Source organism: Equus przewalskii, chromosome 7 (genome assembly GCF_037783145.1).
Source record: "Equus przewalskii isolate Varuska chromosome 7, EquPr2, whole genome shotgun sequence".
Classification (NCBI taxonomy): domain Eukaryota; kingdom Metazoa; phylum Chordata; class Mammalia; order Perissodactyla; family Equidae; genus Equus; species Equus przewalskii.
In genome coordinates this window covers 2,963,292-3,521,717 of record NC_091837.1, presented here as the reverse complement: position 1 = coordinate 3,521,717, position 558,426 = coordinate 2,963,292, and the positions used below count along the sequence as shown (strand labels likewise).

Here is a 558,426-nt window from a genome sequence, read left to right as displayed (position 1 = left end):
AACTGGAAAAACGTAGCTGAAAGGATGGGCCAATCTCTGTTATCATTCAGACTGTAATTAGTTCTTTGGGGAACTGGAAACAACCATGTTTGTCTTGCAAATCCCTGCAGTGCCAGAGGTGTGGCTCTAGAAAGCGGTTCAAAGTTTGCTTGTCCTTTGCCAATCCCAAAGCCTCCCCTGTTCCTCTCTAGATGCTCGTAGATATTGGCACATTGGAGACAGACAAACAAAATATGCCCCAGAAACTCCATCTTGGAGAAAACTTGAATGGTTTTTCTGTGCCTTTGTGATATAGCTGGACAGGCTGATCAACCTATAATATCATTATAGTTACAACCCAATTTCTGAGGACTTAAGAGCAACTGTACTTAAAAAAAATCCTTGCAAGACTGGAAATTCAGGTCTAGAGGCAGTTCAGAGTCCACTCATTTCTCTTATCTCAAAGACCTTGCAACCTTTCCAAGAAATATCTAGCACATCACCAACTCATAATGATGAGGATTTTTAGACTCATTACTTTTAAAACTACAGATGAGAAGTAGGCTCCGAGGAGCAGAGTTTGCTTGCCCTTTTTTGAGAACATTTACATTTGTAAGGGAAACCTCCATCTGTGAAGATGCCTCCCTCTCTGTGCCAGGAAGAAGGCAGGATGACCTTATCTCTGGGAACTCTTAATGGGGAAGGCAAGGACTTAAGTTGGTTACTGTCTGGCAACCTCATGTAACTGATTTAGGGTGGTGACTTCTGGCCTTTACTTAATCCGATTTGATTCTTATCTAAAAGTTGTGGGACCACCCAATGGCCAGACCCCACCTGCACTGATACCATTTTAACTTTTTTACATATTCTTTCCTTTGTCTTGTAAAGAGATGGCTCACATACCTATGCCTTAAATTTAGCCTTACTCTCCACCCATGTTGGCAGCAGTGGGGGGGGAGCAGCAGCAGTGGCTCCTCCTGCCAGTGGGCCCTGGCCCCACACAGCAGCGTGACTGCCCATGAGTCCTGTCCCCATGCCAGCAGCAGCAGCTCTGCCTGCCCATGGGCCCTGTCCCCATGCTATTCCACACTATTCTGTAAATAAAAGAGCACTACCACCAGATCTTGAGAGTCCAAGAAATCTTTCTTTTGACTCCTCGGCTCACCAACCCTGCATCAATAAGACTGAAGGAAAAAAGGAAAAAGGAAATAAAAATGGCCATAAGAGCACCCTCACCAAAAATCTAGCATCTTGAGTGTCTTCTCCACAAATATTAGTAAAAAACTTAGAATGTGGAATCATATCTAGGGAGCCTTTCATTACTGTACCTGATTCATGGCAGTAATTTTAAAACAGTAACCATGGAGTCTCTGTGTTGCACGTCTATATATGTGTTTGTGTGACATCTTACCTCCGGGTGGTCTAGTTTCTAAAGAGCTCTATTCAATTGGCTTAAAGTAAGCATTTATATAAGTTATTTCTAAATGTAATAGCAACTAACCCAAGTATCTTTCAAGTTAACATGATAAAAATTAATCTTTGGTAAATGAAAGCTTATTTAAGATTGTTGGTTTGGTTAAAATGGACGTGTCTTCAAAGTTGTCAGCACTGGATAATATGGAGACATGCAGGCTTTATTTTATGGTTATTGGTCAAATAAGCTGATGTTATGGCTATTACAAAACTGGTTAGCAAAAATAATAACTTAAAATGATGACTAATTTTGCCTACTGTATCATAAAGTTTTGTAGGTAATCTAAGGAATTACTGGGATTGAGTAAACTAAACAGATGTGAAAAAGATAAAAGTGCTGAGTGAACTTTTTAACAATAATTATGTGCTATGGCATGTATATTTAAGACAACTTCCAAAATTTCTCTGGTAACTTGAAACTTTGAAGTTTTTCCAGGTGAAATTAAATGATAAAAATCTCATTGGAGAGGCCGGCCTGGTGGCACAGCAGTTAAGTTAGCACGTTCCACTTCTCAGCGGCCCGGGGTTTGCTGGTTCAGATCACAGGTGTGGACATGGCACCGCTTGGCAAGCCATGCTATGGTAGGCATCCCACATATAAAGTAGAGGAGGATGGGTACGGATGTTAGCTCAGGGCTAATCTTCCTCAAAAAAAAAATCTCATTGAATATTTGGGTCATTTTGAAATAAGATAAAATACTGAAACATTATTGCTGGACATGTCTAAGTTTATCTACCTTTGGCTTCTTATTACAGAGAAACTAAAAGATGTTTTGGCCTATTAGTAAACATGTCATATTTTATAAAAATTATATTATTAAGTAGCATGTATCTAGAAATTGTAAAAACTGTTTCTTAACTTGCCAAGCCACAGAATGATAATGTAAAAAAGCAGTTCATGATTATTTACTTTTTAGTTTTCATGAAAAATGAACATCCATAAGGGTAAAAATTTCAGTTAATATATGTAATTAAAGCTACTAAAAATGAATAAGGAAAACACCTTTGTCTCAAGGAAAGTAGGATATATGTTTTCATTAAAGAAGCTACAAGGAATGGAAATGTTTTTGTTGTTTTGTTAAGAAAAATTTGTCCTGAAATAGTAGAAGGAAAGAAAGAAGGCGTGGGACAAATTCTGAATGTGAAAAAGGAGGTTATAGAAGGTTTGTGGATGAGGAACGCTGAGGAAAGAACTTTGTGCAGCAACACTTAGGGAAGAAAGCCTGCTATAAAAATTCTCTCAGGCTCTGAGTATCAGCTTTTCATTTGGCCAATTGTTGACCACAGAGCTACTGAAGAAATTAAAAAACCTTTAAAATATCTGCTTAGTTTTCAGCCAGAACAAACAGTAAATATTTTAACCTCAATTTTTCTAATTTTAGCTTCCCCTGGGCTGTTTAAGGGAATGACATAGCAGTTTACCAGGAAAACCCTCAGAGTCTCGAAAACTCTGGAGTTGCCCCTCAGGGCCCTCCTACAACAGTGGATGTGAGGGCGTCAGTAAGGCCACTAACCTGGTGGACTCCTGTTTACGGCTGTGAGGTCTTTCCTTTTAGGTCCCTCTTACAGCTTTAATTTTCCATTAGCTTTTTGCAACAAAACTTCCAATGAAGCCATTTTAGCATTTTGAAGCTTTGGTTTGGAGTGCACCTGTTAAATGATCTTATCTAGTTAGAATGTTCCCTCTACTGGCCATTGTGATTTTAAATCATCTTTAGTAATTTTGGTCCATTGAGATAGAAATCTACAAGAGAAGGGACCATAGTTCTTAAACAAAATCAGCTGGAGTTCCTGAGGGAGAAACTTCTTGGGAAACTTTGGAAAATGAAAGTCCCATGTGAAAGAAAAGCTCACAGACAGGAATGACAGTAGAGACATCCCTCAATTCAGTGAGAGTGCTCATAGAACAAGGCAACACCCTGTGGAGGGAATCCCATCCTTGGCAATGGCAGCCACACTGGACTGAGACAATCATCTCCTTGGCTGTCATCCTGATCCCCAAAAAAAGGCACTGACCTTGACCCACTGGAGGGAGGTCACAACCTGAGAGGACCCACAATCACCAGAGTCAGTGATCCATGGAAACAGTGAGCCCCAGGTGGCTCCTACAGGTACCATACCTGGTTCCAGGGAAGGGTGGTCCACAAAGATGAGATCATTTCAGGTCCCACTTTCTGACACCATGTATGTTAACCTATAAATAAAGAGCTAAAATGAGGGGCAGAGAGGCATTTATTTGGGGATCAGAGAACTGTAATTCAGGGAGAACAGACTCAGGTAGAAACCAAAACAGTGTCCACCTAGGGAGTAAAAGCCAGGGGTTTTTAAAGGCACAGAAAGAAGATTTGCATTACAAAGAATGTTAATTGGGGTTGGTAGCAAAATTTATTCTTGGCTAAAAATAATCAATTACTAATGCTGGCTAGAAGGGGACAAAAGTCCATCACTGTGAGGGGCTGCAGGTTTCTTGCAGCGTTACTCAGTTCAGAAGTTCATGTTCTGCTGGATGAGGACGTGCATGAGACCCATTTCCTTCATGGCCTCCCAGCTCCATTTTAAAGCCCTTACACATGAGTGACTGTTTCACATTCCACATCCTCAATCAGGTAACACACAAGGAGCCAGCTTGGGGGAAGCACTGGTCTCCCCACTTCTTACTCTGTTCCACTGTTTACCAGGCTCCATCTCTCTCTGGCACCCAGCCCTTCCTGCCCCTGGAGCTCTTTCTTAGAAACAGTTTGGTGCTTCATCTTTTGTTTTGATAACAACTTTATTCACATACCATAATGCTCAACAACTGAAAATGTATGCTTCAGTGTGTTCTGGTATAGCCACAGAATTGTGCAGCCATCACCACTATCTAATTCAGAACATTTCCAGCCCCCAAAAGGAAACTCTGCATCCAACAGCAGTCACTTCCCATTCCCCTCTCCCCCCTCCCCTGGCCACCACTGATCTACTCTCTGTCTCTATGATTTGCCTATTCTGGACATTTCATATCAATGACGTCAGACAACATGTGGTCTTTGTAACTGTCTTCTTTCCCTTAGTGTGATGTTCTCAAGATTCATCCATGTTTTATCACTACTTAGTTCATTCTTATGGACAAATAATATTCCATTGTATGGAGATTTCACATTTTATTTCTCCATCAGGAGTTGGTGGACATTTGAATTGCTCCTACTTTGGGGCTACTAGGAGTAATACTGCTATGAAAATTCATGTGCAAGTTTTTGTGTGGACACATGTTGTCATGTCTTGGGTACATACCTGTGGCAGAATGGCTGGATCATACAGTAACTTCATGTTTCACATTTTAAGTAACTGCCCAGTGGTTTCCCAAATCAGCTGCTCCATCTTACATTCCCACCAGCAGTGTGTGAGGGTTCCAGTCACTCTACATCATCTTCAGCACTTATTCTTGTCTGATTGTTTGACTGTAGCCATCCTAGGGGGTGCCTCACATTGTAGTTTTGATTTGCTTTTCTCTAACGACTAATGATGCCAAGAATCTTTCCATGTGCTTATTGGGCATTTGTATATCTTCCTCAGAGAAAAGTCTATTCAGATCCATTGCTTATTTCTCAATTGGGCTATTTATCTTTTTATTGTTAAGTTGTGAGTTCTTCATAGGGAATGATGTCAGCATCATGGCAGAGTGAGCTGTTCCCTTTGTTTCTTCCCTCAAAGTTACAACTAAATGGACATTCATTAACCAACAGAGGATCCCCACACAGCACAACAGGAATCCTGAGAGATCCACACAGATATACTTCTGAAGGTGTGTGGACTGGATCCCTGAGAAGCAGTGGAACTAGATAAGCACACCCCACCCACTCCCCAGTAGCAGCAAGCCAGGTTGCAGAGCCTCACACAGTGGCCATGCAACTGTAAGAGGAGGCAGGAGCAGCTCGGCCCAGACATGTGAATCTTTTTGGAGTGGTAGCCTGGCCTGCAGGAGTCCCCACTGTGCCATGGCAGCCCCACCTGAGAGATCACTCCCCACCAAGTGGCAAGTGGTGTCATCTCAGCCCCCATGAAGGTACCCCACACACCAAATGGAGCAGCTCAGCCAAACCACCCATGAACACAGAGTTGGCATGCATGTACACAACCCACCTGCTGAGCAAAGAGTCCCCACCCCCACAAGAGTGACCCACCAAGTGGCTGCAGCCAGCCTGCAGAAATGCAGCTGTACCCACACAACTTCCATCAGAAAAGGCAGGATCAGAAACACAGCTCCTGCCCCTCCCCAATGTTGGCAGGTGGAATCTGCCACTTGATACCACCACAGATGCATCAGTGAAGGATCTGTTCATCAAACACCATGAGACAGTAACACTTCAGGGCAGAAGGAAAGTGACAAGTCTCCCTAAACCAATACTGAAGTCACAGAAATTACAAACCTAATGACAGAGAATTTAAAATAATTGACATACAGAAACTCAATGAGTTACAAGAAAACTCAGAAAGATAGTTCAATGAGCTCAGGAATAAAATTAATGAACAGAAGGAATACTTCACCAGAGAGATTGAAGCCCTTACAAAAAACTATACAGAAATTCTGGATATGAAGGACACAATTAATGAGATAAAAATTAATCTAGAAATCATAAAAAATAGAGCTGACATTACAGAGGATGTTATTAGTGAATTAGGGGACAGGAATCTAGAAATGCTTCAGGTGGAGGAGGAGAGAGAACTAAGATTTTTTAAAAATGAAGAAATTTTTTGAGAAATATCCAACTCAATTAGGAAAAGCAACACAAGGATTATAAGTATTCCAGAAGGAGAAGTAGGGGAGAAAGGAGAAGAGCTTGTTCAAAGAAATAATACCTGAGAACTTCCCAAACCTGGGGAAAAACTAGACTTACAAGTACATGAAACCAATAGAACTCACAATTACATCAATGCAAAAAGACCTTCTCCAAGGCATATAATAGTAAAACTGGCAAATTGAATGACAAAGAAAAAACATTAAGGGCAGCAAGGCAGAATAAAATAAACTATAAAGGAACCCATATCAGGCTTTCCTCATATTTCTCAGCAGAAACCTTACAGGCTAGGAGAGATGGAATGATATATTGAAAATACTGAAAGACAAAAACTTCCAGCAAAGAATATTCTATCCAGTGAAACTATACTTCAGATATGATGGAGAAATAAAAGCTTTCCCAGATAAAATAAAAAAAAAAACCTGAAGGACCTCTCTTACAAAAAATGAAGAAGGAAGCCCTCCTACCTGTAACAAAAAGGCAAGGTTTACAAAGCTTTGAGCAGGGAGATAGACAAAATCAGAAAGTTGCAGCTCCTTATCAGAACAGATTATCAAACACACAATTATAACATTAAAGATAATGGGAAAGAAAGTATCAAAAATATTTATAAGCACTTCAATTTAGTCACAAACTCAGAACACAAAACAGAATAATTTGTGACAACAATACCTCAGAAGTGGAAGAAGAAAGGAATGAAAGCTGCTTAGGCTAATGGAGATGAGAGGCTATCAGAAAATAGACTATCTCATCTATGAGATCTTTTACACAAACCTCATGGTAGCCACTAAACAAAAATCAGAGCAGAGATACAAGTCATAAATAAAGAGAAAACTCAGAAAACCACCAAATTGAAAGGACTGTCAGAAATACAAGGGAAAAGAAATATACAACAACCAGAAAACAAGAGATAAAATGGCAGTATTAAGGCCTCACATATCAATGATCACTCTAAATATCAATGGATTGAATTCTCTGGTTAAAAGATACAGAGTGGCCAGATGGATTAAAAAACAAGACCCAACAATATGCTGCCTCCAGGAAACACACCTCAGACAAACACAGGCTCAGTTCAGAGTGAAAGGATGGAAGATGATACACTAAGCTAATGGCAAACAAAGAAAGCAAGTGTTGCCATACTTATATCAGACAAAGTAGACTTCAAGATAAAAAAGGCAATGAGAGACAAAGAGGGGCAGTACATAATGATAAAAGGGACATTCCACCAAGAGGACATAACATATAAATATGTATGCACCTAATACAGAAGCAACAAAGTACATAAAGCAACTATTGACAGACATAAAATGAGAAATTACAGCAACACAATAATAGCAGAGGACCTAAACACCCCACTTACATCAATGGATAGATCATCCAGAGAGAAAATCAACAAGGAAACAGTGGCCTTATATGAAACACTAGACCAGAAGGACTTGATAGATATATAGAGATCATTCCATCCAAAACAGCAGAATATACATTCTTCTCAAGTGCATATGGAACATTCTCAAAGATAGACCATATGTTGGGAAACAAGACAAGCCTCAATAAATTTAAGGAGATTGAAATCATATCAAGCATCTGTTCCAACCACAATGCTATGAAAATAGAAACCAACTGCAAGAAAAAATCTGAGAAAGCCACAATATGTGGAGATGAAACAACATGCTACTGAACAACCAGGGAATCAATTAATAAATCAAAAGAGAATTTTTAAAAATACCTAGAAACAAGTGAAAATGAAAACACAAAATACCATCTCTTGTGGGATGCAGCAAAAGCAGTGTCAAGAGGGAAATTCACAGCAATACAGACCCACCTTAACAAACAAGAAAAATCTCAAATAAGTAATGTCAAACTACACCTAACAGAACTACAAAAAGAATAACAAAGCCTAAAGTCAGCAGAAGGAGAGAAATAAAAATTAGAGCAGAAATAAATGAAGTAGAAACCAAAAAAAATAGTAGAAAGGATCAATGAAACTAAAAGCTGGCTCTTTGAGAAGCTAAAGAAAGTTGACAATCCCTTAGCCAGACTCATTAAGAAGAAAAGAGAGAAGGCTCAAATAAATAAAATTAGAAACAAAAGAAGAGAAATTACAATGGATACTGCAGAAATACAAAGGATTATAAGAGAATACCATGAAAAACTATATGCCCACAAATTGGAAAATCTAGAAGAAATGGATAAATTCTTAGACTCATACAACCTCCCTAAACTTAATCAAGAAGAAATAAAGAATCTGAATAGACCAATCACAAGTAAAGAGATTGAAACAGTAATTGAAAACCTCCCCAAAAATGAAAGTCCAGCGCCAGAGGGCTTCACTGGAGAATTCTACCGAACGTTCAAAGAAGATTTAATACCTGTCCTTCTCAAACTATTCCCAAAAATTGAAGATGATGGAACACTTCCTAACTCATTCTACGAAGCCAATGTCACCCTTGTCCCAAAGCTGGACAAGGACAACACAAATAAGGAAAATTACAGGCTAATATTGCTGATGAACATACATGCAGAAGTCCTCAACAAAATATTGGCAAGCTGAAAACAGCAATATGTTAAAAGGATCATACACCACGATCAAGTAGGATTTATACTGGGGACACAGGGATGGTTCAACATCTGCAAATCAATTAATGTCATACACCACATTAACAAAATGAGGAATAAAAAAACACATGATAATCTCAATAGATGCAGAGAAAGCATTTGACAAGATCCAACACCCATTTATGATTAAAATCTCGATTAAAAAATCTCAATAAAATGGGTATAGAAGGAAAGTACCTCAACATAAGAAAGGCCATATATGACAAACCCACAGCCAACATCATACTCACTGGGGAAAAACTGAAAGCCATCCCTCTGAGAACAGGAACAAGACAAGCGTGCCCACTTCTGCCACTCTTATTCAACATAATACTGGATGTTTTGGACAGAGCTATTAGGCAAGAAAAAGAAATACAAGTTATCCAGATTGGCAAGGAAGAAGTGAAACTCGCTGTTTGCATGTGACATGATTCTGTATACAGAAAATCCTAAAGAATCCATCAGAAAACTATTGGAAATAACCAAAAACTACAGCAAAGTTGCAGGGTACAAAATCATCTTACAAAAATCAGTTGCATTTCTATACCCTGATAACAAACTAGCAGAAAGAGAAATCAAGACTACAATCCCATTTACAATTGCAACAAAAAGAATAAAAATGGCTAGGAATAAATTTAACCAAGGAGGTGAAAGACCTATACAATGAAAACTATAAGACGTTATTGAGAGAAATTGATGATGACACAAAGAAATGGAAAGATTTTCCATGCACATGGATTGGAAGAATAAACATAGTTAAAATGTCCAAATTACCTAAAGTAATCTACAGATTCAATGCAATCCAAAGCAGAATACCTATGTCATTCTTCACAGAAATAGAACAAAGAATCCTAAAATTCATATGGGGCAACAAAAGACCCTGAACAGCCAAAGCAACCCTGGAAAAATGAACAAATCTGGAGGCATCACAATCCCTGACTTCAAAATGTACTACAAAACTATAGTAATCAAAACAGCATGGTACTGGCACAAAAACACACACCGATCAATAGAACATAAGTGAGACCCCAGAAATAAACCATACATCTACAGAAAGCTAATCTTCGACAAAGGAGCCAAGAACATACAATGGAGAAAGGAAAGTCTCTTCAATGTACGGTGTTGGGAATACTGGAGAGCCACATGCTGAAGAATGAAAGTAGAACATTATCCTACACCAAACGTGAAAATTAACTCAAAATTGATTAAAGACTTGAAAGTAAGGCGTGAAATCATAAAACTCCCAGAAGAAAATATAGACAGTACACTCTTTGACGTCAGTTTTAGAAGCATCTTTTTGAATACCGTGTCTACTCAGGCAAGTGAAACAAAAGAAAAAGTAAACAAATGGGACTACATCAGACTAAAGGGCTTCTGAAAAGCAAAAGAAATCAGGAACAAAACGAAAAGACAACCCACCAACTAGGAGAAATATTTGCAAATTGTATATCCAACAAGGGGTTAAGTTCCAAAGAACACAAACAAAAAAACAACAAAAAGACAAACAACCCAATCAAAAATAGGCAGAGGACATGAACAGACATTTTTCCAAAGAAGATATACAGATGGCCAACAGGCACATGAAAAGATGTTCAGCATCACTAATTATTAGAGAAATGCAAATCAAAACTACAATGAGATATCACCTTACAACTGTCAAAATGGCTATAATTAGCAAGACAAAAAATAATAAATGTTGGAGAAGATGTGGAGAAAAGGGAACACTCATACAATGCTGGTGGGAATGCAAACTGGTGCAGCCACTATGGAAAACAGTATGGAATCTTCTCGAAAAATTAAAAATAGAAATACGATATGATCTGGCTATCCCACTACTGGGTATTTATCCAAAGAACATGAAATCAACAATACAACAATACAAATACCATACACACCCCCATGTTCATTGCAGTATTACTCACAATAGTCAAGATGTAGAAGCAACTGAAGTGCCCATCAGTGAATGAATAGATAAAGAAGATACAATGGAATACTACTCAGCCATAAAAAAGACAAAATTGTTCCATTTCCAACAACATGCATGGATCTTGAGGGTATCATGTTAAGCAAAATAAGCCACACAGAGAAAGACAAATACCTTATGGTTTCACTTATATGTGGAAGATAAACAAACACATAGATAAAGAGAACAGATTAGTGGTTATACCAGCGGGGAAAGGGGTGGAAGGCTGGGCAAAAGGGGTAAAAGGTGCATATGTATGGTGGTAGCTAAAAACTAGACTATTGGTAGGGAGCACAATGCAGTGTATACAAAAACTGATAGATAATAACGTAGACCTGAAATTATACAGTGTTATAAAGCAATATGACCTCAAAATAATTGAAAAAAAGAGTTCTTTATATATTCTGGATACAATCCCCTTATCAGATATATGATTGCATATATTTTCTCCCATTCTGTGGATTTTCTTTTCACTTTCTTGATGGTATACTTTGTGCATGCAAGTTATTAATTTTGATGAAGTCCAACTTATCTACATTTTCTTAGATTGATTGAACTTTTGCTGTCATATTTAAAGAAAGGATTGGGGGAGGGCAAAATGGGTAAAAGGGGTAAATTATAGGATGATGGATGGAAACTACACTTTTGGTGTGAGCACGCTGTTGTGTATACAGATGTTGAACTATAATGTTGTACACCTGAAGCCTATACAATGTTATAAACCAATGTTACCTCAATAAAAGTAAAAACTAAAAGAAAGAAAGGAGCCATTGCCTAATCTGCAGTCATGAAGATTTACTCCTATGTTTTCTTCTAAGAGTTTCCTGGGAGTTTAGCTAAACTTCTCCATAGTGTTGCTGCCTCAGCATCCATTTCATGTGGACAAGCAGCCTGCAGGGCCTTTGAAGTGACTCTAGCACTTCTCTCCTGAGAGTGCACACCCTAGATAACCACCGGCAGAGTCACAAGTCAATGGAAGTTTCTGGTATGGCTTCCACCACTGCCCTTGTGAGAAGCATTCTCTCTGTCTCTCAGGGCCTTCCCCCTGCGCACCCCTTAGATAACAGCCCTGTGAGACTTACCAAAACCTCTTCTCGGTTTGAATTGACCAATCCAGACTTAGCCTGACAATCCCAAAGCACTCCACCTGTGGACCCCAATAGAGGCATATGCCCCAGGTCCTGCCCTGCTCTCCGCCTGCCCTCTGCCTTAACCTCCTGGTGCGGCCCCTCAAGGTATCCCATGGACCTTCTCCAGGACCTGTAACAAACTTCTCTATTTTGATAACTTTGTGGTCTTTGATGAACCAAGGCTTACCATCCAATACCCCCAGGGCTCTAATTAACAAACGTTAATTTGACGTTAATGTTATGTTAATCATAACAGCTATTACAGGCATATCTCATTCTATTGTGCTTTGCAGATATTGCATTTTTTACAAGTTTAAGGTGCAGGGGAGGAGGAGGAATTTCTCCCCTTTTCCCCTTCTGGTTCTCATGGCTGGTCAAAGAATTAAAAATGATATAAGGTAGGCTAGCTGGAAAAAATCAAACAAAGTTTAATACATGTACTTGAGGAACTCACATAAGCAGGAAGAATTCCAAAGACAGTCAGGCAAAATGAGGTGCATGTGTCCTTCTGAGTTAAGGAGAGGGAGATAAAGGTCTGAGACTTTAAAGGGGGAGATGACAATTTACAAGAAGATGAGCAGAGTTCATATGTGGTAAACAAATGTTTGTGTTGTGCCATCTATAGACAATGGGACCCGAAAGAGATCTTTGGATACAATGGCCCTTGCTAGATGCCTCCCTGCCCCCCACACCTAGAATTATCCATGGTAAGAGCCCCTCCTGGGACAGGCTCTTCTCTCTTAAATTCTTTTAGGCAATTTGGGGGAAGGTCAAATGATCTTCCAGAGTCTTCTGAGCTTTGATTGTCTTCAGCTCAAAATAATCTGCATAAAAGAGTGGCACATCTTCGGGTGGCCTGCCCTGAACCCCATCAAAGGTTTGTGGCAACCCTGCATCAAGCAAGACTATCGGTGCCATTTTTCCTACTGCATTTGCTCACTTTGGGTCTTTGTGTCACATTTCAGTAATACAATGTTTGAAGGTTTTCATCATCATTAACTTGTTATACTGATCTGTGATCAGTGACCTTTGATGTTACTATGGTAATCGTTTTGGTGTGCCACGAACTGTGCCCATGTGAGACAGCAAACTAAATTGATATATGTTGTGGGTGTACTGACTGCTGTACCCACCAGCCATTCCCCCATCTCTCTCCCTCTCCTCAGGCCTCCCTATTGCCTGAGACACAACAATGTGGAAATTAGGCCGATTAATAACCCTACAGTGGCCTCTATGTGTTCAAGTGAAAGGAAGAGTTGCATGTCTCTCACTTTAAATCGAAAGCTAGAAAGGATTAAGCTTAGTGAGGAAGGCGTGTCAAAACCCTAGATAGGCCAAAAGTTAGGTCTCTTGTGCCAAACAGTTAGCTAAGCTATGAATGCAAAGGAAAAGTTCTTGAAGGAAATTAAATGTGCTGCTCCAGTAAATACACGAATGATAAGAAAGCACAACAGCCTCATTGCTGATATGGAGAAACTTTAGTGTTCTGGATAGAAGATCAAACCAGCCATGACATTCCCTTAAACCAAAGCCTAATCCAGAGCAAGCCCCTAACTTTCTTCAATGCTATGAAGGCTGAGCCAGTGAAGAATCTGCAGAAGAAGAGGTTGACTCTAGAAGAGGTTAGTTCATGAAATTTAAGGAAAGAAGCCATCTCTATAACATAAAAGTGCAAAGTGAAGCAGCAAGTGCTGATGGAGAAGCTGCAACAAGTTCTCCAGAAGATCTAGCTGAGATCATTAATGAAGGTGGCCACTCTAAACAACAGATTTTCAGTGCACATAAAAGAGCCTTCTGTTGGAAGAAGATGCCATCTAGGAATTTCATCACTAGAGAGGAGAAGTCAATGCCTGGCCTCAAAGCTTCAAAGGACAGGCTGACTCTCTTGTTAGGGGCTAATGCAGCTGGTGATTGAAGTTGAAGCCGATGCTTATTTACCATTCTGAAAATGCTAGGGTCCCTAAGAATTGTGCTAAATCTACTCAGCCCATGCTCTATAAATAGAACAACAAAGCCTGGATGACAGCACATCTGTTTACAACACGGTTTGTGGAATATTTTAAGCCCAATGTTGAGACCTACTGCTCAGAAAAAAAAAGACTCCCCCTCAATATATTACTGCTCATTGACAATGAACCTGATCACCCAAGATGTCTGACGGAGATGCATAATTAGAATAATGCTGTTTTCGTCCCTGCTAACACAACATCCATCCTGCAGGATCTGGGCAGTAATGTTGATCATGAATCAAAGAGTAATTTTCACTTTCAAGTCTTTTTATTTCAGAAACACATTTCATAAGGTTATAGCTGTCATAGATAGTGATTCTTCTGATGGATCTGGGGAAAGGAAGTTGAAAACCTTCTGGAAAGGATTCACCATTCTACATGCCATTAAGAACATTTATGATTTGTAGGAAGAGGTCAAAATACCAACCTTAACAAGAGTTTGGAAGAAGTTGATTCCAACCCTCACGGATGACTTTGAGGGGTTCAAGACTCCAGTGGAGGAAGTAACTGCAGATGTGGGGGGAATAGCAGGAGAACTGGAATTAGAAGTAGAGGCTGAAGATGTGACTGAAATGCTGCAATCTCAAGACAAAACTTAATGGATGAGGAGTTGCTTCTTATGGTTGAGCAAAGAAAGTGGTTTCTTGAAATGGAATCTAGCCTGGGGAAGATACTGTGAAGATTGTTGAAATGACAATAAAGGATTTAGAATATTACGTAAACTTAGTTGATGAAGAAGTGACAAAGTTTGAGAGGAGCGGCTCCAACTTTGAAAGAAGTTCTGTGGGTAAAATGCTACCAAACAGCATCACAGGCTGTAGACAAATTGTTTGTGAAAGGAAGAGCCTATCGATGTTCCAGACTTCACTGTTGTCTTATTTGAAAAAATCTCCACAGCCATCCTAACCTTCAGCAACAACCACCCTGATCAGTCAGCAGCCATCAACACCGAGGCAAGACTCTTCCCCAACAAAAAGATTACAACTCTCTGAAGGTTCAGATGATGGTTAGTTTTTAGCAATAAAGTATTTTTTAATTAATGTTTGTAATTCTTTTTTTAGTCATAATTCTATTGCACGCCTAATACACTACCGTACAGTGTAAATAAAACTTTTATATGCACTGGGAAACAAAAAATTCATGTGACTCACTTTGCTGTGACATTCATTTTATTCTAGAGCTCTGATACTGAAACCACAATATCTCCAAGGTCTGCTTGTACAATTTCAGCTCATCAATTTAGGTCTTTGATCCATTTTGAGTTAATACTTGCATGTGGTGTGAGGTAGGAGTCTGACTTCATTCATTTGCATGTGGAGATCCAGTTGTTGCAGTGTGTTGAGAAGACTATTGTTTCCCCCATTGAGTTGTTTTGGCACTCTTGTCAAAAAGGAATTGGACATCAAGAGAACGAGAAGATGAGGCATAGACTAGGGGGAAAATATTTCTAAAAGACATATTTGATGAAAGATTGTTATAAAAATAAACAAAGAACTCTTAAAAATCAACAATAAGAAAACCAAAAGCCCAATTAAAAATGGGCAAAATATCCAGACACCTCACCAAAAAAGACGTACAGTTGGAAAATAAGCCTATGAAAAGATGCTCCACATCCTATGTCATTAGGGAATTGCAAACTAAAACAACAATGAGATGCCAGTACACACCTGTTAGAATGGCAGAAATCCAATACACTGACAACACCAAATGTTGCTGAGGATGCAGAGTAACAGGAGCGCTCATTCATTGCTGGTGACAATGCAATATGGCACAGCAAGTTTGGAAGACAGTTTGGAAATTTCTTACAAAACTGAACATAGTTTTATCCTATGAATCAACAACCACACTCCTTGCATTTACCCAAATGAGTTGAAAACTTCTGTCCACACAAAAACCTGCACACGGATGTTTACAGCAGCTTCATTCATAATAGCCAAAACTTGGGAGCAACCAGGATATCCTTCAGTAGGTGAATGCATAAATAACTGTGGTTCATCCAGACAATGGAATATTATTTAGCGCTAAAAATGAATGAGCTATCAAGCCATGAAAAGACAAGGAGAAACTTAAGTGCATATTACTAAGTGAAAGGAGCCAATCTGAAAAAGCTACATACTGTATGATTCGATTACAACTCTATGACCTTCTGGAAAGGCCAAACTGTGGAGACAGTGAAAAGATCAGCGGTTGCCAGGGGTTAGTGGGGAGGAGGGATGAAGAGGTGAAGCACAGAGGATTTTTAGGGCTTACTGTAATAGTGTGCACACGTCATTCTACATTTGTCAAACCCATGGAATGTACAACACCGAGTGAACCCTAATGTAAACCATGGACTAGGTGATAACGATGTGTCACTGTAGGTTCATCAGTTATAATAAATGTACCAATCTGGTGGGGGATGTTCATAGTCAGGGAGGCTGTGCATGTGTGGGGGCTGAGGGAATATGAGAACTCCACCTTCTGCTCAATTTTGTTGTGAACCTAAAACTGCTGTAAAAAAAAATAAAGTCTATTTTTTAAAAATCTATTGGCCATAATTTTAAATTGGTCATAAATTTTTAAAAATTATTTTCCCATGTTTTTGAATTCTCAATTCTATTCCATTGATCTATGTCTATCTTTATGTCAGTAACACACTGTCTTGATTCCTGTAGCTTTATAGTCAGTTAAGAAATCAGAACATGTAAGTCCTCCAACTTTGCTCTTTGTCAAAATTGTTTTGGCTCTTCTGGGTCCCTTGCACCTCCACATGAATTTTAGGATCAACTTGATGATTTCTGCAAAATAGGCATTTTGGATTTTAATAGAGATTTAACTGAATCCGCAGACCAATTTGGGGGGTATTGCCTTCTTGACAATATTAGGTATTCCAGTCCATGAACATGGGATGTCTTTCCACTTATTTAGGTCTTATTTAACTTTTTTCAATGATATTTAGTAGTTGTCAGTGTACAAGTCTTGCATTTCTTATGTTAAATTTACTCTAAATATGTTTATACATAAATTTTTTTGATGCTTTGTAGGCAGAATTGTTTTCTTAATTTCATTTCTGGATAGTTCATTGTAGACGTATAGAAATACAATTGGTTTTTGTATATTGATCTTGTGTCCTGCACCTTTCCTGAATTGGTTTATTAGTTCTAATATTTCTGTGTGGATTCCTTAGTATGTTGTCTAGGAAAGATCATGTCATCCGAGGCTAGAGATAGTCTTAGTTCTGCCTTTCCAACCTGGAGTCCTTTTGGTTTTGTTTTGTTGGTTTTTTGTTTTGTTTTGTTTTACGGGTTTTTTTTTTTTTTTTTGAGGAAGATTAGCCCTGAGCTAACTACTGCCAATTCTCTTCTTTTTGCTGAGGAAGACTGGCCCTGGGCTAACATCCATACCCATCTTCCTCTACTTTATATGTGGGACACCTACCACAGCATGTCTTTTGCCTAGCAGTGCCATGTCCGCACCAAGGATCCAAACTGGCGCACCCCGGGCTGCCAAGAAGCAGAATGTGCAAACTTAACCACTGCACCACCAGGCCGGCCCCTGGATTCCTTTTATTTCATGTTCTCACATAATTGCCATGGCCAGAGCCTCCAGTAAAATGTTGGATACAAGTGGTGAGAGGACCTCCCGATGTTGTTCCTGAGCAAAGGGAAAGCTTTCGGTCTCTCACCACTGAGCACAACAGCCGAGGGATTTTCGTGGATGGTCTTCGTCAGTTTGGGGGGGAGCGGAGGTCCCTTCTATTCCAGGTTTGTTGACTTTTTTCTGTGTCTGTTGAGACAATGGTGTGGTTTTTGTCCTTTATTCGATTAGTCTGGCATACTACATTGATTTTCATATGTTAATTCAATCTTGCGTTTCTAGGATAAATCCTACTTGCTAATTTTTATATGTTGCTGGATTCAATTTGCTGGTACTCAGTTGAGCAATTCTGCATTTATATTCATAAAAGATGTTGGTCTGTAGTTTTCTTTCCTTGTGATGTCTTTGCTGGGTTTGGTGTCAGGGTGCTCCTGGCTGTGTAGGATGAGGTGGGAAGTGTTCTCTCTTCTTCTTGTATTTTTGGTGCTTTCTCTTCACTGCATCTCTAGGTGTTTCTCAGTGTAACTGCCTTGCTCACTGGGGTCCAGCACTTGGCCCAGCCATGTCCCTAGAAGTTTACAGTTTACTGCGTCGACCACACTTGACCACGAATACCCATCGGATATTGGAGCCTGTGAAGAGGGTGTGGTGAGAGCCCTTCTCTGGGTAGATGAAAAGTCAGTGCTCTGAAACCCTGCACAACAGCTCTCATGTGGCCATCAGTCAGGCCTTGGGGGAGCTCCTGCATTTTTCTGGGTTTCTGTGAAGGCGTTTCAGAGCAAGGAGCATCTGCTCAGTTATGCTGAGGCCACACAGGAGCGAGGTGCGGGAGGTGTCACCCCTGCAGGAAGTGGGAGCCCATCTGAGAAGCCCCTCAAGACAGTGTCAGCCACATACCAGAAGGGAGCAAGGGGCTGGCTAAGGCAGAGTGTTCCAAGTGGCACCATCTTGCCTGGGAGTCCACCACTCTGTCACCAGCCTGCTGAGCCAGACAGCCTGTAGAGGCCCCTAACGTCCTATCCCACAAACCACATAGAAACCTGACAACATGGAGAGAGTTCTGGGGGAAGAGGATGACTGTTTTGGTTTTGCTTTTCTCGGATGGATTGTCCTCATTTTGCTGTAAACAAGTTCACACCCTGTCACACCAGCCTTTCCACTTTCAAAGGAGTGGAAAGAGCAGAAGGACAAAGACCCCTCAGCCCCAGGAATAAATAAGCCTCGGGGCTTTGTGATGGTCACGTGACCAGACATGTGATGTGTCCCCATGATGCAGGGACTGGCATGAAGCAGATGCTCAGTCCATGACACCTCTCACAGATATCCACAAGTAGGGAGCCATTGTTTGGGTCCCCTAGGCTTGACAGTTGCTCCTGGGCTGGGAGGGGCTGCCATTGATGTCTGAGGGCCCCTAGGTGTGCCCTAAGCTGGAGGGCTGGAGGTCGTCCCCAGGGCTCTGCTTGCCTCCTTTCAGGACACTGTCTGTAGCTGGAAGCTCAGAACAGCCAGCATGAGTTCTGCCAATTTACAGAACACTCCCCACAGCCGGGCGCTCCCTTGTCAGTGGGTGAGGGTGGCTTACTGCCATCCCATTGTGCCAGAGGTCAGGGACTGCCCAGGGCCTCTCAGCCACATTCAGACCCTCATCTTACCAGCGTCTTGCCTGACTCCCGCAGCCCCAACACCTCCCAGGGTCGAGGGGCCTGGATGGTGCCCAGCTGGTGGGGTCTGTGTGTTAGGATGAGGAATCATGTAGGGTATCAGCAGCAGTGTTAACTGGGTGGGCTCCAGATCCCTCCCAGACCTGGACCTTAGCCTCCACCCACCTCCTGAGGCCACCCTGGTGACCTGGGCTAGTCAGTTACCCTGTGGCCTGGGCTTCCTCATCTGTGAGCCAGGCACAGTCATAGGGCTTCCCCAGAACCTGGTGAGCTCTTGTCTTGACCGTGTGAGGTGTGGGCAGGGTGGGCTGAGTGCGTGTGGGACTGTGAGGCAGGGTCCAGTGCTGGATCTGGCACCCAGGGGTGGAGCAGGCCCAGCGTGCTGAGGGGCAGCAATGGGGACAGCAGGGGATTCAGAGCAAGTCCTGTGTGGTTGAACTCAGCCAGAGAGGTCATGAAGCCTAGGGTACCTAGGGACAGCGGTGTGGCAAAAGTTTCTCTGGCACTGGTGAAGCAACAGTGTGTCAAGGTGCAGGGTGGGGACGCAGGGCCTTGGCATTGGGCGCAGGGCTCAGGGTGCCCCCCACTCCCAGTGGGGTGAAATGATAGACCAAACTGGAAGGCAGGGGATGGGGCATGAACATCACTGTCTGAGGTCAGGTGGCCACCTGGGTGAAGCCCAGGGCCACAGCATCACTCCAATCCTGGGTCCTGGAGGCCTGGCCCCATTCTTGGGAAGCCTCAGGTTTCCAATGTGCTCTGGGATCCCAGAGCACAGGAGGGGTTCCTAGCCTGGCTCCCTGGGGCTGTCCCCTCCCCACTCTCAGGACCCCTCCCAAACACCCAGTCCCTTGCTCGAGAGGCAAGCCGAAGGGATCCCCACACTTCCCTGTGGCCTCCTGCCTACCCGGCTGCCAGGCCCTGAGCCTGCCTCATCCAGGCCTCCAGCTGCCAGTGGTTCCAGGCTTGGGTCCCCAGGGCAGGGTCAGAGCAAGGACTGAAGGCTGGTCAGGACCCAGGGAAACCTGTCACTCCCCTCTCATCCTTGTAGGTGCCAGCAGCTGACTTGGTGCTCCTCTCAACTGCCCACCATGGCCCGGGGGCTGCCCAGCACCTCCAGCCTGGCACGCTTCTGCCAGAAGCTGAACCGGCGGAAAACACCGGAGGAGCCCACCACAGAGACATCACTGCGGCGTTGCCTGAGCACACTGGACCTGACACTGCTGGGTGTGGGTGGCATGGTGGGCTTTGGCCTCTATGTGCTCACAGGCACCGTGGCCAAGAGGATGGTTGGCCCTGCGATGCTTGTGTCCTTCAGCGTGGCCGCTGTGGCCTCCCTGCTCACAGCCCTATGCTACGCGGAGCTTGCAGTGCGTGTGCCCTGCAGGGGCTCTGCCTACCTGTTCACCTATGTATTCACGGGTGAGCTGTGGGCCTTCCTCGTTGGCTGGATCATGCTCATCCAGTGCCTCCTTGGTGGATCCGCCGTGGCCCGCATCTGGAGCAGCTACCTGGATGTCATCTTTAGCCACCGCATCCAGAGTTTCACTGAGGCCCATGTGGCCATCTGGCAGTTGCCCATCCTGGCCCGGTACCCAGACTTCTTGGCTGCTGCCATCATACTTTTGGTCTTGGCTCTCATCTGCTGTGGAGCCCGTGTCTCTTCCTGGCTCAACCACACCTTTTCTGCCATCAGCCTGGCCATCATCCTCTTCATCATCATCCTGGGGTTTGTCCTGGCCCGCCCGCACAACTGGAGTGCTGAGGAGGGCGGCTTTGCACCCTTTGGTTTCTCTGGCGTCATGGCTGGTGCTGCCACCTGCTTCTACACCTTTGTGGGCTTTGGCGCCATTGCTTCCTCCAGCGAGGAGGCCCGGAACCCAAAGCGAGCCATTCCTATGGCCATCGCTATCTCAGTTGGTCTGATGGCTGGTGCCAACATCCTTGTCTCCACTGTGCTCACCCTCATGGTGCCCTGGCACAGCCTAGACCCTAACTCAGCCCTTGCTGATTCCTTCCTCCAGCGGGGCTATAGCTGGGCGGCCTTCATCGTGGCAGCTGGTGCAATCTGTGGTAAGGGGCTCTTCTGAACAAGGTGGGAGGGAACAGAGGGGTGGGACCCCTGGAGGCTTAGGGCACACATCTCCATCGGGGCCTGTGCTCCCAGTTGCATCCTGGGCCCATGATTAAACTCTCTACCTGGACACCTTGGGAGGGAGCACTCACCGCCCCTCCCAGTCATACACGGAATGTCAGTTCTGGGCATGTGCTTCCAGATCCTTCCAGGCAGAGGGATTCAGTCCTCGTCAGATTCTCCAGTGGGTCTGTCACCTAAACTAGGGATGTCCCATTCCTGGGTGGTGAGGGGGAGCAATCCAGCACCCACTCTCAGAGCCCAGACAAACTCATGCCCGTGTTCCCAAGGGGCCACCCATGCCCTAGTCCCCAGCAGCAGCCCCCGATGGGCCTGTGCACCATGGTGACCAGTCTCCCACCCTCCTCCACAGCCATGACCACTCTCCTGCTCACCATCTTCTTGTTCGTGCCACGCATGCTCTGTGCCATGGCTGCCGACGGGCTCTTCTTCCAGGTGTTTGCCCGCGTGCACCCCCGGACATGAGTGCCTGTGGTGAGCCTCCTGGTGTTCGGGATTCTCATGGCTTTCCTGGCGCTGCTGCTGGACCTCCAGGCACTGGTCCATTTCCTGTCTATTGGAACACTTCTGGTCCTCACTGTCCTGACCATTAGCATTATCATGCTACGCTTCCGAAAGTCCCCTCCATCCAGTTCTCAGGGCCCAGGCAGCCCTGTGGGCAGAGAGCAGACCTCAGCCCCTGAGCCCGGGCAGCTGCGACCAGCCCTGAGGCCCTACCTCCGCTTCCTGGGTGGGTGCAGGCCTGGAGTCGCTGTGGCCTGGGCCCTCGGTGTCCTGGTGGCCTCAGCCATCACTCTGGACTGCGTGCTGGTCTTCGGGGACTCGGCCCTGCACCTCCCGCCCTGGGGCTACACCCTGCTGCTCCTGCTTAGCTCCGCCACGTTTCTGCTCAGTCTTCTCGTCCTGGGGGCCCACCAGCAACAGCACCGGCAGGACACCTTTCAGGTACTTCCTCCAGCCAGCACCCACCGTGCTCAGCCCAGCTGGCTCCCTTCGCCCCTTCCTCCTCTGCCGTGGCAGGATGCACCAGGGCCGCAGGGTGGGGGAGGCCAGTACCCCACAACCCTCTCTCTGCATGGCGGGTGGGCCCTTGTCTCCAGAATCTCCAGAGGCAGAGAAAGGCTCTGTGGACTCCTGAGAAATCAGGCCCTGGGCCAGCAGCCCTTCCCTGCAGCCCAGCCCTGCCCTTGTCCCCTCAGGTCCCCATGGTGCCCCTGACTCCCGCCCTGAGCATCCTCCTCAACATCTTCCTCATGCTGCAGCTGAGCTACGTGGCCTGGCTGTGCTTGTCCATCTGGCTGCTGATTGGTGAGTGGGGGCCAGGCTGGGACCCCAGGGGGCTGCAGGAGGAGGGCACACAGGGAAGCAGGGCTGGGACCTGCCCCTCAGGCTTATGCCACCCTTGCAGGACTTGTGGTGTATTTTGGCTATGGCATCTGGCACAGCAAGGAGAACCAGCGGGAGCAGCCGGGGTTGACTGCCACACACGGCAGCCTGGAGGAGATGGTGCCAGCCCTGCAGTCCCCCAGCCAGGCACCGGCCCAGGAGCCCAGACTCACGGAGCAGCCCTCTAGTCCATGAGGACTACTGGGACTTGACTGCCCTCCCCCACCTCCTTGGGAGGCCGGAGAAGCTGGCAGCCCCTCTATCTGGGGTAGCTTGGGTTTGCAGGCCTGCCCATGCTGGGGGGTCCTCAGGACCTCAGGACCTTAGCCCAGGTGCCAAGCTTTGAGTCTTGGGGAGTGGGCCATGGGCAGCGCTGGTGTGGGGGTCTCTTTGCCCAGCGTCTTCCAGTTTACGACCAACTCCAGCTACCTGAGCAGGTGGAGTAGGGCGGGCAGGGAAGAGGCCCGAGTCCCAAGGATCCACAATAATAACAGATCGGCCAGCAATGTGGCCTGCTGCTGTGTCCACTGTGGGGTCTTTGTGATCCTTAGTCCTTACCTGTCCCCAGGAACCAGATGATTATCTCCAACCTACAGCACATTTGACAAGGTTCTATAAGGTGAGGGTGCCAGTTCTGGGACAGCCCTGAGCCAGGGACATGGCCAGACCTCGGTCCTGGGATTCTGCCCTCAAGCCAGTGCCCTCTGCCCAGCTCACAGGGGAGCTACACATACCAGGCATAGAGGGGTCCCTGACAGGGCGGGGCCAGGCTCCCTGCCAGGCTCCCCACATGTCCCCTTCGGGGTAGATCCAGAGAGCAGAGCCTGGACCCCAAGGAGGCCACCTAGAAAGGGCAGTGCAGTTCCAGGGTTCCCTCGGTTTCCCAGAGCCCCCAGAGAGCAGGGCAATCCTGAGGCCTGCCCTGGATGGAGAGGGCTCCCTGCCCGGGCACATACATCTCTCAGGCACAGGCCCACATGGCCCACATGGTCCCCTGGGCATGCATCCACGTGCAGACTGAGGCAGCAGCTGTTTCCCAGCCCAGGGCGGCCAGCAGCTTCCAGCGGCGTCTCTCCCTGCCACTCCCTCAGGGCTTTGTGACAAAAGCTCAGGGTGGGACACACGTGTGCCTGTGGGGACACAAGTGCCTGGGCCTGCTCCAGGTACCTTCAGCCTACCTGGTGACAATGGGACCCCATCTTTGGGGGTTCCCAGGCCCCAGAGGGGTCTTGGCTTGGCTCCTGCAGCCCCATCCCTCCCCTCCTGACCGTGGGCCCAGGACATGGGGAAATTCTCCAGCAGGCAGGACTTAGGCCCCCAGGAGGATTCCAGAGCCTGAACCAGGTCAGCCTGCTGGGGGCCCCGTGTCCTCTGTTAGGGACATTCTCTCCAGCCCCTGGGCTCCCACTGGGGTCTTGGTCAGAGCGTGGTCCTCGTGCAGTTGCTCTGGCTGGAGTAGGCAGCTGCCCAGACATATTCTTGGGTGTGACCTTGGGCAGCAGTGACATATGTGTCCAGATATACAGCCTCCCCACCCCATGGCTCCCAGGAGCCCAGTGAGCAGGTTCCAGGGCATTGGGCTGGGGGTTACAAAGGAGACAGACAGAAGGACCCAAAGGACCCCATGCCCACCAACTCAGCCCCTCTGCTGCTCCCATCCCAGCCCTCCACAGCCCGAAAGCTAGCACCAGGAAGGGGCTGGTACTCATCAGCTGAGCAGGTATGGGCCCAAGAGGGTCCTGTGCCCTTAAATGGGGTCCTAGGAGGTCGGATCATCTGCCCACCACACTCCTCGCTCCGTGGATGAGGCCCAGAGCTGGGAGGGGCCCTGACCTGGGAACCCAGCACAGAGCAGCTGCCACAGCTCCTCTTGTCAGGCTGCCTTCTCCCTGGCCTTGGACTCTGGCTGCACAGACCCCAGTGCGGGGCAGCTGAGAGGGCAGGGGCTCTCCCTGTCAGAGGGTGCCAGCAGGGGGAGGAGGGCTGGGAGCCAGGCAGGCCCAGAGGCGACCACCGCCAGTGTGGTGGACAGCTGGAGAGCGGGGAGCTGCTGGGAACACTGGAGACGGGGCCTGGGAGAGCGTCTCCAGCCCCAGGCGGAGCCCCACTGGACCAGGGCCCTGCATCTGTTCCCTGCAGTCTCTACACAAAACTGGCTTCTGTGGTCCCCAGGCAGCACCTGCCGAGGCTGGAGCTCAGGGAGGGACAGTCTATCTGGGAGCTGAAGGGTAGAATTCTCCCCCCACCTCTGCCCTGGTCCTGCCAGGGCTTCAGCCATGAGTAGCCAAAGTTGGACCCCCAACCTTTCCAGTCCTCAACCCCCAACCAGCAGAGAAAGGCTACAGGCCTCAGGAATGGGCCAGCGAGTGGGTGCCAGTCCCACCCTGGTGACGGTGTCCAGCTCCCAGCAGAAGCAGTGGGGACAGGTGCTGGGCCCCGTCTAAGGCACCTGGGCAGCCAGATGTGGGGGTGGGGAAGCCGCCTGTCTGCTCAGGGTTGGCAGTTCCCTTTGGGGCCTTTGCCTGCAGATGAGGACAGCAGGGCGGGGCTCCAGCCACCATCCTCCAAAGTGTAGCCCAGGGTCAGGCAGGCCCGCAGCCCCCTCCTCATGCTTGGTCCTCCAGTAGAAATGGGCTTCTCCATCCACGTACAACAGCAGTAGGTCACAGAAGGGGGTGATCTGGGAGAGGCAGAGCAGACACACGGCCTGGCCCCCAAACTGCCATCCCACCGCCTCCCCAGCCCTCACCCCAAGACTCAGTGTCAGCCCTGAGAGCCCGGGGGTACACTCAAGGGGCACATGGTTGCCAGCAGCTAGAGGGAGCCAGGATGGTCAGACTCACCACACCCAGCCGGGCCGCTCCAGTGCCCAGAGCGAGGGTTGTGAGGATGAGCCCGAACTTCCCTGCCTGAGAGAGACCTGGGCTGAGCCTCTCTGCCTGTGGCTGTCATTCCTCCCACCCCTCACCCCTGCCCACCCCACCTGCCCCAGCCTGGCCCCTACCTGCCCAGGGACGAGGATGTCAAAGCGGATCCCGTAGAGCTGAGCAGGCTCCGGGCCTCCACGCCTGAGGCCTCCCCCCACTGAGCGGCTGTTCTGGGGCAGGAGAGAGTCCAGTGGCTGCTCTGCCCACTCCTGGGTGGCCTGGCCCTCACAGGCCTCATCTTACTCATCCACTGACTCCATCCACCCCAGCCTGAGTCCTGGGTCTCAGCCCTGTGTCACTGCTGACGACACAGGGGACAAGCAAGCTGGGACCTGCCTCTCAGAAGCTCCCTGCCTGCTGAGGGGACGGGGATAGAGGGGTCCCTAAACAGACACTGGTAGTGGGGATTGAGGAGGTGGGGCATCCCGGGGCTGTGGGGTCCAGAGAGGGGCACTCACTCTCCCCCGGGAACCAGGGAAGACTTCCTGCCAGGAGACCCTCAGGCTGGACTCCCAGGGCTCAGGGAGGAGCTCTAGGCAGAGACAGAGGGCGGGGAGAGTGCAGAGGGGAGGGGAGCAGGGTGTGGGCGGGTCCAGCCCCACATGGTTGCACAGGGCTGGGGGGCCAGCGAAGCCAGGCCAGGAGGACCCAGCAGGCAGTGTCATGGGCGTCACCTCCAGGGCTGGTGGCTGTGTGCACATATGTGTGAGGGTGACGAGGTGACATGAGGGGGCAGAAGGATGGGACAGTCTCCTTAGGAGCCTCAAAGACATGAGAATATATGCAACGCAAGAGCCTTGAGTGCATCTTGGATTAAAAAATAAAAGATTTAGGACCATTTCTGGCACAGCTGGGGAAATTTAATATTAGATTTATCTGCCAATGTTAAATTTCCTGAGTGTGAGAAGAGAACAGCGGTCACCTGGGGAAGGTCCTCATTCTCAGGACAGCAGTGAGAGGGGTGAGTGTCTGGATACCTGCCACTTACTTTCCAACAGTTTCCTGTGAAATCCATCTAAATATACCCGGTTCTCGAGAGAGGAAGAGAGAGAGGAAATGGGGCAGAATGGTGGAAAAAAAAAAAAAACAACACAAAAACAAGTGTGGTGAACCCAGATGAAGGCTACATGAGTTTTTGTGGGACTAATCTTTGAGGTTTTCTTTATATTTTTGTAATTTTTAGATAAAACCTTAAGGGAAAAGTAACAAGAAAGCCCCTGTGCCGTGGAGGGAGGTGCTGGAGGCAGGGCGGAGTGGAGGAGGGGCTGGGGTGAGGGGTCCCAGCTGCAGCAGGGTGTGGGGACAGACGGGGTGTAGGCCAAAGGGCTCAGGAGGGAGGCTGGACGGAGCCTGTGCTGGGGGACCTGGAGCTGAGAGACCCCCTCCTGCGCTAGGACCCCCTCACACGTCCAGAGTGTCCAGAGGGATGGGCCAGGCTGTGGTCTGTCCCGGCCACCACAGGAGGACAGGTCGGGGAGGACCTGGCTGAGGAGCAGCGGGCGGGCAGTGGGGCCGCACCTGAAGTTGTAGCTCCACTCCTGCAGCTGGAAGGAGTCGTGGGGCTGGCAGTCCGAGCCCCTGGCGTCCAGGTCACAGTCCCAGCGGACGTGGATGCCACAGCACCGCCCTGCACACAGTGCATCACTGCTCCACCAGCACGCGGGCCCCAGGCCCTCTTCCCGAGGCCTCCCGGAACCCTGACCCCCACGGGCCCACCATCAATGCCAGGTCCTCAAAGACACCTCCAGCCATGGCCATGAGGTCCCGATGCAGAACACAGGACAGCAGGGGCTGAAGCGTGGGTCACAGCAACAGAGCTTGAAATAGGTGGTGTCCCAAGTCTCTAAGCCAGTGGACCTGAGAGGGGGTGGGGCCAATGGTCGGGCCAGGAGGGGACAAGGATGATCAGGGCCAGCCAGGACCCACCATGCTTACTTGGAGAAGCTGAACTTGCTGAAGGTGACAGTGATTTTGATGAACAGCGTGAAGTTCTCAGCCTGGACCAGCAGGGGCTTCCTGCAGGTGGGGGAGGTAAGGGCAGGCTCTGCGGGTCCTGGGACCCTGCCCTGGATGTCGGAGACACTTACACAGGCACAGTGTCACTCTCCATGGGGCACCAGCCCCAGATCTCACAAGTCCTTTGGGTCCCCTTAGAGATCACACACTGGCCCATTTTTGTGCCTTGAAAACACAAGACAAACTCCAGGCCTCCAATCCCCATAGGGCCTGGGACGGGCGTGGGCAGGGGGCTGCTGGCAGAAAGAAGAGACACAGAGACACCACCAGGCCTGCACGTGGGAGCAACACAGGGTCCCAGCCCAGCCCCCTGAACCCCTATCCCCGTGGAGGTGCTAGAAGACAGGGCCCACAGTCACCGTGGCTGTGCATCCCCGTCTCCCCTTCAGGACAGTCCTCGTCACCCAGCAGGTCCCCAGTGGGATGAGGGGGCTGAGGTGGTGAGAGAGCAGAGCTGTCCAGGCCCAGGAGGTGTCTCCCCTGAGTGACCCAGCCCTGCAGTCCCCAGGGACACACCCCTCCCCTGCTTAGCCCCCAGGTTCCCTGAGTTTGGGGCACATGGGAAACCTGGAGGGTGCAAATAAAAGGAGGTGGTCAGAGGGGGAGGGTGAACAGCTCCCCAGCCAGATAGGGGTGCAGCGCTGTCTCCCAAGGCAGAGCGAGACTCCTTCCCTCCCGACAGTTCTGTCTCCGGGGGAGGGGCAGAAGTGACTCCTCGAGGCCCAGCTCCTCTGGTCCAATTCAGATGACAGAATAGGGACCGTGGAGGGACTCTGGGAGGGTGAGTCATGCCAGGGTGGACATGCTGGGCGTGGCACACAAGGGGCGGGACCCTCCTCAGAGTGGTCTCTAGGGACATGGACCCCACACACTGGCCAAGGAACCACAGGCCAGTCCCTTCCTGACTTGTTCTGCTGTAAACAGGGACATTAGTGCCTGCACAAGGTCACAGAGTTCTGGGCATCAGCCAGGAGGGGATGGGGACAAGCTCTCTGGGAGTCCCAGACCTGGGAGAGGAAGCACCCTCAAGTGTCAGGCACTGGCACAGACATGGCTCTGCTGTCCCTGTGGTCTTCTTGTGGACCCCCGGTGCACTTCACGTAGCAGCCAGGCTGAGCTTTCACAGGTAACACCATCAGAGCCTGCCAGCCTTTGCTTGCCACCCTTGGAGGCTCCTTTTCCATGATGGCGGCCACCTAGTCCCTGCAGATCCTGACCGCTGCCCAGCCCTCCCCTCCCTTCCTGGGTGTGCATCCCCGACACATGCAGAACTGTCATGGGTAGCACATGGTGCCAGCCACCCTTCCCCACAGCCCATGCTTTTTCCTAGGCAGAGCTCACCACCTGCTCCGCTGGCCCCCAGCCATGCATGCAATGAGGGGTCCACCTCCCCACTAGCCTGGGCGGGCGCCCGGCCCAATTTAGCTCTGGATCCTCAGTGCCTGGAAGCATGAGGCTCATGGAGAATTCGGGTTGAGCTAATGAGAGTGAATAGAGAAAAATAGAGAAAAAAACTTGCCTCAAAGAGGCAGACAGGGGCTCAGAAATGGCTGGAAACCCAGCCTGAATCCTGTCTCCGACACGACTCACCTACCTGGAGGCACAGGGTTGTCCTGGGGCACAAGGTCGATGACTCGATGAGGCAGGACCCCTTCCCTCCCAAACCCAGCTGCCAGCCTGGAAACCTCTGACACATCCCCGAGAGCCTGTCCAGGGCCACTCCTCGGTCAGGCCCTTCCTGAGCCCAGCCCTGTGACAGCGCCAGCACCCCCTCTGGCATCACATCCCCTCTTTCATACACTCACGACAGGGGTGGGGTCAGAGGTGTCAGCACCTGGCAGCAGCACCCAGACACCCACCTGTGGCAGCTTCACAAAGTCACCATGTCCCACCACCGGTTCCCCAGCTCCTTTTCTGGGTCATGGAAACCCCTTTGAGTTTGGTGATGACGGAAACCTGGGGGTCCATGGTCGGCTCCTGGTAGCCTTCTCTGGTGGGAAGGGCCCACCTGGGGAGGAGGCGATGGGCAGTGTGGCGTGTCCCCAGCACATGGTGAGCAGCAGCAGAGCTGGTCCCGCCCACTCAGCCCCTACACACCCTATAGGCTCCCAGCACAGCATTCAGATCCCGCCTCTTCTCCAGCCTCATTTCCACCCAAACACCCTGCACAGGCCAGACGTTTCGGCCAGGCATCAGAGAGCCATGCGCTCAGTCTGAGCTGCCCACCTCCTCCCTCACCACTCCTCCTCCTCCCCTGCCCCGGCCACACCAGCTCCTCCTCAAAGGCTCCCCTGACCCAGCACAGCTGGTGGCCTTTCTCAGGGGCCTCAGGGCTGCAGCTCTCACAGGGGTCAGGGACTACATCCTGCCCTCCCGGAGCCTCCTGGGCAGGGCAAGACCCATCCTGCTCTGTGCCCAGAGCGCAACACGGGGCTGGGGACAAGGCCCAGCAAAGGAGGCAGTTGGGCACACAGGAGGACACAAGCACATGGCTCGCTCTTGTCCCTGCTGGCCTCTAGACAGACAGAGATCCTTCCTTCTGCCCCTCCCCTGTCCAACATGCTCCCTCCACCACCACCATCCCAGCCCCTGGAGAGTCAGACCCCCAACCCTCAGCCCAGCAGGACCAGTCAGGGTCCCTCCAGCCAACCCACCCAGGAGCCATTCTCTCACCCACCACATAGACCAGGACCCCAAGCTGCAGCAGCCTCTGCAGGGTGCCCACCCGCCACTTCCTGCTCATCACTTACTTCTCAGTTTTGTAATCCAGAAGCCCCAGCCTGTCCAGGCCCCTGGGGAGCCCCTGCTCTCAGCTCCTGCTGGCTGCTGGGAGCAGGAGTCAGCACAGCAGCTGCAGCCCCAGCTGAACAGGAGGCAAAGCAGGGGCCGAGGCCAGGCCAGGCCAGGCCAGCTGTTAAAGGGACACTCGGGGCAGGATCCAGCCCCACCCCAGCCCTGGGCTCAGTCCCAAACCCCAGCTGCCCTGGGCCTCCCTTCCTCCCCACACTCCATCTGCGGGGCCCTGGGGCACCGACAGGAGCAGCCCCTCTCCCCTGTCCTTTGACCTCACTTCCTTGGGGGTGAGGGGATGACAGGGTTATAGGTAATTTGAGAGGGTGCCATGGTGGTGGCAGAGCCCAGGAGGGGCCAAGGAAAGCTTCAGGAAGAAGGGCCCTCTGAGCTGACACTGCAGAATCTGAAGTTCAACAAGCGAAGCTGGGGAGGGATGTTCCTGGTGGAGGAAGCCGCACACGAGAAGCTGGAGCAGGAGAGAGAACGGGGACCCACAGAGAGAGAGTGAGACTCTGGCTCCAGAGAGGTGGCTGGCTGGCTCTGCAAGGTCCCCCAGGCCCTCCTGTGGGATGCTCCTGCAGAGCTGCCCCACCCCTTAGCGCAGGGACTAAGCACAGCTCTGGAGTCAGGCAGGGTCCCCAGTTCGCGGAAGGCGGGCGCTGCTGGACCCACGTGGGCGGCAGGGGGAACAAGCGCCTGCAAGGCGCCCAGCCCTGCGTCTGGCCCGTGGCGCGCGCCTTTCTGCGCCCTGGCCAGGAGCAGGCTCAAGGTCAGTGCAGTCCAGCTGCGGAGTCCGCAGCCACCAACAGCCCGGGGTTGCCCGGGCGACCGCCACGGGGAGCGCGTCTCTACTGGCTGCGGGGGGCGCCTGTCCGCGGCCCGCCACATAGGATTGGTCCATGCGGCCGGCAGGTCCGCCCACATCCCCGGCCGCCCTCTAGGTGCCGCCTGACTCAGTCCCAGCCGAGAACCCGCGACTGTGAAATGGACGGAACCATGAGGGTACCTGCGAGAGGTCGGAGGAGAGTGAAGAGCAGGAGGAGGAGGCGGCGGCCCCTGGGCTTCCTGCAGGGGTCCCGGGGGCCGAGGAGGGTTCGGACTCGGAGTTGGACTCCGATCTTCAGACAGCAGGTGCCCGGTTAGAGGGTTCAGGTCTGTCTCCTCACCTTGGGGCTTCTAGGCAGCGGTGGAGGGGGCAGGCTGGGGCGGAGGGGGCAGGGGACCCGTGTCCAGCAGAGACCCATCCCTCCCTGGGACACCTTCTGGGCAGCGCTCCCGGAGATGCTCTTGGCAGCAGCAGTTGTTCCGCCATTAGAACACGCTTCCAGAATGATGTTAAAAAGCAAAAGCTCAGCCAAACTGTCTAAGAAGGGGTTTCCCATCTCTTCCTGAAATGGGATCAGGGCTGGGTTTTCCCCACCCACAGGAAAACTCAGCTAATGGATGTAGGGAACTTAGAGAAGGAATAATCAAAGGAAAAATAAAACAGTGTTCAGTTTTTCTTATTCTAAACTGATCTAACAGGTTCATCTTGTTCAAAATAATCATTGTAAAATACACTTGGTGATAATAGTTTATGAACAAGTGGCGCCATTTTACACGGGATGGGAGGGAGGAATCGGGAGGACTCTGTCATAGGGACCCGCATTAACCATGAAGAAACAGTGTCCTTTCAAAGTGAAGTGAGGTTAGTTGTAAATTTAAATTGTAAGCTCTATGGAAACCATTTAAAAACTGTAAAGAAATCTAATTGACACACTAAAAGAAAAAGTGGAATCATATGAAATGCTCAGTTAAAACTATAGAAGGCAAAAAATAATTTTAAAAGTGCAAGACAAAAAAGGGAAGATCAAAAGAAATGGATAGAACCAGTTAGAAATATGGTAGATAGTAATCCAATTATTTCAATAATCACTTTAAATAGGAATGATCTCAATGCGGCCAGTAAGAGAGATTTCAGACTAATATGAAAAAATAAGAGTGAACTACATGCTGTCCAGAAGAAACCCACTTTCGTTGTAAAGACACAGCTGGATTAGGAGTAAAGGGACAGGACAAGATTAAGTCAGGCTAACACACATCCAAGGAAAGCTAGAGAAGCTGTGTTAATTTCAGACAAAGCAGATTTCAGAACAAGGGAAATTCTCAGGGACAAAGAGGCATTCCATGATGTGAAAGGGGTCACTTCTCCAAGAAGACATGACAGTCCTTAACATACACGCCTCTAACAACAGAACATCAAAATATGTGAGGACAAACCGATAAAACTGCAACCAGAAATAGACAAATCCACTATCACAGTGGATGGACACAGAACCAGACAACTCCCCACGAGAGCACTAAACACCGCTATTTCAGTGACTGACAGACGCAGCAGGCAGAACCTCAGGAAGGACGGACTGGACGGTGCCACCCATCTACTGGAGCTCAGTGACACTCATAAAACACCGCATCCAACACAGCAGAACACCCAGGCTCCAAAGCTCACAGAAGGGGCCCGCCTCGTGGTGTAGTGGTCAACTTCCCACACATCAATCCAGTGGCCCGGTGTTCATGGGTTCTGATCCTGGGCACAGACCTACACATGACTCATCAAGCCATGCTGTGGCAGCATCCCACATACAAATTTGGAAGATTGTCACAGACGTTAGCTCAGGGCCCATCTTCCTCACCAAACACAAACAAACAAACAAAAACTCACATGAAATATTCACCGGATAGCACACATTCCAGGTAAAAAAGAAAAATCACACCTCAACAGATTTAAAACAACAGAAAGCAAATAAAGTATGTTCTCAGACCAAAAATGACATTAAAGTAGGAAACAAAAACAGAAAGATAGCTGGAAAACCCCAAAATATTTGCAGATTAAACAATAGATGGGTGAAAAAAAAGATGTCTCAAGAGAAACTGCAAATATTTTCCACAAAATGAAAATGAATATACAACTAATAAAAATGTGTGGAATGCAGTGAAAGCAGAACCTGGAGGGAAATTTATGGCAGTAAATGCACATATTAGAAAAAAAGGGGCTGGCTCCATGGCTGAGTGGGTAAGTTCGCCCACTCCACTTCGGTGGCCCAGAGTTTTGCTGGTTCAGATCCTGGGCGCGGACATGGCACTGCTGATCAGGCCATGCTGAGGCAGCGTCCCACATGCCACAACCAGAAGGACCTACAACTACAATATACAACTATGTACTGGGGGGCTTTGGAGAGAAGAAGAAGGAAAAATCAAAAAAGAAGACGATGGGCAACAGATGTTAGCTCAGGTGCCAATCTGTAAAAAAAAAAAAAAGATCTGACACAATAAGCTAGAGAAAGAAGAACAAAGGAAGCCTAAAGCAAACAGAAGAAAGGAAATAATAAAAATTACCACAGAAATTAATGACACTTAGGGGCCAGCCCAGTGACCTAGTGGTTAAGTTCGCACGTTCCGCTTCGGCGGGAGGTCACTGGCTTGGATCCCTGACGGGTATTTATGCACCGCTCATCAAGCCATGCTGTGGTAGGCGTCCCACATATAAAGTAGAGGAAGATGGGCATGGATGTTAGCTCAGGGCCAGTCTTCCTCAGCAAAGAGGAGGATTGGCAGCAGATGTTAGCTCAGGGTAATCTTCCTCAAAAAGAAAAAAGAAATTAATGACACTGGAACAGGAAAATCAATAGAGAAATCAATAAAACCAAAACTAGCTCTTAAAAAATATTTTAAAAAACGGATAAACCTCAAGCCAGGCTAGCTCAGAAAAAAAAAAAGAAACACAAATTACTAATATCAGAAATGAGAAAGGGGCTATGATTACTGATCCCATGAGCATTAAAAGGATAATAAAGAAATATTTGATAGTTAATATCTTCCCTGACGAGTTCTTTTGGATCTATAGCAAATCTTGAAATGAACTAATTCAAATCTTGCCCTGACCCTTTGACAGCTGGCTTCTAACTCAGATAACCAAAATATTGATGAGGATGTGAGAATCATTTCCATCTAGTAAGACTCTATCGTGCATAAATTAGACATCAGCAAAATGAGAAACTTTTGGGATTCAAAGGACACCATTAAGAATGTGAAAAGATGATCCACAACAGAGAGACAAATTTGTAAATCGTATATTTGATAAGAAACATACCTAGAATATATAAAGGACAGTAGCAACTCAGTTATAAAAAGACAACCCAATTTAAAAGTGGGCCAATGAGCTGAACAGACATTTCTCCAAGACGACACACAAATGGCCATTGAGCACTTGAAAAGATGTCCAACATCATCAGCCGTCAGAGAAATACTGATCAAGGCCGCAGTGAGAAGCCATTTCACACCCACAGCGTGGTTAGAATCAAAGACAGACGGTGAGTGTGGGTGAGGACGTGGAGGAACTGGGACCCTCACACGCTGCTGCAGGAACGGGAAACGGTGCAGGCGCTTTGGAGAAGGTCCTCCTGGCATCCAAACAGGGACACAGAGAGTACCCATCTGACCCAGCAGTTCCGCTCCCAGGTGTGCGCCCAAAAGAAATGAAAGCAGATGTCCACGCATAAACTTGTGCAGGAATGTTCACAGCAGCCACAGTCATAAAAGCCACAAAGTGGGCACAACCCAAATGTCCCTCACCTGAGGAAAGGAGAAATACATCGTGCTACAGCCACACCATGGATATTATTCAGCAATCAAAGCAATGAGGGGCTGACACACGCCACAACACGGATGGACCCTGAAACCATTACGCTGAGGGAAAGGAGCCAGACACAGAAGGTCACACACTGTGTGATTCCATTCACAAGAAATGTTCAAAACAGGCCAATCCATAGAAACAGAAAGTGGATTTGTGTTTGCCTAGGCCCTAGGGGCTGGGGGAAATGGGACTGTCTCCTAACGAGGAGGGTATTTCTTTAGAGGGATGGTGGAAAGCTTCCAGAATCGACTGTGCTGATGTTGCACAATTCTGTGAATATATTAAAAAACCACGAATTGCATGCCTTCAAGTGTGACTTGTATGTGAACCATTTCTCACTAAAGCTGTTCCCATGATTAAAAGACAGCATTGTGTGTCGTCAGCACAGAACGTAACCCCCAGAAAGGAGCACGGAATCTCGTTCACTCACTTTAAAGGATCTGAACTAGGGCAATGAAACCCAGAGGAATTCTATTAGCTAACGATCTGGGTGGCAGGAAATCCTGAAATACTCACGAGGATGTCCATGTTTTAATTTTTAGAAAAAGGCAAAAGGTTTAAAAACACATATTGACAAGTGTCAGGAAAGAATCATCATCGTTCAGGGGGAGGGGACACAGGGAAGTCATCAAACGGAAAGATTGTCAGTTTGTGTCACACGGATCCATACCCTGAATGTGAAGGTGGACCCACATCCATCACTGCTCCAGCCCTAAAGATCACCTCAAAGTCATCTTTGATTTTAACAATTAATAGTACCTCTTTCTTAAGCATTAGTTTGTGAAAAACCAAAATATTAAAAGATAAACATTTTGGAATCATGAAGAATTTGATTTTGCAGATTCCCAGTTTTAAAACTATAAACTTGTGAGGAGTCCATTTCATAGGTACTGAAGGGACTCTCCTCCTCGCCTTTGGAGTGGATTCCAGACATGACAGACACCTTAGGAGACAAGTGAAAAGAATCCACAGTGTTTGTAAAGGGCTCTTTGTTGACCCTGAATCCAACCCTAAACGCTCTATCAGACAACAGACACAAATGCGGGTCAGCATGGCCAGCAGGCAGAGAAACGAGGATCATGGGAAATTCAGTACTTTGCAGTGATGGTGAGGGCGCGTGTCTATTAAAATCCATCAGGCTGGGGCTGGTGCCGTGGCCGAGTGGTTAAGTTCTCGCGCTCCGCTGCAGGTGGCCCAGGGTTTCATTGGTTCAAATCCTGGACGCAGACATGGCACTGCTCATCAAACCACGCTGAGGCAGCGTCCCACATGCCACAACTAGAAGGACCCACAACAAAGAATATACAACTATGTACTGGGGGGGCTTTGGAGAGAAAAAAGAAAAAAATAAAATCTTTAAAAAAAATAAAATTAATAGAATTTAAAAAAAAATTTAAAAAATCCATCAGGCTTTAATGTGCCTTCCACGAGTAAGCAAATACAAATACAAAGACATCCGGATTTGTCACAAAGCTGTGCACCTGTTCTTGATGCCAATCGTTGTCCCCCTTCAGTTCACATGACCATCACTGACCACAATACGCTCCCCTGGGAGCACACCACTCACCAGGGCCAAGGTGCCTGTGGTGCTGGTGCCACCGAAGTCCCGGCTACTTAGCCAGGTGACACCTGCAACCCCCACCTCCCCACTTCTGTCCTGGGAAGGTCAGGAGGGCCCCCATCCTACCCCAGCCAAGGGGCTCTCCAGTGGCTGTCATGATACAGTCAGGGTTCAATGACTTTGGAGGCCTAGGGTCACCAAGTACGAATGCATAAAGAAGCTGCCCTCTACCCTCACTATGATCGTATCAAGGAGCATTCTTGACACTGAAAAGGAAGGATGTCGTTTCCAGAATAAAGGACAGGCCTTCCCAGGAAACAGCAGTTGCCAAGCTCCCCATGACATGTGCGTGCACATAATATACAAATCGCACTCACCCCACCTTTCTAAGGGGTTCCCTCCTCCCTAAATGGAGATGGTGAGAAACCTGCCCCCAGGGGTGTGGTGAGAAATGAGCACCGGGAAAGTGTGAATCCAGCCCCAGCACAGAGCGAGAGGGAAGACATGTCAGCTGCTTGATTCTCACACACTTGTCTCCTCCAGGCCTTGATCTGCTCACTGCCCGCCGTCAGGGAAGACTGTCATAGGCCAGCATGGGGCAGAGCCTGGCCATGGTGACCAGGCCTTGGAGAGGCCCGGGTGGGGACACCAAGTCACGACGCAGGGGCCCTATGGCGTCATTAGTACAATGCAGCTCGGGTCCACTCTGCACTAACCTGCTTTGTACCAAGCACAGCACTGGGCGGCCACAGTCAGGAGCAAGACAGCTCCTGCCCCCCAGGAATGTCAGACCCAGGGAAAGGAGAACCAATGACGGCCTCAGACATCCGATGATCACTGACCTAGTGCTTCTTGTAGAGGTTTAAACAGAAACGTAAAGAAGCAGGGCATTTGAAACACAGTCAACAGAAATTAGAGGAAAACATAAAAATGAAATCATCTGGTTAAATGAGCATTGCAGATGCTCATTCCACTTGCAGACATTGTAGCTGTGACCGTTGCTAGAATTACCTAAAACCCTGTGAAGACGCTAGAACAGCGGAACATCCTTATTTACCTCCTGAAGTGGGGGAGTCGTTTGCTCGTGGAAGTTTGGCAGGATGCTCGGGGCCTGTGACGGCTGCTGGCTGAGTGTGCAGCAGAGGGAGCAGAACAGAACCACTCAGCGAGGGAGCCAAGCACACTGAGGGGGAGACTCCACCCAGAGCGGGGCTGTCATCACCAGTTCCCAAATGACCTCTTATGCAATCTGACCCTCCCCCAAAATCTGCGCCGAGGGGTCATTTTATTCATGGAGACCCACGTGAGCACCCCATGTTCAAGCTCTGGAACAGCAGGACATCGACTGGCTGACAGATACCAGGACCCGGCCTTGGTCCTCTATCCAGCGGGTGCCCTGGTGCCAACAGCGAGCCCACCCTGATCTGCCCGAAGCCAATGGTGATGGTAGCAGCGGAGGTGAAACCTTTAATGACTGACGGGGCAGGACATGATATCCAGCAGGGACCCCCGTCAGCCAGGAGGAAATACTGAGTGGTCATGGCTCTGCTCTGTCTCAGAGGACATGGGTGGATGTGGGCTGGGAGATGGGGTGTGGGTGGGACTGGGTCTAAGGGCCAGTGGTGACGCGCCCTGTTTGGGCTGGTCTGGAGAGCAGGAATAGGAGGCTGGGGTCTGAGGATCTGGGCGCTTCTCCAAGTGTCCTGGCCTCTCAGCAGAATGTGGGGGGGGGGGGGGGCTGAGGGGTGAGGGCACCTCCACCCCACCACACACACACACACACAGGGACAGTGCTTGGAATGCAAAGAAGGAAATGCTGAGGGCAGGGTCAGCCCCAGGAGGCAGGTGCCTCAGGGCCCCAAGAAGAGCAGAACTACAGTCCCCGCCACAGCAGGAAGGCCTGAGGGTCTCACCCGAGAGCAGGAGCCCCAGGGCTCACTGCACCAGCCCCACAGGAAGGCCAGCAGCACAGCACAGGCGGGCTCACGGGAGGCGTAGGAGGAGACCAGGAGGGACATGATGGCCGTGGGGCCCAGAGTCACATCCCGGGAGGTGCCAGGAAGACCTACACGAAGCACCCATGAAGGCAGAGTAGAGGCCAGACTGTTGGGGAGAGAGAGCAATGAGCCCCCAGGAGGCACACGGCACGCCCATGGCATCCCTGGTGTAGACATCTGAGCACAGGGGTCTGTGTGTCCATTGGGTACGTTGGGCACAGTAGCGCACACAGGCAGGGTAAACGCTCACCCTCTATCACCCACGAGTGTGACCTGCAGTGACCAGGGGACCTCTTTTCTTCCCGTACCCATCTGGTACCACCTGGGTGACACCTCCGGGAGCACAAAGGCCTGTGTGCCTCTGTGTGAGTGTGTGAGTCTGAGGAAGTGTTCTTAAGGCCACGGTGGGTCATCCCGCTGGCCCCCTCACACAATCCAGAAGTAGCTCAATGCCTGTGTGTGACAAAAGCAGGTATAGGGGCATGTGTCACATGCTCAAAATTGTAAACTGAGGCTTCTTGGCCAGATGGGGCTGGAGCCCTGGGTGCCCCACTGCCTGGAGGGGATACTGTGCATTTCTCCTCGGCTTCTGGGTGGACACTGAGGCCCATAGTGGGGTCAGGCCATGGGCAGAGCATGTGGCCAGCAGCAGGGCAGACATCTCACCTGGGGCAGAAGTCAGGCCCCTCAGCACAGGCCAGCGCCTGGGGTATGACCTTGAGCCCCACCTAGAACCTGGCCATTAAGTCCACCTTCAGCCACAGCACACAGCAGTTGCACAGCCAGGCCAGGATGGGCAGCCTCCTCTGCAGGGCCGCAGCGGGGCAGCAGAGGGCCTGTGGGGCCATGAAGGGTACTGTGGGCCTGGCCTGAGCCAGCACCTTCACTGAAGAGGGCACGCACCGGGTGGGCCTGCAGGTGACACAGAGCAGCAGCCAGGGTCCCAGCTTCAGAGAACCCAGCAATAGGGTGGGGGTCCAGGGCATCAGCAGAGGCACAATCTGTCTCCCCTCCAGGGGGTCTGACCCAGATGGGTTAAATGGCCCCTTGCTGGTCTGAGAGGAAGCCAACAGGCTGTGCAGAGGGGCCTCCACCAAGGTGGGCCGTCCCCTCCCCTGCTCACTGCTCTCCCCAAATCCCCCTGCCCAAACCCTGGGCGCCTTCTCTCCCTCCATCAGCGCTGGCCCAGAAGAACTCGGTGAAGAATTTCTCAGTGAGAAGCCGAAATGCTCATTAGACTCAGGGCTTCTCCTCCGGGAGAATTTGTTTGCTTTTTTTTCCTCCCCAGGGAATTTAACCGGGAGCAGCACAGAGAGAAGCCGGGTCCGGGGGGCACCCTATCTGGGTGGCGGGGAGTGGGTTGGGGGACCGGAGGTCCTGAGGGACTGGGGTTTCCAAGTGTGCACCATGGGGGGCTGCACCCACTGAGGGGGACTATAGTGCTGTGCGGGGTTTCTCACATCTGAGGACAGGCCTTACCCCACCCCCCACCTGTGGCGTTCGCATCCCTAGAGGGACCCCAGGGGTTCTAGTTGGTTCTCAGAGAAAGTCTCGGTTAATTCTGGGTGCGCAGCATCCTCTCGCATCCTGGCGCCCCCTGCCGCAGAGCGGCCCCAGACCACCCCTCACCCAGGGGCCTCGCGAACCTGCTCCGGGCAGAACCCGGCCCCCACCCCCGGAAGCCGCTTGCCCCGAATCCTGGGGTCTAAGAGTAGGGACATCACCCAGACTGCGGTCCACCGGCCGCAGGCCTTGAGGACGGCGGGGACCTGGATGGGGACATGGTTTGTGAGGAATCGAGATCCCTGTGGGAGGCGCCCTGCGCCACTGGATTCCTGAGCAGCCCCTCGCGTTGTCGTCCCCCGTCGCCCCCCGCCCATCCCCAGCAGCTCGCCCACCTCGCTCTGGGCCCGCTGCCCGCAGCAGACCCACCTCGCACCGCAGCTCTGGGGGCTCCCGACGCCGCCGCATCCAGGTCTGCAGGAATCCGAGAACTTCGGGTGCAACGGGCGGGGCCGGGGCTTAGAGGGGCGGGACAGGCTACAAGGGCGGGGCCCGGCGGGAACTTGAACGCAGGGCAGGGTCGAGGTCAGAAGCCACCATCCCGTGCCCTCCTAGGGCCAGCTTGCTGGGTGCTGCTGCTACTGGCACTGGGCGTGGCCCCAGAACGTGCTGCAGATCCTTCGTGAGTGCTGTAGGGGACAAAGGCTCAGGGAGGTGAAGTGACTTGCCCAGGGTCACAGAGCTAGTGAGTCGGCCAGATCCTAAACCTGGGTCTGTCTGAGTTCAGCTCTTCACAAATCATCATTCTGCCTCCCTCTCGTAAAATAAACAAAGCAAATAAATAAAACGAGTCGCTACTGGCCTGGCTGTGGGGACCATTTGCAGGAGAAAAGCAGGTCAGAGGATTGGGGGAATCACATCCCCGGGACCTGCTGTAAAAGGTCCTGAGCCGCTGGAACAGCTTCTTCTGGGTCCTGAGAGTACCATTTGCCTGGGGCTCCCCTGCGGGCCCCCTGGTGTGGGCTGGGCCCTTGGCTGATGTAGAAGTTGGTCCCAGGCCAGGGTCCCCTGAGGTCTGTGCCACCCCTGGGTGCAGGGGGCAACAGGTGCCACCCACTCCCCCAGGCAGAAGCAGAGACCCACCCAGACGAATATGCAGACAAAAGGCCCGAGCGACATTCCGGGTGTGACCTGGCGACTGAGAACGGGAGGAGCAGCTGGCCCAGGAGCCACTGAGGTAGGATCTGCGGGAGGTAAGGACCCAGGGCAGCCTCTCTCCTCCTCCCCTCCTCGTGTGTGTGTGTGTGTGTGTGTGTGTGTGTGTGTGTGTGTGTGTGTGTAGATGTCATCTCCTCTCCCCTGCTGTTTTTCTCTCTTCCTCGCCCTCTCCTCGCCCCCTCCTCCCTGGCAGCTCTGGCCCATTTCTGCTTCTCTCTCTACTTGCTGCCCCCTCTTTCCCAGCCACCCGCCCCTGTGTCCAGGGCAAAAGGGGTCACCTCTTGGCTCCTGAGTGTACACACCCTTGTCCACCTTTCCTGTGCACACAGGCCAGTATCCATCAACCTCAAGTCTCTCCCCTGGGAGAGGGGTCAGGGTGGGCCCAGTGGGGGTCAGGGGTCCACCTTGGCCCCCTCAGCCATGTGCAAACATGGCTGCCTGGGCTTGAGGGCCACTGCCCAGAGGACAGGCACCACTCTTGCACCCAGGCCTGCGTGGGGCTGCCCAGCACCTTGTCCCCCTCCCCACTACCCCCTGACAACCTCCACAACCTACACGGAGGAAGGCAGGGCAGGAGCCAAGTTCTGCCCAGGCCTCGAAGCCTAGTTTGGACCCAGCTCAGGATATGAACTCATGCCAGACCACCTGGGTCCACATCTTCGCTCCAACAACTCACCAGCTGGGTGACCTGGGACAAGGGATTAATCCTCTGCTCGCCTCGGTTCCCCCATCTGCAAAACAGGGGACACAACAGTACCTGCTTCTCAGAGTCCTTGTGAGGACTGAACATAGATTAACGTATGTGAAGAATTTAGCACGGCTCCTGGTACAATGGAGCTCTGTGCGCGTGTTTGTGATCATCATCATCATCACTATGTGATAAGAGGTCAGTCACGCCCTTCAGCCAAGGAACACCTGCACCACACCTGCACTTGACCACACTGAGTTTATCACTCGTTGCCATGTGGGAGAACACAAACCATGCGGAAGCGCAGGGTATCTCCATAAGAGGGTGGTACAAGGAAACTATGATCAGATCGGGTTCTAATGGGTGCTTTTGACAAGGGTCCAAGGCAGTTCCAGATTGGGTGCTGTCAGAAAGGGGAGAAAGTTCTATGAGTAGGTATCTTATACACCTTACCTATGGGGAGGGTAGAGAAGAGACTCTCCTCCCAGAATGACTCCTGAGTGGCGTCTGGACACAAACAGCACAAATGCATGGAAACTCCACCAAGACTAGAACTGTCGACAAAAGGCAAGACAGAATGTGCAGTCTGATCTTCACTGTCTTGAAGGCTTGATTAAGCAACAGAAAAAGAAAAATGGGGGCTGGCCCCGTGGTCGAGCGGCTAAGTTCGCGCGCTCCGCTGCAGGCGGCCCAGTGTTTCGTTGCTTCGAATCCTGGGCGTGGACATGGCACTGCTCATCAAACCACGCTGAGGCGGCATCCTACATGCCACAACTAGAGGGATCCACAACGAAGAATACAAAACTATGTACCTGGGGGCTTTGGGGAGAAAAAGAAAAAAAATAAAATCTTTAAGAAAAATGAACATTCTGCAGAAGATTTCAATAGAAACCAGAGTCTCACAACATGATGAGTAAACTGTCCAGGACTCCATCCAAAATTACACAACACGGGGGCTGGCCCCGTGGGTGAACAGTTAAGTTCACACACTCCGCTTCAGTAGCCTGGGGTTCCCCCGTTTGGATCCTGAGCACAGACCTACTCACCGCTCATCAAGCCATGCTGTGGTGGCATCCCACATGGAAGAGCTAGAAGGACCTATAACTAGGATATACAACTATGTACTGGGGCTTTGGGGAGAGAAAAAAAAAAAAGAGGGAGACTGCCAACAGATGTTAGCTCCAGGCCAATCTTCCTCAGCAAAAAAAGTGCACCTTAAATAAATAAATAACCCACAAAGATTAAGAAAATCTACCACCTCTCTAGAGAAAAGGCAGTCCACAGATCCAGCCCTGAAATAACCTATACAAAGGACCTCTCAGACAAAGCAGCTCTTCCAACCAGGCTCAATGTACCAAATACAAATATTCTCAAATTCGTGGAAAGAAACACGTTCTCAGCAGAGAAATAAAAAGTATGCAACAGGGGCCTGAGGGCCCAGCGCCTGGGCAGTGGGCAGGTCAGTTGTTATGATGTCCCCATTTTACAGGTGAGCAGTCAAGGCTTGGAGACAAAGTAACTGCTAGAATGACAGGAGCCCATTGGGGTCCACCACAGCCAGACCTGTGGCTCACCACTCACCCTCGCAGCCTGGTGCCCAAGGTCAGCAGGCCTTATGACCTCTATTCTGATGCCCCCATGGGAGGCTCCTGGTGTGGGGCAAAGATGCTGGTCCAAGTGGGAGGAACAGGAAAGGCTGCAAGGAGGAAGGGCCTTGGGGTAGCCTTGAACCACAGGGAGCAACAAGCTGCTCTCACCCTGCAGCACTTCCTCGAAACCACAGCTGACAGATAAGGAGACTGAGGCTCAGAGAGGCAGGGGGCAGACTGAGCAGCTTAGCCCACGAGTGGTCACATGCTAGGTACCCCAATGTGCAGTAGCGGCCCACCTGCCACTCAGCCCAGTGATGGACAGGCCTGCTGCTGGGCTGAGCCCTGGAGGAGAGGCCAGGGGCCTGGGGTCCAGCCTGAGCCCCAGCTCCAAGGGGAAGGCACCTGCCCAGACCTGGGTCCTACCCCTCAAGGAGCAGAGAGGGGAGGTACACAGCAGGCAGAAGGAGGGTGAGGCTGGATGCCCTGGCCCCCCTGCCCTGGCACCAGCTAGGTTTGCAGGGCAGAGGAGGTGAAGTCACTCCCAGGCGGGTGGAGCAGAGGACGCCTGGGCCCGGGGCTCCGGCCAGGACTCGGGTCCCAGGGGCTGTGGAGGCAGCTCCTCCCGTGAAGCGTCACACCTGGGGAAGCAGTGGCCCAGGCCTCTTTGTGTCCTTGTCACAATGGAGCCCTCCGGAGGAGGCGGTGTGCGGCGTGCCGAATCCTGCAGGGCCCGGCTTTGTCGCCCCCTTGCAGCCGGAGCCGGTCTTGGCGATGGGGCTGGGCAAGTCCCAGGAATCCACCGGGGCGGGGCCCGGGCGGCCTGATGGGACCCGCGGGTCCGGAGGCCAAATCCTTGGGACGCCCTCGTGTCGACCCCGGATCCGCAGGCCCGGGTAACGGGCGGATGCATTTTTCTGGGACCCGCCGGGTCGGGGAGGCGGCCCCGCCGTTTCCGCGGGGGTGGGCGCAGCAGAGCCAGCCGGCTCCCGGGTGGGGTGCGGACCCGGTGGGGTCTTGGCCACCCGGATACACTGTGTTATTTTTAGCGTGAGCTGCCCTCCTCCGTGCTTCCTGCTGAGTGCCAGGAGCAGATCCCCGCCCGCTCTGGCATCAGTTTCCCCATCTGCAGAGTGAGATGCCCTAGCCCACGTGGGGACGTGAGCTCCCACGGCGAGAGGGGAGGATCACTACCCACGACTGGCCTCGGGCCACGCAGTCCCTGAGCAGCTGGCAGCTGTGGGCAGGTTACCCCTCTTCCCCTGCCCGCCACTTCTGCCTTCTCACCCGCGAAACCGAGACTCCAACGCGAGAAGCCCAGGGCTGGAGGGTCTTTTGACACTCCCCCCAACTCATGTGTGGTTTGGGGGCGCTGTTGGGGCTAAGCCACCAGGGGCCCCAACCCGCAGGGTCTGCCCTTGAACTGGGAGTTCTGGGAAAGACCAGCTCCGACTTCCAGGAGGGTTGGAGGGTTTTTGCAGTGGGTTGACACGGCACATGCTTGACCTTGTGGAGTCTCAGGGACTCCTCCGTAAAGGAGGCTGAACCTACCCACGTGAGGGTCGTGAGGGGAGCAGAAATCAGCACCAGCTGCCACAAATACAACCACGGCTTTCAGACTCAAGGTTAAACTCCCAGTTAATGTCTGCCGAACAGACACCTCAAGCTTCCTGGCTTAAGGATAATAATTAATGGCGGGCGGGGGATGGGGGGGGGGGAACCGGGGTGGTGGGGGCACCCCAGCCTGGCCAGGTCCTGGACTCAGAACATTAAACGCAATTCTGAATTTGGTACTTATCACCCCAGGTACTCCCTCAAGCTTTTACCACATACCTATTTATTCCTACTCGACATAAGACATAGGTGTGGTTTTGTGTATTTCCAAACTATAAAGGCTTTACCATCTATGCACGTTTCTGCAACTTTATTCACACAGCTTTGCTTCCCTTACACCGATACCGTTCCTCAAGTACATTGCTTTTCACTGATGAGGGGCATTCTAGCGTTTACTAGTTTGTTTCTCCATTTTCCTCATGATTGACATTTGAGTTGTTGACAGTTTTCCGGTATTACAGGCAATGCTGCATTTATGAAGAGAGGTTCTTGGGCATGAGATGAAGAGTTTCTCTAAGGCAAAGCCCAGGAGTGGAACTTCAGGAATTGCTGGGTCACCAGGCATTTGCAACTTCAATTTCCTAGATACCCCAAATTGCTCTCCCCATGGCTGCACAAATTTACATTTTCATCAACAGTAGATGAGCATCCCAACTGATTCTTCCCACCTTGGTACTGCCAGAATCAAAGTGCCAACCCGCTGAGTGGGAAACAGCCCCCCCTTGTGGATTTCATTTGCATTTCCCCATCACTAATACACCGGAGCACCTTTTCCTTCGTTTTTTTGGCCACTTCAGTTCTCTTCTGTAAGCTCCCCATTCATAGCCTTTGCTCCTTTCCTTTTCTTTATGAATATGTAGGAATTCTTTATATATTCTAAATACTCACACTTTGTTGGTCATATGCTTGTGGACACCTGCTCCTGGTCGGTAGCTTTTGGTTTCATCTTCTTGTGTCTTTTAACACAGATTTTTAATTTTAATGACTTTAAATCTTCACAAGAAACCTGTACGGTTTATCCTGAGGTTATAAAAACATTCATTATTTTCTTCTAAAATGTTTAAAGTGTGCTTTTCAAATTAGTTTGTATGCACCTGGAATGATTTTTATGTACCAGGTGAGGTAGAAATCCAATTTCATTTTTCCCCAGAGAGAGAATCCACTGCCCCAGCACCATTTATTAGTCCATTATTTCTCCAAAGATTTTTTAAAGAGACGAAAAAAACAATAGTTGTTTTGAAAAAAATAAATCTATCTAAACAAAATATTAGCAACAGAAACCAACAGTGTGTTGATAGCAACAATTACAACATTATGACAAGTCGTGTTTACCCCAAGAATTCAAGGAACCTTCGAAATCACTAGAAACTATGGATGTAACTGAGCTGTTAAACGGAGTAAAGTACAAGCCCATCCGATCGTCTCAGTAAACGCAGAAAAGCATGCAATTAGCAACTGCTAACATTTTACTTATTGTATTTTTCCTTAAGAATGCACGGGGTCTCTACAGATTTTTAAACGTTCAGAGCAGCAAACATCAGACAAAAACCAAGCTCGAGCAACAGCGATACTGCAGCATCCATCCTGGGGCATGTCCTGTCAGTCTCCGCTCAGGTGACTTCCTAAGGTCACTCTCAGGTCCATTTCCATGACCATAAATAGCATCTTTGGCAAGTCTGGTTCCGGTTTGGCCCTTATCCAACTCCTGTTCCACGAGAAGCCCTGAGAAATAAAAGATTAATCCAGCCAAGTGGACCCTACGGTTTCTCACCTCCGAACGCGCCCCGACTATAGGCGGGGCGAGCCTCTCACGCAATGGATCCCCTGGCAGCAAGCCGAGACGGGTTATCTTCTCGGCATTCCAAGTCACTAGCTCGGCCAAGTCGGACAGATGCGAGCGCTCCAGAGACTGGTAGGTCGGCCTTTCGGTCTCTCCCAATTCTGCCCCACCTCCGGGGAATGGGTGGGGACACCTTGACTGAAGGAGGGTGGGGATGTCCGTGCAGAATCTGAGGGCTACGCCTTCAACCAGTGCCCAGGGACAGGAGCTTCCCAGGGACTGGGCCGCCCGGGCCCCGGTGGCGGCAGGGGCGCCAGATGGAGGAAAGGGGAGGCCGGGCAGAGGGGCCAGAAAGGGCGACGGCGGCGGTCGGAGCGGGAGACAGGCAGGAACCCGCAGATTCACTCCGGAGGCGGCAGCGAGGGAGGGGACGGGGGGCGCAGGGCCGGAACTTCCGGGGAGTCTGGAACAAGGTGATGAGACCCGCCGGCTGGGACCTGCAGATGCGGAGGCAGGGCGTGGGCCGGGGTGACCTCGGCCCAAGCTCCCTTCTGGTCTGCAGAGATGGGCTCCAGGCTCGGCGGAGTAAGGAGTAAGCGGCTTTTCGGCCACAGAACTGCAGAAAGGGAGGGATGGAGGATGAACAGCAGCTGTTCTTACGGCCTCGGACTTAGGCGACCCGCTCACGGCCCCGACACCTCTTAACGCCCCCTGCGCCTGCGCCTGCGCCTCGGCCGCCCTCCGCGTGGGAGTCTCGCCGCTCCGTGCGCCACTGCGCCTGCGTCTCGGCTGTATGTTTTGCGCAAGCCGTCAGCTCATCGACTTCCCTCAACACGTACTGCGCTTGCGCATGCGCTTCTGCCTCAACCTGAGTTTGCGCCCCTCTAACGTTCTCTGCGCATGCGTTTCTCCCTCTCGGCTCATTTGCTTCTGGCGAATGTCCTAGTGAAATGAGTGCACCACCCTCCCCCCAGCGCGCATGTGCCGGCACCTGCCCGGCGATGGTGGCCGCGGTTCCCCTGGGGCAGGGCAGAAGCTCACAGGCCGCACTTCTCCCGAATACTGGAGAAATGTGTACGTGCTCGATGCCCTCCTGCGATCTGGAAAGGTCTGAAGTCCAAAACCTGCCCGGCCTAGGCGTTTCAGATAAGGGATTGAGGACCAGCGTGAACTGCACGGGCGCGGCCACTCTGGAAGGCTTCACGACGGCGTCAAATGTACAGAAACCCCTCGTGCTTGTTTGTGGAGTTTGGTGCTGGGCTCAGACGAGCATGCGTAGGTGTGCACGCGCAGGGATGGTTTGGTGGCCAGTGCAGGGTGGCGAGGGGTCACATGTCTGCAGATACGCGGGCCGGCGGCATCCCGGGCTGGCACGCATCGCGATGCCCTCGCGGTCCTCGTCCTCGTCAGGGCCAGACGCGCCCCGAGAGGCACCCGGCCCTGGGCGCTGCAACCGTGGCTACCAACCCCCTCCTGTGACTGTTTCCCACTCTCGCCTCTTCCTCAACCGCCATCTCCTCCTCCATGCTTCCTCTAAGCTCTGTCCTGACGTCCTGCTTCACCGAGGGCATGGGGGTACCAGAAGAGGACGCCCACACCGCCCACCACCCCGTCCCTTGGTTTCTCTCCAACCCGCGCTGATTTCCTTCAGATGTGAGCACAGCGCACGTACACCCCTCCTTCAGGTCTTTGTGCAAATGTCACGTGACCACCTTCTCCAAAAGCTCCCCCCTCACCCTGCCCTGCTTTACGTCTCCGTCGCACTAGCTAACAGATTGTATGTTTTCCTTGTTGGTTTTGTTATTTCCTGTCTGCTCCACTGGAAGGAAGGCCCCCTGAGGCCGCTGCTTGAGTCTCTTGTTCACTGCTGTATCCCCAGCTCCTAGAACAGTAGGTTTATTGTCCATAGTAGGGAGGCAAGAAAGATTTGTTCACTGAGTTAAGAATCACCGTCGTAGCTACCGTCTGAATGCTTCTCATGACAGGCACCGGACTAGGCAATCTCCAATGCAGGATCTCATGGAATTAAATGATTCCTGCTGTCTTGGAGACGTGCCAGCACCCCCTGCCGCATGGGCTCTGTTGTCGGCAGGCACTTGTCTCTTGCTGCTTTCTGCAGATCTGCTCTCTTAGAGGAATTCTCACCTGCATGCAGCCTGCATGGAGCTTTGCCCTGACTCCAGTGAGACTGACTACCGCCTTCTCAACTGGCTTTCTCCTGAGGCTTCCGGATTGGGAGGAAGTTCCTTAGGCCTTATAGGAACTGTGGGCAGCCAGGGTGCCTGTCACGGACCAGTCTCCAGACCTGTGGCAAGATCTTTGGCAGGACCCTGCCCACCAGAACCTCTTCCTCTGCCTCCCCATCCCCAGCACAGTATCTCACCAAATGGTGCATGCATGTCCCTCTTCTGCCAGCTGTATGTGCCCCAGCACAGTTCTTGGCTGGGACAGGCACTTGGTATTTGACTGACAGACGAGTAAACAGTCCTCAGGTTCTGGAAGTTCTTCAGAAAACTGTTAGCCAAACATCCTTCTGCCATGAAACTTGTATTTAAGTATTAAAAAAAATCTTCATGGGGCCAGTTTGGTGGTGTAGTGGTTAAGTTTGCATGCACTGCTTCATCAGCCCAGGGTTCAAAGATCCAGATCCTGGGCACAGACCTACACACCACTCATCAAGCCACACTGTGGTGGCATCCCACATACAAAACAGAGGAAGATTGGCCCAGATGTGAGCTCAGGGCCAATCTTCCTCACCAAAAAAATAAAAATAGAAAAATGATCAATTTGACTTGTAGGACCTTAAATTTGCACAATGATTTGCCAAAACGAGAAAAGCAGTAGGATTTGCTGGGAAAAGATCAACGGTTTGATTTTTGTATAGTTAACTACTTTGTGAATGCCGAGGAGAACATCTGAGGGGAGCAGTTCATTGCCGTGCCTTTGAGGGAGTGGAGAATTTTCAGCATATACTGAATTTTCAAAATTTTAACGAGAATGGTATTTTGTAATTAAAAATTATAAAAGGAAAAATACAAATAAGATTCTGAATTCCAAAAAAATTCCAACTAAACGGGATGGAGCCTCAGGGCCCCAAGTGCTCATGGCTGGTGCCCTCCATCTCTAAGGGCGTTGCACTAGGATGAGGAGCTGTCCTTTATGGGACCCAGTGTGTGTGGCCTATGTGTACCGTGGCTGTCTCCCACCCTGGAGGTGGGCATTATTATCTCCAGGTCCAGCGAGAAAGTGACTCAGAAAGGGTGAGGGAGCAAGGGCAGGGCTGGCATTGGGACCCAGGCACTGCCACCAGCTGCGGCTGCTCTGTGCTGCTCCATATGCCCCCCATGTCCCCACGTGTAGTCCATGTGGCCCCTTCTCTTATCCTCATTGCACACCAGGCTGGGAGGTAAGAGGATCCCCAGCCACTCTGTTGGAGAATGTTCAGGTGGAGCGAGTCACTGGGGCTCACGGGCTGCTGTCCTGCCAGGGGCAGAGCATCATCCACTGGGGCCCCAGCTCAGAGCGTGGTCCTGCCGAACCACAGCAGGCAAGCCCAGGGACAGTCCGGCATGGAGGGCCGAAACTGCTGTCCCTTTCAGGAAAATGCTGGCAGGGGTGGGGTTGGGGGGTGAAGGGACAGCAGGGTCCTAGGCTCAGAGCAGAAGGCTTGGGTTCCTCTGCTACCTGCTAGCCCTGTGACCTGGGTGACTCCTCTCCTCTCATTGCCTGGCTCAGACCGATTGCAGTGCTGTGATTGGCAGGCTGCAGCCCCAGGACGGAGGTGGAGGCTGTTAGTGGTCACTCTGTGTTCTCTCTTCCCTCAGATTCAGGGCAAGGTCCTGCTCCTGACCATCTGTGCAGCTGGCATTGGTGGGACTTTTCAGTTTGGCTACAACCTCTCCATCATCAATGCCCCAACCTTGGTATGTACCCTCCTTGCCCCCCGTCATCATTCCAGTGGGTGCTGGGCGATGGCTGACAGCTGACCCCTTTGGAGCTTCAGGCCAGCGTCCAGTTGGTGGCGCTTTCTCCCACGGGTTCATCTTCCCTGGGATGTCCCACAGGTCCTGTGGGTTCAAACCCAGCTCTGCATCCTCCCCCGAGCCCACATGTCCCCCTGAGTCCCTAATGTCAGTGGATGACACCACTGTCACCCACTCGGGGTCAGCCTTGACTCTGCCCTCCTCTCTCGGACGCCAAGTGCTTCCTAACTACCTCTCGCATCCAGCTGTTTCTCCCTGTGTCTTGACCACAACCCCACTTCAGGCCCTACCTCTCCGGCCTGGATTGCTGGCCGGGCCTCCTCACTGGACTCCCTGCCTTCAGTCTCTCAAGTTTGATCAGGCCACTCCCCTCCCAGAAACATTCTGTAACCCACCCCCCCACCCCCCAGTGCCTATGGGAATAAGGACAGACTCATCCTCCTGAAGTTCCAGGCCTCCTGGGATCAGAACCTGTCCTCTGTCTGCCACCTTCATTCCCCTAACCCTGCTACCGAAGCAGGTTAAATGCAGTCCCCCAAAAGCACACCACCCTTCTCTAAGCCTCCTCCCCCTGGAAACCCTCTCTGCCCCACATGCAGACGCCCTTCAGAACCCTCCCAAATACCATCACCTTCCAGATCCTTCCATCAACACCCCCCAGCTGGAAGTCACCCCCCGACGCATATCCATGGTGCAGGTGCCTTTCTCATCCTCCTGCTGGTTTGCTCTCAGTGTCTGAGTCATCTTTGAATCCTCAGCACGTGACGCTGGCCTGGCCCATGTCAATTTTCAGGGAGTGCCTGTGGAAAGGAGGGATCTTTCAGCCCCAGTGCTAGAAGCCACCTCTTACTTCCTTCAGAAGGGAGAGTGTCCTGTCATGTAGCTGGGAAGGAGGTGGGGCTGCACACCCTGGGGGTGGGGGGAAGAGCTGCAGGAGCCAGGCCCCAGGACGGAACTGGGGCTCTCCTGTCCCTGCATGGCCTCACCCTCCACCCAGTGACAACAGCTGTCACCAGGCTCATTTCTTGCCAGCTGGGAACCCCAAATAAAGTCTTCCCTGGTAGCTCCAGCGGAAAGGCCTGGGAAGAATCTGATTGGCTGGTTTAGATACATACCTGTTGACCAATCGTGTGGTCAGGAGGATGGAGCACTCTGATTGGCCAGGTCTGGGTCAGGTGACCACCTTTAAGGGGATGGGGAGGCTGTGATTCACAATGGGAGAGAACTTCCTGAAAGGAAGGTATGTTAGCAGTTGGCAGAGCTGGGGATGGGAGCACATTCTGGGCAGGAACAGTTACAGCAGCCCAGCCTCTTAAAGGAAGGATGGAATGAAGGGTTTAGAAAGGGAGGTTTGAGCTGCAGCATTTGTTTGTCTGTTCGTCCACAAGCACATGAGTGCCCACTTCAGTGCACACATTCAGGCTGCAGAGGGATCCGCTGGCAGCAGGGTGCTCGCAGGCCAGCTTCTCACAGGCCTCATTGCCCCTGCAAATGGGACTTTCGGGGGCTCAGAGGCTCCGCCTACCCCCCGAATGGTCACTCTTGAGGAGTTCCAGCCCAGATCTTGGGAGGCTGGCCCTGGTCCCAGCTCCCTTGGATGGGTCCTTCCCCAAGAGGGACCTGGCGGGCACCAGGCCAACAGCCATTACCCTGAGCTGGCTGGGCAGGAGAGAGCTCTCCCCACACCTAAACCCACTGCCTTTCTCACGTCCTGTCCCGAGGCCCAAGACCAGCCAGACACTGACATTCATCTCTGACCAAGGGAAGGGTGTCTGGCCTTCCCCATGCTCAGTCATTCCTGACCTCCTGGCCTCCGTTCGCTTCCTAAAGTGGCAGCTGTGTGGGGCAGGGTGGGGCTCCGGGGTTCCAAACTCCCCGGTGCAGCCCTGACCGTGGGCAGGTCATTTCCCCTCTCTGGGCCCAATTCCCAGGGTTAACAAGGAGCAGAGTAATATGTGTCTAACAGAATACTCCCGAGGGCTTGTCACAGTCGGGGTCCCTGGAAACACGTGGCTCACTCCAGATGAGTCAAGCAGCTTTAGAGACCACAAAGGCAGGTTTACAGAGGACTGAGGGGCATCAGGAACACATGAGGCGGTGCGGGTGCAGGAATGCAGTAGGAACACCGAGTCCTTACCACCTGATCCGCAGAGGCACAGTGGGAGGAGCAGTTCCCAGAACCAAAGGACAGAGCCATGTGGCATAGGCCCCCTCGAGAGGAGCAGTGACCTCTGGTCGAGCTCACAGCCAGCCTGAGGTGACCTCCCAGGACGGGAGCCCCAGGCACTCGGGGCACAGATATCCCCAGACCATGGCCTCTCTCTCTTGCCTCCTCTGATGCCCTGCGGGGGCTCACCACAGGCTAGTCCAACGGGGAGCCAGTCAGCAAGGGGGCCCGCTGATGTGGCCCTTGTAAGTGGCTTCCTGGGCCTAAAGCAGGGAGACAGGTGACAGTGGACTCGGAGGGGCACGGGGAGACTGTCCAGCACTAGCTCCCGGAGACACTGCCTGTGAGAGAGACCAGCACAGGGCACTCATAGGGTGGGGCTCAGGCAGGCTTGTTCCCGCCCCTCAGGGAGGAGCATCACTCAGGGGAGCTGGTGGCCACTCCACAGAGGCAGAGCCCTGGGGAGAAGGCATAAGGTGGGAAGCCCCTCCCTGGGAGGCTGACGGGCATCTCTGTCCACAGCACATTCAGGACTTCACTAATGAGACATGGTGGGCCCGGACTGGCCAGCCGCTGCCCGACCACCTGGTTCTGCTTGTGTGGTCCCTCATCGTGTCCCTGTACCCCCTGGGGGGCCTCTTTGGAGCGCTGCTTGCAGGGCCCCTGGCCATCAAGCTGGGAAGGTAAGTGCTTCCTGTGTACCCCTAGTGCCCTTTACACGAGGGCACTCCAGTCTGCAGGCTGGAGAATGTGGAGATGGAACATCACCAGCAGGCCCAGACCCAGGCCAGCTGCTCACCCAGCCTCTTATTCTGCCCATAGTTCCACCAGGAGGGTCACCCTTCCGAGCAGATTGGGCCGAGGGAGGAATCCTGTGCTGTGAGGGAGGGAGGACTCCAGGTTTCCAGTTCCCCATCCACCAACAAATGCCCTTTGGCGGTAAACAAGTGTATTCTCCCTGGGCCTCATCTCCCCCGAGTATCCAACTGATGCAGTTCTTGGGTCACAAACGAGAGAGACCGACTCTGACTGAGTTAATGGAAAATTGTAATCACCGGAAGGACACTGGAGCGGCTCACAGAATGGAAGGAAGGGTCAAAAGGCAGGTCTTGAGGAGGCAGGAGCCAAGGCGGGGCCGAGGATCTCGACAGCCAGAGCATTGGACTTTCCTCCTGGAGGATGCCTCCAGCCCGTCAGCTCCAACTACATTCCATCTCCACCATCTTCAGGCAAGATTCAGAATCCAGGAAGACGGGTTCTTACTGGCCCACCTTGGGTCACATGCCTATACCTGTGAAGGAGCAGGAGAGACGCAATGCTGGGCAGAAAGACAAATGGCAACCACAGTCCACCCCTTTGCTAGCTACCTGGTGGGAGTAGACACATTTCTCCCATATATTCAGTTCCATACATGCCCCTCCTAACATTACTCGACTGTGCCATCATATACACCAGCATTGTGTCTTCACCCCTTCCCAAGTGACACCACTCACAGCATTGTCTTGTCACAGCCACCAAGCCAATGTAATGGAGATATTCTTTCTGAGCACAGGCTTTCCACTTGATGACCATTCTGCCAGCCCTGCAGTTAACCTCTTGATATTCTGCTATCTATACACTTCATGATAAATTTACCTGCCACCAAGACACCCCATGGGAGGAGGAAAGAAGAAGAAAGAGTAGGAAAAAAATGAAGCAAAAGAAAAGTAGTGGGTGAATTTATTTTAAAGCATGTGACACAGAAAGTCTGGAAACACAGGTAGGAGTTCTTCTGGTTTCAGAACTGGTCACAGGCTGTCGCACATCGGCGCCTTCCATCCTCTGCTTCTCCACTCTTGTCTGGGGCCAGCACTTCCGCCGGCTGAGGCTCTGCCCATTGCGGATGACTCAAATCTTCCTTCTGGAGTGGGCCTGGTGGGCCTGCTGTTGGAGGATCTTCAGCAGGTTGTTCTGCTCTGAGCTCATCTGCTTCTGCATCATGGGATTCCTAACGCAATGGAGGCCCCGGGCACCAGCCTCTCTTCTTTCACTGATGTGACTTCCTTCACTGGCTACAAAATTACATGGATGCCATGCTTGTATATCTAATGCGTGTATCTGTAAGGATGTCTTCAACTGCAAGTAACAGAAAACCAGGACTCAGTTGGCGAAAACAACAGGAGACCCTTGATCTCACACAACAAGAAGTCTGGAGGTGGCTGCCTTCATGAAGGGCCACCGCAGCCCCAGCTCTGCTCCTCCGAGATTCCCTTGGCTGCCAGCTCCACTGTGTGTCAGATTTGTCTTCAGGCTCGCAGCTGGGAAGCTACAGCGGCCTCACCCAGATGCAGCACCACCCGGCAGAGGGGGAGTTCTTCCAGGCCAGTGCTCTATATCAGAAAGAAAAACACCTGTCAAAAACGCCCCGGGTCTCCTTGCCCAGCCCTGAGTCACTGGCACGGAGAACGGGGTCACCAAGACTGGGCTGGATGATCGGGGTCACACCTGAGCCGTATGGGGAAGGGGCACATTCCCAAACGAACTGAGGCTCTTCCTGCAAAGAAAAAGGTGATGAGAGCTGTTGCCTGCATATCTAGTGATACCTGGAACAGTGTCCCTAGATGGTGGCACTGGCAGAAGCATGAAGGGAAGGAATTGAAAATTCAGACTCAGCCCATGTGTCTGTTCCAATTCTAACAAATTAGTGGCCCATCCCCAAGGCAGGGACCAGTGGAAGGAGGTCACCTTCCACCCAGGAGCTGACTGGAGCCCTGACACTTGTTGCCGTTTCTGGGAGTCAGGGTTGGCTGTGTAGGGTGGCAAGGTAGCTCGTCAGCTTGGTGACAGGAAGCCCCTGTCGTTGAGTCCATGTGCATTTTCTGTCCTCGAGACCCTCCCTGCTGTGTTTACGAGCCAATGGAGCGAGCGCTGGGCTGGCTGAGGACGAGAGCGGGATGCCCTCACAGAGGGGCCATCCAGGCCGCCTGGTCACGCAGAGTCTTTGCAGTGGCAGGGACTTGTGCTGAACGGAAACATGGACAGGTGTATGTTCAGGCTCTGGGCCAGTTCTGACAGCTGCCTCTGCTCCCTTCCCTGCACCTCCTTGAAGCCAGGCTGCAAATCCTGCTTCATGTAAGACTTTGACGATCTAACCAAAGCCTTTGGAACAGGGACAAAATTCCATTCTCAACATTCTATCTAGAGGAAGGGTTTAACTCCTCCAATATCTGTTAGGGCCACCTTTGAGCGACCATAGCTCTGCATTTCTGGCTAGAACAAACATATGCACACAACCATCTGCAAAGCAAGGTCAAGTTTTGGGTTTTGTTTTGTTTTAAACTAAAGACTGAGGCCCCGGGTGTGCCTGGGAGAAGGGCAGCAGCAGGGGCAGAGCAGGCGTGCTGATGTGAGTAACCTGCTTGTGGGAATCTTTGGGGCCCCCACGGGCGTCACTAAATAGTGACTGAGTGCTACTGGGCTCACTCATGCTTAGCACAGGAGTGTCACATGCACCCCATTCCTGATGGGCACACAGCAACCAGGCACATGGTCCTGGGTACATGGGTACATGGTCCCACACTCTGGTGTTTACTCCCCACTAGGGCCTAGTGACAAGACCAGGAGTTATTTCTCATTGAGAGGATGGTAATTCACTGAGGTAGAGGGGCTTTCCTCCAAGACCCGAGGTCTTGCACTGTGTTCTCCTTTTAGCCAACTGCCACAGGCACTCGGAGCAGCGGACGGTCTGCTAGTCTACAGGGCCGATGGCAGAGCTCTGTGCACTAGGTTTGGACACAAGAGAACACTCCTCTTGCTTAGCTCCACTCAAAGCTGCCAGGTCCCAAATCACCTGGTATGTGTGTCAGATCCCGACACCCAATGTGCACATGCTCCCTCCAAAACGGCAGGAAGCCCTCTGAGATTTGCCTGTCCTTCTTGGAGGAAGGGCAGCAATTTGTCACACACTTGGAGGAAATGTGCTGACACGTGTTGGTTCATTGGACCCAGGAACCTTACTGACAGGTGGCCCCTCACTCACGCTTCCATGCTGTCATGCTTGCACCTCACCAAGACATCTGGTGTCCTTGCTGCTTCCTCTTCTCCAGGTCCTTTCAGGACAGGGTCATTCCAGTAGTGGGTCAGCAGGATGCTCTGTGGGTTGCGCAGCTCCCTGTGGAGGAGGTTGTGGCCCAGAGCTAGAGAGCTGCTGTGTCCTTAAGGCAGGTCCGTAAAGGTGTAATACTGTCCCTGCCCGGTGACAGCTAAATGTTTCTGTGTCTGTGTATTGAAATGCAGCAAAGTGCATTCACCAGATGAATAGCCACAATTGAAGTACTTTATTAATGTATAGCAGTGAGGAAACCATATATGGTATATTAGTTACAACTGGAGTTACCACTGGATTGAGTGTGTCATAATCTCCTGACCTCGTCCATTCTCTGGACCCAGGACGTCTAAGCTGCAGCTGGGATTCCATCACCGATGTGCTGCTGACTTTGGGCAGCACTGGCCTCCTCTGGGCTCCAGTTTCGCTGTCGGTTCAGCGAGCATATGACCCACGCTCAGCTCTCCTGAGGGGTCTGTAGACAGCACTGCTGAGCTCAGCATCAGGAGCCCAGAGCCGGTGCTTCATCTTGGGGGAGCCGCTGACACTTCCAGCGCCCCTTCCTTGTTTGCAGTCTGTCCTGCTGAACTGGGCATGGGCCGTCCAGCCATCCTGAAGCTTCTGAGAAGTGACTCTATAACACAGGGGGGAAATGTGAGGGGACTTCCCCGGACTCCCATCACCCCTCCCTCAGTCTGAAAGTCCCTGTTCTTCCTCCCATGTTTCATTGAGTCTGAGAAATTAGATATCAGTCCCTTCATTTTCCAGCGGACCTTGAGAGAACAATATTTCATCTGTAGGGATAAAGCCATAAAATATAAGCTCTGTCATTTCAAGGTATGGCACAGGCAGAAAAAGCAGTCTGGGGGTATGCTGGGTTGGGGGGGAGTGGTAGTATGCCCCTGCAGCCACACCGTGGTCACCCAGGTACAATGGCCAGTGGTCATTTCCGTTCATGCAGTTCAGACTCCTTGACACAGTTCACACTTGCGCACACGCACAGGTCTGACCAGGGCCGGCTGGAGAGGCACAGAGGGGTCCCCAGAGATGGTCCCTCTGGACTGAACCCGAGCTCTCTCACCTGTGTCCCCCGCCCCCCAAGGAAGAAGTCCCTGCTGGTGAATAACGTCTTTGTGGTGGCCGCAGCAATCCTGTTTGGCTTCAGCCGCAGAGCAGGCTCCTTCGAGATGATCATGCTGGGACGGCTGCTCGTAGGAGTCAGTGCAGGTATGGGCAGAGGGCGTCTCATCCTGCCTCTCTAGCCCTGCTCATTCATTCCTTCCCTTCCGTCATTCATTTATTCGCTTTATTCATTGATTTCCTTCTCATTCATTCCCACCTTTTCCTGCAAAATGATTAAATATGGTTTATCTTAAAAGGCTCATATAACTAGACACTTAAAATGTATAAAGAAAAATACAAAAGTTGAACAGGGGTGTGAGGACAGACATCCCCAACCTACGCTAACAGAGGTCCTGGGTTGGAGCATCAGTCTCAGCCACGAGCTTCCTGGCAGCCAAGGTGTAAAGGCATCTAGGATGAGTTCTCTGATCTTCCCTACAGAGGCAGAATAGCCTGTTAGGGACTCCTCAGTTTCCGGGGCTTGTCATGTGAGGAAGCAGAAATTCGAGCACATCCACCTGGGCTTATAGGGGCTCCCATCAACAACTCCCTCTTGAGTCCCTACTGTTTATACAGCCAGGTGTCAATGTCTATATTAGTTTCTATTGCTGTGAAACCAAGTTCTCTAAAACTTAGTGATGTGCACACATCCAGGTGTGAGCATGAACGTCCAGCCCATGTACCTAGGGGAGAGCGCCCCCAAGGAGCTCCGAGGAGCCGTGGCCATGACCTCAGCCATCTTCACCGCCCTGGGGGTCGTGATGGGCCAGGTGGTCGGACTCAGGTCGGTGCCCTGCCGCGTGCACTGAGTGGTTAGAGGGGTGTCAGAAAAGCCCTTCTTCACCTGAGTTTCTCCCCTGCTCACCAAGGAGATTCAGGCTTTGCTTCTGTGTATTCAGGCACTGAAACCCTGTCCGCTTCCATCTGGCCGGTACACAAAATTGATGTCAGTCAGCCACACTTCAGTGTGAATCACCCATTTCCATCCTCTCCAGACCAGGGAGCAGAAACAGGTCTTAACAAAGGAGAGGGTGAAGGTTTGGGCTCTTAAAGAGGAGCATGTCCTGGTCATCTCAGAAAAGAGAGGAGAGGGCAGAGCCTGGAGCCCTGGGAAGAGGAGTTGCTAGGGACGACGTGGGGCTGCAGCCCTGCCTTATCCTAGGTCCCTGCCTGGGTGGAGGGCTCTTGGCGTCCAGACCCAGAGCCAGTCAGGAAGAGGCACAGGGCAGTGCAGGCCCTCTGCCCTCAGGAGGGCAGGCAGGCAGGGGGTGGGGCTCTGGCAAGGAGGCGTCTGGCCCAGCCTCTCCTCTGCCTCCCCAGGGAGCTCCTGGGCGGCCCGCAGGCCTGGCCCCTGCTGCTGGCCAGCTGCCTGGTGCCCGGGCTGCTCCAGCTGGCCTCCTTGCCCCTGCTTCCCGAGAGCCCGCGCTACCTCCTCATTGACTGTGGAGACACCGAGGCCTGCCTGGCAGGTGAGTCCCTGATCTCGGTCCCCCACATCACCCTTGACCATGGGGCACATCTGACCAGAGCATATGGGGCCCATTTCTGGGTTTCATTCATCAGGGAAAAGCTGTCCCTCTGTTTGTGCCTCAGTTTCACGATCCATCCATCTATCCATTCAAAACTGTATCAAGGCGCCGTCCTAAGTGCCAGGGCAGGGGGATGGAGCAGACCCAGGCCCTGCCATGCAGGAACTCCAGGGTGGTGCAGAGAAAGAGCCCTCCACACACGTGTGGGATGAAACACCGTGTAAGACCTCATGGGCCCAATGCCAACTGGGTGCCCATGGTCTTATCTGTTAGCTGTGGCCACAGTAATGATGCCCAAGGAACAACCCCAAAACCTCTGGCTTAAACATCAATCACTTACTGTATCTTCTGCTCTTTTACTCGCTGGGCTGGCTGCACGACTCTGCTGGTTTCACCTGGTACAGCTCTGCTGTACATGCCTCTCCTCTCACTCTCGGTACCAACAGGCTGGCCCAGGAGTGTTCTTATTACGCTGACGGCAGAGGCACAAGAAAGCATATCCAAAGGCACAAGCATTTTCTGAATCTTTGATCCCACTGGCCCAAAGTCAAGGGATGGGAAAATCAATGACATACCCTCTCGGATGGCAAAGGGTGTAGATTGAGGGAGGGTAAAGACCAGGGCCCGCCAATGGACTCTTCTCAGCTTGCCATCATGGCCACAATTATTATTCATGTCCTTCCCCTGTGCAAAACGTGCTCAATGCTGTCCTGGGGACACCCCCACCAAGTCTCATCCAATCATGGCATCAGGCTTGAAGTCCAGGATCTCAAGATCATGTCAGGTCTATATGTGCCTTCTCTTGATCCAGAGACCTAGGAGCTAAAAACACAAAGTGCCCCTCCTGCACTCAACAGGCAGTGGTGAAAGTGGGACAGTGCAACCACACCCAAGCCCGTTTCAAAAAAGAGGAGGCAGAGAAACAGAAAGCAGTCAGCAATCCTTAGAAATGCTGAAGGGCCCCCGGGAAAACACTGCTGGGTCCCCTGCCTTGGGGGTGGGGAATGTTCCTCCATGGAGCCCATGGCTCGGCTCCCCAGCCATGGCTTCCCCAGGTTCTTGCTTCTGCCATCTGAGGTGTCCTTCCTTTTCCATCACCTTCCTTGACACCTTCTGAGAAAACGTGCCTGTGGAAAATGGGGGCACAGAAGTCTTTACACTTCAGACTGTCTCAGTCTCTTCACCCAGGCTGGCGGAGCTTTTGTCAATATACCTTTCTCAAAAACGACCTGAATTTTCTATGTATTTGATTTGTGTGCCAAAAACTACAATTCTTTTTAAGATGTGCTTCTCTCTTGCAACTTAATTACTGGAATTTTGGGTCTCTTGGTTTGCTATGGACCTACACCTGTAAGCCCCGAAATGCCCCTTTTCCAGGCATGAGGGTCTCTGAGGCAGTGCTTTAAGCCACACCCTTGATTCGACCTTTCCCTGAGTCCACGGCTCACTGGCAGAGCGCTGGATTTCATCTTGCTTCCAGGCTCTAACTTAACTTGGGACTGTCTTTGCTATCTGGAGAGGCTAGAGATGAGAAACAGGTTTAGTTTTTGTTCGTGTTTTTTATTTAACTAACCTAGCAAGTGCTGGAATCAGTTCAATTTAATTAAATTGTGTTCCCTCTGAAGGTCTCTTTGAGCTTGAGTTTTTCTCCTAGTACGCTTAGAGCACTCAGCCAAAAGCAGCCGGTTCCTGCTCTCCACACTTGAAATCTCTTCGCCCAAGTCCAGAAGTTCATTGGGTCTGTTTTCTTTCCTCCCTGTTACTGCCCTTCATTCACGGCCTTTCGTGTTTCCAGCCTCCTCATGTCCTCTGCCTGGTCTTGGAACGGATACTGTGTCTCAGGTCCTAGTGCAGGTAGCAGTTACTCCTGGTTAATTGATCAGTTTGTAATTGCTTCCTAGCAACCACATCTCAGTGGCAGACAAAAGAAGCAATAATTAGCTCAAACCTCTGTGAGTTCTAGAGTTGGCCCATGAAGGCGGGGTCTGGTGGTGCCTCTGCTCATCTTGGTCACTCATGCAGGTCAGCTGGGCATTGGTTGATCTAGGACGGTCCCAGCTGGATCAGGTCTGCTCCTCCTGGGACCAGAGGGCTAGCCCCGCCGCACGTAGAAACGAGCAAGGTCTCAAGGCTTGGGCTGGACCCTGCACACCCTCCCTCCAGCCTCGTTCTATTGGCCAGAGCGAGTCACGTGGCCGAGCCCAAGGCCCAGGGCTGGGCTGCGGACTTGCCCCTTTAGTGGGAGCAACTGCAAGATCACAAAGCAAAGGACAGGGATCCAGGGCGGGGTGAAGAACTGGGGACGATAATGGCAACCTACTGCAACTGTCTGTCCCTTTTGATGGGTCCGCAGAACCCTGAGGTTCGAAAGCCCTTTTTGGTCCGAGGTGCCGGTGAAATGACAGGGCCAGGAAGGTCATCGCCCTCTGACTGGGGGTCCCGGAGAGGGAGGAAGGAGTGGGGCTGGGGAGCTCACGGTGGGGAGCTCAGCGCCCTCTCCCCCCGCCAGCGCTGCAGCGGCTGCGGGGCCCCGCGGACGTGGCGGGCGAGCTGGCGGAGCTGGAGCAGGAGCGCGCCGCCTGCCGGGACAGGCGCGCGCGGCGCCCGTGGGAGCTGTTCCGGGAGCGCGCCCTGCGGAGGCAGGTGGCGAGCCTGGTGGTGCTGGGCAGCGCCATGGAGCTCTGCGGGAACGACACGGTGAGGCGCGACCCCCGCCCCAGGGGGGCCCGGGCGGTGGGAGGGAGCCCGCGCCCCAGCCGCCCTCGGCCCGCCCTCTGCAGGTGTACGCCTACGCCTCCGGCGTGTTCCGGGAGGCGGGGATCCCCGAGGAGAAGGTCCAGTACGCCATCATCGGGACCGGGAGCTGCGAGCTGCTCACCGCCTTTGTCAGCGTGAGTGTGGCCCTGGGCTGACCCGCCACTAGCCCTGCGGGGCCCTCGGGATGCTGACACTCAGGACTCAGTCCTCGGCGCTCAGCCATTCTTCACTCCAGGTCACTGTTCAAATGTCACGAGTTAGCAAGCATTTATTGAGCACCTACTGTTTGAGGGGCACCCACACCACCATTTTGCCATGAGGACACTGAATGAAGTTGAGTGGCAAAGGTCCTCTGGGAAATTCATACTGTCTTCATCTCCTGTAGGAATAAACTTCCCCTATCCCCCCACCAGCTTCCTCATGAGGCCCCTCCCCACTGCCTGTCCTAAACCAAGGTGACCATGGCCCCTGCACGGGGTGAGTTACTGAGGACTAGTTTCCTTTGCAGTGTGTGGTCATTGAGAGGCTGGGCCGGCGTGTGCTGCTGATGGGGGGGTACTGCCTGATGACCTGCTGGGGGAGCGTGTTCACAGTGGCCCTGTACCTGCAGGTAAGTGGGCAGGGGGTGAGGGAGGAGTGGGAGGCTGCAGCCCACCCAACGACCACCTCACCCCATCCCCTCTACTGCAGAGCTCCATCCCCTGGATGCCCTACCTGGCCATGTCCTGCATCTTTGCCTTCATCCTCAGCTTTGGCATCGGCCCAGGTGAGCAGCCCCAGGGGCTCCAGGCATTGGGTCTTGTTAAAGGACCAATGGATGTCTGGGTGAACCATGGGTCGACATGAACGCATGTTGCCAACCTGCCCCTCTGCCTCCAACCCACCTGTACCCAGGCTTCTGGGAGGGAATGGCTGGAGGAGAGCACCAAGGGGCCCCTTCATGTCTGGGGCAAGGTTGGGGAAAGGCAGGGCAGAGAGCCCTGGCTGGCACCTCCCTGTCCCCACTCCTCCTTCCAGCCGGAGTAACAGGGATCCTGGCCACGGAGCTGTTTGACCAGACGGCCCGGCCTGCTGCCTACATGGTCTCCGGGGCGCTCATGTGGACCATGCTCTTCCTGGTGGGGCTGGGGTTCCCCTTCATCATGGTAGGCCTGCCCCTCCCCCCAGGGGGCCCTGTCTTAGGTTTTGTCACTGTCCACATGAGAACCCCCACGGGAGGCTTCCCTCCAGGGAGACTGAGGCTGAAGGGGATGGGGCTTATCTGAGCAAAGAGGGTCCAGTCCCTCATCATGACCTGTCATGGAGCCTTCCATCCAGGGGCTGGATGGGGCCACACCAGGTCTCGGGCTCTCTTTTAACCCACAGGAGGGCTTGTCCCACTTCATCTATGTGCCTTTCCTCGGTGTGTGTGTCTGTGGGGCCATCTACACTGGCTTCTTCCTCCCTGAGACCAAAGGCAAGACCTTCCTGGAGATCTCCGAGGAATTACACCGACTCAACTTCCCCAGGAAGAGCCCAGGCCCCACGTGGAGGGACCCGGAGGTCATCCTGTCCACAGAGCTGTAGTCTACGGGTGTGGCTGGGGCCCAGATCCACCTGCTTCTCTTCCCTTTGCTCCTCTCGAGGGTCTGGCCCTCTCCAGTCACAGCTCCTGCATTCGTGTGTTTAACGGGTGCTTATTGAGCACCCGTATGCAGGCATGGTGCCAGGTGCTTAGCAGTCAGCATTGAGCCAGAGAGATGGGATCCAGGACATCTTGGTGCGCCCCATCTAGAGGCTGTTAACCCGGAGAAAACCAATAAGAACGGAACTACGAATCTGGGAATCCAGTGGAAGGAAAAGCCAGGTGATGAAGGACGTGCATAGGAGGGGGGGTCTGACCTAGTGGGAGAGGGAGATGGTCAGAAAAATGTTCTCCAAGGAACCGATTTTTAAAAATCAACATTATTGAGGTATAATTTGACATACAATAAAATGCCTTAATAGTAAGGATACAAGTGATGAGTTTTGACAGATGTGGATACCCATGAGACCACCACCACAGTCCAGGCAGAGCTTTCACATCACCCCAAAAGCTCCCTCCTGCCCTTTTGCAATCAATAACCCACCCCACCCCCAGCCCCAAGCAACCACTGACCTGCTGTCTGTCAGTGTGTGTCCGATGGGCCTTTTGGGGACTGTGATATGACTCCTTACTGAATGTTTGCATTAGTGTCTGGCTCTGCTCCAGATGAGTATTTTGAGATTCCTGCACGTCGCCGCGTGTATCAGCACGTATTCCCTTGTGTTGTTGAGTCGCATTCCACTGTGTGGATAGGCCATCATTTGTTCCTCCATTTCCCTGTTGGTGGACGTTTGAGCTGTTTCTAATTCTTGGCCATCATGAATAAAACTGCTGTGAACATTCCTGCACAAGTTTTGTAGACATGTTTGGATAAATGTTGTGGGTAAATGAATTCCTGAGTTGAATAATGAATGTATATTTAACTCTAGAAGAAATTGTTTCCCAAAGTGACTTCTGTTTCACGTTCCCACTGGCAACGTCCGAGAGTTCCGGCTGCTCCACCTCCTCAGCAGCACTTCTTGTCGTCAGTCTTTTTAATTTAGCCATCCTACTAGCGTGTAATGGTGTCTTGACTAATAATGTTGAGGATCTTTTCATGTGCTCAGTGTGTCCATTCTTGTATCTTCTTTTGTGAAGAATCTGTTGAAATCCTTTGTCTGCTATTTTTTTTAAAGATTTAATTTTTTAGAGTGCTTTTAATTTCACAGCAAAATTGAGAGGAAAGTACAGAGATTTCCCATCTGCCCCCTCTCCCCACACACGCATAGCCTCCCGCGTTATCAACATCTCCCAGCACAACAGTGCATTTGTTACAATCCATGAACCTACACTGACACATCATTATCACCCGAAGACCATGATTTACATTAGGTTCACGCTTGGTGTTGTACCCTCTATGGGTTTGCACAAATGTCTAATGACATGTGCCCACCATTATAGTTCATACACAGTATTTTCATTGCCCTAAAACCCCCTCTGCTCAGCCTGTTCATCCCTCCCTCCCCGCTAACCCTTGACGACCACTGATCTTTCTACTGTCTCCATAGTTTTGCCTCTTCCAGAATGTCATCGAGCTGGAATCATACAGTCTGTAGCCTTTTTGGATTGGCTTCTTTCACTTAGTAATATGCATTTAAGATTCCTCCATGTCTTTTCATGACTTCATAGCTCATTTCTTTTTAGTGCTAAATAGTATTCCATTGGCTGGATGGATCACAGTTTATCCTTTTACCTACTGAAGGACATCCTGGTTGCTTCCAAGTCTTGGCTATTATGAATAAAGCTGCTGTAACATCCATGTGCAGGTTTTCGTGTGGACAGAAGTTTTCAACTCCTTTGGGTAAATACCAAGGAGCAGGATTGCTGGATCACATGGTAAGTGTATGTTTTGTGTGTAAGAAACTGCCAAACTGTCTTCCAAAGTAGCTGTGCCATTTTGCATTCCCAACAGCAACAAATGAGAGTTCCTGTTGCTCCACATCCTCAGCAACATTTGGTGATGTCAGTGTTCCAGATTTTGGCCATTCTAATCAGTGTGTAGTGGCATCTCGTTGTTATTTTCATTTGCATTTCCCTGAGGAGACATAATGTGGAGCATCTTTTCACATGCCTGTTTGCCAACTGTATGTCTTCTTTGGTGAGGTGTCTCTATTCAGGTCTTTGGCCCGTTTTAAAAAATTGAGTTGTTTGTTTTCTTATTGTTGAGTTTTAAGAGTTCCTTGTATATTTTGGATAAGAATCCTTTATCACATAGGTCTTTTGGAAATATTTTCTCCCAGTCTGTGGCTTGTCTTTTCATTCTCTTGACCACGTCTTTCACAGAGCAGAAATATTTAATTTAAATGAAGTCCAGCATATCAATTTTTTCTTTCATGGATTGTGCCTTTGGTGTCATATCTAAAAAGTCATTACCAAACCCGTGGTCTTCTAGCTTTTCTTCTAGTGTCTGTCATTTTTTGTTGGGTTGTTTGTCTTATTTTTGACTTATAGAAATTCTTCGTACATTCTAGGTGCCAGTACTTTGTCAGATCTGTGTATTGCACATTTTGCTTGCAGTCTGTAGCTTTTTTGTGTTCTTAAGAGTGTCTAAGAGCAGACATTTTTATTTTGATAAAGTCCAAGTTACCAATAGTATCTTTTATGATTCATGCTCTGTGTCCCAAGACGTCTTTGCCTATCCCAACATTGCACAGATTTTCTTCTAGACGTTTGATAGTTTTAGCTTTTACACTGATGTGGATGATTGATTTTTTTTTATTTTTTTTATTTAAGATTTTATTTTTTCCTTTTTCTCCCCAAAGCCCCTCAGTACATAGTTGTATATTCTTCGTTGTGGGTCCTTCTAGTTGTAGCATGTGGGACGCTGCCTCAGCGTGGTTTGATGAGCAGTGCCATGTCCGTGCCCAGGATTCGAAGCAACGAAACACTGGGCCGCCTGCAGTGGAGCGCACAGACTTAACCACTCGGCCACGGGGCCAGCCCCGTGGATGATTGATTTTGAGTTGATTTTTATGCAAGGTATGAGATAGGGTTGAGTTTTATTTGTTTATTTTTGATGGATATCCAGTCATACTAGCACCGTTTGTTCAAAAGGCCATCTTCCCGCCCTTGAATTACCTGGGCACCTAGGTCAGAACATCAACTGACCTTTGTTGTGTAATAAAGAATTTGACTGACCTTTAGTAGGAGGCAGTAAGTGCCAAATGAGTGGGCATGGTGGGCGGTGGGCTTTCTGGGGAGAAAGGAGTCTCTGAGTGGGGGTCAGGAGAGGTCTCAAGGAGAAGTGACCTGAGCTGGCTTCCCAAGGGCAGGCTTAGCTGGAGTTCTTTTTAAAGCTGGAGCCATTGGAGGCAGGAGCATTGAAGGATGAGGACAAAGCCCCTGTGTGTCCAGTAACTGTAGAGCATTCTGGAAAGCAGGCGTCAGCACTCTTGGAGCCTGGCTTCTCTGTGCCCTCTGCGCCATCACTGCCTCTGCTGACCAGCCTCCCCAGCTTAACCTTGGGTTCCAATCACCACCCTGGCCGCTGCTGGCCTCCAGTGAAGATTCATGAGAAAGGATCCATTGGCAGGCGTCCCTCGAATTCCCATGGTGTACAGACTGTGAGCAGGGCGGGTGTCAGACGGTGTCCCAGGTCTGGGACTGCATTAGACACACTATGTTCCCTGGTCCCATGGATGTCTCTGCAGCATGGGCTGCAGAGACGGCCCCAGCCCAGGCCCAACCCTTGGGCTGTGTCACACTCACCATTCTCCCAGCCAGAATTGGCCCTGGTGAGGCCTCCCACACTCTGGGCGTGTGGGGTGGGCGTTGCAAGTCCTTGTTGCCCAAGGAACCCCTCAGCTGGGCAAGGAGATGGAGACTCAGGATAGGACCCTGCAGACAGAGAGACCGTGCCAAGAGAGGTGGGGGAGATGGCCTGGGCATCACAGGGGATCCGGCCTGGTGGCCGACCTGTCTCTGTTGTCCAAGTGTGAGCATGAACCTGCAGCCCCAGTACCTGTAGAGAGCGCCTCGAGGGGTTCCCAGGAGCTGTGGCCATGACCTCAGCCATCTTCCCGGCACTGGGGATCCTGATGGGACAGGTCAGGCTCAGGCAACCAACACCACCTGCATGGAGGGTTTGGGGCCACCAGTAAGTCTTTCTGTCCTCAGATGGTTTTTCAAGCCCCACAGCCTGAAATCTCCCAGTTTGGGTTTAGGCTGTTATTAGCTCTTCCCGCTTGAGTGTGGATTGCCTTTTGAGACGCCACCAGGACAAGGAGCAGAGCTAGGATAGGGACAGAGCGAAGGCTGCATTGAGTGAGGGTGGCCTGATGGAGGGGTTGGAGGGAGAGCACCAGCCTCAGAACATGGTTATCTCAAGACAGGGAGAGGCTGGGCCTAGGCCCCTGGGCAAATGGTGCTGATCGAGGAGAAGCTCCCTGCTCCCCTGGCCCTCTCTTGGGTCCTTGCTGGGCGGACATCCTGACCCAGAACGCGTTAAGAACAACCACTGGATAACGCCTGTCCTCTGTAGGCAGGTGGGCAGGGGAATGGGGGGCAGGGGCAGAGCAGGAGCCAGGGTGGGGGCAGAGGCGGAGGGCTAGGAGGGATGGCTCTGGCAAGGAGGCATCTGGCCCGGCCTCTCCTCTGCCTCCCCAGGGAGCTCCTGGGCGGCCGCGGGCCTGGCCCCTGCTGCTGGCCAGCTGCCTGGTTCCCGGGCTGCTCCACGGGCCTCCCTGCCCCTGCTCCCCGAGAGCCCGCCCTGCCTCCTCATTGACTGTGGAGACACCAAGGCCTGCCCGGCGAGTGAGTGCCTGACCTCCGGTCCCCAGACCACTCTTAATGGAGGGGTCCCAGCAGCCTGGGCCCCCAGCCAGCCCCTTCGTGTCCTGTCTGCTGGTCTCTATCAGACCCCAAATCCCCCTGAAATGCTCTCCCCCCATAGCCAAAAGCTCCCCAGTCCTGGCCCACCTGCCCAGGATCCAGACCCAGTGTGGCCTCTCCCCACCTCCCAGAGCGCTTGGCTGCCTCCCTCTCCTGGCCAGCACCCCTCCCTCGCTTGCTTGCTGGTTACCTGGGCTGTGTGTCTCAGCTTCCCAGGGCCCAGAGCCAGGGGCCCAGCCTCTCTCACCGGCCAGCAAACAGTGGTCAGGCAGCTGCATGGTGGCCAGGGTGCATGTACTGTGCACGAGGGTCACAGGTGTGGCTTCCAAAGGGCTACAGTCCGTTCCCCCACATTTTCTCTCATCCGCTCCCCCCTCGAACGCTTTGAGATTCTGCTTCCCTCTTGCTGGGACACAGGTCGCCCTCTCTGTGCCTCAGCTGAGTCATTCACTGATTCCCTCCATTTACACATATTCTTTTAGGACCCCACTCCCTGTCCTCAGGCGGCACCCAGGACCCTCACCTCGCAGAGAGTGAAACAGTCTCGCAGCAGCACCGTCAGCACCACCATCCAGAGCTGACATCTGTGGAAGGGTCTCTGCATATCAGGACTGTTCTGAGTGCTTCACAAGCGTTGGCCCCTTTAATCCTAACAAGGGCCCCATGAAATAAGTACTTTCAATATCCCCGTCTTACACAGAAGCAGAGGAACATGAGGGCAATGGCTTGTCCCAAGTCTCACCACTAGGTGGCAGGGCCAGGCTTGAAGCTGGTGTCGTGACCACCGCACCACACTGCCTCCCCTGCCCTGGCTCTTTTGCTACCTGACCTCATTTTTGCTACCCCTGCCCTGGGTCGGGGAGGCCCAGGGGCCGAGGGTCCAGGGTGACACTGTGGACTCGTAGTGGAGCAGGGCTTGAGCTGGTGCTCTCTGAGGGTGGGGCCAGGACGGGCGGCGGGCCATAGAGGACAGAGGCCATGACTCAGGCTCTGCAGAGGCAGGTGGGGAGCCCGTACCCTGGCCCTCGACACAGAGCCTGCGCGAGATGAGGTCGTGTCCTGCCCGTTCCCTGGCTTCATTCTGCAGGCAGCAGGGAATCGCCAGAGCTTAGGGAGAACCAGACACCCAGAGAGAGACAAGGATGCTGCAGGGGAGCCCAGGTCCCTCCCCATTGCCCCAGCGGTGGAGCGACATTCCAGGGGCAGAGGCCAATTTTTTGCCTACTCAGCCCTGTCTGGCTCCAGGCGGCCAGGGAGGGAGGCCGAGAGCCAGGAGCAGTGTGGACACAGAGAGGAAAGAAACGGGCCTCCAGGCCCTGATGTGCACACACATGCACACATACACACACTCACACACACCCCTTTCTTTGGAGGCAGACCATGGAAACATGTCCACGTAGGCCCAGGTTGAGGAAGCCTAGAGATGGGTGGGTTTCCAGCTGGAAGTGCCAGGAAGGCTTCGTGGGAGCCGTGGGTGCTGCTCAGTGGACATGGGAAAGCCCTGGGCAGAGGGGAGGTGTCAGAGGGGAAGCCCAGAGTCCACCTGGACTGCAGTGGTGGAGAGGGGCTCTGAGCCGAGGTGGGAGCCCTGAAGGCCAGGCTGGGGAATTTATCCTGTAATCATGGGAGCCAGACCCTCCAATGGTCTCATCCCGCTCACTCCAATGACATGTGTCCCCACACTCTCTGAGGTGCCCCCCTAAGGTGCATGCTTATGCCTCCTCAGTGCTCCAGGAGGTGAGGGTTTCTCAGAAGCCCAGTACACCACCTTTGGGACAAGTTACTGTGAGCTGCTCGTGGGTGTGAGTCTGAGCTAGGCTGCACCATTGTCACCTCCTGTGCAGCAGCTGGAGCAGGCACGTGCCCTGGGGGCTCCTGAGCAGCTGGCCCTCAGCCTTGATGGGATCTGGCAAGGGGAGAGCTGGGTGGGGACAGGACCTGGCCAGCAGAGAAGGAAAGCACAGTCGACCACTCTGCCCAATGTCCACTGTTGGAGTTCAAGCCTGTTAGTCCATTTCCTGCTCCAGGGTGCTTGGTTACAATGCAGTAAGATCAGGGAGCATTTACTGAGCACCTGCTGTATGCCAGGAACTTTGCACTTGTCCTTAAATCTCATTTAATCTTCACACGAGTCCACGGGAAAGGAATTACCACCTTCCTTTTGAAATTATGAAAGTGAGGCTCACAGAGTTTGAGCAACTCAACCCAGATCACCCTGCTCTGAACCATGTCTTAGGTCCTGTGGAGAGAGCTGGCCGTGACCACTGGCTCCCGCCGAGCCCAGGCCCTTCCTTTGCAGTGGGCAGACTCCTGGCAGACACCCCTCTTTGCATTCCTGTATCTTTGGGTACAGCTGGGTGGGGGGTCACCAGCAGGGATGATGACCCGCCAGGTCGTCTTCTACTATGAGTGGAGGAGGATGGGGGTGTCTTTGCTGGACTTTGACCACATTCAGTGAACAAGGGCTTGGGGAGTGGTGCATGCCCAGACAGTCGGGGGCTCAGGGCTGGCTGGGTTGTTGCTGTGGGAGTGATGCACCAAGCATGACTAGGGGAGGGATGCCGAGGACAGTGAGGCTGGTGCAGGGCAGGTAGCCCCTTTGAGGGAGCTGGCGGGCCTCCCTCCTCCCCCACACCCTCCCTGCAGTGTGGGGGACTTGGATCCCATCCACGGAGACGTTCAACCGGCAAGGGCAGGGAGGCTGGCTGCTCAAGGCTGCCTACTGGGTGCTCATGTGGGCCGTACCCCTCCTCCTCCAGCTGGTGTTTCCCGACATTGTGAGGTTTCCTTCCATCCCCCTTCTCTGCCCGACAGCCCTCACCCACGGCCCTCAAGAAGTCCTCTGCACCAGCCAGGGGTTGCACTGGGGCTGCGAATGTCGGAAACCCTGACAAATGGTGCTTTCAGCAGAGGCTTCTTTTTCTCCTGTAACAGGAAGGCAGCGGAAGACACTGGGCAGAGCAGGCAGAGCCCCAGGCTCCTCGGGGCTGCCACTCTCCGCTTCTCTGCCTGTGTTTTTCCAGCTCCCAGCTGCCTAACAGCTGCTGCACACCCGGGGGTCGTGTCCAAGTTCCAGGCGGGGCAGGAGGAGTGGGGTAGGGTGCGCCTCCATCAGGAAAGCAGCTGCTGCCCGATAAACCCTGGACACTGCAGGAGCCTCACGGGGCCACTCCTGGTTGCCAGGGGCTCTGGGACTGTGAACATTCTAACCGAACAGAGCTGGGAGTCTGTCCGAGAGGAGGACGGGAGAGGCGCCCAGGCAGGCCGGCAGCCATGTCTGCCGACGCCTCCCGGTGCCTGTGTCCTGTTGCTCGGTGGATAATTACTGAGCGCCTATTGATGCCAGGGGCGTTACTTTTCTATTGCTCTTAGAACAAATTACCACAAATTTAGCAGCTTAACACAACACACATTTATTATCTCACAGTTTCTGTGGGTCAGAAGTCCAGCAGGAAGTGACTGGGTCTTCTGCTTCAGGTCTCACACGGCCAAAGTCAGGGTGTCTCGAGGTCAACTGGGGAAGAACCCACTTCCAAGTTCATTCAGCTTGTCGGCAGAATTCAGTTCCTTGCGGTTGTATGACTGAGTGCCCTGCCCTCTTCATCATCAAAGCCAGTGATGGCGCACCGAGGCCTTCTCCTGCTTCAAGTCTCTCTGACTTCCCCTTCTGCCGCATCTCTCTGACTCTAGCTGGGGAAAATTCTCTGCTTTTAAGGGCTCATGTGATTACATTGGACCCATCCGGATAATCCATGATAATCTCCCTATTTTAAGGTGCGTAACCCTAATTACATCCATGAAGTGCCTTTTGCCTTGTAATTCGAAGGTTCCAAGGATTAGGGCGTGGACATCTTTGGAGGTCCTCTGCCTCTCCCCAAGGTAATGGGTCAGGAGGTACACGTACAGCAATGACCAAAAAGAGGCAGTCCCCAACCTCGTGGAGTTACCACCGGAAAGGAAGCATCACCTCACAGATACAAATATGGTGACAGCCTCGAAGGACAGGACAGGTGCTGGGCACATTACAAGACCTGACCAGGCCAGGAGCTCTGGGGCTTTCCCAAGCAACTGAGCCCAAGTCAGATGAGGGAAAGCACAGGCAAACTGCATTTCAGGACCAACGTCCGGCCCAGGAGCCAGGAGCAGGGCCCTGAAGGGCAGTACACAAGATCCAGGAAGCCAGGGAGGGTGGTGCCAGACGTAGGGCGGAGACCATGTCACCCAGGGCACTGTCATAGCACTACCGCTAGCATCAGGGGGCCTAGCAGCAGTCTTTAGACCATTTGGTCCTCCCAACACCCCTCTGTAAAGTGGCCACTACTATCATCCCAAATTACAGGTGGGGAAACTGAGGCTCAGAGAGGTTAGCCAAGTGTCCATGAGGCGGGACTGGGAATCAGATCACATCCTCGGATGCCTCTCTAAGACGGCACTGACTGCCCTAGGAAGGGTAAGAGGACACGGTACATGGCTCCGAGGCTGTGCCGATCAGGGAAGGCTCCCCTCTGCTACAGCAACAACCTGAAAATCCCAGTAGCTCAGCGACATGCGCATCGCAGGTGTTCGCTGGCAAGGCTCCATCTCATCACCCACTTGCGCCTTCTCAGAGACTGCGAACCAGGCCCTGGCTGTTGAATCTTCTGCCTAGAGTCACTCATGTCACTTCCGTTCACATTTCACGGGGCAAGTCACACAGCCAGACCCGCTGCCAGGCGGCAGGGAGGTAGAGTCCTCCGGGGAGGAGCAGGCCACCACAGCAGCTGTCACAGCAGCCAGCCAGGCCAAAGGTGATGCCAGCTAACTTACACCAAGGGGGGCGGAGAGAAGTGAGGACAAGGAGGACAATGGAGGAAGATATGTTTCACTGGCAGGCGACTAGATGTGGGAGGAAAACCATGCCCTTGGATGTGGACGTAGAGAGCAGGAAGTGCAGAGTCGGCTGCTGGGGCTCAGAGGAGAACCCTGAGCAGGAGCCGTGGCCCGGAGTGCATCAGTGCATCAGCGGTAAGGGAGCCCTGGCAGAGGTAAGAGCGTGCGGTTTAAGAGCGAGGAGGGGAGCAGCCTGAGGCCCAGCCGGAGGAACCCACACTTACAGGCTATTTGCACTACTGGGCCGTGGGACCTCCTGACCGGAGGCTGGCTGGTCCCACAGGCATGAGAGTCCTCGCTTTATCACATGGCCATTGCCAAGGCCAGTGTGTGCTGTGCCACCCTAACTGGATCAGACCTGCCAGAGACCAAGGACAGGACCTTCCTGGAGAGCTCTGAGGACTCAGCCAAATGCACCATGACCCCTCCAGCGCCTAGGAGAATGTTCTCTAGCACAGCACTCTGACCAGGGAGTGGGGGCGGCCATTCAGCCACAGGCCCTTACACCCAGCGATGTCAGGGCCTGCAGGCTCAGGCCTGGCCCTCGGCACAGCCAGGGCCCCAATCCAGCTCCCAGTCCATCTGCTGCCATGTCCCCTCCCTGCGTGTCATGCCTCTCTTCATTCACTCATTCATTCATTCTGTTCATGTCTCTCATATGCCTGGCACTCACTAGATGCCACCAAGCTTATCATCTGTGGAAGAGACAAAGAACTCACCCAGGGCTCGGTGAGAGGGCAACCCTAGAAGACCTGACTCCGGTGGGGCCTCCCTGAGGAGCTCAAGTTTCCCAGACCTGCAAAGAAGTTGCCCAAGGCATGGAGGTTCTACGGGTGGGCTCTGAGACACAGTTGCTGACCGCCTTTGGCCCACAGAGCTCTGTCTGGGCCTCCTCTCCTACTCCCTGCCCCTCCCCTGGGTGCCTGGCAGCATCCTCACCCACCCCGAAGAGCGGGTGCGGAAAAGGAACCTGGACAGTGACTCTGCTGTGGCAACTCCCCTCTCACCCGTAGCAATGACTACCTCTCCCCATCTCACACTCACACACACAAACAAGGCCACGACTGTAGCCGTTAGGGACATGTGGCCCCAGAGACTAAGGACACAGAAGGGCCCAGTGCGTGTGGTGGAATGAGCTGGGACTTCATCTATTTGGCTGGCCGTGAGCTCCCGGAAGGCAAGGTGTCACCTGTCCCTTTAACCGCAGCAACCCCAGCTCCCGGCACACAGACGTCGCTTAGTAACTACTGGTGACTAAATGAAAGGACTGACAAAGAAAAGAAGGACAGGCAGGTTTCTGGCCGCCATGTGGAGAATAGCTTTGAGACAGTGCGCGGGGCCGGGAAGCCATCGCCCAGCCCCCCGGAGTCCCGCCACGCTGGGTGACCTCCGCCGGCGGTGACGTCACCACGCGAGACCGAGCCGCAGCCTCACGGGGCTGGGCCTCCGCCGGCGGTGACGTCACGGGAGGCGGGGCCTCTGCCGCCGGCGGGCGGTGCCCGGCCGCGGTCACGTAGCTCAGGTTCCTGGTCTGCTGCGGCGCGCGTTTCAGTCGGTTCCTGTGCACAGTGCCCGGCGTCCCTCCGCCATCATGCCGATGTTCGTGGTCAACACCAACGTGCCCCGCGCCTCCGTGCCGGACGGGCTCCTCTCCGAGCTCACCCAGCAGCTGGTGCAGGCCACGGGCAAGCCAGCCCAGGTTGGCCGGGAGGGAATAGGAAGGGGGGTGCTGGCCGAAGAGGTGGGCCGGGGCCGTGGACGCGGGGAGGCGACTCCGGGACGCGGGGAAGGGACGGGGGACGCCCGGGGCCCGGCGAGGTCGCTGGGACCGGCTGACCGCGCCCTTCCCCCGCAGTACATCGCGGTGCACGTGGTCCCGGACCAGCTCATGACTTTCGGCGGCTCGAGCGAGCCGTGCGCCCTGTGCAGCCTGCACAGCATCGGGAAGATTGGCGGTGCACAGAACCGCTCCTACAGCAAGCTGCTGTGCGGCCTGCTGGCCGAACGCCTGCGCGTCAGCCCGGACAGGTGCGTGGGGGCGCGGCGGGGCGGGGGGCGCGCGCAGTCCGCGGCCAGCGACCGTGCAGCCCGCTGAGCCCGCTTGGCTTCCATCCCTCGCAGGATCTACATCAACTACTACGACATGAACGCGGCCAACGTGGGCTGGAACGGCTCCACCTTCGCCTGAGGGCCGTGCGGGCCCGACCCGCCTGCACCAGGCCCCGCCGCCCGCCGTATTCTGCCCGCCCGACCTCCAGCGACCCCCACCTCCCGGTCGGGAGAAATAAACGGTGTGGACATCATGGCTGACTCGGGCTTCCTTGGCTTGCGGAGGAATAGGTGCAGGGTCGGGACAGTGACTGGAAGGGGGGCCCCGTCAGAATCTGCCGTTCGGGTGCCTTTTGCCTAGCCTTTCCTCTGCGTCCCCAGAAGCACCCCAGGAATCAACTCAAATCAGCCTCCCAGGCCACGCTAAGGACTGCACTGGGCGGAGCCTGGAGCCGAATCTGTCCCTACCGCAGGGGCAGGGCCACCACGTGGTTGAGGGCTGGCAGGGAAGAGGGTAGGGGTTGGGATCCCTGTCTGATTGGCATGCGGGGTCAGAGGGTCAGCTGGGCCTGGACCTTTCAGCTCCATCTTCCTTCATCTTCCAGAGGGGCAGAGGTTGCCCTGGGGAGACCAAGCCTTCCGCCCTTCTCCTCAGGGTCACTCTCTGGTAGGCTGGTGCCCCAGTGTCTTGGCCTGGAAAATCTCATTTTGGGGGGCAGTTTTCAGGTGTAGAGGTGGAGGGAGGTGCACAGAAGGCAGAGTTCCTGGTTATACTGCCTTGTCTGCCCCTTATGCTGTGCCTTTGCTCTCCTCCCCTTGGGCCCCCCCAGCCCTGCTCCCCACCCCCCAGTAGTTTCCTGAGAAAACAGCCAGCCTGTAGTTTCAGTGCCGTTAGTGTTTTATGCTCCAACAGCTCTGGAAAGCCTTCAGGTGCCAGTCCACCCCGATAGGACAGTGAAGGACCTGGCCCTGAGGGCACGGTCCAGAACAAATCGGTATCAAGGCCTGATGTGACTGGGGTCTCTCCCCAAGATCCTCCGGCCTAGTGCAGGGGCTCCCTGGTAGGGGTGGTGGTAGGGCAGTCGGCAATTTCAGTGGCCACACCTGGACCCTAGGGGCCTCAGCTGCCCTGTTGCCCATCCTCCTGGCCGAGAAGTGCTGCTCGCCCAGGCCACTTGGCCTTTGGGCCCAAATGCCTCACCACCTCACAGTCTGAGAGCCTCCATGTGCCCTGGCACAGCGCCCTCCAAGCACGGCCCCGCCGCTGGCACCAGGAATTCATGTGCCTGGTGCTGGCCGGTGGGCGCCTCCTGCACTGCCTGCCCTGTGGGAGAAGTCAAGTTTATTTCAGCTGCTTGCACAAAGGGGGCTCCTCTGGCTTGAGCTCATGAGGCTTCTTGCTCTTCCTTAGCCTCGATCTAGGCAAGAACATGCTAGATGCAAGGTGATTTTTTAAATTCCACAGGATTTGATTTGCTTTTGGAAACTGGAGTGGCTCTGGGGAAAGGGGGTGCTGCCTAGGCCGAGCCTTGAGAGCCTGTTACTTCCCTTCTGACTGAGAGCAAAGAGCAGGCCCACCTCTGAGCCGCAGGCAGTGATGCCGGCTGCCTTTGTGTGGTGAGGCCCGGGGCCTGGGATGGCCACAAGTTCCTCCTTCCTTGGGTCACCTGTGTGGCATCAGTGTGAACACCCGGCAGGCAGGGGCAGGAAGCTCCGGGTGCCCAGTCCAGCCTTGAAGCAGAGGATAAGTCAGACGTGTCCTCTCATTATGGCAACTTCAGAACAACGCAGGCCCCAGTGCTGCCGAGCCCAGTCAGTTGGCACGTCCCCTGTGGCTCCACAACCTCCCTCTCCCTCCTCTCGCGGTGCAATGTTCCTGGCATTCTGTCCTCAGGGGCAGCCCCCTCTTGCCAGCCTGCTAATCAAGATGCCTGGGACTGGTCTGCTGCTCAGTCCAGGTCCTGGGGTGCTCTTCCCCCACAGCCCCCTGTCATCTTCAGCCCTGGGCAGCAAGAGTTTGCTTCCAGAAGAGCAGCAGGGAAGACGGGTGATGTTTAGAGAGAGGAAGGAGAATCAAAGCTCAAAGGAGTCTGGGAAGGTGCGGCCCATCTTTGGTGGGGGTGCGGGACGCGCTTCTCCTCCAGAGAGGTCTGTGAGAGCCTTCCTCCAGCTCGCCTCAGTCTCCTCAGTGGAAGAGCCGGGCTGCTGCACGTCTGTCTCAGTGCTGGGGGGGTGTTGGTGCCATGGCCCACGCATCTCAGCCTAGCTTGTGGGCTGGGGCCTCCCTCCTGGATCTGAGCGCCTGTCATGGAACAGGCTCCAACCTCAGCCCTGGCCTTTGTCACGTCCCCTCAGCTCCCGTGCCCCCCTGACCTCCCAGTTTCCAACGCAGAACCTCTTTCCTCTGCTTCAGGCTGCATTCCACCTGGCCTTCATCATCCTGCTCTTAACCTTGACCTCCCAGCCTACATTATACATGGTCACGGGAGAGCAGGGGTGTGAGTCTTGGTGAGCAGCTAGTCCATCTCCCTCTTCCCCAGAAGACACTGACCCTGGCTCCCCTGGGTGTGCTTCTGCCTAGCCAGCTGCCTCCCAGGGCTTAGCCCCACATTCACCCCCTGCCACCCCCAGCGAGGGCTCTCATCTTGTCACCTCACATGAACAGTAGCGGTCTCTCCAGCTAAAGTTGGGGTCTCTGAGGGCTGAGGAGGCAGGCAGGGCAGGCTGGGCACCTGACGTATGAGGGGAGACTGGAGCGGCTCACAGGAGCCAGGTGAGCAGAGCACGGCCCACCACCCCCTACAAACAGGAGTGTCAGCGGCTTTGGCCAGCTGGAGCATCCACAAGGCAGTGGCTCCTTGCATTCCAAGGAAAAAGAGGGTATTGGTCAGGAGCCCACATTCTTGACCCTGCCCACCATGCTCCCAAGTCCCCAGGTGCTAATCATCAGCCCTGCCTGCCAAGAAGGCCAGCTGCTGCACCCCACCCTCAAGCCATATCCTGTCCCCCAGCCCAGTCACCCCCCGAGCCAGCCCAATTTCCTCTAGATCATAGGCTCCACTGCCCACCGAGCAGCCTGTCCCTTTCTCATGCCCCAGTGGCTGCCCCAAGATCCACCGGGGTGCAGTCAGCCTTTGCAACAGAAAACCTCGAAGCAGAAACTCTTTTCCAAAGAACCCCTCAAACAGGTGCGGAACCAATGGGAGTCGGGGCGCAGACTGCTCCCCGTCATCGTTCAGTGGTACCATGTCATCTACCGGTGGAGACCCCTGGCCTACAGGATGCACGGCTGTCCTCGCAGCCACTGTTTGTGGGAGATGGGGCGGCCCTGGCAGCCTCGTGCCTCGCCTTGCTGGTGCTGTTTCTTCTGCATGGAATGCCTGTCCCCATCCACCACTGTGAGCCCCACGCCGCCCCCTTCTAGGAAACCTTCCCTGAGGCCACCTGGTATGGGACAACATCAAGGCCCCTCTGCTTCAGCTGAGGCCCGTTAGCTGGGGTTTCTCTTCCTGTGACCCCAGCAGCCTGTGGGCATCAAGAGGCGGCTGCACCCAGCTCTCTGATCTTTGGGCTGTGGCTCCAGGGACCTCTCAGGGCTTGTCCGTCTAGAGAGCCCAGAAGCAATGTAGGCTCTCCCCCAGGCCTCCCACCTCATAGCCGCTCTCCTCTCAGGCATGCCTTCCCAGCAGAGACCCCACTGACCCCTCTCCCAGCCTCGGCGGAGACCCCTGCCTCAGGCCTGCCTCCACGGGACTCCCCAGTCCTCTGCTTCCCCTGGGAGCCTCATCCCAGGGAAATCAGAGTCAAGTGCCTGCTTTGCTCTCTCTCTCTGACCTCAGTTTCCCCCATCTGTGAAATGAAGGGATTCACCAGATGTCCTTCCTACATATTCCGTCAACCGTGGGGCATGACGGGAACATCTTGCAGCCTCGAGGGCAAGATTAGTGTGGACGCAGAGGGAGGGGGAGGAGCAAGCAAGGGGCCGGGTCTGCACTCAAGTCTTGATAAATTGCGAAACCCCTTCTTCAGGTGGGTGGGCAGAGAAGCAGCAAGGCGGTGAGGGCAGGTGTCTTCGAGGCAGCTCCACCTGGAGGCCGAAGGTGCTGGAGGCCAGGTGAGGGAGGAGGGCTTGGAGGGAGCACAGGGACCCTGTGGGAATAAGCTGAAACATTCGCTGTGGACCCCGGTCCACACCCGTGCCTCCCCGCTGCCCCTAATGCAGTAGACTGGAATCGTCAGGGCCGCCCCTCAGTTATCATGGGGAGGTCGGCTGGGCCCGGAGCTTAGGAAGCTTCCAGTGTTTCTGGGCAGCTGATGTCTTCCTTGACTCCTTGCTCTACTGGGCAACTAAATGTTAGCCCCAAGCTGTGCTCATAAAGCCTCTCCTGCCAGTCAGCCATCCTCCCAGCTGAGCAGTGGCAAAGCCCAGGTCCCGGCCTCCCAGCGAGAATTCCAGAGCCAGCTGTGTGTGTGACAGGGGCGCAGTGCAAATCCACCAGCCTCTTGCCCAGATTTCCCCTCCTGGTTAAGTAAACACATCTCACTTGTGTGTTTGAATGCCAGATAACGGAGATAAAAATTGTCACTTTTCAGAAATCGGCTCTGCCCCCTCACTCCCGTGCTTCAGCCCCCATCTGGGGACAGTGGGGTCTGGACTCTGTGTCTCGCGCATCAGGCCCCCAAAACATCCAGACAGGGCTCCAAATCCAAAAGCTACAAACAAGAAGTCTCATCCCCATGTCTCCCTGCGACCTGGTTTTTTTCTTACCTAATTTTATTCTCATTTTAATAGGTAATATATTTACATGGCTTAAACTCAAAGCATTCCAAGGGTTCCCTCCTGCCACCTCCCTCCATGGGGTAACCATCCCTCAGATCTCCCCAGCAGCATTTTATGCATATACCAACAAATATGTGTAACACCCCCGTGCCCCCCGGTGTTTGGGTGGTTTTTTTTTTCCACAAATGGTAGCATATTCTGCACAAGTTTTGCACTTTGCTTTTTGTTTTGCTTAAAAGTCTGTCTCAATAGCTGAGGAGTCTCCAATATTCCCTTGTTGGGACAGGCCCCGGTTCCATTGAACCAGCCCCTATCATGAATGTTCAGGCCGTTTCCAGCCGTCAGCTCTTAGCTCCACTACACTGAACTGCACACAGGCATAAGTGGACCTGTAGGATAGCTTCCCAGAAGCAGAATTGCTTGGTCAAAGGCCCTGATGCTGTTTTAATATGGCCAGGAGGCCCTCTTAGAGGTAGTGTCTGCGGCAGGGCCCAGGTGGGCCCAGAGGCCCTCGCAACCCAAGTTTTGACTTTTGGCCGTCTGATGGGGAAAACGCTTTTCTCTCAGGCCAAAAGGTTTTAATTTGCATTTCTCTTATTATGAGGTTGAGCATCTTTTCCTACGGTGAACAGCCATTCCCTTTTCCTTTTCTGGGTGCTAAGCCAAATCCTTAAGCCCACTTTCCCACTGGATTATTTTTTTGTTTGAAAGTTCTTTATAGATTAAAGAAACTCACCCTTTGCTGTGAGTTGCAAGTATTTGCCCCAGTTTGTCATCTGGCTTTGTGGGGGCAGGCTCTGGAGACACACTTACCAACAGTTCTCAGGACCCGTGTCACTCCTGGGCTCCCCCCTCCACGGTTGTCACACTATCCCCATGAGCTCTTCCAGGACTCTTTGTGACTTTGTTTAGGCATTTACATCTTTGCTCTGTCTGGAATTACCCATGTCAAATCTGAGGTATGGCTCCATCTTTTATTGTAGATGCGACCCACCTGTCCCCTCACCCTCTGTTATATCATCCATCTCACCCCACTGAGGAAATGCCATTTTTATTCCAAATTAAATCCCCTCCTATACTTGGGTTTCCTGCTGAGCTCTTGATTCTGTTTCCCTGACTTGTCCACCAGATTTCGTTGTAACAGAAGGAGCTTGTTTGCAGACTACCCCGGACTTGGGAAAGCGGGGAACCTCTCCCACACCTCTGTGGGGCCTTTCCCTCCGGGCCTCATCCTGACTCTGCCCGTTGGCCCTCCTCAGCTGTGCCCTATTGCCCTCAGTTTCCCCCACTGCCTGCCTCCCCATGTGACAAATGTCTTCCCTCTGGTCTTGCTTTCCCAAAGGGACTTTGCCTATTGAGTTTCCCAGGCATCCCACAAGAGCACGGGGACTCCAGACGTCTTGAGGACCACGTGGATGACAAACTCGCATGCCACATCGATGCTGCCAGCAGCAAAAATAAGCAAGAACACATTCCAGAGTTTTCTACCCGGCTTATGAATCAGGACCTCCTGTTGGTACCAGACTCCCCCTCCCCGAGAAGTTTGTTCCCTCGTGCCAGGAGCTTTGCTGCGGAAGCAATGCCCAACTGCAGCTATTCCTTTAACACACGATCCTCAAAGATGGTATGAATTTCAAGGTCTCTCGAACCTTCCTGACTAGCCAACAAAACAGTGTGACGTCAGGACCCCACACAGAAGACAATGGGGTGGAGCTCCATCAGAGCCTTCCACTATTTTCCAGGAGAAAACTTGACTCTTCAAGGAGTGCGTCTCCTCTTTTGCTCTCTGACAATTCAGAGGATAATACTCTTGATTATAAAAGAAGCCCATTTCCTTCTAGTTCAGAGAGAAGTGAAAGGACCCTTTGGATTGAATTCCTTTTGACCGGCCTTTAAATTCTGGTGAGTACGCAGACTTCAGCTCCAACACTGGGTCCGGAGGGAAAGGGGCAGAAACCAGACCGCTTCCAATGAGCACACGGCTTTGGAGAAGAATATGAATGAATCTGCTAACCAGAGCGAGGGGCTGATGACACCTGAGTGGCATTGCTCCTAACGTCCTGCTTTGGAAGTCGGACTAAAGAGGAAAAACAAGACAAAGCAGCCAGATAAGAGGTGGAAGAAGCTTCGCTTCACCCCTCTCCATGCAGACTGTGTAGCTGATAACCCCCAGCTCTCCCCGACAGCGGACAGACCAGGCAATAGCGCCTGAGAACAAGGGTCAAGTGACTAAGTCTTTGAAGCTCATCCATTCATAGGACTCCTCCTCTAACAGCAAAGCATGAATGAGAGCTGTGTGCTAATAAGGAAGGTTCTGGAAAGAATCCCTGTTTCCAGGAATGAATCCTTCCGTGACGGGGTGATTCCTTAGTGAGTTGCAGCCAATCAAAACAAAACACAGCTACAAAGCAGAGAAGAGAGTCCAGCCTCTCCAGTCCCTCTATTGCCATTTCTAAGTGCAGAGAAGGATTATCTTTGTCTTGACATTAAGGATGCTGGTGGTCATGAGTGAATAGAAAGAGCCAAAGAAAGACGTGAAGGGTGTGGATTTATACAAGTTTAACATTTAAGCCCATGTAAAGTCACTACAATAACGTATTTACCAGACAACAAGACAAAGAATATTTAAAATACATGCATTGGGTATCAATGCAGAAACAGACATTTTTCAGAATGAGATATGACTTTACAGATACCACAAGAATATGACTTCGCATGTGGAAAGAAGAGAAGATGGGGGTACGGAGAGTAAGGGAAACAAGCAAACAATTAGAGAACGTTGCCCTGTACCTGGGAATAAATCCAAGATGTGCAAAACTACAGAGGAACCACCCTCCTGAGGTCACGAAAGAACTAACAAGTGGAGAGACCAAGCACTTCTGCGGCTTGGAGGCAGTATTGCAATGATGTCATTCCTCCCCAGTCTGTTTTGATTCAACACAGTCCCAATAGAAATTCCAACAGACTTTTTAATGGAATTTGACAACCAAATTCTAACATTTACATGAGAATCCAAAAGGCCAAGAGGAGCGTCGATGGTATAGTGGTTAGCATAGCTGCCTTCCGAAAGGCTAAGAGGAGCCAAGACATTTTCTTGAAGAAGACAAGGTGGGAGGACTTGCTTTCCCAATATCAAGATTTGTTATCAAGCTACATGATTAAGGCAAAGTGAAATCAGCACAGGGGCAGACAACGGACCAATGTAAAGAAGAGAAATCCCAGAAACAGACTCCTCCACAGACATACGAACATGACACATGATTGGGGCAGCATTGAAATCTGTGTGAAAGGAAGTGCTGTTCAGTTAGAGATGCTGTGCAGCTGGCTACCACATGGGGAGAAAAATCTAACTGGATTCCTATTTCACACCTACACAAAAATGAGTTCTCCATGAGTTAAAGCCATAAAGAAAACATCATAAAGATCTTAAAAGATCGTATAAGAGAATATCATCTTAATGAGCTCTTAAATGAGATAAAAAAGCACATAGATCTAAGGAAAAGATGGACACATTTGACCTTATATTAGCAAGATGTCATAAAAAGAGTGAAAAGACATGCCACGGTTTTTGCAACTCGTGTTACTGAACAAGGGCTCATATCCAGAATACATAAAAAACTCTTACAAATTGGTAATAGACAATCCAATAAAAAGTTAGCAAAGGACTTTACAAGTCACTTCATAAAACACAATATGCAAGTGGAAAAGGTGTTCAGCCTCAGTGGAAATCAGGGAAATGCAACTGAAACCACAAGATCCCACTACCAGCCGTCACATTGGCTGTAATGACCACGCAGTCCCACCCCTCGGGATATCCTCTAAAGAAACTCGTATCTGGAGACAGCCCAAATGCCCATCAAGAATAGAACGGATAAATAAATCATGGTATATTCAAGTCACAGAGTACTACACGGCAGTCAAATGATCAAGCCACAGACACACATACCACTGTGGGTGAATCTCACAGGCATAAAATGTTGAGTACAAGATGCAAGATACAGATAATACAATTTCATTTATTTAAAGTTCAAATAGGGAACCCCTAACTACATTGGTCAGAGGTCCACACCTAGGTGGTAAAACTGTGATGAAAGTCAGGAAATGATTCCCCTTAGTCATGACAGCGGTCGCACTGGCGAGGAGGGCGGGCTGGACTGGGGTGGGGCATGCGGGAGTTGGTGAGGTGCTGCCATGGTATTTTTCCTCACTGTTCTCACAAGTGTCTGTGTTATATTTGTTAAACTGTTACGTGTTTTTCTGTGTGTATGTTACGCTTCATGATACACACGATTACACACGCACACAGGAGGAAGGGAAGCCCACCACCAGCATATCTACCATACAGAGGTGCTGCCCAACTCGCTCATCCCTCTGAGACCTTGCCCCCACTCTGGCCCGTGCCAAGCGCTGCCTCCACTTTGCTACCCTCTCCCCAGCTCGCCCCCAACCTCCCTGAGCTTCCTGCCACTGGTGTTCCTGCTGGGGTTGGGGGGCCCTTCCCCCTGATCTCCTCGAATGAAGTGCTTCCATCCCTAAAGAGACCTCCTGGTCCCCCTCTGCACCCCTGAACTGCCTGGCTTGGCCCTCCGGGGCCTGCTCTGTGAGGTGCTGCTGCCTGCCCTCCGGCACATGCTATGACCCCCATGAAGACGGCAGAGGCCTTGAGATTGGAATTGGAAGAAAACAGTGTTCTATTTAGGCCCCCTTGAACCCAACATCTTGCACCCTGGCTTCAGGCTTTGAGTCCACACCAGTAGCCCACGGGAAGGCCTTGGGGATGCCTGGTGTGGGGGACGCTTCATGGAGACCACACTGATGTCTGGCCTTGGTGGTTCCCCACAGTGCTTTGGTGCCATGAGCTGATGCTTATGGTTGTGTGGTTGGCTTTGATGGGGTCCAGGGCAGGCCGCCCCAGGATGTGCCACTGTGGTATGTCGATTATTTTGAGCTGAAGACAAGAAAGGCTCAGACTCAGCAAGAACATTCAACGTTTCTCCCCAACTGCTTAAAAGAAATTTAAAATACAGGCCTGTCCCCAGGACAGGCCATCACCATAGATAACTCTGGGTTCCGGTAGGCTGGGAGGATCCTTGCTAAGCCCGCTCTTATCAAAGTTCTATTTACCAAACATTTGCTTTTCCATTTCCAGGTAGGTTGCCTTCCTCCCCTTTGAAGACCCAAACCACTACCCCAAACATCCTCCTTGTCTGTAGCTGAAGACACTCAAACAGGTAGCCTCAGCCACTTGGCTAAGTTACTCAGTGTCCCCTGAGTTTCTCCCATGTATACATGCTATTAAACTTCGTTTGATTTTCTCCTGCTAACCTGCCTTTTTTTTTTTCAGGAAGATTAGCCCTGAGCTAACATCTGCTGCCAATCCTCATCTTTTTGCTGAGGAAGACTGGCCCTGAGCTAACATCCGTGCCCATCCTCCTCTACTTTATATGTGGGACACCTACCACAGCAAGGCTTGACAAGCGGTTCCATGTCTGCACCCGTATCCGAACTGGCAAACCCCAGGCTATCAAAGCGGAACGTGTGCACTTAACCACTGCGCCACCGGGCTGGCCCCCTATCCTGCCTTTTTAATTATTTGACCAGCCGTAAGAACCTTAAGGAAGAGGTTGTGGGGAATTCTCCCACTTCCCTGACAGCTTTTAACTAGAGGCCAGGAGAGAGGCTCTCCGCTGCTGCAAGCAGGGTCCACGTGGGGGTTGGACCTCAGCAGCTCAGGAGAGTGATTTGGGGGTGGTCACAAGCTCACAGCTGTGCTCTTTACTAGGTGAGGTCTTAGCAAGCCCCAGCTGCTGGGATTTGGTGAGCAGTGGAAGGCCTTGCATGGGCCTCAACCTGTGATAGATGGCAAGACAGAGGCAGCTCTGAGGGCTTGTGCCTTCTGAGGCAGGGCGGGGGTGAGGCATTCGAGGCCAGGTCGGATGTAGGCACTTTCAACCGCAAAGGCAGCGAATGGCCGGAGCGCACCTGGGTGGCACTCTTGGGCAACATAGGGTGGGAGTCATCAATGAGTTCCTGCCAGAGCAGGGGCTGTGGAGGGTCCCTCATGCACCCTTCAAGTGCATCCTAGGCTCTCGAGAATTAGGCTTTCCCTGGAATTGGGAGACTGAAGCCTGGCTTGCCCACAGAAAGGTGATAGTTTGTTACTGGACAACGGCATTCAAAGGAACCGGGGCCCTCCAGAGAATACGCCACTTTCTTGGGTTGAGATAGAAAAATAACTCAATGAAATCACTGCACACCCAAAAGCTAGTGAGGCCCTGCAAGAAGCTTGGGCTAGGAGCCTTCTGCCTGGGGAGTCAAGTTTTCCGGGGAAATCCGAAAAGAACTGGAATGGTTTGAAAAACACACCAGTCTTACCCTCAGAACAGGAGCAGTGGAAAATGAGAGATTAGCTGTGGAAGGGGCACGTCCTTCAGAGAACATAAACTGTCAGAAGACAGGCTGGCAGAAATGAAGGGGTTACTGAGGTCCTGGAGGGGACCAGGCAGGCAGACCAGCTCAGAGGACAGGAAAGCTTCCTGCTGGGAGAGGAGCGCAGGGGCTGGGGAAGAGGCAAGGCCACCCTGCAGGGAGCGAGGTGACCCAGAACACTCTTGAGGGGTTGGCCGTTCAACGCCGCAGACAGGGACTCCGTAATAACCAGAATCCAGTCCTAGGGCCTGGCAGCTCTCAGAGGCTGCAGAGGATCTGGGCAAATTCAAGGATACGAGATCAGCATCAAATACTGAGAAGATTTTAGGATGTGTGTTAGGACAGCACAGTTGCCGGAGAGGGGAGGGGGTGCCCTGGGATCACTCGAGCCCTGAGAGAATAGGCTTTAGAATGCACGGGTGGGGCTGGCCCTGTGGCCCAGTGGTTAAGTTCGCACACTCTGCTTGGGCGGCCCAGGGTTTCACTGGTTTGGATTCTGGGCACGGACCTAGCACCACTCACCAAGCCATGCTGAAGTGGTGTCCCACATAGCAGAACCAGAAAGACCTACAACTAGAATATACAACCATGTACTGGGGGGCTTGGGGTAGAAGAAGGAAAGATAAAAAACAAAAATTAACTAATTAATTAATTAAAAATAAAATCTCTAAAAAAATGTATAGACGTAGGTCTCAAGAAGGCTCAGCTGAGCCTCATTAGAGGGGATCAGAGCAAAGTGCAAGAGGGGAGCTGGCAGCTGGTACAGTGGCCAGTGGCCAGCGTCTCTTGGATGGAGCCACCGGACTGTTTGAACAGTAGATGCTTGTGGTGAAATCAGAATTGACTTATTTTTCTTTCTCTTGCCATGAGAGACCCCCAAGAGACAAAATCTAGAGGAATATGTCAGGAAAAGCAAACGTGTGGTCAGAAAGCCAAGAGAAAGTAAGAGGACGGAAGGCACTGGAATCCAACAAGAACTGTTAGCCCTCTGTGTGATGAAGTGATGAGCCCGCCCTCAGGAGCCAGCACAGCGCGACCGCTAGGGGCGCAGCTGAGCCATCCTGGGGCTGCGAGCCTACAATCGCGTGAGGAGGCGCGCAGTGGAGACGGAGCCGCCCCACTGGAAACTAGGTTGCAGAAACAAATGCCGCTCAGGCCAGGAGCATCCCCAAAGGAGGAGAGCTAGTGTCCTGAGAACCAGCGGGGCAGAGCTGCTGTTCCTTGGCCCTCAGCTCGGGAACCTGCTCCAGGCAGGTCGCGCGACACGGCGGGGAGTCGCGCACTAGGCAGAGCCCGCGCTTGGACTCCTTGTCACCAGGCAGAGCTCAGCAATGGGCGCACGAAATTTCAAACGTCCGGGAAGAAAGAAGGTATCCTAAATGAGACCCAGTGACTGGGCTGCCCGCGGGGTAGGTGATGACTGTGTGAGAAGTCAGGAGTGGCAGAGCTGTGCTCAGGGAGGAGAAGGAATGCGAAGCTGCTCCCCGCCCCGCCCAACACCGTCGAACAGCGAACCCTCCATTGAGGCCGACTCCCGAGGGGTCTGGACTTCGTCTCTCCCCTTCCCTGGTCACTCTCCTTCCGCCAGCGGCCGCGACATTTCTGCTGTCGTCTTGAGGCAGAGGGAAGAGGGGTCGACACTGGGCCGAGCATTGGATTCTGGGGACCCCCAGCAGCCCGCAGGCTGCCGTGTGGTGGGTGGGGCTATGAAGCTGTCACCATCTGGTTTATCCTAGTAACTCTGGATCTTTCAAAAGCGGAGCACATAACAGGCTAGTTAAAATGCTGAAATATGCAGAAGCACCCCATTCCAGAAGCGCACCGGTCCACCCATGCCGCCCCCCCCCCCCAGAGGAAGTTAAGGCCCCCAGGCTTTGTGTGACAGTTGGGCTCTCTGTAAATGCTTTGGGCTTTAATCCTTTGACCTTAGACTTTCAGTTTTTATTTCTTTGAACTTTAACCTAAAAGGGCAAGGGAATTTAATTTTTTATTTGAATTTCACCCTAGGAAATTCATAATGAGAGAGGGCATTTCTATATTGACTTTTTATTGGGGTGTCTTTGTCACTTTATCTCTTTACAGAACCTCTGTGCCAAATTTGGACTTTGGGTTTGGATCTAATTTAGGATGGGAAAAGTAGAGAGATAATTCTTAGTTTGGGGTCCAACGTGCCCTTGGAGTTCGTTAACACTGGGTTCTGACCCATCCTAAGGCCTAGGTGGGGGGATCTAAACTGCCCACAAGGCCCTAAAAGGGGGGGATGGAATGGGGCACAGCCTCCCCCTCCCCCTGGGGAACAGCTGAGGATGCACGGGGGGCCCTTTTACTCCCCACCCCGTCCCACCCCACCACTCTGCTCAGCAAGCAGCAGCAATATTGCTGACCCCTGAGTTTGGGAAAAGCAAATGGACAGGTTCAATTCAGCTCCTTTGGGTCCTCTCTTGGGATCTGGCCCGCCCTGCCATGTGGGTGCCCTGAGTACCCTCTCTCTAATTGGGGGTGAAGCAGAGCAAGCTGCCCAGCCTGTGAAGGTCTCTCTCCATCACCCGAGACCCCACAGGCTGCTGAGGAGCACCTCTCCTCCTCCTCTGGCTTCCTCCTCCTTTTCATCTTCAATGCCGCAGTCATCCATTTCTCTGCTGGAAATGAGCTCCATTTCAGGAAAGCTTTTTTGTTTTTTAAAGGGCTCCCTCTGTATACACTGGAAGAGGCAGAATATGTTCAGATAGTGGAGGCGATGGGGAGCAGGACCAGGATGAGAAGAGCTAGCACCGGGTATCCTCTGGGGGAGCAGCAATCAGGGAAGGAAGCAAGGAGGCCCCCCAGCTGGGAGGCACCCTGCTGCTGCGGCCTCGGGCGGTGGTGGTAGCCCAGGTCCCGGGCCTAGAGACTGAAGTGAACCTTCGGCTTTGCAGTCTCCTTGCTCCTTGATGCCCTCAGGGCTACCCTGGCTACCCGGGCCCCAGGGCTACCCTGTCACTGCCTCTGCTGACTGTCCTCCCACAGGCACTTTCCTCCCCTGGAGGGCCTTTATCCTGGTTCCCTGCCTGTGCTGGTCCTCTTCCCTGCGGCCCCATTGAGGGGCAGGCTGGGCTGCTCCAGGCAGCTGGGGCCTGGCTGGACCAGAACAGCAACTCCTCAGTTTTCCAGGCTTCTCCAATGGGCCTCGGCCAGTCAGGGCTCAGGCCCTGGGGCACCCACCAACTGTGCTCAGAGTTTCCGACTCCCAAGCCGGCGCTCCCTCTGATGGCGCCAGGCTGCACGGGGCGCAGGAGGTTGTCTTGAGCAGGGCTGCTCTGCCTAAGGCAGGGTCAGCTCTGAGTAAAGGCCGGGGTGATTTCCCCAAGCAGGGGAGGCCCAGCCCTGTCCAGGGCCCCTGAGTTGACTTCCCCCTTGGGCCAAAAGGATTATGAGGGGTCCTATTCACAGTGACCTTTCCCAAGTTCCCAAGCAATGTCCCCAGTCGATACCTCTGTTCTACTAACAACAACCCTGTGCGGTAGGTATTAGCAGCCCTACTTTAAAGGGGAAGCTGAGGCCCGGAGAGGTAAAGTAGGACTCCGCCACAGGCACCGGGCCAGTTACGGCAGCCGGCAGAGTGCGCCCTCACCCCACTGCCCTTCCTTCCAAGCTGCTGCCTCTTCTCTTTTCTCTCCCGTCTCCCCTGCTGACACGTATTTTGTACACTTGGGGCGTCCTACATACGCATCTTCAACCGCTCCACTCAGTCCTCTTACAGGACAGGCAGGGCACAGGGGTGCTGGCAGGGGTTCTGGGGCCCGTCTGGGACCTGAATTGGGACTGGCCTGTCTGCCTCCCACGCCTCACCCCTTCAGGAAGTGTGCCTGTGCTTCAAAGGTCAGTTTGACCAGCTCTGTTTGTGCGAGAGAGTAGTTTTTACAAGTTGGTTGAGGCCCACTGACTTTCCATTGCAAATTCCTATTGTCACATAGTCTCCTGTGGGAGTACACACAGGAGTAGCTGTGGGCATTTTGGATGTGCCTAAGGGGGAAGGTAAAATCTGGAGATTATTAATGTATGAGTTGAGTGGGATATATTTATGTGCTTTGAAGTCTCTTCTGGGAGTACCGAAATTACTATAGCTATCTTGGTGCATAAATGGTTGTCAGTGTCTGCTTACTGCTGAAGGAATGACGGAATCATCTATTCTCTCTGTAGGAAATATTACAAAATCATTGTCATATAAAAAGGTAATCAAAGAGTCTGCAGTCAGAAAATATGGGGGGAGGGGCTGTTTTAAAGGTGAAGGTGTGTTCAGCAGTTAATGAAAATGTCAGGATGTTTGTGGTATTTGTTTTTAAAATTAATAATTTCATTCCTCAGTCTAAATAATCACCTCATTAAAAAAAATGATTATCCTTTTCACTGTGTTGACAGTGACCTGGTTTTCTGTTGAGCCTCTTTTCCAACCAGCTCTTCACTCAAGACTCAATGCCCGCCGATGCTTATGGGTGAGACTCTCGTCAGCTGTTAACGAGATCCCTAACGTTCTCTGAGGCTCGTTCGCACACCACGCCGACTGCTGCTCTCTACAACTGAACACCCCACTTCAGGCATTTCAACTGTAACGTGACCTATTAGCTTCCTTGTCCCAAGCTCACTGATTCCTACAGGAATCATCTCCCCCAAGTCACACATGAGGAAACTGAGGCCAAGGCCAATGTGAAGGCTGAAGGAGGTGACAGGATGATAGAAGGGACGAGGTAAAGGCAAGATAGCAGCAGAGCTTTGTCCCAAGGCCATTCCAGTTGGTGACAAAATAACTGTCTCTAACAGATTTCCCAACCAGGGCTCCTTCCCCACAGCAGCGGCCTCCCCTTGGAGCCAGAAATGCCTGGGTTTCTATGGTCTCGTTCACAGGCCATCTTAGCTCTACTTAAGCAGGAAAGCTGAAATGACCTGTCCAAGATCCCTCAGCTAGTAAATGACAGATCCAGGCTTCAAATCCAGCCCTGTCCTTCCCCAGGGGCTCCCTGAGCCATGTGACGTGGGCTTTCTGGTAATACGTCCTTGACTTTGAGGACCCCACACCCTTTAAATGCACTTTCAATGTCTCACTAGGTCTCTGACAACCTCTGGAAGGGGCAGAGCTGGCTTATTTTACAGATGACAAAACAGCCCCAGGAAACTTTGGGAGCTCCATAACCTCCCTGTTGGCATGTTCTCTGGTGTGATCAGCAGTAACATTCCCCAAAGGCACAGGTTCTATGGAGAGAAGACCACCAAGCTACTCCCTGGGAGATGGGGGCTGAGACTCCAAGGCGCCCTGGCAAAGGATGAACAAAGCATGAACAAGGTGGGGGGAGGGGTCAAGCCTGAGAAGTGGGTCCCACATGAAGTCTCCTTATTGACAAGGGTCTTCTCCAGACACCCATCTTACACTTGGTTCACCACACCCAAAGCCCTGAAATGGGATTGGGGTGTTCATGACACAGACTTCTCTTAAAACCGGTTTCTAGTTCTCACCAGCCTGCATGCCCACGGTGTCCTCTCCCGCACCTCCCATTGGCATCCCTTCCTTGCATTGCCACTGTCCATCTGTCCCTTCCTCTTTTCCCCTCTTAACCGGAGAGTAAGTCTCCCAAAAGGAAACGTCTGAGGGTGGTTAAGAGGGAGCTTTAGGCACCAGAAAGAGCTGTGAACAGACTTCCAACTACATGTGAAAGCAACTTCTAGGGTCCCTTCCTGCTCCAGGGCTGCGATCTTGATTCAGGTCAAACGAGCTTTTCTTTCTTTTCCTCCTTTCTGCCCCGCCCCCTTTTCCTGACCGGGCCTTTCCCTACTGGATCCCGTCCATGAGAAACATGGACCTTCCAAAACTCAGGAGGGGTCTATTATGGCGTGCCCGGTGATTTGGTCTATAAGGCTGGGGAGAGATGCCATAGGCTCAGCTTCGTCGGAAGGCCTCCTCCCTCTCGGTTTCTTCCATCTCCACTTCTCCCCTCCACTTTTTGAGTCCACCCCTCTTCTCTTCACACCTTCCTGTGCTCCCTTCTCCTCCTTCCCCCTGGGACCCTGCACAGTTCCTTCCACTCGACTCGGTCTGCGACTCTGGACCCGGAGGTGCCACCTTCCCTCGCCCGGCGGGGACAGCGGAGTGTCAGACCCCTGCCCTCTGCCCAGGACCTGCGGCCCCCAGGCCCGTCCCCTCCCGCCTCAAGGCTCCGGCGCTCTCCACGCTCCCCACTCCCGGGTAGCCTTCCTGCCCCTCCTTCCAGCCTCGGCGGCTGCCGAGCAACACCCGAGCCACCCGGCGCCCTCAGAGGCCCTGAGCCCAGTGGCGGTTTGGCTACAAGAGTAACGGACCAGCGCGCGCTGGACGCCCGCAGCCCGCGCCGCCTGTTGCCAAGGCAACCCGCTCAACAACTCCCTCCCACCGCCCCCCACTCCCAGCAAGCCCCGCGCCGCTGCAGCCGGGGCGGAGACGCCGGCGGGGCCGGCGAGGGTGGTGAGTCCGCCCGCCCCCAGCATGCTGCGCGCGCGGGGCGGTGCTCTGAGGACGGGGCGGGGCCAGCGCTGTCAGCCTGCCTGCAGACCCGGACGCGCGCGCTTGTCGTGCCTGCCCAGTGGAGGAAGTGTGGGCTGTTACTGTGCTAAGGGCCTGGCAGGAGGCAGCGCTGTCTGGCTTAATTTTTATTTTTGCAATGAAGTTTTGTTAGTATGGTGATTTTATGTATTATTATAAAGTGTCATGTGCGCATACTCTTGTATCCCCCGCTTGGATCAGGCTGAAGTGAAGTCCCCAGGTGCTGCTGCTGTGAAATCACGCTTTGGAATGTGGTGTTTACAGTTGTGTCTGTGTTTACAATTGAAAGAGTTGACGCACCATCCGCAAATATGCTGCTCCGGCATGTTAACTATTTCGAGTTAAAGATACTTGAAAAACAGCAAATGCAAGAAAAAAACCCTGACTTTATCTTGAAAACAAGATGAAATTCTCGTGTGAAAGATATCCTCCCCATACCAGAAGGAAAGTAACATTCTTATCATCAAGGAGAAAAAGTCCAGGGCCAGCCCGGTGGCCGAGTGGTTCGCACCCTCTGCTTTGGCGGCCCAGGCCTTCCCGGTTTGAATCCTGGGCGCGGACCTGGCACAGCTTGTCAGGCCACGCTGCGGTGGCGTCCCACATGCCACAACTGGAAGAACCCACAACTAAAACATACAACTGTGTACTGGGGGGATTTGGGGAGAAAAAGAAAAAAAGAAAAAAAAGAAAAGGTTGAGACCAAGAGAATTCTGTGCAAACAGACCTTGTTAAAATAATTATCTTCCTTTACCCTGTCCACATACTTTAGTTATTTTCCCACAAACTAATATAAAAGCATGTAGATTTTGCCATTTCTTTGGGTCTTCGTTCCTTATGAAGGCTCCCATGTCACGTAAAACTTGTATTATATACATTTGCATGCTTTTCTCCTGTTGATCTTGCTTATGTCATTTCATTCTCAGGCCCAGCCAAAAAAAACCTAAGAGGGTGTAGGAGAAACACTGAAGGTTGTTTTTTTCCTTTTTTGTAATGCACGTGCCTGACTTAAGCTTTGATTGCCAAGGCATCTACTTCAGAGATGGCTATCTCCAATAAACAGGACTAGATAAAGAACCAGGCCTCCTCCCCTCCCGGAGGCTCCCTTGTGTTAGGGATCTGGGTTGGTTTCAATAACTAACAATCAGGCCACTTGTTTTTTTCTCTCCCTGCACTTTAAATTCCCACTCTTATGTTTTAAATTCAGCAATAAAGAGTGAGCCCATGAAACCCTAGGCCCCCACGCCGACCCCAATAAAAGCAAAAACCCAGGCCCACGCACTCTCCCTGTCTCTCTTTCTCCACCTGCATCCTTGCTGTGCGGCCCCCGGTGTGCTGTGTAATTTTCAGGTCCTGTAAATAATAAACCTTTATTTTTTGAAAGTTTCCTCATGGTTATTGCTGAAGGGCATCTTGCAGTTGATGTGGATTAAGGCTGCCCCAGCTAGAGAAGCCCAAGGTGACCTGGCCTACATGCCAAACTATACGACCCAGTGGACTTTTTTTATGGTATGAATTAGGGCTGCCCCAGGGAGAGAAGCCCAGGGCATCCTCACCTACATGCCGATCTATATGGCCAGATTCGTATCTAAAGTTATATGACCGCACAATAACCAGACCCCATCTGCACTGAAATCATTTAATGACTTTTTACATCATCTTTTCTTTTTTTCCAGTAAAAATAAGTCACGTACCCATGCCTTATAAAATTAGCCCTAACCCTCAACTCAGGGCAGCAGCAGGAGCTCTGACTGCCCATGGGTCCTGTCCCCATGCAGAAGCAGCAGCAGGAGCTCTGACCGCCCGTGGGTCCTGTCCCCACGCACCAGCTCTGCCTGCCCATGGGTCCCGTCCCCATGCCAGCGGGAGCAGCAGCAGCTGCTCTGCCTGCCCATGGGCCCTGTCCCCATGCCAGCGGGGGCAGCAGAAGCGGCGGCAGCAGAAGCTCTGACTGCCCATGGGTCCTGTCCCCATGCTATTCCACACTATTCTCTAAATAAAAGAGCACTACTGCCAGATCTTGAGAGTCTAAGAAATCTTTCTTTTGACTCCTCGACTCACCGACCCCGCATCATTTCTGGTGGCCCGTACGGGGAATTGCTTCATCGGCTTGTGAGCTCGAGTTCTGGTAAGTGCCCTTTTCTTCCTTGTGCCTTTCTCTTTTTCAAGGATGGATCTAAATTCACTTCTCCATCGGGAACTTTCTTGGATGGCTGTATGAATCCACGTTTGCTGCCCATGGCTACTCTATGGGGCAAATTGTGGCATTCAGCCTGAAGAGAATCAGTACCTTAAGCCTGAGGGTGATGGAAAATGAATTAATCCATTCCTTCCTGCTCTTTTTCAAGGATGGATCTAGATTCACTGCTCCATCGGGAACTTTCTCGGACAGCTGTATGAATCCACGTTTGCTGCCCATGGCTACTCTATGGGGCAAATTGTGGCATTCAGCTTGAAGAGAATCAGTACCTTAAGCCTCAGGGTGATGGAGAATGAATTAATCCATTCCTTCCTGACTCTATCTCTAATAGACAAATTTTACGTGGGCGCGGGTCGGCCACTTAAGTCATTAGGACGGCTGCCAATCTCCAAGACTCCCGTGGAAGGTTTCTTTTCCTAAGGCTGGATTGGGATCCCTCCCTCTGGCACCTGACCACGCTCTGAACTGCGAGGAAAGTCCCACTCAGGACTCCAGTTCAAGGAAAGTACCAAACTCTAACCTTTGGTGGAGTATGGGAACCCCTTCTTGGGAGAATGGCTCCAGGATGCAATTGGGTAGAATGTCCCCCAGACTGGCGGAAAATTCCTCACTGTCTTTCTCTTTCTCACTGTCTTTGTCCTTTTATCCTGGGGACCATTCACCAGGCACCTATTACTGCCAGACAGAATAGGGAAGATGTTCAAGGGATGCCCCCATCATCCCTTGCTACAGGAACCCCAATGGGGGGATTTTCAAGGTAATGGCTCCTTTTCTCTCTCCTTTTCTCTCGGGAACCAGTCACCAGGCCTATGCTGCCAGGCAGAATAGGAAAGATGTCCACCAGGCACCTGTTACTGCCAGGCATAACAGGGAAGGTATTCAAGGGATGCAATGCCGGGGGACGCCCCCATCACCCCTTGCTATAGGAACCTCACAGTAGGAACAACGGGTAGGATGCTGCCCTAGGTTCAGGGGGGATTTTTCACGGTAATGGACCCGTTTCTTTTGTCTCTCTTGGAGTTACAATGGCCATTTTCGTCTCCGTTTGAGCTTTGCAACCGGGAAACAAAGAATTCTTTAAAGAGTAAAAGGCTCCACCCCTGGGAGCCCCAACTTTGGGTTTCTGGGCCTGATCACCCCAGCAACCCTAAGTGGGGGTGCCCTTTCTTCCTTCGGGAAGAAAGGCCCTGGGCCATAGTTCCTCATAAAGCTTTGTTTAATTTTCTCTTGCTATTCTGTCTCATGTGAATTTAATTCGTTCTCCAGCCAGACTAACCCCCATTTGGGGAGAGGAAATGTCCTCCTCCCCTACAGTTTTGGCGTAGTCAGCAGGATGAAATTTCACTGGCTGGACACTGCTTGCTCCTGGACTGCTGCGGCCGAGAGATCCCGGAGCCCTGAGGAGAGCCGGCAAGAGGTAAGAGTTCTTACCACGTCAGTCTCCCGCATCTCTGCCGGCGGAGTCCAATGGAAGCAAGAGTGGTGAGTTTTTTGCTCTTCTAAATTTAGATTAGCAGGAGAAAATGTTGGTGAGGCTAGCTTCTTGGATTCAGTGACTCTAGGATTTGAGTACTCACTGGTTGTAGATCCTTTTCCTCCCAGAGATAGACTTTTCCTTGTCTCTGTCTTTTTGTTTGTCATAAGACACAGGCATCTCTATAAGCCTGTTGTCTGGGCCTTTTGTCTTGTTCTATGTCTTGAGAGCTTGGTTTTGTGACCTTTCTGGTCTCCGCCATCAGAGGATGCATGTACCGGCATGCATCTTGGCGGCCAGTCACATAGACTGGGGCTCCGGGAAACTTGACACTCTTTGTCCGGCTGTGTAAGCTCTCGGGGAAGTTTGTCATAAGAGGTCCCAATTGCTTTCATAGGGGGCCTTTGTCGTCTCTTGCCTTTACTTTCTTAGGCTATTTTTGGGAGTGAATTTTCTGGATCTCTTTTGGGGACGCCTCTTTGTCCTTGGTTAAGCTTTGGTTGAGTCGCTGTTAAGATCCTACTCGTCAATTCGGCCTGATCACCCCAGCAACCCTAAGTGGGGGTGCCCTCTCTTGACAGTTGACTCATTGAGTATTTTAGTCACCTACTGAGTCAGTTATGAGGGTAGGAGACCTGTGATTTATTCTGTGAACTGTCGTGCTAGCGTAGTGTGCCCCAGCATGGGAACTGTTGTGTGACTCTTATCTTGATAACCCTCTGGAAGAGGCCATGAGGGTGAGGTCTGATCTCTTCTTTTCCTTTCTTTGTCTGTTTTGCTCATCATCTCTTCTGTTGTCACCAAGTCGAGGTTAAGTTCAGGCTAGACCTGAGCAGAACCTTGACCTTCTGTAAAATTGGAAAAATAAGCCTTTTGCCAGGGATTTAACTCTCAAACCTGGCTCTGGGAGCCCCAGCCTCCAGCCAGTTCCAGGCCTTTGCCTCCTGCTTCCCTACCTCAACTTTGCTGGCTCAGAGACAAAGTGCCCAGGCTGAGCGGGACTTGACTAAATCTTATAACTATGTCAACACCTGCAATCGGCCTCTGCACCCTTTCTCCAGCTGCTGTCAGTCAGACACTGGCTTTACTGCCACAGGGAAGGCCCCTAAGCATCCCCAGAGACCCACCCTGTGGATGAGTTCTAACTCCATCTGGGAGAAAATTTGAGCGGTTTCTCTGTGCCTTTGTGATGCAGTTGGACAGGTAGATCAACCTGGAATGTAATTTGAGTTACAATCCAGTTTCTGGGAAATCAAGAGCAACTGTCCTTAGAAAATCCTTGCAAGACTGGAAATACTGCTCTAGAGGCAGTTCAGATTTCACCTAGTTCCTTTATCAGGAAAAGGATTATCATCTCCCCTCTCCAGGAACTACTATCTAGCCCATCACTAATTCCTAAGACTGAAGGAAAAAAAAGAGGAGGGGAGAGGAAAAACAGCCATAAGCGTGCCCTTGCCCAAAAAATCTAGCATCTTGAGTATCTTCTTCACCAATATTGGTAAAAAACAATAACTGTGCAGTCTCTGTGTACGTGTGTCTATGTGTACGTTATATGTGTGATATTTTACCTCCGGATGGTATGGCCAAAATTAAGAGCTCTGTTTAATTGGCTTAAAGTAAGCCCTTACATAAATTCTAAATGTAGTAGAAATTAATCCAATGTCTTTCAAGTTAACTTGATGTGAATTAACCTTTGGTAAATGAAAGCTTGTTTAAGTTTGTTGGTTTGATTGAAAATAGTCTTGTCAGAGTTGTCAGTATTTGCATATGATGCAGACATGCAGCCTGGGTTTACTAGTCAAATAAGTTCACATTGTCTGTTAAATTCGTCAGCAAAATAATAGCTTTAAATGATGACCAGTTTTGTCTAATGTCTCATGAAGTTTTTGTGGGTACAATAACTGTTTTATGGTCTGTATACTTGAAAAAAAAAAAAACCTTCCAAATTGTTTTGATAACAATCTTGAGTTTTGCCAAGTTAAGTTAAATGATAAAAATCTGAGCATCTGGGTCATTTTTGGATTGGATAGCACACAAGCATTACAGCTAAACTTATCTAAGTTATCTACTTTTGGCTTCTTATTGCAGAGAGGCTAAAAGTCTTTGGGTCTGTTATTGTAAAGCAGCGTGCTTCTAGAAATTGTGAAGTGTTTAGAATGCTGGTATAAAAGACAATTCGTAATTGCTTACCTTTTCAGTGTTTACTATAGTCTGCTAAGGGTTAAAAGTTCATATTAACCTATATAATTAAAGCTACTGGAAATTAATAAGGAAAACAGCTCTGTATTCAAGGAAAGTTAAAATGTATGTTTTCAGTAAAGAGGGTATAAAGAATGGAAGTATTTTTGTTTGATGGGTTAAGAAAGAGAAATTTGTCCTAAAGTACTAGAAAGGAAAAAAGAAAGACTTTGGGACAAATTCTGAAGGCAAAAAGAAAGTTGTAGAAGGTTTGTGAAGGAGAAATTCTGAAAGGAGTTTTATGACTGGTGAAGCAGACTAAGATTAAAGTAAATCCAATTAAGTGAATGAGTTTTAATGTTAAAAATAAGCTGGTACAGAAATTAAAGTTTGGTTTTCTCTCAAAGGATAATTTTCTTGAACTTTTGGCCTGCTCTAACTCTACCTAAAAGACAAATCTGTTTTGTTAAAATAATGGCTGAGGTCACTCTTAAGATTTTTGACTCTTTCTGTTATCACTTTGAATAGATACCTGAGCATTATTTCACAGCGAGCGTTGTTTGAACAAGTGTTTTAAAGTCTTTTGATATTTTTGACAAGCTTCTCGTCAAAAATATTCAAGTCCTGAGAAAAAGGGTTTCTTTTGAAAACACTAAATTACATGGGAAGCATTGTCAAATAAGCGATGATAAACTTTCTCAGGTGGTATTATGTGGGTGAATGTTATTAATATAGGTGTCTTAAAACTATATAACATTCCTAAAATTCTGATCTGTCCTGGTTATCAGACATAATTCCAACTGTTCTCTTGAAGTGTTGTATGTCACAGAAGTAACCAAGTTTCTTTGTTAATTGCCCTTTTGAGTCCTTTGTCCATTTGCAGATAGTTGTTGTTTTACTGTGATGCTTTTTGCTTTTGCAAATGTTTCGTCTTCAGAGAAATTCCTGGAAAGGATTATGACAAAGGTTCTAAACTATAGGTTTCTGATAAACTTTCAGATTGTAAGACTGAACTGGGTAAGAAATTACAGAATTCTAACAGAAACTAAGCTCATAGATCTGCTAACAGAAGATTAAGCTCAAGAACTGATTATACAGGACTGTGTGAACTGATGAGGATGATTATAATTCTTTATGACTTCTGTTTGAAATATTGCTGAGTTTTGTTTTGTTTTCTCATGTTTAAGGAAATCTTTCTTTCTTTTCTCTTATGCTAACTATGACTTACAGCAATTTAGTGAAATACATCTTTATGAGCAAAACTGAAACATTTGTCTTTTTCTCCCGACCTGATCCCTCCAGAATTTGGAAACTTTTTGTGAGTACGGTTATTTCATGGTAATATAGTTATTTGCATAAGTTCAATCAGAATTTGGTCTCCTTATAACAGGACACATTGGTTATCTTACCAAGGCTTTGACTGGAATGTCATATTTGAGAGAAATATACAGGCTCAGATATGACAACACAGCTTTTCAGGAACAAAGATTGGACTTTCTGGAACTAAAGCCACTTGGAAATATGGGCCTGGTACCTTGTTTACAGAGATTCTGGCAATCTTACCCGGTAAGTAAGGAAGCTTGCTTGTCTGGCAGGTGCAAGGAACCTCAAAATGTTTTGGGGGACCTCGAGAAGAGAGGAGTCCACCCAAATCTGGAGGTACTGCAGGCAAAATCTGATGGCAAGTCTTTGGCTTGGCTTTTCTGGCCTCAAGAGGACTTTACAGTTCAATCTGAGATTCCTCATAAAAAAAAATTCCAGCAAAGCAGATTTAAAAAAGCCTGTATAATCAATTGGTATTCTTGCTGCACTTATGTAAATAATTGGCAGACCAGTTAATCTTAATTTGGCTATCTTTTATAAAAATGAGGGTGATTTTAGAGAGAAAAAATTATGTCTCAGTACAAGGTATAGCACACATTCATGGATATTAGATTCTAGCTCTTCTCTTCTGCAAGATTCATCTGTTACTAATCATAATGTTTCCTTGTGGCCATCCATCTCTGATACCTGGGAGTTCCCTGGCCACAAGCAAACCTTTTCCTTCAACACTACTGCCCAAATACTAACGAGATTTGCCTTGTCACAGGTGGATCATAAACGGCAAGTTCCAAAGGTAAAGTCCCCAACTTATTGATACACACAGGATGGACTATATCAAATTTGGGACGAATATATTTGGCTCACTCCTGCTAGTGATCAACTCAGTAAAAGTCCACTCTATGTTGGGAACAAACCAATCACACCTGTGATACGTGGCCTAATAGCACCCGACCTATGGGACAAATTCCCCGTCATATGTGTTCTCATATCATAAGCTTAAAATATACTGATTGGTTTGGGACTGACTGGGATAGACGGCCCAGCATGCGTTGGTTAGCCCCTAATGGCACTCAGTGGCTATGTGGCTCCAACTTATGGCCTTGGCTGCCACCTGGATGGATTGGACTATGCACTCTAGGCTTTGTCTGGATGCAAGGTAGAACTACATTTACTATATCTCCTCCTGCTAACCTACCCAACCTGCAACAGTGCTGGACCTGCTCTGTCTTCCACTGGTATGACCATGTTTCCTCAATTTTCCTTCCCCAGTTAGGAATCGAAAGTGTCATCTGGCCCATGGAAGCTCTAAACAAATTTACTATGAAAGCATTAAAATGATACACAACATAGCCTTTTGCTGCTTGATTTAGAAGTGTCCCAAATGCGTAAGGCAGTCCTCCAAAACCGAATGGCACTGGATGTCTTGACAGCAGCACAGGGGTCACTCGTGCCATTATAAAAACTGAATGTTGTGTTTATATTCCTGACTACCATCAAAATATCTCTGGCTTCCTATGTGATATGAACCACCAAATTAAGTTCATGTCTGACCCTACCCTATCTCTAAACGGTTGGTTTAACTCCTGGTCAGGACCAGGTTTCTAGACTACTATCAAAACCTTATTCATTGGGTTAATCATATTGCTAGTATTTCCTATTATAATTTGTTGTCTGTTTCATTGTTTGTCTTCCGCATGTCAACAAAGTTTCACCTCCTGGACCACCTCTCGTCAAATGATTCTCTCGTCTCCAGAGGCTCTGGATGCCTTGTCAGCCTTGGACTCCACGGGTGCAGTCTTCCGGTCCGCTGAACCTCCTACCTATACCTATGGCCCCATTTAGGGACAGCTCTACGACCTTGTACAGCCGGAAGTAGTTACAGAAGACTGACAGTCGTCCATATCCCCAAAAGATTTCGGGGCAAAATGGGTTCGGGGGGGTTTATGATGTGGATTAAGGCTGCCCCAGCTAGAGAGGCCAAGGTGACCTGGCCTACATGCCAAACTATACGACCCAGTGGACTTTTTTTATGGTATGAATTAGGACCGCCCCAGGGAGAGAAGCCCAGGGCATCCTCACCTACATGCCGATCTATATGGCCAGATTCGTATCTAAAGTTATATGACCGCACAATAACCAGACCCCATCTGCACTGAAATCATTTAATGACTTTTTACATCATCTTTTCTTTTTTTCCAGTAAAAATAAGTCACGTACCCATGCCTTATAAAATTAGCCCTAACCCTCAACTCAGGGCAGCAGCAGGAGCTCTGACTGCCCGTGGGTCCTGTCCCCACGCACCAGCTCTGCCTGGCCATGGGTCCTGTCCCCATGCCAGCGGGGGCAGCAGCAGCTGCTCTGCCTGCCCATGGGTCCTGTCCCCATGCCAGCGGGGGCAGCAGAAGCGGCGGCAGCAGAAGCTCTGCCTGCCCATGGGTCCTGTCCCCATGCTATTCCACACTATTCTCTAAATAAAAGAGCACTACTGCCAGATCTTGAGAGTCTAAGAAATCTTTCTTTCAACTCCTCGGCTCACCGACCCCGCATCACATCCTTTAGAAGTTCTCCAGGCAGGGTCGATTAGTTGTCTGTCTGAAAATGTCTGTCTTTATTTTGCCCACACCCTCATATAACATAGGTTGTAAGGTTCTAGGTCATAGGAAGGACACCTACTGCCAGGGCCGTGGCAGCCTCTTCCTCTCCCGTCTACCCGCACTGATTTTCAGCCTCCTCTTAATGTTCATCCCTGGAGCGTTCCCTTATTTTTTGTGAGCTCACTTATACCTTTAAAGGGATGTTTCTTCTCTCACGGCCAGCATTTCGGGGTAATTTACAGCAGCAGGACATTTCTGGCTCCCCACACCCCTCAGCACTGCTGTATATTTTTTAAAGACTGTCTTGTGGGGTCACACTAGACTCTCTCTGGCAATCTCAACCGGCTCTAAGATTCTAGGTCAAAATGACCTTCTAATGCCCCCGCCCTCAGATCCCTTGCTCCAGTCAGCACTCTGAGCTTCTTCTGACAAGTCTCAGACTGGTGGGAGAGGAGCAGCCCCTCCTGAGCAGAGGTTAGAATGTTCAAAGAGGGTCCTAGAAAGGGCAATGCATAAATTACCAGGCTCAGTGACCAGGGAACCGCCTTCTTCATTGAAACTGACCCCAGCTCAGAGGACTGTTGAGCATCCGGGAGACATCGGGGAATTTAGCCCAGCCCTAAAGAGTGACTGTCTCCATGAGGAATTTCAGACACTTGTGGTCAGGCAAGTTAGAGGGAAAATAGCCACAGTCGACTGCCCATGCACCTGACAAACACACACATATACACTCTTACACACCCTTCACACACATACACGTGTTCACACACACACACACACACACACATATATATATATATACACATATGTTGTTTTAAAATGTACCCAAGATTTGTTTTAATCAGGTATGGTAAGACACACAGACACAGAAGTGACTGTCATGATACAAGTTTTTTACTTGTTAACCTTAAAATAAAGAGCCAAATTGAGAGGCAGTGAGGCATTTATCTTGGGAGCAAAGAATTACAATTCAGGAGCACGGTTTCAGGTAGAAACCCAAATATTGTCCTGCTTACAGGAAAGGGGCTTAGAGTTTTTACGGGACAAAGGGAGAATGAGGTGAGTTGTAGTAAGGAAGAGTTCATTGGTGCTAGATGAGGTAAGAGTAGGTTTGTACTAAATAGATTGACTTGAGGTTCGATCATCTGGCAAAAGGTCAGACTTGTACTTCATTGATTGGTTAGCGATCAGTCATCAGCAAAGTCCAGTTTCATCAGTCCTTACAAACAGGATATTCTTGTCCTTACTGACTTCTTGGAATGTTGGCAGTTTGGTCCAGTTTGGAAAATAAAGAAAATAAGACATGCAAGGCAATTCCTCTGAAATGCTCTCCAGCTCTATTTTAATATGGCTCCACTCATGTCAGCTTTCACATTTTTCCCTTTTGATCAAGATCTTTCTCTAAAGCATCACTGACCAAACACTGGAAAGCATTGCTGATCGACAATTGAAAAGTCATCAAAGCATTCTTGGTATCCTGTGACCTGGAAGGTTTATTACCAGTGTGTCACATCCCATGTAGGAGGAAAAGTGATTTCCCTAGGAGCCTTAGGCAATATTTGAGCAACAAGAATGACAGAGCAGAGGAAGACTCTACTGTCAAGTTCTTTTAAGGGTAAACATCTTTTGCAGTTCTTTGAAGTTTCTTGAAGTTGCATAAACCTTAATATTCAGTTCTGTATGTTGAGTGACCATAATCTTGGTGTTTGTAGAAATTCTGGAGCAGCTCTGAGTGAGTAGTAGCATAAGAAGTTTAAATGAAAGTACACATAGCACAATCCTAATAATCATCATAAACAATAGTTGAAGTCCTGGTCTCATCCAAGCACCTCTGCCTGAAGGAAGCAGCTGAAAACATCGATAGGGAAGCAGAAGGTGTCGTTGAAAGACACAGGACCACAGAGGTCTTGTGCTATCTTTCTAATTTTTCTAAGTTCTAACTCAACTTCACCAGAAGAGTTGATGCAGGTACAGCGGGAGGTCTTGTTGTCTTTGTCTCCCGGCAGTGTGCTGTGGAAAGATTGATCTGCCAGGGCAGGGTTTTTATCTAAGGTTCTGATTATTCCTTTGCAATACTGAAGTATATCTCCTTTAATTAATTGACCATCAAGAGCAGAAAGTGCCATAGGTCGGCTGGTAAGTATTTCAAATGGTGACAACTGGTGTTTCCCAAAGCGGGCAGCTCTCAGATTCAAAAGGACTAGAGGAAGTGCTGTAGGCCAAGCCAATCTCAAGGTTTCCAGAAATTTTGCCAAATCAGTCTTAATGATATCATTTGTTCTTTCCACTAGTCCAGAGGACTGAGGGTGATAAGCACAATGGACACACTGTAGAATGGGCCAAACTCACAGACCTGTTCCACAACACAGCCAGGAAAGCGTCTTCCTGGGTCACTAGACAGTGCTGAGAGCATGCCCCAGGGGGTATTATCTTTTCTAATAAGATTTTGGCAACTGCTGAAGCAAGGGAATGCTTCAACCTGATAAGAAAACATGCAAACCATAACAAGAACAACCTACAGCCTTGGGAAGGCGGCCGCTGAGTGAAATCCATTTGCTATTCCTAAAAAGGCCCTTTAGGCCAGTCAGAATGTCCAGGGGCTGTGTGGATAGTCTCCCCGGATCGTATTTAGCACATACAGCACAGATCAAGTGTGTCTCCTGGGCAACTTTAGAAATATTGTCCCACCAGTATTGTTTCATGAATCTTATAAGTTTATTTTTGTTTTTGTTTTGCTGAGGAAGATTCTCCCTGAGCTAACGTCTGTTGCCAATCTTCATCTATTTTGTATGTGAGCAGCTGTCACTGCATGGCCACTGATAAATGAGTAGTATAGATCCATGCCAAGAACTGAACCCAGGCCACTGAAGCAGAGTGCGGCAAACTTAACCACTAGGCCACCAGGGCTGACCAGAAACTTTTTTTTTTAATTGAGTTATTGATAGGTTACAATCTTATGAAATTTCAATTGTACATTAATGTTTGTCAGTCATGTTGTAGGTGCACCACTTCACCCTTTGTGCCCACCCCCCACCCCACCTTTCCCCTGGTATCCACTAAACTGTTCTTGGTCCATAGTTTTAAATTCCTCATATGAGTGGAGTCATACACAGATTATCTTTCTCTCGCTGGCTTATTTCACTTAACATAATTCTCTCAAGGTCCATCCATGTTATTGCAAATGGAATGATTTTGTTCTGTTTTGCAGCTGAGTAGTATTCCATTGTATATATGTGCCACATCTTCTTTATCCATTCGTCTGTTGATGGGCACTTAGGTTTCTTCCACGTCTTGGCTATTGTAAACAGTGCTGCAATAAACATTGGGGTGCACAGGACTTTTGGGATTGCTGACTTCAGGCTCTTTGGATAAATACCCAGTAGTGGGATGGCTGCATCGTATGGTAGTTCTATTTTTAGTTTTTTGAGGAATCTCCATACTGTTTTCCATAGTGGCTGCACCAGTTTGCATTCCCACCAGCAGTGTATGAGGGTTCCTTTTTCTCCGCAACCTCTCCAACATTTGTTGCTATTAGTTTTAGATATTTTTGTCATTCTAACGGGTGTAAGGTGATATCTTAGTGTAGTTTTGATTTGCATTTCCCTGATGATCAGCAATGATGAGCATCTTTTCATGTGCCTATTGGCCATCAGTATATCTTCTTTGGAGAAATGTCTGTTCATGTCTCCAGCCCATTTTTTGATTGGGTTGTTTGATGTTTTGTGGTTGAGTTGTGAGAGTTCTTTATATATTAAGGATATTAAGCCTTTGTCAGATATATGACTTGCAAATATTTTTTCCCAGTTAGTGGGTTGTTTTTTTGTTTCAATCCTGTTTTCATTTGCCTTGAAGAAGCTCTTTAATCTGATGAAGTCCCATTTGTTTATTCTTTCTATTGTTTCCCTTCTCTGAGAAGGCATGGTGTCCGAAAAGATCCTTTTAATATTGATGTCAAAGAGTGTACTGCCTACGTTTTCTTCCAGAAGCCTTATGGTTTCAGGTCTCAGCTTTAGGTCTTTAATCCATTTTGAGTTTATTTTGGTGAATGGTGAAAAAGAATGGTCAATTTTCATTCTTTTACATGTGGCTTTCCAGTTTTCCCAGCACCATTTGTTGAAAAGACTTTCTTTTCTCCATTGTATGCCCTCAGCTCCTTTGTCAAAGCTAAACTGTCCATAGATGTGTGGTTTTATTTCTGGGCTTTCAAGTTTGTTCCATTGATCTGTGCACCTGTTTTTGTACCAGTACCATGCTGTTTTGATTACTGTAGCTTTGTAGTATGTTTTGAAGTCAGGGATTGTGATGCCTCCCTCCAGGGATTTGTTCTTTTTTCTCAGGATTGCTTTAGCAATTCGGGGTCTTTTGTTGCCCCATATGAATTTTAGGATTCTTTGTTCTAATTCTGTAAAGAATGTCATTGGGATCCTGATTGGGATGGCGTTGAATCTGTAGATTGCTTTAGGTAGAATAGACATTTTAACTATGTTTATTCTTCCAATCCATGTACATGGAATGTCTTTCCATCTCCTTATGCCGTCATCCAATTCTCTCAGAAAGGCCTTGTAATTTTCATTATATAAGTCCTTCACTTCCTTAGTTAAATTTACCCCAAGGTATTTTATTCTTTTTGTTGCGATTGTGAATGGTATTGTATTCTTGAGTTCTTTTTCTGTTGGTTCATTACTGGAGAATAGAAATGCTACTGACTTATGCAAATTGATTTTATACCCTGCAACTTTGCTGTAGTTGTTGATTACTTCTAACAGTTTTCCAATGGATTCTTTGGGGTTTTCTATATATAAGATCATGTCGTCTGCAAACAGTGAGAGTTTCACTTCTTCCTTCCCTATTTGGATTCCTTTTATTCCTTTTTCTTGCCTGATTGCTCTGGCCAGGACCTCCAGTACTATGTTAAATAAGAGTGGTGATAGAGGGCATCCTTGTCTTGTTCCTGTTTTCAGGGGGATGGGGTTCAGTTTTTGCCCATTGAGTATGATGTTTGCTATGGGTTTGTCATATATGGCCTTTATTATGTTGAAGTAGTTTCCTTCTATGCCCATTTTGTTCAGAGTTTTTATCATAAATGGCTGTTGGATCTTGTCAAATGCCTTCTCTGCATCTATTGAGATGATCATGTGGTTTTTATTCCTCAGTTTGTTGATGTGGTGTATCACGTTGATTGATTTGCGGATGTTGAACCATCCCTGTGTCCCTGGTATGAATCCCACCTGATCCTGATGTATGATTCTTTTGATGAATTGCTGAATTCTGGTTGCCAAAATTTTGTTTAGAATTTTTGCATCTATGTTCATCAGTGATATTGGCCTGTAGTTCTCTTTTTTCGTGGTGTCCTTGTCAGGTTTTGGTATCAGCGTGATGTTGGCCTCATAGAATGTGTTAGGAAGTGTTCCATCTTCCCTAATTTTTTGGAATAGCTTGAAAAGGATAGGTATTAAATCCTCTCTGAAAGTTTGGTAGAATTCCCCAGGAAAGCCATCTGGTCCTGGGGTTTTATTCTTTGGGATGCTTTTGATTGCTGTTTCAATCTCTTTCCTTGTGATTGGTCTGTTCAAATTGTCTGCCTCTTCTTGAGTGAGCTTTGGGAGATTGTAGGAGTCCAGGAATTTATCCATTTCCTCTAGGTTATCCATTCTGTTGGCATACAGTTTTTTGTAGTATTCTCTTATAATCTGTTGTATTTCTGCAGAGTCTGTTGTTATTTCTCCTCGCTCATTTCTGATTTTGTTTATTTGAGCTTTCTCCCTTTTTTTCTTTGTAAGTCTGGCTAGTGGTTTGTCAATTTTATTTATCTTCTCAAAAAACCAGCTCTTTGTCTCATTGATCCTTTCTACTGCCTTTTTCGTTTCAATAGTATTTATTTCTGCTCTGATTTTTATTATTTCTCTCCTTCTGCTGACTTTGGGCTTCATTTGTTCTTTTTTCTCTAGTTCAGTTAGGTGTGCTTTAAGGTTGCTTATTTGGGATTTTTCTTGTTTGTTAAGATGTGCCTGTATTGCGATGAATTTTCCTCTTAATACAGCTTTTGCTGTATCCCATATGAGTTGGTATGGCATGCTATCATTTTCATTTGTTTACAGGTATTTTTTTATTTCTTCTTTAATTTCTTCAATGATCCATTGCTTGTTCAGTAGTGTGTTGTTTAGTCTCCACATCTTTGTGCCTTTCTCAGCTTTTTTCTTGTAATTAATCTCTAGCCTTATAGTACTATGATCTGAGAAGATGCTTGTTATTATTTCAACTTTTTTAAATTTGTAGAGGCTTGCCTTGTTTCCCAACATATGGTCTATCCTAGAGAATGTTCCATGTGCACTTGAGAAGAATGTGTATTCAGCTCCTTCAGGGTGGAGTGATCTATATATGTCTATTAAGTCCAATTGTTTTAGTTTTTCATTCAGCTCCACTATTTCCTTGTTGATTTTCTGTCTGGATGATCTGTCCATTGATGTGAGTGGGGTGTTGAGGTCCCCTACTATTATTGTGTTGTTATTAACATCTTCCTTCAGGTCTTTTAATAGTTGCTTTATGAATCTTGGTGCTCCTGTGTTGGGTGCATAGATATTTATAAGCGTTATTTCTTCTTGATGAAGTGTCCCTTTGATCATTATATATTGTCCCTCTGTGTCTCTCTTTACCTGTCTTATTTTGAAATCCACTTGGTCTGATATGAGAATTGCAACACCTGCCTTTTTTTCCTTGCTATTTGCTTGAAGTATTGTCCTCCACCCCTTCACCCTGAGTCTGTGTTTGTCCTTGGGGCTGAGGTGTGTTTCCTGGAGGCAACAAATTGTTGGATCTTGTTCTTTAATCCATTTTGCCACTCTGTGTCTTTTTATTGGAGAGTTCAATCCGTTCACATTGAGAGTGATTATTGATGCATGTGGACTTAATGCTGTCAATCTGTCGCTCATTATCTTGTTTTCCTGTGTTTCTTTTCCTGTGTGCTTTAGACTACCCATTTAATACTGCAATTTCTTATGCTGGGTTTCTTAGATTTTTCCTTATCTATGATTTGTGACTCTGTTCTGTACTTTATTTTAGTGTCTACCTTGAAGTTTGTATTTAGAATCTTGTGTATAATATAGTCTATTCTCTGGTGGTCTCTTACTTACTCGACCAATACTGATTTAGACCCTTTGCTCTTCCCCTCCTAAATAATTATTTTCATTTTTTATTCCAACTCGTCTTATTAATTGGTAGTTAGAGTGCTAAGATCGTCCTTGTTTTGGTAGTTTCCTTATTTTTACCCTAATGCTATAGTTGAATATTTGCTATCCTGTTCTGGTTCTATCCATCGGTCTCCCTAGTCTGTGGCTTGTGTCCCCTTTCTCCCTTTTTTCTTTTTTCAGGTATGAGAGCCTTCTTGAGGATTTCTTGTAATGGAGGGCTTTTAGTTACAAATTCCCTTAACTTTTGTTTGTCTGGAAAAGATTTAATTTCTCCCTCATATCTGAAGGAAATTCTTGCTGGATAGAGTATTCTTGGCTGAAGGTTTTTATCCTTTAAAGCTTTGAATATATCACTCCATTCTCTCCTAGCTTGTAGGGTTTCTGTAGAGAAATCCGCTGACAGTCTGATAGGGGCTCCTTTATAGGTTATTCTCTTTTTTTTTCTTACTTCCCTGAGTATTCTTTCCTTATCATTCCTATTTGCCAACTTTACTATTATGTGCCGTGCGGTGGGTCTTTTTACATTGACAAATCTAGGAGATCTAAAACCCTCCTCTACACACATTTCTCCGTTTATCCCTAGATTTGGGAAATTCTCTTCAATAATTTCATTAAGCACACTTTCTGCTCCATTTTCCTTTTCCATATTCTCAGGAATTCCTATGATCCTTATGTTCTTACTCCTCATTGAATCCATTATCTCTTGGAGATTTTCCTCATTTTTTTTAATTCTTAGTTCTCTTTCTTCCTCTGTCTGGCGCCATTCAGCCTGTCTATCTTCGATTATGCTGATTTGCTCCTCTAGATTGTCTACACGGGCATTCAGGGAATCCGTATTCTGTTTTATCTGGTCCATTGTGTTTTTCATCTCAAGTAATTCTGTTTGATTCTTCTTTATGATTTCAATCTCTTTTGTGAAGTAACTCCAGAACTCGGCTTGTTTCTCTATCTTTCTCTCTACCTCATTGAGTTTTTTGATTATAGCTGCTCTGAATTCATTATCACTTAGTTTACCTAATTCCAAGTCCTCAGGACTTAATTCTGTGTTTTTATTGTTTTCCTTCTGGTCTGGGGCTTTTATAAATTGCTGGACGGTAGAGGAGCGGTTTTTTCTCATGGTGGTAGAATTCAGTTGCAGTTACAGCCTGTCGCCACTAGATGGGGGTCGAGAGCGGCGTGTTAGCTCTCCGCCTTCGGGGCAAGATGGCTGCGCCCACTGGCTTTGTTGGGGGGAGGGGCTGTAACTCACACGCGCCGGTCTGGGTTCAGATCAGTTCTGTTCTCTGGTCTCCCAAGGCCCTTGATTTATGGGGTCCCCGCGGACAGAAGCTTTCCCCCCCGTCAGCGGGTCTCCACTGAACCAGCGGCAGGAGTCCTGGATGATCCCCTGGTCGCGCGGCCCCTCCCCCACTCCTTCCCGACCTGCGCCGCAGTGATCGCAGACTCTAGGGGAAGGAGCGATGTTCTCTCCTACCGTTCCAGCGCCTCCGAGGGTGTAAGCAAGGTTATGATCTCCGCCTTCTTGGTATTGTAGGTCTCTAACGAGCTGGCATTATGTTTATTCTCTGAAATTCAGTTCTTCCAATCTTTTGTTGTATTTTGGAGGGGAGAGAATCCCGGGTCAGCTCACCCCGCCATTTCGCTCCCCACAGCAGTCAGGGCTGACCAGAAACTTTTAAGTTTATCTGCTGCCCAGTGGGTCTGGGTCATCTGATGGGTCATTTCATGGTCTTTGGCAAGACAGGCTTTTTGTTTGGCTCATACCATGCATTGGTTAATAGGCTGAAATACAACCATTACCTGTCCAATAAAAACCTTTCTTTAAGCAGTGCCTTAGATGGGGCATCTTTGATCATTTTCATTAGCTCCCCTTTCGAAATATAGTCAAAATATGCCGTAATTGCTTCAAGATTCGTGGCTCATAAGGCAGCTGTCCTTGTGACCTGATCAGCCATATTATTTCCTTTAGCTTCCTCTGAAATTGACTGAACGCCTGGGGCAATGGCTAGGCTGGTGGAAGTTGTACCAATTCGAGCAATTCATTAACAAGGGATCCGTTTTTAATTTGGGGTCCTCCAGAGATTAGAAATCCTGTTTCCAGAGCGGGCCAAAATCATGAACGACCCTGAAGCCATAATGACTGTCTATATAAATGTTTGCAGTTTTTTTTGCCGACGTGCAAGCTCTAGCCAAGGCATGTGGTTCCGCTTGCTGAGCTGAAGTTGACTGTCAGCAGTGGAGCTGCTTCGATCACCTGGAAAGGAGTTGCAAAAGCATATCCATCGCATTATCTTCCCTTATCATTTCTTAAATAGGAACCGTCAGTAAACCTTGAGAGCTCGGCATGTGTAATAGGAATTTCCCATCAATCAACCCTAGGTGTCAGTAGTTGGTCAGTCAAAGTTAAACAGTCAGGATGTGTATTGTTGGAAAGCAGAGGAAGGAGAGTTGCAGGGTCAAGATTGTTACCGCGAGAGCGTACTATGGGGAGAAGTGGACAAGGGGATCTTGTAAGAGGTAAGTCAAGTTGCAGAATGATGTTGAGAGTGATAAGAACTGAGTACGCCTTCCACAGCATGAGGAACACAGACAGTGAGGGGCGAGCCCGTAATAATTTCCTCTGTTGATTTGATATGAGCTGCTGTAGCTGATATTGCTCTCACGCAAAGGGAGACCTTTGGCTCCTATCGTTGACCACAGTAACCAAGCAGTCTCTGTTGTCCTCCATGTATCTGAGTAAGGACACCAAGGCATTTCCTTCCTTCCTGCGTGTGAAAAGGAAAAAAAGTTGATCCTTTGGATGTCCCAGCACAGGTGGGCTGAGAAGCCTTCCCTTTAGTTGGCCACAGGAGCCGTTTCGTTCCCTTCTATGGGGTCAGGCTCAATAGACTTTAAAAAGGTGAAAAAAGCTTGGGCTATTAGGGAAGAGCTTGGTATCCAATTTCTACAATATCCTGCAAGGCCTAGAAATCTTCTCAGTTGTCTCTTAGTCTTTGGGTGGGGCAAACTTGACATGCTCTGAAGCCTGTTAGGGTCTAGAAGCAATCCCTCATCTGAGATTAAATGTCCCAAATATTTAACTGGAGTTTCCTGTAGGGATCTTGGGCCCTTTGGTTGGTGGCAGTTTAAGGACGTTGAGGCTGTGGTGCTTACATGCTTCCTTACCAGGGGAGCAAAGGAGGAGACAGTCCATGTACTGCAGGAGAGTCGACCCCTCAGGACAGGTGACATCTGCCAAATCTCCCTTTAAAATCTGTGAAGAGTAGGCAGGACTTTCTCTGTAACCGTGCAGACGGCGGTGTGGCTCTGTGACCGGGTAATGAACCCAGGCTGCTGAAGCAGTGACAGCAATGAACTGTAACTATTAAGTGATCAGGACTAGCTCAGATATATGCCAATTTGATGAAACATTCTGCAGCCATTCAAATTACAAATAGATGGACTTTGTAATATGAAAAGTGTGCATACAAAACAGGGATAAAAATACAAGCACACTAGAAAGAAGTGAACCTCTATTGAGGCACAGGGCTCAGAGATTTTTACAGATATTTTGAAAATTATGCCTTACAACAGGCCTGTGAGTGGAGGAATTATCATCCTCATTTGAAGAGCAACATTCATCAGGACTCAGAGAAGTTAATGACATGCTGGAGGTCAAGTAACTAACGAGTGACAGCCAGGATTGAAACTCAGTTCTATCTACCGTACCCTCCATGCTCCCAACATGCACCCCCATACATCCCCCCCCTCACCACAAGCGCCCTCACACACCACACACATACACCCCCACACCTCTCATACATACACACCACCTACACACACACAACCACACCCCACACCACACATACACATCCCCTTCGAGCCCATAGAGGCCTAGGTGTGCGTGGCTAAGAGTCCTCAGTGACCCTCAGGACAGAGAGAAAGTTGTGCTTTCCTGACTTAGCATTTTTTGCAATCTGGATAAACTGAAAATTTCCCAAATCACCAAGTCCTGACTCTTTTTTTGCTTGACAGTTCTCCTCAGTTCATCTCTCTCCTCACATGACCGACTACAAGCAGTAAGAATTAACCAGGCCACACCTTCACCTCTTTGCTCAGAAATCTCAGCTGCATATCAAAGTTCAGGCCCTCCATGTTCTGCCTATCACACACCTGTAGGACACAGTTCAGCGAAGTTTCTGCCACTGTGTAACAAGGACCCCCTAGAAGCTCTTTGCTATTTCTCAGAAGTCTTTTCCTTAGAAGGGACAGAAACTCAATATCAACCGGTTTAGGTGAAAAGAGGGATTTCCCTGAAAGCCTGCCAGTGAGGGGTGGGGGCGTGCTGTAAGTGGCTGGCAGGGAGAACTGGGATAGGAAGCTGCTTCTCTGCCCACCTGTCCTTTTCTTTGAGTAAGCTCCTTTCTGTCAGGCCAGCCTGCTTAGGGAACTCTGGAAATGTGAGCATCGGTGGTCCCAGCTCCTGACGCCCATATGTACCTCCCCCGTAGGACCTCCTCTGTCCTGAATCCTAGTTTCAAAAATCCCAGGGAAGCATTCTGATCGGCCAGCTTGGGTCACTGGCCAGAGGGATGGGCTATTCTGAAAGATTTGCTAGAGCCCGGCTGCCTAGCCCCAACCATCACTGCGGCCACTGGGAGGATGGCTGGTGGTGGGCGGGGGGGTGGGGGGGGTGGCTGGAGGGAGATGGGGGACAGTGAGAAGAGTGCAATTTGAATGAGCTGGTTAAGCACGGTGTGTGTGCATTACTCAAGGTACTTCCTGCAGAAGAGGGCCTAATGACAAAGAATATTTCCAGTGGAATTGCTGGCAAAGACTGGAGTTTATGATTTATGATGGTGATATGTCTCCATTCCTGGAAGCTCTTGAAGAAAGATAAGAGAGAAAGGCATAGCCTGCTCAACCTGCTGATGGACCTGCAGGAAAGGCTGACGAACCAACGGAACATTAAGTGATAAACCAGTCTACGTGTGTAGTATCAAGTATGCAATAATGGCTATTTGAGGTGGGTATAAAATCTTATGTGGGAAACCCATTTTCCTCAAAATTGTTTTGCTCTTCTAGCATTCCAGTTCAGGCTCATCTGAATGACCAAATATATATTTCTTATGAATCACAATATTGCACCTATACTTTCTAGAAAATGTAAAGTTTTTTAGAATTCTAAAAATCTAGAAAATTATATTTTTAGACTCTTTCAAAGAAAAATGCACCCCATTATATGGTTTTAGTGTGGTTGCTTAGAAAAAAATCACATCTGGACTGATTCTTAAAACTTACCATCCCACCACTCTGCATCTTTTGATTCAAAGTATAAATTGTTGTCATCAGTATGTGTTCCACATTCTTGCATATCTGATACTACACACATAGACTGGTTTATCACTTTATGTTCCATTGGTTCATCAGCCTTTCCTGCAGGTTCATCAGCAGGTTGAGCAGGCTATGCCTTTCTCTGTGATCTTTCTTCAAGAACTTCCGGGAATGGAGACACATCACCATCATAAATCATAAACTCCAGTCTTTACCAACAATTCCAATGGAAATATTGTCTTTAGGCACTGTTCTGCAGGAAGTGTCTTGAGTAATGCACACACACCACGCTTAACCAGTTCATCCAAATTGCACTCCATAAATTCAGACATATGTCTCTCCAAGTCAGTACGAGCTGATTGAGTGTGGGTTCCAATGGTCATTGCTCTGCAGTCAAAATAGTTAGCATGTGGATAGGTTTGGAAAACATAGGGGCCCCTATCATCATAACCAGCAATAAGCAGCCTGACACCATATGGTCTCCAGCCACATTGTTGCCTTGGTATCTGGATCTTGCTTCCTGTTAGAGATACAAGAAGAGACACAGGGAGAGGTCTGTCAAATACAAATCTAGAATCCAAACACTCCAGGTGCAGGGAATTACACAACAGTCTGGCATCAGCAGCAAGTCCTCCAACCGAGATACCACTGTGGTTGTCAGCATGGGGAATTTTTTTTTTTTTTAAAGATTGGCACCTGGGCTAACAACTGTTGCCAATCTTCCTTATTTTTTTTAAGGATTGGCACCTGGGCTAACAACTGTTGCCAATCTTTTTTTTTTTTTTTCCTGCTTTATCTCCCCAAACCCCCCCTGTACACAGCTGTATATCTTAGTTTCATGTCCTTCTAGCTGTGGGATGTGGGACGCCATCTCAACGTGGCCTGACAAGCGGTACCATGTCCGCGCCCAGGATCCGAACCCTGGGCCCCCGCACGAACACACGAACTTAACCACTCAGCCACGGAGCCGGCCCAGCATGGGGAATTTTTTTTTCTGATCAGTTGCAAGCTCTGCTGGGCTCTCCTGAATGCAGCCGACCCTGTATGGGTTTTCAGTTTCAGACCAGCTGTGGCTGAACCTTGTTTGACAGCTTCCATAGCATATTCAATTTGATGAATCTTGCCCAGAGGGCTCCAAACAGTGAGGTCATTGTCATACTTGTTTCAAAACATGTTTCTTGTGGCCTCTTGCAAAACTTGGGATCAAAGTATCACTCCCATTATCTTGTGAAATTCTCTATCTTTTGAAAGATTTGCAACTGTATTTGAATTAGAAAATATCAGTGAAATATTTTGACCTGTCAAGATGTTGACACGATGAGTCAGGAGACGCCGGTGTCAGGAAGGCACTAGTTATTGGGAAATATTTTGATACATGGCCATTTCCTTAGTGAACACTTTATTTCGAAGAACTGGGGCAGCTAAGGTGTAGAGCATGCTTCTGACATGCCAGGTCCAGCTCTGAGCACACTGCACGTACGAACTCACTGAGTCTCCCCAACAGCCTGGCACACCAAGTGTGCCCACCCTTTGCCACAGTGCACAGCAGCCACTGTACCTACGGACCATGGTTCCCTCTGCTGGAGCGGCAATCTGTGACTTTCTGTGAGAGCCCTAGTGGGTCACTGCTGAGAGCGGTCAGGGGACACTCCCACAAATGGCATTGCTGAGCAAGGGCATCATATGCTTTTTTTGACAGATATTGTCACATTGCTGTCTGTGGAGGTTGTCCTAATCAATACCGTGCTTGGTATACGTTAGCGTGCTTGGGCTGCCGTAATAAAATATCACAGATGAGAGGCTTAAACAGCAGAAATTTAATTCTTACATTTCTGCGGGCTGGAAGTCCAAGATCAAGGCGTCAGCAGTGTTGGTTTCTTCTGAGGCCTCTCTCCTTGGCTCACAGATGGCCGCCTTCTCCCTGTGTCCTCACATGGCCTTCCCTCTGTACATGTGCGTTCCTGGCGTCTCTGTGCGTCCTGATCTCTCCTTCTTATAGGGACATCAGGCATAGGGCCCACCCCAAGGCCTCATTTTGACCTAATCACCTCTTTAACTCTATCTCCAAATCAGTCATGTTCTGAGGTGCTGGGGTGAGGGTGTCAACACAGGACTTTAGGAGGGACTCAAGGCGCTTCTGTCCGCAGCGACCCTCCGCCAGCGGTGTCTGACAGTGACCTGCCCCCACTCGCGCATGCCCTCTCACTGTGGCAAGGTGACGGCGGCAGAGCAGATTCTCAGGCTAGATTTATTCGGGATTTTCATTTTTAGGAATCAACCTGGGTACTTTTCAAGAGTTTAGGAGCCATTTGCACTTCCTCTCCTGTGACCTTTCCTATCATTTGTGAAGGGCCCTCATGTGTTGCCTAAGGAAGGTGTTTGGGACATGGATGGAAAAGCATCTTGAAACTCCAAGGTCCTAACTTGGGAGGTCCATGTCCCTGTAGCAGCGAATGCCCTGAGCTCCCCCGGCCCCAGCTGCTGCTGGCTTCCCTGAGGCCTGAGCCCTGGGGGCTGTGCCAGGCTACAGTCCTGTCACCTCACCGTTTGCACCCCTTCTTTCATACCCCACCCCTGCCCTGTGGGACTGGAGCCTAGGGCTCCTCCCACCCCCTGCCCCAGCTCCTCATCTCCGATGAAACTTGCCCACTGAAGCCCCCTCCCACTCTCTTTTCCTCCTGCGTGACACCTTGTTATTCCATGGCGGGCAGCTCAGCAGGGTCTCTGGAGGAAACAATCTCAAATCATCACAAGTCTATACCCTGAGCTATAATCATGGGCTCCTCACAACCAGCCGTGTGCCTGAACACACAGGACACCACACTTCCAAGTTTCTCACAGTTCCACTTGTCTCCCGGGCTGCCCACAGGAGGCTGGCATGGCCAGACTTCTTGGATATGACGGTAGATGTCACCACCGACCAGTAAATGGGCTCCTTAACAGCATGCTCTGAGCCCACCTCGCCTGGGGCCTTGGTGCCCCACTGTGCTCATCCTGGGCTGTTCCCGGGAGCACCCTGCATGGCTCCCCGTTGCAGCTATCCTGTCCTGGGGTGTCTGGTGGGACCTCCCTCTTAGGTCCTGTCCTGGCTGCCTCCCTTTCAGAGAGTCCTGTACTTACTTGCTGTCCTGGGCCTTTTCCATCACCTCCTAGGGGGGTTGGGGACAGGCAACAGCAGCCTGTGCCTTCTTGATCCACACCGGCTGCTTGTTTATCGTTCACAACTGGACAGTTTTGCCTTCAGCAGATGCTCCAGTAAAGTATGAGAAGTAAACAAACAATCTAGTTAAACAGTCACTCTGAGAGCAGTGTGGGTGACAGGTAAGTCCTGGAGGGTGACCACAGCTGAACTAGCCATGCTGTGCACCAACACAGTGGGGCAAGGGAAACCACAGGTCACCTGGCAGGAGAAGTGGCAGAAAAGAACCTCTGGAAGTGACCTTGAATCCTGAACTGGTGCTCTTGGCAGAGGAAGGGACAAGCTAACGCTGGAAGCATGAAGACCTAGTGTGTTTGGGACACTTGAGCAGCCAGGCACGGCGAAGAGGATGCTGGAAGGCGAAAGCAGAGGTGAGGCACAGGGACAGCAATCACGACAAGATGAACATAGGCTTTGGAGCCATGCTGAGGAGGGGGTGTGAGTTCCTGGGAACTACTGCCTGGGTATGTGACCGGCTGTGGGGAGATGGTCTGACCACTGGACGGTGGAGTGGGATGCGAGAGCTGGGTGGAGGAGAGGGGTCTGTCAATGGTAGAGACCTCTTCTGCCACAGGCCTGCCAGCTTCTGAGAGAGGAGGGAGTGACTGGGTAACAGGGTCCTCAAGGCCACTGCTCCCACCCTGTCCACCCTGAGCTGCAAATACCAGACAGTGGCCCACAGGCATCATCCCACCTGCAGGCCTCTACCCGTGACAATGAGTGCCCAAGCTTTCATGACAACTGTGTCCAGGGCATCTTGGGCATGCCTGTGTGGACCGGGGTGAGAAGGGTGACAAGGGAAGAGGACATGACAGGGTGTGGGCAGGGCTTAGGTGCTGGGGAGGGGGCGCCACATGATGGGCTCTGGCTGGCTCTGCCCATCTGCATGCAGGTCCCCAAGGGGAAGCTGGGCAGGACCAGGGACAAACAAGTCCCTGGGGGTCAGGGATCTCCCCTCCGGCCCCAGGCGACACTGGCTGACCACACGGTGCTGCTGCAGGTGTGGGCTTGGACCAACCAGGCAGCCTCCCTCCGCTGACCCTACCCGGGGGTCCTGCAGGGCCACCTCTGTTTGACAGATGGCAACTGCCCCACCCCCCCCCCCCACCTCTTGCCTGCCCCTGGAAGGGGGCAGTAGGATCCCTCCCTCGCTTCTCTCAGGTCCTGTGGCTGTCACCCTGCCCCAGGCATCAGGTGGGGGTCAGTGATATGGCTGTCCCTGCCTCCTGTGCTGGTGTCCCCAGAACTAAGGCCTCAGCGCTGGCCATTCCATGACCCAGCAGCCCGCGGCTCTGGGCTGTGATGTGTCAGGAGGGGTGGCCGTGGCTGGCGGCACGGCATGAGTGAGTGAAGTCTTTCCTGGTTTTGGAACAGCCAGGAACAGCCCTTTCCTGGGTTTCTGGTGCCAGGAGGACCCTGCCCCATCCTGAGCATCCTGGGGCAGATAGTCATCAAAATCCCTCCAGAGTCCCCGCCAGAGCTCCATCCACAGGCCCTGCTTGGAGAGCTAGGAGACATAATAAAGACTACTCTCTGGTCACCTGTCCTTGTCCTTCTCCTGCCATTGTTCTGTCTGTCTCTGAGTCGCACTCTCTGTTGAATGAATGATGGAATGAGTGAGTGAATGAATGAAGGAATAAGTGAGTGAATGAATGAGTACCTCGCTGCTCTCCTCCCTGTCTCCTGTCTCTCTCTCTCCGTCTGTTCCTCCCCTCCCTCACTCCTCCTCTTTACCGCAGAGCTGTGGCCCAGGATCCAAGATGTCAAACCCAGATGGGGACTTTCTGCCCAGGATGGGGTTGCGGGGCCAGGGCAGTGGGCCAAGGGCTCCCTGAGGGCTCTGGGCGTGCCAGGCCTGGGCCCAGCTTCCACTACAGGCTTGCTGGGCAGCAGCTGGCTCTGCCAGGCCTGCCTGGCTCCACTCCCTGGCTGCCTGGGCTCCAGGATGGCTGGTTCTGCAAAGCCTGGCTCCTAGGGGCTGCCCTGCACTGGCCCTCCCTCTCCACTGGGGAAAGGTCTAGCCAGGTGTGCACCCCTGCAGCCTGGTGGCCTCACCAGGGAGCCTACTACCATCCCAGGACTCACTCGCAGTGGCCCTGCCTGATCCAATCAGAGTGGCCAAGGGGTGCAGGGTCTTTACTGGCTGGGTTGGGCCGTGTGCTGTCCCTGGAACCAAGGGTAGGATCAGCCTTGCTCAAGTCACACAGCCTGCGAGTACATGGGCGGGGGGAGGTATGTCCCCAACAGTCCTAGCCACTAGCAAACTTCAGTTCTCCAGGCCAGATTGTGGCTCTGAGCTCCTTGGGCCCCAGAATGGGGCTGGGTGCCCAGGAAGGCCAGGTCTCCTTTGGCTTGCTGTCTGCTCCATGACCTGCCCAACCAGCACAGCCAGTGTGGAGGCCAGGTCCTGGCTGTCCTCCCCACCCACGGAGGCCCTGCCCTCAATCCAGCACCCGGTGTTCCCAAAACCTGGGCCCCAAGAGAAGAGAGGTGCACAGGGCCGCTCGGGAGGAAGGCCCGTGCAGGCAGAGAGGTAAACGGACAGGGCTGGCGAGTGCGGCCCCAGCGGCTGAGGCGGTACAAGGGTGCAGGGGTTGGGGGCTTGCCATGGAATGGTGTTGGGCAGGGAGCATGGGGTGAGATTTGGACTTTCACAATCCCTTGTAGCTTTTGGAGCCTCCCCAAGAGCTGTCGTATCCCTCCTTTCTTCCAGTTACTGTTGCAACCAACAGAGGCTGTTTGTACCACTAAAACAAAAGAAATCCCCTCTGGTCCTGTGCTGTGTGGACCAGGCCAAGGGCGGGGAATGGAGGCGGGGCAGCTGGTCTGGGAGCTGGAAAGGTCGGCCAGGACACCCAGAGGCTGGGGGGGGGGGGGGGGGGCGGGGGGCGGTGAGTGGTACAGGAGGGGGACTGACAGCACGTGGTCATGGAGGGTTGGGTTGGAAGAGGGCCGGCTCCCGGGGGTCTGGCCTGAGCCTTAGGGGTTGCAGATGCCACAGCTGAGGTGGGGGACACTGGACAAGGGCAGTTGAGAGGGCTTTATGGTTACTCAGAGTGGAGAGAGGAGAGGCCTGGGTTGGGAGGCATGTAGTGTGTGACTATGTGTGAGTGTGTGTGTTTGTATGTGTAAGTGAGTGAGTGTGTGTGTGTGGCACAGGCACAGTGGGAGGGGAGACACGGAAAGCCCGAAAGACCTGAAGCCTGTGCCTGCCAGCAGGTCTCCTAGCCCGCTGGTCACCCCCACGGGAGGACTGTGGAAGCTCCCTGGCCTCCGGAAGCTGGGGTGGGGGTGGGGGACAGCCAGAGAGAGGGAGAGAGTGGGATGGACAAGTATCCGTGGGTTTGCAACACCCTGTGAAGAAGGAGGAGGGCCAGTCTGGCGACCCTGCTTTGGGGAAACCAGTGACCAACCCCCAAGAGAGGCACGGCCCAGCCCACCTCCACTCCCCAGAGCCAGGAGGGGTGGCGGCTTGGCAGGGCACCCAGCAGGTCGTGGAGGAAGCAGCCTTCCAGGCTGGAGGTTAGCCCCTCTCCAGAGGTCCCGAACATGTCCTTTCAGAGTCACAGGAGCCGGGCAGCCCAGGGTGGCACTGGGCTCTGAATCTCAGCTCCCTCCGCCCTCACTCTCTGCCCAGGGCAGGTCGCAGAACTTCACACCCAGGATTCTCCTCCGTAAAATGGGGTAATTACACAACCAACCCCCAGGGCTTGCCCCACAATGGAAACTGGGCACCAAGTGCTGGGAACCCAAGGGGGATCGAGAGAGGGGGACCCTCTGAGCCTCCCCCAGACCCTGGGCACTAGGGAGAACCGGCGCAAGAGGGAAACTTGGAGGCCCCCTGGGCAGAGAGGGCGTCCACGGCAGGTCTGCCCCCTCCCTCTGCGTAGGGACCCTGAAGCCAGAGACCTGGGCCTGGAGGCAGAGGGCAGGCCGGAGAGCTGCAACGGGGAGAGGAGGTTGAAACGTGGGCCCAGGGAAAAGCAGAGTTTGGAAATGGAGGAATGGAACCGTTCAGCGGGGGAAGATGCCGCCTGGAGGGGGATGTGGGAGTGGGGAGGTCCTCCCCTGGGGGTGGAGCCGGAGAGAAACCCAGTCAAATCACCCTGTTGTGGGAGATGGAGCTGCCCAGTCCTGGAGGGGTGGGGAGATCTCTGACCCCCCCACCCACAGTGTGGCTGTCCTTTTATATCTCAACGGAAGTACCAGATGGAGGCACAGTGGTACCCACCTGAGCTGTAGGCCCGTGCCCGCATGGATGAGTACCTGGCATGGCAGCATGTCGCCATCCAGCTGCAAGCTATAATGCAGGCTTGGGCCAGGACCCCTAGGGCTGGAAGGGACCAGTTGGCCCATATCCCACCTACCATCCACTGCCCCTGGCAGACATGGCTAATCTATCACAGCACTCTTTCCCCTGAGCCTGAACGAAACTTCAGAATCCTGAACACAGAGCCCACAGGGCACCACTAATGGGTGGTGGCTGGAGAGGGCGGAGAGGAGGCTGAGGAGGTTTGGAGGGGCCCAAGATAAGCTGCCCCTCTCTTCCCCACCCAGTCTCTCCTGCTCCACTTCTTGGGGCAGCCTGTGGACACCACAAAGCTGGAGCAGCTGTTGGGGAAGCTGACAGCTGCTCTGTAACACCTGGATCGGCAAGTCCTGGTGGCCAAGGCTTTCTTGGTGACCGAGCAAGTCTCCCCTGATGAGGATTTTAGGCTGGTTAATTTTAAAACTGCAGATGAGAAGCAGGCTCCGAGGAGTGGAATTTGCTCGCCCTTTGATGAGAGACAGTTGCATTTGTGAAGGAAATCTCCATGCCTCCCTCTCTGCACCAGGAGGAAGTAGGGATGGCCTTATCTATGAAAACGCTTAATGGGGAAGGCAAGAACTTAAGTTGTTTACTGTCTGGCAACCTCATGTAACTGACACCGCCCCCCCCGCCCCCCCCCCCCCCCCCCCCCCCCGCCAAAATCCTCTTTTGTGTTTAGCTGAGGATAATATTTGAGCGGTGACTTCTGCCATTTACTCAATCCGGTTTGATTCTTACCTAAAAGTTGTGGGACCGCCCAATGGCCGGACCCTACCGGCACTGGTACCATTTTAACTTTTTTTCTGTCTTGTAAAGAGATAACTCACATACCCATGCCTTAAATTTAGCCTTACTCTCCACCCAACTTTGCAGCAGAGGCTGCAGCAGCAGCAGCTCCTCCTGCCCGTGGGCCCTGTCCCCACGCGGCAGAAGCTCTGACTGCCCATGGGTCCTGTCCCCACGCGGCAGAAGCTCTGACTGCCCATGGGCCCTGTCCCCACGCGGCAGAAGCTCTGACTGCCCATGGGTCCTGTCCCCGTGCTATTCTATACTATTCTCTAAATAAAAGAGCACTACTGCCAGATCTTGAGTCCAAGAAATCTTTCTTTCGACTCCTCAGCTCACCGACCCCACATCATCCCTGGCGGGTCTGATGGCATTCACAGAGCTAATGCAGGTGAGGTTCTTCTGCCTGTGCACCCTCTGGGGAGCACACTGGGCACCAGGCTGAGCCAACGACCCAGCTCTCCTCTCTCCCCAGCCCACTGCCATTGGCTCCGACCTCTTCCAAGACCGGCCCCGGCTGGCAGCTTGGCGGGCCCACCTAGAGGCCACCCTGGGACCCGAGCTCGCCCAGGAAGCCCATACGCTTGTGCTCCAGCCTCGGGACCCCGAAGAGGCCCAGTGGGACCCCCAGCTAGCCCAGAAGCTGGCGCAGCGGCTGCAGGAGTGGCTCCGCTGAGAGGGGTGTGCCCACTCCCCGGCACTCTGCCATCCACAGGAAACATGCCATGTGCCCTGACTCGTCTGCAGCCTCTCTCTACCCCAGGAAGTGGTGCCCCCCCATTTCTGAGCAGACAGGGAATCTCCCAAGATCACCCAGCATGAAGTGAGTGGCACTCAGCCCTCGCCGCGGTGTCTAGTTACCTCCCTCACCATTGGGTGCTGAGTTCCAGGTGTCCAGCCAGGCCACTGCCCGTCCCCTCTCAGTTTCTGGGGTCCTCTGCATGGCACAACCCAGCTGGCCACTCTTGACTGACTCCCTGTGGTGTTGTCCCCTACGCCCTGACATCTCCCCAGGCCCCTGTTTCTCTTTCTCCCAATCCTTTCCTAGCCAATGTTCAGGCTAGGTTGACCTGTGAATACTCTCAGTCTCTGTTCTGGAACCCTCCAGGGGTTCTCATCGCCCCACCCTCCTTCTGGACCGGCCAAGCCCATTTGGTCACATTCCACAGTGAAGGCCTGGCCCCGGGAATTCCCATGCATAAGCAGACAGGGCCATGTGCCCCAAGGGTGGGAAGGGCAGGGTCGCAGTTGCCCCAACACCATGACCCCAGGCCAGGGGCCTCTCCCCAGTCTACTCTTGGGTCTCCTCAGAATCCTTGCTGCTCTGAGAATTCCAGGCTTCCTAGCCTCATGACAACACAAAGTGAAACAAGAAGTTCCAGAACATGGGGGCCTGGGTCTGGGTTGGAGAGAGCAAGCCAAGGGCTGGCTGGCGGGCACAGGGCCAGGGGCTCAGGTAGCATACAGGCTCCAGTTCAGGGCCTGCAGCCTGGGCTGGAGGGGCTCAGCACAGTCTCAGCATGGGCCTGGAGCTCTACCTGGACCTGCTGTCGGCCTCCTGCCGTGCCGTCTACATCTTTGCCAAGAAGAACAACATCCCCTTCGACTTCCAGTTTGTGGATCTGCTGAAAGGTCGGCACTGCGGCTGCCCAGGCGGCCTGGTCCTGGGAGTAGGCAGAGCACAAGGCCGGGCATTTCCGAGAAGTGGAGGCACACACTGAGGAGACCCCACCCCAAAGTCCACGGGGGGAGAAAATGTTCCCAAGGGGATTGCAGGCTGTGCACCTGTCCAGCTTACCTTCACCAATCCCAATTATTCTGCCCGACTGTGAAGAACGGGCTTTATAGGGTAAAGTGGAAGGAAGAGCTTCAGAGGGGCTCCCAGACCCCCACCCAGCACCCTCGCCTTCTCCTTGTGGGAGTCCAGCATCTTGTAAGCTGCGGCACCTGCCGATTAGGTTGGCAAAGGTTGCCCAGTCGTGCAGTCACTCTGCATCTGAGGGTTGAGATGCAGCTTTGATCCACACCTGTCCTCCCCAGGTGCTCAGGGTGACACAGACCCCTGGGTGCAGTTTAGGGCACTGGGCTCCAGCACCAACCTGAGCGTGGAGGGGGCTGTAAAGTTCAACTTGCAGAGGCAGCAGCCTCTGGAACACAGAGGAGGAGACAGAAGCTCCAGAATCTGATGGGGTGTGAGTGGAGCCCCCGGAAATATTTCCAACTGGAGGCAGGTGGTCAAGAAAGAGTTAAAACTCCCACGTTGGGTTGATTGCATGTGCTGGCGATTCCGGGTGGGACCCAGGCTCAAAGGGCTTCTGCTGATTCCCAGGCTGTGGTTTCAGGCCAGGAGTTGGGGGTGGGGCTGGAGGCCTCCAGCTTCTGTGAGCCAAAGGGTTGTCTTGGTCACTGAGCCTGGGGTGGGGGCAGGAGTCCCGATCCTGGTCCCTGTTCTGCCACTGACTTGCTCTGTGACCCGCGGTAAGACACAGTGTCCTCCGGGCCTCTGTTTCCCCTTTTTTGGAAAATGGAGAGAAAGGCACTGCTGCCTCTGGGATACCTGAATGACTCTTCCTTGACGTGCCAGCAGCCTCAGACCTTCCCTGCCCCTCTCAGGCCACCATCACAGCAAGGAATACATCGAGATCAACCCCCTGAGGAAGCTGCCCTGCCTCAAAGATGGAAAATTTATCTTATCTGAAAGGTAACAGTCTTTCCCGGGGCCCTCCCACCATCCATCCCTGGTCCTCCTGGGAGATTCAGCTGGAGCCAACCTCCTAGCACTTATTTATTTTTCCTACTATGGGAAATTTCACACTCACACTAACGCAGAACCAATATCAACTGATGAGGAGTATAACCATCGCCGGGCTAGCCACCACCGAGCTCCCACGGTGTCCACTCAGGGGCTCAATTTGCCTCATCTGTACCCCACTCTGTTCCTCTGCTTCCCAGCCGCCCCATCGTTTCATCCATAAATGTTTAGGAATGTACTTCTAAGAGATAAGGGCTCTCTAAAAAAAAAAAGGCACCATCACGATACCATGACGACGACTAATAAAATTAACAATAATTCCTGGATTTCATCCAATATCCAGTTTGTATTCAAAAGTCCCTGGGTATCGCATAAATATTTTCTTTGCACTTTGTGCATTTGAATCAGGGTCCAAATAAGCTGCAAGTGTTGCAACTAGTCGATCTGTCTCTTAGATCTCTTTTAATCTACAGCCCCCTCCACACCCCACCTTTTGCTTTTGAATTTTTGTTGTGGTTGAAGAAACGGGGCCCTTTATCCAGTGGAGTTTCCCACAGTCTGAATTCTGTGGATTGCATTTTCATGTAACTCGTGGCGTCATGAGTTTCTGTCCCTTTATTTCCTGTAAATTGCTAGTTGGATCTAGAGGTTTGGTAAGATGCAAGGTTGATGGTTTTTCAGACTGCTTCACACGCGGTCTCATAATTTTAGCGTATGTCCCCCAAGTGGACCTTGGAGGTATGGGTGGCCCAGGGCCGGGTACTGTCCAAGGGCTGCCATAGCAAAGTGCCACCAACTGGGCAGCCTAGAACCACAGAAGTCAAGGTGTCAGTGGGGCCAAGCTCCCCCTGAAGGGGCCAGGAAGGATCTGTTCTCGGTATCTCTCCTAGATCCTGGGAGCCTCAGGCATTCCTCGGGTGGTGGATGGCCATCTTCTCCCTGCATCTCTGCACATTGCTTTCCCTCTGTGCCCGTTTCTGTGTCCAAATTTCACCTTTCTTTAAGGACACCCGTCACATTGGGTTGGAGTCTATCCTAATGACCTCATTTTAACCTGATCACCCCTGTAAAGATCCTATTTCCAAATAAGGTCACATTCTGAGTTACTGGGGGTTAGGACTTCAAGATATCTTTTTTGGGGGACACAATTCAATGCATAACAGTCTGCCCTCTGGTCCCCCCAAATTCACCTCCTTCTCATGCACAAAATAAGTCCACCTCATCCCAACATCTCCAAAAGTCTTGATCACCCCAGCATCAACACTAAGGTCACCGTGCCAGCATCTAAATTGTCCAAATCAGGTTTGCGTGAAATCCAAGGCATGATTCATCCTGTGTCAAAATTTCCCTTCATCTGTGAACCTATGAAACCAGACGACAAGTCATCCTGCTGCCAAAGCACAACGGGGGACAGGCACAGGATGGCCATTCCCACTCCGAAACAGAAAATTAGGAAGGAAAAAGGCGTTCACACACCTCAAGGGAGTCTGAAATCTAGTAGGGCAAATTCCAGTAGATTTGAAGGCTTGAGAATCATCCTGTGTGACTCCACGCTCTGTCCTCCAGGCCTATCAGGGTGCCAGGCCCACCCTTGGGAACTAGGGAAGCCAAGGCCCGGCCCCCACCCCCACTGTCCTCCCTGGGGCCTGTGGCAGCAGGACAGCCCTGCTGGCCTCTGAACCCCCCTCCAGGTCATCCTTCCCTTTTCTGGAAGGCTAACACATGTCTGCAGTTGACTCGCTCCGTCAGTCTGGTTCACAGAAGTCCCACAGCCTTCCTGCACTTTACCATGTCTCTGTCCCCTTACAAGTCCACAAATCACCTGCCCAATCTCTTTAGCAAATGGTTGTCCAGCTATACCCTCAATGTTCTCTCCGGAACAGGGTCCCAACCTCGAGCCCCAACCTCCTCCCCTCTGGCTTTGGCCTTCTTATTACGCCATGTTCTCACCCTGGTGGTCCCTGGCCTCCCAGCTCCCAGTCCTGGGCCCTAGAACGAGGGCCTGGTGAATCCACTCCCATTTCCTCAATGACCCCCCCACCCCCAGCCTCCCAGGCACCTCTCCCAAGGTGTGTCAATGAGAGCACTGAGTCAGGGGCTGAGGACAATGGCTGCAAATCGCAGAAACCCAAGCCAACTAATTTGAGTTTCTTGGCAGGCTTAATAAGCCAGGGGAATCTGGGCCCCCAGCCCTGGCTACTGCCGTTTTCATGCTCTTCCCCACCCATCTCACCTGTCAGCTTCTCTGTGGGTGTGTCGGCCTCCATCCCTCAGCCTTCTGTGTATACTCACGGCCAATGGCAGCCCTGTAGCCACATCTTTGGAGCTCCTGGTCCTCGGGCAAGGAGTAACCGCTCCTTCTCAGGTGATCCGAAGTTCCCAGCGAAGGACACAGATGGGCCCAGGCTGAGTCACCCCCTTACCTGTGAACCACTCACTGGCTGGGGCACAGGGCCCTGTGACTGCCAGCACCCCACCAGAATCGCTGGATTAAAGATGGTTGAGGAGGTCCCTGCCGGAAAAGTGAGGGAAAGGTGCTGGGCAGACAGAAGGCCAGATGCCCTTTCTAGATCATCTCAGGGACTGTGATGCCAGTAGGGTGCCTTTCCCCTGAGATAGGTTTCCCCTAGTCACAGCAAGCTCTGGTCTGCTCTGGGGGCAGGAGGTGTTCGAGAATAGGCTGGTGTGCACGGGCCCCCTTTGGCCCTGGCACTCCCAGTGTGGGAGCCAGGAGGGCTGATGTCACAGAATAAGCGTTGGAGGCCCCTACCTCAAAGTGCAGGACAAAGAGAGTGTGCAGTGGTGAGCTCGTGCAGACAAACCAGGAGGAACCAGTGCGGGATGGGAGTGGCTGGCAGGTCTGCCCAGAGCAGTCATGACCCAGGGACTGGCCACCAAAGGTGGTGCTCCCAGAGGTCACAGAATGTGTTGGGGACTCTTCCTGCCTTTCAACCCTCCCTCAGTGGCTGGAGACCATCTCATCCCCTTGCTGCCAATTCAAACTCTTACCTCCCTCCCCCGAGTTCTCGAGTCTCCTGCCCCACCTGGCCAAGGTCACCAGCTATGCCAAGAGGTTGAGAACAGCAGGGCTTGGCCCAGGACCAGGCTGCTGGGGTCAAACTCCAATCCTACTGCTAACGGGTTGTGTCTTTGCCACGTTAGTTGTATCTCTGAGCCTCAGTTTCCTCAGATGCAGATAGGGAATACACTGGGACCCATCTTGCAGGCTTACTGTGGGGTCAGCCGAGCTGATTCAGGATTTAGGATTTCCCTCCTTGATCTCTCAGCCATATTTCCCCCTTTCCTGTATAGCTGGGCCTCGGGGCCTCCCTCCCCGCTCCTCCCTCCTTCTTCTCTTCCTCTGCCTTCACCCATCTCTGCTCCCTTCTCACCTGCTGACTGTGCCCCGAGATCCGCCTGCTCCTCAGACTTCGATGTCATGTCAGACTCTGGCTCAGGACTCTCTGGGACCCAGATGTCCCAGACACCTCAAACACCAGCGTCAACCCTGAGTTCCTCCTTTCCCTCCCCCCACCAGCTGGCAGCAAGTCCTGGGACATCCTCTCCAAAGGCTGCCTCTAATCTATACCCTCCCCAGCCCCCGCAGCCTCTGCCCTCCCCAGACCCCAGCACCGCTTGCTTGGGCATTGGGGCGGCCACCGTCTCTGTTGTTGCTTCTGCCCTCTCTGGCTCACTCTCCATCCAGCACCAGAGCGACCCTTCTAAACTTCAAGGTGGATCTCCTTGTCCCCCTGCTTACATAACCCATAACCTTGAGGATTAAGTCCATGGCCTCCTGCATCTCTGGGGGCCTCCCCGTGTGGCCTGCACAGCATCTCTGGCTGTCTCCCGCCACTCCTTGCCCGCCTACATGCATCTTCCAGTCACACTCACCACCTCCTTTCTCCAGATTTACCACGCTCCTTCTCAGCCCTGTATTTCCACACCTGTTGTTCCCGGTCTAGACTGCACTTCCTGATGCCATCTGCCAACTCCCACACACTGCGGGTCTCCCTTCCCACCCTTGCTGACTGGTGGGCTGACTGCCTTTCTCCAGGCCCTTTGGGCTCCTCCTCCTCACGAAGAAGGTCAGAGCCTGAAGCCTGCCTATGGCCCAGGCCACGCTGGGGTGGTGGGTGTAGCAGCATTGGGGAAGGCAGGAGCCGTGCTCTGACCTGCCCTTTCTGCAGCGCGGCCATCCTCTTCTACCTGTGCCGCAAGTACAGTGCACCCTCGCACTGGTACCCGCCAGACCTGCACACTCGCGCCCGCGTGGATGAGTTCATGGCCTGGCAGCACACGGGCATTCAGCTGCCTATGAGCAAGATGCTCTGGATCAAGGTGAGTGGGGCCACAGCTGGGGCTGACCACTGGTGAGCTCAAGCCAGTGTCCCTCCTGCCCCCAGCCTTGTTTCCTCTGCTCCCTCTCCTGCCTGCCTTGCAGAGCTGTTGGGAATGTGGAGTGAACCACTGGGTATGAAAGAGCCTTGTAAAGGCAAGTGGAAGGGCACCCAGGAGGGCTGGTGTTACTCAAGTCAAGGGGCCCATAGAGACTACCAATCTGAAGATGACAACTGGTACATGTGCGCATACTTCTTAGCGTATGCCTGTGACAGACATTGCTAATCAATTACAGGATTCTTTCCTGCTGGGATCTCAAAATCCTTCTGAACATTGGCCCCAGGCAACTTCTACCAACCAGAAGAGGTGAAACCACTTTATATCCTTGGTTCTGTCCAACACCTCTCTAGCAGAAAAGGGTACTGAGGCCTGGAGGGTCAGATGGCACTGGGGTGCAGCCTCCTCTTCCCTCCTCTCCCCCACCCTGGCCAGCTGCTGATCCCCATGATCACAGGTGAGGAGGTTCCAGCTGAGAAGACAGAGCGGATGCTGGCAGAGGTGAAGAACACCCTGCAGCTCTTTGAGGAGAAGTTTCTGCAGGACAAGATGTTCATCACGGGGGACCATGTCTCACTGGCCGACTTGGTGGCCCTGGTGGAGATGATGCAGGTGTGGAGTGGAGTGGAGCAGGGGATAGAGGCCGGGCAGAGGTGGGACTCCTCTGTGACCAGTAGGGCCATAACTTAAGGATAGGCTGGCAAAGGGGGAGACATAGGGGCTGTGGGAGCCGGGTCTGGGTACATGGACTTGATCTGGGCCACAGGAAACACAGAAGGTTTGAACCTGGGAGGATCATGATCATCCATGCTTCACAAGGAGCCTCAGTGTTTGTGGCACTGGAGGGTGTGCCTGGGGTAGGGAGAAGAACACATCATTTCTGGTCAGTCAGCCAGGATCCCGGATGCCTCCTTCTCCTGCTGGACTCTCCAGGAAGTGTCCAGATAATTCCAAAGTGTCCTTCTTGCTGACGTACCTCTTTTTCAGAGCTCCAGACACATAGCTGTACAGAGCAGCTTCCCTGGCTCTAGGACTGAGGGACATCTGCTGTGCATTTGGGGGCATACCTGAGTCTGGGACATTTATGTGCTTCCTACATGCAGGAGGGGTGGCCAGTTCAGACCTAGCTAGTGTGCCAATGTCTTGAGAGGTCAGCATAATCTCTGGCCAATATGAAAAGTGGCCACTTCGGTCCCTGATCAGTGTGCAGTGCAGACCAGCACTGGGAAAAGCCATTCCAGTTTTTCTGTCCCAGGTGGTGCAGTCCCCTAGTTTCACCCTCCTCCTTACTTTTCACCCACACTCACCCCATTTTGGGCCTCCCAAATATCTTGGGCACATACTTCTTGGGCTGCCTGCTGAGTGTCCTGTTCCAGCCCCTGTGCTTGATAACAGAGGGAGGTTCAACATCAGGAAAAAGTAACCAAATTCCTCCCACCCTCATCTGGGGACAAGGGGTTTCCCTGGAAGAAGGCAGGACCCATGGGAGGTTTCATGCAGGAGAAGTAGGACCCACCTAGGCCAGGGGGTCCCCTCAGAGAGGGATTCAGGAGCCCTGAAGCAAGATCAGTGACCAAGAATCTTGGGGGATTCTGGATCTTCTATCCCCACCCCGTATCTATGACATAGCCTATGACTCCTTTCCCAGGCCTCGGGGGTCAGCAGACCCACTTTTTGCAGAAGTAGACAGGGAAAGTGCTTGAGGCTATAGGAGGGGACCCAGGTGAGGCTGGTCCCCAGGCTGACTACTCCTTCCTCTGTGTCTATCCACAGCCCATGGGGGGCAACCATAACGTCTTCCTCAACAGCTCCAAGCTGGCTGAGTGGCGCATGAGGGTGGAGCTGGCCATTGGTTCCGGTCTCTTCTGGGAGGCCCACGACCGGCTGGTGAAGTTGGAAGAGTGGGACTGTTCAACCCTGGACCCGCTGGTCAAGGAGAGGATCTGCGAGCTGCTGCAGAAGTTCAAATAGAAGCAGCCCCTCCTGCAGGGCCTGGCTGGCTCAGCCCTCGGAGCCTCCTTCTTGGGGGAGACGCTGAAAACACCTCGGTTTCTTTGTCTAATAAAGAACAGCCACCACTGCTGCTGAGCCTGGGACAGTTGGTATGAGCATAGTGTCCGATGTGGGAGTGGGTGGTGGTCATGGGCCCTCCCAACTTCCAAAAAGACCTTAAAAATTAAAGGTTAAATGTGATTAACTGTCAATAACAATAGTTGATGACATCAATACTTCACTTTCAATGATGGACAGAATAATGAGACAGAAGAGCATCAAGGAACTAGAGGACTTGAAACACTATAAACCAACTGAAACTACCAGATACATACAGAGCCCGCCACCCGACAACAGCAGAATAAACATTCTTCTCAAGAGCACATGCAATATTCTCCAGGATAGACCATAAGTTAGGCCATAAAATACACTCCAATAAATTTAAACAGACTGCAATCATACAATGTATGTTCTCTGAACACAATGGAATGAAATCAGAAATCAATAACAGAAGGAAACTAGAAAACTCACAAATATCTAGAAATTAAACAATACACTCTTAAACAACAATCAATGAGTCAAAGAACAAATCACAAGGGAAGTTAGAATGCACCTTGAACAAACGAAAACAAAACCACAACACACCAAAACTTACGAGGTGCAGCAGAAGCAGAACCAAGAGGGAAATTTATAGCTGTAAATGCATACATTAAAACAGAAGACAGATCTCAAATCACTACCTAACTTTACACCTTAAGAACTAGAAAAAGAAAAGCAAACCAAACCCAACAACAGCAAAAGAAAGGAAATGATAAAGATTAGAGTGGGGAAATAGAGAATAGCCTAACAGTAGAGAAAAATTAACAAAACCAAAAATTGGATTTTTGAGAAGATCAACAAAATGAACCAACCTTTAGCTAGAATGATGAAGAAAAAAAATCAGACTTGAATTACTCAGATCAGGAGTGAAAGTGGGCCTGTCACTACTGATCTTACAGAAGTGCAAAGGATTATAAAGAAATACTATGAACGACTGTATGTGAATAAATTAGACGACCTAGGCGAAATGGAAAATTCCTAGAAACACACATCTAGGTCTGGGGTTTAGGATGGGGGCCTGAGATTCTGCATTTCTAACAAGCTCATGGGCAAGGCTGCATTTCTAACAAGCTCATGCTGCTGCAAGGACCACAATGGGAGTAGCAAGCAGCTAGGCCCTTCTTCAAAGGGAAAAATGTTTTCTCTTGAGGAAATTTGAGTGCACCCATGTTCCCTGCTAAAGACGGTTTCAGTTTAAATGTCAAGAATGTGAGATGCCACAGGAGAAGATGTGGGCATAGGAGAGGGGCTGGAGGGCAGCTCTTAGTCAGGTGGTCCCATCGCTGCCCAGAGCAGACAGTGCCTTGTCCAGCCTTGTGAGCTCTCTGGACTCCTTGGTTGGGACTGGCTACAAGTGAAAATGGGGGGCCCTTGTTCAAAATTTATTAAGCATTTCTAGACAGCAATAGCAAAGCATTAGACCAAGTGTGGGGCCCTTCTAAGTGCAGGGCCGTGTGCAACTGCACAGGTTGCAGGCCCATGACACTCTCCTGCCCTTGGAAGGTGTGACAGACAGATTCTAAGCTGACCCAGCGATCTCCCCTTCTGGTAGTCACATCAGTGTATAATCCCCTCCCCTTTAGTGTGGCCAGGGTGACTTGCTTCTAAGCAATGGAATACGGCAAGGGCACATCATGTCCTTCTGAGATGACGTTCTGTTATAGGAGACTCCATCTTGCTAGCAGACTGGCTCGAGAGACTCTCTCCCTTGCTGGTTTTGAAAAAGTAAGCAACCATTTTAGAAGGTCCAGGTGAAAGGAGCTGAGAGTGGCCTCCAGCCAACAGCCAGTAGGAAGCCAGGACGCTCAGTCCTACAACTAAAAGGAAATGAATTCTGCCACAACCCAAGTGAGCTTCAAAGTGGATCCTTCCCCAGTTGAGCCTCAGATGAGAACCCAGCCCTGGCTAACGTCTGAATTTCAGCCTTGCTGAGGACCCAGCTAAGCGCTGCCCACACCCCTGACCCACAGAGAGGGTGAGATAATCAATGTGTGTTGTCGTAAGCCATTACGTTTGCAGTACTTTGTTATGTAGCAATAGACGATTAATACAGAAGGTCTCGTCTGCGCTCTCTACAGCCTCAGCTGCAAGGTGCCTTGCAAGCTGTCTGGCTCCCTTCACTCTCAGGCCCCTACCAGGCTTTCTGGGAGACGGCACTTCAAAGAGTGCTGTGAGCAACAGCTGGGAGCGTTCTGTCTGAATGCCCTTTATTTTTTCTCCTATAAATTAATAAATCCGTCAGTCTCTTGTGACTTGGTTTATGTGAGTCAGGCCCAAAGAAAAGGATCAGTCCCGGAATATGGACCAAATCAGGTTTCGAACCTTCCAGACTGAGGCTGAGCCCTAGCCCAGGATCCCGCCCAGCTCCTCCCTGGGTGCTGCTGGGGTCCGCGGGAGGTGGGGATGAGGGAACGGTCACCTCCTCTGAGTATCTAGCTGCTTTTTAAAACTTCCACATGGAAATCTGAATTTCTCAGCTTAACATTTTTTTTTCAGTTAAAACCCATTATTACCAACCTTCCTTTTCTTTGTGGAAATGTTCCTTATTGTGTAGAACATTATGGTCCTGCTGATGCATTTTCAGCTGGACTTGTTTTAGAAAGTGACAGGTGACACTGATACCATCTGACCAGCCAGGTGGCAGGCCCTGGGGGTCTCTGAGTGGCAAGGAGCAGGCCTGGGCTTGAGGCTCAGCCGAGGAGTCCAGGGGTGTTGACTTGCAAGGGTCCTGGAGGGCGCTAGCCTCTCCATCATTTTATTTATTCTTTTATTTAAAGAACTGAGATATAATTGATGCATAACTGTGTAAGATGTACAACGATGTTGACTTGATACATTTATATGTTGCAAACGATTACCACGGTGGCATTAACTAACACCCCTATTACATCATACAATTATAATTTCTTTTTTGTAGTGAGAACTACAAAGATTAAGTCTCTTAGCAACTGTGAAGTTTAAATACGATGTTGTTGACTGTAATCATTATGATGTGCATTAGATCTCCAGAACTTATTTATCTACTAGTTACAAGTTTCTCTCCTTAAACAACGTCTCCCCAATTTCCCCAGCCCCTGGTAACCACTATTCTATTCTCTGTTTCTACGAGTTTGGCTTTTTTGGATTTCACGTATAAGTGACATCATACAGTATGGGTCTTTCTGTCTGACTTATGTCACTTAGCATAACGCCCTCACGGTCCATCCACGTTGTTGCGAACGGCAGGATTGCTTTCTTTCTCATGGCTGATAGTATTTCCTTGTCCATATATACCACATCTTCTTTATCCACTCATCCACTGACAAACACTTAGGTTGTTTCCAAATCTTGGCTATCGTGACTAACGCTACAATCTACGTGGGGTGCAAATATCTTTTGGATATCCTGTTTTCATTTCCTTTGAACACATGCCCAGAAGTGAGATTGCTGAACCTCTCCCCATCATTTTAAAGACAGAGAAACAGAGGCCCAGAACAGGGAAGAAACAAACCCTGGGAATGTGACTGAGGCACTGGGCTGGCAGGAGCAGGGGCCAGCCTGTGGAATTCCATGGTGCCCAGTTGGAGTGAAATGAGTTACCACAAACCCTGAACACAAGACCAGAGGCTTTGCCACTTGCTAGAACCAGGGTCTCTGGAGTGTGGCGCTAAGAGCGTGGACTCTGGAGCCAGACTTTCTGGGTCTATAATCATTGCGTGCCTCAATTTCCTTATCTGTAAAATGCGGACTATAGGAAATTCCGATACACCTTTACAACGTGGATGAACCTTGACGACATTATGCCAAGTGAAAGGAGCCAGTCACAAAAGGAATGGGACTGGGGGCCCTCGGCGGGACTCTCCGAGGGGCGACCATCCTGTTGCCGCCTCGGTGGCCAGGCCCTGAGCCCCTTAGACACGCCCCGGGCCGCGCCAGCGATTGGACCAAAGTGTCCGGGCGCCGGAGCCGCCCACTGGGGAGCCGCATCCGAGAGGCGTGGCCGCGCCGCCCGGTCCGTCCCGTGTCCCAGCGCTCGGGTTCCCTGTGTCCCTTGAGTGGTTCGCCTGGTCCTGCCGCCCCCGCCGGCCCCACCATGGGCCTGGAGCTCTACCTGGACCTGCTGTCCCAGCCCTGCCGCGCCGTCTACATCTTCGCCAAGAAGAATGGCATCCCCTTCGAGCTGCGCACCGTGGAGCTGCTCAAAGGTGGGCCCGGACAGGGTTTGGGGAACCGAGAGATCGGGAGGTCAAACATCGCTTAGCGGGACCCCTGCCGACACCTGGCCGTTCCTGGGACCATCACTGAAAAGGTGAGCCACCAGGAAGATCCGAGATTTGGGAATCTCCCAAACTCTGCCAGTCCCCTGAACAGACGGTAAGGCTCAGCCGAGGCTGAATAAAGGGACAGGGGCTGGGGGGCTGAGGGACATGAGCAAAGGAGGAGAGACCTGGCCAACAGAAAAAGGCGCACCTGGGCATAGGGATAGAGACCTCAGAAAAGAGATGGGGCAGGAAGATAGAGCTTAAAGGGGCCGAGCACAGAGATGGGGTCAGAGTCCAGCCCCAAACTGCTGAATTCTGCCACAGCAGGCACTGCCCCAGGGTTCTGACTGTCCAGCCCTGCTTTCTGCACATGCCCAGTCTGCACGGGAGCCCCCTCTGTCTCCTTCTCTTCTCCTGCTTTGCCTTGGGTTGCCATGTTCTCTGGCTCTCTTACTCCTGCTGGAATGGGGCACCCCACTAGTGTGCTGGGAGCAGGAGGGGGACTGCAGGGGTTGGTGAGCCCTGCATCCTAAGCGAGAGGGTTTGTTTCTTTGGCAGGGCCCCCAAGGACACAGCTGGCAGGCCAAGGCCTGGCACTTGAGGGGTAATAGCGAGGCAGAAGGCATGTATTGCCAGGGAGCAAGTAGGGTGACTCTGCTGGGCTCCCCCGCCAGTCGGCCCTCGCCGACCCTTGTGCCTTTGCCCTGTCCTCTGCCTGAATCATCATCTCCTCCCAGCCTCCTCTGTGGACTGCCCCCTTGTCCTGCCTAGAGGTTACCTCTGCAGAGGCTGGGGCAGGGGTGAGGGAAGGGGACAAGGGGCTGTCCCATCCAGGCTGTCGAATGGAGGGCTGCAGTTGGAGGTGTGTTTCACCAGGAGAGGAGGGAGGGTGTCGCTGGTGAAGGAAGAGTCTGAAGGGAGGGACAAGGGAGGGTAGCAGGTGTGACTGAGGCGAGAGGGTTAAGGCTTCTTTGTGGCTTTGAGGAGCTTCCGTCTAATCCTGGAGTAATGGGGAGCCACTGAAGGCTGTTGCACAGGGTAGCGATCAGACTTAAGCATCCTTCACAAGCTTCTCTCTGGCTGCATCTGCAGGAGCAGAAACCTCTCAGACAAACTCAAGGAGAGGCCAGGGTTCCAGGGGACACTGGGCTGCAACCTTCAGGAGGTGTGGGTGGGACAAGAACGTGACTGTTTCATCTCCAGCAGAGCCTAGAGGCAGGGCCAGCTCTTTGTCCCCAGTGCCCAGGGCAGGGTGAGCAAGGAGACACAGAGAAGCCAGTAGAACTTGCTTGCAAATAAATAGATACCAGAGGAAGGCCACTTCTTCGTGTTTAGTGACTCTGCCTTAGAGTTCACAGGGAAAGCGGCACTGTAGGAAGTCAGAGCTCCACTCAGGTGGCCAGCCACCCAGCCCCTGCTTTCTGCACATGCCCACATGTCCCCGGCTTGGGACACCTCATGAAGCTGCTGATGGTGTAAAGGTGGTAGGTAGGGAGCATGTGAAGGCCCGGCTGGAGCACCACACCCTGTGTCTTGGGCTCTGTTGCAGAGTGGTGGGCTGTGGGGGGAGGTTATGTCCATGGGGACTTGGCAAGGGATGTCGAGGTCTACTTTGCACCATCCAGCAGCGCAGCCTCCTGCTCCTCCCACTGAGGCCTCCGCCAGCCTTTGCCGTGCAGGAGAGCAGCAAGGGCTGGAGAAGAGTCGTAAAAGTGGGGCCTGGGCGTTGCAGAGAATGGGCACAGGCCATGCAGGGTTCAGGGTTCCCCTCCCACTAGCCACCATGATGGGCTTTCTGCAGGTCAGCACTTCAGCGCCGACTTTGCCCAGCTGAACCCCCTGAAGAAGGTGCCTGTCCTGAAGGATGGGGACTTCACCTTGACCGAGAGGTAAGCAGGATTCCGGGGCTGCTCCCAGACCTTGCTGGAACCATCTTGTTCTAACTCTCTATTTTATAGACAACAAACCAAAGTCCTCAGAGGTGAAGGATCTTTTGCTCAACATCCCACAGAGTCACAGCTGGAACCCAGGCCCCTGATTGTCCATACTCCACTTCACAGGGATGGGTGGAAAAGCAAGCATCTACTTCTGTACAATCCTGTGGGTGTTGGTGGGAGTACCCCACAGCAGGGGGGCAGCACAGAGTGGGGGATGGCAGCTTTGCTCCCTGGGGGGCACCTCTCTGGCCAAGCTTGCATCCAGATGGCCCACGAGCATCTGGGCTCCCCAGTGGCTCCAGCTCTGGGCTGCAGCTTCGCTGGGTGGGTGGGTGATGTTTTACATCCCAACAGGTCTCAAGAAGTGGGAACGTCTTTAGGGAAGGTTAGCCTTTTCCCAGTCCTGCCCCTTTTGTCACCTAAGTCACTCCTCCCACAACAAGGAGACCCTGGAGCTGTAGAACTCATGTGTGGAATCTCAAGATGGGTACCCCCCCAAAAAGAATTCTTCTGGCATTCTGCCAGTGCCATTCTTCCTTCGTGCTGCCCACTACTGGCCTGAGTCCTTGTGTTGCCCAGTGTGGAGCACCCTAGCGTACCTGCCAGGAGCGGTGTGCAGTCTCTGCATTTCTCTGTGTCTTGTCTCACCCTTGGGAAGTCTGTGGCTCCCAGGGCCCTGCAGCCTTCCTCAGAGGTGGCTTGAACAATTAGCTGGGAGCAAAAGGAGCCCAGGGTATCTTGCACAGAGAAGTGAGTTGTTAAGCTGGGGCATGGGTGCAGGATTCCTAATAAAGGAACATGGGCCAGTGGCAGATACAGAGGTTTTCTGCCCTTGCGGCTGGGATGCCCAGACCTTGAGGTACCCCAACTTCCTCAGAGCTGTCCTATGGACCCTAATGATGCATCCCTAGTGCCCTTCCAGATCCATTCCTGACCCAACACCATGGCAGCCCTTATAACCCAGGGCGGCGGGAGATCGCCAGTGGCCTAGTCTGTTCTGCTGCCCCATGATCCTGCAGCACCCAGAATGCTCTAGGGAGAACGAAGGGATGACAAAGAACGAAGGGATGACAGGAAAGCCTTTTTGAGCAATCAGACCATCTGGGCTTGTCTTAATGCAAGACGATGAGAGTAGATGCAGGCTGGAAAGAAAGGAGCTTCTTTAAGGCTCAGCTTCAATGCCGTCTCCTCTGGGAAGCTCTCTCTGGCCCTCTGATCAGAAACCGTCTTTGAACACTTGGCAGGATGCTCTGCTGTTGGATTTTGCCTGGCGTAGGATGACCTTGGGTATTAGCCACAGAAATACTCTCAGCTCTGCCACCAAAGGCTGTGTGCCCTGGGCAAGTCCCGTCACTGTTGTAGGCCTGGCTTCCTCGTCTAGAAAATGAGGCAAAAACTTTGGCACATTGTCGGTAAGATTAAAGAAGGGACTCTGGGGCCAGCCCTGGGGGCCTGGTGTTTAAGTTTGGCACTCTCTGCTTTGGCAGCCCGGGTTCAGTTCCTGGGTGCAGACCTATGCCACCATCAGTCAGTAGCCATGATGTGGTGGTGGCTCATGTTACAAAAAAAGAGGAAGATTGGCAACAGATGTTAGCTCGGGGTGAATCTTCCTCAGCAAAAAAAAAAAAAAGAAAGAAAAAAAGAAGGGACTCTGTATAAAGCCCCTACGCAGTGCCCTTCCCCAACCCATCATGTCCTCCCCTCCCCGACAGTGTGGCCATCCTGCTCTACCTGACCCGCAAGTATAAGACCCCTGACCACTGGTACCCTCAGGACCTGCAGGCCCGTGCCCGTGTGGATGAGTACCTGGCATGGCAGCACACAGCTCTTCGAAGAAACTGCCTCCAGACCCTGTGGCATAAGGTGAGGTCCAGAGGGGGATTCAGTGAGGGCGTCGCCCCCAGAGGGGCTAAGGCACCATTGCATTCTTCTTTTCAGTTTGGATGGTTTCTGTTGACCTGACTTTGATTTCACTGATTCTTCCTTCGGTTGTGCCCAGGTTACTGTTAAGACCACCCAAAACATTCTGTATTTGTGATATGTATTTTTTAGTCATAGGAATTCCTTTGTATTCTTTTTTAGGGCTTTCCACTTCTGTGCTGAAATTCACCATCTGTTCACCCATTTGGTCCATCTTTTCTTCTAAATTCTTTAAGATATTTATAATAGTCACTGAAAAGTCTTTGTCAGCTAACTTTAACACCTAGGTCCTCTGTGGGTCTGTTTCTATTGGTCCTTCTTTACCCTCTTGATTATGCATCACATTTTCCTCTTATTTTGCATGTCATAATTTATTATTGTGTGCCAGCCATTACGTATAAAAGAGATGAAGTCCATAATAAGTACCCCTAGAAGGGGCTTGCACTTTCCTCCGTCAGGCAGCCACAGTGCGAGGTGAATTTCTTCAGCTAATCGGGAGGTGGCTGGGTTGTGGCTTTAGTTAGCTTCAGTTCATCTCTGGGTTCAGATATCTTGAGGGTGGGATCATATCCCTCGCTTGCTCTTGCAGGGATCTGGAATCTAAGCACCGCTATGACCATGACTGTGATCTCGGCCCCGCCCTCAGCCCCCACAGTGCTGCTTAGTTGGAACAGCCCTTTGCTGACGGCAGCCTTGCGCTCCTGCCTGCTTGGAGCCCAGGGATGAAAGCAGCTTACCTAGGAGGGGCTCGCATGCGCTCCTCTGGAATTTAGTTCATTTAGTCCAGTGCCGCATGAGAGAAGTATAAAGTGAGGCACATATGTAGTTTTAAATTTTCCAGTAGCCACATTTAAAAAGTATAGAAAAACAGGTGAAATGAATATATTTTACTTAATACAGTATTCAAAATATTACCATTTTGGCCAATAAGCACGTGAAAAGATGCTCAACATCACTAATCATTAGGGAAATGCAAATTAAAACTACAATGAGAAACCACTTCACACCCATTAGAATGGTTATTATATAAGAAAAACAAAACAAAACAGGAAATGACGAGTGTTGGTGAGGGTGTGAAGAAATTGAACCCTTGTGCACTGTTGGTATGAATGTAAAATGGTGCAGCTGCTGTGGAAAATGGTATGGTGGGCCCTCAAAAAATTAAACATAGAATTACTAAATGATAGCAGCCCACTTCTGTGTATAGACCCAAAGTCATTGAAAGCAGGCTCTTGAAGAAATATTTGTTCATGTTCCTAACGGCATTATTCATCACAGCCGAGAGGTGGAAACATCCCCAGTGCCCACTGACAGATGATGGATAAACAAACTGTGGTGGATACACACAATGGAATATTATTCAGCCGAAAAAATGAATGAAATGCTGACACATGTTACAACATAGATGAACCTTGAAAAAACATTATGCTAAGTGAAGTAAGCCAGTGGCAAGGACAAATATTGTATGATTCCACTTATATGAGGTACCTAGAGTAGTCAAATTCATAGAGACAGAAAGTAGAATGGTGGCTGCCAGGAGCTGGGTGGAGGGGGAGAATGAGAAGTTGTTATTTAATGAGTATTTAATGAGGACAGAGTTTCAATTTTGCCAGATGAACAGAGTTCTGGAGATGGTGGTGATGGTTGCACAGCAATGTGAATTACCTGATGCCATTGAACTGTACACTTAAAATAATAAATAATAAATTAATAATAAAGTTAATAAATGAGTGTGACCTCAATAAAATACTTAATTTAAAAAAATGGTTAAGGTGGTAAATTTTATGTTATGTGTTTTTAACCATAGTTAAACATTTAAAAATTATCATTTCAATATGTAATCAATAGAGAAATTATTAATGAAATAGTTTGCATTCTTTTTTTTGGTACTAAGTCCTCAGAATCTGGTGTGTCTGCTACATGTACAGGATGGCTCAGCTGGGACCAGCCACATTTCAAGAGCTCAGTAGCCTTGTGGCTAGCAACTACCATATCGGACAGCACGGGTTTAGGCTTCGTTTTTCTCTTTTTTGTTCTTTCTTTTAATTTCCTTTCAAGAAAAATAAGATTATTTTCTTCCCAGTGTTATTGTTATGGTGGGGGCAGTGTTTTTTGGTGACTGTCGCTATCTGAACCAGAAGTGGAACACCTCGTATTTGAAAGTGTATGGCTAATTCTGGGTCATGGGCTTTATTTTCTGTCTCCTATCATTTCGTATATGAAAAAGAAATACTGGGGGACGGCCCCATGGCCAATTAGTTAAGTTCACATGCTCTGCTTCAGCAGCCCAGGGTTCACGGGTTTGGATCCCGGGTGCAGATCTACACCACTCATCAAGCCATGCTGTGGCAGCGTCCCACATACAAAATAGAAGAAGATTGGCACAGACGTTAGCTCAGTGACAATCTTCCTCACCAAAAAAAAGAAAGAAAGAGAGAAAAAGAAACGTTAGAGGACAAAAGGCAAAAGACCTCTTTGTTGCCCTCACTCCTTCCTGAGAGGCCACCCTCCCTCTGGGATCTGGTACATGTGCTTCCAGTTCATGATTTTATACATTATTACATTTATGTGTAGTCATTAGCAAAATCGAGCTTTGCTTTGAGTGTTTAAAATTTTATATAAATGCTCTCATACCATTCTGCAACTTGCATTTTTCCCTATTGCTATGGGTGGGTCTAATTTATTCATTTTTAACTACTCTATAGTATTTCATTATATGAATAAATCAGAATTTATTTATTACCCTATTATGTTTTTTATATTTAAAGAGAAACAAAAACGCTTTTTAAGACGCTAAGAACTTGGAAACCACCAAATCAGAATAGAAGGGAAAAGCAGACAGTCTCTTGCAGGGGCGAGGCAGATAATCCATGAGAGAGGCCGACTAGGTGGTGTTCGGCTGACTGGGAGCCCACTGTCCCCCCCTGATGGGGCAGCTCCTCCCCAGCATTGGCCTTAGATGCTGGGCAGGGATACCAGGTAGGAACGCTGGCCCCAAGTGGCCAGCACCCTTTATGTTAAAAGGAAGCCAGAAATCCAGACTTTTTATGAAATGTCTCCATTTTTACCGGCCTCCAGGCAACAGTAGTGGGCTACTGCTGATCCTGTCCACCTTGCTGGATGGGGAGGAAACTGAAGCCTTAAGCCAGGGCTCATGTATAATCCTAGTCCTGCTTACCTTGCCTGTATCCCAGGCTCCCCCAGGCAACTTCACCAAGCATAGCACAAAGCCTCTGTCCCTTGCTTGCCGTCCACTGGGTCTCCTGGCAGCTCAGCCAAGCCTGAGGCTGTAGACAGTTTCCCCCCAAAATGCCCTCCTCCCGGAGGCTTGGACACCACTCTCCCTGGCTCCCTCCTTAGTCCCTGGTATCTCATTGGGTCAGAAGATGCTGTTGGTTCTACGCTTGGCTTAGACTTTTCTTGGCTGTGCTGTCTCCGGCAACTGACTGTCCTTCTCTGGGCCTCATTTTTCTATTTACAAGATGAGTCATGTACTATTATTCTTATTTTATAGATGAAGTTGAGGTTCAGAGGATTGGAGTATTTTGCTGTATGTCATTCAGTTTATAATTGACATGGTGGGGACCTTAAAAGCCCATTCTCCTAATTACTTACACTGTAAGAGGTACTGATTTTATATTCAGGGGAAAAGGGGTTATAAAATAGATACTTCCTAAGCCAGCTCCCTGCCCCCCCAAGTATGAAACTCATTGTTCAGCCTCCGTTTGAGTCATTCTGTCAGATGCCCCCAAGGCTTAGCCAATCAGAGATCATGGAAGCAGGAATATCTCTGGGAAAGGGGGTCGTTCGGGAATTTCCCTGCAGGCCTAGCCAGGCCATGGAAGAAAGGTGTAGGGAACCAGGAAGCAGCTCCAAGGAGGGGAAGGGGCTTACCTTCCTGTCCCTGAGGCAGGGCTGGCCCCAACCTCCCACTTTGCCTGCCCACCCACCAGTTGATGTTGCCTGTGTTCATGGGTGAGCCGGTAGCTCCTGAGATGCTGGCAGCCACACTGGCAGAGTTGGATGGAAGCCTGCAGCTGCTTGAAGACAAGTTCCTCCAGAACAAGGCCTTTTTCGCTGGGCCCCACATCTCCCTGGCTGACCTGGTAGCCATCACGGAGCTGATGCACGTGAGTGCTGTGGGCAGTGTGGGCCTGCTAGGCAGGGGGGCCCTGGGTGGTCGCTGAAGTCCTGCTTATGCACCCCTACCTGGCCTGTGCTTATGTGTGGAAACCTCTTCTCACAAATCAAGCAGATGCTGCCATCCTTGGCCTCACCCCTCCACCCCCATCCCTACCCCTTTCTCCATACAGGCCGTGGGTGCTGGCTGCCAAGTCTTCGAAGGCCGACCCAAGCTGGCTGCATGGCGCCAGCGCGTGGAGGCGGCAGTGGGGGCGGTCCTCTTCCAGGAGGCCCATGAGGTCATCCTGAAGGTTAAGGACTCTCCACCTGCAGACCCCACCATAAAGCAGAAGCTGAGGCCTAGCATCCTGGCCCTGATCCAGTGAGCCGAGAAGCCTCGCCCCTGCACTGCCCTTGGCCGTTCACCAAGCACCTTCATTTCCAGTGTCCCTTGGAGAGATTTGCCCAAGTCCCACTGCACCCAGGCCAGGTCCCTACCCCACCTTATCTTCCACAGCTGCCTGAAAACCATGATGAGAACGGCATACCCAGACCTGTCTCCTTTAATCACTGCATTTCATTTTCAGTTTGGGAAATAAACCTGGGCTCAGCCTGAACCTCTGCTTCTAACTCGGATGTGTGGTTGATTTGACCTTCTTTCTCTCCTGGCCCTGGTCTTGGTCTCTATCCAAAAGACAACTCCCCTGGCTAAGCCCTGTGGGTCTACTTCCCCAGATGGTTGCCAAGAACAAAATTAACAATGCCCACTAGACTTCTTGTTCTTGGAGAAAGAGATTTATCAGACAGCTTGGGGGTCGGCAGGCATCCCTCATGTATTGGCTGTAGACATGGTGATTGATCAGTTGGCTGGGCCAGCCCCCAGGGACATGGCCCTTTGCCACCAGGTACTGTGGATCCAGGTCCTGCATCTGTCCTGAGGAATTGCTCAGAAGGGAAAAATCTAGACAGCAACTCTCCTGGTCAGGACTCAGTCGTGCAGGACCTTAAGTGCCATCCCAGGAGCTGTAAACCATAAGGAAGAATGGCACACTCAGATTTCGTTTTGGAATAATATTCTGGCTGCTGGGGTTGGACTGGAGGGTGGCCAGGGAGGAAGCAGGGAGCATGGATGATGCTGCAATCCCGCCAAAGGTATCTTGTCAAGGAGGGCAGGCCACTGAAGGGCGTGGAGAACATGGCCCTCCCAGCCTGGAGAGGGCTACAGCACTAGGCCAGTGAGGCAGTCCCCAGGCAAGCCCGGTGACATAGTGGTTAAGTTTGTGTGCTCTGCTTCAGCAGCCTGGGATTTGCAGCTTGGGATCCTGGGCACTGACCTGGCACGGCTTGTTAAGCCATGCTGTGGCTGCGGCGGTGTCCCACATAAAATAGAGGAAGATTGGCACAGATGTTAGCTCAGGGGGCAGGGTCTTCTTACCCAGGAGGCTCTCTTAGGGAATGGGGGTGTCATAGCTGATGCGGGCTCGGTGAGGCGAGGAATTGAAAAAAAGATTTCTTGGACTCTCAAGGTCTGGCAGTGGTGCTCTTTTATTTAGAGAATAGTATGGAATAGCATGGGGACAGCATCCATGGGCAGTATGAGCTGCTGCATGGGTTGAGGGTAGAGCTAAATTTAAGGCATAGGTATGTGAATTATCTCTTTACAAGACAAAGGAAAGAACATGTAAAAAAAAGTCGTTAAAATGGTATCAGTGCAGGTGGGGTCTGATTATTGGGTGGTCCTGTAACTTTAGATAAGAATCAGATTGGATTAAGTCAGGACGTCCCATGCTTCCCCATTAAGAGTTTCTAGAGATAAGGCCATCCCCCCTTCCTCCTGGTGCAGAGAGGGAGACACCCCCACAAATGGAGACTTCCTTCGCAAATGCAAATGTCTCTCATCAAAGGGCAAGCAAATTCCAACCTTTAGAGTTTCCTTCCTGTCTGCAGCTTTCAAAAATAACCAGCCCAAAAGAACCCTCATCAATAACCACAGGTTTCAGGAGTCCCAGGGCCAAAGTTGGAGGGACTTGGCCCTGTAAAGGAGGTGGGGGAGTTCCAGGCAGCCCTGCAAATTTTCAGATGGGTCCCACAGGGCTTCAGCTTCCTGGTAGGGATTAGTTGAAAGGTGATGAATAGGACCTTAGGGATTGGGAGGATGACTTATTCCTTCCTGGGCTGGGGGCCCAGCCTGTGTAGGGAGCACGGGTCCAGACACCCTCCCCAGACTCGGGGCACCGGCCCAGGAGAGGCTGCTGCACCTCCTTTCTCCTCCCTTTGTGTTCTCGGGGACTCCGAAGGTCCACCTCTCCCACGCCCCTCCCTGGGAAGGGGAGGTGGCCTGGGACCTCTGCTGGAAGCCCAGCCCTTTTGATCTTAAATTCACTGAGGGTCTGTGCTGGAAGCACCCTTGGCGTCGTTTCCCATTGCCATTCCCCCTGTCCCATTCGACGAACGTAGACACTGAGGTCCAGGGAAGGGGTATGACCTGGCAGCGAGACTCGCCCCGCCCTGGGTCAGAGCCCAGGTCTCCCTGTGCGCTCCGCACCAGGGCAGAGACCAGCGGCCCTGACCCCTAGAGAGGGAAGGCGGGAGCGCAGAGGCGCCGCTGATTGGCCCAAAGTTTTCCGGAGCCGTCCAATGGGCGGGGAGGGCGTGGCCGGGCTCGCGCCGGAGGCTGCGCGCGGCTGTACCTGGGTGCGTGGCCATTCCTGCTGGTCGTTCTTGCTCCGCGTCTCGTTCGCCGCGGCTGCCGCCCGCCAGCGCCGCCGCCCCCGCCATGGGCCTGGAGCTCTACCTGGACCTGCTGTCCCAGCCCTGCCGCGCCGTCTACATCTTCGCCAAGAAGAATGCCATCCCCTTCGAGCTGCGCACCGTGGAGCTGCTCAAAGGTGGGCCCGGCAGGCTCGGGGCCGGGGGGCGGGGGGGGGGGGTGGGGAGAGCGGGGGGGGCGAGGGAGGCCTCAGAGTGCTCAGAGTTCTCCCCACCTGCCTCACTGGTCTCTCTCGCAGGCCAGCAGCACAGCGATGCCTTTGTCCAGGTAAACCCCCTGAGGAAGGTGCCAGCCTTGAAGGATGGGGACTTCACCTTGGCTGAGAGGTAACGGGTCCTGGGCTGCTACTGGGCCTTGTGGGGCCAGTCAGCCACCTGCATGTCCGCTGTTGATGGCTTGGATTGTGGCTTGTGTGTCCTGAACACCTATGCCAGCCTCAGGATAGAGAGTGGGTTAAAGTGGACAGAGGAACCCAGGGCTGGGAGGGACCCCTGGCCTTGCTCCTGGCACGTCCATGCTTTGAATTTGTTGGAGAGTGGTACTGGAGTTGCTCTCATCCTTCAGAACCATGCTGAGTACCTCTTCCTCATGGAAGCTTTCTCTGAGCACACCCCTCACCTTCTGAAACCCCACGACATTTTGTTTTTCACTTGGTCCCCTTGGTTCAGATGATAGGATGGCTCAGTGTAGAGCTGTGTGACCCTGGGCAATCACCTAACCTCTCTGAGCCTCACATTCCTACTCTGCACCATGGAGATAGTGAAATGCTCCGCCCACTGGAGTTGGGGAAAGACATGTGAGGAGCGGGGGGCCTGCCTCAACCAGAGTCCAGCCCCTGTGGAGTAGCTGAAAAGTGACTCTACCATGTCCCTCAGTGTGGCCATCCTGCTGTATCTGAGCCGAAAGTACAAGACCCCTGACCACTGGTACCCCCAGGACCTGCAGGCCCGTGCCCGCGTGGATGAGTACCTGGCGTGGCAGCACACAGCTCTGCGGAGTAGCTGTAGCCAGGCCATGTGGCAGAAGGTGAGCTGCAACCCCACGTGTAGCTCATGAGGGGTGGGGACTCTTTCCAGGATGCTCAAGGGATGGTGCTTTCTGTTTAAAAAGTGCCGTTCAGACCTGAGACCTTAGAACACCAAATTCCAGAGTGACAGAGACTCCCTGGCCTAACCAACTTCAGCTTGTTTCTCAGAGGGGAAACTGAGGCACAGAGCCAAGGAGTGACTCTCCCAATGTGCCTTGATTCTGAGCTTCTGGAAACTAATCCTATGCCTTTTTGCACACTCCTGGCTGCCTGGGAATACTGCCTTTTGGGGGAGAAAACAATCAAATGCTCGCTTTGCTACACATATACTTTCCAGATGGAGAGGTGAAGTTACGCGAAAAAACTCAAACTAGGAAGAAATGAGGAGACATTTCAATAAATGTTGGTCTTATTTCTGGGTATGCAAGGATTTCTAAGCCTGAGAACAGTGGCAGACTTAAAGAAGGAGTAATTGATTTTACACAAACAATGACATTTTGTGTAAGGAAAAAAGGATTAAACTTCAAACAAGCAAAAAACTGGGGAAGATCTTGGCAAAGATATGTTAGAAAGAAGTAACGTTTTTAATATTTAAGATGCTCTTCGAAACCCATCAGACAAAGACACGGGAGAAAAGTGGGCAAAGGAAACCAGCAGAGAGTTAACTGAAGGACAGAGACAAATGGTCAATAGATGGATGAAAACACATTTAACCTCAGTAAAAATCAAGTAGATACACATTAAAACAGCATGCATGTACCATTTTTACTTATCAAATGTGCAGATGTTTTTGCAATGTGTGCTCTGAGTTATTATTTGTAGAGTGTTTACATAGTGCCTGGCATGAAGTGGGTGCCCTGTGTGTGAGGGAGCGTGATGTGGGCATGCTCATGCCCTGCTGCAGGGAGGGTACCACTATTCTGAAGGGCCATTTGGCAAAAGGTAGTTTCCATAACCTTAACGGTGTCTTCCTTGAGCCTCTAGGGCCTGAGAGAGGAGCTCCCTCCAGCTGGTGGGGGCAGGAGCCTGATGCATTTGAGGGTAGGATGGAGAGAAGTCGAGTAGAGTGAGTGTAGACCTTTGCCACTCAAAGGGTGGTCCATGGACCAGGAGCATCAGCATCATCTAGGAGCTTGTTGGAAATGCAGAGTCTCAGGCCCCACCCGGGCATACTGATTAGGAATGTGCACTTTAACCAGATCCCAGAGGGATTCACATGCGGAGTAGGAGGTTGGGGGTGGGGAGAGGATGGCTGCTGCGCTGGTGAGGGCCTTGTGTTGAGGCCTTTGTGGTGAGGGCAGTGGGGAGCCATGGAAGGCTTTATGCAGGGAGAAGATGTAGGCAGACTGGGATTGCAGAAGGATCCCCTTGGCTGTCCTGTGTGAGGACCCAGGGAGAGGTAGAGGCTGTCCCTTTTGGAGTAGGAGATGAGGCCTGGGCTGATGGTGGCCGTGGGTAGAAAGGGATGGGCAGGAGCATAGAGAAATCTGAAGGACTGGTGATAGATTGGATGAAAGCAGGAACCAGGCTGGGTTTTGTGCAGACCCTGAGCCTTCTGTCTGCTTGCCCACCCACCAGTTGTTGGGCCCTGTGTTACTGGGTGTACAAGTGCCCCCCGAAACGTTGGCGTCTACTCTGGCCGAGCTGGACAGGAACCTGCAGTTGCTTGAGGACAAGTTCCTGAAGGACCAGGCCTTCCTCACCGGGCCCCACATCTCAGTGGCTGACTTGGTGGCCATCACAGAGCTGATGCATGTGAGTGCCCAGGGGTAGAGTGGGCCAATGTGCAGTGGGGTGTCCTAGGAGGGAGCCAAAGTACCAGCTCTTGTTGCCCTTTCTGCTGTGGGACCCTGGGTGAGTCACTTCCCCCTCTGAGCCTGAGCATCCTTATCTGTGAAAGGAGGCTTCAAAATCCTGCAGGGATATTGAGGAGCTTCCCACCGTCTCCTGGGAGAGAACCCCCAGCCTATCACACGGGTGGCAGAAGAGGGAAAACACCCCATGGGAATCCCTAAACCAGGTCAGGTTGCCTTGCACTTGACCGGGCTCAGCCCCTCCACCCGGCTCCCTCTCCCCGTAGCCCGTCAGCACCGGCTGCCAAGTCTTTAAGAGCCGACCCAAGCTGGCAGTGTGGCGCCAGCGTGTGGAGGCCGCGGTGGGGGAGGACCTCTTCCAGGAGGCCCATGCAGCCCTCATGAAGGCCAAGGACCTGCCTCCACTGGACCTGGCCATGAGGGAGAAGCTGAAGGCTGCGGTGCAGGTTTTGTTGCAGTGAGTAGGGAGCCAGGCCTACAGAGCCACTGACGACAAGGGAGACTCTGTCGTCAGAATAAAGAGATGCCTCTCCTTGGCTGTGAGCAAGCATAGTCTCTGGTCCACACTTCCCTCCATGCATCAGGCCTGCATTCCTTCTTTTGTCTGTCTCCTCACTCCACTCTTACCCCTTCCAGTTCAATTTCCATGTGACCTCTGCAGAGAGCTTTAATAAACACATATTTGACCCTGTGCCTTCTCTGTTTTAAATTTTCCATGGTGACTCATTGCCCTGAGACTAAAGTACAGGTTATTAAACTTTGCATTCAAAGCCTTGCTCCCACCGCTCCAGGCTGCCCGCTTCAGGTTGCACACAGTACTCCTTGCCTTGGCTCAGGCTGTTTCCACTGCTTATAGAGCCCTTCCTCACCTTATTTGCGTGGTGCCTCCCAAGGTCTTTTGGCATTTGTCACCATGTTGCTTCTCCAGGGAGACTTCCCTGACCTCCCCAGCCCCAGGCCGAGTCAGGCGACCCTTCTGGGCTCCTCAGCCCCAGCGCTTTCCTGTTCAGGCCTGGCAGGGAGCTGGTTCCATGCCTCCTGGGCTGAGCACAGGTGGGGGTTGGCCCGGTGAAGAGATGTCTGAATCAGGCCTCAGTGTCCTAGGTGTCTCTCTCCCTCTGGATGACGCTTTCTCCCACAGCTGGGGTGCCGGGCTGGTGCAGGAACCTCCTTGCAGGATGGGAAGTCCCAGGTTAGTTCTTGGCCCTCCGGGAGCTGCTGACAGGCCTTGATCTCCCATACCTACTCATAATCCCCATCACTGTCTTCTCCCTGCCCCACTGTGGGTCCCACCCTTGCCACCTGTCCCTGTCATTTCCCCTCAGGACTGTCACAAACTACCTGCCTTGTGTTCCAGATCCTCTGACACCCGAGTCATCTAATAAACTGCTAATGGACAGGGTCATGAACAGACAGAGCCTCTCGCCCGCCAGCCTGCCTTTCTGTGGGGGGTCCTTTAATGTGTGTGCTTGTGTAGAGTTTTAGATGTGTAATTGAAATTGTTCATATACACCCACACAATTATATTTTCATCTACAATTCAAACAACTTTGCAACACTGATGAGAGTACCACGTTTAGCCATATCAACAGATTTCCACGTTTTAAGTAACACTTGTTTTGCCTGTAAAGATGGAGGGTACCGGAAGCATTGCCGGGAATTCGACTGGGACCTGGCTCTCTCTCATCCCCTGGTGGACAGTACTTGGCTGTGAGGCAAGTTTGCCACAGGCAAGAGGTCACAAAAGCAGACGTCTGTGGGGACCAGGTAGGGATGCAGTGAGCCCGAGGGTCTCCGTCCAGCCCTACCCGAGCCCACACGTGTCACCAGGTCTCCTGATCCAGAGAAGCGCAGATTCCCACAGCGAACGTGAAGTTGCCTGAATTTGAAATAGTGGCAACTCATTAAAAAATTTGTTAAGCCTCTGTGACGATGTGACGTTATTAGGGTCGAGCCTGGGGAAGGCCCCTACGGCATGTGTGTTTGGTGGGTGTTCAGAACTCCATCTAAATGCGCGATAGGTAGCAGACACCGCAGCGCCCGAAAGCCACAGGGGACTGGAACCCCCGCCGGTGTGGCAGTGCGGGGGCGGGACCATGGCTCGGCTGCTGTCTCGTTGGGGGTGGGGTTGCGCGGAGTGGGCGGGGCGACAGGGCTTCCAGAAATCGGCGCCAGCGTGAGCCGAGACTGTCCGCTCAGGCCGGAGGTGCAGCCTAGGCAGCCAATTGGGGGGCGCTGCGTGCCTGCCCACCCAATGAGGAGCCCAGGTTCCGCGGCGCCGCCCCTGCTCCCTCTTCTGTGACCCTTGGAACATCCGCCCGGACTGGACGCGTTCTTTCTCCGCGGTGGCCGTTTGCGCGCTCTCCTGCTAGACATGCCGTTCCTTGAGCTGGACACGAACTTGCCCGCAGATCGCGTGCCCGCGGGACTAGAGAAGCGGCTCTGCGCGGCCGCCGCCGCCATCCTGGGCAAACCCGAGAACGTGAGCCTGGGCCTGGGAGCACGGGGCTGGGGGAGGTTGGTGGACCAGGGGTCGGGCTCTGCCCACGCCCCGGCTGCCCCACCGTAACCAACTCCTCCTCCCAGGGACCCTCGCGAGCCTGCCCGCCAAGCTCTGACCTCCTGCTCTTCGTGACCTCGCGGTCCCACGCTTCCCGTCTGCTCTTTGTAGCTTTCCCCACCCATGACCCCAACGTGACCTTCAGGGACCCCGGCCCGTGTCCCTAGCCCTGATCCCGCGGGGCCCGTGCACCTCGGACCCCGCGCTGTTCGGTCCCCAGCGCGAGCCCGGCCTGCAGCGGCTTCAGGCGAGACTTTCGTGTCCCCTGCAGCGCGTGAACGCGACCCTGCGGCCGGGCCTGGCCATGGCGGTGAACGGCTCACCGGAGCCCTGCGCGCAGCTGCTCGTCTCCTCCATCGGTGTGGTGGGCACGGCCGAGGAGAACCGCGGTCACAGCGCCCGCCTCTTCGAGTTCCTCACCAAGGAGCTGGGGCTGGACCAGGACCGGTGGGTAGGGGCAGGGAGAGGACCCTCTTGGGCCTGCTGCGCGACCAGGAGCAGTGATCCTACCTCAAGACCCCTCCTAAAGTTGGAGGAAAAAAATAAATTCCTCCCACTGCAGAAGACTTGACCCTTAACCCCTCTGGCCCCTTGGTGGTGTGGGTCGACCTTCAGCGTGGTATCAGAATTGAATGAATTCCTGGCTCTGCAGCTGTCTCTCTGACACCTGGGCAAGGCGTGGCCTTTTAAACCTCAGTGTTTCCATCTGTGAAGTGGGAAGGCTCTTTTTTAACCACTCCCTCGGGGCGCTGCTTGGGGTGGCAGGTTAGGATGTTGTTACCCTGACAAGGCCATAGCCATTTATCATCTGCTTACACCTTAGAAAATCACGAGTGATTTTCTAGGAGAACTTCTCGAGGCTGGTGAGGAAGAATTCTGGGTATGTCCTGAGGCTGTGACCTTTGGGCCTGTGGCCCAACCAGGTCCCAGGTAAGGCTCCTTGCAGGGTCACAGAGTAGTGGAAAGAGCATTGGTCTGGATGTCTGGAGACCTGGGTTCTCAGTCCAGCATAGCTGAGGAACCCCAGACAAACCTGGAAATGAACCATCTCTGGTTTGTTGCCTTCTCTTCTGTGAAGAGAGGCATGGATTAAATTACACCCCCCCCCCCCCCCCCCAAGAAGCCCCTAGAGCTCCCAGACCTGGGATTCTGTGGCAAGGTTAAAGTTTCTTCCTGGGGGAAAAATATTCCTGAGCCAAGTCTGTGCCTATGAGGATCTAAGGGCATGAGAAGCTTGAAAGAACCTTCCAGAATGGAGCCTTTGTTGGCCCACAAAGTCTGATGAGGAATGGTCACTCCTGGGAGATGCGTGGACCTGGTCCTCAAGGTGAGGAGAGAGAATAATTCTAACAACCATAAGTAACATGCAAATATTTACAATGTGCTAGGTGCTCTATAGATAGCTTACATGCATCATCCCATTTGATCCTCACAAGCTCTGTCCCCCTGTCCACACCCCCTCATGCAGACATGCTATCCCCATGAGGTAGATACCTCCAACATGCCCCTTTACAGATGAGAAAACTGAGCTTGTCACACATACTCCCCCCAAAGGGGATCTTGGGAGCCTGCAGTTTGGAAGAGGGAGGGCTGCCCCTCTGAGTGCATAGACAGAGCATACAGTGACCACAGAGGCCTGCTGTGTTGAGTATCCTTCCTGGGTGGGTCACAGTGACGTGCAGCCACCATCCTGCCCCTGACAGACCCACTGCTTTGTTGGAGGTTGGGAGGAGAGGCAGGTTTGTGAAATGCCTGGTGGGCCAAGGCAGGCTGGCTTAGGAGCCCATGATGGGAATGCCTAGCTAGGGGTCTTGGTATAGAAGGCTTTAGCCAAGGAGCTGATGACATCTTTTTCTTTGTCTCCTGAAGGATAATAATCCGCTTCTTCCCCCTGGAGCCCTGGCAGATTGGCAAGAAGGGGACCGTCATGACTTTTTTATGATTGGCATGGAGAGCATCCAGGGCATCTGTGAGCTGGTGGCCCCTTCCAGAGAGGCCTCCTGGCAGTGAGGGCCTGGTGGATACCAGTGTCTGGCACACCTACATGCAGACATGCCTGTGACCTCATGATCCTCTTCTTCCCCATTGTCATCCAAATAAATGAAGAGAGCTTCGTCTTTCAGACATGACTTCTTTTCCTCCCTTTACCCCTCCCCGGCATTCTGGGCCACCTGGGCAGCACCGGGTTGGTTTATGAGGTGGGGACTTTAGGGACCCTGGGAGGTGGGAGGTTTCCTGTCTTCAGGGTTGCTCTTTCATGTATTGTATTTAGACTGCTCAAATCTGAGGGTGGGGGGCTCAGCCTGGAGGCCTTGCTCTCTATGCCCATGTGCAGGCTGGTAGGGAGGGGGCGGAAGCTTGGTCTAGCCTGGGCCTCCCTGCAGACTCTGCTGACCAGATGTTCCCATTCTCAGCCTGGGCTGGTCTGGGCAGTTTCCTGCCCATGGACTGCTGTGCCCAGCAGGAGAGCAGGGCGGCCTGGGCTTCAGGGACCTTCCCTGGGCATTGCCAAACTCTTGTCTTCTCCCATGAGTCTTGCTGAGAGTTCTCTGTAGCTGTGCATCTTGTAAAATCCATGTCCCAGAATGGCAAATCCAGCAACACAGTGTCTGCCACTGGAAACTGAATGAATGGGATCCCCCCCCCACCCAGCTAAATACCATATCATGCTTTTGCATTTCAGAGGATATACAGGTAGAGTGAGAGGAGCCCAAAGGAAGCCTCCTTTTCTGTTTCCTTCCAGATGTTCAATGAAGAGTTTACGTCTCTTAGACAGTGTGGTGGGCACTGCTTCCCTGCACAGTTAAAGTTTGATCATCCTTGTCTAGTGCACCAATGAAATACCAAGTTGAGGTTTTCAGTCTATGCAGCCCACCTAGTTAATAAAGTTAATTTCCAACGGCATGTGCCTGTGCCTGCTGTGTTTGTACCTGATCATCGCTGAGGACTCCTTAAAACCTAGAGCTTGGGGTTCCTTCTCCTGGCTCCCTGTCCCAACTGTTTTCGCACTCATTCGTTCTGCCAACATGGGTGTCCTGCTTCCCAGAGGAACACGGGGAAGATTTGTGGATTGAATGTAAATGAATGGTTGAAGTGCCCAAGGAGGAATTCAGGCCTAACCCTCACCAGGACCATAAAGCAGCACCCTCCAATCTGGTCTCCTCACCTTAAATCTCTCACCCCCACCGTAGTGAGAGTAATGTTACCTGCTTGCTGTGGGAACTGGCCCCTCCTCCCTCTCCAGCATTCTCCCTCCCCATTGTGGCCCTGAGCTTTGTCCTTGATAATACTGTACTGGCCAAGGCTCCTCATGGACTGCACTGTGTCTCACCTTCAAACCCTTGCCTACACAGCTCCCTGCTGCTTGGATAGCCCTTCCCATCTTTCTTCTACTGTTTTACTCCAGAGCACCCTCCAAGATACAACTCAGAGGGGTGGGAGCTGCATCCAAGGTTGCATATTGTCCATGAAACTTTGAAACCTTCTGTTTATGCTGTTCATTGCCTCTGTCCCCCAAGGCTGTATGCCTCTCAAAATCAAGGTTGGTGACTCAATTATTTTTGTACCTCTCGTATATCAGTAAAGCTTTATTGTCCTAAACTGACTCCATGAGTTCTTCACAAGGATTTTACAGCCTTTAAAGTTAGAAAGCCATAACATTCATTCCTATTTAAATCATCCTTGCTGGACTCAAGCAGCTATGAAGTTCAACCACGGTGTGAGGCTTTTCCCTAAAATGCTTAGCTCCCAGGAGAGTAGCCTCGCTCAGCCCGGAGCCGTTGTCAGCAACCCTTCAATGCTGGACCCTCTTTTTGGCTCTGGAAATGTCACTCCCTCGTTCACTGGGTCTTTGGTTGTCGCCCCACCCCCTTTGTTTCAATAGTTGATTGTATTTGTGCCTTTGGGCTTCAAATCCTTTCGGGAAAGACGTGATGCACAGGTAATATGAAGAATGCTCCTCCTCCCCCGGTCCCCTCTAAATGTTCCCCAAGTTTCCACTGCCTTCAGAGCACCTGTCTCAGGTTGTAACAACAAAGACACAGCCCATCATGTAGCGACTGCTCGGACCCAGGCACCGCGCCTGGCTTTTCGCATGTATGGAACCGAGAGTCCGAGCGCGAGCCGGCGCTCCGAGCCCACAGCACTGCAGGCACCGTTTGCCCACGAAGCTTTAAGACGCGCTCCAGGACCCTGCGCCGCACCCCACGCCGCTGCGTGGGCCCAGCTGGCCGGCGGGGCAGGCGAGCGGGCGGCTGCCGCGTGCGCGCTCGCTGATTGGCTGGCGCAGCCGGCACCGGAGCCAATGGGAGCGCGCCTTGTTGTCAGGCGCGCCGCCGGCCGGCGCGGGGGTCGGGGCGGATGGGCCGTTGCCGTGGAGATGCCTGGTGAGTGCGAGTGGGGGGGGGCGCCCCCCGGGGGGCGCGACTCCGCCGATCCCCGGCGGAGGCGGGGGCGCGGGCCTGAGGGGCGGCCGGCGCAGGGGGCTCCTCGGCAGCCCCAGTGCTGCCGTTGGGGAAACCGAGGCCGGAGCGCGGGAGCGACGAGCTTGGGCTTCCCGGCCTCCCCGCGGGCCTGCTCGCGGCGGGTGCCCAGCACGGGCCGGGCCTCGGGAGTGGTTCGCAGGGCACACAGCAGGAGTCTCCATAGCTTCTGTGTCCGCCGGGGCAGAGCCGGCGCTGCCTGCTGCTCGCGTCCTTGCGCTTCACCTTCACGGCAACCCCGCGAGGTGAGTGCGGTGATTCACGCCTTTGCGCGGTGGGAACCGAGGCCGAGAAGGTGCGGGGACTCGTCCACAGTCACCCAGCTTAGCAGTGGGTCGGGCCGGCTCCGGGCCGCCGTGAGCGCGCTGCCTCCCCGGAGGCGGCGGCCCTGGCTGGGGAGAGCTCTGCGCTCGCGGGGTCCGCGCCCCTGGCCCGGGCGCCGCCGAAGTCTGCGGGGCCTGGGCTGCTGCAGGTCGTCACCGCGGGACGGTCGCCTTCCCGGCTCCCAGGTGCCTTCCATGTGGCTCACACCGTGGCTAGAACTAAAATGTCCTTGGAGAGGACTGGTTCAAGGGCCCGCAAACTTTTGTTTCAAATATAAGACTATAATACTGTTGTAATATGTTGTGAATATAAGTATAATTATACCTTTAAGAGTATTTTAGGCTTTGTGGGCCAGACTCTGCTCAGCTCTGGTGTCTACTGTGGATACAGCCAAGACAATACGAAAGAGAGTGGCCGTTTTCCAATAAAATTTTATTTATGGACACTTGAATTTGAATTTTGTGTAATTTTCATGTGTCACGAAGTTTTTCAACCATTTAAAAATGTAAAAGCCATTCTTTGCTCCTCAGCTGTGTAAAAACAGTGGGCTAGTTAGCATGTGGACCCCTGGTCTAGTTCAAAGCCTCATGCAGTGGAGGCAACTGAGACCCAGAGAGGGGCATCTTATGCCAAGTCAGTCACTCAACCTGGTAGTGCCACACTGAACAGAAGACCTAGGCGTGGCGACTTGCAGGCCCGAGCACACCAGGGAACATCGCCACTTATCGCTGGATCAGGGTGTGAGGTGCGCAGAGTGTGCTGTTCTTTATCATGTGTTCTTAAGGCCATGAAGACCACACTCTGAAGAGTTTGGAAACTCGTAGGATTTAGCTCCTGAATGTGTTGTTCTGACAAAGTGCCGCTGCTGGGCTGGGAGTCTGAGAGATGAGTAGATACTTTCTTTCTCATCTTTGTAAATGGCTGATTTTTTTTTTTCTTTTCCTTTTTAAATCTCCTTTTAGTGGGTTTTTGGTGAACAGTACAGACGGGGTCCCCATCCTCATATTGCTTACAGACGATAAATACCTAATCTCAAATGGTTCTTTCTTTTTAAACTTTTTTGAAAAACTAATTTTAGAGAAAAGTTGCAACAATAATGCTACGACTTCCAGTATTTCCCTCACCCTACTTCCCCTCGTTAATATCTTGCATAATTGTAGTATAATTATCAACAACAGGAAAGTAATATTGGTGCAATATTATTAACTCAGCTACAGACCTAGTTTGAATTTCACCTGTCTTTCCACCAGTGTTCTATTTTCATTCCAGGATCCTGTCCAAGATCCCGTGTTGCATTTAGTCATTTCTTCTTAGTCTCCTTAGTCCTTAACTGTTCCTTAGTCTTTTGTCTTTCTTGGACTTGCTACTTTTGAAGAGTAGTGATCAGTTATTTTGTCTAATATCCCTGAATTTGGGTTTGTCCAGTGTTTTCTCATGATTGGAGTGAGGTTATGCATTTTCAGGTGGAATAACAAACATTGTGTTCTCAGTTTGTCATATCGAGGAGTTCAAGATGTTGTGTCTTATTACTGGTGATATTTACTTTGATCGCTTGATTTAGTTGGTGTCTGCTGGGTTTGTGCATTGTGAAGTTGCTGTCTTTCCCTTTGTAGTTGTAAGTATCTTGGGGGAGATACTTTGAGAGGATGCAGATTCTGTTTACCACTGACCTTAGCATCTACAGGATTTTTGTGGTGTTTGCCTAAAGGTAATTATCTATTTCTCTCTTTCCTTCTACATTTATTAGTTGAAATTCAATTGAAGAAGGAGCTATCCCTTCTCTCATTTATTTATTTGATTATTTATTTGTATTAGGATGGACCCCATGGATATTCATATTATTCTATGGGTTAAAATCTAATATTCTCATTATTTTGTTGAACATTATCCTGGCTGTGGCTATTTAGGATCTCCTTCAGGTTAGCTACTGTGTCCTGTCAACAAAACCCTCAGCATTTTTTTGACCACTTACTTTGTGGCACCACAAGATGTTCCAGGTTCATCTTGTATTTCCTCCGCCCCAGCCCTGGAATCACAGTTCTTTTTGTCCTTAGCCTTACAGTATCCAGTTAAGCTGCTGTTTTCCACAGTTGCTTAGGTTAGTTCTTTTCTTCCTTATGCCCTTCAGCGTGGTTATGTTATTTGCCATACAGTAGGTTCGCTGTTCGTGTATTCCATTTGGGGTTCCCCCTAGATCTTAGTTAATTTTAATTGTTTTCTTTTGGAGTGGGAAACATGACTGTGGTTCTGAGAGTCAGAGCTCTGCACAGAGGTATTCTCAGAGAAGTGTCGCTCCTCCTCAGCCCTGCCACCCTGTGCCCTTCTACCCTTCTTTTCACCCTTCCCCCTCACCCGCGGCAGCTAAGTGGTCTCTTTAGGCTTGGATTAGCCTCTCTGTGTTTCTTTTGCACAAATGAGCAGATGGTCGTGTATTTTCTTATAGCCTCTTCTTTCTTGTATGAAAGGTCCATGCAATAGATAATTGTGTTTACTTTTTTCGCTTAACAGTTTGTCTTAAAATCACCTCATATCTGTTCATAGAGATCCTGTTCATTTTTAAAAAGTTTTATTGATATATGATTTACATCCATACAATCACCCATTTAAAGTGTACAATTCAGCAGTTTTTAGTATATTCACAGAGTTGTGCAAGCATCACCACAATCAATTTTAGAACATTTTTATCACCCCCAAAAGAAACTCTGTAACTATTAACAGTCACTTCCTATTACCTCCTCCCCTAGCCCTAGGAAACCACTAATCTACTTTCTGTCTGTATAGATTTGCCTCTTCTGGACATTGCATATAGATAGGATCATGCAGTGTGTGATCTGTGACTGGCTTCTTTTACTTACCATAATGTTTTCATGGTTCATGTATGTTGTCAAAAGTTCATTACGTTTTTATGGCTGAATAATATTCTGTTGTATGGATATACCACATTTTATTCATTCATCAGTTGATGGACATTTGGGTTGTTTCCACTGTTTGGTTATCATGAATAATGCTGCTGTTAACATTCTCGCATTAATTTTTTTTTTTTTTTTTTGAGGAAGATTAGCCCTGAGCTAACATCTGCTGCCAGTCCTCCTCTTTTTGCTGAGGAAGACTGGCCCTGAGCTAACATCTGTGCCCATCTTCCTCTACTTTATATGTGGGATGCCTACCACAGCCTGGCGTGCCAAGCAGTGCCATGTCTGTGCCCGGGATCTGAACTGGCAAACACCAGGCCATTGAAGCGGAACGTGTGAACTTAACCACTGTGCCACCGGGCTGGCCCCCTCGCATTAATTTTTACAGCTGCATATTACTTCATTGTGTGGATGTACCATCACTCTACTGTCCATAGCCATTTAGGTTGTTTCTAATATCTTGCAATTACAAACAGTGCTGCAGTGAATAACCCTGTGCGTGTGCATTTTCGTATTGTTGGAGGTAAATTGAATGTTCAGGGTAGATTCCTAGAAGTGGAATTGCTGAGTTGAAAGGCTGTTATGTATTGTCAAATTTCCCTCAAGAGGCATTGCTTTTTTTTTTTCTGATGCTTTCATTGTGAATTGTTTATAGTACTCATATCACCAAAGAGATGTCACAGCTTTCTTTTTTTTTTTTTTTTTGGTGAGGAAATTGGCCCTGAGCTAACATCAGTTGCCAGTCTTCCTCGTTTTGCTTGAGCAAGGCTGTCCTTGAGCTATCATCTCTGCCAGTCTTCCTCTATTTTCTATGTGGGATACCACCTCAGCATGGCCTGATGAACCCTGTGTAGGTCCGTGCTTGGGATCCAAACTGATGAACCCCAGACCACTGAAGTGGAGCAAGTGAACTTAACCACTATACCACCAGCCAGCACCTCAAGTTCGGTTGTAATTGCACTCCCACCAACAATGTATAAGAATAGTGCTTGTTTCCCTACTTCCTCACCAGCAGAGTGTGCTGTCTGTCCTACCTTAATTTTTGCTACTGCGATAGCTGAGAAATGGTGTCTCAGTGCTGTTTTAATTTGCATTTCTCTAATTATGAGTGAGTTTGAACATTTTTTCATATGTTTTCATGTGTATGTCTTTTTTGGTGAGTTGTCTGTTCATATCTTTTCCCCATTTTTCTATCAGGTTTTTGGGGTTTTTTTGTCCCTCAGGTTTTTTCTCTTTTTTTTTAATTTGTGGTAAAATACACTTAACATGAAATGTACCGTTTTAACTTTTTTTTTTTCCCCTGAGGAAGATTGGCCCTGAGCTAAAATTCGTTGCCCATCTTCCTCTTTTTGCTTGAGGAGGATTCACCCTGAGCTAACATCTGTGCCAGTCTTCCTGTCTCCTGTATGTGTGTTGCTGCCACGGCATGGCTGCCGATGAGTGATGCAGTTCTGTGCCTGGAACGGAACCTGGGCCACTGAAGTGGAGTGCGCTGAACATAACCACTAGGCAACAAGGCCCTTAACTATTTTTAATAGTTCTATGGTGTTAAGTATGTCCACATTGTTGTGCAGCGATCACCAGCATCCACCTCCAGAACTTTTTTTCATTTTCCCAAACTAGCACTCTGTACCCATTAAACAATAACTCCCCATTCTTCTCTTCCTGCAGCCCTTGGCAGCCACCATTCTGCTTTCTGTCTCTGTGAAAGTGCCTGTTCTAGGGACCGCTTGTAAATAGAATCCTATGGTATTTGTCCTTTTGTGACTAGCTTATTTCACTTAGCATAATGTCTTCAGGGTTCGTCCATGTTGCAGCATGTGTTAGAAAGTCTTTCCTTTTTAAGGCTGAATGATACTTCATTGCATGGATATACCACATTTTCTTTATCCGTTCATCTGTCAGTGGACACTGGGATTGCTTCCACCTTTTGGTTATTGTGAATAATGCTGCGTCCCTTAGTTTTTAAGAGCTCTTTATATATTAGAAATATTAGCCCTGTGTCTGTGGTATATGTTGCAAATATTTTCTTCCAATTTATCAGTTGTCTTTTCACTTTTTTCTGATTTTTTTGTCATACAAAATTTTAAAAATTTTTATGTAGTTAAATTTATTCATCTTTTCTTTCACTGCCTTTGGATTTCAAATCATAATGAGAAAGGCTTTCCCTATACCAGGATTAAAGAGAAATTCATCCATGTTTTCTTTTAGTACTTGTATAGATTAACTTTTCATTTAGATCTCTAATCCACTTGGAGTTTATTTATGTATATGGTGTGAGGTATGGATCTAATTTTATCTTCTTCCAAATGGCTACTAATTTGTCCCAGCACCACTTGTTACAAAGTTCATCTTAATCCCAGTAATTTGAGATGCCACCTTTGCCATATTTTGAATTTCCATATGTACTCGAGTCTAATTCCAGACTGGGTTTCTCTGTCTCTGCTGTACCAGTACCACTGTTTTAATTATTAAGGCTTTATATAGTGTGTTTTAGCGTCTGGTGGTGCTCATCCCCTCTTGTGGCTTTTCTTTTTCACTATTTTCCTAGCTATGCTTACATTTTTGTTTTTCTGTGTGACCTTTAGTGTCAACTTGTCTAATATCTTGTTGGTATTGTTATTGGGATTGCATGAATTTATAAATTAACTTAGGCAGAACTGACATCTTGATAATGTTGAGTCATGTCCAAGAACAGAGAATGTCTCTCTGTTTGTTCAAGTTTACTTTAGTATCTTTCAGTAGAGTTTTTAAATTTTCCATGCATAGCTTGCACATTTCTCTTAACTTTATTCCCAAGTATTTAATCATCTTCTTGCTATTGCAAATGGTGTTTTTCTCTACCGTAATGTCTTCTGTTTGTTTGTGTATGTGAAAGCTATTGATTTTTGTATGTTAATTTTTTTTGGTAGGAAGATAGGCCCTGAGCTAACATCCATGCCAGTCTTCCTCTGTTTTGTATGTGGGATGCTGCCACAGCATGGCTTGATGAGCAGTGTGTAGGTCTGCTCCTGGGATCCAAACTCACAAACCCCGGGCCGCCAAAGCAGAGCACGTGAACTTAACCACTGTGCCATTGAGCCAGCCCTGTATGTTAATTTTATACTGTGTTACTTAACTGAGTTGTTTTATCATTGATTTTGGGGTTTTCCAGGTCCTTTATGATATTATCTGCACTAAATGCTAGTTTTACTTCTTCTCTACCCATTCTTATACCTCTAACTGGTTTCCCTTTTCTAACTGCATTGCTGGTACTCCTAGTACGATGGTGGATAGTAGCAGATGTAACGGTAACTTGCTTTGCTCTTGATATTAATGGAAATGCCTCTAGTGTTTTTCCATTAAACAAGATTTTGGTTTTAGGACTAAGGTATATATATTGTACCTTGTTGAAAAAGCATCCATCAATTTGTATTTCTCGGGTGTCAGAGGCTTTCTCTTCTATGGAGATAATCATATGATTTTTTTTCCCCTTAATTTCATTGTGTTTTCACACATGTGATGGGTGTTTTTGTTGTTAGTATTTCTTTAAATTTCTCCAATTTTAGTTGCATTTCCTTTCACCGAGAAGTTGTTTAATAGGAGGTTCTTAATTTTTTAGATAGAAGAACCTTTCTTCTGTTGTTGGTGGTGATGGTGTTAGTAAATTCTAGATGTATTGTGCTCAGGGAGTGTTGTTTTTAATATTTTTACTTTATAGAAGGTGTTTTCTTTGTGAACTAACATATGATCAGATTTTTGTGGATTCGCTGTGAGCTCTGGAGTAGAATATGTAGTCTCTGTCGTCAGGGTGTAGAGTTTGATACACATCCGTAAGATCTCCTCTATTTGTTTTCTTGTTTAGATCTTCTCTCTTCTCACTTATTTTTTCTCCACTTGATCTGTCTTGTATTGAGAGTGGTGAACGAAAGTCTCTTATTATTACTGTGTTTCTGTCTATGTCCTTGCATCTGTTGTGGTTTTTGCTGCTTAAAATTGGATGCTGTGTTATTTGGTGTAAATTCTTTTTTTTTTTTTAAGATTTTATTTTTTTCCTTTTTCTCCCCAAAGCCCCCCGGTACATAGTTGTATATTCTTCGTTGTGGGTCCTTCTAGTTGTGGCATGTGGGACGCTGACTCAGCGTGGTCTGATGAGCAGTGCCATGTCCGCGCCCAGGATTCAAACCAACGAAACACTGGGCTGTCTGTAGCGGAGCACGTGAACTTAACCACTCGGCCATGGGGCCAGCCCCTGGTGTAAATTCTTAAGTGTTATATCATCAGTGTGAATTGTGCCTTTTGTCACGTTTAATACTTTTGGGCTTGAATTGTACTTTATCTGATAGCCAGATCGCTCCCCTGCACTCTTTTAAAAAATTGTATTTATTTTTATTAAAATATTTTTATATTTATTAAATTTAATTCAATGAGTTATTTGACTTTTTTGGGGTGTACAGTTTGATGACTTTCAACATGTATATACATTTGTGTAACCAGTACCACAATCAAGATACAGAACAGTTCCATCACCCCCTAGAATGCCCTTATGCTACCCCATTATAGACGCCATTCCCTGCCCACCACTGATGTGTTCTCCATCACTATAGTTTTGTCATTTCGAAAATGTCACATGACTGGAATCATACAGTATGCAACCTTTTGAGACTGGCTTCTTTCGCTCAGCATAAGACCTCTGAGATTCATCCAAGTTGTTACGTGTATCAATTGTTGGTTCCTTTCAATTGGTCGTAGTATTCCATTGTACAAGCTGTAGTCCCTTTTTTTTTTTTTTAAAGATTGGCACCTGAGCTAACATCTGTTGCCAATCTTCTTCTTTTTCTTCTTCTTCTCCCCAAAGCCCCGCAGTACACAGTTGTGTATTCTAGTTGTGAGCGCCTCTGGTTGTGTTATGTGGGACGCCGTCTCTATGTGGCCTGCCAGTCCTCCTCTTTTTGCTGAGAAAGCCTGGCCCTGAGCTAACATCTGTGCCCATCTTCCTCTACTTTATATGTGGGATGCCTACCACAGCATGGCGTGCCAAGTGGTGCCATGTTGGCACCCGGGATCTGAACCGGCGAACCCCGGGCCACTAAGAAGCTGAACTTGCAAACTTAACCACTGCGCCACCGGGCCGGCCTCACAAGCAGTATTTTTATTGAGCAGTTTTCATTTATATGATCTATCACAACAGTTTATCCTCTGACCTGTTGAAGGATATTTGGTTTGTTTCCACTTTTTGGTAATTTGAATGGAGCTGCTATACACATTTATGTGTAAGTTTTGTGTGAACATTTCTTTGGGGGTAAATAGGAGTGAGATTGCTGTGTCATGTGGTAAGTGCACTTTATGTCATATGGTATGTTGAACTTTATAAGAAGCTGTTTTCCAGCATGGCTGTACCATTTTCCATTCCTGTCAGCAATGTATGAGAGTTCTGGTTGGTCTGTATCCTCACTGGGACTTGGCATTATCAGTTTTTTAAAAAAATGTGGCCATTCTGATAGGTGTGTAACAGTAGCTCATCCTGGTTTTAATCTGCATTTCCTTGATGGCTAGTGATGTTGAACATCTTTTCATGCACTTTCTTGCAGTCTGTGTGTCTTCTTTGCTGAGGTGTCTGTTCAAGTCTTTTGTTCACTTTTTAGTTGGTAATTTTTTAAATTGTGGTAAAATATAGACAACATAAAATTTGCCATTTTACCATTGAAAAAATATAATTCAGTGGCATTAAATGCATTCAAAATGTTGTATAAGCATCACGACAATCTATTTCCAGAAATTTTTCATCATCCCAAACAGAACTGCACCCATTTGGCAGTAACTCCCGATTCCCTCTGTCTCTTAGCCCCTGGTAATTACCATTCTACTTTCTGTCTCTATGAATTTACCAATTCTGGATACCTTATGTAAGTGGAATCATACAGTATTTGCCCTTTTGTGACTGGCTTATTTCACTTAGTATAATATTCTGAAATAATATTCATGTTGTAGCATGTGTCAGAATTTCCTTCCTTTTTAAGGCTGAATCATGTTCCGTTATATATATATATACCACATTTTGCTTATCCATTCATCTGTCAATGGGCACTTGGGTTGCTTCCACATTTTAGCTGTTGTGAATAGTGCTGCTGTGAACGTGGGTGTACAAATCTCTTTGAGACCCTGCTTTCTGTTCCTTTGTGTATATAATCCAGAAGTGGAAACACTGGGTCGTATGGTAACTTTGTGTTTAATTTTCTGAGGGACTGCGTTACTGTTTTCCACAGTGGCGGCACAATTTTATATTCCCACCAGCAATGCACAAGGGTTCCAATTTCTCCACATACTTGCCTACACTCATTTTCTCTGTGAGTGTGTTTTTTAAAAATAATAGCTTAGGTGCAGAGTTTTAATGCTATAGTTTCTACTTTTCTCTCACTTTTTTTTTTTTGTTTTCATATTGTATGGTGGTCACAGTGTCCATTGTGGCATAGCTTATGGTGAAGCAGCAGTTTCCAGACTTAATCCACAGCATTCTTTTTTTCTAATTGTAGAACCCAGGAGATAAAATAGCTGTCAGCCTGGGTGAGGTTTGAGTCTTCCTTGTCTGTGAAACAGATGATACTTCCTTCTTTATAAGAACCACTGGAGAACTCAGAGCCCATTGTGGAAGCCCATGCTCCAAGTCATTGCTGTAAACACTGTTGATGATAGTAGTGGTTGTTTTATTTTATCTAGGTGGAGCACGTGTTCAGTCTCGCTGCCAAAGCTCATTCTCACTGCCTGCTGGGCCCTTCCAGGACCTTCTGTCAGCCTCTCAGGTGGGACTTTTTCTGGCTTCTTCCTCTGCCCTCTCTGGCTTGTTTGGTGGTGCCACCTCCCCATCCCAGCCCCTCAGGCCAGAACCCCTGGGGTCACCCAGAACCTGTGCTGCTCCCTGCAGCCTGCCGGGTGCCGAATTCTGTGAGTCTGCCTCCAGGAGTGGGTCCCCTCCATCCCCACTGTCCCTGCCCCTGCCCCATCCAGGCTGCTGGCATCTCTTTGTTTAATCATAGCACATAATTCATACACCATACAGTTCATCTATGTAAGGTGTACAATTCAGTGGCTTTTAGTGTATTCACAGAGTGCTGTAACCATCACCACAGTCATTTTAGAACGTTTTCATCACTCCAGGAAGAAACCCTGTGCCTGTTAGTAGTCACTCCCCATTTGTCCTTCTCTCCCGACCCACTAACTGCTTTCTGTCTCTATAAATTTGCTTGTTCTGGACATTTCATATAAATGGAATCAGACATATGTGGCCTTTTGTAACTGGCTCCTTTCCTTTAGCGTGTTTTCAAAGTTTGTGTTGTAGCATGTACCGGTACTGTAGTCTGTTTTATGACTGAATAATAATCCATTGTATAGATATACCACATTTTATTTATCCATTCATCAGTTGACAGATGCTTGGGTTGTTTCCACCTTTAAACTGTTACGAATAATGCTGCTATGAACATTCGTGAACAAGTTTTGCATGGACACACATTTTCATTTCTCTTGAGTAGATACCTAGGAGCGGAATTTCTGGGTTGTCTGGTAACTCTGTGTTTAACATTTTGAGCAGCTGCTAGACTGGTTTCCACAGTGTCTGCACCATTTTACATTGCTGTTAGTAGTGTATGAGGTTCTAATTTCTCCACATCCTCACCAATCCTGTCGTTTTTTGCAGACTTCAAACTGGCCTGCCCACTTGTAATTTTTTTTTCCTTTACATTTCTAGAATTTGTTCTCTCGAAAACTTGTTGCCTCCAGAATAAAGTTCCGATTCCCTGGCATGGCATCCTGCCGTCCTCCACGCCCAACCCTGCTCTGAGGCCCGGCTCTGTTGGCTGTCACTTGTCTCCCTGTTTCCCCATCACACCACGCCCTCCCTGCCTCTGCTTCACCACCCTCTACTGCAGTGCTGTGCAGTCCTCAAGGCTTCATGCAAGGGCTTACTCCTTCACCTTCCTTGATGCCTTCAAATGCATTGTTCTTCTCCACCCTTCGATGTTACCTGTATTTCTTTTTATTTCATTCAACTTTTGAAAAAAGTAGTTGTTTCTAGGCCTCTTGCTTCTGCTGAGCAATGAGCCCTGGGGGCAAGAGTTGGTTTCACCCTTCTGTGTCCCCAGCACCTGGTGTCTTGCCTGGCAAGGGCAGATGCTCTGGCCGAGGGACTGAGGGGCTCCATGGGTGACAGCACACACAGCTGTCCCGAGGCATTTGCTCACCAGCCTGTGTGCCTAGAGCTAGGGAGGCCTGTGGGTTTGGGGACTGGTTCCCGGTGGGCCCCTGGTGCTGGGACATTCCTGGCTCTTCATGGGCCCTCTCTCAGTCTGTCCTGCTTCTGCTCTAGGAGATTTGTGGAGTGGCACACCCCTGCCAGTGATGGGAAGCAGTGCTGAGCAGCAGTGCTGAAGCTCTCTGAGTATGGTAAGGACTGATGCTTGCATATTTCACTTCACTCTTGGCAGGGAGGGACGTTTTCCTGGGTGGACCCTGCAGGCTCTCAATATGGGGCAGCCTTCCTCCTGGGAGAGCCGTTGGCACATTCAAGGGTGTGGACGCTTGACTTTCTATTGAAGTGGCTTGCCGGGTATCCTCACTGTTACTGGAAAGGTACAAAGTTAATATGTCTTGTTGGAACCTGCAATTCTGAATGCCCGGGTCTTCTGCTGTGTTGGGCCATTGCTGGGTGTCCCCAGCCTCTGTTCCTTTCGCAGTGGACAGTACCCAGAACATGCTTCCTGAACAGACGTCATGGTTCCCCCAGACATGTTCTGGTCCTTATTTTTTCCTTCGATGATCATTTGTTGTTCATTCCCCACATTCTGTGAAGGCCGTAGCTGGTCGAGGCAGAATAGATTATATGATGGAGCAGAGTTGTATTTATTGTGGGTTGTTGAAGAGACAAGTGACATCGCAACTAAAAGCAACTCTTCTCTTCCCCCAAACCCTTGTTTCTAGATTCGAATTGCAGCCTTAAATGCCAGCTCCACGGTTGAGGATGATCATGAAGGAAGCTTTAAAAGTCACAAAACCCAGACAAAGGAGGCCCAGGTATGTAATCCTTGGTCTTTCTCTGCAGGTAGACCTTGCTTCTCATTTCTGTAGATGGCATCTCATTTTAAATGCATTCAGATGTCTCTTTAATGAGGCTTTAGAGGAAAATCCCATTTGGAAACATGGCCAGCTCTCTATGTCATGTTAAACTTGCTTCACTTAGAGATGGTCACACTGAAGAGAAATTCTTAATTATTCTGTGAGTGTATGTTTGGGCCAGTTCAGCCCCTGGGCCACTTCTCCGGCCAGGGCTGGCTTTCCATGCGGCCCATTCTTTGTGCAGGCCTTGGGAGTTGGCACCCCCAGGGGCTAGTAGCATAGTAATGTAGGTGCTGTCTTGACTCTCCACTCACTCTCCAGTGTGAGGAGGCCCTTGAGGATGCTGCCTTGCTTGGGTCTTCCTGAAGGTTGGTAGGGGAGCCAGGTTCGACTTCAGTTCTCTAGATTTTTGGTCTTTCCTCTCTACCATGAGGCCTGGCAATGCTTCCGTTTCAGCCTTCCTTCCTTCCATCTCTCCACCCACGTCCTACCTTAATATTATAAGGGTTCACGCCTATCTGTGTTTTTTCTGAAATAAACATATACCTCCCCCTTCACAGGAGAAACCAGGACAAACCGGAGCCTTCTCAGAAGTCTACTTGTCAGCTGTCCCTGATTCTCAAGGGACGTCACTGCCCCGTCTATCCTAGAGGAGGTTGTCACCCTCCCTGGGCAATGATCAGGTTAGGGCAGAGTGGCAGATAGAAAGCAGTGGAAACCATCCATACTCTCTAGGAATCTCTGGGTTATTCTAGCTGTTGTGGCCACTCTCCAGAGTTCAACTGAAAAGGGCCAGTTGGCTCATAACCTTGGCGTTGCTCTGACTCCGTGTCCTGGGTCTATGTTTTTTGCTGTTGTTTAGACGCAGGTGAGCCTGTGTTGCTCGTGTCTCCTTGAGGGGCTCCTGAGGGGTTCTTCTCCCAAGTTTGAGCTCCTGGGAGATTATAGTGTTAGGATTGTCTCCACTACAGAGGGTGCAGCTGACAGTTAACAACATGGCCTTGACTGCAGCCTCCTTTAAATACGTTTTTGGCTTAAAAAGACAAACTTTTATACTGTGTGAAAACATTTTCTGTCTTGGTTCGTAGGAGGCAGAGGCTTTTGCCTTGTACCACAAGGCGCTGGATCTGCAGAAACATGACCGTTTTGAGGAGTCTGCCAAGGCCTACCATGAGCTCCTGGAGGCGCGCCTGCTGCGAGAGGTGAGGCACCAGCAGACCAGGTGCTGCACCCTGGAGCCACGGAGCCTGGGTCTCACCTCTGCCCTCCCACTTCTTGACTGGATAACCTTGGACACCTGTTTCCCCTCCCTGTCCCTCAGCTTCCTGCCCGTGGAGTGTCTGCTTCACTGGGTTGCTGTGCCAGTTGGGTGAATCCAGCGAAGTATGTAGAGTGGTTCTTGGTGCATAGTAAGAGCTCCCTAAGTGTCAACTCTCATTATTACTTAATATTCACAGCTACTCTGCCAGGTAGGTAGGAGTATTGTCCCCATTTTACAGATGTAGAAATGGAGGCTTAGTGAGGTGTTGATGGCTCAAAGCTACCCAACTATGAAGTGTTAGAGACAGGATTGGAACCCATGGTTTTGTAATACCTAATCTGTCGGCAGCACGTTTTTGTGAACACCATTTGGATGGCGGCCCATAAGCGCAGGGAGCCTTTGAAAAACATAGTTGGAGAGAAGGGTTGGGAGAGCAACACAGAGCCACCTTAGGACATGGTATGGCGAAGAGGGGCAGGCAGGGCCAGACCTGGATCCAGGGTAGGGATCATGCTAGTGGTGAGTGCATTAAGCCTGAGTTGGCTGGGTCATGGAGCTGTCACTTGGAGGTTCGTTGAATGGATCGCAACCTGAAATTGATTTAGGAAGATGTGTATTTCATTAGGAGGAAAGCTTTTGTTTTCAGCTACCCAAACACCAAACACAGAGACGATAAGCGTAAGGACAGACTCCATCACGGGCATTTTCTGGAACACAGTCCTTCAATTGAGCAGAGTCTCCTCGAGGCCCAGGAAGGCAGACACTTGTGTCTTAAGCCTTGCCCCTGGATGATTTACATCACTGATGAGGCAATGCTAACTGAGTTTTAATTGTCAGCAGAACGTATCTATCCCTTCTCTCACTCAAGGGATCTGTTCATATTTCTAATTGTATAGCTTGTCAAGATTCTCTGGTGCTGGTTTGGTGTCTTGGAATTAGGACCGTGGGGATTGTGACCCACTACTCTCCTGTTAGTGGGAAGTGAGTGAGGGCCCAGAGAGGAGAGATGACTTTATCCACTTTTACTGAGCTCCACCTATCAAGGGCCAGGTGCTGCACATATTTCAGGAGTGAGTCTTCCCTCTCAGGCCACAGCGGAGGGCACCTTGGAGATGTGAGCGGGTAAGCAGAGCCCTGAGCCAACAGTCTAAATACAGAGCTGATGCCAGGTAGGCCCAGCACCTGACAGGCCAGGCACAGGCCTTCCCTTGAAGAGCTCTGGCTGTGTGTCAGCCAGTCACAGCTGTGTCCATCTCTCTTTATGGACAGAGCCTTAAAAGATATTTTAAGGGGCCAGCCCCGTGGCATAGAGGTTGGGTTTGTGCACTCCGCTTTGGTGGCCCAGGGTTTGCCCATTTGGATCCCAGGTGTGGACCTACATACCACCCATCAAGCCATGCTGTGGTGGCATCCCACATACGAAAAATAGAGAAAGATTGACGTAGATGTTAGCTCAGGGACCAATCTTCCTCAAGCAAAAAAAAAGGAGGGGCGTTGTTTTAGCACTTTCCTCCTTTGCTTATAAAAGTAAAACATGCTCATTGTAAACAAAAAGTCCAGAAAACATACAGAAAAGTTTTCTTTCACACTCATTTGGCATTAGTGTACCTAATATTAAACTAACTTACATAATTACGGTCTTACAAACACTTGGCATAAACAGGCCTTGGAACACAGGTGACTTCTAAGAATCGTATAGCTTAGCTGGTGAGGATGCTGGAGGGGGCTTGTTGGGGTGAACCTTTTGTCTCCCGAGGGCATCGGCGTTCTTTTTAGGGAGAATGGAGAGTGTTGCTGAATCCAGCTGGTTAGTTAATCACAAGAGCATCCACTGCTGTGTGTGGATGTATCACTGACCATCTAGTCTCTGAAGTAGACCCATCCTCTGTAACTGTTCACACAAGTTTTTGGACAGTTCTGTACCTGGAAGGGCAAAGGTACCTGGAGTCCAGCCCTGGTTAGCCCGTTCTTGGAGATATTTCTGCAGTATAAGCCAGACGACGGTAGAAGAGAGTGAATGAGGTTTGATTTGAGCTTTTCAGTCTTCTTGATGGAATCCTTAAGAGCTCTGGGGTAGATTTCTTGGGTTAGTCAAGGGGTGCATCCTGGAAGAGTATATGTCCTTTAGTCTTGCCTGTTCCAAACATGAATGACGAGTGAATGTGACCTGTCCCAGGACAAAGCTGGAATGTGGACCTGACCCTGGAAAGAACTTCTTTGAGCCAGTGAGTTTTTCTCTTAGAAAATGTTTTACTCTTTGTCGTGTGGTTAGAGCAATAGTTTTTCTTTTTTTTTGAGGAGGAGGAGGATTAGCCCTGAGCTAACATCTCTGGCCAATCCTCCTCTTTTTGCTGAGGAAGATTGGCCCTGAGCTAACATCTGTGCCCATCTTCCTCTATTTTATGTCTGGGACACCTGCCACAGCATGGCTTGATAAGTGATGCATAGGTCTGTGCCAGGGATCTGAGCTGGCGAACCCTGGGCCACCGAAGCAGAGTGTGCGAACTTAACTGTTTATGCCACCGGGCCAGCCTTAGAGCAATAATTTTTCTAATCAGTGGTTTCTTAGAAGTTATAAGCTTTTCTAGGAGTTGTCATAAAAGCTGTAGTGAGAGAACTTTTTCTATAAAGCATGTTTACAATCTTTATTCTCTTTTGGCTCACTTTCGTTTTTGACATTTAGGGTAGGAATTGTTGTCCTTATATGACAGAGGTCCTTGGGACACTAACTTTTTTAGATAAAGTAACTTGTCCATGGTCGTGTGACGAGTTAGAGTTGGGAGCTCATCCTCCTGACTCCAAGTCTGGTGCTCTTCCTGCTGCAGGATTTGTAGGGAGGTATAAGTTGGCTGCCTGGGCACCTGCCTGCTGCCCCAAGGCAGCCTTCTTGTACCCTCTCCTCCCGTCTTCACACCTGCTATGGGGAGCTGCTGGCTCCAGGCTTGAACTCTCAGGCATGGCAGGAGCGGTGAGAGGGTTCTTCCCTCTCTCTCTTTTTGTGTCCAAACTGCCTGAAAACTGCCTCTTGGTGGTCTGGCCTTTCTTCTCTGTGTGCTCAGAGCTGGAGGGGTCCTCTAACAGCATCTGGTGTAGCACTTTGATTCTCCAGTGAGGATGGCCCAGACAGGCCTAAGGGCCTGTGGCAGAGGCCAGCTCAGAAGCCAGGTGTCCTGCAGACTGCCTGCTGAGCTTCAGGGCCTAGGTGTCACTTCTGCTCCTCTGTTTGTTTTGTTCACAGGCAGTTTCATCGGGTGATGAGAAAGAGGGCTTGAAACACCCTGGGCTGATGCTGAAATATTCCACATATAAGAACCTGGCCCAGCTGGCAGCCCAGCGAGAGGACCTGGAGACAGCCATGGAATTCTACTTGGAGGTGCGTTTTTAGCAATGCTCAGCTCTCTTGGTGTGTTTGAAGGTTCTTGCTGCAGGGGGCGAGGTTCTGGTCTTGTTGGCTGGAAAGAAGAGTTTGTAGTGGTGCATCACCAAGCTGTAGTGCCTGAGGCCCTGGTCAGTGAGTGACAACAGCAAGTTTAGAGCCTACATATGAGTTCTTTCTCTGCCACTCAAGGCACATGTAACTGTGGGTGGGTTGCTTAATCTCTCTGGGCCTCCAGGTCTACACCAATATAGTGGGAGTAATAAAAGAAAAGGGTGGTTGGGGGCCGGCCCTGTGGCCAAGTGGTTAAGTTTGTTCGCTCCGCTTCAGCAGCCCAGAGTTTCGCCGATTCGGATTCTGGGCATAGACATGGCACTGCTCATCAAGCCATGCTGCGGCAGCGTGCCACACAGCACAACCAGAAGGACGTGCAACTAGAATATACAACTATGTACTGGGGGGCTTTGGGGAGAAGAAGAAGAAAGAGAGAAAAAAAAAATTGGCAAGAGATGTGAGCTCAGGTGTCAATCTAAAAAAAAAAGAAGAGGATGGTTGTGAATGAATGAATGAAACGAATTGGTACATTTACAAGTGCTAAGAACAGAGCCTGACACTGAGTACTCTGTACTCATTCATAATAGTATTGCCATTATATTCTGTGGGCCCCTCTGATGTGCCAGACACTGTGCTAGCTGCTTTCCGTTCATATGCTCATCCTCACGCCGTCTGGCAAGGAAGGTGTTTTATCCTCATTTCAGTGATGAGATGAAGGCTCAGGATCATGCTGCTGGTCATTGTAGGAGCAGGAATGTGACCTGAGGTCTGTCTCCAGAGCCCAGAATCTTTCCAGAATCCCACAAGACCCTCATGTTTTCTTTTAATTCCACTTCTTTCGCTGTTTTTACCTGTCAAATATGTAAGGAATACAGATGTTCAGAATGACAAAATATATCAAGAAACTGTTCTGAATCAGATGAGTTGGTCCACGTGGCTTCTCTTGGCCGTTTCCCTGGGTGGTTTGAGCGGCTAGGCTGATGCTGCGCCCCTCCCGTCACCATGGGACCCTGCTCAGGAGAGAGCCCACTGAGTGTGTCTGCGCTCCCTGCTTGTGCTGCTTCCAGGCAGTCATGCTGGACTCCACGGATGTCAACCTCTGGTATAAAATCGGACACGTGGCCCTGAGGCTCATCCGGGTCCCCCTGGCTCGCCATGCTTTTGAGGAAGGTCTGCGGTGCAATCCTGATCACTGGCCCTGCTTGGACAACCTCATCACTGTCCTGTACACCCTCAGCGACTACACGAGTGAGTTAGACTTGGGTGCTTTCTCCCATGTGCTTGTGTTTTTGGGACAGAAGGAGGGTGGCTTGGGTAAGTTGGAAGCCAAAGAAAACACAGAGGATCTTTCTGCCCACTGTCAGGGAGAATGGAGTTGTTTTTGCATCCCTGCTTTATTCTGCTTGTCTTTCTTACTCAATTGAGATTTATCAAGTGTATGGTAGTAGTAAGTAGCATGTTCTCTGAGTGGTTTTCCCTTTGGTGGGTTCATTTTTATACCTGCATCATCCCATCCTGTGCCAGAACCCATTTCTATAACTTGCTGACAGACAGCCTAGCAGTTATAGCTTGACTCCTTCTGGTGCCGGGGACCTCACTACCTCTTGAGGCAGCCCATTCCCTTGCAGAGCAGCAGGGCTACTGGAAAGGTCTCTGCCAGACAGAGCCCCAGTCTGCGTTCTAGTTGCTTCAGCTCCCTGGCCCGACCTTGCCCTCTGCTCTGCAGAGAACGCATCTGCTCCTTGCATGGGCTGGTCCTGAGGCAGATACTGCTCAGGTGTTCTGGGCCTCCCATGCGGTCAGCCTCTTCTGGGTGCCCTCTGAGGCCAGAGCAGAGGCTGGCTTTCCAGGAGCACTCTGAGCAGGGCTGAGTCCATGGGAGCAGGCTGTGCCTGCTGCAGACCGGTCCCGGCAGAGCCCAGTTATTCTTTTCAGGGCAGACGTGCTGACGAGCACTTACCACTTTGAAGGTTTAAGCCTGGAAGCCTGACTTGCAGAGGCTTTTTCCTTCCTTTTTTAAAGAAATAGCACCAGGATGGAGTATGTCGAAGACCACTAGGACCTGCTCACTCATCCTCACCTTCAGTTCTTGTTCTTCATAACCACTTGTTAAATCTTTTTAATTGAGGTAAAGTATATACACAATAAAGTGCACAAGTTTGAGATCCATCGCTTTGTACAAGTCAAGATGTACGGAACACTTGCAGAGCCCACAGGCAGGCTGCTTTGGGTCCTGTTCCAGTCATTACCACCCCCTGAGGTGACCTTGATTGCTCCCTTGTGTCACAAGAGATGAGCTCTGCCTGTTGTCGTTGTCGAGCCTCCTCTGGGTGGTGTCAGCTGGTGGCATGTGCTCTTCTCGGCCTGGCACCCTGGCTGTGGCCGTCCTCTCTGAGTGCAGCTGTGCAGGGTGTGGCAGTCTCTGGGTTCTCTCATGGCAGCGTGGTCTGCTGTGTGCATCTACACGTCTGGCCATTCTGCGCTGCCCTTCTGGGTTCTTTCCAGGCTTGGGCTCTTGCATCATGCTGCTGTGAACGTTCTATACACTTCCTCCACTGTGTAGGCACTTGCTCTGTTGGTTGCCCGAGTTTTCACTCCTACCAGCAGAATATGATAGTCCCTGTGGGGCACTGTTTTGTCTCTAGCAGCGTCTTCTTCCAGAGGCTGTTAGTCTCTTCTTGGACACTCTTCCCACAGTTCGAGTGCCACCTTGAGGTGGACAGTCTTGTGTTCAGCGTTCTTTCCCTGGCCACCTGATTTAGTTCTCTGCACCCCTCTCTCATGATAGGAGAAACTGTGCTTGGGAAACTTATGTCCTTGTGGGAAAAACAGGTTTGGGGATTGGGCTGATGCATATATCTTTGAGAGTCCTGATAGATTTTACACTCATCTAAACCCAGAAGTAAAAGCAGCCTGTTAAATTGACACCCAGTGTCACGTTCACGTTTGAGGTGAGTGGGCAGGGGTTCATGAGAAGGCCTGGGGTTCATGCCTTCTCTCCGCTGAAGTGTTGTGTGGTGCACCTAGCGTGGTGAGCTTTACTGCCGCTAAAATGCCTGCCGAGAACGAGCTTCATCCAAATGCTCAGCGCCTCCCTGCTTTTCTCTCTGGAAGTCTCTAATGGCCACTCTCTTGTCCCCTGTGGTCCCAGAGAAGCTATGACTTTGTTTGTGTGAGGCAGGAACCTCTGGGCCACCTCCCTAGCCATTCAGTAGCAGCTTACTGGGCCAGCGCTGAGACTGCCGCGCCCTCCCTGCTCACGGGTTGCACAGTCTTCCTGTGCCTTGGGCATGCGGTCCCTGCAGAGCCTTGTGACCAGGCTCTGTTCTCTCCCGCATAGCACACTAGGAGGACACTGCTGCTTTCTCTTTCCCAAAGCTTCCGTGCCTGAATCTCTATTCTGCTCTGGCTTTCCTTCCTCCTCACCCCTGGCTCCTTCTTTTTCTGGTTATTCTTGAGAGGAGTGACTTGCACCCACACTTAGAAGTGGGGTAGGGCACAGTAATGGTGTGTGCCTGGGCAGAGTGGAGCTGGCACTCTGCTGCACTGTGTCGTTTCCCCGTGTGTTCACATCACCTGTGACGTGCCTGGCAGCACCAAGCCTGCTGGGGACTCAGAGCAGCCACCTTTGTCAGGGGCTCTTGCCACTTGCCAATACTAAAGGCTTTCATAATTCATGTTCTGGCTCTGCCTCGTGCATCCACACTGTCCCATTTTTCTCTGTGCATTAGTTTCCCTGTTACCGTCTCACTCCTGGAGGAGCCAGAGTTGGCATGTGCTCTCCATGTTATTAATTTGAGAAGGCTCATTTATTGACATGAATGAGGTCCATGTCTTCAACTGCAGGCATTAACTTTGTTTTTTTTTTAAAGAACTTTTTTTTTAAAGAAAAAGAAAAAGAAAAGGAGAAAAATTGGAAAATACAGGTAGGCAAAAGGAATAGAAGCCAGTCTTCTGTGTACATCTGGAGTCACACTATATGGCCTGTTTGGTCCCCCACCTCTTCCCCAGGCTGTCTTGTGGTCTTCCTTCTGGTCAGTAAGCACACCCTTCAACTGTCTGTACAGTGGCTGCTCAGTAACCCAGTGTGGGGATCGGGGAAACCTTCTTACTGGGCCATATGGTGGGCACTGAGTGGTTTCCTGATTTTTTGAAGGCTCTTCCAATTAGTCAATAGCTAATCACTGTGAGACCTGTAGGTTTTTTGCAGCAATTCCTAGAAGTGGATTATTGGGTCAGAAGTGTCTGTGTGTAATGCCTGTGGTTCTCCAGAAAGGTCGTGCAGCCTGCCCTCCGCTGGTAGCGTTTGGGTTTGCCCTGTCTACGGTGGGTAGTGGTACTTACAGAAATCTTTCCTGGTTGAATCAGTTACAGTGGTGTCTTGTTATTGTTTACCATGCATTTCTTTGATTCTGGAGTGGGCACATTTCCTTGGTGTTAGCTGGCAAGGCTGGAGGTTTAGAGTGCACACTCAGAAGTCATACTGTTTCTTTCCCCGCCAGCATGTCTGTACTTCATCTGCAAAGCTTTGGAGAAAGATTGCCGGTACAGCAAAGGGCTGGTTCTCAAGGAGAAGATCTTTGAGGAGCAGCCTTGTCTCAGGAAGGACTCTCTCCGAATGTTCCTCAAATGGTGGGTCCTGCCTCTTCCCGTGCTGGGCCTGCACACACTCCCTGCCCCCGTGTGGTTGGTGACTGTCAGAAGGCGTGTGCACCTTGTTCTCTCAGGTCCTGATCTCCTGGTGGAGGAGTCCCTGCATTTCCTCCCCTGCTGCACCCCCTCATCTGGGAACTGGCTTTCATCTGCCTTCTTTATTACTCAGCTGTGTGCCTGATCTTGGTGATGCCTCCTTGGCTGTCTGCTGCCTCATTTCCCACTGCCCTGCCTGGCTCTTGGCATTCACTAGCTCTCCTCTGGATGCTTGCAGCAGTCTGCTACCCACCTTGCCACTTGCCACTCGCCATTCCCCTTTCCAGGGGTTTGCTCCCAGTGCTGCCCAAGCTCACTGTCCCAAACACGACTTTGACCCTGTGCCACCCATGCCTTGCCTCCAGGATGAAGCTCATGTTCAGGAGCATCACCCAGGAGGTCCTTTATTGTCTGACCTTCCCCCCCCCACCCCGCTTAGTTCTTCTCCTCGCCTCCTGCTTCTCCCTTCCACAGGAGAAGAGCTGCCCCCGGTCCCTGGCAGATTCCAGGCCTGGCCCCATTGTGCACTCTGGCTCCCACTGTGCCGTCACCTGGAATGCCCTCTTCCCACCACTCCACCTGTCATGCCATTGCTCCTTTTTTTGTGTTCCAGCTCCCAGGTCACCTCTTGGCAGCTTTCCCAACTCTGGCTGCCACCCTCCCTGAACCTTCCAGCTAAACCAACTCCTCTGCGGTCTGGTGTTTCCTTGGCCCCTGGAACTCACCTGTTGGGGAATTAGTGGTTACTTACCTCTGTGTCTGTCCTTTGTAAGACTATGCCTCTTGTTCATATCTGTCCTGAAGGAACTAACCTTCTTTGGAGAGATAGACAAAACAGATATGTGAGACCATAAGTGAGTGACTCTGTGGAGCCATGTTGGGAGGCATCAGGGCACTCTGGGCAGGAGGGCAGGAACTGCTGGGCCACCTCAGACAGAGCTGTGTCTGTGCGAGGGCACCTGAGGCTTCAAAGCCCCCGCCGTTTCTGTAGTTTGGGGACACCGTAGACTTTGGTGAGCTTGCCTGGTCTGGTAACATTTTGTTGGGATGGGCAGGATGGGTTAGTTAAATTCTTTAAAAATTCTCTATAAATAATTGAGAGCAAGATTTTATTTTTCTGTGGTTTTTCTGACATTATTAAAATACTATTAATACACATGAAAACCCTTTGCTCAATTTTGAATTATAGAAGGAACAAAGGATATTAGTCATTTCTAGTATATGTGTGCATTAAGAATGCTAATTATTGCCCTTTCAAGGCCAGACTCAAGTGGTTATTTTATTTGTAAGAAGAATTAATATAGATTAAAGGGTGTTAACTTAACTGTATCCCGTCTATAAAATTTAAGCCTCAGCTCTAGTTTTTAACATAGTAATTTCTCCTTGTTTTATGCTGTTAGTGACATGTCGATTCATGATGTGTCCGTGAGCGCAGCTGAGACACAGGCCATCGTGGACGAGGCCTTGGGGCTGCGGAAGAAGAGGCAGGCACTGACTGTGCGGGAGAAGGAGCCAGACCTGAAGCTGGTGCAGCCCATCCCCTTCTTCACGTAGGTAGTCTGGGTCTCTGGGGATGCTGGGTCGGCCAGTGGGCCCTGCAGACCCCGAGAGACCCCGAGGCCTGACCCTGGGCTGGTGGCATGGGTGGGAGCTGGATGCGTGTTCAGTAGATGGCTGGAGGCGTGCACTTACTTGTTGACTGCTAAGAAGGCCTCTGCCAAGTACATCCAGTCTGAATCCCTCTTTGCTGTGTGTTCTTGACCCCAGCTACCTACCCCATTCCTGTTAGCACCCCCTCAGTCTGCCCTACCCAGGGGGAAGAGGAACTAACATTTGCCAAGCAACTGACAGGAGGAAACCAGGTTCAGAGCAGTCACACAGTGAATGGGAGCCTGGAACTGATTCCAGTTCTGGGCTTCCCTGCGCTCGAGTTCATGCTCTCCCTCCAGGACCGCATGGGGTGCCCAGGAAGCTGGGCCTCTGCATAGCCCTTGTGAGTCTCACAGCTCCTGGGAGTTTCCCCTCACAGGAAGGGCAAGCTGGTATTGGCAGCCCTCTGGAGTTCGGGTAATTCAGACTCTTAGTGAGATCTGGTGTGCAGTTTCTGTTTTTAAAATTCTGACATTGAGTCTTGAATCTTTAAAGATTTGGCAGCAGCATTCCTTCCCCTTTCTCATACTCAGAGGCATTGTCACATAGTGCTCTGCAGCTGCCGCCCTGGATCAGACAGAGCTGGGTCATTATATGCCACTCCCTAAAAAAGGGAGTACAACATCCCTCTTTTGTAAGGTCGTCATGATAGTTCAGTAGAACACATGGGGGCCGGCACTCAGCTCACAGTCAGGAAGAGCTGGCTGTGCTCCATATTGTTCTCCTGTTGTCCGTTCGCTCATGCTGAGTTTCCCAGGAATATCTTCCCCACCGTGGGCTGAGACAGGAAGACAGGGCTGTTCTCTGGGCTGCTCTCAGACTCACGTCAGGTGCCCTTCCTGTTGTTTTGTCAGCTGGGTCAGGAGCCCCATCCTGTCTGAGTGTGGGCCCCCCAACCAATAGGGTTGAGGATTTTGGAAGGGCGCTGGGTGCCTCCCTCTTACAGTGAAGGAGCGAAAGGCCTGAGGATGATCCAAGCGACGGTGGCGATGTGACTGAAGAAGAGAAGCTGTAAACTGGCCTCACGGCCACCCTCCGTAGCACAGGGTGAAGGCCAAGTGGAAGCCTGAGGGAGATAGGATCGGCTGAAGGCAGTGTTGCTTGGTGGTTAGGTATGGGACTGAGTTATCAGAGGAAGAGTGTAGAGATTCCCTCTCTGGGAACAAAGGGTGTGTGGCCTGTAAAATAACCACCATCCACTCCAGGGCTAGGCACACTTTTCCTGTAAAAGGCCAGATGGTCAGTGCTGTAGGTTTATGGCCCAGGTACCATCTCTGTTGTATATTCTTCTTTGTGTGTGTGTTTTTTTAACAACCCTTTAAAAATGTAAAACCATTCTTAGCTTGTGGGCTATACAAAGCAGGCCATGAGCCACAGTTTGCTGCCCTCTGGGTCTGTTCACTGCCCACTAGGCATGAGCAAGGCACTAGAAAATGAAGGTGTGTTTAAGGCATCTGACACACACAGCTGGCGAGCAGATTCTTCCTGTCTGAATGTAACCCTTACTGAAGGCAGGAGAAAATAGGTAAGAAATCCCTTCCAGTCCTAGGAGCCTTCACTTGGTTAGATTTTGGATTTTGAAGCACTGTCCTTTTATTCCTTGCATACATTTACTACTAGCTTCATGCCGACATGCAGTGAGGGCTCAGTGGTGGGGTCTGGTCTCTCGCTGGGGGTAGTCAGTCCCCCAGTCTAAATTGATTGATCCCTGGGGTAGTCAGTCCCCCAGAAGGAGGATCACATGCCCCAAGCTGGTGGCCACCCTTTGGAGAGAAGCACAGCACTGGGGGAGCTTATAATGGGGTCCACACTGCTCTGGGGGTCTGGAGGAGTGGGCATTGACCAGGTCGAGGGGCTGGGGCATGGGTAGAGGCATTGTTTCTGGGCAGAGGGAACCCTATGTGAAGGTCATATGGTATGCAGGAGTGTGATTTTGTTGGCAGAACAAACAAAAGAAAAAAGGCTAGCATGATGAGAGTACAGGGGGAGGTATGAGACGAGGCTGGGCCATTTGGCTGGGCCTGGTGGTGCAGCACCATGAAGATTTGGTTTTTAGCTTGAGGGTGTGGGAAGCCATTCAAGGATGGATAGATGGATATATCATGCCACGCCATATCATCCCACAACACAGCATAACACACAACATAATATACTACAAAACATGAAACAACAGACAGCATATGATACAACACACCACACAATATTAAAACACATGCACAGTACACCATGTACCACACAACATACAATAGAACATAGGCTACACCATAACAACACACAACACACCATACCCATAATAAAACATAAATGTGACATGCAACTTAACACATGCTAGACCTGACCACAACCCAACATATAACACAAGCACACCACAACATACCACATAACAAAACATGCAACAGTCTTGGTTTGCTATCCAGCAGGCCCCGGCTCAAATGGGGACCCACTGAGATGCTGCTACTTACGGTCCCTGTCCAAGGCCCCTTTAGACCATGTCCCTCTTAGCAGCCCTTCTCCCAAAAACCAGATTAGTGGCAGCAGAGAAATGCCACAGATGTTTTAAAGATTCGGCTTTGTGGGGAGGGGTTTTTGAATTGAGTCAATGGTTTTCATGCCTGCCTGGTTGAGTCTGAAGGTGCCTGAGGCTGAGATGCTTCAGGGCTTCTGCCAGGGAGGGAGAGGGTGTGCAGCCCCTGCTCCTGCTCCTGCTCTGGCTGCTCCACCTCAGCTGTGTTAGACTCAAGACTGTCAGTAATGACAATGACAAAACTGACCCTCCCCCACCCTCGTGGAGATGGCAGCCCTGGGCTAGCTCTGCTGTGTGTCTACGGGCCAACTGGCCTGTGCTTGGACTCCCCTATGATGGGGTGCTGAGCAGATGCAGGGACCCTCTCCTTGCAGTTGGAAGTGCCTCGGAGAAAGTTTGTTGGCCATGTACAACCACCTCACCACCTGTGAGCCCCCACGGCCCAGCCTTGGCAAGAAGATCGACCTGTCTGACTACCAGGACCCCAGCCAGCCTCTGGTGTCCTCTGTGGTGGTGGCACCTGTCAGCGTGATCCAGCCGAGCCCTGTCAGTGCCAAAACGACTGTGCCTGTGGCGGAGCCGGTGCTCTCCTATGCCCCCGTGGCCACAGCCAGTTTCCCACTGCACAGTCCCAGCCTGCTGGAGACAGGCATTCCTGCAGGTGAGCAGGCCTCCTGGGGTCAGCTTCTGGGGACACCCTGTTTGCTGAGCAGAAGTGAGTGTTGGGGTGCCCTGGCCTCTCCAGAGGGATAGGTCCTGCTCATGCTCTTGGCTTGAGGTTTAAGTAAGAGCCCCCGGCCCCACAGGGAAGTGTCTTAGGCTGCTCATGGGGCTGCCACTCGTCAGGGCCACTTTAGTAATGAAGCCCCCACAGGGAAGGGGTGGGGGCTCAGGGGTACAGCTCCTTGGGACTACTCAGCACCGGCTGATAAGTCCTGGCCTACAGGGCACTCTTCCTGTCTGTGGTGTGGGAGCTGGCAGGTCCCTCTGCTGGTTTTGCTCTGTTGCTGGCCACATGCCACAGCACCCAGCACTGCTGTGCACTGATATCCTGAGTTCTTTGGCCTTAAAAAACAGTCAGCAAAGTTAGCACCGTATGTGGTAGTATATTTTTGAATGGTTTTATTGATTTTTGTTATTGTTGGAGTTGTAAAAAATGTCAGACAAAGTTCCCACGCCTTTTCTTGATTTCTGTGTCACTGAGAAAAGAATATCTGGCTGTTAAAAAGTTTCTGAATGAGCATGTATGTGATTGTTTCTAACTTTTGTACTTAATCATATGTGACACTGCTCTGCTCTCAAGATAATTCACACAGTTCTCTTGCCCACATCATGTCATTGGGTGCTCACAGGGTCCTGGGTGATGGATAGAGTCAGTGTTGCTGCCACTTGCTCTGTCCCATACCAGGTACAACACTGAGGCCCCAGAGGCTCTCGGAGCCGGCCAGCTGTGAATGTGTGACTGTGAGTCCCTGGTGTTCTGTAGCTATGGAAAGCAGTCTTGAGATCTGGCTTGTGGGTTCTGTGAATTCGAGAAAGATGCAAGAGTTAGGTGGATTGAAATTAACTTTACTCAGGAGTCGTTGTGGTTAAAGAAGAGATGGGAGACATCTTGAATGTCAAAGATTAAACGTGCCGGTAGACTTATAAAAGAGGGGGACTGACGTGCCTGTGTGGTGCATTTTCTTATGCCCTTCCCCGTAAGATTTCAATTTGCACTCTTTGTGAAGGCGATGTTTCTGGGGGAGATAAATCCAAGAAAGGAGTAAAGCGGAAGAAGATTTCAGAAGAGAGTGGAGAGACGGCAAAGCGGCGATCTGCCCGCGTCCGAAACACTAAGTGCAAAAAAGAAGAGAAAGTCGACTTCCAGGAGCTTCTTATGAAGTTCTTGCCGTCCAGGTACTGTGCACACTTTTTCTGATTTGCAAACACATGAACCTCCAGCCTACACCACCAATAACGTTTCTCATTCTCTTGCCACCCTCTCCTCTGGTACATCCTTATTTCCCATGACATCTGTGCAAACGGGTGAAGCACAGATCTCACTGGATGGGGATCTTGGCCTTTTCTCGCCTCTCCTGCTTCTGAACTTCCTGAAGGCAGGAACCATGACCTGTGCATCTTTCGAGGACCAGGCACTTCCTGTACCCTCAGGTGATGAATGGATCCTGGAGCTGGAGTGACATGCTCATGTCCCTGTGCTCTCACAGACAACCACTTGCTGGGTGGCCTGGGGCCGCTGCTTCTTGGATGCTGACACTGGGAAACCCTGCAGAAGGGGCCCCCCTCCTGCTTTCAGGGACAGTACCTGCTTGGTTTCTCCAAGCTTAGACGGATTCCCTGGAATTCTGAGAAGGTGGAGGACGATCCCGTAAATGTTCGTTGGTTTCACTGGTTGTTGGTGTTCCTCAGAGAAGCCTCAGGAGGAGAACCACAGCTGGGGGTCCTGGGCCCTAATGTTCCTTTCGTAGATTTTCACGAGCCCTCCCGCTTTTCATCCTTGCCTTCTCACCTCCTTCAGAGGCTCCAGGGCACTCATTTTCTGAGCTTTCCCAGGGTTTATGGTGTCAATGAATGGACATCTTGATGCTCCCCTTCCTCTGCCCTTAGCTAAGTGGAGAAAGCCATTTGGTTTCCGCTAGTCCGTCTTTCTGCCTTCTAACATTTGGTGGGCACATTTCTTATCTGCTGGGGCTTCCTCTCCCATCCCCTGTATCTTTGAGACTTTATACCTTTTTATACCTTCATGGTTCCTGGAGTGGAGTTTGGGAGGTAACCATGTGTGTTCAATGTATATCTTTGCCCAGAAGTCTTCAACTGGTGTTTTGGCTCATGACAGTTTTTTTCAGTGGTGACGATACCCAAGTGGAGGAGGAGGAGCCAGAAGCTTTAGGTGGATTGTAAATCCGTTTTGTGGCAAGATTCCAATTTTCCTAATTTGTTGCCTTTCTGTCTTTCTGTGGTGAAAATGAAATGCTTAGAGATCGAGGTTGTTCTCAGTGAGTAGAGCATGCAGTCCTCTCTGATAAATCCCTCCTAAGGCACAGGACCAGGACCAGGTTTCCCTTCCAGCGGGGAGAGCTGCAGGAACATGCTGTGGTTGATGATGCCAAGAGGTCTGAGTGACCCATTTCCCCATCTTCCCCTCAGCCCTGCCATCCCACCTCAAGGTCTTGTTCCCAGCCCCCCTTTATGTGGAATGGTTTCTGCCTTCTTTTTTTAACTTTAAGTGTTGGATCCTGTGTAGTTTTCACATCTTCGAATAGTCAAGCAAGAGCAATGTGACTGCTTGCCTGGAGTAGTCACCCTGGGGGTATGTGCAGTCAGTGAATGAAGACATTGAAAAGTGCCCTGAGTGTTTGTGCTGCAGGGCTGCTTGGTTGAGGGAGAGCTACAAGGACGCTAAACCATGGTCTTCGGAGGAGTTTGGAAGAATGGTGCCTGCTGGGAGAGACCTCCCAGGTCCAGCTCTGTGAGGAGCCATAGAGGGACCCGGCTCAGAAGGGCCCAATGTGCCTCCATACTCCACACCCCGCTACCTTCCTCCTTACTCACTAGGCTCCTCTCAGGTGTTAGAACATACCAGGTGCTCTTCTGGCCTGTGCCTCTGTACCTGTCCTTGTCCTGCTACTTTGCATGGCCTGCCCCTTACCCTTCTCCACTGTCATTATGAACATCACCCCCTCTGAGTGACCTTCCTGACTCTGCTCTCTAAAGGAGGTCCCTTGTGACAAGCACTCTGTCGTGGTTGGTCCCTATTTGGGTTCTTTGTTGTTGTGTATCTGTTTATTGTCTGTCTCTCCCATTAGAAGATAAGGCTACCGTGGGCAGAGTCTGCCACACTTATGACTGATTCTGGTACTTGGCACATGCCAATGCTTAGTGATCGCCTGTTGATGGAATGAATGAACAAGTGAGCGTACAGACCAGATGCCAGCTGACAAGGGCCTGGAGAGAGGCAGAGTCTCTTGGAGGCCTGGGTTCTAGACCCTGCTGCTCACTTACTCTGGTTTTCTTCTGCCTGGCTCAAATTTCGTTTCTCTAATAGGAAGAATTCAGATGCTGTGTCAGAATGTGTGGTGTGGCTTTTTGTGACTCTGGTGTATTTCATGCAGGCTAAGAAAGCTGGACCCTGAGGAGGAAGATGACCCCTTTAATAACTACGAAGTCCAGTCAGAAGCCAAACTGGAAAGCTTCCCAAGTGTTGGGCCTCATAGACTGTCATTCGACTCTGCCACGTTCATGGAATCTGGTAGGAATCCAGCAATGTGATGATTCACTGTTGGGAACTCTTCCTCCCATTATGCTATGACCTGCCTAGGTTTTATTCTGTGAGAATGGTTCTGGTGTTTAAAAGTGTGGTCAGGAGGCTGCCTGGATTTTTCTTGGGCATGAGCTCCATGGTCAGTTGGGAGGTCTGCTGAAACGTCCACACTCATACTTGACTGTGGTGCCTGAAGGACGTGTGCTTCAGGCCAGACCCAGAGGCTTGGCTTTGCAGGTCAGATGCACCCGACACAACTGTTGCGTGTTTGTGTGCCAGTTATTATGCTTGTGTTTTTTGCTCATGGTCTCACTCAGTGCACACGACATCACTTGGAGGATTCAGAGAGGCTTGCTCAGAGCTGGTGAGGGCTGGAGCTAGGATTAGAAGCCAGCAGCCTGACCTCGGCACTACCCTGTAGTGGGAGGACACAGGCTCTCTTCTGCCTCTGCCCCCTCCCTGCCCCTGCTATTGCTTTCCTCTCTCCTCTTCCGAAGAAAATGGGAGACTCTGACATGAGAGGTCCTTCATTCAAGTCAGGTTGTTTCTCCCTCCCTGGGCAGAGAAGCAGGACGTACATGCGTTCCTGCTGGAGAACCTGACCAATGGGGGCATCCTGGAGCTGATGATGCGCTACCTGAAGGGCATGGGCCACAAGTTTTTGCTGAGGTGGCCACCAGGCCTGGCAGAGGTCGTGCTCAGCATCTACCACAGCTGGCGGAGGCACAGCACCAGCCTGCCCAACCCACTGCTGAGGGACTGCAGCAACAAGCACATCAAGGTTGGATGGGCGGGGGGCCTTGAAAGGGCCAGCATCAGACTGGGACCAGGGAGGGGCATAGTCACCTTCAGTGGATGTGGGGCTGCTGCTGTATTGAACCTACTCGGCTCTCTCTACTTGTGGGCCTGGAACCTGGGCACCTGGGAGCTTTGAAGCAGTAAGTCACAGGATCTGGTTTGTGCCTAGAAAGATCCCTGGTGGCTGAGTGGAGGATATACTTGGGGGTGAGAGTGGGCTCAGGGCTGTCAGTAAGCTCTTGCCAGGTGAGCCATGGTGGTAGCAGTGGGGTAGGAGGTTCTGGAGGCAGAGCTGAAGGATGAGCTGTGAGTATAGGCGAGGGGATGAGATGGGGAGGGCTTCTAGGGCTGGCCCAAACGCCAGGGCTTGGGACAGGGATGGTTTACTGGGATGGAGGAAGGCCAGCAGAGAGGCTGGGGGACAAGGAAGGTTCAGCTGTGTTCAAGGGGCTAGGGACTGTTGCCAGTTTTTTTAATAGGTGAGAAAACATAAGTGCGGAGGCCGAGTAGGGTTGCTTAGGGGATTGGGGGGGCCTCCAGCAATAAGGGGCCAAACTGTACTCAGCCCTCCTGCTTGCTGTGCTCGGCACCCCAGGCTCCTCCACTCACTGCCTCCCAAGGCTCAAGGGAATCCAGGTGCTCCGGCCCCCTTGTCCCATTGGAGGAGGAAGGCTGAGTGCTGAGGAGGGAGCACGGGGGCTTTCAGGGCTCACCCAGGTAGTATTTCTGGCTGGCTGCACAGAGGGTGGAGGAGCTCAGGTTGACAGGTCTTAGGGCCATGTGAATCAGTGCTCCCTGGTCACGCAGCCTTTGCTGAAACACCTCGGGGACTGCCTCCTGGAAGCTTCTGCCCATTGGGCCTGCTCCCCTGGGGGCAGTGTGGAGTGGTGGGAGGAGCCATGGCTTTGGTCCCCAGACAAGCCAGGTTGGTCATTTCCTTGCTGTGCCCCCTCGACTAGTGCCTCCTTATCGCTAAGCCTTAGCTTTCTCGTGTGTCCTGGGATCAATAGCCAACCCCAGGCACTTTTAAGGGTTGAGTGCTCTAGTGTGGATCCAGTGTCTGGACTGGCACTTGGGAGGTGACAGGGCTGCCTCTTCCATAGGGGAGTCTCTCAGGACTGAAGACAGGTGTCCCAGCTCCTCCCAAGTCTTGTCCCAGTGTAGATCCATGTACCTCTTTTACCTCCTGGCAAGTAGCTGTCGATTATCTTTTATGAAATGGTAAGATAGAAAGTAGGTAGAATCATATTTTTATCAAAGTAAATTTTAGTTTAGTTTCATTCCATCTGCCACCCTTTGATGACAACTCGTGACTCCATTCCTGACTTTCTGGTGCCTGTCCTGCAGGACATGATGCTGATGTCTCTCTCCTGCATGGAGCTCCAGCTGGACCAGTGGCTGCTGACCAAGGGCAGAAGCTCTGCAGGTAGGAGGCATTCTATGTTCTGTGGCAGGGGTAACTTTCTGAACCCTCAGTAGCCAGGAGGAAGCGGGAGTGAGGAGGCTGAGTCATGGAATTCAGACTTACATCTGCAAGGGGCATGTTTCCTGGGTTGGCTTGTCAGGCCAGGAAAATCCAGGGTCTTAGAGAAGTCCCTTGGACACTTGAGAAGTAGTTAGCAGCAACTGAGCCCCCATCTGCCTGCTTTTCTGTTACTCATGATCGAAAGAAGTAGGGTTTCAATTTTCTCAGGTTATCACTTGACACTTTATGTGTCCCCAGTAATTTTCCCAGATGATGTGGATCATTCTGACTTTTAAACCACCACCCAGTGAATAAAGATATGTTCAAAGTTCAGTCTGCAAAATGAAGGCCCTCCAGCTCTTAGGGTCTCTGCATCTACACCTGAGTTGTCTGATTTCTCTGATGCCTGCCACTCAGGGGGCTGTAAGGCTCCGAGGGGCTCAGGGCACTCATGGACACTGAGGCAGGTGCCAAAGGCTGAGGGTGACCTCTGCGGGGAGCAGAAGGGCATTTGAACTTTACATGAAATTGACTCGTCCTGGCCTGATTGGTTTTCAGTGTCTCCTCGGAACTGCCCTGCTGGTGTGGTGAATGGCAGGTTTGGGCCTGATTTCCCGGGAACTCACTTCCTGGGTGACCTCCTGCAGCTGTCATTTGCCTCCTCCCAGCGGGACCTGTTTGAGGATGGCTGGCTAGAGTTTGTGGTCCGCGTGTACTGGTTGAAGGCTCGGTTCCTAGCACTGCAGGTTGGTTCTGTTGTCGGCTGCTTGGGGAGCATGCCCTGGCACCCAAAAGGGAAGGAGAGAGCTGGATGCATTGTTGAGGATGTTTGTGTGTGTGTGTGTGTGTGCACATGTGGCACCTGCCCGGCACCGTGTGAGGAAGCAGGACGTGTTGGGGAATTTTCAGCATCTCAGAAATCCCAGCATGGCCACCAGTCTGCAAAGCACATCAGCACAACTACAGAACCCTGGAATGGGTCACCTGTGCCCCCTAGAAACTCCCCACTCAAGATTGCCTTGGGATCTTGACCCTTTGCTTATGTTTTCCTGCGAGAGCCTGAGCAAGTCCATGAATGGAAGTAGAGCTTTCTAGAAGGGAATTAATCACCTGTTTGTGTGAATTCTCGGACAGCTTCCCCTCAGAGCCTGCTCCGAAAGGCCAGGGTGGACTGGCTGTTACTCAGCACCTTGCATGTGGTGATACCCAGTGTGCTGTGATAGAATGAGAAAAGAGTGCCACAGTCAGTTCTAGAATTGGGAGAGGCCTAGGTTCTAATCCTGGCTCTGTCGTTTATGAGCTAATGCTCATGATCTTGAACAAGATACTCGGCCTTGCTTAAGTGTTCTCAGTGTCCTTACCTGCCACATGGGGTTAATGATACCTCCCCTTAAAGTTGTGGTGTGAACCAATCAGTCATTCGTTCATTCGTTCATTCAGCAAATACTTATTGAGCTCCAGCCACGTGCCAGGCACCTTTTTAGGGAGTATAGCAGTAATTGGATAAAAGCCCGCCCTCACAGTGCCTACAGTCTAGTGGGATGAGGAAGGTGAGGCACCTGGCATAGCACAGCGAGGTCCCGTCCTGCCTCTGTCTCTTGACTGCTTTTCTCTGATCAGGGAGACATGGAGCAGGCCCTGGAGAACTATGACATCTGCACAGAAATGCTCCAGAGCTCCACTGCCATCCAGGCGGAGGCAGGGGCTGAGCAGAGAGACATCGTCATCCGTCTGCCCAACCTCCACAACGACTCAGTAGTTTCCCTGGAGGAGGTGAGTGGGAGTTTTTTTATGGTGTTTTCTTGGTCAAAGATTTGTGCTGGGTTGGACCAGTTAGACCAGGCCTGACCTGTCCCTGAGGACCAAAAGAGCAGTCCACATGCTGAGCATGGCTCCTTCCTTCCTGGGGAGGGTGGAGGGGCTGGAGAGAGGCGACTCTGGCACACAAGGGCCCCTTGGGCTTGCAGGGACATCCCCAGGATGGAAAGTTCTTCCAGATGGGAGGTGGCAGGAGTGGACACGTGTGCTGGCACAATTTAAAGTGATTATTGCTTAACTCCCTGGGCTGCGTGTGTTAGCAACCCCAGTGGAATTAGAGGGAAACACCAGCAGAGGCAGACCGGTGCTGGTCTGGCCATGGGACTGGGTCAGCAGCGTGTGGCACGTATGCCAGGCTCTGTGGGGTCCTGATCCTGTTCTCATTGCCCAGCCACAGACCCCGCTGCAGTTCCACGTCTGTGATGTGTCCACTTTGAGTGAAAGTGGCCTTCAGACTCTTACAGAATTGTTTCTGGGCACGACCAAGAAAGAGTTGCCCCTCCTGCCTACATTGTGGGGGCCACCTGTGGGGACAGGGTTCTGTGGGTCAATGGCATGTGCCAACCTCTGGCCCGGGGTTCGCCGAACCATGACCACAAGGCTGTCCAGCTATTTTGGTAGATGCTTCTCTGGAACCTCTCTGTTTCCAGAGTAGTATTTTGGGGTTTTTTTTTTGGTAATTTGGTTTTTAAAGAGTTGAATGCCTTGAGCTTAACAGAAATATATTTTTATTGGCTTAATGTAAACGGTGATATATTAAGAAGGAGTCTAATTTTGTATTCCTCATCTGGGTCTGACAAATGCAAACACTGGCCAAATTCAGGGGGAGTGTGAGGGGTTTGTCATCAGGCAGCAATTCCAGGCTTCTTCCAGATCGATAAGAACCTTAAGTCGCTGGAGCGGTGCCAGTCCCTAGAGGAGATTCAGCGGCTGTATGAGGCTGGTGACTACAAGGCTGTCGTGCATCTGCTCCGCCCCACCTTGTGCACCAGTGGCTTTAACCGGGCCAAACACCTGGAGTTTATGACTTCCATTCCCGAGAGGCCAGCCCAGCTTCTGCTGCTGCAGGTATGTGCTGCCTGTGTCCCCCTCGCCCACTCGTACCGTCTCTGCTTGGTGTGGGTTTATTCTCTGGAGGTTCTGAGGTAGCCCTCGAAAACATGTACCTAGAAGAGAAAAGTGAGAGTGAAAAACCACTAACTCAGCACCCAGGAAGATGCTAGTCAGAAGATACAGGGGATAGTTGGAACCTAGGAGTGCAGGTTCTAGGGTTCTGTGTGGCTACCTGTCATTATTACTTTTTAAATTAAGTATTGAGTAGATATAAAAATGGATAAAATATCTGTACAATGTAAAGAGTCAAGATAAAATAAATACCCTTGTACAAACATATAGTTGAAGAAAAAGAACACCAGTGCGGTATTTGAAGCCATGTGCCCTTGCAGCTCCCTCCACGCCTTGTTCTTCAGGAAGTAATCCCTTACTGAGAGCTCACCAGGCACCAGGATATCTGCTGGGCACTGGACAGTTACCCACTCTCTCTGTGCCTCACTTCCTCATCTCTAGAATGGGGGTGATCATGTCCTGGCCTCAGAGACCTGTCATGGGGATTATAGAAGTTAGTGTGTATTGACATTACCCTTGGCATGTAGCAAGCACCATATGGGTGCCAGCTACCATCGTTGCCACCATCCTCAGGAAGCGTGGAGTCCGACACAGAGACAGACACAGAAGATGATAAACATGGTGTGTGTAGTGGTGTTGGGTGGGCTGGCGTCCCATCGCTTATGGTTCACACATTAATCACGTTATATTTATTATCTTACTGGGCCCTTCGCTTTCAGTTTGGAAAGAAAGTCCAGTAGGTTCCCAGGCTTTTTGCTGAGATTACATGAGACATTGTAATTATTAACTTTCTTGAATTGGGAAATAGTCAAGAGATGTGACTGTGGAACAAATGGAGGCATCTCTGCCCTGGTGAATGGGGAGGAAAGGGTTCATTCTAGGAAGGAAAGGAGGGAGGGAGAGAGAGGGGAGAAGGGAAGCTGGTTCCAGTTCCTGGCAGAGAGATTCAGGCAGGCTCAAGCTGAGATCAAGGGATGAGATGTGTCTGGCCTCAGTGACCATGGCAGGCTGAGGGGAGCTGGGCCAGCATTTCTATGTCTACTCAATAGTTAATTTAAAAATTAATGAAGACAGGTAGATAACAAACAGGTAGATGGATGGGTGACATCCTGACTATCCTCCTCCTTCCTCTGCCATGCAGAAGTTCAGAGTCAAGTGTGGGCTTACCTTGAGCCACACAGAACCCTAGAAGCTGCACTCCTGGGTTCCAACTATACCCCGTATCTTCTGATTAGCATTTTCCTGGGTGGGAGGGACAGCTGGGTGTACCCAGGGAGGCCAGTGGGTGGGGAGAAGGAGGAAAGGCCAGCCCTCTCTGCCTCCGTACGATGGCCTCAATGGCTCAGATGCTGTTTTGCTCCTGTCTTCTAGAACTCCTGGTGTCGCAGGATGCCCCATTAATGGGGGAGGCGCTGCTCTTTGGCTGGGCATTGAGCAGTGCTGAGGGCTGTGATAGGGCCTGGGCCAAGTGCTGGGGAAGCTCCTGCTTTTTGCAAATAAGTGACTCCTGGTTTTTGCTCAATTTCCTATTGAGGGGGTGTATTTTCTTATTGATTTGGAGTGCTTTTTATATATTAAAGATACTAATCTTTTTCTCATCAAATGTTGCAAATATTTTTTTTCCAGTTTGTTGTTTGCTTGTAAATTGCACCTTTTATTGTTTTTTTTCCGGCATACAGAAGTTTTGAATTCTTGTGTTGTCAAATTTTTTGATGTTTTCAAATGTTTGTGATTTTGTTCTTTCTGCTTAGACAACCTTTCTAAGACTGGGAAAATATTCATCCACTCATTCTGCACACATGGATTGAGTTGCTACAGTGTGTGGGGCACTGGACACGGGAGAGGTCTGCTCTGGTGGAACCTGTATTCTAGAAGGGAGGCCGATGAGAAACGTGTCAGCACATGGATGAGAAGTGTATTTGCCTTGTTTTCTTCTAGTGGTGTCAGTGTTTTGCGTGGTGCATCTAACTGGCTTCATCCAGCTTTTATGGGGGTCTGACTTGGAAGCTTCCCTCTGGAAGTTGGATGGCTCTCTCTCTACTGAGGCAGCTGCCATTCATGTTCTTCAATACAGTCGTGTAGTTTTCTTACGGCTGACTTGATTTTTAGTCCTTAGTGTTTCCGGTTGCCATTTTAAGCAGGATCTTTTTGTTGGTCATTGTGTTTCCTAATTGTACATTTCTGGTTTATAGGAACCATGTTGAATGTTGCATGTTTATTTTGATTCTAGCTACTTCACTGAATTCCCGTTATTTCTGATAGTTTCTGTTTTGTTTTGTTTTGAGTAGACGATCATGTTGCCCACAGTCAGTGGTAATTTGGTCTTCTCATTTGTTGGCAGTTATTCTTCTGCTTTCTGACTCTTTCTGGCTTTGGGCCCTGGGGATTATGTCATGTTGGAGCACCGCTGGCAGGTCTTTGTTTTCTGCCTGACTTTCACACAGCTCTGGCTGCAGTTTAGAGTCAATAGTCTTTGTCCTGCTAGAAAATAACCCCCTACCCCTCACATGTTTGGTGTTTGATCAGGATGGGTCAGCTCGGGCCCTGGGGCTCCATGTCTGCACCCTAGAGGCTCCTCAGTGGCTTCCTGCTCAAGACTGCTGGTCTTTAAAAAAGCACAGGCCCCATGTTCCTGGCGATTAGCGCTAATAAATGGGGAGTGGTTTTGATCTGTGTTCAGGTTTTGCAACACATCCCAAAGGCAGTTTGGGGTGTTTCTGCCCCCACTCCTGTCTGTGTCACCTCAGAGCGTGGCAGCTGCGTGTGTTGAGGCAGGCAGGAGCCACTGCGTGCCTTAGCTCTGGCGGGGTCGGAGCCCGATGTGGCGCCGGGCAGCAGGTGCTTCCTGCTAGTCTAACAGGCTGCCCGCCAGATCTGCAAATCCACAGCCAGGCTGAGTGTCCCTACACTGGTTCGGTGATGGAAGAGGCTGAGACCCGAGGTGGTTCAGTGGGTTTGTTCTAGAGCAGAAGGAAGGCAGCTTCACAAAAAGCGATGGCTTCCAAAGAGGGGATTCTAAAACAGCTGTCAGGGTGCAGGGGGTGTGCTGAGAGCTGCCCGCCCTGCGGGGTGCTGTGCATATCACTCTGAATGCTCAGGGAAGCTCAGTACCTTGCCCCACCTGTCTCCTAGGGAAGGAGGGGACTCAAAACGATGGCATCAGCGCTGCCTGGCCAGTTGCCCCTGCCATGGCCTTGGCTCAGGCCCCCTTCCACAGAGATAGTCCGTCCCTGGCAGCCTGCCCTCCCTGCTGAGACCCTCCAGAGCCTGGCACTGGATGAGCGTATGACTGGGTGGCCCGGGGCATGGTGGCTTGGCTTGGGGTGAGAGTTGACAGGAGGTGGAATCACTTAGCCTCACCTTGGTGGTTTGCCAGCCCTTAGGCTCATCCCGGCTTCCAGCTGTGTAAATGAGGAAACTGAAGTGCAGAGGTTCAGCACCTTTCTGAAAGCCCCTTGGCTGGTGGCCTGCCATGCTGTGATTGCACACAGGTCACCGTGTGCCCTGGCAGACACCTTGAGGCCATGGGGGGCCCACACCACCCCTTTCCTTTGGACTGCCCCACGTGTCTTTTTCCTCAGCTACCTACCCCTCCTGAGGACCGGGTGTAATGAGTGTTGTCACAGTCCTCTCAGTGCACCTTCCTCCTCGCTCCTTCCTGTGCTCAGGACTCCTTGCTCCGGCTGAAGGACCACCGGCAGTGTTTTGAGTGCTCTGATGTGGCTCTTAACGAGGCGGTCCAGCAGATGGTCAATGCGAGTGATGCTGCCGCCAAGGAGGAGTGGGTGGCTACAGTGACCCAGCTGCTGCTGGGCATTGAGCAGGCACTCTCAGCGGATAGCAGTGGCAGCATTTTGAAGGAATCATCTTCCGGCACTGGCCTCATCCGGCTCACCAGCAACCTCATCCAGGTGACGCTCAGCCCCTTCCTGCCCTGCCCCAGCAGGTATGGCTCTCTGGCGGCCCCCTTCCTCATAGTTCACCAGCTTTCATGGCGAGTTAGGCACCCCAAGGGGGTGCATTGGCTTCTCTTGCAGGAGGAGGTGGGTGCCTTGGGGTGGGTGGTTGTGTACTGGCTACAAACCTTCCTGGGGCTGGTAATATCTGGGGCTTAGAGCCTGTAGCACTGGGCACCACAGGGTTCTTCAGACCACCCATCTCAGAGGGGAGGAAGTAGGCTCAGAGCAGGAGACCCTGGCCTGTGTGTCATGAGCCAGAGGCAGAGCTGGGGCTGGAACCCAGGCCCCTGTCTCCCACCAGGGCTCTCCACCACCCCTGTTGTCTTGGCCCTCGTAGCTGAGGGGTGGTCACAGCACCCTGCACTGTCCAGGCAGCCTTCGTGGCAGGGAACCTTCCTCTGAGCCACCCTCAGCTCTTTCCTGCCAACTCCCATGGGCTGTCAGCAGGTCCTGCCAAATCCTTGTCCTTAACATCCTTATCCTTTGTTCCTTCCTTCCTTCGCCGCTCTGCCTTAGCCCAGGCCACTGCCATCTCTTGCCTGAACTGTGGCAGCACGCTTCCCGCTGTCCTCTCTGCCCCCTCTACCCTTCTAGTCCAGCTACCACCCTGCCATGGAGTCACTTTTCCAAAATGGAGACATAAATGTGCTCCTCCCACTTTTTAACCCTTCACATTTCCTCCAGAGTGCCTGTCACCCAGGGCGCACTGATCCACTGGCCTCCCTCTCCACCGTCATCTTCTACTTCCTTGGCCACCTCTCAGGCCTCTGTGACCTCTGCCTGCACTCTTGTCCTCTGCCCCCATTCCCTGGCTTCTCTTGGGGTCAGGCACACCACAGCCATTCACCTGGAAACCGTCTCTCAAGGTCTCTCTTCACTCTGTCCCCCGCCCTCCTCTGCGACCTTATTACGGACCTCATTTACTTTCATGCAGCAGCCATACTGATCCTTAGCTCTCCTATGGCTTGTCTCTAGTTCTCTTTCCCCTAGGCTGTCCACTCCCCCATGCCCCGTTTACCTCTGTCACCCTCGCATCTGGCACAGGGCCCAACCCACAGTGGCTGTCGAGGGCATCAAAAGAACTGCATGTGGCCTCAGGGATCAGAACTGGCTCCTCTGATGCTTGGGCATACTTCTTGTGAGGCTCTGTGACACTCTGGTTGATGACATGCTGGGATGCTGCTAGGTCGGTGTTCCCACATCAAAGCAGTGGGGATGGGCAGGCACCATGTCCCCTGCCCCCAGCCCTGGTCTGCCCTGAGGACTCCTCCCTAGCTGGGAGAAGAGCTGGCCCTCCTGTGACATTCTCTATTTCCCCAGGTCATTGACTGTAGCATGGCTGTGCAGGAGGAGCCCAAAGAGCCACACGTCTCCTCGGTGCTGCCCTGGATCATCCTGCACCGGATCATCTGGCAGGAGGAGGACACCTTCCACTCCCTATGTCACCAACAACAGCTCCAGAACCCGGCAGATGAAGGTGGTGGGAAGTGGGTCCAGGTGGAGGCGGGCTTTGACCTATGTGTCCTTGCCTCTGGGCCCTGTGGCCCTACGGCCCTGTCCAGGTGCCATGAGTGGACTTGGGGCTCAGTCGACAGGATTTTTCATGGCACTTGGATGGAGGCATAAGTTTCCCCTGTATCCTCCCTCAGGGAGCTCACTGTGCAGTGGGGTCAGGAGGCAGTAGGCATTTGAAGTGTTTCACGTCTGGTGCTAGTGGCAACACAGAGGAAATGACAGTGTGGTGAGTGCTTACAAGGAGGGCCAACACTGCTCTAAGAGGCCTCATGCCTGCTAACTCCTTTAACCCCCACGACAGCCCTTGTACTTAACTTCTGTACCCCACAGCCCCTCCTGGGTGTGGGCCACTGAGGCCAGGGGTTGTGGGCAGCTGGAGGGCAGCATGGAGCAAGCGCAGGTTCTGAATCCCAACAGTCACCTCTTGGCCGTGTGACCTCGGCCAAGTCATGTAACCTCTTATCCTCTATTCCCCATGTCCAAGCTGGGAATAAAAGTACCTTACTCAGAGGGTTGTTCTGAGGACAAAATGACATAATAAAGCCATCACTTGCCGTAGCAAATCAGTGCTGGCACATGGGGCTGCTGAGTGATGAGTAGTCACTGTAAGTGGAGAAGCCGGAGAGGGCCAGCGCATGACCCCTCATGGAGATGGCACTTGAGCCAGGTCAACGCAGTGGTAGGAAATGTGGTTAATTAAGTAAATTACGTAACAACAGCAGCTAAAAGACGTTTAAGCAAAGATTGCCTATAATTCTACCAAATGGATTTTTTCCCCTTTGGTTTTTTGCAGTTTCTGTCTAAACTTGGCCGTATGCATATGCTTTTTATGTAGCTGTAATTATAATGCACATGTTTATGTATTCATTCAACTAACTTAAATTTATTGGGGATTTTTCATCAGTAATTTGAAAAATCAGACGAGTGGAGAGGAAAGGAAGTCATCCCTATTCCAGTAACCACAGAGTTAATGTGTGATTTGTTTCCTTTCATTCATTCTTTCTGCTCAGTTCATTTACTCGCCGGGTATCTATCAGCTGCTCACTGCATGTCAGGCCTCTGTGACTCTGGCCCTGACAGGTTTGTGGTGGGAGGAGACAGACAGGAACTCCAACAGCGCCAAGCCAGTGTGGCCTTCTGGGAGGAGTGCCTCATGCACTGGCATGGGGGCAGGGTTTGGGCTGAGGCCTGATGGGCGAGCAGGGGCAGAGGAGGACACTGGGAACATGCAGCAGTATGAGCAGGGACACAAGAGAGCCATGGGTTGGACGTAGGAAGGAGCCAGACTGAGAAGAGCTTTTATACCTTGTTTTATGAAGCTGTTTCCATTTTGCTCCATAGTGTTTGTCGTGCTGGTGGACCCTGCTTTGCTGAACCCTCTGGATGGCTGCGTTACTTCTCTCTTACAGGCCAAACTTTATTGAACACCTCATGCATCCCTTTTTGCTTCTGCTGAATTGATTTTTTTGGATAAATTTCTAGGATGAATATCTTTAGAGCTCTTAACAAATAGAACCTCTCTGTTTTCCAGAAGGGTTTTAGTGGTGAAAAAAAATCAGGGTTTACAACTATAAATGTTTATTATTTTTGTTATAAAAATAATCCAAAAAGGCTTCTAGAGGGTCTCTTTTCCCCCTAATTAATTATGCAAACAATATAGTTCTTTATAAAAACTGCCAGTAAGCAAACAAGGAATGGGGAATAATCAGATGCCATAAACTTTGAAAATGTAGGCCAAGGAAAGAAATTAGAGATTCTGGTGGCTGGCAGCAGGTGTGGCTCCTATCCCCTCCTCTAGCCTCAGTAGGAGAACTGAGGGAAGATGGTAAATTGACAAACTCCTGGGAAATAGTAATATCCTCTCGTTTGTAGAGTAGGCTGGTGGGGAAGGCCCTCCGTATTGCCCTCGGCTTTGGCAGAGGCAGGAAAGACTCCTGGGTCCAGCCATCTTCCAGTGACCGGACTGTGTGGATGGAGGTGGCCCAGGGATAAAGCACACTTCTGGCCAGGTGGTGAGGGGCCTGGCGGAGGACATTGTCACATATTGAGGTCTCTGGAAGCAGACTGAGGCTGTTTATTAGGGATCACTGCCTGTGAAAGGAAGCAGGAGGAAGCACAGTGAGGGCAGAGGGGGAAGTTGAACTGTGATGCAGGCCTGGCAATGCCTCGGGTAACCTGGCAGGGAGCCCTGGAGTGAGAGTTGCCCATTCAAATTGCTGCGCCATGTTAGACAGAAGTAGCCAGGCCTTTCCACTCCTATCTCACTCAGTCACTCGATGTGGGCTTCCACAGGGAGTGTGTGACCTTGGGTAAGGTGAGTCTCTGCAGCTGCAGCAGACCCTGCAGGAGCCAACAGCTGGGGGCTGTCTGCTGACTGCACTCCTCTCCCTGGGCAGCAAGTCCTACTTCAGAGGGGACCTCAGAAGAGAGAACAAAGCCTGGGTCCTCCAGCAAGAGCTATACACAGCCCTTGCCAGGCAATCTCCCTTCTACCTCTGCAGACACAGGCTACGGAAAAGTGGATTGAGAGCAATACCTGCTTTAAAATTATGGCTTTAAGGAAAGGGAAAATTCATTTTATATTATGTGGGAAAGTGCCACAGCAAATTCATTCATGATGTATTAGAGCACGTACATAGTCTGGAGGAACTGCCCTAGCTGACCATGAGCAGCGTAGAAAGGAATGACATGGCCAAGTATGCTCACATTCTGTAGCCTGCCCTACCCCGAGAGGGGACAACAGGGAAAGAAGGGAGATAGCACGTGAAAAACAGATGAACTCAGTCTGGAAGAAGACATACACCAAGGAACAGGAGCAGAGGCCCTCTAAATCTCTGCGCAAGGAGATTGTTTTTTTTTTTTTAAAGATTGGCACATGAGCTAGCAAGTGTTGCCGATCTTTTTTTTCCCCCCTTCTTCTTTTCCCCAAGGCCCCCTAGTACATAGTTGTATATTCTAGTTGTGAGTGCCTCTGATTGTGGCATGTGGGATGCCGCCTCAGCATGGCCTGATGAGCAGTGCCATGTCTGCACCTAGGATCCAAACCAGCGAAACCCTGGGCCACAGAAGTGGAGTGCACGAACTTAACCACTCGGCCCGGGGCAGCCCCAAGGAGATAATTTATTTAAAAATTTGAGCTGATAAACAGAATGAAATGAAAAGGAAAAATGCAGAACTAAAGGGAAACACTGCAAACCAAGTCTCACTGTTATAAACTAATAAAACCAAAACAGCAAGGAGTAGAGTGAATGTGACTGAAACTGAAATGAGTGGATGTAATTAAGAGCCAAAAGCATCAGAGAGAAGATGACAGATGCAGAAAACAAAGATCATGCCGTGTAAGGATAAGCAGTGCCCCTGATGGAGGGACTCCAAAAATGAGAAAGGAGAAGCAACCAACTAGTCTCCAATACAGGGAAATTTCTCCCAATTGTAATAAAACTGAATCTGCCCATTCAGTGTACAGTATATGCCAAGAAAGGCGGATACACAACAACCTATATCAAGATACATCCTGGTTAAGGATCTACTTTAAGAATAAAGATTTTTTAGGTTTCTAAACTGAAAAAGCAATTTATCCTCATGGGACGGAAAAATGAGACTCATTTCAGATTTCTTCAGTGCTGTCGCAGTAGTGTCTGTATGTCTGCACAGTTCTCAAGGAAAGAGAGTATGGCTTAAGACATCTCGCCAAGTTGTTTGTAATTGCAGTGGTAAGAGACACTTATAAACAGGCATTCCACCTCCTATGAGTGCTTCTTAAAAACACCCCTGGAGGATGAGGTCAGTAAACCAACATGAGTCAGAATGAAATTCCTGAGGAACAGAAGAGCCATGGGAAAGAACTTGTGATAAGCACCAAATCCACTTAAAACTGGAATTGAGAGACGGCAACTGGGCTAGTCATGCAGGGTGTAAATGTTATAAACCTTTAAGTGCTACAAATAATATGCACAACAGAACTGGGAAATGGGGGAAGAAGGAAGTGTTAAAAAGCTGTCACCCATCTTGTATGATAGTTGTTTGATGCTGTTGAAAGTGGAAACTAACTTAACAGACCTTAAAAAACTGGCATGGCTTGAACTTAATGATTTTATGACCTTTTTTAACCATTGCTTTTCATACCTCTTTGCCTGGGACTGACTGATAGTGAAAAGTATGAAACCAGTTTCATGAAAGAATCCTTAACTTTCTCAGGTGTGGTCCCCTCTAGAATTTTCTATTCTAATGGATTCTATCCTAATTCTCAAAAATTTTAGTACAAATTACAACCACTAATGGGTTATGACCCAGAGTTTCAAAAGCACTGGGGGATCTTTAAAGAAACTTTAATAGTTCTAGTGTTGAACAAACATTTAACTGAAATTTTATAGTTCTTTTTAAAAGCTCTGTAATATTCAAGTAGACCTAAATATAAGAATTTTTAACTCAAGAATGGTGAATGTAGTGTGGCTTCCATTGTTCTGAGTTATTTCTCTCTCCTTCACAATGTCTCATGTACGCACAGAAAGATGCTTCCAGTGATGTTCCCTGAATGTTACTGGGGCTGGCAGTTGGTGGATGAAGCATTCCTTCTTCATACTTTCCTGTATGATTTGAATTGCTTTTTGATAAGCATGTGTTACTTTAGTAAAACCAGTCAAGTCATTACTTATTTAAAAAGATAAAAAAGGAAAGAAAGAACAATCTCTGGCCATCCTGGTGAAAACAGAAAAGCCCAGAAGAGGGCCTGAGCCCCACAGCTCCCACACGTCCCTGCACTGACTCTGTGTCTGTCGGTCTGGTCTTTCCCCAGCGATGGCCGAGACGCCCATGCTCCCGTCCTCCCTCATGCTGCTCAACACAGCCCATGAATACTTGGGCAGGAGGTCCTGGTGCTGCAATTCAGATGGCGCTCTGCTGCGATTCTACGTAAGTGCTGCTGGGGCTCGCCTGGCCTTCGCTTGTGCTCTGGGGACTGGTGTTGAACCACAGGTGGATTTCAATCCACTAGTCGTTACTGAGTCTGTTACATGTCGGGCACAGGGCCAGGCCCTTGATAGTAGTTTGAGAAGTAATAATTATGTTCACTATCGCCTTCTGCTGTGTCTGTTTCCTGAGTACCACTCATCATGCCAGGCTGTAGATGCTCAGTCAATAGCTGTTGCATTCATTCAGTCAGTAAATACTGAGTGAGCACAAACAGGCTTCCTGTCACTTGCCAGCTGTGATTGACTGAGCTTCCTGGGGATAAGCAGTGTGATCCCAGTCGTCAAATCTGTCTGTTGAGTGTGAGGCCAGGCAGCACATAGATGAGTTACAGAGCATGGGAGGGGCACCCAGCTCACTCTGTCAAGTCTATTAGTAAATGTTTTAGTGACATATAGACACATCTATCTATTTACATGTTAACTCTGGCTGCTTTTGCAATACAGTGGCAGGGTTGAGTAGCTCTGATAGAGTCCATATGGTCTGCGAAGCCTAAAATATTTACTATTTGGCCCTTTAAGAAAAGATTTGCCAAGCCCTGCTCTATACGTTTTCAGTGAACATACCCGCCCTACAACTGCAGCCTCCCTCCCCAGGCCTCCTGATCTTCGTCGTCTGCCCTGTGCTTTCCCCATGGCTCTCATCACCTTCTAGCATGCCTTAGAATGTATTATGTTTATTGTGTGTCTCTTCTCCATTGAAATGTAACTTCCACGAAGGAGAGATTTTTGTTAGTTTTGTTCACTGCTGGACCTAGCACAACATATAGCACATAGTAAGTGCTAAATATGTATGGGCTGAATGAATGAACAAGACTGAGAATATGTATAGAGCTCATGTATGTGTAGGCCGTGATAGTGTGCACAGCATTTGTGCTGAGGGCCTGGAGACTTGGCCAGGAGACCTGTCTAGCTGGCTCAGGGCCTGAGCTGGTTAGTGCCCAAGGCGGGCTCCAACCCCAGCTGTCAGTGCCTAAGTGTGTGCCCCACCCATGAGCCCCGAGGGCCTCCGTGGTGCTCACCCCATGTCAGCTCTGCTCTCCAGGACCATTTTTGGAAGAATTGTGCCAGGCTGAGTCTGTAATGCTGCCCAGGAATTGGCAACTCCCTTCTGCCATCTTCCCTCTCCCAGTTAGGGCTGAGACACTGTTTATGTCCACAGGGTCCCCTCCACAAGGCAATCACCTTTATGCTGACTGGGGACAAGTTGAGAATAAGTTAGTACCTTTGCAAGCTGGTGTCAGGCGGGAGTGGCTCTGAGAGGGAAGGGCAGGCTGAAGAGACGAAGGTGGGATGGTCCCACTCCTGATTTTTCTTAGTCTGTGTCTTTTTTGGTTGAGCATGAATTCTAGCTGCCAGGATCTGCCAAGTGAATTTGAGGGAGTAGAAGTGATAGGAGTACTGCTACATTTCATTTTATAGCTCCTAATTTTCCTGCCCAGGATCCTCTGACTCCTGCAGCAACTTCATCTTTGTGTGAAGTTGACAAAGACCCTGCTTATTAACTGTGTCCTCTCTTTGCACAGTGCCTGGTCACCCCCATGCCCTCCACCTGCCACACTGTCTCCCAGGGCCTGCATGTCTGGCTCGTCCTTTCCTTCTTGCCATGCAGGTCTCAGCTGAGAAGGCACCTTCTCAAAGAGGTCTTCCCTGGCCTTATCACTCTCTGTCCCATCTACTACTGTACAGCTTGCTATTTGTTTCTGTCATGTGCGCCTCCCCCAGCAGATGGCATCCCTGAAACCAGGGACCTTTTCTGTCTTGCCGTCTAACATCTAAGGATCCCTGGTGCCCTGAGCAGTGCGTGATGTAGATTACTGCTCAGTTATGTTTCTTGAATAGATGAACTTAAAGACATTCATTCATTGATCCGGAAGTGCTTGCTGAGCACTCATCATTCTGGGTGCTGTGGGGGTTATGAAGGTGAGTACTTTATTGTTGCCTCTTCTCATTGCCCAGGCTCATGGTCTGCAGGTGAAGGAAGGATTGTGTCTTGAGAGTGCTTTGTGGTTGACATAAGGGAGACCTTTTGTGTGGATTGTTTTCTTTTCTTGGATGGATTGGAAATGTTCTCTGAGGGAGAAATCCTCTTGGATCTCATCTTTTCTTGAGTTGATGTTTCTTTTCATATATTGTGTTTGGGTTGATGAGTTCTTATCCATTCATCCACACTCAGCTCAATGGCCCCTCTCCTGTGGAGCCTTCACTAACTTCTGGACAGTCGTCTTACGCTATGTCCCATGTACCACCACCCAGATTGTGTACAAGTCAACCATCTGCTGTATTTGCTGCAAACCTGTCTCCTAATAGAAATAAGTAACGGGAAAGACAGCACGCTCATTACCCTCACTCTCTTGAAGTTGGTGTGTATCTTTTCATCCATGTTTTTCTATCTATTACGTATTGTGTATCAGTAAACAGTACATAGTCGCATGTGTTTTTAAGTTTTGTATACAAAATACCTTATTAGGGGCCTGCCCGGTGGCATAGTGGTTAAGTTTGCTTCGGTGGCCTGGGGTTTGCTAATTCAGATCCTGGGCAATCTTCCTCACCAAAAAACCTACCTTTGAAAAAAATGTCACTTAGGGGCCAGCCCAGTGACGTAGCGGTTGAGTTTGTGCTCTCCGCTTCGTGGCCAGGGGTTCGCCAGACCTACACACTGCTTATCGAGCCATGCTGTGGCAGCATCCCAAATATAAAACAGAGGAAGAGGGCACGGATGTTAGCTCAGCACCAGTCTTCCTCACCAAAAACAAAACAAAACAAAAAACCCCACAAAGTTTTAAATTTTGGTGTACTCACACAATAGGATCCTATAGAGCAATGAAAATAAATGAACCAGATTTACTTGTATCAATGTGAATGTATCTTACTGAACTGAGATGAATAAAAGCAAGCTGCATAAAAAAAGAAAATCTTACTATAACAATTTGAGATTTTTTTTTTTTTGAGGAAGATTAGCCCTGAGCTAACATCCACCACCAACCCTCCTCATAAAAAAAGAAAAAAAGAATCCACACTAGAGAAACTGTCACATGTACACATAAAACAACTTCTGGTAGATGTTAACCATGATACAGTTTATAACAAAAAGTGGATAAACAATCTTAATGCCATCATTAGGAGAATAGATAAAAAAAATTTATGGTAACAAATATTTACAGCTGAAGTGATATGATAATCTAGGATTTACTTCAAAATAACATGGGATGGATGGGGAAGGGTTAGATGGGGGAATGGCTGTGCCAATCTTCCTTTACTTTATGTGGGATGACGCCACAGCATGGCTTGATGAGCTGCACTAGGTGTGCGCCCAGGATCTGAACCTGCAAACTCAGGGCCACAGAAGCAGAGGGCGAACTTAACCACTGCACCACCCCGCCGGCCCTCTAGTGTGGATTCTTATGAAAGGAATTACTAGGTTGCAGGATTTGCACATTTTCAACTTTAAAAACTACTTTCGAATTGTTCTCCAAAATAATTTTATACTTTTCATGGCAGTATGGGAATTCCCGCATGTCTCTGTCAGCTCTAGGTACTACAGACCTAAGTGTTGATACCAATCTGAGAGGCTGAAGTGATATTTCATTGTTCTTAAGTCTTCTTTTTAATAGTTTATGATTATTAGTGAGATTGAGTATCTTTTTGTGTTTATTGGCCCTTTGGGTTTCCTCTTTGGTAATTTGCTTGTTCATATAATTTGCCTATTTTTCTGTTGTGGTGTTTTTCTTTTTCCTGTTGACTTGTAGAGTTCTTTATGTGCTCTGAATTCCAGTCTTTTGTCTGATATATATGTTTCACCAGTTTTACGTGTATGTGTGTGTGTGTGTGTATTTAGTTCTGTCTCTATGCAATTTTATGTGGCATGTCTTTTAGCTTTATATATAGTGTTTGTTTTACAAAATTTTAAATTTTAATGTCAAATTTATCAGTCCTTTCCTTTATAATTTCTGGAGGGTTTGTTGTTGTTGTTGCTTTATTTAAGAACTCCTTTCCTCACACAAGATTATAAAGATATTCTCTATATTAATCTAAAAGTTCACTTTTATTTTTCACATCTGGTCTTTATTCCACCTGGATTTTATTTTTGTTTGTAAGATAAGGTAGCGATCTGTTTTACATTCCATGTGGATGACCAGTTGGTTCCTTTTCTTGAAGAGTCTGTCCTCTGCATTGGTTTGTAAGGTCCCTCCATTCTCTGTCCTTGTGTGTGAGGGTTTGTAGTTGGGCTCTCTTCTTTCTGTTGGTTTAGTGTCTTTTCCTGTGCCAATACTGTATTGTCTTTGAGACATCTTGGTACCTGCTAGGATTAATCTGCTCACCAACTATTCGTCACATTCTCTTGGCTATTCCTGGCCCTTTCTTCTTCCAGAACATTGAAGATCAGTCTGTAAAGTTTTGTGACCACCCCGTCCCCACGGAATTTGATTGGAATAGCATTGACCTCGTGGATTAATTTGGGGGAGAGTTGCCATGTTTATGTGATTCTTTCCAGTTGTGAACATAGTATCTCTCTGTATATTTAGGTCTTATACTTTCATATCCCTTAACACAGTTTTATAATTTTTTCCTTAAAACTCTTCTGTTTATTTTGTTAGATTTATACCCAGGTATCATTTTTTTATTACTATTGTAAATATTTAAAAATTAAATTTTCTACTTTGTGTTAGCAAGCCTGTAGGGACACTTTAAAAAAAAGTTTCTCTTATGCACAGCTCCCTTGCTGTTGCTTTTATTAATTCTAGTAGATTGTAGATTTCTCTGATTTTTCTATGTAGACATTCGTTGTCCATGAATAACTGTTTTTTCCCCTCCTTTTCCATCCTTATAGCTCTTTTTTTTTCTCTTATGCTCTTGGCCAGGGGTCAGGAAAAGTTTTTCTGTAAAGAGACGGGTAGTAAGTCTTTTAGGCTTTGTAGGCCATAGGGTCCCTGTCGCGACTACTCAGCGCTCCCATTGTAGCACAAAAGCTGCCACAGACTGTATGTGAAGCAACATGGAAAAACTTATGGATGCTGAAATAAGAGTTTCATACAATTTTATTGTGTTACAAAGTAGTAGTATTCTTTTGATTTTTCTCAATCATTTAAAAATGTCAAAAATAAATAAATAAAATAAAATTGTCAGTGCCATTCTTATCTCCTGGGCTGTATAGAAACAGGCGATGGCCCGAACTGCCTCATCGGCCATCATTTGTCACCCTGGTCTAGAGCTCGCTCTCTCTCTTTTTTTTTTTGAGTAAATTTTAAACTGTTGACTCTTTCTTTGCTGATTTTCTCTTCTTAAGTCAATTATATTTTTGGAATAGTGCCCACATAAGCATAAAGTTGTTCACGGTGTTTGCTTGTGATTTAAAAAGTCCCTGTGGTACCTCTAGTTATGCCCGCTTTTGCATTGCTAAAGTTATTTATTTGTGCTTCCTCTCTCCTTTTTTAAAAAAGAGCAATCTTTACTGAGGTTTATCTAAATTAGTTTTTTCAAACTATCAGGTTTTGGTTTATTGATCTATTTTTTCTTTGCTTTCTAGTTCGTTAATTGCCACTTTAAATATTATTTCCTTTCGATTTACTTGGTGTTTTTTCTGACTTACTGAGGTGAAAGCTTATTTCAGTGTTCACATTTCTAATACATGTGTTGAAAGTTATAAGTTTTCCCCAAGTACATTTTTAGCTGCATGCCATCAGTTTTGACATTTGATATTTGCTGTCTTTATGTGATTGATTTCTAATTTTATTGAATTATGTTCACAGGATGTAGTCTGTATTATATCTTGTCTTTGGTATTTGTTGAGACTTGCTTTTTATCTGGTTGTGGTAAAATTCCCATGGATGCTTCAAAATAATGTGTATTTGCTAATAGTTGGGCATAACAGTAGCCGTTGGCTCTCACATCCGTAGACATCATGTATTGTTCACATCCTTGTGATCCTCACTACTGTTTGTCTGAGAGAGATTCCCTCAGTCCTAATGGGACTTAGCATCTTACATTATAACTATTTGTGTAATTAACTTCCCCTCCAATGGAATCTGAGCTTCTTAAAAGTGGGGACTATGTCGCACCATGCTTAGCATAAGGAGGTGCTCAGTAAATGGGGAGCAAGTGAATGGCTAAACAAATGAGTGAAGAAGTTCCTAGATGGCATACAGTATCTTCTAGCAGCTGGTAGAGACTGATTGGGTATACTAGAAGGAAGGCAGCTTGGCAGGCCCCTGAGGATGCCAATGCCAGAGGTGGGTCCGCAGCAGCTCCCGCTGTGAGTGACAGGTGCTTTCCAGGAAACAGCCCCAGCAGACATGCCTCCTCAGACTTAAAGAGCTGATAGAGTGGTGGTCTCCTTGGGGTCCCCGCTATGCCAAGCCTCTCCTCAGGTGTCTCTTCCTGCCTGCCGTAGGTGAGAGTTCTCCAGAAGGAGCTTGCTGTGTCCGCCTCTGAAGACACACACCCCTACAAGGAGGAGCTGGAGACAGCCTTGGAGCAGTGCTTCTACTGCCTGTACAGCTTTCCCAGCAAGAAGAGCAAGGCCAGGTACCTGGAGGAGCACTCGGTCCAGCAGGTGAGGACACTGCACCTGCCCCTGCCCCAAGAGTGGGGCTCGGGAAAGCATGGGCTCTGAGCAGTCCCAGAGGATGTCATGTTGGCCAGCGTTCAGCTCTGAGGTCCCAGGTTGGAGTTGCGCAGGAGGATGAGAGATGTGTCTGATCAAAGGAAAAGGGTCTTCCTTGCAAAAACCAGCTTCATAAATGTTGACTAATCATTCAAAAGTGCAGCACGGCAGTTGTCAATAGGTTTTTTTCTGATTTGGATATTACAAATAATTCGTTAGAGGTTTCTCATTTTTTTGTGGTTTTGGTTTTCAGAGCACTGTTGGGTATATTATCTCATGGCTCCTCAATACTGTCAGTTAGTTTCTGATCTTATAGATTCCATGCTCTGAATGTAAGCTGCTTTGGACAGGGCTCCTGCTGCAGCCCCTTCACAGAGTGTGGACCCCCGGGCCCAGAGCAAGCACTTGGTCAGTCTTTGTCGACCAAGTAACCAAGGGGGCAGCTAAGGCGTGGAGAGGGTCAGTAACCTGCCCAAAGTCCCCACTGCTGATTGATCCCACCCTCTGGTTCAGCCATGTGGACTCATAAAGTGCAGCCCTCAGTCTCTAACATTTGTTTTTATAAAGACCACGCTTCTACCAGTTCACTTTTCTGCGCTTCAGACACTTGAGTTTGAGGATTACAGTGGGCACACAGATTTTTTAAAGGATACAGGACTTGTTTTAGGCTAATATATTATAACCTTGTCTGCCTTGACACTGCATTTCTGTGGAAGAACTTTCCCTTTGTGCTTTACCCTGACTGCACTGTGATCTGCCTTCTGTCTTTTTTCAAGGTGGACCTTATATGGGAGGATGCCCTGTTTATGTTTGAGTATTTTAAGCCCAAGACCCTTCCTGAATTTGACAGTTACAAAACCAGCACTGTGTCTGCTGACTTGGCCAACCTCCTGAAGAGAATTGCCACCATTGTGCCCCGCACCGAGAGGCCAGCCCTGAGCCTGGACAGAGTCTCAGCCTACATTGAGGGGACCTCAGCTGAGGTAGGCACTGATGGGGAGGGTGATGGGGCTGCGTCCCATCCCCTTCTCCTCCAGCTCTGCTGCTTACGTGCCTTGGCTTCTTTCTTTGCACCAAAAGTCAGGCCATGAGAATCTGTTCCCTCCTGATGTGAATGATCCTGGGTTTGCAGCATAACTGGTCACGCCAGAGTCCCTGCCTCCACTTTCCCTTATCCTTGCCCTCTCACCTGCCAGGTACCCTGCCTCCCAGAAGGGGCTGACCCCTCCCCTCCAGTGGTGAATGAGCTGTACTACCTCCTGGCTGATTACCATTTCAAAAACAAGGAGCAGTCCAAGGCCATCAAGTTCTACATGCATGACATCTGCGTCTGCCCCAACAGGTTGGTGACTGAGTGTGGGGCCAGGCTGGCTGCAGGGAGCTCAGCACGCTCTTCCCTAGACCAGTTTGGGATTTCCCTGCCCATAGCACAGAGACCAGGGAGAAAGGAAGGAGGAGGTGATTTAGCATCTGCTGTTACTAGGAAAGGCAGGTTCTCTGTAAAAAGAAGACCAGCAGAGAAGGCTTCTTTCCAGAAAACCCCTGAGACAGGCATTGGAATCAAAGAAGGTAGGAGGTATCTATCTGGGTCCAGGCCTGCAGGGCAAGGAGGTGCTGCCTGGCTCCCTTCTGTTGGTTTTGTGCTGCCTCCTTTCCTGGGAAGTTGGCTGATATGTACCCTTGCTTCTTCCACTGCAGTGTCTTAAATTGTGGTTGTTTTCTTATTTTTTGGGTGAGGAGGAAGGGTAATGGAAACCACTCAAGGGAGAAGTTCTCTTTCCTTGTTCTGATGCAGTGTGTTGTTGGCAGTAGCGATTGTCACGAAGGTCTATGTAGGAGAGCTCATTGTACGTGAGGCTCATGCTTTCTTCCCACTCAGCCCTGGTGGCTTTTTCTTACAATGTAGTGATTGGCCTGCTCATCCTGAAGGGCCCTGCTAAGCTCAAAAAGTCTGATTTGCTTAATTGAAAGGGAATATTTTCTCATTGCTGCCACAGCCTTAGGTCATGGTCAAAACAAGGCCACCCTCTGTGGCTGACCTGCATCTGAAGGATCCAGAGTAGCCTCTATAGGCAGCCCTCCCAGAAGTAGCAGGGGTCAGCCCACAGTGGCCGCCCTTGGACTATGGGTGAGCATGGAGCCTCCTTCACTCAGGGGAAGCTGGAGAGCTCTACCTTGTCAGGACCCACCGGGCCAAGGGGAGAGGAGCTGGGATCTGAGGGGAGAAGCCAGTTTGCACAACTCTGTAGCTGTGGGAAAGGTTCTCCCAGGTCCCCTTTTGCTCAGCCTGTGGTTTCCTCCAGGCTAGAGCTGTGTGCTGGGCCCTGGCTGTCCTCCCCAGGCACACTGTGGATCAGTGCGGTGGAGCAGATCTGCGCTCAGGCTGGCTGGTGCTCAGTGCGCGAGACAGCGAGTAGCCACCTTGTCTGCACCGCTGCTCTACGTCTGAGAAGTGAGGGGGGTAACAACCGCCTGTCCATGGGAAGGTGGGAGCCTGGTGTGGCATCTCTCACCTGACAGCCCTCTGTCAACGACGTGAGGGTCATGATGGCTCAACTGGGCCTCTCTCCAACCTGCACACCCACCTGCTCAGGTAGTATCACCCCATCAGGCCTGGCTTGCTGAGAGCCCTGCTGGAGAGGCGGGGTCTCCTCTGAGCACTGGCCTCTGGGCCTCCTCCGGTCTCACCCCAACAGGCAGGTGCCGGGGGAGACTTGGGCTCAGTCTGATCTTCTGTGCTAGGTAAAGGGGAAGTTCAGATTTTGATTTTTTTTCTTTAAATCTTCTGAGCGCACTGGCTGCAGGTGAAGCCCACAGGAGATGGCTGGGTGGATAGTAGAGTGTTCTGGCTGCAGTGTTTGTTCGTGATTCCTGCAGGAAAACAGAGTTGTGAGGACACTAGTGATAGTGTTTTTCTCTACCAGTGTTCACCATTCCTTCTGCTCTTGCTGAACTGGAAGTGGGCCAACTTGGCAGGCATTTTCTGGAGTGGCATTTGGAAGGGGGAGGCTGGGAGGGGCCCAGTATGGCTCATCCCTCTGCCGTAGAAACCACTCTGAGCCCAGCCCAGACCAGGCCTGCCCTGCAGAAGTAAGAGCCCAGTGCAGGGGAGAGAGAGAAGAGAAGAGATACTTGATTTGTTTTTAAAAAGTTAATGGCAAGTTAGGTAATATTTGGCCTTACCTAGTCCAATATAGCTTTCCTTAATTTAAATTCCAGGTTAACGTTTTTGTTTGCTTTACCACAGAGGGGGAGTAAACAAGGCAACAAGATTTTTGTGTTCTACCATTTCGTATTAATTTCCTAAAGATTTTTGCAAGACTTTTAAAAGAATAAATAAAAAACAAAATAAGTAAATAAAGCCCAGTGCAGCCGCTCTGGACACGTCCTCCTTCTGAGCTCACATTGTCACCAGCCCTCAGGCCCCGCGCGTGCCTGTAGGTGAGCACTCCTCAAGTGTGGGTTTTGCACTGCTCTGCTAGGACTGGGGACTCACAGCAGGACATGGCTCTTGGTGGCACACAGAGGAGCATTTTAAGTTTTCATGACGACACATCTGTGTCCTTATCTGTGGCAGGAGATAGCGGTTTCCATTTTGGTACTCATGCAGGCACGTGGGCACGCGCCGTGATGTGGTCTCTTCCCTCAAGGCGAGGGCAAAGGGAGTTGCTGAAGGCACTCCGGGAGTTGAGAGAGGAGACTCCTCAGTGTGCAAGGAGCGCTGACCCTGGTGGAAGGGCCCTGACAGAGTTCCTGGCTGAAGGGGAGTTTGACGTCTACCCCCATGCTCCCTGCCCCAGGGTGGCCTGAGCTACGGGGAAGACTCTGTAGCCCCAGATCCGCAGGCTCCTGAGGAGGAAAGGGTACGTTCAGGACCCCCCACACAAGGGGTGAAGCCTTCAGTTGTGCTGTCCTCCTGTCATCGTCAAGCCTTCAGGTCTCTCACTGTTCCTTTGTTCTCACCTTCTCTTCTTTGGGTGCCTGGAGCAGCAAAAGCACGTGTGAGCTTCACAAGGTTCCTCTGTCCTTACCCCACCTCAGGGACTGTCCAATGGTTCAGGAAGCCAGTTAGCCAGTGTTCAGGTTAGTGTAGCAGCCGGTTAAGAATTGTTGGCACGTGGAAGGTAGCATCAGTCCACATGATTGCTGCCTTTTCTGTTCTCTGTAGTGGTGCTCAGAAAATTCCAGACTGTCTCAAGTCCCCGGAAATGGTTTTGTTCTTGGTATCTCTGTGACTCTTCATTCTCTCAGAGAGACTTCTGCATTCTCATCCTAGGTTTCTTTCAGGTGATCTCAGAATGGTAGGGTCTCAGCTATCTTGTGGTCCCCTCACTCTACATCTTGCTGCTGGGAACTAAACTGGAGACGGCAGGGTCTACTCAAGGTCCCAGAGGGAGAACAGGGTAGAAGCCGGGTGGTGGCAGTCTCAGGGGCCTCGGCTGCCCTGTACTTCTAGTCAGTGAGTGAGCTGACGGCAGGCTCTGCCAGTGTGGGGTTAGGTAAGCTGGAGTGGAGCCTCCCCGTTGTCTTGGCTGGGCCACTGCTGCGATGCCTTCTGGAACACCCCTTTTCCTTTCCATCAGAGACATTCTCTGGGTAACCTCTCAAAGCAGGGGAGCAGAGTCCAGGAGCCCATCAGTGCTGGGGAGCACAGTTTGGGCTTGGGTTGGTGATGATTCTCTGAGAGCAGTTGCTGAGTGCCTGTGAGGCACTGGCTGACTTAACATGCATGTCTTGTGGTGCCCCAGCAGCTCTTCTTGTGAGGTAGGTCATCTTAGATATATTTTGTGGGTTAGGAACCGAGGCTCAGAGACACAGTTGGTCAGGTCATGGTCATGGATTAGTGAATGGCAGAACTGGGCTCTGAGCCTGGTCTGGGAGATGGGCTCCCACGGTGATGTCTGCCTTGTCCTCCAGGCTGTCATGTCTGCACCGCTGTAAGGGGAGTGGTCTGTTTATAGTGCTTTTGTCATGACCACAGGTTTGATTCCTGGGCAGGCATGGCCCTGGCCCGGGCCAGTCGCATTCAGGACAAGCTGAACTCCAATGAGCTGAAGAGTGATGGGCCCATCTGGAAGCATGCCACACCCGTCCTGAACTGCTTCCGGCGGGCCCTGGAGATTGACAGCTCTAACCTGTCCCTGTGGATTGAGTACGGCACCATGTCCTACGCCTTGCACTCCTTCGCCTCACGCCAGCTGAAGCAGTGGAGAGCTGAACTGCCCCCTGAGCTCGTGCAGCAGGTGAGGAGGGCTGCCACGGGGGGCTGCCATCCTTCTGTGTGACTGGAGCGCTCTCGGGGTCAGCAAAGTCCTGTCCTGTCCATTCTTTGCTCTTGTCTTTACGACTTTGCTGGGAGCTCACAGGTGATTCTCCCCGGAGACTCAAGCCATGCTGTGGTCAGTAACAGTGTGGTCCCTGGTCTTTGGACACCCCGTCCAGTGTGGGTGAATTCAGGGCCAGGCTCTTGTGACCTGGCTGGTCAGCTATCAGTTTTAGGGCAGTTGAGAGGCAGGGGAGGGGCTTGACCACCAGAAGTAGCTGTTTCTTTCCTCTTCCCTCAGAGTTGCTGATTGAGTCCTTGTAAAATCCTTGACACTGTGTTGGGAATTGTGAAGTCCCTCTTGGTAGGGGCTTCCCCTGGTGTGGGATGCCGAGGTCTGTGTTCAGCAAGGTGCCCCTGACTCCTTGAGATGGAAGTGAAGGAGTCACACCAGCACACTTAGGCTGGTGTGGCAGTAGGACACCACAGCCCAGAACGGTGTCCCAGGAAAGCAGAATGCCGAAGGGATCTGTATCTTGTAGTGACATCTGCAGTCAAAACCCAAAACAAGATGATGGCCTTGTTAACACTGTCATGGGATTGCTAGGAGGACTAGATGAGAGAGACTAAGACTCATCACTGAGACTCTCAGCCACAGCCGTGCCGCCATTGTCCTCTGAAAGCCCCTCTGTCCTCGAGGGGGGCCTGTGTCATCATGCCCGGGGCCCTGCTGCCCCCTGCTACCCTACAGAGCAAGACACAGGCTCCCACACTCCTTGGCCTCGCGATGCCCCTGACCTCCTAGCGTTGTGCTAATAAGTAGGGAAGGTCCCAGCCCTGCAGAGAGGTAACAGCTCTGTGTCACTTCTGATTATGAAAGTGAGGTGTGCTTAGTGTACAAGTTCAAATGGTGATTAAGTTTGGTTGGTTTGGGGGAGTTTAATTTTCCAAGTCTTATGATAACATGATATGACCTCCTTCACCTCTGCAACGTAAATCCACGAGGTTACTTTTGTAGAAATATGCAAGGGCTACATCCCTCTGCCAGGATTCTGTGAGTCCTTTGTGCCTTTGAAGATCGTGTTGTGGTCTTTTCCTTGGCCAGTTGTCCTCCCTTCTTTGGGAAGTTGTCAATCATGTTAATTGTGCCTGGTCCTCAGGTGTAAAGGCTTTGCCTTCATCATTTTCATCAACTTCATGAAATCCCACATCTTTCACAAGATTTGCAAAAAAAAGAGTTTTACTTTGCAGTAGATTTGTATTATATTATCAGGTTAAATATGAAAATCAGTGAGAGACTGACTGAAAAACTAATGAAATCAACTGGGCAGAAATGGGCCTTCGTGAAAATGCTGGAGGGAGGTGCTGCAAACTCAAACAGTGAACATTTTTGTGCTGTGATGGCTGTCGCCTCCATGTCCTTTCCTGCTCCAACAGCTGTGAGGCCTTGGATTTTTTTTTTTTTTTTGGAGGAAGATTAGCCCTGAGCCAACTACTGCCAATCCTCCTCTTTTTGCTGAGGAGGACTGGCCTTGAGCTAACATCCATGCCCATCTTCCTCTACTCTATACATGGGACGCCTACCACAGCATGGCTTTTGCCAAGCGGTGCCACGTCCGCACCCAGGATCTGAACCAGCGAACCCCGGGCCGCCAACAAGCGGAACATGCGAACTTAACCTCTGTGCCACCGGGCCAGCCCCTGGGGCCTTGGATTTTTCAGACATGGGGTCCTGCTGGATGTCAGTGTGCTGTGGGATACACTTTGAGAAAGCCTTAAAAAGGCTGAGATCCCCTTCTCTCTCTGCATATTTTACAGTCTCTGCACATCACCTACACTTGCAAGGGCAGGCCGGAAGCACGACCCTGGGCCCCGACTCGGGCTGTTGTTTGAGGTCTCGTCCAGTGACCTCACCTTCTTCCCATGAGCTCTAGGTATCACCACCCCTGAGCCCAGAAGGGTTGTCTCAGGGTTCCAGGCTCTTGGCACCTTGGCCCCAAGGTTTTCCTACTCTTTCTTGGCCCAGGTTGTGTGAGCCCTACAGGTCAGCAAGGACGCTGGCTCCCACACCTGTCTGGGCATCAGAACCTCTTTTGGTGGGAGAGGGAAGCTTGTTAAAAGGCCTCACCAGGGGGAAAAAATGGGGGGAGGAGAGCCAGTGTGCCCCTTGTTTTAACTGTCCTCTCCTTTAAAAAATGACTCTTAAGTTATACAAGGGACACATTCTTCTTTAAAACAATTACAACAGTGAGGATAAATCCACAATCTTTTGACTGCCCCCAAACCCCAATCTGGTTAGTCCTTTCACCCCTGCCTCAGAGGGACAGAAGGACTTGTATCTTTCCAGATATCTTTTAAAAAATACTGTTTCATGCATACATGTGTACTCCTAGAAAAAACCCCATGATTAACCGTTAGTTTCTTCTAGCCTAAATGCTGCCGTACTGTATGTGGTGTTCAGCTTCCTTTTCCACTCAGCACCATGTTATTGAGCTCTGCCCATGCCCGTGCAACCCTGTGTCTCTGTGACTGACCTGTGCAGAGGCCCCTCACTTGATTCTGTTTGTGTTGCAGTGGCCCCAGGGCCAGGCAGGCCTTCCCTGCAACAAACACCAGGAACACCATTACCCTCCACTGGGGCTCAGTGGGGGGTGGGGCACCATCCTTGGTATGCTTCCCCTCACCTTCTGCCAGTGATGCCCAGTAAGGTTGAACAGAATGGAGGTTTTCCAGGAAATACATGTGATGAGAAGTTTGAGTGCCCTTTCTGCCATTAGCACTTGTGGATTTTGTTTGTAGGGCTCCTCAAGAAGAGGGAACTTGTGGCTCCCCCAGGAAGGGGCAGGGAAGGCAAGAAGTGGGTGGCAGACAAGAGGCCCATGTCGACTCCCCACACACCTCTTCTGCTTGCCTTGTTCTTCCGCTGAGTAGTTCCTGGCCTCTGCAGCTGAGCTCCATGTTGATCCGTTGGAAGCCGTTGACCTGGGTAGCTCAAGTCCTGAAACTGGGCTCCCACGCCATCTCTTGGGAGTGTCAGGGGTGGCAGGAGAGAGATGAAAATCTGCCAGGGGTGTAGCTGTCCCTGCAGGCAGGGAGGGAGGGAGGGAGGTTTCACATCATTGCCAGGGGGAAAACTGCCTCACAGGGCTGCCCTGTGCCTCCTGGGTTCTGTCCACCTCTGGGGTGGCAGTTTCCCACCCACACGTGTGTCCCGGGGACACAGCCCCTTGGTTGCTAGAGCTATGTCTGGATTTGTTGTGTCTGATTGGATGGGCTGTAGGACACCTGTTGACAGTTACCTGAGCTGCTGTGCGCTTAAGCTTCTGCCTTCAAACTCACCGAAGGTGTCTATTGTAGGAAAACAAATGGTTTCCCCATGTTGTCAATTCTCAGGCAAGGGGAGAGGCTTTGGAGGCAGAACCTTCTAGCTGTGGCCTGAGGGAGGAACTTGACATCCCTGCTGTGGTTTTGGCTGTAGATGGGCTGACCATTCCTTCTCTGCAGCAGTGTTGTGAGAGCTGACATCTTCTGAGCCACAGGGTGAATGAGGTACCATAGCGGAGGCTGCACATCCTGCTCTGAGGATGGAGAGGCAGTCTGTGGGTGTGCAGCAGAGCTTCTAGAACACAGTGGACCCTCAGTGGCCGTCCCGCCTCTTCCTGTCTGAAGCATTCTCACTGTTACACCTACCAAGGACGGGGACAGTGGTGGTGTGTGCTTTATGTGGGGCAGGGAGGGGACTCGGTCTCTTGGTGGGGATCTGTGTGGTGTCAGTCCAGGTCGCGGCTCTTCACAGTTGCCCTCCCTTTCTCAGTAAGTGGCCATATGAGCCCCAGTGGCAGAGCTGGGTGGCCAGAGGGCTAGTGACTTGGTCAAGGCCACACGGCTGTGGAGCAGTGAGAGTAGAAGGACTCCATTTAAGCAATCACCTCTTATTTACACAGATTTGTCCCAGAATCCCATTTTGGAGGGAATGTGAAGGAGTCACTTGGTTTGTGCTGTGTTTTGGCCCTGCACTGTGATTCTTTCTACCCTATTTCACCCAGTGATGGTCTGTCAATTCCTAAGTGCTAAGTTTCTTTCCCAAGAAGTATCTGGCAGAGCAGTTGGGTAGCACTCAGCTCCTTGTGTCAGCCCCAGGGCCGTTGCTACAGATGATTCACATAAATAAGCATCTCCTGGAAGACATCCAGAGGGCCGCCTGCCTGTGTGCAGCAGGGAATAGGTACTGCTCTCACAGGCTGCCAGCAGCACCTCTGTCACAGCCTAGCACCTGCAGCCTCTCCCTTCCTCTGTCCCCTGGGATGAGATGAGAAGAGTCCACAGTTACCCTGCTGTTGAGCTGGGGCCATGGAGAAGAGGGGCCAGAGACCTGGGACGCCTGGAGCAGCTGCCTTTGCAGCCCCACAGAGGCAGTCTTCGCTCCAGCTCCCAGCCCAGGAGCTCGGGGATGAAGGGACGTGTGTGCATCTGATAGTGGACATCCTGCATGAATAGCACCCAGAATGCTGGCCCGGAGCCCCTCAGACAGGGACTGGAAAAAGTGGTTCTCTAAGTGGAAAAGCCTCTTGGAAGCTGACCTTCTGTCCTCACTGTCTGCACCTTTTGCTGTGTGAGAGGGCGGATGGAGACGCTGTGACAAAGTCACAGGCTCTGAGTTGGTGGGTCTTGCATGGGTCTCAAGGAGCCTCCCTTTACAAGCACCCTAGGTTCCTCTGGAAGGGTATGGAGGAGGTGAGAAGTCCTGTTGTACCCCAGAGGTGCACGTCTTTTCCAGTGCTGTGGAGCTGGGTCTTGGGTGCATGTTCTCTCCAGTGCTGTGGGCTGCGTGCTGGGTGCACGTCCTCTCCAGTGCTGTGGGCTGGGTGCTGGGTGCACGTCCTCTCCGGTACTGTAGAGCTAGGTGCACATCCTCTCCAGCTCTGCTTGCCCACCCTTGTGCAAGGGCAGCAGAACAAGGTGTTCACTGCCTGCAATGGACGCTCATCTCAGAACGTCAGTTCTGGGGCCGGCCCTGTGGCCGAATGATTAAGTTCGTGCACTCCACTATGGTGGCCCAGGATTTCACTGGTTCAGATCCTGAACAACCCGCAGACATGGCACTGCTCATCAAGCCATGCTGAGACAGCATCCCACATGCCACAACTAGAAGGACCCACAACTAAAAAAATGTACAACTGTATACTGGGGGGCTTTGGGGAGAAAAAGGAAAAATAAAATCTTTAAAAAAAAAAAAGAACATCAGTTCTGGCTGCCTGGTGTTCTCAGACTGACGTAGCAGAGCTGCTGTTGGCCTGGTCCTCCTGGCAGTGATGGCAGGCAGCCCCAGCCCCATGCTATCTCCCCTTCCCAGGCATAGGGCCTCACTGCAGCCACATAAGTCATAGTTGGGGCCTTTGCGGGGGGTCAGTAGGTACTTCATACATGCAAACTGTGTTAGATACTGTGGGGGAAAGGTCGAAGAAAGAACACAAGTTGATGTGAGGTGACTTGGGTTTCAGTCCAGCTCTGTGCCTTACTCGATGTGTGCTTTTGAGGAGTCCCCAGGCCTCTCCACACTCGGTGTCCCCAGCTGTGGAATGGTGATAGCACTTCTGTGTCTCCGGCTTGTTGAGAGGATTATAAATTTGCAGACAAGGTAGCAGGCCTTCCTGCAGGATACCGTGTGTTCCTGCACAGGTTAAGGCCATGGTCTCATTTCAGATGGAGAGCCGGCGGGACAGCATGCTGGAGACAGCCAGGCACTGTTTCACGTCAGCGGCCCACTGTGAGGGCGATGGCGATGAGGAGGAGTGGCTCATTCACTACATGCTGGGCAAGGTGGCCGAGAAGCAGCAGCAGCCGCCTGCCGTGTACCTGCTGCACTACAGGCAGGCTGGCCACTACCTGCACGAGGAGGCCGCCCGCTATCCCAAGAAGATCCACTACCACAATCCGCCTGAGCTGGCCATGGAGGCCCTGGAGGTGACACTGTGCCCGCCTGGGGCAGGGAAGCAGGGCAGGGGTGGGCCGGTCTCTCTGTCTCCCTGGGACTGGGGCACAAGGTCCCCATGACTCCCCTGCAACCTGCTGGAAACTTCTCTGTGTTCAGCAACTTTATGTACAATTAAATTAAAACAGCGTTTCCTCTCTCTTTCCAAGGGGTGCTTACTATCCTTTCTGGGAGAGTGAGCCTTTTTGTTCTTATCTCCCAGGAGAAAATCGTCTTTCCTTATTAGCACATACAAGTTCCAAGAACCTGGCTTGATGATGGCATCAGCGCAGTCCCCAGTGCATTCACACCCTGCAGGCTAGTAGGAGGAGGGCAGGCACCCTTGTCCCCGGGGTGCAAATGAGACATCCGAGGCCCACTGAGGCCACAGGGTGTAACCGGAGCACCAGTTGGCAGGATAGAGCCAGGGAAGCAACCTGCTCTCTCGACCACAGATTCAGGGTCTCCCACTGCTCCTCAAGAGCAGAGCACTTGTTTAGTGCTTGGATTTGCCTTTACGATTTCGAGGACATTTCACATGATGCTCTCACTGAGGCTCGTGGCAGTCCTGTGAGGCGGGCTGAGTGGCCATGACAGTGCATTTTGTACGGAGGAAACCAAGGACACAGGTGTGGACCCAGATATGCTTGGTCTGGCCCAGGACTCTCCACTTTGAGACCCTGAGCACGTTGACTTCACCCACCCTTTCTGAGGCCGTGTCCCCAGCCCCTGCCAATCCCACATGCCCAGCAAGCTTCTTGGAATTTGGGGCAGAATCTGTTTGCTTATGCTTTTTCTGCCTTTATGTATTTTTTTCTGATTACAAAATTTTTTTCTGTGATATTCCTGATTAAAAGAATTATAAGAATCAAACAATTCAGAAGTATTTAAGATGAAAATTTAAAGTCCTCAGTGATCCTAGTCCTCCTACTCCAATAATCCCTGTTAATTGTTTGGCCATGTCCTTTTCTTTCTATATTTTTTTCATATTAACATATAGATATGTAGTAACATTTTCTTAGCCATTTTGCAACTTGCCTTTTTGTAAGATGTAGCAGGAGTTGTGGGCTTTCTTCCTTGTCCTTGTGCCCTCTAGTCTGGCTGGGCATCCACTTAATGCCCAGTCCCTTCTTCATGAGTTTGGCCTTCTCTTCCACTTGTTCCGTGATGGTACAGGTGGCATGGCCTTGCACACATATCAGGGAGCACTCACAAAAGTATTTCCAAAGGTCATTTAACAGTAGATCAACAACGTCCCATTGTTCCATTGTCCTGAAAGGCTATACTGATCTATGACCATTGTGAGCAAACAAAAAAGTCTCATTTTTAAAAATTTGCCTTCTTAAAATGATTCATGCTGAGTGGTTTATAGCAACTGTTTTGGGGCCACATTTGTGGGATTCATTAAGAAGTGTGGAAGTCCAGCTTCCTATCAAGCGTGTCTTCAGCAGCTTTCTGGTTGCTGTCATTCCCAGCCCCAGGTCCCACGACCTTCCCCATCAGTTCTTTCATGCTTTCCACTTGGGCTAACGTGCCTGTCCTTGGAGGGACTTACACCTTAGCGACGAGAAGCCTGAGGCCCAGAGGACTGGCCTGACTTGCCCAAAGTCAGCAGCAGGAGAGAAAGGCAGCTGAGCCGGGGCGTTCACGCAGCACAGCGGCACTGAACCCTCCTGTGATGGGAGGTGACCGAGCCCTCAGGAACACAACTCTGCTTTTCCTGCATGTTTTCTTCTTCAACTTTTGGCCTCTGCTGCTGCCTGATAGAACCAGTGAGCAGGCAGGATGGTGGCCCTGAGAGGCCTGGGGACTTCCAGATGAGGAACTGAGGCCTCAGATGTGTAGGCTGCCCTCCCCCAGCACACCACACTGGCTCTCAGCATAATGGGCGCTCAGCTGGAACATGTTTATATCTTGCTTTAAAAATGACTTTTCTCTTAAGAATTTAACCTTGCCCTGGTGAAAATTCCCCTCTGCTGTTGAGCCTTCATTCAAAATACTTTACCTGCCACAAGGATAAACTTTGCCAGTTGAACACTTTGCCCTCCCCCATGTATGGCGGCCTGGGCATGCATGGGTGCCTCAAGGGTTTCCTACATCTAAAAACAGAGTTGCTGGACCCATTTCTCTGGGGTCCACAGGTAGAGGTGTAGGGATTCTGGATGTGAGAGTACTTGAGAGTGCTTCCCAGGCTGGACCAGCAGGCATCTCACCCGGGGAGGTCCTCGGTGATGTCTCTTGAGAAGCCCCTCTGGGTGAGGGAGGCTGGTTAATCAGGGCCTGCAGCCACAGTGGTTCTCAGGCCTGTGGCACCCATCGTGCCATCCGTGGGAGTGTGTGCCACATGTGGGAGCCTGCATTGCACCCACACCTGGGTGGGAAGGTCAGGCCATGTCACCTGTGGAGGTAGCTGTGTGTGGTGTGGCATTTACTTGGGGGCAGTAGAGGGCAGGAGACAGGACGGACCTAGGTTTAACCTGGCCCTGGACTTTCCTGGCTTGGGGCCTTGGGCAGCTCATGTCACACATTTGTAAATGGAGGAATCTGGTGAGGACTTTGGGAAGTGAAGGGAAGCACAGGCCCCAAGAGATGGAGTGCACATCCCACGTGCCCTGTACACACTGGGGGGTTTCTCGAGGCCTGTGGCACCTGGCTTGCCCCGGTGCTGGGACACAAACAGAAATCCAGCCTACTTCTCACCTCAGGGAGTTCCACAGTCCAGTTGGGAAACAGAAGGGGAGGCTCACTTTCTCAGGATGCCAGGAGAGGGGTGCACTCGAGCGGGCAGGAGGTGCCCAGTGAGTGGAGCTGAGGGTGGTACTCTTGTTATCTTACCATGATGTTCTGGGTTACTGGGTAAACATTTAGGCCAGACTGCTGACAGCTCGTGTCCTTTTTAATCATAAGAACTTTCTTTGAATGAGTTAAAAGTTGGCTGGTTTAAAAGCTAATGATAAAAGGCAGTCTGTGGTGGCCTGTCTCCCTTGTCAGGGGCCAGTTTCGAGTGTGGCTGACCCGCCTGTGGGATGAACCTTAGCAACTAGGAAGGCTGCTCACACCGAGTGTCACTTTCCTAGGTGTACTTCCGGCTCCACGCTTCCATCCTGAAGCTCCTGGGGAAGCCTGATTCTGGGGTTGGTGCAGAGGTCCTTGTCAGCTTTATGAAGGAGGCTGCAGAAGGACCCTTTGCCAGGGGCGAGGAGAAGAATACACCCAAAGCTTCAGAAAAGTGAGTAGCACACTCTCACCCAGCCACCCAGCCCGCGTAGACCCTAACTGGCTCGTTTACAGCAAGGTGGTGTGCAGGGGGTTCTACTGAGCAGCCCAGAGCTCATGGAGTCTTGGATCTCGTCTGGAGACTCCCAAGGGCTGGGCCAGGGTACTTCTGTGGAACTTGAGAAGGAGAGGCTGAGTGTGCAGTTCCTGGTCCCCTCACCCTGTGGCCATGCCTCATGCTGCCCCATCCTCAGGGGCAGGTCTTGGGGGTGGAGCCGACTCCCTCCCTCATCCTGGGGCACAGCTCTGCCCTGTGCAGAACACTGTAGGAAAGCAGTTTTCACGTTGCAGGCCCTTACCCTTGCGTCCTCTTCCAGGGCCTCTGCCAAGGGTGGGGTCCCTCTGAGGGCCTGGTCTGGTGCCTTTTCTCCTGAGAAGCTGGGAGGGGTGTGAGGGGTGTGAGGGGTGTGGGCTCCTCCTCTGGTGCCAGAGAGCTTGGGGACACTGGTGCCCTAACGTGGTCCTCTCAGTGGGCCTGGGAAAGACCCCTGTGCCACCCCTTGATGGTGAGTCGTCTCTGTGACCCAGATTTCTTTCACCCTGGTGTCTGCATCCTGGAGCTTCAGCTCAGCTGGCTCCATCTCTGAGCCCCTGCCTGTCCAGGCACTGTGCAGGGCTCAGACAAGTGCCAGAGAGACCCATGCCAGGGCCTGTTCTCAAGGCCCCTCGGCTTATGTGGCAGATGGGCACACACGAGGCATGCAGGGCAGGTGGACACAGGGTGCCGAGAAGTTATAGATATGTATTTTTTTAGTCACAAAGGGCCCAGAAGGTACAATGATTTTGTCTTTTATTGATCAGGATTCTTTTTTTTAATTTAAAAATTATACAAATAATACACAAATATATTCTAGTTATAGAAAATTCTGGCAGTCTATATGGACATATAGACTAAAATGTGACAAGTCCCTTCTCTCCAGAGTTAGCCACTATTCAGTTTAGTTCCTCGGATCGTTGTCTGTGCATTTACACACGCTTATGTGTGCACGTACAATTACAGGTTTTCTTTTATTTCCTTACAGTGAACTACTGAAGGTGTTGTTATAGAGCTTGCTTTTCCCTCCTGATGATTTGGGACCAGTCCATAGAGATAGTGCCCCATTCATTCCATTCTTTCTAGTGGCTCCTGGGGGTCTGTGGCTGTGGATTATTCCATTGCACAGATGCACCATGTTTTCTGTAACCATTTTGAGGGACATTTGGGGTGTTGCTAACATTTTTGCTCAACAGTGTTGTAGCTGATGTCCTTGTACATGGGTGAGCATGCAGTAAATCCAGATGTTTGCTATCTGCACGCTTGTCGGAGATTAAATCTGTCAGGCTTCAGGCGTCACACAGCAGGTCACTGACTTGGCTTGGAGAGGTGCTGGGGTGGGTGCTTCTGAAGAAGGGCTCATCAGGTCCCCTGTAGTCTCCTGGGGCCTGAGACCCGAGATTCCAGCAGAGCCCAGCCGCAAAGGTTGGGTACCGCCTGGTTAGGGCTGGAGCCCAAGTGGATGCTGTGGGGGTGGCTCCCTCAGCACCGCAGAACACCAGCCAGAGGGGGTGAATGTCACCAGAGGTGCGTGAGAGCAGCAGGCCCTGGGGAGGGTGGAGGAGGCCCTTGAAGGTGGCCTGGGGTTCAGCAGCCAGGAAGGACACTGTCCCAGACTGGCACACATCCTTTTTCAGTAGTGTGTGGAGATTCTGACCTGCACCTCAACCCTCTATTCCACAGGGAGAAGGCCTGCCTGGTGGATGAGGACTCCCACTCTTCAGCTGGGACACTGCCGGGCCCCGGAGCCTCCCTCCCCTCCTCCTCTGGCCCAGGTCTGACATCCCCACCTTACACAGCCACTCCGATTGACCACGATTACGTCAAATGTAAAAAACCCCACCAGCAGGCGACGCCGGACGGTACAGTCCCTGTTCTCCCTACTGCCAGCCCAGGGCGGCACACCAATCTCGGGGGAGGGTGCTTCGGGTGATGAGTCGCTTTGTTTTGGTGAGGGGGGGTGCTGGGTCTGGGGTGACACGGGCAATGTTGCGGCTGTTCATTAACCTCATGGACTCACGGTGATTCTGTGCTTCCAAGACATGCTCAGGGTTGCCACCTGCCAGCTAGCCCACCTGGGAGCCATGGAGGACCAGGGCGGGCTAAAGCACCTTACCTTTCTGTGCCTGCATTTTCCCACCTGCAAAATGGGGACACTGACGGGCCGTCAGAAGTCTTCATGGACTGGCTGTTGGTGTCTGTGGCCACCTAGAGCAGCTCCTGTGCAGTCAGCCCTGGCATGCCTGCCTCACACCTGCATCATTATGGCACGTTCTTCTGATGGTCATAGGAAGGTTGTGACTGGTGCTGGGTTCATCACCCTTGGGAATCCAGATAGGTTGATGGTGGGGGTCAGTGGGGACCATGTGCCAGGCCATCCCACGTGGGAGGGGGCAGGTGGCAACCGTTCAACCACATTCCCTACTAACATTAGGAGGTTGCATGCTGACCTCGTAGCTTGATTTCTTCATGTTCTCTTCACCTTTACAGTGATATGCTGGTGACAAAATATTTGCTGAAATGAGCCAAATTGGTGGACTTAGAGGACCATTAACATGGAGCCCTGGGGAGGTAGTGACAGTGTTGAAAGGCCCCGGGCCCTTGTTCACATGGCACTCATCTCACCAGGGCTGTGGGGACACGGGCCTTGCTCCTCCTTCCCTGATGGGATGGGAACCACTGGGTGGGTGGGATTGGCCCCAGGGCTGTGCCTCCTGCCAAATGGCCTTTATAGAATGGCTCCTTGGAGGAAGGACTTGCCTCTAGGGCACTGTGGTAGTCTTGAAGTTGGGGACCAGCACAGGGCTGGGTAGAAGGGGGTCAGGGACCATGCCGCCTTGTTCCAGCACCCTGCTGAGGCCCCCCGCCCAGTGCGTGGGTCCCTAGAGAAGAGCTGTGAAGGATGAGAAGGTGGCAGTGTTTGACTTCAGGGGCATTTTGTGGTCTGAGAGGAGAGGAGACTTGCAGTGTCCCCTCCTGTGTTTGGTTTGGCCTATAGCATGTGTGTTGAGACAGAGGCTGTGAATCTGAGTGTGTGCTGCGTGCCTCCATCCCCTTCCTGTGGTCCCGGCTCTTGGCACCTCCCTGCCTGCCCCAGAGGGTTGAGCAGACATGGGAGGAGCTGATCCCCCTGCTCTTCTGCACTTTAGTCCTGCAGACGTTCCCAAAGTGAGGCGCCCCTCCTTATGTAACTCAAGTTAGACAGGAAAACCTCCCTGTTCCCAACCATTTACTCTTGGGAATATTGAGAAGACACCCTGGGAATAAATCTCTGCTCTGGGAATTCATTCCTGCCAGGTACTTTCTGTGAGGGTTTGGCGCCATGCTGGTTTTCAGGAGAGGAATGCCTCTCAGGGTTGTCTGCAGCCCCGTGGCCAGCATCCCCTCCCCAGCCGTGCAGGCTGGAGCTAGCTCAGCAGCAGGAGCTGTGCTGGGCTCTGTCAGCCCACAGAGTTGGATCTGCCTCCCCTGGCATGGGTACCCTGTGGGAGCAGAGAAGGAGGGAGACAGGGCTGCCTCAGAAAGGGACCACGATGCTGCCTGGCACTGCTGCCCTGCCATCCTCTGGTGGCACACATGCATTTGCATGGAGCCATGGGGAAGCAGAGTGCTGGGGGCTGGTGCTGTATGACATGCCCTGGGTGCCAACATAATGGTTATTTGTTCTGGAAGTTTGCAACGGCACCCATACAAATAGGCTCAAATATAATTTCAGTGGTTGTACTGAAATGGTTGTAAAAAATTGGGATCGTTGTAAAAAATTTTTTTCAAAGTGATTCTTGTCAATGATGTAGAGCCATGAAAATCCCATGGCCCACCTTTGCCCAGTCCTAGCCCTATGTGCCAGGAAGCCCAACATGCCCTGCTGTGCTCCGCCTGGGCCTAGCTGCGTGCTGCGTTCGGGCACTTGCACCCTCTGCGCCTCTGAGAGAAAACAGTGTCTAACACAAACGTGTTTGGAGCTCCAAAACTACCCTGATTTGAGAAGCTTAGGTGGCCTTTTCAGCAGCTGCACCAGCTCCTACGGAAAGGCTCTGGCTCCGGCAGAAGCAACAGACTGTTGGTGTCAGGGGATACACTGGTAGCCTCAAAGGTCCGCAAGACCCACCTCCACCCCTGCCTCCTGGGACCCGGCTAGGGCTGGCTGACCCAGCCCTGGGAGGAGAACATGTGGCCTCACATTTGCGGCTCCGCTCCTTGGCCTGAGAGCAGCCTCGAGTCTCCTGTTGTGGGAGAATAGGGGCATTGGTTCTCATGCCAGGGCAGAGTGGAGCCCTTCTGCAGCAAGAAGGGTAGCAAGCGCTTCCGGCCCTGGTACAGATGGAGAGAAGCAGGCGTGGAGAGGTTCAGGATCTGCTCGGGCTCAGACAGAGAGGCTAGGGCAGAGCGGGCCTTGGAGTCAGGGAAGCTGAGTTCCAGGCTCAGCTTCACTGCTGACTTGCTCGGGAACCTTGAGCAGGGACTTCACTTCTCCAAGCCTCTGTTTCCTCACCCGTAGAATGAGGTTAATGTTTCCTCACAACTATTAAACAAAGTTGCTTTCACGTCGCGGCTGCCTCCTGGGTGCAGTCATCCCAGGTGGTTGTTGCTGGCATGAAGGCCAGGCAGCAGTTGACAGCGGGAGGGGCCTGGGCTTTGGGCCAGTCACTCTCCTTTTGCACCCTGCCTCTCTCCAGCCAGTGATGTGGCCTCAGAAGATGGGTAGGCAGTGTCCTTTGAAGCAGCAGCCCTGAGTGGGCCTGGGCCTTAGGCTTTCTGGGTCCAAGTCTCCTCCAGCACAGAGGCTAATTGGCCACCAGCTGGATTGGGAGCCAAGTTTCAGGACTTCCCTTGGGTGCATTCAGGAGACCCTGCCTTAGAGCTGCCTCTCCACTTTCATATGTCTTTGCTTCAAAACCAGAAATCAACCGGGGTCAATTCTTTTTTCTTTTTCTTTTTCGTTCTTTCTTTCTTTCTTTTTTTTTTTTTTTTTGCTGAGGAAGATTATCCCTGAGCTAACATCTGTGCCAGTCTTCCTCCACTTTTTTTTATATGTGGGTTGCTGCCACAGCATGGTGGACACAGCAGGCTAGTGGTATAGGTCCGTGCCCAGGATCCGAACCCATGAACACAGGCTGCCAAAGCAGAGCTCACCAAACTTAACCATTATGCCACGGGAGCAGCCTGTCAATTCTTACTTGGTATAAGATTTAGAAAAATAGCTCCCAGTGCATGTAAGTAGGTCAACATTTGATAGTGACTGCTTAGTCAGACCCAGATTTGCTCTCTGAACTGGCTCACCTGCACCCTTGTGCTGCCCCACACTAGGGTTGGAAGCTTCCTGCAGCCCATCTACAGCTCTAGTTAAAAGCCCTTGGAAGTGGCCCTTGATCGCTTTGAAACTCCACCACAGCTGGTGCCACAGTCAGTCCTTCTTGGGGCAGTTGAGGGGGCGCCCACAGCTGACCTGGGGAGGGGCCCTCTGGCCCAGCTGAGAGAGACCAGACAGAGAAGACACTAAGACACGAGCTGCCGCTCCTCCCTGCCTGACTTCCCCCGTACATCAGCTTGCTATTTGCCCTCGGTGCTGAAATCTTGAGTGTTCAAGTTTCCTGACCAGGAAAAAAAGTCACTTGGGGAGCACGTTGTGACCTTCAAGGGGCGCCCAATAATTGCTGTTTACGCATGTTCAAACACAGCATAATGAGAGTTCTGAGCAAAATCCCTACCCCTCTCCCACATGCAGTGCACATGTGTGTGCGTGTGTGCGTGTGCGTGCTTGGGCCCCACAAGGCAGTGCATGCTTGCCCTGTGCTGGGCCCCGGGCTGGGTGCCTGCAGTGGAGTAGCATGTTCCTCACAGTCGCCCTGCAGGCTTGGTCACATGTCCTCTTCCCCAAGAGGAAGCCGAGCTGAGGGCAGGTGGGTGCTCATCCAGGGCTCAGGCTAGTTGGGGCGGAGCCAAGGAAGAGCTGGGGTCTAAGTCTCTTTCTCTCCAGACCAGGGGTGAGGCTAACACGAGGAGGGTCCCTGTGCCCACTCACCTGGATCCGTGACTGGATCTGGAGACTGGATCCGTGTGCGTTTCCCTCCCTGTTGGAGGTTCATTGGTGGCAGGGCCCAGGGAGCAGAGTTGTTGCAGAACGCCTTGGTCCATAACTTGGCCTGGCTCCACTGGCCTTTGGGATATGTCCATGATGGCTCTGGTGGATTGGCCAAGATCCTTGCTGTCTTCCTGTCATGCTCCATGTCACCTCAGAATGCTAGAGCCAAAAAGGGCCTCAGAGGTTGGAGGCCTTGCCCTGTGGTCAGTCTGAGGCTGAGCCTTCTGTGGGGTTCTTCAGCCAGCTTGTGGCCATGCCCATCAGGTGCTGTGTCAGCACTATGCCAGGTACATGGGACAGTCCTGGTCCCTCCTGTCGGCTCTTAGCAGGGGAGGCAGGTGCAAATCAGTGAATTACACAGCTGAGGGTTGGGGTATAACTGAAACCAACCTGAAGAGACCTGGCCTGGCCTCTTGGTGGGGAGGGAGGCCTTCCTGAGGAGGCCAACTTTAGCCAAGATCTGAGTGATGTGTTGGTGTTTTCTTGAGGGGTGGGGAGAGAGAGAACAAGTTGGGGGCCAGAAGAGTGGGCACCATGGGAGCTGGTGTCCATGGTTGCTGGATGCCCATCTGATCCCATTTACAGTGTGAACAGAGGCTGCCCTCAGCCCCAGGTTGTAGGGTGTGGGCCGTCTGGGCCTTCTGGGGGAGTCCAAGGTGCCCTGTGCCAAGCCCTCTATGTGACCATCCATCCTCACCTGCCATGCTGTCACAGTCTGTGTCGTGTCCCATCTGTGCTCATCCTCGTCTGCTCGCCTACACTGCCTCCACCAATATTGCCCGTGCTGCCCCTAACCCTGACCACACTCTGTTCTCCAGGCTTTGTCTTCTGCTTGCACCTGTCACGGCTCGCTTCAGGGGTCAGCACAGACCGCATGCTCAGTCCTCAGTCCGGCTCCCTGCTTCCCCTGTGACTAGGAGCACCTCCACATCTGCTGGTCCTGTGATTTGGAGAGTGTGTGTTTGATGTGCTTGGCTTCTGCCCATGGCCCATCTTCCCAGTTCTGGCCAGATGCAGACGCAGCAGTGGCCTCCCCCTCAGTGCCCGCCTGCCCAGCAGGTGACTCAGTCCTGGTTCCCATTGCTTTGGTCTTTCTTGCTTTAAAAAAATAACAAAGGCAACAGACTCTAAGATACCAGGTTATCTTTACAAGGACAAGTGTGTAAAAATGCATATTGTGCACAGTAGCCAGGATGCTCTGAGGTGGTCTACAGTCCACAGTGTCCCTTTGGGCAGGAAGCCACATGTAGCAGTCAGTCCTGGAGGGCAGGCCTGGCCTCATCTTTGCCCACCGGCCTCCCTTCCCACGGCCAAGAGGGAGTCAGCTTCTGGTGGGCAGCTGTGTTCCTGTGAACAGACCTTCTCAAGGTGGGAGAGGCTCTGAGTAGAGTTTAGGTTGTCCTGCGTGTCCCCCACAGGTGCTGGGACAGAGAAAGGGGGTGTAAGAGGGCAGAGCCAGTCACCTCCTTTGTTCTCTTCCCTCTCATTCTTACCTTTTAAAAAATCTTCGGGCCACAGCTGGTCGTGGCATTTATCGCATGCCTGCTGTGTGCTGGACGTGAAAGAGGGCCCTGTGGGGAAAGCCAAGGTGAGGGCGCCCTGATCCGTGCTGCCTGGTTGGATGTGTGTGTCCCTGGGGCAGTGGTTGGTGCCAAGAGGGAGTACTATCAGCTGGCTCTGGGGCTTGGTGGGTTGGGGGCACTTCCTGGAGGAGGCAGGCCTCTAGACAGGCCTGCGGGGCCATTTCACATGAGGGGCAATGGGAGCAAAGACATGGAGGTTGGAGAGAGCTATGGTGTTTGGTGACTGAGGCGCCTGAGGTGACTTTGAGGGGAGAGAGCTTGGGAAACCAGCTGGGCCCGAAGCCGGGGCTCTTTCCTGCAGGCAGGAAGGCAAGTGTCATGGTCACAGCATCGCCCTCTTTTTTGGCTCTGAGTAAGATAGATTCTCCCAGTCATCCTTTCTTTGAAGCACCTTCCTGGGAACCTCACCAGGTAGCTGCAGGGGCACTAGGCTCTCACCTAACAGAGCTGCTGCTCTTCCCTTGACATTTGTGTCGAGAGACAGCTGCCCACCTGCCTTTGGCTAGGAAAATACTTCACGTTCCCCAAGGCCTCTCTGGTCAGTGCCTTACCTGGCTCCAGGAACAGAGTGACATGTGGTGAGGGGTTTGGGGCGAGAGGCATGTGGTGAGAGATGCACAGTGAGGCCAAGTCTTATCCTTGCTCTAAGCATCGGGGTCCTGGCAGGCGCAGCACTGCTGTCAGAGCGCGTTGGGGCTACCAGGTGCCTGGTGCTATGGGTCAGCCCTCACCTGCAAGCACTGGCAGAGAAGGGTCGGGGGCTGAGCCCGTGCCCTGTGTGGTGCCCTCATGCCTGCCTGCTGCCTCTTGTCTGTGTGCCTTTCTTTTGGGGCCCCCAAGTATCTGGTGTCTCTTCTCTTGGGCATCTGTCCAGTCTCCTTGGCCTGCAGGAGGGCACCCTGTCCCACACAGCCAGCCCCATTCCTGGTGGACATGTCCTTTCCCAGGGGACATCAAGGACCGAATGGGGCAGATTTTGTCTAGTTGAAAGCTTTCTCAAAATAGTGATTCCACCCAAGTTTATTGTTCTTAGAAACCTGTTGTTTTCTAGTTGGTGGAACATTTGTGATCTTTTCAGGGTTCACTAGTCAGAGTTGCTGCAGTTTTTGATGGCACAACCCCATGTCTTTTTCTTCAAACATTGGTTGAGCTGAGCTGATGGAATAAATGGTCACACACTATTTCTGTTCTTCCTACTGGAGTAAATAGAGAAGACACATATACGGAGACACCAGAACCTTGTGTCTTGTAACTAAAGAGCTCTCATAGGCTGGCTTGGAAATCCTGAGAGTGTCCAAGGGCTTTGCACTGAGTCAAACCTGAACACAGAAAGACCCAGAACACAGTCTGCTCTCGCCCCCGGTAGGACGGGCAGCCTTTCTGTCACCAGGCCAGATCCCTTTCCCTCTGCGTCCTCAGCTCTTGTTCCTTTGCAGTTGGCCCTGCAGTCCCACCCTGGAAGTGGAGGGTGCCAGGGCTTAGAAGCAGGCGGTGTCATCAGCAGCTGGCTGGCAAATGTACATCCCTCCAAGAATTCAGAGGAGGGGCTGGAGTGGCCCAGAGGCGTGGAAGGAAACATTCCAGTGATCAACAGTAAGAGAATGAAATATTTATAATCTTGCTGCAAATATTAATTAATGTGAGCAGGTTTTGTGTGGGCAGACTTTAAAAAGAACATTCTGAAAAGAAGAGCAGGGCTGGCCTGTATAGCCTGCCTACTAGTGCCACTCTTCTTTCCTGTTGTCTTCTAGGCAGCTCCTTCAGGAGATCAGGAGCCTGGGTAGTCCCTGGGGTCCCATTCGGTGTGCATGTTTCCCCAGAAGGCCCGCTCCACCGAGCCCTGGGAGAAGTCTGGCTCTTCAGCTGAGTCCGGCTCAACTATGCACAAGAAGTTTCTATCTGTCTCCTGCTCTGCCTCAGGACCAGGGGGCCCAGGACAACCCACCACAGAACCTCCAGTTAGTGGCTAAGGCAGGATAGCAGCCAGTTCTGCCTGCCTCTGCCTCCTGCTTCTGGCCCTCCTTCAGCAGGCAGGCAGGAGAACAGAGGGCTGCTGCCACCTGACGTGGCAGCCTTTGCCTGCCAAGCATTGGCAGACCCACCTGGTCCTTCTCTGAATGCCAGCACAGGCCAGTACCTTGGGGATGTCCCCCTGTGCCTGGCCTGCACCCAGACCTCTGGGATGTAGAGGAACCACCCCTGGCCTTCACACACACACTTACACAAAGCCGTATGTCAGCCCATTTGGACCTTTCGTCTGCAGGGTCCCAAATAAGGACACCCAGGGCCACCTTTGTGGGGGAGGCGGGACTGGAGCCAGGCCTGGAAGTTCAGCTCACAACCAATGGAGGCTGCATGTTCTCCGGGCCAGAACGTGCCCCCCACCCCGCTCCCCACACACATACAGGCTCCTTGCTTCCCTTCATCAGGGTCCTTTGGCAGCATGAAGGTTGTGCATGGTGGTGCTTGAGCCCATGCTGAATTCACTTGAGTAGGAGGCAGGCAGAGTGTGGCTCAGGGAGGGTGAGTCCTTGCCCAGAGGCCCTCAGCTGCAGGGTAGAGTCCATGGCTGTGTGCTCCCTCACCCCAGAGGAGCCTTTGCCTCTGCTCTCCCAGAGGTTTCCCCCATTTGTGGCCTTCCCTGGGTGCACAGGCCTTTCCTTGGCAGTTAACACACTTCCTGGGGCCTTCTGCGAGTGGGGAGAGGAAAGGGGTCAATGGCACCCTTCCTTCTCCTGCCCCACTGCAGAGGCCCATGGGGCAGGAGCTTCCCATTTCAGCGGCCTGCTCTCGGTTGCACACCGCAAGTCCAAATAGCCCTCTAGTCTCTGTCCGGGTCCCATTCTCCCTGCCTGCTGCCTGCCCGGCCAGCTCATCTGGCTTCAGGCCTCTTGTTCTCCGAGAGCTTCTTCCTAGCGCTGAGAACCTGTTGTCCTCCCTGTCCTGCCCCGCCCAGCCCTGAACTGTCCCACCTACAGCAGCTCGGCTGATGACAGGAAGATGGTCCTCGCGGCAAACCTCACCCACCGTCTCTCTGTCTGAAGTCTTGCTGAGGTCCTTGGTCAGCTGCACAGGAAGGTCTGATTTACCAGGAGAGCAGGGAAAGGGGTAGGTGCCATCTGCATATATCGATAGTCATTCTTTACTTATTTTTTTTTTTTTTGGTGGAAGATTAGCCCTGAGCTAACAGCCATAGCAAATCCTCCTCTTTTTGCTGAGGAAGAGTGGCCCTGAGCTAACAGCCATAGCCAATCCTCCTCTTTTTGCTGAGGAAGAGTGGCCCTGAGCTAACAGCCATAGCCAGTCCTCCTCTTTTTGCTGAGGAAGAGTGGCCCTGAGCTAACATCCATAGCCAATCCTCTTTTTGCTGAGGAAGAGTGGTCCTGAGCTAACATCTGAGCCCATCTTCCTCTGTTTTATGTATGGGACACTTGCCACAGCATGGCTTGACAAGCGGTGTGTAGGTCCACACCCAGGATCCAAACCAGTGAACCCTGGGCCTCTGAGACGGAGCATGCGAACTTAACCGCTCAGCCACCTGGCTGGCCTTAGGGAGTCATTCTTTTTTTTTTTTTTTTTTTCTGAGGAAGATTAGCCCTGAGCTAACATCCGCTGCCAATCCTCCTTTTTTGCTGAGGAAGACTAGCCCTGAGCTAACATCCATGCTCATCTTCCTCTACTTTATATGTGGGACACCTACCACAGCATGGCTTGCCAAGCGGTGCCATGTCTGCACCCGGGATCCAAACCAATGAACCCTGGACCGCCAAAGCGGAACATGTGAACTTAACCTCTGCGCCACTGGGCTGGCCTCAGGGAGTCATTCTTTAAGAGCTCTTTCATTCTTCTCTTTGTACCCTATGGATGTAAAAGGAATGAAACTGAGTTTTCATTTGGTCTGACTTGCTTCTTGGTGTGAAACTTTGGGTTACTTCTTAGTATTTAAAATCAGGATTATTTTAAATACCTTGTGCCAATCCTCTGAGACACGCAAGACCCGAAAGGATCAGAGAGAAACTTGACCCTGGGCCTTCTGAGTCCCCACTGGTAGCTTGTTTGCAGGGATGTACCCGTTCTCTCTTTTCCAAGCACGAGTACCACCCCCACCCTCTGCTTCACAGGCCTGGTGAGAAGAGGGTCTCAGCTCCAGCCAGGGCGCCCCAGTCTGCACAGCCCCTGCCTCTCCAGATCTGACCCAGCAGCCCGTCTATAGGGGTGCCACATGACCTGGTGGCTCCTGAAGGTTTCCAGACCCTTTTCATGTCCCTCTGAGCATTGGCCTTCTTCAGGGCTCCTTAGGTGCCCGTGGTCACCCCTAGGATGAAGGCTTGTCCAGAGTCATGACACTGCCACTCAGGGCCAGTGCTGGCTTCTGCTCTCTGCTGTTTCAGAGAGTCAGATGTTGTGGTTCTCACTCGCAGGTCTGAGAGGCTCGAGGGGAGTGTGGTTGCAGCCCCTGTTCCTGCGCAGTCCCTTGGCTTATACGTCTTGCTCCTGGGCTCTGGTGGTTGTTGCTGTGGGTGTTATTTTAAAAGAGGCTCAGCGGGAGGCCCCACCTGCCGGGTGTTGCTCCCCAGGGCAGCAGACAGTCCGAGGCACACTGCTGCCCTTTCTTGCCCACACCACTCGTGGTGCACTCTGCCTCCATGCACGCATGAGAGGTTCCTGCCCTTACCGGCGGTATCCAGAGGGCGATAGACATCAGGAGTAAATATCCATTTGCTTAAGCCAATCCTTGGTTTTTGTAGTGATCGCAGCTGGGATTCCACCAAGTTAGCAACTCTTTCAGGCCCCAAGCCCAACAGCTTGTGAGCGCGTGAGCTCATCGGGCAGGGCGCCAGTTCTCGTGAGAGCCTCCCAGCTAGGCTTGCTTCCTGGACCCTCCCTGTCCGGTGTGCTGCTCAGCCATGCAGGGTCTTCATCTGGGCCGGTGCTCACTGAGGAGCGCCTGCCCTGGCCTGACTTCCAGGAGGACTTCTTAAACTGTGGGGGCATGACCTGCTGTCTTGTTCAAGCCATCGGTGTTCTCTTTGTCAGAATCCCAGTAAATGCTACAGGACAGGTGGTCACTGGGCCAGGCCCCTGTGGGGATCCCATGTGTGTCTCGGGGACAGAGCCAGGGAGAGAAGTGACAATCGTATTAAACAGTATAAAGTGGAGGCCTGGAGAAGCCTGAGTGGCAGATCTGGAATTGGAATGCAGGTGTGGGACTCTTGAGTCCTGAGCACCTGCAGTGACCCTGTGTGGCCTCTGGAGCCAAGGGTCTCTGTTGCTAGCCCTCCCTTTCCACACGGACGGTGAATGGGCTGCCCCTGCCACTTCCCTGGGAGAAGTGATCCCCTCACTACTGGGGACTCTGGCGTGAGACTTCTCGTGAGATTTGCAGGCCTGCCTGTAATCCCCGTTTGGTGCTCCTGGCACCTTGGGGTTTGGCCTTAGGAGTCAGAGAAGAGCACCTCACTGAGTGTGAGGCAGAGGAGTCTGGCCAGGTCCCTGCTCCCCTGTTAGTCACAGAGCTTCTGGGTTGGCCACTCAGGGGTCTCACACATGCCTCACATCCCAGATGGAGCAGTTTCTTATGCTCCATCAGCCCAGGTGATACTGATGACCTACCAGGTACTGGGCAGTGGACATCGTAAAGGCAGCTACAGAGGAAGGGCTGCAGCAGGCTTTATGGGGCTGCGTGAGAGGTTGCTGTCCCCAGACCCTGGTCTGTGACCAGACGTCAGTGCAGAGGCCTGAGCGATGGAGCTGCCTTTGGAAGCACAGGCCTGGTCTCAGTGTTCCTCTGTGCAGGCAGGCCCACTTTGGACAGGCCTGTCGTGTCAGTGTGTAGGAAGTGGTTCCCACCCCGTGGACATGGTGCTCTCAGGCGTGGTCTCCAGTGTGGCATAAGCTCCCCTCTGCCCATTCAGAACCAAATCTCCGTTAAGTCAAGTTGGAGACATTAGAAAATCGGTCCAGGTTCTCTGAAATAACAATACTGATAATTGAGCTGATGTTTCAGGAACATGTACTGTGTATCAGGCCCTGTTTCAAGCACTTTACATGTATTAACCTGTTTAATCATCATAACAATTCTACGACGTGGGCACTTGTATTATCATAATTTTATGTGTGAGGAAACTGAAGTGTAGAGAAATTCTGGCACTTGCATAGACTCTCGGACCTAGTAAGTGCCAGAGCAGGATTTGAACTCAGGCAGCCTGGATCGCCTAGAGTCCAGGCTTTCAACTTTGTTGAAACAACATTACATTTTGTTGCAAGTTTGTCTGCCCACCAGCAGCTGTGTTTGGCCTCCCAGTGGGCCCCGCTTAATTGCCTGGTGGGCGCTAATGTGTCCTCTGATCCCAGGTTTTTAAGGTAGATTAGCAAAGGGTTGGAGGTTCCTGTGGTCTGCGTCTGCCTCTCTCCATATGTCCCCAGAAGCCACTGTGGCCTGGACCTGTTTGAGATGATACGTGGTTGCAGTTCATAGATGAGGAAGGGACTTACCTGTTCAAGGTCACACAGCTCGTGAGTGGCACAAGGGGAACTTGCACTTACCTCTCTAGATTCCTATTTCATTGAGCTTCACCTTCAGATACAAAGAGTTCAAGACAAAACAAAGTTTTATTTTTTTAATGGTTGCATTTTATCTTTACTATTGGTTTGTTATTTATACCTTTTTGTTGTTGTTGTTGTTGTTTGAGGAAGATTAACCCTGAGCTAACATCTACCACCAATCCTCCTCTTTTTGCTGCAGAAGACTGGCCCTGAGCTAACATCCGTGCCCATCTTTCTCTAAAATTTTATATATGAAACACCTGCCACACCATGGCTTGATAAGTGGTACGTAGGTCTGCACCCGGGATCTGAACCAGTGAACCCCAGGCTGGCCAAGCAGAATGTGTGAACTTAACCGCTGTGCCACTGGGCCGGCCCCTATACCTCTTTTTTTAAAAATATGCAGTGACTGCCTTAGGGTTTACAAAAATACATCTTTAAGTGATCACCGTCTACCTTCAAATGATATTGTACAACTTCACGTGTAGCGTAAGAACCTCCCACCTTTGTACTCTCGTTTTCATTCATCTTACTTTTACATATACCTTAAACCCACAGTATGTTACAGTAGTCAGTAATATTTTAGAGGAATTACGAATGTGAAAACAGTGTCTTTTGTATTTCTTGTTACTTTGACCATTTCCAAGGAACTTTATTTCTTTACGTACTTTTTCTTTTTATGTATGTTTCTTTTATATTTCTTGTAACTCAGATCTGATGGTAAGGAATCCAGTTTTTGTTTGTCTGGAAAAGTCTTTATTACTCCTTCATTTTTGAGAGATATTTTCACTGGATGTATAATTCTAGGTTGACTTTTTTCTTTCAGCACTTCATAAATGTTGTCTGATTTGCATGGTTCCTGATAAGAAGTCGGCTAAAATTCTTAACTTTGTCTATATCTGATGTGTCTTTCTCCACCTTCCAGATTTTCTATGTATCTTTGGTTTTCACCAGTTTGAATATGATGCATCTAGGTGTGATTTTTTTTTCCTTTAATGTGTGTAGAGGAATCTTTGCCTGCTTGATGTTCTCTGAGATTTTTTGTGATTTAATATCTTTCATTATTTTTGGAAAATCCTCAGTCATTATCTCTTAAAATATTTCTTCTGTCCTGTTTCTGTCTCATCTTCTTCTGGGATTCCATTTTAATATGCTAGGTCATTGGATGCTCTTGGATAATCTGTTCTGCTTTCCCCCCACTCTTTTCTCTCTGTTTGGATTATTTCTACTGACCCAGCCCCAGGTTTTGATTATTTTCCCCTCAGCTGTATCAAGTCTGCTGAGAAGCCTGACAAAGGCATTCTTTGTCTCTCTTACTGTGTTTTTAGTTTCTAGCATTTCTGTTTCACTCTTGCTTATAGTTTCCATCTCACTCCCGAAATTCCCCTTGTGTTCATGCGTATATCCACCTTTTCCACTAGAGGCTTTTAAAATACTAATCATATTTATGAGTCGTATTAATCTTAGTTATTTTAAATTCCCAGTTGGATAGTTCCAACATCTGGGTTATTTCTGAGTCTGGTTCTGTTGATTAGTCTCTTGACAATGTTCTTTTCTTTTGTGTGCATGCCTTATAATTTTTATATTGAATACCAGATATCATGTGTGGGACAGAAGAGACTGAAATAACTAATGTTTATGCCTGGAATGGGCTTCCTTCTTCTGTTTCTAGGCTGTTGGGAGGGGAAGGTGAGTCCGACTGTCCATGTCGAGCTGGGGCTGGTGGTGGTGTTGCTGTGGTTCCCGTCAGTGCACCACTGGCTTTACATTCTGAGGGTGTTACCTTACACTTGGAGTGGGGGCTGGTTTGCTAGAAGATTTTCTCAGTTTCCACCTTCAGCTTTAGGCCTTTTATGTGCCCCCCAGGGAGGGTCACTCGCCATGTTCTTGCCCGTCTTCCTCTGCTTTGCATGTTACTCATGCTTGCAAGCCAGCGGCAGGGGTGGGTTGGTTCTCTGTTGTCTTAGTTTGACCTCAGACTTAGGCAGCCTCTGCCCCTGCGTCTCAGGAGTGGGGCTCTCTCAGTCATCTGGCCCTTCTCTCAGGGGTGGGAGACCTCAAATGTTTAGGCCCTGGATGATTTCCTGCCTCTTTCTCAGGGGAGGATTTTTTCTTTTCCCTCCCCCCAACTGCATGAGTCTTCACCTGTATCCTGGAGGCAGCAAGGCTTGCTGCTCCTCCCTGCCCCTGCTGGCTTAAGGCTGTTGTTCTTTAGGGGAGAGAGGTCCTGCCAGGGCCTCATGCCTTTCCCACAGCAGCAGCCACTCCTCTTCTCCAGGCCTGCACCCCAGGAAGGTCTCCTCCAGTCTTCCTCCCTGCCCTGCCCTGATCTTCCTCATGAGCACCTGTAGAGGTCGAAGGGGAGGAGCTGGCAGGGGGATAACAACCTCCATTGTGTCTGTGACTCCCAGGGGTCTCTGCTCTTGTTCTAGACCACGCTTGGCCTTTAGCAACTAGTTAAACATTTTTGTTGAATTCTTACCTGCTTCGGTAATTTATGCCTATTATGTCTTTGTGGTGGAAATACTATATAATGGTGTACTACTGTGCATCTCTTCCCAACTCCATGTTCAGCAACATCATGTTGGTAGCTTAAAATTGGCCGTGGTAGCAGTATTTATACCACAGAAATCAGTAAATGCTACAAATGAGGGCTTTTTCCCCTCGAGAGCCAATTGTTAAACATTTACCAGAACACCGCTGTTGGAGGAAACCCCAGAAGGTTGACCATGGAGATTGGTGCCTTTGGTGAGTGGCTCGGTGGCCTCCAGGGCAGGTCGGGCTCGACAGTGTCAGAGTGTACCCAGGCTGTCTCCTCTGCAGGGCAGTCACCAGGCCTCCAGCAGGGAGACTCACCCGGGAGTCCGCTCTGTGTTGGAGACGGCGTGGATTCATGCTGCCGCTCTCTCTCCCTTCTTCTCCCCTCAGAGCGCAGCCAGGACAGCACGGCCGTGGCTCTCTCCGACTCCAGCTCGACGCAGGACTTCTTTAACGAGCCCGCCAGCTCATTGGAGGGCTCACGGAAGCCCTATGTGGAGAAGAGGCCGCCGTCGATTCCTAGTTCCCAAGCAGGACTAACCAGTAAAGACCTTCAGGGGGCCACAGAGGAAAGAGGTATGAGACCTAACCGGGGAATTAGAACTGCTTTGATGTCCAGTCTGGGCAGTGCTAAAGATTGTGGGTGGCCTGACTTCCATCCTCGCACCTCCACCCGCTCTCCTGGGACCTCGGTTGGGCAAGTTACTCACCTGGGCTCTCCCTTGTAGGATGGGAGTGATCCCAAGGCTCATGCCCAGGGTTGTGAGGATTGACTAGGCAGCTCAGGGAGGAGCTCACACGGTGCCTGGTACACAGTGTTTGCTCAGTGACACTTGGCATTGTTGTGACCCCACCACAGCCCCATGTGAGAAAGCCATGGCCACAACAGGAGTGTCCCCTACTTTTTTTCTGATGAATGGTTATTAAAAAAGCCTTTCAATCCTAAATGTTACAAATGTGTTTTCTTTTTAGTGTGAATCACATCAAGCCTTTAGGGCAAAAATCCCCCTTTTTTGGCAGGGGGCTCTGATCTAACCCTGGGATACACCCAGCTCTTGTGGGGTCCCAGGTCCCTTTTGTGGAAATCAGCAGGCAGAGCCGCACACCTGGGCTTGCTGGGAGATCCCTGGCACTGCTCTGAAGCTGTGCCTGGCCAGCCAGCCTGGATTTTGAAAGCTTTCCCATCTGGCCAGGGCCAGCGCACACAGGTGCCCACCAAACAGTAACAATCACCACCTAGACTCATGCTTGGTGGCCTGTGCCAGGCACTATTTTAACTCATTTGGTCCTTCCAACCTCCCAGGAGCACTGTGACTGTTCCCATTTTACGGTGAAGAACCTGACATTCAGGGAGGGTCAGGAATTTGCCCACGGTCAGTCTGCACCCTTAACCACTACCTGTGCTGCCTCTCTGGGTGGACTGAATGGGGCAGGTGGGGTTGGGGATAACCTGCTCACTCTGGGGGCCCTGGCCCAGCCCCAGGAAGTTGCGCACTGGCCCTGGATAGGCAAGTCGAGGTTCAGCAGCTTGTGTAGGTGTGGCGGTGGGGCCCTTCACGCTAGGAGAGGCTTCTCCTGGCTCTGTGCACCTTGCCGGCCTCCCTTAGCTGGCCTTAGAAGGGGGTAAGGCCACAGCTCCTGTAGGCCCATTAGGTCAGGTAAAGGGATGCAGAACAGGGGTGCATTTACCTGTCCTGGGCCTCTGTCAAGATGTGAGACCAGGGCCTGGCCTGTGGCCGAGGGATTAAGTTCGTGTGCTGCACTTTGGCGGCCTTCAGATCCTGGGCGCAGACCTAGCACACTCATCAAGCCACACTGAGGCGGCGTCCCACACAGCAGAACTAGAAGGACCTACAACTAGAATATACAACTGTATACTGGGGGGGGGGAGGGGAGCTTTGGGGAGAAGGGGAAAAAAGAGGCGAGGCCAGTACCCCCTTTCTCACCGGGCAGTCATTATGCTATCCCAAACCAATGTTGGCATTCTGCAGCCGACATAAACATGCTATAGGGAGTTTGGAAGGGGAAGGAACCGGTATCCCCAATACTCTACTATAGCAATTGTTGTTCACGTCCAGTGAAAAATCAAGATCATGTTTACTATTGGGCAAGTGAGGCCTGTTGTCTGTCTCTACGGCTCATCAAGTGGTGAACTGCTGTGGGTGCTGTTGTGTCATCATGGGCCTCTCTCCGCCATGCTTGGGGAAGAGTGGGTACAGGGGCTGCTGAGCTAAGCTGAGAGAAGGTCGGCTTTGGTCCAGCCCAGCCTGTGCAGGGCTTTCCAGACACATGAGGAACAAGCATCCTGCCTCTTCCTTCCATTCAGAGCCGAAGGTCTCAGCAAACAGCGTTTGGGGCTGGCCACTGGTAAAGAAAGCGAAGGTAGAATCAGTCACCACAGTAGCTGGTGGGCTTGAAAGGAAGCCTCTTTCCTCCGTGGACACGTTCCTCCCTTCTGAGCCCAGCTTTTCCCGATGACCACAGTGGTGAACTTCCTGTTGGGAGAGTGGGTGCAGCAGAGAATGTGTTCTGAGCCTGTGCCCAGCAGACAGCTCGAGGAGCAGAGTGCTCCCACAGGCCTGGCCTGGTAGGGGCAGCCTCTGGCATGCACTCCTCTGGGCTCCCCGTGAGCAGCAGCCGTGGCCAGCAGCCATGGCCGCCACGGCTCCAGCAGCTTTCAACCTCTGCAGGGAGCCAGGATGTGCTGGCAGGCCAGCTGGGTGTGCCCGGAGTGTGCTCCACACCCCTGGCTCTCCAGGCACACCCTTGTTGGGGCCCTGCCACAGCCTGCTGCTTCTTTCACAGTCACTGTTGCCAGGCTCACTCACAACTTTTGTGTCCATTGTTGAGCAGCGGAGTCTAATGGAGCCCAGGTCTGCACCAGGCAGCAGGTGCCAAGGGGCAGCAGGGATGGATCTGACTGCCACACCCTGCCTGACCCCGAGGTGCACTCCCTCCCATGGTGTCGAGCAGGCGCGAGCTGGCCTGCTTCCTGAGGACTCCCCTCCCTTCTTTAATTCTCCCCTCTGGTCCGTGCCCAGCTGCCTCGAGGAAAGAGGTTTCTTCATAGGTAGCTCACCTTTTCAAGGGTCAGAGCTTAAAAAAATGTCCAAAATGTGAATGTAGCAAGAGTAAAGATTTATTTTCTTAATAGAGAAAAAAGCTGCCCACAGTCTCACCACCTAAACACAAGCCCACTATTCTTATCACTCTGAGGCTAGCCAAGTTGTCAAGGACCTGTGTGGTCCAGACAGGACCTCCCAACCAGCTGGGCCCAGGGCAGGATATGGCCTGAGGGTGCTGGTACAGCCACTAGGCACCTCCTCCAAGGCCCGCCATGCTGTGTCTACCTGCCCCTTCCTGGTCAGGTCGCGGCCTGGGGACTGCCTGAGCGTGTTTGCGGGGCGGGGTGGGCGTCGCTAGTGGGGTGAGGTGGATCCCACGGCTCCTGCGTTCTTCTTGCCTGGTGCGTGTACCGTGCACGTCCAAGCCAGTCCTCATTGCCAGCAGCAGGCACTGGTCTAGGCCAGGGTAGCCAGAGCATGCACTTCACTTGCTTTCTGTCAGCAGGAGGAAGTCTTCCCATCTTCATGCTTCTAGGGTTAGAATTGGACTTCTGGTTGGGGAGTGTTTTGTGGGTTTGTTGACATTTCTGATCCTCTTTCCATTAATGTGATCCGTGAGGCCCATTCAGCAGGGGGAGTGGATGCTGTGGGCGAGGCATGTCACCCATTTCTCCTGGGCTTCGTTGGGTCACCCAAACTCCTGAGCAACAGGAGTTTCAACTCACTCTGGTATTGTTTTTTTTTGTTTGTTTTCCTCTTTATATGTCTTCAGACATGCATTCTGAACTCTCTGGGTTAATTCTTGACCTTCTGCTCTCTTTCCATTAAAAATGTCTTCTTGTGTGTATTTGTGTCTGAGTACTTAGCACCTTATTTGAGCCCCTGGGAGGCCTGCATCTTCCTCCGATTTTCCTGTCTCCCCTGCGCCTAGCATAGGGCTGGGCCCAGAGTCTTTGCTCAGACCATGTTTGTTGAGCTATGTTTGAAATGTGTCCTTCAAACTGAGCGCACTAGAACTTGGCATGTTTGTGAGAAAGGCACTAGTATCCCCTGTAAGATGGGTGCCAGCCCTGCGCAGGCCCCTGGTTGCTGTCGTGGGGCTGTGACTAGGGCTGTGAGTGGGTGCATGTGGGACCTAGGCAGTTTCCTGAGCTCCGTAGTTTCAAGATCAGATATGACCTGTCACTCAGTCATTCAGTCAGCTTCAAATGGCAGGTGGGGCTGGGCTCTGGGTAACAAGGGAGAAGGAGACACTTATGGGCATAAATAAATGCAGTAGGATCGGTGACCCCAGACAGGTGGGCACAGGAGGCACTCTGCAGACACCACCCTAGGGCTGGGCAGGGGGTCGGGGGGAGGTGGCCCTGAAAGAGGAAGTGATGCTGAGTAGAGTCCTGAGAGATGAGAGCAAGTGGGCGAGGCAGGGGAGGGAGGAGGGCAGAGAGTGCGTCCAGGAGAAGAAGCGACAGCAGAGAGGCAGGAACACAGAGTGAGATATTCCAAGTGTCTGCTCGCAGGGTGTGAGGCCAGGAGGGGAGCTGGAGGGATGGCAGGTGGCCTCATGTGCCCTGCTCAGGAGCTTGGCTTTGTCTTGGCAGCCGAGGGGGTCACAAGGAGTGACTGCTCAGATTCTTTCCTTGCAAGAAGAGTGAGGGTGGGCAAGCTTGGCACGCACCTGACATCTGCACAGTTTGGCTTGGTCTTGGCAGAAGGGGACCTTGGGGCCTTAGTCCTTGCCCACTCTGCATGCCCACAGGCCCCTCTTCTCCTGCCTGCTGCTACAGCAGGGAAAGGGCAGTAACAGACTCAGCCCACAGTGACCGACAGGCTTCAGAGTTGGTGCCAGGCTGCTTCTCTGGCCTCCTCCAGACAGGCTGTGCCAAACTCCTGGGTGCCCAAGGGGCCACCTTGCCCTTGACACTTGCTGCCACCCACTCCTTCCATCCCTCCTTCCCGGGCCAGACAGTCTCATTCTGCAGCCCCTGCTGTCCAGCCCAGGCTCTCCTGTGCTGTCTGCCCTGCCATCCCTGGTGGAGCAGGCCTGGATGTTGAGGTGCTGAGCTCACATCAGGTCAGGGCTGGTGTGGGCGCTCGTGGTTCATACGAGGCAACAGCTCTGGAGGAGTGTTGGGCGGGCTGTGGGCTGAAGGCTGAACAGTGGAGCAGGTGCAGCCCCGTGTTCACCCTTTCCCAGCTGTTCGAGCCCATGGTGGTGGCAGCCACACCTGCCTTCTGTGGGCTGCTTTTCCATGTACCTACACAGGCCCAAGAGGCAGGACAGCCCTGTGCCACCATTCAGAGGGGGACCCAGAGCCCAGCTTGTAACCCCTGCTCTCTGCAGCCTCAGGGCTCCTCCGCTGCGTGCCAGCTGGGACATCCTGTTGAGACTGGGGGGCCGTCGAGGCCTCAGTCAGTGGAGGCAGAGCCAGCTCCAGGCCCTGTGCCTCCCACTGCTAGGTTGGTTGGGTTGAGCACCCATCCAGCAAGGGCATGGACCCAGCTGTGCCAGTCACCTCACTGAGGTGCCTCTATTGCTGGTGGTAGGCTGCTGCAGGGAGACAGCCTAAAACTGACTTTCTTTTCCTTCTTCTCAACTGTAGGAAAGACTGAGGAGTCCTTGGAGAGCACAGAAGGTTTCCGAGCCACAGAGCAAGGCGGCCAGAAGCCTGCTACAGACCCCCCAGCCTCTGCGTGTATCCCCGTCAAACCCCCAGCGTCTGCACCCACCCTGTGGGATGGGAAGAAGAGAGGGGAACCCCCGGGGGAGCCAGCAGCCTTCCCCCAGGGGCTGCCGGCCGGTGCAGAGGAGCAGCGCCAGTTCCTCACGGAGCAGTGCATTGCCTCCTTCCGCCTGTGCCTCAGCCGCTTCCCCCAGCACTACAAGAGCCTCTACCGGCTGGCCTTCCTCTACACCTACAGCAAGACCCACCGGGTGAGTGGGCCGTAGGCCTCACAGCTCAGTACGGGGCATTTAGCTTGCCAGGGCCCACAGGTGTCTTCAAGGGTGGTGGGCAAAACAAACATAGATTGGAGCTGCTAAAGGTCTTGGGTGGCAGCGTTTGGGAGGGATGGGAGAGGAGAGATGCAGGAGGCAGGGTTGGTACAAAGAATGGTCCACCTTTCCAGGTGAGAGGTCAGGGCAGCAGGTCACAGCTAGGCATCTGGGGAAGAGCAGGTGTGGGAGCTGCTCCTGCAGCAGGAATCACAGGCTTGGGTACTAGATGTGGGTGAAGGATGAGAGCCAACAGGTTCATCAGCTCTCGCCTGTGAGGACCTGTGCAGTGACTCTCACTCCACTGTCGGACTCCGTCACCCTTGGTGCTTACTGTCATCCTCAGCCCCAGCATGTACATCCACCAGATTCCAGAAGGCCCCCTCCTCTCTGTCCCAGGGCCTTGCTTGGCCTAGGCCCCATTCGCTCTGGCTGCATCTTGCAGAGGCCTCCTTGCCATCACCCTGCTCCTGGACTTGCCCCTCTGGAGCAGCTGCCAGAACCATCTTCACAGCCTCTGCTGCATGGGGGTTGGGTGCTGACAGCCTTCTCTAGCTCTTTTTGGAAAGCATATGATGTAGCAATTCTTAACAGCTGTGCCCTGGGCTTAAATGCTCCCAGGGGCTTCCCAACCAGACTTCTGCTGGCAGTTAGCATTTGTAGAGGGAGTGTGGCATACTGTGCCTTCTCTCACTCACCCAGGAGGCACTGGGGAGACACTGCCCCTGACCGTGGCGCCTGCTCCCATGGAGCTACATTCTAACGGGCAGACAGATTAAGAAATGTGCAAATGAGCAAATAAAGCAAGTCCCATTATGACAGGTCCTACAGAGACGATAAGGGGGTGTGCACAGGGGTGAGGGGTGCCACTGGGCTCTGCGAAGGCACTCATTTATGCTAAGACCTGTAGGGTGGCCATGGATGGAGTAGGGGGTAGTGGTGGGCTGGAGGAGAGGAAGAGCACCCAGCCTGGGCAAGCACCCTGGGCATGTGGTGGTTTTGGGCAAGCAACCCTGGTCTAGTTGGGGGCCATTGAGGACCAGGATAGGGGGACAAGCAGGGGCAGCCTTTGGAGTCTGGCTGTGGTCTCTGCTTTTATCCGGCTCTCCTACTCAGTGAGGTCCAGGCTGAGAAACTTCCTCCTCCTGGAGGCCCCCTGCTGGCCCCCCTCACCACCCTCTGTGAGAAGTTTGAAGAACCAGGAAGGACAGTTTGCCAGAGAGACAGACCCTGGCTTGACATTGGTTATGTGACAGGAAGCTGTTACTTGACAGAGTTCTGTTTGGGGACAAGGCACAGGTAAGTGTCCTGTCACAGTAGTGACTGTCCAGCACACTCATGTGGCTTGGTTGATTTTCTCAGAGCAGAGCAGGTGAAGCTGCTGGTGTCGGCAGGCCTGGGAAGGGAGTGGGTCTTGTCTGGGTCCGGGGCTTCATCTCTGCTGCAAGGCGTCTGGCTTTCCCAGCTGCCACTGTCCATCGTTGCTGCTGGCGGCATGCCCGAGCCTGGCTTGCCCACTGCCCAGCCTGCACTTCACAGTGGACCTTACCTTCGGTGCCCTGGACTTTCTGAACCCAGGTAGACCTGGGTTTTAATAAACCGCCCTCTGTAGCAGTCTTTGGGGGCCTGATGGCTGATGCCTCCATCCCGTCCCCTACCGTGCTCCAGTGCTGCTTTGGGAAGTTTCCTCCCTTCTTCTTTCAGGAGCAGCAGAGCCCAGTGCAGGAGCTCTCACGAGTCTTGGTGGAGTTGATGCTAGCAACCATCATCCAAACCACCCCCACCTTAGGCCCCCCCCGACTTCAGATGCTCCCCCAAGTAGCCATGCAGCCCCTACACGGTCAGCTCTGAGCAGGACTCGGGGTTTCCTGTGCTGAACTCAAACCTCCAGCATGCAGGTTGCCTTCTCCAGAAGTTGATGCTGAGACAGAATTTGGGGTACAAAATGCGATGAGGGATCAGCCCCTGTGGAAGGGAGAGGGAAGACGCAGGGTTGAGAGAATTGGTCTGCGATACCAGGCCCCACAGAGCCCCCAGCGCCCAGCCTCCGCCTCCCCATTAAGTGGCTTTATTCTGAGCACAGGGGAGCCGGTGCATGTAAAGGGCTCCATGCAGCTCCAGGCACAGGCTGCTATTATCAAAACCTGTCCCCTCCCTGGGTGAATTTTTTTAAAGTGGAAAACAGTATTTATGTCAAAATTAAAGAAAAACTGGGGAGGGAGGATATCCCCAGTTCTGCCACCCTAAAACAAAAGCCATGTGGTATGTGGATTTCTTCCCAGCTCTTGTGCACATGCGCTGTTGACTGTTACTTCTGAGGCACCAGGTGCTTCCATGTCTAGGAGATAAAGATCATGTCCTTTCTACTTTACATCTGGACACCTGGCTCAGGGTCACACAGGGATGAGTGACAGCCTCATGTCAGCTTATGCTGCCTCACCCAGGCCCATTCGCTCCACTGCCCCACACACACCTTTAGAGTTTTCGTGCTCACAGTTTGCCATTTAGCTCTTTCCCTGAATGCCCCCCAGGCCCTTTTGGTTACTCTGTGATGGCCCATGGGGTGGGTGGACCCTGGCTGACCCAGCCATCCCTGGTAGCGGGGACAAAGGCTGCCTTGGCTGGACGTCAGTGTTCCCAGAAAACAGCCCACAGCCGCCACGCTCCATCTGTTGGTTCTCCTGTTAGCTGCATTCCCAGGTTGGGTTCCTTGGTTTTCTGAAATGGAATCCTGGTCTTGATTCTGAGAGAGACCCTCTTCTTATGCAGCAGCTGTGTGTGGGTGCCTGATGTGCCTCAGGCACTCTCCAGGCCACTGTGCACCCTAAGCCCTGACCGCCCCACTGAACTGAATGCTGCGCCAGCTCTTTTGCTTTATTCAGAGACCTTTGCTGAGCAGCAGTTGCCACCCCACCTTGAATGGCAGTTTGTTAACACCTCCACTGAGCCTGGTTAACGCCCACGCTGCCTGGGGTGTGCCACCGTCCTAGGGGCTAGCGTGGTTCTGCCCAGGCCCCCGGTGTCAGCTTGTCCACAGATCTAGGGGACACAATGAGTGCTCTCAATGACTAGTGGAACCATTAACTGCCAATCAGGGACTGCTTTTCTTTTTTTTTTTAAAGATCGGCACCTGAGCTAACAACTGTTGCCAATCTTTTTTTTTTTTTTCCCTGCTTTTTCTCCCCAAATCCCCCCAGTACATAGTTGTATATTTTTTTCTAGTTGTGGGTCCTTCTAGTTGTGGCATGTGGGATGCTGCCTCAGCATGGCCTGACAAGCAGTGTCATGTCCATGCCCAGGATCCAAATCAGTGAAACCCCAGGGTGCTGAAGCGGAGCGCACGAACTTAACCACTTGGCCACAGGGCCAACCCCAGGGACTGCTTTTCAAACACAGCTTAACAAACACTTCCTGCTGTGTATGTTTAACAGCAGCACATTTCTTCATAGAGTTCGCCTGTGGGCTTGGCAGTGGCATTTTCCTCTTGCCATCTCCTGCCTCACTGGCTGGCCAGAGCGTCCATCATCCACATCTTCAGAGAGACCCCAGGGGCTATGCAGGTTGACTCCAGAGCCATCTGGTCTTTCACAAATGCCCCCAGATGAGGCTCTGCTTGTTCAGAGCCCGCCCAGGCCTCTCTGCAAAGAAACTGCCTTCAGGGCACAGGGTGCTACTTGCTTAGCTGCTGGCAGCAGGATGGGGAGTGACTGTGGGCTCTGAAGCCTGCCTCACCTGGGCTCTGCATGGGAACTCTAGTAGCTCAGGGCTCTTTTCTTCTGATGATCCCACAGAATTACTGTGATGACGAGGAGAGAGAGAGGGTGCCAGGCAGTGCTCCGCACACCAGGCACCAGCCCTCAGCCTACAGTCCTTCTCTCCCCTCTCACCTCCAGTTGGGCTTCTCTCCAGGACCAGGGCACATTTCCTTAGTGTCAGCATTTCCCATGGGTCCTAGCCCTTCTACCAGGTCTTCTCAGGTCTGAGTCTGCCCCTGACAGACTCTTGACGCCTTCCTAAGGCTGCCCTCTTGCTCAGTGTTGGCTTTGCTGCACCCAGACTGACCCCTGGGCCCCCCAAGGCAAGCCTCCTGCTGGCCTACACAGAGAGCCGGGGTGTCTGAGGAAGCAGTGCTCCCTAACGCTCTCCACACCCTTGACAGGGAAGATGATGTCTGCTGATGGCCACAAGGGCCCTCAGTCTAGCTGTTAGATGACTTACAATCTCTGAAATCACAGTCTTCACTAGGATTTTAAGTGCTGGACTATCAGTCCATGGTCATAAAAACCTGGCTTCTTGGAGCTAGCTCTATGGCATAGTGGTTAAAGTTCAGCACACTCCACTTCAGCGATATGGGTTTGCAGGTTCAGATCCCAGGCACAGACCTACGCCACTCGTCAGCCACGCTGTGGTGGCACCCAGCATATAAAGTGGAGGAAGATTGGCACAGATGTTAGCTCAGGGCTAATCTTCCTCAGCAAAAAAAAAAAAAAAACCCTGGCTCCTTGAGCCCATGTGGGCAGCCTAGGCGAGAGACCACATGGTGTTGAGACACCTCTCATCATGAGGGTTCTGGTTTCATCATGGGATCCAGGGAAAAGGCTGAGGTGTGGATGCCCTGCCCTGACCCCCCCAAACCACTGCCTCTGGCTCAGCTGGGGAACTGAGCCCCCACCTCCTGCTGCAGGAAGTCTGGGACAGAGTGGGTTATAAGATGGTTCCTGGAGCCAAACAGTCTGGAAAAAGAACAACCTTGAAAGATTCACACTTCCCAATTTCAAAACCTACTGCAAATCTACAGTAATCAAACATTGTGGGATATTATTCAGCCTTAAGAAAGGAGGAAATTCTGACACGTGCTTCAGCATGGATGCACCTTGAGGACATTCTGCTGAATGAGATAAGCCAGTCACTAAAAGACAAATACTGTTGGAGAGTATCTAAAATCGCCAGAGTCATGGAGACAGAAAATACACTGGTGGTTGTGAGGGCTGGGGAAGGGAGAAGTGAAGAGTTGTTTAATAGGTAGAGTTGCAGTTTTGTGAGATGAAAAAGTTCTGGAGATCTGTTGCACAACAGTGTGAATACACTTAACACTGCTGAAGTGTACACTTAAAAATGGTTAAGATGGTAAGTTTTATGTTATGTGTTTTGTACCACAATTAAAAATAAAAAATAAGCAGTGTGGTACTGGCCTAAGGATAAACATATAGATCAGTGGAATAGAATTGGGAGTCCAGAAATAAACGCATACGTTTGTGGTCAGTTGATTTCCAATAAGGAGGCCAAGATACTTGAGCGGTGTAGGGAAAGTCTTCTCAACAAATGGACCTGGGATAACTAGATAGCCACACACAAAAGAAAGAGGTTGGACCCTGTCTCATACCATATACAACAATTAACTCAAAATGGATCAAAGAGAGCCAGCCCTGTGGCCTAGTGCTTAAGTTCAGTACACTCTGCCTTGGCAGCCTGGGTTCAGTTCCTGGGTGCAGACCTATACCACTTGTTGGCCATGCTGTGGCAGGGACCCACATACAAAATAGAGGAAGATTGGCAGCAGATGTTAGCTCAGGGCGAATCTTCCTCAGGAAAAATAAAAAGGTTCAAAGACCTAAATTTCAGAACTAAAACCATAAGACACTTGAAAGAAAACATGTAAATCTTCATAACATCGAATTAGGCAATAGTCTTTTAGTTATGACACCACAAGCACAGGTGACCAAATAAATAAGTAAGTAAACTGGACACCATCAAAATTAAAAACCTTTGTAATTCAAAAGACACTATCAAAGTGAAAAGACAATCCACAGAGTGGGAGAAATACTTACAAATCGTGTATCTGATAAGGGACTTGTATCTAAAATATAGAAAGAACTCTTACAATTCAATAACTAAAAGACAACCCAATTTTAAAATGGGCAAAGGCTCCAAATTGATATTTCTGCAAAGAAGCTATATAAATGGCCAGTAAGCACAGGAAAAGATGCTCAGCACCACTATCTGTCAGGGAAATGTGACTTCAAACCACGTTGAGATACCACTTCATACCCAGTAGGACAGCTAGAATCACAAAGACTTCAGTCTCTCCCCAGGGGCGCCTGGTGGTGCCAGGCCTGGAGGTGCGAGAGAGGCCATCGCCTGTTGCAGTCCTGGGGGTGAGGGATGGGCATACCAGGGCTGTGTGCCTGCTGCGTGGATGCTGGCGGTGCTTTCCAGAGCTTGTTCCCCCCAGGCGGGGAAACCTCTTGATTAGGTTGCTGCCTCTCCTCAAATCTGCTTTGTTTTGTGGCTGTTGCTCCATCTCAACTCCGGACGTTCTTCCCATTCTTTGCTCTCTCTGGTGCCCCCAGGTTACTCCATGTCTTAAGAGAAAGAAGCCAAGATCTCCTGCTCCAGTCTTCCCAGCACAGGAGCTCTCAAGCAGTCCCTTTTCCCTACAACTTCCTTGAATGAATTAGCCCCAAGGCAACAGTTCTGTCCCCAACACTCCCACCAACAGCCCCCTGGGCTCCCCTCATCCCCTCCCTGTGCTGTCTGCACCTTCCTGCCCCTGTGCCTCAAACTGTCCCCTCCACCTGACAGGCCACTCATTTTCTGCAACTTCAAAATCTGCCCATCTTCCTTTCATTCTTTCCCTAAATATCTGTCACATCCCGTCTGGGGACCCCATGCTGGTCTGGCCTCTGAGGAGCCATCGGTGAAGTCAGATGGTGTCTCTGCCCTCATGGGGCTGACGGACAGGTGGGGCAAACAGCAAAGCCGTCGGTGAATCAGTGAAAGAGGCTGTTTGAAGTGGCGGTGGGGCTATAGAGACAGTATTGGGGGGCCTGTGGAGGTGGGGTGAGATGGCACCCTGCTGATAGACAGGGATCAATGTGGGGCAGAGGCAAGTGTGGCTGGAGGGCCAGGCATGAGGGGAGAGGGGAGGAGACAAGCTGATGTGTGCAGGTAGACTGAGGTGTGGAGCTGGCCCTCCCTCTGAGTGCCATGAGGCCTTTAAGCAAAGGAGTTAGATGGGTCCCTCTGCCTATGCCAGGACAGGGCTGTTCAGGCGACAGGTGGTGGAAGACATCGAGGTGCCGCGTGCTTCTGGGATTTCCCCCACCCCTCCTCAGGAGCCCTCCGCCCTTCATCTGCCCCTTTAGGGTGTTTCATGCATTCTGTGCTCTGTCGGTTGACATCTGGGCACAAGCCTCGGGGGACCCATGGATCCCAAGAAGGTCGGTGCCGGTATCTGGCAAGCAGGCTCCCTGGCGGTCCTCCCATTCCTAGAGACGTCGGTGAGCAAGAGGCTGGGCCAGGGGCTTGGTGACAGGTTGCAGGAGGCCTGAGAGAAGACTGCCCAGGAGCTGCTCCTGGTGGGCAGCACATAGCACGAGCCCAGGCAGATTTGTAAAGTGATTTGCTCACCCTGTGGGGGGCAGGGGAAGAGCCCAGGCCTAGGAGTTCCTCTGGCCTGGATCAGAGTGCAAGACTGGCTCTGCCACTGCCTGGCTCTGGAACCTTGGGCCAGCTCTTGAACCTCACTGAGCCTCAGTTTCCTTGTTGGTAAGCTGGCGATTACGTGGGATGAGGAGTTGCAGCGCTGTGCTCAGCCCAGGTGGCATCCTGTCTCCTCGTCTCAGCGTACCATGGAGCTTCAGGGCAGACTCTGTGGTGCAGGTGCGCCCCTTGTAGAGGCCCAGCAGGGGCCCAACTCAGTCTGCCCCTCCCCTCCCCCCAACAGCCTGGCACCCGTCAGTTCCCCAGGCGGGTTTCCTTGTCCCTGGCAGCCCCCGTCGGGGCCTCAGACATGAATTCGCTGAGGTCGCCATGAGCTGTCTGTACACTTGTGCCTTAGCCATCGATTGGCTCGCTCTGTGGCAGGCCTAGGAGATGACGGTTGGGGAGCCTTGCTCTCTGCCGGTGTGCAGCAGCGGGTCTGCAGGAGGCTAATTCACAGTCCTTGTTGGCTTCAGCAGGCCAGTGCTTTCTGCACTCTTCTCAAGGGCTGGGTGTCAGGTCTCTAAGGGCCCTGGGCATCTCCCACAGCCTCCTCCCTGGTCCTCCATGCTCTGCCCAACCTTCCGGGTGAGAAGGGCCCTGTGTGCTGGGGTCATTGGAGAAGCTGCAGGGTGGTGGCAGACACAGAAGCCATAGAGGGATGTGCATTCCTGTCCCCACAGCCTTGGGGGCTGGAACAAGGCACCTGGCTCAGGGAAGCAGGGTCTCCCACTCTCTGCCCTGGCCTCGGCACTACTCTCTTATTTGTCCCCAGCTACTTGGAAGTCTTTGTTGGCTTTATTTTCTCAATGTTCTTATGAAAATGGTGGCCACCATGGAGATGCTTCTTCAAGCCTTGTTTTCCCCATGCCCCGCCCCCACAAACCACTGCTACTTAAAGAGGTCACCCAGACACTTCCCCCAGAAGAGGCTTTAGGGTCATGGCTCTGGGGTAGCTTCTCTGAGGCAGCCTGTGCAGTACAGGTCAAGCCTGTGCCCTGGGTCTCCCAGGGTCACTCAGCTGGAGAAGTTGGCCTGGGGCCAGAGAGGAGGGAAGGGCATCCACAGACTCAGATCCCTGGGTGGCCCCTCGGCCTGTGGTCAGAGCAGGTCCTCCCCTGCCTCGCAGCCTCCTGGCTCCCCACTGGCCTTGCAGGCAGCCACATTTGGGCTCCCCACCGCCTCGGCTGGGGCCTGTCTGCCCTACCTGTCTGGCCTCTTGCCTCAGTGAGTCCTCCAGCCCCGTGCAAACCACAGCTCAGGTGTCACTTCCTCTGGAAGCCTCCTCAGCCTCCTCAGGCTGGACTTGAGGTGGGTCTCCTTTGTGCCTTGCCTCCATGGTCATGGTCAGATGAGCTCACCTGTCATATTTGAAGTGTAGGTAGTGGTCACCTGTCCCATACCCCCTCCTCTCAGGGTCCACTCGTGGCTGATTAGACCGACAGTGGACTCGTGCTTGGGCTGAGCCTCTCAGATCTCCCTCAGGAGAGGCTTTGAACCAAGTGGCACTAAGACCAAGGGGTCATGGCTAAGCACTGACGCAGATCGTGAACCTCTCTCCTGGGCTTCCTGAGCTGCCGCCCTGCCTGCCTGAGGCCTGAGGCTTGACCTTCTCTTAAGATCCCCTGAGTCCCAGGGCACCGAGGAGCCAGCTTGAGCTAACCTGAGTTGGATTTATTCCTTGTAATGAAGTGCGCCCACCCCACCCTGTTTCCCCTCTCTGCGCTCAATTTCTCTTTGGCCGACCCTCCCTCCCCTGGTCTGCTGTGGAGCAGGGGTGTGTGGAAAAGGGCAGGCAGGCACCAGAAAGCCTCGGGCCAGGACTTGTAACTGGCTCAGGAGGCTTCCTCATGGACTGGTCTGGGAGGCGGGCTCCCTGAGCCAGACTGCTGGACACTGCTGGGGCATGTGGATGTGAACTGCAAGTTGAGCGCCCTGGTGCGTTGGAGCTCGAAAGTTGAGGGCTGAGGCTGGATAGTTGCTCTTTTTGAGTGAGGAGTAGAGTAGCCCCTGTGCTCCTGATTACGGGAGCCTGCTCGAGATCTGAGACTCTTTCTGTCCAGGTAGCCCCTTTCTGCCCACTTCTGCCTCTCCCCAGGTTGGGACAAACAGGGGCGCCTTGGCTAGCAGGAAGCCTCGTTGTTCACCCAGAACTGCTGCAGCATCAGTCCCAAGGCCCTGGAAAGGCCTGTGAGTCCTGGAGCAAAAATGTCTTAGCACACTGCAGCTGCCACTCCCTCATAGCCGCTGAGCCTCGGCAAGAGCAGCCCCCCACAGCCCTTGGCACGATTCCTACCCCGACTCCCCTTGCTCTTTCAGTTGGAGTCTATAAGAAAGGCAGTCCCGATCTGCTGCGGATCTCAGCAGGTCAATGTGTTGGACTCTGAGTAAGAAATTAAGCCTCCTGAGTCAGGCTAAAGCAGTCAGCCACACAGAGGACTCTGGACGGCATGTGCCCTCTCATCCAGCTGTGGCTGTCCCTGCTCTCCTGGTGTGCTGCGGCACCCATGGCCGTCTAGCCCCCGGCCTATGTGGAGCCTGCGTAGAGCAGGCCAGGCTGTAGCCCTGCTGGGCAACTTTACAGGGCCTCAGCCTTGGGCCGCTCTCAGAGCCAGGCCATGCCCCTGTAGAAAATGAGCCTTGGAGTCAATGTTAGGCTTAATCTTCCAGGCTTCCCCTAGGAGATGCATCTCTCCCTCGGCCTTCCATGGAAGATCCAGCTTTGTCTGCTGTGACTGTGTCATCTGGGAGATGTGTGCTTGAAACCGCACCTGTCCCTGTCCCAGAGGGATCTTCATTTCTGTGTGCCCTACTGCCACTCGGCTGCAGGGTCCTGCCTGGTGCTGGATGCACAGCAGCCCTCTGGGGCGTGTCCCTCTGTGCAGTGGTGGGAGCAGAGGCTCAGAGGCAGACCAGTGGGAGGCCCCAGCCAACAAGCCAGGGAGCTGGGGTTTGCACTTTTGCCTGAAGTTGCAACAAGGGGAACTATTTCATAAGTTCAGCCTGACTGGTAGTGAGCAGAATGGGAGCAGGTGGGACAGGCTTGCAAGGATGAGAAGTGAGAGGGCGTTCACAGCAATTGGGATGTGAGGTGATGAAGGCCTGTCTCCCTGGAGCAAGGAAGTGAGGGGGAGGGTGGGCATTGTGGAAAAGATGAGGGTCTGGCATTGTGCAGTCCCCAGTTCCAGTCCCAGCTCTGCCCCCTGCTGGCCTCCCGTGTAGGATAGCACTAAGGCGGGGTGAGATACTGCATGCGGGGTGCTTAGCACTGGTCCTGGCCGTGGGAACCACTGTGGTGAAGACCTGAGGGGAAGCTGGCTGGCCAGGCAGCTGGTAGGGAAGGGCTGCTCCCTGGGTCAGTGAGAAGGCCCCAGAGAAGGCCAAGGCAGCCAAGCCCATGCCCAGCCTCTCAACCTGCCTCCCGGCCCCACCTGGGCTAGCAGGCTCTTGTTCCCACCTGCCAGGCCCCAAGGCCTGGGTTCCACCAAGAGGCATCATTGCCCAGAGAGCATTGGCCTGAACACTGTGGACAGAGCTCCCTCTACCCCCAAGCACGTGAGCCGCTAGCATTCTGCAGGGCCTCCCTTCTACCAAGCCTGAGGCCACTGTGTCACTGGCTGTGATAAGGAGCACTGCTGATGTCCCGACAAGTCATGGCTGACCGTTTGGGCCAGTGGAGGTCCCCCTGACAAAAGACAGGGCACTGGGTCCATGCAGCAGCTTTGCAAGCTTGGTCAGGGTAAGGGGTCCCTGTTTGTGCCCTCTTCAGGCAGTCTGAGGCCACGCTTTCCTGTCAGCTGTGCTAGGTGAGAAATCAGTTCTGGAAATGTACCCCACAGCCCGGTGATCAGAGCCGGCTGCCAGAGCTGCCCAGAGCTGCAGGATGGATGTCTGCAGGAGCTACTGCTCATCACCGTTTTGCCACTGCAGCCAGGAAGGAGGGGACTGCCTCCCTTCCCCGTGGGTGCCGTGAGCTGCCCACACACTCACTTCCAACCTACTTCTTGTTTCCCCAGAACCTCCAGTGGGCCCGCGACGTGTTGCTAGGCAGCAGTATCCCTTGGCAACAGCTGCAGCACATGCCGGCACAGGGGCTCTTCTGCGAGAGGAACAAGACCAATTTCTTCAACGTGAGTACTTTGCCTTGTTGATTTCTGAGGCTGCTTGCCGCCACTGCTTTTCACTGAAGGCGTGCGATGTGCGCATGGACCCCCTGGGTGGGCGTTCCCAGGACCACGGGTTTGCAGCATCCCCACAGGGCAAGCATGGTGGCGCAGTTGAGTGTGCGCCAGACTTGGGGATCGGGCCATGCTTGCCAAGTGACTTCTGGCAAGTCGCTGCCCTCTTTGGGCACCAGTTTGCCCATCTGTGGGGAGAGGCATGGACAAGCTCAGTGCATTCTGTGGAGCCCCAGGTATTGTGGGGCCACAGCAGGCAGTGGTGAGGGGCTCTGGGTCCACAACCCCGCTTTCCCTGGAGTGGCTCTGCATGCTGGTCTTGGGTACCTGGAGAGTCTGATCGGAGCTGGATCTACTGCTTAAAAAGCAAATTTGGCCACTGCTGGGCTTGAGGTGCTCTTCTAGCCCTGACATTCCATGCCAGGTGGAAACCCACTGCTTGAGCAGGACATGGCCCATCACCAAGGCCCATCTGCCTCCTGTCCCTGAGGCCCTCAAGGGCCCACATCTGTCCCTCCTGGCCCCTCCGCCCATGCCCAGGCCTCCCTCATTCACTCTGCCCTGTACAGAGACAGCTGCTGCTCACTCCACTCCACCTCCAAGTCCTCACCCATCCTCTGCCACCCCTCCCAGCATGGCCGGCTCACAGCTAGCTGGCTTCAGCAAGTCACACAGACCCTCTGAGCTTTGATTTCTTCTGTATTTTCTCTGATTCCCTGTACGTGTAGGGAAACTGAAGGGCAGGATTGGCCTGGACAGGAGCCAAGGAGGGCAGGTCTTGGGTTTGGAGGAGTGTGGCAGAGGCTGGTTCTTGAGGCACGTGGGCAGGGTGAGGTCCCCAGAGAGAGCCGGCCAGGTGGCAGGGTGACTGGACCCATAGTTCTTCTCCTCTCCCAGGCTGTGACCTTCTGGGGACCAAGCAGGGGTTCTGGATCCTGGGTATTTCTCTGTGGGTATTTCATGGACAAGTAGGAGATGTAATCTGTAATGAGTCTGCATGATACCAAGGGGTTTGCATTGAAAGAGAAGCTCCCAGACACCCACTTACCTGTAGCAGCTGCTGTTCCTCATCCTGCATGTGTCCTTCCAGAGGGTTTCTGCCCATTGAAAAGTCAGCACACAAAAGTCAGTACCCAAAGGACAAAGGACACATGGTTCTGCCCCTTGTTTTTTTTTTTTTACGTAAGAGTATATCTTAGAGAATGTTTTAGGACTTGCTTGTTCTTTTTAATAGCTGCATAGTACTCCCAACATATGGATGTGTTACAATTTTCATACCCATCCCCTATTGATGGGCATTTAGATTGTTTCCAGTCTTTTGTTATTACAAACAACACTCTGTAAATACATCTTTGCACATATGTGGGAATCCATTCATAGGGTGAGATCCTAGAGACAATTCCCAGGTCAAAGGGTTTGTGATGCCTTTAAAGGTTTAGTAGATACTACCCTCCAAAGATCAGCCCACACTCCCAACCTCAGCCCTTATTTTTTCAGACCTCATCAGCACTCTGTATTATTGAGCTGTTTCATCTTTGCTTTTCAGTAGGTGAAAAATGTCATTGTGTTTCATTCCTTATGAGTGAGATTGATCATGACATCAGGTTAGCAGTTTTAATTTCTTCTTCTGTGCAGTTTCTATACTCATGTTCATTTTCCTATTTGATTATTGGTTCCTTTCTTATTGATTTATAAGAACTCTTTGTATATTAATGAAATGGGCCCTTTCTTAGTGCTTTGCAAACCTTTTTTTTGACGTTGCTAAATCAAAGTTAGAGCCAGGCAAGCAGCTTAGTTTCCCTGAGCTCCTGGGCTACTTTTCTTGTAAAACGGGCTCCTATTACCTGCCTTGAAGAGTAATTGTAGGGATCAAGTTAGATAATGGGGTAATGTCCCTAACTCGGGATCTGGCATATGATAGGAGCTCAGGAAGACAGTTTCCCTCCCAATCCCCTCTGCCAGTGTTGGTGCTTTTCCCTTACAGACCGTGCAGTGATGCTGGCAGGAGAGACCCAGCCCCCTGTTCTTTCCCTGGGGGAAGCACCCAGCCTTCCTAGTGAGGAAGTTTAGGAGACTGGCAGCCCAGATGTCTGCTCCCCGCTGAGTACATCCAAGCTGTTGGCTGGGTGCTCCAGGCCCCTTCCTCGCTGGGCTTCCTCCCTGCAGCTCTTCCTGTGGTTTCCGGGACCTTCCAGAAAATGACCTGCAGAAAGGCAGTCAGGCTGTACATGTGGGAGGAAAGCCGCAGAGCCCTGGGTGGGCCTGGCACATGGGCACTGCCTCCCTGAAGCCGGAGGCCCTGCAGATACCGGCCACCCCAGGCTGGACAGGATGTTTTGGGTGGTTCTGCCTCTTCTGGGGCAGCTGTTTGTCCATCGGTGCTTCCCAGTGACCCCCTGCTTTTATCATCCTCAGGGCCCTCTCCCAGCCCACGTCCTGGCCACCTCTGCTTTCTCAGCTTCTGTCTTTGGAGATGGGTTGGGGCTTCTGATGCTCCTTGAGCCCAAAAGGTTAACCTCTAGGCAGAGGACAGACACACTCACACCCCCATTTACAAAATACCCAAGGGACAGATGTCCCCAGCTGGTTGGTGACAGCATGGCCGTTGCCGAGCCCACCCCTCCCTGTCCTCCCCGCTGCTGCAGGTGGACCCTCAGGGTGGACACCTCCTCCGGCCGTGCCTTGCACTCAGCGCATCAGGAAGTGCTGACCTGCATGCTCTCAACACGTGAGCCTGTCCCCCCGATTCTACCAAGTGTGTGGAGATCACTTCCTCCAATGTGTGTGGAGGAGCATTTAGGGCAGCCTTGGCTGACGGCTGGGATGGGGCTGTGTCTCTAATGGCACGGGCTGTCCTATCTCTGACAGATTGCCATGAGCAGGCTGGCACTTCTCCCTTCTGGTGTGCACTGGGGTTTACTGCCTTGGCCTGGGAGTAGTGGGACTGGCCCTTGTGAGGAGGTACAGGGAGGGCGAGGGCAGGGTCATCAGGCACCCTGACTGCCATCCCTCTAAGCCCCCACTCTCTTGGGCCACCCACCCTTCGTGTCACTCATGGAGCTGTTGGGGCAGCGCCACTCATCCTCAGGGCCTGGGCTATGGAACCCTTCTATTATTTTTAACATAGGTTACATAGGACCACAATGTCACTGCAGACAGTCCAGATACAAAGCAGAGCCCAGACCCCTGGTTTGTCCCCACCAGGTGCCGTGCCCTTCTCAGAGGTACTTCTCTGAGCAGACAGGCTGTTCTCTTTCCTCAGGTGTGTGTGTACAAAATCAGACAAGTTTGCCATGCAGCTTTAAGGTGTGTGTGTGGGGGGGTGCTTCTCCACACCTTGCTTTTTTCACTGACACTAGGCCTTGGAGAAGTTTCCCCATAAGAAGTGCTCTTTGCAGCTGCTCCCAGTATTGTGTCGTGCACAGGGCCACAGTCTCCTCAGGTGGGCGTGAACATGGGGCCCATCTTTGTGCTCACAAGTGGGCTGTGGTGGGCCCCCCTGTGTGTGCGTCTCTTTGCTGTTGCCTGTTCCTCTTAAAGTCCCTGGCCTGTCCCAGCCTGGTCCAGAGGAGGTGCTCACTGAGTATTTGGGGATGATTTCCATTCATGTCTTCTCCCTTAACAGATGGGCTCCCAGCACGTTCTCTTGGTCGTGGGGCCCCTGTCACAGGACACTCGAAGGCTTGCAGTAGAGCCCCACACACACGTCCCTTTGTGGGAGAGACGGGGAACCCTCAAAGAGCCCAGGTGGGCTGGAAGCGGGGCCCCCACAGGTGCAGTGGGTGCAGCTCAGCCAGGAAGAGGGCAGGAGAGGGAGGCCAGAGTTGGAGGCACCCTCGGGGGAGCTCATCAAGGCTGGACCATGCCTGAGGCAGTGCAGGCTGAGCCTTCCTGGGGAGCATGACGGATGGGTGCTGAAGGGCATGTGAGTGTGACCTGGAGCTCTGGTCAGCTTTCTTTCTTTCTTTCTTTTTTGGTGTGGAAGATTGGCCCTGAGCTAATATCTGTGCTTGTCTTTCTCTATTTCGTATGTGGGATGCCTGCCACAGCGTGGCTGGATAAGCGGTTCGTAGGTCCATGCCTGGGATCCAAACCTGCGAACCCTGGGCCGCCGAAGTGGAGCTCGCAAACTCAACCACTATGCCACTGGGCAAGACCCTGGTCAGCTTTCTTGACAGGACCTCCTTGCACATGGGGCCTACCCCACAGCTGGCTGGAGCCCTGCAGTGGAAGATGCATGGCGTGTAGCAGGGCCCAGCGGTGTGATTGGGCGAGCATTTGAGAGAGAGAGAAGTGAACTTGGTGCATCTCCAGTCCACCGTTGCACAACTTGACTGAGAGGGAACAGCTCCCAGCCCGCCCCTTTCCTCTGTGGAAAATCCCTGCGTGTGGGCTGTCTGCCAAGCAGGTTGGAGCTCTGGGCCGTTGCTCATGCTCCAGGGCAGGCTGGAGTCCCCGCTGAATGCCCCATTACCCCAGCCCTCTCGCACCAGACAGAAGCCTGGTCTTTGCCATGACACAGCTGGAGTTGTTAGGTGTTGTTGGTTGGGGTCCTGTGGCCCTCCCTGCCCTGGTAGGGCCTGGCCCGGGCCCTGGTGCCTGTCCTTTCAGAGCATTGGGGGGGACTGGCAGAAGGCATGTGGCCAGGCCAGTCAGGGGCAGCTCCTCAAGCTGACTGTGCAGAGCTGGGGGCCCAGGGCAGACATGGAGGCTTGGGGTGGGAGGCAGTGAGGCCAGGGTTCGGCCAAGGGGTGTAGGAGCCCTCCTGAGCTAGTACCATCCCCAAGGGGGCTGCAGAGAGAGGGAGCCAGGGAGCTATCCCTCCCTGGGCATAGGGGGCCAGAAAAGCAGGCACTGAGCACACCTTGGAAGCCAAGGGCTCTTCTCCACATGCCCAGAAGCTTCCACAGCTTCCTGTGCAGGTGTGTGCACCTCTGGGCAGGTGGGCTTGCGTGGGCTGGAGCTGGGCTCATCTGTCCAGGGTGGACTTCTCTCTCTCTTGTAGTTGATTCAGAAATGTTCCCATAGTAACCGAGCCAGAGCTGGCTCTCCCTCCTTCCCCAAAATGTTTGCTATTTTAGCAGACAGGATTTTTTCTTGTTTCAACCCAGTTTCCAGCCACCGTGAAAGAAGCAAAGGGAGCCGAGGGCCCAGCTTCCTTCATCTGAGGCTGTGTTTGAGGGAGTACAGCAGAAGTGCTGGCCTGCTGCAACGTGGCTGCCCTGCCATGGTGCCCCCTCCACAGCCACTCCCACTCCACCTGGGGGTCTGCAGCTCAGGCAAGCAGCCTGTGGCCAGCGGCACCCAGGGGTGGGTCCCTGGGCCCCAGAATCACTGAAAAGAGCACAGACTTTGGGCTCGGGTGGACTTGACTCCCAGCCACAATGCCTCTTACTTGGCCCCACACAGGGCACAGGGCTGACCACAGGCAAGGTGGTCACAACAGGTGGACAGGAGCCCTTGGATCACTCTTGGCACATCACGCAACTCACCCTTAAGACCACAAATCATCCTGCAGGGGGCGTTGGGGCTTATCTGTGGACACTGGTGGTGCTTCAGGAGGGTAGTGCTGGTACCAGAAGGGACATGGCTGGAGTGGGGATGCTGGGAGCTCCAGTTCTTACCTGACCAGGGCCCTTCAGAGGCTCAAGTAGGCAGTCTGAGACGGGACATGGCCATCCCTGCTTGCCACATGGTGTTCTTTCTGCACAGCCTGCCTCAGCCATTGGTGGCTGTGGGTTCAAGTCGTGCTTGCTTCTTCTTGGTCACTGCTGCATAGTGCTCTGCTGTCTGACTGTCCTATGGCTTATCTCCATGCCATCTTCCCGGTGGATAGGTGACTTCCAATTCTTGACTAGGACAAAAATCCTGCCTTCCACGGTCACCTTCCTCTCCTGTGCGAGAGTGTCCAGGCCGAGTGCCTGGAAATGGAGGCCAGGTCACAAGCCCTCTATACTCAATGCTGCCATACATTGCCAGGTGTCTGCAGAGCCGGGCCAGGTTCTCTCCCACTAGCCACTGCTCTGCCTCCTCCTGGCATTCAGAGCCACAGATGACTCTCATTTTGGTCCATCTGTGGTGAGCAGGGAGGCTGAGCCCCTTCCTACGCCCATGGCGAGTCCCTTTGTCTGCCCAGGCTCAGGCACATGTTCCTAACTGGCAGCCGCCACACGGGCCCGGAGGTTCTGTTTGTCCTGACTCTGTGTTGCTTGAACTGATGGAAGATACAGTCAGCATGAGCTGTCTGTGTTTCTTTAAGCATTTGTGCTGTGTAGCCCCCAGCCTTGGAGCCTGAGCACTCACTGAGGGCCCTGAGGTGAGAGGAAGGGCCCCCACTGGTTGGGCAGCCAGCTGCAGGGTGGGCCACCTGCCAGAGCTGAGGGGAAGAAGGGAAAGTCTCTAAGGCCCCTGGCAACCCAACCTTCTTGGCAGAATCACTCACACCTATTCAACTCTGACTCGCTGCCAGTCGGCTGTGTGATTTTCGGGGAGTCTCCCTCCCCTGACCAGTGAGCAGTTGCCAGGTGTGGGGGGCAGCAAGCACAGCAGGCTCACCTCCCAAGCGGGGGCCTTTGCAGAGACTGGTGGGCATCCCAGCCTTTGAGCCCAGCACACGGCCTAGCCCAAGATGGTGCCCATGTACAGGCCAGGCCTCAGCCACTGCCCCTCTGCCTCGGGAGAGAGCTGGTGGTCCAGATGGAGGCTGGTGGTGCCAGGCAGGGCACAGCCTCTGGATCCTAGCACATCCAGGCACCCCCAGGTAGGGACCTCATCTAGAACAGCATTGCCATCACCCTCCCAGCACATCTCCCTGGCACATTGCCCTGCATGTGGGGCATTCCTAGTGATTGTGAATTCCTCCCACCCTTGAGAGTTCGCTGGGACAAGGTTAACTAGGAAACAGCAGCCCCAGAGCAAGGGAGAACAGATACCATCCTAGCTTCAGTGCCCAGGAGCCCAGTCCTGGCCATGCCCTGAGGTGTGTGTCCCAGACATCGCCTCCTGTTGCAGGGCCACACTTGGCTCTTCTCTCCCACCACCCTTTCAGCTCCCGAGAGACACCATGCCTGGTGGGCCTACAGGCAGCCCCTGCCTTGCTGGCATCCACCCCTGGGGCTGAGTCACTTTGCCCACCCATAGATGCCCAAAGTTCAGGGCCTTTTGCAGGCTGACTCAGCGAAGACCAACGCATGATCCAGGGATGAGGTGTTGGTCCCCACCCAGTTAGTTATACCCCACACTGCCTGCAGGGTGCCCCAGTGCAGCATCTCCAGCTCTGAGTCTCACTTGCCCTCTCTAGTAAGGGCCAGGGAACATTGGGATAGGAAGGGCCCAGTTGGCAACAGACCCACACCTTTCCTGAAGTCGGTCCCATGTCACCTTGTCTCCCTCAGGACCAGTTGTGACCAGTTCACATTCCACCTCTGCTTGTCCCTCTGCCCACACCTCAAGGAGCATGTTGCCCTGCTATTAAACCCAGGCCCTGGGCTAGCTGCGTTGTCAGCAAAGTCCGGGGTCCACAGGCCAACCCACAAGGCTGGATTATTAGCCCCATTTCATGGAGGTGCCAGGAGGTAGGGTGCCTTGGCTGAAGTCCCACAACCGGTTGGTGCTGGAGGAAGGATGTGAGCCACACTCTGTCTAGTGCTGAAACCCGTGGGTGGTATCCAGCAGCCTCATGTGAGCGAGGAAGGGCAGAAAGCCAGGGACCCACTGGCTCCTACATGGGATTGGCCCAGCTGCTCCCAAGCGGGTGTGTTGCCCGAATGGCCCACTGGCTGGATGGGGAGGATAGAGTGGCAGTGGACAGGGGGACATGGGCATCTAGCCCTGTCCCAGGACTTGAGGCCAGGATTCCAGGTTGATGGGGGGCTGGGCTTAGTAGCTATGCCATGGTATAGACCAGGGTCACTCCTGGGGGCCAGGACTGCACTGTTAACTGGCTTGGGCACCAGGCCAGTGTTGGCATGGCCTCAAGTGGCCAGCTAGCTGAGTTGGGTCTCCCCTCTATGGTAGACCCCCCAGGCCCACCCTCAGACGTGCTCCTGAGGCAGAGTGTAGTGACAGTGGAGGCTGCCGCCCTGCTCCAAGTGCCAAAGCATCTGTGCCTGGCCCAGCCTGGCCTTGTGGGGCAAGGGTGGGGGAAGCCCACGGCAGCTGTGGCAGGACCAGCCCCGTTTACAAGCACTCACTGGGAGCTTCATTTGGGGGACCTCCTCTTGTCCTCCATAGGTCTGCGAGGCTTGGGTACTGTTGTTATCCCCGTGTACAGATGGGGAAGGTGACACCAATGGGCGCCAAAGGCTCTGAAAACCAAAAGCTCTTTTCTTCCCTCTGCTGACCAGGCTGACCAGAGGCCTGGCCCCTCCCCTTAGCCAGCAGAGCCTGTAGCCCTGTTTTCAGGCCCTGTTCCTGGGCCTCTCCCAGGTGCTTGGTTGCTCTGGGTACTCGGGAGAATTGGAGAGGGCACTGATCCAGTGTGTTTCTGCCACTGCAGTTGCCAGCAGTCGTGGCATGGCTGCCAGGGCCCTGCAGGAGGCCAGCCTTGTCACCCCCCTGTACAAGGTGTGGAAGCTGAGGCCGTGGCCCAAGACCACACAGCTAGCAAGTGGCCAGGCTGGGATTCAAATCCTGGTCTGTCCTGCGTAAGGACTGCACCCTTAGCTGCTACATCTCATTGGGAATTCAGGGGCCGGATCCAGGCTCTCTCTGTTGCACTAGTGATGTCTGCCAAGGGCATGGGGAGGGACTGTGAAAGTGACAGATTGTGTCCTCACGCCCCTGTCCCCGTCCTTCAGGGGGTCAAGTCCCCTGCCCCTCCCTTGCTCTGAGACCTCCTGGTGGTGAAGCACTCTGCATAGCCCTTGGTCATCTTGTGGCACGTTTCATCTTCCATCAAGACATTAGAGAGATCTATTCTTGAGGGACACCCAGGTCCCTGGAGGAGGTGATCAGGTGAACAGAGGCCATGGGAGCCCAGAGCTCCTGGTGGTTTTGGGTCAGGCTGGGTAGGTGAGGAAAGACGTAGGGACCAGGGGCGGGTTTGTCGAAGCCACGGTAAGTACTTCTACCCTTGGGCCTCCCTTTGCAACCTGGCTTGGCTGTCCTTGTCTCTGCTGCCCACAGGCCTTTGTCCTCCCTCAGTACCTTGCTCAGCCTCTTAAAACATGCAGGTTGGGGGCCATTTTTGCAGTAAGAGTTTCCCTCTGGTCCCCTCACAAGCTTTTCCATAGCAGTGTCACTGTACAGCCCAGCCTTCCTGAGCTTGGCCCACCTTCTCCTGAGCCCTCCAGCGCTGCCTGAGGCCAGCTCCCCGAGGCAGGCATTGAGCCCCAACCTGGGCCCTACCATTGCAGTCACTTCTGCACACATGCTCTCTGAGACCCCCCTGCCCAGGCCTGAACAAACACCCACCCCTCCTGGAGCTCAGACCCCAGAACCTGAGGGAGAGTGGAGGGTGTGAGAAAGGCAGAGGAGGTATGTTGGAGGAGGTGCCTGCAGGACAGAGTGGGGACAGGCTTCTGAATAGAGGGCGCAGCATGAGCCAGCTTGAGGGCCCACAGGGTGGCTGGCTGGACACCACTGGGCCCTGCCATTCTGGGCCGGGTGCAGAGTGTAGACGTCCTCAGAAGGCAGGATGGCTGGGGTGGAGGAGTTCTTTGAGAGGTCACACCAGCTGGCACAGACATACTGGAGGGGCCAGGCTGGGGCAGGGCCAGGGAACGCTGCTAACCCGCTGCTTCTCCGGGCTCCACTGCACACAGTAGCTCATTGACACCTAACCCATGAGGTGTAGGCAGTGCCACTATCCCCTCCATACAGATAGAGAGACTCGGGCTTCGCCACAGAGCAACGTGGCACCTGAGCCAGGCTCTAGGCATTTTGAACCAAGTCAGGGGCAATGGGACTGGCAATGAGGGCATGGGCACCAGAGATGGGCAGAGGAATGACCCAGGGCACCCGTGGACTGATGGGATGACAGGCAGGGCCATAAGGACAAGGGAGTACATGGGGCGGGTGGAGGTGGGCCTGGGGAGCCCAGCCTGCGCACTCAGCTCTGCCCTGGTGTCCCAGGGCCACGTGTCTCTGCCTGGTGTCTGGGTTCTGGGTCTGTGTAGGGGGGACACCAGGATGGCCACTGAAGGGCTGTAGCTGTCCTCCCACATTTTCTCCAAGGGTGGCCTACACACCAATGTCATCTGATTCTCAGAAGAAATTATCTGGGATTTGTTGTGGGTTTTCCTCTTCCCCCATGATACCGAGTCACTGATGGCTGTGGACATCCTGCCCCTGACCCCACCCTTGATGGAAGTGACTGTGGCAGGTCACCCACCCTCCATCTCCTCCTCCTAGAATCACTGGAGCTGTGCAGTAGCGCCATCCTAACCTCAGGGTTAAAGGAAACCCAGTCACATCACAGTGGGAATTAGAGGACAGAAAAAAAGGGAAAAGTTTAAATTGAGGAAATATGAGCTCCTTGGCTGTAGTAGGAATTGAGGCAATAGCTCTATTTTTAGCGTTGTTGAGATGATCTACGGGCCAGTTGCAAAAGCAGAGTAAACAAAAGAATCAGTTCAACTTCTCCAGGGAAAAAAGGTCCTGTTTTTAAGAGTCTTAAGAAGGATAGCAAACTCTTGTGGCTTCTTCGCCTGTCCCCGAGCTCTCTCCTTCCTTCCCTTTCCTGGGCTCTGCAAGTTTTGTTGAGTTTCACCAGGTCCCAAAGGCCTCCCTGTCCACATCCCTGCCTCTGTCTTTGGGGACTGTGTGCGCCCAAGAGGTGGCGGGTGGGAGGGGCTGGTTCCCACCTGAGAAGCTGTGGGGTATCCTTGCCCAGGGGCCTGGCAGGAAGCATGCAGTGGGCCAGTGGGGACAGAGCCACAAGATGCCCAGGTCCTGCCCTGACAGGACCACAGCACAGTCATAAATCCCTGTCAAAACCAAGCCTCCCGGGGGCCAGCCCCGTGGCTGAGTGGTTAAGGTCGTGCTCTCCTCTGCAGTGGCCCAGGGTTTCGTTGGTTCGGATCCTGGGTGTGGACATGGCACAACTCATCAGGCCATGCTGAGGCAGCATCCCATATGCCATAACTAGAAGGACCCACAACTAAAATATACAACTATGTACTGGGGGGATTGGGACAGAAAAAGCAGAAAGGAAAAAAAAAGAAGAAGATTGGCAACAGTTGTTAGCTCAGGTGCCAATCTTTAAAAAAAAAAAAAAAGCACCAAGCCTCCCTTATTCACAGCTAGGATTAAAAAAGAAAAAAGTCAAATGTAAGCAGCCTTTAGATGGTCATCCCCCTGCATTCTTTTCTGGTCATTGGAGACAGTTTCCATCTCCAGATGTGGATTCACAGTTGTGGCAATGCCAGGATGCTTGGGCAGACGGAGATGGTGTGCTTAATTCAGCCCTTAGCAGTCTCACTCCCAGCGTGACAGTCCTGCAAGGGTGTATAGAGACCCCTGCAGCCTACACAGCTATGACTTGCCCTCGGTCACACAGCTGGTAAATGGCAGAGCCTAGGCCCAGGGCCTACCTCCTGCAGCTGGCCTCCACACCAGAGTTTCTAGCCAGCCTGTAGGACAGCAGCGTTTGTATACATGTCCAGAACTGACCTCAGCCCACAGCCCCCTCCACCCAGCCACTCGAGGTGCTCTGTCAAGAGCTTGCTGTTTAACATTCCTGGAGGGAAGGACATTTTTCAGCGTAGACTTCTTTTCCCACTGCAAGGTATTTCTCAGAGGTTTGCTCTTGGAATAAGTGTCCCTACCGCGTCCTTTTGAGGCACACGCATAACCATCTCAGCTTGGGCAGAGCCCCGTCCTCTGAGCTTCATCCTTCTGGGACGTGCCCCAGGCCCAGGCATGCAGTCTGGAGGCCAGCAGCCTGCTGCCAAGTGCGGTGGGGGAGGCGCGGGGCCTTTTGGAGCCTTTGGCAAGTGAAGCAGGGCAGGTGGCTCTCTCACACCAGGGCCTGAGTTTAGCTGGGAGTGAGGGGGGAGAGGCTGAGGGAGGGCTGAGGCTGCTGAGGCTGCAGGACCCAGCAGGGGCTGCAGGCATCCCATCCCAGGGCCAGGAGGAAGAGGGGGCTCCCTGGCAGGCCCTCACTGTGGCAGTCACTGCTGGAACATGCCCTTTGGAAAGGAGAAGGCTTGACAGCACCAGTCTCTGTGTTTTTCCCTCAGCCCACTGAGTGCTGGGCCCTCATACCCCCCGAGCCTGCAGAGGGTGGTGGGTGTGGCCTGGCTCCCAAGCTGAGGTGGGAAAGAATGTCAGTGAGTGGGCCTCTGCCAAGCGGGGGAGGCCACAGGGCTTGCTTGCATGGGGCGCAGAGGATCCTTGAGAGTGGCAAGCACCTCCCAGATACTCCCCCGTTTACTCCTCCCTGCAGCCCCATGATACCCATCTCAGGATGAGTAAGCTGAGGCGAGGGCAATGGCAGCACAGGCCCAGCCTCACGGGGCCTGCGAGGAGCAGGGCTGGGATTCCCACCCCGTGGAGCCTGGCTGCAGAGAGCTCGGGCCTCTCCCTGCACCCCTATACCACCCACCCGCACCCAACCAGGCAGGATTTAACGTCAGAGCCCACGCTGTGTGGCTGTGGTGCCCAGGCAGAGAGGAGAGCACCTGCAGGTGCTGCTGTGACTGCTCACCTCTGCTCACCTGGCCCCAACCAGCTGGCCCATCCAAACCCAGCAGGAAGGGACAGCGTTATGTTACCTTATTTACAGACAGGGAAACTGAGGTAGCGAGCCCTGGGCCACAGAGCCAGGGAGTGGTGGGGGTGGGAGCTGAGTCTAGGGCTCTCTGCTTCCTGCCACAGTGCCGCCTGCCACGGGCCTGGCGCGCCCAATGACTGAGCTAGCATGTGGAGACGCCACGTCCTCTTCAGGGTGCTATGTGACCACTCGATTCATTCTCCTCATCTGTGAGATGGGAGATGTGAGTGTCCAGCACTTGGCGCTTGAGAGCCCTGTGGTCCCAACACTGTTGAGGTGGCTACGAGCCACACATCTGAGCCCCAAGGAACAGCCTGGTTCAGCCAGGACATGGCCTGTTCTAGGCCTCCCCACCCGCCCCAGAGTGTGTGACTGCCCTGTTCTGGGAAGGTGAGCAAGGGCCCCAGGTCACTCAGGACGGACCCTCCCTGCCCTGCCTGGCCCTTGACACAGCTCTGCTGACTGGTGGGCTGTTCTTGCCCCAACTTAATATTCCCATTCTGCCTCCAAAAAATCTGCCTGGACAATAAGAACAGTGAGCAATAGCATCCCCCACTAGGGAAGATTCTGGGTGTGGTGGGGGTGCAGAGGAGCTGAGGGTCCCAAAGGGGTCAGGCAACAGGGGTGGGGGCAGAAGACAGGGCAGGGTGTGTTCAGTGGCCTTTTCCTGTCACCCATCCCCACCCCGGAGCTATGCCATAACTGCTGCCCTTTGAGCACCTCCTATCCATTCACCTCCCCTTCCTTGCCAAGGCTTCCTGGGCATTCCTCCAGGCAGGTCATTAGTGCCCTCAGGGGAGCTCAGAGTGGCAGCCCCCAGCTCCCCTGAGGCATCCTAAGCTAGAGAGGAGGCCCCCAAGGGAGGCTGGATTTCCTGAGGGCAGTGGGCATTGGCCACAGGAGCTGAGTGAGGGGCCCAGGCACTACCTCCCATGGCCCAGGGACAGCACCGTTGCAGTTGCTCCAATATGAGAGTCTCTGACGGCAGGGCAACCAGGTTTTGTTTGTGTTGGATTCTGGTGAGCCGGGCCTGCCTGAAGGTCTCTGGGGCCCTGGCTGCCCTTGAACTCCAGGGTTGAAGGGCACACTCTGGTCTAAGGGCTCCCTTCCTTTGCTGAGCATAATGCTACGGTTAGGGGTTGCTCTGTGTGGGGGCCTCGAGCAGGGAGCCTCTGTAGCTGTGGCCAGGGCTTGTGGACAACAGGTGTCCAGAGTGTGATGGGCACTCAGGACACCACAGCACCTATTCCAAGCTGGGCCCAACCCACAGATGTTCCTTGAGCACCCACCCCAGGCCAGGCAGACGCTGCCCTGCCCTCAGAGTTTAGTCCTGCTGTTCACTTCTGGTCCCAGCCTCTCTGACTTCAGTTTCCCCATCTCCAAAGGTGGGCCAGTTGGATGAGGTCAGTGGTTTTCCAGCCCTTTTTCCAAAGGAGCCCTTTCTCACCCGCCTCCACTGGGAAAAGTGAAAGGGCGGCCTCTCCCACACAGGCAGGCAGGCTGGGCATCCCGCCCCACCCGGGCACCCGGAAGGAGGGCATCGCCCTAGCCTGCTGCACGGTCTCTGCCCTGCCGCCACTCTGCCGACCCAGACAAGGCCTCCCAGGCTCAGGGGCCAGCCCTTCTTTCTGGGGCGGCTTCAGTCCTGGAATTTCTCTCTCTCCCTGTCTCTCTTGCTCTTTTTTTTTTTTTTTTTCCGCTTTTCCTATTTGGAAAGTTTGACCAAGTTGCTTCAGAGAGAGCAGCACTGGGTTTGAAATCCAAACCAGATCTTCGGGCTTCAGGAGCCCCTGCCTGGTTTCCTTGGTGACAAGCTGTGGCCTCCGGGCACCCCTGGGGGTGGAGTGAGGACTCACTCATGGATGTGGGCCTCTTGTGCTCTGCTGTCCCCTACTCACCCTCGCTGCCTTTGAGCTGAGGGAGGAGCATCGGCCAGCCCCAGGTCCGCTCCACGCCTGGCTCCACCCACACAGCTGAGTGGCTTTGGGCAAGCCAATCAGTATTTGTAAAGCTTAATTTCTTCTTTTACAAAGTGGGGCTGACCAGACCTACCCCATGGGGAGTTGGAAGGCACTTTATAGCCGTGTGCCCCAGGGCGTTGTGGTCCAGGAGTGGGTAGGAAGGCCGCTGCAGGAGAAGGAGGGAGCTGAGGGAAGGGACCTGTGGATAAGGGTACAGGGTGATGGCTCACTGGGGTCAGTGGAGGGGAAGGTGAGATGGATCAGGGCCAATTGGGAAGGCTTCTTGAAGGAAGTGCAGGGATTGGGTTGATTAAAAACACAAATTTTGAAATGCTGATCTCTAAATATGTATAAGAAGTCTAAAATTAGGGTATGTCAGAAGCAGGTAGAACGACGTGGAACTTCCCCGTGAACCTCAGCCCATCACTGGTGGTGGCATGACTTGAAGACTCTGTCCAGCCATACACACACTGCTCCCCGCATAGGGACGTTGGGAAAATTGCCCAACCAGCACAAGTGAGGGCCGGCTCTGGGCTGCAGGGGAGGCCAACCCAGCACTGGCCACAGGGAACCCCAGGCAGCAGGAGCATTGGCAGAAAATAGCCACCTGAGCCCCATCAGCTCAGTACTGGGCTTTATTTCCAGAGAGGGACCTACCTGGCCCTACTCAGAGGAAGAGTGAGGGAGCCTTGGGCTCTAGGCCATGCTTCACCTCAGGCCCAGGCTCCTCATGGGTGGCAAGTGAACCTGGCCCTGCCTCTGGAGTGTGGGAAACCCAGTGAGGTGGTGCTATGGAGCCTGTGAAATGGAGGGCTGGCCCCCAAGGGCTGCAGATGAGGAGCCCTCTCCTGGGAGACAGGAGATAGCTGTGGTCAGGGCCACAATGAGTGCTGAGAGGGAGGGCTCCGGCTGGCTCCGAGCCCATTGCCCTCAGCTTCATTTCCTTGTGAGGTGGGTGTGAGCACCCACCGCAGCACTTAGCACAGGCACTGGGAGTGTACTACTGCGTGAGTCGCAGGGTGCTGTGGGTGCGGGGCACTCCTTGGCAAGTGGAAGGGGGCAGATGGTCAGGAGCTCTCCTGGAGGCCTGCACTGACCTTGAAGTGGGCCATATTGTCAGACAGATCTGGGAGAAGGCTTTCCAGGAGGGAGAACCCAGGGAGGCAGGGTGGGGTGGGAGAATCAGCACAGGGCTGGGGGCAGGCGGTGGTGGAGAGGGTGGAGCAGGCCCATCCTGAGGGCCGCCTGCATCCACGGTCAGCAGACCAGCTCTGTCCTGCAGCAGTGGGGTCCACTCTGGTGTGGCCAGGTGGGACTTCCAGGGTCAGAGGGGGAGCTCTCAGAGCAGTGGGCTGCGTAGCTTGGAGGGCAGGCCTGGGGGCTAGAGAGACTGGGGAGACCATTGAGGTGGGACGAGAAGAGCCTGTGCTTGAGTGGTGGAGGGGAGTCTGGAGGAGGGTATGTTTTGGCCACAGAGTAATCAGACACATATTTGCTGTGGCTGTGTGGCGTCACTCGCTCATGGAAGAGCACTGCGTTTGGAGTTAGACCTACACCAAGTTTGGCCATTGGCGAGCAGGCGCATCCTGCAGGTGTGGGAGCTGCCCTGAACAGTGCCCCCACTCCCAGGGGATGTCGCGTTCCCTCAGAGCATGGGTGGGGGGCCCCTGTGCTGTAACAGAGGCTGCTCATTGCTCTAGAGAGGGGAGGGGTGCTGTGCCTGGGTCGCATCTTTTGGTCACATCTCGAATTTGTTCTTCTAGTTTGGGGGCACCTCTGCAGATTAGTGACTGAGCTCTGCTCTGCAGGGTGAGCCTGAGTGAGTTTGTTCCCCTTCTTATGCTACACACAGGATTTGAAGAGTTTCTCTCTGTGGCTGTCACTGGCAGAAGGTGGTGGGTGTGAGCTGCTTGGGAGCCTGAATGCCCAGGGAGGCTCTAGCTCTGCCTAGGCCCTCCCTCCCCTCTGGCTCGGGGCCTGGCCAGCCCGTCCCCTCAGAGTGTCTGCTCACTGCTGCCTGCTCACTGGCCCTTCCCTGCACGAGTGTCCCATGGAGGCCGTCCAGGGGAGACACCTGGCAAGGCCCATGGCCCCTGCTACCACTTGTGGCCTGAATCTTGGTCTGGACCCATCACTCCCCCCTCACTTTGCAACCGCACCAGAGGAGCCAGAGCCCCCAAGTCCACCAAGGCCATTCATTAGGGACCAGGGGTCAGGTGATAGATGGACTGCCCTAGTTTTCTCAATGTGCATGTCAGACATGGCTTTTCTAGGCTGTGGGCTCCCCTCCTGAGATGAAACAGAAGCAGCTCAGCAGTCCTCCAAAGAGTGGGCTATTCTAGAAGCCTGGACAGCGGTTCTCATTTCCAACCCTGACATGGGGGCGGGCTCAGAGGAGCCCGGTGTTCTTGTTCTGAGGAGGCTCTCCTGGGCCCCATTGGATTACATCGTGGGTCCCACCTCACCCTGAGGGGCCTCGGAGCCTGCTGGCCCCCTCTTGTCTGCCCTCCCTTTCCCCAGGCCCCTGTAACCCCACTCTCCACAGAGGCCACATGCAGCCCTGTTGCACACACTAAGCACCCCTCCCCCTCCATGTAGTCCCATTGTCTGTCCCTGATTGTCCCAGGTTCCCCACCTGTCCCTTCTCCACTCTGTCCCCCTGTATGGAGAGATTCCTGTCCAGCAGCACCTAGCCCAGACATCTGCTGTTTCTTCCCCCGGAAGCCACCCTGTCCCCCTCCTTGTCCTTGTTTCTCTCCTTCTATGGTCGGCTCTGCTCCTGAGCCCCAAGCTGAGGTGGAAGTGCCAGGTGAGCTGAGCTGACAAAGGCCGTGGCTGCATCAGTGCTTGCCCACGAAAGCCCTGGTATCTGTGACTGAGACCCCAGCTCTGGCTCATGGTGACCGGGGACTTGGGCACGGCCCTCCTGAAGCATCCATTTCCCTCTCGGTAAGGTGCTGATGGGAACTTGTGCACACCAAGGCTCGAGAGTGGGTCCCCATGGTGTGTGGCATGGGCTCTGTTGAGGTGGACACAGCCCTAGGCTGAGGGACAAGGATCTTTGCGTCAAGCTTTGCCCGTGGCAGCCAGGCCTTGTTTCCCTGGGCAGGTCATTTCCCTGTTCCCCACCTGTGTCCTCACTCAGGGGTCAAACAGGCAAAGCAGCTGGACTCAATGACGTCAAAGACACCTGGCAGTTGCAGAGTGCAGTCTGCACAATTTCTGAGAGCCAGAAGCTCTAGCATCTGGGAATGAAGGGGGCTATAGCTGGAGGTCCGTGTGTCTGGGGAGGAGAGGCACGTTTCGCTGTCTCAGCCATCAGGGAAGGAAGAGGAAGCTGGCTGGGGTGGGACTGTAAGGCCCTGCAGCCTCCAGTTGGCACACTCTCAGCAGAGAGGTTGCCCAGGCACACGTCACACAGAGCCAGTGTCCCACAGCAAGGAGGCAGGCAAATAGCAGCAAGGCCGGTGCCTCCAAAGCAGTTGGCAGCTCAAAGCTGCAAGGCTGAGAATTTGGACTGTTAACTCTACTAAGTATTCTTGCCACCTGAAAGGCAGCATTGGGCCCAGGCTGGGGGAAGACTGGAGTTAGCTCAAGTGGGGACTGCGGTAACAGCCAGCAGAAAGGAACCAGGAGTGACCTGCAGGTCTGCATTGGCTCGGGCCTTGGGAAGGGATGGCTGCAGGGGTCCTCTGGACAGCTCAGCCATGGCAGCTCAGGCAGCAGCCCAGCTCTGGGGTCTGGGCCTTGGCTTTGCAGGGCCAGTAGCCCACCTCTGCTTAGGGTAGGGGCTTATGGAGTGCTTACCCTCACCAGCCGCGTGAGCCCAAGGCCAAGCACATATTTGCAAGGAGAGCTGTGGCCACTCAAGGGAGCTGTGCAGCCAAGGTGACCAGAACGTGGCTAGGAGAGGTGTGAGCAGTGCCTTGTCTGCCTTCTCTGCTGGCTCGCCCCAGGCACATTCCCTCCATTAGTCTGGGTACACACCCAGGTGCATAGCATGCCTCTTGACCTTGGAATAGCATGGGATAACGGCAGCTGCCCCCAGGGTCATCGTTCATCTTTCTCTGCTGCTCCTCACTCCACACCAACACCTTGCGACAGATCTGGACTTTGCCCTCTGACTCCACTCATTCTCCTCTACTTGTCTGCCTCTGCCAGGGGCTACACACACAGACAAGGTCAGGCCATCTGGTCTCACTTTCTCTGGTTCCTTCTGGTTTAGGGGACCATCCAGGCTCCTGATTGCCAGCTCAGTCTCCCTCTCTGCAGGCACCCATAGGAGTGCATGCACCTTTGGGGAGGCTAAGATAAGAGCAGCAGGCATTTTGCTTTGAACTGGCTGCGGTGTAGACAGTAAATGGTGGCAGCCAGCATAGGCTGAGGAGAGGCAAGCCAGGTGGGAGCTGGAAGAGGAATGCTGACCATTCCAACTTCTCAGTGTGGGATAGGTGAAGCCCTGGCCCGCCTGTGTCCCTGTTGGCTGCCAGGGTATGCTGGGTGGGCAGCAGTTGGGGGATGTGAAGGGTCAGGACTTCCCAGGGCTAGCCCTTGACTGGGGCTGGGCCAGAGCCTCTCCCTTGGGGCCAAGGAGAAGGGCAAGGAGAAGACAGAGCTAGGCCATGCAGGTAGTGAGGGTGATGGCAGGGAAGGCCTGGGGTCTGGACAGAGGGCAGGAGGATGGGCTTGTGCAGGCAGGCCATTTCTGTCTCCAGCTCCGCCCTGGCCACCTCTTCTTCCTGGACCCCAGCCCTCTCATCTAGAAGAGATCAGCAAGTAAGGCCCTGGCAGGGGGCCGTGGCCAGGGGGTTGGGGAGGTGACTCTGAAGGCCAACTACTTGTTGCCCTTGCCACCATCCTCCCCCTCTCTGTGGTGACCCACCTGTCCTGGAGCTGGAGTGGGGAGAGGGGTCTGCCTGGGAAACCCCTGTGGTGACCAGGCGAGGTCCTTGGGACATTTGTTTTCTTCTTATGCTCAATTGTTGAAGTTGGTGCTGGGAGGTTAAGGTCAGAGGTCCCCTGGAGAGGCACTTAGACCCCCTGAGAGTGTAGGGCTTATCCTGCCTTGAGGGCCAGGGGGCTTCTCAGAGGGCCAGCACACCCCCCACTAATGTCAGTCCTCTTTCCAAGAGCATGCCCAGGCTCAGGGAGTCTCTGGGCACTCGTGGTGACTAGGGCAATGAGCAAGAGCAACACTACAGGGAAAGGCTGGAGCATGCCCTCCAGCACCCAGGAATGTGGCCAGGGACACCCCCAACCTCCAGGATTGACCCAGAGTAGCCAGCTCAGGTTAGACCAGCCCCTCCCTGCTTGCCAGGGCTCCTGCTGGCCTGCAGGTGAGCATGGTCAGGGTGGCCTGGCCTCCTGGGCCCCCAAGGGTGGCAGAGTGCTGCAGGAGCCCCCAATCTCTTAGGTCTTCAGGGGTGGCCTTGACGTGGGTCAGTGGCTTTCTCTCCTGGGCAGTGGTCAGAGGCCTGTATCCTGCATATCCAGGTGCTTTGTGGGCAGTTAGGACCCACAGAGCTCTCCTGCATGGGGTGCTAACAAGTCCCAGGAGGGGCACAAAGCTATTTTGGGCCCAGAGAATTCTCGAGAATCTAGTGCAGGCAGGTCCACTGGTATCCACTGTCACAGCGCTCTCACCTGAAGCCCCAGGGGGGTCCCATTGTACACAGGAGTGCTTCCCCTTGGGGGTCAGAGAAGGTGACCCTCCCGTCCCTGTTCTGAGCCCCGGTGCTGTGGCCTGTCAGCTAGAGACAGCAATGCCCCATCTCATGGGGCTGGAGAGGGCTGGGACAAACCAGGGCTCAGGGTGCAGGGCAGTGTGTGATGCTGGAGCAGGGCTGAGGAAGCCAGAGACCACCAGGAGCAGACATTCGCCCAGGGCAGTCTCCCCAGGGGCCTTGCTTAGTGGGGGCTTGGCACAGAACCCTTGAGTTCCCCTCACCCACTGCAGGCCTCCCTCCTGTTGTGACAGCCAAGACCCGGGGACCCAGGGCTGCCCTAGCTTACCTTGGCCTCAGCGTGCTTCTGAGAGCACCAGTCCCAAGCTCTGTGTAGGAGGGCTTGTGTGCTGGGGAGAGCTGGGTGCTGCCAATGCTCAGACCCAGAGGCCTCCTGAATGCAGGGCTGGATTCCAAAGAACCAGACGCTCAACACAGCCCATTTCTTCCTGGCCTAGGTGTGATGAGCACATGTCCTCAGCCTCCTTTGCTCTGACTCAGTGTTACAGGAAGTGGATAAGGTATGAAGTGAGGTTATGAGCTGTGTGCAAGGTACAAGCATCGAGTGTCTGCCCCAGCCCTGGGGACAGCCGGGAGGAGTGGCCCAACCATCTCTGGAGCCATCTAGGCTTGGGGGCAGGTCCCAACCATACAGGCCATACTGCTGTGTGACTCTGAACCAGTGCCCACCCTCTCTGAACCCGTCCTCCTATGTGGGTGTCAAGTAAGAATACAAATATAGATGGTGAGGGGCTTTTAGGGCTTGAGCAACACGTACATTTAGAACTTGATGAAACCCAACCAATGGTGAGCACTCAGATAGGAGCCCCTTGTCATTCTTACACAGCCCTGGGGGTCTTGTGCTCATGCGTGTCTTCCTGTAGGTGAGTGACCTCCAGGAGCCCTGGCCTGGTTGTGCCTGCACCTGGCAGGGCGTGGTAATCCTCCAGGGGGTGCCAAGACACTGCCTCTGTGCCCCCAGGAGGGAGGGAGGGCAGAAGGCAGAGAGCATGTCATCACCCCAGCTGAAGGGGTAGGTTGGTCTGGGGCCAGTTTGGACTGGGGGCACCTGGCAAGGGCATGTGCAAGCCTGGGAATGCTAGGTGTAGGACTGGTAGAAACTAGCCAGCTCACAGAGATGTCACCAGGACGAGTGTCACCAGGATAGGGGCCAGGTGGGTCTGAGACCTCTGGGTGTGTAGGGAGGGCAAAGAGAGAGGAGCTCATGGGCTGAGGTGGTGAGAGAGAAACCTGGTGGGGCAGTGGGGCGGGAGGGGGCATGGTGCCAAGCGAGGGCTTCGAGCAGCATTTCTCCATCCAGCCCTGTCCCAGCCTGTGCTTGGCCTCTCCTCAGCTGGGACAGGAGGGTCAGCTAGGAGTTGGTGGACAGTTTGGGGCAGCCTGCCTCACAGGAAATTGGGGAGGGAGGTGCTGTGGGCACACTGGAGCTGTGGGTGTGGGCATGGCAGTGTCCTCTTGGGTGAGGCTCTTCTCTTCTGAGCTCGTCCCTCATCTGCAGAATGGGCACAGTACCCACTTCCAGGCATCAGCAGAGAGAATGTGCTGGAGAGCTGCCCTCCCAGAGCTCGGCCCAGCTGCCCTGGGCTGAGAGGGAGGGGTGCTGCTGCTGTTCTTGGAATGCAGCTGCTGAAGGGGGAACCCGCAATCCACCTGGCTTCCGCCCAGCCCCACCACTCCCACCCCTTAGCCCAGCATCTGCTCCTTGCTGGGCCTCAACTTCCAGCCCAACTGGAAAATTAGGCCCCTGCCAGCTGTGAAGCCCCCTGGGGGACTGACATGGCGTCTCAGTTCTGCCCTCCCCTCAGGATGTTACTGGGGACGTTTTCACTTCAGCTCCCACCGCCCCACTGGATCAGCAAGGACAGGATAGTGCGATTGCGTGTCCCTCACATACCCACACCTTTGCCCTCACGGGGCCCTCGCGTGGCACAACTCCAGGGGGCGCCGTTCACGTCACTACCGCGTGCAGGGTGAGGACAGCCCGGCCCGGCCCTCCGCACTCCTGGCCCCCATACGCCTCTCGGTCCAGGCTGCCCCGTCCCACAGCCTCCTGCGGTGAAGGCTGCGCCCACCGGCGGCTCAGCGACCCACCACCGCCTCGCCGGCGGCCGGGCCAGGGGACCCGCCAGGATTGGCCGGCCAAAGTCAGTTGTGCTGCTGGGCCCGCTTCCAGACCCAGCGAGCGAGCGAGCGCCCGCGCCCCGTCCGGCTCTGCCCGCCCCGCCCCGGCCCGCCGCGAGCGAGCGAGCGAGCGAGCCTCCGCGGCCATGGCCCGGCGCCCGCCCTGGCCCCGCTGCACAGATGCCACGGCGGAGTCGGCGGGTAGGAACTTGCCGGGGCCGGGGGGCGGGGGCCTGGGCCGCGACCGCCCCTCCTCTGCCCACCTGGCCCTGCGCTCCCCGGAGCTTTGGCCCAGTCCTCCCCGGGTCTGCTCGGGCGGCCGCCCCCCGGCCCGCCGGGCGCAGCAGGAAGCCCGCGGGCCGTGGTTTCCCGGGCGCCGCGGCGGAGGAAGTCGGCGGGCGGCGGGGCCGCGGCGCCCCCATGCCCCTGGGCCGGCGCCCTGCACAGCGTCAGGTGGGCGGCCGGCCGGGCCGGGGCGGCGGCGCGCGCGGGGGCGGCGGGCACCGGCGGAGCCCGCACACGCGCCCGCGCTCCGGGGGGAGAAGCCTACGCGGCGAGCCCAGCCCGACCCAGCCCGGGGCCGCGAGCGGGCGCGCGGGGGTGTGCGCCGCGCCGTGCGAAAGCGAAAGCCGCTCTCCCGGCCGCCGGCCCAAGCAACTTCGCGGCGGGCGGCGCCGACGAGGAGCTGCGCGGGGCCGCGCTCGGGGATGGTGAGCGGGCCGGCCGGGTGGGCAGCGGCGCCCGGGCGCGGTGCTTCCCCGGCTATAAATAGCTGCTGTGCGGAGGCGGGAGGATGGTGCCGGCCTGCTTAGAGCCCTGAGCTGGGCCAGGACCTTGCCCTGAGGCAGAGTGGGAGGGAGGAGGTAGAGGGGCTCAGGGCGGGGCTGCAGCACACGCCGGCGGCGGGGCCACGGCGGAGTTGTCGGGCCGGGCTCCCCCACGCACTTAGTTGTTTGTCGTTTCTGCTTTTCCGCGGGAGGGGGAGGGGAGGGATAGCCCGCCAGTTGGGGATCCAGTGTGCGACGTCTCTTTTGGCAGAAGAGCCTGGAAACGGGCGGGCGCCGGCTGCAGGCAAATTGCAGGCTTCCCCAGCCCCTGCCTGCGCTGGGGACTCATTACCTGTGGATGGCGCGGGGAATCCCTTGCCCTCCTCAGCCCAGCGAGGACCGCTTGTGGGGGGAAGGCAACGGCGCCCCTGGCGGCCTCAGTACAACCCTGCGGCCAGTGAGGCCGGCCCTGAAGGGTTTGCAGTAGAAGCTGCAGGACTTCCTGCCCCCAGGGGTGTTCATCCTAGCCTGGAACCCAGCTGTGGCTGCAACCGCTCTGGGAGGGGCAGGGCCCTCAACTCCTCAAGCCATCAGGCAGATGGCTTGGTCCCAAAGGGCTCAGGACTCCCAAGCAGGGCGGCTCCTGAAGGAGATGGAGCCATCTGGGCCCCCTGGGCATAGAGGTGCTGCCCTGCTGGCCTAGCTCTGTCTGTGATGCTCACCTTACTTGGGGACAGGGTGGGTGGAGTAGGAAGAGCCGGGCACGCTGAGTTGTGCTGTAGTCGCGCTCCCTGCTGGCTGTGTGCCCTGGAACAAGGCTCTCCCTGTGAGGTGTGAGTGAAATTGTGTGTTGGAGAAGCTGGACACCCACCCTGTGAGTACTCTTGGCCCCAGGGACTCACAGGCACCAAGTGCAGCTCTACACACCCCTCTCCTGCCCCTCTCCAAGTGGTCTTGCTGTTTGAGAGGTTTGGATGGGTCTGCGGGTGACAGATGTCTCCCTGAGACTATGGAGGACGCTGATGTTCTCCCCATCGCTGCTCTTGACTTCAGGGTCTATGGGTAGATTCCATCACATTCCTGTCTCAGCTCTTGGAAACCGAAGAAAGTTTTTGTGCTTTTGGGGTGGGGAGGGCAGTCCCCTAATCTGTCCTAGCACCCCTCCCTGCTGAGGGGCTCCCTCATTCTCTCCAACTCCAGCCACCCCTGTGGCAGCTGGTCCTCAGCTCGCAGCAGCCTGCTCCTCTAGCCCCAAGCCTGCTGCTCCTGGGAATGGGATGCCAGCCGGCTCCCCGCCCTCGCCTGTTTGGAGCGCTGAGTCACCGCTGCACCCGTGCCAAGGGGGGCTGCAGGAATCCCTCTGCCAGGGGGACGGGCTTGCCTTTGGGTGCTGTGCAGCACGTGTTCTCTGTGAACAGGGATGTTGGAGCTGAGCGCCCTGGGAAGCCTCCCTCGTAGTTTCTTGTTGGGCTGCCTTGGGGCTGGGAGGGCCTGGGAAGACAAAGTACTTACCCACTGTGTTAGGTCAGACCCCAGGTCTGGCCTCCAAGAGAGCTCCTGCTGCTGCCTGCCCACCCTGGGTCCCCTCCAAGGAGAGGGAGAAAAGATCTGTGGAGAAGGCTGTTCAGCTGGCATTCTTCATAATAACCCTGAAGACTAGGACCCAGATGCCCTTGGGTGGGGACTGGATGAATTAGGGTATGCCTCTGGGGAGCTGTGCTGTGGTTGCTTTAAATGATGGGGGTTATTCAACGACAGGAGAATACATGTGCTCTGTTTTCTGAGTTAAAAATTAAGGTAAAGATTACACTCTTCTTTGTTCCTTCTGCTCAGGGCACCCAGGGTGATGAGGTCAGTCCTATGGGCTACCCATTCTCTCCCCACTTGTCAAAGGCTCCTCTCCTCCTCCTTCTCTGGCTCCTGCTCCTTCCTGACTTTTCTTTGGCTGTTCTTGAACACCCTCCCTGAAGTCCATGCTCTCGTATCCCATTTGTCCTTGTACCAGCCTCTCTTTTCTCCCCTCACTCTGGATGGCAACTATGTGTGTCTGTCGCATTAGCAGGGACCTCCTTTGGTTGGGTGTGCCTGACCCGTCCACATGATCCTCTGATCCCTGGGATGCACTTGGCTTTCTGAACAATTGCCAGGCTGATCTGCCGTGGGGCACCCAGGGGCCACTCCAGAACAACTCTCGAATTGGGCCTCCCTAGCACCATAAGGGGATTAATCTGGGGTGTAAACTCTCCCGAGCCTGTTCAGGCTTGGCAGACGCAGCGCTGAGTACTCACTCAGAGCTGTCCTAGAGCTGCACCGAGCTGGAGGAGGCTTGGAGGCCAGGGTTTGTGGCTTTGACCTTGAACATTCCTTTACTGGAGGGTCAGCAGGCAGTCACAGTGGGCCTGCATCCCTGTCTACCTGGCCTGAGTCTCAGGTGGCAGGCTTCCCTTCCCCCCGGGGGCTCCAGGAGCTCCCTGAGACTTACCTCACGGGTCGTGAGCCCCCCTAGGAGGCCAGGCTCTGTTGAGAGAGCCAGAGGTGCCAGTGAGCAAGAGAGACACAGTCTTTCCTGCCTGCTGTCCCCACCCGCCCCTGAGCAGTTCAGAGTCCAGGAGGTCGTGGCAGGGCAGGCCAGGATTCAGGCCCTTGGGACTGGCTGGGGATCTCAAGAGGTAGATCAGCCCTTGAAACCACCCTGTGGCAGCCCTTGCTGAGGCTGGGCCGGGCCTGAGAAGGCCCCAAGCAGACACAAGTTCCTCTGGATCAGGCAGCCTGGGGCAAGCTAGAGAGGAGAATCCACTGCATATGGCAGACCACCACCTGCCCAGCTTCCTACTTGCTGCCTCGTCAGGCTGAGAGCCCTGGGTCTCCCCACAGTGTGTTGGCACCTCATTGCCTTTCCCTCCTCAGTTCTTTCACAAGGCACCCAGGCCTGGCTCCTGTGCGGCCTTTCTGCATGCCCCTAGATGTGATTACTCCCTCCACTGCCCTCCTGTTTAAGTCTCGTTTGGGGCCCCAGCTGGGCATGGCCCAGGCATAGCAGAATGAGAAATGGTCTGCAACCGAGTCCTGTGGGTTTAGCAGCAGGGGACAGCAGGAGGAGCCCAGCAGAGTTCCCGAAGACCAAGGCTGGAGGCCATTCCGACAACAGGGGCCCAAGGGACTTGGTTATGAAGCTGCAGAGGCACCCAGGGGTACTGGTGGAGAACGCTGGCTCCCCACTCCTCCACGGGCAGGCGTTCCACTCCCAGCCTGCTCTGCAAGGGGGCCTTCTCAGATCTTCAAAGGCCCTGGCTCAAAACTGAAGTGAGCTGGTATCGTTGCCTGGTTCTCTGTGCCTTCGTTTCTCTCTCTCTAAATCACAGGTCACGTTGCTGACTTCTTGTTCCTTTGTAAGCGTTCAGGGAGGACATGGGGAGAGACCTGAGGAGCAAGAGTCTGGCACCTGCATCCTGGTCCCACCCCAGGGTCGCTGGGCAGCCTTGGGCAGGTTGTCTGAACTCAGTATCCCCCTGTGGAAAATGAGCAGTGGGTTAATGACGTACTCCAACTGTTGCTGCCAGGGAGGATGTAGGATGAATCTGAGTCCCCCAGCCCCCATGGCCTGAGCCTCATCCACTCTGTGACAAGCCAATGCCCTGGGTCTGAGTGCAGCTCAGACCAAGCAGAGCCCAACCAGGCCACGCCTTTCCCCCCGCTGCCTTTTCTGCTCTGGCATTTCTGGACCACTTGTTTTCCTGCAGGCCTCAGCCTGTGCCCTTGGAGTGGAGGAGGTTCCAGGAGGATCCGAGACTGCGAAGTGGGGTCCATGAGAGTGACAGGTGCCACTGGGAGCCCCGAACAACCTTGGGGGCTTCCGTTGAGACTGGCCTGAGCAGTGTCCCAGCAGAGGGCAAGTGGGTTTACCGTGAGAGCCAGAACTGTGTCTGGATCTGTGGCCTCAGGCTGTCAAGCTCGGAGTTGGCCCTGGGCTGGGTAAAGAGGTTGTGCTGGCAGCTCCGCTGATGTCCAGGGAGCTGGGGGTCCAGGAGTATGGATGGATGGGGCCTTCCAGCCCACACTGAGGCGGTTAGGGAGGTATGGACCTGCTAGCTGATCAGGAATCTGGGGAGAGAGGAGTCCCTTCCCCTCTAGCATGAGCTGTGGGCCTAAGCACAGCCTTGGCAACTGGCAGCCAGGAGCAGTGCTCCATGCCATTGGGGCATCTGCTGTCCAACACCTCCCTGGGGTGCCACCTGCCAGGATTGCAGTGACCAGAGGCCAAAGCCTCACAGCCCTCCTGCCCAGGCACCGGCCTTGCGCTGCTTGCCAGCCCCCATTGTGAGTGGACAGTGCATTCGTGGGCAAGAGCACAGACTGGTCCAGCAGCACCCACCCCCTCCACTGACCCAGCTCTCAGCTCCCCCAGAAAAGTCTCTGAGGGCCCCCAACCACAGCGGCCAGCTCCGCCCACCATGGATGCCTAGGCTCCCCCCACTTTGGGGCTCAGCTTCTGAAGCTGTGTTTCCTCAAGAGCAGCAAGAGGATGCCTGAGTCTCAAGGCTGCAGGTTGGTAACTTGTATCAAGCACCTGGCCAGAGTCTGGGGCTCCATGAATTATTCAGGTGGTTATTAGGGTCTCGGTGACCTCATCTGTCAGCCAGGAGTCCAGAACCACTCCAACGAGCTGAGAGGCAGCTGAGATGCTCCAGGTAAGACACTTGGCGCAGGGGCAGAGCTTTGAGCACATCCCAGTGTTTCTAAGTGCTCTGAGGCTGCTGCTGTGCGCCCCCAACTGCCGGCATCTCTCCAGGCAGGCACCACCCAGGCAGGGACTGGGACCCAGGAAGAGGGGAGTCTGCAGGGAGGCCAGAGCAGCAGGACAGGAGGGCAGCCAGGCAGGGGCGCAGGGGGAGAACCAGGAGAACTAGCCTGGCACCAGTGCTGCCTTCCTCCCTCAACGCTGAGCCCCATCTCAGCCCCTCCTCATGGGGTCCCTGCTGCCCCTGGCTCCCACTCGTGCTCTCATCCATTTCTGATCCTGCTTCAGCCTTTCCTTCAGGTCCCCAGTGCTGGCCTCCCTCAGTCTGTTCTTGCCCAGTCCTCCTCTCAGGCACTGCTGCCCACTCCCTTCTCATCAGCCTCTGGCTTGCTCTCCCTCAGCCACCCCCTGGCACGTCCCCGCACCCTCCCTAATACCTCCATGCATGCCCCCTAGGGTGGGTACATTGGGGTCGTCCGCCACCCAGTGCCTGTGCCCTCCGTAGGCAACCCTACCTAGTGCCCTGGCTCACTCAGGGCTTCATAGCCCTCCGCAGGCACAGTGTGGGAGGGTTGTCTTTTCCTGAGGGGCACTGTGGAAGGTGTGTTTTGGCTTCTTCCCCTCCCCTGTGGAGGACGGGACGTATCCCACCCATCTTGGGGCCGCTGGTGTCTTTGGGGCTTTGGCTACAAACAAGCCCAGCATTGCCTGCTTAGGCAGAAAGCAGAGTTGGCTTGCTCGCCACGCTGCCAGTTTGTCACTCTGCCTCGTGGTTCTGCACCCTCAGGCCAGCTGTCCCTGGAGGCCAGCCTCATGGCTGCAGGAACCTCCCCAGGGCTTATGGTGTCAGTGGTTCCCTTTTAGTTTTCTGTGAACTCACTGCCTGGTTTGTTTGGTCTACCAGCCTTTCTGAAATAGGTGGTACTACATTACGTCTGTGCACACACGTCTGGAAAAGAAGTGGATAATAGCCCGCATGTGAAGGGATCCAAACTGTGCCCTGACGCATGTGATGCAAACTAGACCTGTCCTCACAGGGTGCATCCTGGCCCGTGGAGAGGCTGCTCTGCCAGGCGCTCCATCAGTAGCTGTGGTGGAAGGTGGCCCCGTGACCATGGACGTGAGGAGGGAATCCATGTGCAGTCCGGGCTTGGCTGCAGTCCAGCAGTATGGCTGGAGGCAGGGACCCGTCACTGGGCAGAGTGGCCAGGGACAGACTGCCCTTCCCTGGGCCTCAGGTTCCCACCTATACAACGAGCAGCTTCAGCTAGCTAAGTGTGCTTAAAAACATTCATGTTTGTGTAACTCTGATGCCACCAGATGGATCAGTGCCCAGAGCAGCATCCTAGGAATTGGGAAGGGGTCACAGGAGGAAGGTGGGGGTGGAGAAGGCAGTCCCAGAGGGTGGGACAGGCAGGCGAGCCGTTCCGTGGCATGATGGGGAGCAGGTGGCAGGCAGACCCACCTCAGTGTGCCAGAAAGCGTCTTAACTGAGACACTGCCTCGCTTCAAGGAACAGATGACAGCCCCCACCTCCATCCCATTCCCAGGGGGCTGCAATGTCAGGCCGCCCCTCACAGTCACTTCAGGGGGTGGCATGATGGGGCCTTTAGGGAGTTTCTTCAGCGTACTCATTGGCTCATTTTGGCACATCCCACCTACCCCCAAAGGAAAAAAACCAGGTAAATGCCCTGGATCTTTGATTCCAGAACTTGGGAGCAAGAGCAGGAGTTTGGGATCCCTCTCTGCAGGGGCCCTACCCATGCCCCGTGCCATCTGTTGAGTCCATTATGCCTGCCTGGCCCACCCTGCAGAGGACCAGAGGCATTTAACCTCGGCAGCGCCTCCTTGGGCCCATTTTCAGGGGAGAGAGAAGAGCCAGCCCTCGCCTGACCAGGAGCCTGTCCAGTGCGCCCGTGTGCAGCCCGAGGTCCTGCCAGCCCCTGGTGAGCGTGCTGCTCACTGTGGGGTGTTAGCAACTTCTTGTCGTTGCCTTTTCAGCCACGAGGCGCCCCACCCAGTGTAGGGCCCACATGCACACCCAGAACTCTGAAGAGCATTAGTTTCTCTGTGAGGAGAACTCTTCTGCCGCCCTTGGAGATCTCCAGGGTGGGGGCTGGCAGGGAGATGTGGGTGCTAGGCTTCCCCGAGCAGAAAACCCTTTTCAAACCAGGCACCTTGCCTGCTCTGCCAGGATTGTGTCAGGGCCCTGGGGACCCAGAGCTGAAGCAGACCCACTTCTAGCCCAGATGCATTCCCAGGCACAGACCTGCCCCACAACATCTGAAGGGCTGACCTCTGGTGGTCTTGGCAGTCTTAGGAGGGCAGCAAGCCAGGAGGGCTTCAGAGAGGAGACAGCGTCACAGCCAGGCCCAGAGGATGCAGGAGAGCTGGCTGGGCAGAGGAGGGAGGAGGACCCCAGAAAAGGTGTGCAGCACGAAATGCACGGCTGTGAGAGGGGGTGGTGAGTGTCTAGAGGCGAAGGAGGAGAGGTGCGAGGGCCGTATGGCTCCAGCTTTAGCAGAGGTGGGAGAAGGGAGCTGTCTAGGGCGTGAGCAGGCGAGGGATGCAGCCACATTATCCTTTTCCAAACTTACCCTGGCCCCAGTGGGGCGGTGGTGTGAGGGACGAGAGTGGAAGGCTGGGGCGGAGTGGGGGGGGGCCTGGGCTGGGGCAGAGGGTTACCGGGGTGCAGGGGGCAGGCACACCCTGTGCGTTCCAGCACAGTGTGAAGAAGGAGCCTTTTCTGATAATTAACAAAAGATGCAGTGGGCCCGCTCCAGAAGTGGGAGCCTCCTGAGGCGCAGGCTGAGGTATGCGCCCCACTGGCACGGTGTGGGGGACAGGCATTGATGCCTTGGCCCGCCACATGCCTGGGAGCCTCTCGAGGCATTGGCACCGTGTCTGAGGCCCCCTGCCTTGCCCACCCCACAGCCAGGATGAGTCCCTGGCAGGCCTGTCTGCAGACCTCCTCACCTCCCCTAGCCTCTGCCCTGGCTCCGCTGGCCTGGAGGGCAGGGGTGGCATGGGAGGAAGAGTAACCTCTACGTGTCCTTTGAGTCTTGAGAGCCTCTGTGGGGAAGAGGGGGGTTCAGTGACACTAAGGGTCGTTCTGGACCCTGGTTGACAGGGCTGAGCAGAGCACGTCCCTCTGTGCCTGAGGAGGAGTGAGGTTCTGGAGCAGCGGAGTCACACCCAGATCCCCAGCTTGGCCTGTGGCCCTGAGCCAGCCCTGGCACGCGCCCACAGCCTCGGCACGTGGTCGGCCGTGCTTCAGGCTTTTCCTCTCCTGCCAGGTGTGGAGAGGAGCTCCAGACTGGCAGTGGAGGGCCAGAGCAGGTGGTGGAAGCTTCCCTTGGGGCTCAGTGAGCTCCTCCTCCCTGTCTTCAGAGCTGCAGGGTGGTGAGAGGCCAACCCTGGGGCCACCCTTCACCTGTATGACCCTGAGGGAGTCGCTCCTCGTCTCTGAGCTCCACCCTCCCTGGCATTGCTGTGTACTCTGCGAGGCTGTGGTGAGGCCCACGGTGATTTCTGTAGTGCCTCAGAAGGGCCAGGCTCTTCCTTACTCTTATACTGCTGAGCCTGGCAGGTGACAGAAAGCACCTTCCTGGCTGCTGCCATCATACCTGGAGGCAGGTGCTGGGGCCACCCTGCTTGAGTTGTCCATCAGCCCCTCTAGTGGCAACTTTTCCTGAGCTGTTGCAGAAGCCATATCTGCCTGGTAGGAAGATGCAGCTGCAGTGTCAGTTCCCTGGGCGAGGGTGGCCACAGCCTGCTGGTTTTGTCTGGATGGCACAGGGGCAGCTGGTGCCTCGTTTGGCACTGCTGGAGATGGCAGGTGGCTGCAGCCTCCCCACGAACCCCCAGCCTGCCCGGGCGAGCCCAGTGCCACAGCGTGCATGCTCCAGGGACCCAGAGCTGAGGGTTTTCAGCTCCTCTCTTGCCTGAGTGGCTCAGGACTGGAGGTGCCCTGGCTTCCCTCCCGGGACTGCTGGAGCAGGGTGGGTGCTGTGAACGGTCATCGAGCACCCACAGAAACAGGGCCCTGGGAGGGGCACCACCTGGACACCCGCCATGGGCCCCATGCGGAGGAGGCAGTGTCACTCTGGACCATTCTGGGCAGGAATTTCTCTAAGGTGTTGGCTACAGGGACCCAGCTGGGAGCCTGCCAGCTCCTTTCAGACCCCGAGGTCCTGCCCCAGAGACATGATTCCTAATGTCCAGGCCCCACAGCCTCAGGCCTGCTCAGGAGGTAGAGCTTCCATTTACTTGTCATTCACTCTCTTGGTCATCCATGTCTTTCCCACATATTGACTGGACCCAAGTGGGTGTCAGACGCCATGGTGGGCGCGGGGACACTGCAAGGACCCACCCTGGAGCTGGTGATGGGCAGGGTGCCCGGTGCTGCAGCAGGCCAAGCACAGACAGGGAGACGGTGGTGGCACTCCCCAGAGCCAGCCCTGCCCCAGGTCAGCCTTCAGACAGTGGGGTTGGATGGTCAAGACGTGAGGGAGAGGGTCCCAGCCAGAGCTGCTGGACAAAGGTGGGAGCCTGGGAGTTACAGGTCCTTTTCGGCCGGCGCTGCTAGAGGGAGTGCACGTGGACGGGACATGCGGGAGCCTATCTAGTCAGCACCAGGGCTGGACATTCAGACGTTCACCTTTTGGCACAGGGACGTTCATTCAGGCGGCCACCTTTTGATCCATCAGTTCACCACTAGGAATGGATCCCGTGGCTGAGTCAGCATCTGTGCGGAGATGCATGGGCACTGGGCTTCGGGTCTGTTGTTCATTTAGTCAGCACAACCTGCGTGCTTCCCCCAGGGGCGGATCAGGTACACTTGTGCCACGCAGCTGTCGAAAAGAGGAGGGTGCGGAACAGTGGGGGGTATCCTTTGCTATCGTTTGTGGGAAGAAGTAAGTGGGGATGGCTGCATTCCATGCCCCTCAGAACAGCAAGAGGGATTCGAGGAGCCCTTGATTGGGCAGAGTCCCCTCCAGCACCGTGGCAGGCTCCAGTTGCGGCAGCCCTCCTCACTCGCCTGCCCTGTCCATCCCACAGGGCATCTGGCGGATCCCCGTGGACGAGATTGACCGGCCAGGCAGCTTTGCCTGGCACATGAACCGCTCCATCGTGCTGCTGCTCAAGGTGCTGGCCCAGCTCCGGGACCACAGCACCCTGCTGAAGGTGTCCTCCATGCTGCAGCGGACCCCGGACCAGGGCAAGTGAGTGCAGTAGCCTGGCATGGCAAGCCAGCCTGGCACTGTCAGTCAGCCCCTGGGAGCGGCTGGCAGTGCTGTAGGTCAGTGGGAGCACACGCACTGGCTGGAGCCTTCCATCCTGTCCGTCTGGGGCCTCTGGTGGATGCTGGCCTGGGAGCCCAGCCCAGCCGTTATCCTCAGGAGCCTTTCTGTGCCAGTATCTGGAACCAAAACACTATCTCCCCCGCCACCAGGCACGCCTGCCCTGGGCACCCAGCGTGAACACAAGCTCTCCCCATTGAATTTGGTTTCCACTTTGAGATTCTGGACACTCCAGCCCTTCTTAACTCCTGCTAGCCCCCAACTTGGGGCTCTCAGGGGTGCTGTCAGGTTGTGGGGAAAATAGGTGTCCAAATGATAGCTAGGCACCCCAGGTGGGGCTAGCAACAGTGAGCCAGGCAACAGGGGGCCTGGGCCTCAGAGGTAACCAGGGATCCCTCTGCCAGAAAGGATGGGACACCCAGGACTGAGGAACGTCTGCTGCAGATGCCACTTGTAGGGATTGTAGCAGGATCCTGGGAGAGATGCAGCTCAGACGTGGTCCGGCCCAGCTGTGAGGCCTTGTGCTGCCAACTAGGCCAGCCACTGTCCTGCATACCTGCACCGCCTCACCTTCTCACTGTCTCATTCCCCTACAGCGTGCCAGGAGCTTGGGAGGGGCCATCAGCTGGGGCCTGGGGCACAGTGGAGACAGGCTTGTGGGGGAGAAGCCAGAGGGCCCCAGCTCTCACTGAGCCTGGCACTGCCCACCGTGCTCACAGCCAGGCCCAGAGGGCCCAGGATAGCCTGTGCTAGGTGTGAAGGGAAGAGGCTCAGGGCAGGCTTCTGGGGACTGGACCCAAAGCAGGTGAGCAAGTGGAATGCTGAGGGACCAGCAGGCTTTCTGAGGGCAAGGAGGGGCACAGGCCACCATCCAGGACTGCTGTGTGGCTCTGACACTCTGCCGTCCCTTCTGACCACCCCGTGTGTCTGCAGGAAGTATCTACGAGATGCTGACCGCCAGGTCCTGGCTCAGCGGGCCTTCATCCTCACTGTGAAGGTGCTGGAGGACACACTGAGCGAGCTTGCAGAGGTACGCCACCCGCAACCCCTCTCCTCTCCCAGAAGTTGGCACCGGCCCTGCCACTCACACACCGGTGCCTTTGGCAGGTCCCCTGTCCCCAGCTGTGAAGTAGCACCCTCCTACCTTTCCAGGTTGACAAGGTCAGCACGATAACGAATTTGCAGGCACTTAATGAGGTGCTTAGTCACCGTGGACTCATGGTCAATGAGGACGATAGTGATGCTCCCTGAGACTGCTACCTGAGCAGTGCACCCCCTGCTCAAAGGACTTCTAATAATGAAGCAGATGGCGAAGTTGGCCGTCCCCTTGCCTTCACCCAGCCAGCTCAGGGTGGCCTGAGGCAAGGCCACTGAGAGCACCATGCGCACAGTTCCTTTTCACCCTTCAAAGTAGCTGCAGTCCTTGCCCCATTTCATAGCTGAGCACCCTGAGACCTGGGAGGTTAGATCACCAGCCTAGCAGCTGGGGCCCTGAGCTGGGCAGGCTGGCTGCAGATCCCCTGCCCAGTAGGACTAGCTCGGCTGTGGTGCAGGGGCTCAGGGTGTCACTCCCTGAGATCCGCACCCTAGCCTCTGTGCATTAGGGGCACGAGAGTGCAGAACAGGAGGACTCGGCTCTGCGGCGAGCACGCCTGGTGGCCCCTGGCAGATCACCTCCCTGTCAGATACCCAGGGCTGCTCTGAGGCCCACATTTAGAGGAAGTCCCCCAGGCAGGCCAGGCCTGTTCTTCCGGAGCAATGCCAGCCGTTAGAGCCCCATGAGCCCCTCTCCAGGCCGGAGGTCCAGAGCAGGGAGGGCCTTCCACAGGCAGGTCTCTGGGTCTAGGCCTGGCCAGCTAGCAGATGGGCAGAACGAGAGTGGCCTTGGGTGGGAGACCCCCAGGGTGGGCACACCTGGTGTCCAGGGATGCATCATCATCGCAGAGACACCGAAGACATGGAGTCTTTGACCTTCGGTTTTCTCACAGGGGTCAGAACGCCCAGGGCCCACGGCCTGTGGCTTCCCTGGAGCCAGGATGACCACTGACATCTCCCACAAGGCCAGTCCCGAAGATGGCCAAGAGGGCCTCCCCAACCCCAAGAAGCCCCCTCTGGCTGATGGCTCAGGGCCAGGGGCCGAGCCAGGGGGCAAAGTGGGCCCCCTCAACCACCGGCCAGTGGCCGTGGATGCAGGAGACAGCACAGACCAAGGTGGGGAGCGGAAAGACAAGGAGAACCCCCGGGCTGGGCCCACCGAGCCCATGGACACGGGTGAGGCCACTGCTCGCCGCTTGGACTCAGAACGGGCATCACCCCTGCTGCCAGGCCGCCCCCCGAGGGATCGGGTCCCGGATAGCCGACCCACGGAGCTGTCCCTGGAAGAGCTGAGCATCAGTGCCCGGCAGCAGCCCAGCCCACTCCCACCAGCCCAGCCAGCCCCCACCACCGCCACTACCACTGTGGCCCGGGGCGGGAGCCACCCCGAGGAGCCACCCCCACGGCCCAGCCGCAAGAGGAAGCTCTTGGAGGACACAGAGTCAGGCAAGACGCTCCTACTGGACGCCTACCGCGTGTGGCAGCAGGGCCAGAAGGGCGTGGCCTATGACCTGGGCCGCATTGAGAGGATCATGTCCGAGACCTACATGCTTATCAAGCAGGTAGGTGGCCATGGGGTGGGTCTGGCGGCTCTGTTCTCGTGGAGGGTCCAGGGATGCCAGGCCCTGCCCATGAGCATGGGGGTTAGGTACCGTTCCCACCCACCCCTGCTGTTCACTGCCCTACATTTGAGGTTTCCTACAGTGCCTGTCAGGTCATCATGTTGTACGCTTCAAATATACTATAGTTTCATGTCAGCTATACCTCGGTAAAGCTAGGGAAAATGTACAAGGAAAAACAACGAGCTTTAAAGCCCATATGCAACTTTAAAGGAACTAAAGCCCTCTGCAAAGATCTTATCAAATCCAGAGCAGGAAGACAGGCCCTGACCCCACGGCCGTCAGAGACCTCTGTGGCCATCTTCCGAAGGTGGCTGCAGCGCCCTGAGTCTGTCAGGTGGCTCTAATGCTCTTCTTGTTTTGCCTTCGTTTTTTTCACTGCATTGGGCATAGCTTTTTCTCTATTTAAAGTGATTTCCAAAGAAGAACCCCGAGATCTGCAGTGACTGGCTCAAATGGGGTGACCGTCCTGATATGCAACTTCTTCCTAACTTGTTTCAATTTGCAGTGCCGCTTTGAGAGTGTCTGTTTCATCACCACCTCACTAGTGTCCAATATTAACTTTTATTTGTTCTTGTTACTGATTAATTAGAAAAAAACCAAGCACTGCATTGGCTGCTGGTGAGGGCAGGCCCTTTCCCCACGCTGCCTACCCCACGCTGCCTACCCCACGCTGCCGGCCTGGCCACTCCCAACACTCTGCTGTCCCCTTCCCACCCCGCCCGCTGCCCATCCAGGGCGGCCCCATGCCTCCAGGGCGTCCTTCCACCTCCCTGTGCCTTGGGCTCTTGGTCTCCGGTCGAATCAGACCTGCCACCACCCAGACCTCAGATTCTTAAAGACCCTCCCTCCATCCTGCATGCTTGAGGGGCAGGGTCTGGCTCAGATCCTGCCAGCCTCAGCCCCTGAGGACAAACATCACAGGGCCACAGAAGTAAACTTGGCATGGCCAGATGGGCCCATAGCAGTGGCCCTGGGAGATAGGTGTGCACCTGCCCGTGCTTCCCAGGCAGGGCTGGGACCCCAGGGGCTCAGCAGCAGGAGGGCTCTTGGGAGCTGGTCTGCACACTCCAGGGGCCGGGAGGAGGCTGGCCACCACAGCCTGGGTCCTCTGACCTCGGCATCTGCTTGCTCAGGTGGACGAGGAGGCTGCGCTGGAGCAGGCCGTGAAGTTCTGTCAAGTCCACCTCGGGGCTGCTGCCCAGAGACAGGTAAGCCTGATCCCGCCTGTGCCAGCCTCATTGTACAGGGCCTACCATACACCAACACCCCGGCTGCAGGCTGAGAAGCAAATGTGCCCCAGGCAGGGACATTCCTGTGGTCACCGTGGGCCAAGAAGAGATGGGCATTAGGCATCTGAACCTCAGGGAGCCCCAGAGCCCGCTCTGTGTGTGTGACCTGAGGAGCCTCCTCACCTCAGTTACCTGTTCTCTAAACGGGGTGCTCCCTATTCAGCTGACCTCACCTGGAAAGCTCACTCCGTTTGGGACAGAGGTGGAAGAAGTGATGGAGCTGGGATGTGCAGGTGATTCGGAGCAGAGTAGGTGCCGGTTCTGGTGTTTATTCAGCAGGGGAAGGAGCGTGGCAGTGACAGGATCTCATTGTGTCTTGGAAAGACTCCCTACTGTTGGGTGGAAAGGATGGGCTGGTGTTGAGGCCAGGTGAACGACAAGTGGACAGGTGGGTCCAAGAGACATGAGAAGGTGTCACAAGAAGTGTGACTTGGTGACAGGGAAGAGGGGTGAGCCCCCACTGGGTTCTGGTGGACGGATCTTCTCCTGGGAAGGCCCCAAGCTGGGGTCAACACTGGGTTTGTGTTGAGTCTGAGACTCTCTCAGAAAGGCAGAAAGGTCGGGGACCCACGCCCAGAGGGATGGTCAGGCTGGAGCCCTGGGTATGGGTACCCCTGAAGCCACTGATGTGGGGCCAGCAGAGGGCAGGCAGGGCCGAGCACCGTGGCCAGGCTCTTGGCTCAGGGAGAATCAGGACAGGACAGAGTGGTGTCCGGGAAGGAGAGCACACCCAGGGGCTGGCCGGCCAGCACACCAGGGCAGCAAGGCTGGGGCCCGCTGGATTTGGGCTCAGAGGCCAGGGTGTTGAAGAGTGATGGGGCTGGGGCTGAAGGAGAGGTGTCTCCTGGGAGAGGCCCAGCTCAAAGGAAGGCCTGTGGGTAGGATCTGGCCAGCAGAAAAAGAGGTGCCCTGTCTAAAGTGGGGTTGGCGGCACCACAGTGCCCCTATTAAATAGTACCAAGGGGACATCTTCCTACACCAAACATGGGCATCTCTGCAGGAGTAACCCCCAGGCAGGGGTTGCTAGGTCAAAGGGCAGGTGCTTGCCATTTGAATAAGTGCGGTCTCTTGTCCCCCAGTGGTGGCCCAACTGTGCCTGCCCCAGCAGCACAAAGGAGCAGACCTTGCCCTCCCCCACTTGACCACACCGCAGCCCGCCCTCAGTGCTTTCCCCTGGGGCAGTGCGTCACCAGGGAATCCCGGGTCCAAGGCAGGAGCTCAGGGCAGTGGGCATGTAGCTGCAGCCCAGGGGACCACATCCCAGGTCTCCCAGCAGCTGGCTGGTGGCCACCCTTGGTGTCCAGACAGGCTTCCTATCAGTGGAATAGAGCATTGGGCTACTACCTCCGCCTGGGTTCAAGGTCTGGGGAATCCCAGGGCCTCAACCTTGACCAGGCGGGCTGTAGGCCACACAGGTGGGACTGATCCCCCAGCTGAGGGCTGGAATCCCTGGAGAGACGTGCCCCAGCCCGTGGGCAGTCCCCACCACTCTGTTGTTGCCAAGTCGCCAGAGTTCACAATGCAGCCACCATGCTTCCCGTGGTCTGCATGGGCCTCCCCGCAGCTTCTGCTGCATGAGACAGGAGTAACTGCCCCTGGCCCTGATCCAGGGCTCAGACCCAGGGGTCCCCTTCTTCCTCCTCCGCCAACTCAGATGGGGGCAGGTGGGCAGTTGGGCAGTGACCACTCCAGAGAGAGGAGGGCTGTTTCTGATGTTGACTTTTAAGGTGCCCAAAATGATAGAATTACACAGGAAACCCCCAAATACCTTACCCCTTCCCTGGGCTGAGGAGAAAGGGGTGCTGAGCTGACAGGAGACAAGGGCAAGGAGGAGGTCCCATTTCTTACGGGAGGAGGTTGAGGCCCAAAGAGGACCAGCAGCCTGCTGGGGCCTGGCCTGTCAGAGAAGCCTGGGAAGTGACCTCAGGGAAGGTGAGTGGACCATCACAGCTGTCCTGGGCCTGCCTATGGACAGTGCTGGGGAGGAGGCGGCCACTGCTCCCGCCCCTCAGGGAGTGTCTGTTTTACTGGAGGCATGTCCCAGTTGCCATGGCAGCCCGGTGCACACCTGGAGGGCGCTCAGGACATAATTAGAGGCTCAGTGCTGTCAAGGCAGGGCCTGCTCCCGCAAGGACAGGAACACAGCACTCACCTTTTCCCTGCGTGTCTGCCCTTGAGATACAGGTCTGTCATGCCTGCCTGTCTTCCCACTGGAGGCCCGGCGTCATCCCAGACACCCACCGCACAACAAAGTTGCAGGGGCCCGTGTCCTGCACGACACAGAGCTGGGGACAGGCATCTCAAGCATAACAAATGTCAGAAGAGCCAGGGTCATTGCGGCGGGCGTGAGACTCTCCAGCACTCACAGCCGCAGTGAGGGGTCCCACTGGTCCTGGTGGGACCGGCTCAGATAGTCCAGTGGGCTGGGGGCTGGGGGCCTGAGGCCTGGGGCCAGTGGCTCTGTGCTGGGGCCCAGCCTCTGAGCTCTGCTGCCAGCAGGCTGGGTGGGACCCCCTGCCCTACCTTGCAGCCCACCCTCAGGAGCTGCAGCCATCAAACTGGTCCCCAGAGGATGGGCTTTGGGTGCAGATTAGAAGGGGCCTGGTGGCAGAAGGAACTGTGTGGACAAGACCAGGGGAGCCCCAAAGGTCCTGGCTTGCCTGAGAACCCAAAGCCTGTGGCAGGGAGCTGCGAGGGTGTCCGAGGGCGGGCTGCAGGCAGGATGGGCATGGCTGGGGGCTGCACCAGGTGCCATAGCTTTGGGGCTGCAGTCTTCAGCCCAGGGACCTGACTTTTGTGGTGTCACCCCCGCTCCCTCAGGACCCTCTCCCAGTTGGCCCTTTAGAAGTCATCTTCCAGACTGACCTCCCATTACTGTAGTCCCCACATCAGGCACTACGAGCCCGTGATCTGAGTCGTGACCAACATGCTCCTCTCAGGCTGGCACCCAGGAGTGGGCGGATGAGGCTAGCTGGAGTTTAAGCCACCTGAGGCCTTTCCACTGAGTCCCCACCAGTACAGCCTGGACATCTTCCCAGGCAGGGATCCTGGGTCTCCAGCAGTGTCCTAGCATTAGCAGAATCCTGAAGGGCTGCCTATGGGCCTTGTTGGCAGCATCGGGAGCCAAGAGTATGGCACCATGAGGGCCATGTTGGTGGTCCTGGGCCCAGATAGGTGTCCTGTGGGACAGTGTGGGCTCAGGGCCAACCAGCTGACTTTCCTCACCTCCTCTTTGTCCTCACAGGCTGCAGGGGACACACCCACCACTCCAAAGCACCCCAAGGACAGCCGAGAGAACTTCTTTCCGGCAGCTGTGGCCCCCACAGCCCCTGACCCTATCCCAGCCGATGGGCTCCAACGGCCCAGTGACACCCACACCAAGCCTCGCCCTGTGCCGGCTGCTACCACAGCCGTCATCACCTGCCCTCCCTCAGTGTCAGCCTCTACTCCAGACCCGTCCAAAGACCCCAGGCCCCCCCAGCCACCCAGGACTGAGGCCACTCCCAGCATGGCGTCTCTGAGCCCAGGTGAGTCCCGTCCTATCCACCTGGCAGTGAGGTCCCACTTTTTACATGGATATCTGGCAGGGGCGGGAGGGGGGCATGGACTTGGCCGATGTACTTCTTCTCCCTCTGGTGAAGCACGTCCTAGGAGCCTGAGGGGGGATTTGCTGGTCTGCTCATCGGCCACTCACCCCAGGAGCACATTCTGCGCCCAGCAGTCTCTTCCCCTAGCTCCAGCACCTCAATCTTCCCATCCGTAAAGGGAGTGGTGGGGGGGGGGTAGTGAGCTCTGACATCCACTGTTGGCAGCTGCCTTTGCTCTCTGCCCCACGAAACCTTATGACCAATAGATCAGTAGGGGAGATGGATTTGGGAGAGGGGAGGAGTCCTGACCCTGGGCACAGGCCTGCGAGCCATCCCTGGGCACCTGCTAGGGTGTGGGGCAGACCTGCCCAGGCCCCTGCGCCCCGTGGGCAAGATAGAAAGAAGCCAGCCAGCTGGGGACTTGTGCAGGAAAAGGGACAGGGCAAGGCAGTGCCACCCGCAGGAGGGGGTCCTTCTACCCCAGGCCGCCCCTAGGAATGGCAGCCTGCGGCAGGGGCAGCCGGCACACCAGGGAGGGGCAGGCAGGCCTGCGGCTTTCTAGGATGGGCACTGAGGAGGCGCCTCACAGGCTGGCAGGCTGGAGGGCAGCTGGCAAGGCGCTATACTGACCCTCCGTCCCGGCCCCCGCCTCTCCCACCCTGCCCCTTGGACCCGGCCTACATCCTTGCCGAGCCCTGCATAGGCCCTTCCTCCATGAAGGCCTGTCTGCCCTCCTGGTTCCAGTCCCACATGGAGGCTAACATCTGGGGCTCCCGCTTTCAGCCCTGCCACCTTGGTTGTGCCATTTCCTGACCCACTGCACAATGAGACAGCCACCCCTGGCGGAAATGCCAGCAGGAGCCAGAGCTGACCAGGCCACTCTGCCTGAATGGAGGCCACGGGTAGCATTCCCCCTCTCTCAGCTCTTCCCTGCATCTCAGATCTCAAGCGCTGATGTTTTCACCTAAAGCCATTCCCATGGAGGATCGTGGAAGCGTAGGGACCCTCTGCCCAGTCAGTTACAGTTGCCATGGGTCTTGGCCCCATGAGATGAAGAATCGCTCCCCCTTGGGTCAGTTCCTGCAGCCATTTGTTCTGAGAGGAGCCTCTGAAGGCTACAGAACAAAGAGCAGTCGAAGAACTGTAAGTGGTGGTTCAACAACCGGTTGACCTGGGCTGTCCCTGTTCTCCTGCATCTCTCATTGTAGCTCAGTTTCCAGCACACGATGTGTGAGATGGAGGTGATGGTACCATGGAGTTCAGAGCAGTGCTTGGCGGGAGCATAGCCACAGTGTGGGTCTTTGTAGTGGTGGTGATTTCAGAGGGCAGTGGCAGTGAGAGTCCATGCCCAGGGAGGAAAGTCACTCCATAAAGACCCAGCTCCTGTCCCTCCCTTGTTTCTCCACCTCAGGCTGCCCTCCATGATCTTGTAGTCTCTGTGGATCAGGAATTCTGGAGCATCCAGCGCTTAGCTGGTCACCTGGGTTCACCCAGCTGGTGGGCAGGCCTCAGGTCTCGCCGGCTCTCTACTAGAGGCCTCAGTTCCCCACTGCAGGCCTCTCCATATATAGGCTGCTGAGTGTCCCCGCATTGTGGCTGCTGCGTCCTCCAGAACCCGTGATCCCAGAGACAGAGAGACAGTGTGCACGAAGGAGCCGCTGTGCCCTTTATAACCTGCTATCAGAGGTGACTGCCCCTCACTGGTGTTGGCCACACGTGACCTGGCACGTGGGTGGGAGGTTCTCAGTACCAGGACGGGGGCCTCCCTGGAACCTACCTGCCTTCCCTCTCCTGCTTGCCCGGTCCCACCGCAAGCAGGCCCAAAACTGTGATTGACATCTTTCTTCGTCTGCTAGATCTGTGGAAGAGTATATATTTCCTGGTGTATATTCTTCAGCCTGGAGAGTCGATTGTCTTTTGTTTCCTTCCCCAAAACTAAATGAAAGAGTGTTTTGCTAGGATGGAACTCTCACATGACACACGAGTTGGGGAGCGGCCCTGGGCTGAGCATATGTGCCACGTGGCCTTGCACTGGGGCCTCCTGTTGAGCCAGGCGTTGGGCACACAACCCGACCAGCCCTCCCTGCACCGCCACACCTGCCGTGAGGAGTGACTGCCCGCCTCCCGGGGCTGCCGCGGGGTCCACCAGCAGGTGGCATTTGGCTGGCCATGTCGGGGTGGGTGTCCTCGATGGTTCCCAGAGCTCCCAGAGCTTTCTGGGGTGGGATCAGGGCCAAGCTGTCGTGGGCACCCTCTCCCCAGAGCCCACCTCTCACAACCCCCAGAACGGGGAAAGTGCCAGGAAGGAGCCACCCAGCAAGGTCCTGCTTCCCTACATGTGACAGGTGGCTTGGCAGTGTGACCACATCTGCCGCTCTGGGCAAGCAGCCCAGAATCGGGCATAGATTTGGCTGGACAGTCCTGCAGAGCGCCCCGTGGTGGGGGGGTCTGCAGGCCTGGAGCTGAAGCCGGGGATGGCAGCACGTGAGGTCGTGAGCCACCTAGGAAAGCAGGCTTGAGGACAGATTCTCCCAGGATGCCTTCCCCAAGGTCCAAGAGAGTGGGGAGAGGCCACAGAAGAGACCTTGACAGGTGCTCTGCCAGGGTGAGTAGCCCTGGCTCCCACCAGGGACTCCCTCACACAGGCCTTCCAGCTCCAGCCAGGGGAAGGTGGCTGGCAGCAGCCGACAGTGTCTGGTCCCACCTTATCCCGCCTGCCGCGGCCTGCAGGTGGGTGGGGGTGCACTCCGGCTTCCCTGGTCACTGGCAAAGACCTCCCCTCATCTGCCCAGTCTGTGCTGACCAGAGCTGCTGGCCCTGTGCAGCAGGTCACTTCCTCTGGGGGCTCAGGGTCACTCGTGGGCAACCAGGCAGGCTCCTGAACATGTCTCCCCCAGAGGGGCCATGGTTTCATGCTGACTGCCCAGCCACTAGAACAGTGCCTGGCTCACAGGTGAGTGCAAGTACCTCTCACTGAGGCCAGCAGGCCTTCCAGGGTGGGCAGAGTGGAACAGGATGGTGCGTAGAGTGCCACTGCAGGCCGTGTGACCAGCCTGTGAAAGGACTCAGATCCTGGGAGTGCCTGCCTGTGCTGGGTGCCTGTGCCGCAGGGTTGCAGGGGCTGGAATGCAGACTCGAGGCCAGTCCTGAGAAGCCAGGGCGGGGGCATCTAGGACACCAGGCCTTCGGGGCCCAGTACCCAGCTCAGTAGTCTGCCCCAGGGAGCAGGCAGAGTTGCCCAATTACACAGGACTCCAGCCTGGCCACCTGCTTCCCACAGACAGAGAACCTGAGGCCTGGAGGTCTAGGGGCACCTCAGATGGCCTTTCTCTGAAGACTGAGCCCCCAGCCAGGTCCCCTCCTCACAGAGCCACCTGGGTGGCCTGGGGGAGAGGAGGGGGCCACCTGGCCTGGGGAGCACCTCCCCGTGTGCTTGAGTCTCTGTGGGACACCCTGTCCCAAGTATCCCTCCGCCTTTTGGAGGCCCACCAAGCAGGAAGGGCCTGGGAAGGGCAGACAGACCCCGGGGTGAGAGGAAGCAAATGCCTGACACCTGCCCCCACTGGGGGCAGCCTCCGCCCCTCCTGCCAGCCCCAGGCCCTGCTCTGCTGCTCCCAGCCCCCTCCTTACAGCCCTGTCCTGTAGATTCCTATCAGCGAGGCAGCCAGGTGCACGTCCTCCGGCCCACCCCACCCTAGCAGCCCCTCCAGGCCACTTGGCCAGGCCCTCAGGGAACCGCCGTGTGAAGAGAGTGTTGGGCCCAGGCAGGCAGGGTGTTGCTGCCCATTGAAGGGCCTGGACCAGACATCCACGGGCCTGCTTCGTGGGTACATGCCCAGATATGGTGACTAGAGCCCTGCCCCAATGCCACAGGCTGTTCTCTCTACTCCCTGGGGTCCAGGAGGGCAGCCGGAGGAGCCTTCCAAGGTGTGCATTCCTGCTTGCCATGGTGTATGGGGCTGGACCCTGGGGACAAAGGCTGAGACCGTGATTGCCAGGTGATGAGACCCAAGGTGGAGAAGTAGTGGCTCCTGGCTCAGCCAGGGAAGGCTCTGTCCTCCAGGAGCTGGAAGCCAACAGGCAGGAGGCCAGGGCTACTCTGTGGCCCGTCTTTGTCCCCACCCCAGGAGCTGTCACTCCTGCTGGACAAGGAGGCAGGCTGGCTTCACCGGCTGGAGAACGGCAAGGTGCTTGATGGGCAGAGTTGGGGAGTAGAAGAGTAGTGGGGCGATGGCTGAGTGGCAGCAGATTCTGAGCCCCAGTGAGAAGGAAGAGGAGAGCAACGCAAGGAACAGGAGTGCCAGGAGGCCTGGACACCGCCGGGCGCGAGCGGAAGGTGGAGGCAGGGCCTGGGAGCCAGTGCGAGCCACACTGACTGACGGCCTGGCTGGCGGCCATGGCGCAGGCTTTACCCATGGGCCCATCCAGGCCTTGGCGCGACTGAGGCCAGTTCCCAGGGCAGGTGTAGCCTGGCAGGAGGGTGTGGAGCCAGCGCACTTCTCCATCCGCTTTGTCTTAGCGGGGTGGTTTGGTTTGGGGTCCTGACGGTCTTTCTGATGGCCACTCCCGTGAACAGGGGAGTTGGGCACAGTCTTGGTGTTGCCCCTGCTGTGTCAGGTGCACAGCAGTCCCGGTGGGGAGCTGGCCCCGCCAGTGTCCACCAGGGCATGAGCGGTTTCCTGCCAGTACCAGCCTGGCCCCACCAAGCAATTGTTCCAAGGAGCCTCTGCCGGCCCACGGGCCACTCAGGTGGAGGTGGACAGCTGCCTCGGCACAGGTCCCTGCCGGGTGCCCCAGGGCAAGGAGGGAGGCTGTCCCACAGGCTGGCGGAGGACGTAACCCAAGCCGCCCTGTGTCCCCACAGAGGGAGAAGAGCTGGCAGGAGGGGCAGAGGGTGCCAGCTTCCCACCCCAGGAGCCACAGTGCCGTGAGCAGGTGAAGATGGCCCCTGAGGGCCCCCCAGCAGAGCCGCGCTGCTGGCCAGCAGAGGCCACCCCCCGGACAGGCACCGAGCCCACCTGCAGCCAAGGTAACAGAGCCACTCAGGAGCAGCCCAGCACTGCCCCCACAGCCAGCAGGCAGGGTGGGCTTCCCTGCAGAGGCACCTCCCTCCCCTGGAAGAGTGGCCGTGGGGCTGGCAGGGCGGGGCCTGAGGAGGGCCCAGTGATGAGGCAGACGGGGAAGGTGGCTGGGCGGGGAGGCCAGGCTGAAGAGCTTGGTGGGGAGCATTGTGGCAGGAGGGGGTGTGGGTGGAGGAGAAGGGCCCCGAGAGCCCCATGTTGCACCCTCAGCTTCACACAGGGAGCAGCGGGGGCAGACGGCCAGCCCATTGCAGAACGCAGGCTGAGGCTGCTCAGCGAGGGGGAGGGCTGCCCCTGCCCCGATAGGGCCAGAGGAGGGGCAGGCAGAGGGGCGGCCGGTTGGGCTGGGCCAGGCCAGACAGGCATCTGCGTCCAAGGCAGAGCCTGTTCCCACCAGCTGCCCCACCAGCCAGGCCCCTCGGGGACTCCTCAGGGCTGGGGCCTCTCACAGACCTCACTCAAGACAGCAGCGGCTGGCGCCAGCCCAAGGGGGCCAGGCTCAGGCTCTGAGTAAGCCCCACTCCTTTTAAAGCCATGGGGCCGCGGAGGAATGTGGAGATCAGCCAGGCTGTGGGTTGCTCCCAGCTCATGCAGCTCCCCAGAGACTGTGGCCCCAGGGCTGCTGCCTTGGGGCTCTGGGCCTCAGCGTCTCCTGTGGTGTTGACACCACTAGGACATGCGTCCTAGGATGGTCACAGGGATGTAAGAGTTAATGCTATATGCTTGGAGTGCCTGTGGAATCCCTGGGAAAGCTCAGGGGGTTCACCCGTGTCCCAGGCCCTGGGCTCCCAGAGTGCACCGTGCTCCTGTTGGTGGAGGCGGTGCGTCCTAGTCCCCACACCCCACGGCCCAGAGCCAGAGCCAGGCAGCTGGGGAGGCAAAGAGAGACAAGGAAGCCTGGAGCCTGCCTGCCAGCACAGGCAGAAAGGCCCAGGGAATACACCCTTGATCTGATGTAGCCGGAGGAGGTATTCTTGGTGCCTGTCTTCCAGAGGGGAAACTGAGGCCCGAGTGGGGGAGAGGCGGGCAGGCCTGGGAGGCTGTGAGCGAGGTTCAGCCTCTTCCGGTTACCCCACAGTCACCAGCTCCAAGGTGCCCAGCAGCGGGAGTGCCCAGCCACCTGAGGGCCACCCAGGCAAGGCAGAGCCCAACCGGGCCAAGTCGCGTCTCCTGCCCAACATGCCAAAGCTGGTAATCCCCTCGGCTGCCACCAAGTTCCCCCCTGAGATCACCGTCACGCCGCCCACCCCAACCCTGCTCTCGCCCAAAGGCAGTATCTCGGAGGAGACCAAGCAGAAGCTGAAGGTGACCTTGGGTGCCACGTGGGGGGCAGGGGCGTGGGCAACAGGGGGGCACAGGCAGGGGCGTGGGCTGCAGGGAGCCTGGGGCCAGGCCTCCTGACCAGTGCCCTGCCTGGTCTGCGCAGTCGGCCATCTTGTCTGCCCAGTCGGCCGCCAATGTGAGGAAGGAGAGCCTGTGCCAGCCAGCCCTGGAGGTCCTGGAGACATCGAGCCAGGAGTCCTCGCTGGAGAGCGAGACGGATGAGGATGACGACTACATGGACATCTGAGGAGGGCCACCCGCCCCCCGCCCCACTGTTCCCCACACAGCCCTCGGTGTGCTCTGCCTTCCCCCGTGCGGTGTCCTCCCTGCCCACCTGGGTGGGGCTGTCCCCACCATGACTGAGGGGCCCAGAGGCTGAGCTCAGCCACACGGAGATGGATGGGTTGAAGTCTGCACAGCAGGGCCACCTCCTTTTCTATGAAATGTTGACTTTGTAAATGCCCACCCTGCCCAGGTGGCCGTGTCCACACCCCGCCGCCCGGAGAATCCGGCCTTCGCCTCAGTCACAGTGGAGGTCGCATTTAGGGTTGGGCTCACCCCATGCCCTTTTTTTGTTTTTTTCTAATAAAGATGGAACAGTTTCTGCTTCTTTGTTCGCTGCAGGGCCTGCCTCAGCAGATTGCGGGCCAGTTTCTGGTCCTCTCTTCCCATGGGTCAGGCCCGGCCCTTGCGCACCCCAGGGAGCAGGTCGGGGAGCACTTAGTGGGGTGTGAGGTGAGCACAGGTCAGGGAACCCAGCAGGGCAGACCCTTCCAGATAAGGCTGGAGGTGAGCCTGTCAGGGGCGCCCCCTGTAGGACACAGGTGTGAGGGCGTTTCCCTCTGGAGTTGGGGTCAGGGGCAGGCAGGTCCAGGCCGTGCTGAGGAGCTGACTTGCACCCTGATGAGACAGGGCCCCTGGGGGCTCCTGAGAGGCAGAGTCTGTGTCAGGAAGGGTGAACTGGGGGGAGGGGAAGGGAGGCACAGTGGGGGCCACTTACCTCCCACCACACTCGTCCTCTGATAAAACCGGCTACATAAGTTGTGGGGCCCCTTGTTCAACAATTAAGAATGTTTTAAAGGTGACAGCAGAGCATTGGACAAGCCCACGATGCTGGCTCTGCTCTCCCAGGCGCCAGTCCCTCTGTTTTGAGGAGGCACAGGTTTTAGGGGCCCCAAGCTGCCCTTCTGCACAATATCAAGCCCCAGTGCCTTGGGGGCCCAGCCGCCACCCCACAGCTCTGGACTGGCCCCCATCCGCTGGGGCATCCCCTGAAATGGTCTTTGTCCAGAATGAAGATGAGGACTCTCCTTGCACTGCTGGGGTCCCCAGCCCGGGCCTGGCACAACCACCATGGGAACCCAGAAGCACGGCGGCCTTGAATGGGTCCTCGCTGAACCTGCCCTGATCAGGCCCTTCGCAAGGCAGCCTCAGCTAACGGGGCCAGGAGTTGGTTACTCAGGTGCCCGCTCACCCGGCAGGGCCCAGGGCATGGAGACCCTCAACTGTACTCCTGGCTTCTCTTTTTCATTCTCTCATTCGTGTGGCCAGAGTGCCCAGGTTAGAAAGAGGAAGGGGCAACCTTCCTCCAGGGCCCAGCCCCCTTCCTGGGAACAACCTGGCAGTCTCCCAGGGCCCTTTCTGGTTCTCGGACCTGCAGGACCCCTGTACCCGCCCAGGAGCATGCCCACCGTCTCCCCTAAACTGTGCCCTAGAGCACCCTCAGCCCTGAGCCTGGGATGAGCCCCAGCACCAGCCCCCAGGCCAGATCCGGGCTGCCCCCCAGCTCAGGACCTCAGTATTCACACCCAGGGCACCCGCCCACAGAGGTGCCCGAGTGGCCAGCAAGCAACTTGTGAGTTGTGGTTCCCCACTTACCCAGCTGGCTTCCCTGACACCTGTAGGAGCCTGCCTCTCTGGAGCAACTGCAGGCACACCCACCAGGCAAGAGGGGCGGTGCCCAGGAAACAGGGCTGGCCTGACCCTAAGAGCTGAGGCGGTCATGGCCAGACAGCCTCAGCTCATGCCCCCGGCCAGCTTCAGCTCCCTACGAGGTCCCAGGACATGTCCCCTTTGGACATCTTGAGAAGCTGCCACTGGGGAGAGGACTGTCTGCCTGTCCCGATGCCCAACCCAGGTGGCAGGGTCCCAAAGAGTCTCAAGCCTGAGCCCTCCCAGGGGCCTGGCCCAGCCCGGCTGCCTCTCCCGGTGACCTTGGCCCCACCCATCTCAGTCTGGGTCTCAGTTTCCACACCTGCACAATGAGAAGGGAGGGGAAGAGTGAAGAGATTATGCAAACTCCATGAGTGACAGTGCAGGGGCTGCTGGGGCTGGGTGGCTCCTCTCCAAGTTCCCCTGCCCAGGGAGCTGGGGGACTGGCCTAGTTTTGTGAGCACCCAGGGGACCTAGCCCAACCGCCTGGGGGAAACACACAGTTCTGGTCTAAGCCCCCCAGCCCACCCCCGCCACGGTTACCCACCCCTCCCAAGGGGATGCCTGTGAAGCTGTGGCTGATCTGACAGCTCCACCCTCCCCGAGAGGGAGCCCTCCTCTAGAACCCAGACTCTCGGGGCCGAGGCAGGCGCCCTGTGTGACGTTACTTGCTCCTTCGCCCCACCAGGCTGTGCACAAGAATTGGGAACTCCTGCTCCCTGCAGGGAAGCCGAGGACTAGAGATGCAAGTCTGCAGCTGGATGCCTTGGGGCTGGAATCCCGGGATTGAAGGGGCAATCCCACCTTAGCCTTACCCACCCTGCGGCGTCCCCTCCTCTGTGTGAGCCCTACCCTGGACGCCCAGAACAGGGCCCGTTTGGGATCCAGAGGTCTGAGCTGCAGCCTCTGGACATCCGGCTTCTCGAGTGCCAGAAATCCAGCAGCTGGAGGCTTGGGCTCCCTTCCCTTGTCCGAGGCCAATGGGCCAGGAATGTGCTAACAGGGCAGGTTGGGCCCTGTTGGCCCACGTGGGCGGGCGGGCACCTGTGGACTTTGAGAAGGGACCGGACAGGGTGGGGTGGGGCGGGGCGACAGGCAGGCGTTGGCGGGCCATGAGGAGTGAGCTGGTCTGCCGCCTCCACAGCTTCTGCTGCTCCAGCTGCAGACACAGGCCGCACGATGAAGCTGCTCCTCCTGCCCTGGGCCCTGCTGCTGCTGGTGACGGCCCCCAGCCCAGGCCGCTGGCCTGCAGCAGGTACGCCCCTACTCTGCCCTTCTGTCCCCCTGTCTGTCCGTCTGCCTGCTGCAGCCAAGCCCAGGGCAGACAACCCTCTAGGCTCAGCTTCTGACCATCTGTCAGGCCGTCTGTGACTGTAGTTGGCGTGGTAAGAAGTTCTGGGGATCCCAAGATCAAGGGGCCGCCAGCAGGAATGGGGGTCTGGGTCGTGCCCACCCCAAACTCCCTGGGAGTGAGGAGGCAGTGGCTGCCTCAGAGGGAGGGAGCTAGGGTGGTGGTGGGCTCAGGAGAGCTGCACTTGCACATGGAGGAGCCTCCCAGCCCCACTGGGCCCTCTGCCCAGCGACAGGCAGGATTGTGGGTCCTTATGGGGAGGGAGGTGAACTAAGACAATCCCAGGGAAGGCCCACACTCCCGTCTCAGAGGAGAGAGGAGTGCCACCACCCTCCTGCACTTATCTCACCTTTACCAGCATCACTCAGCCTCCCCACCCCCGTGAGTCCTCACATCCTCAGTCAATAAATATTTATTGATGCTCTTGAGTGCCAGGCCGGCACTGGGTGAAGTGGGGCCACCAGGCTGGCTCAGGCCCAGATCTGGCCCTTGACTAGCCCTCGTTGGGGGAGTGGCAGGGAAGGGCCGGGTGGGATGTGTGATTTCAACCTCAGTGCCTGCTTCCCGCGCCAGTCTGTACCCTCTAACCCACCTGGCCATGCCAGGTCTAGAGGGATGGATCCCCTGAAAATATGGCCCTGTCACGGGTCCCCACAGCAGAAAAGGCTGGGGCCTATGTCCACAGCCCCCCACTAGACCGCTCTCCCCATCCTGGCCCTGCTGGGCCTTCTGCTAGAAATGCCCCTCCTCCCCCTGAGAGGAGGGGGGCACACTTTGCCATCTCCTGCCTGGGCACCAGCCCCTACCAGCCTCCAATGGACTCTTGGTAGCCATGTCCCCAGATCCGGACCAGGCAAGCCAGGAGGGTCCTTCTTCAGGCTGCAGGGCCAGAGACCTTCAGGGAGTGGAGACAGCTCCTTGACCCATGTCAAGGACAGGCACCTGTGGCTGTCTGAGGACGCCCTTGGGTTTGGGACTTGGTAGCTGAGGGTCAGCCCTGCCCTGGGGGCTCCTTCTGATGCTGCAAAGTTGTACGCCTGGAGGCATTTCCCTTATCTCTCCTTGTTCAAGCTGGTGGGTCATTCAAGCCAACTGTTGGATTATCTGCACTGAGAATTACCGCACCCCACAGGCCTTGTGGGTTTCCATTGTGTCCACGTGGTGGTCAGGGCAATTCTGGCCAGCATTCTCCCAGGCATGCTTCTCCCTAATGGGCTCCAAGGGAAAAAGACCTGGGCCCTGGGCATGGGGCAGCTGGCCCAGCACCCGCCCGGGCCAGGCGCTCAGGGCCCTCTCCTCCAGATGCCCAGGAAAGCTGCTCCCACCGCTGTGGGGAGTGGAACGAGCTATGCTCCTGCCACCCGACCTGCTTCGGCCTGGACTCCTGCTGCAAGGACTTTCGGGACTTCTGCCTGGAGATCTTGCCCTACTCGGGCTCCATGATGGGCGGCAAGGACTTCGTAGTGCAGCATCTCAACTGGTTCAGCCCCACAGATGGCGTGATCTGCAGGTGGGAGATCTGAGGGGCTGGGCAGCCAGGGCTCCGTGCATGCTGAGGGCCCAGACCCACTGGCCGGCAGGGTGGAGCCCCTCGGACCGAGAACAGGGACAGCTGGCCTGATGGGGTCCCCAGGAGGTTGGGGGCCCACGTCTCAGAGAGGGTCAGCCCACCCTGGCCCAGCCTCTCCTGCCACCTCCACCACCACAGGTTTAATGAGAGCGTCCAGACGCGTGGCCACGTGGACTCCTTGGGACACGTGCACTGTGTGTCACCGTTGCTCTATGAGACTGGCCGCATTCCCTTCACACTCTCCATGGACAATGGCAGCTCCTTCCCGCGCTCGGGCACCTGGCTGGCTGGTGAGCTCCACTGCGCCCATCCAGGCGTGGGCAGCAGGCCCCACCCTCCGTGGGCCCTGGGCCCCCACAGGGAATTTCCCCAGTGCTAACATATGCAGGCCGGGCTAGCCTCCGTGCCCTGCCGCTCTGGCTGAACCAGTCCCTCAGCAGGCCCGCCCAACCATGGGGTCGTGGGTTCCCACAGCTCCTCTCCCCACATCCTGGCATCCGGACAGGAGTCGAGGTCCAGAGGGAGTAGGGAGGGGCTGCAGGTGTCACCCAGCAAGGTGGGCCAGTGTCTGCCGGCTCTGCTCGCCCAGGCCGGGGGAGGCCAGAGGCCTGGGCAACAGAAGGCAGGTTCCTGGCTCTCCTTTCCTGCCTGAGGATCTGTAGGAGACCATCACTCCGATGGGACAGCCATGCTTCGGCCCTGAGGGGCTCACCCTTCACCTTCTTCTGCCCAGTGCACCCCAGCAAAGTGTCGCAGACAGAGAAGCTCCAGCTGGAGAACGAGACCCGCTGGCAATACTATGGCACTGCTGGCACAAAGGGTAACCTCACCCTGACCTGGAACACCGCGGCTCTGCCCACGCAGTCCGTCACCATCGAGCTGTGGGGTTACGAGGAGACAGGTGAGGCTGGCAGAGGGCTGATTGGACCAAGGGGCTCTGCAGCTGCCTCTGTGGGGCCTGGTAGGGTCACGAGCTTTGGGCTTGCAGAGATGAGAGAAAGGACATTCCTGGTGGGGGAAGTTCCAGGCAGGGATGGAGAGCGAGGAAAGGAAGCTGATGCGAGCGGGAGCGGGCAGGGAGCAGCACAGGGAGCTGTTTGGGGCCCAGCTCTTGGAGGAGGTGTGGACATTCTCAGCCTTGGGATACGAGGCTTGTCCTGGAAAAGCTTGTCCTACCCCGTCCTCTCTGAGCCCCTGGACGGCTGGCATGGCCCTGGGCCCAGCCTCGAGCAGGGACACGTAGGGGGATGGTGGTGGTCACTGAAATGTAGGGGGAAGAAGGGGTGGTCACTCAAGCCAGGGTCTTTGCTGGATCAGCAGGACAGGCCCTCCAATAGAGATCATCTGTCCATACTTCTGTCCATCTATCAGGCTGCTCTGAGCACCAAGGACTGGTGCCCACCTCCTCCTCTGCCCCAGGGGTCCTTGGACAGGCCCCAGGGCTGACTAAGGACTTCATCCCCTCAGGGAAGCCATACTCAGAGGATTGGACAGCAAAGTGGTCATACCTGTATGCTCTGGCCACAAATGTCTCAAACTCTGGCTTCTTCACGTTCACTCCGGAACCTGCACCTCAAAACTACCAGAGATGGGAAGTGGGTGCCCTTCGGATCATCAACAGCGAATACCATTCTGGGGAGAAGTGAGGACCGTGAGAGGCTGGGCTGGGGGCACCCCCGGCCTGCCTAGTGCCTGCCCAGCCTGACAGGGAACCCAGGGTGGGGCAGCGAGGGCGGCCCTTAGTGTGCGGTCCCCCGCAGGGACGTGCACGCACTCTGGAGCAACGAGCATGCGCTGGCCTGGCACCTGGGCGACGACTTCCGGGCAGACCCCGTGGCCTGGGCCCGTACTCAGTGTCTGGCCTGGGAGGAGCTGGAGGACCAGCTACCCAACTTCCTGGAGGAGCTGCCCGACTGCCCCTGCACCCTGGCCCAGGCCCGGTCCGACTCTGGCCGCTTCCACGTGAGCCCCCACCCAGTCAGGGCCAGGAGGGCACGAGGGGACCCCTGCTCAAGACAGCACCAGGGGAGGCAGATAGAGGCCCCGCGAGGTGGGGTAGGGGTCCGAGGGGTTGGCTCCCAGGGAGGGGCTGGCAGAGCCCAAAGCCAGCACAGTTGACAGCAACCAGCTGCTCTGCAGACGGACTACGGCTGTGACATTGAGCATGGCAGTGAGTGCACCTATCACCCAGGGGCTGTGCACTGCGTGCGCTCCGTGCAAGCCAGGTGAGCCCCCAGATGGTGGGGGTTTTGGGGGTAGCGGCGGGGGCAGACTCCAACGGTGACTCTGACCTGTCTGTGCCCTCAGCCCTCAGTATGCCTCGGGCCAGCAGTGCTGCTACACGGCGGCAGGCACACAGCTCCTGACGGCGGACTCAATGGGCGGCAGCACCCCGGACCGTGGCCACGACTGGGGCGCGCCCCCCTTCCGTGCGCCGCCCCGGGTGCCCGGCCTGTCCCACTGGCTCTACGACGTCATCAGCTTCTACCACTGCTGCCTCTGGGCACCCGAGTGCTCCCGCTACATGCGGCGGCGGCCCTCCAGCGACTGCCGCAGCTACCGGCCCCCGCGCCTGGGTAGGTGCCAGCCGGGGGGTGCCGGGCCCGGCTGGGCCAGGGCGGGCCACCTGACCCTCCGTTCCCCCCAGCCTCTGCCTTCGGGGACCCACACTTTGTCACCTTTGACGGCGCCAACTTCACGTTCAATGGGCACGGCGAGTACGTGCTGCTGGAGGCGTCGCTGACCAACCTAACGGTGCAGGCTCGGGCCCAGCCGGACACGACGCCCGAGGGTGAGGCTGGGCCTGGGGCTTGGGGGTCTCAGGCTCATCCCTGGGGGAAGGCTGGAGCCGAGCAGACCCCCTTCTATACCCACCACCCAGGCACGCAGGCCCGAGGCACGGGGCTGACAGCCGTGGCTGTCCAGGAGGCTGACTCAGATGTGGTGGAGGTCCGGCTGGCTGGCGGGGCTGGGGTCCTGCAGGTGCTGCTGAACCAGGAGGTGCTGAGCTTTGCCGAGCAGAGCTGGATGGACCTGAAGGGTGAGTGGGTGGCGAGCTGCCCCCACTGGGCTCCACACCTCTCCCCAGCACTGGCTGGGGGTGGGGTGGTAAGCAGGGCACGGGCGCAGAGACAGAGGCCTCTCAGGGCTCACTGGGGGGCGACAGTCAGCCCCACCCCATGCACCTCCCGCGGAGGGAGCCAGCACAATGGTCGCTTGGCCCCAGCCCATGGCTGTCTATGGACAGATGTGGTTCTAGGCCCCGGGTATCGAGGTCCAGCTTGGGGGACCTGGTCTATCTCTTGCCTGCACACCCTGGTCACAGGCCCTAGGGGCCAGGACAGTGGGACATGTCCTCACGGAGGCCCAGAGGAGCCAGGAGCTGCAATGATAGGACTCCGCCTGCTGCAGGGAAGCTGGCCCTGAGGGTCAGGGAGCCGCAGCTCTTTGTCTGCCCCTCTTCTCACAGTGGTGCTGTCTCAGGGAACTGAACAAATGAAATGGATTGCAGTTGGGGGTGGGCGGAGACCTGGGATGGGCCTGTTGGCGCTGAGGGATCCTGGGGAAGGGCAGAGGTGGGCGTGGCTGCTGCCTCCCTGTTAGGGAGCAGTGTGGACGTGGGGGGCCTCTTCGGGGCCTGGGCAGTTCAGATGCCTCTTGGCATCCCAGCACAGGTGTGGGCCCAGGCTTGGCCTTGGAGACGCCCTCTCCTTCCCCCAAAGTTCACGGGTACCTGCCCACCCATCTAGCACGGTGCCCACAGGAGGCGACCCTGACCCCAGCTCCACTTGTGCCCAGGCATGTTCCTGTCAGTGGCTGCCGAGGACAGAGTATCAATCATGCTGTCATCGGGGGCCGGCCTGGAGGTCAGCATCCAGGGTCCATTCCTGAGTGTGACTGTCCTGCTGCCTGAGAAGTTCCTTACCTATACACAAGGCCTCCTTGGGACGCTCAATGACAACTTCACAGACGACTTCACCCTACGCAGTGGGCAGGTCCTACCGCCAGATGCCAGTTCCCAAGAGCTGTTCCAATTTGGGGCTGACTGTGAGTGACCATGAGGTGTACACGGTGAGGGGGCATGGGGGACGGGGTCAGTGGAGGTTTGGGGTGGGGAGCCCAGACCCTCGGCCACCAGCCAGGCCTGCTGCATGTCTCCCCAGGGGCCGTGGAGAACGCCTCCTCCCTGCTCACCTATGACTCCCAGCTCCTGGTCAACAACTTCCTGTATGGCCCCAAGCATGACCCTACCTTCAGGCCCCTCTTCCCTGACGAGATCACCCCCAACTCCAGCCAGACGACTGAGGTGGCCAAATTGTGTGGGGACAACCATTTCTGCAGCTTTGATGTGGCAGCCACCGGGAGCCTAAGCGTGGGCAACGCCACGCGGATGGCCTACCAGCTGCACCAGCGTCGCGTACAGAGCCTGCAGTCTGGTGAGGGCGGCGGGGGGCACAGGCGAGGGGGTGGACACCTTGTGCTGGGACGTGGCCCCCCAGGCGGCCAGTGGCTCAAGCCTGTCGTCTGTGTCCTGCCCCCCCCCAGTGGTGTCCTGCGGCTGGCTGGCCCCGCCCCTCAACGGGCACAAGGATGGCATGAGGTACCTGGTGGGCTCCACCATCCACTTCCACTGTGACACCGGCTACAGCCTGGCCGGGGCAGAGGCCAGCACCTGTCAAGCTAATGGCACCTGGTCCACGCCCACCCCCACGTGCCAGCCAAGTGAGGATGTCCCGCCCGCGCCCACCCTCGTCCAGCCCCAGCGCCCCCTCCTCTCCCCACCTCCGCCCTGGGTGGCCCTCACCGCTCTGCCCTCTCTCCAGGACGAAGCCACACAGTGCTGCTGAGCATCATCTTTGGAGGCCTGGCAGTGGTGGCTCTGATGGCGGTGGTCTTTGTGGTGCTGCGCCGCAGGAAGGGCAACATGTGAGACCCCACCCACCCAGACCCAGGGTCCCACCACCAGGGCCCTGGTCTGCGCCCCTCCTCGGCTCCCGTGGGACCCTGCTCTAGACCACGTCTCTGTTGCAGGGCCATCTGGGGTTCGCAGCCCTGAGGAGAACGCACTTGGCCTGCGGCACGAGGCATACAGGCCACCCCGGGGCCAAAGACCACCCTCCTAGGAGAAAGCCCTGGACTCCTAAGAACATGCGCCCCGGCACTTGGATCCCCAAATCCCCAGCACCGTACACCTGGGACCCGGACGCCTGGTACCTGAGCCTCTAATGCCCGTGGACCCGAGGCCCCATGCCCTGCTCTGTCTCCTCAGACCTGGACCCCGAGCTCTAACTGCAGTTCTCGAGGTCGGCACCCAGGGCTCTGTCCCCAAATCCTGGCAGCTCTAATTCCCCAGACCTGAGACTCCACACCCTTGAGCTCTGGCATGGGTCTCCCGGGCTCCTGAACCCCCAACTCCAGTACCTCAGGGGCCATGTCCGCGCCCTTGGCCCTGATCCTTATGGATTGAGACCGGGAGCCCCAGCGCCCAGCCGCCTCGATCCCTGGGCCCAGCCTGAGACTGCAGGTGGCCCAGCCAGGGTGTGGGGAGGCCTCAGGACCCCAAAGCAGAGTCACCCTAGGAGCTCCGGGCTTGTAAGTCTAACACTTTGGGAACATCATTTGAAACACCCCTCCCTGCCCACGCGAGGAGAAAACAGGCCTGTGGTGCCCCCTCCCTGGTGTCCTCGTGCTCATGCTGCGCCTCGGTTCCGGAGAGTTCCAGGGTTTCCCTGTGGGGTCCACGGCACCCAGGGCAACTGGGTCTGAGTCCGTCCACCACCAGGTCACCTGGGACAGGTCCCTCCCCAGCCTCTGTCTCTCCAAATGGGATCAAAAGTGGGATTGAGAACAGTGACCACTTTGTGGGGTGAGGACAAAGAGTGATGTTTGTGAAGGGCTCACCATGGGGTGCCACGCTGGGTGCCCAGAAGATAGGATGGGGCCAACCTGCCCTCCCCCAACATAGGCACCTGCCCCGGCACCACCCTGAAGGCAGTTACTGGTAGTGCCACGCCCAAGTCCTGAACAGGGTCCCTGGGCCCTTCACTCAGTGTCCAGGAGCCAGGTCCGGAGCACAGGCCTCATCTATCACTGCCCGCCCTGTGGCGAGGGTGTGGGATGGGAGCAACAGGAGCGCCTAGGCAGGGTGGGATGGCGTCAGATTTGCATCGCGGGTCTCAGACAGAGAGAACAGGGGAGGGCGGGGTTGGAGGTGGGCGCTCCTTGGCCCAGGCAGGCGGCTCAGCGGCTTTACCCACAGAATGGAGAGCCTGCGATGGGAGGTGATGAGTGGAGGCCCACACCCCTCTCTATGCCTGCAGTGCCAAGAGTGGCCACGTGGGGGCAGCAGAGGGTAGGAACGGACTGGAGGTGGAGGCTGCAGGGGACCCAGGCCCTCCGCGAGGGCAGTCGTCCCCCGCTCTGCAGCCGGCCAGCGGGCTTGGAGTCACAAGCTTGGCCAGGGCTCATGCAGGCCCATCTCTGCGTCTCCCCTCTGCTGGGAGGTCCTGGTCTCAGGAGGTTGCACAGGTCACTCCAGGTCATCCAGCTAGCACGGGCACCAGGGTCAGAGCCCAGGCCTCCTACCTCCTCTGCCTCACCCTTGGAGGGTCCCAGGCAGAGGTGAGAGAGCTGGGTGGCAGGGGCAGGTCCTGTCTGGAGAGCTTCCCGGACGAGGCAAGTGTGCATGACGGGGTGCATTCAAAGGAACACAGCTGAGAGTGAGGGGCTGGGGGTTTTCCCGGGGACAGTGCCCAGGAGACTAGAGCAGAGGGATAAGGTTGGTGCTTCCTGTCCTTCCAGACCTCAGCCTCCTGCTTCCCCACCTCTCTGGGCTCCCAGCTCAGGACAGGGTGGGGCGGAGCGTCAGCCCCTGGCTGCCGGGCAGGTACTTTCCTCCCTGCAGATGAGGTAAGGCAGGGCTGGCCTCCCAGCGACCTGAGTCCCCAGTGCGTCCCCGTGTCGAACCAGGCCTGGCTGAGCACTCGTCAGGGGTGAGAAGTCAGTGTCCTGGTTGAGGCAGCCTGGATATGTGGGAGCAGGGACATGGGCCCTGAGGGGCAGGGGCAGCTTCATGGTTCCCATAACAGATCATAACAGGCAGGTCCAATTCTCAGAGAAGAGATTGGCCAGAGAGGGCATTCCAGGTAGAGGAACAGCCTGAGCGAAGGCTCAGAGGAGAAGTGCGGCTGGGTCTGAAGAAAGCAGGGCCGACCAGCAACTGAGGCGCCTCCTCGGCCAGGCTTCCTTTATCCCAGCAGTAAAGCATGGCCTCCCTCGGCCCCCGCCCCCAGAAGGAGCTTAGAGCTACCCCACCCTCCCCAGCAGAAGAAGGGGTACACTGTCTACGGCCCTGGTCCCAGACATCAGGCTTTCCAAGTGCCAGGGGCAGGCCGGGCTGGGAAGCCCCAACACCTGACGGGTTTTCCCAGGGGCCCTAGGCAGTCGGGGGTGCTACAGGGCCTGTGTGAGGGCGGAAGGTCCGGGAGCGCAGCACAAGCTCCCTGGAGACATCAAAGGCAGGGACTCCTGCCTCAGGGAGGTGGTCTCCCCAAATGACAGCCTCAGGGAATCATGGCATCGGAAGCCAGTGGCCAGCCCCTACCCCTGTACCAGTCGGGGCTTGGGGACGGTAATCCAGGGACTGGGAAGTGCAGGTGATGGGAGAACCGGGAAGTTAAATGGGAGACAATGAGGCAGCCACAGGGTCCCACCAGCACCCCTGGGCTGAGGGACAAAGGAGGAGGATGGTACCTGGCCGGGCCCAGGTCCCCCAACAGCAGGAACCACACAGGCCCTAGCTGGAGCCACAGGTGGCAACCCCGCCACCCGATTCTCCTGCCCTCCAGCCTCCCACTAGGGCCTCCCGTTGGCTGAATGCAGTGGGGAGCGGCTGACGCAGGCACAAGGGACCAATACAGCACTGCAGGGAGCAGGGACCCCCTGCTTGGCCAGGCAGGCTTCTTCCACAAGCCCCAGGGTGGCCAAGTCCCCACCCTGGGCCACTCCATCCTCCCAGGGCTCACGGGCTGATGCCGCCCAAGGAGGAGGGGTGGTCAGTGCAGCGCGCAGTGGGAGTGGGAAGTCAGGGGGTGCAGGAAGCACCCAAGGAAGGAGGAGTCCTGTTCAAGCTGAATTTCAAAGAATAAAAACCTTCAGGGAGATGGGGTTGTGTAGGTGCCTGTGAGTTGCTCAGCAGCCCACGATGCCAGGACGCCTCTTCCAACCCCCACTGGACTACATTTCCCAGCCTCCCTTGCAGTTGGGGTAGTCATGTGACTGAGTTCTAGTCAGTGCCATGTGAGCAGAGGGAGGTGGGGCACTTCCAGGCCTAGCTCATAACACCTCCTTCAGGCAGTCCTCCAAGCTCTTTCCTCTGCTGGTGCAAGGATGACTTTGGAAACCCTGGTGACCTGGGTCCCCAGCATGTGGAAGGGTATCCCCTACCCACTGACCTGTTCGCCCATCCAGTACTGCTATGTGAACGAGAAATAAACTTCTCTTGTGATTAAGCCATAATACATGTTACAATCTATTTCTTGCAGCAATCAGTTCCTCTATACACAAGAGGCAGAGATGTGAAAAGATGGCTTTACGTTTTTCATTAGTGTTGGAAATGAATGCTATGTGCACAAGGTCTAAAAAAATGCAAACAGGTACTCCCATGTTCATTGCAGCGTTATTCACAATGGCCAGAAGGTGGAAGCAACCTAAGTGTCCTTCAACTGATGAATGGGGTGTATCCATATGCTGGAATATTATTCAGCCCTAAAAAGGAAGAAAATTCTGACACATGCTACAACATGGATGAACCTTGAGGACATAATGTTAAGTGAAACAAGCCAGACACAAGAAGACAAATACTGTGTATTCCACGTATATGAGGTCCCCAGAGCAGTCAAATCCATAGAGACGGAAAGCAGAATGGTGGTGCCGGGGCTGGGGGAGGGCGAATGGGGAGTTATTGTTTAATGGGTGCAGAGTTTCAGTTTGGGAAGATGAAAAAGTTCTAGAGACGGATGGTGGTGATGATTGCACAGCAGTGTGACTGTGCTGAACGCCCCTGAGCTGTAGACCTGAAAATGGCTAAGACGGTAAATTTTATGTCATTGGTATTTTATGACAGTTAAAAATAAAAAATTCATACGGAACAATTTGCTGAACAGTCAGTCCCCAGTTGGTGGAAATGAAGGTGTGCTCAGTTTTTTGCTTCTTCCAACACTGTTATCCTTTGTAAATAAGTTCAGGTTTACCTCTGGGAGATATTCACACGAGAGGATTGACTGGTTAAACAGCTCGTATATTTTCCTCCTAGAGCTGCGCCAACTGACACTCACCTCCAACCACCAGGAGAGCCTGATCGCCTCCACCCTCGTGGCGGAAGGAGCTTTCCGATGCTGTGCTCTTCGCCAGCTGGGTGAGACGTGCTGCGGGGCCTGCAGCAACCTGGCTAGGCTGGAAGAGACTCCCACAACCCCCTTTCTGTCTGCTTTGGGTTAGGATGGGCCACCAGGGAGATGCCCTGGCAAGATTGGGAGGGTGGAAGTGAGTCGGCAGTCTTTTCTGTGGCCTATCTACTGACTCGCTCATTCCCACAGGCAGAGGCTAGACTTGCACCGGCTCCACCTGCCCCAGCATCCACCTTCAGCTCCACGCACTCCTGGGCCAAGTATTCCAAGCTTCTACAGGAAACCTTTTTTGTCCTTGGCAACAAGAAGGGACATGGATTTCAGCCTATCCTTGTGGGCTCCAGGCCACACTTGGGGTTCCAGCAGCTCTGGATCCTCCCCTCCACTTTACACCCATCTTCCCTCCTGACTCACTGCCACAAGGATGTCAAGCTCCAGCATCAGATTGAAGCCTTACAGAGGCCCCCGACCAGCATCCGCAGTTACGGGTCTTGCTTCTTTGACTGAACCCAGGCTGATATAAATGGGATATCTTTAATTTTTCTTTAAAGTATAAAGTTGTATGTGGGAATGTAAATTGGTGCAGCCATTTTTGAAAACAGTATGGATGTTCCTCAAAAAATTAAAAATGCAACCACCATATGATCCACTTCTGGGTATATATCCAAAGGAAATGAAAACAGGATCTTGAGAGATGTCTGCACTCCCGTGTTCATTGCAGCGTTATTCACAACAGCCAAGGTATGGGAACAACCTAAGTGTCTGTCGGTGGATGAGTGGATAAGGAAGATGAGGTATATTTGTGCAATGGAATACTATCAGCCATGAGAAAGAAGGAAATCCTGCTGTTTGTGACAACGTGGATGGACCTTGAGGGCGTTATGCTAAACGAGATAAGATGGACAAACACAGTATGATGTCACTTATATGTGGCACCTAAAAGAGCTGAACTCATAGAAGCAGAGAGTAGAACATGGTTACCAAGGGCTGGGAGGTGGGGAAAAAGGGGAGATATTGGTCAAGGAGTGCAAACTTCCAGCTATAAAAAAAAAATTATAATTAAATAAACAAAATACGAGTCGTAGGCAAGAAAGTGCACTCCTCGGGGTGCAACTCAATGAATTAATCCACAGTGAACGTGCCCGGTTAACCACCACCCAGGTCAAGAAACTGGACAGCACCGACCCCACCTCTGCCACGATGATCTCCATCAGTCACTAGCCGCTCCCTCCTCCCCAGATTAACCACTGACTTCTCACACCGCACGTGAGTTTTGCCTGGTTTTGTACTTTACATAGACAGAATCCCCTCTGGTGTTCTGGCTTCTTTTGTACGTTGTGTTTATGAGAATCATCCACGTTGAGGTGTGATGCAGTAATTGACTTGTTTTCTTTTTGCTGAGTATTATTCTGTCTAATAACTTTGTTCATCCATTTTCCTGTTGGGACACGTTGGGGTGGTTTCCACTTTGGACCTAGGATGGCCTGGTGCTGTAAACATTCTTGCACGTGACTTTTGATGCACAAATGTCTGCATTTAGTTGGGTCAGTTCCGAGGAGCAGCTCTGCTGGGCACGAGGTGCATGAGGCAGCTTTCGTAGACAATGCCAGTTTTCCAAAGTGGTTTTTCCAGTTGGCATTCCCATTGGCAGCCTGCGACAGTTTCATTTTGCCATAGCTTTGCCAACACGTGGTATTATCAGTCTGTTTCATTTCGGCTCTTCCGAGGGGTGTGGAGTGGCAGCATATTGTGGGCTTACTTTATATTTTTCCGACAACTAGTGAAACTGCACGCCTTTTCATAGGTTCATTGGCCATCTGGAGCCCCTCTTTTTGTGAGGTGTCTGTTCATCTTCTGCCCATTTTCAGTTGAATTGTCTGGATTTCTCTAATTAATCTGTAGGAGTTCTTTGTATATTCTAGATAAGAGTTTATTGTCAGATATAAGTACTGCAAATACTCTCCCTTTTAACTCTTTTAATGATGTCTTTTGTTAAACAGAAGTTCTTCATTTTAATGTAGTCTGATTTATCAATTTTTTCTTTTACAGTTAGTACTTTTTGTGTCCTGTTTGCAAAACATTTGCCTGCTCCAAAGTCACAAAGCTGTTTTGTGTTTTCCTATAAAAGTGGTTTTGGTTGATATTTCATCATTGGGTCTGCAAACCATCTGGAATAGATTTTTGTGCATGGTGTGAGGTAGGGGTCAAGAGACACATTTTTCATGTGAATATGCAGTCAACTCAGCACTATTGATTGAAACAGCATCCCTTCCCCACTGCACTGCTGTGTCCTCTCTGTCAGAGGTCTGGGGACTGTTCCGTCCCATTGCTCAGTGGATCCTTGCACCAATACCAAATTGTCTTAATTACCAGAGCTTGTTCTTGATATCCCATAGTGTAAGTCCTCCATTATGTCCTTCTGCAAGATTGCCTGAGCTAGTCCTGGTCCTTGGCATTTCCATGTGAATTTTGGTATCAGCTTACCAATTTCCACAGGAAAACCTGTTAGAATTTTGATTAGTGATGAGGATTTTAGGCTGGTTAATTTTAAAACTGCAGATGAGAAGCAGGCTCCGAGGAGTGGAATTTGCTTGCCCTTTGATGAGAGACATTTGCATTTGTGAAGGAAATCTCCATGCCTCCCTCTCTGCCCCAGGAAGAAGAGGGGATGGCCTTATTTCTGGAAACTCTTAATGGGGAAGGCAAGGACTTAAGTTGTTTACTGTCTGGCAACCTCATGTAACTGACACCCCCCCTCCCCCCCCCCAAAATGCTCCTTTGTCTTTGGCTGAGGATAATATTTAAGCAGTGGGTTCTGCCATTTACTCAATCCGGTTTGATTCTTATCTAAAAGTTGTGGGATGCCCAATGGCCGAACCCTACCAGCACTGATACCATTTTAACTTTTTTACATATTCTTTCCTTTGTCTTGTAAAGAGATAACTCACATACCTATGCCTTAAATTTAGCCTTACTCTCCACCCATGTTGGCAGCAGAAGCGGCAGCAGCAGCTCCCCATTCCAGCAGCACCTCCTCCTGCCCATGGGTCCTGTCCCCACGCAGCAGCTCTGCCTGCCCATGGGTCCTGTCCCCATGCTATTCCATACTATTCTCTAAATAAAAGAGCACTACTGCCAGATTGAAATGATGCGGGGTCGGTGAGCCGAGGAATCGAAAGAAAGATTTCTTGGACTCTCAAGATCTGGCGGTAGTGCTCTTTTATTTAGAGAATAGTGTGGAATAGCATGGGGACAGGACCCATAGTCAGGGCTGCTGCGTGGGGACAGGACCCACGGGCAGTCAGAGATGCTGCTGGCATGGGGAGCTGCTGCTGCTGCTTCTGCTGCCAACATGGGTGGAGAGTAAGGCTAAATTTAAGGCATAGGTATGTGAGTTATCTCTTTACAAGACAAAGGAAAGAACATGTAAAAAGTTAAAATGGTATCAGTGCAGGTGGGGTCTGGCCATTGGGTGGTCCCACAACTTTTGGATAAGAATCAAATCGGATTAAGTAAAGGCCAGAAGCCACCACCCTAAATCAGTTACATGAGGTTGCCAGACAGTAACCGACTTAAGTTCTAGCCTTCCCCATTAAGAGTTTCCAGAGACAAGGCCATCCTCCTTCCCCCTGGCACAGAGAGGGAGGCATCCCCACAGATGGAGGTTCCCCCGACAAATGCAAATGCCTCCCAACAAAGGGCAAGCAAATCCCACTCCTCAGAGCCTGCTTCTCATCTGCAGTTTTAAAATTAACCAGCCTAAAATCCTCATCATTAAGAGTCCAAGAAATCTTTCTTTCGACTCCTCAGCTCACTGACCCCGCATCAATTAGGATTGCATTGAATCTATAGACGAACGTGGGGAGAATTCACATCTTCACAATGTTAAGCCCTTCTACTCCAAGAACATAGTCTAGGCCTCCATTTATTTAGTCTTTAAATTCTCTCTTTATATTTTGTAGCATGCCCGATAGAGCTCTTGCATACCTTTGTTAGTTTTACTTCTAGGCTTTGATTTTTCTGTATACTTTTGTAAATGATTTCAACTCAAAAAAGTGCTTTCCATTTGTGGCTGATATGTAGAAATATCATCGATTTTTGTATGTTTTCCTTGATTCCAGTGATCTTGTTCAATTCACCCATTTCTAACAGATCTGTAGAGTATCCACAAATAATGACACTTGTATGTCCTCCTTTCCGGTCCTTATACCTTTTATTTGTTTTTTTCACCTTATTGCCCTGGTGAGGACTTCCCTTACATTACTGAAAGGAAATGATGAAAGCTAGCAATGCTTATCTTGTTCTCAAAAGGAACTGGGCTCCATCTCAAAAGGAAGGCTTTCTTATGTTTTATCGTGAAGTATAATGTTTGCTGTAGGGTTTTGTAACCACAGCTTATCAGATTAAGGAAGTTTCCTTCTACTTCTGTTTACTGAGAGTTTTTAGTGAGTGAAAGCCGGGAAATTTTACCGAACGCCTTTCTGCATTTATTGACATGGTTGGTGATTTGTCTTCTTTATTCCTTTAGTTGCTAACGTGGTAAATTACGTCGCTTGACCTCCTGGTGTTTAAGCAATCATGCGTTCCCAACATAGACCCAAACTGGTGGTGATGCGTTCTCTTTTAGCTGTCTTGCTGGATTTGGTTTTCTCGTATTTTGTTAAGGAGTTTTGCATCTCTGCACATGAGTGAAATCACCCTCTACTTTTCCTTCATGAAATTTCTTTGTCGGGTTTTGTTCTCAAGGGTGTGCTGTCCCCGTTGAAAGTGTTGGACAATCTTTCCTCTTTTCTGTTCTCTGGAACAGTTTGTGTAAGACTGGCATTTTTCCTCCATCAGTGTTTGGAGGAATTCACAGAGGAAGGCTTCTGGGCCTGGAGTTGTTTACTTTGCTCCAGTGGGACCTCATCGTTGTTTGAATTGGCCATGATTATTTATGAGTGGGGTTGAGCAACTTTTTATATGTTGAAACCGCCACTTGGAGTTCTCTTTCTGTCGTCTAATGAGTCACATCCTGTGAATCTTTCTAATGGATACTTGGTCTTTGATAGTAAATATTTAAGCATTTAAGTATTAAAGCTACTAGCCCCATAGACTATTATGTATTGAAACTATTTTTTCCCAAGTTTTTTATTGGTCTTTTAAGATGTTTTCCACGCAAAATTTTAAATTTTTATGTGTTCGAATACCTTCATTTTTTTTCTCTTACGGCCTTTGGATTTTGTGTCATGCCTAAAAAGGCCTTTCCCACTCTAAGAATGTAAATGAAATTTCCTCGTGCTTTCTTTACATATTTACATGGCTTCATTTTTAACTCAAATCTTTGATCCAACCGGAAATTATTTTGGTGTAACTAGGGATCCCATTTTATTATTTTCCCAGATGACTGTCCGCTTTTTCCAAAGCTAATTGTTAACAATTCATCTTTTTTCTTCTGCCTTGAAACGCGTCTTTAGCAGAGACGCAATTCCCGTATTTATTCACATCTCTTTACGCGCTTTGTGTTCTGGCTGATTGATTTCTTAGGTTTATTCATATGCGATTTCAGCTACTATACGTTTATAATTTGTTTTAAAATCAGATGGATTTGTTTACTTCGTTTTTTTCTCTCTCTTTTTTTTTAAAGATTGGCACCAGAGCCAACATCTGTTACCCATCTTCTTTTTTGTCTTCTTCTTCTCCCCAAAGCCCCCGAGTACACAGTTGTAGGTCCGTCTGGCTCTGCTATGTGGGACACCACCTCAGCGGTACTGTGTCCGCGCCCAGGATCAGAACCAGCAAAACCCTGGGCCGCCAAAGCGGAGTGTGAGAACTGAACCACCCGGCCCCGGGGCCGGCCCCTTTTTTTCTCTTATAAAGGCACCAGTGCAACTCAATAAGGAAAATAAAGGTCTTTATCATAAATGATGCTGGAACAATTGCCAGGCCTTCCTTGCAGTACCAGTGTCGGCTCCACTAGGGTAAGCAGGGCACATTCTGGTTTTTGTTTGTTTGTTTGTTTTTTTAAGATGTTTTATTTTTCCTTTTTTTCCCCAAAGCCCCCGGTACATAGTTGTATATTCTTAATTGTGGCATGTGGGATGCTGCCTCAGCATGGCCTGACAAGCGGTGCCATGTCCGTGCCCAGGATCGAACTGGCGAAACCCTGGGCAGCCTGCAGCAGAGCACGTGAACTTAACCACTTGGCCACAGGGCCGACCCCGAGGACATGTTCTGTTTAATGCGTTACTAGATTCTCCTTGCTAATATTTTATTTAGGAGTTTTGTGTTGAGTTTCACAAACACAACTGGTCTGTGGTTTGCTTTGCCAGCTTTGGGGTGAGTGCTACACTGGCTTTGTAAACTGAATGTGGACATTTTCCTCCTGGCTCTACACCGTGGGAGCTTAACTGGCAGGGGAGGTCTCTGGTCCTAATGGCAGGACACACTTCACCTGTGGAACTTTCCAGAAGGTATTTGAAGTAGGCTAGTATTCCTGAAATGTTCTCAACTTTTTAAATGATCATTGACACGTCCGGATATTTGCCACTTCTTGAATCAGTTTGTCATTCATATTTCAGGTTGCCAGATTTAGCAAATAAAACTAAAAGATGCCAAATCAAATCTAAATTTCAGATAAACAACAATGTTTATAGTATAGGTATGTCCCAAGTATTGCAATTCTGTTTATGTTTTCCTAGAAAGTAATTTATTTTGTCAGGGTTTCCAAATTTATTTGAGTAAAGATGAGTGAGCTTTTATAACACTTTTAACTTCCACTCTCTCTTAGGTTATTTCCCCATTCTCATTCCTTCTTTCCATCTCTGACCTCTCCCCCGGTGAGCCTGGAGATCTGCAGGCGAGTCCTCCTGGATCTGAACCTCCCAATTTTTAGGGTCAAGATTCAGACCAAGTTGATCCTTATTCAGGTGTTTGTGGTTGTAGTTGACTCTATCTTTGTCCATTTTGGAAGAAAGATTGTGCCTCTGCTCAAGGCAGGAGGTTTGGGTTCAAGGATTTCTGTCCTCGCTCCTTTAGAGGGGGGGTTCTGTCCTGTCTTCACTGGGATGTGCGTTCAAGGACGTTTCTTGGTGAGTGTTATCGGAGCTGGAGTAGTCTTTTGTTTTATTCCAGTGGCCACATTCTCTTACAATTTGAAATTCAGCAGCTCCTGATAACCAACGCAGGCCTCGTAGTTTCTCCTGTTGTCCAAATAAGGGTGCTCTGATTCGAAAGATAAGAGACACTGCTCCTTCCGGCCCCTTTCAGGGTGTTTCTAGGTGATTAGAAACCCAGCAGAAGTGCCGGGACTCCGTCTGTGACATGCAGCGGTCTCAAAGGGCCTCCCGACAGAAGAACACACCCGCTCCCGGGTCAGAAGGAATTCTGTAAGCTCGTCCGGGAGGCCGCCTGAAGGATTGGGCATCCAGTGCCTTGAGCAGCCTGACACCGCCTGGTGTCCAGGAATCTCCCAGACACACACGAGAGAGACCAACAGCCCATTGGTGACACCCTGGGAAGTGTCCTCACAAGCAGCACATGCCCGATCCAAGACATAGACCCTCCTGCCGTGGTCATCTGAGAACAGCCCCCTCTAAATTATGGGGAACAGTTGTTCCAGAACAACCATAAGTGATCAGCCTCCCTCAGGAACCGCAGCTGGATTTATATTTAAGAACTATGGTCCTTCCTCTGGTAAATTTTTGTCCCAAATACTAAAGATGATTTAACATTACAATGGCCACTTTGGGATTCCTTCAAGCTTCTAAAATGTGTCTTTCTGTGCACTAGATTTGAGAACTGCAGAGCAGATTCAATGCGCTCTTTTGTTTCTAAAGCGCCAAGCTCGCCACCTTCCAGAACACCTGCTTAAGAAACAAGATCTCAGAAGCTGTAAATTTTAACAAAAGGACATGCAAGATCTTACTAAGCTTGTTTCCTGTCCTGAGAGCTTGGCTTGGTGACCATCAGATTGGAGCCTGCAATGTGGTCAGAAAGAAATGCAGGCTGCGCTCCACTTGTGGCCAGATGTGGCCGCAGAGAAATGTGGGTTGAACCCCACTTCCAGCTAGAGTCCCACAGAATTTCCACCAGCCTCAGGGGAGTTACGCTGATCATTACAAGGAGCATTCCAATTAGATAAGATCACTTAAGACATGGGCTTAAAAGAAAAGTCTTCAAAATTCCAAAATAACCTTATTGAAAGCTTTGTTGCAAAAATATAATGAAAATTTAAGATATAAGAAATGCCTAAAAGAAAAAACTATACAAATTTTGTTAAGTTAATGGCTTTACAGACACCCCTATATCTACCTTCAAAGGAGGGCCCCATATGAGCTCCTCTCAGAGTTAACAGAACTCTGAGAGATTTTCTAGGAAATTGCTTTTATTCCCTCAAATAGTCAAGGGGAAACTAAAATTAAAAATTAATGAAATTGAAGGTCAGCCCTGTGGCACAGTGGTTAAGTTCACACGTTCCACTTTGGCAGCCCGGGGTTCGCCAGTTCAGATCCCAGGTGCAGACCTATGCACCACTTGTCAAGCTGTGGCAGGCGTCCCACATATAAAGTAGGGGAAGACGGGCACGGATGTTAGCTCAGGGCCTGTCTTCCTCAGCAAAAAAGAGGAGGATTGGCAGCAGATGTTAGCTCAGGGCTAATCTTCCTCAAAAAAAAAAAAAAAATCAATGAAATTGTTTAATACTGCTAGAAATATTTACCACTTGTCCCTGCTGAAACTTGACAAGATATTTGAAAGGATTTAGTAATTTATGATCAGAAATTTGGCCAAATTGGAAACTGATATTCAGAGCCTGATAAGACTTCATATATATATATATATATATATATATATATATATATATATACGCCTTCTTCCCTGAGTTAAAATAGAGCAATACACCCAGAGAGAAAGAAGCAAATAGCAAATTAGGGACGATGTAGTTGAACCAGTAGATCAACCTACTATGTCATTTCAGTTACAACCTGATTTCTGAGGCAGAGAGCAACTGTCCTTACCTTACAAATCTTTGCAAAACTGGAAATGCAGCTCTAGAGGCAGTTCAGATTCCACCCGTTCCCCATCACCAATCTCCAAAATCTCTCCTGTTTATCTCAGAAAGCTTGTAACTTCTCCAGGAACTGATATCTAAACCATCACCAGTTCCTGAGACTAAAAAGCAACAACAAAACAAACAAAAAAAACAGCTATAGAAGTACTTTTGCCCAAAATCTAGCATCTTAAGTGTCTTCTCCACAAATATTAGTAGAGAAAAGCTTTAGCCATCCCAGCAGATAACCTTAATTTATTCCACCTGCAGAAACAAAACTTGGATTCAATTGTTTTGTGACTAGTGAGCTTTGTATTCCTGGACCTGATTCATGGCAGTAATTTCAAAACAATAGCTGTGGGGTCTCTATGTGTGTGTGTCTACATATGTGTATGTTAATATATATGTGATATTTTCCTACCTCCAGAGGGTGTAAGTTCTAAAAGAGTTCTATTTAATTGGCTTAAAGTAAGTGCTTATATAAATTACTTCTAAATATAATAGAAATTAACCCAAATAAATTTCAGGATCACGTGATCTAGAAAAATATTCAGTATTAAAGAGAGTTTAAGTTTGTTGTCTTTAGAGCTATCAACATTAAATATAAAACTTTTGTTCTACCTGGGTTACTAAAAGTCAAACAAATTCATGTTATCTTTGTTACAAAATTTAGCAGAAAAAAATTGATGGCTAACTTTGTCTGATGACTCATGGAGTTTTTGTTGGTAACCTAAATATGATTATTAGGGGCAAGCAAACTAAATAGATGTAAGTAAAATTGAAGAGTTTTTAGGTGAACTTTTTAAACAATAATTACATGTTATGGTATATATAATTAAAAATAACTTCAAAATATTTTGGTAACTTGAAACCTTAAAGTTTTGCTAAATTAAGTTCAATGATAACTTATTGAGCATCCAGACCATTTCAAAGTAAGACAAAATATTAGACATTAATTACTAAATAAAGGTTTATCTACTTTTGGCTTCTCATTATAGAAAAAGCTAAAATATTGGGTTTATTAATAAACATGCTTTGTGCCACACTGAGGAATTTTCTGAGAAAGCATATCTTTCTAGATGGTATTTATAAATCTGCCAGTCCACAGAATACTAATATAAAAGAGTAAGGGAAACATTTCTGTATACAAGGAAAGTGAGATGCGTGTTTCCAGTGAAAGAAGATATAAAGAATAGAGATATATTTTTGTTAAGAAAGTAAATTTGTCCTAAAATAAAACTGGTTATGGGAAAGAAGAAAGGACAAATTCTGAATGTAAAAAAGAACTTCCAAAGGTTTGTGGAAGAGGAACCCTGAAAAAAAGTGTTTTTTGCATAGTCAAGTTGGCTAAGATTGAAATGAATTTAATTAAGTAAATGAGTTTTAATATCAAAAGTAAGCTGGTGTGAAAATTAGAATTTAGCTTTCTCTCTCTTAAAAGGATGTTTTTCTTGGACTTTTTGTCTTTTTTTGTGTTTTTGGGGTTTTCTTGCTGAGGAAGATTTACCCTGAGCTAACGTCTGTTGCCAGTCGTCCTCTTTTTATGTGAGCCACCACCACAGCAGGGCCACTGACAAGTTGTGTGGGTCTGTGCCTGGAAACTGAACCCAAGCCGCCAAAGTGGAGCGCACTGAACTTAACCACTAGGCCACTGGGGCTGGCCCTCGTCTGCTTTTGATAAAGAGATTATGAAAGGTTTTCTTTATTTTTGAGTAAGTCTACCTAAAAGGCAAGGATTCTATGTTTTGTCAAAATAATTTCTTATGTTCAAAAAGCTGAGGTCTCTACTAGGAGAGTTGAGGTTTTCAAAAACTGTTTAACTATCTAAGTTTGCCTTTAACATCTTCTGTTGTTACTTTGGTTAAATGGATAACTGAGCACTGTTTCACGGTGACATATGATCCTATTTGACCAAGTGTTTTAAAACATTTTGATGTTTTTGCAAACTTCTCCAAATTCAAATCTTAAAGTCTTTCTTTTGACCAGAATTAACTTTGAGAATTTCCAGTGTGCCCCTGGGACCTCTCAAAGAATTTGTTCTCTCTTCCTATAAAAAGGGAGATCTTAAACTAAGTAGGCTTATTTGGTATGTTAAATTGCATGGGAAGCATTGTCAGATAAACGATGATAAGCCTTCTTAGGATATGTCGTGTAAATAAATGTTATTAATACGTATTCTAAAGATTATATAAAATTCCTAAAAATCTCATATGTCCTGGTGTAATTCTAGCCATTATCTTAAAATGTGTGTTACAGAAATAACCAAATTTCTTTATCAATTGCATTGTAATCAGATCTTTAGCCATGCCATTTTAAGTCTTTTGTCACTTACAGGCAGTTATTGTTTTACTCTGACGCTTTTGCAGATACGTTTCATCTTCAGAGAGATTCATGGAAGGGGTCTGACGCTGACTCTCTAGAGTAATTCTAACACAGGTTTCTCATAAAATTTCAGATGGCAAAGCTGAACTGGATAAGAAATTACAGAATTCTAATAGAGAAACTGATGGCTTCATAAAACTGTTAACAAAAGATCAAGAATTCATATTTGTTATGAATTACCCGGCACTACAAAAACTGAGGGGATGCGCTGTTTTATTTTTCCAGATTTAAAGAAATCTTTTCTCTTAAGCCATCAACAAACTGCTAAGGCATAGCTTTGTGAACAAAGATGAACATTTACCTTTTCTCCCTACCAGACCCCTTCAGAATTCAGAAACTCTCAGTGGGTATTTTTTTTTTCCCTCCTGCTGGGAAAGATTACTACTCAGCTATCGTCCATTGCCAATCTTCCTCTTTTTTTTTTTCCTCCCCAAAGCCCCAGTGCATGGCTGTATATCCTAGTTGTAGGGCCTCCTAGGTCTTCTGGGTGAGCCACCTCCACAGCATGGTAACTGACAGACAAGTGATGTGGTTCTGCAACTGGGAAGCGAACCTGGGCCACCGAAGCAGTGAGAGCACCCAACGTTAACCACTAGGCCATGAGGGCTGGCTCTCAGTGAGTACTCTTTTCTTTTTTTCACTTTTTTATTTTATCTATTTTTTATTTATTTTTTGCTGGGAAAGACTTGCCCTGAGCTAATATCTATTGCCAATCTTCCTTTTTTTTTTCTCCCCAAAGCCCCAGTGCGTAGCTGTATATTCTAGTTGTAGGTCCTTCTACTTCTTCTATGTGAGTCACCACCACAGCATGGCTACTGACAGAAGAGTGGTGTGGTTCCACACCTGGGAACTGAACCCAGACCACCGAGGCAGAGCCCACCAAACTTTAACCACTAGGCAATCAGGGCTGGCTCTCTTATTTTCACTTCTGCAAATAATCAGGCCAAGTTTTTTTTTTCTCTCTCTCTCCCCAAAGCTCAGTACATAATTGCATATCCTGGTTTTAAGTCATTCTGGTTCTTCTATGTGGGATGCCGCCACAGCATGGCTTGATGAGCAGTGCGTAGGTCCGCATCCAGGATCTGAACTGGCGAACACCAGGCTGCCGAAGCAGAGCATGTGAACTCAACCACTTGGCCGTGGGGTGGGCCACCAATCAGGCCAAGTTTTTAATGTAAAAAAATTAGTTTTACTATGATTATCTTTGGCAAAAAAATGAGAGTAATTGTGGAGAGAGAAATTATGTGGCACCTTGGTAGGTGTTGGATTCCAATTTTCTTTCAGATTTCTTAATATACCTATAGACTGGACTTCCCCGGCCTAAGGTATTGCCTTCGGCCTTGCTGACTGTTGGCAGTGCCCTCTTTGGAGAACATGGACTAACTCCACATGGACAGTCACCAGCAGATCAGTGTCTGTTGGTCCACAACCTTCTGTGGCTCCCCTGTTGTCTCATGTGAGTGTGACCAGCTCCTGTGAGTCTCCACTGTCTTAGCCCCAGCCCATCACCAACAGGTTAGAGATGCTGTCCCAGATTCCAGTGTAAAGGATCCTGTTGGTCACAGTCTCGAGCCTGGTGACTGGGTGTTCTGGAAGCATCAGAGGAAGAGGACAGCCCTCGAGCTCCATGGAAAGGACCTTGCCACGTGCCCCTGACCACTGACACTGCTACAGGACTAGAAGACATTTAACCTTGGAGATACATCTCACAGCTAAAGAGCCGACATCTGGTGCTGTACAGACCCTGGAGACCTCCCAATCGAATTGACTAGGAAGAGAAGAAACCGACATCTGAGGAGACACCTCCTCCCAGACTCAGGACCTTTTGCTCACTGTTGCGTCTTACCTTATTTTCTCCCTCCACATCTCCCAATCTATTACAAAAGGAGGAAATCTTTGTGACAGCTGGGTTTGTCATCAGAAGCCTCATTCTGTACGTGAATCCAGAAATCCTTTAGTACATTTAATTACCAATCTCTCTGCTATTCCTCCCCTAATTCATTGTGCTAAGTGTCTCACCTTTCTGCTGGGAACAAAAAACCCACTCAAAACAAGATCAACCTAACTGCACTCACGACGTGGGGTGGATACCCCCTGAGTTGTCCAAAAACACCATTAAACTTAAAGAAAGTGACTGATTTGAGACAGACTGATCTTGACGACCAGGCATTTACTGGGTGGCCCCTAATGGAACTCAGTGGCTACGTGGAATAAATCTTTGGACCTGGCTTCCACTTGGGTGGCTAGGACGTTGCACCCTCGGTTCCCCGTGGATGCAAGGAAGGGCTTGCCCCAAATTAACAACTGTCACTAATCTCCCTCTCCTTAAAGCCAGGTGGACTCGTGCAGGTTTTCACTGGTACAGTCACTTAGCTGCCCCATTTGTTCCTTCTATTGGGTTATAAGATGTCATATTGCATACAGAAGCCTTGACTCAGTTCACCCAACAGGCTCTTAACAGTAGCCGAACTTGAATATCACTATTGAATACTGAAATGTCTTTAATGAGAAAGGCCGTCCTCCAAAATGGAACGGCCCTGGACATGACAAGTGGGTCACAAGGTGGTCCGTGTGCTGTCTTCCAAGCTGAATGTTGTGTTTTTATACCTGATGAATCTTCCAACCTCTCATTTTTGTTAACTCACGTGAGAAAGTACGGAAGTGCCTTTAGCGATCCTACACCCAGTCTGAACGATTTGTTTAGTTGGCTTCCCACAGGCTTTGGCACATTTCCACAGTCCGGATTACAATTTCTCCTTCTGCTGCTCCTTGGAATCTTTGTATTGATCACAGTATTTAAACTAATCACTGTTTTCTCTACTCAGTGTTGTCAAACCAGCATTCAGGTCAAGCGGCAGTCTCAGGACAGCTAGAGCCAACATGCAGAATTGCGTTCCTAACTTCGACGTCTGTCCAAGATGTTGTTGGGGATGTGCAGACACGTCCTCATGAACGTGGCCATGCCTCATCTTGTCTGCCGTGTTGTTCAAATGTGGCCCTCCCTAACGATAAATAAGAGAATACCTGTGCAGACTCGTTCCTATTTCCCCCACCCAAGGACAGAGGGACCCAGGGCAGTGCCATCCAGGCTGATCCTGAGGGACTAAGGAAATTGATCATCAGTGCTACCATTCTGGTAGATTTCGATCAAAAGAGAGAGACATGGAATTGGGAAAAGATGGAATCCCTCATATTATGGCACTAAAACGGAGCCAGGCGGCCCTGAGGAGGAGAGGAACAAATTCCTCCTTCAGGATGAGCTCTTGAACTCATTAGAAGCCTGAAATGTGTCTGCAGCCTTCTCCCGTTCCTGCCAGAGTCACCTCTGCACATTCCTGAGTTTAATGGCTTGTGTCAACCGACCCTCAGCCCCACGACTACCTAGCACCTGGAACTTGTTAAAAAACATTCCTTCTCTTTTTTTCTTTGCCTTTGTTAGTCTCAACAATAAAGCTTGCCTTCTCCCTTCAACCGTCAGAACCCAGCTCAAGTGCTGTTGGAATCCGCATTCCTGGGCTGCACTGCTAACCAGCCCCGAATAAACTTTTTGTTTTAAGTTTACCAGAGTCCACCTCATAATCCATCGACACCGGTGTTCTGGGTGGGATGTGGGCAGGGGCTGGGCAAGCCCCCAGGGTGGGATGCACAGGGAGGGAGAGGAGTGGGCCCCCGGGAACCCAGGGCCCCCCAGAACCAGGGAGGAGTCCACGCTGCCTCATGGCAGGATCAGGTGTGCATTTCCCAAGGCTCGTCAGTGCTTTGAATAGTGAGTGGATCGAGGTGGCGGCAGCTTGAGGAGGCAGAGAGTGCTAAGGAGATGGAGGCAGAGCCAAGCCACACAGGTGGAGGGAGAGGACGGGGGAACTAAGACAGGGCGGTGAGACGTGGACGCCAGAGAGCTTCCAGCTGCCTCAGAGCTGGCTTCCAGTTTGGCGTGTTGTCGGAGGTGCCTGTGGATCCCAGGTGCTTGGGAGGTGGGTGGGTGGGTGGGTGGGTGAGTGGGTAGGTGCTGCTCTAGAAATCTGGGCCAGAGCTTGGGTGGGGACCCATCAGCTCACAAGTGGTGACAGCTCCAAGGATGGTGAATCAGGAGTGGGGCACAGGGGAGCCCTCCCCTCTGCACAGTGTGCCAGGACACAGTTAACGTGCTCCATGGGTGCAGCCAGGAGGCACTACCAGGAGGGACCGTAAGGCTTTCCCAGGCCCACTCAGGCCTTGCTGGGGTGGGGCAGCCTCCCTGGGCCCTGGGCAGGGGGCAAGTCTGGTCTGGGAGCACAGAAGCAGGCTCCCACCACGGGACAGGTGAGGCTTGCGCCGAGCAGTCTCCTTCTCCCCACGGGGTGGGGACAGCTCTCAGGGTGGGCCCCATGGACCTAAGCCAATCAGCCCCCCTGCCCCATGCCAGCCACACAGATTGCTCAGGGAGGGATCCGCTGGGTCCACAAAAGCTGGGCCTGGGACTCTCGTTAAACTGCAGGGAGCGGGGGAGGGGAGCTGAAGGGAGAAGCTCTGTCACTCCTGCTGGCTGTGAAATTCAGTCAATATGCTAGAGCCCTCGGGATGGTGAGGCCACCCTGTGGAGGGTCCTGACAGGACCGGGTCACCCTCTGGATCCTACTAGGCCCGAAGCCCCCCACTCCTGCTTCTGTCTAAGCCCACTTTTCCTGCGTCCCTGACCCCTGAATCAGACCTGCCCTTTCTGGAAGTCTGCTCCCCGCTCCCTCCCAAACCAGACCCCCAGGAGTGTCTGCAGCCCCAGGGTTCACAGGGGAGCACAGCAATGATGGAGGGACAACCCCCCATCTCAAAGGGAGCCAGCCTTTGTGCCCAGACATCCTGGAGTGTGTCCAAATGTCCCGTCCACCTCCCCAGTTAAGCCCAGATAAGGGATTTGCGCCATCCAGACCCCCTCCCCATGTACAGGAGACTAAGTTACTGTCCCTAAATATGTCCACATCCTGATCCCTGGAGCCAGTGAATAATATGGTGAAAGTGACTTTGAGATTCAACTAAGGGTCTTGAGATGGGAGATCACCCTGGATTATCCGGGCAGGCCTTATATGCCTACAAGTGTCCTTACACACTTTCTGAGGGTGCCTCCTCCACCCAGACCTGCCGAAGCAGAGGGAGACTTCACGCACATGGAGGAGAAGGCCGTGCGACCACGGGGGAGGGCGGGGCGGGGGGGGGGGGGGAGGCAGCAATGCGGCCACCAGCCGGGAGAGGCGGGAAGTCCCCCTTAAACCCCATGGGGAACACGGCCCTGCCCGCACCTTGGCTTCAGCCGCCAACACTGATCAGACTCCCACCCGGCCTGTGAGAGGAGGGGCTCCTGGTGTTTTAAGGCGCTCGGTCTGCGGTACTTGGTCTCAGCAGCCACAGGGAACTAACACCGCCCACCCTGCTTGGTGGCCTCCAGGGCAGAGTGGGAGCGACAGCTCAGGAGCAGAGCATCGGCATGTGGGATGTTTGGGGTGAAACAGAAACACTCCAGGCTCCCAGCAACTGTCGCGGGGCAGGTCGCCCAGGTCAGTCCAGCGAGGCGCTCCCAGGGCGGGCAGCCTGTCCAGCAGCAGGAAAGCCCTTCACAGCAGCTGGGGGCTCCTGGGTCCAGAGCAGTGTCTCACGGGGTGATCTGGTGGCATCACAACTGGCTGTGGGGGAGTTGCTGCCGCGTCCAGCAGGTGGAGGACAGGCAGGCTTCTCAACATCCTACCGTGTGGAGACAGCCCCCCAAAAAGAATGCCAACAGTGCCAAGGGTGAGAAATGGGCTGTTGTGGCTGGGGCCAGGTGGGCTCTCAGGTTTTGCTTCATCCAAGCTTCCCCTGGCACGGAGGACAAGATCCAGAGATGGGCCTCGACAAGAGGCAGAGGCTGGCACCCCCAGGCCACGTCCCTTCCCACCATAGGCGGGTCGCAGGCAGCCATGCTGTGGAGCCCCAGCAAGTGGGGGACGGGGGGTGCATGCTGTCCAGGGGCGGCCCGGCCCCTCTCTGAGCCTCGGTTTCCCCACCTCCACGGTGGTATGTAGCAGAGGACTGTAGGAGCTCAATGTGTGTACTGAGGGTCCCCTTCCCTACCTCGACCCCAAATCAGCTCATGTCCGGCCTCCTCTTTAATCTTGGACTGCAAGATATACAGATGGGGGTGGGCCACAGTCCTGGGTGAGAGGCCTGGGGAAGGCTGGAGGGGCCAGCGCAGGGCAGGCAGGGCGTGAGCCCCTATGGTCCTCCATCTGCCATGCTGTCCCCACCCCTTGCAGCCCCAGGCTGATCCCTCAGTCCAGATCCCACTGGAGCTCTCGGTCTCATGGCCAAGGCCAGCCTGGACACCGATGGCACCCGGACCCTGGCTCTCAGGAGCAGCCTCGTCAGTAGCCCGAGGCCTTCCCCCCCTTCCTCGGGTCCGACGCGGCATACACACAGGCGCCGTCCTGGGACACAGCCTGGACCACGTTCAGGAAAAAGGGCCTCCTGCTCTGGCTCTGGCCCCGGTCCTGAAGCCCCTTCCGCACCTCCTGGAGAGGAGAGAAGGCGGGTGCACAGGTGAGGGCAGCACAGACCCGCCCCTGGAGGGACAGGGCCCAGGCAGGGACCTAAGAACCCTGTGGCCTCCCACTCCTCAGGCGCTAGCGGGGAAGCCTGGCTCCAGGCACGTGGCGGGGAGGACAACACTCAGGCCCGAAGGAGCACGAGGCTCAAGTTTCTTTCTGTCCTGGATCCAAGGACACCAGGGGCCCCAGGGGCAACATCTGAGGAATCTGGGGCCTTCGGTGCAGAAGGTGGCTGCTAGGAACTTAGGCTGAGAGGTCTCTAATTTTGAGGACCTTGAAAGCTAAGCCTTCTAGAAGGCGGAGTCCTGGGTCCTCCAGGCATAGGACCTGCCCAACTTGAGATCTCGCTCCCCGCCTCAGCGTCTGGGGTGCCCAGGGGCCTCGGGACACGGAGGAGAAGAGGCCCTGGCGCCAGCACTGTCAGGCTGCATAGGACCTTCCATCTCAACACCTGCATGAGCAGACTGGAGATCATAGAACCCAGGAAGGCGGTAGTCAAACTCCTGGCGGCCGGAGGCCTCGCAAGCTTAGGGCCCCATGGGTTGAGGAACCAGCTGGAAGAAGGACCTGAAGCTTCAGATGCCATTTTCTCTGAATATCCACAAGTCCAGGGACATTGACCCCCAGGCTAAAGGCACCAGTGGTCCCCCACGGAGGCGCTCAGAGCACAGGGCCCTAAAGGCTCAGGTCTGCGACGCTGCGTGTGTGGGATTTAGGGCATCAGGGCCCCAGGTGTCGGTTTCTAAGACACTAGGTACCTTGCCTTGGGGTTGTAGCCGTCACATACTTGCCACATGTTTGTAAGGGGCATAAATCCTGGAGTGTGGGCACCTGTGCTACTGGGGTCCCTTGTTTCCAGTTACCATTTTGGACCAACAGGCCAAGGACCTTAGCCCACCAGGGCCCTAGATTCCAGAGACCTCCAGGAACAAAGACCCTAGTGCTCTGTAGTCCCCAGGACCAGGGCCTCCAACCTGAGGTCACCTGGTGAGACGTGCGCCCTGAGCCACTGGTGAGGCGAGGTCTCTGGAGCGCTACGCCCTTGAGTTACAAGTTTCTCTGCCTGACGCACTAATTGCCCAATGTCCTTGGATTTGAAGGCCAAGGTCCTCATAGCCAAGGCCACAACAGGGCCCTCAGTGCTTGGAGACTCTGTTCCTAGGGTCTAGTGGCCAAACTCTAAGGCCCCGAGGAATGAAGGCCCCTCTGGCCTCAGTCCCTGGGCCTTGGTGGGTGTGAAAGCCCTTGGAGACTCAAGGTCTCCACCCAGAGTCTAGGATTTTCTCCATGGAATGCCCTAGACCTGCAAGGCCAACACTCTAACTCTCCGAGGATCTTGGGCTCGCAGGTCGACGGATTCCAGGCTATCATTTCTGAATTCCCAGAATCTAAGTTCCTTGGAGAACGATGCTCACAGAGTAAGGAGCTTCAGCCAAGGTCAAGGGGAAGGGCATAAGAGGATGAGGCCTGAGGGAGCACTCAACATCCTCCACAGGGAGGAGCCTAACGAGAGGGAGGGCCTCGGGCTCCGAGAGTTTGAGCTGACGGGCTGAGGCCCTTTGTCGCCAGGCCCACAGACTGAGGTTCTCGTGGACTACACACCCCCTCGGAATCAAAACCCCACTCTATGGCTTTCAGAGTTCTAAGGGCTGTGGAGGTGGCCCTGAGACCAAGACACGCTCATCACAGGAAAGCGGCTTGGAGGACTACGAGCCCCAGCAGCTTGGACTGACCCCAGGCATGAAGCGTGGAGCCTTGAAAAGCTGCCAGTCTTTTAAATTAGGTCCTAGTGGAGGGCATCCGCCAGCCCAGAGAGCTCTGAGGATGCTGACCGTCTGCTGGGGGCTTGAGGGCAGGGAGTCTCATGAGAGAATTCAGCTCCCCTGCCTGCTCATGTCGGGGAACCAAGAAATGCTCAGAAGAACCAGCACCAGGGGCCAGCCTGGTGGCACAGTGGTCAAGTTCACACACTCTGCTTTGGTGTCCTGGGGTTGGCCGGTTCGGATCCCAGGTGCAGACATGGCACCGCTTGTCAAGCCATGCTGTGGTAGGGGTCCCACATATAAAGTAGAGGAAGATGGGCACGGATGTTAGCTTAGGGCCAGTCTTCCTCAACAAAAAGAGGAGGAGTGGCAGCAGATGTTAGCTCAGGGCTAATCTTCCTCAAAAAAAAAGTATTAAAAAAATTAAAATAGAAATAAATCTATTAAAAAATAATAAAAATAAAATTAAAAAAACCTCAGCACCAATGCGACCGCCAGTGCCCTGGAAGGAAATCCCTCCATGGACTCTCACAGGAATGATACAGTCTTACAAATAAACTCACAAGTAAAAGCTGCAAATCACACAAGGAAACACATCACCACACGCAAGAGCTTGAGAGGCCACAGCAGGAGAACGAGCTTCCGGAGAGAGTGGCCCAGACAGAGCAAGACCGGGTGCCGAGGGCTTGCCTGGGAGAAGCTCGCACTGCACTCTGTTCTCTGCCTCGGCGGCCACAAGATAGGCCTGGTGCCTTGGCCACTGCGTTCTCAACTCCAGATGGCACCCAAAGCTCAAGTGTGCCCGGCCCGAGACAGCAGCTGAGCTCATCCCCGGGGAAGGGGCTTCGAGCAGCGTGCACTGGCGGCTTGGGCTGCGGCCTCACCTGGCTGAAACTGGGCTCGTAGTCCACCTGGCCCTGGCTGTCGACGTGCAGGATCGGGGCTGCGATGGCTGCTTCCAGGTCAAAGCCAAGCCACAGCTTGTTCACGATGGCCTGGTGGAGAGAAGGAGGCCACAGTGAGGGAGGGAGGCGGCACCGGCCCCCCACACCGATCCCTCCCTTCCCCCGTGGGAGAGCAGGACAACAGGGCCTCCCAGAGACGGGACATGCCAGCCAGGAGCCCCCAGACTCACCTGGACCACAGCAGAGATGATGAGCTCCCCCCCAGCCCCACCAATCACCAGCTTTGACCCCTGAGCTGCGTTGACCAAGATGGAGGGTACCATGGATGATGGGGGCCTCTCACCTGCAACTGGAGGCCAGACAACTGTCATTCGCATCCTGGCTTCCAAGCCAGTGCCCTCCAGGACAGCCTCCACTCCCCCCACGCCCCCATCTCCATTCACCGTGGCTGGGTGAGGTGGGCAGCTGCGCCCTTCCCTCCTCTCGCCAACGGGGTCCCCACACTCACCAGGTCGGGGGGTGATACTGGAGCCTGTCAGGCGCCTCCAGCAAAGGTCCAGGAGCTCATTGTTAAGGAGAATCCCTGTGCGTGGTGAGTATACCATCGCTCCGAAGCTGCAGATGGGGAAGCAGAGCCTGGGCTCGGGCCGCACGCCCCACCTCCCACCCCCAGCGTGGATGCTGGCTCGCCAGCCTTCCAGGAGGCCCCCGTTTTAGCAGCTGCCCTCCAGCATGCTGGAGCCGCTATTTTCTCCTTGGCACTGTCCCCAGATATCCACCAGTGCCCCGCCTCAGGGCGTCCTTCTGGGTAAGGGCCATCCCAGGTGGGTCCTGGCTCAGGGCCACCCCATCAACAACCTTTTCAGCCAGAGGTGTCAGGGGTGTTGGACCCCTTTTGATAGAAGAAATAGGCAAACTCAAAGTGCTGCCGCAATGGAGACAAGCAGGGGAGGCCGGGGCTGAGGTCTAGGGAGCAAAGAAGTGGGGCCTGCCTGCTCGCCCCTGGGCCTCACGCACGGCGTGTTGATGGTGCTGGTGGCGGCCACAGCACTACCATCCTCTGCCAGCACAGACACGTGGGCTGTGCCCATCCTGTAGCCCAAGGCCCCGGCCAGGCTGTAGTGGCTGAGCTGGTGGTCGCCCCGGGCGTCGATCTGCTGGCGGACGTGCTTTGCCAGAGCCTCCCCCAGCAGGACCTGGGAGGCATTCTGGGGTGGGTGGGCAGGTGGCAGGGTCAGCGAGAAGCCAAGAGGGGCCCATGGAGCAGAGGACCCCCTGGGGGACCCTCTCCAATCTGTCCTCCCTGCAGCCCAGACCCTGCCCACCCTCCAGGTCCTCTGAGACGTCACTGCCCCCAATACTAGCCATTCAGGTGCCCCTTCCAGTCCCCAGACCCGCTGCACCCTCCCTGCCCTGGGCCACTGCCAGGCTGTCCAGCTCTGGCACCAACCACACATACACCCTCCAATGCCACCTGGCCAGGCTCTCGGGATCCACAGACAGAGCACCTTGCCTGACGCTCCCCTCACGCCCAGTCCCGGGGCGGGGAAGGCGGCTCTCCGCCAGCCCAGGCTACCTCACCTGGAGCTCCGGGTGGCTTCGAGGGTCCCACAGCCGCCACCTCTGCCCCCCGGCAAACTTGAGGGTCTCCACGAGGTGATGGTACAAGTTCACGCTCCCCTCGGGCCGGGCCACTGACTCTGCCGAGAAGTTGAACCCTAGGGAGGGAGGGAGCGCAGGTGGGGGTTGAATATTAGCCCCCCCAACAAAATGATCGGTCCACATCCTGATCCCCAGGACCTGGGAAGACTATCTTCTACGGCAAAATGTGTGCTTAAGTTAAGGCTGTTGAGAGGAGCAGGTTATCTGGGCGAGCTCTAAATGTAACCTTGTGTGTCCTTAGAAGACGGACACTCAGAGAAGAGGAGGAGGCCCTGTGGGCACGGAGGGGAGGCTGGCGAGCTGGCCACAGGCCTGGGTGTGCCGGCAGCCTCCAGAAGCTGGAGGAGGAGGAACAGATTCGCCCCCAGAGCCCGGGGGGAACGTGGCCCAGCCAACACCTCCATTTTGGACTTGCGGCCTCCAGGACTGTGAGAAAATAAATTTCTGTTGTTTGAAGCCACTAAGTTTGTGGTCATTTGTACGGCGGCCACAGGGGACCGTCAGCCTCGGGCGGCCCCAGCCCTGGCCACTGCCAGGAGCCCCCTCACCACCCTGTAGGCTGCGATGGGTGGGGCCGGGCCTCAGCCCCCTGCACACACTCGCCGGGCAGCTCACTACCTGCAGAGCCCGCCTGCTCCTGTGCCCCTGCACTGGGTCAGCTTCAGGGGAGGACTCAGACCCTTCAGCAAAGCCCGTAGTGTGGGCCTCGCTAGAGGCCGCCTCTAGAACACACCATCTCGCCCCATTTCCACAGCCCTGTCTTCCGTGTCATTCGTCTGAGCTGGAAAAAGCAATGGCTTCCAAAGTCCCCGCTGGGCCTGGAGTCTAGCCTCCCAGCGAGGCAGGGCTCTGGGCGGGAGGCCTGGGGGCATCATCACCTTTGAGCACATTGAGGATGAAGCTGAGAATGGCGCCCCCTGCAGGCGGTGGTGGTGAGTACAGGGTGTAGTCTCCCAGGGGCACCGCCAGGGCGTCCACCACCTCCGGCCGGAACGACGCCAGGTCCTGCAGGGTCAGCCAGCTGCCTGGGGTGAGACAGAGGGGGCTCCATGTACAGATGGGGAAAATAAGGCAGAGAGTGACTGCCACCAACCCCAGGTCACACAGTGGGGCTCCCCTTGTCCCTAGCGTTCTAGACCTAGAGGGGTGATGGTGGGTCTGTGGGCAGTGGCCTCAGGGCTGGACCCTAGAGCCCAGTGGGGGATGGGTGGACAGAGGCCAGAGGCAGGCAGGTTGGGAGGGGGAGGAGGGGGAGATGGGAGAGGCGAGCTGGCCTCCAAGAGACTGTGAGGGGGGCCAGCTCCAGGCCCAGGAGCCCACTGGGGCCACCATGGCCACTGCTAACTCTCCTAACGGGGGACTCTGCTCCTTGAGGGCCTTGACCACAGGGTCCCTGAGGCCAGCAGTGGGCAGGACTGGGCACACGGCCTCTCCAAGCCCTGGGAGCAGCCGGAACTCCCGTGGGGCCTCGGGAAGGGCCTGCCCCGTCCCAGCACCCAGAAGCCGGATCTTTCTCTGGCAGGGCCGGGGACTTTGGGACCTCAGCGCTGCTGACCTTCCTTGGCAATGTCCTCCAGCAGCGTCTGGCCCAGCCTCCCCGTGTAGAAGACCTCTGCGCCCTCCGTGGCCACAGTCTCCAGGGTGGCAGCCAGCGTGGGCCACGGGAATGGGTCCTGAGGCCTCAGCGGCTCTGTCCCGTTGAAGAAGAGCTGCCTGGGGTTTGGGGAGCAGCCTCAGGGTGGGGCCCAGTCCCAGAGGGCAGCCACAGTGCTGCAGGGGCTCTCGTGCTGGCCTTGGGACGCTACAGGGAGGCAGTCCTGGTCTGGGCTCCTGAGGGGCTGGCATGGACATCAGGGGGCCAGTTCTCTAGGACTGGAGGGGCTGACGCCTCTCTCCTCACTCCTCACCCTGGCCCAGGAGGGCGTGCTCCCCTGTCGGGCCTGCATCCACCCGGGGTCCGTCCTCCCTACACTCCTGCGAGGACCTGGTCAGTGGGCTGGCAGGGCAGGCAAGGGGGTAGCCGAAGCCCTACTGCCAACCCAGAGAGAGTGAGAAGGAGGGCAGGGCCAGAGGACAGTAGCGGAGCCCAAATCCATGCCCTGGGAGACCCATCACTCGGCCTAAACTCCCTCTGGCCTGAGCCCCTCCGATTAGGTTCTGCCATGCAGAGCCCAAAGGTCTACAAACTGAGACAGCAAGGTACTGGCCATCCAAGGCCCCCGGCACCCCCATGAGGTCAACCCTCCGGTGTGAGGAGGGGCTGGGATGGGGCCCGGCTCAAACAGGCCGCGGCCTGACCCCAGGAGCAGAGGAGGGGCCCCGGGTCCCCCCGGGCGGTGCTCACCTCAGGGATGAGGCATTCAAGGAAGGCCGCAGGAGGCTGTGGTTGAGGAACTGACCGAGGACGGGGGGGAGGCGGTAGCCCCCTCGGAGCAGCGCGATGGTGGGCTGGAACAGCTGCGCCCAGGCCAGGCGGCCGTGGCGGCGGTGGGCCTCGGCGTAGCCACGGAGCTCCCCAGGCACCCCGATCCACTGAGCCCCTGCACAGCACCACAGCATCATGCCCTGGCCCCCCACTACCCCCACCCTGCCCCCAGCCCCGTGGCTCCCAAGCCTGCCCCAGGGGCTCTCCATCACCCCCACAACCGCCCCCCCCAGCCATGGCAGCCAGAGTGAGCATTCACGAGGCCAGGCCTGCCCACATCCCTCCCTGCTCAAACCCACCTTGGCTCCCCAGTGCCCTCCATACAAAGTCCACAGCCAAGGCCCCAGGGCCTAGCACACACTGGCCCCAAGACCTCCCACGCACCCCCCACCAACCCACCTCCACTGAACCGTCCAGACCTTTGCCTGGGCTGGGTCCCCTGCTTGGATCACCCCTTCCCCAGGAAAACTCCCCCACCCCAGTGGGTCAGGACCTGTGGGGGCTCCACACCCCTAGCTGCTGTCCTTCGGTGTCACGGTGTCACAGCCTGTGCATGAAGCATGCTGCCCCTTCAGGGGGCTGTTCTGGTCAGCCCCAATGGCCTGGTGGAGTGGGAGCAGGTGGCCCTGCCCAGGGATTCACCTGTGCCCAGTGGCTGGGCCTGCTCACACTGGTCCAGCAGATCCGGGACGTGTCTGGCAGGCACTGTCTCCCTGGCATTGATGACCTCCACCTTCCCTGGAGCCAGGGCAGGGCGTGCCAGTGGTCAGGGGCACTCCTGCGGCTGCCAGGCCTTGCCCCACAGCCTGGGCCCTTCAGATGGCCCTGGCCCTGCTCTGGGTCTCCCTTCCCGCTCTGCACTGTGAACTGGCCTCTGGGCTAGGACTTGGCATAGGACCTGCCAGGAAGGCTTTGCACAGATGAGGCGGGGGGAGGGGCACCGAGAGGCCCCCTGGGCGGACAGGACAGGACAGGCCTGGCAGCACACTCAGGATGTTCACAAGCACCTCGCCGTTAGTGCCTGTGGACAAGCCCACCCTCCCATGGGGGTCCCATATGGGCTCACCTGTGGTCGCATTGTAGATGGTGAAGATGACCCCTCCACCCAGGCCCATGCTCTGGGGGTTGACGACACCTGTGCAGACCAGAGCTGCGATGGTGGCATCCATGGCTGAGCCGTTCTGCTGGAGGATGGCGCTAGGGAACATGGGCAGAGTAAATGGCCTGGCTCCCCTACCCCGGCCTCCCCACCTCGGCTTGCTCAGCTACCATTCGCCAGGGAATGGTGACATGTGGGTGGCCCATCTGCTGCCACCAAACCCCATGTTAGGTCAGAGATCACATCCGGCTGCCCTCTCAAGTGCAACTGCTCACAGGTCCACACACTTTACAGATTGCAAATTATGATGCCATTTACACTGCCCCTTGCCAAATATAAGGCACTTCTCAGTTTGTAAAATGCTTCTGCTGCCGTTACTCCCTAGGTCCTTCAGCAGCACTGGCTCATTTGCAACAGGCAGAACCATGCCGGAGCCAGCCCCTTGGTCCCTCCCAACAGTCCCAGGAGCCCGCCCTGGGCAGCCTCCACTCCTCATCTCACTGGGGACACACAGGCCCCAACCTCTTCAAGATGAGACTTTTTCAAGTGACCCCAGGATCCTGCTCTGCCACCGGGGCTTGGGTCTTGGGCTGATGGGCCCCACAGCTTCTCCTGGGGCCCCAATGTCTATGGGAAGCCTGTCTGGCCTCAGTTTCCCCATCTGTCCATGGGCAGTGAGGGGTGGGTCCTTCAGCTCTGAGGTGCTGGTCAGACTGGCCTATGTCACAGAAATGACCCCATCCCTGGAGCATAGGCCTGCACAGCTTACCAGGGGCTGCCTCTTCCCTCACACCCAGGAATCCTCCGCAGCACCTCAAGGAAGCCAGCATTTTAACCCCAGTTACAGATGGGGAAACCAAGGCCCAGAGAGGGAGTGGACCTGGGTCCCTCTCCTACACCCCGTGGGACCTCTGGGCCCAGCACCCTCTCTCAGCTTGGGCACCTTGGCCTGACCACTCCATCCTGGACTCACACCCTCCCCCAAGCCCGTGTCCCTGCTCCCAGCCCACACATGGGCACACACAGGTGCTACACGGATACACATAATCTTGGGATGGGAAAGTGGGCACGAAGCTGGAAGCATGCGAGAATAAGCCTGCTACGCTCAGGCACAGAGAAACACAAATTTTTTTTAATTTTCTTTTTTCTGCTTTTATCTCCCCAAAGCCCCCCCATACACAGTTGTATATCTTAGTTGCATGTCCTTCTAGTTGTGGGATGTGGGATGCCACCTCAACGTGGCCTGACGAGCAGTGCCATGTCCGCGCCCAGGATCCGAACCCTGGGCCCCGGCAGCAGAGCATGCAAACTTAACCACTCGGCCACGGAGCCGGCCCCTAATTTTTAAATTTTGTGTGTGTTTGTGTGTGTGTGTGAGGAAGATTGTTGCTGAGCTAACATCTGTGCCAGTCTTCCTCTATTTTTTTTCATATGGGACACCACCACAGTGTGGCTTGATGAGCGGCGCTAGGTCCACGCCCAGGATCTGAACCTGTGAACCCTGGGCTGCTGAAGTAGAACATGCGAACTTAACCGCTGCGCCACTGGGCCGGCCCCCCGAGAAACACAAATTTTAGTAAGGATAGAACACCATAAACAAGGTCAAAAGACAAACTGGAAAATTTTTTTTTTTCAATTTCCATCCAAAACAAAGGCCTCATCTCTCCCGACCCATTGCTCCCTCCCCTGAAGTGCTTTCGGCTCTCAGCTTCCAGGAAACCGCCCTACCGCAAGCTCTGGTTTGCTTCCCACCACCCCGACCTCATGATGCTGGGGGCGCTGGCCTCAGTCCCTGGTCCTTGTGCATCTGTACCCTCTGGACGAGCTGGTCCAGGCTCAGGGCTGAACACGCAACCTCTAGCTGCTGACCCCCAAGTTTTATCCTCAGCCCAGTCCTCTCCCCCAAACTCCAGACACTTAGACTCAGCCATCCACAGGATACCGCCCCCGCATGTGTAAGAGGCGTTTCACTCTTAACTTGACCTAAGCTGCCCTCCCACCACTCCTCTCCTAGCGTTCACTATCAGAAAAGGATGCAACCACTCACTCCTCGCTCAGGCCGTAAACCTTGGAGTCCTCCTTGATTGGTCATTTTCCCTCATCCCTACGTGCAGTCCACCAGCAAATCCTGCCAGTTCCTTACCTCCAAAAGATACCCAGGTTCTGGTCCCTTCTCATCACTCCGCCACCACTACCCTGGTCCACGCCACTTGCATCTCTCACCGGGTTATTGCAATGAGCTCCCACCTGGCCCCTTGCATCTGCCTTGCTCTCTTATAGTTTAACAAAATAATCTAAAGTGTAAATCAGATATTCCGGTAATCGGAGATGAAATAACTCAGACCGAACTTCCCACAGCCAACCAGCAAAGCCAGATGGGTGGGAGGCCTCTGCTGACAGGCCTCAGAGGCTGGAAGGACTACAGGCCTAGAAGAGAGGTGAGCCCGGCCTCGGGAGCTGCCTTCCTCCAGATGACTGCTGGTCCAGGAAGAGGTGACTGAGAGGCCACGCAGGGCTTCTGACACCCTCGTGTGGCTGGGGGCTGCGCATGTGGGCGAACCACACTTGGAGACGGGTCCTCACTCTGGGAGTGACAGTAAACTGGAAACAGACCAGCCCTGACAGGCCCGGCGGCCTGGCTTCAGACCATCTCAGTCACTCAGACTGGATGAAGGTGCCCCCAGATTGCTGGTGTCCTAGGCCTCAAATTATTTCTAAAACTTATTTTGAATAACAATTTTTATAACACTTTCCAGTGCTAAATTAAAAATAACCAAGCAAATGAGGAATTGAGGCAGCACAAACAGAGCCCAGAAAAAGCTTAGACAATGACGAAGAAAAAAACCTGTGGGGTCTCCAAATGATGAAACTGTCAGACCACAGGCTTTAAATAATTACCTTCAAGGGTATAAAAGACAAGATTAAGAATTTCACCAGAGGGGACTGGCCCCGTGGCCGAGTGGTTGAGTTCCCGCGCTCTGCTTCAGAGGCCCAGGGTTTCGCTGGTTCGGATCCTGGGCACGGACATGGCACCACTCATCAGGCCACACTGAGGCGGCATCCCACATGGCACACCCAGAGGGGCCCACAACTAAAATACACAACTATGTACTGGAGGGATTTGGGGAGAAAAAGCAGAAAGAAAAAAGAAACAGATTGGCAACAGTTGTTAGCTCAGGTGCCAATCTTAAAAAAAAAAAAAAAAGAATTTCACCAGAGAACTGGCAACTATAAAACATAGAATTAGGAGCTCAGTGCTGACAGCAGATTAACAACAGATTAGACACAAAGGGAAAAAAATTAATTCAGTACAAAATATCCAAATTTGAGTGCTGAGAGAAAAGAATAGAACATATAGAAAATAGATGAACAGACATGGAGATAAAATGACAAAAAAAAATGTATCATGCAGACGCTAACCAAGTTTGTATAACTATATTAATTTCAGACCACGTAGACTTTTAACAAGAAAATTGTCATTAGACATAATGAGGGACACTGTTATTACAAAAAGCTCAATTCAACAGGAAGATATAAAAATCAAAATGTGTGTGCACTTAGTTTTAAATTATAAAAGGCAAAAATTTGCAGAACAAAGAGAAGAAATAGACGAATATACATAGTGGGAGACTGTGACACGCCTCTCAGCGGCTGAGAGAACAAGCGGAAGAAGTCAGCGGGGCTGTGGGAGATTTGAGCGACACCTTCGTAAGAAACTGACTGAACTCACACGTGTAGATCTCTGTGCTCATGATGTGGATTAAGGCTGCCCCAGGTAGACAAGCCCAAGGTGACCTGGCCTACGTGCCAAACTATACGACCCGGTGGATTTTTATGGTATGAATTAGGGCTGCCCCAGGGAGAGAAGCCCAGGGCATCCTCACCTACATGCCGATCTATATGGCCAGATTCGTATCTAAAGTTATATGACCGCACAATAACCAGACCCCATCTGCATTGAAATCATTTAATGACTTTTTACATCATCTTTTCTTTTTCCAGTAAAAATAAGTCATGTACCCATGCCTTATAAAATTAGCCCTAACCCTCAACTCAGGGCAGCAGCAGGAGCTCTGACTGCCCATGGGTCCTGTCCCCATGCAGCAGCAGCTCTGACTGCCCATGGGTCCTGTCCCCATGCTATTCCGTACTATTCTCTAAATAGAAGAGCACCATTGCCAGATCTTGAGAGTCCAAGAAATCTTTCTTTCAACTCCTCGGCTCGCCGAGCCCGCATCACTCACAATCACACAGTTGGACACACATTCTTTTCCAGAACACATAGAATATTATAAAAATTAATCATTTGCTGGACCTTAAAGTAATCTCAACAAGTTTCAAAGAACTGATATCATATAAATTAATTAAAGGGGCTGGCCCGGTGGTGCAGTGGTTAAGTTCATGTTCCACGTCGGCGGCCTGGGCTTTGCCGGTTTGGATCCCGGGTGTGGACATGGCACCACTTGGCAAGCCATGCTGTGGTGGGTGTCCCACATATAAAGTGGAGGAAGACGGGCACAGATTTAGCTCAGAGCTAATTGTAGGGACCTGAAACTGGCCACCGCAAGATATGTCTCTTTGGCATCAGGATTATTTGAGGCTGATTGCTTTTGATAAACTGGGACAGGGAAGGAGGCTCTGAGAAATGGAACTTGCCCTTTGTTAGGACACATTTACATTTGTAAGGTAAATCTCTATCTGTAAAAGGTGCCTCCCTCTCTGTACCAGGAAGAAGAAAGGCGATGACCTTCTCTCTAGAAACTCTTAATCAATGTCAAAGGCAAGGACTTAAATCTGCATTTTATTGTGCTTCTCTGGTAACCTCCTCTAACTGACTTCCCTCCCCTCCCAACGTTGGCATTTCTTTAAGGATTAAGCATCTTTCCTTAGGCTAGGAACTGATTGCTGCGCTCACCTGTGACCGCCCAGCTCCAGACAACAGACTTGCCTCCTGCTGCGCCCTCTGAGACAGCAGACCATTACCTGCTGTATCCATCAAGCACTGTGCCGACAGGGCAATCTGGTGACTATTGTGGGAGGGACATTTCAATCACATGTGAAACACCCTGTTTGGGGGTATATAACCACTATGTGCACCCCACTTCTTCGGTGCCCTTTCTTCCTTGGGGAAGAGAGGCCCCGGGCCATGGTTCCTCACAAAGCTTTGTTTAATTTTCTCTTGCTATTCTGTCTCATGTGAATTTAATTCCTTCTCCGGCCAGACACACCCACATTTGGGAAGAGGAAATGTCTTCCTCCCCTACATAATCTTCCTCAAAAAAAAAAAAATTAATTGGAAAATCACCATGCATTTGAAGATTGAGAAAAATAACTACTAAATAACCCAAGAAACAAAGAAATTACAGCGGAAATTAGGAAAAAAAATTTTTTTAAGATTTTATTTTTCCTTTTTCTCCCCAAAGCCCCCTGGTACATAGTTGTGTATTTTTTCAGTTGTAGGTCCTTCTAGTTGTGGCATGTGGGATGCCGCCTCAACATGGCCTGGTGAGCGGTGCCATGTCCGTGCCCAGGCTTCGAAACAGCGAAACCCTGGACTGCCGAAGCAGAGCACACGAACTTAACCACTCGGCCATGGGGCCGGCCCCTAGAAAATATTTTGAACCAACTGTAATGAGAATACCGTAGATCAAAAGTTGTGGGGTTGGTCGCCCCCATGGCGGGGGAGGAAGGGGAGGGGAAACAACAGGTCTGGTGAACTCCCACGCCCCCCACAGGTTCTCACAGGGAAGTCTGCAAGGCCCATCAATCTGAGAACATTTGCTCAGCTGAGCTTTACAGCCTGAATTTGGCAGTCTTCAGCTGCCAGGTGAGTAAGTAGGGGCCAGGGAAGGCTGGATGGTGCTGAAGAGTTCTGGGTCCGGTGACTCTCAGAATCACCAAACTAATGCTATCCTCCAGGGCAGAGGCCGGCACAGGGGTGAAGCTGCCGGGAGGGGAGTCAAGCTGAGCAGGCCAGGAACAGGGCAGAGGGAAAAGAAGACCTAGAGTTTTTTAAAAAGTACTGGAGGCGATCTGAGAAGACAAATATCAGAAAGTACAAGGCCATACAATTTTCAAACCATTTTGTGAAAAAAATAGAAAGAATTGGGCCAGCCCGGTGGCACAGTGGTTAAGTTCACACATTCCACTTCAGCGGCCCAGGGTTCGTCAGTTCGGATCCCGGGTGCAGACCTGCACGCCACTTGACAGGCCATGCTGTGGCAGGTGTCCCACACATAGGGTAGAGGAGGATGGGCACAGATGTTAGCCCAGGGCTAGTCTTCCTCAGCAAAAAAGAGGAGGATTGGCAGCAGATGTTAGCTCAGGGCTAATTTTCCTCAAAAAACAAAATTAAGTAAATAAGTAAATAACAGTTTAAAAAAAAAATAGAAGGAATTAAAGAACCCAAAACTGTAAAAGCTATTTTGATGCAACTTCCATCCCCAAAGGGAAGGAAAATTCATCCTGCTTAAACATGAACAATAAAAAGGATTGAAGTCACATTGCACCCAGAGTTGTTATAACATAAAAGATAGTAGGGAGCAGAACGATGCCCCGTCAAGGCACACCAAAAAGACAAGCCCACAAGCAGACGTGAACTGCAACTTAATATGTCAAAATGTGCTAAAATATAAGATGCCATGAAAGAACAGGCTACATCAGAATGAGAAAAACCCTAAAGTGAAGTGTTGGAGAAAATGAAGACAGAAAAAACAAGATTACAGAACTCAGGACCAAATGGAGCATAAAAGAAAAAATTCTCAGAAGCAAAGACTACACAAGGATGAACACAGAGCAAACGCCTACAGAGACACCTGCAAAGAAAGATAAGATGAAAAGGGGGAAATTTTTTTAAATCAAAAACAAACGAAGAGAGAGATTTTAAAATAACAATATAGAAGATAGGCAAAGAAGATCAAACATTCCATTAATAGGAGCCCCAGAGAGGAAAGTTGAGTCTATGGAAGAGAATAAATAATAGAAACTACAATTCAAGATAACTTTTCTGATTTAGAAACAAAAAACAAACTCAACACCCTGCATGGAAAGGGCGCCCCACTGCATGGCAAAACCCATTCAGAAAAGCCAACACTGAGATGCATTCTAATAAACCTACTGGACTTTAATAAAAATTAGTAATTATTTGGGCATCTAGGTAAAAAGACTAAGTCTCTTACAACAGAAAGAAAATCAGACTGTCATCAGACTTTCGACATCAATGTTTTACACCAGAGACAATGGCAGTTATAATCAGTACATTCAAGGAAAGAAAACACAAGCCAAGGATTGTGTACCCAGCTAAACCGACCTTCCCCTCCAAGGGCCACAGACTGTTACAAACAGGCAAGAAAGCAGTGAATGTCTCCCCAGGAACGCTGCCTGTGGAATCTAATAAAAATAAACTTCAGGCAACCAAAATAACTGGAAAGAGTTTGACATAATGAGTAGGAGTAAGAATTAAATATATATTTACCTGGAGAACTAAGGCTAAAAATGATGGTTATAATGGAAACAGTACAGCAATGTAATGGCTGTTGTTCTGAAAATGTAGGTAAACTATAACCATAAAAAATGGGGTGGGGATATTGTTTTGAGGACGTGGCTGCTGTGTTTTACCTATAGGCCAGTCAAATGGCAGGTGAAAAAAGAACTTTTGGCTTTATGGGCCCTGGTATTGATAAAAGTAAACTTGCCTGTGTTATGGCACATAAAATTGGACGTTATGGATACGTTAACTGGACTGGTGAAAATTTTCCTTTTAATGACGGTGTAGACAAAAATCTCATCTGGTGGAAAGGGGGAAAATTAACTGAAAAAAATGGGAGAAATGGCCAAAGCTATTATGGGTGAGGAGGCCTGCTGTGTGGATAAAAAAGGAGAGTAGAGGTGAGAATGGAGAGGATGCATGAAAAATAGAAGCGGCTCATTGATTGACTGATAGGTGTTCCCTTCGGATCCTACGCTGGGAGAGAGGAAGAGGAGGAGGAAGGCCCCCGTCAGGTGGACTTGGACTGGAGATTCAGCACAGATTCATGGCATTCCTATCATGCAGTTTGCTCTGGCTCCGTGCACTGACACGACCCGTAAGCATGGCAGCCCGGCAGTAACGAGCACTGCCAGCATCCAGAGCTCGCCTTCTAAAATGCCATTCTCTCTTAATTCCTGATTTCAGGGCTGGATGAGGAGATATGCAAGCAGATCCTGGAACATCTCGGGCTGGAAGCCTAGAAAATTCTCCAAGTCTAATGGCGACACGTACAAGAACATAGTTGGTGGCTTAAAGGGGCTCCCACTGTGTCATTGTCGTATCTGTGACAATTCGAGCAACAAAAAGAATAAAAGTGATGGATTGTAATATAATGAATTAAAATAATCCATGAGTCAATAGTGATACTCAGGAATATCAGGCTGGGAGGGGATCTTCACAGAAGGATACTGGCTCACAAATGTTGAAGAAATGACAGGTTTAGAAATCACCTTTTTGCAAACACAAATTTATTTGTATAGACGAGGATCAAAATAGATGTTAAAATATGGGGTAAAATGTTGTTTGAGAAAAAGATATTCACATGGTCTCAAAGTATCAAACCATATGTTACTAATTTAAAAGTGAAAATGGTACCCCATCCAGTGGAGAGATCAGGGGAACAGCACCTGTAGGAAGCGACCCAACTTAGCATCACCGATGATGTGAGAGCCTGCCATCTGTGCCCTCCTATGTGACACAACTGGAAGGGCGAAACAGCGCCTGTGTTACAGTGTGATTAACCCGAATCTGATCATAAAGAAATAAGCAGACAAATCAAGATTGTGAAGACCGGTTGTGCCACACTGGACTGACTTCTTTAAAAATGTTAATGTCGTAGAAGATCAATTGATTTTTTCCAATAAACAGGGGATTGTTCTAGATTAAAGAAGACTAAAGAAACACGCCAACCACTGATTGAATACTGGATCTGAAGAGATGATAGATAGATAGATAGATAGATAGATAGATAGATGATAGATGACAGATAGATAGATGATAGATAGATGGATAGATAGATAGGTAGGTAGATAGATAGATGATAGATAGATGGGAGATGAAAGAGAGAGAGACGTGATAGAATTACTGGGTCAATGGGGAAAATTTGAACTGGACTAGGTATTAGACACTATTATTGTATCACGGTCCTGAGATGCTGACTCACGTGCAGTCCAAGCCACTGTAACAGACAGTGATCAGAACGATTGCCATCCAGGGCACAAGCCCTACATACCAGGCAAGCTCCACGGCCCTCTCACAAGGGGAGTGCTGACATGAGCCCCATTTCACAGATGGAGAAACTGAGGCTTGTTTTTGACCTTGCCCAAAGTCCCTGCTCTCCTCTGCACCGAGAGTGCAACCCGCAGAGCCCCGGTGGGGTCTGGGGCAGTGACAAGACTCAACTCTTGGGGTTCATCCCACCTCCGAAGCCCAGGGCCAGCCCAGACTGCAGAGCCCTAGAGGGTGGGCACCCTGGGCCCCTCCAGCCTCCTCTACAACTACCTGCCTGATCAGTAAAGCTCTGACCTTTACAGGCCCAGCCTCGGGGCTAGACAAGCATTGGGGTCTGGAGAATTTCCACCCTTGCAGGGGCAGCTGAGGATGACAGTCCCAGCTGGGCGTGCTCTCTCCGTGACACCAGGCAGTTCCCTTCTGTGCAGGCCTAGTTTCCTCATAAATCAAGGGAGCAAGGAATCCCACTGGATTGAGCAGGGAGCAAAGACTCCTCCCACGGAGGGTCTTGTGGGAGGGCAGGTGTTTCCGAATGGCCACAGCAGACGGATGCCACAAAGCCTAAGAGTCACCACTGACCCTGAAGCTCAGGCATCTCTCTAGGAGACAAGCACTTACTCAGAGCCTCAGAACACCCAGTCTGCACACAGGCCTAACACACGGGGACCTACGGCGGGAAGATGACCGTCTAGAGGGGAGTGCCCTCACTGTCACCATGCATCTATTGGATGTCCACTGGACATGGCACTGGGTCCTCACTCCCACAAGCCTTGAGAACCCTCCCCAGGGGCTCTGGCTGCTGCAGAAGGCCCAGCCCCAAAGGAAGAAACCCACGGTGGATAGGGTAGAAGGAGAGGGCGTCTGGAGGCCCTGCGGGTGGGGAGCAGGCAGTGAGGAAGCTGCAGGGAGGAGGGGAGAGCGGGATGCGGGCAGGCGGCCCCATCAGACCCCACAGCAGCAGCGTGACCAAGGCCCTCACGGGAGGCATCTTGGCCTTGGCCAGAGGCCCCAGCCCAGCCAGGGTCACATGACCCCTGTTCCACAGCTGCTGGGGCCAGCTCCAGGCTCCCTCCCACTCTTGGCTTCCTAAAAAAGAACAGGAAGTGGAGAGTGCTGTTTGAAAGTACACAAAACCCAGGGGAGAAACCACATCTGCTCTCCTCACCTGGGGGTGCTTCGGGGAACACGGGCTCAGAGCAGAGACCCCAACCTGGACCCTCACAAGCACAGCAGGGCAAGGCCAAGGAGAACCCCCAACCCCGGAAAGACTCAGGGAGACACAGCAGGCCCAGCCGCCCCCCACCCCCACCCCGAGATACGCGGCAGCAGCCCCCCACCCCTGGCGGCTGCCTTCCCATCAGTGGCCTCTGGTCCCCGTAGCCCCAGCCCTGTTTGCATCTTTGCAGCTATGGGTTCCGGTGGGCACAGAGCCTCTGCCTGTTCTCCAGAGCATGGGGGGCTTACTCCCCTTCCACCCCTGGGAGCTCTGAGGAGACCAAGCAGCCTGTCCCTACTTGTCCCTGAGCTGCCATCCTCAGCCACTGTCATCCTGGAAGGAGCCCTGAGGGAGGGGACAGAAAGCCCTGAGAAGAGCCCAGAGGACCAGGGTGGGAGGGAGTAGGGCAAGGACAGGACAGACAGACAAAGGAAGAAAGTAATGAATGAGAAGGTGAATGAATGAAACAGAAAGCACACAGGAGGGGTGGAGCCAGGACGAAAGGCAGAGAAGACCACCTGCCCGGTGGCGGTGGCGCCTGGGCCGGGACTTGGCCACACTGCCCAGCTCTGGGACTGTCCCCTTCGGTTTACAAAGCACTTCTGACCCTGACAATGGCCCACGAGACAGATATTCTGGGAAGCAGACCCAGCCTGCAGGGAAGGGGGACGGCTGCCCAGACCACGGCAGGAGGCAGGCCCAGCAGGGGCACCCAGCCATGTCCTGCCCCAGGGGCAGTGGAAGCTTCCCATGGGCTGGGCTTCCTGGAAGGTCAGGAACGCCAGCTGGAGCTGCTCTCCTCTGCCCCCTCACTCACCCGCCAAACATCAAAGTCACTCATGGGCCCACCGCTGGCCTGACTGAGGCCCTGACACCAGGAGAGGAGGCCGTGGGGGCTGGGGGCCAGGGTGGGAGGCTGGCCCTGGGCAGCACTGAGTGCACCCCGGGAGGCCAGTACTCACATACAGAGCCCCTGAGCCCCTGAGCCCCTGAGCCCCCTTGCCCATGCCCCTGGGAGAAGACCCCAGCCCCGGAGAACTGTCCTGGCCTCTCTGAAGGGGCCAGTGCTGGTCATCGGGGTCAGCCTGAGCCAGACCAGTGACACTGTGACGGTGCCATCTCTGGGCCGCCTGAGTCCTGGAGCTGGAATAGACTCACACACCACCTCCCCTCTGCCCACACTGTCATTACCCCAAACCCCCGTCTGTGACATGCACACACCCACTGCCTACTCTGTGTGAGTGCCCTGGGGCTGCTTTCTTGCTGGAGTCCAAACCCACTTGGCCCCCACATGACAGCTTGCACACATGCGTGCCTTCTCCACGCTCCCGCCACTGGTCACACAGTCTCTGGGAGGGGCCAGCCGCCGAGGACCACCCAGCTCCCACCCACCTCTCACTCACCGTCCAATGTCCGAGCAGACCTTGGAGTCAGCAGCGACCGCAGCGTGGTCAAAGGCCTGGGGGCCGCAGTGGGCGAGGTGGCGAGAGAGGACCACAGCGGGCACGATGATGGCCAGGGCCAGCCCCAGCCCCAGCAAGACCATGCCTACCGTAGCCCTGCGACCCTGGGCCATGGCTCTGCGCCCTGGGGGGAGAGGGGAGGCAGATGGGCAGATGGGCTAGTGGGCAGACAGATGCACAGACAGCTGCGTGGATGAATGAACAAGAAGATGTGCAGATAGACTCAGAGATGATTGGACAGATGGATAAATGGATGGGGGCCAGAGACAGACAGACAAACAGATTGACAGACGAGCCAGACAGCTGGAGAGGGGATAGTAAGAGATGGACGGTCAGGGAGACAGTTGGAGAGAAGGGGATGACAGATGGATGGGCAGACAGGCAGGTTTACAGAGGACCAGCGGGCAGCCAGGCGGACGGTGGGCGTGGGGACGGCGGGCACGGCGGCGGCACTCCTGGAGTGCTTCTACAGAGGCAAGGCTGGTCACGCGCCCCAGCTTCCAGCCTTCAGCCCTTGTTCTCGGCCCTGCCGGGAGGCCAGGCAGCACAGCGTTTAGGGGAGTTTTCCTTCCAGACAGGAGAGAGGAACAAGCAGCCGCCTGCCTTTAACTCCCTCACTACTGTTCCCACGGCAAGCCAAGATGGTGCAAACGCCCCTCCTGCCTGCTGGCCCGCCCACCCGGCCACAGGCGCCCTGGGCTACCCCGTCCCCACGAGCCTGAGGACTTGGCGTCTGCTGCCCCAGAGGAGCGGGAGTGCAGGGTTCCATGGCCCCCAGGGCCACTCCCCGGTTCCCGGCAAAGCTGAGGTAGCCTGGCCCCTCCCCTGGAGCTCAGAAGGACAATGGTCCCAGGACGGGGCCCCTAGTCCCCACTTGGCGTGCCCCTGCCTAGCAGCAGCTCATCCCAGCATCCTGAGAGCCAGAGGATACCGGGGGGGTGTGGGGCTAAACGGGCCAGAGACAGAAGGAGGGGGGACCCAAGTTGCTGTCACTCAGAACCTGGGTTCAAGTCCCAGCTCAGCCGCAGCCTGGCCTGGGGGCAGGGGAGGTGACATGGGGGCTTCCCGGTCTGCTCAAGGAGCAGGCTGACTCAAGAGCACCTGACGTGGGCACTGTAAGACTCTTTGTGTGGGGAGTGCGGACAGGGCATGCGTCCAGCCCTTGGCAGCCAGTGCCCCCCGGATCGGCCACCTCCAGGGCCTGCTGTCCTGAAATGCCATTGTGGGCCTCCAGGGAGTGAGGCTGCCCTTCTGTCTGCATCTCTGCCCCTCCCTTGCTGTGTTTCTGCTTTCCGGCATCCATCTGTGCTACTCCTGTTATGGCAGTGCCTCCTCTCCTGGGGACACTGGCCTGGGCCCTGCCCTGCTCAGGCCTCAGGGTGCCCAGCTGGGAGGCAGCTGGGGGAATGGGGGCCCACTGCAGGCTGACATCCTACCTACACAGTCCCCCACTGCCCCCCAAGCTCTCCCCATGCCCTTTCCAGTTAAGCATTACCCTCCCCAGGTCTCTTTACACCTCCTGGTACAGCAGAGAAACTGAGGCACAGAGGATTGTGCCTGCACAGCCACACAGCCTGCCAGGCCCCCAGTCCAGAGCCCCCGGTCAGCCTGCACTGGAGAGGCTGCTGGGGGGGCTCTGCCGTAGGCCAGTTCCCACAACTGCCCATTGAGGCGGGAGGCTGCAGACACCTCCTCCCGCCCCCACCCACCCCCCACCCCTGCAGTGACATTGTGCAACCAGAAACCAAAGCGCATTCCTGGGCCAGGGCCAGCCCACCCGCATGGAGACAGGGACAGCGGGGTCGGCAGGCTCAGGGGTGGGACGTCCCCCCTCCTCTCCCCAGCCATTGTGGTCAGGCAGAGGTCAGGATACAGGGACCACTGGAACAAAGGCCCAGGAAAGGAACAGACATCATGACTGCCTGGCCGGAGATGTGGCCAGGGAGGACCAGCCAGGAAGGGCTTGAATGTCCTTGTCCAGGGGGTGAGGGTCATGAGCCGATGGGGAGGAAGGAGAGGAGAAATCGGTTTCCCCAGCCCGGCGGGTGCTCTTGGCTGAACCCTACGGGGCCTGCGTAACCAGGTACACGCGGCCCGGGCCCAGGGAGCCTCAGGGTCGGCCCCCACCTCCACGGCAAACGGGCCGCCCCCTCAGGCCTCAGTCTTCTCCTCTGCAAATGGGCCATGGCCTTTCCTATGGGACCGAAGTGAGGGCTAAGGAGGGACTTGCACACCCCACCAGCCCAGCCTCCATCCTGTTGCCTGCGGACCCCAGAGATGCCACCCTCCAGGCCTCAGGGCTCAGACCTGGGGGTCTCTGCAGGCCAAAACCCGTCTCTCTGTGGGCGCTTTGGAAGCCCCAGGTTTTCCCACCTCATGAAAGAGAGCCGAGACCTGGCCTCTCCTGGCCCCTGCGCCCCCTACCCTCAGGGGCCCCACTTGTGCTCACCAGTCAGGGGGAGACCTGGCTGTGGGGCTGGGATCCCCTCCTCAGCACCCCCCACCACCACCACCACCAGCTTTTCCCAGTGCCTCCCTTCCTGTGCTACAGTTGTGTGTAAAGGATGAGCTAGCAGACCCTGAGCGGGCAGGGGCTGGCCCTCAGTGGAAGGGGCAGGATGCTGTGTCAGGCAGGCCCGTAGAGATCCACCCTCTCTGGGCTAAGCTCTCTGGCCGCCCGCCAGCCCCAGGCCTGACCCTCGGGATCTGGGAACCTCTTCCAGTTCTCTTTTCCCTGAGAACTGGGCTTCCTGGAGCTGATCACAGCTTGGGTGTCATGCTGGGTTTGTGTTGGAAAGCCCCCAGGGCCTGGCTCTCACTAACGTATTCCACTCCAGCTTCTTGCCCAATCCCACTCCTCAGACTCAGCTTCACCTCCCGTGTCCTGGGTCGGGTGAGCCTGGATATCCCAAGAAGGTACCGGGGTTCCCAGCATCTGCTGGTCGCCATCTGCCCAAGTACACACCAGGGTCATGGCACCCCCTGGTGGCCAATACTGGGAAGTGCGGCTGGCCAGCCCAGGAAGGGATGGCCTGGCCCCTGGTCCTGGGGTTCAGAGGGAAAGAACAGTGCTCGGCAGGGACCTGCCCTGCGTGTCCCCCTCCTGCCCCACCCACCAGGCTCTGGTGAAAATGCTGAGGTTAACTCCAGCGCCCGAGGTGTAAAAACCTCTGAATCCCGTCTTTGCATCCTTTGCTGCCAGACGACTCCATTTCACACACAGGATGCTAAGGTACAGGGACTGGGAGCTGACTGGCCAAACTGCCCAGAGCCTGGCGCTGCGACCCTTATTTATTGCACTGCTTTGCCACTTACAGGGGAAGCACGTCCCCCAAAGTCCCACTCCTGGCCCCAGTGGGCATCTCTTCCCTGGGTTGCCAGTCAGCCTTCCCCATCCTGGGTACTCAGTAGCCGGCAGGCTCCCCTCCTTTCCTGGAGTCTGAGGCAGCCGCCCAGCCACCAGCCATGCGGACAATGGCCTGCACCACAGCGATGAAGGTGGGAGTCACTGTCGTTTGGTGGTGCCGGCTCTTCAGGGCTGCAACCACCGCCTGGGGGTGGGATGGGAGAGAGAGGCCTCAGTGGGGCCCAAGACACCATCTGAACCACACCTGTGTCGCCTAGTGGCCAGAAAGAGCAAGCTGGGGGCAGCTGGGTCTATTGGGTCTCATTGGAGCAGATGGCCTGGCACTCACTGCATGGGGACTCAAGATGGCCCAGGCAGCAGGCGTGAGGGTCATCTGCCCCAGGCAGAAGACACCAGCCATGGGCCACTCTGTGATGACTCAGGAGATCCAGGCCCTCATCCCAAGACACCTTGTAGCTCCCCACTGTGGCTCGGTTTCCCCGCCCCCGCCCCACCTGGTCAATGTCTCTCTCCAGCGTCGTGGTGTTGGGCAGGAGCTGGTTGTGTAGCCGGGGCTCCTCCACCGCCCGCTTCACATCGTAGCCGAACCACAGGCTGTGGATAATGGCCTAGGGGTGGTGGTGGGGATGGGGTCAGCGTGGCCTGGGGGCAGGGGCTGGGGGCACAGGGGGTGGCACATACCAGCGCGGTGGCCGTGGTGATCTGCGTGCCCCCGGAAGCACCCACCACCATGCGGACCTGGCCGTCCCGGCCCACGATGATCGCCGGGCACATGGAAGAGAGCGGCTGCTTCCCTGTGGCCGGCAGGTGCGCAAAAGGGGACAGAGAGATGGTCAGCTGCCTTTCCGGGACACCAGCCTCCTCCCTGCTCGAGCCCGCCACCCCACACCTGGCTTGATGAAGTTGGCCGGTGAGGGGGGCACCCCAAACTCGTTGGTGATGTTGGGGCTGCTGAAGTCATCCATCTCATCGTTGAACAGGATCCCGCTGACCAGCGATCGCACCTTGGAACCGAAGCTACAAGCGGGCTGGGTCAGGCAGCTGTGCCCGCCCAGCGCCCTCCCACCCAACAACACTCCAGCTTGCTCCCCACGAGGCCTGGGGCAAGCGCTCTACCAAGGTGGGCCCTCAGTTTCCCTCTACGAAAGGGGTTGAGGGAGCCCCCTTCTGGGACACACGGGCAGTCCCTGGCCCACCCAGGCCACCTGGCAGCCCCTACTAGAGGTTGATGGTGCTGGTGGCTGACACGGCGCTGCCGTCCTCCGCAACCACGGACAGGTGGGCGGTACCCCCGCCATCTGGAGTGTAGAACTCAGGCTCATAGTAGGAGGTCGGGTGAGTGGTGTCGTCGGAGATCCGGGCCCGAAGCTGGGCAGCGAAGAACTCAGAGGTCATGTTGTGGATCACCTGCCGAGACCCCAGAGCTGGCCTGAGGAAGTTGGGGGGGGCAGGGAGGGGGCACAGGCTTGTGCGAGCAGCTCTCAGAAAGCCCCCGACCACAGCTCTGACCACAACCTGCCTGCACCCTCAGCCTCACAAGGCCCGTCTGACCCGCTCTCTCCACCGCTGTCTCTGCTGTAACTCTGAATGTCTGCTTCTCCGTCCCCCAAGCCCCACTCTCGCTGCGTGCAGTCATTCATTCATTCAGTGAGCTTGTACTGTGTGCCCAGCCCTGGGGGATCTGCAGGGAACGGACACAGGTCCCTGCCTCATCGCAGGGAAGACAAAGGCAGGCAGGGACAGGCTGGAGAGAACATTCCAGCTAAAGAGGATGGAGAGGAACAGGGTAGGGGATGAAGTGGTTGGGGAGGGCTTCTCGAAGAAGTGACATCTGAAGTGAGCCCTGAATGAGGCCTGGATGGCTAGTGCAAAGGCCCTGAGGTAGGCCTGCGAGTGACAGGCAGACAATGAATGGGGTTAGGAAGAGAGGAGGTTGAAGATCCCAGAGGCGCAGGTCCCATAGGTCCTCACACACCCCGTAAGCACTTTGGCTTGGCTCTGAGCCACACGGCCTTGGGGCAGAGGTGTAAGCACGCCAGTGGGTGTATTCACAGGATCCCTCTGGTGGCCAGTTGGGGCCTTGGGTGGAGCTCAACTGGGAGGCTATGACATCATCCAGGTGAGACAGGATGGTGGCTCACCCAGGGAGGAGAGAAAGAGGAGACAATGGCCCCCAGGTCTTCAGTCCAGAGTGGTTGTTAGCTGGGGAGGTGAACACTGCAGAAGGGGCAGTGCTGGGGACAGTCGGGAACTCAATTTTGGATGGTGCCCCTTGGACACTGAAGAGCCAGCTCAGGTGGGTGGGGGACCCATGCATGTGGGGTTCACGGGCAAGGTCGGGCCGAGGGCTAGATGTGGGGACATTGGCCTCAGGCGCCTGCTTAAAGCCCTGAGCCTGGTCAGAGCCCCAGGGCAGCCAGGCAGACAAAGGAGAGGACAGACGGAGAGAGGAGAGGAGGTGAGGGAGGGGCCGGCAAGTGGGTCCTGGGAGCCGAGCAAAGGAAAGGCCTCCAGAAGTTTCCAGCAATACCCCACGGATTCACTGGCTAATCCAAAGCGAAAATGTTCCGCCTGAATCTCCCAGAGAAACAGAAAGTGAAGCCCAGGATGCAGGAGATTCTGGTGTCAACCGCCCTGGGCTCGAGAGCCAAAGAAGCAGCTGGGGCTCCTGGAGGCAAGGGGCCTGGAGATTCCTAACAGCGCCTGTGAGGCGTGAGCTTCATGGGCCCTGGGCCGAAAAACCCCCAGGACCCCCAGGGTTCCTGACACAGGCATCTAACGGGTCTCACGCCCTTGATGTCAGCGTGTAGGAGTCCCCCTCTGAGGAGACACGGCCTGGAGTCCGGTGTCTGTGACTCACTGCCCACCAGCCCGCAGGAGAGCACGAAGGACAGAGGGATGGAGAGAGGTGGGAGAGGGAGCAAGCGCGGCGCAGCGCCCGTGACGTTCAAAGTAAGAAGCTGAGGCGAGAAGGAGGTCAGGGACTGTGTGACTGCTGAGAGGGCCCAGAGGGAAACTGAGGCTGGGGGGGTGGCCTCGCAGCATTGGCGTGGAGCAAGGCAGGGTGGCTGTGGGAGGGGCTCCAGATGCAGAGTTTGCTGTGAGGGAGCAGAGGACCGGGCAGGCAGGAGGGTTCCGGAGCAACAGCAGCACGTGTTTCTCCAGAATGTTCCACCAGAAAGGGCAGCACGGGAACCCAAGAGGCAGAGCTGCGTTGCAGGACGGGTGTGCTGGGTCAGCGAGGGGGTGAGCAGCAGGGCCGGCCTTAGCCGGGGGGAGGACAGAGGAGGCATGGTACAGTGGCTTCTGTCACCTCAGGGATCCAAGACACCAGGTCACTGGCTGCAGTGAGGAGTAGTGGGGACAGAATGGTCATCGGGAAGGAGAGGAGACCGGGAGGGCATAGGGCTGCTGGATAGCTGGGTCCCTCCTGGGAGGCACAGGTCAGTGTGGGCCTCTGCAGGTCTACCTCAGCATGGGGGGCTCCATGTAGGTAAGGAGGGATGTGATGGGCATGGCAGCGGAGGCCCAGCCTGGAGCTGGGGCACCTGGTGGTGAGTGGGTTGGAAGGTACAGGACCTGGGTAGGGATCTGGGAAGCTCCTGGGTGTGACCAGGAGGCAGGTGGCCAAGGCATCTGCCCACCTGGAACGCTGGTCCTCTCCCCTCACCCATCCCTCTCATCACCCCCGAGGGCTGCAAATCCCTGTGCGTTTCTCACCTCAGCACTGACCACTCCAGAACCCTCCAGGCCAAATGTACAGCATGTGCAAAGGCCCTGAGGTGGGAGTGTGGCCAGACAGGGGTGGGGGCACTAATAACTCATTGCCAAGTCTGTCACACTGTAAGCAAAGTGGGGCAGAGGCCAGGACTTGGAGTCACCAGTCCATCCCCGCATATAGTAGGACCACCACTGAAGTTGGTAGTAGGAATGAATTAATAAAGCATGCATGAGACTGGGGTGGCCCTAAGGAGTCCTCCTGGCACCTCCACAGCAGGCCCCCTGCCCATCTTAGGCCAGCCCCTGTCCCTCACCTGGGTCACATTGACAAACTTGGGGTCCCCGAGCAGGGTCCTCTTGGCGTAGGCGAACCGGAAGGCCTCCACGATGCGGTGATAGGTCAGGCCCTTCCTCTCAGGGGTCTCCACGCTCTCCCGGGAGAAGTTGTACCCTGGTTGGGCAGAGCCAGATGCACCTTGGCAGCCCCAGGGCCCTTAGGACAGCCCAGCTCAGCCAAGACAACTGGGTGCCCCCGGGATGGGCTCACACCTCCCTGGACCCTGACCCACCTTGAGAAGGGTGACACTTAATAACCAACAGCAGTGGCGGCTTAGGAGGCAGGTAAGGGTGGAATGAGGCAAGGGCCTGGGCCTCACATGTCCAACCAGAAGGCTACTCAGTCCACGCGGTCACAGATGATGGCTTAGACTGACCAGAAGCACCCTTTGGACCAGCCCCCCCAGCCGTGAACTTCTGGCATTGGGTGCCTGGGGCAAACCAGCTCCTCACCCCTGCAGCTTTGCACGGGCTGTTCCCACCCCTTGGACTCTGCTCACACCTCTCCCTGCCAACCACTCCTCCTCCTCCAGCCCTGAGCCTGCCCCTCCAGGGTCGCTTGGCACTGCCCCCCACAGGGCCGCGGTGGGACCGCGCACCTTTGAGGATGTTGAGGATGAGGGCCAGCACCGGTCCACTGAGCGGGGCGCTGGGCATGTAGAGCTGGGCGTCCCCAAGGCTGATGCTCAGCGGCTGCTCGATCAGCTCCGCACGGTAGTTGTTCAGGTCCTCGGCTGTCACGATGCCCCCTGCAACGGGACAGCAAATGGTGCAGGGGTGGGAGGCAGACACAAGGATGGGGCTGCACTATTAGGGGCTGGGGATCTGGGAGCCCTGCCGGCCCTGCTCTCAGCCCCTCTGTCCTGCCGACAGTGCCACCTACCCACGGCCAGGCCCAGGCCATCTGCTGTCGACCTGCTTGCCCCCCTGGCCTCCCAGCATGCCACTGCTCTTGGCGGCCAGAGGGTCTTCTCCAAGTGGAAAACACCTGCTTCCGTCTCCCCCTGCTCAGTGCCCTCTTTCCGTGACTAATGGGTGAGTGGAAGTGGGCTCTTAATTCTCCAGGGAAATGCTCCAGACAGACAGCGTATTTACAGGCTAATTTCCAGTGTCAAGATCCTAATCACCCTCCTCTGTGATACGCAGACAAAAATACCATGAAGAAGGCCACAGCTTGGGGAGGGAGGGGCAGCATCAGGCTCCCCGGCCCCAGTCCATCAGAATCTGTCCCACAAGGGCCCGACCGCAGGCCCCTGCCTGCAGCCCCTGCCATGCCTCCTCACCAAGTCCCGCCTCATTCCCATGACCCTCACCGAGAATTAAAACCCTCTCTCCAGGCCTTAGCTTGTTCCCTCCGCCAGGAACGCCCTTTCTCTCTCTGCCTACAAAGTCCAACCTCATCTGCAGCTTAGGGCCACCTCCTCCAGGAAGTCCTCCCCTCCCAGGTCTGCACTTCATTGCTTCCACTGCCCCAGTTCCTGCCTCTGCCTCCATTCACCCCCTGGGGGCTCTGACCTAACCAGGAGCTGTGGATCCACACAGCCTGTCACTGACTGCAACACATCTGTGACCCTCCTCTGCCAGGCGCTCCCTGAGGGCCCGGTGCCCAGCCCAGGCAGGACTGGAGGACCTTGCCCGAGGCCCCCAGGGTCATCTGCTCACCAGTCGCCTGGATGTCCTTGACGATCTGGGCTGTGAGGCTCCCGTTGTAGAAGGCCTTGGCGCCCTCCGAGGCCAGCGTCTGGTACGTGTCGGCCAGCCGCGACATGGTCACTTTGTCCCCTTCCTGCAGCACTTTTCCATTGCGGCAGAATACCTCGCTGGGGCAGAGCAGGCTCCCGTGAGGCAGGCAGGTGGGGCGGGCTGGGCCAGACCACCCCCACCCCCGACACAAGGAGATGAGAACAAAGGGCGCTCGGCACCTGTCCACAGGTGGGTGGCCCTGTCACTCAGGGCTCGTCCTCCCCGTGTCCAGCCCATGCCTCCTAGAGTCCCCTGCCACTCAGGACACACAGGCTCAGAATGTGTCTGCACACAGGTGGGAAGGGGTTTGTGCCTTCTCGACCCCATCTCCACCAGCACAGGTTCCTGAAGCACTGAGCCAGCCACTCACGGCGGCAGGGACATTGGCCCCTCTGCCCAGCCTGTGCCCCAGGGCAGGCCAACGCCCACAGACTCACCACAGCGCGGGCTGTCCCTCAATCGCAGCCTGACTTTTCGCCAGGGCTGCCGCCAAGCCCTTCCCCACAGGGAAGCCCTCGCGGGCCAGCTGGATGCTGGGCTGGAAGAGGCGGGCCCAGGGCAGCCGCCCGTGCCGCTGGTGCGCCAGCTCATAGCCTCGGATCTCACCGGGAACCGCCACCGACAGCCCCCCTGCAGAGGGAGAGGGACGCGGTGAGTGGCTCCAGGCAGGGGACATCAGGAGAGATGCTGTCCCGGGCAGCACCCCAGGCACAGTCCCCAGATGGTACTAGTGAGGCTCAGGAAAGAAACGGAGTTTTGAGGCCATATGTGGACTCAGCAGGCAGCAGTGCAGCTCGGCTGGGGATGCTGACAAGGGCGCAGGAGGGAGAGGAGGCAGCGCACATGCTGGGTTCTGCTGTTCCCAGACTCAGACGTCTGTCTCTGCAGGGGCCGCCATGTCTGAAATCCTGTGCTAGGCTCTCAGTTGCACGACAAGACTATGAGGAAGCTGGACCCCTACCGTCTCAGTCTGAGCCTCCCGGGCCAAGGCTCTCATCCCCTGAGATGCCAGGGTTCCACCAGAACCTGCCAACGTCCCCAGTGCAAGCCAGGCCACTCTCAACGCTGGGCCGGGCCCTTCCTCTCTTCTACTGTCCCGGAACCCAGACTGAGCCCAAATCCCTGCCCCACAGCACTCTCTGGGCCTCAGTTTCCCCATCTGACCATAAGGAGTTTTGCCTTCCAGCTCTGACCTTCGAGGAGCCCATGACTCCACTGCAAACAGACCCCTGGGTCCCGGTTCCCCGCGGTCCCCTCCCAGGCACCCTCCTGTTTTCTCCTCTGAGACGACCGGGGCCTTTTTGGCCACCCTCCGGCTGCCTCTTCCACCCTAAAGTTGGGCACGCGGTCCTGAGAGCCAGTTGTTACGATTCCCGCACATCTCAGGAGGGCTCACGCCCAGCACACAAGTCCCCCCACCCTGAGTAAACGCCACACTCACCGCGGGCCAACCCGGCTCTCACGCCACTCTGCTCGCCAGCGTCACCAGTGACCCCCACGCTGCCAGGCCAGGGTCCCTTCTCCACTTCGCCTCCCCTGCCCCATTGCTGTCTCCTCCCAGGCCACCTCTGCGTCACGCCTGCCTGGCTCTCCTTACGTCCTCTCTGCTGTGTCCACACTCACTCTCTTGGTGACCTCCTCCAGATCAGCACGTCCATTTACGTGCTGGAGACCCCCAAATTACTCTCTGGCCTGGCCTGCTCCCCTGTTGGCCAGATCTGAGGATGTACCTGCCTGCTCAAAAACGGCACCCCAAACTTAACACACCCAGGGCCCAACTCCCGACTGTCACCCAAACCCCCTCCCCCGCAGCCTTGCTGGTCTCTGTTAGGGCCACCCTGTCCTTCTAGGTGCAGACCTAAAACCCGGGGGGCATCTGGGACCCCCAGCACTCATGTCACACCCAATCCGTCAGCAAATCTGAGGCTTTGCCTTCTGAATGTGTTCAGCACAGCCACCAACCGCCAACCTCCTGACAGATGGCCTGATGGCAGGCAGCTTGCTCTCCTGCCCTCTGAAGCAGCCCGAGGGTCCGATCAGACACAGGCCGGGCCCGTCCCTCCCACTCACACACTCCAGGGGCCCCCTCCTCCTTTAGACAAGAGGCAGGGTCTTCACGATGACCCACAAGCTCCAACACGGCCTGGGCCGTTCCCTCTGACCCTGTGTCACTCATTGCCATCTCACTGGCTCCCACAGGGCTCTGTCCCTGCCCTTCCTGCCTGGGTCACTCGCTCTTCCCCCAGACAGGCTCCCCCCACCCAACCCCTGCCTGTGGGTCTCTGCTCAGATGCCCCTCTGGCCCAGGCCACCCTCGAGAAACCCGGGTGCCCTTCCCGCCTCCGCGTTCCCGGCAGCAGGCGGCGCGCTCGTGCTGGCTCAGCCGCTCTCCTCCCCACCTGGAATGCCCCGGCCTGACTAGACCCGATTTCATCTGTTGCCTTCATTTTGTACCCTAGCTTGGGGAACAGCCGTGGCACTGTAGACGGTGCCTAACGAGTCCTGCTTAAATAAATGAATTCCAAGCATCCACAAGATTCCGGCAATCTCACACTCCAAATGATTTCATTTCCACACATTCTGAGTTTCCCAACAAGTGCAAAAATTCAAAGCCTCTGTATGTTGGAGAGGACTCCAGAGGGGCTGCTCACAGGGCCGCGCCCAGAGCCCCAGCTTGAGGGGCAGAGCCCGCAGCAGGGGATCAGACACGCTATGGCCTCTGGGCCCCGCCCCTCCTCCCCTCCAGCCTCCCATCCTGTGATCCATTTGGGGGTCCATGGAGCGGCACCTCCTGGTGGCCACGGGCTCCCTTCAGCCTCCTCTCTGCCTATGGCAGGGTTAGAACAGAGAGAATGTGCCATAATCCAAGGAGCTATCCCACAGGTGAACGAATGAATGAATGATTCGGACGTCTGTTTAGACAGCCTGGGTTCCATCCCAGCTTCACCACCATGCAGCTGTGTGACCTCAGCTGGTCTGTATGACCTCTCTGGGCCTTAACATCCCCACCTGTAAAATGGGAATTAATACAGTGCTCTGCCACCACTCATACAGAGAGGATTCAAGGGGCTCGTTGGTGAAAAGGGCTGAGCAGAGGGCTGGCTCCAGTGACCCGGGGATGTGCAAGTTGTTGTAATAATTCTCTTCATGTACCAGCACAGGGGGGCCCTGGAGGGGCCTGAGCGGAAATAACAGAAGCTCCATCCCTTTATTCTCCATGAGGATGGTCTTGACCACTCATTGTGGGAGGGGCTTACGGGGCCAGGAAGGGACGGGAGGGCTGGGCATCAGCGACTGCAGAGCTGTGCCTGACCCCGGACAGGGGCATGCTCATGCCTTCCTCGGACCCACCCCAGCTCTGAGTCCACACCCTGAGCTTCTGCCTCACCTTGCTGTGACTGCTCCGAGCTGTTGAACATGCTGGCAAAGGCCCGCCCAGGGGCCACCTCTCGGGCATTGATGATCTCAGCTTTTCCTGGAAGGAGAAGCAGTGGGCAGGCCCGACCAACACCAGCCCCTCCCGCTGCCTGAGCCCGGGGCCCACCCAGCTGTGCCCCAGCCCAAGTGCCCGCCGGGCGCCCCCAGCCACTCCCCTCGCACTCCCGCTGCCGGCTGGCACTCACGCGTGCTGCTGTTGTAGATGGTGAGGAACAGGCCGCCCCCGATGCCCATGCTGTGGGCGTTCATGAGCCCCACGCACAGCAGGGCCGCAATGGCAGCGTCCACCGCCGAGCCGCCCTCTTGCAGCACATCCCTGCCCGTGGCATGTGGGGGCGGTGACAATCTGTGGGCTCCCCACCACCCACGCGCACCCTACCCAAAGGAGGACGCAAGAGGAGTCCGTAGGGGTTTTGTTTTATAAATGTAACTCTAAAACCGATGGGCTTATATTTTCCTCATTTTCAAGCAAACAGACATACATGACTTTTATAATTGAAAAAAAATTGTTACTTTTTATTAATAATATTTTTTTCTGTTTAAGTCTTTAAGTGGGAACTGATGTTTGTATATAACATGAGCCAGGAGTCTAAAATAGCATCAAACGGCAGAGTTTATCCAAAGAGACAGGCACCCTTAGAACCAAGGGAAGGGGTCCCCCTGGGGCTGGGAGACCCGCGCCTGCTCTCGGGGTCAGTGTCCCCTTCTCCACTGACCAGAGGCTGCTGAGAAGGTCCGAGGAAAGGTCAAGACTTGTCCAGGCAGCCCGCTTATAGGTGAGAGAACTGTCTCGGAGAGGGGAGAGTATGGCCCTGGTCTGCTTATGGTTGCTGTCCTCCAGGGTCTGTGTCTGCACTCACCTCCCGATCTCCGAGCAGTGCTTGGCGTCCGCCGCCACGGCTGCCCTGGCGTACACGTGGGTGGGTGGCCTGGAGGAGGAGGGCAGCCAGAGGCAGAGGCCGACGATGAGGAGCACCAGGGCCGCAGACAGCAGGGCCAGTACCAGGTACCGCTTCTTCATGGCTCTGTGGGCACGAGGCAGGAGCAGGGTCAGGGGACTGCCACTTGCCTGGCCTTGCACACATCCTGACCCCCACCCCTACAGGGCACAGCCTCAGAAATCTGTCCCTGTCTCCCTCCAGCCGCCCAGAACACATGCGGGCTGGCCAACCTCCTGACCTTCGCTCAGGCCATTCCCTTCGCCAGAAGTCCCTCGCCCCATCTCTGCCTCCCCCAGTCCTCCCTGCTTATCCTCGGGGCCCCATCCCTGTAAGGATCCCATCTCCAGCAGGGACCCCTCCCGGGAGCCCCCAGATTTCAGGTGTCCCTGCTTCTGCAGGGAGGTGTCTGTCTCCTCACAGTGGCCGAGCCCTCCACGGCCCAGCAAGGAGTCCAGGAGGGACAAGCTGGGCTTGGGTCTTTCTGTGGCCCCCACCTCAGCCCAGAGCCCGGCACTGTCCATGCGTCCCCCAGAGCGGCCTGCCGCAGAGCATGGGGTTCAGCCTCCACAGTGCCCTCAAAAGGGGCACCCACAGTCTCCTGATGTCCTCAGCGCAGCCGCCGCAGGGCAGGGGCCTACCTTCCTCAGCAGACAGGAGGGGCACCTTGCCTGGGGAGGTGGTCACACGAGCTGCGAGGGTTTGCCTGAAACGGCTGGCGAAACAACTGGGTCTCCCTCACGCTCTGCAGGAGCCCGTGGCCACAGAACCCGCTCCAGAGAGACACCCCGGCCACGCAGCCTCCTCGTCCTCCTGAAAATCCAGACAGTGTCCCTGAGGCAGCCTGCGCCCGGCCCTCCCCAGGGAGCTCTGCAAGGCTTCCCTGCCTCCAGGGGAACTCTGAAGCCAAGAGGGGGCTGTTCGCTCCCAGGTTGGCGTGAATTCTCCCAGCCTTGCTCCCAGGCACAGCTGGGAGACAGTGTGCACAGAGCAGGGAAGGGACGGCGGGGGACTCCTGCGCTAGGCCGGCGTTCGCTGGTGAGCACGTCGTGTGAGGACGGGGTGAAGCCCACACGCATGCCAGGAGCAGAAGAGCCAGCCTGCCCCATCTGAGCCCAGATCCACCCCTCACCTGCCTGCTGCGGGGCCTCGGACGAGTCAACCAACCACGTGTCCAGTGGGCGTGCCAGAGGCGCCCCGCTCAGGGTGGCGGGAAGATAAGCAGACTGGAAGATATGAAGCGCTAGGTAATTGCTGGCTGCATTGGGCTACGCTGGGGGAAGCCCTGGAGGCCTGCGCGGAGGAGGGAAGCCTATCAGCCTCTTGCTCACTGTTTATTTCCCTGTTGACACCCTTCCAAGACATGCAGGGAAGGACAGCAGTGACTCTTGGGGTCCCTGTGGCGGTGACAGCAGGCAAGGGGTATGAGGCCAACAAGGAAGGAGAGGTGTGGCGACAGAAGCAGGGATCCCCTCTCCCAGACTCAGTACCCTCTAAAGGATGGATGTTTGCTGGTGAGCCCCAGGCTGGGACCCTTCTGGCTTGCCATGTCCTTTTCAGAGGGTCTTAACTCCAGGGGCCAGACACAGTGCCCCAGAGGTGGTCTAGGTATGGAGTCCCATGGTGGGGGGTGGGGGCACAGACGCCAGCATGGAAGGGCTTTCTCCTCTCGGGGCTCAGCAGGTGGTCATGATGCAGGTCACTACCCCATTCCCCATGTAGGATCAAAGCCAGTCCCTACTCTCCCCCTTGACCACCTTGACTGAATCCAGGTACCACTCTTTCCGGCTGGACTCCCGCACTGCAAGGAGTTCCCCCTCCCACCAGCAAGGCATCCTCTGCTCTTCAGTCCTCCACAAAGCAGCCAGAGGGCTCTCTCCAAAGTGCCAACTAGGCCCTGCGCCCCGCCCCACTGCCCTCAGGATAGTCCGTGCCCTCCGTCCCCTGCCAGGCCTGACAGCCCTCGGGGCACACCCTGGGCCCTGGCAGGGAGGCTGGGTTCCTGCGTTAAGAGCGCCGTGGCCAAGTGATTAAGTTCACAAGCTCTGCTTCAGCAGCCCAGGCTTTCACTGGTTCGGATCCTGGGCACGGACATGGCACCTGCTGAGGTTGCCTCTCACATGCCACAGTTAGAAGGACCCACAGCTAAAATATACAACTATGTACTGGGGGGCGTTGGGGAGAAGAAGTAAAAATAGAAACAATTTAAAAAAAAAAGAGTTCCTGATGGAGACAGCTGTGCCAGGAGGTCTGAGGGACCCCAGGAGCTGGACTGGCAACGGACGGCATCTGTTCTGGACACAGAACTTTCCCATCACACGCGACAGGGGGCGGGGTGGACAGAGCAGGGGCAGGTGACCTCCTCCCCAACATAGACGCAGCCACACTCGCCAAGGAGGTACTCGAGTCCTGCCCCCTGGGCAAGGCCACACTGGCACCTTGGGGCATAGCCTCAGTTCTCTCAGGCTTGGGGCAGCCAGTGGAGCCCCTCTTCAGGGATCTCCTCTCTCCCCTCAGACTCCTGGGATGAGCCAGCCATGGCCTCCTGAGGTCTGGGTTCCAGCCTCCTCTGTCCATCGGTCCACCCGTGGGCCCAAGTGGGCTCCCCGAGGGGCAGGGGGAACCGGCGAGGCCAAGAAGAGTGGGGGGGGGGTGGGCACTGACCCCCATCTCCTCCTCCCTGGGCAAGGCAGCAGGGAGGCCTGGCCCCACACCCCCCGAGGCAGATGTCCCCAGCCCTGCGGAAGACACCCTGCTGGAGGATTGGGCTTCCGTTTCCCACCCACCCCCCACCCCCACCTCACAGTTTTTTCAAAGACTCGCTAAAACATTGTCCAAGCCCAGAGGCCTGGCTCTCACCCAAATCGGTGAGGGGAAACTGAGGCCAGAGTACGGGTCGGGCTCAGCGCTTGGCCTCAAACCCCACTCCTTGTGACCCTGGTGGGCTTACCTGAGGCCGGGAGCAGTGGAGGCCCAGGAGAGCCCCTGTTCCTCAGAAGACAGCTCTGGGCTGGGGCACTGGCCGGGAGGAGGAGGCAGAAGTGTCTGCCTGGGAAAGTCTCAGCCGCAGGGCCGGCTGGGCCTCCGTGAGGAGCTGCCCGGAGCCACGCCTCGGCCCCTGCAGAGCTCCTCAGGGGGCCTCAGCACTAGGATTGGGATCTGGGGGTGGGGACCTCCAAGGAGGAGCAGAGGCAGGAAAGGGGCAAGAGGAACTCACGTGCTCACCCGGTCCCAAGGGGCAAGAGGCCGGCGGGGCGCCCCGTCGAAGGCGTCTGAGCGGGGTAGGAGGAGGCAGTCCTCTGAGAGAGGTCCAGCCTGACAGGGAGGACGGCCAGATGCTGATGTCACTACAGCACGGAAGTGCCGTGTTCGGCCTGTCAGCAGGTGATTAAAGTTCACATAGACCTGGGAGGGCCCTGGGCGGGTGGTGGGAGGGGCCGTGACAGCAGTGACCCTTGGGGTCCCCGTGGCAGTGGCAGCAGACAAGGAGTGTGGCCCCAACAGTGAAAGAGAGCTGTGGTGACAGAGCAGGTGGGCCCCCTCTCCTGGACTCAGTTCCCTCCAAAGGGTAGTCTGCTGGCGAGCCCCTCAGGTGAGATGCAGGCTGGGGACCCCACTGGCTCGCCCTGTTCCTGCTCAGAGCATCTGAACCCCAGGGCCACCCCAGTGTCCCAGAGATGGTTCCTGAGGCAGTGGAGCAGGAGGGCTGCCGGCACCAGACCAGAACCCAGATCTGAGAGGCCTCACCTCACCCCACAGCCAGATGCCCAGGACGCCTCGCTGGAACACAGCCTGGGGCTGCACGCCCAGACTGGTTCTACCGCCGATCCAGGAATGTTAGTTCCCCAGGCCCAAGGAACCACCTGAACAGCCTGGAACGGCAGGGCCCAGAGAGGGCCAGAGCTGGTCCAAACTTACACAGCCCAGCAGTGCCATCCCAGCCACCCTGAACCTGCCCCCGAGTTGCTGCATGTCCCTGACCAGCCGGCCAAGGAGGTCCCAAGTCAGAAGCAGTTGCAGGCTCAGCCCAGGGGACCTTGAACACTGCTCTCCATTCCCCCTTAGCCTTTATCTGCCAAGGACAAGGAGTCCTTCCTGGTCATGGCTCCCTCCACTGCTCCCTGGCCAGCTGTGTCGGGGCCCCCTGGGAGCCCCCCACTCCCCGTCTGTAACACCTAACCCACAGCCACCCTGCGAGGCTGCGCCATCTGATAGATAGAAGGAGACACAGAGCCACCCAGATAGTGCTGCCCACACTGGCCTTGTCCTGTCACCCACTGCCCCTGAGCAGGCTCAGGATGAAACTCACCAAATGCACTCCTGTGAAATCCTCAATAGCCCCCATGTGGGGTGCTACGACTGAGCTCTTCCCCTGGATATTGCCCCCTAACCCCCGCAGACCCAGGTGACTGGGAAGATGAGCAGTGCAGGAGCCAGGAACCAGCAGGGGGTTTGGCCCTGCCTGAGTGGCTGCATTGCAGGGCAGTCGGCTGGGAGGGGTCTGCAGTGGAGAGCCACAGGGCTCTGTCCCCAGCCTGAGCCTGCTCTGCAGTTTTCTCCCTGCCTGGAATGGCAAGAGGCACAGTGGTATCAGCAGCAGCGTGAAGACAGGAAGCCTGTCTGAGTGGTCAGAGCACGGCCCAGACCCCACAGGTGACCCCAGCAGGAAAACCCTGGGAAGGGATAAGTTAGAGGACAGAGAGCTGCCTTTGATGGGGCACAGATGCAGCCTAGAAGCACCTGCAGGTTCCAGGGAGGGGAGACAGGAAAGAAGGTGTCTCAACAAAGGCTGTGTCAACAGAGGCATGAGTACAGAACAAAGAAGGCCCTTCCTCACATTTCAAAAGGGTCAGTTTCTGTCCCAGTCAGCCCCAAACCCCCTTCATGCAGAGAGGGGAACTGGGGGCAGTGGGTCTGCCCAGGAAAGGTCATCCCAGGAAAGGCTACAGGAGTGGGGTTGGAGGTCTTCTCCAGACCCCATGGCTCCTGTCCTAGGCACAACAGGTGGTGAGCTCCCTGTCCCCAGGAATGTGCAAGCCTCATCCACCAGAGATACTGACTCTGCCAACAGCATCACCCCCTCCTAACACACACACACAAACACTCACACACAAGCTGAATTTAGGCTAAGTGGAGCAGGCTCCCGGGACACAGCAGAGAAGGGAGCATGAGAAGAGGAAGACAGACCAGCCAGCCTGGAGTTTCTCTGTTAATCCTCCAACCCAGCTCGACAGTTGTGTCACCACAACCCCAGAGCCACAAGGGTGAAACCAGGGTACAGGCCCAAACCCATTCACAGACAGGAAATGGAGCTTAGGTAGAAGCAAACTGGCCAAGGTCAGCTGGCCCCAGGAGGCACGAGGCCCAGCAGGCAAGCCCAGGACCCATCACCCTGGCCCTGTCACTGCCAGCTCACAGTGAGGAGTCACTCCCCTGAGTATGAGAATGCAGCTCCCTGAGCCCTGCCCACACCTCTGGACAGGGAGCTTAACACTATCCAGACCCAAATTGGGATCTGTCTCCCTCGCTGCCTACCTTGGCGGCATAGGCTTGAGAATTAGAAAAAGGCCCCCTCCCCAAGACTTGATAAGTACTACCTGCCGCAAACCTGTCGAAAGAGCCAAACACGCCAGCAATGACTGGAGAGTGGCAGGTGCCCCCTAGAGTTGTGCAATGACTCCTTGTACAACCGACCCTGCTCCATGCACCACAGCCACAACCAGAACTCCAGAGCGGGGGCCGGCCCGGTGGCGTAGCAGTTAAGTTCTCACGTTCTGCTTCGGTGGCCCAGGGTTCACCGGTTTGGATCCCGGGTGTGCACCTTCACACTGCTTGTTAAGGCATGCTGTGGCAGGTGTCCCACATATAAAAAAGTAGAGGAGGATGGGCACGGATGTGAACTCAGGGCCAGTCTTCCTCAGCAAAAAGAGGAGTACTGGTGGCAGATGCTAGCTCAGGGCTAATCTTCCTCAAAAAAAAAAAAAAAGAACTCTAGAGGGGTAAGCACGGCCTGAGGACACAGTGCCTCAGCCCCCATCACAGCTCCAGCTCCACTCCAGACCTGACCCCCCAGCAACTCTCCCCACCCTGGGCTCCCAGATCCTCCTGGGCCTCAGTTTCTCCACGCTGCACTCCTCTCTCTTAATTCCAAGAAGTCCACTTCCTGGGTGCTGCGGCTTCTTCAGAGAAGTCAGGCGGCTCCACCCGGCGCCCCCCACCCTCCCCCGACCCATCCCTCACCTGTGGCAGAGTGAGCCAGAAGGCAGTCTCAAACCTCCTTACCCTCAAGAAACAGAAGCACCCAGCTCAGACACAGTCAGACAGAGAACCTAAGACTCTGCCCATCTGTGCAAACCCTCTGCAGGATCCGTCCACACAAGCCCCAACCTGCCACCCTGAAGGGCAGCTCACTCCCGTTACGCATATGCATAAACTGAGGCTTGAGCGCAAGAGGGACTCCTCCAGAGCAGGCCAGCACACAGCAGAGCTGGGGCCGGAACCTAGGCCTCCAGATGCTCCTGGGATGCCCCAAGCCTGAGCTTCCCCCACCTATGATGTCCAGCAGCTCAGAGAGGGTAAGCCATACTTGGACTCACACAGCACTGGGTTCCAGCCAGACACCGGTTAGGCTTACTCGCTCCTGAGCTGGTCAGTCTTCTTGCTCTGCGCACAGAGCACAGAGCTGAGTCCCCAGTGCGCCTGCTGTGACCCAGCTCCTCCCCACCTTCCCCCTGCTGGCCTGGGCTGGGGAGACGCTTTAAAGGCACAGGAACCTTTCCAGGTGGCAGGAGGGCTGGCTCCTGGTCCTGACCCTAGGGCTGTGTGGCCCAGGACAGCTGCCAGCCTCTCTGAGCCCAGTGGGGTCCCAACCTTGAATGAGAAACCTGAGCTTTGAGGGCCTCAGTGGGGCTGAATGAGGTTGGGTTTCAGGGAGAGGCAGGTCAGACCAAGGGTCTCCCTGGAGGAGGTGGGCTCCCCCTACTTAGGATGTCCGGAGAGGGGTCACATAGCACTGGGTGCAGCCAGATGCCTGCACCAGTGGGGGTTGGGACACAAGCATCTGAGGCTGCACTGGACCTGAGGAGCCTGAGACCCTCTCCACAACTCCGGGGGTAGGGGGTGCCCCTCCAAACACGCCCTCTCCCTGACCCTCAGGCTGCAGGTAGGGTGGCAGGCACTGTCACTCCAAGGCCCCTGGTCACCTGGACTGAAGGGAGTCACCTGACCCAGGGGAGCCTTTCCTCATCCCCCGACTTTCTGGGGCCATGAGCAGGCAGGTTGATGGAGGACACAAGGCAGTGGGGGCGGGGGACAGAGCCGTCGCTTGTGCCCCCACCGGCCCCGGCCCATCCAATGAGATGGAGCGGGTGTCCCCACAGGGCGGGCAATCTCACGCCTCCCTGTGCTTCTGAGGTCCGCACATGGCCTGCTGCTGGCCAGAATGGCTGCTACCAGCATGGCCCTGGCTTAAACTGATTCATTGACCATTCATCATTCATTCATTCATTTATTCATCCTCCCACCCAATCCTGGCCTGTCCAGATTCTTCTCTCAAGGAGCCCCCAGCAGGCCTGGAGAAGTACTAGTATGGTAAGCCAAGGAGGAGGAGAAGCCCAGGGCCCCGAGGAAGAGGGGGCTTGAGGATCAGGGCAGAGCAGCGATTGGATTGCCGAGGACACACCAGGTGGAAGGAAACACTTGAGCCTGGAGGCCAGGCACTGGAGTCATCTCCGGGAGCAGCGAGGGTACAGGAGAGACTATTGACCTCCCTGGGCCCTTCCTGAACCCTGAGGCATCAAGGCCGGGAAGGGAAGTGGCTGAGCTCAGATCGTGAAGGCCAGGCCAGTGCGTCTGGACTTTGAGAGCCTGGAGGCTGGTGAATGTATCACCGGGCCGGGTAACCCATTAACCCTGGCTCACTCATTAAGACCCTGGTGGGTGACCATTAGCTCTTCAGCCAGGCAGAGGGCAGGGGCCGTGGGAAGAAGGGAGCATTGATGGGGGCGCTGGCTGGGGACTGGTCGAGCAGGGCTCTCTGTGTCCTTGTTCCTTGAGGAGATTTCCTGGGCTGGGCTGGCCTTCAGCCAGGGGCAGCTGCCAAGGCAGCACGGGGGACACTACCCCACCATCCGGATGCCTTTCATCTCCTAATCACCCCTGCTGTGCAGGCACCAGCAACCGAAAGCACCTCGGGGGCCTTGGCCAGATGGGAGGCTCAAGGCACTAGTCCAGTGAGTGGGGGCGGCTGGGCATCTGGCCCATCTCCCACTCTGAGAAATGGGCCCACAGTGGCCTCCAAGGCCCTTCTTGTTCTGACAGGCTCAGTCTGCCCCATCTCTGTGCCTGGGAAAACAAGGCACTGGTGGAACAAGAACGGTGCTACTGGCACAGAAACCACAGCCCGAGAGGGGAAGGGACTTGCTCAAAGTCACTCAGGAGAGGGACCCATGAAAAGGCAAAGGCGCTACAAACTACTTCCTGCAAGTGGCATCTCATTGCAGCCGCGGCCATGCCCTGCCCTGCTGTCAGGTCCTGGGAGCACCTGTGCCTGAGCCCAGGAGGTGCCGAGGGAGCCTCATGCCCCGGGAGGGCCCCAGGTGGGAGACACACAACATCCCAAAATGCAGCGGTGAGGCTCCCAGTGAGTGGGCCAGGCAGGCTGGTCCTGATGCGAGCAGCACCTGACCCATCCTTCAGAACTGCAGGGACAGGCTCTCAGGACCCGCTGGGAGCCAGGAAACCTGCTGTCAGCCAGGACCTTTGGTGTCCCCTGGTATCTGCACCAAGGAGGTATTTGGTAAACAGGCTGAACCAAAGTGACTTCAAATCCAAGCACTGGAAGTCTTAATCAACTTAAAGATCACAGAGTCTCAAACATTTAGTCTGTGATCTCCCCTCTCCGGCCCCCGAGAAGGGTCAACTTGGACAGCTGTCCTGAGGGGGAGCTCAGTACCTCTAAAGACAGCAAGACCATGGTTGGTTGGCAAGTTCTTCCCAACTTTAGGCCCCGATTTGCCTTCTTGGAATGCTTTCTGCAGGCTGCGAGAGTCGGCCTGCTTCAGGTGGGCCTGGCCTCACACCCTGCCCACTATCCTGAGGCCACAGAGCAGAGGAGCAGGGACCACCCCAGACCCTTTGGCTACCTGGCCACAGCCTCTCAGAGCCATGTAGGCCCCATTAAAGGGACGGAAGGAAGACTCAATCTTGGTGAAGGGCTGGCACTGCCCCGTGGTGGAGGGGCGGGGTGTGCTCTGGCCGTCTGCAGGCCCAGGTAGAGCCCCCGTGGCCCCAGGGCCTGGCCCACACCCCCTGGAGCCATTTGCAGCATTCACCATTTCAGCACCCACCTTTGACGAGGTTGGAGCCTAGCCAAGTGCGTGGGCTTCCAGAGATGTGAGCTTGTTAACACCTGGGAACGGCCGGCAGAGGGGCCAGTCTGGCACCTGGTGGACCACAGTCCAACTCCCAAACTCAGAGCAGGATGGCAGCTCGGTCAAGCGCATGGGCTCCAGAGGCCCTAGGTTCAAATTTGTCCCAGGGTCTCCTCTTCCTGCCCTCAGATGTCTATCTGGAGAGCAGGATCATTAAGACAGGTGTTGGAGAGAGTCACTGAGGCAGCCATGTGCAGGCTGCGTGAGCCCCGACCCTCCGTGGCTCTGACATGCGGGCCTTCAGCTGCCTCTGTCCCTGTCTGATGAGCAGCTCAGAGCCTAGAACTGGTAAGGACCCCTCTCCAGCCACCCTGTCTGCGCTGCCCACAGACCGTGCACAGGTAGCATTTATCACATCATCTCATAATTACCCTCCGCGGTGTCTGGGAGCTCCAGGGGGTCGGGGAGGAAGGCTGAGTCGCATCCACACCCCAGCCCCACTCCAGCTGACGCACTCTTGTCTCCACGGCCTCAGGTCGACATGCCCAAACCTGGGCTAAGGAGACCCTCCCCAGACCTCCACCAGCCACATTAGCCAGAGTCTGGCCCTGAGCAGCCACCCCTGCTCCTCATTGGCCCATCCAGCTACACCTCCACACCGCGTCCCCACCACACCTGACCCCAGCCCCCCCCCCGGACCACCCCCTCACCTGGCAACTCTTCCTCACAGATCCCCAGCCTGCCAGTTACCCCACGGCAGCTCCAGCGCTCAGCCTGCAAACTTGAGCATGTGCTTCCCCCACAGAACATCTCTTCAAAGGCCCCCTTCGCCCCCCAGATAAATTCCTGCTGTGCTGGGGCCCCGCCTCTTCCTCCCTGCGGTTCACCCACTGCTCTCCCAGCTGGGATCGAATGCTAGCACTCTTCCTTCAGACCCCAACCTCAATGCCACCTCCTCCGGGAGCCCTCCTCCGCCGCTGGTTAAGTGCCTTCCTCGGTTCCCGCAGTGCCTGGGGGCCCCCATCACAGCTCCCCACCTCTGTGTGGTAGCTGTTTGACTTCCGGTGTCTGTCTTAGTCTCCACAGGGCCCAGTGATCATCACTGAATGGACACACGATGGCCGTCAGGTGGCTGGGTGGATTCAGTATAAAGCCACTAAAGATTCGATAGTAAAAAGAGCTCACATACGTCCAAAACTGCTGTGTGCCTGACTCTTTCCTTGTTGTGCCTAAGCCCACGACACCTTTCCCAGATGGGCATTTGAGTTTTCCCCATTTTACTGATGAAGAAACTGAGGTTTGCAGAAACTACTATAGTGGGTTGAAGAGTGTCCCCCCAAATTCATATCCACCCAGGAGCTCCAAATGTGACCTCATTTGGAAATAGAGTCTTTGTAGATGTCATTAGTTAAGATGAGATCACAATCACACTGAATTGGGGGGCCCTAAATCCAACAACCAATGTCCTTATAAGAAGGCGATGTGAAGAGAGACGCACAGACACAGGGGAGAAGGCAGGTGACCAGGGAGGCAGAGACCAGAGTGATGCAGCCACAAGCCGAGGAGGCCAAGGACTGCCAGTAACCACCAGACGCTAGGGAAAGGCACAGAAGGATCCTCCCCTCGCACCTTTAGAGAGAGCACGGCCTGCTGTCACCTTCGTTTCAGACCTCTGGCCTCCAGAACTGTGAGAGAATCAATTTCTGTCATTTTAAGCGACCCAGTTTGTGGTGATTTGTTATGACAGCCACAGAAAACTAATACAGCAACCTACTTTGCCTATGTTTGTACCCCCAAAAAGGAGCAGGTCCAGGCCAGCCCCAGGAACCTAGTGGTTAAGTTCAGCATGCTCCACTTCAGCTCCCCAGGTTCAGTTCCCAGGTGCAGACCTATACCACTGGTCTATCAGTGGCCATGTTGTGGCGATGGCTCACATACAAAAAGAGGAAGATTGGCGACAGATGTTAGCTCAGGGCAAATCTTCTTCAGAAAAAAAAAAAAAAGAGCAGGTCCAGGGGATGCAAATCCAGGTCCTGAGCCTACACTTGTGACACCCATGGTGATTCCTGGCCCTGCAGAAGGCTCACAACCTGTCCCTGTAGAGCCAGCTCTAGGGGAAACTGTCTCTATAGAACGTCTGTCTGCTTTCTTCCTCCTAGTGAGTTCCAAAACCATCCTGTGTCCTTCTTTGCAGTGGCTGCCAGGAGGCTCAGTGTTACGTGGCTACTTGCTGAGGTACCGTCAGCCCTGGGCTGGCGTTCCTCCTCCTGGGCTTGGACTATCCCACTGGGTGGGTAGAGAAGAGGCCCAAAGTGGGGGCAGGTCCAGTTCTAGCTCCAGCTGCAGGCCTCCACCTCGCCTGCTGGGTCACGTGGACCTTGGTTCCCTGTCGCTCCAGCTGGGCCACCACATGGGTGGCCGGGGGCTTGGGAAGCCAGGGGTGTGGCTGTCGCTGCTACTTGTCTCCTGGCAGGCCCCTCTTGGGGCCCAAGATGCCCCCAGTAGGGCCTGAGGTCTAGTCATGTTCCTCCCATCTGCCTCTCTGGCTCACCCACCTCCCCCCTCCCTGGCTGCCCCGGGGTGGCCGGGCTGCCCCAAGAGACTCAGTACAGGCCCCTGAACCCCCACATCAGCCTTGGGGGCTGAGAGGGCAACATCACAGCCCACCTCTCCCACCCCATGGGGTCTCCACAAAAACAGCTCTGCTGCCCAGGGCCACTCCAGGGAGAGGGCCAGCAGCCTTGAGTTAAGGACGCACGGAGGCTAGTGAGGGGGAACCATGTCCCCACTCCTGAGGGCACAGCTCTGTCTCTGGGGCCTCCCGCCCAGATCAGGTTAGGCCTGAAAGAGTCCCCAAGAGGCAACTCAACCTACCCCCCACCCCCCAGGAGGCTGAGGGAGGCCCACCCAGAGATCTGGGTCCAGACGCCACACTCCCTCCTTCCCTGGGAAAATGTCTTCCAGGAATCTCTCAGCCAAGGACACAGAGGGTGGGGTAAGGGGTGACGGGTAAGGCTGGGGGTTGGGGGGCAGTGCTCTGCTTTCTACAGAACTCTGAGCTCTGGGCATCCCCCTATGCCACTGCCTAGGTTGCCCCCTTCATGACACCCAGGCTCAGCCCTCCCTTTCCCCACCCCCACACTGCCTCAGCCTTCTCACGTTGGAGGGAGCAATTTCCAGGCCTGGCTCAGCCTCTGGAAGGACATGGTCAGGATCTGGGAGACCTCCCAGCTCTGGCTCTAGCCCTGAGTTTGTGGGGGAGGGTGAGGAGGGTCTTACCAGGCTGCCAGCTTTGGACAGGGGGTCTGAGAGGTCCCTGGGGCAATGAGGCTGCTGAAGTCTCTGGTCTCATTACCACCACGTCAGTTCAGTGACACCTTGGCCCCAGAGGAAGGCCGGCCAGGTAGCTTTGCCAAAGAGGAAACCTGTGTTGCCAGGGTGGCTCCAGGATAACACAGGCTATGGAGACGGGGAGGGGAGGCGGCTGAGTCCAGCTGGCAGATGGCAGGGGAGAAGGGGGCCCAGGATAGAAAGGCCCCACGTACAGGCTCAACAGGGGTACCCAGTTAGGCAGCAACAGGGGTTAGGGTTCAGCGGGTGGCCAAGGGATGAGGATACTAAGCCGTCCTCTGCCTCGTCTCAGGGGCTCAGCCTTGGGAGACCACAGAGCCCAGCACCCTGTCCCTGGACACACTCCTAGGGGGCAATGCTTAACCCAAGAGAAGGAGCCTGACTCTGCCCTCACTTACCATGTGCCCCAGGGCCAGCCTCCCCTCATCCCCACACACCTCTGTCCAGGCTCACCTCTCCTGCACCCATGCCCGGGCACACTGTCCTCACAGGCTGGACACACTCTCCTTGCTGTGGGAGTCGGGGTCTGGAGCCTAGTGCCCCAAATGCCCCCTACCCAGGGAATGCAGGGGCCCAGAGCTGGGGGGCGGGCTGCAGGGGACAGCAGGCCTCCAGCTGGGTGGGTCCCCAGCTCAAACCTGATCCCTGGAGGAGTCAGGGCTCCCCCTCCTCACACTGCCCCGCCTCCTGTCAGACAGGAGGACTGAAGCCAGGAGCACGTGCAGCCGGCCTGCTGCCATCCTGCCTGGAGCCGGGCTTACCATTTAACTAGCACTCTCCATGCCATTTACCTCCCAGGGGGCAGTTAGAGGGGGCGGGCTCCACCCCGCCTGCCCAGCCTGCCTGCTCTCAGCCAAGCAGGGAGGGGCAGAAAACATTTGTCAATGCCAGAGTGTCCACGCAGGGTGGACAGGTCAAATACTACTATTGCTCGCTGTGGGGGAGAATCCTGAAAGGAGGTGCTGGCACTGCCTAAGACGGGCAAATGGCAGCGGAAGCCCCACCCACCCCGCCCTGATCCTAAGTCCAGGACTCTTTGCGCCGCCAAAGCGACTGTTCCACAGTCAGCACTGGGGCCAGAGGCTTAGAGGCACCAAGCCTCCCCCGGCGGCTCCAGCCCTGGTGACAGAGCTCCAGGGCCCGGTCTAGCGCGGGCGAGGGCCTCCTCCAGCGAGACCCCCCAAAACTGAGCGTTTAGCAGCTCCGCGGCCCCCAGCAGGACCCCCGCCCCCACTTCCCCGCGCTCCGGCCCGGCCGGAGCGCGCAGTCTGCAGCCCGGCGCTCCCCGCAGGGCGCACCCCGCGCCTGAGCGAGGCGGGGCGGGGCTGGGGGCGGGGCGCAGACGGCCCGGCCTCCCGTGCGCCCGGCGCCCCGCGCGCAGCGGCCATGGGGGCGCGGCTGGGCCGGCGGGCCGGACCCGAGGCGGGCTCCGAGGCCCGGGCGGCGGCGGGGTGCGGGCCCGCGCCCTATGAGCGCCGGGTGCGCTGGCTCTGCGAGATCCAGTCCACACTCCGCGAGCGGCGGCCCGAGCGCGCCCGGCAGCTGCTGCGCCTCCTGCGCCAGGCGAGAGACGGAGCGGGCCGGCCCGGGGCTGGAGGCCGGGGAGGGGCTGGGGCTGCGGGCTGCGGGCTGCGGGCCTGGAAGGGGCCCGGGAGGCGATACTGAGCTGGCCTCGGGCACGCGAGTCAGGGCCAGCGGCGGACGGGCGCGCGGGCCGGGCAGGTTCCGAGGGGATGGTCCGACTGTCTGCAGAGGGTGGATATCTGGTCCGAGCGAGGGGGAGTGAGGGAGGGTAATCGGCTAGAGTGGGGGGACTGTGAGTGTGGAGGAGCGGGGGCCGGTGACTGTGTCCGCGTCTCTGGGGTTTGAGGTTAGTTGTGTGTGTTTGAGGGTGCCCCAACCATGGAGGTAAGCCTAGATTCACGGGGCCTGGAAGGAATGGCAAGTGGGGGGCGAGTGATCTTGCATTGAGCGGCAATGGCAAGAGGGCAAGCTCCCCCACCCTCCAGGATGAAGGGAGGCACTACACTGGACCCTGGAGAGAGGACCCAGGGAAGCCACAGCCCAGATGGTCAGCAGGTGCAACCTCACCATGACACCATGGAGGGCCAGACAGAGCCACAGCACGCAGCACGCATCCTCCTCACAGGCAGCTCACCATGCCCATTGAGTACCCACACCTGGCATCTGTCCATCACAACACCACATCTGGATGGGCAGGGGCTCTGGTCCCACACACACCAGGTACCTGAGTCCCAGATCCTGAGCCTTGGGTTGCCCTAGGAGACATGGGTTCTGGTCCCAGCATCACCACTGGGCAGGCCACTTCCCTCTCTGCCCACGTCTCCACCCCCTGCAGCAGCTGCCACCACAACCTGCCCCATCCTGTAAACCGAAATAAGCCGGGTAGGTCTTTGGCCTGCAGGTGGATGATTAGAGATGGGGAAACTGAGGCTTAGAAAGAAGTAGTGAGCCCAGGACCACTAGCCCAGAGCAAATTGGGAGCCAGCCAAGGCCAGAGCCCAACCTCCAGCCTCTCAGCCCCTCTCCTCCTGCCGCACTGGGTTTTCTTTCTCTGGGCCCAGCAGGCTGGAATGGTGGAGCTGGCCCTTTAAGAGGAGCTGTCCAGACCAGCAGAAGGCAGGCTGCAGTCTGGGGCCCTGTCTGGGTCAGCCCAGGCTCACCAGTCACCCCTCCCTTCTGGGTCCTCCCTAGCTGGCATCTGCGACTTGAATGGTGTTTAAAATGCAAACAGCACAGCAGCACCAAATCAGCCAGAGACTATCCAGAGGCATAGATCTCTGTCTGGGATGGCGTCTGGAGCCTAAGGCAGCGGCTGGGCATTTTAGCTGGGAAACCAGCTGGGTTGCCCCCTCGGGTACCAGAGGTTGGGACTTGAGGCCCAGGAAGGGGCCTGTCCTGCCCCTTAAGCCACAGGGACTCTGCATTTATGACCTTTGGGCATTCCATCACCTGGCCTGTCTTCCTGTGCCATGGGCTTATACAGGAAGCGTGTCACTCTCTGGCTTGGGAAGTGCCCACATGGGGTCTGGAGGCCCGTCCCGGCTGTGCCTGCCCCATCAGCTTGTCAGTATATCCTCTAAACAGACCCTCTGAAAGGGTGTTCAGCACCACACCAGCCCATGGGAGTGACAGGAGGAGGAGGAGACCAAGGAGTGAGGGCAGGAAGGCCAGGGCAGCCAGGGGCCCGACAGTGGGGTCTCCGCAAAGGGTGGGAGACTTGGAAGCAGGACAAGGAGGCTGGTGGGTGGGGCCGTGAATGACAGGCTTTGAGGTGCTCTGAGACTGCAGACTGTGCGTGAGTCTCTAATATCACACAGCTTCGAGAGCATTTGGTTCCCACTGAAGGGTTAAGGGTCGAGCTCAGGTGTGTGTGTGTCATAGAGCCAGCTCTGGCAGCCTGAGGGTGGACTGGGGGTGTCGGGAGGCCAGGAGCCCCAGGAGGAGCCTGTGGGAATGAGGCCTGAATCTTCTTGAGCAGTGGGGAGGGAGAGCGGGGCAGAGAGGGAGAGGGGAGAGTGTGGGGTGATTCCTGGGCGCTGGCCCAAGTGCCTGGGAAGATGGGGATGGTGGCACAGGAGATGAGGACAGCTTCAGGGCAGGAGATGAACATGCCCTGTCTGAGCTGCCTTTGGGACATCCGAGCTGAGAGAGAGGCTCACCCCTACAGAAAGGGTCTGGACCTGTTGGCAAACAGGTGGAGGCCACAGCTCGAGAAAGCTCGGGAATAGGAGGATAGAGGCAAAGGACCCAGAGGGAATGCTGGAGGACAGCGGCCTTTGGGAGTCATCAGAGGAGCCCCTAAACAGTCCCCTGGACAAGCCCAAGCCCAGAGGAGGCAAGGTGTCACAGCAGGACATTTCACCTCCAGGGAACCAGCCTAAGGGTTCAGGACCCACTTACTGCCTCCCTGAGGCCCCTGATGCACCAACCCTCTCCTGATCTAAAGGATCCACCTGCCCCCGGACAGCCGGCCCATCGCTGCCTGTGGGGAGACTCCAGCAAGGCTCAGGGAGGGAAACGAAGAGAGGGGGATGGATGTGAGGGGCTCTGGCTGGCTGGGACGGGGCCTGGAGAAGGGACGTCCTGGCCCCTGGCTCACTCAGTTCTCCTCATCACTCAGGACCTGGGCCTTGAGGGGACCCTCCTCACTGACATCCTATACAGGAACGTGGCCTTCCTCAATCTGGTGGACCCCATCTCCCATGACCTGCTTGTGAACCTGGCCCGGGACCTGCAGTGCCCCAAAACGGTGAGGCCGGTAGGCACGGGCTCCAGGCTGGGCAGTGTGGTTGACAGGGGCCAGGACAGCTCAGGGCTGGACGCTAGGAGCCTGGGTCTTCATCTGGCTTGCTGTGTGGCTTTAGGCAGGTTACTGCCCCTCTCTGGGACCTGATGCCAATCTCAGTGTATTAGGCTAGCCAGCAGCTGGAGCACATGTGAACTGTGCTTCTCAACCCTGAAAAGTCGTGTGCTGGGGAGACCCATTTCCTGAGTGGCAGCATGTGGGCCAGGCTCCAGGACACAGGCAGGAAGTTGTATGGGGACCCTTCTGGATACAGAATATTCTGACACATCTGCTAATGGAACCTAACTCCCAGCCTCTGAGTTCCAGAGCCAGAAGAGAGTCACTCTAGGTTGGAACCCCTATCCACATGTCCCATCCTGTATGAATACCCTTGGGGACAAGTGCTCTCTGCTTCCCTTAGCAGCTCGAGCCACAAGCAAGTCCCTCCTCATGTTGGCATCTGCCACCTGCAGCCTCCACTACCCCCATGCCACTGTGTCTGCCCAGAACACCCCTACTCCCATCCCCACACCCCCTGTCCCACTCCGTGGACACCTGCCATGAGCATTGAAGGTGCCGTGCTCCAACACAGCCTGTGGCCAGCCACCAGCTCCCATCCCTTCATCACAGTGAGTCCCCGCATGAAACAAGGGTGCCCACTAGGGGCCCTGATGGCTCTGAACTCCCATGTCCATATGCAGTTGTCACGAGGATTCTGAGGCTAGCCTAGAGACTTTATAGTGACCGCCAGGGCTTGCTGCCACTGTACGTACACGCTGTCTCCAGAGGGACTGGAGAAAAGAATGTGCCGGGTAGTGGAGCGTGCTCAGGGCCAGCTTTGCAGAAAGCAGGGCACCCTGTATTCCACCGGAGCTGGGCCTCTACAAGGGCCCACTTAGGACCAGGAGAGAGCCAGGTGGCAGTGCTGTAAACGGTAACCCTCCCAGCCCCAGCAGCCCAGACCCAGGCCCCAGCTAGACAGGCGCAGTCTAGCTCGGAGAGTGAGAGGAAGAAGAGCATGCTGACCTGGCTGGTTCCTATTCCCTGGGGGTGGTATCAGTGTGCCTGGTCCTGCCTCCCCCTGTGGCGAGTCCCCAGGGGATGCTGAGGGTGGGCAGGGAGTCGGCTGATAGCCTGAGACACTGGCTCTGGGCCTGAGGACAGGGAACAAGGGCCCATTGTCCCTGGGCTTCCTCCTGCCGGGCACTGTGGGCTTGGGACCAGCCTGTCCAGCTCCCAGCGGGCAGCCTCCCCTGGCTCTGTGCCAGGCCACAGCCGGGGTGGGGGGTGGGGGTGGGAGGGAAAGGCCAGTGGGCAGCTCAGTGATCCGTGATGAACGACTGTGTGCACGCACACGCTTGGGTCCCCAAGGCCCAGAGGTGGGCGGGAGGGGCTCGGCCTTGCCCTAACAACGCTGCCCCCGCAGGACTATGAGCTCTGGAAGTCCTCGGACAAGATCTGCCGGCAGCTCGTCTACCACCTCACCCCTCACTCCAAGCGGCAGCAAGGGTCCAACCTGCCCCGGAGGAAGACCCAGAGCTGGTAAGGGTTGCCAGCCACAGCCCCACCTCATGGCCTGTCCCAGGCTGACAGGGAGAGGCAGGGCTGGCCCCAGGGGAGAACCCAGGCTTCTCTCAGCAAGAGGCTGGTGCCTGAAATCCCACACTGTGGGCCCCTTACCCTCATCTGCATCATGGCCCCAACCCTGGAAGTCAGTCTGGCCGGTGGCAGCAGATGCTCCCCAAGCCAGGCTGCACTCTCCGTATGATGCGCCACCTGCCATTCACTCGCCCCTCAATCCCTGGCCTGTCACAGGCCCCAAGGTGACCTCAGCAGGAGTCAGCTGAATCTCATATAGGCTGTGAGGGAGGCAGATTCTGGGTCATGATTCCCATTTTACAGGGAAGAAAACTGAGGCTGGGAGAGACAAAGTAGCTTGCGCAAGGCCACACCTGCCCTGATTATCCCACAGCCCTTTGGGAATTCTTTGCCAGGCTGTCCAAAGCCGAGGCCTCTGGGGCCAGCCTGATAGCTCCCTCTGCCATGGGGTCCCCCTCTTAGTCACTCCGTCACAGCCTCGTGGCCACAGACTCAGCTCAGGAACTGGCTACAGGCGCCTAGGCCCCAAGGCCAGACCACAGCCCCAGCGCTCTCCCCTGCTTGCTCCCCCACCCCTGTCCCCCTCTGGCCTGGTGGCCTACACTCAGCCTGGAGCCCATGGGGTTGTTTCCTGCCATGGCAGGTGGGGGCCCCGGAGGGGATCCCGCCACTCTTAGCCCCCAGTCAGGCCTATCTGCCTAGTGGGCTGTGTGCAAATGACAGGAGAGACCTAGAGAAGGGTTCTGGGGGCAGCAGGGGACCCTCCTCAGTTTCTAAACGTCCCTTCCAGCTTAGACACACAGAGCCCTCCCCCAGGGCAGGTCCCCACCCACATCCCCCACACCTCCCCTCTTGCTACCCTGGGCCTGTCCCCTCTCTAGCCCCCAAGGGCAGGGGGACCAGCATGATACCCTCATAGGAGATCTGTCCTCAGCCCCAAAGGGTCGACCTTAGGGGAGGCACGTGAAAAAACGTGTGGGCTCAGGAGTCAGAGCACCTTGATTTGGAGACCTGGCTCCCCTCATAGTGGCCTGTGACCATGGAAGAGCCACGTCACCTCTCTGAGCATCCGTTTGCTCCCCTGCAGAAGGGATAACCATTCCTCCCCACTGGGTTGCCAATACAAATAAGTGTGCCAGGTGGAGCAGGTGTGGCAGTGCAGGCACAGTGGGTTTTATAATAACAGCTCACGGAGCCTCACTGCAGCTCTCTGTAATCCTCACAACATCCAGGCCCCTTTTCTCCAAAGGGGAAACTGCGGCTCAGAGCAGTTCTGAGCATTGTCCATGGCCACCCATGTAGAAACGGGCAGTTTGATCCCAGCTTGGCCCAACTGTGGGGCCTGGGCCTCGCCCCAGTGGGTCACCGTGGCCAGTGGGGACCCGCCTGGGCTCTGGGCCCTTGCTCAGTCCCACAACCCTCCCACAGCCTCAAGAGCAGCCTCCAGAAGACTCTGCTGGCAGGGGAGACTGTTAACCTCTCAGGAATCCCGCTGTCAGCGCGGGACGTGCAGCACATAACGCGCTACCTGGGCAGCCAGGGCGCGGGGCTCGCCGTGCTGGACCTGAGCTTCACGAAGCTAAGTGACGAGCTGCTGGGCCTGCTGCTGCCCAGCCTCTGGGCGCTGCCCCGCCTCACCCAGCTCCTGCTCAACGGCAACCGGCTGACACAGGCTGCCGCCCGCGAGCTCACTGAGGCGGTCAAGGACACCAGCAAGTTCCCGGCACTGGCCTGGGTAGACCTGGGTAACAATGTGGATGTGGCCTCTCTGCCTCAGCCCCTGCTGGTCGGCCTGCGCCGGCGGCTGAGCCAGCGCACCTCGCTCCCCACCATCTATGAGGGCATGGACCTTGAGCCTGAGGACCTTGAGCCTGAGGACAGTGCAGCCACCGTTGCCTCCACCTGGGGCTCTGCAGCAGCCGGGCCAGGGCCAGAGCCCCAGGCCTGCTGCACTAGGTGACCCGCCACCTACCCTGGCTCCTGCTACCTGACTGACGATGCTCCCAAACACGTGAGATAGAAGGTGATGGAGACCACGGAGGTCCCCCAAGCCCCCAGAGATCCAGTGCAAATGCTCAGCCTGGGTTTAAGGAGATGGAAGGAGAATGAGCCCAATGGAGGCCAAATGGTCAACCCAGGTGGGGAGTCTCAGCCTTCTCTCAGTAAGAAGGGCCTGGCACCCACTGTGCAGACCCCACAATAAAAGGCGATGCTTCCCTCCGCCTCGACCTTTCTGCACTGTGGTCCTCAGGGCCACTGAGCACCAGCCATGCTGCTGGGGTGGGGAGAAGGGGTGGCTGGGGATTCAGGGACCCCACCCACCCCAAAGGGAAGGACCAAGCTCATCCTGACTTCCCTCCAGGTGCTCCCTGGGCAGGGCCCCCACGGAGACCAAGGTGTGGGGGTCGGGTCCATCTGTGGGCTGGAGAGTTAGAGGAGGCCTCCAGGGACCTGGCTGTCACGTTGAGCAGGGCTTGGGGAGAAGCAGGTTAAGAGCCCAGAGAGGGGCAAAGCTCGGAATGGAGCCCCACAGCAAGCTGATACCTGAGCCTAGGCTGCTGACTTCCCCACAGGGCCCCTTGGGCTGAGGACAAGATTGTGCTGACAGAAGCCTTGTCTCCCACAGGGCCTAGCGCTGCCCACCACCCCTAGTACCCACCCCCCAGGCCTCCTGTACCTGGCAAGTGGGCAGCTCTGTGGGATTAGAAGACACATCGGGCCAGAGACAAAGAGCTTGTGTGTTCCCTCCAGGCCCTGGGGCCACGTGCACAGTCCTCCTTTGTGGGGGACCCCAAGAGAGCATGCAGCTGCTGGAGGTGGGAAGAGCCAGCAGCTGGGGCCCTGGGGTGGAGCAGTCCTAGGGCTGCCCCAGGACGCAGGCTTTCCCAGCAGGGGGCTATCTCCCTTCCTCCCCAGACACATTACGGGTAGGTTCCAGACCAGAAGCCCAATACCTTGGTCACCCTCACAGCCCTGTGTGGAGAGGTGTTGGGCAGGGCAGAGACAAGAAAGGAATTTTGAGATGTTCCAGGAGGAAAATGAGGCCCAGAGTGGGGAAGCCAGTGGCCTAAGACTGTGCAGAGCCACGAGGTCAGGTCTGGGGGCAGTGGGATCCTGCCCAATGAGGAGAGACCAGCAGCAGAGGGAAGCCCATGGGCCAAGGAGAAGGCAGGGGTGCCCCTGGGCCTACATAGATGGACCTACCAGCTGACCTCCCCCACAGCTATAGCCCACAGGGGACCATGAGTCAGCATGGATGACAGCACATCCCCAGGCTGGCCAGATGCACAGCAGCCTCTTGGGCCAGAAGCGAGATGGCTAAGAAGGGTAGGATGGGGCGGTGCCAGTCCCAGGACCACGCAGGAGGCGGTGAGGAAAAGGAGCTCCCCCTCCATGGTTGCCTTCCCACCCCGAGGTTAGGCCCTGCTGGTCTGGCTGCTTTTGGTGGAAACCGTATCCAGAGGCGGTGGGAAGGTGTGAAGAGCACCCAGTTCAGCCCGGCTCTGTTCCCTACTTGCTGTGCGACCTGGCCAGGCCCTCCTCTCTCCTGGTCTTGGGTCTCTCCTTTCTCCCCTCTGTTAAATAGGGCCGGCTGTCCATGGTCCTTTCCAGCTCTCAATGCTACATCCCGGGGTCGTGGCCCCTCCCAGGCCTCCTTGTTTTAAAGACATGGGCCTGCCCAGTGGCTCAGGAGCCACAGAAGTGGCTCCTTGGGCCTCCACCCTGGAACAGGGGGCTGAGGCTCCCTGGAGTGAGGCAAAGCGAGGTGGGAGGTGGAAGGGGCCAGGGCAGAGAGAAGAATGGGCAAGCTGGCCTTCGGCCGGGCAGGCTGATAAGGCAGGCAGCCGTGTTCTCCTGCCAGTCTGTGCTGGAGAGATGCCAAGCTCTCTGTGTGCTCCTGCCCGCCTGCCCTCCTCACTCCCTACCCACACTGGCCCGAATTCAGCCCACAAACCTTGAAAATCCCTGCTCGGAGCGATTCCTACCAGGATGTTGTGAGGACCTGAGGCGAGCGTTGCCAGGCGAGCTCTGGGAGAATCAAGACGGCAGCAGCTGGTCTCAATCTCCCCGCCTCTCGGAAGGAGGCTTGCGACACAACAGCCAAGCCGGAGCTTGAAACAGCTCAAGAGAAGAGGGTTGGCCTTGTTGCCATGCAGGTGCCACCCCTTAGGCTGGGGCCTCACGACCACCAGGGAAGCTACTTTACGGGCAGGGACTCTGGGAAGCAGGGCCTTGTGTGCCCTCCAGGCCAGCTCCCGCCCCAGGAGGCAGCAGGTGGACCTCACTCAGGCCGGTCCTCACCCAGGCCCAGTCTTGGAGGCAGGTGGCTTGGCCTGATCCCGGCTCCAACACCCGCTGGCAGTGTGGTCCTCTCGGGGCCTGTTCCCTCATCTTGCGAACTAGGTACAAGCCTCCCCTTATCCTCCATGCTGGAGTGAGGGTGACATAAGGTTTGGAAAATGCCTGCTGCGTGGTGGGGTGCAAGACAGACGCGCATCAGCATCAGTGGGGCCTCCACCCAGGGCTCTCTGGGTGGGAAGGGCAGGAGCCCAAGCCTCCGGGACTAAGCAGAGCTGAAGCCATTTATTTACTTACCAAGCATGTCCAGCGCCCTTCTCTGCGCCAGGTACTGTTCCAATGGCTTCAGACTCCTTTAATTCTTTTTGCACTTGTAGGAGGTGGGTGCTATTACAACCTTCATTTTGGAGGTGAGCGAACTGAGGCAGGGAGAGGTCACGCGGCTTGCCCAAGGTCAAACAGTGAGGAAGTGGAGGAGCCGGGATGTGAGCCAGGTGGCCTGGCTTCCATCTGTGACATGAACGGCTGTGATGCCGCCCATCCTCCAGCCATCCCAGAGGTGAGGGTTCACCAGCACTCCTGAGCAAGCCCCTGCCCAAGAGGCCATTGGAGGCGGGAGAAACACGGCGGTGGCTCTGCTGGCGGGCGTCCTGCAGCGGGGAGCAGACTTCCAGCCGTGCTGCCCCTGGAGCAAGACCAGTCAGGACCTCCCTGGGCCTCAGTCTTCTTGTGTGCAAAATGGGTGGGGAGGGGAGCCATGAGGATCCGGGCTCTGTTCTTTTCCAGGAATGAAAGGGACTAATGAGGAGTGGGTTTGGAGGTACTTGTCCGACTGAATGAAGCCCAGCCGCGTGCCCAGGGGTGCTGGATCCACACCCACCTCTGGCAGTGTGGCTGGGACAGCTGCAGGTGCCCTCACCTCGTGGAGCCTCAGCCTCCTCAAGCCTAAAGCCACCTTGCCAGGATGCTGCCAGCATTGAAAGGAGACACGCGCAGAAGATACCTGTGCTCTGCTGTGTACTGAGAAAGAACAAAGTGGCCAGACCAAGTGTTGCCGGCTTGGAGTGCAATACGGTACATTTCGACTTGTGCATACATCCATGAAACCAGCACCGCAATCAAGATGGTCGCACATCTGTCACACCCATACTGTCACCCTTGATAATCCCTCCCTCCCACCCCCATCCCCAAGCAACCATTGGTCTACTTTCTGTCCCTCTAGATTAGTTTACATTTCCTAGAGTTTTAGATATACGGAATCATACAAGGTGTACTTTTTCATATATGACTTCTTTCACTCGGCATTAATTATTTTGAGACTTGCTCATGTTGTTGCGTGTATCAATAGTTCCTTTTTTTTTTCGTAAGGAAGATTGGCCCTGAGCTAACATCTGTTGCCAATCTTCCTCTTTTTGCTTGAGGAAGATTGTGGCTGAGCTAACATCTGTGCCCATCTTCCTCTATTTTATGTGGGATGCCGCCATAGCGTGGCTTGACGAGCGGTGCTAAGTCCGCGCCTGGGATCTGAACCTGCAAACCCCATGCCACCAAAGCAGAGTGCACGAACTTAACCACTGCGCCACTGGGCTACCCCCTCAATAGTTCCTTTTAATTGTTGAGTAACATTCGATTGGGATGGATATACCAAAATTCATTCACCTGTTGATGGACACTGGGTTGTTTCCAGTTTTTAGCTATTACAAATAAAGCAGCTACGAATATTTGTGTACAAGTTTTTGCACGAACTTGTATTTCCTTTTCTCTTGGGTAGTGGTATCTCAGTACGGTATTCTTTTCTTTAATATCTTTGCTTGGTTTTGGTATCAGGGTAATAATGCTGGTGTCATAGAATGAGTTGAGAAGTAGTCCCTTCTCTTCAATCTTTGAGAAGACTGTGTAGAATTTGTATTATTTCTTCCTTAAATATCTGGTAGAATTCCTCAGTGAAGGCACATGGGTCTGAAGTTTTCTTTGTGGGAAGATTTTCAACTACAATTCTAATTTCTTTCTTTCTTTCTTTCTTTCTTTTTTTTTTTTTTGAGGAAGATTAGCCCTAAGCTAACATCCGCCACCAATCCTCCTCTTTTTGCTGAGGAATATTGGCCCTGAGCTAACATCTGTGCCAATCCTCCTCTGTTTTGTATGTGGGATGCCACCACAGCCTGGCTTGACAAGCGGTGCGTAGGTCTGCACCAGGGATCTGAACCGCCAAACCCCAGGCCACCGAAACAGAACATGCGAACTTAACCACTGCACCACTGGGCTGGCCCCTCAATTTCTTTAATAGATATAGAAGTATTCAGGTTAGCTGTTTCTTCTTGAGTGAGTGTTGGTAATTTGGGTCCTTCAAGAAATGTGTCCATTTCATCTAAGTTGTTGAATTTGTGGGCAGATAGGTGTTCATATATTCCCTTTTAATATCTGTGGAATCTGTAGTAGTCACCTCTCTCATTCCTGAGATTGGTAATTATGTCTTCTTTTTTTTCCCTTTCCTGATCAGTCTGGGTAGAGGTTAATCAATATTATTGATCTTGTTAAAGAATTATTTTTTGGTTTCAGGGATTATTCTCTGTTGTTTTCTGTTTCATCGATACCCACTTTAATCCTTATTTCCTTTCTTCTGCTTACTTCAGGTTTCATTGGCTCATTTTTCTAGATCTTAAAAGAACCTTTTTGTCTATTAATAGAGCTGAGATCATTAATCTAAGACCTTCCTTTTTTTCTAATAAAGGTATGTAGGCTATCAATTGCCTCCCTGAGTTCTGCTTTAGTGGCATCCCACAAATTCTGATACGTTGTTTCCATTTTTAAGTTGACTCAAAATGCTTTCTAATTTCTCTTTTGGTTACTTTTTTGATCCATGGGTTACTTAGAAGTGTGTTATTTTGTTTCCAACTATTTGGAGATTTTCCAAGAATCTTTCTGTTAATGATTTCTAATTTAATTTCACTGTGGTCACACAACATAGTTAATATATCTTGAAGCCTTCTGAATGTTGGTAAATGTTCTGTGTGCCGTTGAAAAGAATGTGTATTCTGCTATCATGCAGTGGTCCTGTGTTAATCAAAGTTAGGTTGACTTTGGTGGTGTTCAAGTCTACCGATCTTTGCTGATTTTCTGCCTACCTGCTCTATTAATTATTGAGAGGGAAACTGAAATCTCTCACTCTAATTGTATTTGTCTATTTCTTGCTGCAGTTCTATCCGTTTTCTGCTTCATGTATTTTGAAGCTTTATTATTAGGTACATAAATGTTTAAGACTGTTACGTCTTCTTGATTAACTCACCCTTTCATCATTATGAAATGACCTGCATTATCCCTGCTCTGAATATTCCTTGCTCTGAAACCTACTTGTCTGATATTAATATAGCTACTTCAGCCTTCTTTTGACTAGTGTTAGCAATGGTATTGTCTTTTTCCATCCTTTATTTATTTATTTTTTGATGAGGAAGATTAGCCCTGAGCTAACATCTGTTGCCAATCCTCCTCTTTTTCCTGAGGAAGACTGGCCCTGAGCTAACATCTATGCCCATCTTCCTCTATTTTATATGTGGGACACCTGCCACAGCATGGTTTGATAAGTGGTGCATAGGTCCACATCCAGAATCTGAACCTGCAAGCCCCGGGCCACTGAAGCAGAGTGGGCAAACTCAACCACTATGCCATGGGGCCAGCCCCTATCCTTTTACTTTTAATCTATTTATATTTTTATATTTAAAATGTGTTTCTTATAAATAGCATATATTTGGGTCTTGCTTTTTTTAATCAAATCTGATAATTGTGCTTTTTAATTGACATGTTTATACTATTTACACTTAATTGATTATTAATATGGTTAGGTTTAAGCCTATCATCTTCCTATTTATTTTCTAATTATCTCATCTGTTCTTTGTTCTCTTTTTCCTCTTTTTCTGCCATCTTTTGGGATAATTAATTATTTATAAATCCATTACTTATTTACTTATATCCTTTGTTCACTTAACTCTTTTTTTTTTTTTTTTTTTTTGAGGAAGATTGGTTCTGAGCTAACTACTGCCAATCCTCCTCTTTTTGCTGTGGAAGACCAAACCTGAGCTAACATCCATGCCCATCTTCCTCTACTTTATATGTGGGACGCCTACCACAGCATGGCTTTTGCCAAGCGGTGCCATGTCCGCACCCGGGATCTGAACTGGCGAACCCCAGGCCGCTGAGAAGCGGAACATGTGCACTTAACCACTGTGCCACTGGCCAGCCCCACTCTTCTCTTTTTATTAAGGTAAAATTCACATAATACACGATTCACCATTGTAAAGTGTACAATTCAGTGCTTTTTAGTACATTCTCCATGTTGTACAACCATCATTACTATCTAATTGCAGAACATTTTCATTATCCCAAAAAGAAACCCTAGACCCATTAAGCAGGCACTCCCTATTCTTCCCTCTCCCAGCCTCTGGCAACCATTAATCTGCTTTGTCTCTATGAATTTGCCTATTCTGGACATTTCATATAAATGGACTCATACAATATGTGGCCTTTTGTGTCTGGCTTCTTTCATTTAGCATGTTTTCAAAATTCATCCATGTTGTAGCATGTATCAGGGATTCTTTCCTTTTTATGGCTAAATAATATTCCATTGTATGGATATACCACTTTTGTTTACCCATTTATCAGTTGATGGACATTTGAGTGGTGGCTTAACTCTTTGTTTTGTTATTTTAGCATTGCTTTGGGGACTATATATCTTTAAATTATCACAGTCTATCTTCAAGTAATATACCACTTCTTGTATAATAAGAACCTTATAGTAGTATACTTTCCTTTCTCCTCCTTGGCCTTTATGTTAATATCATCATGCATTTTACCTTTACACATGTTATGAAGCCCACAGTAGAATCTTCACTCCTTTCTATGGATCTAGATTTCCATCTGGTGTAATTTTCCTTGTGATAGAAGGATGTCCTTTAACATTTTTTGTATAGTAGGTCTCTTGGTGATGAATTTTTTCAGCCTTTGTATGTCTGAAAACATCCTTATTTTGCCTTCATTTTTGAAAGATATTTTTTTCTAGGTATTGAATTCTAGATTAATGGGATTTTTTTTCTGTCAATAGTTTAAAGATGTTGCTTCACTATCTTCTGTGCTTGCATTGTCCCCAGTGAGAAACGTCATCCTTATTTCTGTTCCTTTCATTATAACATTTCTTTTTTTCTCTAGCTGCTTTTGAAGATTTTCTCTTCACCACTGGTTTTGAGTTAACGATATGCCTTAGTGTGATTTTCTTTTATGTTTCTTGTGCTTGGAGTTCATTTAGCTTCTTGGATCTGTGGGTTTATAGTTTTCATCAAGTTTGGAAACTTTTCAGCCATTATTTCTTCTAATAATTTTTCTGTCCCTCCTCATTGCCTCTCCTTTGGGGACTCAACTACCTGTATATTAGGACACTTGAAATTGTTCTTTAACTCTGTTTTCTTTTTTCTTGTGTGTGTGTGTGAGGAAGATTGGCCCTGAGCTAACATCTGTGCCAATCTTCCTCTATTTTATGTGGGATGCCACCACAGCATGGCTTGACAAGGGGTGCTGGGTCTGTGCCCAGGATCCGAACCTGTGAACCCTGGGCCACCAAAGCGGAGCGCACAAACTTAACCATGACACCACTGGGCCAGCCCCATAACTCTTTTCTCTTCTCAGATTCCTTTTTCTCTGTGTTTCATTTTGGTTAGTTTCTATAGCTATGCCTTAAAGTTCACCAGTCTTTTCTTCTGTAATGTCTAATCTGCTGTTAATCTCACCTAGCTATAGAAGTTCAATTAGAAGTTTCCCCTTCTCTCCTACTTTTCCTTCTTTTTCCTCTCCCTTCCTCCCAACCTCCTCCTCCTCCTTCTTTTGGAATCTTCCATGTCTCTACTTAACTTTTTGAATATATGAAATACAGTTAAAATAACTGTTTTGATGTCCTTCTCTGCTAATTCTAACATTTGTGTCAGTTTGGGATTTTTTTTCTCATTTTTCGGTTGTGCTTTCCTGTCTCTTTGCATGCTTGGTAATCTTGGAGTGGACACCAGACATTGTGAATTTTACGTTAGGCTGCTGGATATTTTTATATTGCTATAAATCTATTTGAGCTTTGTTTGGACTACAGCTAATTGATCTGGAAACAGTCTAACCCTTTCAGTCTTGTTTTTATGGCCTATTAGTTGGGTCCAGAGCAGTGCTCACTCTAGGGCTAACGATTCCTCATTTATGAGGCAAGGCTTTCCTGGATACTTGTATTAATCATATTTTTGTATTTTATGTTTTTAAATGTTTTTTATCTGTGTGATTTTTTTTTTCCCTTGAGGAAGATTAGCCCTGAGCTAACATCTGCTGCCAATCCTCCTCTCTTTGCTGAGGAAGACCGGCCCTGAGCTAACATCCATGCCCATCTTCCTCTACTTTATATGTGGGACGCCTACCACAGCATGGCTTGCCAAGTGGTGCTGATGCGGGGTCGGCAAGCCAAAGAGTCAAAAGAAAGATTTCTTGGACTCTCAAAGTCTGGCAGTAGTGCTGTTTTATTTAGAGAATAGTACAGAATAGCATGGGGACAGGACCCATGGGCAGTCAGAGCTGTTGCTGCCTGGGGACAGGACCCAAGGGCAGTCAGAGCTGCTGCTGCAAACATGGGTTGAGAGTAGGGCTAAATTTATAAGGCATGGGTACGTGACTTATTTTTACTGGAAAAAGAAAAGATGATGTAAAAAGTCATTAAATGGTTTCAGTGAAGATGGGGTCTGGTTATTGTGCGGTCGTATAACTTTAGATATGAATCTGGTCATATAGATCGGCATGTAGGCGAGGATGCCCTGGGCTTCTCTCTCTGGGACAGCCTTAATTCACACCATAAAATCCATCAGATCATATAGATCGGCATGTAGGCCAGGACACCTTGGGCTTCTCTACCTGGGGAGCCTTGATCCACATCATAAAATCCCTCCTGAACGCATTTGGGCCCGAAATCTTTTGGGGATGTGGACGATGGTCAGTCTTCTGTAACTACTTCCGGCTGTACAAGGTCGTAGAGCTGTCCCTAAATGGGGACATAGGTATAGGTAGGAGGTTCAGCGGACCGGAAGGCTGTGCCCTTGGAGTCCAAGGCTGACAAGGTATACAGAGCCTCTGGAGAGAAGAGAGTCATTTGATGAGAAGTGGTCTGGGAGGTAAAACTTTGTTGACATGTGGAAGACAAACAATGAACTAGACAACAAATTATAATAAGAAATATAAGCAGTATGATTAACCCAGTGAATAAGACTTTGATAGTAGTCCAGGGACCTGGTCCTGACCAGGAGTCCAACCAATTGTTTAGGGATAGGGTAGGGTCAGACATGGATTTAATTTGGTGGCTCATATCAGATAGGAAGCCAGAGATATTTTAATGGTAGTCAGGAATATAGACACAACATTCAGTTTTTATAATGGCGCAAGTGCCCCACTGTGCTGCTGTCAAGACATCCAGTGCCATTCAGTTTTGGAGGACTGCCTTATGCATTTGGGATACTTCTAAATCGAGCAGAGAAAGGCTATGTTGTGTATCATTTAATGCCTTCATAGTAAATTTCTTTAGAGCGTCCATGTGCCAGATGACACTTTCAATTCCTAATTGGGGAAGGAAAATTGAGGCAAGGTGGTCATACCAGTGGAAGACAGAGCGGGTCCAGCGCTGTTGCAGGTTGGGTAGGTTAGCAGGAGGAGATATAGTAAATGTAGTTCTACCTTGCATCCAGACGAAGCCCAGGGTGCATTGTCCAATCCATCCAGGTGGTAGCCAAGGCCATAAGTTGGAGCCACATAACCACTGAGTGCCATTAGGGCCTAACCAACGTATGCTGGACCGTCTATCCCAGTCAGTCCCAAACCAATCAGTATTTCTTAAGGCTATGATATGAGAACACATGTAATGGGGAATTTATCTCATAGGTCGGGTGCTATTAGGCCACGTATCACAGGTGTGATTGGTTTGTTCCCAACACAGAGTGGTCTTTTGACTGAGTTGACCACTAGTAGGAGTGAGCCAAATATATTCGTCCCAAATTTGATAGAGTCCATCCTGTGTGTATCGATAAGCTGGGGACTTTACCTTTGGAACTTGTTGTTTATGATCCACTTGTGACAAGGCAAATCTAGTTAGTATTTGGGCGGTAGTGTTGAAGGAAAAGGTTTCATTGTGGCCAGGGGGCTCCCAGGTATCAGAGATGGATGGCCACAAGGAGACATTTTGATTAGTAACAGATGAATCTTGTAGAAGAGAAGAGCTAGAATCTAATATCCATGAATGTGTACTATAGCTTCTACTGAAATATAATTTTTTCTCTCTAAAATCACCCTCATTTTTACAAAAGATACCCAAATTAAGATCAACTGGTTTGCAAAATAAGTGTAGTTTCAATAAAACTTGATCCAAGTATTTACATAAGTGCAGCAAGAATAACAATTGATTATACAGGCTCTTTTTTTTTTCTTTTTAAAGATTTTATTTTATTTTATTTTCCTTCTCCCCAAAGCCCCCTGGTACATACTTGTATATTCTTAGTTGTGGGTCCTTCTAGTTGTGGCACGTGGGACGCTGCCTCAGCGTGGTTTGATGAGCAGTGCCATGTCCGCGCCCAGGATTCGAACCAATGAAACACCGGGCCGCCTGCAGTGGAGCGCGCGAACTCAACCACTCGGCCACGGGGCCGGCCCCTATACAGGCTCTTTTAAATCTGCTTTGCTGGAATTTTTTTATGAGGAATCTCAGATTCAACCGTAAAGGCCTCTCGAGGCCAGAAAAGCCAAGCCAAGGACTTGCCATCAGATTTTGCCTGCAATACTTACAGGTTTGGGTGGACTCCTCTCTTCTAGAGGTCCCCCAAAATATTCTGAGGTTCCTTGCACCTGCCAGCTAAGCAAGCTTCCTTACTTACCAGGTAAGATTGCCGGAAGCTCTGTAAACAAGGTACCAGGCCCATATTTTCAAGTGGCTTTATTTCCAGAAAGTCCAATCTTTGTTCCTGAAAAGCTGTTCTTGTCATATCTGAGCCTGTATGTTTCTCTCAAATATGACATTCCAGTCAAAGCCTTGGTAATATAACCACTGTGTCCTGTTATAAGGAGAACAGATTCTTATTGAACTTATGCAAATATTGCCACAAAGTAACTACACTCACTCACAAGGAGTTTGCAAATTCTGGAGGGATCAAGTAGGGAGAAAAAGATAAATGTTTCAGTTCTGCTCATAAAGGTATAATTTCACTAAATTGCTATAAGGCATAGTTAGCATAAGAGAAAAGAGAAAAAGATTTCCTTAAATCTGAGAAAGAACAACACATCAAAAACAATATTTCAAACAAAAGTCATAAAAAATTATAATCATCCTCATCAGTTCATACAGTCCTGTATAATCGATTCTTGAGCTTAATCTTCTGTTAGCAGATTTATGAGCTCAGTTTCTCTGTTAGAATTCTGTAATTTCTTACCCAGTTCAGTTTTACCATCTGAAAGTTTATCAGAAACCTGTATTCTAGAATCCTGTGTCAGAAACCTTTCCAGGAATTTCTCTGAAGGCGAAACATATTTGCAAAAGCAAAAAGCATCAGAGTAAAACAGCAACAATCTGCAAATGACAAAAGACTCAAAAGGGCAATTGACATATATTAATTAGAACTTTTAACCCTTAACAGACCCTAGTAAAAACTAAAAACTAAGCAATTATTAACTGTCCTTTACATTAGCCTCCTGTGGCTTGGTAAATTCATAAATATGTTTTATAATTTCTAGAAACATGCTACTTCATGGTACAATCTTACTAAAATACAAGACATGTTTACTAATAGACCCAAACACCTTTTAGTTTCTTTGTAATAAGAAGACAAAAGTAGGTAGATCTAGTGACAGCTAATGATAATGTTTCAGTATTTTATCTTATTTGGAAAATGACCCAGATATTCAGTGAGTTTGTCATCATTCACTTTTAACTAGCAACACTTCAAACTTTCAAGTTTCCAGAAAGATTTTGGAAATTATTTTAAATATACGTCATAAGACATAACTATTTAAAAAGTTTACCCAACACTTTTATCTTTTTCACGTCTATTTAGTTTACTCATTTCCAATAATTATTTAGATTGCCTATAATGCTTCTTGAGACATTAGACAAAATTAGGCATCATTTTAAGTTGTTATTTTTGCTAACCAGTTTTGTAATAGAGATAACACCAGCTTATTTGACCAATAAACCCAGGCTGCATGCCTGCATCATATCCAAATACTGACAACTCTGACAACAAGGCTATTTCAATCAAACGAACAAACTTAAATAAGCTTTCACTTACCAAAGGTTAATTCACCTCACGTGAACTTTGAAAGACACTGGGTTAATTTCTACTACATTTAGAATTATGTAAGCGCTTACTTTAAGCCAATTAAACAGAGCTCTTAATTTTTGCCATGCCATCCGGGGGTAAAATACCACACACATATGACATACATATAGACACACATACATAGAATCTCCACAGCTAGTGGTTTTCTTTTCTTTTCTTTTTTTTTTTACCAATATCTGTGGAGAAGACACTCAAGATGCTAGATTTTTTGGCAACGGCATGCTTATGGCCATTTCCTCCCCCCCTCCCCCCCGTCCCTCCCCCCCCCCCCCACTGTTTTTTTTTCTTCAGTCTTAGGAATTAGTGATGGGCTAGATAGTAGTTCCTGGAAAGGGGAGATGATAATCCTTTTTGAGATAAAGGAACTGTGTGGAATCTGAACTGCCTCTAGAGCTGTGTTTCCAGTCTTGCGAGGATTTTCTAAGGACTGTTGCTCTTGATTTTCCAGAAAGTAGATTGTAACTTGAATGACGTTCTAGGTTGATCTACCTGTCCAACTCCATTATAAAGGCACAGAGAAACCCCCCAAGTTTTCTCCCAGCTGGAGTTTCTGGGGCATAACCCATCCAATTGAAAGTGTTTCTAATTAGTTAGAATGCACCCAAGTGGTGAGTCTCCGGGGATGCTTGGGGCGTTCCCCATGGTGGTAAAACTGGTGTCCAACTGACAGTGGACTGCAGAAGGGTGCAGAGCCCAACAGTTATAAGATTTAATCAAGTCCCGCTGAACCGGGGCACTTAGTCTCTGAGCCAGCACAGAGGGAGCCAGGGAAGCAGGAAGCAAAGGCCTGGAACTTGCTGGAGGCTGGGGCTCCCAGCACCAGGGTTGAGAGTTAAGTCCCTGGTGAAAGTGATGCGGGGTCGGTGAGCCGAGGAGTCGAAAGAAAGATTTCTTAGACTCTTAAGATCTGGCAGTAGTGCTCTTTTATTTAGAGAGTAGAATAGCATGGGGACAGGACCCATGGGCAGGCAGAGTTTCTGCTGCTGCTGCTGCTGCTGCCCCCGCTGGCATGGGGACAGGGCCCATGGGCAGGCAGAGCCGCTGCTGCTGCCCCCGCTGGCATGGGGACAGGACCCATGGGCAGGCAGAGCTGGTGCGTGGGGACAGGACCCACGGGCAGTCAGAGCTCCTGCTGCTGCCACGAGTTGAGAGTTAGGGCTAAATTTAAGGCATAGGTATGTGAGTTATCTCTTTACAAGACAAAGAATATGTAAAAAAGTTAAAATGGTATCAGTGCCCGTATGGTCTGGCCATTTGGATTTGGCGGTCCCACAACTTTTAGATAAGAATCAAACCGGATTGAGTAAATGGCAGAAGTCACCGCTTGAATTTTATCCTCGGCTAAAGACAAAGGAGGATTTGGGGGGGGGGGGGGGTCAGTTACATGAGGTTGCCAGACAGTAACCAACTTAAGTTCTTGCCTCTGGCATTGATTAAGAGCTTCTAGAGATAAGACCATCCCCCCTTCTTCCTGGCACAGAGAGGAAGGCATCTTCACAGATAGATGTTTCCCTTAGAAATGTAAATGTTTCCCAACAAAGGGGCAAACAAATTCCACTCCTTGGAGCCTGAATCTCATCTGTAGTTTTAAAACTAACCAGCCTAAAAATCCTCATCATAAGCCATTTTGAAATTAAGCAGCCTAAAAATCCTCATCAAAAGGTTTTCAAGTTTTCAATTTTACAGAAGGTCCAGGTTCTGCTCAGGTCCAGCCTGAACTTAACCTGGACTTGGTGACAGCAGAAGAGATGATGAACAAGACAAAGAAAGGAAGAGATCAGACCTCACTCTCATGGCCTCTTCTAGAGGGTTATCAAGAAAGGAGTCACACAACAGTTCCCATGCTGGGGCACGCTACCCCAGCAGGACAGCGCACAGAATGAATCACAGGTCTCCTACCCTCATAGCCAAGTAGGAGACTAAAATACTCAATGAGTCAACCATCAAGAGAGGGCACCCCACTTGGGGTCGCCAGGGCGATCAGGCTAGCAAACCAGAGTCGGGGGTGTGGGGAACTCCCAGGGGTGGAGCCTTTGACTCTAAAGATTTCTTTGTTTCCCAGTTGCAAAGCTCAAAAGGAGACCAAAATGGCCACTGTAACTCTAAGAGAGAGGAAAGAAACGGGTCCATTACCTTGAAAATTCCCCCTGAACCTAGGGCAGCATCCTACCCGTCATTCCTCCTGTAGGGTTCCTATAGCAAGGGGTGATGGGGGCATCCCCCAGCATTGCATCCCTTGTATACTTTCCCTATTATGCCTCGCAGTAACAGGTGCCTGGTGAATGGTCCCAGATAAAAGGATAGACAAAAACAGTGAGGAATTTTCCGCTGGTCTGGGGGACATTCTACCCAATTGCATCCTGGAGCCACTCTCCCAAGAAGGGGTTCCCATACTCAACCAAAGGTTAGAGTTTGGTACTTTCCTTGAACCAGAGTCCCGATTGGGACTTTCCCACAGTTCAGAGTGTGGTCAGGAGCCATAGGGAGGGACCCCAATCCAGCCTTAGGAAAAGAAACCTTCCACAGGAGTCTTGGAGATTGATGACCATCCTGATAACTTAAGTGGTAGACCTGTGCCCACGTAAAATTTATATATTAGAGATAGGATTAGGAAGGAATGGCTTAATTCATTCTTCATCACCCTCAGGCTTAAGGTACTGATTCTCTTCAAGCTGAATGCCATGATTTGCCCCATAGAGTAGCCATGGGCAGCAAACGTGGATTCATACAGCTGTCCAAGAAGGTTCCCGATGGAGAAGTGAATTTAGATCCATCCTCGAAAAAGAGAAAGGCACAAGGGAAAAAAGGGCACTTACCAGAACTTGAGCTCACAAGCCAATGAAGCAAGTTCCCCATACGGGCCACCAGAAGTGATGCGGGGTCGGCGAGCCAAAGAGTCCAAAGAAAGATTTCTTGGACTCTCAACGTCTGGCAGTAGTGCTCTTTTATTTAGAGAATAGCATGGGGACAGGACCCATGGGCAGTGAAGAGCTGCTGCACGGGTCCTGTCCCCATGCTATTCCATACTGTTCTCTAAATAAAACAGCACTACTGCCAGACTTAGAGAGTCCAAGAAATCTTTCTTTGGACTCTTCGGCTCGCCGACCCCGCATCAGTGCCATGTCCGCACTCGGGATCTGAACAGGCTGCCAAAGCAGAACATGCGCACTTAACGACACCGGGCGGCCCCATAATGTGACTTTTTTTAAATGACACTTTGACATCTTGGGGCTTTGCTAATCCTGGAGAGACTGCCCCTCCCAGAGTTAGTTAATTCTCAGACAGTAAGTAACTTGCCTGTGGGTATGCCTTTCATATACAAACTAACCAACCCAAACTCTATCCCCAACCACCTTTACCTAACTCTCACACCAAGCCAGTGTTTCCTCTGCCCTGAACCACCCCAGGACCAAGTACTAGATAAGAGATCACCCCAATAGCCAGAGCCCTTTGCCTTTATTCAAATCATCCAATTCTAAACCTGCCTAGCTGCCTCATCCATTCCTTCCCCATGGAAACCACAGTGACGGCTCTGAGCCACACTCCCCTCGCACTCCCTTCCTTCATTCTGCCTCATGACCCACCCTTGTGTTTCTTCATGTGACCCTGCGTGGCATGATGTGCTGCCTCTTGGGAGCTGTAATAAACTCTTCTTTCAAGGCAGTTGTCTCCATGTATGTCACCTTACCATACCTGATTTAAAAAAAATCCTTGGTACATTTTAAAACATCTACCCAATATCCTATGAATTGAGTTTTTGTCTGGATAGTAAGAACAGGAATTATTCCCAGCCACAAGGCTGGGATGCCAGCCACTGTTATCCTTTTTGATGGTTCCTTCCCCAGCCTCAGTTAGTTTCCTCACACTCATGTGCCGATGAGTATTCTGAATATGCAAGAGGCCTTCTGCGGATCTCGAGTTCTCTGTGTAGCCGCCTTCTCTCTGGTATTCTGTCCTATGAACTCATCTCTCTGAACTCTTAGCTCTGACTCCTCAGCCCAGGTAGGCTGGCAGGGTCTGCTTCAGCTCCCCCTCGCTGTGCCACAGACTGGAAGCTCTTGCAAGGCAGCAGCCTACCTTATTTGTTTTCCATCTCTTAGTGATTACTCAATGTCTGAGTTTTGGTTTTTTCCAGGCATAAAGGTAAATCCAGGTAATTACCCACGTCTTGGCCAGAAGCAGAAAAGATCCAGTATGCTTTATTTTGACTTTATTTGTTTAAAAGGTTATGGAATACCCAGCAGGTGAGTGTAGAAGCTGAGAGTATAAACGAATCAACTGAATAAAAACTCTCCCTGGTACAGATAACAAACCATAGGCTTGGAGAGAAGTGGTAGTGGAGGTAGTCAGAACCAGAATCCATCTCTTAAACCTTGGTCTAGTTATCTTTCTGACATCATCCTTTCTTCTATATCTTCTTTATCTTGCCAAGTTGTTTTCCATTTTAAAGTAACATTTTCAAAGACAAAACATGTTTTTTTTAAAAAGAGAGAATGTGCTTAAACATGCAGACCTCCACATGCGCTTGAGACTGCTCCCCACCCCGAATCATGGCAAAAAGTTGGAAGCTTGTTCTCTAGAAGGCATGAGAAGGTTTCTGGACCAGGAAGTTTTCCCAGAAACCCAGAAGATGAAGTGATCTGGACATACTAGAATGCTGAAACTCCCCAGTCCTCTTCCCCCACTGAGCTCCCAGAAGGCCAGAAGTTCAAGGTAAACCCTCAGGACAAGAGACTGGAAATTTTCTCCAGGGAATCTGACCAGCCCAAGAGGAAAGTCGTAAACGTATGGACATTGGGGATTTACCCAAAAAAGTTCAATCAGCTCACCTTACTAACACATACACTTTTTAATACCTCACTCTTAAAGAGAAGCAGACCAATGATTGCCAGGCAGCTAAGGAAAGTCTGTAACATGAAAAACTAAAGGAAAAAAAAAAGAGAAAAAAACATTATGCAGGGAGATGAAAGCTTCCACAAACATTTCAACGTTCTCAGAGATAAGATACTGCAACCACAGAACAAAGGCCTGTTAAAAATTTAAAAAAGGAACATTCAGAGAATCAACCTGGGGGCACTCTTCCATAAAGGAGATCAAAGATATGAAAATGGAGCCGTGGTGGGGGGAGAAAATAAGTCCAGGAGACCCAACATCTGATTAACAGGAATTCCAGAAAGAAAAGTCAGAAAAGCAAACGAAGGAAATCATTAACAAATAATTCAAGGAACTTGCCCAGAAATGAAGGATGGGAGTCCATTCTGAAAAGGTTCATCAAAGGCCTGGCACAATGCATGAAAACAGACCTTCACCAGTGCGTGTCATTGCGGTATTTCAGAAGACTGCCAACAGAAGAGAAAAAAAGTCACATAGAAAGGATCAGGACTCAGAATGGCTTCAGACTCCTCTACAGCAACACTAGATCCTAGATGGAAAAGTAACAGTGCCTTCAAAGTTCTAAAGGAAAACAAATCCCAACTTAGAATTTCATAGCCAACCAAGTGTGAGAACAAGACATTTTCAGACATGCAGTCTCTCAAAAAACTAGTTCCCATGCACCCCTCCTACCACAAGTACTCTAGCAGGATGGGGTAATAACCTGAGAGCGGAAGAGGTTACACAGAAAACAGGAAATTCAACAGAGAGGGGTGGGGAGAGCCCATGATGACAGCAATGCATCAGGCACAAGGGATAGCCAGTCTAGGCTGGGGTGGGTCAAGAGGAAATTGATGAAACAGAGGATGTATGAATGTCTTCAGAGAAGTTTGCGGTTGATTTGGTCACAAGCAGACAGACAATTAAGCAAATAAAAATGCAAGATTATTAATTCTAGGGAATAGAAAGTTCTGCAGGAAAGTAATCTAGCCCACTACATGGCTCAGCATGATTTAAATACCAGCCATAATAATGTAAACACTGTGCTCTAACTAGACTTATAATATCAGGGGGGTGAGTGATGGGGAGTCCACGCATGGCGGGCAGTAGGAGAGAAAAGTCAAAAGAAAATGACTAAGATGGAATCATTAAGGAGTAGCCAGGCAAACATTTCAAGTGAGACTGTGGAGGCAAATACTAAGGAAACAGTCAGGAGTTGAAAGGGACTACCCTGAGGCAGGGAAAACGGGGCAGAAGAACAGGGAGGGTACGGCTGGTGTTTCTCATAATAAACCTTGCAGAACTTTTTACTCCTTCAATGTGAATAACTGATTTTTTTCTAAACTGCAGAACCCTTCACTTTTCAGCATCTAGGGTTACAGCTAGTTTTCACTGTGTGCAGAATCATTCAAGGCTGCCTATCCCTACATGGTTCTCAGGATGAACCCTGTCCAGTCAGCTTTTCAGATTCAGGATGCACTTCATTACTATCAACTGTAGTGTGTTATTTAAAATATTGTTTACTGTAAAAGTATAGTTTAAGTAGTGATCATACTAACATAATATACTCCAGTCCAGGGTCAAAATGTGGCCTCAGTGATATACTGAATCAGAATCACCCAGCTGGGGTGGCAAGGGCATTTTGTAAAATGCAGGTTCCTGGGCCCCACTCTAGACCAACTAATTACTGTTTCTAAGGGTGGGGCCTTGGAATCTTCATTTCTAACAAGATCCCTTGCTGATGCTGAAAACTACTGTTCCCATGGAGCCGAGTGGTTCAAGTTCCGTGCACTCCACTTCAGATCCTGGGCACAGACCTACTCCACTCATCAGCCATGCAGTGGAGGCATCCTACATACAAAGTGGAGGAAGACTGGCACAGATGTTAGCTCAGGGCCAATCTTCCTCAGCAACCCCCCCCCCCCCAAAAAAACCACACTACTGCTCTCACTCGCTATAATAATAACTCAGCAGGCTTTATTAATAAGCCAAGAGATCAACGTCTATAAATCAAGGTGACCAGCACAGAAGAGTCAGAGGGGTTGGGGATGCTGGAGCAAGAGGCACAGGGTCTGCTCTGGGTGGATGGTCTTTGAAGCCTTACTGCACATGCCTGTGGTATCTGACTGATGGGCGATGCTTGCTCCTCAGGAGTTCTTCATTACAGGAATTACACAAGGTCTGTTACCTCGTGGCAGTGTCATGATTACAAGACAAATCTTGTTAGAAAAGCCCTACTTGATGCCAGATTAACAGCTGTGTTGGATTTTCTCGTTCCTCTTCTTTTATTACTTGAACAATTGTTCAATGAGCAATGTTCTAAGAGCCAAAACTGACCCCTTTTCCTCAACAGTTTTTGCTTAGCTCACCCTATACTGAACACTGCAAGACCTCTTTTCAGTATTTGACTTCTTCAGCTGCTTTTCCGATTTGTTTTTGTCGCAGTGACTCGCTTTACATACCCTGTCCTCTCTACCTTTGCTACAGTAAAACCTGGCTGTGCCAATGGATGCTGAGATGTTCTGATAAAGGCACAAGAATCTGTCCCCCAAAATCACCACACACTGCTTATCAAGCCAGTACAGGAGCCACAGATGTTGGCCACTAACATTCTCAGAATCACCTTTTAATTTTAGATTACTTTTGCCAAACGCTGAACCACTAGGGTTTCCAGGCCAGAGACCAGAGCACTGGACTTTTTCATAGGCCAGGACAGCCCGTGTTGTGCTGTTCAACATTTCCCCTAAAGCTACCTGAACAAAGCTGCATGTAAATGCCTGTGTCTGAAGACCAAGGAGACAGCCAGTGTATTCTCAGGGGTTTTCTGAGGGCTTGTAACAGCAGCTTAAACTCTTATCAATAACTGTGCTACTTCAAAATAACTGGCATTTTCCCAGGACATCTCCCAGGGTGTCAAAATTTAACCTGCTGCCAAAGCAAACACAAACCAAACTCCAAAACGAACACACAGTTCTTATTTTCTCAAAAAAACAAACCAAAAAACCAAACCAAACCAATCATATTTATTTAGTTTAACATTTCCTCTGATCTAAAGAGAAAGTTGACAAAAGAAAACCTAGGACATATACATAAGCACACACCCCCCACCCCCGAACTGAGATAACCTAAAAAAAAAAAAATAGAGGCAAAGTTCTGTTCAATAGATAAATTTATCTTCGCTTCTGGAAGATGTTTCCACGTCCCATTCCACGTCCTCTTCCTCTCGCAGCCACTGAAAGGTGGGATAGAGAAAGGACAAGGCCAGGTCAGTGTGGTCAATGAGTACTCATGCTACAGAGCAGCCAGAGCCCTAGGACATCGATGTAGGAAGGGGCCTGAGAGGCCACCTGGGCCAACACTACGTCCACCCACTGCATTTCACAGGCGAAAATGGAGACGCAGAGAGGGATTCAGAGTGGGCACCAGACTCCTGCCTTCCAGTCCAGCACCGCTCTCCACAGGAGGCTGGGAGGCAGGGTGTCAAGAGTGAGGGTGGTTTGGAAAGCAAGTCTGAGAACCAGAGAAAAGATGAATTCCCAGAGCTGGCCTAGGGCGAGCTAATAAAACATGACAGATGTATTTAATTCACACTCAGAATTCTGAAACACACAGACTTAAATGTTAATGTCTGTTAAATCTGAGTGAGGGGCTTTATTATTCTTTGAGCTATTCTGCACGTATAAAATTCATGATAGCAAAAAAACACTCAAAATGAAAAAACAAACAAAACTTCTCCTCATACCAAGGTCACAAAAAGATCACTGTTCTCTGTGACCCAAGGGTTCTAGGAGGGGACCAGTGGCTTTGAAGGATAGGTGAAAATATTTTGATGGCTACTAATTAGAGCCTCATCCCCCTCTCCTTACAGAGCCTGGACTGCCCTGAAGAGGGAGGAAGTCACCTGAGAGCCCAGCCCCACGCTGACAGGACAGAACAAGGGGTTTGGAGAGGCACTGATGGCTCAGGCAAAAGCCAGTGGGCCTGGGCCAACCACTGCCCAGTGCCTTCTAGTGCACAGCCACCAGGTTTCCCCTTTTGTTAGAGAAGATGGTGCAGTTACAGAGTGACAAGGATGGCAGCCCTTCCCTGAGAAGGCAGAGAGAATATCAGTTCTAGCAAGAAAGCTGGCATTTCTGAAAATCATTCCTTCTCCAGAACAAAAGGTCCAGAGCTTCTGGTTCCATCTCCCCACAAACGCCTCTTGTCTAGGAAGGGCAAGGAGAGTCTCGGCTCAGTTTTTTTGGAAGGTATTTTAAAGGATTACTCTATTACATCTTTAAAGTCAAAAGCTACCTCATATATAACATAAGTGATATTCAGCGACTTTCCTGCCCTGTAAATCTTCTTACCGATACTAAGACAGTTTCTAAGGACTGCATCTGCTTTCTTAGCTAATTAACATGGCAGAACTTCTCACGGACCCAAATATAAAACCTCTGATGGGGCTAAACCAGAAGAAACAGTGGGAAAAGGCTAGTCCCGCTTTCAGAACACGCTAAAGAAAGGATTTATTTTCAAATGTAAGAAGCTTTGAAAATAGAAGTCCAGCCCCATTTAATGGGTAAAGATGGCTTAAAACTGCTTACTCTTTACCTGGGGATGGATCCCCCATCATCAGAATTTCTCCCGATTTATGCTGGGTGTCAATACACATCCCCGGCCTGGGAACTATTGCCCATCGCTTCAGGGGTCAGCTAACCCACACCAAGGTGCCCTGCTCAGCAAACTAGACAAGAACAAGCTTCCCCCAGACGTCTCAGAGTTTCTGGAAACAAAGGGCCTTCTAGAAATTCATTATAGGAGACTTCAACTCTTTCATTTAAGACAGGAGTCCCCATCTTTTTTCTAAGAAGCCACTCTGGATTTTGCATAAGCCCTATGAATGTGCTCAGACGAGGCAAGACAGAGAAGGCAGGACAAGGGCCCGAGTACCTCACAAGTGAGGGCCCCAAGACTGCAGGGAAAAGGGGTGGCAGTGGGTGTGGAGACAGCTGAGGTCAGGTCCACCCCCGTGCCCAGGCAATGACAGGGTCCTTTCCTAAAAGATACACAACAAACCTATACGTTAAAACCAGTACATGAAGAACACCTACCTTGGGCCTTCAGAATAGCAGCTTTTCCCCGACCGGCCCCCGAGCCTTGGTTTTTATTTTTCATGCTCTTTAACATAGGTGCGTTTTTCAGCATGTCAGGCAAAATCAGGAAGCGGATCTTGCTGCCGCGGATGTACACCTGCTCCAGCTGTGCCACTCGGCCATCTCTGTATGTGACTGTGATGTTGGACATCTGGAAGGGAGTCACCACCTCATCAGTAAGGGCCAGCAGCACCAGCGGGGAACAGGGACACACAAAGAGGAGAAGCCTTGGCTGGTGGGAAGTCCAGAAACGCAGAAACTAACATCATGAAATAAAGGAGCCAGGCAAAGCTAGGGGAAGAGGAGTGCCTACTGTGTGCACCAGGGACTGTGCCCAGCATTTCACAAATATGGTCCTCACGGCAGCTCCAGGGTAGGTGCGAGCTTTCCCATTTTTACAGATAAAAAAACTAAGGCACTTGCCCAAAGGCAAAGAGCCAGACGCAGGGTCTCCAGATTCGAACACAGCTGGCCTGGCTCCAGAGCTCTAACTCTGCTATCCTGCCTCCCTGCCAGCATGTGAAGCGCTCCCAGTGGTGACAAATTAACGGAAACAGCTTTGAACTGCTCGTCCAGACTGTGTTCTCTCTCGCATCTGCCCCACACACAGACTGCAAAGAAACTGTGAAGGTCATGGGCACACAGCAGATGTGGTTCCCACCCTCCCAGAGAGCACACTCTAGGAGACAAGACAGGGCCCCTCTGGAATGGGTGACGAGGGACTGAGAAGTGGAGGTGGCAACAGCTGTACGAAGGGCCTAGATTCTTGCAGAGGTGTGAGGCAGGAGCTGGCACAAAGAGAGACAGAGCAGTTGGGCAGGAACCTACATATTGCAAGGACTGGAGCAGTGGAATTGGGACCAAGGACAGGGCTGTCACCTCAGACTATAGAGGTCACTCAATTTGTGGACAGATGAAGGGTGGACAGGGTTACAGCAGCACCGGAAAGATGAATATGCCAACATGGGTACACTGTGGGATGGAGAGGTGAGGAGCCTAGAGGTGAGACCAGCCAGGAGACCGGGTTGGCGTAGGAAGGTGACACAACCTGCCAGCGCCTATCTCAACATCACATTTACCAGAAAAAGTAGCTTATTTTACGAGCCTTCTGGATGGAAGAGGATTATATTTATTCAGAATGGGTCAAGCCCACATTGTAGAGAGGTGTGTGGTCTCCCCATCTTAGACTCACTTGCTCTTTTCTTCAAGCACTAAGTGGCCACTCAGCCTCTGCCGGAACACCCAGTGTGCAAAGACTAACAACACTCTAGGGCTGCCCCCGCTCTATCTGCGCAGCTGGAACGGTTTCTAGAGCTTCAACACACTGTCCCTGTTCGACCCTTAGAGGCAAACAGGCTTGCTCAAGTTTCCCAGAAATCTGCTCCAGGCTAAACAGCCTCAGTTTCTTAACAAATTTCCACACGGTTTCTAAGTCCTTGCCATCTTGTCCTTGCCTTGAAGAACACCATAGCCTCTGGTGCCACAAACGAACACCAGGTGTGGTCAGACGACCTGAGAAAGAAACCTGGGTCCGACCGAGGCTCACAAATACCAGACGCACCCGTGACTTGGTAGAACACAGAACAGGCCTGAGAACCTCTACTTATGGCCCGGCCCTGCCTCCACCAGGGGTATAACCCTGGCTAAGTCTCCTGGCTGCCCTGAGCCTCAGTTCCCTCACCTACAAAGTGAGGAAAACACAACAGAAAAAAGCCAGCGTTCCCCAAGCACTTAACTCATGTGCCAGGTGATCTCACACAGCAACTCATTTTATGAGATAGATACTGTCCCATCCCCACGAGAGAGATGAAGAGGCACAGCCCATCAGAGGCAGATCTGTTCCCAAGGCCACACCCTTCCCCACCTTCTAGCCTCCTGCCTGGGCCACACTGCCCCTATATATGGCCTGGCTGGGGTTTGAACCCAGGTCTATCTGACTCTGAACCCACATTCTTTTTTTTTTTTTAATTGAGTTATTGATAGGTTACAATCTTGTGAAATTTCAGTTGTACATTAATGTTTGTCAGTCATGTTGTAGGTGCACCACTTCACCCTTTGTGCCCACCCCCCACCCCACCTTTCCCCTGGTATCCACTAAACTGTTCTTAGTCCATAATTTTAAATTCCTCATATGAGTGGAGTCATACACAGATTATCCTTCTCTAGCTGGCTTATTTCACTTAACATAATTCTCTCAAGGTCCAACCATGTTATTGCAAATGGAATGATTTTGTTCTGTTTTGCAGCTGAGCAGTATTCCATTGTATATATGTACCACATCTTCTTTATCCATTCGTCTATTGCTGGACACTTAGGTTGCTTCCACGTCTTGGCTATTGTAAACAGTGCTGCAATAAACATTGGGGTGCATAGGACTTTTGGGATTGCTGACTTCAAGCTCTTTGGATAAATACCCAGTAGTGGGATGGATGGATCGTATGGTAGTTCTATTTTTAACTTTTTTTTTTTAAAGATTTTATTTTTTTCCTTTTTCTCCCCAAACCCCCTGGTACATAGTTGTGTATTCTTCGTTGTGGGTTCCTCTAGTTGTGGCATGTGGGACGCTGCCTCAGCGTGGTCTGACGAACAGTGCCATGTCCGTGCCCAGGATTCGAACCGACGAAACACTGGGCCGCCTGCAGCGGAGCGCGCGAACGTAACCACTCGGCCATGGGGCCAGCCCCTCTATTTTTAATTTTTTGAGGAATCTCCATACTGTTTTCCATAGTGGCTGCACCAGTTTGCATTCCCACCAGCAGTGTATGAGGGGGTTCCTTTTTCTCTGCAACCTCTCCAACATTTGTTGCTATTAGTTTTAGATATTTTTGTCATTCTAACGGGTGTAAGGTGATATCTTAGTGTAGTTTTGATTTGCATTTCCCTGATGATCAGCGATGATGAGCATCTTTTCATGTGCCTATTGGCCATCAGTATATCTTCTTTGGAGAAATGTCTGTTCATGTCTCCAGCCCATTTTTTGATTGGGTTGTTTGATGTTTTGTGGTTGAGTTGCGAGAGTTCTTTATATATTATGGATATTAAGCCTTTGTCAGACATATGACTTGCAAATATTTTTTCCCAGTTAGTGGGTTTTTTTTTGTTTCAATCCTGTTTTCATTTGCCTTGAAGAAGCTCTTTAATCTGATGAAGTCCCATTTGTTTATTCTTTCTATTGTCTCCCTTCTCTGAGAAACCATGGTGTCTGAAAAGATCCTTTTAATACTGATGTCAAAGAGTGTACTGCCTATGTTTTCTTCCAGAAGCCTTATGGTTTCAGGTCTCACCTTTAGGTCTTTGATCCATTTTGAGTTTATTTTGGTGAATGGTGAAAAAGAATAGTCAATTTTCATTCTTTTACATGTGGCTTTCCAGTTTTCCCAGCACCATTTGTTGAAAAGACTTTCTTTTCTCCATTGTATGCCCTCAGCTCCTTTGTCAAAGATAAGCTGTCCACAGAGGTGTGGTTTTATTTCGGGGCTTTCAATTCTGTTCCATTGATCTGTGCACCTGTTTTTGTACCAGTACCATGCTGTTTTGATTACTGTAGCTTTGTAGTATGTTTTGAAGTCAGGGATTGTGATGCCTCCCGTTTTGTTCTTTTTTCTCAGGATTGCTTTAGAAATTTGGGGTCTTTTGTTGCCCCATATGAATTTTAGGATTCTTTGTTCTAATTCTGTAAACAATGTCATTGGGATTCTGATTGGGATGGCGCTGAATCTGTAGATTGCTTTAGGTAGAACGGACATTTTAACTATGTTTATTCTTCCAATCCATGTACATGGAATGTCTTTCCATCTCCTTATGTCGTCATCCAATTCTCTCAGAAAGGCCTTGTAATTTTCATTATATAGGTCCTTCACTTCCTTAGTTAAATTTACCCCAAGGTATTTTATTCTTTTTGTTGTGATTGTGAATGGTATTGTATTCTTGAGTTCTTTTTCTGTTGGTTCATTACTGGAGTATAGAAATGCTACTGATTTATGCAAATTGATTTTATACCCTGCAACTTTGCTGTAGTTGTTGATTACTTTTAACAGTTTTCCAACGGATTCTTTGGGGTTTTCTATATATAAGATCATGTCATCTGCAAACAGCGAGAGTTTCACATCTTCCCTCCCTATTTGGATTCCTTTTATTCCTTTTTCTTGCCTGATTGCTCTGGCCAGGACCTCCAGTACTATGTTAAATAAGAGTGGTGATAGAGGGCATCCTTGTCTTGTTCCTGTTTTCGGGGGATGGCGTTCAGTATTTGCCCATTGAGTATGATGTTGGCTGTGGGTTTGTCGTATATGGCCTTTATTATGTTGAGGTAGTTTCCTTCTATGCCCATTTTGTTCAGAGTTTTTATCATAAATGGCTGTTGGATCTTGTCAAATGCCTTCTCTGCATCTATTGAGATGATCATGTGGTTGTTATTCCTCCGTTTGTTGATGTGGTGTATCACGTTGATTGATTTGCAGATGTTGAATCATCCCTGTGTCCTGGTATGAATCCCACCTGATCATGATGTATGATTCTTTTGATGAATTGCTGAATTCTGGTTGCCAAAATTTTGTTTAGAATTTTCACATCTATGTTCATCAGTGATATTGGCTTGTAGTTCTCTTTCTTCCTGGTGTCCTGGGCAGGTTTTGGTATCAGCATGATGTTGGCCTCATAGAATGTGTTAGGAAGTGTTCCATCTTCCCTAATTTTTTGGAATAGCTTGAAAAGGACAGATATTAAATCCTCTCTGAAAGTTTGGTAGAATTCCCCAGGAAAGCCATCTGGTCCTGGGGTTTTATTCTTTGGGATGTTTTTGATGGCTGTTTCAATCTCTTTCCTTGTGATTGGTCTGTTCAAATTGTCTGCCTCTTCTTGAGTGAGCTTTGGGAGATTGTAAGAGTCCAAGAATTTATCCATTTCCTCTAGGTTATCCATTCTGTTGGCATATAGTTTTTTGTAGTATTCTCTTATAATCCGTTGTATTTCTGCAGAGTCTGTTGTTATTTCTCCTCGCTCATTTCTGATTTTGTTTATTTGAGCTTTCTCCCTTTTTTTCTTTGTAAGTCTGGCTAGTGGTTTGTCAATTTTATTTATCGTCTCAAAAAACCAGCTCTTTGTCTCATTGATCCTTTCTACTGCCTTTTTCGTTTCAATAGTATTTATCTCTGCTCTGATTTTTATTATTTCTCTCCTTCTGCTGACTTTGGGCTTCATTTGTTCTTTTTTCTCTAGTTCAGTTAGGTGTGCTTTAAGGTTGCTTATTTGGGATTTTTCTTGTTTGTTAAGATGTGCCTGTATTGCAATGAATTTTCCTCTTAATACAGCTTTTGCTGTATCCCATATGAGTTGGTACGGCATGCTATCATTTTCATTTGTTTCCAGGTATTTTTTTATTTCTTCTTTAATTTCTTCAATGATCCATTGCTTGTTCAGTAGTGTGTTGTTTAGTCTGCACATCTTCGTGCCTTTCTCAGCTTTTTTCTTGTAATTAATTTCTAGCCTTATAGCACTATGATCTGAGAAGATGCTTGTTATTATTTCAATTTTTTTAAATTTGTAGAGGCTTGCCTTGTTTCCCAACATATGGTCTATCCTAGAGAATGTTCCATGTGCACTTGAGAAGAATGTGTATTCAGCTCCTTCAGGGTGGAGTGATCTATATATGTCTATTAAGTCCAATTGTTTTAGTTTTTCATTCAGCTCCACTATTTCCTTGTTGATTTTCTGTCTGGATGATCTGTCCATTGATGTGAGTGGGGTGTTGAGGTCCCCTACTATTAGTGTGTTGTTTTTAACATCTTCCTTTAGGTCTGTTAATAGTTGCTTTATGAATCTTGGTGCTCCTGTGTTGGGCGCATAGATATTTATAAGCATTATTTCTTCTTGATGAAGTGTCCCTTTGATCATTATATATTGTCCCTCTGTGTCTCTCTTTACCTGTCTTATTTTGAAATCCACTTGGTCTGATATGAGAATTGCAACACCTGCCTTTTTTTCCTTGCTATTTGCTTGAAGTATTGTCCTCCACCCCTTCACCCTGAGTCTGTGTTTGTCCTTGGGGCTGAGGTGTGTTTCCTGGAGGCAACAAATTGTTGGATCTTGTTCTTTAATCCATTTTGCCACTCTGTGTCTTTCTATTGGAGAGTTCAATCCGTTCACATTGAGAGTGATTATTGATGCATGTGGACTTAATGCTGTTAATCTGTCGCTCATCATCTTGTTTTCCTGCATTTCTTTTCCTGTTTGCTTTAGACTACCCATTTAATACTGCAATTTCTTATGCTGGGTTTCTTAGATTTTTCCTTATTTATGATTTGTGACTCTGTTCTGTACTTTATTTTAGTGTCTACCTTGAAGTTTGTATTTAGAATCTCGTGTATAATATAGTCTATTCTCTGGTGGTCTCTTACTTACTTGACCAATACTGATTTAGACCCTTTACTCTTCCCCTCCTAAATAATTATTTTCATTTTTTATTCCAACTCGTCTTATTAATTGGTAGTTAGAGTGCTAAGATCATCCCTGTTTTGGTAGTTTCCTTACCTTTACCCTAATGCTATAATTGAATATTTGCTATCCTGTTCTGGTTCTATCCATCGGTCTCCCTAGTCTGTGGATTGTGTCCCCTTTCTCCCTTTTTTCTTTTTTCAGGTATGAGAACCTTCTTGAGGATTTCTTGTAATGGAGGGCTTTTGGTTACAAATTCCCTTAGCTTTTGTTTGTCTGGAAAAGATTTAATTTCTCCCTCATAGCTGAAGGAAATTCTTGCTGGATAGAGTATTCTTGGCTGAAGATTTTTATCCTTTAAAGCCTTGAATATGTCACTCCATTCTCTCCTAGCTTGTAGGGTTTCTGTAGAAAAATCCTCTGACAGTCTGATAGGGGCTCCTTTATAGGTTATTCTCTTTTTTTCTTACTTCCCTGAGTATTCTTTCCTTATCTTCCCTTTTTGCCAACTTTACTACTATGTGCCTTGCAGTACGTCTTTTTACATTGACAAATCTAGGAGATCTAAAACCCTCCTCTACATACATTTCTCTGTCGATCCCTAGATTTGGGAAGTTCTCTTCAATAATTTCGTTAAGCACACTTTCTGCTCCATTTTCTTTTTCCATATTCTCGGGAATTCCTATGATCCTTATGTTCTTACTTCTCATTGAATCCATTATCTCTCGGAGATTTTCCTCATTTTTTTAAATTCTTAGTTCTCTTTCTTCCTCTGTCTGGTGTCATTCAGCCTGTCTATCTTCGATTATGCTAATTTTCTCCCCTATGTTGTCTACACGGGCATTCAGGGAACTGGTTTCTGCTTTATCTGGTCCATTGTGTTTTTCATCTCAAGTAATTCTGTTTGATTCTTCTTTATGATTTCAATCTCTTTTGTGAAGTAACTCCAGAACTCCGTTTGTTTCTCTATCTTTCTCTCTACCTCATTGAGTTTTGAGTTTTTTGATTATAGCTGCTCTGAATTCATTATCACTAAGTGTACATAATTCCAAGTCCTCAGGACTTAATTCTGTGTTTTTATTGTTTTCCTTCTGGTCTGGGGCTTTTATAAATTGCTGGATGGTAGAGGAGCGGTTTTTTCGCATGGTGGTAGAATTTGGCTGCAGTTACAGCCTGTCGCCACTAGATGGGGGTCGAGAGCGGCGTGTTATGAGCTCTCCGCCTTGGGGTAAGATGGCTGCGCCCACTGGCTTTGCTGGGGGGGAGGGGCTGTTACTCACACGCGCCGGCCTGGGTTCAGATCAGTTCTGTTCTCTGGTCTCCCAAGGCCCTTGATTTATGGGGTCCCGGCGGACAGAAGCTTTCCCCCCGTCAGCGGGTCTCCACTGAATCAGCCGCAGGAGTCCAGGATGATCCCCCGGTCGCACGGCCCCTCCCCCACTACTTCCCGACCCGTTCCAAAGCGATCACAGACTCTAGGGGAGGGAGCGATGTTCTCTCCTACCGTTCCAGCGCCTCCGAGGGTGTAAGCAAGGTGTATGATCTCTGCCTTCTTGGTACTGTAGGTCTCTAACGAGCTGGCATTATGTTTATTCTCTGAAATTCAGTTCTTCCAATCTTTTGTTGTATTTTGGAGGGGAGAAAATCCCGGGTCAGCTCACCCCGCCATTTTGCTCCACCCTCTTTGAACCCACATTCTTAACCATACATGAGACCACCACTTACTTCCTGTAACTGTCAGGAAGCAAATTAAATAAGACAAGTATCTCTAAATGCCATTGCTGAGTACAGAACAGCTCAATAAATGGGGAAATCTAAATGACAGTTAAAATGCCTATCTGGGGGGCTTTGCTGCTGCCAAGCCACTTCTCCCCAAGCACATTCTGGTACATCTCCCTCCTCTGTCAGAATCTCCCCAACCTGCTTTGAGAGTCCCTGACAGAGGTTGTTACATAAGATTAACACGACTTAAACTGTTTTCACAAATGGCATTGTCCTGGCTAAAGCAGGAAAGAGTCCAGTATCACTTTACTCTGATTACAACCTTAAGAGCCAGGTCTGCTATTGCTCTCATGCTCTCCCGGCAGCACCAGTGGAGAAATGGCCGTGCTGTGACAAAGCCCCACAGTCCCACTGCTTGCCCCACACAGCTTGTTAATAAGCCCAAGCTGTGTTCACACTGTAAGCCAAAGGCAGCAACTTGAGTGAATTAGGTTTTAATGAAAGCCAGGCAGGATCTCAGTTTACTCAACTTTCCCAAAGAGCCATGATGAAACACAGATGGCATAAGCTGGTGCCCAACCGAAATGACAGCCTGGGGGTGAGAAGATCTTTTCACAGTCAAAGTTGTGGGAATTTCCTCACACATCTGGGACTGAGATGGAGAGCACTAGCTCCAGTGTCGTAAAGCAGTGTCACGGTGCTTCAGGATCGTCAATCACAACATCATGTTGTGGACACACAGCAAACACTCCACAAGTGTTTGGTCCCCTCTGCCCCTCTTCCCTGCCCCACCATTAACAGTAGAGCTTCATTCTTTTCCTCTCATCTCTTTCACTCACTTTCCTGCCTGAAAAGTGACAGTCAGAGCTGACAGTCTGATGTTTCATCTTCAGACTGCCCTGGAGATCACAGACCAGGGAGTCAGGGACTTGGGTTTAGATCGCTCCTTCCATGCCTGGGCACTGAGGGCAGCCTGAAGCTGGTCCTCGGAGATCCTGTGATGACTGAAGATCTATTGTATGTAAAACCCTAGCATCATGTCTGGCACAGAATAAGCACACAATGAATGGAAGCTTCTGGCACCATTAAGCACACAGTGTTTTGGAGATAAGTCTTAGTTTAACTTGTCAAGCTAGGACCTAACAGTGCCCAGATGTTGGTTTCTAAATTCTGCTCCCAACTTTTAAAGAAACCAAAGTTCCTAGAAGAAATGACTGATTCCAGAGCTGGGTTAGGGAAGGTAAAACATGAGCCTGTAACAGACATCTATGCCAGAAGATAAAGATGTGCTCCCCCAAAATGGCTGGGACATACCAAAAGGACACAGGAGTCAGTTTGAGAGGGCTCCTACTGGCCAAATCTGAGATAATTTGAACATCAAAATAATGAGAGTAACGGATTATAACCCATTTAATAAAATAGAAATTCATGAGCCCATTTTGACAATAAATGAAAGAATAAATGAGGGATAAGAGAAGGCTCTTTCACACAGTAGACCTAATAAATATAGAAAGAGGATGGAGTAAAAAACAAAAACCAAAAACCTTCTGCAACCATCATAGTAAAAAGACTAAAGCAAGAATCTTCACTGGATGCTAAACAGGCAGGGGATAGGAGGGGGTTGATGAAGAACAGAATACTCACAAGATACTTAAAAAATCTCCCCACAAAATTCTCATGAGGGGCTGGCCCTGTGGCCGAGTGGTTAAGTTCGCGCGCTCTGCTGCAGGCGGCCCAGTGTTTCGTTGGTTCGAATCCTGGGCACGGATGTGGCACTGCTCATCAAACCACGCTGAGGCAGCGTCCCACATGCCACAACTAGAAGGACCGACAACGAAGAATGTACAACTATGTACCGGGGAGCTTTGGGGAGAAAAAGGAAAAAAAATAAAATCTAAAAAAAAAAAAAATTCTCATGAGTTACAAAAGGCAAAAGCGAAAAGACTACACAACACCTTAACCAAAGGATCAAGGTTAACATCACCAATGAGGGGCAAACAGGCATTTCGGGCCTCTGAGTGTGACACCCTGAGAAGATAAAATCACTTATACGTAACAGCCAAAAAAGGGAGTAAAACCCGATCTAATCATGAGGAAACATCGGAGAAACCCCAATCAAGGGATATTCCAAAAAAATAAGTGGCCTCTATTCTTCAAAAATATCAGTGGTGTGAAAAGCAAAGCAGAGGAAGTGACCAAGACTAAAGCAGCGTAAGTGAGCTGACAACTAAGTGCAGTAAGCGATGCCGAGAGGAAAACCACCATAAAGGACATTGTTGGGACGCTTGTGGACACGGGAACACGGACTGCAGGTTACAGTACTGACTCAGTGTTGAAGCTGCGGAAGTAGTAATTGTACTGTGGATACAATAAGAGAATATTTGTTATGAGGAAATACACACAAAACTATTATGCGATAAGGCAGTATGATGAACCCAACCCACTCTCAAATAGTTCAGAAAAGACATATAGATATAGTTTAAAAATTAGTTTTCCTTCTAGCTAGAGAGCTAGGTATCTGAAGAAATTCCCAACTTCATTGCATTCAGAAATTTCAAGAACTTTGCTGATGTTAATTCTGGGTAGTTTTCTCCTGACAGTCACGGGAGAGCTTATCTTGGGTTGTCATTTTTGTAAGAAGATATGCAGAGACCACTTTCCCACAGACCACTCTGCCACAGCCGAGAAAACAGAGTTCTAACAGTCCAGCCAGAGATGAGGGGGTCACGCCAAAGGCCCCAAAGCACCATTCCAGCTTCTGCGGAACCTATGAACTCTATCACTTTCTCCCACCAAAACTTCTAGGAATTATGTGGTGTTAAAGTTAGTGAAATTTAGGGTTTGACCATTACCCTCTTTTTTAAAATAGTATTTACTGTGCTTAACACTTAACTCATGCTTATCATTTTTGAAACAAGAAAAGTATTTTTAAAAAATTTTTATGACATATAATTTCCACTAAAAGATAACCACTCACTTTGGTTTTCCTCAAAAACTTTTAATGCATCTTTATGTATCATTTATAGCTTGGTTTTATTTTTATAAAACTGGGAACATACTGTGGAGTTTTTAACTTTTTTCTTCATTAATGTCAACAGCATTTTCGCATGATATTAAATATTCTTCTATGCTATATTTTTGGATAAACATTCTTTATGATGTACCCTTACTTGTTTAATCATAATTTATTTAACTCATTAGGAATGCTGGGTTTTCTCAGGTTTAAAACAGCACTGTTTTACTAAAACAGCACTGCAATGGACACCCTTGCATATACACTCACGTCCACAGTTTCGGATTGGTCTCTAGCAGAACTACGGCATCAAAGGGCATGAACTCTTCCACATCAACTATGTTAAACGTTTCCAGAAAGGCTGTAACAATTTACACTTCTACTGTCAGAGTAGCAAGGAATCCTTGATAACATTGCTAATTTTATTTTGCCAATTTGCAAGTGTACACACTCTTACTCTTTTCTAATTTGCATGTCATACTAATAAGGCTATTTATCTTTGCATGTAAAGTGCCCATTTATATATTTTTCTTCTGTGATTTACCCATTTTATGACTTGTGTCCACTTTTTTCTGGGAAATTAACACTCCTGACTTGTAAAAATGATTTATGAATTAAATACAATAAACTTTCATTGTAAAAAAAATTACGAGATGTCTTAAATGTCTGAACACTGAGTACAGCCAGGCCAGGAGAACATGTCTAGCATTCACCAAGAACCTGGTAAGGAACCTCTGGGGACCCTCCACACTGGAGACCTAATAAAATCCACAGCTATATAAAAACTTCCCCCAAGGGAGTGGGCCCAATGGAGTAGTGGCTAAGTTCAGCAGGCTCCACTTTGGCAGCCTGGGGTTCGTCAGTTCGGATCCCAGGTGTGGACTTATGCACCACTTATCAAGCCATGTGGCAAGCATCCCACATATAAAAACAGAGGAAGACTGGCACAGTTGTTAGCTTAGGGCCAATCTTCCTCACAAAAATTGGAAAAAAAAAATTGATATGCTTATTTCTACTCATTATTCCTTACCTTAAAGCTCTTTTTATGGTTTTTAATATTTTACCAAATATATGACTAGAAGGATTCTTTCTTAAGAAATATTTTTTTCTGACCTTGAAAAAAAAACCCTTAGTTGCCTCCTTGACATTTAATAAAGACAAGACACTTCAAGCTTGTGCTGTGTACATAGAACCAAGAACAGAAATTTCCCCATTTGGGAGCTTCTGGTTCTAAGTTATCTGTAACTGGAGCTGGGCAAGAAATGGGATATACTCCTCTATCAGTCTCATCTCTGCTACAAATGAAAACCAGCTGAAAAGGATCATGTGGAAAGCCCTAGAGGCCTCGCTCACCCCACACAAAGGGGCTCTCAAGAGATGCTCACAGCGGCACGTGTGGGGCACCACCATCCATAGCAGATGCCACATCTGGCAGCACCTGGCCACCTGCAGACCATGCTTGCCTCGCAACTGTGGGGTGCAGGGAGTGGGAGAGCAAGCCTCCCAGCCTTACCAGCAAAACGTCAGATGCCCAGAAGCAGCTGCACCCTCTGACCCAATGAACACCACCTCAGGGAGCCCATCCTAGGTTTAACAGATCAACCATTACATTTTCAAATGTCAAAAGAAGGCAAAATAGGCTCCATTAAAAACACACAAGGAACCCAAAAAGAAGGTGTATTCTGTATGGAGATACTGATGAGGACATTGTCTAATATAAGGCAGTATCTCCTTCATCAGGGCCCAGGAAAAAATGTCAAATTTGAGTGCCATGGCAAGCCACACAACTGGTATTTTATCTTAAGGACACTGTGAACCTCAGATCTGATGATTCCCTCTGCCTGGCCTCTAGGAAGCTTAGAGCAGAATGTTCTGAGCTTACACCTGAACGTACCTTTATTAAATGTACAGGGACTCAGGTTTACATTTCTGGCTACCAACTGCCTGGCTTCATCTTACTGTCGACCTGGCTTACCTGCACCTTGACCTACCCGTCTATTTCTATCCTACCACATAATTTCTTGTAAGCCATCTCCAACTCTTTTTGAGAGGAGACAGAAAAAAATGTAAGCATTAAAACCTCAAAATACATTCCTAGAGGAAAAAACCCATGCAATTGTGATTGTGGTGGGATTCTCTCATCTGTTTTCCAAATCTTTGTGGTGTGTGACTAACCCCACTTTTATAATAAAAAACGTTATTAAAACCCAACATTGAATCGCAAACACAAACTCCAGCTGCCTTCTAGCACAGGACAAGCAGGCAAAGGGCTAAGAGGATGCTCTCATCCCCAAAGCTACTAATAGACCAGGAAGGACGGAGAGCAGAGGGCACTGCAGGACGTGAGTGGGCTTGAGCTCAGTGCTCACTGCCGCTGGGCTCAGCTCTGCCACAGCCTGCTGGGCTTACTGACTGTGCCTGCCAGGCTTAGGCAGACCCGGTGAAGCCCTGCATCTTGGCACAGGCAGTGTTATGGGCTGAACTGTGTGTTCTCCCTCCTCACGCCCAAATTCATATGTTGAAGTCTTAACCCGCCCCCCCGGTACCTCACAATGTGACCATATTTAGAGACTGAATCTTTACAGAGGGAACCGGGCCCTAATCCAACATGACTTGTTTCCTTATAAGAAGAGATTAGGACACTGAAATAAAGTGTCAGTTAAGACAGAGTGTAAACAGGATTCTGTGTTAGGAATGCTGAAACTGAAGCTGGCCTCCCCAGTGCTTAAGGGTGGAGGCTACATGTCACTTTTAGGTAGATCTTTATTCTGTGGTCAAACAAAAAAGAGAAGAAAGTAGGGTACAGACACACACAGAGGGAAGACCAGGCGAAGACACAGGAAGAAGACAGCCACCTCCAAGCCAAGGAGAGAGGTGTGAAACAGATCCTTTCTTCATGACCCTCAGAAGAACCAACCGTGATACCTCGATCTTGGCCTCTAGCCTCCAGAACCCTGAGAATACACTGCTCTTGTTTAAGCCACCAGTGTGGAGCTTCATTATGCAGCCCTAGTGAATTAACACAGGTGGGAGGCAAGGGGCTGGCCCCGACCATGTGACAACTGTCCGCTCATTTACTCTGCACTATGGTCCTGAGGCCGAGGTGCTATTTTTACTCCTGATTTAGAAAGGAGAGAACAGAGGGTGAGGGAGGTCCAAAGCTTGCCCCAAGTCACACTAGGCGGCAGGCTGCAACCTGATTCCAGATCGATCACCAGGCTGTGTGCATGTGAGAGACCACCAGGGTCATCTGGTCAGATCCCCTCCTCACATTACAGATGGGAAGTCTAAGGCCCTTGAAGCTCAGGAAGTTGTCCAAACAAATAGCTGAATAAACACATCACGATTTCCTACCCTCTGTCTTGCATTCTACTCCCCAAACTAAAGTACCTTAAAAAGAATGAGGATGCCTTAAGGCAGAGGACTGGACCTATGATAGTGGTACCTCACAAAGGCAAAGGAGGTCATGTCCCACCTTTAGAGGACCTCGTGGATCCTCCAGCACCTTTAGAGAGCCCACACCACCCATCTCTATGGCATCAACACCGAGGAGAGACATCTGCAGTCACCAGATGTCTATCTCCCCAAATATCAGCGAGGTGTCCCAGCTGGTCAACCTGCCAGGAAGATGATGCTCCAAGTGACAGGACGTCACAAATAAATGAATGAGCCCTGAGAATAATGGATAGTTAGGACAGCTGATCTACAGTGTGACCTTGGGTAACTCTCTGACCTTCAGTTTTCTCACCTGGAAAATACTAACAGGTACCATACATTGACATTTATAACGTGCAAGGTGCTGAGCTAGCTACTGCACACACATAACTCATCTGATCGTTAGAACAGTCCTGGGGTGTGGGTTCACCCCTGTGGCAGTCTTGGGAGTACACTGTTAAGATCTCCCTTCAGGGACAATAGGCTACGAGGAATGCAGGGAGCTAACAGCTTCCAGTTGTCACCTTCGGGATCCACCACAGCATTCACCCTGAAGCCACCTGCACCCGAGGGTGCCAGCCAATGACTGACCACAGCAGGGGAACCAGAGCCAGGCCCTTCCTGCCCCATGCTAGACTCTTCTTCTGAGCAATCTTTCCCTGGTCAAGGCTTTCTTAGACACTGCACTGTAAGGCTCTTCCTACTCAATCCTCCTTCCTTTCCCTTCTCCTTTCACGAGTGTCAGACCAGCATCCTAGCCTGAAAGCTCTCCTGCCTACTCCTGCTCCTTCTCCTTCACTGTCAGTTCCTCCAACAAATCTCTTGCACAACTAATTCTGCCTTGGCATTCACATCTCGGAGGACTCAAAATAAGACCACTCCCATTTTACAGATAAGGTAACTGAGGTGATTAACATGGTTAAGACGAGACAATTAGGATTCAAACCCACGTGTGATGGTTTAAAGAACAAAAGAGAAAGCGTGCTGATACACTTTGTGAAGCAATGCTACACAAATTCACGTGATTATTAGCAAAAGGCAAACAAAACAGTACCATGGAAAGGGCATCATATCAGGAAGCTGCTCCGACATTTATTAGCAGAGTGACATTCAGTAGATGAGTCTATTAATCACATTCTCCCTACTTTGCAGGTGACAAAACTATCACCAAATCTGCTTACCTCACAAGATAGATGCTATAATCAAATGAGACACCTCCTCCAAGAAAAATGGCAAGTAAACATAGTATGTGAGTGTAAGATTCTGCTAAATGCCAAGCATTGTGCAATAAAACACGTGGGGGCAAAAGGATAACAGCCCTGAACCTGATGGAAGGAGAAGAGCCATTTTCTCCAACAGGTCTCCAAAATATGGGAGAAAATGATTATGGGATGGAGAAAACAAAGTTAAATATTCCAAATGGCTCTTATTTATGCCCACATCCCCATCACCTATAACAGCGCCTGGCACACATCAGGCACTCTCACCAAGTAACTGCTGAAGGGGAACAACTTCAAAAAGGCCTCCAATCACCAACTTTCTGTCCAAGACGGAGGCCCAACCTTCCCCCCAGCCTCACGTGCAAAGCAGGATACCTGGCAGTTCATGTTGTCCTCCGCTTCAATGAGCTTCCCACGATACACCTCACCGGTGTTTGTCTCACATGTCACAATGTGGCCCTCGGCCTCGTGTAGGACTTTGATTGGCACACCAATAGACATCTTGGCAGGAAGAGAGTTCTACAGTGAGAGAGACAACAGTTAGTTCATCTTTCAGAGCCTGAGAAGGCATGTGGTACACACCATGCCTCCTTCAAGGCCTGACGCTCCATAAAACTCAGTAAAAATGCCAAAGCTGCATTTTCTACAGAAGAAAGGAACTTAACTCCTCGCTTGAAGAACCTATCTGGCAGACACATGCAAGACGTGGGGGCTGGGAATGAAAAGAAAGTGCTTCCCATCTCCCTCCCTGCTACCACATGGAATACATGTGCCATACAACGTATCTGTCAACCCACAGTTGCGGTAAACACCACTTTGAGAACCCATGATACAGATCTGAACTGTGCAATACAGTAGCCACTGTCCACATGTAGCTATTTAAACTCAATTAAAATGAAATAAAATAAAAAATTCAGTCCCTCAGTCACACTAGCCACATGATACTGAATCGGGCAGCACACATATAGGCCAAAGGATCTAGGCAAATCTTGGAGAAGAGGTTGTGAATTTAATTCAACCCATTAAGTGCTCTTTGACCCTCCACTTCACCATCAAGGCTAAAGAGAAAATATCAAAGCATTCACGAAGTGACAATGTGCTATAAGCAGGGAAAACGTAATCAGGACAAGTACCTGAATTGACCTTATTAGAAAAAACAAGTAGTGGACTTTTTATTCCAAGATGAGCAACGACAAAAGGTTAAAACACAACATTTGTGGTCAAGAGAGAAAAGGGAACACGAGGTTGGGAAAGAGAGGCTCCCTTGGGGAGGAGCCTTAGGAGTCTGGATTTTATACTGAAGGCAGAGGGACCACTGCAGAACTATAGGTAAGGAATGCTCCAAAGAAAAGGCAGCAGCACTTACAAAATGGATTGAGCACGGTTTAGAAGCAGGGAAACTTCATAAAACTTCTGTGACAGTGTTGAAAGCACGAGAGGACCAGTGCCTGAAAGGGGGATGGAGGCAGAGATGCAAAGAACTTTGAAAAGGATTACCCAGCTAGGACTTGAAGGAGGCAATCAGCCAGAAATGACTTCAAGACTACTGCCTGGACGCTTCGAAAAACACTGGCCTGCAGACGTACAGAAAGTGAAGAGCAGGTACTTTGCGGAAAAGCTAATGAACTCACTTCCAGACGGTAGCGAGGCGACGCAGATTACTGCGTGGCCCGGGCTTCCCGCTCTTCTCTCTCCCCGAGCGCCGCAGAGCTCGTCGGCAGCGCGTCCTTCTCCAGCCCCCGACCCCTCACGGTGCCTCGACCTACCCTCGCCCGCCCCCGGCCTCTCCTCACCGGCTCCGGCCTCCTCTTCCTTTCTGGGGCGGCGGAGACTCAGGCGACAACGCCAAGACGCGGGACAAGCGAATGGCGGGGCGCCGGGCTCCCAGAATACCACGCGTTCCCAAAATGCCCCGTGCAGGGCCCGCCCCTTCCTTTTCCTAGCGGTGAGCGCGGTCTCGCCTCCCCTGCGTCCTCACCCAGCCGGCTGGGAAACGTGGGCTCTGGTACGATAGTTCCGGCCCCGGAAAAGAGGGCTGAAGACGCGGTCTAGGTACCGGCGGAAACACCGACCCCTGGGGCGGCAAGGGGAGAGGAGGGCTCGCGCTTCCTAGTACCCCACACGAGGGACAGGCTGCACTGCAAGGCGGGGATCTGGAGCGCGCGCCCTCGAACTGGGGGCGGCAGGCGGTGGACCGAGGGCCAGGACCTCCCCTCACAATTTAACATTTGGAAGGCGGCCCCGCCAGGTACGGGGCGTCCTGAGTGAGGCGAGGTATCTCACCGTACGAATAGGGAAACTGAGGTATGGAGTAGAGCGGGGGCGGGACCAGAGTCGCGGTCTCCTGGCGGCCCGCGGCGTTTGGGGCAGGACCAGGCCTTAGATCCGAGGTTGGGGCGGGGCAGGGGCGGAGCTTGCTAAGGAAAGAGCCTCTGGGGAGCCAATGGCCGCGGAACGCCAGGGCTGGGGGCGGCGCTTCCGGGGAACGGAGGTGGAGAAGGGCCTCCGCGTCGGCGCGAGGACTAGGAAAGGGGCGGGGCCACCAGCAGCCGAGACGGCGACTGGCGGGGCGGGCTTAGAGCTGGAGGCCGGGGGCCTCTAGGAATAGAGTCGGGGAAATGGAAGGGGAGGGGCCCCCATACCCCGAGGCCCAGGGAAGGGGCGGGGCTTAGCGAAGGGGCGGGGCCCGGACGCCAGGCCTGGAAGGGCCGGGGCGGGGCTGGGGGCGGCCAAGCCGCCGCCTCCCGTTCTCCCCGCCGCGGTGGCGGTGGCGGCGGAGGAACAAGACACACACTGGCCCCGCTCGCGTCCCAGCCGAAGCCGAAGCTGCAGCCGGCACCGGGCTGGGGCCATGGGCGCCCCGCGCCGCCCGGGTCATGAGGACGGAGGCGGAGGCAGCGGGGGCGCCGCTCGAGCCGGGTCAGTGCCTCCCCAAGGGCCCAGCCCTCACCCCTGGGAACGAGGAGACCCCGCCCTAGCTCAGAGCAGGGTCCGGCTGCGCGACCTTGGGCCGACCGCCGCCTCGGGCCGTGCTGTGGAGCTTTGAGTGAAACCTGGCCAGGTGTCTGCTCCCGCCTTGGGCCCCCCTCCCCAGCCCCGCTCAGTTGGTGTTTCCTGATACTCCCAGGGTTGGGACCCTGGCGGTCTTGGTGGGAGGGTCCTGATTGTGAGCCAGGGGCGCCACCTTCCCCAGAAGTGACAAGTCCTGCTGGAGCCGCCTTGGTAGATCCTGTCCCCTCGGGGAACTGTGGGAGAACTGAGGCCTAGAAGGACAGGGAACTGGCCGAGAGCACAGAGCAATCGGAGGGCCCCTTCCCCTGTCCTCCTCTGCTTAGCGTTTCGTCTTGCTACAGTCTTCACCCTCTGGTTCCTTCTGCCCCAAGGTGATCTGAGTTCCTTTGGGGCGGAAACCACGACTGACATTCAGTGCGTGGGCCACAGTCTGCTTTTCTAAGTGGGGGAGGGGAAAAGTAGTGATTCCTGCTCTGCTTAAGGCTTAGAGTTGATGAGAAAGAGAAAGTAAACTTTAAAGCTAGTAAACTCTAAAATGAGGCGCCAACGTGTGCGACCCCACCCTAAGCCATCAGTGGGACCATGGTGTCACACCTAAGGAGTGGTGTCTTTTGTGATTGCAGCAAGGAGTGGGGTCTGATGCTGTCCTGGGATTGGCATCCCTACTCCTCCAACTCTGGGATCTTAGACCAGGCGCTTGCCTTTCCTGAGCCCCTGTGGAATAATGGCTCCCGTTCCTAGGGAGCCTTCTATGGGCAGGCGTGTTAAGTTGTTTACATGCAGTGCCTCATTAATCCTTGTAACAACCCGGTCAAGTAGGTTCCCATCGTTATTTGCACTTTTGCAGATGAGCAGACGGAGGCTGAGGGGTTAAGTATTCAGGGCCAGTGAGCGCCTTCCTTCCTTGGCGACAGCTGCCAACTGAAGCCAGGCCAGGGCCTTCCAGGCAGACCCTAGCTCTCAGGTGAGACAGTCCTTTGGCTCCAAGCAGCAACATCTGTCAGCAGCTTTCGGCATGGAAGGCCTCGCCTACCCTTATCACTCCCCACAGGAGTATCTCTGAGTCCCTATGAGCTGGCCTGCCCTTGCCGAGACTGGGCATGGCCACATGGGGATGTTTAGCCCTGCCGGGCCTCAGGAACACGGAGTTTTAGGGATCAGGGCAATAAGAGGAGGGACAGTGGAGTTCCTGAGGACCCTACCGAGCAGCTGTCCCATGCCACATTTACAGCTGGACATAGGGGAAGGCACAGACAGTCAAAGCCTGGCCAGAGATGGCCCAGCCAGCTGGTGCCACAGCCCAGGCCACACAGTAAGAGGGAGCTGTGAACAGAGGCCCGTAGTCTGGAAGCCTGGTGGGGTCGGGGGGAGGCATTGCCGTGACAGGTGGGCCCGAGCATCTCAAGGGATAAGACCTTCCATTCACCAAGTGTGTCTGAGTGCCTGCTCCAGGCCATGGGCTGGGAGAGGCAGATGCAAGCCTGTCCTTGCCTGCCCCTGAGGAATTCTCAGTCTGTCCAGTGGGGAAGGCAGACACCACCACAATACTCCATACTGAGGGGTCAGGAAGGAAGAGAGACCAGAGCATTTGGACATTAAGAAGATGGCAGATAACAGTGTGACTAAGGGATATGCGAGAGTAAAAGCGGTGTAGAGAAAAACGAAAAGGGCAGTGTGTGGCCACAGTGAAGGCTTCCTGAAAAGGGGGGCACCCCAGCATGAGGGGACAGCACCCTGCCTAGAGCTCTCCCTCCACTCACCCCATTGGGGGGGATTATTTTAGAATATGAATCCCTGGAGGGCAAAGCTTGGATTTTAGTCACTTTCAGTGTCCCCAGAGACTAGCAGACAGTGGGTGCTTAATAAGTTCACTTCTTATTCAAATGTTTATTGAGTTACTACTAAGCATCAGACACTAGGCACTGGCAATAACAGTGAACAAGATTAGCAGATTCTCTGCCCTCCAGAAGCTTATAGTCTAGGGGGGAGAGTAGCTTGATTTTATTTTATTTTGTTACTTTTGCTAAGTGCTGTGAAGGAATCAAACAGGATGCTGTGAAGGACGGCCCCCTTCCCCTGAAGGCATAGTCAGAAAAAGCCTCTCAGAGGAGGAGACTTTGAGCTAGGTCCTGAATGGCAAAAAGGGGCAGCCTTGAGAATTGCAAGGGAAAGAGAGTTCCAGACAGAGCTGCACATGCAAAGGCCCTGGGGTGGAATGAAGGTTGATGTGTTCCCAGGGTAACTGGAACACAGTGAGTGAGGGGTAAGGGCCATGATGAGGCTGGTGGGGCCCAAGTGGGGCTGGGCCCTGCAGGCCATGGTGTGGGGTTCGAGAACTTTATCCTAAGAGCAATGGGAAACTGGATAGGATTCCTCTGGCTGCTGTGTACAAAAACAGGAAAGGGCCTGGGGGTGGAATTTGGGGCAGAGGACAGGCAGAAGTCAGGCAGCAGTGAGCCCTCAGGACTGAGTCTGTGGCAGTGGGAAGAGGCGTATAGGAGGAGGTGAGTATTCGAAGGCCTTGAATGACGACCCAGGTTCCTTTTAGAGGCTCCTGAGGCCTGGAAGAGTTAACAAAGCCTCAGCCTGGCCAGGCCCCAGCTGGTTGGAGGGCGGGGTTCATGTCAGCACCTGCGACGGGCTTCACATACATCCCTGCCCTCAGTCTCATAGCACCCTGCAGCCTGGCGTCTGTGATGGTCCATTTCACAGAGGAGGAAGCAGGCACAGAGGGCGGGTACCTCCTCAGGTGACTCAGCCAGTGGGTGGCCTGCACTTGGCATGCCATCCTGCCTTCCACGGGCCCCGCTGCATACTCTTAGAGGTGAGGAGTGGAGGGAGGGAGGTCAGTACAATGCAGCGAATGCAGCGAAGGAGCAGTCACAGCCCCTGCCTCCTGGGAACATATAGCAGCCCAGCAGGGCACAGACCAGAGTCCCCGTCTGTGAGCCACAGTGTGGACAAGATTAGCAGATTCTCTGCCCTCCAGAAGCTTATAGTCTAGGGGGGAGAGTAGCTTGATTTTATTTTATTTTGTTACTTTTGCTAAGTCTGGTGGAAGGCAGATGAAAGAAGGGGCGTGGCCAGCCTGCGTCAGGGAAGGCCCCAGAAGTGCTGGCATCTGAGCCAGGCCTCGAAGGCTGGGGAGGGTTTAGGCAGCAGAGTAGGAGCTTGGAACCCACTCCAGGCAAAAGACTGCCCACACACGGCCGCTGGGTCGAAAGGCCAGGCTGGACTCAGGGCTCATGAGTGCCCTTCTGGTTGGTGCATGTGGTGGGAGCCGGGGCTGGCCTGGCAGGCGGGCTCCTGGGGCAGCTCTGTACAAGCTGGTCGTGGGTTCAAGAGAGGCCCTGGAGACCCCTGAGATGAAGAAACAACGTGGGTGTGGGCTGGGTTTTTATGTGCTGAATGGGTGTCATGAATGAGCAATGAGTGGTGACAGCCAAAGAGAAGTCCCTCCCAGTTCTTTAAACTCTGAACTTTGCCCACATTCATGGGATCCTAGAGTAGGAGGGTCTTGTAGGCTGCTTGCCAGCTCGCCCCCACCTCAGGGCCTCAGCACATGCTGTTCCCCTCTGCCTTGTGCTCCGTGACTCACCTCTCTAAGGCCACCCCACCCTTTTCCCTAGCCTAGCCCCCTATTTTGCTCTTACACTTGCTTGTTTTTGCTGTCCACCGGGACAGGCACGTCTATGTCACTCACCACTGTACCTCCAGCTCACGTGCCAGGCTCTTGGGAAATATTTGTTGATCGAATGGCTGAATCAGACCAAAGTCCCTCATTTTAGAGACGGCGAGACTCAGTCTAGCAAGAAGAAGTCAGCTGCTGAGCGCACAGCCAGCCAGTGGCAGAGCCAGGGCTAGAAGGCCTAGGTCCAGCTTTTTCTGCTCCGCCTCACTGCTTGGCAAGGGCAGACTGAGAGGCTGCCCAGGATAGTGTTCCACATCCACAGATTACATGACAGTCCCCTCCTCCTCACCGTGGTCTTCACGTATTGTTGATCCTGGGGACTTTGGCGTCAGGCAAACCTCCAGGGGCCATGAATTCAGACATGAATATCTGCTGAGCGCCCCCCATGTGCTGGCCCTATCCCACCTCCTTGGAGCTCCTACCAAAAAGGGGGCTCTGAGTGTGCACATAGCCGGGGGCTGAGCGGGTTGGGCAGCGACATGAAGTGGCCTCCGAAGACAGGAGTTAGCTCAGGCACCTGGGGTGCCAGGAGAGTTGAGGCAGAGGGAGCAGGCGTGCAAAGGCCCAGAGGCATAAAGGATCACAGCAGGTGAAGGTTCTGCCTGGAGGGCAACCTGGCGAGGATGAGGGGAGGCAAGGAAGCAGAGGGCGCTGGGGCAGCAGCCATGAAGGCATTGTCCTAAGAGATATGGGAACCAACCTATTAGAGGATTTTGAGTCAGGCTGAGCTATTCTGACTGGTGTTTTCGGGAGATCACTGCTGTTATAAGGAGAAAGGATTGGGGAACCCGAAAAGCTATGGGCTGGCCCCTGAACAGCCCCTGCAGGATCTGGGCAGGAGCCAAAGATGGTGGCTGCAATGGGGGTGGCAGTGGCGGGCACTATGCCAAGGACCTGTGACCTCCTCATGTTTCCATGCAGGGGATTTTGTGCAGCTGCCGGTGCCCATCATCCAGCAGCTGTACCACTGGGACTGCGGCCTGGCCTGCTCCAGGATGGTGCTGCGGTGAGTGGGTAGGCCTAGGCCCTCCCCATCCACACCACCTACTCTGGCTTGGGGAAGACGCAGGGAGAGACCTGGGTGGGATTCATCATCAGCGTGGCTGTCGTTAGTTGGGGCTTGTGGGAGGTTCAGCTTCCATCCAGGCTCGGTCCCATGTGCATAAGCAAGAAGTGGACCAGGCCTTCCAGTCTCCACTCTGGGATTACCTGAGGGGATAGCTGGGGAAGTCCCGGGTGCCCAGGCCTGGCCCACAGACTGAGTCCATGATGGGACAGGGGGCCCTCACCCTTCTGGCCTCGGGCTCCTGGGAGACTGGGTCACTGGGGAGCTAACTGCTAAGCTGAGGCTGCATGAACATCCCAGGAGTCTTGACCATCAGAGCCTGGAGGGACCATAGGCATCTCCTTGTAGGAGAGTTTTCAGGCTGCCGCCTGGAACCCCAGGGCAGCTTCTCCCTTACCCGTTTTACATCCTGGAATTCCAGGCAAGAAAAGGTTTAACAAAAGGGTTCTGTGCCTAAAACTTAGAAAACCACTGATGTAGTCCAAGCACCTCATCCTAGAAACAAAGCTAGTGAGGCCAGAGAGGGTCGGCAACTTGCCCAAAGTCACACAGCCTGCAAGAGACTTGAGAAGCAAAATCTCGGCCCTTGACTCCGAGGTCAGCATGCACCCCAGGCAGCCTCAGGTTGTGCCCCAGCAGGACATAGGGTTTCATGACAAAGGACAGAGACTTCCAGGGAGCAGGAGCTCTGACAGTGGCTGACGGGCCCACGGGTGGAGGGTGACCCGGACCAGCTGCCTCTCTAGGGCGAGCCAACCTTAGCAGCCTGTCTGCCCACAGGTACCTGGGCCAGCTGGACGACAGTGAGTTCGAGAGTGCCCTGCAGGAGCTGCGGCTGACCAGGAGCATTTGGACCATCGACCTGGCCTACCTGATGCGCCACTTTGGCGTGAGGCACCGCTTCTGTACCCAGACCCTGGGCGTTGACAAAGGCTACAAAAACCAGGTGAGTGGCTGGCCGCCGAGCCTTCACCAGGTCCACTCATTGGAAGAGGGTGCGGTCGAGACCCAAGTAGACACACAGGTGTGCGGAGACCAGGGAGCAGCATCAGAACTGCTATGGGCAGGATCTGGGAGCCGGTCGGACCAGGTGACCTTGAGGTCCAGCCTCCCCAGAGGATCTGAGCTGCAAGCTGGGTCCCTCCCGGCACCCCCAGCCCAGAGACCTCTTTTCCTGCCTCTGACCGCAGTTGAGGACGTGCGGAGGAGCGTCTCAGGCCACCTTCCTGCATCTTTCCCTGCTGTCCCTCAGCACAGCTTCAGAGCATATCACTTTGACCTTGTCTGGCCATCATTTGCCCATTTTCTTCCTTCTCAGGGGGACAGCTGGCTCCAAGCTGGGTAATTGGTATTCTGGAAGAAAAACCAAAATGCTGTCTTTCCTTTTTTTTTTCTTTTCTTTTGAAAAAGAATGCCAGCATCGCCTTGCTGATACACCAGTGCGTTTTCTCTCCCCGCACAGCTAGGGCTGGTCTTGTCAGCCTCGGAGGCAGATCTTGGCCTGGGCTCTGAAACTTGACAGAGCAGGGTCGCCATGGCCTTTTTGGCAAGAGGGTTGTCACATGGTGGCCAGTGCTGGTCAACCTAACTCTCCTGCAAACCTTCTAGGCCATGGGAAGAAGGCTCATGGGTTTGGCTTGGTCACCATGGCTTCGGGGCAGAGAAAAGGGCCCAAGAACAGGGTCACCTGCCTCCCCCACGGGGGCCCTGGCCCTCTTAAGGCCCCTGCACCAGACAAAGTATGTTCCACAGACCTCGCTTGGCAGAGCCGGATGGGGGTGAAGTGTCAGATGGGCTCAGCCCTCACTTTGCTCGTTGACTGCAGACTCCTGCTCGCGCCCTCGGGTGTGCACAAGCCCGGGGTGACTAAGCTTCCTCAGGGTGCCCACCCGAGCCAGGCGGCCCCCCCATCTCCTGAGCGTCCTCCTTGTGCCCCTGGGTGGTCCGTTGCACTCCAGTCAGCCACCCTGCCAGCTCGCCACAGACAGCTTTCTGCTCAGGCATGCTATATGTGTCAGCTCCCCAGGCAGGCCAGGCTCCTCTGCTCTCCCACCGTCTCTAACTCCATAACGTGCTGTTTACTTCGTCCAGATCGGGTGAGGATGGGTGGCCCCTCCAACTGCCCTTCCTTCTCTTTTCAGTCCTTCTACAGAAAGCACTTTGACACAGAGGAGACCCGGGTAAACCAGCTGTTTGCACAAGCCAAGGCCTGCAAGGTGCTGGTGGAGAAATGGTGAGCCTCCCCCCACCCTTCCTTGCTCACCTGCTCACCCGCAGACTTGCAGGATGGCACACAGGAAAGGCTAGGGACCCGGAGGTCAGGTAGAATTGGGTTTCCTACCCGGGTGGCTGTGGCACTGACTTGTTCCCCTCTCCCCCTTCGAGCCTTAGTTTTTCCATCCATAAAATGGGGACAAGTAGGGCTATTGACCTACGATACACAAAACTCTGGCCTGGGGTAGAGCTTGAGCAGGGCTGGAGGGACAGGTGAGCAAAACAGACTCTAGCCAGCCCTCAGGCTGCTCACAGATTGGTGAGCGGAACACAGGAACCCTAATGAAGGGGCGACGGCCTGAGGAACGTGCCAGCAGGGTGATAGAGGGTGACAGGACAGCTCCTGTGTGGGCTGTGTAGGAAGGCCTGGCTCCCAGATCTCCCCACGGGCTGCTGTGACCCTATGTGGGTCTCTCCCCTCTCATCTAGATGTGGGGGCAGGATTCAGGCAAACCCTGGGAGTAACTTGCCCAGACGCGAGCGACTTTCTTCTCGGGGCTCACTGTGGACACCCTGCTCAAGGTTGCTGGCTCAGACCACGGCCAGGCTCCCCTGGACCACTCTCCTCAGGTCTCCGTGTCCTTTACAGATTGCTGTTTCGTTATTAACGTAGTGTAGCCGCACAGTAGGCAACTTGGAAAACGGAGGAAGAGCCTCCACACGTTCCTCGGCCGCTTGAGTACATGTTGGAAGGAAAGGCAGCGTGTGTTTATGCAGTGGCACTTGATAGGTGCTGTCCCCATTCCTAAGGTGAGGAAAATGAGGATGGGAAGAACAGTGCGAGCTGCCTGCAGTCACCACCAACAACTTGGCTGTGCTGTGATCTGAACCCGGCACTTCCACACCCAGTTATTCCGTGAAGCCCGCTGCTTTTCCTTCCAGCTCAGCCCCTGCTTTTTTCCTGTGGCTGAAATCTCACTCTTGTACATACCATTGGGAACTCAGCCAGCTATTTCATTTCAAAGGCCAAATGGAAAAATGGCATGTTTTCCCAGCACAGGCCGCAAACCAGACTGCCACATGACAAGGGCCTGGGCTGGGGTTGAGCCAGGCCACGTAGTGCTAACGCCGCCATTCCTGAGGAGATTGCTAAGGAAGGAGGGCCTAAGTGGGTGAGCATCCCCCCCAGCAAAAATGGTGGAGCCCCAGCCTGAAGGATGCCCCCACTCCCAGGCCTTTTCTTTTTCTGGGTTTTTATTTGGATGTGCTGCCTTCTGTGGGGCATCGAATGGGGCAGGGCCTAAGAGTCTGCCTCAGGAGCAGCTGGCTCTGGGGAACTGAGTGTCCCCCTGGAAGCACTGCCAACCAGCCTTTCTCAGGCAACCCCCTCTGCCACAAGGAGCCTTAGGAAAAAAGAAAAATAGCCCTTTCAGAGAAGCATTTTGTTTTTAAACTGGTGAAGCCCTGCTTGGCTCAGATTTTGGAAATTAAGTTAAACTGACAGTTTCCAACGTAAACCACACATGATTAGGGTAAAGGACCAAGGAGGGGCGCTCTGCTGAAAAAATTCACTAACCAAGCTGGGAGGTGGGGTCCCTTGGGGTGCTCCAGTGGCCTTTGACAGGTGCCTGTCTGGAGCTAACCTCCTGCCATCCTGGGAAGGGCCTGACGGGGCCAGCTTGCCCTCGGGCACACTCAGAGCCGCCCCCCCGGTCCTGTGCTTGGCCTGGGTCACAGTGACAAAGCAGAATGTCCCTGCCTGCAAGGAGCTCAGGGCAGAGGGAAGAAGAGCCATGTCCCTAAGCTTTGTGACATAGAGCAGAACAGGGGTCCAAGCAGGGTTCCACTTGAGAGATGGGGAATGGGGCCCAGCAGCACCAGCTGACCCTCTTTCCACCCACAGCGCCGTGAGTGTGCAGGACATCCAGGAGCACCTGGCCCAGGGCCACGTGGCCATTGTGCTGGTGAACTCAGGGGTGCTGCACTGTGACCTCTGCTCCAGCCCCGTCAAGTACTGCTGCTTTGCCCCCAGTGGCCACCACTGCTTCTGCCGCACCCCTGACTACCAGGGCCACTTCATCGTGCTGCGTGGCTACAACCGGGCCACCAGCTGCATCTTCTACAACAACCCAGCCTACGCAGACCGTGAGTGTCAAGGGTGGGGACAGCGGGTGGAGCTGCTTTCAGGTCTGTTATGCCCGCCCCCATGACTCCTTCCAAATCAATCTGGTGTGGCCAAGACCTCCCTCATGGCCTTCTCCCCAGAGCCCCTGCTCTTCCTGGGCTCCTGTCATCCGTGTCACCCCTCTGGCCATGCAGCAAACCAGCCACAGACCTGGGGCCATGCTGGCCTCCTCCATACTCCAGTCATCACCAGGCCAGGCCATCTCCCTCCCACATTGCCACTACCCAGGGCCCCACCTCCACCTCAGCCTCCGCCTCATGCTGCCCAGGCTGCAGTTGCCTCCCTCCTCCACGACTCTGGCCCTCCCAGGACAGCCAGTATGCTCATCAGAAAGGAAAGTCTGCCCAGCCCCAGCCCCTGCTCCAGACCCATCCGGGGCTCCCCACTGCCCTGGGGATGGGGAAAGACAGCCCTGACTCACACAGACTTACCCACGTGGCCTCAAGATGTTTCTTCCCTTCTCTGGGCCTCACTTTCCATCTGCTAACCTGGGGAGGGGTCAGAGAAGGAGCTCACGAAGGCCGAAATAGTCAAGGAGGGCTTCCTGAGGGTGAAAGACTCGAGTGGCAAGAGGTGGCCAGGAAGGCAGGACATGGTCAGACCTCCCTCAGCTCCCCTGGGTGCCAGCAAGGGGGGTGCTCCCCCCACCTGCCAACCTTGCTCTGCCCTTCCTGCCCCCAGCAGGAATGTGCAGCACCAGCATCAGTAACTTCGAGGAGGCCAGAACCAGCTACGGCACAGACGAGGACATCCTCTTTGTCTACTTGGACAGCTGACAGCAGGAGCCTGGTGTCCCCAGGCCCTCAGACCCCACCCTGCCCCGACCCTGCTGGGCCCACTCAGGTGTCCCTGGCCCAGGCTCCCACCACTGGGGCCCAGATGCGGAACTGCAGCCTTGGCCTATGGGACAAAGCCCCAGGGGACCCTAGGAGGCTGCGGCGCACCTGCTCTGTCCGCCAGTGCTGCGTGTGTCGTCAGGCCACTTACCCTGGGCACCTGCTGGTTGCTGGAAGCATCCCCGGAGTGTCTGAGCAGAGCCTCCCCCAGGACCCTGAGCCTGACTCCAACTGTGCCCAGGGGACGTCCCGCCCCGCAGGTGCCCTTGTTGCCTAAGAGCCAGGGTTGGGGGAGAAGTCTGAGCCTGTCTCCCGACAGACCTGGACTGAGCCCTGGAGAGAGACGCCACTTGTCAGGACAGCATCAGCGTGTTTGTATCTGACCCCAGCCCTGGGGCTGTGGACTGCTCCAGGCCTCGCTGGGAACTGCCCTCACCATCTCCCCTGGAAGTGCTGCAGACCCCCTCTGCCCTTTGGTGCCACCACCCCCTCTTGCCTCGCACTGGACCCGCGTTCCTGTGGCTGGTTGTGAGGCCTCCAGGCCCTAGGGAGGGCTGGACCTCAGGCAGAAAGGACTCTGAGGTCCGCCACGGCCCTCCAGGTACTCCAGCTGTGTAGGGTGGAGGGTCCTCAGGGGAATAGGTGGGGCCCTGGCTCCTGCTGTCTGGCAGTGCTGAGTGTGCTCCAAGAATGTCTGATCCCAAGGGCCGGGAACAGCTTCCTGGGCCCCAAAGATCCCCTCACCCACAAGGCCTCCTAACTCTAGCCTAAGTCCCGACAGTGGGGCCCGATCTCCGAGTGTAGGAGCCCCAGGTCTCATGGGGCTGAGCATGCTGGGGCACTGGGGCCTGTGCTCCTGAAGCAATGGCACAGGCGGCCTGTGGCCCCCCACCCACCCTGGTGTTCACGCCCGGACCTTTTGCACAGAATGATGGGTCTCTTCCATCTTGACAGAGGAGGGAGCTGCCCGCCCAGGATCACATAGCATGGCACGTAACATGGACTAGAGCTGTTTCTTTTCTTCTTTCTTTTTTTTGGGGGGCGGGGGCAGGGGTGTTTGATTTTTTTTTTTTTTTAGATTTAAGTTTTCACTTTTGGGAAGTGAGAATCACCCTCACGTAAGACAATAATAGTGACATTGCAGGTACTTTGGAACCACAGACACCTCTCTTTACAGGGTAGGTAAGCCAGCCCAAGTTCTCTTACAAAGAGAAAGGAAACTCACGGCCGCTGGGATGAGTGCCTGGGCCCCTCACCTTCCAGACAGAATCCACCCGGTCTGGGGAGAACTCTTGAACCCAGGTCTGCACCTAAAAAATGAGGGAAATGGACCATTCCCAAAGGGGCTGGGATTCCCACCCCTCATGGGCTGCCTCTGGCAAAGGGCAGGATGCCCCAACAGCCACACCGCCCCTGCACTCCTGTGTCTTGGTCTTCCAGTGCCCAAGGCATGATGCAGTGGTGGCAGCTGCCCCTCACCCAGGCTGCAAACCACGCTCAGCCTCTGTCCCGACCTGCCGGCTCAGCCCTCCCCACCGTGGCTGCTCTGAGGAGCAGAGGAGGGCTCTGCTTACAAGGGCTGTCAGACCACCAGTCATATTGCTCCTCAACGCCAGGCACAGCCTTTGGCCAAGAGGGAGGCGCTGTGAGCTGGGCAGCCCCCCAGTTTCAGAGACTAGTGTTGCCTTTAGACTGGTCTCATCTCTGTTGCCTTAATGCTAGGTAGCCCAAGACCCCAGGGAGCTCTGGTTCTATGCTCAGGAGTACCACACATGGCAGCTGTGGGGTCTGGGCATCGTCAGAAGGGGTCTGGACAAAATCCTGGTGAGAACAGATGTATCAAGGAAAACAATGAGAGGAAGTGTAGCTTTCAGGCTGGCTGAATGTGAGCGAGGCACAGTGCACATGCTGATGGGGGTGTCATGGAGAACAGCCTCCACCAAGAGTGGTCACAGCACCTCGGTCCACCATGTAACATGTAGAAACGCTCAGTCCCTGGGCTCAGACGGTGGCTTCTCAGGACAAGCCACAATTAGATGTCACCTGTCTGGAAGCTGAACAAGAAAGCTGCCTGCCAGCGAGATGGTGCCATCTGCCTGGGGATGGTCATGGAGGCAGAACACAAACCACACTATGTTGTGTCCTTGCACAAGTCATGAAAATGGGGCCGGAGAAGGAGCCCGGATGTCAGGAACTTCTGCCCACAGCATGTGGCACCCGCGACCCCCTGTCCACATGCTGGGGGACCAGTGCAGCCCCCGAAACCACACTGGACAGCTGGCTTTGTTCACTCTAGCCACATGGGGACAAAAGGGATCTTTTGCACTGCAGAGATTTTATACATAAATATATTTTGTTTGTAATGAGCCATTCTCAATAAACATTCTCACTGCAAAATGATGGCAGCCCCTGGCCTGCCTTTGTGAATTCTCGTCTCCTCCCCAAGTTCTCAGCCTGAGCACAGGGGCACCTAGTCCGTGACTTGCTGTGCCTCTTGTTAGCTGGGACTGGAATCTGGTTTTCTCCTGTTCAGGCCTTGATGCTTGTGCAAGGCCTAGGGGGCGGTGCTGGAGATGGAAGGGCCTCGGGGCTCAGCTTGACTGGTTCCTGGAGAGGGCGTGGAGGATGCACAGCCTTGGGCAGGAGGAGGGCCTGTGAGGGGTGGGGGTGTCAAGCGAGGGGACAGTGGAGCCCACAGGAGGGAATAGAGGGCCTCCAGCCCTGCCCCCACCATGCTCCCCAACAACCAGCAGTTCCCCTTATCTGCTAGCTATTGGGCTCTTCTAGTACCCCATCTGATAAGAATTCTACTCCTGGAAAAGGGTATGTTTGGAAATCTTGCATTAATCTGGCACCTCAGACCCACCCCAGGTCCCACAGGGAGCTATAGAGCCGAGCTGGCTTCTCAGGTAGGGTCCCAGTCTCTGGCCTGTGCTCAACCTGACTCACTGCTGCCTGGCTCTCCCCAAGCCCCACATTGCAGAGATAGATAGATTAGTAGCAGTTCTGACCAAGGTCTTGAACTCTTTCCTCCACACTGGAGAGCCAACTTGTAGACATACCTTCAGTCAGGAAAGTGACTGATTGAGTGACTAGCTGGGGTGCCCCGCTGGAGTGTTCTAGGCAGCATACCAGGTGTCCTACACATGTAGCCAACAGCACGTGAACACTGGCAGTGAGCTCACCCCTCTCTGCCCCTCAGTGTGAACCTTCTGCCCACCCTAGGGGAAGGGGCCCCATCCTGAATGGGCGTATCAGGGGTTGAGACAGGCATGGGAGAGAATGGGGCGTTTGAGTGGCCACTGAATGCAGTTATGGGAGAAAAACGACAGAATGAGAGAAGTGTCAACGTAGGAGGGACAAAGTGGTGAGTCCTGGGTGGACTTGGCTGCCCAGAGCATGCAGGGTGGGGATAGTGGGGGGTACAGGCTGAGGCCTGGGAGAGGCCCCAGTGGGAGCCGAGGGGTCAGGCCAGAGCAGAGATGTGAGCCCAGATGCCATACCAGAGCCAATTCCCCAGGGGTGAGAGAGCACACATGCCACCCCACCTTGCTAGTTAGTGTCCAGATTGCTTTTTGGAAGGGTATAGCACCCCTATGTCCAAATGCCTTGTAAGCCCACCTCCTGTCTGCACATCACCTTACGGGGCTACCTCCTTACACCCCAGAACTCCTGGGGGCCACCAGAGGACACTAGACACCCAGTTACAGGGGAGACACACGGGCATGTCACAAGACAAGTAGGTTTCCACTATTACACATGCAATCAGTGTTATACCAATACAATCACACACACATTGGTTGTAGAAGACACTGTACAATTTTACTAGTTATCTACTGCTGCATAACAAATTACCCCAAAACTTAGCAGTTTAAAACAACAAACATTTCATTTATTATCTCACAGTTTTTGTGGGTCAGGCGTGTGGGTGCAGCTGGGCTGGTGCTTTTGGCCCAGGGCCTCTTAAGAGGTTGCCCTCAAGCTCTTGGCCAGGGCTGCTGTCACCTCAAGGCTCAACTGGGGCTGGAGCATCTGCTTCTGGGTTCACTCACAGGGCTGCCGGCCACAGGCTGCCTGGGTGTCCTGACATGACACTAGTCTGGACACTAACTAGCAAGGTGGGGTGGCATGTGTGCCCTCTCACCCCTGGGGAGTTGGCTCTGGTGTGGTATCTAGGCTCAGATCTCTGCTCTGGCCTGGCCCCTTGGCTCCCAATGGGGCCCCTCCCAGGAGGCCTCAGCCTGTCCCCCCTCTATCCCCACCCTGCATGCTCTGGACAGTCAACTCCACAGGACTCACCATTCCACCCACTTTGTCCCCCCTATGTTAACACCTCCCTCATTCTGTCACTTTTCTCCCATAATTGCATTCAGTGGCCACATGAGAGAGAATGAGAGAGAACATGCGAGGGTGCCAAGGACGGAAGCTACAGCCTTTTTATAACCTAATCTCAGATGACATCCCATCACTTCTGCAGTGCTCTGTTTGTTAGAAGCAATCAGTAGGTCCAGCATACAGCAGGCCTTATGCAGGACGGGAACACCAGGAGGCAAGTATCCTGGAAGTCATCTGCAAAGCTGCCTGCCACGACAGCCAATGGGTGGTTCCATTTTTCAAATCTCAGAACAGAGCTAGGAATGTCCCTGAAGACCATCTGGTCTAGCGCACCCAGAGGCATGTCCTTCAGAATGCCCATGGCGAGAAGTCCCATACAAAGGGGTGCCCTGGTAGGTCAGCTTGGCAAACGCTTCATGCTGCAGTTCCCTCTGGGAGACTTACGATGAGCAGGAAAGGCTCTGTATAATCCTGCGGCAAGGGGACCCCATTCATTTAGAATTTCCCCAAATTACTTAACCACACTTTGGTTTTGTGTAACACTGTTATTCCGTGAAATATGCTGACATTTGGGTAACCACTGGTCTAGTCCAAGAAGAAGACTGCAGCCCAGAGAGGGGAGCGACTGGCCCAAGGTCATCACTCAACGAGCTATGGGCAGAGCTAGACCCAAACCCATCATCGCTGTTTTCCCAACCCTCAGTCCAGGCCATGGTCAGAAGCAGCCCCGGTGACCCAGTAGGAGTGAGCCAATGCCAGAAGAGCCAGGAAGTGAACTCTGAGTTCTGGAGGCAGAGGTGGGCTGCCGGCCCCTGGGGGCCTGCATTCAGGTGGAAAGCCTGGCATGTGGCCCCAGTACCCTGGAAGAGTGCAGATCCTGCTCTCCCTGCCTCCTTCTGACCTGCCCCTGCCATGTTCTCCAGGGACTTGCCTCATCCTCCAGCTTCAGAACAGAATTGAGAAAACCAGGAAGATACTGAGATGTCATCTTGCTGAGCTGTGGGTCCCAGGGGCCCCGTGATGGGACCAGCTGGACTTGAGTGTTTATGGAAAAACCTCAGTGCCAGGAAATGGAGGCTGAGACTCCCACGGGCCCAGCGCAGTGGCCTCTCAAGTGGCTCCTCCTTCCTCTCCTCCCCCCAGCCTCCCGGCTCTTTGCCTCTCCCTGGCTGCTGGCCCTGACATGCATCCTGAATACTGCTTCCTGAGGATCTCCCCTGCCAGGTGAAATCCTGGGCTTCCCCCAGCCCTGGGAGATCTGGTCAACCAGTCTGCCCAAGCTGTTTGGAGCCCCCCCCCCCCTTTTTTTTTTAGGAAGATAAGCTCTGAGAAAGCATCTGTTGCCAATCCTCCTCTTTTTGCTGAGGAAGACTGGCCCTGAGCTAACATCCGTGCCCATCTTCTTCCACTTTATATGTGGGACGCCTACCACAGCATGGCTTGACAAGCAGTGCCATGTCCACACCCGGGATCCGAACCGGTGAACACCGGGCTGCCAAAGCGGAAGGTGCGAACTTAACCACTGTGCCACTGGGCCGGCCCATGGAGCCCCTTGATTTACAATGGCCTGATGTCCACACCTCATTCCACCTTCACAAGAGACCCACGAGGAAGCCAAGCTGGCCTCCTCTTGGTACCTCCTACCTGGCAAAGTCCACTCCTCCCTCAGGGCCTTTGCACCTGCTGTTTCCTCCCCTGTGCCCTCCCTCCACTTTTAAAGGAGCACCTCCACTCCTTCCCCGTGCCCCCAACGACATCATCCTGCCTACCTGTCTCCACTGCTGTAGCCCCAGCACCTGAGACTGAGTAGGTGCTCGATAAAGTACATGAATGAATGGCCAGCAGCAGATCTTTAACACCTGTTGTAGTGACTTTCCTGTAATTTTCAGAACCATAGGTCATCGTTAAAGAGGAGGCTGGGGACTGGCCCCGGGCCTGAGTGATTAAGTTCGTGCGCTCCGCATCGGTGGCCCAGGGTTTCGCCAGTTCAGATGCTGAGTGCAGACATAGCACTGCTCATCAGGCCACGTTGAGGCAGCATCCCACATGCCACAGCTAGAAGGACCTGCAATTAAGATATACAACTATGTACGGGGGTGGGGGGGGGGCTGTTGAGGAGATAAAGCAGAAAAAAAAAAGATTGGCAACAGTTGTTAGCTCAGGTGCCAATCTTTAAAAAAGAGGAGGCTGTATTTGAACCTTCGATGTCATACAGAATTCAGCAGACACGCTCTCCTACAAGGACAGGTGGGAGTGTAAACTGGTAATGTTTTTTACAGGTAATTTGCAGTATACTATTGGGAGGCAATTCTGCACGGGTAGCTGCATTTCTGCATGTCTCGCTAGCAGAGGCACTGGCTACCTCCATTTGGAACTGCCTTTTCAGGGATGTTTCTATAGCAAATAGCCTTGGAAGGCCTGACATGTCTCCCTTCAGAGCAAAAGACAATGATGGGCAAACGCAGTGCCCATTATAAGATTCAGCTTCTTTAAGCTCGGGGCACCTCTCCTTAACACAACCCACTGCCTGTGCAGGTATCCCCTGGCCCCCTTTGGAAATGGGGCTGGAGATTAACTGCAAGAAAATGCTGGTGCTCTGGCTACAGCTATTGCTATAATAAACCGTGCTTTGCTCTGTGGAAATTAAGAAAAGAAACCTTAACTAAATCGGAGTCAGGAAGGCCTGTAGTGGGAGTTCCCATGCCCTTTCAAACCTCATCAATTAGTCCAAACAGGAAGAGAAGTGATTGCATCTTAGACAGGAAGCAAAACTACTCTACTACTGAAGGAAGACTTCTCTCCCCACCCGGCAACAGCCCAGCCAATAGGAGGCCATTGCTGCCTCTTTCCTCCAATGGACTTTCCATTAGAACAGCCCCTCCCTACTCCCCCTTTCTCTCTATAAAGGCAGCCCGCCTACTTTGTTTTCTGGATTTGCCTCTGGTTTGCCACAGCACGCACATCCCAAATTGCAATTCTTTTGGCTATTCCCGAATAAACTCATTTTGAGATAAAATAACAGCAAATTTGCTTTTTTTTTTTTTAAAGATTTTATTTTTTCCTTTTTCTCCCCAAAGCCCCCCGGTACATAGTTGTGTATTCTTCGTTGTGGGTTCTTCTAGTTGTGGCATGTGGGATGCTGCCTCAGCGTGGTCTGATGAGCAGTGCCATGTCCGCGCCCAGGATTCAAACTAACGAAACACTGGGCCGCCTGCAGTGGAGTGCACAAACTTAACCACTCGGCCACAGGGCCAGCCCCAGCAAATTTGCTTTTTAAGTTGACAGCTCTGACTCAGGAATGTCATGTCTTCTACTAGCATCCACCGAAGTGGGGCAGGCTGACTTGCAAATAAGCCCCTTTATGGTTCTTGACAGTTATGGCAAGAATGGGATGCTGACAGAGACATGGCTTTCCGCAAGAAGAAAGATGAGAGCCTTACAGGCCAATTCATGAGAGGTCCTTGTGAGTCAGGAGCAAACTTGTTGAGCAACTTGTATGGTAATCAGGTGATCAGTGGCCCTTCACTTTATTGCCTGTGAATGAAGAAGAACTGGGGAGGGGCTGCAGGCTAGTCCCCGGAAGTAGGTTCAGAGACAGCTACCTGGATGATGGGCTGATTGCTGCTAACTCTCCTTGGGCAGGAGGCATCCTCTACTATCTGGTGGTCAGCTTCATGTCTTCCCCATTGTAATGGCCAGTACTAAGTCTTGGGTGGGTGGATGGTTGTGACTCCTTTCAAAGACCGGTTACAGAGATGCACACCTACACTGGGCCTGAAGGGTAGGAAATTCAAGACAGCTGTGGAAGAAAGCAGGCGGCTCACTGGAACCTTGCCTGGTTGGCTTGGGAGATGACGGGTTGCAGCATGCAGCGCTTGCTAAGGAGGAATGGCACAGCTGGGCCTTCTGTTGGCTCGGCCCCTCCTGCTTTCTCTCATGCCAAACTCAACTCCATTAGGAGACAATAGTAAAAGGCCCTGGAGGTTTTCTTTGCACTGGGTCCTGGCTGCTACAAAGGAGCTTTGGCCCTGAAACAGAGAGATTCCCCTAAGACAAGCTCCTACAGAAAGCCATAGACGAAGCATTGACTTGTATCTGGGCTCTTACTGTCTCCGATTAGTTTGCAATACTGATGAAGGTCGCAGATGAGAATGAGAAATTGACGCAAAGAAGTCTAGATAAATTCTTGCAGTCAGCCCCACTACCCAGGAAAACTCTCCAACCTTCCTGATGCTAAAACTGAGCGAAAACTGAAGTGGTATTGACAAGGGGGGCAGCGAACGTCTCAGATTAAGCTGGACTCTCAAAAACACGTTACAGGGGCTCACATCTAGTCTGTGTCAGCCAAGAACAAAAGCCCTGCAGCCCCCACCAGATCAAGGGGTCCCTAAAGCTGAAGGAAATATCCTTAGTAATGATGGCCTTGCCAACTGCTGTGGGGATGGGGCAGGGCTAAAAATTTATGAACCACAGCCACACCACTGGAAACTAAAGGGGAACGTCCCCTTGTTTAATGGCGTAGAGCCACTTTCTCCCTCCACCATTCCTGCTCCCTCAGTTCCTCTCCACCCCACCCTCAGCTGCTTTAAGGAGAAATGAGGTCGGGACTGAGGTCTCCCTGTCCTCAAGGGAGACAAAAGCCCACATGCACCTGTCTGAGCACACTGGGGAACTTTGGAGACAGGAGGACCATAAACTTTTATGGCTCTGCTGGATATGAGTTCCCAAGTCACTATCCCACCCAGTCCCCTTGCGGGGAGAGGGCACAAATTCAACTGACAGGTTTGGTTGTCCAGTCGGGGGAAAAAATCTAAGTACCTGCGGCCCTTTAGTCCAGCTCAATGTATTGTTGCATCTACATCTGAAGATGTCATAGGAATTGATGCTTGTCCTTCCAGCTCATAAGTGCCAGAGAAGATTCTCCCAATCAGGAAGACCTGCATGCACTTCTCTAAGTGCTAGAGGGATGAACTCCCCTGCGCTTTGCCCCCTGTGGGTAGGTCAGGATTTAGCATGAGTCCCTTCACCCTCAGATGTCCAAAACTTTCACTACATGGACGATGTCCTGTTGGTGGCAAGTCAAAAGCCCCAGCCTCAGAGATCCTGACTGTAGTGTTTTCATGCCTCCACCAGCAGGGATGACTGATAAACTCTGACCAAGTTCAGTTTCTTGGGACTACGTGGGCAGATTCACCATGCCCAATTCCCCCAGCAGTCAAGGAAAAGCTGCAGCCTCTTCTTTATCCCTCCACCACTCCCAAAAAAGGAAGCTTGGCACCTTCTGGGAATCTTTGGATATTAGAGACAGTATTGCCCCACCTGAGCATCCTACTTGGTCCTTTATATTGGCTAACCTGCAAGCCAGCACTCTTTGAGCAAGGCCTAAACCACAGCCTGCATTGGAAGCCATGCAGCAAGCTGTGGCCCACTCTCTAAGTTTGGGACCCCACAACCCTATGAGCCCCTTAAGCCATATAAGTCTCTGTGACTGATGACTGTGCTAATTGGAGCCTCTGGCAAAGGGAGGCAGATTACACCCAGAGGTGCCCCTTGGGGTTTTGGATGTACTGCCTCCCTGACACAGTAACCACGTACACTCCTTTTGAAAAGCTTACTACTGGGCTCTTGTTGAAACTGAACACCTGACCCATGGAAGTCTTGCTTGTGAAACGGAAATGGAACATTCGAGAACACAGCTGGCCTGGCCCAAGGGATACCTCAGCTTTACATGAAAAAATTGGCAGCTAATCTTTTGGGGGAAACATATCCCCTACTCCACCAAAACAAAGCCACTGGCTCACTGGTGACCTCAAGTTCCCTGAAATGCCTGGGCCTAGTTCACCAACAGGTCAAGTAAGCTGAACCTAATAGTGTCCACGGGGCTGCGGTGCTGTTCACCCTCAGCAGCACTACCCAGAATAGAAAATGGAAGTGAGTGCCTCTGCTCAGTAGATGCAACTCAAGGCCAATCTTACAGCCCTGGGCCAATACTCCACTTGGTAAACCTTGGTATATTTCTACTGACTTTTGGGCCGTCGCCAGTGGCCTAGTTGCTTGGTCTGCCACTTAGAAAACCTCAAACTGGCAGAGTAAAGATACCCCTTTTTGGGACCATGAACTGTGGAAATAAATTGTGGCTGTGATCAACCTGTCTCGGCACTCATGTAGATGTCCAGGGTAAGAGCCTGTTCTCTGATGAGACCAACTGGAATAAGGCTATTGATTGTACCACCTGCACCACCCAGATTGCTCCCTGGATCCATCGTCGTGCTGGGCATGGCAACACATCCACCATTGTGGATCAGGCACAAAGGAAAAGAAGGTTTCTGATGCAGAGGCTACCACCACATGCCAGAGTTGTGATCCCTGCCAAGGGCTGGCCCATTTCTCTTGCAGAGAAGGAGGTCACCTTGCACAAGGCATGGCCCTGGTCTGCTCATGGCAGATTAATTCCATCATACCTCTGACCCCTCTCGAGGCTACTGGTGGTGCCTAGCCACTGCTGATACTTTTTCAGGTTAGGGAGTTGCTGTTCCAGTCCAATCAGCCAACTATGGACACATCATTGTAGCCCTTGAAACTAATCCATATGATGTTTTTGGCTTTATGGGCCATTTGCAATCTGATGAGGGTGCACCTTTTGCCATAAAAGCTACTTAACAATGGGTGGGCAAAGTATTCAATGGACCTCCCCACACATTCCACGGGCATCTGGAATTGTTCAACACTGGAATACCTCCTCAAAAATCAACTCAAAAAGGTTTCTGACTCTACCTCCCTCACTCCCTCCTGGTCCATGCACTTTCATAAAGCATTTTGGTCACTGAATGCAGCTGTCTTAGAAAGGCCACTTCCTGGGTATATCTGGATGAAAGTGGTATGAAGGTCATAAGGACCTATTTTGAAATTTGGCAATTCGGACCTGACTATTCCTGGGCAAGTTGTTTCTTTCTTTCCCCTAAGAGGAACTCTAGGCCAGCCTGGTTGGGACATCTTTTAGGTGACAGCCCAGCCAAAAGGGAGCCTAGGGATTCCAAACTTGATTCTGGTTCAGCCACTTGGATTCTCTTGTTGGCTGACATAGTTTTAGATCATAAGGATAACGACCACTTGGGGGAGCACATTGCTCACTGAGACTCCCCTATGGTGGCCCATGTGGGACAAAGTGGGGAACAAAATGGGTTTCTGTGCATTTCATAAAAATGCCCGTATTCCTCTTGTATTTGACCCTTCCAAACAAAAGGTTTGGGTTTGAGAAAGGGACAACTGGAAAAAGAAAAAAAATAGGTGATGTTTTAGCTACTGGAATTGAGTTACACTGATTTTGGAGTGGGAGAAGCAACTTTGGTACCTAGGTAGGAAACACCTTGGATCCCAGGATATAGGTAGAGAGGGGCATTAATCATTAATGATCTTTGTTTTTTTGGAGCCTTCCTTACGAACAAACATGCCCTGGGCAGCTCTCCGAAACGTTTGCAAGAACCTTAAATGTAACTGATGGCAGAGTTTGCCTTTATCCTGACCAGATGGCTTTGACCACAGCATGATCGCCATTCCTATTAACCTTACTTGAAGTCTAGAAATGCAGGGGCTATCCCTGGCTCCTGCATCTCCCAGGAGAAACACCTGCAATACCACCAGATGTCCTCCCAACCCCGCTTCCCATAGACCTCTCTCAGTCATTCTGTGAGGAGGACAAATGCCACCCAGCTGGTGGCATGGGCAAACAGGACAGAGTGGACTGACTGCCCTCAGGCAGTCCTTCCAAATACAAGGATTAGACTCAATTTATTCAAACTAAACTGGGAACCCGAAGGCCTACCAGCTGGCCAGGAGGCCACACTGGAGGCATTATCAACCTGTGCCCTGACTTATATAGGTCCCTCTTGGGGGACCCCAACACTTGTAAACAACACTTTCTGTCTAGGGGCACCACGTGTGCCCTGATGACTGTTCTTGTGTGGAAGGCAGGCAGTAATTTACCAATCTCCTCAAAACAGTGTCTTGCATCTTCATAGTGGTCATAAGAGACCTTCAAGTGTTTAAATATATACCACCAATAGATCAGGCAGCCCACAGACAACTGTGGAGATCTTGCTAAAATGAGGCTAGCCCTAGTTACTCAGGCGAGCTCCCTGGACCCATAACTGACTCATTATTTATGTGCACTCCATGAGCAGTTCTCCCTGAGATGATAGTCATCCAATTAGAAAAGGTGATACAACATTTATCCAACTCACTGGCCAGGGTTGATGTGGATGATCGACTTGCCTATACTTCCTCCCTGTGGGCCAAAGTGGAGAATGGTCAATACCTAATATATCCTGCTGTACTTGGATTAATGACCTAGGCCAAGTGGAAAGGTCAATATCTGAGAAAGCCACTTGGCTTTTTCTAAGGTAGACCTTGACAGTATATTAGATTTGTCCAGTCTTGTTGGGTGGAGGACCCTGGGGGGCAGGACTGAGGGGGCAGGTTGGGCTCACTCTGCTCCTTGAAGTGCTATGGATGAAATTAATTAAATGCTATGAGGACAACTGAAATGATTTGGTCCAGCCCCTGTTGGTCAGATTAATCAGAGCAACTGATGGCGTGGTATACTTGTGGGGAAATTGCCAAAAGTCAAGATGGTGTAGAAATGAGGGGTGGATCTTATTGGAAGTTATTGGTGTGGGTCTCTCACATTTCTCGCATTTCTGCATGACTTGTGAGTTAAAATCACAAATGCCTTTGCCCTGGACTGTCTTTTCAAGGATGTTTGTAGAGCCACAGCCTTGGAAGTCAGAGATAGGTCTCCCTCTGGAGCAAAAGGCAGATGTTCTTGTGACCTTGGTGGATAGAGATAGTGCCTTTAGAGCAAGAGGCAGGCAGACTTTACTGCCCGGTGTAAAAGATTTAAATTCTCAAAGCTCTCTTCTCCCTTTTTCCCTTTCTCTCCATATGCAACCCACTGCATGTACAGGAGTCACGTGGCCCTCTTTGTGTCATCCTGTGGGAATTAGGGCTCAGGGAACTACTGCAAGAAAATGCTGGTATTCTGGCTGCTGCTATTGCTGTAATAAATTCCTTTGTCTCTGACCCCAGAGTGTCGTGTCTTTTGCCAGCATCCATGAAAAAGAGGTAGGCTAACTTGTCAGCTTGCAAATAGGGTTAGATCTCAGCTTCTTCCCAGTTCTTGACAAGATGGGACGCTTGTTAACACAGTGAATTCCATGTCTTGGAACATATCCTAAAGAAAACTACAGAAATAAGATTAATTTATCCATTAAAATGTTCATCCCAGCATCATTTGTAATAGCGGTGAACAACTGAGTGAATAAATGCATAACAATTTCTAATGTAGGGTAATAAATAAGGGACTGCCCCCATGTTGAACATTATGAAGCTGGTTAAGAGTTTAAAAACAATTTTTTATGGTGAAGGAAAATGCTCACATTATATTGTAAAACAGAGGGGAACGCCACAAAATTATACAGACATTATGATGCCAATTATGCTAAAATTGCATAAAAAGGACTGAAAAGAAACGTGCCAAAATGTTAGCTATGGTCTATCTCTGGGTCAGAGGACTAGAGATGATTTTTGAACTTCTTCATGTTTTTCCTTATTTTCTAAATTTTCTATAAAACACTTGCTCACTACAATCAGGAATAAAAAGCTGATTTCTCTTTTGACTGCCACGGTCCCCAGCCATGAGATCCTCTGCCCACAGCCCCAGCTGAGCCAGCTGCCTTTCTTTACTCAACAGACTCCCTGAGGGCCTACTCTGCACCCAGAGCTGGGGAGAAGAGAAATAGGGAGAAAGAAATTTCTAAGCAGAAGCCTAGCCTTCAGATGTCTGCACCTCATAGACACCTGCATTCCAGGGCCCATGGCTCATCACAGACTAAGGGGTGTGACTAGGCAGGGCTTCTGTGCACACCCATTTAATGGGTTGTTTTTGTTTTTTAAAGATCAACACCTGAGCTAATATCTGTTGCCAATCTTCTTTTTGTTTTTATTTTTTTTCCTTTTTCTTCTCTCCACAGTCCCCCCAGTACATAGTTGTATATTCTAGTTGTGACTGCCTTTGGTTGTGCTATGTGGGACGCCGTCTCAGCATGGCCTGATGAGCGGTGCCAGGTCCACACTTGGGATCCAAACCCGCGAAACCCCAGGCTGCAGAAGCAGAAGCGTGTGAACTTAACCACTTGGCCACGGGGCCAGCCCCAGGTTGTTTGTTTTTTGTTATTGAGTTTTAGGAGTTTAACCCCTCATCAGATATATGATTTGCAAATATTCTCCCCCATTCTGTGCGTTCTCTTTTCATTCTGTTGATAGTGTCCTTTGATGCACAAAAGTTTTTAACTTTGATGAAGTCTAATTTATCTATTTCTTTTGTTGCCTGTGTTTTTGGTGTCATATCCAAGAAATCAGTGCCAAATCCAACGTCATGAAGATTTCTCCCTGTTTTCTTCTAAGAATTGTATAGTTTTAGCTCTTACATTTAGGTCTTTGATGCATTTTGAGTTAATTTTTGTTTATGGTATAAAATAAGGGTCTCACCTCATTCTTTTGCATGTGAATATCCAGTTTTCCAGCACCATTTGTTAAAAGATTGTCTTTTTCACATTGAATCATTTGACAATATATGTAAGGGGTTATTTCTGGGCTTTCTATTCTATTCCATTGGTATATGTGTCTGTCTTTATGCAAATACCACACTATTTTTATTACCAAAGCTTTGTATTAAGTTTTGAAATCAGGAAGTATGAGTCTTCCAACTTTCTTCCTCTTTTTCAAGATTGTTTCAGCTATTCAGCATCACATGAAATTCCTTATGAATTTTAGGATGGATTTTTCTATTTCTGCAAAGACCATCATTGGGATTTTGATAGGAATTGCACCGAATATGTAAATTGCTAGGGTAGTGTTGACATCTTAACAATATTGTCTTCCAATCCGTGAACACGGGCTGTCTTTCCATTGATTTAGATCTTATTTTAATTTCTTTCAGCAGTGTTCTGTAGTTTTCCACGAGTCTTTCACCTCCTTGGTTAAGTTGATTCCTAAGTATTTTATTCTTTTTGATGCTATTGTAAATAGAATTATCTTACTTTCCTTTTCAGATTGTTTATTGTTACTGTATAGAAATGCAAGTGATTTCTGTGTGTTGCCTTTGTATCTAGCTGCTTTGCTGAATTCATTTATTAGTTCTAATTTTTTTTGTGGACTCTTTAGGGTTTCCTACATACAAGATTATGTCATCTGCAAAGAGATAATTCTATTTCTTCTTTTCCAGTTTGTATACTTTTTATTTCTTTTTCTTGCCTAATTTCTCCAGCTATAACTTCCAAAACTATGTTGAATAGAAGAAGAAAAAGTGGTCATTGAGTCTTTCACCATTGAGTACGTATGATGATGTGAGCTGTGGATTTTTCAAATGTGGTTTTATTGTACTGAGATAGTTTACTTCTATTCCTAGTTTGTTGAGCAATTTTTATCAGGAAAAGCTTTTGCATTTTGTCAAATGTTTTTTTCTGCATCAACTAAGTTGACCATGTGAGGTTTTTTCCTTCACTCTGTTAACGCGGTATATACATTCATTAATTTTTGTATGTTGAACCATCCTTACACCTTGGGAATATGTCCCTTTTGGTCATGGTGTATAATCCTTTTAATACGCTGCTGAATTCAGTTGGCTAGTGTTTTGTCGATGATTTTGCAACAATATTCATAGGGGATATTGGTCTATAGTTTTGTTTTCTTGTGCAGTCATGTCCTCCCCATGACCTCCTCCAACAAACTGTTCACAGTACTCTCTTAATCCTTTGTATTTCTGTAGAATAGGCAGTAATGTCCCCACTTTCATTTCTTTTGTTTGTTTTTTGTTTATTCTGTGAGGAAGATTGGCCCTGCACTAACATTTGTACTCATCTTCCTCTTCTTTGTATTGGGATAGTTCCTGGCTTTGGTGTCAGGGTAATGTTGGCCTCATTGAATGAGTTAAGAAGCACTCCCGCCTCTTCAGTTTTTGGGGAGAATATGAGAAAGACTGGTGTTAGTTCTTCTTTAAATGTTTGGTAGAATTCACCTGTGAAGCCATCAGGTCCAGGGCTTCTCTTTGTTGAAAGGGTTTTGATTCCTCATTCAATCTCCCTACTAGTTATAGGTCAATTCAGATTTTCTATTTCTTTGTGATTCAGTCTTGGTAGGCTTTGTGTTTCTAGGAATTTGCCCATTTCATCTAGGTTATCCAATTTGTTGGCATATAATTGTGTTGGTTTGCAATCTCAGGAGTTCCCTGGGTGAAATTTGAAAGTGGGCCCTGTACACAGAGGGCAAAGAGAGACTGAAGAAAGAGGCAGACCACTCCAGATTTGTAGGTGGCCGTTTTAATAAGCAAGGGAACTTACATATGAGGCTTGTCTTGGGCAGCTGCAAGAGGAGTAGTTCTCCGCACCCACGTGGCAGAATCTTAGGAGTTTACACAGAGGCCTTAACTGGGTTCAGTCACATCTACAGTCCAGATGGTCTCAATAACACATTCCTCTCTCACGCATGCATCCTCAAAGTAGCTCCCAGTGCAGAAACGGTGGGTGAAATGTGCATTCCAAAGACAGGGGAAGGGATAAGGAGCCTCCAATTGCCCAGGTCCAGTTCACGGGTCAATCAGCAGTCATGTCCTCCCCATGACCTCCTCCAACAAACCGTTCACAGTACTCTCTTAATCCTTTGTATTTCTGTAGAATAGGCAGTAATGTCCCCACTTTCATTTCTTTTGTTTGTTTTTTGTTTCTTCTGTGAGGAAGATTGGCCCTGCACTAACATTTGTACTGATCTTCCTCTTCTTTGTATTGGGACGCCACCACAGCATGGCTTGATGAGTGGTGTGTAGATCTGCGCATGGGATCTGAACCCACAAACCCCAGGCTGCCGAAGCAGAGTGCACTTAACCACTATGCCACCAGGCCGGCCCCCTTACTTCCTGATTTTACTAATTTGAATCTTCTCTTTTTTTTCTTAGTCAATTTAGCTACAGTTTAGTCAATCTGGTTGATCTTTTTGAAGAACCAACTTTTGGTTTCGTTGATTTTCTCTATTGTTTTTCTAGTCTCTATTTTATTTATCTCCACTCTAATCTTTATTGTTTCCTTCCTACTCTTAGCTTTGGGTTTAGTTTGCTCTTCTTTTCTAGTTCCTTCAGGTGTATAATTTGGCTTTTGATTTGAGATCTTTCTTCTTTTTTAATGTAAGTGTTTACAGCTCTAAATTACCTTCTGGCACTGCTTTCATTACCTCCTATAAGTTTTGGTGTGTTTTGTTCTTGTTTTCATTTGTCTCAAGATCTTTTCTAATTTCCTGTGATTTTTTTGATCCATTGGTTGTTTAAGAATGAGTAGGTTAATTTTCACATATTTTAAAATTTTCTTTCTGCTACTGATTTCTAGTTTCATTCCACTGTGATCAGAAAAGATACTTCGTATAATTTCAATCTTTTAAAATTTATTAAGGCTTGATTTAGTACAAGGAATTGATTTACATGATGATGGGAGACTGGTTAGTCAAGCCCAAAATCCAAGATAGGGCGGGCCACCAGGAAGGGCAGGCTGGAACTCTCGGGCACAGGCTGATGGCCTGCTCTATACATAAATCTCTGTGGCCACATCATACCATGGACTACCATTGCTCTCTTTACCACTGGAAACAGAATCATTAGTGCCTTTAAATCCAATCAAATTAGAGAATTCCAGAAAACCTAGAACCAATGCAGAAAACTCGTCCTTAAGATTCTGTTCCTCTAGGACAACTTCCAGTCCCAGAATCTGTATCAGTCAGGATGCAACTAGAGAAGAACCAGTAGGATATACCTTAAGAGACTGATTCCAAGGTATTGACGTAAGGGACCTGGGGGTTGGATAGATAAGTCTGGAGCCCGTAGGGCAGGCCGTCAGGAACTCTGGAGCTCTCAGGCATAGGCTGAAGCTGCTGTCCACAGGCAGAATTTCCTCTTCATCAGGGAAGCTCAGCTATGCAATTAGGACCTCTCAACTGATTGAATCAGGCCTACCCGGATTATCTAGGATAATCTCACTTGCTTAGTTAACTGGTTAAAGACTTTAATCGCATCTACAAAATACCTTCACAGCACACTCAGATTAGTGTCTGAGTGAATAACGGAGACTGCGGCTGCCAAGCTGACACCTCCACTGGCCGCCCCGCCTGCACGCAGCCCTCCAGCAGCTCAGCAACTCTGGCCCAGACTCACCCTCTCCCACTAGCGCACATTCCCACCCTTACCCTCAAGCTGCTGACAGTCTAAACGGAGAAGTGAGGACCCTCAGGACTGGGCATCCCATCTGCCTAACTTCAAATCAAATGGCATAGTCAGTGCCTGGGCATTTTTTAAAAATTGAGGTAAAATTCACACAACATAAATTTAACCATTTCAAAGTAACAATTCAGTGGTACTTAGCACATTCACAAGGTTGTATAACCATCACCTCTATCCCAAAACATTTTCATCACCCCAGAGCAAACCTCGTACCTATTAAGCATTGCTCCTCATTCTACCCTCCCCATCTAGGCATTTTTAAACCAATCTGCGAAGCAAGGTTATCAGGCATCATCAGGGACAACTTGGACTCGTGAAACTTGCCGCCTGGCTGATCTGTTGGGGCAGAGGTGCCCTCCTTGGTGGGCAGGGGCTGAGGCCAGCTACTCTTTCACGATGTTGGGGCTGTAGTTGGGTTTGATAGCTTCCGCAAGCTCCCGCGCATACATCTCATATCTGCCCGTCATCTGAAACAAAACATCAACTTTAGAGGTTCCCATTTTACAAACACCCCTCATTTACTCACCACCACCTCTTGCCACTGGAGGGCAGTCATGGGACAGAAATGCGTCAGGAAGGCTGGTCGACAGGACAATTTCAGACTATCATATAGAGAAACAACCCTGTGTGACCTCTTGGCACTGATTCCAGTGCTGTGGTGAAGACTACGGATGCCAAGATGACTTACACACCCCAGCCTCTCCGAGTGGAAGATCTCTGCAATCTGTCCCTCCAGAAAGTGTGGCCTGCGCAAGGCAGGGGGAGGAGGGCTGTCCGGTGGTCCTGCAGAACCCAGAAGAGCAGCCTATGGCCCAGAGAAGGGAGTGACCTGCTTCAGGTCACCAGCCGGGAGTGGAGTTGGCTGGGATTTGCACCCTGGCCTCCTGACTCTGGGTCTGGAGGTCCATCCACTCCATACGGCATCATCATGGACACAGACCGAAGCTGGGAGAGGGTAGGGTGGGGCTGGAAAGCCCACCCAGGGGCTCACCCCCCGGCATTCCTTCCTTCCCACCTTCCCAAAGCCTCAACAGGAGCTCACGCCCATCACCATAGCTCGGGAAGTCTTCCACTTTCAAAAGTTCAAAAAGTTACTAATGAGAAAACATTCTGTTTATTGGTTCCAAATTGTAATTTGTGTAGAATCCTGCATTAATCTGAGCTTCCCGAGAAGAGGCGAGACGGGCCAGAAGACTTTCACATGGGCAATGCCTTGTTTGTCTGACAAGGATCTGAGACTCAGGGCATGTGCCCAAGGACCCACATCAGGTAACTGAGCAGCGGGCCTGGAGCCCTTGTCTGCTGGATCCACAGCCCTGGTTCCTCAGACATGCTGGACAAAGTCACTCAGTCATGACAATGTGACATTCATTTGCATGTTTGATTTGCTTATAAATGGGTGCTGAGTTGGTGGAAATACTGCCAGACACTAATACAGCAACCTCTATCTGCATCCATGATGAGATGCCATATTCCAGGGAGTTCCAGGCCATGGCTGCCACTGCCCCATTCCAGCAGACAGGCACCTACACTCTTCTCATGACACCTGGTGTCACAGGGTGTTAGATCTGAAATGCCACTTGGGACCTTCAAGTTGAGCTTCTCAGTTTACAACTGGGAATACTAAGGCCTGGGAGCAGAAGGGGCTTGCCTAAGGTGACCGAGTGAGGTGGTGGCAGAGCCAGGCCTAGATTCTATTTCTCTGCATGACCCATTTTCCTCTACTGTCAGGGCCTAGACAGCGAGGCCTGGCCACAGACAGAGCCAGACACGCACATTTATTTTGTGATAAGTGCGAATGCCTGGGAAGGAAAAAAGGATTAGAGAAGCCAGGCCACTCTATTCTCTGGACAAATGAAATTGAGATTAATTTGTTTGAAGGCGCCCAGAATCTCAATCAGATGAGAGAATTTATCTGTTGAGGCTGCTGCCTGGGCACCACTGACCCATGGGTCCCTCCCCTGCACACCAGCCCTGGCTGGGCGGAGTGGGGCCCGCAAGGAGGCAGAGGCCCGGCCCTCTGCTCGACTCGGAGCCTCATGCAGGCTGGCGCCACGGCCAAAGCCAGCAGCTGCGGTTGGCAGCCCTGAGAGCAGGATGGGGGCCCCAGCAGAGGAGCAGTGCAACAGCAGGGGACGCCAGGACCCACCTTGAAGTTCCAGCTGTCGTTCGCCTGCCGGCAGAGGTTGAGGTCGAGCTCAGCAACCAGCAGCCCGTCCCGGCTGCGGGAGAGCCCGGGAGTGCGGCTGCTGTTGGGGGCTGCCACGTAGCTCGAGCCGTAGAAGTAGCCAAAGTCCCGGTGAGCTTTGAAAGCAAAGAAAAGCATCTGTGGGCTTGTGCAGACACACAGTGGACTCTGCGGAGGGGCAGGCACATCGAGGGACACCTAGGACAAGGGGCCTCGCCACCCTCCCCAGGTCTGTCAAACGCTGAAGCCCCAGGACCTGCCTCCGTCCTCAGGCCTGGAGGTCCAGCAAATTGCTGCAAAAGTCACCCTCACAGCCCTCACCTCTGCCCCGGGAACATTTCTAAAGGTTACCTTTGTAGAGGTGTTGGCCCTTCACTCCCAAGATCAGCCACCCATAGCCCAAGGGCGTCACACGGCTCTGCAGGGCTTCCTGTATGACCCTTCTCGTGGTGGCCCCACACGGCGAGCTGGAGGCTCTGTCCTTGCCAGCTGTCTCACCTTTACCCTCCTTCCACACCTCGGTCCCCTCACCAATAAAGTGGGGCTAACAGCCACCCCAAAGTTGTGTGAGGAGGAGGTGGGCGCAGTGCAGGGTGTAGCAGGACACAGCAGGTGCCCAGTGGACCTCATTTCCCTGCCTCTTCCACACCCTGTCTGCAGGGAGCTAACTGATGGGAGACTCTGGAGGCCTCCAAGGCTTGAAGAGGGTGGGTGGGCAGGCTGGAACTCTTTCAGGAAGTGCTTTTCTGGGAAAAAGAGGTGCTCAGCCCCCTCTGGCTTCCCAGGAGACACCCTGTGCTAGTGCAGACACCTCCTTGGTGAGGAGGGCAGCCCCTCCCTCTCACATTCCCGGCCAGAGAGGTGGGACCAGGGGTAGCAGATTCCTAGCAGAGGAATCTGGTGGTATCTGCCCTCAGATCAAAGAAGCGGTGGATTCCAGGAACCCCAGGCAATCCATGCTGGTGTTCCGGGGGCGGGTGGACAAGGACAAAGCAGAGGAGAGAGGGAGGTCTGCAGGGTGGAAAAAGCACCCTCTCTTTCAGGGAGCTCACAAAGGGCTCCCCCACATCTTCTCAGTCCGTTTCACACCAGTCCCGGGGAAGGGATGCAGTCTGATCCAACCCCTTCCATCCTCAGCCAAGGAATGAGGCGGCCACAAGCCCAAGACTGACTCCACGCCCCGGGCCAGTCAGGCTCCCACACTGTGGGCAACAAGGCTGAGAGGAGTCATCCCCTCTGACGTGCCCAATGAGCAGACACGGTCTGAGGGGCAGACCCTGCAGGGACAGAGAAGGGGAAAGTGAGGCCCACTCAGCTGCAGCCACCATGGAAATTCATGGCACATACCTTTCTTCCCATCTCCAGAGGTAAACTCATTCGGAAAGTGCTCCTGTGAAATCAAATCAAGGTGAGGTCCACCTATAGGTGGCACCACCACTGCGTTCACCACGAAGGGGAGCCGGAGGAGGTAGTTAAGAAACGGTTAAAGTGGGATGGGATGGCCTGGACTCACCGGGCAATCAACAAGGTCTTATGAAACGTCCCTGCTGAGTCTCCAGCACTGGGCGCACGCAGGCAGCCCGCAGGGAATTTGACAAGCAAGGTAAAGACCTGGACTTTGCCTCTGAGGAGTTTATCATCTGCTGGGAGCAAAGAGACTGCACAGAGTGGTTCTCAGGGCTGTGGAAGGCATCTGAGGTCTGCCTGCTGGGGTCATAATGCCCCAGCCTGGGCTCTGCGAAGGCAGTAAGGGGCTGTCCACACCCTGTTTTCAATATTTTCTGCAAAGCCTAATGGAAACCGCACCTCAAGTTGTGATGGGGTTGCCCTGGCCAATTAAAACATTGAGTTTCTGTATGTTGCCAGAAATTAGGTCGACTTAAGTGACCTTGGTTATCTCAGACAGATCAGAGGCTCTGATTAGAGCATGATATGGGATTAATAAGAACGAGGAAGAGGGCGATTACGTAATAAATGCATTGCGGTCGGTAGTCAGAATCCTTCAGGACATGGGGTCAACGGGGAAAAATTAGAAACTGGATACGTGGTGGTGATGGGGAAGAGAATTTCCAAAAAGTTTCAGGTAAAAACAAAAACAGATGAAAATACAGGAAGGACATAATGATATCCTTAAAAGTAACACACCAGCCAGTTTCCCCCTTCTGGGACCGTAGGATTTGTAGTATGCAGGCAGAGAGGGAGCAGGGAGAAGAGGTCACATGTCCCCACCAAGGCCAGCAGACAGAAGATCCTTTCTCTGTGGCCTTCGCTGGTCTGAAGAGGCTGCCCCTCCCTCGGCAGGCAGGTTCCACAGCAGCTTATGGCTCTCCCCTCCCTAGCACACCTTGAGGACCAAGCCAAGGCACCCGGCCAGACCTGGGGGACCTACCTCGCCCACGCGGTTGATGGCGCAGGTGAAACAGTGATTGGCAACGGCTGCATTTCTGGCCTCGATTGGCCACAGGGACTCACTGTGAGAGAGGAACAAGACAAACCAGGTTGCCGACTTCCCAGCCAGACTTGATGGATGCTTGGCCCTGAGCTGCGGCCAGCTTCCAGCCTTCTCAGGCCTGCAGTGGGCACAGCCAGGGAGACTTGTTGCGCCCGTGGGTGACCCCAACCCACAAGCAGGCCAGGTTGTCCTCAGCTTGTCCCATGCTTGAGCCTAAACAGCCTTTTGGGGAGGGCCTGCTGCAGGCAGAAGCAGCCCTGGATCAAAGCCTCACCCTGACTCAGTTTCCTTTTCTGAAACTCCCTCAAAGGGAGATTGTGAAGACAAGGGCCATGCAGATGAAGGTTCTAGAGGGGGGCTGTGTGGCAGGAGCTCCATAACTGCTACTTCTCATTCCTTCCCTCCTCCTGGGTCAGGCAGGAACCCACCTTCCAGGTGGGGCAGAGCCTCCCCTGGTAAGTGTCAGAAGGGGGCTGGGGGCCTGGAGGCGTGCATGGCCAGTGAAGGTTCTCACTGCCTGCCCGACCCCCACCTGCTGCATTGCCTTGCAAAGGAGGCTCCCCAGCGGGAGATTTCAGGTCAGGAAAACAGTAAACCAGAAAGGAGCTTAGCTTATGGGGTGGGGGTAGATTCTGCAGCACATATCAGCCCCCCTGAGCCGCTCCCCACTTCCCAGTGCCTTCCTGCTTTCCCCCGCTGAACCCTGAGTCTCTAAGCAGGGGCTCCCTAGTTCTCTCACTGGCCCAGGAAGGAGGCACCCCAGAGGCACAGCTGAGCTGTGGGCCTTCCTCAGTCCAGCACCCGCAAAAGGGAGGACATGACGGGAAACCTCGCCCCAGCCAGACCCTCTCCTTCCCCAGCCCACCAACTAAAATGTGCCATGGAATTCAGTGGGCCTTCTTGTCACTAATTATCTCTTGTCTGAGAAAGAACATCATTAAGATTCTGGATTGACAGGCATAATGCCCACTTAGAAACACGGAGTGACTGGGAGCAAAATGCCCAGGAATCTTCCTTCCTGTCAGCGTGCACCTGGTTTAAACCAGGGCGTAGGTGGAGGGGTGGGTGGGTGCTTGTCAGAAGCCTAATTCTCAGGAGGATTCACAAGTCTGGGAAAAAAAAAATCACAGGCTTGATTGAGGGGACTCATTTTGCTACTTTTTCCCCCCCAGCTGCTAAGCCAAGCTGACAAAACTTTTAAGAAAGGATTTTTACAGAAACACACCCGTAAATGACATTTTCAGGAATTAAATAGACAGTTGCAGGGCGAGTGCCACAAAACATCTTTCTCTCAATTCTCCAGGGCGGGTGTCTGCGTAGGACTCAAACCCACAGCTGGCACTAAAACTCAGGCTCTTAAAACCAGCGAGGGGAAGGAAGCTCAAGGTTCTGAGGGTCCAGCACGTACGTGCGGGAATCGTGGGGAGCCCGGCGGGCGTATGGGGACATCTGCCATATTCCCAGTTCGATGTACATAAGCCCCTAAAAATAATCACAGTGGGAAGGCGAAACGCAGCGAGGGGATGGGATGGTGATGAGCCGGTTAACGCACAGGTGGCAGAAATCTTCAACCACACGGGCTGCACGGTTGTCAGGATGACTCAGTTCATCAGAAGGGACTCTGACTCCATTGTGTGCTTAGAACTGTGGGACCCCAGAATGAATGAGGACACCCTGCCAACCCACAGTGCACGTGGCGGGGGGGTCTGATACAGAGGGCAGGAGATGTCAGAGAAGGGGATGGATGGTTCTGGAAGCTGTGAGCCAATGCTTGTGCACATCTGGTGGGGACTTGCCCGGTATGTGCTTAAAAACACTCACCGTCAATTCCACAAATAATCATTTATCATTTTAAGACACTCACCCAGAATCCCACCATCCTAATAAACCACCTGTTGTAATTTTTTCACACTCCACGATCATCATGGCAAAAAATCTTTACAGAGTTCCAATGACAGCCTGAAAAGATCTTTTTTGCTCACTGGCTTTTGTCATGATGCTGCATTATCTTCATAATGACTCGTCTTAGTGACTGTACAACCATCCACAGAAGAGATGGGCTGAAATTGACCTAACCTGGCATTTCTCGCCGCCAACTTTCCTCTTATGATAAATAACACTGCCAGAAACATCGCCACGCGTACCGCCTTTTCCTCCTCTTTTAGATTACTTCCTCAGGCTAAAGTTCTAGGAGTTTAATTATCTTATCAAAGGGTGTGAACATTTTAGGAGCTCATGAAACACACTGCTTTCCAAAAGACCTGTTGTCGTTTTAATCGCCAGACTCACTACACCCTTGAAAGGCACGCGAGTTGGACAATTCTTGGCTGAGGAAGGAAAACTGATAATTTTTAATAAGCCTAATAGGCTGCTGAGGACATAAGCAGCTGTGTGGCTATGACATCGAGGTGCTTCTGTTTGCTTCACTGGGGCTAATAAAAGCCTGAGGGAGCGGGCTTGGGGAGGTGGCCACCTGAGTCCAAGGCACAGCTGTGCCCTGGGGGCCAGTTTCAGGCTCCTCTAGGGACCCCTGCAGGGAGACGAAGCTTGCTGAATGTCTTTCATATGGCCAGCCGGAGGGGGCTGCTCTGGGGGTGGCCCAGAGCTTCTGCCCAGGCCTGTGGCTGGATGACCAGTAATCACCCCACGTCACAACCGCCACCGGACACTGTCATAGTGACCAGGATGCCGTGAGGCCCTGGGGAGATTCTCTGAGGGGAGAGCCAGGACCTGGTTTTCCCCTTCTACCCGAGAACACCCCTCCTAGACACAGGACCTTCAGGTGCATGGACGGGGTGGCAGGGGACCTGAGGTAGCAGTTGGGGTTTGTGTTCTGCCATGGTAGAAGACCTGCTCTGCAAATCAGAATGCTGAGGGGATGTCACTCTTGAGAAGGGGGCACTGTGCTTAAAAAAGGTAAATGTCACATTCTGACATTTAGAAGAAATTTGACTGAAATTTAGTTAAGAGTGAGGACAACAGTGACAGGTGTGGGCCAGCAGGGAACTCAAAGCGGTCCCTCAGGACTCCCCCAGCTCCTCCCCAAGAGGGACCAGGGCCACTCCCCTGCCCACTTAGCCCCCCGCCCTGCTGCAGCACTGGCAACCAGGACGACAGAGAGAAAGCCAGTACCTGCCGATCCAGGAACCCTGCTTTGGAGGAAGTGAGCTGGGAGAACAATATTCGCACACAAATTCCTAGAGCTCTGGTACTCGCTAATGATGCAAAACTGGAAACCACCCAAAAGCTCAGCCGTTGGGGAGGGGAGAAGCTGCGGAAGCGTAGTCATGTTGGGTAATCTTAGCTCGCCTGCTGCGATTAAATGAGGGGCCCCAGGGGTCCTGTCCCAGAGCTCAAGGGCTGCCAGGGCCCGATCCATTGCTATGATCAGAACAGGTTTATCTATTTCAGGATTAGGCTAACACCTAAACTTGTGTCAGGGGTTATATGAAGAAGACACTTTGCAGGTTAAAAACAAGTTTCAGAGCCACCTGACTGACATGCTAAGGACCCTTTCAGCTCCGACTCCCTCATTTGCCCTTTCTCTTGTCAAGGTGTCTGCCCTCCACGTGCTGGATGCTGCAGACACGAGGCTTAGGAATCCAGTCCCCTCTCAGGAGCACAGTGGCTGTGATGGGGAGGGGCGCTCAGGCTGGCCAGTCACCTCCCACGCTGAGGGGACTTTAGAAGAGGAGCTTTTATGAATCCTGACAACTATGGGGATGGTGGGATGCGAGTAGCTTCATCTCAGCGTTCAGAATCACAGCAAAGGATAGTATTTCACAGTCCCCTCCCCTAAGGAGGGGGATTGTAATTGACATTTTGAGGATTTTTTTCACAGCAAAGTTGGTTAAATATTCAACACACAATCCCATGGCTCAGATTTGTTAGACATCCGGTGGTCACGCCTGCCTGAAGCAGTTTACCAAACCCACCTCCAAGCCCCGCAGCCTGGCCGTGAACCTGGGACAGCAGGGCCCCACAACCCTCCCAGATCCCGCCTGCGAGCGACCTGAGAGCTCCGGTGGTGGCCGAGGGGTTGAAGATGATCTCGGCCCCGTTGACGCTGTACATGAGCCAGTTGAGGGGGTGGTGACGCCCAAAGCAAATGTTCACTGCGATCCTCCCAAACCGAGTCTGGAACACAGGGTGGCCCAGGTTTCCCTCCATGTAGTAGGACGACTGAAAGACACAGGGCCGGACGTCGAAGCCTCTGAGTTGCGAAATTTCCCTTTCCGTAGACTTGACAGAAAAGATGAACTAGCGCCAGTACTCCAAAAGCAGTACTCTTGGGTGTGACTCTAAGTTCCAAAATTTCAATATGCTCAAAAAAAACAAGAAGCCAAAAAAAAAAAAAAAACCCCAGACACAATAACTACAAGCCACCCCAAGGGGAAATCACGGTGGCAAGCATTTACCCACAATTTCTTTTGTGATGCGTCAAAAAATCCCCAAAGCAACTTCCCACTGTCTTTCAAGGATACATTTTGGTTAGGTTTCAGTCACGGTACAACGAAAGGCTGAGGTTTGGTCAATGTTAACAGGAGTTGGTCAATGTCCTCACCAATCACGTGTCCCTATAAAGAACGTCAGAGCCAAAGGGACCGGAAGCTCACCCAGAGCAACCCTTGCCTGCGATGGGGAGAACACTGTAGTCTGAGTTGGCACGTGACTTGCCCAGCTGAAGAAGGCAGATCTGAGACTAGGATACACCCCCTGAAAGTGCTCTTCTCCACAAAGCTCTTTGGGCATCCTGCCCGGGGCTAAGGATGTCCCTGCAGGGTAGGCAGGTGGGACACAGTCCTGCTATCCCTGTCTCTCCACCTGCCCCCTCAAGGTGCTGGCTCCAGGACATTTTCATGGACAGTACCGAGGGGAGGGTAGAGGGCAAATCAGGGTCCCAAACAGATCTGCTCCCAAAGCATTTCACCTCTTCCCATTAATTTCAAAATCCAGCCGGGTCAGGCAGCACCAGGATGTGCACACATGGTGGACACCGAAGCAGATCCTGGTGCGTAGAGATGAGCCCTTCACTATCTGCAGGGAGCTAAAGATTAATCCCAGGACAAACAGGTGAGGGGCACGTCTTCCCGCCTCCACCTCCAGCTGTTACTGAGAAACGCTGGGTTCTTTCTCTCCAGGGAACCTTGGCTAGCTCTGCAGATCCTTTCTCATCCACCTGACCAGACTAAGAGTGGCTGGACCCTCCACAATCAGGCAAGGCAGGCAAGGATGGGGGACATCACATCCTGAACAACTATTTATTGCAGATCAAGTTCAGATTTCTTATGTTAGGTATTAGGTGGAGTTCATTCCCCGCCTTCAAATGTCCACCCCCTCCAACCTTCCCACCCACAAATTGGCGTTAACCAATCAAAACCACTCCCCTAACCCATACCCTGATCATGGGCATGAAGCCCCACCTAACGCACATTCACCCACTGTCACCCAGCACATGGATGTGGCTGGCTCAGACCCCATGGGAGCCACGGACAAGGACCCCCACCCCCTAAACAAGGACTAGACTGTGATGAGCGAGGAGCTCAGAGCCTGAAAAGGGCCACAGGAATCATTTCACGTTTGTGCACTATTTATTTTAGTTTTAATTTATATACTGCTTACTTTGAAGAAGAATTGCAGGAAGCCAAATCAGGTTATATTAAAAAAAAAAATGTCCCTCTGTGCTAAAGGGACTTGCGCAGAGTCCCACCTGACTCTCATCTGCCCATGTGATGCAGGGTAATGGTGGGAGGCCCCCGAGCACTGCCACCACACTGTGTTGCAGCACTGAATGACATGACATGATCCGACACAGAACTTCCCTCACGGAAAGGCCCACAGATATCTACGTACGGAAAGGTGAGCGAGCTGGGCTGGTCATCGGAGGGGCAGCTCACCTCGTTGAAATCACCCACTCTGGGGATGTGGTTTTTCCTGGTCTTTCCCAGGACTGCTCCAGAACTGGAGATCACCACAGCTGTGTTCCACAAGACGTCTCCGTGCTCTGTGTCTCGTTCCAGGATGGGGGATACCACCACCATGTCATGCTTCTTTGCCAGCTGGAAAGATGATGAATACAGCAGAGTCCTACTTTCAAATCAACTGTCAGTTTTTTATTAAAGAAGTCAATGATCCTACTAAATAACAAGACTTGGTTCAGAGCTCTCACTTGCATGTTTCCTTTGGAAAACTAAATGCCAGTGTTGTCCTGTTGCCCAAGCTTAGTGAAATAAGAATCACCACTGTCCTTGTGCACTGTTGGTGCAGCTGCTGTGGAAAATAGGATGGTGAGTCCTCAAATATTAAAAATAGAATTATCATGTGATCCAGCAGTCCCACCACTGGGTATATACCCAAAAGAACTGAAAGTAGGGTCTTGAAAAGATATTTGCACACCAATGGTCATAGCAGCACTATTCACAATAGTCAAAAAGTGGAAGCAACGCAAAACTCCATCGATGGATGAATGGATAAATAAAATGTGGTATGTCTATATCATGGAATATTATTCAGCCTTGAAAAGGAAGGAAATTCTGTCACATGGATGACATGGATGTCATCCTTGACATGGATGAACCTTGAGGACATTATGCTAAGTAAAAGAAGGCAGTCACAGAAGGACAAATACTGTAGGATTACGCTTATGTGAGGTTTCTAAAGTAGTCAAATTCATAGAAACACGGAGCAGAGTGTTGGTTTCCAGAGGCTACGGGTGGAGGAGAGTTGTCTAATGGGTATAGAGTTTCAGATTTACAAGACGAAAAAGTTCTAGAGATCTGTTGCACAACAATGTGAATGTACTTAACACCACTGAATGGTACACTTAAAAATAGTTAAGACGGTAAATTTTATGTTATGTGTTTTTTACCACAATAATAAAAAAAAGAACAATCATCATACTTCTCATCTATATATAAAAAAAAAGACAAAATTCTTTGACACCAAATTCTTTTTGTCTCAAATGTAAACATCAGTACCTGGTGACTGTCAGGGTAAGCAGCCCCAGACAGTCATTTGTCCTCGACTCTAACTAGCCTTACTCCGGCCTTAATGACAGGAGAGAGGGAGAGGCACAGTGGGCGGAAGGCGATGTCATGAGCCACATAAGGGTGGCCGTGGGCCCCCGGCCCTCTCAAGGCAGACAGGTGTCCCTGGCACCAGTTCTCATTCCCACTCTTCCTTTTCTCTTCCTTGGCTCTGGTTCAGCTGTGTCGTCTGTAATCACCTCCTAACTAGTCCCCTTCCTCTTTTTTCCTTAGCACAGAATCAAGAGCCTGGTGGCTGAGACATTTTTTCCTATAGCCTGAGATCACTGGTGTCTGGAATCACAACTCAGTATTGATAGAATCACTATGATTACAGTTCTGCTCAAAAAAACCCTAAATATACGTACAAAGTCTGAAACTGGACATGGAGAAATGAAAGGAGACCTTTGGTTTGAGGTGAGAATAAGGATAAGTTACCTTTGGTGACCGCTTTGAATGTTATGGGTTTTTGATAACTGTTTTATCAAGATAGAATTCACATAGCATAAAATTCATTCTTTCAAAGTGTGCCCTTCATTACACTCACAGAGTTGTGCAACCATCACCACAATCTAATTTTAGAACATTTTTATCATCCCAAATGGAAACCCCGTGCCCAACAGCAGTCACTCCCCATCCCCACTCACCGCCCTGCCCCTGGCAACCACTGATCTGCTTTCTGCCTCTATGCATTTGCTTATTCTAGACATTTCATATAATGGGATCATAAAACATGTATTATGAGGTTTTAATAAAGAAAAATGAAGACCAATTTCTACACTGATGAGACAGGCCACGGAGAGAAGCCTACATAACTCAGGCAAACGCAGTTGGAATAACAGAGCTCTGGACAAGGAACTGACTTGTCCCTGGTCCCTGAGTGCCAGCTCTGCCACTCACCGGCTGCAGAGCCTCCTATGGGAGCCACCCCCAGACCCCCCCTCCCTGGGCTGCAGCTCCCTCACCTGAAAAAGCCATTAAGGACCCTTTTGGCTCTGAAACTCTATGATTTTAAGTGAAAGTCCACTAAAACAGGGCAGCAAATAGTCTTATCTAATCTAATCTGGCGAAACAAGCACCAAATGGGTACATTTTCCATGGTGAAAGGCCCACTCTGTCACCACGTGTTTGGCAGCTGCTGCCAGAGGAGCAGTTAATGTCCTACCTTCTGACAGAATCTGGTGGTGGGCCCATCCTCTGCCGACTCGGCAAATTCTGTCCATGGAAGCTTCTCCCTCGTACAGAAGAAAAAGGGCATAGCTGTGAAGAGGAACAAGGTCAGAATCATATCCAACACTCTGAGGGGGGTTCCTCGGCCCAGCAGTGGAAGGTCTCCACAAGAGAACACGGCCCCAAGTGCCTTGGCCTGGCTTCTGAGTCCCATCCCCGGCTGTGGATGCTGGCCAACCCTACCGTCCTGGGCTTCATGGCAAAACAAGGGGCTGGGCCAAATGGCTTTCCTACAGTCTTAAAAATGATTGCAGCCGGGACTTGAACAGGTATTCGCACACCCATGTTCATAGCAGTACTATTCACAATAGCCAAAAGATGGAAGCAACCCAAGAGTCCATCGACGGACAAATGTGGTATAGCTGTACACTGGAATATTACAGAACCTTAAAAAAGGAAGGACATTCTGACACGTTACAACTTGGGTGAACCTTGAAGACATTATGGTAAGTGAAATAAGACAGCAGTCACAAAAGGACAAATGCTGTATGATCCCATTTATACGAGCTCCCTAGAGTCATCAAATTCATAGAGACAGACAGTAGAATGGTGGTTGCCAGGGGCTGGGGGAGGGAGAGTGGGAACCCGTGTTTCACGGGTACGGAGTTTCAGTTCGGGAAGACAAAAAAGTTCTGGAGATGAATGGTGGTGATGGTTGTACAAGAGTGTGAATGTACCTAAAGCCACAGAACCGTATGCCTAAAAATGGTTAAAACGGTAAATTTTATGTCATGTATATTTTACCACAATAAAATTTACATATATATTTTTTAAAAAATTTGCAAATGGTACAGCCCCAAACTGTTCCCAACCAGCAGATCCCAAGCTGCCGGCCAATCTGCAGGTTGGTAAGAGCAGGGCCCAGACTCCCAGGGGAAAGTATCAGAGGGCCACTGAGGATGGCACTGGGCCCCTGGGTGGGCGTGTCACCATGGGAACGCTCCTCCTCCCAGGGACAGGGAGGCGTACTTCAGCATCAAGAAAAGCCACTCACTTAATGACCCCATAGGAAGCTCTGGAACCACTGGATGGGCTGAGCACTCCCCAAGGATAAATGCATTATTTCTATGATCTCTGGCTAGATGCCACCAGGAAGGAGGCCAATTCAATAGGAAATTTCATTAAACTAACGGATTTTTATTTGCTTTTTTTTTCCCAAACAGCGGGTATATATAAATGTAGTAACAATTCAAAGAACACAACACACATCAGGTTCAAAGAGGCGGATTCCTTTGTGGGGAGGGAGGGGACAGTGATGGGCCGGGCACCAGGGACCTTTGGCTTTGTGTTCCATTGGTCTGCAGCCACGGCCACACTTGGAACTTCTGTAAGACTCACACTCCTTAACATCTGCCGGTCTGATGGTTGTGAACTGGTATCGCACCGTGGTTAAATATGTGTTTCCCTTACCACCAGTGAGTGAGGGGCCCTGTTTGTACCCTTTGCCCATTTCCTACGGGGTTGTTTGATTTTTTCTTCTTGATTTGGAGTTTTAAATTCCTTGTTTGGACCAATTCTGTATACTCTAGGCCTTTGTCCTCCTAATAATCCAAGTCCATTGCTTTGAGGGCCATTAGCCCAATGGAAGTTTCCAGATGCTTGCTATTGTTCTGCTCGCTCTGAACTGTGGGAAGCTGTGTGATGTGACTGGTGAGTGCTTTAACTGGTCAAGGCATGGTCTGTGTAGTCTGTTGAGGGTAATAATTATAGCTAACTTTTCCCACACGCCAGCCACGTGCCCAGCACAGTGCCCAGCCTAGTAATAGGCAGCTTGTCCTAAGTCCTCCCGCGGAGTAGGTGTGACTCTTCATTTCACAGAGAAGGAAGAGAAGTATCAGGCTCCCAGTTCCTTCCGGTCTCAGGAAGCCTAGTCCTAAGATGACACCAGTGTGAAGAGACCACCAAAGACACCACCACCACGTCAGCCACCCACGGTGGTGGCCCCACGGAGGCAGCTAAGTGGGCAGCAGGCTACACAGCAACAACCCCAGGGGCCTTGGCACCAGGCTCAAGATGCCCCAGGCTCGCCTTCAGTGAACAGGGATGAGCTATTTTAAGGAAGCCACCAAAAAAGCTGTTGATAACAAAAACGATCCTTAATGACCATTCATTCTCAGCTTTCAGAGCGTTAGGAGAGACTCAGATGCCCCAAGAGAATAAAACCTCCCTTTCTGATTTCATTTCAGGTGGCTAAGCTCTCCAAATTTCCCCATTTCCATTTTAATGGCTTCTTTTCCTGTTTACACAACTACTGCAATATAAACAAACTTTCAAAAGAAGGATGTGGAACGGAGCTTGGGGGAGGCCTGCTGCAAAGTCCCAACTATAGTTTTCAAGTTAGAGGGTAAGGGGGCTCCCCATTCATTGAACCAACACTCCCGAGAGTCAGGCTCTTGCCTTAGACCCGGCTCCGCCCTCCGCAGCTGCCGGCCTAGATGGGGAGAGCTGACTTAGAACCTGTCATGGCTGCACCACACCACACAGTGCTCACTTCTGCACAGGGGTGTCCCTAGGGCCCCCAGGGGAGGGGTGTCTGTACTAGGCCTTGATGAATGAACAGGAGTTTTCCAGATCCAACAAAGGGAAGAAGTTGGTTAAACCATCCAATAAATGTTTTTTAGCATCTGTCACATACCAGGGATTGTTCAAGCCACCAAAGATAGAACGGGAGCGGGGGAATGAATAAACAAAAGGTGGTCTCTATTCACACAGTGAAGTATTATGACTCCACTTATAGGAGGCCCTAGAACGGGCGAATTCACAGAAAGAGAAAGTAGCACAGAGGTTACCAGCACTGGGGGAGGTGGGGGAGCTATTGTTAAGTGAGTACAGAGTTTTTGTCGGGAATGATGAAAAAGTTTTGGGTATAAATAGCGGTAATGGTTACACAACTCTGTGAATCTATTTAATGCCGCTGAATTATACACTTACCAATGGTTAAAGTGACAAATATTATGTTTTGTATATTTTACCACAATTAAATTTTTTAATATAAAAAAGTAGGAGTGGGGATTGGGATGGGAAAAATAAACAAACAACACCTAGGGACTGACCTCATAGAGCTCACAGTCTAACGGAAGAGGCAGACCAACCAAGAGCATCGCATAACACGAGGGAAAGCACACGTGTAACGAGACGTGAAAACCAGGTGAACTGTGAACAGATAGAAGACTGGACACACACCTTTGCTCTTTCCCGAAATCCCACCAACAGGGAAGTAAAGGGATTTTCATACAAAGATATAAACCCACAATGACAGGGTGCTGAGGAACAACAGTAACCAAACATGGGAGGCTGGAGTGCAGAGGCTACGTGCAGAGATCTTAGCAGGTCTTTCAACGCTGAGTCCTCCCAGTAGTGGAGGAGGCCAGGAAGCATCCCACTCTCCACCACGGACCCCTCGAAAGCTCAGGAGCCAGAGGCACCATGTGGCTCTGAAGGTAGGGAAGCAGAGGGGCGGGGTGACAAACAAGAAGGATTGGTCACAAGTCTGCTTAAGAAGCAGTCAGAAGCCCAGATCCCTCGTCCACTGTAAGAGGCTGGGACGTGCTCCTCACACCCCAGCAGAGGCTGGAGGCTCATTTTCCAGAGACAGTTAAACAGAGGGTCTCCAGCCCTGGAGAAACCAGAACTGACGGAGGCAAGCAGAGTGTCAAAAACAAGAGGGATTAAGTAAACATTAGCACACTAGACTCCTCTCCTCTCCTCTTTCTCTTCTTGGCAGGAGATTAGAAGAATCTTCTCTGGGGAGTCCGACCAGCTTGAAAACAACCACCCAAAGACACCAACACAGGGATTACCTAATAAACGGCTAGGCCGGGTCATCCTACCATGAAGCTCGGTGGAGGAGCCCCTCCCACAAACTCAAAGCTTGCAATCAGCTTTTTAATCCCCAATTCTTAAAATACAAGCAATCGGGGGAAAAAAAGATCAATTTGAAGTAAGCAGGGCCCATGCATAGAGAAAAAAAATACTACTTAATATCCTCAGAGATAAGATATTGCAACCACAAAAAAAGAACAGGAAGTGATAAAACAGGAACTCTCAGACCAAAAGAACTCTTGTAAATTCAATTCAAAATATGATTGCAGAAATGCAAGACTAAAGAGAAGGTTAAATGACAAATTAGATAAAATCTACCAGAAAACTGAGCAAAAAGACAAAGAGATTTAAAAAATAGGAGGAAATACACAAGAAAATTATGGATCTAGTCCAAGATTCCAACATTCTAACAGTTAAGAATATTAGGAAGAGAGGAGAGAAAATCACTAAAGAAACAATATAAGAAAATTTCCTAGATCCAAAGGACCCAAGTTTCTAGACTGAAAGAACCCACTGAGTGGCTAGTATATGGATTAAAATAGATACATGCAATGGCACATCATTAGGACATTTGAAAGTCTTCGAGAAAAAGAGTTCCTACATCCTTCCAGATAAGAATAAACAGATTATAAACAATGAGTCATAAATCAAAATGGCTTTAGACTAGTCAACAATGCCAGAAGCCAGAAGACAATGGAGCAACATGTTGAAACTTCTGAAGGAAAATTATTTCTAACCTAGGATTCTATACCCGACCAAACTATTAAGCAAATCATAGCAGGAACATATTTTCAGATATGCAAGGTCTCAAAAAGTTTACCACCTATGTGTTCTTTTTCAGGGAACTACTCAACCAAAATGAGGGAGTAAAGGAGAACAAGGAAGACGTGGGACAGGAGGAACACAGGAGCAAGGCTCGGGGACTCCCCAGGATGAGGGTGCGGGGAAAGCCCAGGACGACAGCCATGGAGCCAGCAGACGGGGCAGTCAGAAGGCTCCAGGGCAGAGTCCTTCTAGGAGATAGAACTAACAGACTGACCAGGTGTCTAAACCTCTGAAGGGGATTTAGGAAGCTGGAAGAAAGTCTGGGGTAGAATCTTGGATAAGTATGTAGAAAACAAAGCAAACTCCAGGGAAATCAGAAAGTTATTCAGGAGAAGAAATCAAAGTTTACAAAAAGGCGTGGCAGAGAGTAGATGGGGGATCAGAAGGGTACACGTGTGGAGGGGGTAGAAGGAGGCAAACGACGTATGCTGTCTTTTTCCACAGCAGGAAGTCAAGAGATGACGCAAAACTGAAAAATTAGGAAGCGGCAACACAAACAAAGGTAAATTCCCAAAGAATCAGCTAAGAGTAGAAAGTAGTTGCCTCTGGGGAGGAGGAGAGCTATTTTTTGGTGACGGATCTTGTAGACCCATTTGAGTCTAACCCACGAGCATGTATAACTTTGATAAAAATAAAAATGAAATAAAGAAAAGATACGTGGTACCAAGAGTATATAAAAGGGATGTAACTCTAGACAGGGAGGCAGGCTCTGAGCTGAGATCTGAAGGTTGAACAGGGTTAAGAAGGCTAGCGGAGGGGGACACATGTCAGGTGCAATGGCCTGGGGGGAGGGAGAGGTGCCCTAGGGGGGTGAAGGATCAGGGACATCAGGGCAGAGCCCAGCAGAGATGAGGCCACAGAGGTGCAGGAAGGACAGACTACAGAGCGCAGAGTCAAATTCTGTAAGGATCCTTCCTAGAAGGTGTGAAGAACCAGTTAGAAGGGGCCAGAGTAGAGGGCACAAGGGGACCAGCTGGAGGTGATTACAGAAGCCGAGGCGAGAGGTAGGGAGAAAGGAGCGAATGGATTTAGAACGATTTGGAAGGAAAAACTGCGGGGTTTGTGGGAGGCAGGAAGGCCGGGGTTCCTGGGTGTCTGGTGGTGTTGACAAAGAATCTTTCTATGGGTGAGAAAGGAAAGGAGATTTTTAAAAAATCAAGTAGCAGACAGTCTTGGTGACACGGAGATAATACACTATTGTTTGCAGGCGGAGGAGAAAGCACCCAGAGAGAGACTTACTCCATGCTTCCTGGAAACAGATGATGTTGACTCCACACATTGCAGCCACCTCTACGATGGCCTCCATGCGTCTGTGTGCGGCAGCGACCTGGCAATTTAAAGAGTGAGGATTAGAACCCATTTAGTTCTATTGGTTAATATCATTTTCATAACTGATCCCAATGCATGTGGAACAACAACCCCCACCCAGCCAGCTGCGAGATAATGAGTAGGGTGGGGACGTTCTGAAACATCATACTGTCATCAGGTCCAAAATCTGCAACAAAAGCTGAAGGTGCAGAGGCTTTGGGGTTTCACACGCACTGGGACTCTGCCTTTCTGAGCCTCAGTTTCCTCACCTGGAGAATGGGGAGAACACCACCTGCCTCGTAAGGTGGCTGAGGTGTGCATAAGGATATGTGTTGCTCATTGCAAGAGGGGCCCACACCCAGTGGGCCTACCGCACACCATCCCCCGGGTGAACTGCTCCCTTGCCCCAGGACACAGTCCCCTTTCCACCATCCTGCATTCAAGGCTTCGGGGACGCCTCATCTGCCACTTCTAGTTTCCTGTGTGTATCTTATCATCAAATGACTGGCCTTTCCCAGCTGTGCCCCCCACCAGGATGTGCTTCCTTCTGCCACCCAATCTTCACTGGATGTGTTATCCGTGTCACGTGTCACCCATAGAGGTGCAACTCTCCTGGCAAGGGGCCGAGTCTCGAGGTATCTCGGCACACCCCTACCACAGCGCTGTTTACACTGTGCCATCACGTTCCTCCACTATCTGTCACTCCCATGACCCCCCGAGCTCCTTGGGGGCAGGAGGAAAATGTCCTCCTCTCCTCAGTGTCCTCAGCACAAAGCCTGGCTCCCAAGAGGCATTCAGAAGTGTTTGTTCATAAAGACGAGAGAAACCAGGCTGAAAACCCAGAGAGCACTAACTCCTTCCGATGCTGTCTCTCTCCTGCGAGACTGTGCACACGAGCGAGGGCTCCACGATGTTTGCTGAGTGCTGACGGCATGCAAAGTGTGCTTCTAGGCGCTGCGGGGTGAGGACAGCATCCCTGCCCCTGACACTCGGGGATGGTTGAGGGGACATATTCACAATCAACTAATCCAGAGACAAAAAATGAACTGAGAACCAGAAGTCTTTTAATCCAAGAAATGCAAAGAAAGGACCAAGGTGAAAGCTGATGTGGAACCAGACCCGGTCTCCAGCTGACCTGAGGTTTCCTGAGAATCCCTAAGAATTCTCAATCACGCTGTATCCTGAGGAATCCTCTGCAGAGAAAGCCTTGAAAGTCTGAGCAGCTGGAGGAATGCTCTGAAGATGTATAGACAACACATCGCCTGTGTCTGTGACAACATGTTACTTTAGGGAAATACAAGATGCTGTCACACTCGTATTAACTGTAAGGTCATAAGAGAATGCCTGTCATGTTCCCACAACCCCGCAGGCACCATCAGCTGACAGACATCGGGGTATAATGAGTCCCTGCCCTTAGGATCAAGGCAGAGGAACGCACGGAGGGACACGGACAGGTCCTAACCGGTCTGTGCTGGCAGGCGGCCTTCTGGCAGGAGACTGAGAGGCAGAGTTCCATGGCGAGATCATGAGCCAGCCAAAAGGGTACCCTCCCCATTGGTAAATGGAACAATGGATCAGTTGCAGGAGAGGAAGTGGAGGGGAAGGTGGAAAGAACAGAGAGGAAGGAGAGGAAAGCAGAGAAAAGGCAGGAGCCAGAAGAGCCAGAGATGCAGACTGGAGGGAAGGGGGACGGCCAGGGCCACCACTCCAGGTGCCTGTGGACGCAGAGAGAGCGGCCAGACGGGGGCTGTGGACGTGTTCAAAACTCAGAGCAGCCACGGCCGCGTTTATGTATTTATGGTCAAAAGAGGCCGCACCTGTTTCGCCACAGGGGCATCCGCAGGGAGGGGGGTTCTGCTCTGAACCAGCCCCACACGCACGGTCTGAGCTGGCCTCAGCTGCTCCTCTGCCGCCTCAAAGGCATATCCCTGCAGCTCAAACTCCCCTTCGGAGGCGGCTTCGAAAGCCGTATCAGGCAGATCGAGCTTCCTAACGGGCAGGAAAGAAGAGGGGAGACATTTGCATGAAGTCCGCTGAATTTATACGCCCGCCCCGGGCCCCCACCGCCCCCCGGCCCTGTAGTCATTTATCAGGTAGAGAGGAAGTTGGGGCATCCTGGCAAGAAGGCACACAGAGCAGTCCAGTGCCAGGGCCCATGCAGGAAGCTAGAGCGGGCGCAGGGAGGGAGGGCCTGGCCCCAAGAATGGAATGAGGTCACTGAGCCTGGACTTCACCTGGTAGTCACCGGGGAGACTTCACAGGGAGGCCGCACGGTCAGGCCCCGCAAAGCGGGCAGAGGGGCGGCAGGGCGACTAGTCGAGAGCTTGATGTTACAGAGTTGCTGAAATCAGGGCGGGGATTTAAGTTTCAGCAGTCGGCACAGAAGGGAGGGAATGGATTCCCAAAAATGTTGTGGACTAGAGTCAGAGGGCTCCGCTGAGCCTGGGGGATGGGCAGGCTGCGATAAGAGCGAGGGGCTGTTGAGAATGAGGCTTAGGAGCCTGCTGAGTGGAGAGGCCAGGACTGATAGCACGACTGAGGGTCCTGTGGCCCTTTGCCACTAAGGATGACAAGTCTCCAGTGATCCCCACCGCCCTGTCCTGCCGCTGCTCCCAGTGGGGGAGGCGGCAGCTCCCTGCCTGGTGCTGGGTGGGCTTGGCAGGGCCCAGGAGTCCGGACCAAAGGCCCAAGTGCTCATCCTGGTTTGTAGATTATTAACAAAGGCAAGTGGATTATTTATGAAACCTCCCACCAAAGTGACCATTGGCCAAACGGCAAACACCTCCTGAGGGCTATTGCGTGTCCAGCGCTGAGGCAAAATCCGCAGGAGCACAGGACGTGGCCCCTGGCCAGGAAGGCCTTACCACTTGGGGCGAGATGGTTATGAAATACCCAGAGAACACATCAAAAAATAACCTGACAGCCATTATCTAATAATAATATTTCTCTCCTACTTTAAGTCACTTTCTTAAAGACATTTCTTTCAAAATCACAGCCCTGTCAGCCCAAGCCCCCTGTCGCCGCCCCTGCCAGGCGGTTTCCATGTGACGGCCCTGACAGCTCCAAGTTGGGTTCCACCCCTGACAGTCAGCTTGCTTTTCAACTAGTCAGGGTTCCGTCAGCTTCACAGGTTAGAAATAGCAGCAGTGCCCACACCGCGCCTCCTGTTGCAGTGACTGCCTGAGACAGACCTCTTGCCCTCAGCCGGAAAGCCCCGACCCCAGCAGGCCTGGGCCCAGGTCAAGTCACCAGGGTGGGCAGGAGAAGAAGAAGGATTGTGTCTGTTTCCCCTTAGGCCTGAGGGCCCGGGAGCCAGACTGCCCTTTGGCATTGATCCCAGGGCCTGTCCTCAGCCTCTGCTGTCTTTCCCCATCCACTGCCTACAGCTCTCCACTCTCCCCATCTTTCCACCACCAGGAGCCCCATATTCCAGATGCACAACCTCCCTGCCTCGTTACTGTCTATGCTGAGTGCTGCCTCCAAGCCCCTACCCCAGTTCCCTGTGGACACTCTCCTAGGCCAGAGGTGAGGCCAGCCAGGCTGCTTTGCCCTCTTCACCTTTGCAGAGTGCTGCCTTTGGGAGTCTACCTTCCTCAGCAGCCCCTACTGTCTGGTCACCGCCTGCGAGGAGTCCCCGACCGGCCGTCATCCAGGTGGTCCATCACCGCGTCCTGCCCTGCTTGGCTTGGAGAACTCAACTAACACTCAAGCCCCATTCCATAAACAAGTGCTGTGCCCACCAAGGGCTTGGCACGGGGATGAGGTGGGGCACAGACCAGCCACCACCCAGAATGGGCAGAGACCAGCAAATGAGCCACAACCTCACACGGGGTTGGGGGGAGGTGGGAGTTATCCTCCAGGTTCCACGAAATCCTCCCTTGGTCCCTATAGTTGGCTTTCTGCCCCTCTGCCCCTCATCCTACTACTAAGGCCCCCACCCCTCGTGGCCTCACCTCCAACTTCAAGGAGGAAAGCCCACCACTTTCCGTCCTGGCCCAACACACCCTCCTGTCCTTTCCCCCGGCCCCCCGCCCCTCCTCCGGGGTCAGGGCAGACTCACTCGAGAGAGCCCAGCTCCTACCTCCTCTGCAGCCTGTCGCTTCTGGAACTTCATCTTTCCCCCTCTAATGGCTCTTTACCATCAGCGTTTTAAATAATTAAACCAGAGCTTTGTTACAAAAGAAACACATGCTCATGGGGGGAAGAAAATCAAACAACGGTAAAGGGTATCAAATGAAAAGTGAGTTCCCCTCTTCATCCGCCCCCCCCCCCCCCCCACCAAGCCCCAGTCCCAAACCTCAGAGATGACCCCTCTTAACAACATTTCATGTATCTTTCCAATGTTTTTCTATGGTGTGTGTTACACATACAATGGCATCTTTCTGTATATCCTGCTTTTCCACTGACTTGCCCTTTTCACTTAACAATATACAGAGCTTGGACATCTCTCTGTGTCTCCTACAGAACTACCACATCCACCATTAAAGCTGTTTCAGTCTCTCCCATGAAAAAAAAACAAAAGGAAAAAGAAAAAAAAGAGAAGAGAGCGTGTGCTCTACACAGGTCCATCTTGTTACCTTACTCGCTCTCTCTCCCTCCCCTGTGTAGGGAGCTTCCTGGAAGTCCTCATCTCCCACACCTTCTTCAGCCCCCTGTTCCCTGGTCCCCACTCCCCACCTCAAAATGCCACTAGCCTTCTGGTTGCTGAAGCCAGTGGACTCCTTGCTGCCTTCATCCTACCAGACCTCCTTGCACCATCTGACACTCTGTCCCTGTCCCGCTCAGCATCCTTGCTACCGCCCTAGGATCCTCCCACCCCACAGCCTCACTTTTGGAGCTCCCACAAAGTCTCCACTTCCTCTGACTCTTTAACGTTGTGTTCTCCAGAATCCCACGGGGTCTCTCCCACTCGCACCCTCCCCTCCTCCATCTGGAATGACCATCTCAGGACAGCTCCCAAGCCCGGCTTCCTGTCCCAGGCTCACCTCCACATGGTCCCTGTAGTGGGTTGAACTGTGGCCCCCAAAAAGATATGTCCACATCCTAATACCCGGAACCTAAGAATTATTTGGGAAGAGGATCTTTGTGGATGTATTTAAGAATCTCAAGATAAAGATGGTGCTAGATTATCCTGGCAAACCCTAAATTCAGTGGCAAGTGTTCTTATAAGAGACGCCCAGAGGAGAGACATAGGAGAAGACCACGTGAAGACAGAGACAGAGCTTAGAGTGCTGCTGCCACAAGCCAAGGAATGCCAGAAGTGACCAGAAACTAGAACAGGCAAGGCAGGATTCTCCCCCACACACTTTGGAGGAGTGAGGCCATCAACACCTTGATTTTGTACTTCTGGTCTTCAGAACTGGGAGAATAAATTTCTTTTGGTTAAAGTCACCCAGTTTGTGGTAATTTGTTAGAGCAGCCCTAGGAAACTAAACAGCACCCCAAATTCAACTCATCAGCCTTCCCTGAAGCTGCTCCTCATCAGATGAATCCACCAGCCACTTGAGGGTCCAAGCCAGAGGTCAGCACGATCCTCGCCTCTTCCGCCACACCTGCTATCCACACCATCCAGTGACCTCTCCAAGACCTCTGGAACTCTTCTTCCTTCCCACGCCCAGGCACTGTGTGTGCTTTCGGCGTCCTCAGTGTTCACTTGCCCTTTTGAAATTCTTAGAAGGCTCTCACCAGCATCAGGACAAATCCCGCTGCCTCTGCAGGACATACAGAGCCCCCAGATCCACTCCAGCTACTCCTGCCTCCTCTCTTGGGCGACTCCCACAGTAGTCTACACTCGCAGTCCCCGAATGGACATGTCCCCTGGTCGGGGCCTTGGCCTGGAGTACCTGAGCCCATCCTGTCTCCAAACCAACTCCTCCAACTCCTCCAGGATGCAGCTCAAGCACGGCACCCCTGGGAAGCCCTCCTGACCTGCCCCCAACTCCATCCATGTAAACTCTCTCCAGCTCTCCTTGCATCCTTCTCTCACATGTAGGACAACCACCAAAGGATGGAAAGACCCTCAAAGGCTGCAACCATGGCTTACTCATCCTTGTACCCCTAGTGCCTGAGACAAAAACAAACGCGCAATAAATGTTTGTTGAATGAATGAATGCTTCTTGGTTCTGGCTGTCTTAAAATTGAGTCAAAGTTCTTTGGGGATTTCATCTGTCTGGCACAGGTAAAGGCCCATTTACCTCATTCACTTAGCAAACATTTACTAAGCACTGTCTTTGTTTTGGATACAGAAAGTAATCGGGAGAGAAGCTGGTCTTGTGTGGAGTGCAGAGGGAGTCCAGGGAAGGGCTGAGGACTCCGCTCCACCAGGCCTTCACAGAGGTGCCGTGTCTGAGTCAGGCTGTGAGGAATGAGCAGGGCTTTGAGTGGGAGGAGGGTTTTTTTTTTTTTTTTTTTTTTTTTTTTTTTTTTTTTAAAGATTTTATTTTTTTCCTTTTTCTCCCCAAAGCCCCCCAGTACATAGTTGTATATTCTTCGTTGTGGGTCCTTCTAGTTGTGGCATGTGGGACGCTGCCTCAGCGTGGTCTGACGAGCAGTGCCATGTCCACGCCCAGGATTCGAACCAACGAAACACTGGGCCGCTTGCAGCGGAGCGCGCGAACTTAACCACTCGGCCACGGGGCCAGCCCCAGGGAGGAGGGTTTTTAAATGACTAATAATTTTCTGCCTTCAGTTCGCAATCCCTTTCATAGCCAAATCCCACCCAATCACAAGGACAAGGATTTATACCCTAGAGGTAAAGCCTGGAAGGGCCCAGGGCTGAGTGGAAGCGAACCAAGAAAAGGGAATAGGAAAAAGAGAGGAAAGGGGGAGCCACTTACTCAGCTATTGTGAGCCAAGGCCCAGGAGGAGGCCTGGCAGTCATCAGTCAATGGAATTTGGCTCCCATTTTACCACCCCTTAGAATCCCTCCCCACTCTGGGGCGATCCAAATGCTCACATGAGGTCCCTCATGCAGAGTAGTTCTTACCCTGATCTCCAGAATGTGCCCAGCCAGGAACCTATGTGGGATACATATTTCTCTTTTCCTAAGACTCTTGTGCTTTCCCTCCCCCGACACTCAGGAGCTCTCTCCATCTTTTTCCTAGGAGAACATGCCCACCTCACCCTTAAAACAAACCTAGTCCCATCCCTAGAAACTATAGCCTGAGACCCTCCCCCGACCCTTGCTTTAAGACGTCTTGTTTGAGAGACTCAGCTAGAAGAGGCACGGCCCAGGACAAGCCCTTATAGGCGCAGTGGAAAGTAGTAGTCCAGCACGAGCGCACTGCAGGGGCTCTGAAGGTCATCCAGTCCCCCTTACCCTCTTTGGGAATGAAGAGCCCTTTTCCACAAAGTTCTGTACCACTCCCACTGCGGTCTTTACCATCCACGGGCTGTGGAAACACCTTCAGATCTAAGGTCTGGCCTCCCTGCAGTAACTCCACAGCAGCAAGTGGCTGGGAACCACTGATCCAAAAACACCCGAGAGCCTCAGGCGAGTTGATCAGCCTGTTGCCTAAAGGTCACTGCCACAAGGTCAGGGAGCACACAGTCTGGCTGGACTGGGGGAACGTGCAAATGGGCAAGGCAGTGGAAGGACATTTAGTCAGGAGCTGCATGGGGTCAGAGGTTCAATTTCATTCTAGGAGCCATGGGAATCCCTTAGAGAGTTTTAAGCAAAGCAGCAAGAGGATATGATTTACATTTTCTGGTTGCTTTGAGAAAAGTGGCCTGAAGAGAAACAAGAGTGGAAGGGGAAGTGTCCTCCAGCTTTATACCCAGTGTCCAGCAGGCTGGGAGTGGAAAAACGTTTGCATTGAGCACAGTAACTAACTCCAGTGGATTGCCAGTGGGCAAAGTTCCTCCACCAACCAGATTCAGCCAGCCTCTACCTCCAAGGGTCCATCAGAGGATGAGTCACCACAGGCAGGAGGGGCGGCACCGGACAATCAGTTGACTTGCTGGAGGCACTGACCCAGACAGACACCCAGAGCACACGCCTGACTCTGGGGAGGAAGCTCATCACCGGAAGCAGGGAAGGAGAGTTGGGCGGCCACAGCGAAAGCCCCGGAGAGTAAAAACCCAGTCCTTTCCCTTCCGGTTCCCGGCAACGGGAGGAGAAACGGCTTGTAAAGGTCACCCCGGAGTTGTGCAGCCCCAGAGCCGTCACATCCAAACTTCCTGTGGTCTCTATTCGCCCACTCAGGACTTCATCACCCTCCCTCAGAGCAGCCCTTCAGATCCTGAAGCACTCTCCCTGGTCCCCCAGACCCCCCTCGCTCGCCCCAAGGTCTCCCCACCCTCCCAGCCTCTGAGCCCCCCACCTGGTCTCCTTGCCATAGAGAATGCGTTTCACCTCCCGCAAGTCTGCGGGCGGCAGGTGCTTCTCCAAGCACTGCTCCAGCGACGGCCATTCAGGCCCCGCCATGGCTGCAGTCCGCAACTGCAGATGTCCAGATCCAAACTGCCTGCCCTTTGCCCCTAGAAAGAAGAGGAGGAGGCGGGGGCTGCCAGCTCCGCGCATTAGCCCTGCGCTCGACTAGCACGCCCTTCGTCCCTGGAGGGCTCACGTGAGGACACGCCCCCTCCTCGCGCAGCCAATCAGCGCTCTAGAGCCTCGCGGAGGGACCGCCCCCGTCCTTCGCACCTCCTTCCGCACGCGCCGGGACACGCCTCCTCCGCGGGTGGGACGGCCTCTAGGCCTCGCGCCTTCGCCTCACGCCGGGTGAGTCCCGTCGTCCGTGGACGCGCTCGTGCTGGTCCCCGGCGCGGTTCTCTTGCCGTCTCTCTGTCCCTGCCCCGAAGAGTCGGGGCAGAACGAGAACCTGCAGGGGCGGTGAGGGAGGCCGGGGCGCGGCCCCCGGGCGGCAGTGGCCAGGGTCTGAGGGGAAGGGCCGCCCGCCGCAGCGCCGCCTCCGCCCCCTTAGACCCTCGCGGGGCGGGCTCCACAGCACGGCAGCCGCCGCCGGGCCCGCAAGGGGAGGGACGGGACGGGTGCGGCGTCCCAAGGGCAGCAGCTGCACCGCGTCTTCCAGGGCTTTTATCCCTGAGAACTCAGAACCCCGAGGGCCGGCCCCGCAGTCGGAGCCCGGGCCGCGCCCGTGTCGCTGGAGTGAAGGGTCCGGTGACCCGCGGGCCGCGGAGAGGACCCTGCGACGTGCTGGGGCCCGGGCAGGGCCGTGCGGCCCTTCCTCGGGGGGCGGGGGGCGCTGTGGACGGCGCGGGGCGGGCGGGCAGGCCGCGCGCGGGGAGCCCGGGGCCGTGCGAGCAGCCTCCCTGGGCAGCGGGGCGACAGGCCGAGCCGGCCCATCCTGGGTTCGCCGCTCGCCGGCCTCGCGGCCCCGGGAGAGGGGTGCAGACGCTCTGGGCTTCTGCGGCGGCGTCTGTGAAACAGGACTCCTGCTCCCTCCGGTGACATGAGATAAGATCAGCGCGGAGGGAGCCGGGACGCAGGTGCTGCCGGCCGAATGCTCGAGATGCTTTGTGCAAGCCGCCGCCTCGCGCTTTGGGCCTTCCTGGGTGAATGTTAACCGACGGTGGCAGCGTGGGCTGGAGCGCCGTCTTCGAGAAAGGCAGGGTTTGAGGGCTTTTGTGTCCAGGCTCTGAGCCGAGGGCAGGAGGAGACCAGCGAGAGCTAGTGCGTCTCCTCCAGGACTTCAGGATGGGACAGACTTGTCATCACAGCAGATTTAAATAATTTGACGTGAAAAGACTCCAACGTGCTGCGGCGCTCAGAGGGGCGATTTCTGGCCGCTGAAAGGAAAGCAGCGCCTCATGTGACGCCTCTTCCACGAGAGGTCTCGCGCCTGCTGCCTGGTGGCTCCTGTTCGAGTTGGTGGCCTCCCTGCCCACGCGTTCGCCAGGGCTTTGGGGGTCGTGCCCAGCTCCTGCGTGTTCTTTCTTTCCCCGAACAATCGTGCATCAAGATCTGCTAAATTCATCTCCTGAACTTTGTTAAAACCCTTCCCCCTCCCGCTCATGCCTGCACTCGTGTCATCTTTTGCTTGACTTGTTGCCAGTCTTCTGACTTCTCTCTCTGCCTTCAATGTCTATCCTTGGTTGTCTTTCTAAAACTAATAACGTAGCATCCTTTGTACCCTCTCGTTCGATGTCTCCCTGCCTGGAGTGTTTTGTGAACTCCTCTTCCTCCTCCTCGTAGACACAGTGCAAATGCCACCTCCTCTGTAAAGCCTTCTCCAGTTGCCCTAGGAAAAGTTACAGTGTACTAACCGCTCGTGGAGACCTCTGTTCGAGCATTTATCAAACACTATTGTGTAATTATTTCTGGGCTCTGGGCAGGAACTGGGTCTGATCTAATTTTGTATCCACGTGAGCTTTGGCACTCAGTAGATGCTGTTGAAGGAATTAATTCTGATGGAATCGAGGACACATTCATTAAGCTGGTGACATTTGAGCTGGACCTGGAAGCAGAAGTAGAAACTATTATTACTAGTTAAATTGCTTAATCCATCTTTCCCTATTGTTCGGTAACAGGTCGTTCACATTAGGTCATTATAAGCCAGGGTTTCACAAATATGAAACGCTAACCTGAGGATAAAAAAAAGGTTGTATTAAAATTTTTATATTTGCCCAATTTATTTTTCACTCTAAATAATAAGACACTTCACTAGATCCTTTTGTGGTAATCGTTAAAGAAGACTTTACGCTCTGCCCTAGTTTCTTTTTGAAATATCCAGGCAAACCTCGGAGGTTTAACTGCATGCAAACCTACTAGAGTGAAGGACTCGTCCTTGTTTTGAAGACCAGCTCTTTCTATGGCAACATGGTGCGGTTTACGGATATATAATCATTTGGTAAGTGAATGAAAACATGAACAGGAAGGATGGAATACCCCACAACCTCAATATGGTGGTTGCCCCTGGAGAAGGAGGTAGGGGAATGAGGTAGAGGAACGGGGGGTCATCTGCTGATATATAATGTCATAATTCTCTTTTTAAAAAGATTCAAAGCATATGCTATTAGCATTTTAAAAATCTGGGTGTTTATTATTCTGCTTTTCTTTACATTTGAAATATTTTATTAAAAATTATTTTATAGACAAAAGAGCTTTAGACGAGGAGTCAGGAAATCTGCAGTTTAATCTGAGATCTACTGTTACCTCAGTTTTCCTTTTGTAAGAAAGGCAAGAGAGTGAAGGAGGCTAGGAAGACAGTCTATAGAGATGATCTAAGCCTTTCTTAAGTCTAATAAAATATGATTCTAATAATCTAGTCATATATAAATTCCTCTATTTACATGCTTATTTGTGACAAAAGAGTTTCATTATAGAGGCTGGATTTATAGAAAGAGTTCATTTGTTAAAAATGTATTAGTGTCTGTTTTTAGGTGTTCCTTTTAAATTCACAATGTGCGTTAATTTTAGTCCTTAGGAAAGGTATTTAAGGGACTGTGGGCTCTGCTCATCAACATTTGAAGGACTAAAGTTTGATCCAAATATGACTAAATATGATCGTCATTGATGAGCAATCCTTGCAAGGGCCCCACCAAGGAGATCCCACCTCTTTTCTTTTCTCCTGTGAGCCAGAGGGGCTGCTTTGGCCCTCATTTAGCACTTTACTGCACACAAAAGCTTTTGCCTCTTTTTGTCCTGTTTGATCTTCCCGATAATACTGTGAACTATGGGGCAGAGGTTCTTGGTATTTGTCAGATTTCCAAGTTAAACATGACACTTACTGGAAATGAAAATACATTAGCCATATTTCACTTAGAGTCAAGGTGGAAAAGATCTGAGATGACCTGATTCCTAAGCAACTTTTTAAAGGCCCAATTTCTGGGTTAATTTGTCCCTACATGGTGTTCCTTAGCTCGGAAATCACAGTTCTTTCTTTGCTAGGGTTTATTTTATTGCTGTTATTCTTATGTAGACTTTGGAACAGAGCACCCAAGCTGACTGCAAATTGATTTTTTTAGCAGAGCAGGGCCAGCCCAGCCAAAATGGTGACGTATGAAGTTTCTTTGTCTCCATTTTAGCAGCCTGAACTTTTTGTCCCTTGTTTTTGCTTTGGGTCTCTTGCTTCTCCGCTCATGACTAGCCCTGCCCAACCCTGCAAGGCCTCCTTTACTCCCAGCAAACTCTTGGAACCTGTCTTAATGCTAGCTGACAGACACCGCAGTGTACCAGTCAACTCCATTTTAGTCGGGGACTCTTAAAGATCCTACAGAAGGAACTTCTGATGGTGAAAGTGTCAGGCATGAGGAGAGGCCCTGAGAGAAATATTTAGATCAGGAGAGCGCAGCCCTCAGATGACATCATTCAATAGCCTCATTTTTTTCTGGAGTGTGGCTTATCTGATGCATCTGTTACATTCCTGTTGCTACTTATACGTTCCTTGTACAGGCTTTCATCATCTCCTAGATTACTTCAACCAACTCATAATCAGTCTTCCTGCCTCCCACCTTCAAATTCTCCCTCAGCCTTGGTTCCCAAAGTGGTATGTTCTTCAGTGGCTCTCCATTCGTTTAAGCCGAAGTCCAAGGTGGTATGGCATAAGGCCCTCTGATTTGGCCTCATCTCATGCTATAACTCTTCCCTGCCCCATATTTTGGGCTCCAGCATTGTGAAACCACTGCTAGGCACGTAAATACTCCACACTACTTCATGCCTCTGCCTTTGCTCATCTCCTTCTTCACCTAGACAATTCTTACCTAAGCCTTAAGATCCAATTCAAGTGTCTCCTCTTCAATAATGCCTTTCCTGGCTCCTTCAGGCCTAAGTTCCCACTTCTGTATTGCCATAATATTAAATCTGTTAAATTTCTTGAAGATAGAGGTATGACATGTCTTTGAATCTTTAGCGCTTTGCATATGATTGGTACTGTATAAATGATTGCTGAACCAAATTGAACACTGTATCAGTATTTATAAATGTTTATAGTCACTTACTGGGTCCTTTTTACATATATTAACTCAATAGGTGCTTATTTAGCCTGCTTTTTAAAAAGACCACCCTTGGCTGTGGCAGATTCATAATCTTCTCCTTTCAATAAGACTCTCAGCTGTCTTTGCACCCTGGTCATCTAGGACACAAGTAGTCCAAGGCCTTGAGTGACTCCAACAGCAGTAGATATTGGGGGAGGGAGCCCACCCTTGGGGGCTACTTCCTCTAGCACAGCTATGTTTACTGGGAAGTTCTGGTTCAGTGTGTCATGGTTCATCCCTCTCTGATTGGCCTCCTCATCCATATTCTCTTGGGTTAGGAGTTTGGTGGGATCCTTGGCCGTAACATTCTTGAGTTATAGATAATACTTATCAGACCCCATTTTCAGAAATGTCCTAGCTTTAGGTAACAGACAGCTGCCTACTTGTATTTTGAGAAACAGTACAGTGTAACAGAAAGAACATTGAATTAGGTATATAAATAGTTCTAATCCTGGTTTTGCTATTAGGTAATTGCAGCCTTAGGTAAATTACTTGATACCTCTTCCTAATCTCTAAAGTTAAAGTATTGGGCTAATTCTCATAAATTCTATGATTGCTAGAGTTTGGCATCTGTTAAGTGTTGTAATACCTGTTTTCATTGAGACCTTTTTTTTCAATCTGGATGGCAGAGCAAGTAGAGCACGTGTTGCTTAAGACCTAGAGGAGAACTCCTTGGATGTTAGTGCCTTAAGGTCAGGGATGGGCCACACTTGTGTTGGAGTGCCATGGGTACAGTGGGAACTGCACTGGACTGGGTATCCATGGACTCGGGGTTCAGACCAGGTTCTGCCACTTTTTAGCCATGTAACCATAGATAAGTCATGACCTTTCTGGGTCTCAGTTTCTTTCTCTATAAATGATAATAATACCCATTTCACGTAGAATCGAATAAGCTAAGTTGAAATATCTTGAAAATCTATACAGTGTTACCTCAATATTATTTTTAATCGAGGAAAAGGTACTTGGATATAATATTCCCATGGGATGTCATAAATATACCATGGTTAATGTACTTATCTTTAAGGTGTTTTTCCAGTGGTAATAATGCATTGAATCATTTATACTCTTTCCACCAGGTCTTCTGGTGATAAATAGCGTATATTTGAAAGATGAGTAATTTTGAAGAAGACTGCAGTCTGAGGCCATGAAATAAAGCAAGGCTGACTAGCCTAAGCTGGAATCTAGTTCATGACTCATCACGAGTTGGTCTAATCATTTGGGCTAGCAAACTGAGCACAGGCTTGTGTATCATTAGGAATGTACAATCCCGGGTTGAATTTTTGGAGCCCAAATTTCTTGAAGTATCAATGTGGTAAATAAACCTTCCTCTCTTTCTCATTCTCCACCTAAAACAATCGCATAGATATGCCATGGGCTTAGCAGCAATACGTGTGGCATTTAGGGGTATTCAATTGTCTGTAAGCTCAGTGTGAATGAGCGGTGTGTTGTGGCTGCCAAAAAAGCTGATATGATCACACCTGAAATTTATCTAGCTCTGGGCTAGATAGGAGGCATATGGATCATCTTGACCGTGTCCAGAAAAGTGAGAGATGACGTTGGTGAGAACATTTAACAACAACAACATATAGCTGAAGGCACTGGGAACATCTATCCAGCAAAACAAAGCAAACAAACTCAGGAAGGATATTGACACTTTATTCAGATATCTGAAGGGGGCCATGTATAAGTTTATATTTTCCATATGGCCCTAAGGAGAGGAGCCAGAGTCAGTGGATAGAAACTCAGGGAGACATATTTCAGCCCAAACCAGTTATTTCCAACAGGTGATCCAAAGGTGAAATATGCTGTCTCTGCAGGCAGCGAGTTCTCAGTCATTCCGAGTGTTCAAGTACAGTCCAGATGACCACTTGGTGGGAGTATTGTAGAAGAAAGTCAATCATCAGATGGGTAGTTGACCCAGATAGTCCATGGTTTGTGTATATTGCTTTAGCATGAAGCAAAAAACACTTAGGGATATCAAATCTAAAGAACCGTAAACTAACCATGGAACAATAAAAGATAGGCAGTTTGTATCTGAAGAAGTGAAAGTCAAGAGGTGTGATCTTACTGAAGATCCAGGTGATGGGAAGGTTTTATTATTATTAATATTACTATTAGTAGTAGTATATTTGTTTGGTTTGGTTGGTTTTAAAGGAAAAGGACCGCTTTTATTGCTAGTGTGTGCAGACCTAGATTCTGGGACCTAATGGGAACAAGTTGTGGTCCCAGAATCAGAGGATGAAACAACTATCTTGTGATTGTAAAGAGTAATTTCAACTTGTAAGTGGTTGTATCTGGGGCTCACTTAGAGAAAAAAACACTGTCTGGGGATTAAGAGATCAAGCAGGTACCCAGCTATACACAGCCTAAGGGGGACACAAGTGTATGGAAAGAATTAGATGTTTGTTAAGCCAGGGCGAACAGACTTGTGTTCCGTACTTCACCATCTGTAGATACTGGCATCTCGAAATCCTTAACACTGAAGCAAAGCAGATTGTGTGCTCTGAGAGGCTGTACTGTGTGCCAGTGACCCTTAGTGGAGGTTCTCTGGCCCGCCAACAACCTTGCTGCGGCCAAGTCCTGCCCTTAATCCCAGAATATGAGTCCTATTTCAGATCTCAACCTTGCTGCTAGCCCTGCCAGAATGAATGCCCCAAATTGAATAACGAGTCTTCAAATCAAACAACTAGTCTGCCATATTTGGGGCATTAAGTCTTCTTGCACTCCAGTTCAGTACAGTCACGAACCACATAGTGACGTTTCAGTCAATGACGGACCACGTAGACGACATTGTTCCCGTGAGATTAGTACCATATAGCCTAGATGGGCAGTAGGCTATACCATCTACGTTGGTGTAAGTGCACTCTTTGATGTTTGCACAACAATGAAATTGCCAACAATGCACTTCTCAGAACATATCCCTGTCGTTAAGCAACGCGTGTCAGTAATTGAAGCTGTGTATTGTTTCCTTAAACCAAGTCTCTCTCTGACATCCCACTACACCATCCCCTTTTCAACTTAGCACTGCCAAAGACTTGAATCTGCCTTTGAGTCTCACTGTGGTCACGGGGCCCGACAGCTCCTGCCGGACTCTAAAGCAGACTACTTCCTGGACGGCCACTGCTAAATCCCAGGGCCCTAGAGCTTCACCTTTGGGTCTCTGTGGGTGCCGCAGGTGTAGGCTTCCATTCTCTAAGAACCAGGCCCCCCTTCATCGTCAGGAGCCTTTCTTACAGTCCCACTTTTCTCCCTCATCAAGGGAGTTGGTTTGACCATGCCATCTACACCTGAGAAGCCAAACTGATACTGGCTTGTGCCCAGAGCAATCCGTAGAAAGCCATCTTCCATACTCAGCCTCTGCAGCCACTAGCCAATGAGCTTCCCGAATCTGGTACCACTCATCCTGCTGGACTTCCAGGCCATGCTTCTGGGCTCCCCAATCCCATCTCTGTTAACTGAGTACTTTTGCTGTCTGGACTCTGAAGAGTTAGTGTCAGCAGTCAATGGCTGGCTGCACAGCTTGTCTCATAAGGATCTTAGAGCCATTAATATTTGTTCTCTTCATTGGTTGGTTTTATAAACGTGTTGAATGTGCCAGACACTGCCAGGCACTGGGGTCAAACATGAATAACTCAAATGGTGCTTGTTCTCATAATCATAATAATAGTTGCTCCTGCTACTTGAGCACCTGCTATGTGCCAGGCACTGTGCTAGGCCTATAAGTGACAGGCTTTGTAGGGGACTGGAGGTGTATTGTTGTAGGAGGAAAAGCTGGGTAGTTTGTATTACATACATAAGGCTCCAGACACAGCACATAGTTAGTGCTTAATAAACAGTAACTGTGTTTACAATGTTAGGTGATAACATTACCAAAAGTGCCACACAGGTCTGGAGGTGGGAGAAGACACATCTGAGCCAGAAGGATGTGTGGAGGACACAGGAAGGTCAATCCAAGAAGGAGAAGTAAGACTGCAAGCAAGAAAAGATGGCTGTGGAAGAGTAGCCAGTCTGTCTGGAACACCAGAGTAGATAAAGTGTTGCACTGTACCAGTGTCTGGGAAGATATCTGGAGAGTTCTAGAAACGTGTGTGCTAAGGAAAGACTAATCACGAAATCCTCGCCCATATTCACAGGAGAAAATGATTGCGTGAAGTTGTAAAAACCGGAAGGATAAGACAAGCCTGAAAATTATCCAGTTAAAGGAAGGAAGATTGCAGACTGCTTAGTCACCTGAAGAGAGAGAGTAGACCTTACAAAATGAGAGGAGATGGTTACATCACTTAAGTGAACATTGATCAACGCGTTTGGCAGGGCAAGTGGAAATGTTTTTCTCTTAAATAATTCAAGCCTGCAGTCTTCCAACCCAGTTTAACATAGTATAAGCGACTGCTATATATAAATGTGTATAGTGTTCCAGTGGTGAATGAGTAGAATTTAAAGGAGGAATAAGTAAAACTTGCGGTCTGTATTGAACTAAGAGTGCCTGAAAAAAGATGATAAATGTACAATAGCCTTCAGTTGAACACATTATAGAAGAAGAAGAAAACTATTTGCTTGTTGACCTGGATTGTGACATACTTAAACCATGTAATAATTATATTACATATTACATAATCAGAGGGAGTCAGGCCTGATAATTTAAAGACATTTCTATTTGTAACATTCTGTATTTCTATAAGGTAGACTTAATTCAAGATCTATGACAAATTTTCATGTCTGGTTGCTCATATTATCCTGAATTAATTGACTACAGAAAGTGGTGGGGAAACAAATGAAATTAAGACAGTATTCAACGTATGGCCATATGAGATAGGATTATATAGTAGTGATACTGTTTAATAGCTTTTCCATCCATTGGAAAGCAGTGTCCTTATTTTATCAGCAGCAGCACGATACAGTACCAAAATCATAAGTTTTTAAAGTCCTGGCTCTGATATGTATTAGTTTTGTGACCCTGAGCAAGATACTTAACTTTTCTGGACCTTCTTTTACTCTCCATTAGCATAAGATGATTGTACTTTCTCGTGTGGCTGCTTCAAGGATTATGTGAAAGGCACGTCTGTGAAACAGGCCCTGCTCTCAGTGGGGGAACCCCTTCTCCACAGCGATGTTGCCACTCCTCAGAATATTTGGAAAGCCTCTCTTAAAGTTGCCTGCAGTCTGTGACACAGCCTCTGGAATACCCTTAGTTTCGGTGCTCAAAAAATCTCTCCCTTTTTTTTTGAGAGTAGATTTTATTTTGGAGAAAACCGTAGGAAGTATTAACTCAGAGCTAAGTTAACGGGTGATCAGGTTAGAGATGTTAACAAATAAAGTGTGCTGGTAAAGTTTGGACTGTAGATTGACCCTGAAAGCAACTCCAACAGACCAGTTCCAGAAGAGTGCTGAGCAAAACCAGCATTTTTCAGATCAGTTTTGGGTAGGTAGGTTCTTGCATGTTTAGACTTCAGCTTTGTTACATCATAGCCATGCCTCATTTCTGTGGAAAGGATGATGCAGAACAGAATTCATAATAGAGACTAGTGGAAAGTGAGGAGAAAATAAAACCATAGAAAATATGTAGAGGCCATCCTGCTGGTACAGAGCCTAATTAAAATACTTTAAAATTCTTTGTTTACATACTACTCAAGCCTGGGTGCTAACAATTTTAAAAGTCTCCTTTCTGAATCTTACTATATTAAGATTACATTCTCTCAGAGCAGAGCAGTCCTAATTTGTCTTCAACTCAGTATACCTTCAAATGAATTTTTCTTCTTACTAACATCCTTCTTTCAGTTTCCCAGACTTAAAAATGTAAGTCTGATTCCTTTTCTTACATTAAACCTGTTACTATCATTTCTGCTTTAGAAATGTTTTGCATTTGGCCCCTTTTCGAGTCTTACTGCATCTACCATCATCACCTTCCTCACTGGATCTTACCTGATCACTGTATTAGCCAGGAGGCTGTTATTAGTTTAGAAGCTAATTTCTCTGATTTCAGTGTTTCTGTCTTCTGATAGAGCCTTTTAAGATTAGTACTGTTAGATTAATTTTCTTAAAATAACACTCCCATCTTGTATATATATTTGTTACAATGCCTAACATATTGACTTATAAGTAGCTGTCTGTGAGGTACTCATTTGTGTACCTGTCTCTTAGTTATCTATACCAGTATTGCTTAGAACAGGGCCTTGCACACAGCTGTGTAACCCTGAGCAAGTCACTTAATGACACTGTCCCTCCATTGTCCTCATCTGTAAAATGGGGATAATAGTATCTATCTGAAAGTATTGCTGCATTAAAAGAATATGTATGTGTGTATATCAAAATGTGCCTTTTGTATTAGGAGACTAACGACAAAGGCCTGAACTAAGGCACTGGAAATAGAAAGGGTGAATTCAGGAGATACTGTGGGAATAAAAATCAAAGGGATTTGTGCCACTCCAATACAGAACATGGAGTATAGAAGAGAGGCACGTTCCAGATGACCCAGGCTTCTTGCTTGAGCATTGACTTAATAGTCAAGACATTTGGGAAATAGGAGCCATGAGTGAAAAAGCAAACTTGCAGATTTAGATGCTCGTGGAAGCTCTAAAGAGAGTTCCCTATGAACTGTTGAAAATTCAGGTCTGGGGCCTGAGGATTGGAATTTGGACTAGAGAGAGAGAGGGTTGGAAATCTAAGCAAATAGTGGTTGTTGAATCCACAGGAGTGGAAGAGACCATCCAGAGACCAGATGCAAAAAGATGAGAGACAGAAATGTTGAGAGAAGTTAGAGGAGACGCAGGAACAAGCAGGGCCCCGAGGTCAGAGTACTGGGCAGCGGTTAGCGCTGAAGTGGGGTCAGTTCAGAAGTGCATATTGAATTCAGAGTTTGGGAGAGTCATGAAATGGGCTAAGCTAGTCCTGAGTAGGAGTTCAATCTGTAGTGGCCGAAATGAGCTGAATAGGGAGCGGGAAGGATCAACCGTGAGGATAAGCTGAATATGCTCGGACCGACAGGAAGGAAAAAGAGCAGTTCACTGTTTGAGAATGAGACAGGGCTTTTTTAAAAATGAAGGTCTTTTGAACTTTGTTTTGTGAAAAAAGGGGAAGGAGCCAGAAGAGAGGGAGAAGGCAGTGTCTGTTGTGTGCTGGGTGGTCTACTAACCCCTTTGCGCATTCTTTCATTCTATTCTCATGATCCTCTTGAAGTAGGGTCTCCTTCCACTTGACCTGTGAGGCTCAGCATGGTTAACTAACTTGCCCAGAGGGTGGTGAAATTTTGACTACAAAGACCAAACTCTTTCCACCTTACCCACCTCTTTATAATTTGTTGGTTCAGATATAGAAGGGGGGGGAAAGAATGGGGCTAAGTTCACTGTGTAGAGACTACCTGGAGAGCAGTAGGGACACCATCCCCATGACAGGAGGCAGGATATGAGGAAGAACCTGCATGGAGAAAGGCCTGGAAATGGACACACAGGAGCTGAGGGGATGTACTGAGCCTTAGTCGGTCATCTCCTAAGAGGGAGGGATGGGGAAGGGCAGCCTGAGGAGATCAACAAATGCTTATTGGATGATTGACAATTAGAAGTCATAGCTGAATAGCAGTCTTTAAAATGCTTTGGTAAAGGAAGGGAAACTTAGTTAAAAAATTTCAAAGATTTTGAAAAAAAGTTTTTTTTTTATCCTATCTATCTGAAACTGCTTTCACTTTCTTGGTATTTAAAAAAAGAAGGAGAAGGTGAAAAGGAGCTGAATTTAAAAAAAAAAAAAATAGCCTCTAAAAGGGGTAGGAAGAATTGGAGGATCAGTATATTGTAGAAAAACAATGTGAAAGTATTTTTATGTTTATATAAATTTAAGTACCATTCCCTAAAGATTAAGGGATAAGGTATCAGAGAACTCCAGGTTCGTAAGATGGTGCAGAGAACCCGATTCCTTCTGAAACAGCAGACAGAGCAATGAACCCTGGAGTGAAGAGACCTGCCTCCAGTCCGGGCTCCATCACTAGGCGATTCCCATCATCTCACAAGGTCTGTTTTCTCAGCTGCAAAATCTGGGAGTTGAGGGGCTGGCCCTGTGGCCGAGTGGTTAAGTTCGTGCGCTCCGCTGCAGGCGGCCCAGTGTTTCGTTGGTTCGAATCCTGGGCGCGGACATGGCACTGCTCATCGAACCACGCTGGGGCAGCGTCCCATGTGCCGCGGCTGGGGGGACCCACAACGAAGAATGTACAACTATGTACCGGGGGTCTTTGGGGAGAAAAAGGAAAAAAATTAAAATCTTTAAAAAAAAAAAAATCTGGGAGTTGATGTGTGATGTCTGAAGTGCCTTTGAGCTCAGAATATCTGTGCTGGTGTTTGGATACGGCATAACATGGTGGTGAAGAGCAGACTCTGGAGTCAGAATGCTTATGTTAAATCGCAGCACCTCACACCCAAGCTATGTGACTATGGGCAAGTTATTAGCCTCTCTGGGCCTCAGTTTCCTCATCTATAAACTAAGGATACTAATAGTAAGTGCCCTACTGGGTGGTTATGAAGATTCAATGAAAAAATCTATAGCAAGTACCTGACAACATAAGTACTAGATAAAATAAGCTATGGTAATTATAGATTATAGATGCTATTAATCTGATACTCTTTTGCCACTGCTAAGAGCACACAACTCTGCACCTACATCTAGTTGCAAGGAACAGAAGGTAGATGGAATTAACCAATTGGAGTTTGTCAGGTTCCCCTTTTGGGAAAGGAATGAAAGGAATCTTCAAAGATCTGAGTAGTCAGGACCTCTGGGTTATGATTCAGCCACAGTAAACTGTCACATTTTCCCACAGCTCAGTGGAAAGTCACTGAAGACTCATGAAGTCACCGTGAAAACAGTGCCACTCCTCCTTCAGTGTTTCCCTGCTAGGATGCACCACTGACTCTGGAGGTCTGACTCTGTTGGTGTCCCAGCAGGGAGAGGGTCTAAGCAGGCTTGGTAGTTTACCATCCGGAGTACTACGTGCCTGCAATTGCTTCTGCTGTGCCCACGATACTGCAAGACTCAAGTCTGTGGGAGTTTGTTGTCAACCCAACTGTGGGACATCAAAGAAGAAGAGTTTGGAGTCCAGATTGTTTTACTAGGCAGGAACAATGATACAGTGACAGTCACAGGTCATTTCAGAATTCAGAATCTCCTATCTCCATCCTTTATGCTGTTCCCTACCTTTCCCTGTGGGTACAGGTAAGATTATGGACGCCACCTCAAAAGTGGATACAGTATGCTCTTAGCAGTATCTATTTGAATATGTCTCCTCAGGCAAGGGAAACAAGAAAAAATAAACAAATGGAATTACATCAAACTAACAAGCTTCTGTACCGCAAAGGAAACCATGAACAAAACGAAAAGACAACCTAACGACTGGGAGAAGATAATTGCAAAGCATATATCCAATGAGGGGTTAATATCCAAAATATATAAAGAACCTGTAAAAGTCAACAACAAAAAAACCCAACAACCCAATCTAAAAATTAGCAGAGGATATAAACAGACATTTTTCCAAAGAAGATATACCGATAGCCAACAGGCATATGAAAAAATGTTCAACATCCGCTAATTATTAGGGTAATGCAAATGAAAACCACAATGAGACATCACCTCACACCCACCAGAATGGCTATTACTAAAAAGACAAAAAATAACAAGTGTTGGAGAGGATGTAGAGAAAAGGGAACCCTTGTACGCTGCTGTTGGGAATGTGAATTGGTTCAGTCACCATGGAAAACAGTATGGAGATTTCTCAAAAAATTAAAAATAGAACTCCCATACGATTCAGCGATTTCACTCTGGGTAGTTATCCAAAGAATACAAAAACACTAATTCGAAAAGATTTATGCACCTCTATGTTCATTGCAGCATTATTCACAATAGCCAAGGTATGGAAGTAACCTAAGTGCCCACTGACAGATGAGTGGATAAAGAAGATTTGGTATATATATATATACACGATGGAATACTGCCCAGCCATAAAAAAAGACGAAATCTTGCCATTTGTAATAGGTGTGGACTTTGAGGGTATTATGCTAAGTGAAATGTCAGAGAAAAACAAGTACTGTATGATTTCACTCCAATGTAGAAGAACAACAAACACATAGATAAGGAGAACACATAGATAAGGCTACCAGAGGGTAAGAGGGTGGTAGCTGTAGTCTATACAGAAGGTGAAATATAATGATGTAGGCCTGAAATTTATATGTTATCAACCAATGTTACCTCAATGAAAAAAATCAACACTGTCAATATCCAGACAAACAGACACATGTGCATAGGATTGCATACCATCATGACAAAAAAAAGTTTGGGAAATTAAAAAAACAAATAATCTACTCCAAGGTACTTAAATGGCAAATGATACATATTTTTGAGGTGGAGAAATTGAGGCCCAGAAATGGTAATTGACCTGGCCAAGTTCATATAAGTGCTCATTAACAGAAGTCAAGCCCAGAATGCTGACTTCTCTGAATCCTGCTCCATATTGACTCTGTTAAGCTAGTAAACATTTCCTTTTAAAACACATATTCCCAAAGGAGGGGTCAGGATGAGTGGGGGGAATGAGACCTCAATGAAGAAAGAATAGGGCTGAAGGGAGGTTAGAACCCAGGCCAGGAGAGGGCTGCCTGAAGGCAGAAGGCCCAGGGAAGCAGCATGTGCCTGGTGTGGGCAGGGAGTGGAGGTGCCACGGGTGAGAAAAGGGCACAGAGAGTTGAGAGACCACCAACACACGCTTGGCCTACTTGAAAATCTCACCAGCCAAACAGATCCAAACGCCGCTCCAGATCTTATTATTTCTACAGCTGTAATTTATCTTATTTCTACTGCTGCTTATCTTTCCTCCAGGAGATTCCTTGGAATGAAACCAGTGGGAGATCAGGGTTTGGGAGAGTCTCATCAGAGCAGATGCGACAGCAGCAGCCAGAAAGCTTGTTGCCTTTGGCCGAGAGCACCATCCTGGATCTTGTGAGTAACGCCAGCAGGCTTAGCCTTCAGCCCGAGGGCAGTTGGCCTGCTTCTCTGGAGAAGGACCTCATGTACTCCCACATCTTCCCTCTCTTCTTGCTGATGTTGAAAATCACATTGTCAGAGAGCTCTTCAGCTTAAAACCATGGTGCCTGTTAGCAGCCCCAGGAGAATGGCTTCTTAGTACTTTTGGTCCCTTGGTATATGTGGAAGTACACTGCATGGAGGTCGGGAGGCCTGGGTTCTGGTTCTTTCTCGTGTGTGTGTGTTTGTGTGAGGAAGACTGGCCCTGAGCTAACATCTGCCGCTGGTCTTCCTCTTTTTGCTTGAGGAAGATTGTCGCTGAGCTGACATGTGTACCAATCTTCCTCCATTTTATGTGGGACACCACCACAGCGTGGCTTGATGAGTGGTGCCAGGTCCGCACCCAGGATCTGAACCTGTGAACCCCAGGCTGCCAAAGCAGAGCCCACGAACTTAACCACTATTCCACCAGGCCAGCCCTTGGGTTCCGGTTCTTACCTAACCACTAATTTTCCTTGGGACCTGAGACAAATTGTTCCTTCCTAGGCCATGGTTTCCTCAGCTGTAAGGTTGTTTATAACAGCAGTAGCTTCCATTTGTGAAATCTTCACTACTATGTACCAGACATAAGCTCATTGAATTCTTTCAATAGTCCTATGACATAGGTACTGTTATTGTCTCATTTTACAGATAAGGAAACTGAGGCTTAGAAGTCTCACACCCTAACCACCCTATTTAAATTGCCAACCTGTACCCCTGGCCCACACTCCTTTCTCTGCTTTATTTTAGCCATTGCATTTATTACCACCTGAAATACCACATATTTTACTTTTTGTTTGCTCTCTCCTCCTACGAGACTGTAAGCTCCATTAGGGGATGGGTTTTGTCTTGTCGTTGTTCATTTGCTGTGTCCTCGGGGCCTAGAATAATGCTGGTATACAGTAGGCTCTCAAATACTGTTGAATGAAAAATGAATGAATCCTAGTAGGCATATAAATTGGTATAGACTCTGGAGAAGTCAATTTAGCATTGTTAATATTTAACATGGATTACCCTTTGACCCTGCAACACCAGAACTAGGAATTTATCCTATAGATGATGTATTTATTCATGTGCCTAAAAGCATACGTACAAGGATGTTTACTGCAATACTGTTTGCTATAGAAAAATATTGGAAACCATCAAAATGTTCATCCATAAGGGAACTCATTAAATAAATTGTGATAGGTCCCCACAATAGAAATCTATGCAGGAGCAGAAAAGAATGAAATAGATCTACATATGCTGATATGCAACAACATGAGATATATTAGTAAGGGAAATAAAGCAGAGTCCAGAACAGAATGTCACTTCTTCCAATTATATTTTAAAAAAAGATATATGATTAAAATATACTTGTTTATGGGCCAGCCCCGGTGGCCTAGTGGTTAAGTTCAGTGCGCTCCACCTCGGCAGCCTGGGTTCAGTTCCCGGGTGTAGATCTACACCACTCTGTTAGCAGCCATGCTGTGCTGGTGGCCCACATACTGAAAAATAGAGGAAGAGTGGCACAGATGTTAGCTTAGGGCAAATCTTCCTCAGCAAAAAAAAAAAAAATATATATATATATACACACACACACACACACACACACACAACACACACACACAGAGTTGTTTATGCCTGGACTGTTTCCAGAGGAAGAGACAAGAAAGTAGTTGCCTCTGGGGAGGGCACCAAAGGTTCTGGGTTGGGATGGAGAATATATTCTTATAGTATACTCTTTTTTCTTTCTTAGCAGTTTTATTGAGCTACAATTCACATGCCATAAAATGCACCCGTTTAAAGTGTACAGTTCAGTGAGTTTTGCTATATTAACTTTTTTAAATTGTGGTAAAATATATATAACATAAAATTCGACTTTTTAAGTATACAATTCAGCAGCATCAATTATACTCACAATGTCGTGCAACCATCACCACTATCTATTTCCAAGACATTTTTATCCCTCAAACAGAAACTCTGTAACCATTCTAGTATGGTCTTTTGTAGTATTTGATTTTTTAAAATCATGTGCATGTATTACTTTTTTATTCTGAAAACTAATTTTGAAAAAAGCTAAATCAGGTTTAGAAAATTTAATAACTTGTCTAAGATCTTACAGCTCATACTCCATGGCAGCAACCACCAGTTTTATTATGAAATAATAAAAATTCTTACAAAGAATCAAATTGTAACGATCTTTCTGGGTGCTGTGAGGGATGTTGGGTATCATCTACCCTTTCGTTTTACAAATGAGATAACAGATTCACAGAAGTGCAAGGGCCACCCCATGTCGAGAAGCTTCTCAGTGGCAGGCCTCCCACTCCAGGGACAGTGTTCAGAATAAGTCACAGAAGAGGTCTCTTGCTCCTTGACAAAAAACGGGGCTTGTATCGCTCCTTGTATCCCCAAAAGAGGATCTAGGAGTTCTCAGTGTAGATCTTTCTTGTATGTCCTATGTAGCTGTGCTGTCTGGTAGTAGGGAATGGGGCCATTGCTCCCTGATAGCAGTGTTTCTGTTTGTCTAAAACTGCAGCAAACCTTCAGGACCTATCTCAATTTCTACTTCTAAGCATATGTCTCTGATTGCCCTAGCACATCCAAATGCCCACTTGATTATTTTTGTTTTTTAAGATTGGCCCTGAACTAACATCTGTTGCCAATCTCTTTTTTTATTTCTTCTCCCCAAAGCCCCCCAGTACATAGTTGCATATTCCAGTTGCAGGTCCTTCTGGCTCTGCTGTGTGGGACACCACCTCAGCATGGCATCACGAGTGGTGCTAACTCCACACCCAGGATCCAAACCAGCAAAACCCTGGGCCGAGGAAGCAGAGTGCGTGAACTTAACCACTTGGCCACAGGGCCAGCCCCTCCCACTTGATTCTTAACTCTCATAAACATTATTATTTAAAACACATAATTAGCAATCAGAGAATGGTATGAGACATTTTATAGCTATGTCAGTTTGTGAGTCCATGCTGTCCACTAGTGTGATCTCCAGGAAGACAGGAATTGGGTGGTTGATACCCTGTAGAAGGTACTCAATAGATGGCTGATGGTCGATTGGGTTAATTGAGCTGTGCTGTTCTGACAAAAGCTATGGTATGAGATGTGAGTTCTTCAAAGGGTTTCTCTGTGCCTTCCGGCAGAGATGCCTACTACATCACAGAACACTGGAATTGATGGAGGTGGTAAGTAGCCCTCAGTCACTGAGAATCAAGTATGATCTTTCCTTTGTCGCACTTATCTGGGCATTAATGACACTATCATTTATGTGATTGATTACAGTTCCTCTTTCCTCCTCCCTCCCACCCTCAAAAGACGGGAAATTCCATGAGAACATAGACCACGTCTGTCTTGACTCACCATCATATCTCCAGCCTGGTACATAGTGACTGCTCAAGAAATGTTTGTTGAAGGAATGGATGAAGGAGTATATCACCTTGTTTGATAGATGAGGAGGCAGAGGCCCAAAGAGGTTGGGCTTCTTAGTGACAAAGCTGGGACAAGGAGTCAGGTCTCTGGTTCCCAGGCCAGCCAGCATTCTTTCTATTTTCCTTTGTGTTCTCTCGATATTGGAGTTGGAAAGACTTGGAGTCTAGTCCAATTCTTTCATTTTACAAATGGGAAACTGAGGCCCAGAGAGGGGAAGGACTCACCCAAGGCCACAAGAGAAGGTACTGGCAGAGCCAGGCCTAGAATCCGGGTCTCCTGACCCCCAAACTAATGTTTTTTCTTTGCGAAGGCATAGAAAAAACAAAGCTGGACGGGCTGATTGCCAAGCCCCTGCATGAGGTCACATAGCCGAGCAGCTCTCAGAGTTCCTTGTCTATTCTTAGCCTGAACTTTTAATGACTCTGGTCTTCAGCAGCCTTTTTCCTTTGCATTTGGCCTTTTGTATATATGTGGTGTGTGTTTAAAATAAATGGTGCTACGTGTGGGAAGTGGGCTTCAGCCCAGTCCTGCTCAGAGGCCCTGAAAAGAGTAAACATGAGAGAGGGGCCCTGAGAAAACAATTGGCTTCCCTCCTCTGAGGTGACCTCAGTGCCCTAGAGCCGCCCTCTGTGTTGCCTCTCACAACTGCCAACACAAGTCTAAGCTCCTCACACAGTAAGAAGGAAATCACCAGAAAGAATTTACAAGGAGGATTGGCTGGTGGTATTGGCCTCTGATGCCTCACTTTGATGAAGACCAAGCATTAGCTCTTCCAAGCTAAGTCCCTCTTCTGACTACTTCAGTTTTCCACCTACGAGTCATTTGTAAGTCACCAAACATGAACTAAAAGCCCCTTTCTGATACAAAATTCAGTCTCGCAGAACGTCTTTCTCTCCTTTGCCAAATACTTGCTCTGAGCAGGGACACACAAGAAACTTAAGCAGCTACTGACCTTGGGTTACTTGGAAAGGACCAGAAACACAGAGGATAGAAGGTAACTAATGTTACAAAAGTGCCAAATGACCAGTGAGAAGAACAGGTCTACATCAAGTTCAAAGGAGGCAGAGGTTACTCTGGATGAGGCTAGGTCAAAGAAAATTCCGGGGAGCAGCTTGAACCACGTCTTGTGTATTAGTTATCTACTGCTGCGTAACAAACCACTCCATTTTGCGTATTGATTGTCTATTGCTGCATAACAAATTACCTCAAAACTTAGTGGCTTAAAACAGTAAACATTTAAGATCCCACCGTTTCTATAGGTCAAGAATCTGGGTGCAGTTTAGCTGGATGCCTCTGGCTCAAAGTCTCTCATGAGGTTGCAGTCAAGCTCCCAACCTAAAGGCCCAGTGGGGAGAAGAGGGGACTCCAATTTAATAAGCTCACTGAAGTGGTCCTTGTCAGGCCTCAGTCCCTCATGACACACACCTCTCCACAGGGCTGCTTCAAGACTTGGTGCTGGCTTCCCCGAGAGTGAGAGATTCAAGAGAGAGGAGAGTGACTAAAATGGAAGCCACAGTCCTTTTGTAACCTAATCTCAGAAGTGATATCCCATCACTTCTGCTGATTCTTTTCATGAGAAGCACGTCACTAGGTTCTGCCCACATACAAGGGTGTGAGTACCAAGAGGCAGAGGTCACTGGGGACCATCTTAGGGGCCACCTACCATACCTTGCTGGAGTGATGGGATTTAAATAAGGTATAGAAAGCCTTCCAGGTAAGGAATAAGAGTGAAGGCACAGAGGGCGGAAAAGTTGACTGGGATGATTTGGGTGGGGCGGGGCATTTGAGTCGGAGTGTAGAAGGAAACTGGAGAGGTTGACTGGGCTCAGGTTGAACAGGACTTTCAAACGCCAAGCCAAAGGGTTTTATTTTTATCCTCAGGCTCTTGCCTATATTCCCTCACTCAACTGTAAGCTCTCTAAGTACAGGAACTATGTCTATTTTATTCTTCTTATATCTCTATGACTTACTTATAGTAGAAGTTGGCATATAGTAGGTGATCAAGAAAATTTGTTGAATGAATAACCTATGAAGTTAATGTGTAAGGAGTAGTGCAGAGTTGCCAGAGTTGTCTTTTTAATTTTGACAGAATTCAACCCCAAAAGAAGCCCACATAGTTACTTTTGGAGCTCCCAACCAAGATTTCGATGTTGTCCCCTATTTCTAAGGTATCATTATTCAAATCACCCAGCACCTAACAAAGAGGAAAGCTGAGCTTTAATCATGAGCCCACATCCTTCCCTTGGGCTAAAAGCTCTTTAAACACCTTATCTTTCTATCGAGCCTCAGAATCTTGGTAGACAGGCAAATAAAAGACCAACTTGGTATCCAAGAGCAGACAAAACTGGTTTCCACTCACTCGGCAATTCAGGAGCGTAGCCCACAATAGACCGGGCACGCTTCTAACACCTGGTCCTGACCATTGGCCACCGCCTCTTCCCTTTGCCGGCTGGCCAGAATGCCTCCCAAACCATCCAGGTGCATTACCCTTCCGGATGGAGGGAGAATCTGTGCCGGGGAAAGGAGCAAAGGAGGCAAAACTGTCAGGTGGGTATATCAGTGTGATTGAGCTGCCGTGATAAAAGACCACACACTGGGGGCCTTAAACAACAGAAATGTATTTCTCACAGTTCTGGAGGCCAACAGCAAAGAGCCAGCAGGTGTGGTTTCTCCTGAGGCCTCTCTCCTTGACTTGCAGGTGGCCCTCATTTTGCTGTGTCCTCCCATGGCCTTTTCTCTGTGTGTCACATCCCCGGGGTCTCTTCCTCATAAGGACACCAGTCCTGTTGGATTAGGGCCCCACCCTTACGACCTCATTTAACCTTAGTCACCTCTTTAAAGGCCCTATCTCCAAATACAGTCACATTGAGGGTTAGGGCCCCATCATAAGAATTTGGGGGCGGGGGGACAATTCAGTCCATAACAGTGGGCAAGGTTTATCATACATGTGCTTCTTGTCCCCTCAGCCATGCTCTTCTAAAGGAATGATAATCTCCCATTTGTAGAGATGGCGATTGATAATTCTTAAAAATTCCTCACATCCACCATCTCACATGACATCACAGTAGCCTCTAAGTTAGCAGAGGTGGTGTTGCTATCTCTCGTCTACAGATGAGGAAGCCAACCAGGAGGGTTCACAGGCCCTCCCAGCCACAAAGTCTGGTTTCTGGCTCCTGGGCCAGCCCTCTCTGTGCTCTGCTTTGGCGTTATCTGCTCTTGACCATTCAGGACCAGCCCCTGCGGCGCCCCCACCTAGATTCTAACTGCCCACTTCTTCCTCCTGCCCTCCTCCATCAAAACTTACCCACCCTTTAAGGTCCTTCCTTTTGATTTTCAAAGTGACGACAAGCTGGCTGAAAAAACTCAATAATCCACGTTGATTTGTTAGTGAGTCGGAGATTACTCAGGAGGGATCCCGGCCAGATTAACAATCTATGATATTTTATAGCTTGCGAAATATTTTCTTCACCTTCCACATCTAACTGACTTTCATGCAAACAAAAAAATCTGTGAAGTAGATGCTATTATTATCCCTGCTTTTTAGAAAAAGAAAGAGACTCAGAGATGAGATGGTCCCGAATCACCTAGGTAAGTGGCAGAGGTGGGACTCGAACCCAATACTGTGTGCTCTTTTTACTGTACCTTGCTCCACCGCCAAACTTTACCAGTTATTTCAGAATAGCATTTTGTTACACTGACGTTTGCCTCTAAATGTTCAAAGACGTGGCCCCTCCGCGTCCCAGTCCAGTCTGTCCTGACCCACCCTCTGTTGAGCTCCCACAGGGATGGAACTTGAATCTCAGCTCCTTTCCTGCTCACCTGGGGGGACCACAAACACAGTTCTTCCTCCTTGCTAGGCTTTTGTTTCTTCATCTGTGATTAATTACACTGACTGGGGTCATTTTCCAGCTTTAAGAGTCTGGTAAACTGATTGTCTTCATCTTCCATTTCATTCATTCAACAAACAGTTATTGAACACCTGCTATGGGCCAGGCACTGTGCTAGCTACTTCTTTTTTCATTTCTTTTTAATACAAACTTGGATGTTTGGGTGTGTCCTGCTAACATAAAACAACAAAACAGAAGAGAAAACCCAAAAGAATGAAAAATAAGAGAGAAAGAAGGAAAAAAACTCCTGCAAGAGCTTCTCCCTCCCCCTCACCATGTGAATTTGCACACCAGGGGACCACTGCAGCTTTACAGAATGCAATATACAATCCACAAGGGACAAGACAGACGTGGTCCCTGCCCTTGGGGAGTTTGCTTTCTCGCAGGCCAGGAATGGCCCCGTGAAAGCAAGTCTGTTACAGAAGAGAAAAGTGAGCCATGAGGGTGAGTGACTTACCCAGGGTCACAAAGCAAGAAGTGTCAGAAAGGGGATTTGGGAAGCTGGGTCTTTTCATTCCTAATTCGGGGTGTTTTTCTTGCGCACTCTACCTTATATTGTGAGTTCTCCTGAAACATGGTTTGCCTCAGCTTGCTAATTAGACTGTGGCCTCTCCATGAGTGTTTACGCCTGAGATCTGGCTCCGTGCTGTGCTGCTGCTGCTGATGGTAGCTGACGATAGGACTCATGCTCAGAAACCATCCTCATGGAGTCTCCATTTCAACATCTTGAAGCAGAAACTCTCTAGTTTCCACTGAAATTTAAGATGCAAGAGTACAAGGATAAAAATCTTACACTCAGGGTGTGAGCCAACCCATAAGCAGCTGTGCTCTGCCAAGCAGGACCTCCTCGTTTTTTTCGTGCTGCCAGGGCCAGAGTCGGCTGCTAGCAGATCGCATGTTTTTCTGTTCCACTCACTACATTTCTACTCCTTGCTCTTCTCCAAATTAGGACCTGAAGCAGCTAGCTATGGACATAGGCCCTCCCCACTGGGTATTCTGTAGACATTTGCTCACAAAACTGTCACCACTTCTTTTTTTTTTCTGCTTTATCTCCCCAACTCCCCCCCGCCTTTACACAGTTGTATATCTTAGTTGCTGGTCCTTCTAGTTGTGGGATGTCACCACTTCTTGAGTCTGGTTTCTCAAGGTGAGACGCTGAGACTTAGGCTTAGTAACTTACAGAGGTGGCAGTAAGCGCAGGTGTGGTTACTTCCCAAATGGAAGCGCCTTCATACGTGTGTTTTGCATGACCCGCAGCAGTTCAGAAAACCCGGCCCCAGCAGGTTAGCACCTGTATGTGCAACTGCACCGTAGGCCATCAATAAGTGTTAATTTCATCACCCCTTTACCACACATTTTTTTAATCATTATTTTACATTTTATCAAAGTCACACAGGCACATAATTTAAAAGTCAGCTAGTTTGGGGCTGGCCCCGCAGCCGAGTGGTTAAGTTTGCGTGCTGTGCTTTGGCAGCCCAGGGTTTCACTGGTTGGAATCCTGGGCGTGGACCTAGCACCACTCATCAAGCCATGCTGAGGCGGCGTGCCACGTGCCACAACTAGAAGGACCCACAACTAAAAATATACAACTGTACTGAGCAACTTTAGGGAGAAGAAGGAAAAATAAATAAAATGAATAAAATCTTAAAAAAAAAAGTCAGCTAGTTCTACAAGGTTTATCAAGACAAAGAGCAGGCCTCAGCCTCCTTCCACCCACTCCCCCCACTTCCCCTTCTCTAGAGGGACCATTTTCAACGTGTTCAACCAATTCTTTTACCTGTCTATAAATAACATGTTTGTATTCCTACTTCCTGATTTTTCAATCCAGGCATTATCTGTTGACTTCTGACCATGGGAGATGAGGATTCAGCTCCCTTTCCTCCACTCGTCCCTCAGCACATATACACACTTCCCATGCCCCCTCTTCCCAACAGAGTCATAGTATAATTTTTGGCAGATCTAAAATTAGTGTGCTTGTTATTGTGACAATTTAAACGCCACTCACAGCTAACCCGTATGGTCAACTATGATTGCTTTTCCTTTCCAACATATCTTTTTGTTTTGATTATCTTGTTTTCTCATACACTTAAGTTTCTAAGATCTTATCCCTAATTAACCATAAACTCTATCAATTATCTAGATCTCCTCCCAGTATGTTGGCACCTTCTCGCCTGCTCTGGGGGCACCGCCGCACAGCTGCCACCCTGGAACCTCCCTTTACCATGATCCGGGGAATTCCCTTGCCTCTTTCCTGTGTCTTCTCATTTCTTGCTTTCTTCCCTGTTTTTGATGACATATATTCTCCAGGAGCTTCCCGAGAGTTCATGAGAGGGAAATATTTTGAAAGCTTGCGTGTCTGAAAATGTCCAACCCTTGATTGATGAAGTGTGGAATTCTAGATAAGAAGTCACTTTGTCTCAGAACTTTGATAGCGTGGCTCCATTGTCTTCAAGCTTCCAGGGCTGCTGTTAAGGCCAAAGCCTTCTTTGTGTGTGACCTTGTAGGATTCCTTTGTCCCCAGTGTTAAGAAGTTTCACAGTGATATACCTATTGTGTTGGTCCCTTGGTGGCCCTTTCAATCTGAATCTCATGCCCTTTGATTCTGGAGTGTTTTCTTGAATATTTTATATTCTTTGTGTGTTTCTAAAACCCCTGAGATTCAGCCATTGGGGTGAATTTCTCATCTGTTCTTTCCTAGTCTCTATCTTTGTCTTTCTACTTTCTGGGAAATTTCCTCAATCTATCTTCCAATACTTCCATTAAGTTTTTCATATCTAATGTCATATTTTTTTCTTTCCAAGAGCTCCCATTGTAGACTTTGCCTTTGGAAAAAAAATCCCTTTGAGTGGAGTTTTAGATATAGTGAAGTTAGATGCACGTATTTAATCTACTATTTTTATCCAGTATCTCTGTATACACTGGTTATTTAATAATTCCTACCTTATGTTTGTGTCAAATCCTTTAAGTTTTCATAACGGTTTCCTATCAGTTAACATATTTGACCCCTACAACCTAGACTGTGATATCTGGCTAGGACCTCGGGATCATCTAGCTCGTCCCTATCAATGTACAGAGAGAAAACCCAATTCTCAGAGAGGTGACGTGTCATCTCAGAAAACAAAGACGTGTGAGATGCATTATTTGGCAAGCACACAGTACCCACGTAGTATTTTTTTTAAACTCTCTTCCAAAAGTGTTAGTGAGGTGTAACTGACATACAATAAATAAACTGCACGTATTTAAAGTGTATGATTTGATAAGTTTTGACGTATACATATGTTTCTGAAACTATCATCATAATCAAGACATTGACCACCCCCTAAATTTCCCCATGCCCCTTTTTTACTCCTCCCTCTGCCAACCCTGCCCAGGCAGCCACTGATCTCTTTTTGTCTCGAGAGATTAGTTGGCACTTGCTATATATGAATGGAATCATGGAGTGTGATCCTTGTTTTCGTCTGGCTTGTTTTACCTGCGGTTTTTCTGGTACTTTGGAGGCCATACCTAACTGGCCAGGTGGAAAGGCTTCACCAGCTCTACCTCCCTCTACATCCTTCCTCTTCTCCATGCTTCCCATCTTCCCTCCTCCTGCCCCCGGGGCTGCCGCCTGCACTGTTCTACTCTTGCCTCTCCAGCTGAGCCTGCCCTCAGGAAAGGACTGCAGTGACTGACACGATTTTACATGTGTGATTTGTGCGATTGTACCGAAGCGAACGCATAACTCACGTTCGGCTAGTGCCAAAGAAATAAAGCCTAATGATGGATTTCCAAGCATGAGCAAATAAGTTTGGAGACCTGGACAAGGGCTTCCCCTAAACCTCTGAAAGTACACCCTGAGGAACAGAGTCCTCATGTCAGGATGACCGTGCCTGCAGACAGGCAGCGTGGACTGAGTCCCCTCCCGTCCCATTCAGAATTTTGATTTCCGGAAATGTCAGCCATTTAGGGGCTAAGAAAAGAACTTATGTCTTGCTGGCCTTCCTTTCTTTTGATCTGTTTGACAGAGAAAACAACCTGGTGTGGATACAACGTCACTCAGGAGGGCAGGGCCTCCCATGTTTAGTCTTTACGTCGCTGGTCCGGGTGAGAGGAGGACCACCAGAGGTGGCCTTGGGCAGTCTTACCCACGTCCAAGCTGGCAGTGGCTCGAGGATCGCAGGCAGGAGCACCCAGACTACCAGCCTGGCTCCAGAGATGTCACGCCTGTCTCACTTTTCTTACTCATTCTCACATTTAATCTTTAATTCTTCATTAATTAGTTCATATTTCATTCTTAACAGCACTGTGAAGCAAGAGAACAGGAAATAGTTCTCCTGCTCAACTTCAACGCCTTTCTCAGCGAGAGCCCTATCCGTCGGCCACCTGGCCGCCCAGACCAGGGCGCACCGCGGTAGGAAAGCTCCGGGCTGCAGCAGAGGAGTCAGGGCGGGGAGCAGAGTCCCCTGTGCAAACACTACACCCTTGCAGCCGCCGTTGTTCCTCCCTTCACAGTCTTATGTGACCATCCCTGGGTTTACCATCACTCCCCAGGGGCCCGTTTGAAAATGTGCAGAGGCTGGGAGGGGAGGGCAAAGGCAATGTTCCCCAACAGTCTGTGGGAAGGGACCCAGCAGACATTTTCCTTGTGAGCAGGGGGCTGAGCTCAGCTCAAAGCTCTGGTTAAGGAGGAAGACATGCAGGCAGTCCCTTTGGCTCGGCTCAGCATTTGTGGAGTACGGAGTCTCTGCCAAGATGGGCCCAGGCACAGTTTCCAACCTCGGGGTCCTCGTAGGTCTCAAATAGCAGGAAACCTAACAGTGGTTGGTAGAGGGGGAGGAGGTTGTATAGAACCCCCCCTCAGTAACCCAGGAAAGACGTAGTGAAAGCTAAACTAGGAGAAGGGACACGGAAGAGATTTTGAAGACCAAGTTGACGAACTTCAATATTTTGTCAGGGCTGGCGAGCCCTGCCTCCAGGGACCGCAGACTGCCTGCTAGTCCTCGGCGCGAGAGAACTCAGTGGCACAGAGGCTACCAGCAGGAGGAGGCAGCAGAAGGGAGCAGAGCTTCCAGAGTCCTGCTTCTGATGTTCGCCAGCAGCCCCCACTCCACCACTGTGCTTCATTCATCTTCAATAACAAAACTCTCCACATCAAATTTCTTTACGGGGGCCGGCCCTGTGGCCAAGTGGTTAAGTTTGCCCGCTCTTCTTTGGCGGCCCGGGTTTCACTGGTTCAGATCCTGGGCGAGGACCTACACACCGCTCATCAAGCCATGCTGTGACAGCATCCTGTTCAGAAGAACTAGAATGACTAGAATGACTTACAACTAGGATATGCAACTATGTACTGGGGCTTTGGGGAGAAAAAAAAAAGAGAGGAAGATGAGCAACAGATGTTAGCTCAGGGCCAATCTTCCTCACCAAAAAGCATACCGTTAAAAAAAAAAAATTTCTTTACAAATTGGACATCTATGATCCTTTTAGCAAGAGGGCAGGCACTTCTGCATCCTAAGAATAATAAAAAGTTAATCGTTTCTCATTTATTTCACATATTTATAGTTTTTTATCCTTTATTTCACTTGATTTTATTAAGGAGCTCATGCGATAGCCAGGCAGAGATTCTTGGCATCTAACAGATGAGAAAACTGAAGTGCAGAGAGTCTGGCTTACTGGGTCACCCAGAGATTTCATGGCAAAGCCAGATCTAAACACTTCCCCAGCTAGAAGGGGTTGTAGCAGCTGAGAGCAGAGCTATCCAGGAATGTCTGAGGGACAGAGTGCCCCAGGCTGGGAGGTGGGTGAATTCTGTACTCAGCATTCTCTGAGACGATCTGCAGCCTGGCACAAGGAGTCAGAAGCCAGGGCTCCAGTTCCAGCTCTGTCACTCCTCTGCCGCGTGAACTTAGCACACCTCAACCTTTTGGGTGTTGGTTTTCACATCTATAATGTCAGAATTAAAAGGACCCTGGGATGTTTTAAAAGGAAGCTGCATTTAAGTTCTATCATTAAGATTCGTTGGGCTAAAAGTGAGGGGAAGGTATCAGCCATGAGCACTGACAGACAAGGTAGAAGAAATTTAAGGCTTAGTCTGGAAATACTAGAGAAATTTAACTTGGAGTACAGAATAAGTGTTGGTATATCAAGGTCATTGATTTTGCCTTCTGTATGATAGCTGCTGAGGAAGCAAACCACAGTTTATACATCCATTCCACCTCTGAGAGTTACTTCAACTTTTTAGTATTATAGTGACACAATGAACATCCACGTGCACGGTTGGTATATACAGTCATGCCCCACATAACGTTTCGATCAGTGATGGACTGCACGTACAGTGATGGTCCCATAAGATTAGTGCCATGTAGCCGGGTGTGTAGTAGGCTATACCATGTAGGATGGTGTGAGTGCACTCTATGATGTTCGCACAATGACAAAATCTCCTAATGATGCATTCTCAGAATGTATCCCTGTCGTTCAGTGACGCATGACTGTATGTGTCTTTATTGAAGATTGATGCCTAGAAATGGAAAATGCCAGGTCATAGGATATTCACATCTTCAACTGTACTAGGTATTGCATAGTTCTGTCTCCCCACATCCCCACCAACACTTTTTTTTTTAACTTACAATTACAGTTTTATTATAACTAAAAGAACACAAATCAGGACCAGCCAAAAGAAGAGATCTGGAGCGAGGTCTGGGAGGGTCCCAGACTCAAAGCCTCTGTGTCATCTCCCCATGGGGTCAGGATGCATCACCCTTCCAGCACAGAGTATTGTTAGCCAGGAAAGCTCACCCGAGCTTTGGTGTCCGGAGTTTTGTTTTTCTTGGGCTTTCATTACGTAGGCATAATCAATTGACTCACTGACTGTGATGCTGAATTCAATCTCCAGACCCCTTCCCCTCCCTTAAGGTCGAGCTTGAAGCCCCAATCCTCTAATCTAATCATTATTGGTCCCCACCGACACTTTTAAGTTGTTGCCAATTGGCTGACTGTGAATAGCTGTGAAATATATTTTAATTTGTATTTCCCTCATTACCAGGGAGATTGAACTTATTTGCACATGTTTATCAATCAATTAGCTTTCTTCTTCTAAATTGTCTGATCATAACCTCACCCATTTATCTAATAGGTTATTTATTTTCATAAGACTTGTATATTATGGACATTAATCCTTTATTGATTGTTGATTATATGCCTTGCTGATACCTTCTTCCAGTCTGGCTTTCCTTTCACCTTTCTTTATGTTGTTCTTTGTTGAAAAAGTTTTAAAAAATTTGCGTTAGTCATTTCAGCAGCATTTTCTTTTATGGCTTTTGCTTTTGTGTTTTGAGAAATCCATCTCTGCCCAGACATCATAAAGATACTTTCCTGTATTTGCTTTCAAAAGTGTTAAATTTTTTTTCCACTTCTATTTTGTTCATTTCATAACACTCTGTCCTTTTTCAGTGATTTCTAAGTGTGACCTTTACCCTATAACACGTTCCCATACACAGACAAATTTGCGTCTAACCTTTATATCCCACTCACTTTCTCTATTTGCTCTTCCTGCCTCACACTACTGTAGTGACTTTAGCTTTATACTTTAGATATCTATCTAAATTTACGTTTGCATACAACTATAAGGAAAGTGTGAGAAAGGGAAATTGGGGGTGCAAATCACGACCTCCTTCAAAAGGAAGAAAATTATTGTGGCTCTCCCTGACCCTTTTTCTTTTCACATGATTTTTAGCATCCAGATTGTCAAATTCAACGAAAAACCGTATTGGGGATTTTAAGAGAATAACACTTGATTTTAAGTTGATTTGGGGATGACTGCCAGTTCTACAATATGGACTCTTCCCATCCGTGAACATGGCACATCTCTTCATTGATTTGAGTCTTCTTTTTTGTACATATATGTGAGATTTATTCCTAGGTACCTTCTAGTTTCTTTTGCTATTGTAAACTATATATTTTTAAATTACTTCTTATAATAATTCTTGCTGGCACATAGGAATGCTATTGATTTTTTAAATTGATCTTACATCCAACAACCTTGGGGAACTCTCATTCATTCCAATAATACTCCCAAAGAAATTTTTTGGATTTTTCTATATAGACAATTCAACTGCAAATAATGTCACTTTATTTCCTTTCCCAGTCTTGTATCTTTTCTTTTTCATGTCTTACTGTGATCTCTAGGACCTTTAGTACGATATTGAATAGAACAGTGGGGGTTGGTCTTTATTAGAAGGAGAAGGCTTCTAATATTTCACCATTGAGTATGATGTTTGCTGTAGGTTTTTGAAAAATATCCTTTATTGGATTAAGAAAATACCTTTATATTTCTAGTTTGCTAAGAGTTTTTACTATGAATTGGTGTTGAATTTTTTAATCAAATTCATTTTCTGCATCTAATGAGATACTCCTATAATGTCCTTTAATTTATTAATATGAATAACACTGATTAGCTAACGTTAAACCATCCTTGCATTCCTGGGATGAACCCCAATGGGTCATAGTTTATATTAGTTTTTATACATTGCTGGATATGGTTTGCTAACACTATTTTATATCTATATTCATGAATAACATTGGCCTCCAATTTCTCTTTCTCACACTTTCCTTATGGTTGTATGCAAATATAAATATACTATTTTTATAAGGATTAGAGTCATTAGAATTAGAGGGGAATTTAAAGAGTATCTGGTTTGACCTCACCACCTTACAGTGGAAAAAACTGGAATTCAGAAAAAGGAAACAGCCTTTCTAAAATCATACAGAGTTAGAAACGGAGTTGAGACAAAGTGCTTTGCAGAGCACTTGTAAATTTCAAATTACTTTCCCATTCGTGATCTCATTTTACCTCCACCACAGCCCTGGAGAGAGAGTGTTGCTTATTGCCCCGCATTTTCTGGATCGGCTAACTGAGGTCCAGAGAGATCAAATCATGAATTATGTGACCCATCAGAGATGGGACCAGAGGCCAGGCTTCCAACTCCTAGACCAGAGCTCCCTCCCAAATGTCTTCTGTTGTATGCCCAACCCCACTGACAGATCCACCTATTAGACTGAAACGTAGGGAACCCTGAGACCTGCATCCAAAATTATTATTTTACAGGAGTCCAGCAGTTTTCACAGGCATGTCAAACAGATGGCCCATCTGCAGATAACCATCAAGGGCAGGGATGAGGGCATCGTGGTCCCTAAGGGCCATCTCGGTGGAGGGACACCCTCGAGGCCAGAATAAGTCAATGGTCTCTAAGAATGTTCCCTAATGCAGAAATGGGCCCAAGGCCCCTACATGGAATCTTTGTTGCAGGGTCGGGGTGCAAGGTCCCTAAAGGGCTGTGCTCAACATCCCCACAGAATGGGGGCTCCAGTTTCCCTTTGGTCCCCTCCTCCACCCTCTCGCACCACCACCCCTCCCCCATATCTCTCAGCAAGCTGCTTCCTGCACTAGCGCCCTTGTTTTGCTTGTGCTATTTGTGTCTGCTTCTAACAGCTGGCCGCAGTCTGGCAGCCCCTAGCTCTGAGGATTATCCAATTATCCCATTAGCCAGCGTGTCCTTCCTCCAGAGCTATTAGCTCCCCATCCCCCTCTCTCTCCCTCCAAGGGCTGGTCCATAGTCTCCCTTCCTAGCACAGCCTAGTCGTAGAGACTCAGAGGATGCGAGAGCTAGAAAGCACATTCGTGTTCGTCCATCTGCTTCATCGTTTGCAGGGAAGGAAACTTGGCCGCCATACCCAAGTCACAGGACCCATTCATGACAGCAGAGAACTAACACCCAGGCCTCTTGACTTCACGGCCACACTCTTTCTCACCACGTCTGGTCAGCACGCCTTAGCAAGTGCTCACTACGCTTAGCCCTGGGATGGAGGAGATACCGTTCCCACTCCACTCTCTGGGAATCTATGGTTGAGATTAGAACTTAGGGTCTGGGTAGGGAGATAGAGCACACACTCGTGAAAACCTGCATGCTACCCAGGAGCTAAGTCAAACCTTAGCAGAAGAGGCGGTGTTACCAGAAGTAGGTGACAAACTTCTGGTGCAGAGGACAGGCACTGAGAGCCACAGGAACTCAGAAGAGGGGGAAGAAGCTTTCAGCAGAGGACATGGCTCTTCGGGTGGTCTCTGAAGCATGAGAAATGTTTCAAGTAGGGGAGATTCGGAGGAACAGCATTCCAGGCAGAGGCCTCTCTGAAAGGGAAAGGCAGGGAATGGGTTAAGGGGATGGTAGCTGCTCAGTTTGGCTCAGTCAGGGCAGGCGGGCAAGGGGAGTGGGTGGGCGGGGGCAGGCTGGAGAGCAAAGCTGTGGCCCTGAATGACACACCAAAGGTGAGGCTTCATCTGGTACACATGTAGAGCCCACTAAATGTTCTAGAGCAAGGGAGGAACAGGATGGAGGCATGCTGTGGGCAGCGTGGGAAGATGGCAGCGCTGAATGGATTGTGGTCGAAAGAAACGAAGGCAGAGAGGTCGGCTTGGCGCTTATCCAGGTGGGTGAGCGATGATGAGGCCTCAGCTAACACCATGAGTTTTGGGGGTCACTGGGAAGAAGAACAGAAGGGACAGATTCAGAAGATGTTTGGCAAGAAGAATTAACAGGATGCTGTAGACTGGATTTTGGAAGACAAGGAAAGGAGCTCCCATGGAAAGGTTTGGAGAAGTTAGGAGTGGCAGTGGGAAGGATGGGGTAGAAAGAAGGTGGGTGAGGACCCTCCCCTCTTCTGCCCTCTGTCCCTCATTGGGTGAGAGCATTTTGTAAAGTTGGCAAAGTTTGCTTAACCCTGTGCTGCATGAAACCTTATTTCTGCTATGTCCGAGCCTCTCGGGCTTGTCCACCAGAGGTCCACATGCTGACCCAGTAAATCACATGCCACCCCCGACAGATGGCCATGCACTTCAGCAGGTGGTTCTGTGGGCGGAGTTTCAGGCCTTGGGTGTATTCCATTGATACACAGAGGCACTGGGCCTCTTTGATTCCTTTCAGTCCGCACCAGGCAGTGGCCTCTCACCTACAGGCATACACTCAATTCAGGTGGTTTCCTTTTTTTTTATACTTTGTCATCCCCTCCTCCCCGTCACCTGTCTTATCCCCCGTACCTGCTCTGGGCTTCCAGGATCCTAAGACTGACAATTGTGGCCAGAAACATGAGCCATTCTTATCTGGCCTTGTGCCTGGTGGTTCAGGGGAGGCTGCTCAAGGGCCTACGAGGGTGCCCAGACCCCTTCTAGGCCAGTGAGCGTCTGAGTGCCCTTGGAGGGCACTGAAGACCCAGCTGGGAAATTTTTGCAGCCTGGTGGCCTCAGACATGAACTAGTTATTCCACCAGAGCCCTGCGAGCCCCGGAACTCCTACAGGCTGTCCTTCCAAGGCTAGTGTGTCCTCCGGAACAGCACACGGCGAGCGGGTTCCCTCTCTGGTCTGCTCACCTGCTGCCACGGCGCTCCCTGAGGCGTCTCCGACCTCACTTTCTCCGATCATTTTCAGTTTCCGTGTCCAGACCCTCCCTGTCTTGATCGCCTTTCTTCGGCCACTTGTTAGTTCTGCTGGGTGTAATTGAGGCCACCATCTCACGGCAGGCACTTTCACGTGTGGTGCTTGAGTTTGTCAATGATCGTCTGTGGTGCTGCGAACCGAGCACGAGTCTCCTGCCTTGAGCCAGACCGTGAGCTCCTCCAGCCTGGGGCTCCTATTAACTGTGATGGGGTGCAGCTTGAGGCTGCAGTTGCTTCTTTTTCTGGCATTTCCCACGGAGTTAGCCAAGGCTGAAGTTAGCCACTGAAATGTCATGTCGTTTTGACATGGACTGATGTCTTCTCCCTGCACGTTTGTTTTTTCAAACTCATCACAGGACTCCACCCTGGTCTTTGCTTAGTTTGTCTGGCCCCCTGAGGTCATTTTGAATCCTGATTCTCTCAGCCCCCTTCTCTGTTCAGCTCTTTGATAATCCCCAACTGCTCTGGATTTGAGACTTTAATAAATATATAGGACAGGATGGGGCTGAAGACAGCAAATGATCCATAGTCAGCGCCCCTTGCCTAAGTCATCTGCCGGTTTCCACACCCGCCTCCCAGCCCCACAGCCGCCAGAGCCTTCCAGGTGCCTGGTTTAAATTCAAACTCACCATGCTTCTCTCCCTGGCGATGGCCGGCCGGGCCATGACAGAGCACAGAATATAGGAACCAGGGGAGCAGCCCTCTTTTCCCCTCCATCTTTCTTCCCTTCCAGCCTCCTTTCCACTCTCTGATGGCAGGAAGCCCAGAGCTCTGATCGCTTGCCCTCTTGTGTGCTCTGAAGGGAGAATGGCTTTGTCATTGCACTAATGATGATCCTGGGCGTTTATGTTACAAAAGCTTCCAAAGCACCTTCACATTTACTACCCCGTTTTATGTAAAAGCACGATGGCAGCTCAGAGGGTGACTTGCCCATAGTCAGAGAAGAAGTCCGTGGCAAGGCCAGGGCTGGAACGTGGTGCCAACTCGCCGTTCAGAGCTCAGGGGAGCAGGGCGGTGGCTGGAAGGGGCGAGCGGTGGCATTCTTTGGCATCTCTGGACCAGGCAGAAAAGAGAATCAAGCTGAAACCCAACAGACAGTCTGGAGACGACTACAGAGCGCCTGGCCAGTCTCTGAAAGTTCTGCAGACCATTGTGACATTGGCCTTTGGGCCTGAATTTTCCTAGGAGAAAACTAGAAAATTTTTTAAAATCCCATCTAACTTTAACAATTCCAAAAATCTCTAATCTAAACCAGGCTCTATCCCCCTCACTCTCCTTTCCAACTTAACTAGAAAATGTGGGTGGATTGAGAAGGAAAAGAAAAGAAAGATCAAAACTGTGACAACCCTCTGACAACATTTTAAGTTGAAAATTGCCTGCAAGAGGATGGCATAATTCTGTGTAGGCAGATGCAAATCGGGCGCACATTTACTCAGCTCCTGCTCACTCGTGTCTCCTCACAAACACCCTGAAGGGACGGCCCCGCGGCTGACCGCTGGCCTGTGAAAGGCTGACGCGACTTCACCCCCCAGTTGTCTGAGAGCTGCTCCTCCTCCGCCCTCCCAGAGCCTGCATCCCGCTCACGGCCCTCACCTCCCATTGCACCCAAGACAGGCTGCATCCGGCTGAATTTCCTTGGTTGGTTGTTGGCGCCCTGTGGCCCCTGCCCCCTGAGGCTCAGCGTTCATGAGCAGGTGCTCAGTGAGTGGCTGAGAGAAGACGGAGAGTCAGGAGAAGGGGCTCAAGTTCCAGCCTGCTCCGTCCAGACCGAGTCCTCTCTGAGAGCTTACAGGTTGTGAGGGGCCAGTCCAGATGGCAGAGCCTGCAAAATGACACACACACACACACAAATGCTTTCCCGGGCAAAGTGAAGAGATGTGAACGGTTCCATGCAAAGCCTTTCCCATTGGTAAGGGAAAATCCCTCCCTTAGAGGACACTGGGTCAGCCACACCTGTCACCTGCCCAGCTTTGTGCTGCAGGTGCTCCGGCCTGGCCTCTCCCCATGCCAAGCCCCTCTCCAAGCCTGACTCGGGGGAGAACCGGGGTCTGGTCAGAAGCTCTGCTGAGCTGCTCTTTTCTCCTCTGGCAAAAGAGACGGTCAGGGCCGAGCACGAGAAAGCTGCCTTCCACACCCAGGCTCTGTGATCTATGTCCATCCCTCTCCTTCGAGGCTGTTGAGTTACCTGACATTCTCCTGCCCCCCACCGGCTCTGCAGCCTGACGGGCTGTCCCCACAGTGAGAGTTACCCCTAATGATGAGTGCGGGGCGCCTCAGGACAGAGGAGGGGTAGGTGTGGGGAGGACGGAGAGGTGGTGATCTGACACTCTTAGAGAGCATTCTCCACTTTTCAGAGACGATAAGGGCCTGGGAGGGAGTGACTTGCCTCACAGCAGACCCCAGGTCTCCCTGAGTTCTTTCCCCTGTGAGGTAACCTCCCCCATCAGCCAAGGGGTGTCACCCGCCACACTCAGGCAGCACTTGGGCCCAGCACAGGAGCTCAGGGGGAGAGTGTGCACCATGGCGAGAATCCACAGGAGTGGTCATGCCAGGGGACTGCATGGCATGGCAGGATAGGAGAGTTCCAGGCACAGGGTGCCATCCTGACACGCCTTTCCAGCCCCAGAAGTGGTGGCAGGCTGCACACAGCCATTCCCATTCCCCGAGCAGTCGGCTTCCGTGAGCCCCCAGGTTCCTGTTTCCCCAGCACAGCTGAAAAGCAGGCCAGCGTTCCAGCTCTGGGATGCTGAGTCCCAGCCCCCAGATCCGGAGGCGTCAGCCTCTCGTTTCCTGTGACTCCCCAGGCTGCCCCTCATTCCTGCCCTGCCATGTTCGTCTCCAGAGCTTATCCCCTGGTCAGCGCGCATAGAACTGAGGCTGTACCTGCTCCCCGGGCAGGCTCCCGGGAGCCAGGGCATTTTGCGTGAGGCCTCGCAGAGCAAAGGGCCGTAATACAAATGGGTTTGTATTTACACCCATGTTTGTACAAGTAGGGTTTCAAGAGAGCCGGTGAGTGGAGGAGGAGGAAGGGAGCCTTCCAGAGGGCCTGTCTCTCCTGGCGGCTAGTGATGAGCCAGGACCCAGCCTGAGCCAGGCCTCTGCTCACAGGCCTCCCTGGGGCCTGGCTACCTGCCATGGAGAGGGGCTGGGGCCACTACCAGGATAGGTTCTGTGATGGGACCTTCATGCTCAGGACAGGCCTGAATGAGGCATGCCATCCACCCCCAGGCTTTGGGGACGAGCAAGGAGAGGGCGGAGGGGCCCTTGGACAGAGCTGTAGGTCTCGGGGCAGCCCTGGTGGTGTCCCCCGCAGCTTGGCCCAGGGCAGACACGTGTCTGCACCTCACAGGGCTGGGCCAGTCTTCACGTCTCCCTGATGCTGCTTCTGTGGGCACCTCCTCCTACTGAGGTGGGCTTTGCCCCTTAAAGTTGGGGAGCGACACTGCGCCGTCCCTGTCTGTGCACGTGGCTCACACTCGAGGCCTGGCTCACAGTGGGAGCCCTCAGGTGGTGGAGTGGAGACGAGACACCACAGTCACATCGGCCTGTGCTCCAGAGCCGGCCCAGGGGCTGGCCTTGAGAGGGGTCGGGGCTCTGTTGTACCTGAAGCCTTTCCTGAGCCCCCGGCCCTGTCCCTCCCCCGTCCCAAAGCCTGGCCCCACACCGCCCAGCACCCAAAGCTGGGCTCCCAAGAGGCCTCAGAAAAGGCTGGAGGACGATGCTTCTTCCTTCTCTACCTTTGCGGTTCTCTTTCCGGCCTCTCCCCACCCACTGGTCGTGAGCCCCGACAGCATTTGTGCTCCTGGCCTCCTCAGCACAACGCAGGCCATCATTCTGCCCTCGGCCCACAGCCAGCACTGCCCAGAGCAAGCAGGAGGGAGGAGGAAGCTGGTGCGGACACGGGGGCCGTGCATTTATTTCAGTGGTTCTCCGCCCTGGCCGTCCCGTACCCTGCGGGAGTACTGCTGCCTGGGCCCACCCAGGGTCCCTGGAGCACAGGCACAGGCTTTGGGGCTTCCCAAAGCATCCTGGGTGTCTCTTCCATACAGCAGTCTGCAGGCCTGTGGCTGATGTAACAGGAAAATACAGCTGAAACAGCCCTGTGTCGGTCTGGGGACGCTCACGTATGCATCTATGCAGTAAAAGTATAAAGACTTGTTGTGGAGCAAAATGAAGTCCAGGAAAGCACTCGTTTCCAGGTGCAGGGAGCAGGGTGACAACATGGGGAGGGGTCAGAGACGTCCGCTGTGGTTGTAATGTTTCATTTCTTGGGCAGAGTAGTGGAAACATGGTATCGTTCTATACTTTTCGGTTTAGGTTGAATTAGTTCATCATAAGGTAATGGAAAAAAAGATCATGGATTTTGCAGTCAGACAGACCTGGGTTTTAAGTTCACCTCCGCCACTTACTAGCTGTGTGACCTGGGCCAAGTATTTAACCTCTCTGTTCAAGAGAGGTTATTTAGTCTCTCTGTTGTTCAGTCATCTGTACAATGGGGCTCATGAAGCTCTAACACCCCTGCCCCAGCCCCGCCTGAGTGTGCCTGTGAGACTCGAGACCAGATTGGCCCTCAGACTGGGGCAGGGCGCTGACCTCCCCCTGGGCCTCAAACTCCTCCATCACAGAAAGATGGCAGCACCTGTCAGGCAGGGCCCCAGGGGCAGGCGTCAGAGCAGGAAACTCCCTTCCTCGCAGGTTTCTTGTTGGGAGTAGGAGGTGAGTGACTCCGGGGGAAGGCAGTTTAGCCCCCCCTCAATGTGTTTCTAGATCCTTCTGTGGTTTGTCCACCCTAGGGGTGGAGCAGGGTGGTGGGAGGGTGGGGCGCAGCTCTGAGAAAGTAACAGACAAAGAGATCTTCCTCAGAGGACATTGGAAGGTCATGAGGGAGGGAGGAGCCTGGTCCCCAGGCCGAGGGAATGTCCGAGCTGCAGGGGTCAGGGCCTCTGGAGGGAGGCTGGCCGGGAGAGGGCCCACTCCTCCCATAGCCCCTTCGCACAGGGACGCAGGTCTGGGGCTCTGCCTGGGTATCTGGATTCTGGTGCAAGCAGGCGGCCTGTGCCCTTGGAGGATGGGAACCGGGGGAGGCCCCGCCCCCTGGGCAGGCAGGGTGTCTGCCTGCCTGCACGTGTGCACACGCTTTCTCACACATGCCACACACACTTATATATGTGTGCCAGGCCTGGCTACGGAGTAGGGAAAGGAATTCAGACACCACTCTCGGTGGACAAGCTTAAAACACAATGTGGCTCATTTTTATTGTATCTCAGAAAAAAACATTCCCCTCAGAAGGAAAGGCAGTCAGCTAGAGCCTCCACTTGGGCAGCTCTGAGCCGCCCAGGCACACCCCATGCCAGCCAGCCCCAACCTGCTCCCTGAGCCCGCACTCTGGCACCGCTCCATTACAACTTCCTGTCACCAAGCCCAGCTTTGTCACCCCAAGAGGTGGCCTCAGGACTGAGGGGTGAGAAGCACATGGCAGCTCACGGCAGCCGGAGAGGGCTGCCTGGGACTCCCTGGCCACTCCTGGTGCCAGGTTAGCAGCAGGACTGACAACAGACCCAGCAGCCAGGGAGGGAAGATAATACAATAAAAAGGATTTCCTCGCGCTTACATTTTCTCCTGGTCAAAAATAGTCAAATGCCACCTCTGGACACAGCAGCTCCCGAACCTGGGAAAGTCTGGGGAGGGTGGTGCGTGTGTGGCGGGGGGCCTTCGGGGCCACTCCCCAGCCTCAGGGCCGGCCAGCCTGCTCCGCCACGGCTGCTCTGCAGAGACCAGGGGGCACTTCTACGTGCTGCTGGAGTCGGGGACCGGGCCTACCCAGCCAAGATGCCCTGGTGCCGCGGCCCTGGCCTCGTGCAGGCCCTCCCAGCATGATGCGTCCACCTCCTTGGATGCCAGACCTTCCTGCTGGACCTCATGCTGCTCCAGCCGGGGCTCCCTTCTCTCAGTCCGCGGCAGGAACTGGCCTCGAGAAGAGTCTCCCGGCACATGCACTCATCTCCCAACGTGAGCGGTTCCTCCAACCAGAAAGAGAAAGGCCCCCTTCCCTTAGGAAGGGGCAGACACGGGGAGTCGTCAGGACACTCCCGCTCCGTCTTGGGCCAGGGGCCCCTCGAGGCCAGGGGACTCTGGGCTCGCCCCATGGAGCTCGTGGCTGAGGAGTTCCACATCTGGGAGGCCTGTGTCTCCAGGGGACTCGCGGGCACTCGCCCGACTCACCAGCCCCAGGGCATAGCCATTGGGCCGCCGCTCAGGATGGGGGGCGCTGCCATTGGGGCACACCCCAGAAGGGTGGCCGTTGAGGCGGAGGCTGACCTGCTCTGCATCGCTGCCATGAGCTGCCAAGGCCCGGGCACTGGTGCCCCCTGCCTTGAAGGGCTCCTGCCGCCTCAGGATGTGACTGCGAATGATCTTGTGGAAGGTGTGGCGGAACTCGCGGATGCGGTAGGCGTAGATGAAGGGGTTCACGACGGAATTGAAGTGGGAGAGGATGATGGCCGGGTACATGAGCCAGAGCGGGGCGTGCGGGCACTCGGGGCAGAAGAAGGTGAAGCAGTTGATGATGTGCAGGGGCAGCCAGCAGAGGGCGAAGAGCCCCACGATGATGGCCAGCGACTTGGCGGCGTGGACCTCCTTCTGCAGCGTGGACCGAGCCCGCTCCCCCGGCAGAGGCTGGGTCTCCATCTGCTTCAGCTGTCGCCGCGCCGCCAGGAAGATCCGCAAGTAGACGCCCAGCATGAGCAGCAGGGGCACCAGAACGCAAGCAAAGAAGTTGTAGTACACCATGTAGTTCATGGGGACCACGTCCTCAAAGAGGCAGGCCACCTGGCCCTCGCCGCAGCCCTGCGACTGGTTCTCGCCCTCCCCCCAGTGATGGCAGTTGTTCCAGCCCAGCATGGGCGTCAGGCCGATGGCAAACGACAGCACCCAGCAGACTGCAATGACGCCCTTGGCCCTCGTGCCGGTCACCAAGCCATTGTATCTGGGGAGAGGAGACCAGCATCAGAGGCCTGAGAAACCAGGGCCAGGCAGGGCCCAGAGTAAGAAACCCAGCGTGGCACTCGGGCCCCCAGTGACTGGGGCTAAGGGCCTGGACCAGTCACTTCCTACCTCCCAGCCTCAGCATCCTCTCTGTTCAGTGCACATCCCAGCCTCGCCTTTTCTCACAGGAGGTGACAGGAGAGCAGGCACCCTGGAGAGGGGAACCACTGCACAGACATTCAGACGATTAATACTAGTATTACCATTAGTCCTGGAACTTAATTAGTTTGGTTTGAGGGAATTAATGAGTGATTTTCTTTCGGGGGAAGTTATCACCTCCGTGTTGCTCTTAGCTGATGCTGGAACAGGTTCCCCTTCAGAGGGGGACTGGGTCGGGGGACGGAACCAGCCAGATCAGACCTGTCGGTGGTTCTCGTGTCTTATGCTCCGTGCTCTTCCTTCCCCACTGGACCTGGGCCCCGGGGCAGGGCTTTCCTGCATCCCTCTCTGCCCTGAGGCATGGACGTACAGTGGATGCCAAGAAAAAACATGCTTTACTTAATTCCAGAATTGGAAGCACCCATAGAAACGATCTAGTCCGTGGGTGACAAACCCAGGGGCCTACAGCTGGCAAACGTGCGAGGCAGGCTGGCAGGGCGCCTCCTCTGTGCGGGGGCCGCTGGCGCCCTCAGCCCCTGGCCTCCGGGCAAGACGTGCACCTGGCGCTGCTGGGCTCCAGCAGGGGCTGGGGAGCGGATTTTCTCCATAAAATCTCCCCTGGTTTCAGTGTTGCCGACTAATTCAAATAAAGAAAACAACAACAAACTTGTGGCCTCTGACCCCTTATCTAGTCTAACCCCCTCATTTTATAGGTGGGGAAACTGAGGCCCAAAGACAGGAAGAGACTTGCTGTAGATGTTCCAGGAGCCCAGAGGCAACTCGGGCCAAGTAGGTCTGTCAGTTCTGAATCTCCATCGACCCTGAATCCCAACAGCGACGGGCAGGCCCTTCCCAGGAGCTCCGCGTGCGCTCCGTGGTGCGGGCACCTGCAGCAGCACTGGCAGGAAGCGGGTCCTGCACTCACCCATCTCTGCCAGGCCGCAGGCACGCCCGTCTGCCTATCCTGGAGCCCCAAATGCCAAGGCACAGGCTTTGGGTTTTTTCCCCATTTACTACTTACATGGCGCTGGCTCTGCACAGGCACTGTTTCTAGTGCTTTACATGTAGTGATTTATGTAATCTCATTGAACGGGAGGCTATTTCAATGTTGATATTTTTCCTGAGAAAAGTATATCCCTGCCTGGGTTCTAGGGCTGGTCTGTTCCTGTTTAGCCATATTCTGTCACTCTGCCTCTCTGAGCCTCAGTTTCCTCATTTGCAAAATGGGACTAAGACTCCGGGGCCCGTGAGCACTGCTCCACGAGGGCAGAACGTAGAATCCGTGGGTGGGAACAACAGGGAGGCAGACTGTGGCTCAGGGTAAGAAAGAGTTTCTCAGCTGAGCTGTTCACAGCACAAATGGGCTGCCACAGGTAGTGGTGAGCTTCCCGTCATTTGAGGCAATCAAGCAGAAGCAAGCAGTTATAGGCACTGTATATACCCAGTGTGTAGAGGACACTGGAGGCCACCTGCTTTGGGGCTTTTCAAATTGTTCTCCAGCAGCAGCCCCTCCCACCTGCATTCCCAGGCAATCAGGGGAGTGGCAGTGTGGGGAAGAGACGGGCTCAGTGATATGCACTCAATGAACGAGGTGGTGGGGACGTCAGGGCCTGGCCTGAGGGCTTCTGGGGACACGGTCTGAAAATCCCTGGCCTGTCCAATTGTCTGCTTTTACAGACACGGAAACCCAGGAGGGAGAGGCTGCCACTGCATTCTGAAAAGACAGCCCCTTGTGGAGACAGAAACAAACACACATTAAGAGCTCTGGCCTGTGTGTGCAAAGAACCTCTCTGGAAGGATTCCCAACACCGCCCTTCAGCAAGGGAGCTGGAGGTGGGGCAGGCGGGAACGGGGACAATTCTTCACCGTATACCCTTTTGTTCTTTTTTGATGTTTTAGTATGTACAGGCATTACTTATTAAAAAAAAAAAAAAACAGATTACTTTTGTTATTCAGGAGAAAACCCTGTGGGCTGAGGGCCTTGGACCCAGGCCCCTGGGGGGCTGGAACAGCATTAGGGCCCAAATGGAACCACAGCCGAGCCGCAGCCTGGCCCAGCATCATCCCCGAGGCTGCCTCGGCCACTCAGACAGCCATATATATCTTGGCCTCCTGGGCTCCAGATGCAGGCTGTCCGGTGGAAGGGTGCTGAGGCTGCCCAGCACCGCTCCGCCATTCCAGGGAGCCCAGAGGCGTCAGAGGAAGCGGCTGCCACATCTGGAAGTGCCTCTGCACGCCTGTGTCCTCCGCTCACAGACTCGGGCTGCCCCTTCCTGGGGGTTCACCCATGTTGGGGGCTCGTCCTATGATCCAAGAATACCCCCCACAATTCCAGGTGGGGCTTCCTGTGCATCTCCTCCTACACCGACGAGAAGGCGGAGCTTTCCCAGCTGTCCAAAGGAGCCATGACCCAAGAATTAGAGAGCCACTGACCCGCGACTGAAACCCAAACTCCCAGGCACGGGCAGGCCTGAGCCAGCCTCACACCCTGCCTCCCACCTGTCCGTCCCTCTCTGTCCTCTCTCCCTGGCCCAGAGCCCACATGCTTTTCCATGAGGCCTTTGCTCAGGCTTGGTCCTTTCCTGTTACACCCGCCTCCAAGCACACACATCCTGTAAGACCCACCCGGCGTCACCTCCTCCAGGGAGCCCTCTCTCCGCATCCTGCCCTCCTTAGAAGCCTGGGCACTCAGGTTTCGTCCCCACGGAGCGATTCACCATGTATGACTTTAGGCCTTTGCACCAACTGCTGCCTGCTACTCGGCCTGTTTCCCAGGGAGAGAGAGCACCCACCAGGGGCTAACGTGAGAGACAGGAGACCATGGTACACAAGTCCCCCCGGAAAAGAAAGCCTTATTTCTCGCCCTGGGTTTGCCCTCCTCTGGGGACACCAAGAGCTCCCATCTCTGCCTCTGGCCAGGCTTCTTTCTCACCAACTTCCTGACTAGGCCCTGCCCTAACTACCAAGGTCCCTGCACTTGGGAAGGAGAACATAGATTTTTCTGAAACTGAATTCATTCATTCTTTTTTTGTGTGTGAGGAAGATTGGCCCTGAGCTAATGTCTGTTGCCAATCTTCCTCTTTTTGTTTGAGGAAGTCTGTTGCTGAGCGAACATCTGTGCCAGTCTTCCTCCATTTTATGTGGGACACTGCCACAACATGGCTTGATGAGCGGTGCTAGCTCCACAATGGGGAGAACCCTGGACTGCCGAAGCAGAGCGCATGAACTTAACCACTACGCCACTGGGCCAGCTCTGAAACGGAATTCTTCAAAAAAAAAAAGAAATGAATGGTGAGCGGTGCAGGCTTGGGGCTAGGTGGCCAGGGCATTTGTCAGAGCCTAGACCTTGGAGTAGCCAGATAGAGCTCCTGAGTGGAGCGGACAGGGCAGTAGAGGAGGTGGGACCCCCACTGGCAGGGCAGGGGGCCTGGAGGAGGGGCAGGGGCCCAGAGCCGCCAGTTCTGGCTTCTCATCAGCCTCCTCCAGTGCCCCTCGCGCGCAGCTTGCTGTCAGGAGCTCCCACATGGACACCTTCATGCACCTTGCCCTCCCCGGCCCTCGCTGGCCCAGGGCCCTTAAGGAATAGGACACTGGGGGTACGAAGGGGGTCTGGAGCAGCGTGCAGGGTCCCCGAGTCCATCACATCAGATGGCACTTCTCCTTCCTGCTCTGGCCTCCCCAGGAGTAACGTGAAGGCCAGCCCAGCCGCCCAGGCCACAGGGCCGGATGGGCCGTGAGGATCAAAGGAGATGCTGCCCCCACGTCCTCTGGCAACTGGGACGCCCTCTGCCCGAGAGAGACGAGGAGCATTGTCACCGTGCTCCCTGTCAGGCCCCAGATCCAAGAGCTCCAGCTGAGCCTCCCACAGTCTCAGCAAGCGGAGCACCAACGGCTACACTCTGGGGGGACCTAGGCCCCTCTGGGAGATCATGGGGGTCTGGGCCACAGGTGAGGGGGCGGGAGCCATCAAGGGACCTGGCTCTGAACCTCCAGCCACTCAAGAAAGAGCTGAATCCCCACCGGTCCCATGCTGTCAGCCCTCCTGAGGGCCCTGTCTCTCCCCTTCACTCGCCAGACCCTCCCACCACCTCTGTGAGCTCAGAGGGTCTATCCTCTTTTATAGAAAAGGAAATAGGCCCAGAGAGGGGGAGCTGACTTTCTGTGGTCACACAGCATGTCCCATCCTTCTATATGAGGGAGTCATTCTTTTGACTCTCAGAAAACAGAGACAAGAAAAAGAAGCCAAGGCCCTTTCTTCTGAGACCAGCTGCCTGCTCTCTCCTTAGGATGCTGTCGCCCTTTGAATCATGGAAGAAAGTGAAAGCAAGGCCTCTGTCTCCCTCTGTGTGATCCCGCCAGGGCCAGCCTGGCCCAGCCCATGCTCAGCTGGGCCCCGGAGGTGGATGCCAATCCTTTGCTCTCCAGCCCACTGGGGAGCCCACAGACAGGCTTCTGTGTGCTGAGCTGGCCCTCAGCGAGCCTGGACTCTAGACTCTGCTCTGCCCACTTCGGCTGATCCTCTGTTAGGGCCAGCCAGGGTCCCCTCCTCTTTTGACAAGAGTCCTAGGCCCTCCGAAGATGCAGAGCCTCCTGCAGGGCTCCTCTCCTCCATTTGAGCAGAATGATGAGGGTGCCCACCTCCCCCTAGAGCCTAGGGACAGGTCTGGGAGACAGGGGCCACCCTGCAACCCAGCTCTGCAAAGTCACAGTGGGTGGCAGGCCACGTTTCTTCCCAGGCCCAGGCCCACTCGTCGTGTGGCCCTGAAGGCTGGCTCCCTTCTCTGAGCCTCATTTTTCCATCCGGAAGATGAGAGGAAATGACCTTGAAGGGCCCCCTCGGGTCTGACACTCAGTTTCCATCGGCTCATGGAGCCTGCTCCTCCCCCGCTGGGGCGCCTCAGCCTGCGTGCGGCGCTGTGGCCTGCTCTGCAGGTAGGCACCCCACCTGTCCGGGAGACTCGCCATGGGATGCGGCTGCCCAGTCCTCTGAGACTCCCCTCAGGGCCTGCAGCCGCCCAGGATGTGGGACCCAGCTCTGAGATGGTGGGGAAAGGAGGCCCCTAGGGCCCCCAGCAGACAAAGGCACCTCCTAGGGTGGGTGGAGGGCAAGCTAAGTAAACTCAGCCTCAGGGAAAGTTCTCGTTTACACAATACACGGCTTCATGAAGTCACTTCACAAAGGATTCACCGTGAAAACCCCTTCCACCAGCCATCCCGGAGTGCACAGGCTGTCTCCAAGACTATGAGGCCTTGGTGACCTTAGGAGCACAGAATTTGCATGTAAGTCCAAGTGACTCACTGTGGCATTTGGCCAAGTCACTTCCCCTCTCTGGGTCATTTTCCTAATGTGCAAACTGTGAGGCCAGCCCGGAGGAGCTGGAGGAAGGCGGCAGGCGGGCTTCTCGCTCTGAGGTCCTGTGGTTTCCCGTGATGCTCTGCCCCGCCCCAGCATCGTGCTGTGTAAAGAACAGCCCAGATGCAACTGCCCAGGCCCAGGCCACACATATCTGTCAACAGCCAAAGCACAGTAGGCTCAGTCTCCCGGGGGGTGGGGCCCGGGAGGGCCACAGTGCCCTGTGCCCATGGGGAGCAGCTAGATTGGCATGCTTGCTGGCCGCGTGCCAAGCCCTGGGCAGCCCCAGACTGAGCCCGGTGGCCCCGTCCTCAGCTGCACATGCTGACACCACAGACCCACCACAGACACCACCCTGGCCCCAGGCTCACCCTGACCCCGGGTTTACCCTGACCCCGGGCACAGATCAGACCCTGGCACAGCAGCCCTTTCAGAGATGTAAGCGCAGCACGAGGCGTGCGGGGGGAGAGGATGTGGGGCAGCCCCACCCTGCCCACCAGCTCACCGGAGTGGGATGCGGATGGCGATGTAGCGGTCAATGGCGATGGCCAGGAGGCTGAAGATGGAGCTCTGCGTGAGGACCAGCACGAAGCAGGCGATGAAGAGGCAGCCGTGGCAGGCGGCACAGAACCCTGTGCTGATGGTGATGGCGAAGGGGATGGCAAGGACCCCCACAGCGATGTCGGCCGCTGCCAGTGACACCACAAAGTAGTTGGTGACGTTCTGCAGGTTGCTGTTCAGCCACACGGCCCAGCACACCAGCATGTTGCCCAGGATGGCCAGCAGAGCGATGGCCAGCTCCACCATGATGTATACCAAGGAGCCCACGGTGGGCATGGCTGCAGACGGGCAGGGTCAGCAAGGACGCGGGCCAGGCCAGCTCACGGTCCATAGCTGCAGCGCAGCCGGCCCTGCCCAGGCCCCGGAGCCCCCTTCTCACAGGAGCCAAGAGCGTCCGTGCCGGGGAGTGGGGGGCTCCCCAAGGGTTTTTTCACAGCCAACTCCGAGTCTCCAGAAACCAGGCCCTCTCTAGCGGCTCCCGCGGCATCTTGGCTCAGCTCAGCGTCAGCACCCGGGGCACCTGCCAAGGGAGAAGCCTCGTGAGGAGCTGGACCACTGGCAGAGGGGCCCAGCGGAGGCTCCCAGCCCTCCACCAGCTCCCTGCGCCCTCCCCGCAGGCCAGGTGCCAGCCTGAGGACAACCCGCCGGACCGCCTCCCCGCCCCGGACTCAGAGGACCAGGGACCAGGCCCAGTCTCTGTTTTTTTTCTGGGGAGCTTCCAAAGTTCAGTCACTCTCGTCAGTCCCCCATGCTCAGCTTCTCAAGCCTTCTGTGACAGCCCTGCCAGTCTCCTGGGTCCCTGAGCTCACGGCCGCCCCCACGACCCTCCTAGAAAGGCCTGCTCACCTCTCAAGCTCGCCCAGGCCCACCTACCCTCTCTCAGCCTCAGTCTGCTGCATCCCCGAGAGCTCTCCTCGAGAACTACCAGCACCTACCTACGCTGCCCAGTTAAGGCACAGGCCAAGACCCCCAGAGCTCCGATCTGGAAGAACCTGGGGGCTGCCTGGTCCTGTCGCCCAGTGCTGGCAGGTAAGCCCCTTGCCCTTTCTGGTGGGGCTGCACTGGGTGGCGGAGCAGGCACAAAGGGAGCCCGGCCCCTGGCAGCCCCGCCAGCTGACTGTGCTTCTGGGCGGGGCGGCCCCCTCCCCTCCTCCTCCCACAGCTCCCCAGCCTGCTCTTCTGCCTGCCTGATGCCGGGACAGACTGAATTCAGTTGCTGCTGGGCATAAAGCAGGGGGCTCCGCCAGGACTTGCTGAGGGACTGCAGGCACTGGGCCTCAGTTTCCCCATTGATACAGTGAGGAGGCTGGAACCCAGAGAGCCTCTGGGGGTCATTTCAGCTCTCACCCATGATTCTACAAGAAGGAAATAAACAGATTTGAAAGGGTTTCCCCAGAGTCAAAATGCCATAGAAATGTAAGGAATTATTGACCCCCGCAGAAGCAGAAGCAGGAGCAGAGGTCTTGGTCTCCCCCAAACCCCCAGTGTTCCCCCTTGAGCTTGTGAAATGGTCTCCATGCCTCCTGCCAGCCAGGGCCTTTCCCCATCACCTCGGCCCCTACCTTGTCATGCTCACGTGTGCTGCCCAGGCTGGCCCCACGCCAAGTCCACCCCGCTCCAGGCCCAGGTGCTCGTGGGGCCCCAGGCGTGCGTGGCAGCGGCTGCCGCCCGCCCAGGGACCAGAGGCCCCACACTGCCTTTCAGCCACCGCACGTGGGCTCAGGGCCTGCGTCCCCACTCTCTCCTCCAGGACACGAGAGATCCAGCGGGACTGGCATCGCTGGGAGGAGGTTGCTCGGGGTTCCTGGCCATGTTCAAAGGGTTGGGTTCCCTCACCCTGTCCAGACGGTGATGGAGGGCTGCAAAGTGAACCCCAAGTTTCCTTCTAACTCCAATGTGCCTCAGTGGCTGGAGCTAGGCGGGCGTGGGCTGCAGCCACACCCAAGGGGCGTGTTCTGTGCCCACCAGGAGGCTCAGAGTCTAGCGCCAACACCAGGGAGCAGGGGGAGAGAGAAGAGGAGGCCAAGCCCCTGAGAAGCAAAGGGGTTTCCGCGGCCAGTGGCAGGGGCGGCGGGCTTCTGCCAGTTCCGGCAGGGGCCCAGCACCAAGAGCCGTGAACAGGTCCCACCCAGGCCCTGTCACACATGGGGCACCTGCCAGCTGCTCACAAAGCATGTCACTGGCAGAGGCAGGCCAGACCAAGTCTCCGAGTGCCATCCCTGGCCACACAGAGTGTCCCTCTGTGCTCCCAGCCTGCAGCCCAGAGCACAGCTCACCAGGGGCCCCCCAACTGCAGAGGCTGTGTGTCCAGGGTCCTGTCCCCATTCTACAGAAGGGAAATGACAGGCCCAGGCCTGCCTCCACCCTGGGGGCCTCCTAGGCCCAGCAGCAGCAGCAGACCACTGTCCAGTCAGGCCTGGCCAGGCCCAGCGAGCCCCAGGGACCCGCCCTGCCTCCCACCACCAGAGAGCAGCCCACCTTCCTCCTCATGCCTGCTGTCCTTCGTGCCCCGGCAACGGCCTCAATAGGGGAATCTGCACCGAGAAGCACCGCAGCCTCTGCCAGGCTGACCAGCCCAGGCGAGAAGCCTGACTCCACCCCAGAGCATCGTCTGGGGTCAGAGGGCCCTGCCCGGGAGTGGACATGTGGAACCACCAAAGATCCTCCTGACCCGCTGCCCAGAGCCCTGCTGATGGGTCACACTCCAGCACCCGCCTGGGAAGCGGGCTGAGTCCACGAGAGCCGGATGCCAGCGTGGAAGGGCCTTCGAGGGCCTAACCCAGCCCTGCGTGCAGTGCGGCTCTCCCGGCATCCCCAGCGCCTGCCTGTGCACCCCGGTCCGCAGGGTCCCCCCGCCTCCTTCTGTGCTGTGGGCTCCCCTGTCACCCGGTACCAGCGCCCCTCCTGACTAAACCGAAGTCGCCTTTGCTGTCCACCAGGCCTGGGCCCTCCCCGTGTCGCTGGATGCAGTGGAGCCCCTGCCCAGGTCGGCCCTGCAAGGAGCTCAGCGCCTAAAAGCTGCCTCCCTGCCTGTCGGCTCCCCGCTGCCCTTCCAGCAGTGCTCCTGCAGGCTCCCCCAGTCGCCAGCGTGCCCCGGGGCGAGGCTCCCTGGCCCCACAGGCAACCTGGGCACCTGGCAAACCAGACTCTCCCAGCCTGGAGCAGAGCAGGCAGTGGAGTGGGCGGCACCTCGGGGACGACAGGGCGCTGCCTCCCACCCGGCTCCTCTGCCGGAAGGTTGGGGGCTTCCCAGCTGCGGGCCAGCAAATCGGCCCAGGGGTGGGGCGCCACGACTCATGGCCTTTGCCGGAGTGTAAAAGCTCCCGTTATGGCTGATTTCAAGCTACTAATGTGTCACTGACAGGAACTGGGAGTCAAAGCACACAGTCAGCTCACAAGAGCCCGTGCCACTGGGCTCCAGCCACCACGGAGCCACCAGACACTTCGCTCTCCAGGAGCTCTCTGCCCGGACGCCAACACCCTACTCCAGGCTCTCAAATAGCTGTGCGGCCTGCTTGGGAGCTCGAGAAATGAGGGCGCAGGGGCGCCGGGGGTCAGCTGTAGCCCCAAGAACCCCATTTTACAGCTGAGGAAGCCAAGGCCCAAAGAGGTTAATGACCTCTGCCAGCCTTACCGTGAGCATTAAGGGCGGACCAGAGCAGGGGGAGATGCCCATGCAACCACAGCCACAGGAAGATTTCCCGGGGCCTCCCAGTCCCTCTCTGCTTCTCTCCCTTCAGAGGCCTCCAAGAGCCACAGGAAGGTAGAGGCCCAGGGGGAGGGGGCCAGGGGCGGGGCTGGGATCTGGCAATTTCCTATCCCTCTCCGTCGGCTCTGTCTATCTAATTAATCCTTTAGTCATCTGTTGCTAGCCAGGGAGGGAAATTAAATATTAATAACGTAATACTTCCCTGTGATTGTCCCTTGTTGGGGACAGGGCAGAGGGCAGAAGCTGGCCCATACAAACTAGGGACACAGCTGGGGAACAAGCATGGTGAGTCTTGAAAGGACAACCCCATAGGATTTCCCGCACTCAGACCCAAAACTGCTACTTCTTCTTGCCTTTCTCCTCACCTGCACCAGCCAGACCACTTTAATTAAAACTCTACTTAATCAAAACCCGTGTATTTCCTGGCCCACCTCTGGCTCCTTGTACGTCAGACTAGCGAGGCTTTCTATGCACACGCCCAGATGGCGGCCGTACCGCCCGGAGCCTGCTGGACAGAGGTGCCCGCCAGCTCCCAGACAGGACCCGGCACACCTGCTCCTGGGTGTGGCCGAGGGCCAAGCTCCGAGCCCGTGTAGGGACTTAGACCTGCCGCAGCCGCGGCTTCCAGAACGCCGGCCTGAGAATCCTCCACTACGTTCTCGTAGCACTTGTTTCCCGAACACCTACTCTGTGCCAGGCAGCATCCCAACTGCTGGACCACGGGGAGCTCTGTAAGCAATCGCATCCAAAATATGGAGATTAACTCACTCCAGAACAGGTGAAGGTAATAATCTAAAGATGATTTTCAAAGACATTTAGGATCTTGAAAGAGATAAAGAAAGGAACTGCATCCATAAACAAGAATGAGAACTTAGGGATCGGCTGGCAGAAACAAAATAAGAACAGGCAAATATGGACAAGAAATAATATCGAATCCTGGAAATGGAAAAGAGAGGGGTTGAGAGAGAGAACACAGTCGATGTGGCGCGCTTGAGGTGTGCACACAGTCGAAGCGACAGTCGGGCACCTGAAGACAGCAGGAGGAATTCTCACAGAAACCTCACAGAGACAAGTCTCTGAGGAGATGGTTGAGAGCCACGGAGGGGAGATGGAGACATCAGGCTCGTGGGAGCTCAGTCAGAGAGGAGAGGGCAACAAGCAAAGACGAAACAGCTGGCCAGGCAGCTCGGCTCCTGCGCCCACCACAAGCCCTCCACCGGCTCTGCAAGACCGGCTTGTGGAGGGGCCCAGGCCTGGGCACGAGCCTCCCTGACCCCGGGTCCCACCAAGCCCCTCTCCAAACCCATCCCTCGGAGCAGGGCAGGCGTCTGCTAGTGCTGCCCGGCAGCGAGCCACCACCGAGCACTGGCGCCTCTTCCCTCCCTCCCTGCAGGGTGCCAGCGGCTCCCACTTCAGGAACTTGCTGCAGGTTGGGCCCTCCGTACCCAGTGGTGTCCCCTCCCCCACTGCCCCCTCAGGTGTGCAGCTGCCGCTCTCAGCTCCTTGGGGCAGGATGTGGGCAGGGCAGTGCAGAGAGCCAGCTCCTACACTGAGCCTGGCCCCGGAGGGGCCGCCACATCACCAGACCCCCAGGCTCCCAGGGCCTGCCACCGTTCCCTTCTCCCACGGGGCCCAGAATCCCCCTCCCATCCCCACGTGTCCGGGCCAGATGCCAGAGAGGCTGCAGGCCAACCCCCCCAGCCTGAGGTGGCCACTCACCCCCTCACTGGCCACCACAGCCGACACCCCCTCCAAGGGGCCACTCCTCACACAAAGGTGCTGGCTGCCCACCCTGTGGTGGAAGGAGCCCAGACGGGGTCCCACTCCTGCTCCATCCCACTGTCCCTGAGACCCGGAGCAAGAGGCTTCCCGTCCACACCGCGGTTCCGCAAGTGCACTGCTGGCAGTGGTGAGATGCGTGCTGGGCACCCGCGCCTCCCTCAAGAGAGCCCTCCAATAAGGGGATGACAGGCACTGTGGTGCCTGAAGACGGGAATGCGGGAGCTTCTAGATGGCCCTGAGAACACAGACCTTAGCGGGGCTGGGCTGAGACCCTGGCAGAAGGCTGGCCTGTTGAAGGGGCAGTGCCAGGTCCATGGCCCCAGGGGCGCCCCAGAGGGTGACTATACTGAGGACAGGAAGGAGGTGGGCCTGCTTCTGCGGTCTCTGGGATGAAGGTGTGATGATGCATCCCTGAAGGCTGAAGAGACGGGGCAGGAGGGTGACCAGACTGACTCGGGCACAGCCTATGGGCTGGGCCAGGGGCCACACGGCCATGCCACTGCTCCTCGGCCCCTCAGTGGCCCCTTGTGCACGGCTCATGATTTGCAGAGGCCACTGAGGGGCCGGAGGTGAATGCTTGTACGATGGATGGGCAGACAGACACCAGCCCTGGGGGCCTCTGGGCAGGGACCACAGCCCAGCCACCAGGGGAGGCACCAGAGTGGTGCTGCCCGCCTCTCCATGGCGCACTGAGACAGCCTTTCCTCTAGGTGACAGCTGGCCTGGTGGGAGCAGCAGCAGCAGCAGAGGTGAGAGCCACAGAGAGAGTGCGCCAGCCCCTGCCCAGCAACTTCTAAAACAGGCCTGTCCTGCACAAGGGGGTGTGGGCCCAGAGGAATCTGGAAGGCTTCTCAGAGAAGGGGCCATTGGGCCAGACTTGGAGGATGAGGAGGTGAGGGGAGAGATGGGGAGAGATGCCAGGCAAAGACAACAGCCTGTGCAAGGCTCAGAGGCACGTCAGAGAAGGTCTGAGGGGGCCCTGGAAAGCTGGAGCATCTTGCCTTCCCTGGGCACCCCCCTCGCTGGGCTGGAGCGAGGGGCAGCTGCTCTTCCCCTCCATCCAGACCCTTCTGGCCCTGGCAGGATCCCATGGCTTCCACAGCGCAGGGCCCCTCTGCCACTAAGCTGCCCCTTGCCACCACCCAGAGCCCCCAGGCTCTGTTCAGCCGAGCAGTCTCCTGGGGCGTCTCTCTGCATCCCAGCTCTGAGCTCCTGCCCATTCCCCAATTCCCCTCCTCCATCTGGGGCTGTGCAGACCTTCAGGCTCCCACCCTCAGGCACCGCAACCCCACTGCTCCCTCCAACCTCCAGAACACTGGGCAACCCTCCCTTCCGTGGCTGCCAATGCTTTCCTGGGCCCAGACCTCTTCCCTGGGGGCTGGGACTCGCCGTCCCTTTTGTCAACTCAGCACCTGACTCTGGCAGTCTTCTCAGCATCCCTTGACACACACCCCAAAAGCCCTTCTCAGCCCAGCCTGCACGCCTTTGCCATCCGTCTGGCCATCCTTCCCTCGGCTCTCCCGTGTGCCCATCTGAGTTGTGCAGACAAGACAGACCCCACAAGACGGTGCGATGGCACTTGCAGCTCCTCCAGGGTAAGGTGGATTGGAAATGAGGCAGGTGACACGGTAGCAGGAGCTACTGCGGGATCTCAGGTCAGCGCTGAAGCCAGCAGGGGCTGTGGCCCGACGCCGCAGGCACCGCCCAGGGGCACCCAGAGGCCCTGACTTTTGCAGGGTGTGATGCCCTGAAGCCAAGTGCGTGCTCCCAGCCCGACTCTAGTCCACGTGTCCCTCTGCGACAGTGATCCCTTGTGGTGTCCTTCGACCCCACAAATCTAACAGCCTCCCTCCAAGGTTCCCCAGCTCAAGACTGACCCTGACTTGTCCTCTGGTCTGCCTCCCCCGCAGCCCCCCAACCAAGGCCTGCCTTTCATTTACTCTCCACCACAACCCCGGATGTGAAGCATTGCTTTTCTCATCATGCTGGTTTCACAGATGAGAAGGCAGATTCGCCGGGGCAGTGACTCGCCCAAGGCCGACTAGGGAGTGAGTCAAGACCAGAACCCAGGTTTGGGCATTGAAATATCTAGTCCATTAGGTTGCCCTTGAAGCCAACCATTGCCCTCTTAGGCTGTGGGCTCCCAGGGGGCAGGATCAGGGTGTGGTCGGGACCTGAACTTCACAGCCCAACATGAGGGAGGCAACATGCAAGCCCCGAAAGGCCAGCCAGGACCAGCCTGGCCCAAAGCCTGTCCCCTGCCAGCCATGTCTGGCCACCCTCAGCCTCCCTGAGGCTGTGAACAGGGAAGTTGGCTTAGCCCAGAAACTGATCTGCACTGAGGGGATGGGGATGGAGGGGCAGTGACCCAAGGGACACGAGGACCTGGGAGAGCCAGGAAGACCCCACAGGGCAAGGGCAGAGCAAGGAGGTGTTGACACCACTGCCAGCGGACAAGCCGCAGTGAGGAGCTCCTGCCATGGACCTGCTGAGACCCCGAGATGGGAGTCTGGTGCACAGGGCAGGGGCTCTCCAGCCCACCCAAGGCCTCCAGAACCAGCCACAGCAGGAGGAACGAGCCTCAGCAGCCCCTGAGCCCACAAGGTCCTCCCTGGCCCACTGCGCTCCAAGAGCTCTCCCTCAAGGGCCCCAGGGCCAGGACATCCAGGGGCAGCCCCGCTGGACATGGAAGTGACATGGTGAGTCTCCGGGAGGGTGCAGAGGCTGGGAACCCACCGGAGCTGGACAGCAGAGGCCCAGGGGAGGGCGGGCTGAGCTCCAAACCAGAGGGGCACACAGGCCTGTGGGTGGAATCGGGCCTGGGTGCTGCCAGCGATGGGGAGGGAGAACCGGCTAAAGGGGGCGGCCTAATGGTCCCTAGATGCCAGCCGCAAGCCCGTCCTGGGGAAGGCCGGGAGGGACACCCACCCTCCCGCTTCTCGCTTCTCCCGCCGCAGAGCCCTCGGCCACCCCCTCCTCCCATTGTACAGTGGGGGGAATTAAAGTCTAAAGCGGGATGGCAGTGCCCGGAACGCAGAGCTCTCTGCTCCTCTGGCCGGTGGCCCCCTCCTTCATCCCTCAGGGCCGTCCTGCGCCAAATCCCTCGAGGGCCGCCACCATTCCCGCCATTCCTACCTCAGTCGCGGGGAGCCCGGCAGGCGGCCAGGGCCGGTCCGAAGCGCGCACCCACCCGCCCGGCCTCGGGCCCCTCCTGCGGTGCTTGGTCCGGCTCCCGCCACCACCGTCCGCAGCACGCGCAGGCGGGCAGACTCCCCTTTCTGGCCGCGCCCGGCGCTGGGGCTGCCGCGGTCCGCGCGCCCCCGGAATGCCGGTTCCGCGGCGGCTCCACCTGTGGGGCCCCGTCCCCGGCTCCCACCCGCCGGGCTGCGCCTCTGCGCCCCCAGCCCAGCCCCGCCGGGCGCGCCCGGAAGGTCGCCGAGTACCCCGGGGCCGGCCGTGCGCCCAGACGCACCGACCGACGGTGCCCGCCCGTTACCTGCGGGTCCGGGCGCCGGCTCCGCGCCCCGCCGCTGGGCCGCCGCTCCCGCGCCCCTTCCCCTCCCGCAAGCCCCGCGCGCCTTCCGGCCGGGCCCGGGGCGGCCAGAGCGTCCGCACGCGGCCCCCGACCGGCTTAGGACGTGCGCCCGCGCCCGGGCCCGCCCTGGCAGCCCCGCCGCCCGCAGGGCTCGGACCCCGGCCCGTGAACTCCTCCCGGGAGGCGGGAAGACGGTCGCAGCGGCGGGGCGCCCCGAAGGGAGGGGACCGAGCCGCCCCTCCCTCCCGGCCCGCAGCCTCCGACGGCCCCCCGCCGCCCGGCCGCCCGCCCGGGACCCTCGGGACCCGCGAGCGGGACCCCGGCTGACCTGCCGCTCGCGCGCCGGCTCCCGCTGTCTCGGCGGCCGCTCGCGCTCCGCTCCGGCCGCTCCGCTCACGGGCTCCCCCTGCAGGCGGCTTCGAGACCCGCGCTGTCCCCGCCCCGCCCCGCCGCGCGGGGAAACCGAGGCCCCGAGGGCGCCAGGGAGGCCGGCGGGGACGCGAGCAGCTGGCCTGCGAGCCTGCCGATACCCACGACGGGGCGAGGCCGCGACAGGCCCGGGCCGCGCCGCCTTCCCCGCCCGCGGCCCCCCAGCGTGCTCTCCGCGCGAGGCTCCCTCAGTCGAGCCACCTCCGCCAGCGCCACACCCCCCTCCCTTCGAGGAGCGCCCGTCCCGCCTGGTGAAGCCTTCCGGCCACAGGCCCGCGCTCTCTCTCCTCCAAGTAAGCCCCCAGGGCTGCCCCTGCTGCTCTGTCCTCCGAAGCTCTGCTGGCCCTCATCACCGCAGCTGGGCTGGGTCCGTACCCCTGTGCCATCTCCTCCCCAATGTCCAGTTGTGACCTAGGAAGTCCCCAGTGCCCGTTCCTCCTCTAATCTCTCCATGGCTCCCCAGTTCTTGAAGGATGAAGTCCAGCCTCCTTACCATGGCATTCAAAGCCCTCAGGGACTCCGCTGCCTGTCCCCAGCCTTGCCCTCCCTTCCTGAGTCTTGCCCCAGGCTGGTGGAGGGAGACGTGGAACCTCAGCTCAACCGACACCTCTAAGAAGTGGGCCCAATTTCCAGTGACCCCTCTGCCTTCCCCGCCCTGACTCTGGGCCAAGGCCCCTCCTATTCTTACCACCTCTAGTGCCATCAGGCCCTATTCCACTCCCCTACTTCTCTGAGCATAGGGAGGGGGAGTCGCCTTCTGTACCACAGACTAACCTGGAGTCTCAGCCCCTTGGGCTGGGAGCCTGTCCGGCCCCTGCCTCCCCAGGCCCACGTTCTGGAGACTTCAAATTGGGAACAACCTCACATCCGGCCCCAGCCCAGCCATACAATCGAATCTGGATGGACTAGGAGTAACGGCAATTCCGCACACAGCAGGATGAGCGTGTCAGCCAGCCATGGTGGCCAAGGTCTTGCGGGAACCGCCGCATGCTTGAACTTCCCAGGGCCGGCGGGGTCGCGGTGAGAGGCCCAAGGCAGAGGGGCTCGCCCAGGGCCAGGCTGGCCCTGAGGGCTGAAGCCAGGGTGGGAGCACGTCTCCCACAGCAGCTCTGCATGCCGGGTGGGCAGGAGGTGAGGGCAGGGCCAAGGGGAGCACAGGCGCTTGGCCAGCACGGATGGCCGTCCTGCTGAGAGCGAGAGCCCACCACCTGCCCGGACTCAGCCTCGGTCGCCTGGCAGCCTCCCGGGCTCCTTCCTGAGCCAAAGCCTGGGAGCCCATCCCCATTCGGCCAGCTCAGCTCCCCAGCCCCTTCCTCCTAATGTCCAGTGGGGACCCCCGAGGCCAAAGGAGGCAGAGGAGGGCCAGCTGGGAGGGGTTAGGACCCCAACTCAAGAAAAACCTGCGACATCATGGAGAAAGGCACGCATGAGACTATTCAAATTGGGACCATCCCTCTGTCCCCGGATGCCTTTCCCATCTTCAATCTGGCCCCGTCTCCCCCTTAACCCCCCATCCCCAGGCCAGGCCTTTGTTGCGCCTCAGCTGGCTTGCTGTCCTCCCCCTTACTCACCTCCATTGAGGGGGGATGGGGGACCAAAGGAGCCCGCCTCATCCTCCCACGGCCCCTGCTCTCTTAGTGAAGGAGCTCCCTGGCCAGGTGGGGACATTGCCCCCGGGACTGCCGGCTGAGGTCACCCTGGTGCTGTGGCTTCCTGCAGGCTTTGAGGGACCCATTGCCTACCTGTAAAATGGTACCATCTTGTTTCTGCCCTGCCACCTCCTGAATCAGACAAGCGGTATGGGGTGGGGGAGCTGCCTGGCCAGGGAACCCTCCCCCCAGGCCCTTGGCTTCCCACCCGTGCTTCTGGGCCATCTCGGAGCAAACTCCTCCTACAGCAGGGACAAAACGCTCCTGCCCACACCTGTTGGGCCCATATTCATTCAAGTCCTCACCCAACAAACATGCAAGGAACAGCTTGTCTTGAGAGTCACCTGGGGCCCAAAGTGATTATGGGGTTCATGGGGCAGAGATCAACACTCAGCCAATCCCGGGGGTCACTATTGTCCCCTAATCCCTAGCCCCCCCTAATTCTCTCCCCTGCCAATTCCATTCTGGGGCCCAGCACCCTTCCCACTCAGACCTCCCCTCATGTGGCCTGGCTGGCACACACCTGTCCCCACACAGGCTGGGCCCCACAGCTGGGACTGAAGGCTTCATTTCTGCAGCTGGTCCTCAGGGCCAGAGTGCCAGCGCCCTCAGAGTTCACCCCTGGGGCTCAGTGTGGGGGCCCCAGGCCTGGGGTAGCTGTGTCCTCAAGCCAGCGGTGGTCAGGCAGGGCCCTGGAACCCACCCGCCCTCGAGGCAGTGCCAGGTCCCGAGTCCTCCCCTCCTGCCTGTGAGAGCTGCTGCATTGGTCCCGTGTCATCCTGTTCCTTTGTCCAGGTCTCCAGGGAAGCCATTGCCCAGAGACAGCACACACTGGGGACCCTCCAGTTCAGCAATGACAGGAAGCAGGCACAGGGGAGAGCTGTTCACAAACTCTGCCTCTGCCACGGAGCGGACGTGCTCATGGGTGACCCACACTTCTCCTCCAGGCCCCCCTGGGGGACCCTCTGCTGCTGCACCCCACATGAGGGGCCTGTGCTTCCCCTGCGCCCCACCTCACTCCTCAAGCGTCAGGCCACGGGCGGGGGAGGCCCCTGTCCAGGTCCCTGCACCTGGGAGCCCTGCAGGCCTGAGGCTGGGCACGGGCCCACTGCTCCTCAGCAGGCACAGGGACGGCCCTGGCACCCCCCCTTCTACCTCTGGGCCTCGGTTTCCCTGCAGCCCCAGGCGGGCTTTGAAGGCTATGGCACCCACCCTTCCTTCCGTCCAGGCCCAGGCTCCTCAGGCCAGGCAGCGAGGCCAGCTGGGCTCACTCCTGCTCCAGACTCTGCTCTCAGACTCCCCACCCCGCCCCGCCCCGCCGGCTTTGTTCCTGTCCAGGATGCACCTGGGTGGCCTCTGGCCCCTGACTGTTTGCTCTGGGGCCAGCTGGGCCACATCAGGGAGAAAGAAATGTCAGACCTAGGACAAAGCACCTGGAACCAAGCAGGGCACCCCGAGGTACTCGCCGGCTTCTCCTCCAAAGGGGAGGGGCACCGTACACTTTGGGGCTCTGAACTGAGGAAGTGGGGGGGCCCTCACAGGGCTCCAGTTTATGCTCAGACTAAGGCAGGCCCTGAGCAGCAGAATCACGCCAGAGGAAGTCCCCCGAGCCGCCCACAGCCACGGCAGCCGCAGGAGCAGACCCCACCCCTCTGCCAGCCCAGCCCCCAGAAGATGCTTCAGCCCATGCCAGCTCCTGGGTGTCAAACAGCAACCCTCCTAGGAACCCCGTGCCTCTGAGCTGATCTGAGCATATCGGGTAGATGTGGAAACTGAGGCCTAGACAGGGTGGGGACTTGTCCTGGGCTCCACAGTGGGCAGAGACAGCCCTTTGCATGCCAGGGCCTGACACTCATCACCCTAAGAATGGCCAGACGCCCAGCCACCAGCATGTAGCATCTGCCAGAATATCAAACTGGCCACCCCCTCCCCACTGTCCCTGTGCCCCCAGCCTAATGCCCCTCTCCCCCAGGCACCCCTCTACCCGACCTGACAGAGAGCAGAACGCCTGGTAACCAGGTCCAGGAGGGGCCCTTCTTGGTGTCACCATTTTGCAAAAGTGGAACAGCCCCAGCCCATCACAAGTGCTGGCAGACCTGAGGGGGCCCTGGGTGTCTCGACTGCCCGCCCACAACCTGCTTCCCGCCTGGTAGGTGCTGGTGACGTGCCGTCCTGTGCTCTTCCCGGGCCCTCTGGCTCTGCCTCTTCCTAGGCCTGCAGGCCCCCTCTCGGAACCCCAAATCACACACACTCGGTAATGGAGACGTCCTCCAGGGGCGGCTGGGCCTTCCCTTGCTCAGGCTGTGCCTGCTCACTCTCCACCCGACACCCCAAGCCCCCAGCTCCTGGCCCTTCCCCACACAGCTTGCTCCTCCGCATGCTCACAGCCCGAGGGGGGCCAGCTGGGCCCAGGGGGCCTGGAGCCTTGTCCTCCTGGCCCCAGCCTGCTTCCTGCACAGATGACCAGCTGCGGCCCAGCAGAGTCCTGACCTGCCAGGGTCAGAGCTCCGGCCAGCACTTTCTCAGCAACTCGGGGCCCTGACTAGAATCCACCCCCTCACCCACCTGGCACAGACCACGGTGCCTGCAAGCCCTAGACCCCATATGTCTGCCCTGTCCTCCACGTAAGAGACAACCTCAAACAGAACCCAGGCCAACCTAAGGCTGCAGGAAGTGCAGCCCTGTGAGGCAGGGGCCAGAGAGCTGGCCACTGTGCCACCAGGACACAGCCACCTGGGTCCAGGACCCCAGTCCCAGAAGGCTGTGGATGGAGGGGTGTGGCATCCATTCTGGATTTCTCCTTTCTCCTAGGAAACTCTGTTTTCTTGCTTCCACCCATCAAAGCCACCCCCCAAAGAGGTTCTAGAACCTTCCCTAAGTCAAGGTGGAAGTGATTCCCTTCTCAGAGGTGCTGCCCTGGGACGGGCAGAGCAAGTGCCAAGTTGAGAGAAGCAGCGCCCTTGGGCTGGCCAGGTGTCCCCAGTCGCCGAAGGCCCAGCGGGGCAGAGGAGCCTCGTGGACCCCACAGGCGCTGAGCAGGTTAGGAAGTGGGGCTGCCATGACCGGCAGGAGAGATTGCTTTGGGGAGGGCACCCCCACACCTGAGAGGCAGAGGTAGAGAGGGCTAGTGTCACCCCCACTGCTCCTGTGGCTCCAGAGTCCCAGGTGGAGTCACCCCCCGTCGCTGTGATCAGTGTCCACTAAGCACAGGGCCCTATGTGCCTGTTATAGCGGCCTTGCGCTGCCCACAGCAGAGCAACTCCAGATCCTACAGCGGAGGATACGAGCTGTGTCCAGTGACAGACCAGGCCCCACTGCTGCTGAATGGGGAGTGAGAGCCATGCCTGGTCCTGGCGCAGCCCTGCCCATGCCCAGGCAGGAGACCCAAAGGTGCAGGTGCTGCGCCCTGGAAGCCAGGCCACAGCCGATGGCCACGGCTGTCGGCACTATTTAGGGGGCCTGCGAGCACTCACAGGACACACACCTCACCTCAGGCCAGTGGGCTTCCGGGCCACCCCGGGAATGAGTCAGTTACTGGATGGACCCCTGACCCTGGGGATGGGGTCTGGGGCTGGGGAGGGTGCCCAGGGTCACCCAATATGAAGTAGCAGGCAGCCCCACGGACCCTTCTGCATGTGACACGTGCAACGTGACAAGCTGCAGTGTTGTTCTGGGCTGTGCTCCATGGATTCATAATCATTCCACACGAGATGCACAGCAAAAAAGGCTTGACTGGTTGGTTGCCTTTGAGTGGTATAATTATCGATTTTTTTCTTTCTCTATAGTTTTATATATTCTGAAAATTATCTCCAAGAAGATACATTTCTAAAAAAACCAAAAAACCTCAAAGCGCACCCCCTCCCCCAGAACAGCACGTGTCTGGGCTATGGCTGGGGAACGCCCGGGCTTCCATCCTTGCAGGGCAACTCACACAGTGCTTCTGGAGTCTCAGCACCTGTCACAGAACCTCTGGGCTCCCTTGGGCTGTCCCCCATCTCAGGCCCAGGCAGCTGGCCAAGGCCGGAGCTCTGTGCTGCAGGCTAGGGCGGGACCCCTTCTGACCCCCACTCAGGTCCTTCCCCTACACAGTTCCTGGCCCGTGAGCTAGAGGGAGGGCAGCCAGGGGGACGAAGGCTGGGCCAGGTGTCGCCAGTCCGAGGAGGCGGCGAGGATCCACTACGGGATGTCAGAGGGGCAGCGGGGAGTGCCGAGCTACAAAAGCCAAGCCTGATGTGTTTCAGCAATTTTAATACATTCAAGAATATTTCATAGAACAAAATGAAAAGTATCATCAGTCCGCAGAAGCCTGTGGTCGAGAAACAGAAGCGTAACTGGCCCTTTTGCAGTGAGGCTTGTGCTTGAAGGGAGAAGAGGCAAATGGCTTCCTGGAGGCTCCACGTCAAGTGCCACTGGACTACAGCACCTGAGAGCATCACTTTTGGGTAGCTATGACCGTCTGTGACCATCCCATAAAGCCAGCAGTGTTATAAGAATTCTGTTAGAAAAAGCAGAAAGTCATGCTTCTGGAATCTTCTCACCTGTGGTCCCACGTGCAAATGTGGGCAGCCTGGCCGGGTACCCCTGCATGGACTGTTGTCAGCGAGGCAAAGGTGGGTCCCTAGACAGGCTGGGCCCGAGCCAGGCCCTCCCCATGGCCACCCTCTGCCCAGCCACCGACTCCAGGACACAATGCTGGGCAATGCCAGCCCTGTGGGCACAGCCCATCAACAGTGGCCGCCTTCCAAAACCGTCCTCCAAAAGACACTGGTGACCCCGCGAAAGCACAAGCTGCCAGGGCTGGCGCACTTGGATAGGAAGGGATGAACATGTGACCTGCAGACCCAGGAAAGTCTTCTCCTTCAAAAGACAACACAGCTTCCCCCGCAACATAATAAATAAACACACACATGGCCGCAGATCTGACACACTGGGCCCCCGCCAGGGCGAACGAGAGCACAAGCGGGACTCAGGAAAACCAAGCGGAGAGACATTTAAAACCACTGATTCTCCCCCCAACAGTCCCTCAGCTGACAGCACAGCACAACTGTGCACAGAGCAGCAGAGACAAGACAGACTGGGTCAGGGAGGACGGGCAGAGGCGTCGCCAGGGTCTTCTGCTGTGCTCCGGGGCTGGGCTCTGCTCCCCGGGCCTCTCCTTCCTTAGCACGAGATGGGCAGTTCACGAAGAACCTCCAGTCGGGGCAGCAGCCGGAGCTGCCAGGCTAGGACATCCGGGCAGGGTGGACGGCGTTTATCAGCCACCTGGTACCTGCAGGCCGCATGCACACACGGCCCATTTCGTAATACCCTCATTCTCTTCTAGGCTACAGACATGTCAAACTCCTAGTCTAGAACACCAAGCAGACCCTCAGCGCACGTGCTGCATGGCCTTCAGCAAGTCCCCTGCCTGCATCCTGGGTTGGGCAGTGACCTTGCTTCCACTGGTGGCAGCTCTTCTCATGTGACTTTGCAGGTGCAAACACCGTTGTATTAGGAAGCAACAGGTCTTGACATTGTTCAAACCGGTAGTGTAGCTACCGTGTTAGGCACCACACGAGACCGGGTTCCCTGTCCCCAAGAAGGGCCGAGTCGCCGCCTGAGAGTCTTCTCAAGAGAACGCCTTGCGTAAGGCTTCCGTTCAAACTGTGCCGAAGGGGCTGTGGTGCCTGTCATTCATGACCTGGAGCAGGCGGCACGGCAGGGGACCACTCCATCCCTGGGCTGCAGTGCCGCGAGCCCACTGACATCCTACCGTGGCCGTGGAGGCGGTGGCCTCGGAGACCCTCTGTATGGTGGCTACCCTCACGAGGAGAGTTAAGGCACTTTCTTCGATTCTTGCCCAGGAAGATAACGCCCAAGCGACCCAGAAGTGCCTTCACGTCACACTGCCTGGGCTCCCTCAAGTTGTTCAGCTTTTTCTCCTGCTACTTCAGACTTCACGCCAAGCCGTGCCCACACTCATGTCCAGATTTTGTGTTTTATCTCTATGCTTACTAAAACAATTTAACTTTGGTACTAACAGAACAAGAGCTATTTTCCTCCAACATTGCTCATAAGAAAACAATATTCTTTCAACTAGAGAGTTCCTTATGACCAATCTTTTGTCCGGAAACCTAAAGTCAGAGCTAGGCTTCCAAGCCCCTCCAGGCTGCAGGACGCGGGCAGAGCATCGCGCAGGCCCCAGCCTGTCTCCTCTCAATGGAGGCCCAGCTGCCTGACCGTCAAGAGGAGCAGACCCTGAGCCGGGAGCACGAGTGTCGCAAACACCTAAACTGCACTGGCTAGGACAGCCCTGTCACAGGGAAGGGGTGGCTGTCCTACTGCTGACGCACTCCAAGGAACTCCTGGAGGCCCATGTAGAGGGCCGAGGCCCACCTGCCCGGCACCAGGAAGCAGGAGCCCCTGACAGGCCCCACTGTCCCTTGGCTCTCAGGGTGACGGAACCTGCACGGCAAGCAGCTGGGAAGTGCTGTGCTAAAGCTGTCGGTCACCCCGTGTGAGCTGTCCGCATCATTAATCCCCTTCCCCGAGTTTAGCTGGGCCACGAGCCCTTTTTTTACACCCCGCAGCACTCATGTAGTTCAATATTCTCCTCAGAAGGAAAACTCTGGCCGCCGATCAGTGTCATGTGTGTGCAGTCCACGCTGACCCGACTGGCAGGTCATGTGGGAGGAGCCGGGTCTGAGCCGTGGGCCACACAGGCCCAAGTTCTCCCAACTTGGAGGCCCCAGGCTGAAGGCTCACACACTGTGGGGCAACCCAGAGTCACTGAAAGCTTTACAGGGCGCGTAGCTAATGGCGCTGGTGTCGCTTGATAACTGTGGAGGGTCGTTCTGGTGTGCTCAGGTTTCGAAGTACTTGTAGATCGCCGTCACGTACAGCATCACGTTTTGCCAATCGGGCCGTTCAGTCCGCACCATTTCATTAATGTCCTGATAGAGAAAGAAGAGGCCTGGTGAGAATTCTAGGTCACCTCCTGGCCTGTCCCAACAGGCTCCTGGCCACAGCAATACAGGCTCTTGGGGTTGGGGGGGCCTTGAAGGACCTTGATCACACACATCAAAGGCCTGGCCAAGATGCCTGCTCCACCTCCCCCAGGTGCCCCTGGGAAGCGCCTCTGCCCTGGGTGTCAGCACTGTGTCCCAGCCACCCACCCTGCTCGAGCCCTGCCCCAGAGCCCCACACCAGGGTCAGCCCTACTCCCCGCTGCAGTCCTCCAAGGCCGGAAGGCTTTCATCTCTGGGGATGCTCTCCATCGCTGGCCTTTCTTCTTAAACCTCTCCTGTGCTCACTTCTGACAGCTTTTCTCACCCAGGCATCATCCTGGGAGCACCTGTGTGGGCAGGGGCTCCTAGAACTCAACATTTGAATGCCCTTAACCATGAAATCCTGGAAGATCCTGTTCTCTAGGTCCAGTGACCTGCGAGACATTCACTGACGGAGGGAAAGGAAGGTGGGAAACCCTGGAATTTGACATGTGGCCAGGAGGCCTCCCAGAGGGACCCACTGTTGCTGAGTAACATCTATGACTTTCTGAGCGAGCCGGTCTGAAGGGCACGGCTCTGAGTGGTCCCAGAGGTGAGGGACACAGAACGTGCTGCCAGAGCCAGCAGGACAGAGCGGGCCACCTGTTGGTGAGTTGGTATGGAAAAAGCAAAGATGTTTATTCAATCTAAGAATCTCAACTAAGGTCAAGGACTTAGGGTGGGGAAACTGCCCACTTTTTATATATTAGAACTTCACATGTGATGTAAAATATCCATATAATGGAAAATATTTCAATAACTGTAACTTCTCTCTCTCTATGCAATTGAACAGACGCCACCTTAAAAAAGAATACTTCTATGAATTCATGAACGCTCATATAGTGTAAATATGAGTGCAAATCCTTCTTCAAAGCTATCCAGCTGTTACAAGTCAGGGTGATGGTACCCTTGGGGTGGGAAGGTGGCACTGGGGGACCCCAAGGGAGATCCCAGGGTCCGTGAGCTGGCCCCATGGGGTTCTTCACTCTGGGAGGTCCCCGAGCTGTGCACTGACGCGCCACGAGTGTCCCTGTGCCACAACCCTCAGTACAGTTTATTTGACCCAAGTGTCTCTGGGTGTGGAAGGACTGGCTTGGCATTTGGGTGCAGTATTTTCTCCCAGAAAGTGAGGCTTGGTAACGAGGCAAGAGCCCTGGCAGGATCACGTCTGTCGTGAGCTACTGCAGGTGCTGAGCAGAGGCCCAAAGGGGACCCTGAAACCTGCGGGTTTCCTAGGACTCATTTCTTGCACCATGAGCACCAGCTTCCTGTGGCCCTTTGAAGTGTGGGGACCGCCTGTCCAGCCTCTGAAGCCACCTTCCTCGACTCAGCACTCATCCTACCCTCTCCCTCTAGTTTGAAAAAAGGCAGACAGACCTTCTAGAATGTGCCGTTGACACTGACACTTACAAACTTGAAGCCAAGGATTCAGTTAAGGAAGAAGGCGACTCTAAGGAAGAACCTGGCTCGAGGTTGCAGGAACTGCGGTCAAGACCACCCGCCGACTGGGGGTACTTCCTTGGGACGCTTCATGTAAGGCCTAAGACGCCCCCCAGGCAGGGGTGAAGTCCCCATCTGCACCCACACAACAGGAGGCTGGCTCACTGGCGCAGGGCCACGTGGAGCCGTGCCCACCCAGTAGCCTCCTTACTATCAGGCCCCACCCCACCCAGGGATGTCCCTGAACAAGCAGGAGCCCCTTCCTAACAAAAGGAGGGGCGCTGCCAGTGACGCAGGGGAGACGGGCTCACCAGAGTGGATTTGATGCCGACGCTCTCCGCTGCCTGGAAGGCCAGGGTGAAGTTCCTTCGCTGTAAAAGAAACCATGTGACTGGAGTGCACGACCAGGCCAGGAGGAGGGCGACCTGGACTACACACGCTGCTGGGAAACATGGACACCTGCCCTCACGTGGTCAAAACAGTCCCACACAGGGGCCCTCACACTTCCCAGCCAACACCACATGTCCTGGTTCCATGCTTTCTGCCCCTCACAGGCCCTGCCTGCTCCTCTTGTCACCAAACACTTGCTCTCTCCTTACTACAAAATGGCCAACTCTGACACACCGGCCCTGAGCTGCCT

At 52.5% G+C, this 558,426-nt stretch overlaps 18 protein-coding genes, 5 long non-coding RNA genes and 2 pseudogenes across 126 annotated transcripts in view; 13 read left to right on the top strand and 12 right to left on the bottom strand.

The window, feature by feature from the left end:
• Positions 1-4,203: 4,203 nt before the first annotated feature.
• Positions 4,204-25,802, bottom strand: LOC139084651 (uncharacterized). The gene is made up of 4 exons (XR_011542190.1): positions 25,707-25,802; positions 25,546-25,611; positions 20,562-25,382; positions 4,204-18,132 (listed from the first exon to the last, which is right to left on the bottom strand). It is a non-coding gene; the product is annotated as an uncharacterized lncRNA (long non-coding RNA).
• Positions 11,916-22,897, top strand: LOC103541502 (cationic amino acid transporter 4-like). The gene is given in 5 exon segments (XM_070628296.1): positions 11,916-12,047; positions 20,213-21,234; positions 21,669-22,261; positions 22,516-22,624; positions 22,725-22,897. Coding segments are annotated over 5 exon segments (1,917 nt in total). The 5' UTR covers positions 11,916-12,027.
• A 973-nt stretch (positions 25,803-26,775) lies between the features above and the next one.
• On the bottom strand, positions 26,776-31,589 carry LOC103541503 (P2X purinoceptor 6-like; annotated as a pseudogene).
• Positions 31,590-34,531: 2,942 nt separating this feature from the next.
• On the bottom strand, positions 34,532-42,896 carry LOC139084420 (uncharacterized). Its single transcript, XR_011541760.1, has 4 exons — positions 42,531-42,896; positions 42,066-42,120; positions 40,601-40,860; positions 34,532-36,388 (listed from the first exon to the last, which is right to left on the bottom strand). It is a non-coding gene; the product is annotated as an uncharacterized lncRNA (long non-coding RNA).
• Positions 42,897-46,445: 3,549 nt separating this feature from the next.
• On the top strand, positions 46,446-65,117 carry SLC2A11 (solute carrier family 2 member 11). 15 transcript variants are annotated; one of them, XM_070626853.1, is made up of 12 exons: positions 46,446-48,277; positions 50,885-50,983; positions 53,733-53,893; positions 58,397-58,521; positions 59,071-59,200; positions 59,737-59,885; positions 62,455-62,642; positions 62,726-62,836; positions 63,211-63,312; positions 63,393-63,468; positions 63,720-63,820; positions 64,068-65,117. In XM_070626853.1, exons 1-12 carry the CDS (start codon positions 48,011-48,013, stop codon positions 64,266-64,268), a joined length of 1,710 nt encoding a protein of 569 aa, XP_070482954.1. In that variant the 5' UTR covers positions 46,446-48,010; the 3' UTR covers positions 64,269-65,117. The 15 variants fall into 15 exon arrangements, with proteins under 15 accessions (XP_070482954.1, XP_070482953.1, XP_070482957.1 ...); XM_070626852.1 differs by having other exon boundaries at positions 63,720-63,847; XM_070626857.1 differs by having other exon boundaries at positions 47,005-47,192.
• LOC139084419 (uncharacterized) lies at positions 57,504-62,337 on the bottom strand. The gene is made up of 3 exons (XR_011541759.1): positions 60,286-62,337; positions 58,376-58,639; positions 57,504-57,928 (listed from the first exon to the last, which is right to left on the bottom strand). It is a non-coding gene; the product is annotated as an uncharacterized lncRNA (long non-coding RNA).
• An 890-nt stretch (positions 65,118-66,007) lies between the features above and the next one.
• Positions 66,008-76,307, top strand: MIF (macrophage migration inhibitory factor). 2 transcript variants are annotated; one of them, XM_070626868.1, is made up of 4 exons: positions 66,008-66,141; positions 72,613-75,703; positions 75,860-76,032; positions 76,126-76,307. In XM_070626868.1, the coding sequence occupies exons 2-4, from the start codon at positions 75,596-75,598 to the stop codon at positions 76,190-76,192; spliced, it is 348 nt and encodes a 115-aa protein (XP_070482969.1). In that variant the 5' UTR covers positions 66,008-66,141; positions 72,613-75,595; the 3' UTR covers positions 76,193-76,307. The 2 variants fall into 2 exon arrangements, with proteins under 2 accessions (XP_070482969.1, XP_008506554.1); XM_008508332.2 differs by lacking the exon at positions 66,008-66,141 and having other exon boundaries at positions 72,563-75,703.
• Positions 76,308-95,232: 18,925 nt separating this feature from the next.
• On the top strand, positions 95,233-103,474 carry LOC139084646 (uncharacterized). Its single transcript, XR_011542183.1, has 2 exons — positions 95,233-97,488; positions 102,688-103,474. It is a non-coding gene; the product is annotated as an uncharacterized lncRNA (long non-coding RNA).
• An 11,896-nt stretch (positions 103,475-115,370) lies between these two features.
• Positions 115,371-116,740, bottom strand: LOC139084623 (proteasome subunit alpha type-1 pseudogene; annotated as a pseudogene).
• Positions 116,741-125,513: 8,773 nt separating this feature from the next.
• On the top strand, positions 125,514-133,729 carry LOC103561728 (glutathione S-transferase theta-4). 2 transcript variants are annotated; one of them, XM_008536492.2, is made up of 5 exons: positions 125,514-126,001; positions 126,983-127,070; positions 131,312-131,462; positions 131,955-132,131; positions 133,293-133,729. In XM_008536492.2, exons 1-5 carry the CDS (start codon positions 125,890-125,892, stop codon positions 133,488-133,490), a joined length of 726 nt encoding a protein of 241 aa, XP_008534714.1. In that variant the 5' UTR covers positions 125,514-125,889; the 3' UTR covers positions 133,491-133,729. The 2 variants fall into 2 exon arrangements, with proteins under 2 accessions (XP_008534714.1, XP_008534715.1); XM_008536493.2 differs by having other exon boundaries at positions 125,534-126,001; positions 131,955-132,172; positions 133,293-133,723.
• Positions 133,730-137,508: 3,779 nt separating this feature from the next.
• LOC139073301 (glutathione S-transferase theta-1) lies at positions 137,509-146,460 on the top strand. 3 transcript variants are annotated; one of them, XM_070626849.1, is made up of 5 exons: positions 137,509-137,794; positions 139,653-139,740; positions 141,501-141,651; positions 145,662-145,838; positions 146,022-146,460. In XM_070626849.1, exons 1-5 carry the CDS (start codon positions 137,683-137,685, stop codon positions 146,214-146,216), a joined length of 723 nt encoding a protein of 240 aa, XP_070482950.1. In that variant the 5' UTR covers positions 137,509-137,682; the 3' UTR covers positions 146,217-146,460. The 3 variants fall into 3 exon arrangements, with proteins under 3 accessions (XP_070482950.1, XP_070482951.1, XP_070482952.1); XM_070626850.1 differs by lacking the exons at positions 141,501-141,651; positions 145,662-145,838 and having other exon boundaries at positions 137,576-137,794; positions 146,022-146,290; XM_070626851.1 differs by lacking the exons at positions 139,653-139,740; positions 141,501-141,651; positions 145,662-145,838 and having other exon boundaries at positions 137,576-137,794; positions 146,022-146,269.
• A 2,002-nt stretch (positions 146,461-148,462) lies between these two features.
• Positions 148,463-152,132, top strand: LOC103561732 (glutathione S-transferase theta-3-like). The gene is made up of 5 exons (XM_070628272.1): positions 148,463-148,718; positions 148,839-148,926; positions 149,476-149,626; positions 151,206-151,382; positions 151,708-152,132. The coding sequence occupies exons 1-5, from the start codon at positions 148,607-148,609 to the stop codon at positions 151,900-151,902; spliced, it is 723 nt and encodes a 240-aa protein (XP_070484373.1). The 5' UTR covers positions 148,463-148,606; the 3' UTR covers positions 151,903-152,132.
• A 1,441-nt stretch (positions 152,133-153,573) lies between these two features.
• On the top strand, positions 153,574-156,123 carry LOC103561727 (D-dopachrome decarboxylase). Of its 2 annotated transcripts, none has more exons than XM_008536491.2 (3): positions 153,574-153,923; positions 154,273-154,448; positions 155,871-156,123. In XM_008536491.2, the coding sequence occupies exons 1-3, from the start codon at positions 153,816-153,818 to the stop codon at positions 155,941-155,943; spliced, it is 357 nt and encodes a 118-aa protein (XP_008534713.2). In that variant the 5' UTR covers positions 153,574-153,815; the 3' UTR covers positions 155,944-156,123. The 2 variants fall into 2 exon arrangements, 1 of the variants encoding a protein (XP_008534713.2); XR_011542182.1 differs by having other exon boundaries at positions 153,593-153,923; positions 154,273-155,328.
• A 2,051-nt stretch (positions 156,124-158,174) lies between these two features.
• Positions 158,175-307,832, top strand: CABIN1 (calcineurin binding protein 1). Of its 6 annotated transcripts, XR_011542181.1 has the most exons (39): positions 158,175-158,386; positions 168,415-168,497; positions 170,060-170,136; positions 170,671-170,763; positions 171,894-172,007; positions 175,305-175,439; positions 176,564-176,744; positions 179,999-180,128; positions 181,586-181,735; positions 184,734-185,020; positions 186,090-186,258; positions 188,475-188,611; positions 189,187-189,404; positions 190,769-190,847; positions 191,445-191,632; positions 192,507-192,659; positions 193,578-193,772; positions 197,498-197,740; positions 199,109-199,265; positions 204,099-204,214; positions 210,662-210,823; positions 211,651-211,857; positions 212,071-212,216; positions 215,856-216,117; positions 221,841-222,101; positions 225,186-225,337; positions 227,102-227,280; positions 242,558-242,743; positions 247,833-248,164; positions 259,723-259,836; positions 292,992-293,155; positions 294,167-294,263; positions 295,222-295,890; positions 297,084-297,158; positions 300,484-300,766; positions 302,398-302,512; positions 305,691-305,855; positions 306,986-307,212; positions 307,334-307,832. XR_011542181.1 is itself a non-coding variant. In XM_070628269.1 (38 exons), exons 3-38 carry the CDS (start codon positions 170,134-170,136, stop codon positions 307,475-307,477), a joined length of 6,486 nt encoding a protein of 2,161 aa, XP_070484370.1. In that variant the 5' UTR covers positions 158,175-158,386; positions 168,415-168,497; positions 170,060-170,133; the 3' UTR covers positions 307,478-307,832. The 6 variants fall into 6 exon arrangements, 5 of the variants coding, with proteins under 5 accessions (XP_070484370.1, XP_070484368.1, XP_070484372.1 ...); XM_070628269.1 differs by lacking the exon at positions 302,398-302,512 and having other exon boundaries at positions 227,102-227,193; XM_070628267.1 differs by lacking the exon at positions 302,398-302,512.
• A 1,958-nt stretch (positions 307,833-309,790) lies between these two features.
• Positions 309,791-336,461, top strand: SUSD2 (sushi domain containing 2). Of its 9 annotated transcripts, none has more exons than XR_011542178.1 (19): positions 309,791-310,417; positions 311,816-312,023; positions 312,222-312,373; positions 312,817-312,984; positions 313,551-313,725; positions 313,844-314,045; positions 314,223-314,308; positions 314,391-314,659; positions 314,731-314,874; positions 314,965-315,123; positions 315,882-316,130; positions 316,247-316,519; positions 316,629-316,805; positions 316,907-317,009; positions 317,115-317,386; positions 321,397-321,498; positions 321,680-322,756; positions 332,974-333,516; positions 333,640-336,461. XR_011542178.1 is itself a non-coding variant. In XM_070628265.1 (15 exons), exons 1-15 carry the CDS (start codon positions 310,342-310,344, stop codon positions 317,137-317,139), a joined length of 2,466 nt encoding a protein of 821 aa, XP_070484366.1. In that variant the 5' UTR covers positions 309,819-310,341; the 3' UTR covers positions 317,140-320,600. The 9 variants fall into 9 exon arrangements, 1 of the variants encoding a protein (XP_070484366.1); XR_011542179.1 differs by having other exon boundaries at positions 309,819-310,417; positions 320,759-321,498; positions 333,337-333,516; positions 334,185-336,461; XR_011542175.1 differs by having other exon boundaries at positions 309,819-310,417; positions 320,759-321,498; positions 333,337-333,516; positions 333,877-336,461.
• A 2,542-nt stretch (positions 336,462-339,003) lies between these two features.
• Positions 339,004-359,868, bottom strand: GGT5 (gamma-glutamyltransferase 5). The gene is made up of 13 exons (XM_070628266.1): positions 359,638-359,868; positions 359,187-359,370; positions 347,276-347,406; positions 346,852-346,947; positions 346,129-346,324; positions 345,340-345,497; positions 344,663-344,809; positions 343,704-343,840; positions 343,140-343,330; positions 342,631-342,737; positions 342,353-342,471; positions 342,102-342,212; positions 339,004-339,418 (listed from the first exon to the last, which is right to left on the bottom strand). Exons 2-13 carry the CDS (start codon positions 359,357-359,359, stop codon positions 339,272-339,274), a joined length of 1,713 nt encoding a protein of 570 aa, XP_070484367.1. The 5' UTR covers positions 359,360-359,370; positions 359,638-359,868; the 3' UTR covers positions 339,004-339,271.
• A 2,611-nt stretch (positions 359,869-362,479) lies between these two features.
• On the bottom strand, positions 362,480-395,517 carry GGT1 (gamma-glutamyltransferase 1). 40 transcript variants are annotated; one of them, XM_070628214.1, is made up of 16 exons: positions 395,374-395,461; positions 376,006-376,103; positions 373,921-374,081; positions 373,430-373,601; positions 372,711-372,875; positions 372,036-372,166; positions 371,801-371,887; positions 368,850-369,042; positions 368,332-368,489; positions 367,269-367,418; positions 366,648-366,784; positions 363,833-364,020; positions 363,503-363,630; positions 363,295-363,407; positions 363,108-363,221; positions 362,480-362,797 (listed from the first exon to the last, which is right to left on the bottom strand). In XM_070628214.1, the coding sequence occupies exons 5-16, from the start codon at positions 372,869-372,871 to the stop codon at positions 362,651-362,653; spliced, it is 1,707 nt and encodes a 568-aa protein (XP_070484315.1). In that variant the 5' UTR covers positions 372,872-372,875; positions 373,430-373,601; positions 373,921-374,081; positions 376,006-376,103; positions 395,374-395,461; the 3' UTR covers positions 362,480-362,650. The 40 variants fall into 40 exon arrangements, with proteins under 40 accessions (XP_070484315.1, XP_070484311.1, XP_070484330.1 ...); XM_070628210.1 differs by lacking the exon at positions 395,374-395,461 and adding an exon at positions 379,385-379,519; XM_070628229.1 differs by lacking the exon at positions 395,374-395,461 and adding an exon at positions 379,385-379,519 and having other exon boundaries at positions 373,460-373,601.
• On the top strand, positions 386,861-393,634 carry LRRC75B (leucine rich repeat containing 75B). Of its 2 annotated transcripts, none has more exons than XM_070628240.1 (4): positions 386,861-387,073; positions 389,655-389,783; positions 391,246-391,361; positions 392,847-393,634. In XM_070628240.1, the coding sequence occupies exons 1-4, from the start codon at positions 386,897-386,899 to the stop codon at positions 393,376-393,378; spliced, it is 954 nt and encodes a 317-aa protein (XP_070484341.1). In that variant the 5' UTR covers positions 386,861-386,896; the 3' UTR covers positions 393,379-393,634. The 2 variants fall into 2 exon arrangements, with proteins under 2 accessions (XP_070484341.1, XP_008534711.2); XM_008536489.2 differs by lacking the exon at positions 386,861-387,073 and adding an exon at positions 387,329-387,754.
• An 18,459-nt stretch (positions 395,518-413,976) lies between the features above and the next one.
• Positions 413,977-434,369, bottom strand: SNRPD3 (small nuclear ribonucleoprotein D3 polypeptide). 5 transcript variants are annotated; one of them, XM_070628262.1, is made up of 5 exons: positions 434,215-434,329; positions 433,298-433,379; positions 432,307-432,450; positions 416,068-416,260; positions 413,977-414,206 (listed from the first exon to the last, which is right to left on the bottom strand). In XM_070628262.1, exons 3-5 carry the CDS (start codon positions 432,430-432,432, stop codon positions 414,145-414,147), a joined length of 381 nt encoding a protein of 126 aa, XP_070484363.1. In that variant the 5' UTR covers positions 432,433-432,450; positions 433,298-433,379; positions 434,215-434,329; the 3' UTR covers positions 413,977-414,144. The 5 variants fall into 5 exon arrangements, with proteins under 5 accessions (XP_070484363.1, XP_070484362.1, XP_070484365.1 ...); XM_070628261.1 differs by lacking the exon at positions 434,215-434,329 and adding an exon at positions 433,725-433,990; XM_070628264.1 differs by lacking the exon at positions 433,298-433,379 and having other exon boundaries at positions 434,215-434,369.
• GUCD1 (guanylyl cyclase domain containing 1) lies at positions 433,871-447,335 on the top strand. 17 transcript variants are annotated; one of them, XM_070628256.1, is made up of 7 exons: positions 434,456-434,850; positions 435,791-437,447; positions 439,556-439,640; positions 440,481-440,646; positions 441,842-441,933; positions 443,818-444,059; positions 444,784-447,335. In XM_070628256.1, exons 3-7 carry the CDS (start codon positions 439,630-439,632, stop codon positions 444,873-444,875), a joined length of 603 nt encoding a protein of 200 aa, XP_070484357.1. In that variant the 5' UTR covers positions 434,456-434,850; positions 435,791-437,447; positions 439,556-439,629; the 3' UTR covers positions 444,876-447,335. The 17 variants fall into 17 exon arrangements, with proteins under 17 accessions (XP_070484358.1, XP_070484352.1, XP_070484356.1 ...); XM_070628253.1 differs by having other exon boundaries at positions 434,627-434,850; positions 435,791-435,907; XM_070628249.1 differs by having other exon boundaries at positions 434,690-434,850; positions 435,791-435,907; positions 444,781-447,335.
• A 15,403-nt stretch (positions 447,336-462,738) lies between these two features.
• UPB1 (beta-ureidopropionase 1) lies at positions 462,739-491,011 on the bottom strand. 4 transcript variants are annotated; one of them, XM_008536684.2, is made up of 10 exons: positions 490,756-491,011; positions 484,252-484,423; positions 482,366-482,453; positions 476,415-476,509; positions 474,122-474,283; positions 472,237-472,406; positions 468,162-468,243; positions 467,120-467,162; positions 465,734-465,888; positions 462,739-464,051 (listed from the first exon to the last, which is right to left on the bottom strand). In XM_008536684.2, exons 1-10 carry the CDS (start codon positions 490,953-490,955, stop codon positions 463,968-463,970), a joined length of 1,251 nt encoding a protein of 416 aa, XP_008534906.2. In that variant the 5' UTR covers positions 490,956-491,011; the 3' UTR covers positions 462,739-463,967. The 4 variants fall into 4 exon arrangements, with proteins under 4 accessions (XP_008534906.2, XP_070484299.1, XP_008534907.2 ...); XM_070628198.1 differs by lacking the exon at positions 472,237-472,406 and having other exon boundaries at positions 474,078-474,283; positions 490,756-491,004; XM_008536685.2 differs by lacking the exon at positions 467,120-467,162 and having other exon boundaries at positions 490,756-491,004.
• A 16,629-nt stretch (positions 491,012-507,640) lies between these two features.
• Positions 507,641-516,078, bottom strand: LOC139084644 (uncharacterized). Its single transcript, XR_011542172.1, has 3 exons — positions 515,944-516,078; positions 514,249-514,451; positions 507,641-507,882 (listed from the first exon to the last, which is right to left on the bottom strand). It is a non-coding gene; the product is annotated as an uncharacterized lncRNA (long non-coding RNA).
• Positions 516,079-530,390: 14,312 nt separating this feature from the next.
• Positions 530,391-547,704, bottom strand: ADORA2A (adenosine A2a receptor). 2 transcript variants are annotated; one of them, XM_070628196.1, is made up of 3 exons: positions 547,572-547,704; positions 538,162-538,737; positions 530,391-532,145 (listed from the first exon to the last, which is right to left on the bottom strand). In XM_070628196.1, the coding sequence occupies exons 2-3, from the start codon at positions 538,491-538,493 to the stop codon at positions 531,239-531,241; spliced, it is 1,239 nt and encodes a 412-aa protein (XP_070484297.1). In that variant the 5' UTR covers positions 538,494-538,737; positions 547,572-547,704; the 3' UTR covers positions 530,391-531,238. The 2 variants fall into 2 exon arrangements, with proteins under 2 accessions (XP_070484297.1, XP_070484298.1); XM_070628197.1 differs by lacking the exon at positions 547,572-547,704 and adding an exon at positions 547,205-547,280.
• LOC139084622 (proline-rich protein 2-like) lies at positions 546,725-547,570 on the top strand. Its single transcript, XM_070628016.1, has one exon. The coding sequence runs from the start codon at positions 546,725-546,727 to the stop codon at positions 547,568-547,570; it is 846 nt and encodes a 281-aa protein (XP_070484117.1).
• Positions 547,705-553,552: 5,848 nt separating the features above from the next.
• SPECC1L (sperm antigen with calponin homology and coiled-coil domains 1 like) overlaps positions 553,553-558,426 on the bottom strand; it is a 136,066-nt gene continuing 131,192 nt past the window's right edge. For all 8 annotated transcript variants that reach the window (XM_070628189.1, XM_070628193.1, XM_070628188.1 and 5 more), the window contains 2 exons: positions 558,098-558,157; positions 553,553-556,253 (listed from right to left, as the gene is read on the bottom strand). In XM_070628189.1, the coding sequence (XP_070484290.1) occupies positions 556,164-556,253; positions 558,098-558,157 (150 nt within the window). In that variant the 3' untranslated portion in view covers positions 553,553-556,163. The remainder of the gene's footprint in view (positions 556,254-558,097; positions 558,158-558,426) is intronic.

Coding starts and splice junctions, on each gene's coding strand:
- SLC2A11 (XM_070626852.1), top strand. CDS start 48,011: ATGAGTGCACCACCCTCCCCCCAGCGCGCATGTGCCGGCACCTGCCCG. Junction 62,837..63,210: donor TGCTCACCGCCTTTGTCAGC/GTGAGTGTGGCC, acceptor TTTCCTTTGCAG/TGTGTGGTCATTGAGAGGCT. Junction 63,469..63,719: donor CAGCTTTGGCATCGGCCCAG/GTGAGCAGCCCC, acceptor TCCTCCTTCCAG/CCGGAGTAACAGGGATCCTG.
- MIF (XM_070626868.1), top strand. CDS start 75,596: ATGCCGATGTTCGTGGTCAACACCAACGTGCCCCGCGCCTCCGTGCCG. Junction 75,704..75,859: donor CCACGGGCAAGCCAGCCCAG/GTTGGCCGGGAG, acceptor CTTCCCCCGCAG/TACATCGCGGTGCACGTGGT. Junction 76,033..76,125: donor CTGCGCGTCAGCCCGGACAG/GTGCGTGGGGGC, acceptor CATCCCTCGCAG/GATCTACATCAACTACTACG.
- LOC103561728 (XM_008536492.2), top strand. CDS start 125,890: ATGGGCCTGGAGCTCTACCTGGACCTGCTGTCGGCCTCCTGCCGTGCC. Junction 126,002..126,982: donor GTTTGTGGATCTGCTGAAAG/GTCGGCACTGCG, acceptor TGCCCCTCTCAG/GCCACCATCACAGCAAGGAA. Junction 132,132..133,292: donor CCCTGGTGGAGATGATGCAG/GTGTGGAGTGGA, acceptor GTCTATCCACAG/CCCATGGGGGGCAACCATAA.
- LOC139073301 (XM_070626849.1), top strand. CDS start 137,683: ATGGGCCTGGAGCTCTACCTGGACCTGCTGTCCCAGCCCTGCCGCGCC. Junction 137,795..139,652: donor CACCGTGGAGCTGCTCAAAG/GTGGGCCCGGAC, acceptor GGCTTTCTGCAG/GTCAGCACTTCAGCGCCGAC. Junction 139,741..141,500: donor GACTTCACCTTGACCGAGAG/GTAAGCAGGATT, acceptor CCTCCCCGACAG/TGTGGCCATCCTGCTCTACC.
- LOC103561732 (XM_070628272.1), top strand. CDS start 148,607: ATGGGCCTGGAGCTCTACCTGGACCTGCTGTCCCAGCCCTGCCGCGCC. Junction 149,627..151,205: donor GCCAGGCCATGTGGCAGAAG/GTGAGCTGCAAC, acceptor CCCACCCACCAG/TTGTTGGGCCCTGTGTTACT. Junction 151,383..151,707: donor CCATCACAGAGCTGATGCAT/GTGAGTGCCCAG, acceptor CTCTCCCCGTAG/CCCGTCAGCACCGGCTGCCA.
- LOC103561727 (XM_008536491.2), top strand. CDS start 153,816: ATGCCGTTCCTTGAGCTGGACACGAACTTGCCCGCAGATCGCGTGCCC. Junction 153,924..154,272: donor TCCTGGGCAAACCCGAGAAC/GTGAGCCTGGGC, acceptor TGTCCCCTGCAG/CGCGTGAACGCGACCCTGCG. Junction 154,449..155,870: donor CTGGGGCTGGACCAGGACCG/GTGGGTAGGGGC, acceptor TGTCTCCTGAAG/GATAATAATCCGCTTCTTCC.
- CABIN1 (XM_070628267.1), top strand. Junction 211,858..212,070: donor TTGAGGGGACCTCAGCTGAG/GTAGGCACTGAT, acceptor CTCACCTGCCAG/GTACCCTGCCTCCCAGAAGG. Junction 242,744..247,832: donor GGGGGCCACAGAGGAAAGAG/GTATGAGACCTA, acceptor TCTCAACTGTAG/GAAAGACTGAGGAGTCCTTG.
- SUSD2 (XM_070628265.1), top strand. CDS start 310,342: ATGAAGCTGCTCCTCCTGCCCTGGGCCCTGCTGCTGCTGGTGACGGCC. Junction 312,024..312,221: donor ACAGATGGCGTGATCTGCAG/GTGGGAGATCTG, acceptor CCACCACCACAG/GTTTAATGAGAGCGTCCAGA. Junction 316,520..316,628: donor CGTACAGAGCCTGCAGTCTG/GTGAGGGCGGCG, acceptor GCCCCCCCCCAG/TGGTGTCCTGCGGCTGGCTG.
- GGT5 (XM_070628266.1), bottom strand. CDS start 359,359: ATGGCCCAGGGTCGCAGGGCTACGGTAGGCATGGTCTTGCTGGGGCTG. Junction 344,810..345,339: donor GGAGGACATTGCCAAGGAAG/GTCAGCAGCGCT, acceptor GTCTCACCCCAG/GCAGCTGGCTGACCCTGCAG. Junction 342,738..343,139: donor ACCAGCACCATCAACACGCC/GTGCGTGAGGCC, acceptor CCCCATCTGCAG/CTTCGGAGCGATGGTATACT.
- GGT1 (XM_008536487.2), bottom strand. CDS start 372,871: ATGAAGAAGCGGTACCTGGTACTGGCCCTGCTGTCTGCGGCCCTGGTG. Junction 372,167..372,710: donor CACTGCTCGGAGATCGGGAG/GTGAGTGCAGAC, acceptor TGCCACGGGCAG/GGATGTGCTGCAAGAGGGCG. Junction 368,490..368,849: donor GAGGGACAGCCCGCGCTGTG/GTGAGTCTGTGG, acceptor GCTCTGCCCCAG/CGAGGTATTCTGCCGCAATG.
- LRRC75B (XM_008536489.2), top strand. CDS start 387,488: ATGGCAAGAGGGCAAGCTCCCCCACCCTCCAGGATGAAGGGAGGCACT. Junction 387,755..389,654: donor TCTGGTCCCACACACACCAG/GTACCTGAGTCC, acceptor CTCATCACTCAG/GACCTGGGCCTTGAGGGGAC. Junction 389,784..391,245: donor ACCTGCAGTGCCCCAAAACG/GTGAGGCCGGTA, acceptor CTGCCCCCGCAG/GACTATGAGCTCTGGAAGTC.
- SNRPD3 (XM_070628264.1), bottom strand. CDS start 432,432: ATGTCTATTGGTGTGCCAATCAAAGTCCTACACGAGGCCGAGGGCCAC. Junction 416,261..432,306: donor AGGACAACATGAACTGCCAG/GTATCCTGCTTT, acceptor ACTCCCTTCCAG/ATGTCCAACATCACAGTCAC. Junction 414,207..416,067: donor TGCTATTCTGAAGGCCCAAG/GTAGGTGTTCTT, acceptor CCCACCTTTCAG/TGGCTGCGAGAGGAAGAGGA.
- GUCD1 (XM_070628241.1), top strand. CDS start 437,296: ATGGGAAACTGGATAGGATTCCTCTGGCTGCTGTGTACAAAAACAGGA. Junction 439,649..440,480: donor GATGGTGCTGCGGTGAGTGG/GTAGGCCTAGGC, acceptor GTCTGCCCACAG/GTACCTGGGCCAGCTGGACG. Junction 444,060..444,780: donor CAACCCAGCCTACGCAGACC/GTGAGTGTCAAG, acceptor TCCTGCCCCCAG/CAGGAATGTGCAGCACCAGC.
- UPB1 (XM_008536684.2), bottom strand. CDS start 490,955: ATGCGCGGAGCTGGCAGCCCCCGCCTCCTCCTCTTCTTTCTAGGGGCA. Junction 467,163..468,161: donor CCATCAACCGCGTGGGCGAG/GTAGGTCCCCCA, acceptor TTGATTTCACAG/GAGCACTTTCCGAATGAGTT. Junction 464,052..465,733: donor ACGACAGCTGGAACTTCAAG/GTGGGTCCTGGC, acceptor GTTTTGTTTCAG/ATGACGGGCAGATATGAGAT.
- ADORA2A (XM_070628196.1), bottom strand. CDS start 538,493: ATGCCCACCGTGGGCTCCTTGGTATACATCATGGTGGAGCTGGCCATC. Junction 532,146..538,161: donor GCCATCCGCATCCCACTCCG/GTGAGCTGGTGG, acceptor TCCTCTCCCCAG/ATACAATGGCTTGGTGACCG.
- LOC139084622 (XM_070628016.1), top strand. CDS start 546,725: ATGGCAGTGCCCGGAACGCAGAGCTCTCTGCTCCTCTGGCCGGTGGCC.